The sequence below is a fragment of the Podarcis melisellensis genome, assembly GCF_964234715.1.
Source record: "Podarcis melisellensis genome assembly, chromosome: 6".
NCBI lineage: Eukaryota > Metazoa > Chordata > Lepidosauria > Squamata > Lacertidae > Podarcis > Podarcis melisellensis.
The window spans coordinates 83,882,437-84,459,152 of record NC_138538.1 but is presented as its reverse complement, the minus strand read 5'-3'; the positions used below and the strand labels follow the sequence as shown (position 1 = coordinate 84,459,152).

Here is a 576,716-nt window from a genome sequence, read left to right as displayed (position 1 = left end):
GTATAATGGGAATGCCTGCAGTGTTTGTTAGAGGGTAGTGTGCTATTATTTGCATTGTCTTTTAGGTCAGCTGCAGAGAGCCCAAGTTTACACTTGGTGTAGTGTCTGGGTCATGGGTGAGGGAGAGCACTGAGTGATATAGTATAGGGGGAGGACTTTTCACACCCAAGGGACCCATCCATTTCTAGAGCCACATACCCGTCATGGTCAGATTGAAAGTGGAGCACTGAATATCCCTATCTGGACAGGGATAGCCTAACTACCGTTGTCTATGCTCTGGTAACCTCGTGGTTAGATTACTGCAATGCATTGTATGCAAGGCTGTCTCTGAAGACAGTTCAGAAACTTCAGCTAGCGCAGAATCCAGTGGCCAGGTTGCTCATATTACACTGATCCTGGCCCAACTGCACTGGCTACCAATTAGTTTCTGGGCCCTGTTCAAAGTGCTGACCTATAAAGTCTTCAACAGCTCAGGACCACAGTACCTCAAGGACCACCTCTGTCTCTGAATCTACCCAGACTCTGCAATTATCATGTGAGGCCCTCCTTCATGTGCCTCCTCCACAATAGGTCTAGAGGGTGGCAACACAAGAACAGGCCTTTTCTGCAGTGGCTCCCCATTTGTGGAATGCTCTCGTCAGGGAGGTTTGCCTGCCACCTTCATAATACACCATTATACACAAAACACTTAGGTGTCAAGAAGGCTCAGTTAGGGGTGTGCCCTGGGGAGAAAGGAATGCATAGATAGCCTTCTGCCTCTAGGCCTGAAGTTCCCCACCATTGACTTGGTCAGCACCATTGGGCAATTGCCAATAGCTCAAGTCTTCCAGAGGGGCAACAGCCACCTTGGAGCTGACCCAACCAAGAATCAGCCCTGGTACTTATAGTATGATATTTGTGACAGAGAGGCAGTGTGATGGTTTAAAGTGTTGGACTAGGACTGCAGGTGCACTCCCTGCTCTTCCTTTGCAGCCAAACATCAGCACTCTTGGGGGGGGGGGGAATTGCACCTTTTTCCTTCAACCTCCATGGCTGTAGAATCTCCTCCATGGATAGTGTTATGTAGTCAGTGGTCTGTGTTTGCCTGAGCTTGAGTCTGGACTAAGGATTCTGAGCCCCTGTGTTCTGATTGATGCATGATATCCAATCACAGAACTTTTCAGGATTTGGGCCTCTGCCACTGGCCCTTAAACTCTGAGTCATGATTCACAGCTTGGAAGTTTAGGCAGCCAATAACATTGGAAGTGGGAGTGACCCAGGCCTTTAGAAATGTATATAAGCAGTTGCTTTGCCCCTGTTGTCCCGTTCTGTTAGTTCAATAAAGGTTCTTGCTGTTATCACTGTGTCTTGCCTTGTAAGAACCCACCTACACTTCAGGTAGTATGTTTCAAATTATTAGCCACTCCCTAACCACCCTCAGCAGCTTCTATTTGTGTTTGCAAATAAGCATTTAATGCCATCTCTAGTTTGATCTGAACTGCTGCTTACACACACACACACACACAAACACTTATATTTTTCTTTGAAATTAGACTTGGGCCGAACTGCTTGAATTATTTTTGTAAATAGTTGGCATAGCAGCTTTATTCGTCCGGATTCCACCGAGCTTCCAAAACATGTTGTGATTTGAGGCACTCAGTTCTAGAAGGTAACTGAACATTGCCAGCATCTCTGCCATCTTTAGTGAAGCTGTAGACCATGCTATCCTGATGCTGTGAATATTTGCGGCAACATGGTGCAAATTGACACAGGAGACTTCTGGGCATGAACAGTGCAAACTACAATAATAGTGAAGACTTTTGGACCACTGCCAGATCCTTTTGTCTAGTCCAGGCAGTTTCTGACGCGGGCAGATTCAGATCCACAAATTTTGCTGCCACCCCCCCCTCCCAATGGAATTTCCAGCCACATCTCTTGACAAACCCACCCTAATGAAGGCCGACTCAGATTTTCTTAATCTCATCCATACCGCTGAAAGATAAATGAATCAGCACTTGCTTTGAAATCTATAAAAATTGGATCCCACTCTAGCTCTTTCCTGTGGGAGATAAATGCTTCATAAAATTCAAACTGAGAAAAGTTTCTAAAGCACGCTCTCCGGAGTGGAAAAGACCTTTCATTCTGTGTGATGGCACAAGGGAAATTGATGAATCTAACAGGCAATTTAACAAGTTAACAGGAGCTGGGGAAAATGACTTCACTGCAATTGGATGCCTACCCAAAGACAGACAATCAAGTTTGTAAACAAGCTCCAGTAGTTTGCCCTTGGGATGAATTCATTTCACTTCTTTGAGCATTGCAAAATCAAACAGAACGTCCAGCGCTTAGGCTACATCAGATTCGGACTAGTAATTTTTGAGCGGGGTGATCAAGGTGGCAGGCTGCTAAGTAGTCATTTGAGATTTAGCTTCCTTCCTTGTTACTCATTATACAAGAAGAGCAATCAGAGCATTTAATGCAGTGGAGGAGAAGAGTGTTTAATCGGAGGTGCCAGATATTCTCTCTCGCCCCCCCCCTTTACTCTTTACTTATTTAACTTTCAAGAGATCAGGGTGAAAAAACAAGGATAAATACATCAACATAATGCTATAGTTCCCAGCTGGCCTTCAAGCAAGGGTTCACAGACAGATCGTTTCAGTTCTAATCATTCCATTTGACTGTCTTCTCAGGTAGGCTCATTCCAAAATCTTTGAGCAATTTCACAAATCGAAAAGAATGGAGTGGTAACACTTGGGACTGTTCTACATCAGGATGTAGGTGGATCTGGGCAGGTAACGCAATATTGTGTTGTGTTGCATGCTTTAACCAAAAGAAAATAAATATTGTAAAGTAGAACATAAAGAAAAGTCCTGCTGGATCAGATGCAGGGCCCATTCAGCATTCAGTTCTCACAAGGGCCAGTCAACAGCTCTCTCCTGCTCATGATCTTCATGCTGTAAACTAGCACAGACTATGAAACCTTCGTTTCTGATGTGCTAGTTGTCTGCATACAGAAGATTTCTTTATTAAAGGGAGCACTACAAACTAGAACTCCTGGCTTGCAACTGGCAGTGGCAAAGGGCAGAATTATCCAACTTCAATCTGTGTTACAGTTTGTCTTTCAGCAGGTGCAGAGGCAGTCTCTGTTTGTGCCTCTGGGGCCCAAACAACACGTCACATGAAAATTCATATAGAGGTAGCTCAGCAGCCAATTCTGAACAGGAAAGGTAAATCTGAGATCAAAACCAGCCTGGGGGAGAGGTCACTTAAACTTTTCAAGCAATTGCATCACAGCCCCTGCCAGCAGGGGGCCTGCTTTATGAGTTTTCTTTTTAAGTCTATAGCCCTCCAAAGAAAAGTTATGAAGCAAAATGTGTAGGCACCCTTTCAGGCAACATCTGTGAAATGAAGCTGCCTCATTGCTGTTTTTAGTTGTGACTGAAGAGTGAGCACAGCTTGATTCTGACCAAACTAAGCCTCCTGGTGTGTATGTTGCTCTAGAAGGCTTAGTTTGGTCAGAATTTATACACTTCCAGAGTCAATGCTAAATACATCACTTCTGGTAAAGGGCTCACTCAAGGGCTGTGAAAATTTGTGTCCCTGGCTTTTTAGACTCACCTGCCCATGTACATAGGGACATGGGTGGTGCTGTGGGTTAAACCACAGAGCCTAGAACTTGCTGATCAGAAGGTCAGCGGTTCGAATCCCCACAACGGGGTGAGCTCCCATTGTTCAGTCCCTGCTCCTGCCAACCTAGCAGTTCGAAAGCACGTCAAAGTGCAAGTAGATAAATAGGTACCGCTCCGGCGGGAAGGTAAACGGCGTTTCCATGCACTGTTCTGGTTCACCAGAAGCGGCTTAGCCATGCTGGTCACATGACCCAGAAGCTATACGCTGGTTCCCTCAGCCAATAAAGCGAGATGAGCGCCACAACCCCAGAGTCAGCCATGACTGGACCTAATGGTCAGGGATCCCTTTACCTTTACCTTTACCCATGTACAATCTGAAACCAAAGGGGCACATTGATTGCCAGATGTGAACTATATTGGCATCATTTTCAGCTCACCTACCCCACTAAAAAAGACAAGAAGGCTATGAGTTGCCTTAAAGAAGAACTAGCCTCCCCCCAAAAAACCAAAGCATTTAAGATGCCCAGAAGAACACAAAGATAAAAGAACTATCAAATGTCTGAGAGATGGGGAAAGAACACTCCACAGAATGGAGTGGAATGCTCAGAAACTTTAATTTGGAGCAGCTCTGTTGTGACACTTCCCTCTTGGCTTTTAGGTAGCAGCAGCCATTCTACCAGTTTCTCTGAAAGATCAGGCACACTTGTTGTGTCCGTCCCCCCTGAACTCCTCCTATTCCCACTAGTCATGGCAGCTCACGTGGCTTTTTCCTTTGCAAGCCTTCAAATTCATGTACGTTTGAACTGTTAAAAATGAAAAGTCATTGAGGTGTCAGTTCTAGCAACACCTTGAGGGCCACAGGATCCCATCCCTGGCCTAAAATGAGATTAGAAGGGAATTTAGACTGACCCATTGAGATGAAACTTCAAGAGTAGGAAGAATATATTTCCATAAGGTTTAGCGAAAGCAGGGGCGGAGGAAGGGGAGGCAGTGGGGGCGGGCTGACCCGGGTCTCACCACTGAGGGGGGTGACAAAATGCCGGGCAGCACTCACTGAGGGGCCTGCATTGTGCCCAAGCCATGCATCTCTCCTGGGAGTGACGTGGTGGCTTGGGCGCCCGCAGGCTCCACGCTGCCCCAAACAGTCCACCTGCCACCTCCCACTCATCTGTAGGGTGGCGGCATACAGACTCCTCAGAGGCCTGGCGAAACATCCTGCCCCAGCTTGTCCCGTCCCGTGGGTGACTGGCCCTAACCCTGAAGGTGGCTGGCCTGGCCCCCATGAGCTGCTGGCCCCACCCCTGGGCACAGGGCACACGCGCCGCCCCAGGTGCCCAATCGGCTTGCTCCACCACTGTGTGAAAGTCCTCAAGAGTGAGAGATGCATATCATTCATCTTACATGCAATTTTTCACAATATCAAAAACAACTCTTAAAGTTAAAAATAACTTGAACATTAGCGTGGTAAAGTGGCTAATGATATCGATGACTGATGGTTTTCTACTTATTATGTCATTACCCCTGCATTTATAAAAAGAACAGTGAATGTGCATTAGACTAAATGCTCTGAGCGTAAATCAACGAGAGGCTACTTTAGTTCCTCTTAGAAAACAAGTTGCAATTGTTTCTGTGATCTGGGCCACACAAGCATGTCCTCTACACTCAGTAACTGCACATTTTAATCCTGCTTTCATAATCTGTTCACGGGTAAGCAGAACACACAAGTGGGAAGTGGGTACGATTGCAAATCTCTGTTCAATATTGGAAAAGGTGTAACCAATGAAAAATGGGTAGCTGGACTGAGAGAGGGAAAGTTAGCCAACAGGTGGGTGGGTGTTCCACAGTCGACATGATGCTCTTGATTTGCAAAAAGGTTTCGATGAAACTTTTCGACCAAAGCTCCTGAATAAATGCAGCAGGTGTGGGATAAAATGATGTCACCTTTCATGGATCCACAACTCCAAAGAACCAGAACCAGAGAGTAGGAATAAATGGGCACTTCTTACAGTAGAGCGGGGAAGCAAAGGGGATGTGAAAAAGGGATGTGAAAAAGTTCCCTAGTGTTATTGCAAGAAAGGAACACAAAACGCTTCCTTATACTGAGTCTGACCACTGGTTCATGTAGCTCAATACTGTTTACACTGACCAGCTGCAGATCCTTGGGGTTTCAGGCAGTTGCACCTGGAGATCACAGGGATTAGACTCCTAGCCTTCTGCATGCAATTATATGTTCTACCACTGCAGGGATGCGGGTGGTGCCAGGGACACGGGTGGCGCTGTGGTCTAAACCACAGAGCCTAGGGCTTGCCGATCAGAAGGTCGGCGGTTCGAATCCCCGCAATGGGGTGAGCTCCCGTTGCTTGGTCCAAGCTCCTGCCAACCTAGCAGTTCAAAAGCACATTGAAGTGCAGGTAGATAAATAGGAACCGCTCCAGCGGGAAGGTAAACAGCATTTCTGTGCGCTGCTCTGTTTCACCAGAAGCGGCTTAGTCATGCTGGCCACATGACCCGGAAGCTGTACACCGTCTCCCTCGGCCAGTAAAGCAAGATGAGCGCAGCAACGGTCAGGGGTCCCTTTACCTTTACCTACCACTGCACTACAGACCTTCCCCAGAAGTTTCTATTATTTTTGCTTTCCAAAAAATTCCTTGGCTGTTTTTTCCCCAGAAGGAGTTTTGTCCCTCAGCTCCACATTTTGTGTTCGATGAAACCTGGTAGCAACTGTGTGGCCCACACTGAGAAAATCTGCTAAGATTTATTGCTTCTTTCTTCTCTTGAAGTTCCTCGATGGGCTCACCCAAACATGACCTCCAAATTTGAGAGCGAATAGATTTGGTAGCAGCTCTACAGAATGTGCAGGGCTTTGGTGGAGCGGTGAGCCAGTATGACGCAGTGAATAGTGTTGAAGCTGGGACAAGAGAGACCTGGTTTTAAATCCATGCTGGGCTATGGACCTCTCTTGGTGACCTTGGACCACTTCTTCAACCTAACCTCCTCCCAGAATTGTTGTGAGGACAAAAGGAAAGAGCCTCTCTGTGCATCACTCTGAACATCTTGGAGGAAGCATGGAATATCAATGTTACAAGGGAAAAATACATCCCAGAATAGAAACGTTGGCTGGTGCGCAGGCCAGCACATGCTGCAAAGAAAGTCTGACACATCGGGAGCTTCAATATATGACTCTAGGACCTATGGTGCTTTATTTACTATAGCCAGCAATGGATCAGCTCCAGCCAATTTTCTTTGTAAGGCGAACAAAAGGGGTCAATTTCTGCTCTCATTTATACAAACCGTCATGTGCGCTGTACAGCCTGCAAAGCCTCTGAGTAAATACTGGTGCAGGAAAAGCAAATTTATTTACTGGTTGCCAGCAGAAGATTAATATAGCTTCAGGGAGACTCACACTCTGTTAGTTATCCTTAATCCTTATATAACTAGTGGAACATCCAGAGTCTTTCTGCTTCTTTAGTGTACTCTGTGTGTTCTGTATTAATCAGATGAATCCTCTCCTGAGCTTGCATAATATAAATTGCTTATAGCTGAAGTATATTTTCTCAGCTCCCCTTCCACAGCAAAGGGGTGTAAAAATGGGTTTATGGCCCCATCCCCTTGTTGTCTCATCTGTATGAAAACACTTATTTCATTATCTTCAAATTCCTGTGAGCTTTTAAAAAGACTTTAGTGTGCTAAGCAAAAGGGCCCAAGATCTTTGGAAGATCTCAATATATATCCTAGTCCACTGAAACTATTTTGTCCACACTCAGCTACAAAAAAAGGACAGTACAGTGGTACCTCGGGTTAAAAACTTTTGTTCTGGAGGTCCATTCTTAACCTGAAACCGTTCTTAACCTGAGGTACCACTTTAGCTAATGTGGCCTCCCACTGCCGCTGCGCCGCAGCCATGCGATTTCTGTTCTCATCCTGAATCATAGTTCTTAACCTGAGGTACTATTTCTGGGTTAGAGGAGTCTGTAACCTGAAGCATCTGTAAAACCGAGGTACCATTGTACTTGTGCTTAATAGAGCTTATTTAGTTTATGGGCTGTCAGTGCTATCTCTGCGTGTCAACTGCGGTGTTGGTAAGACTGGACATATTTCTGCTCCATGCCAATTTCATCTATGCCCACTCATAAGTCTGTTCCACCCATTCCCACAACTTTTCTATGACACACACACACACACACACACGCATTTAAAAATATGTAGCAGCAGCTAGACTGGTGACTGGGAGTGGCCGCCAAGACCATATAATACCGGTCCTGAAAGACCTTCATTGGCTCCCAGTACGTTTCCAAGCACAATTCAAAGTGTTGGTGTTGACCTTTAAAGCCATAAATGGCCTTGGTCCAGTATACCTGAAGGAGCGTCTCCACCCCCATCGTTCTGCCCAAACACTGAGGTCCAGCTCCAAGGGCCTTCTGGTGGTTCCTCACTGTGAGAAGTGAGGTTACAGGGAACCAGGCAGAGGGCCTTCTCAGTAGTGGTGCCCACCCTGTGGAACGCCCTCCCATCAGATGTCAAGGAAATAAACAATGACCTGACTTTTAGAAGACAGCTGAAGGCAGCCCTGTTTAGGGAAGTTTGTAATGTTTGGTGTTTTATCGTGTTTTTAATATTCTGTTGGGAGATGTCATAATTTCCCCCCCTTTAACATGCATTTTTAACTCACTGGTATGTTACTTGACTCAAGAACAGTATCACAAAACTTACAAAGGGGTCTATTCTATAGGATAAAGCCTTCTCACCCTTCTCAGGTGGGTGACGGTTGCAGACTTTCCTCATCCACCATCCTCAGCAGCAGAAGTCCACATGTTGGCTGGCCGTTACGGGAATTCCCTGGCTGGAAGAAGTACCGAGTGGGATTCCCCACCAGAAAGTCAATAGAAAATGGGCCAATCCAAGGCCCTGCTGGAGAGGCAATGCCTTGCTGCCTGGCTGGGGATTGGCTGTGGGTGATGCCCAGGCAGACGCCAATGATATTTACATTCTGATCCACATGAATTGGGTCAGCTTAAAAATGTGGGCCAAGTGAAATGCTCCTCCAACGGTAACTAGTGATTCCGTATTTTGGGGAGTCCTTGGGCAAGGTGCCTCCACACCACAACCTGGGTAGCCTTGCCCCCTCTACATTGTTTTTGTGACTCGCCCTGTTCCTTTGAGACTAATCTGCATTATAGAAACATAAGAAGAGCCCTGCTGGATGAGGTGAAAGGCCTACCAGATACAGCATTCTGGTAACTGATATTCAGAGGCATACTCCTTGGATACTGGAATTATTTCAGCTATCATTGCTAGTAGCCTCAGAATTCTATGGTTTAACTGTCCACTGTGTGGAGAATTACCTTCTTTTTATATTTATTTGACCTATCACCATTCAACTTCAGAGAGTGACCCTGATTTCCGGTATCATGAGGGAGAAAAGCTTCTCTCAGTCCACATTCTCCATAGTTACCATACATAATTGTATACACCCTCTGTAATTTTATACATCTCTATCATACAACAAATACAACCATGATCAGCTCATCCCTCTGAGTGATCCAGCTGAACTGAGAGGACACCGGTAACTATGTCCCAGAAAAATCTCAGAAGTTCCTGACTATATGGATTTATGTGAAAAGTGTTCCCTGGAGGTAAAAAGTTTCTTAAAAATTGCCATTTTAAGGTATGCAGACATCTCCTGCATTACTTTACTGGTGATGGATTTGGAGATTTGAGTGTTCTAGATCTGCATCTAACCAATAGATCATGTCTAAAATGTGGAAACTTTTGTGGATTTATCACACTGGGGAATCCCATGTGGATCTGCTGTTCTACCAAGTTGTAAATCACTTCTCAAACAAAGATGTCTCTTAAACCTCTCACTTAGCACAAATCAATCACCGAGTCGTGCGGGTGTGGAAATCTGCATCGACGCACAAAAATGTTGATGCCAGCTTTTCAGCAGGGTGAGCAGAATTTCAGCAGTGATTTTTTGCTAATAACTTACTGCTGTTAACATCCTAGTGTCTTTATTGACAAATGAGCCTATTATTAAGAAAATACGTGGAAGTTAATTACCACTTGCTCACCCCTCTATGCCGAGTGTACAGTAGTTAAACCATTTATAATTGATCGTTGTTACGTTAGATAGGGGAGAAGTTAAGCGCCATAAAGGCAACAGAATATGTAGGTGCATAAATATGTAAAGGGAGCAGTTATAGTCATTGGCAAAACTGTTATTGACTTGGCGCATAATGCTATGGGGTTCCCGGGAGGACATTCCAAGGCCATAACATTGTGGACCTGTTCATGGATGGAGAAGGAATTCTAGTCTCAGATACCTTCTTCTTGTGGTTGTTTAGGTGCTCTGACGGTAGTAGGGAGGAAAGGGGACACGTTAGGATGGATTCTGGTCCTCTGACATGCCCCCCTTCCAACCAGGCAGGCAAACCACACCAGCCCTTATTTTTGCTCCAAGTACCTGCCTCACCTTTCACCATAGTCAGTGTGAGACCAACAGAGTTTCCAATTGGGTGGTTTGTCCCAAGTGGACTTTTCTCCAACTAATCTCATTAGAATTGCCCTGCCTGATCTTGATCTTGTGCCTTCCATGCACAGAAAGATTTTTTTTACTAAATCTGAGAACTTGCCCTGTCAATTGGTACTTGTACTTGTCATGGAATTCCTCTCAATATTGATCCAGAGCAGAATTCCAGTGTATAGTTAGCAGAGTAAAAACTTAAACATGTTGCAGGATTCCCCCCAAAATACATCAATTGATGTAAATGAATTACTGGTATACCTATGTTTATTTTTAGTGTTTATATGTATCTATATTGTTGTACTCTTTTCTGTACTTTTTTGTTTATTTATTTATTTATTTATTTATTTATTTATTTATTTATTTTCCTTTTTCCTTTTTGTTTTGCTTTTTGTCTATGCACAATCTGAATAAAAATATATTGGGGGGGGGGAAAGGATTCCCCCCAAAATAGACCAGAGGCAATTATATTTCATCCAGCAGAGTTTTACTGCTACTGAAGGCAAATGAGCATAATGGTCACAAATCTAATATATTCAGGATTGGCACTGACCTTAAGAAATCCAGTTGCAGCAGACTTAACTTAAATTTACAATAATTTATAATAAGTCTAAACCTTAACACTAAGCATACTATGTGCAGAACACCACACCAGAAGGAAAAGAGATAAAAAGAAAAATGAAACCCAGGCTCCTTCTGGCCCTACTTTTATAGTTAGCATGACCTGGACAGAGGAGATAAGAGAACCAGTTTAAGCCAGCTGTACTCAGCTTCTCTAAAGAAATAACCTAAACATCATGAACCTTCTGCTTGTTTCTTTCACACAGAGAAGCTTCCAGAACCCTCTTGAATTAATTAGAATAGGAAAGATCTCTACACATCAGATCAATAGTTTCTGTACTAAGAAATCTAAACCAACAGTACCAGCTCCACTTTAATGGCTTATCTTGGGTTGCTGCAGAAAGCTTTCCTAAAGTGAAATTGGAAGAAGTTTTCGTGGTTGCTCCTGATGGAAAATATCTAGGGGAGCTCTTGACCTTTCGCCCTTTAGAGTCTAAACCTCCTTGCTCAAAATCTTCTAAGATATCTTATTTTCTTCAATCAGGTCATGTTTACAAGAAAGCTTGCAGACCTTGGCCTTCAGGTCTTGGGATCATGGATTGAGATTCAACATTTTTTCCTCACTAAACATCAATGCTACCTACCTTACATATCATAACACAATCCCCATACCTTCCTAGAGAAAGCTAAATAATATACTTGCATTGTCTATTAGTATTGCCTCTTCAGAGGTCAAGGTGAATATCTGAACACAGATCATGACATTTTCACTCGTAAATCTATTCCATCCTGGATTGATTAAACAAACAAACAAACAAACAAATCACATCAAAATTGACATTTTAACGTGCATTCCTAAACATACATTTCAGTTTTGATATGCTGTTTGGCCTGAGAACTGTGTTGCACCATTCAGGAAATGAGGAGGCCGAGAAATAGCTGCTTTTCAATTCTCACATTAGCCAGGGAGTTGCAGATCAATACATTCCAGAATTCACAAAGATGAAATTCCTCAAGCATCTCTAGTCCTTCTCTCTGTGTCTTATTAGGTGTTGGGCTACTGCAGCTTGGGAAATGAAAGTAGGCAAGTTATAAAGTAGATGCTATCACCTTCCGTGTCCCAACTTGGAGCTTCTCTCTCATGGTTGCTTTTTGTCCATTCTCCTCAAAGTTCTGTGTCCTTTACTCAATTTTCTCTCTCTTTCACTGACAGTATCAAGTCATTATCTTCACTCTCTGCAGCAAAGAGTGCTTCCCTGTGGAGAAACTACAGGAGGCCATATTGACAGGGCTACAGTAGGAATGTCCCAAGCAGGGCCGTCTTTACCTGGCTCCTGGTGCGGGGCTCCTGGGCGCCAAATTCTGGGGGGTGTCAGGTTTCCACCGCTGAAGCCGCCTGAGCTCTTAACTATCTACCTGTTATGAAATAATAAATAATTTTGATCAAGCTAAAAAAACAAAATACATATAAACCTAGGTATTACAGAAATGTATACCTACTGTTTCACTAAAGGACTTTCAACTTTGTATGCTCATTTACCAAAGACACGCTGCACCAGCAGTGGCACATGTCATTCACAACGGCTGCGCTTGTCAGACTCAATGATGGCGCTTGTCATTCTCAACAGTGCCATGCACACAAAATTAACTCTTACATCAAAATATTATGTTACACATTGTTTGGGGAGGGATGCAGGTGGCGCTGTGGGTTAAACCACTGAGCCTAGGGCTTGCCGATCGGAAGGTCGGTGGTTTGAATCCCCACGATGAGGCGAGCTCCCGTTGCTCAGTCCCTGCTCCTGCCAACCTAGCAGTTCAAAAGCACGTCAAAGTGCAAGTAGATAAATAGGTACCGCTCTGGCGGGAAGGTAAACGGCATTTCCGTGCGCTGCGCTGGTTCACCAGAAGTGGCTTAGTCATGCTGGCCACATGACCCGGAAAAACTGTCTGTGGACAAACGTTGGCTCCCTCAGCCAGTAAAGCAAGATAAGCGCCACAACCCCGGAGTCGGCCACGACTGGACCTAATGGTCAGGGGTCCCTTTACCTTTACCTTATTGTTTGGGGGCTAAACTAAATTTGGGGGCACTGAGCGGATCTTTGCACCCTGGCAGCACATATGCTAAAGACAGCCTTTGTTCCAAGCCGGTTGAGCTATGTGTCAACAATAACAGGCCTCTCATCCTTCCCTTCTCTCATCCTCAAGGCTTCTGCTGAATGAATCAGATGTGGCTTGGTATCTTCTTGGTATCTTCTGTGCATTCCCATGTGACATATCTTCCATGCCTCCTTGTCATTTCCCCCACATTATGCAAGCTGCAGAGGGCTGGGGCAGGAATTTGATTCATTCTGTATCAAATGTGTACTAACTGAAACAATGACTGAACCAAAACACAGTCACCTTTCAAAATTCACAGGTCTCCCCATTGGCAATGCACAAGTAATGTGCACAAGAGTGCATGTACTGGGGTAGAGTTCATAAAAATGCATTAGTGAAAATAGCCTCTTCTTTTTCTACTTCTGCTCTTGTATTTTGTATTGTGTGTTTAATATTTTATTGTTAATAATGCTAGCTGGTATGGGCTTAACTTGAATTTTTAAAAAAGAGGGTGGGAGCTAAATTGTTACAATAAAGTAAATGAGATAAATAAATCCCCCCGCACCATTAGTTAATACATAAAGCTTTCTCCTCACTTTTTTTGGGTTAGTACTTTTAGCAAAGAATAGTATATTCCCTGTACGAATACTGTTGGAACTGTCTCCACTGCTACCAGTCTGTACGATGCAATTAAATGTGAATTTTCCGTGCTGCTCTCTAAAATTGCTATTTCTTCATCCATGGAAGACTCCCTGACTGTTATCATATTTTAAAAACTATCTGAGTTATTACTTTTCTGACTAATTCATCTATTCTTATTCTGGTGAACACCCACATCTTTATTGCTTAGCTTGCTCCTGAGACTAATTATTCATAGCTCAGTCTAAATTGAATCACTGTCTCTGTACTTTAATCTGCACCCTGTCTTTCCCTCTCTCCCTTTTCATTCCCACTCATTCTGACATTAATTCCTACACTCCTGCAGAGGAAACCTGGTCTGTTTCAGGGCTTTTCCTTGCAGGTCAACAAGATCAAGTACTGCAGTGATGAAGGGGTAGAGAGAGAAGGGTCTGTCGGGACCATGGCACTCAGCAAAACCAAACTTACACATTAGTGGATTTCTGGAAAATCATTAAACTTCAGGTTCAGAAATCATACGTTTTTGAATGAATTCACCACACATAGCCCACCTGTCCTGTTTTCCTGTATGTAAGTAAACCATCAAAGAAGGAGGTTGGGGTGACCCTAAAGACTGCTTTGCAATTTTGACGGGAGATTGGAGAAGCATTTAAAAAATCTGACCCTGTTGCGTTCTGAACTTGCACAGTCAAGAATTCCACTTCCTCATTGTCACTAATGTGTAGAATGACTCTGAATGTAGTGGAAAATTAGGGGAGAAAGATAAATAGACTTAACCGTCTGCAGAGCTGCATTACAAAAATCAGAGAAGTGTGGCTTTCAAAGGATAGCCATGTTTTGATACTGTTTCAGAAAATGCAGATTGCATAGTTCTGCATTAAAATATGAATCTCTCTCTCCCATCTGTAGTCACAGCTAACCTTCTTATTGATTCCAGCAGGTCTTGTGCATATTTGCCCTTCTCATCATAACCAATGAGGTCAATTTATGATGCCACTTCCATGACCCATCGTGAATTCCAAGTGACCACAGATCATTTTCAGAAAAATTCTGTTTTACTAATAAGACTGTAATATCATACATTAAGCTGTAAATTATATATTGCAGTCAGTCTTTCCCCCCTGTTGTTAGTGTCTTTTGCTTTGGTAATAAATGGTTTACTGTCATTCAAATGTCATTACTTTTGGTCTCTGAATACTACTTTTCCAGCAGTAATGCTCCATTTCCATGACATTTTAATGACCTGCATGCAGTGAACATGATGGCTTGGGCATTTAAAGCTAGATAAATGTCTTGAGTAGATTAGAGTTACAGCGTTTAGTAAGGCAGATAAACGAGCAATAATTAATGGAACTTTTTTGCTCAAAAGAGCAAAACTAAATCGAGCCTCCATTTTTACATGGGGGGAGGGAGAAATGTGTACCCTCTTTTACAAGCAACTTGAATCGAGACTTGGCTCCACTTCCTCCAATGTACTCTTCCCCTTATACATTCTTAGTCTAAATACAAATAATAGATTATCTGGATTTTGTACTGAATGTTTAGGTAAAGTTATCCTTGGCTTTTGGCAAGATTACAATGGGCGTGTAATTCCTTGCACATGTGCAAGTTACAGCAAAATGCCTCTTGTGGTAGAGGATGCTAAATTCTTTGCCCAACATCTGCTTCACAAATAACACACCTGATGTGTGCATTCCACATATTGGCGAGGTTACAGCCTAGGCCATGGGTAGGCAAACTAAGGCCCAGGGACCGAATCCGGCCCAATCACCTTCTAAATCTGGCCCACGGACGGTCCGAGAATCAGTGTGTTTTTACATGAGTAGAATGTGTGCTTTTATTTAAAATGCTTCTCTAGGTTATTTGTGGGGCATAGGAACTCGTTCATTATTATTTTTTCAAAATAGAATCCAGCCCCCCACAAGGTCTGAGGGACAGTGGACCGGCCCCCTGCTGAGAAAGTTTGTTGACCCCTGGCCTAGGCTGAAGACTGTACTTAGTTGAATGCAATCCTTCGGCTTAAAGCAGGCATGGCCAAACTTGGCCATCCAGCTGTTTTGGGACTACAACTCCCATCATCATAGAATCATAGAGTTGGAAGAGACCACAAGGGCCATCGAGTCCAACCCCCTGCCAAGCAGGAAACACCATCAGAGAACTCCTGACATATGGTTGTCAAGCCTCTGCTTAAAGACCTCCAAATAAGGAGACTCCACCACACTCCTTGGCAGCAAATTCCACTGTCGAACAGCTCTTACTGTCAGGAAGTTCTTCCTAATGTTTAGGTGGGATCTTCTTTCTTGTAGTTTGGATCCATTGCTCCGTGTCCGCTTCTCTGGAGCAGCAGAAAACAACCTTTCTTCCTCCTCTATGTGACATCCTTTTATATATTTGAACATGGCTATCATATCACCCCTTAACCTCCTCTTCTCCAGGCTAAACATGCCCAGCTCCCTTAGCCGTTCATCATAAGGCATTGTTTCCAGGCCTTTGACCATTTTGGTTGCCCTCCTCTGGACACATTCCAGTTTGTCAGTGTCCTTCTTGAACTGTGGTGCCCGGAACTGGACACAGTACTCCAGGTGAGGTCTGACCAGAACAGAATACAGTGGCATTATTACTTCCCTTGATCTAGATGCTATACTCCTATTGATGCAGCACAGAATTGCATTGGCTTTTTTAGCTGCCGCGTCACACTGTTGGCTCATGTCAAGTTTGTGGTCAACCAAGACTCCTAGATCCTTTTCACATGTACTGCTCTCAAGCCAGGTGTCACCCATCTTGTATTTGTGCCTCTCATTTTTTTTGCCCAAGTGCAATACTTTACATTTCTCTCTGTTAAAATTCATCTTGTTTGTTTTGGCCCAGTTCTCTAATCTGTCAAGGTCGTTTTGAAGTGTGATCCTGTCCTCTGGGGTGTTAGCCACCCCTCCCAGTTTGGTGTCATCTGCAAATTTGATCAGGATGCCCTTGAGTCCATCATCCAAGTCGTTGATAAAGATGTTGAATAAGACCAGGCCCAAGACAGAACCCTGTGGCACCTCTCCACGCTTCAGCGAAAGCCTGCATTCGCCCCATAGGACACACACAGATTTCCCCTTCATTTTTGGAGGGGGAAAATTGCGTCCTATAGGGCGGAAAATATGGTATTCATCTGCTTGCACTTTTGACGTGCTTTCGAACTGCTAGGTGGGCAGGAGACATATTTAGGTATGTCCATTTACCACAACAGCCTCTCCAGCACTTGGAATTTACGGTATACATAATATGTGCCAGTTTGTTCAGCAGTACAATACCACTGATGTAAAATTTTAAGAGATATTTATCTGGCATTAGCTGATATTGATTGAAATGGTTTGTTTAACCATAAATTACTTGATGTGGGGTCCTCTATATTGTTTCCAAGATCATGTTCCCAAACTGACTGTGGGAGAGACTGACTGAGTCTCCAACAATGTCATATATAATTTGAGAATATGCCTTTTCTAATATTTCCCCTGCTCGGTATGTGTTGTTCTGCTTTAGTTAGTGGTTTGGTTGTCTGTGTTTTAATAACTAAATGATCTAAGAGGGATCAATGTTGTGTTTTTGGGAACCAACTCAGGGATGTATTTCCCATGTCTATAGACAAGTTCTCTAATGGCACAGGTTTATCATTTTATAAAAACCCGTAAGACATAATATCCCACCTTTCTCCTGATCTCATTTTAGCTTTTAGAGCAGTAGCCTGTATTTTCTCATGAAATTATTTTGGGATGAGTGGTGAGCAGCCCGGAGCCAGTCACAACTGCCAACTTTTCCAGATTTGCATAGTTGTCTTTAGATAAGGACCATGAATTTCCTGGATCTTTTCCCCACTAACTGTGACGAATGCCAGAGCTGTGATGGAAACTGGTCCCAAACATTGGTCATACTCTGAATAGACCCATTGAAATTAATGGACACGACTCCCTCAATCCATCCATTTCAGGGTCCCCCCCCCAGCCTAGAAAAATAGGTGCCAGTATTCACTATGAAGTTGTTACAGTAAGTGTCACACTTTTTAACCAAAAAAAGAGGGAGTTGCTGGTGCTGCATACCCCTGAGTACTCCTGAAGAACAAAAACAACACTGGGTCTACTAATGCTGATAATGGATACAACACTTAGGTTTTCCTGACATCGGGAAAGGTGTGAAACACCAAACAAAGGAATTACCCAAACTTTATTCTTTTAAAAAAGGCTTTGCAGCTGAACCAGAATTTTTCAGTCAATCAAAAGCTCAGCTGGCTGGAACTTTCCGGTAGTTGTGCTCTCACAGATGCATGATTTCTTTTAATTAGACAGGCCTCCATACTGACCTTGAGCTACCATCCGTAGCTAGATAACACAGGTGCTCTCAATAGATGATCTCATTCCAGTTAGTAAGCATACAGTTCTCAGCAGAAACCACTTTCTCTGTAATCCAGAAGCTTGCAAGAAACCAAACTTTGGTTAAGGCTTCAACAAAATAAAGGCTTTTCTTGATACCAGACTGAGAAGTATATGAGAGAGGAGCCATTTTGTTTCCAGAGGACATGACTGTCAAGGAGCTGTCAACGAGCCAGGTCAACCACAGGGCAGGCACACAGAATGCAATTAGCTCTTTATTAACAGAAAATCACAACATAACAGAGTCCTCTAGTTTGTCTTAATCCAGCTGAGACATGGCTGAAAACAAACACTAGCTCCGGCCTTCCTCCTCTAACCTTTCACTTTGGATCCCTCCCAAGGCTGCATGGAGGGCGCAAGCTCCTCTTCTGGACCTGTCTGGTCCATTTCTCAGTGATGTGCAGGACTCCCCTTGAATGGTATGGGGGGGCGAGCCAGCAGGACTGGGACTGTCCTGCTACTGTGTAGCAGGGCCAACCTCTGACCCCTTCTCCATCTGAATCTGTGCACACAGTGTGACTCTCAGCCTCTAAGATCCTCCTCCTCCTGACCCCTCTTGAATGCTCTAACCCCTTGCTTCTAGCATCTCCCAGCTGTAAAGACATATTTGTGGTTGTTTAGTCGTTTAGTTGTGTCCGACTCTTCATGACCCCATGGACCAGAGCATGCCAGGCACTCCTGTCTTCCACTGCCTCCCGCAGTTTGGTCAAAGTCATGTTAGTAGCTTCAAGAACACTGTCCAACCACCTTGTCCTCTGTCATCCCCTTCTCCTTGTGCCCTCAATCTTTCCCAACATCAGGGTCTTTTGCAGAGAGTCTTTTCTTCTCATGAGGTGGCCAAAGTATTGGAGCCTCAGCTTCATGATCTGTCCTTCCAGTGAGCACTCAGGGCTGATTTCCTTAAGAATGGATAGGTTTGGCCTTCTTGCAGTCCATGGGACTCTCAAGAGTCTCCTCCAGCACCATAATTCAAAAGCATCAATTCTTTGGCGATCAGCCTTTTTTATGGTCCAGCTCTCACTTCTATACATCACTACTGGGAAAACCATAGCTTTAACTATATGGACCTTTGTCAGCAAGATGATGTCTCTGCTTTTTAAGATGCTGTCTAGGTTTGTCATAGCTTTTCTCCCAAGAAGCAGGCGTCTTTTTATTTCGTGACTGCTGTCACCGTCTGCAGTGATCATGTAGCCCAAGAATGAGGCATATAATGACTGCAAAAATGTTTAATGCTTATATTACAGGCATCAAAATTTGGTTCCTTTAAGAAGAATGATGCATGTTTGTGTTATAGATGGCTATTTCTCTCCCTGCTCTCCAAAAGTTAGTACAGCTCCCCGAAAGCTTTTTTACTATTTTATTTGCTCAGTAACAAATTAAAACCTGATTCCACATTCTGCAGTGCTACAGATTTTTAAATGTTATAGAATAATTATGCTGTTAATAATAACTTTTGTTCATATTATTATTTCATTTTGTATCCCTCTTTTATAAAATAATTTTCAGCCTATTGGGCTGTCTGTGTTACTAGATGCAACCAACCAACCTCTTTACAAGAGAGCAATTAAAAGGAGATAACTATTTTCTAAGATGATGTGTGCAGTTACATTATTTAAATATACACTCCATTGTGTCCACTCAATTTGTTGTCATACCAGCGAGGGAAAAAGATCTAATTAATTACCTCCTGGGAAATTCTTTAATAGATTAATGAAGTCATAAAATACTTTAATTGGAAAAGCAGGCCATGATAAAAACACCCTATCATTAATTAAATCACAAGAAGCCTAATAAGGAAGAGGGGGAGTTAGCATGTATATTAGACATTCAACAAACAGAAACACAGGGTCCAAACTGTGTGTCCCTAAGGACAATTTCAGATGATGGTACATGAAAGGCAGATTTGCATGAGATTTGAACATGTCAGAGTAGGGATGGGCCAAAACATAATGGCAAAACACTTGTTTGAGTCTAAAACACAGATTTGGAGGAAACATTGCTTTTCACAGTGAATGTCTGCTCTGAACTCTCTTTACTATATTCCAAAGGATTTCTTCTACTTAAAGCACAAGTGTTGGTTAACCACATTTGCAAAGCCATATTTATGCCATCATCTTTGGAGAAGGAGCAGCAAAAATAAGTTTCTCAACATTTAAACTCCCGAAAGTGCACCTGTTAACATCCATTTCTAAGGTGAGAGTAGAAGAGAAGAAGAAGAGGAGTTTGGATTTGATATCCCGCCTTTCACTCCCTTTCAGGAGTCTCAAAGCGGCTAACATTTTCTTTTCCCTTCCTCCGCCACAACAAACACTCTGTGAGGTGAGTGGGGCTGAGAGACTTCAAAGAAGTGTGACTGGCCAAAGGTCGCCCAGCAGCTGCATGTGGAGGAGCGGGGAAGTGAACCCGGTTCCCCAGATTACGAGTCTACCGCTCTTAACCACTACACCACACTGGCTCTTAAGAGTAGAAATAAAGGCACCTTCTGTCAATAATATTGACCTGCTGTTGTTTTGTTTTTGGCGGGATGGGGGGTGGCAGCTGGGTAGGGGGAGAGTTTTTGATTGAAATTTGATTTGAATATCTAGGAAGAAATAGTTATTTGTATTCCATTAACCCAAAGGTACCCCCATCAAAGCCAAATGCTGATTGGTAATTATTTATTTGTTAACTTTGCTTTGTGCACCTCTTGATTGGAAATGCCAAGGTTGTAGATTATAAGAACAGTGAAGGCAATTAGAAGCAAGTGACTAAAAGATGCTCAAAGGCTTGCAACTGGGGGGTGGCGGCGTGTGTGAAGTGAGCCATTTTATCATCCAAGGACAGATTTCTCTCTCTCTGTTTAATAGCCAGGATATAAAGGAAGATTATATGTGAACCACAAGGCTTCAAATTTTGCTTGCAATAATCCTTCCCCATTTTTACCCATAAGGCACTGCTGGATCTAGGACTAGACTGATGACCTATTTGTCCACAATTGAACACTGTCAAAAATTTCATGAAATCATTACATCAGTGTGTCTGTGTGTTTCAGGAAATGGAAGAAGCCATGATCTATGGGGTTTCAAGAGAATGCGCCCTCAGCTTCTTTGATGTGTGTGGGGTGAATATTTGCAGTCCATTGTGGGAAAGCAGGGAGGATGGTAGTGATGTGATCTGGTGCATTGCTCCACAAATACCCTTGTCTAATTGACAGCCCATCTTTCTATTGCAACATGGTGTCACCTGATATCAAATGTAGGAAGGTGATGCTAGTTTGACCCTCAGAAGAGTGGACGAATATAATTGAGTGAAATATCCTATTTGCAACCTATCAAGAAGAAAGCAGCTGTCTTGACTATAGATCTTCTACTGGTCAGTTATGCATTTGAAGAAAATGGAAGCATTCCCTGAAGGAACCTGTTGTTAATACTCTTCCCAAGGACTCTGGATGTGGAAAAGACTTCTCTTACATGTTATGCTTACAGTATTCCTTTATACACAGAGAAAGAGAGAAGGGGTGGAGGGAGAAGGAGACTTTGGGGTCTTGTTTTCTATGTATTGTTATATAAGGATTTCATTGTTGATTGCACTGTATCCATGGTGCCTTTTGCAGTTCTGAAGTCCAGAAGCAACAACCTTCAGCAACCTTGTTTTCTTAAACAAGCATCGTATGTATATGTTAAAGGGAATGTAATTTCAGTGGTTAACAACAACAACAACAACAACAACAACAACAACAATAACAACAATAATAATAATAATAATAATAATAATAATAATAATAATAATAATAATTTATTCTTTATACCCTGCCCATCTGGCTGGGCCTCCCCAGCCACTCTGGGCGGCTTCCATAAAAACCAAAAATACAGTAAAATATCACACGTTAAAAACTACCCTGAACAGGGCTGCCTTAAGATGTCTTCTGAATGTCAGGTAGTTGTTTATCGCTTTGACATCTGCTGGAAGGGCGTTCCACAGGGCGGGCGCCACTACCGAGAAGGCCCTCTGCCTGGTTCCCTGTAGCTTGGCCTCTCGCAGTGAGGGAACCGCCAGAAGGCCCTCGGCGCTGGACCTCAGCGTCCGGGCAGAATGATGGGGGTGGAGACGCTTCTTCAGGTATACTGGACCGAGGCCGTTTAGGGCTTTAAAGGTCAGCACCAACACTTTGAATTGTGCTCGGAAACATACTGGGAGCCATTGTAGGTCTTTCAAGACCGGTGTTATATGGTCTCGGCGGCCGCTCCCAGTCACCAGTCTAGCTGCCGCATTCTGGATTAGTTGTAGTTTCCGAGTCACCTTCAAAGGTAGCCCCACGTAGAGTGCATTGCAGTAGTCCAAGCGGGATATAACCAGAGCATGCACCACTCTGGCGAGACAGTCCGCAGGCATATAGGGTCTCAGCCTACGTACCAGATGGAGCTGGTAAACAGCTGCCCTGGACACAGATTTGACCTGTGCTTCCATGGACAGCTGTGAGTCCAAAATGACTCCCAGGCTACGCACCTGGTCCTTCAGGGGCACAGTTACCCCATTCAGGACCAGGGAATCCTCCACACCTGCCCGCCTCCTGTCCTCCAAGAACAGTACTTCTGTCTTGTCAGGATTCAACCTCAATCTGTTAGCCGCCATCCATCCTCCAACCGCCTCCAGACACTCACACAGTGTTGCTGCACAACAACCAGCCAGGCCTTATGGGGATGGGCACATAGTCCTTCCATGAATAGGGAATTGTGGTTAATATACATAATCTCCAACAGGCCTTGGGAAATGTGCATATCACTACCACTTCATTCTCCAGCCAATATGCACATTCTCCACTCAGTATACATAGTCTCCAAGAAACAATTTCTTGTTCAGAAGTGTGCAGCCTGTGCCCCTTAGGTTGCTTTCCCCCCATTGCCTAATCTTACATGGTCCAGGACTGGGGTGCCAGCTCCTGGGGGCTGAGCCCTTTTGGGTGGCCCCCTATATTTTGGAGTTAGGGGCCAGGCCCCCCAATGTTGAAAAAAGCATGGAGCACAGAGCCGACCATGGCACAGCTCCAGTGACCAGCCAAGCTGCAGGCAGAAAGGTGGAGGACTCCTGATAAAGATTAACTTTTGTTTGTTTTCCAATCTAACAGTTGTTATGGAAGGGGGGGGCATGTCTTCTTCACTACAATATATTTGCTCAGTTTCTCTAGGATTCCATCACCCCTCCCCTGTCCTCCCTAATTCCTCAAGTAAGGTGTCAAGACCCTAATCCTGTCAAATCACTCTGCCAAACCTTTCCTCCGGGCAATGCCAGGTGACAGACTATGCATACACTCAGGAAGCGCTTATCTGCGCATATCTCCAGCTCTGCATATTCCCCCCTCCCTCCTCCTTATGTTAATCCGGTGTAACCCAACCTCTCCTTAATGTATTCATGATGTAATCTGTGTAACCCAACCTTTCCTTAATGTATTCATGATGTAACTGGGATGTATTTTGCACTGTTTTCTGGGACATGGAGGGAGTTTCAAAAGTTCATGTCACCCCTTTCTCACTGTTCAATCTGGTCTTGAACCTGTTGCGCAATAAATCTTGGATCTCCGCATTTTGCTCCTGTCCGGCTGAGCTCATTTTCTTCCGCAGGGACCCGCGGACACTTAGTCCGACGAGCTGGGTGGCAGTGTAGCCAGATTTTAGCCGTAACACAGTTCACCACTTCCAGTTGTTCCCCAGTCAGATGAACAGTGCAAGGGGGGGTTGAAAGGAGAGGACAGTTCCACATCTTCTACTGCCTCATTTGACTGGAAAAAGCAGCTAAAACTGGGTATTTATGGCACACAACCTCAAATCATTGGGTGCCCTCTCTCAGTGGCTTTCAGTAGATGTTAATGTAAAGGGGATAAAATAGACTGCTGTATCATACATGTTATGGGGTAGAGGCAGACTAACCCAGAACCACCACCTGGAATTGGCCCTCCAAGTCAGGATACAACTACCAAAGTATGGTGCCCCCAGTTCTCAACCCAGAGAGCCTGTCCAGAAGGCTAACACAAGCCTGTGAAAGAGAGGCAGCAGAATGTTATACTAACTGTCCTGGTTAAGGTTAGGCTCAAGTCTGGGAGGCTCTGATGGATTTTAATAGGGCAGAGTTGACAGGCTTTCATTTACTCTTGGAGAAATTGAGCCTACCTCCCTTGAAAAGATATACTAGTGGGTGGAGTGGTGGCAGAGGCACTCACCTGACCTACGGTCACCTGCCTTGCTGCTACACACCAGGATGTAGAGGGGGAAGGACAAGGTAGCAGCGAGATCAGTGTGGCACAAACACAACAGCGGAGCCTATTCAGCACTCCTGCCAGTGCATTTGCACCACACCAACCTTGACATTACCTTGGCCCCTCCATCCCAGTGTGCAGCTGTGGCACAGGCAACTTGAGGTCAGGTGAGCATCGCTGCCCTGAAAATAAGAGGAATAGCTTTGCTCTCTTCCCATGCATCTCTGCAATACTGAAGCCGACCCACCTATTTTTACACCAATGTGTGTTTTGCAAGATAGGCTAATAATCTGCATGGTATGCCCAACATTTTATTCAGCCAGAGATCAGTAGGCGATGAAAATTTTTCAGATCCTCCATTTGTCTCCTTAAAGATCTAACTCAGTGGAAAAAGGAAGCTAATAGTTACATTAAAATCTTAGAAACATGCCTGAGCTACTCCTTTTTTTGCTGCAAATGTTAAGTGCATAGCTTTACTGTCAGATTTCCATGGGTCTCCCCCTCCTCCTCCACTATTTCTGAAAGCAGGTGCAGCTGCAAAGATTTTTACGCAAAAGTAATTTACCCGTGATTATGAACAATGATCTAAAACTGTTTAAGATAAGCTTCTCTATCAGGCTGCAATGAACAACTGCAGCTTGCAAAGCCATTTGCTGTGGTTTGAACAGAATGAATGAGAGGAGGTGGGTGGGGGGAAGCTTCCCTTGGTGACTGTTTTATGATTCTGGAGTAACTGGTTAAGTCTGGAACTAGTAAAGCATAACTTCGCGGCAGGGGAAGCACTGCAAAAGCTCTCTCTTCTTGCAATTACTAATAATTGCATCCATTTCCCTGCAGCACTTTTTCTAATGCTCTTGGAAGGGTAAATTATTACCTTTCCTCATTATAGGCACTGTATTTGAGCTTAAGGAACACCAAACAGGCAGTAACAAGCCTTCTTTTTTAGTGCAGTATTGCTATTTCCTAATAGCATTCACACAAAGCGATTAGTGTGCTGATTTGAAGATGGATGAATATTGACAGAAAACACATTATCCTAAATAGCAGATAATATCCGAGGATGACTACATCCACCACCAACCCTCGGTTTGCCTATCTGCATGACAGAGTGGCCTGAAAACATGTTGCCCAGGCACCTGTTAACTACATTATCATACCCTCCAAGTGTTATGTACTGAAGTTCTCACCCTGGGCCAGCAGAGGGATACTGTAGATAGTTCAGGTCCACATATGCAAATAAGGGATCGAAAGTGACGTTCAGTGATTGGATAGTTACAGAAAATGGTTACTGTTGCATTCTAGTGGAGCTCTATATAAGCAGGCTGGCTGAACCCTTCAGTTCAGTTCTGTTCTGGCCTGTGAATAAACAAGAGCTGTTTTACAGAATCACTGTGTCATCTGATATGTTCACCCACAACTTAACACCAAGTGTCCCTATTTCCCAGGGGCGGTCCTGGAATTATGAAAGCCATCTCAGCTTCTGATTTGATCCCGGGATGTCCCATTTCCCCCAACAGCACCAACGCCAAGCTGGAGGAGGAGGAGGATGAGATGGTGCTTGTCCCAAGTGGCTGGCATCAGTGGACATTCTGGCATCAGTGGTGGCTGCAAGGGAGAGTCCCATTGCCTCTCTATGGCCGCCTCTGCCAGCTTCCTCCCTTAGGCAGTTCATAGTAGCTGATGGAGATCAGGTGAGGAGGAGGGGAGACAGCTGTTGCCAAGGCCCAACCTTGTGTAATCTGCCCACTCTGAAATGCAGGCAGAGAGCAGGGCAACTTTAGATGGGAAGAAAAGGGGAGCAGAGCACGCTCCGAAGCAACACCTCTTTGCCCTGACCTTCGACACCTGAGGTGCAGCTTTTAAGACTTTTTGCAATTTTAAATTCATTTTAAGCTGTTTTTAATGCTGCGCTTTAAAGTATTATTATTAATCCATGAACACTGTTGGTAATTTTTAACGGCTAATTTTATAATACTGCAAGCCACCTTCAGCCTATTCTTGTTGTGTGTTGTTATGGAAACACCAGTAATGATTAGAACGGATTCTAGTTCAAAGCAAACTTATTCACTTGGTAATGCCAGAAAACACAAACACCAGCCATTATTATCTTTCTTCAGAAGCTTTTTCAAAAAATTACTTCCAAATACTTAAGTTATACCAATAACTCTATGCAGAAGGAAAATAGTAAGGTACCTTTTATTGGAGGGAAGAAAAAAGTGTTGTTTTGTAGCTACCATAGCAACCAAAGTTATGAAAAGAGTTGGTAGCCGGGGGTTGCTTTGAAATGCAGTATCTGTGATCTCTCAGGTTCGTCTGCTAATCAATACAATTATTGCAGCTTCTACCTCTACATATTCCTTGAGCTATAAAGATAAATTTAGACAAATGGGGTGGGGGTGGTTAGTTGTGTGGATTTTCTGTAAGAAGCTTTTGGTGATCTTCTGGAAAACTTTGCATAATGCACCCTGTGTGGGTATGTTATAACAGTGACATGCAAGACAGAAAGAGATGTTACTGTGGTATATGCTGCCTCATGTATGGAAGTGAGAGCTGGACCATAAACAAGGCTGATCGCTGAAGAATTGATGCTTTTGAATTATGGTGTTGGAGGAGACTGCACTGCAAGAAGATCAAACCTATCCATTCTTAAGGAAATCAGTGCTCGCTGGAAGGGCAGATGGTGAAGCTAAGGCTCCAATACTTTGGCCACCTCATGAGAAGAGAAGACTTCCTGGAAAAGACCCTGATGTTGGGAAAGATTGAGGGCGCAAGGAGAAGGGGACAACAGAGGATGAGATGGTTGGACAGTGTTCTCGAAGCTACCAGCATGAGTTTGACCAAACTGCGGGAGGAGTGGAAGACAGGAGTGCCTGGCGTGCACCATGGAGTCACAAAGAGTCGGACACGACTAGACTAAACAACAACAACACAATGCTGCCTCATAACAACCAACATGTTTAAGTCTCATTAAAGCATGAAGGGGTGGTAGTATTATTATTATAGAATAAGCTGTCTTGCCAGGTATAGTTATGTCTACTTCCCTTACCTAAGGAGGAAATGAATTTGGCATGCTAATAAAGATAAGAATAAGAATGCCAGTTGCTGTCATTTTTGCATGCATACAGTGGTACCTTGGTTCTCAAATTCCTTGATACTCAAACAACTTGGAAGCCAAACATTGCAAACCCGGAAGCAAGTATTCCAGTTTGCGAACTTTTTTTTTTTTTGGAAGTGCTCTGTTTTGAGTGATACGCTTCCAATTTGAGTGCCACACTTCCTTTTCAAGTGTTACATTGTGGCCTGTCTGGTTTAGCTATTTATTGTGCATTTTTGTTTTTGTAGCTTTTTTGTTTTGATTTTGTGACTGTGTGGAACCCAGTTCAGCCATTGATTGATTGTGTGACTGCAGTACATTGTTTATTGCTTTCATTTTCTGGATCATTGGTCTCGTTAGATAGTAAAATTCATGTTAAATTGCTGTTTTAGGGGTTGTTTTTAAAAGTCTGGAATAGATTAATCCATTTTGCATTGCTTTCTCTGTACGTCTTGGTTTTAGAGCGCTTTGGTTTTGGAACGAACTCAGTTTAAGAACCAAGGTACCACTGTACATACATACACTAGCAGCCCATTGGATATATTCTTGAAAATAGAGACATTTCTAAACTTGCAGAGACAACACATGGTTTTGAGAAAATTCTCCCCATTGCATTCACATAAGCACCCCATTCTCATGCCCATGTGCAAGAGTGGTTTTCGCCAGAATGATTTTCTACTAATAACCCTGCATCTCTCTATCGAAGATCAAAACACTGGGATAACACTTCCTTTTAATTAGATTTTTTCTCAACCAGGCTTTTGAATCTTTCCTCTCTTGTCTTATCTGCCCCAACCACATTTTTCTTGGAATACACTCCAATGTCTAATCACATTTTGCTTTTTAATTACTATGTGTAGATGTATTTTTTTCCTCTCTTGGAGCTCTCTGGTCACTCTGTAATTATTCACTATCTCATTGGCAGATACAAGGACAAGCGCAGGCTCTCTTGGGGGAAAATTCTGAAGAGTTAACATGCCAAGCAATTCTTGAAAAAAAGCAAAATTCTAAACACTGTTTCTCCTTCAACCACAGCTAATTAGAGGTTAGCAGAAAGAACCACACATGCCCCCCCCACAATTGTCTAAACCTGGAGTCCCCAACCTAGTGCCCATGAGATGTATTGGACCACATTTCCCATAATCTCTAATCACTGGTCATGCTTGGTGGGAGTGATCAAACTATCTGGAGGGTACTATATGGGAGAAGGCTGATCTGAACCTATGTTTATAATTTTTTGGGTGGGGGAAACATCATTTAATTACCGTATTTTTCGCTCTATAACACGCACCCGTCCATAACACGCACGTAGTTTTTAGAGGAGGAAAATCTGTAGGCATGCCACCCGTAGGCATTCCCTCCATAACACGCACAGGCATTTCCCCTTACTTTCTAGGAGGAAAATAGTGAGTGTTATGGTGCAAAAAATACGGTATCTTTAAACACACTGAATTTTCTAAAGACAGAGCAAGAAGGAAGCGTGATTCCTCCACAAACTAGAATTTGAGGTGTTCATTTGAAGTAGACTAACAGACCATGGTTTTATAAAGAAGCTGGTTAGTGTTAACCAGATTCTCCTTCAGCTGTTGCAGAATTTCTCAAAGTAACTTCAGAAGTGAAGCCCTCCTCATCTGTTACTCACAAGTAGGGAGTATATGGGATGAAAGGAGCCGCAGAACCACACGCTTAATCCTGCCCCCCTGTTCACCAGGCGTCAATTAAAATCTAGCACCTTTCTGAGAAAACACGGTTGTTTTTCTTCTTTTGTGGTGATCAAAACAAATGCAAGGGCAAACCTCTGGTTTCTTAAGCTAAATCACAAGTTGTACAGTCCCGACAGAGACAGTTTATATTCTTAACAAGCAGGTTCAGAGGAAAATAATAACCTTCCTAAAACTAATTGGGAAGATCTAGATCAAAAGATTACCGCCAGTGCTTTCATGAACAGTTAAGAATCGTTGGGTTATATGTGTTGTTTTTTTCAGTTAATCCTCCTGCAAGTGCTTGTAAGTGCAGATTTACTGGAAGCTTTGTTATCTGTCTTATACACAGGGGAATTTATTTATTCAAATATACCCTATGCTGACAGTGCAGCTTCTGTGTGTGAAATCTGGGTCTGACATTTTGGCTAATGGTGCCTCCTTCAAGTTATCTTCTCGCAGGTTAGGCTGACTACATTGCAGATAAATGTTCTGAGTTGCTGTAATCTAGAGATGCCATTTAGAGTGGTTGGTGATTACTTTACCTCTAGAAATAAGTGGGGCCAGTTCCTTAAAACTGAAAAAGGGAGATTTATTTTGACAATAGAAAACTGGGTTTGAAGAGCAGAGGAATTACCAATCAAAAGAGGTTTCAGTTCTTTTTATTTTAAAAAAATATTTAACATCCACACTAATGTCCTAGAAAGCAGTGGAAATACATTTTTTTATTTTAAAATAGCAAAAAAGAAAAATACTAACAACAGGGGAAAATATGGAAGTAAAGCGGCAGTTTTTCATTCAGAGCTAGTAATTTTTGAAGGATAGCAACTTTAAAGCAGGCTAGGGTTTTTTAAAAAAGCTTGGGGGCAGCCTTTCTTAATAGAATTGTAGAATTGGAAGGGACCCGGTGGTCATCTAGTCCAACCCCCCCTATAATGCAGTACTATGCAACTGTCCCATCCAGGAATCAAACTTGCAACCTTGGTGTTATCAGCATCGCGCTCTAACCAACTGAGCTATCCAGTTATCATCATTGCCACATGCCAGTGTTGGGTTTGGCCAGAGGCAAAAGTGGGAGGAGCAATTTATCTGGTACTTACCTGTCTGCAGCAGCCTACATGCTGCTAGTTCAAAATTCAGGGGTTTCTGCACACATTCAGACACACCACTCCATCCAGTCCTTAGGCTTGAGGTCTTTCACCCTTGACTTTAACAGTAGCATGTTGAGTTTGATCTTGGTATTTTCATTATGCTCTTGAGATGAGTCATTTCTCAAGCTGTGGCCCCTCACATGCCTTTAAAGGTGTGCAGGACATCAGAAAAAAGGTTCACAATCCCAGGGTTGAGGCAATGCGACCTTCATTCACATACCCAAACCCTTAGTGCATTGAATTCCCTCTAGCAGAGGACCATTCCTCCTTCACGTTGGTTTGTAGTGAAGTCTAGATGTCCCCTGGCCCACCATCCTAGTCTGAATTGAGAAGAAGGAAGCTTGAAACAGCTTGATTCAAGAACGGCATGCGTTTTTTGACAACTCCTGCGGGGAAGAAATATATTTTTATCTCCTAAATGGTTTATTATGTTGGTTCTGCTCTCCTTCTGTTTTATCTATTTATCAGCAGTAATTGGTGTCCAATTAAATGGACAGTAGGATAATGTATGGACAATAAGATAATGTACAGTGTGTGCAATGGAAGTGAGGGGAAATTGCACAGAATAATCTGCTGGTTTTTGTATGGCTGTAACGTATGTCACCCCTTCATGGATCACCGCCTTGTCGTGGCGAAGGGGCTTGAATAACTCAGAGAAGCTATGAGCTATGCCGTGCAAGGCCACCCAAGACGGACAGGTCATAGCCGAGAGTTTAGACTAAATGTGATCCACCTGGAGAAGGAACTGGCAAACCACTCCAGTATTTTGCCAAGAAAACTCCATGGACATAAAAAAGGAGAAGCTTTGAGAAGAAAGTGAGAGTTTCCAAGGCATGCTCTGGTTCATGGGGTCATGGAGAGTCGAACACAACTATGGCGACTAAACAACAACAAATGTACGTCAGCAGAGCACAGGAATCTTCTACCAGATCTTTTGCCTTTTTTTAAGGGGGCAGCCCCCCTCAGTGTTCAGAGGGCCCCATGTGCAATATCCTGACATCACCAAGACGTTGCATGCGCAATGTCATGAAGTTGAATCGGGCCCCCTCAATCCTCAGAAAGTGGCATCACTGTCTTCATTGTAACTTCAAAAATATGCTGAGAGAGAGAGAGAGATCAGCCTTTGTTAAGCACACAAGAAACTGTATCTCCTCTTTTCTATGCTACAGGAAACTCAAATGTGGTATTCAGGAAATGCAGACACCCGGGAAGGCTGCAGAGTGCACACTACTGAAGATATTATTTCAAGAATGAAAGAAAGGACACTTCTACATATGCTCCTTGGCCAGCTTGAAAGTCAGCTAAGTCCAACCAAAGCCCTGCAGCCCATTCATGGGAATTCCAAAGGTATTTTCTCTCTCCATTGATCATTTTTTGGGTGCAATTTATTTTCTTATACATTGATGTGAACATGGTTGAAAAGTAAAACCAAGGAGAAATTTTGATACATCAGTAGGTAGAACTAGGGTTGGGGGTGAAATCTGATTCAGTTCACTCTTAAAGGAGAACCTACAAAATTAGCAATTTCTAAAGCTGAAACATAGTCATCCTTCAAAATTGGCGCTTCCCTGAATTTTGCAGTGTAATTCTCTTACCAAACAATGTATACAAAACACACAAAGTGTGGATAAGAATGTACATATTAGTCAAATAATATCCAAAAAGGCCTTATCTTAGAGGCCACAGCTTTGCAAAAATGTGCATATTAGGCAAAATTGTATGCAAAAATATGTTTAATAGGAGAAACAAAAAAATTGTTTCATTTTCATGAGAATTTTTTTAAAAATAGCAAATTGCTATGGAAATAGAGAGAACTGAATTTAAGATTGGGGAGAGAGGAACCTGTGAATTGAAAGATTCATCCTTCCCTAGATAGAACAGATCTAGCTCTCAAACCATGTCAAAATACAGAGCAGATCTTGAGGCTTCTAGCGATTGTTTTCGCACATGAACCTATTGATGTGTAAACACATGGAATCAAACTTTTATCTGTTTGCCATCATACTTCCCTCCAATTTCTTCCCCTTCTCTGAAGTGGTGAAAACAGTCAGAGGCAGCTGGGGAGCAAAAGCAGTCACTCTGTTTTTCTTCCCTTGCCTTTTCTAATGCGTTGGCAAGCAGACAGCTCTGCCCACTCACGTCTCCTTAACCGATGTAGCAATTTTATTTTTCCATAATACCTTGTATATCTGGCTGAATTTCTTCCTGGCTGCTCCTGCCAAGGGTCAGTGAGTGACAGGTAGAGATGTTCCTCAATGTTTTTCCACAACAAGAAGCTCTGGGGGATATCATTCTCTAGAAACTTTTTCTTCTTCTTTGGCGATCACTCGTAGCTGAGTAAGATTGTCTTCCATAAACACGGTTTTAAAAGTGAGTCCGTAAGTGACTGTGGAGGCCAATTCTGGATCCACATGTCCTTCCACAGTGGAGGCATAGGTTTCCAGGTGGGAGTTGATCACGGTGAGGGTTTGCCAAATGTACCTTCCTCTTAGTGCATTTCTCCCTTTCATCCTGAGTTTGAGCATCTTCAGATCCCATGACACCTTTGGTAAAGGCTGTTCTCCAATTGGAGCACTCTCAGGCGAGTGTTTCCCAGTTGTTGGTGTTTATTCTACTTTTTTTTTTTACATTTGCCTTGAGAGAGTCTTTGAACCTCTTTTGTTGACCACCAGCATTGCGCTTACAATTTTTAAGTTTGGAGTCGAGTAGTTGCTTTGGAAGATGATAATCACGCATTCGGACAACATGACCAGTCCAACGTAGTTGATGTTGAAGAATCATCGCTTCAACACTGGTGATCTTTGCTTCTTCCAGTACACTGGCATTAGTTTGCCTGTCTTCCCAAGTGATGTGGAGACACTGTTGATGGAAACTACATGTCCCAGGGCTCTTTGAACCAGTGTCTCATGCCCAATAAGTTCTAGCACCCCTGCTAACTACCTAATAAATCTGAAAAATTCAATGTTCTAAGGTCCTCAAGACACTTTTCTACCCAAGCACTAAGGATAAATATGGGCCTCCAGATATGTTTAGGATCAAGGGATATTTCTGGAAACAGTGGGAAGGGAGATTGCCCTTGCACTCATGTTCTGCTTCCTGGTTTTCCACAGGCATATGGTTAGCCACTGTGAGAACAGGATGCTGGACTAAATGGGTCATTGGCCTGATCCAGTAGGCTCTTCTCATGTTCTTATGGTGGGGAAGATCCAAAGGTTCATAGGTGGATGGTAGGGGAGGTTTCTAAGGGAGTATCTAAGGTTCTAAGGTTCTCAGGCAAATGAAGCTAAATTACACTCCCTATTATACTGGGAAGGCACTATAAGAGTTCAAAATTATGGAATTTAGCCTGGAAAGAACAAGGCTGATTCCAAAGTGGAGGTCGCTCCTGTTGGTAAGATCAATTTTGGTTGGAATGGAGCTTGATCCACGTTTCACATGCTACTTCTTCTAAAGTGTAATGTTATGAGCAAGCCACAGTCAGAACTTTGTGTACTTTGTGTTAAGAAATAAAACTAAAAATCTGCAGCATGGAGTTCGGTCCATGGGGTGGGGAGCAGAATGCTTCCAGGTGTTTGTATCTGTGTGTGTGTGCATTCTCCCATTTTTACTATTTTGCGCAATTTCATTATTTTAATCTGGTTTTGTTAGTCATGGTGATGGCAAGTAGCTATGCAGAAGACTTTAGCCTACCCAACCTGAAGCACTGTGAATCTTTGGCTTCTGGGATTTCAGCAGGGCATCTGAAAAACATTATGTTTGCAACAGTAACGACTAGAAACACACGCTTTTAAAAACTGAAAGCTGAAATTCCCAAGTACCTGAATTCTTCACCTAGGGTAGCTATCAAGTCTTTATCTGTGCTCCTGTGAAATTGCAACATACACTTAATCAGTTTTGCCACTGTCAAAATATACTTTCTTATTATGGTAAAACTAATGCTAAAAAAACTTTTCTTCATTATACTCGGAGCATTTTTCACCTTACTCTGTTTATATTTCTTTAATTCACTGTTTTATTTTCTCTGTTTGCATTTTTCTTATCTGTTGCCATGATTAGTGGGGGGGGGAGATGTCTGAAAATAAAAAGTTAACAGAGGGCAGAAAAAGGATTCTGGGATCAGCTTCAGTTGCTTTGTACAAAGTATCATGGTGAGGATGTATTCATGGATTAAATCCAAAAATGTAGCTGTCTTTCATGCATTCATCTGGAACAGTACCAGTATTATCTCTTTTGGTTTTTCAGTGTTTTGTCAAATACCTTTGTTAGGGCCAAGCAGACTCTGGAATTGCCAAAGATTTTTAGATTCTTCTATAAAGGCGGATAGATTGCCACTAAACTATCCCGGCTCAAAATGTATTAGTTTTTGTACCTGCTAAATAAATGATTTAATCTCCCTTTATTTCTCATATCTCCTTGCAAACTTATCATATCAATGTGCCTATCTTTCAGAGCGAAAATGAAACGGGGGGTGGGGAATGCAAAAAAAGAAAAAAAGGGGTTTGGGTTTTCTGGAGTCAATTTAAGTTCTTTCTGCGATTGCCCTTGACAGTCCAGAAAGATGGTCTAAGGACAGGATTCTGAAACGTGCCTCTTGGCTGGTTGGGTTTTAGGAAACAGACATACTGTTATTCTTCTCTGTGGAGCCTGCTAATGTGTTTCAAAGCCCTGGGTGCTAGTTAAATTCCTTTAAGGTGGGGGTTTTTTAACCTGTGACCCATCAGATGTTGGAATCCAACCTCCATCAGCCCCAGCTAGCATGTTCAGGCATGAGGGTTAACATGAGCCGTAACCCCACAATATCTGAAGGGCCACAGGTTGCCCTCCAATGCTTTAAGGAACAAAATGAGCTGGGTTCAGCACTGCTACACAATTGGCCTCCTGGCAGTAGTGTCTACTGCTCACTAGGATGTGGTGGTGGTACAGTGTGGGGCATTGGCAAGGTTGGGGTGGTGCAGGAACATCAGCAGAGCCAATCCACTGGAGCCGATGTGGTGTAGTGGTTAAGAGCGATAGACTCATCATCTGGGGAACCGGGTTCGCTTCCCCGCTCCTCCACATGCAGCTGCTGGGTGACCTTGGGCCAGTCACGCTTCTTTGAAGTCTCTCAGCCCCACTCACCTCACAGAGTGTTTGTTGTGGAGGAGGAAGGGAAAGGAAAATGTTAGCCGCTTTGAGACTCCTGAAGGGGAGTGAAAGGCGGGATATCAAATCCAAACTCTTCTTCTCTTCTTCTCCAGCCAGCACACCTCTTGACCATGCCATTTGCCTGCCCTGCCTCCACACACATCCCAGTAAGAGGCAAGCTATGTAGCAGAACCCAACTGGCTGCTCATTATTGAATTGACAGGGAAGAAGGCATCACAACTTGAGCACTAGGAGACCTTGGGTCAGATTGCGTGCATGTAGTATCTCATGCCTGGTTTCCCCTGGCATGGTCAATTTGTGCTTGGATTGTACCTCTTCAGAATGCAGGTAAAGACTCACATGGAGAAATCCTTCTCTGTAGAATGAATTAATAAATAACTCGCAAGATCCAGGGAGCTAGAATATCAGTGGAAAGGTTTCTGATCTAGTTTTTCTCCTGTCTTCTAGGTTTGCTTGTGAACGGTTTTATTTCTTTACGTGGGATAGAATTCAGTCATGTGAGCCTCCACCTGTGGTCCAAAGTAGTACAGACCAAACAATGCAAAAGAGTACAGAGGTACCTCAGAAGTCAAACAGAATCCATTCCAGCAGTCTGTCCGACTTCCAAGATGTTCAGAAACCAAGGCGCGGCTTCCGATTGGCTGCAGGAAGCTCCTGCAGCCAATCGGAAGCCGTGGAAGCCCCGGCAGACTTTCAGGTTCCAAAGAACGTTTGCAAACCAGAACACTCACTTCTGGGTTTGTGGCGTTTGGGAGCCAAAATGTTCAACTCACAAGGCATTTGGGATCCAAGGTATGACTGTATTGGATAAAACTCATCCCACCTCAATTCAGGATGGGCTAAGTCTTTCTGTTCTGAAAACTCTTGGGGAAAACTTGGACCTCTCCCAAGTTTCCCAAAGCTCAGTCTCAAGCTCCTTCACTCTTTGCATCTTCTTATTTGCCAGTCTGCTAAACTTAGCAGGTCGCATGAGAAAGGAGATACAACATGACAGCTTTGACTGAAGCCAAGGGCTCTTCCTGTGATGAGATGTTCTAAGTATGCTTTGAGCTATTATTGCCAACAGAAAACCAAGACGCTTGGGTGTGGCTCATAATGGCTGTGAAATGTCCCAGCAGGGGGAGTTTGTATTCTGAAACCTTCCATTTTTGAAATTCACCACCATTGCCAGTAAGACACAGAGCTCAGAATGGGATCAGAGACTGAAGGATTTCAGAAACCATAATCCCACTTTGCCCAGCTTGACCCTGGCCCTGAACAGAATTTGAAAAACATCACCCCCTTAAAAAAATTAAAACCCTGCAAGAATTTGATATCGGAATCTTTTTTTAAAGGAAAATTAAAACCTTCTGCTAAGGATGTCATATCCTCTTAAACTGTATAGGCTCTTTGCCATTTTGAGTCAGCCTGATTAAATCTCTGTAGTGTTAGATTGGTTTAATCAGTTTTCTGTCCTGCAGGACTTTTCTATATGATTCTGCATAATCAGGCACTTAACCTTTTGCAGACCTAACCTCATATTTTAATTTTTTAATAAAATAAATAAATAATAAACCTTAGATGAAGGCCAAAATATTAAATGGTCCGCTCCTTGTACAGTATATGCACCAATCACAAAAGGCAATTGGATAATGGCAATGGGTAATGTTTGTGCTGTGTCCCTTGTTTAAGTTTTTTGTATATGCATTATTGCTTTCAGTGGAAAGATGGTGGATAAGAATGCATCACAGATTTGAGCAAGACCTGTTTTCGTTTTCATCAAAATAAGATTTACCAATGATTTCGGTTGGTTGGGGTTTTTTTGCTTTAATATGAATATTTATACATGTTTCGGCTCCATATAAGCCACCCCCAAAGGGGTTCACAGTCTTTTTTTAAAAAAAAAACCACAACACCTCAGTATTTTGAAAACACAACAGCTAACTTACATAAGAACAGAAGCACATAAACAAAATGGTGAATCAGCCTAAAAAGCATGTCTAACCTAGACAATTTGAGGGAGGGAGGGAGGGAGGGAGGGGAGGGATTAAAGTACCAAACACACACTCTCCCACTTACTCTGACAAGAGCATCTCAGGAAGTAATGGGACATGGCACAGAGTCTCACTGATACTGAGTGTGATAAGAAGACATTGGACTCATTCTACAGTTCCCACTAGAACCTGTGGCTTTAAAAGAAAAAAAGTTGTTGTTGTTGTTGTTGTTGTTGTTGAAAAAAATATAACCCTTGACAAAAATCCTTGACAAAGACCCACTCCTTATTTTTCATTCTTCCTAAGTATGCAGCATCATCTATTGGAATGGGTTTTTGTTTACCACATTTATGAAATGAAAGCAAATCAAAAATAGCCATTTGAGTGTCTGGGCACACAATGAAGCAGCAAGAGAATGAAGAGTTGCCTTAGCAAAAGGAATTCTAGTGAAACAGTTGACTGCAACGACTTATTAGATCTAACCGTATTTCCACTGGGGTAATTCTGAGCTGAAATAGTTTCTGCTTAAAAGGCAGGGAGGAAATCTATCAAAGTATCCCAAAGGGTGGGTTATTCACACTGGTGGAGCAGGGGAGTGAATCTCTGTCTCAGAAATTCTCCCATGTTGTCACATACGCTTCCTAAAAATGCACAATCTGCTTACTCCAAAAAGAGATATGAGCACTCAGATGCATGCTTATACATGCTCTATGTGTGGCAAGAAGGGATACACTGTCTAATTGATACGTGAGCTGCCTCTGCGTCAGGTGTCAGAACATCCAACCCCCCACAGTAGGTTGTCAGGAATGGATAAGACAAGGAAAGTTCTTACCAATGAATTTTATTCAATATTCACAGAGAGAGGCTTAGAAATGCAGCCTCTTGGAGTAATGGTATCGCTCTGAGTGAAACCGCACCCCTCTATCTCTCCCATTATGCTTCATCTCTATGGTGGCTGAGCTGTGCCTTCTGCCTCTGAGCTCTCTGCTCTCCTACTTTCAATGACTGCTGGGTTCTGGGAGTGGGGGTTCTAGAATGCTTTCTAAAGACACTGAGTCCATCAGCTGTCTCTTCCCTGTTGCCTCTTCCTCCTCCTCCTCCTCCTCCTTCTCCTCTTCCATTATTTCCCAGTGTGATGGCCTGGGAATCTGATTCAGAGGCTGAACCGGAGGAATCCCAGCCTGCACAGGAGTCCCCGCCTCCAGAGCCGGCTGAGCCAGGGCAGGGGCTTGAATCTGAAAGGCCCTCACCTGTGCTGGATCCTCAGGAGCAGACACCAGATGAATCCACTCTGGCTCCGGAGGTAACTGAGGACCCATTGCCTGCAGGTGCTCCTCTCCCAGCCCTGTCAGGGGAAGATGAGGCTGCCTCTGGGTCCAGTAACCCTCCAGCCTCTCCTGAGCTGCAGAGGCTCAGGGCAGAGAGGCGGAGGGAACTAAGTTCTCTCAGGAGGAGTAGAGCCTTAAGGCCAGAGGAGGTGAGTAACCTGTGGGCTGGGACCGCCCCAGGCCTCAGAGGAGATAAAGGCCAGTCAGCCCAGTCCCAGGTTGCGGGATCAACATCATTGGAAACCTGTTCCTGCCAGCACCCTGACTTGCTCTTCTGGAGTTCCTGACCACACCAGGCTCCTTGCCTTGGACCCCGCTTCGCCCCTGTCGGACAGCCTCCAGACCCTCGGCCCAGGACCAGACTCAGACCATGCCCAGCTTCCCCCCTCATCTGCCTCTGAGCTGTGACCTCCCTCAACCCCCTGTTGTAATTCTGAACCGTCTCCTTCTTTTCTGGAAGGGTCAGTCTGGGGAGGCGGTCTCCACCTCTGCCCAGTCCCTGATACTCTGTGCAATCAGGGGTGGGAGCTTGATTCCTTCCAGCAAGAGATGATGAGAGCTGAATCTAGTAATATCTGAACAGCTTCTCCCTTGCTAAAATGTGCAGCAAGAGAGAAAACATATTATATTGAATTCAATGCTACACAGCAGTTCCTATTTATCTAACATGGTTATGTGATCTATAAGCTTATATAACACAAGAAGCTGTAAGATAATTGCTTTACAGCTCTTGAAGCTTTCTAGTGAACACAGAAAGCAGACTTGACTCTACTGAAACCACATCTTACTAGTGAGGGGACAGCACTTTCTTCAAAACAGAACAGAAACATCGAATGATACATCCATCCAAACAGTTCCATAAGACATATGTCAGTCCAAGGCATAGGCTCAGCATCTTACAAAATCTGAAATAATTCCAACAGACCTGGAAGCAGAGGTCTGTCTCTTCCAGTCTGCACCCTTCTCCTGGAGAGCTTCATTTATATCCTCACTCTCACAGAGCCTGGGAACAAAGGACTCTAGCCTTCCAAGATGGTGAATTTGCAATTCATTATCTCTCATGTGATCTAAGGTTAAAGCACCACATCAGAACTACCTGAGAACAAAAACAGTTAATTATCAACCCATCAAGGCAGCTCAGAGAGCCCTTTTTGCTCTTAATTCAGCTTCAATTGAATCTTCCAGTTAAACTCTTTCACCAATACACATTCCCATTTCAGTGCGAATTAAATCAATTATACTCAACACAGTAGGGGACATGTTTTGCATGCAAAAGGCCTCACACTCAATACTGAATTAGATGGACCAATGGTCAGACTTGGTTTGAGGCACCTGCCTATGTTTCTCTCAAGAAGCCCTAACAGTTTGGAGCCCATCACTAGAAATGGACTGATGGCCTCCAAGAGATATACAGCTGTACCTTGGAAGTCGAACAGAATCTGTTCCAGAAGTATGTTTGACTTCCAAAACATTCAGAAACTAAAGTGTGGCTTCTGATTGGCTGCAGGAAGCTCCTGCAGCCAATCAGAAGCTGCAGAAGCCCTGCCGGATGTTCAGGTTCATAGCTGTCAAGCTTCCCTTATTTGGCGGGATAGTCCCTTATCCCAGCGCCGTGTCCCGCTGCTGTCCCTAATTGATGATGTCCCTTAAATTTCCCAGGTTTCAAAGGAAGCAGCTCCTCTCCCTCCCTCCCTGCTGGCCAGAGAGGAGGGGGGCTCCAACTGTGTTCCTTGGCTGCGTTGCTCACCCAATAAGGAGTCTAAGAACGACTGGGGGGTGGAGCTTGCATGCCTTGTGCCGACCAAATAGGCCACGTTGCCTGGGGACTTGCCTTTGCTCAGCGCTTCCCAGCGGAGAGGTGACAGTGGTTTTCCTTGCTGCATCCCCTTTGCCAGGTTGCTGCGCTATGGGAACCACCACTTGAGGCTTCGTTTGGCTGCTGGTTGACTAAAATCCCTTATTTTGGCTGCTGGTCCCTTATTTTCAAATCTGTAAGTTGACAGCTATGTTCAGGTTACAAAGAATGTTCGCCAACCAGAAAACTCACTTCTGGGTTTGTAGTGTTTGGGAGTCAAAACGTCCGAGTACCAAGGCATTCAGGTTCCAATGTACAACTGTATACTACTTTCTTGTTAAATCACACATGCAAATCCTACCTACAACTTTTTATCGGTTTTGGTGGCCTGAGAATTGAAATTTGTGCCTCCTGCCCCTCTAAGCAAACAAATGCCTTTTGAAAATGCAGAAAGGTCCATTTGCTGTGATAGCATTATTGGGTACTCATATAATTAAGTCCCTGAGTGAAACGCAGGATGTTAGTGGTGCCATCTTGAGGGATCATGGCATGATTTATGATCTCCAATTAAGAGCGATGCCCTAATGGGCTAGCAATGCAGAAGAAATTATTTAGAACTTTAAAAGTTCAGGGTAGAATTATCTTGGTTAAATGCTTAGACTTGTCAGAAACTTAGCAATCACAAGGAGGGGGAAACCGCTAACATTTAATTATGCTGGCATTCCAGTCATTCATCTGGGATTCTAATGTCATTTCCTATTGAAGATGGCCAGTTTTGCCTATGACTTCAATAGGTCTGGGATTTGTGCTCCAAATTAAGCATGCCTTAAATCCCATTTAAATCAATGCAATTTAAATGCACAGTTAAGCCAGCAAGTTGCATAAGTGTCGATAGAACTTGCATAAGCAAACTAGGGAACTCTCAGTTACCAGCTAAAAACATTCCAGGCTGCCTAAAATTTTATTGGTATGTTACAGAGATCACTTCTTGCCTAAAGAACTGAGTATCTTCCTGGAACAGAGACCAGGTTTGTTTGATTGCTGAGGTCAGCCGATTCACCCTCCTAATTAGAAGTGAACTGAGATTTTTACCTAAAGAAATGTACAGCAATTTGGGGGCTTCTGTTCTAGGTCTAGGTTATGAGGAACTTTGAAGGGAACCAAAAGAGTTTCTGTAAGAGTAGTGGGACTTTGTACATGTCTAAGTTGTCAACAGATTTTGCCTAACTGAAAATTCAAAACTCTGCATGCATATTATACATTCAAAGCACATTCAAAGCACATTTCCTCCCTCCAAGAATTACACCCCCTGGGGTATAATTCCTAGAAACTCTTAGCAAACTGCAGCAACCCACAACTGTTGAAGTGACCTGCAAATGAGACAGAAAAAGAGAAACCTCTTTCGTGGGGCAAGAAAAGTTTCAAGAAATTAGGGGACAGGCTTTGGCAGGGCACAAGACAAGGGTTTGATTGTAAATTGTTTTCAATTTTAAATAATGTTGATCTTTTTAATAATAAAATAATAATCATCCGGCCCTCACTTCCTGCTTGTATGATGTCAAAGGATATTGCATTAATATATGAATACTATGCCCTACTATTTCCTTTTTCTTTTCCCCATCATTTGATAATTGGCCTGAGTGTTGCGGGTTGTGGTGGTTTTCTGTGGGCGTATGGTTAAAAGTTTGCCATTGGGTACCATTTTGTAGGAAATCATAGTGCTTACTGCAAGCAATCCCACTATAACCAGCCTTAATTTTCTGCTGGTCTAACTTTCACACATTCCTGCTCTTAGATTTCATTAGTTGAATTAGCCAACTATCCTAGCCTGTCCTATGGTTTTATCTTAGGTTTCAGACTGCAGCCTTATTTTGGTGCGCTAAAGAATCAGCTTTACTAGAAGAGGGAGAGTTTGAAAAGGCAAAATGCAATGGTGTATAGCTATTTTAATAGCTTCTATCCATAATATTTATTTCACATTCATAGGAACCGGTTGCAACCCAGCACAGAATTTGGTGGAAAAGAAAGTCAACTGAAAACAGCAGACGTTTCTACTTTTGGATTGTGGAAGAGCTGTAATGTAAATTTGCAAAATACTGAGATTTTGACACAGTTCTCACTCATTTCCAATATAAAATTTCAAATTCAAAACTCCAATTCACATTTTGAATATGACATTTTACCACACACACAAAGAAATTTCAAATTGGATTGAGTTTGGCAGGCAGCAAGCAACAGATCTCAAACTATAGCATCAATTTTCAGATACAGAGACTGGAAATTGTAGCATGTTCTTTATCAAACAAGCAGCATTGGGGTAGGGGGAGATGAGGGGACCAAGAGGACAGTAGTGTGCAAAGTGGTGTAGTAACTGCATAACAGACCCATAAGACAGGAAGACTATATAGCTTAAAAGAGATCTATGAATGATGATGAATGAATGTACATGAAAAATACCTGTCTTTAGAATTAGTTATATTTCTGCCTGCTCTCCATTCTTTGCTAGTTCATGCTGTGTTGTCACATGGATTTAGTTGCTGTGATAAGGGAGGGAGTGTGTGCATGCACATGGCTTGTGGGCCTTGAGATTTTATTGTTGTGGGCCAAGGAGATGTGATGCTAGGTTAAAAAGGTAAAGGGACCTCTGACCATTAGGTCCAGTCATGACCAACTCTGGGGTTGCGGCGCTCATCTTGCTTTATTGGCCAAGGGAGCCGGCGTACAGCTTCCGGGTCATGTGGCCGGCACGACTAAGCCCCTTCTGGTGAACCAGAGCATCGCATGAAAACGCCGTTTACCTTCCTGCCAGAGCGGTTCCTATTTATCAACTTGCACTTTGACGTGCTTTCAAGCTGCTAAGTGAGCTCACCCCGTTGTGGGGATTCGAACCGCCGACCTTCTGATCGGCAAGTCCTAGGCTCTGTGGTTTAATCCCCAGCGCCACCCATGCAATATTGGTTGTGTGATACTAGGTTAATACCCTGCAAAAACCAGGCTGGTCCCAACTCTCACTAGCCCCCCATGGGGGTAACCTGAAGGTTTATGGTGCAATCCTATACATGTCATGCACTCAGAAGTCAATTTAGTTCAACAAAGTATGCTCCTGGGCACGCCGCTGTAGGACTGCAGCCATCATGACCTTCCCCATGTTCATCAGTCACGACAGCTACCACCACATAGCAATAAACACATTTCACACTCAAAACATTTTGCATCCTGAGATGGAATAGCAAGTAGCAGTCCCCTTCCCTAAGTCGAGGAATGTAATACTCAAGACTACCTAAGTTATTTTGCTCCCTCAAAGCCCTTTTCAGGAGCAACAATAAATTAAATAAGCCACCATTTTCTGTGTCATCACTCTCTTAAACAGCTGCTTGGAGCAGTTGCCTCACTCTGCCAAACGATAGGGTTGGAAACTCCTGTCAAACACTCTGTGAAAACACAATATCAGTCACTCAGACGAAAAGGGAGTGATTCTTCACAGAGCATGTGGAATTTCCTTCAGCAAGAAGCAGTGATGGCCACCAACTTGGATGGCAATAATAATAATAATAATAATAATAATAATAATAATAATAATAATATTTATTCCCCGTCCATCTGGCTGGGCTTCCCCAAAAGCTTCCCTAAGCTTCCCTAAACAGGGCTGCCTTCAGATGTCTTCATTCATTTACATACTCCCCAAATATAATATCAACAATAAATTTTGATTAATAAGTTCCCCAAACTGTAGACTTGACACTAAAGTTCATGGATGAAAGGTATTTGGTTGTCCATTGTTAATTGTTTTCACTCTATATACAACTGCAACTTCACAGCCACATAAACGGCGAGCTCCTTTGGTCTCCAAATTACAAATTGCAGAGTCACAAGTGGCAGTGTAAAAATTACAAAGTCCTATATTGAACAAATTGGAAGATAATGAACTGTGAATTACCAGCTAAGGCTGTAATTCTGTGCCCTGCTGCAAGTCCCTAAGTCCTGTGGAAAGCGATGTATAGCTGGGTATCATTTTAGAAGTTTGCCGAGGTTCTTGAAGCATGTGATTTCAATTTAGGTTATTTGTCATAGTAAATGAAGTTGTCAAATAAAATGAGTGCTCTAATTTGATTCATGAATTTGAAAATCCTCATTTAGAAATTGCACTGTAATTGCAATATAATTACATTTCTGTTACAATCAAACAGTTAGAAAATGGCTTAGTGGAGGCTAGCACAGCCATTAAAATAGTCAGAAATATTTACCCCAGGCATTTTCTCTCTGTCTCTGAGGTAGTTTTAATTACCGGTACCCCTTTGTTCTTGAGATGGTCTGCACTTATCCCTCACCTCTGCCTCAAACCACTGTCTAAGGGAGGGACAGGATCTTATAGTATTGGATATCCCAGATCTGCTCTCCATTTCTATAAGGTCATGCTCTCTCAGCCTATGTGCTATCTTTGGGAAAGGGAGCGAGGAATGTGCCTTACTTTTTTATTCATACTAGGGCAGTAATACTTCCTCTTCAATGAGTTTCCTGATAGCAGCCATTCCTCTTGTTCCACATAAAAGAATGGAGCACAAAGGAGGGTTTTGTTTACTCCATTTACCTGTATGGTATCATTATTATTATTTCTATGGCTTACTCTCCCTCTTTCCAGGATGGGATACAGCAATTTTAAAACAGAACAGTGAAAACAAAGTAAGTCATGAGACTAGGGTGGGTCCTAAAATATATATTTCTCAGGCCTGGGTAAAGAGTCTTCTACATATGACAGAATTTACACAACAGACATGCCAGACACATCTTTGTGGAGAGGAATGAGTGGGAAAATAAATGTTGATAAGGTAAAGGTAAAATCTAAAGGACCCCTGAACGGTTAAGTCCAGTCAAAGACGACTATGGGGTTGCGGTGTTCATCTCACTTTTAGGCCGAGGGAGCCAGCGTTTGTCCACAGACAGCTTTCTGGGTCATGTGGCCAGCAGGACTAAACCACTTCTGGCACAATGGGACACTGTGACGGGAACCAGAGCGGACAGAAATTCTGTTTACCTTCCTGCCACAGTGGTACCTATTTATCTACTTGCACTGGAGTGCTTTCAAACTGGGATTCAAACCACCTTCTGATTGGCAAGCCCAAGAGGCTCAGTGGCTTAGACCGCAGCACCACCCACGTCCAATGTTGATAACCAGTATAGGGGAGCTGAAGACACCTCGGTCCTAAAGAGTTGGTGCCTATGGACCCATGAAGGCATCAGTGCCCCACTGTGGACACAGCCCTAGTCCTGCTACCACCAAAGGTACTTTTAGAACAAGAAGTAAACATAGCAAGATATATCCCGATGACTCAAACAGCATCTATTTAGCTTTTCTACTTTAAAAAAGAATGAGTGCATCATGTAAAAAGAGCTTCTGATAAAGTGTAAATAAATATAGTGCATAATTCTAGCTATGAACATCAAAGGTAAATGTAAAAGAAATAGGGAAATAATATAAGACAATGGTAAGACATCAAAGGAAAACTCTGATACTGTCATCATAATAGCTGTCCATTTTTTCTCCCTGTTGTTTGTGTGCAAATCTTCTGAATTCAGCTAATTTACTCAAATAATTGTTCCACCCTTATCTTTATTAGTTTCTTTCTGTCTTTTGCAGCTTTAACTTCCCCACAGTAATTTTTTTGGGGGAAGAAAGCAGTTCACAAAGAATTGAAAAATGACTCAACTTAACTCTAAGGTTCACATTTCTTAGGGCCCATTCATATTTCCCCTTGTCCCGTGCCTAGAAAACATGGATCCAGGTAGTTTTTCGCTTGTCCCATATTTTGCAGGCATGGGTTCGAGTGGTTTTCTGTTTGCCCCACAGCTCACTCTTTAACCCTGAACTGGAGCAAACATTAATCCACAGAAAAGCTGGCTGGTGTTTGCTCTGATTCAGTGGTAGATATAGGGTTTTCCTAGGGGGAAGCGGTGGGACAAGTGGAAATCTGGATGAGCCCTCAGACATGACAAAGGTCAAGCTTTGGTTTCCAGTCTAGACAAGCGGCTCTTCGCATAGTAAAACTGTTCTAGGCTGTACCACTTCATGGACGGTGCCGCTATGTGAAGTGTAACACTGCTGACTATCTCATTACGCTTTAATGGGGATAATGGTTTGGGCAGAGGGAAGATTCTGTTGACTACATTTCTTGTTTCTGTTCCTAAGTGTCGAAACGCAGCTCCCAGTTTTAAGAAGAGCTTTGCCATTGTTGCAAACATATGCTCAATTTCTCTTCATTGTCATTTCATGGTGCCTTTCCCCTCCTTTTCTCTCACTGTCCTTAGCTTTCTTTGCCCATGCTGCCATTTAATCCTTTTGGCTTTGGCAATCCAGCCAATAGGATTAAGTGGCAGCATGAAGAATCAGATCAAGGACACTGAGGGCAGAGAAAAAGGAGGAAAATGCAGCCAAGAAGCAGCAGCATGTAAGGCCACAAAGGTGAGCCAAATAACTCATTAAACAATATGAACATTTGGTAAGGTGGGCATTTTTTTCAAGTAACCATCCCAGCAGTATTGACACAAAACAGGTATCAAAATTTGCAGAATCTTCTGCCCTGTTCTAGGGGAGAGTTCTAGTGAATACCAAATAGTTACAAATGGATGAAAGGGCAGGTTTTGCCCTAGCTCTGATTCTCATTCGCCGCAGTCTTCCGTCTGGCTTGTATTTTTCTTCTTCTAAAATATTTTACATAAAGCATCATTCTTCAAAGAATATAAAGCAGAGCACCCTATCTTTGCGGAAGCTTTCCCAATCTAATTCGTATTCATTTGCTCTCCGCTCCCTCACTGACCCAAATTTCAACTAATTACACACTTGAGAACACAACCTATTACACACACGAGAAGACTGTGCACATGTCTATCATCCGCCAAGACTTGGTCATTCCATTAAGGCATTGGGCTTGGCTCAAACACTGCAGCTTTCAGGGGCCATGAAGTATAGCGGCGTGCAAATTTGATATGGGATTTTGGCCCTTCAGTGGTCGAAGGGTTTCACGTGGCATTTCACAGAGACGTTAGTGAACTAAACACTGGTTTTCCTCCACTCAACTTCTACAGTTTGAATTGAGGGAGAGAGGTGAATCCACAAGTGCATGATCAAACATGACGATACCCATCATATAATGCCATATGCTGAGAAACATTTAGATGTTGAAACACTTTGATATGCCCTACTCCTTCTAATATGCTTGTTTAAAAAAAGGATGAGAGAATGATCTCTCGAGAACAGAAAATAACTTTATCCCTTACTAGGTTGGAATGATTAATACGGTAATACCTATGGATAATTAGCATAGAATAGCTCTTTAAAAGATATTTCCAAGCATTATTATTATTTCTGCAAAATAAGTGTGTAGTCAACCATTCTTTTGTTATTAACCCTTTGTCCCTTGTTTGGGATAACACACAATAGTATAGATTGGAGAAAGCTGCCTTTTTGTTTGTAGACCGTTGGTTAGAATTGGGAATGTGTTGGCTCATTTTCAGGATATCGGTGGGAGATTCTGCTCAGGCAAATTGCCATGACTTCCCATCTAGGATACCATTCTCTCATCAGAAAGTAGTAGCAGGAATTACAGTTATCTCCTTCCTTTGGCTGGCTGCCATCATAAATATGAATTGACGTGGTTTGCTAGAAGCTCTTCTATATGGGTTCAAATCAGAGGGCATTGACCCTATCAGGCTTTCCTTCTAGGGAACAACTTGAGTCTTACCTATCTATAATAGGGTGTGTGTCAGTGACAGACTTTGTGGTCCACCTGGGCAGCTGTGGGATAGGATACAGACCACACACTTGGTATCCCTCCCTCACACCACCTACCACAAAAATTTGACTCGACCAGACATTTCAATTGACCTTGAGCAGATTTGTCTGACAACCCTAGCTAGGAGCTTGTTCTCACTGCTATTGATATATTTCCTTTATTAAGATTTCAGTTCTGATTCCCCCTTTCAGACACTTGCTGCTCTTGACAGCCTTTGTTGACATGGTAATAATTAACAAGCTCTGATTTAGTCAATACAGGTTCTACCCTTTTGATACTTCAACCTTCTCCTTAATTAACGGTGTCACTAGGCATATCCTCTAGAGCTGTCTGTATCAGATACAGAAGGTAATGGATTGTCGGTTTCACAGAGAATTCTAATGTTTAGGCTCGTTTTAACCCTAAATTATTCCTGAAGATCCCTGGTAGAGATAATTTAATTTCAAGAGCGGGTGTGCAGGTCAGGAAGTATAAATACAGTTGAACATTTTAAGGGCTTTGCAGCACAATCCAATATATACAATTTAAGTAGCTTCCCATGGGAAAAAGAGCCCCACAGGCACAATTGGAGTTGATCAGCATTTTAGCATTGGCTTTTTGAGGGGAAGCGGGGGAAAGCAAGCAGATGATTTCTCGCTGCTGTAACAATGGGCACTATGCATTATTTTATTGAAAGTTATGAGAAATAGTGATTAATTGCTACTGCAACCAACAGCAACTTTTCTGGAGTCAGATAAGGGTTGGATGAGCTCACTAATTACCATTAAGTATAAATGCTCCCGGTCGGTTTATCTGAACAATTTAACACATGGATCACATTAGCTGTTGTACTGAAGCAACAGCGCTAAAGTCTGGCCCACACAACTATGCATGTGCTTCACCCGATTTCTCATCCTTTGATATGCATCTAAATATATGAGCTCACTCCAGAGGAATGCATTGTTTTTGAAGTGGTTTGGAAGTTCGATCTATGGCATTCAATCCTGACATATAAGCATTGCTGAATGATAAAAGAGGTGCCTTTAGAAAGCGTGTTCTCCTTCATGGGGAGCACGTGTTGCAGTGGGGGCTGCCAGGACACTCCAAAGTTGGGGGCGGGCTAATTGATTGTTGGCCACTGTTGTGATTGGGCTTCCTTTGTTGTTGGGAAGAAGTTAATGTTGCCATTTCTTGATTGACAGCCAGAAATGCTAAAACTCTTTGCACGAGGCTAGGGCTTCCTCTTTTCACCCCGTGCATCGGATTGCCCATCCCCCCTATATTTAGGGTTGTTTGCTTTGACCTTGCTATGCCTGTCATGGGGTCATCCGCTCTTGGGGCAGGGGCCCGGTAGGAATTTTGTCCATCTGGCTGGTTGGCTGGGGCCATTTGATTTTTGCCTACTGTGTAGCAAATCATCACAACTTGTAAGGTTGGGTTAGGCATTGGTTTATGGTTTGGTTGGTTGAGGGGCATGGATTGGCTGTGCCAGCCCCTCTAATGCTGCTGCTGCAAGGGATTCTATTAAAGGAATCAGGGGCTAACTATTGCTTGTCCACCCTGTCAAGCGGACTCGGGCCACTGCAAGAGCTCCTGGATGCATTTGGGGTGGGCTGAGGGCAGGTTCTCTGCTCCATCACTACCCCCTAGTGTATTCTCCTTTTCTGACTTTCGCAGGTGTGCGGAATGTCAGTCTGTCCCCCATGGGGGGGGGGCAGATAGTCGCAACCAATGCCTAAGCAACCACTCACATTTTTGTATTTTAATAAAGTTGTGGCCAAAATTATGCCAAAAACCTTAAACAGAATTTTCTGTGTGATGTGTGGGTTATTGGGGTGGCCCTGGGGACCTCGACACACAACTACATTTTTGAACAAGGTCGTTTGAGGAGGTGATTTAGCTTCTGAGGGTCTTTCTCCTCCTTACATTTTTTGAGTCCACTAATATTAGCTGCTATTAATTTTGGGTGTTTATTTATTTGGTTTCCATCCCACCTCTCCTCCCAAAGCAGCCCAGGGTGGCAAAACTCAAATGGTTCAAGCAGTGCAGTTGAAAACAGAATAGAACCTATTAACATCATTTAAAAACCACCTAAAACATCCAGAGCTTCTAAAAACATTTAAAAGCAATCACATACTGCCACTGTTACTCTGTACTAGGTTTCCAGTCTTTCAACTGTCAAATGCCTGGGTAAACAGTAATGTCCCCCCCCCCCAATTCTTTCTTAAAGTCAGTAACGAGGGAGACAGGCAATTGTTTGGCTTGAGATTGTTGGTACTGAGGATATACACTTGTGCTGTATAGGCTAAGGACTACATCATTTATGGATTTATAGAATCATAGAATTGTAGAGTTGGAAGCTACGTCCAAGAGTCATCTAGTCCAACTCCCTGCAATCCAGGAATCACAACTAAAGAATCCCCGAGAGATGGCCATCCAACCTCTGTTTAAAAGCCTCCAATGAACGAAGAGTTCACCACCTTCTTATCTTATTTGAGTTAGTTGTAAACCAGTTTGTGGATTGCCCAAAGACTGGTACAATGGTACCTCGGGTTAAGTACTTAATTCGTTCCGGAGGTCCGTACTTAACCTGAAACTGTTCTTAACCTGAAGCACCACTTTAGCTAATGGGGCCTCCTGCTGCTGCCACGCTGCCGGAGCACGATTTCTGTTGTCATCCTGAAGCAAAGTTCTTAACCTGAAGCACTATTTGTGGGTTAACGGAGTCTGTAACCTGAAGCGTATGTAACCTGAGATACCACTGTAGAGACATGGTTACCAGATTTTTTTCAATGAATCCGGGGACACTGCCCCCCTTTTTTTAACTGAGTAGTAGTGGGGATGGTGAGGCAAAAGACCCTGGGCCCAAGCACAGACGCATATTGTATAAAAGTGCAAAGCCCTTCTTTCGCTGCCCCAAGATGCAGTTTTTTAAAAAAACTGGGCAATGGCGTGCCACCCGCCTGTGACTCCCGAGCCTTCCCTGATCTCCTTCCCCCTTTGTTCTGACAGATCAGGGGAGGCTTGGGAGTCACGGGTGGGTGGCTGCTGCCCAGGAGGGGCCAGCCTGCTGGTGCAGTTGGCTCCAGCTGGCTTCAGGAGCTGCTCGCTGCTGTGGAGCCCACCATTTTTCCTGCGCCACGGCAGTGAGCAGCTCCTGAAGCCAGCCAGAGCCAACTGCGCTAACAGGCTGTCTCTGGGCTGCTGAGGCTGCCGCTGCCATGTTTCCCGGGGACAGATTGGCAAATCTGGAGACATTCCAGGGACGGAATTTGTCCGGGGACTGATTTGCAAATCCAGGGACTGTCCCTGGGAACCGGGGACATCTGGTAACCCTAATATAAATCATCTAAAGAAACGCATGCATACACACAAGAGGAGTTTATTGTATTTAAAACTGGTTCATGTACAGGGGAATGGAGCAGGGTTTCATAAAATATTGAGGTATCCTTGTTAGCGCTTCAAAACTTTACACCTTACTTCTCTCCCTGACTTGTTTATTTGTTTTGTCCCTACTCTGTTATGTTGCCTTGTTAAAAAAACAACAACAGAGAATTGTGGGGAGGGCAGTTAAATGACTCCCCAAAAATCCCAAGTCTCCACCACAGACTGTTTTCACAAACACCATACATACAGAATAGCAAAGAGGCTCAGAAAAGCAGCCTATAAAATTGTAACAATAAGCAGATACTGTGTATCTCATACTGTTTCCTCTGAGTATCCAATATAGAAAACTGTAGTAACGTCAAATAATCATCAACATTCAACGGTTTGACCGATTTCCTTGGTTCTAAAGGCTAATGACTCCTCTGGAAGAGGGGAATCCAGGGCTCACTCTTCCCCCATAATCCCTAAAGCCAATGGTCACATACTCCTTGCCCTTCCATAAGGTGTGAACTTAGCCTCACAATGTGAGGCAATCAAGGGTAGCACATACCCTAGACATAAAGCCATTGGGATGGTGGGTTGAATCCTGATCGTTTCTTTTCTTTTCAAATAGTTTTTAATTCATTTTAATACACCACATATAAAAAGAAAATATGAAGATACACAGATATCCATCACCTCCTAAGAAAGAAGAAAAGAAAAGTACAAAACAACAACAACAATAGCAATACATTGAATATTGCTCACAATACATTTAACATAAAAATGACTTTTTCCTATGTAGCTGACTTCCCATCTACTCCTTACTTCTATTCTCATCCGTTATTCACTGCTATATTATAGCATATTTTGGCTTTAATGTTATTTATTCTATCCTAGATTTAAAACTCCTACTGAAGTTATTCAAATGCTGCTACAGACTTCAGATTCAAATCCTGAGAGTTTCAAAGGAGAAGCACAGGAAAGCCTTGCAGCTAGTGTGTGTGTAAATACTTTTATTGTTCTTTGGGGAAGAGGGTAGTTAAAAGGTGTTGGGAACTGAGGTTATTGACGGGGTGAGTGGCAATTTCATGTTTCTTCACGCCAACCACTCCTTTTCTGTGACATATCTGTGATCGTTTGATGATGCTACTGGAAATGTATTATGGGAAAGGGGGGAAGTCTTAAAAGTTCATGTAACCCCATGCACGGGGTCCCTACTCTTTGTGTGTTTGAACCTTGTTGCAACAATAATGATTGGGTCTACTGGCTGCCATTTTCCTTCCTTAACTTGGCTGGAGATTCCTTTATTCTGACTGGAGGGACCCGCGAGGAGTGGCACCCTGACAAGCTGGGCAGAGGAGCAAGCCCGCACCCCAGGGTTTTCTTTATCAACTTGTAGCTGGACTGTCCATTAGCGAAGCAGAGACATGGGCGTTAAACAGGGGAGCAACAGGGAGCTAAATGAACTGTCTTATCTCAAGATGCAGTGAAGCATTGCAATGTAATCTACACAGAGATGAACATTTCATTCTGAGAAGACAGGCTTATCTGAGCTGTAACCTGTGAATCCAATTGGTACCTGTCAGGCCTTCTGTTATCCATTGTTTTACACCGCGGTGTCAAACCTCGGGAAAACATTAACATTGCAGAGCAGGATCCCATTAAGAATAAAAATAGCTTCTGTAATAGAAACGTATAACAAACACTCATCTAACAAATTGGCCTTTAATCATGTATCTTCATCTAGTGTGTAATGGGATACATTTTTCTCATCTCTTGTTGTGAACAATGGCATGGCTGAGATGGTGCAGACCACTCCCCTTTGCTTGGCCGAATCAGCACTATGCATTTAAAGCTGTACTAATGACACTTTAAACAAATGTGGCTTCCCCCAAAAAATACTGGGAAATGTTGTTTTGTTAAGAGCATTCCCCCCCTTTCTTTTCTTTCACTTGACTTGCTCACTGAAAACTTTCAATAAAATACAAATATTTTTTAAAAAAACAAAATGTAGTTTTAAAATAATAATAATAAATATATTGGTTTAAAATGCTTTATGTGCAACAGAAATAGTCAACAGATAACCCAATCTAGCACCAAATCACCTTTATCCATAGCAACAACGGCCACTTTTGTTTTAATGCCATTAGTATTTTATTATAGGGTAGATAAGTTGAGAAAGAGAGAGAGATTTCTTCTTTAAGAAAATTACCTTCTATTCAAACATCCAATGATACTTCTAAACAATAAAAAAACTAATATGCTGTGAGGCAAAATAATGGGATGAAAGTAAGGTCATCACAGAAGTGGAAGTTGGCAAACAGGCCACATGTTATTTGAGCTTTTCCACTACCCTGTGATAGCTGGCATCTTTTCCTCCATGAACATCTTGGACCAACTCCTAAAGGCATGTGAGAATTTCTCCATGGAAAATGAACCATGTTTGAAAATGTGTGCAAGTACATTAATCAGCATGTGTGTGGATTTTCAGCGACCCGGAAACCTATGTCCTCACTGTGGAAGGATGTGTGGACCCAGAATTGGCCTCCACAATCACTTACGGACTCACGGTTAAGACCGTGTTCTTAGAAGACAATCTTACTTGGCTACGAGTGATCACCAAAGAGAGAGCTTCCATCAGACCCAATCGGCATGGCCAATGGTCAAAGATGATGCATGTTTCAGACCAGCAGTTTCTGGAGGGTCACAGGACTTGTGTCATCCTCCTTGGGTTTCCTCCAGAAACCAACCAAGACTTGGTGGAGAATCAAGCAGTCAGGAGGGAATGGAAAGTTAAAAGTTAGAAGCTGACAGTTAAATGGTCAGATAGGGCTTGGAACATGTTGAGATAGGGCTTGGTTAGAGCCTGGCTAAGACTTAGAAAGGGCTTGGCTGGGGATTAACTAGATAGTGAGGGATTGGCTAGGTTTGACAACACAGATTATTTCCCAGAGGGGAAAGAAAGGGTTCTAGAAGGGACTGGGAGGGTTTTATTGGCTTAGCCAGACAAATAGCCAGTATTGGAGGAATCTGTTTAATCAGAAACAGGTTTAAAGTAGAGTTCTTAATTTCTTCTGAAAAGTGATTATTATAAAAGTAGCCATTAAGCTTTAACCATCATCAACGGTGTTGAAATAAAATTCTATTTTTGTTTACAATATGTCTTCTCCTTCTTTGATACATTGGTTTCACATAATTAAGAGCCCTTGCTGCTTGATAAATGCTACCACACACAGGAAATCTCAGACCTCTCAAGTGTTAATGGCAGGGAGTGTCTAACTGTCAAGTCCCCAAACCTGGTCATGGTACTGCATCCCCATCTTAATGAGGGCCACAGGTTCCCCACCCTGGTGGAGAACAGTCATGCATAATTTGAGCCTGCATAATTTGTGGCTCATCAGCTTGACATATCCCCTCTCCCCAAACAGGCCACTGTTTTTAGTGGCAGATCTGTTGCTGCATGTAATTTCTAGTACTGTGTTGATACATCATCCTCAGAACTGAAAAAAGTACCACTGAAAAAATCCAAGTGTTTGCAGGTCACATAAGCAGACATTGGCTTTTTTTTTGCAGCAGAAGAAAATCCTAACTTTTCTGAACACTGCAGAAAAGAGCTAGTACAGTACAAGTTGCTGCCTCAGTACACAAATAGGATAGAGTTTAATCGGGCCTGTTTCAGTAGTAGGGAATAATTAGATATCAACAGCGAAGTAGTGAAGTGTAGCTGTGTTGCTGAACAGAAATTTCATTAATTCCCTTTTCTTCTTATGCTTAATACGATTTCAGATTCAAGTAATTATACTTGGACAAGGTTCTTTGGTTAAAAGTGGATCTGATTATTGGAAACTTAGACTCCTAGGTACTCTGAAGCAATAACCGATTACAGACCATCACCCTGTGTATAGTGAACAAAAAGCCACAATGGCCCAGATTTAATTAAACAAACTCCATCGTATTAATGAAGAATATATATATATATATATATATATATATATATATATATATATATATATATATATATATATATATATATATTCTTCTTCTTTACTCTTCCTGATGGATTGTAAATATATATATATATATATATTTGCTTTCGTAGATTTTCACGGGTACAGGAATGCAGGTTTTGGTGTCCTCGGGTGTCTTCCCGTGTAAAAGTTGGGGTGTCTAGGCGACGTTTCGACGAGGTCTCACTCGTCATCTTCAGGCTGGTGCTTTCGGCTTCTTGTTACTGGAACAGAGCAGGATCTCAGTGTTTGAGTTCCTATAAATACTGTTGAGGGGGTGTGGTGTATAGCCTCCAATGTTCTGGGCAGAGAGGAAGTTCCCAGGCTAGTGTGCACACTGCAACCATTCCCAGGCTAGTGTGCATCCTGCAACCATTGGGAAGCCGGCCAGCATCGCGGAAGGCGGTGGCACACAGCATCACAGAAGTTTAGCGCAGCACACTGGAGCTGACTGAGCAAGTGGCAGGGGTCCTTGAGCGGGCGGTGGGGGTCCATGGGCCGGTTAAACAACCGCCATGGGCTGCTTATGGCCCATGGACCCTAGGTTGCCAACCCCTGGTATATAGTTTAGCGACATCATGTTTAGAGGTGAGTGGAGCCGGCAGTGGTGGCTGGTGGGAACTACCGCTGTGGTGTGGTTTTTCCCTGATACTGCCAGGAGGTCACAGTTTAGGCAAGTGGTGGAGCTGTGCAGTGGTGCCTCGGGTTACATATGCTTCAGGTTACATACACTTAAGGTTACAGACTCTGCTCACCCTGAAATAGTACCTCGGGTTAAGAACTTTGCTTCAGGATGAGAACAGAAATTGTGCTCCGGCGGTGCGGCGGCAGTGGGAGGCCCCATTAGTTAAAGTGGTGCTTCAGGTTAAGAACAGTTTCAGGTTAAGAACGAACCTTCAGAACAAATTAAGTACTTAACCCGAGGTACCACTGTACAAGAGATGACTGGCATACCAATGTCAGGGGTAGTCAGCCACTCATTAGAGATATATTTGCATGGTGTTCCATGAACCATCTCCCCACATCTTCTGCAGTCTCGCAGCAGTGGCTCTTAAGAATACGCAGTGGCTAGCTAAGATATATAAGACTGAATCGTAGAATTGCTGAAGATGAAATGAGACTGAGGGTATGTTCTATCATATGTGGTGGTCCTGTAAAGTGTAAAAGAGGATTTTGAAATAATTCATAATGAATTGGGGGGTGTTTAAAAGCACCCCCCCAAAGTCCTTTTTGTTGGGATAATTCAGATGAAAGTGGGGATGGAGTGTTCCCAGGTGTCAGAAAAGTTTATTTATGTATGCCACTACTGCGGCCCATGTTTGGAAAACGAGCCAAGTTCCAACTAAAGAAGAATGGCAACTTAAACTGATGGAATATGCGCAGCTTGCGGACCTAACATATTGAATAACAGAACAAGAAGAACATACGTTTAAAGAAGATTGGAAAATGTTTATTGAATATATGGCGGAAACCTGTGTATATTTGAAAACATGGGCAGCATTAAGATAAATTCAACAATGTAAATAGGTTTTGATGGATATACTAATGGAATACTGAATGGTTTAGTTTATATAAAATATGCAGGGATTTATGATATGCAAAATGAACCATGGAAAGAGAAGAAGGGAAGTTGTTGATATTTTAAGGTTCTTTAAATGAATATTTTAAAATGTAAAAGAGAAAAATGAATAAAAATTATTAATATGCAGTGGATTAAGGGAAATAAGTTGAAATGGATGTATTGAAAAGCATAAGTGAAATAGCCAGTAAATATAGAAACCAGCAAGGGGGAGGATGTGAAGTCAATGGATAAAGCAACTTACAGTTTATGTTAACATGTGTAAAGTCTTTTTTGTGGAAAAAACAATAAATAATATTTTTTTAAAAAAAGAATATGCAGTGGCTCCCTGTTTGTGGAATGCTCTCCCCAGGGAGGTTCGGCTTACACCTTCATTATACCCCTTTAGGCACCAGGTGAAAACGTTCCTCTTTAACCGCACCTATGGCTGACTCGAAGCTACCAGCATGAGTTTGACCAAACTGTGGGAGGGAGTGGAAGACAGGAGTGCCTGGCGTGCTCTGCTCCATGGGGTCACGAAGAGTCAGACATGACTAAACGACTAAACGACAACAGCCCTTTTTGTAACGCTGTTCCTGCATCATATTTCAACTGAGCTTCAGCAACTTATGTGATTCCCAAGAATAATACGAGAAGTGACCCCCCAAGTCACAATGTAATAGCAATTGATCCAAAGTTTCAAGCTAGAACGAAAATGTTTCTGCTGGGAATCAGTATTGTTCTGTTGCTTATTGGGAATTAAGTAATGTTGTAGGAGAAAACAAATTGCTTAACCTTTTTCCCTCTAGAAAAATAATCTAATTTTAATTAAGTACTAATGAGCAGAAGGAGATGGATGAATAAGCCCTCAACCCTCACTTTGGTGACTGTGGGAAAAGTCAGGGAGGGACAGAGACTACTGACAGTCACCACAGCTGGCTCCACAAGGTAACAGGTTTGGGCAATTGCCAGGGCCTCAGCACCAGCAGTGGGTTCACTTCCATGACAATTCCATTTCATTCCTGATTTGAACAAAATGTCCAAGAAAATTAGATGTGGCCTAAGAGAATTCTTAGGAGAATTGATGATTCTAAGAAGAATTGATGCTTTTGAATTATGGGGCTGGAGGAGACTCTTGAGAGTCCCATGGACTGCAAGAAGGTCAAACCTATCCATTCTGAAGGAAATCAGCCCTGAGTGCTCACTGGAAGGACAGATCCTGAAGCTGAGGCCCCAATACTTTGGCCACCTCATGAGAAGAGAAGACTCCCTGGAAAAGACCCTGATGTTGGGAAAGATGGAGGGCACAAGGAGAAGGGGATGACGGAGGACGAGATGGTGGGACAGTGTTCTTGAAGCTACCAACATGAGTTTGACCAAACTGCGGGAGGCAGTGGAAGACAGGAGCGCCTGGCGTGCTCTGGTCCATGGGGTCACAATGAGTTGGACACGACTAAACGACTAAACAAGCACAACAACAAGAAGAGAATTCTCAGTTTGTGTGACTTGCTTCTTCCTGGTTAGAGGAGTCCCGTGAGAGTGTCATGTCCAAGGTTCCTGTGATTGATGCAGAGGGCTTCCATTGATGCAAGAGGGCACTCATAAAATGGGTGAATAGCAGAGCTCCAGCTGATACAGACAGGGGGCCTCCATGATTGGTTGCTGAGGTTTTTCAAAGCCCTCTGAGGCCTGAGGTTGGCAAGATGCCCTGAGTGAAGTCCTTCAATGTTGGGACAGTGTTGTTTCTTGTGTCTTTTTAAGGCATGAATAGCCAACATGGTGCCCTCCAGAGACAGTTGACTACAATCCCACAACTATTATGGCAAATGGTCAGTGAAGATGGGAGTTGTAGTCTAAAACATCTGGAAGGCATCGTCTTGGCAACCACACTTTAGAGACTGTGCAGAGACTGTAGATGTTTTTTGAAGGTGTTCCTAAGGTTCTACCCAGGAATATGAGAAGAAGAAGATGAGGAGGAGGAGGAGGAGGGAGGGGAGGGGGAGGGGGAGTTTGGACTTGATATCCCACCTTTCACTCCTCTTAAGGATTCTCAAAGCAACTAACCATCTCCTTTTCCCTTCCTCCCCCACAACAAACACTCTGTGAGGTGAGTGAGGCTGAGAGACTTCAGAGAAATGTGACTAGCCCAAGGTCACCCAGCAGCTGCATGTGAAGGAGCAAACCAGATTCACCAGATTACGAGTCCACCATTCTTAACCACTATACCATGCTGTGAAACCAAAGGAGGCTCAAAAATATGAATATGTTGCCCATATTTTAGGCAAACAAAATAAACAGTACTTCATTGTAAATGAGAAATATATTGCTAATTCCTGAATAAATTTGTGAATGCATCTGTGTTGTGAAATGTTCTCTGCGACTTGAACATCTGAATGTATCGACTTCACCAGTCTTGCCAAAATTTTACTTTGTTCTGTGTTATGTTCCTTTATCTGTAGCTGTACAACTTAGTTTTGATCTGTGGTTTTATTATTCACCATTCCTTTTGCTTTGTTTCTTTGTGTGCCATTTGACTGATTTATTATGCCGTTTGCCAGTTGGAAAGCTAACTGGTGGGAAAGCAGGCTCATAAATGTTGGAAATAAATGAAATAAAACAGTTATGGCTGCTGTCAAAATTCCTTTGCTGACTCATTTGAGAAGAAACCCTTAAATTTGGTTCAAATGTCATTTTAGGGAAATTTTTTGAGGCAAGTTGAACACATGGGTGTCAGATATTATCATAGGATGCTGCTACATACTACCTTAGCTCAGGACTGAGATCCCAGGGTAAGGGGCCTGGCTGTGGAAAGTCCTAAAGGCCAGATTGAAAAGTTTAAAGCAGCGGTTTTCAACCTGTGGGTCCCCAGAAGTTGTTGGACTACAACTCCCATCATCCCTGCCCACTGGTCATGCTGGCTAGGAATTATGGGAGTTGTGGTCCAACAACATCTGTGGACCCACAGGCTGAGAAACACTGGTCTAAAGGATCTCATTCAGCCCTGGACCTGAGATTCCCAACCTCTGCACTACAGACCAAATTTTGAACTTTCTTCATAGGAAAAGCTGTTCAAGACTTTGTCTCCTTCGGGTATAAGCAACCTCAGGTATAGGCTTCAAATGGTCTGGACTGGTTGCACTGGATAAAAATAAATTCTTTATAGCTCAGCTAGGTAGATACATATACAGTGCTATAATTGACTTGTCTCATAGGCAGCCAAGGCTTCCAGTCCTTTAGAATGCAGTTATTTTCAGTCCTGCAAAATGAAGATGGGTATCTTTTTATTTGTCACAGCATAAAAGTCACAAAAGATAGATAATTCATGAGCTTCTCCCCACTTAAAACTATCTAGAGCAACAGAGGCTGACAAAAGAAAACAGATGTCAGCATGATAGCTCAGCAAACAAGTGCTGAGGGCCATGTTTTAAAATCCAGTTTTACCTTAAGCAGCAAGTCTCAAATTAACAAGATGTGGTTAATCTTTAATGTGCTGTGTCAGTCAAAGGGTCATTTCCCTGACTGGGAAGGAAGGAAAGAAAGAAAGAAAGAAAGAAAGAAAGAAAGAAAGAAAGAAAGAAAGAAAGAAAGAAAGAAAGAAAGAAAGAAAGAAAGAAAGAAAGAAAGAAAGAAGAGAGAGAGATTGGAACTCTTTTGGATGATAATTAGCCACAATAGCTTCTATTAGTCCTTTCCTCAAACACTCCTTTCACATATCAAAAAAAGCCTGAAGCTTTGCTTAGTAGATTAATCAACCAAAGCATTGTTGTTTAATTGCCGTGCGAGACCTTTCCCTAGTATCACACATAAACCCTTGCAGAACACTGGCTGGCTGGCTGCTTGTCAGTCCTCATATTGACAGTGAACTTTATATTTGCTCTGCTAGCTTGTGACTCACCTCAAAACCCTGGGAGGGTTAATGTCTGAGCACACTTGAGGGAGAGGGAGAGGTGCCAGTGAGTGAAATGGAGTGAAAGTGTGAAATGCAATTTGCATCCCCAGGGTACATGCAGACTAATCTCACCTCACCTTGAGAGTGCATCATCTTAACACAGTGGGCTTTATCACCAGGTTTCTTACTGAATGCCCCACGCTTTCATTATGGCAGCTGTAATCTGATATAAACAATAGTGGTGATTTGTCATTTTAGTAATTAGAAGTAGTTATCTGATTGCATGCAATCACATCATTAGAGCCAAACTAGATGGAAAGCCGTATGTGTTTTTTGTGTAGCTATATGCTTCCCGTCCATATCTCCAAAGCCTCATTCCTAGGGCCCTTCAGAATTTCATTAAAATTTTGGTAGTTGTGTGGAGTTTTCAACTTTCCTTACTATGAAGTGGCCGAGGGCAGCGCTGTGGTTTTCTTTCCAGTAAGCAATTCTCCAGAACTCTACAGCTTTCCCAACTGAAAGAATGACCGCCAGGAGAAGTGCAGAGAGAAGAAAAAGAAAGAGAAGTTTGTAGTAGCACAATTGGATGCCTTCATCTACCCCAGCTGCAACAAAACATGTCTCTTCTGTATTGATCTCTACGGCCACAGCAGGTGCCGCAACCTTCCAACACTTTGACTTCACCCCCAAAGGCGCACTCCTCCATTGTCTCCCGAGACAGACAGATGCCAAGCACAGATGCCCTTGTTTCCTGAAAAAGGACCATGAGAGCAATGATAACATAGCCTCATCCCCTGGACTTCAACTGAAGCACAGGCTATCTGAAAAGGCTGTTGGGGGCAAAACTGATGAGATGCATAAGGAATGATGCAGGTGGCGCTGTGGTCTAAACCAGTGTTTCCCAACCTTGTGCCTCCAGATGTTTTTGGTCTACAGCTCCCATCATCCCTAGCTAGCAAGACCAGTGGTCAGGGATGATGGGAATTGTAGTTCAAAAACAGCTGGAGGCACAAGGTTGGGAAACACTGGTCTAAACCACTGAGCCTCTTGGACTTGCCTATCAGAAGGTTGGTGGTTTGAATCCCCACAATGGGGTGAGCTCCCCAGCTGCAGCCAACCTAGCAGGTTGAAAGCATGCCAGTGCAAGTAGATAAATAGGTACCACTGCGGCGGGAAGGTAAACAGCATTTCCATGTGCTCTAGTTTCCATCACTGTGTTTTGTTGCACCAGAAGCAGTTTAGTCCTGCTGGCCACATGACCTGGAAAGCTGTCTGTGGACAAATGGCGGCTCCCTCGGCCTGAAAGTGAGATGAGCGTCACAACCCCATATTTGCCTTTGACTGGACCTAACCGTCCAGGGGTCCTTTACCTTTATCTATAATGAATGAAACAGCACATCCTTGGCAACTTCAAAAGTACTGTAACACTGACAGAAGCCCTCTACCCCCGCCAGGAAAATTTCACAAACTTTTCCCCTCCCCCTTTTGTCATAATCAAATGCAATTTCATTTACTAGTTAGATGATGGGGGGGGGAATTTAAATGGGAGAAATTTTCAACACAACGCCAACATTTTCCTCTTTCCATCACAACTTTTGAATAATTCCCTCCCCCTCTGCTTTTTGGCCTATGAATGAAGTTGCAATGCTTGTGTTTATGCCCAGGCCAAGTCAACACTGTTATATTGTGACTTTTAAAAATGGCTCCTGCTGCTCTTGGAATACATGGAGGAAGTGGGATTTTTGTTTCGTTTTGGGAAATAACCTTGAATGCATCCTTTGCAGAGTTTCTGGACCTTGTGGATTCTCTCCCCAGTTATTAACAGCTCTCTTGCTCTCGCTCTCTCTCTCACACACACATACCACCAAAACCTGACATTCAACTCATAAACTTGAGACCTCAGGCTAAAAATGAGATAAATACAAATCTTCATAAGGTGAGTTTCCACATAGAGAATGCTGTGTATTTTTATAGTTGTGTGCTCGCTATTGCTCTCCAAAGTAATGTCTAATTGCTAACACCCTAGGGGGGGAATTGTTCATACTCTGAAGATGGCTTTTTAAAGAGAAATCAGATGCTTTGTGGGGGGGAGTCATAAATTGTACTTAGTGTGCTTGTTATAATGGTGGTAAGAGATAGCTGTATAGCCGCTGCTATTACTCCAGCAATATACCATTTGTTTTATGCATACCATAATGAGCAGCAGGCTTCAAGTCATCTCTAATGGGCATTATCCCTCCTAGCTATAATTTTACATGGTAAGGAAGCAGACGTCTCTTTTCAGAGGGGTAACACTGTGAATAGATCTCCTGCAGTTGTCACAGTAGGCTCTTTCCCACCACCAAGGCAATGAAATTTCTCTGATGGGAAGTTAATCGAGCAGCGAGAGACTTTAATTTATTATTATTATTATTATTTAAAAAAGCAAACAAAGCACATTAGAGCATATATAAAGAGTAGAGTTGTGCTGAATGATCTTCCGCTTCAAGACTCAACTTAGAAAATATCACAGCCCGACAAATCACTGGACAAACATGTTGTATGTCCAGGCAAAAAAGTATTCTACTCTATTTATGGGCAGAAAACAGGGGTTTTTGTTGAATTCTCCAACACTTGGATCAGGAAGCCGATAATCAAAATGTTCTTGGAAATTTTGACTGAATTCAGATAATACCGAATTAAACTCTATTGTTAGTTCATATTGGGGGCTAGGGATAGAATCTTCTCAATATCATGCTTATCTGCACATATATTTTCAAATTCCTTGATTTTGCCAGAAGTTATTTTTTATAACAGTCCACTGTAAATACAATTCGCATATATTATATGTGCCTTATTATAATCTTATATACAGTACATCTTCAGTGCTTGGGAAGTTCCTTTTAAAACAGAACTAGTTCCAATTCAAGATGTCCAAAAAAATTTAATTCCAATTCCCATTTATCCCTTTCCAAAATGAACTATAGTTCGAGGCATGATCCGATCACAGTTCAGCTCAAGTTCATCCAAATGATATTAGGAAGTTTCCCATCCCAGCTTTCAGAATTTTACAGGCTGGTATTGTGGTGCTGTTGGGACGCGGGTGGCGCTGTGGGTTAAAGCCTCAGCGCCTAGGGCTTGCCGATCGAAAGGTCGGCGGTTTGAATCCCCGCGGCGGGGTGCGCTCCCGCTGCTCGGTCCCAGCGCCTGCCAACCTAGCAGTTCGAAAGCACCCTCGGGTGCAAGTAGATAAATAGGGACCGCTTTTCTAGCGGGAAGGTAAACGGCGTTTCCGTGTGCAGCTCTGGCTCGCCAGAGCAACGATGTCACGCTGGCCATGTGACCCGGAAGTGTCTTCGGACAGCGCTGGCCCCTGGCCTCTTGAGTGAGATGGGCGCAGAACCCCAGAGTCTGGCAAGACTGGCCCGTACGGGCAGGGGTACCTTTACCTTTACCTTTATTGTGGTGCTGTAATACACTTAAGAAGTCTGAAAAAGTATCAAAGCACACAGTCAGTGAAATCTGTACACTAAGCCTACAACTTACACAGGGGATCGTGTTCTGGGGATCATGTCTCTGGCCAAAATGCCGTATAATCAAAACACATTTGGTACAATGATGGGGGGACTTCCCAAAGTTATTTATCCAATGCAACTCTGCCTTTTGGCATCCTTTTAATTTAATTGTATCTCCCCCCTCACATAAAGCTGAATGTACACAAGTTAAATGTGTGTAAGTTGTGGACTTACTGTACTGCTTACTCAATACACCCTGTCCATCTGGCTTGCTTACACCAGCCACTCTAGGTGACTTCCAACAAAAACATAGGTGCCAAACTGTTGAAAATTCTCCATTGCAAGGTTCGGCAGTGAAAAATGCACTTTTATCGCAAACCAAAAATATCAGCCCTAGGTCAGAATTTCAGGGAAGCATTTGCAACAGCGAATTGGATAACGTCAGATTTTGCTGAAATTCTGACCCTGCAGTATAGGGATTTTTATATATATATATATATAAATATTTTCTGTAGGTTAAGGCGCCAAGGTCTGATTTCTTAGCCTAGGATAAAAACCCGTCTGTTTCCATGGCCGAACCTTTCAGGCAACCATTTGCAACAGTTTGGCAGCATTTCTGAGTGAATCGGATAATGTCAGATTTTTGCTGAAATTCTGACTGCGCGGCTTAGGGATTTTTTTTTTAAAAAAAGATTTTCTGCAACTGAAAGCGCCGAGGCCTGATTTCTTAGCCTAGAATACAAAATATTCTATTTCCACAGCCAAACCTTTCAGGGGAGCATGTGAAACACATTTGGCACCATTTCTGAGTGAATCGGATAACGTCAGATTTTTGCTGAAATTCTGACCGGGCGGCTTAGGGATTTTTTCAGCAAAATGATTTTCTGCAAGTGAAAAGGTCGAGGCCTGATTTCTTACACTAAGATAAAAATCCGTCTGTTTCCACAGCCGAACCTTTCAGGGAACCATTTGCAACAGTTTGGCACCATTTCTGAGTGAATCGGATAACGTCAAATTTTTGCTGACATTCTGACCCCGCTGCTTAGGGATTTTTTTAAAAAAAAAAGATTTTCCACAGGTTATGGCATTGAGGTATGACTTATTAGCCTAGGGTCAAAACCCTTCTGTTTCCACCGCCAAACCTTTAAAGGAACCACTCACAACAGTTTGGCACCATTTCTGAGTGATTCGGATAGCGTCAGATTTTTGGAAATTTGCAGATTCTGAAATTAGGGATTTTTTCCAAAAAAATGATTTTCTGCAAATTAAAGCATCAAGACCTGATTTCTTAGCCTAGCATAAAAAACCTTCTCTTGCCATTGCTAAACCTTTCAGGGGAGCATTTCCCACAGTTTTGTACCGCCGGTTAAGTTGTTGAGGTCTGATTTCTTGTCCTGTGATAAAAAGCCTTCTGTTTCGACTGCCAAACCTTTCAGGGGAGCATTTGCAACCGTTGGTCACCATTTTTGAATGAATTGGAGTATGTGAGATTTTTTCGGAAATTGTGACCCCGGGGCTTAGGGATTTAAAAAATAAATAAATCACCAGTTGTCGAGGTTTGATTTCTTGTCCTGTGATAAAAAGCCTTCTCTTTTGACCGCCAAAGCTGTCAGGGGAGCATTTGCAACTGTTTGGCACCATTTTTGAGTGAATTGCCGAATGTCAGATTTTTCTGAAATTGTGACCCCGGGGGTTAGGGATTTTTTCAAAAAAATTCTTTTCCAACAGGTAAATTGTCGAGGGCTGATTTCTTGTCCTGTGATAAAAAGCCTTCTCTTTTGACCGCCAAAGGTTTCAGGCGAGCATTTGCAAAGGTTTGACACCATTTTTGAGTGAATTGGAGAACGTGAGATTTTAGCTGAAATTGTGACCCTGGGGCTTAGGGATTTTTTAAAAAAATATCATTTTTCGCCAGTTAAGTTGTCGAGGGCTGATTTCTTGTCCTGTGATCAAAAGCCTTCTGTTTTGACCGCCAAAGCTTTCAGGGGAGCATTTGCAACCGTTTGGCATCATTTTTGAGTGAATTGCCGAACGTCAGATTATTCTGAAATTGTGACCCCGGGGCTTAGGGATTTTTTCAAAAAAATGTTTTCCGCCAGCTAAATTGTTGAGGGCTGATTTCTTTTCCTGTGAGCAAATGTCTGCTGTTACGCCACCAAACCTTTCCTGGGAGCATTTGCAACATTTGGGAAAGATATTTAAGTGAATTGCCAAAGGTCAGATTTTTGCTGAAATTGTGACCCCGGGGCTTAGGAATTTTTTCAAAAAAGTCTTCTTCCGACGGTTAAGATGTCGAGGGCTGATTTCTTGTCCTGTGATATAAAGCTTTCTGTTTCAACCGCCAAACTTTCCAGGGGAGTTGTCTGCCCTCGACAACTTAACCGGCAGAAAAACATTTTTTGAAAAAATCCCTAGGTCACAATTTCATCAAAAATTTGACTTTCGGCAATTCACTCAAAAATGGTGCCAAACGGTTCCCAATGCTCCCCTGGAAGGTTTGCTGGTCGAAACAGAAAGCTTTATGTCACAGTTTAAGAAATCAGCTCCCGACAACTTAACCGGCAGAAAAATATTTTTTGAAAAAATCCCTAAGCCCTGGGGTCACAATTTCATCAAAATCTGACATTCTCCAATTCACTCAAAAATGGTGCCCAAAAGTTGCAAATGCTCCCTTGAAAGGTTTGGCGGTCAAATCAGAAGGCTTTTTATCACAGGACAAGAAATCAGCCCTCGACAACTTAACCAGCAGAAAAACATTTTTTTGAAAAAATCCCTAAGCCACGGGGTCACAATTTCATCAAAAATCTGACTTTCGGCAATTCACTCAAAAATGGTGCCAAACGGTTGCCAATGCTCCCCTGGAAGGTTGGCGGTCGAAACAGAAGGCTTTTAATCACAGGAAAAGAAATCAGCCCTCGACAACTTAACCGGAAGAAAAATATTTTTTGAAAAAATCCCTAAGCCCCGGGGTCACAATTTCATCAAAAATCTGACTTTCGGCAATTCACTTAAAAATAGTGCCAAACGGTTGCTAATGCTCCCCTGGAAGGTTTGGCGGTCGAAACAGAAGGCTTATTATCACAGTTCAAGAAATCAGTCCTCAACAACTTAACAGGAGGAAAAACATTTTTTGAAAAAATCCCTAAGGCCCAGAGTCACAATTTCATCAAAAATCGGACTTTCGGCAATTCACTCAAAAATGGTGCCAAACGGCTGCCAATGCTCCCCTGGAAAGTTTGGCGGTTGAAACAGAAAGCTTTATATCACAGGACAAGCAATCAGCCCTCGACAACTTAACCGGAGGAAAAACATTTTTTGACAAAATCCCTAAGCCCCAGGGTCACAATTTCATCAAAAATCTGACTTTTGGCAATTCACTCAAAAATGGTGCCAAACGGTTGCCAATGCTCCCCTGGAAGGTTTGGCGGTGGAAACAGAAGGCTTTTAATGACAGGAAAAGAAATCAGCCCTCAACAACTTAACCGGCAGAAAAAGATTTTTTTGAAACAATCCCTAAGCCCCGGGGTCACAATTTCATCAAAAATATGACTTTCGTCAATTCACTCAAAAATGGTGCCAAACGGTTGCCAATGCTCCCCTGGAAGGTTTGGCGGTCAAAACAGAAAGCTTTATTTCACAGGACTAAAAAACAACCCTTGTCAACTTAACCAGCAGAAAAACATTTCTTGAAAAAAATCCCTAACCCCCGGAGTCACAATTTCATCAAAAATCTAACTTTCGCCAATTCACTCATAATGGTGCCAAATGGTTGCCAATGCTTGCCTGAAAGGTTTGGCGGTCAAAACAGAAGGCTTTTTATCACAGGACAAGAAATCAGCCCTCGACATATTAACCGGCAGAAAAAGATTTTTTTGAAAAAAACCCTTAGCCCCGGGATCACAATTTCATCAAAAATTTGACTTTCGGCAATTCACTCAAAAATGGTGCCAAACGGTTGACAATGCTCCCCTGGAAAGTTTGGCAGTTGAAACAGAAAGCTTTATATCACAGGACAAGAAATCAGCCCTCAACAACTTAACCGGCAGAAAAAGATTTTTTTGAAAAAATCCCTAAGCCCCGGGGTCACAATTTCATCAAAAATCTGACTTTCGTCAATTCACTCAAAAATGGTGCCAAATGGTTGCCAATGCTTGCCTGAAAGGTTTGGCGGTCGAAACAGAAGGCTTTTTATCACAGGACAAGAATTCAGCCCTCGACATATTAACCGGCAGAAAAAGATTTTTTTGAAAAAAACCCTTAGCCCCGGGGTCACAATTTCATCAAAAATTTGACTTTCGGCAATTCACTCAAAAATGGTGCCAAACGGTTGACAATGCTCCCCTGGAAAGTTTGGCGGTTGAAACAGAAAGCTTTATTTCACAGGACAAAAAAACAACCCTTGTCAACTTAACCGGCAGAAAAACATTTCTTGAAAAAAATCCCTAAACCCCGGAGTCACAATTTCATCAAAAATCTAACTTTCGCCAATTCACTCAAAAATGGTGCCAAATGGTTGCCAATGCTTGCCTGAAAGGTTTGGCGGTCGAAACAGAAGGCTTTTTATCACAGGACAAGAAATCAGCCCTCGACATATTAACCGGCAGAAAAAGATTTTTTTGAAAAAATCCCTAAGCCCCGGGGTCACAATTTCATCAAAAATCTGACTTTCGTCAATTCACTCAAAAATGGCGCCAAATGGTTGCCAATGCTTGCCTGAAAGGTTTGGCGGTCGAAACAGAAGGCTTTTTATCACAGGACAAGAATTCAGCCCTCGACATATTAACCGGCAGAAAAAGATTTTTTTGAAAAAAACCCTTAGCCCCGGGGTCACAATTTCATCAAAAATTTGACTTTCGGCAATTCACTCAAAAATGGTGCCAAACGGTTGAAAATGCTCCCCTGGAAAGTTTGGCGGTTGAAACAGAAAGCTTTATATCACAGGACAAGAAATCAGCCCTCAACAACTTAACCGGCAGAAAAAGATTTTTTTGAAACAATCCCTAAGCCCCGGGGTCACAATTTCATCAAAAATCTGACTTTCGTCAATTCACTCAAAAATGGTGCCAAATGGTTGCCAATGCTTGCCTGAAAGGTTTGGCGGTCGAAACAGAAGGCTTTTTATCACAGGACAAGAATTCAGCCCTCGACATATTAACCGGCAGAAAAAGATTTTTTTGAAAAAAACCCTTAGCCCCGGGGTCACAATTTCATCAAAAATTTGACTTTCGGCAATTCACTCAAAAATGGTGCCAAACGGTTGACAATGCTCCCCTGGAAAGTTTGGCGGTTGAAACAGAAAGCTTTATATCACAGGACAAGAAATCAGCCCTCAACAACTTAACCGGCAGAAAAAGATTTTTTTGAAAAAATCCCTAAGCCCCGGGGTCACAATTTCATCAAAAATCTGACTTTCGTCAATTCACTCAAAAATGGTGCCAAATGGTTGCCAATGCTTGCCTGAAAGGTTTGGCGGTCGAAACAGAAGGCTTTTTATCACAGGACAAGAATTCAGCCCTCGACATATTAACCGGCAGAAAAAGATTTTTTTGAAAAAAACCCTTAGCCCCGGGGTCACAATTTCATCAAAAATTTGACTTTCGGCAATTCACTCAAAAATGGTGCCAAACGGTTGACAATGCTCCCCTGGAAAGTTTGGCGGTTGAAACAGAAAGCTTTATTTCACAGGACAAAAAAACAACCCTTGTCAACTTAACCGGCAGAAAAACATTTCTTGAAAAAAATCCCTAAACCCCGGAGTCACAATTTCATCAAAAATCTAACTTTCGCCAATTCACTCAAAAATGGTGCCAAATGGTTGCCAATGCTTGCCTGAAAGGTTTGGCGGTCGAAACAGAAGGCTTTTTATCACAGGACAAGAAATCAGCCCTCGACATATTAACCGGCAGAAAAAGATTTTTTTGAAAAAATCCCTAAGCCCCGGGGTCACAATTTCATCAAAAATCTGACTTTCGTCAATTCACTCAAAAATGGCGCCAAATGGTTGCCAATGCTTGCCTGAAAGGTTTGGCGGTCGAAACAGAAGGCTTTTTATCACAGGACAAGAATTCAGCCCTCGACATATTAACCGGCAGAAAAAGATTTTTTTGAAAAAAACCCTTAGCCCCGGGGTCACAATTTCATCAAAAATTTGACTTTCGGCAATTCACTCAAAAATGGTGCCAAACGGTTGAAAATGCTCCCCTGGAAAGTTTGGCGGTTGAAACAGAAAGCTTTATATCACAGGACAAGAAATCAGCCCTCAACAACTTAACCGGCAGAAAAAGATTTTTTTGAAACAATCCCTAAGCCCCGGGGTCACAATTTCATCAAAAATCTGACTTTCGTCAATTCACTCAAAAATGGTGCCAAATGGTTGCCAATGCTTGCCTGAAAGGTTTGGCGGTCGAAACAGAAGGCTTTTTATCACAGGACAAGAATTCAGCCCTCGACATATTAACCGGCAGAAAAAGATTTTTTTGAAAAAAACCCTTAGCCCCGGGGTCACAATTTCATCAAAAATTTGACTTTCGGCAATTCACTCAAAAATGGTGCCAAACGGTTGACAATGCTCCCCTGGAAAGTTTGGCGGTTGAAACAGAAAGCTTTATTTCACAGGACAAAAAAACAACCCTTGTCAACTTAACCGGCAGAAAAACATTTCTTGAAAAAAATCCCTAACCCCCGGAGTCACAATTTCATCAAAAATCTAACTTTCGCCAATTCACTCAAAAATGGTGCCAAATGGTTGCCAATGCTTGCCTGAAAGGTTTGGCGGTCGAAACAGAAGGCTTTTTATCACAGGACAAGAAATCAGCCCTCGACATATTAACCGGCAGAAAAAGATTTTTTTGAAAAAATCCCTAAGCCCCGGGGTCACAATTTCATCAAAAATCTGACTTTCGTCAATTCACTCAAAAATGGCGCCAAATGGTTGCCAATGCTTGCCTGAAAGGTTTGGCGGTCGAAACAGAAGGCTTTTTATCACAGGACAAGAATTCAGCCCTCGACATATTAACCGGCAGAAAAAGATTTTTTTGAAAAAAACCCTTAGCCCCGGGGTCACAATTTCATCAAAAATTTGACTTTCGGCAATTCACTCAAAAATGGTGCCAAACGGTTGAAAATGCTCCCCTGGAAAGTTTGGCGGTTGAAACAGAAAGCTTTATATCACAGGACAAGAAATCAGCCCTCAACAACTTAACCGGCAGAAAAAGATTTTTTTGAAACAATCCCTAAGCCCCGGGGTCACAATTTCATCAAAAATCTGACTTTCGTCAATTCACTCAAAAATGGTGCCAAATGGTTGCCAATGCTTGCCTGAAAGGTTTGGCGGTCGAAACAGAAGGCTTTTTATCACAGGACAAGAATTCAGCCCTCGACATATTAACCGGCAGAAAAAGATTTTTTTGAAAAAAACCCTTAGCCCCGGGGTCACAATTTCATCAAAAATTTGACTTTCGGCAATTCACTCAAAAATGGTGCCAAACGGTTGACAATGCTCCCCTGGAAAGTTTGGCGGTTGAAACAGAAAGCTTTATATCACAGGACAAGAAATCAGCCCTCAACAACTTAACCGGCAGAAAAAGATTTTTTTGAAAAAATCCCTAAGCCCCGGGGTCACAATTTCATCAAAAATCTGACTTTCGTCAATTCACTCAAAAATGGTGCCAAATGGTTGCCAATGCTTGTCTGAAAGGTTTGGCGGTCGAAACAGAAGGCTTTTTATCACAGGACAAGAATTCAGCCCTCGACATATTAACCGGCAGAAAAAGATTTTTTTGAAAAAAACCCTTAGCCCCGGGGTCACAATTTCATCAAAAATTTGACTTTCGGCAATTCACTCAAAAATGGTGCCAAACGGTTGACAATGCTCCCCTGGAAAGTTTGGCGGTTGAAACAGAAAGCTTTATTTCACAGGACAAAAAAACAACCCTTGTCAACTTAACCAGCAGAAAAAGATTTTTTTGAAACAATCCCTAAGCCCCGGGGTCACAATTTCATCAAAAATCTGACTTTCGTCAATTCACTCAAAAATGGTGCCAAATGGTTGCCAATGCTTGCCTGAAAGGTTTGGCGGTCGAAACAGAAGGCTTTTTATCACAGGACAAGAATTCAGCCCTCGACATATTAACCGGCAGAAAAAGATTTTTTTGAAAAAAACCCTTAGCCCCGGGGTCACAATTTCATCAAAAATTTGACTTTCGGCAATTCACTCAAAAATGGTGCCAAACGGTTGACAATGCTCCCCTGGAAAGTTTGGCGGTTGAAACAGAAAGCTTTATTTCACAGGACAAAAAAACAACCCTTGTCAACTTAACCAGCAGAAAAACATTTCTTGAAAAAAATCCCTAACCCCCGGAGTCACAATTTCATCAAAAATCTAACTTTCGCCAATTCACTCAAAAATGGTGCCAAATGGTTGCCAATGCTTGCCTGAAAGGTTTGGCGGTCGAAACAGAAGGCTTTTTATCACAGGACAAGAAATCAGCCCTCGACATATTAACCGGCAGAAAAAGATTTTTTTGAAAAAAACCCTTAGCCCCGGGGTCACAATTTCATCAAAAATTTGACTTTCGGCAATTCACTCAAAAATGGTGCCAAACGGTTGACAATGCTCCCCTGGAAAGTTTGGCGGTTGAAACAGAAAGCTTTATATCACAGGACAAGAAATCAGCCCTCAACAACTTAACCGGCAGAAAAAGATTTTTTTGAAAAAATCCCTAAGCCCCGGGGTCACAATTTCATCAAAAATCTGACTTTCGTCAATTCACTCAAAAATGGTGCCAAATGGTTGCCAATGCTTGCCTGAAAGGTTTGGCGGTCGAAACAGAAGGCTTTTTATCACAGGACAAGAATTCAGCCCTCGACATATTAACCGGCAGAAAAAGATTTTTTTGAAAAAACCCCTTAGCCCCGGGGTCACAATTTCATCAAAAATTTGACTTTCGGCAATTCACTCAAAAATGGTGCCAAACGGTTGACAATGCTCCCCTGGAAAGTTTGGCGGTTGAAACAGAAAGCTTTATTTCACAGGACAAAAAAACAACCCTTGTCAACTTAACCAGCAGAAAAAGATTTTTTTGAAACAATCCCTAAGCCCCGGGGTCACAATTTCATCAAAAATCTGACTTTCGTCAATTCACTCAAAAATGGTGCCAAATGGTTGCCAATGCTTGCCTGAAAGGTTTGGCGGTCGAAACAGAAGGCTTTTTATCACAGGACAAGAATTCAGCCCTCGACATATTAACCGGCAGAAAAAGATTTTTTTGAAAAAAACCCTTAGCCCCGGGGTCACAATTTCATCAAAAATTTGACTTTCGGCAATTCACTCAAAAATGGTGCCAAACGGTTGACAATGCTCCCCTGGAAAGTTTGGCGGTTGAAACAGAAAGCTTTATTTCACAGGACAAAAAAACAACCCTTGTCAACTTAACCAGCAGAAAAACATTTCTTGAAAAAAATCCCTAACCCCCGGAGTCACAATTTCATCAAAAATCTAACTTTCGCCAATTCACTCAAAAATGGTGCCAAATGGTTGCCAATGCTTGCCTGAAAGGTTTGGCGGTCGAAACAGAAGGCTTTTTATCACAGGACAAGAAATAAGCCCTCGACATATTAACCGGCAGAAAAAGATTTTTTTGAAAAAAACCCTTAGCCCCGGGGTCACAATTTCATCAAAAATTTGACTTTCGGCAATTCACTCAAAAATGGTGCCAAACGGTTGACAATGCTCCCCTGGAAAGTTTGGCGGTTGAAACAGAAAGCTTTATATCACAGGACAAGAAATCAGCCCTCAACAACTTAACCGGCAGAAAAAGATTTTTTTGAAAAAATCCCTAAGCCCCGGGGTCACAATTTCATCAAAAATCTGACTTTCGTCAATTCACTCAAAAATGGTGCCAAATGGTTGCCAATGCTTGCCTGAAAGGTTTGGCGGTCGAAACAGAAGGCTTTTTATCACAGGACAAGAATTCAGCCCTCGACATATTAACCGGCAGAAAAAGATTTTTTTGAAAAAACCCCTTAGCCCCGGGGTCACAATTTCATCAAAAATTTGACTTTCGGCAATTCACTCAAAAATGGTGCCAAACGGTTGACAATGCTCCCCTGGAAAGTTTGGCGGTTGAAACAGAAAGCTTTATTTCACAGGACAAAAAAACAACCCTTGTCAACTTAACCAGCAGAAAAAGATTTTTTTGAAACAATCCCTAAGCCCCGGGGTCACAATTTCATCAAAAATCTGACTTTCGTCAATTCACTCAAAAATGGTGCCAAATGGTTGCCAATGCTTGCCTGAAAGGTTTGGCGGTCGAAACAGAAGGCTTTTTATCACAGGACAAGAATTCAGCCCTCGACATATTAACCGGCAGAAAAAGATTTTTTTGAAAAAAACCCTTAGCACCGGGGTCACAATTTCATCAAAAATTTGACTTTCGGCAATTCACTCAAAAATGGTGCCAAACGGTTGACAATGCTCCCCTGGAAAGTTTGGCGGTTGAAACAGAAAGCTTTATATCACAGGACAAGAAATCAGCCCTCAACAACTTAACCGGCAGAAAAAGATTTTTTTGAAAAAATCCCTAAGCCCCGGGGTCACAATTTCATCAAAAATCTGACTTTCGTCAATTCACTCAAAAATGGTGCCAAATGGTTGCCAATGCTTGCCTGAAAGGTTTGGCGGTCGAAACAGAAGGCTTTTTATCACAGGACAAGAATTCAGCCCTCGACATATTAACCGGCAGAAAAAGATTTTTTTGAAAAAAACCCTTAGCCCCGGGGTCACAATTTCATCAAAAATCTGACTTTAGGCAATTCACTCAAAAATGGTGCCAAAAGGTTGTAAATGCTCCCCTGGAAAGTTTGGCGGTTGAAACAGAAATCTTTATATCACAGAACAAGAAATCAGCCCTCGACAACTTAACCGGCAGAAAAACATTTTTTTAAGAAATCCCTAAGCCCCGGGGTCACAATTTCATCAAAAATCTGACTTTTGGCAATTCACTCAAAAATGGTGCCAAACGGTTGCCAATGCTCCCCTGGAAGGTTTGGCAGTCGAAACAGAAGGCTTTTTATCACAGGACAAAAAATCAGCCCTCGACATATTAACCGGCAGAAAAAGATTTTTTGAAAAAATCCCTAAGCCCCGGGGTCACAATTTCATCAAAAATCTGACTTTCGGCAATTTACTCAAAAATGGTGCCAAACGCTTGCTAATGCTCCCCTGGAAGGTTTGGTGGTCGAAACAGAAGGCTTTATATCACAGGAAAAGAAATCAGCCCTCAACAACTTAACCGGCAGTAAAAGATTTTTTGAAAAAATCCCTAAGCCCCGGGGTCACAATTTCATCAAAAATCTGACTTTCGGCAATTCACTTAAAAATGGTGCCAAACGGTTGCTAATGCTCCCCTGGAAGGTTTGGCGGTCGAAACAGAAGGCTTTATATCACAGTTCAAGAAATAAGCCCTCAACAACTTAACCAGCAGAAAAACATTTCTTGAAAAAAAATCCCTAACCCCCGGGGTCACAATTTCATCAAAAATCTGACTTTTGGCAATTCACTCAAAAATGGTGCCAAACGGTTGCCAATGCTCCCCTGGAAGGTCTGGCGGTCGAAACAGAAGGCTTTTAATCACAGGAAAAGAAATCAGCCCCCGACAACTTAACCGGCAGTAAAAGATTTTTTGAAAAAATCCCTAAGCCCCGGGGTCACAATTTCATCAAAAATCTGACTTTCGGCAATTCACTTAAAAATGGTGCCAAACGGTTGCTAATGCTCCCCTGGAAGTTTTGGCGGTCGAAACAGAAGGCTTTATATCACAGTTCAAGAAATAAGCCCTCAACAACTTAACCGGCAGAAAAACATTTTTTTGAAACAATCCCTAAGCCCCGGGGTCACAATTTCATCAAAAATCTGACTTTCGGCAATTCACTCAAAAATGGTGCCAAACGGTTGCTAATGCTCCCCTGGAAGGTTTGGCGGTCGAAACAGAAAGCTTTATTTCACAGGACAAAAAATCAGCCCTCGACAACTTAACCAGCAGAAAAACATTTCTTGAAAAAAATCCCTAACCCCCGGGGTCACAATTTCATCAAAAATCTGACTTTCGGCAATTCACTTAAAAATGGTGCCAAACGGTTGCCAATGCTCCCCTGGAAGGTTTGGCGGTCGAAACAGAAGGCTTTTAATCACAGGAAAAGAAATCAGCCCCCGACAACTTAACCGGCAGTAAAAGATTTTTTGAAAAAATCCCAAAGCCCCAGGGTCACAATTTCATCAAAAATCTGACTTTCGGCAATTCACTCAAAAATGGTGCCAAACGGTTGCCAATGCTCCCCTGGAAGGTTTGGCGGTCGAAACAGAAGGCTTTATATCACAGGAAAAGAAATCAGCACTCGACAACTTAAACGGCAGAAAAACATTTTTTTGAAAAAATCCCTAAGCCCCGGGGTCACAATTTCATCAAAAATCTGACTTTCGGCAATTCACTCAAAAATGGTGCCAAACGGTTGCCAATGCTCCCCTGGAAGGTTTGGCAGTCGAAACAGAAGGCTTTATATCACAGGAAAAGAAATCAGCCCTCGACAACTTAACCGTAGGAAAAACATTTTTTGAAAAAATTCCTAAGCCCCAGGGTCACAATTTCATCAAAAAACTGACTTTCGGCAATTCACTCAAAAATGGTGCCAAACGGTTGCCAATGCACCCCTGCAAGGTTGGCGGTCGAAACAGAAGGCTTTTAATCACAGGAAAAGAAATCAGCCCTCGACAATTTAACCGGAGGAAAAACATTTTTTGAAAAAATCCCTAAGCCCCAGGGTCACGATTTCATCAAATATCTGACTTTCGGCAATTCACTTAAAAATGGTGCCAAACGGTTGCTAATGCACCCCTGGAAGGTTTGGCAGTCGAAACAGCAGGCTTTATATCACATTTCAAGAAATAAGCCCTCAACAACTTAACCGGCAGAAAAACATTTTTTTGAAAAAATCCCTAAGCCCCGGGGTCACAATTTCATCAAAAATCTGACTTTCGGCAATTCACTCAAAAATGGTGCCAAACGGTTGCCAATGCTCCCCTGGAAGGTTTGGCGTTCGAAACAGAATGCTTTTAATCACAGGAAAAGAAATCAGCCCTCAACAACTTAAAGGGAGGAAAAACATTTTTTGAATAAATCCCTAAGCCCCGGGGTCACAATTTCATCAAAAATCTGACCTTCGGCAATTCAATAAAAAATGGTGCCAAACGGTTGGCAATGCTCCCCTGGAAAGTTTGGCGGTTGAAACAGAAAGCTTTATATCACAGGACAAGAAATCAGCCTCCGACAACTTAACCGGCAGTAAAAGATTTTTTGAAAAAATCCCTAAGCCCCGGGGTCACAATTTCATCAAAAATCTGACTTTCGGCAATTCACTTAAAAATGGTGCCAAACGGTTGCTAATGCTCCCCTGGAAGGTTTGGCGGTCGAAACAGAAAGCTTTATTTCACAGGACAAAAAATCAGCCCTTGACAACTTAACCAGCAGAAAAACATTTCTTGAAAAAAATCCCTAACCCCCGGGGTCACAATTTCATCAAAAATCTGACTTTTGGCAATTCACTCAAAAATGGTGCCAAACGGTTGCCAATGCTCCCCTGGAAGGTTTGGCGGTCGAAACAGAAGGCTTTATATCACAGTTCAAGAAATAAGCCCTCAACAACTTAACCGGCAGAAAAACATTTTTTTGAAAAAATCCCTAAGCCCCGGGGTCACAATTTCATCAAAAATCTGACTTTCGGTAATTCACTCAAAAATGGTGCCAAACGGTTGCCAATGCTCCCCTGGAAGGTTTGGCGGTCGAAACAGAAGGCTTTATATCACAGGAAAATAAATCAGCCCTCGACAACTTAACCGGAGGACAAACATTTTTTGAAAAAATTCCTAAGCCCCAGGGTCACAATTTCATTAAAAAAACTGACTTTCGGCAATTCACTCAAAAATGGTGCCAAACGGTTGCCAATGCACCCCTGGAAGGTTGGCGGTCAAAACAGAAGGCTTTTAATCACAGGAAAAGAAATCAGCCCTCGACAATTTAACCGGAGGAAAAACATTTTTTGAAAAAATCCCTAAGCCCCAGGGTCACGATTTCATCAAATATCTGACTTTCGGCAATTCACTTAAAAATGGTGCCAAACGGTTGCTAATGCACCCCTGGAAGGTTTGGCAGTCGAAACAGAAGGCTTTATATCACATTTCAAGACATAAGCCCTCAACAACTTAACCGGCAGAAAAACATTTTTTGAATAAATCCCTAAGCCCCGGGGTCACAATTTCATCAAAAATCTGACCTTCGGCAATTCAATCAAAAATGGTGCCAAACGGTTGGCAATGCTCCCCTGGAAGGTTTGGCGGTCGAAACAGAAGGCTTTTTATCACAGGACAAGAAATCAGCCCTCGACAACTTAACCGGCAGAAAGATTTTTTTGAAAAAATCCCTTAGCCAAACACAATTTGGCACAATTTTTGAGTGAATTGGAGAACATGAGATCTTTTGTTGAAATTGTGACCCTTGGGCTTAGGGATTTTTTCAATAAAAACCTTTTTCTGCCTGTTAAGTTGTCGAGGTCTGATTTCTTGTCCTGTGATAAAATGCCTACTGTTTCGACCACCAAACCTTTCAGGGGAGCATTTGCTACCGTTTGTCACCATTTTTGAGTGAATTGCCGATAGTCAGATTTTTTTCTGAAATTTTGACCCCGAGACTTAGGGATTTTTTTCAAAAAAGTCTTCTTCCACCGCTTAAGTTGCTGAGGTCTGATTTCTGAGTGAATCGGATAACGTCAGATTTTTGGTGAAATTCTGAATTAAGGTATTTTTTTTTTTAAATGATTTTTTGCAGGGTAAGGCGTCAAGGCCTGATTTCTTAGCCTTGTATAAAAACCTTTCTTTTCCCATGACCTATCCTTTCAGGGGAGCATTTGTAACAGTTTGGCACCATTTCTCAGTGAATCAGATAACGTCAGATTTTTGCTGAAATTATGACATCGTTGATTAGGGATTTTTTCAAAAAAATGATTTTCCACAGGTTACGGCATCAATGTCTGATTTCTTAGCCTTGGGTAGAAGCCCTTCTGTTTCCACCGCCAAACCTTTCAGTGTACCATATGCAACAGTTTGGCACCATTTCTGAGTTAATCCGATAACGTCAGATTTTTGCTGAAAAAGGCTTACGGACTTTTTCAAAAAAATGATTTTCTGCAGGTTAAATTGTCGAGGCCTGATTTCTTAGCCTAGGATAAAAACCCTTCTGTTTTCACCGCCCAACCTTTCAGGGTATCATTTGCAACAGTTTGGCAACATTTTGATTGAATTGGAGAAAGTCTGATTTTTGCTGAAATTGTGACCCTGTGCTTTTGGGAATTTTTCGGGAAAACGCTTTTGCACTGGTTAAGGTACCGAGTGCTGATTTTTTTGGTTTATGGTAAAACATGCTTTTTGCACTGCCAAACCTTGAAGGGAAGCATTTTCAACAGTTTGGCACCATTTTTGAGTGAATTTGATAACATCATATTTTTTTCTGAATTTGTTACCCTGCGCTTTATAGAATTTTTTGCAAAACAGTTTTCCCACTGGTAAAGGTGTTCAGGGTTATTTTTTTCTTGGTTTCTAATAAAACATGCTATTTTCAACATTTTGGCATCATTTTTGAATTATTTGAATAACATCAGATTTTTGGTCAAGAGGATTTTTTTCGCAGATATGTTTTCCCTCGGGTTAAGGTGCTAAGGGCTGGTTTTTTTCGTCAACGGGAAAACGTTCTGTTTCCACTGTGAAATGTTTTAGGGGAGAATTTGCCACAGTTTGGCACCATTTTTGATTGAATTGTATAAGGTCAGATTTTTTTGTTAAATTGTGACCCCATGGTTTAGGGATTTTTTAAACTTCAAACATTAGAAACTTCCCTAAACATGTATTCCATGTATAAATCTGTTTAATACACTTTCCTCCATTAGTCCTTGGTAGCTCAAGGAAGTAACTGGCTAAGGGATGAGCACCCTGGAAAAAGTAGCAGCTAAACCCATTGCTTTCTTCCAAATTCAGATCTATTGTCTTTCATTCACAGTTTTACCTGAAATTATTCAACTTATCCATCTTTTTCACAGGTGAAGAAATGTGAAAGAATATTTCACTGAATATTTTCAGGGGCTGAAAATCTTTAGGGGGGAAAATCAGCGGTAACCCCCACCACCCCACCCTTAAAAAAAATATCTGAATTGCCTTTTCTGAGAAATGTCAGCCCAGTTTAAATTATTATGCTATTTGCTATGACCTAGTATGACTTCCCTGGTGGTGGCAGCTGCTGATAGTAGAACCATTCTCTCTCCCCACCTCAATTTGTCCCCACTGTCATTGGATCTGTATGGCTCTAGTCACTGTGTGATGCTGTTTACAGGTTTCTGGGATATTCTTAAATTGCCAATATCATAACAGAACTATCAAAAACCGCATAGAAATGAGTCAATAAGATGTGTACAGTGGTACCTCGGGTTACAAATGCTTTGGGTTACAAATTCCACTAATCCGGAAGTTGTACCTCGGGTTGAGAACTTTGCCCCAGGATGAGAACGGAAATCGTGCACTGGTGGCGCGACGGCAGTGGGAGGTCCCATTAGCGAAAGCACGCCTCAGCTTAAGAATGGTTTCGGGTTAAAAATGGACCTCCAGAACGAATTAAATTCGTAACCCGAGGTACCACTGTACTGCTGAGCGGTGGCAAGACCTCATGGGGTCCAAGGCATTCACACAGGAGCTGTGCTTCTTTGGAGAATTGAAGACACAGCAGAGACTGTCATGGCTTGAAGAAATATAGCTTATTCACCTATTTACATTTTCAGTCTGCATGGAGGGAGTTCAGATCTCACGGCATCATCGTGTCAAGAGGCAGCAGTGCAGGCAACCTTCAGCCCACCTGCCCAAGATGGATCCCAGCTCTTCCTCTTCCTTCTTCCTCTCAAAACAAAAAAAATTCCTTCCAGTAGCACCTTAAAGACCAACTAAGTTAGTTCTTGGTATGAGCTTTCGTGTGCATGCACACTTCTTCAGATACACTGAAACAGAAGTTTCCAGACCCTTCTATATAGTGAGAAGGTGGGGAGGGGCATTACTCAGAAGGGTGGTGGGAATGGGTGATTGGCAGATAGCTGTGATGAGCCTGTTGACGACTCTTAAAGACTGCAATAGGTCTTACAGGAAAAGCAAGGGGTGAGAAGGTGAAAAATGGCTTTGTTATGTATAATGAGATAAGAATCCAAGGTCTACTGGAAGGTCTACTGGAAGATAAGAATCCAAGGTCTACTGGAAGGAATTTTTTTTGTTTTGACTATGGCAGACCAACACGGCTACCTATCTGTAACTTCTTCCTCTCAGCAACCCTTCCCCTCACCCCTCCGAGCAGTTACCCTGGCAAAGGGAAAGGTAAAGGGTAAAGGGACCCCTGACCATTAGGTCCAGTCGTGACCGACTCTGGGGTTGCGGCACTCATCTCGCTTTATTGGCCGAGGGAGCCAGCATACAGCTTCCAGGTCATGTGGCCAGCATGATTAAGCCGCTTCTGGCGAACCAGAGCAGTGCATGGAAACGTCGTTTACCTTCCCACCAGAGTGGTACCTATTTATCTACTTGCACTTTGACGTGCTTTCGAACTGCTAGGTTGGCAGGAGCAGGGACCGAGCAACAGGAGCTCACCCCATCGCTGGGATTCGAACCGCCGACCTTCTGATCGGCAAGTCCTAGGCTCTGTGGTTTAACCCACAGTGCCACCTTGTATTGCTAATTTCTCTCAGCTGTTCCTTAATGGCCCTAGCTCAGCCAGGCTATTTTGCATGAGCCAGCCCAGGAATTCCTCTGTCCGTCACAGCTCTTCAGCTTGTACTTTAATCCATATCCCAATTAATCAAAATCCTGGCATTTATTAATTTCTAGGGTTCAGAGGGATCCCCTCCTCCATCTATAACATTTCTAAGAAACTGCTGACCAGGAGATACCCTTCAAAATTCATAAGAGTGCACTTTCAAATAAAGTAAGCAGTGTGGGCTCAGCCCTATGAAGTATATTCGCTTTGATGTGAATCACATGGTGAATTTTGCCAATTGCACCTACTGGGGTGAAGAACAACTGTGCCCCAAATTGTGCAACCTGATGGCTCCTGTTATTGGCTCGGCGATATTTACTACGTAGCAGGCTGCAGCCCACTTACAAGGCAAAGGCAGTAACAAACTCTGATTGTTAGCAATAGCCGCATGATTGCCTGTTTGTGCATCACTTAATGCTTGTAATTGCATGTTTGTGCTGATAACCATGGAAAATCAGTTCTTGCAGTTCCTTTCTATACATCTGTCTCAGTTTATTGGACTGGCAGCTCCACAAACAGAAGCCAAAGTGCAGCTTGCCTTGGCTATTGACTCGCGCTCAAATTTATACCTATTAAGTCAATATTGTTTTGTGCTTTGTGCAACTATACAGAAAAACCGCTGGCGGGGAGCTCAACCAAATATCTCAGCCTTTCCATACCGCAACAGACAATGATAGAGAAAGAATGCTTAGCTGTGTACAGGGTTTCTGGTTTTTCAGCCTGACAATTTATTTGTCTACCTATCTATTGAAAGCATTTGTTGACAACCCATCAGCACACTTCTGGGCGGTTCATGTAGACAACACGCTTTTAAAACAGTAACGCATTAATTAAAACATGGTATGCATTTAAAAATCAATCAATATCCTGTGTACAAACCAGTGAAAGCCGCATGAAATCCAGCAGAAATAAGCTGCTGCAATGTTTTCTTTAGAAAGCATAGTTTGTTTTTAAAAAGGGAACTGGAAGATGAAAATGTGACTAGCCTCACAGGAGAGGGCAATCCATGACCAGCACCATAGAAAGGTCCTCTCCTCTTTAGGTGGGAGGACTAGAAGGGTCTCCAAGAAAGATCTCAAGGTCTGAGCAGGAATATATGAGAGAAGGTACCGTACTTTTCCATGTACAAGATGAGGTTTTCTGCATGTCGAAGTCCCCAAGCGACCCCAAATAACTCACACATCACACGGAATTTTTTGTTTAAGGTTTTTGGCATAATATTGGCCACAACTTTATTAAAATACAAATTTGTGAGTGGTTTCTTAGGCATTGGTTGCGACTATCTGCCCCCACCATGGGGGATAGCCTGACATTCCGCATGATGCGAAAGCCAGAAAAGGGGAATACATTTTGGGGATAGCGACGGAGCAGGGAACCTGCCCTCAGCCCTCCCCAAATGCAATCAGGGGCTCTTGCGTGGCCCTAGCCCCTTGGCAGGGTTTGGACAAAAGCAATGGTGAACCCCTGTATTCCTTTAACGGAATCCCTTGCTGCAGCAGCAGCAGCATTAGAGGGGCAGGCACAGCCAATCCATGCCCCTCAACCAACCAAACCATAAACCAATGCCTAACTGCAACCTTACAAGTTGTGATGATTTGCTACACAGTAGGCAAAAACCAAATGGCACCAGCCAATCAGTCAGATGGACAAAATTCCTACCGGGCCCCTGCCCCAAGAGCAGACGACCCCATGACAGGCATAGCAAGGTCAAAGTGAACAACCCTAAATATAGTGGGGTTCATGCAGGGAGTTTTAACATTTCAGGCTGTCAATCATAGAATGGCAACATTAACTTCTTCCCAACAACAAGGGAAGCCCAATCACAACAGTGGCCAATGATCAATTAGCCCGCTCCACAACTTTGGAGTGTCTTGTCGGCCCCCACCGCAACACGTGCTCTCCATAAAGGAGAACACACTTTCTCTCTCTAAAATAATGTTCAAAAAATCCATCTTATACACGGATAGTGAATGGGGTGGGCGGGTGATTGGCTGCAGGGGCGATCAGGAGCTTGTCAGTGACGATTTGGTGGGTTATTGTTGGCTGCTAGAAGGCCTGCTTTGGATTGGCTGCTACTGCTGCTCTAATTGAGTTGGTGATTGGTCTCTGTAGCAAGGACTGCTGTGGATTGGCTGCTGCTGCCGCGATTGGCAGCTGCTGTTTTGGGATATGTGTGATTGTCAGCGGACAGCTTTTCTCAGGCGCGTTAGTGAATTTCTGTTGGGGAAGGGTATGTTGGCGATTTTTGGCAATTCCCACCCCCTTCCAAAAGCTCTGGGCCATCTGTGCAACTCTGGGTAATCCACTGCAAAAAAAAAAAAAAAAAAAAAGGTCAGCAACTCTGAGCCATCTCTCCCCTCCCCCATTTTCTTAAATTTGAGTCCTCAAAAATAGATGGAAAAGTATGGTAATTTTTCAGGTAACTTGGCCCAAGCCATTTAGGGCTTGAAAAGTTAATGACAGCATTCAGGGCCAGAAAATTGCCCTCTTACCATCTCTTTCTCCCTAAACAGCTGCCCCTGCCTTAATCCCATACTGCTGCTACTTGGCACACCAAAAAATTCAATTCTCAATGGACCTTTCATCCATGGCTTCAATCTTAATCTTCAATTTTAATCTTGCTCACAGGCTCACAGGTGTTGCGGTGTGGGCCGCCGGGCCAGGCCTCTTGTTGCCAGGCAGGTTAAGAGTTGTTGCCTGGCATTATGATTGGGTAACTGGGTTGCTGGGGCAAATTGTATGTTGCAAATTGGGTGGGTGGGACCATAGTCTTTAAATATTGGTGCACTCTGGTTTCTCTTTCTCTTTGCAGAGTGCATCGGATCACCCGCCCACCCGCCCTCTTTTCTGGTTGACCTTGCTTTGCCTGTCGTGGGGTCCTCTGCCTTGGCGCAGGGGCCTAGTAGGAATTTTGCCATTTGGTGATTGGCTGTCCCATTTGGTTTTTGCCTACTACTCAGCAATTTGTCACAACTTGTAAGGTTGTGGTTAGGCATTGGTTATAATATGCTGGTGGTGGAGGGGTCAGGATAGGCTGTGCCTGTCCCTCCTATTGCGCTGAAGGGAATTCCGTTAAAGGAATCCTGGGGCTTGCCACAATTTCATCCAATCCCTGTCATGGGACCAGGGCCGGCAAGCTTTTGGGGAGCTGCTGGGATGAGCGGTGTGGGTCCAACACTTAGCTCAAATGACCCCCAAGTTTGACTTTCCCTTCCACTGGCTACCGATCGGACCTCGGGATGTCATTTCTGTCCTAGGCGGGGGGACAGATAGTCATAACCAATGCCTAAACAACCACTCACTGATTTTGTATTTTAATAAAGTTGTGGCCAAAATAGTGCCCCAAAACCAAAACTATAATTACGTGTTATGTGTGAAGTTATTTGAGGGGTGGCCCGGGGACCTACACATGCAAAAACCAACTAACTAGCCTTAAAGGAGGCTGTATCTCCACAGACCTTTATCCTGCAAAAGTTACTGATGACTAACTTTGGATACCAGTGAAATACAGTTGCAATGGCCAAGCTGGTTGTGACTCAATCCATCCATTCAAAGTTGGTTACAAATCACTGGCAATGTGGCTAGCATAGCAATAATTGTTTTGGTATGCAATCTCTTTGGTTGGGGACATGACTCTTAAATGCAACTTATTTTGATTAACTGTGTTTCAAATTCAGTTTGCATGATGAGCCAAAGACTTGGACTGAGTCCGCGTACAGTGGTACCTCGGGTTAAGAACTTAATTCGTTCTGGAGGTCCGTTCTTAACCTGAGGCACCACTTTAGCTAATGGGGCCTCCCACTGCCGCCACTGCACGATTTCTGTTCTCATCCTGAAGCAAAGTTCCTAACCCGAGGTACTAATTCTGGGTTAGCAGAGTCTGTATCCTGAAGGGTCTGTAACCTGAAGCGTCTGTAACCCGAGGTACCACTGTATATAGTTAGAACAGGAAGGATGCAGCGAAAAGTCTTTCAAAACTTTGTCTCTCCTCATTCCAAGAGGAGTCGTGTTGCACTGATAGCTAAAGGAAAGGAGCAAAGAGGGTGAGGAATGAGACATTTCCCCTTCAGAACAAGCCCATTCCAGCTTCAAAGCTGCTTTATTGTGGCGGAAGAACGCAGACCTTTTCAGCAGCATCAAAGTGAGTGCAAGCAGATATTAAAGGAAGAGTAAGTCATTGAATGGAATCTTGAACCAGCGATCTTAGAGAGGTTGGGGGAAAAAATTCAGTCTCAAAAGAAGAACATGATTTCAAAGAGAAGTTCCTCTCACAAGCATTCATGTGTTTTCAACTTTGCTTCTGCTACTGACGGGGTTTAAGAGTGCATTCCTCAATGTACCGAACAAAATGAAAGAGAATATGAGTCAAATTTAAGAGATGAAGGGAAGAAAGAGTGCATTTGCTGACTAGTGGAAAATTGGAGATAAACAGCAGGCAAACTCTATTGTGTCCATATGTCTCTGTTCACTAGGGGCTGTCTCCACTTTCTCATAACTGAACCACAAAGTCCACTTTACCTTTTAATTAATTAATGTTTAGGGGTACTCTCATTTTCCTACTCATATTAAAATACTCCCCCTCAATGAGGCCAAACTTAGATTCACGAAATGTTTAGGGGTATGCGTCCCCCTAGAAAAAAGCACTGATTATGCCCTTTGAAAATCGTGTTGGACAAACTAACAGAAAAACTACATGAAAAGGACAACAAAGACTTTAAAAGAGAATGGGAACCATTTGCAACATATATGAAGAGGCAACATAAAGAAATGGACTCAGGGTTTGAGTAAACAATCACAACTGTATACAATAAAAAAATAATAAGATTATATGTACAGTGGTACCTCAGGTTAAGTACTTAATTCGTTCCGGAGGTCCGTTCTTAACCTGAAACTGTTCTTAACCTGAAGCACCACTTTAGCTAATGGGGCCTCTCACTGCTGCCACGCCGCCAGAGCATGATTTCTGTTCTCATCCTGAAGCAAAGTTCTTAACCGGAAGCACTATTTCTTGGTTAGCGGAGTCTGTAACCTGAAGCGTATGTAACCTGAGGTACCACTGTATTGGGAAAATTTTGGGGAAACAATACACAGGGTGAACAATATGGAAATAAAACAAAATGGGGGTATGAGGGAAGTCCAGGGGAGGCGGGTGGAAATATGAAAAATGGTTAAAGATATATTTTTAGAAGAAATATACATGGAAAAATCAATTAAAATATTTTTTTTAAAAAGAAATAAAATAAAATAGTGTTGGGTATATGCACACTTGCATTGAGGTTCTCTAGGTTTAAGCCTTCTTTCTTTTAATTTCAGCGGGTTAAAGTTGGATGTGGATGCATCTTGATCCTAATTAGGGATGTCAGAAAATTCTGACGAAAATGGAAACAGTAGTGGAAAGGGCCGATGTCCGCTTATTCGACCCATGTCTGGAACAGAAATCAATCCAGTGAATACAACCAGCATTCACTGCTGCCATTGTTGTTTTCAGACCATAAATGATACTTAAATGATTACAGCCCCAAATTGCATTGGGTTTCCTTTGCAGTGAAATGAATGGGGTAGAATGTCATGGACATATAATTTATGTCAGTGCTAATTTTCTAGAAAGAGAGGGGCCGGAACTCACCATGAAGGCTTCCTTTGTTCTCTTATAATGGCAATGACACTTACCTGAGACGTGCGGGAACTGGCTGAAAAACCCCCCTGATTTATGCCATTTTCCCACAGCGAACAGTGAGATAAAATCACATACAGTGGTACTTAAGTACTTAATTCGTTCCGGAGGTCCGTTCTTAACCTGAAACTGTTCTTAACCTGAAGCACCACTTTAGCTAATGGGTTTAGCCTCTGGGTTAGCGGAGGTTGTAACCTGAAGCGTCTGTAACCTGAAGCGTATGTAACCCGAGGTACCACGGTAGTTTTGGGTGGAAGATGTACTAAGGCAGAATGGAAACAGTGCTGCATGTGACTAACACAGGACAGGGCAGAATATGACACCTTCTTGTATGCCTAATCCTAATGTAAAGGTCTGCAAAGGCATGCAGATGGAAACAAATGTCCATGTGCTTTTCATAGTTATGCTGGACCAAAATTTCCAGCAGTTTGTGGAGAGTGAAAAGAAAACCCAAGACCACCCCTTGTGGTCATGGTGGTCATGTAATATTCTGTTTCTCGTGGCTGCTTAGATAGCATATACAGTGGTACCTCAGGTTACATATGCTTCAGGTTACATATGCTTCAGGTTACAGACTCCGCTAACCCAGAAATAGTGCTTCAGGTTAAGAACTTTGCTTCAGGATGAGAACAGAAATTGTGCTCCAGCGGTGCAGCGGCAGCAGGAGGCCCCATTAGCTAAAGTGGTGCTTCAGGTTAAGAACAGTTTCAGGTTAAGTACAGACCTCTGGAATGAATTAAGTACTTAACCTGAGGTACCACTGTATTTATTCTTATTTTTCAACAGCAAACCACAACATCCTGCCCATCAGCCACTCCCAACAAAATAGTAAAAAAATAAAAAATTCTCTGCAATGCAAGCTAAATGCTTTCCTCAACTTTGCAATAAAACTTTGTAATAACTTCTACTCAAGGAGCTTTGTATTAGAACTCATTATCCCAAAAAGAAGAAAATAATTGAAGAGCATGCTTTTAATCACACTTTCAACTTTTTTTGTGATGTATTAGTGTTTTGGCTCAATCTCCCCAGCCCCACCCCAGAGCAGATCAATACTGAACTTACTGAATTTACAGGGCTAACTTTGTAATTGGTTTAGCTGCTTGGATGTACACAGAGATCAGTTTAGCTTGACGTGACTGGAGAGAAAGTGAAGCTGCAATCTTATGCCCACTTACCTGCCCCATTGAGAACAGAGGACTTGTGACTAAGCACTTGTAATATTATACATCATATCTTTGCCATTCATTTCTTTTAACCTCTTTGTGCTTGAGTTGGCGAGCAGCTTCAGTGATGATACAGAGGTCAATTGCCTTTTCTTTTCTTGGGGATGGGTAACGCAACAGGTATCAGAGAAAGTCACCAAGAGAAAAGACTTCTCAGCAGCCTCTGCAATGGGCTGACTTCTCAGTGGAGAGGGGTCTGAACCATAATAATAAAAATAATTTGTTTTCCCAGCCACTCTGGGCAGCTCCCAACAGAATATTAAAAAGACAATAAAACATCAAAACTTCCCTAAACAGGGCTGCCTTCAGATGTCTTCTAAAAGTTAGATAGTCTGATGGGAGGGCATTCCACAGGGCAGGCGCCACTACCAAGAAGACCCTCTGCCTGGTTCCCGCAATGAGGGAACACAATGAGGGAACCGCCAGAAGGCCCTCGGGGCTGGATCTCAGTGTCCGGGCTGAATGTTGGGGGTGGAGACCTTCAGGTATACAGGAGAGAAGCTGTTTAGGGCTTTAAAGTTCAGCACCAACGCTTTGAATTGTGTTCGAAAACATACTGGGAGCCAATGGAGGTCTTTCAGGACCAGTGTTATGTGGTCCTGGTGGCCACTCTCAGTCACCAGTCTAGCTGCTGCATTCTGGATTAATTGCAGTCACCTTCAATGGTAGCTCCACGTAGAGCTCATTGCAGTAGTCCAAGTGAGAGATAACTAACGCATGCACTACTGTGGCAAGACATTCCGCGGGCAGGCAGGGTCTCAGCCTGCGTTCCAGATGGAGCTGGTAGACAGCTGCCCTCAACACAGAATTAACCTGCGCCTCCATGGACAGCTGTGAGTCCAAAATGACTCACAGCACCCTTTATTCAACAGTTTCCTGACCCCGCACTCCCAGTGAAGAGTAAGGGATGCAGCAACTGCTGCTGCCCATATCTCTCACTTCATGCTATTCAGTGTGCTACCACAAGCACACAGCTCAGGTTGATCCACACTCAGTAGTAGGAGTGTGTTCATGTACTATTGTTCTGCTTTAATTCCAGTTCTAACACAGCCCAAGTCCAGACAGCTTGGCTCAGGGCCAGTCCACCTATGAGGCAAGGTGATGTGACTGTCTCAGGTGGCAACCTCTCGGTGGCGCAAACCTGGGCAGTGTGTATGGAGGTCCTGGGCTGCCCAGATGACACCCCTAACCCCGGGCTTGTTGATTTGGTCCAAAGGAAAGCAGAGCAATATGTCTGGCACCAGCTTGGCTGCAGCAGTTGCTGGAAGGAGATGTACAAGGTGTCATTCAACTCATCATCATCATCAACAACAACAAACCTTTATTGGCATCACTTACAAACATTCAGAATAAATAGGCCAGTGTGATCTCGTCGCCATTTCAACAGTACAGTCATTTGCCAAAGGGAAGAAGAGGCGAGCAATCTATTTCATCTCTGTGGGTCTCCAGCAAGGGTAGGATCCTGTAGCGTACTTCGGCAACAAAAATCAGATAGAGGAACCTAGCTACTGTCTTGGTGAGCTCCTGGTCTCTTCCCTGTAATAAGAAGCATATAACCTTCATCTCTGGTTTCCATGTTGGAATACATAGATGGTCTAAAAATTGTTGGCGGAGATCATCATAAATTTTACATTTAAGGGCCATGTGAACTAGAGTTTCCACCAGGTGGGCATCACATGGGCAGATCCTATCTCCTTCTGCCATATTCGCAAACCTACCCTGGAGGAGGTTAGAAGGATTAGAATTGAACCTAACCAGCGAGAAAGCCATTCTTTCTTGCGAGTTAAACACAAATTGTAAATAATTAAGGTTAAATTCCTGTGCCCAAGAGATTTGAAAATAAAGAGGGGAACATGTTTTTTCCGCAGCTGAGATTATGTCCTGGTGATCTATGTCCCACAGTCTAGTTTTTAATCGCCTTGGCGATTGGGAAAGCCACAGCACCCAGGGGATCCTCTGAAAGCCCGAGTTGCCATATCTTTGTGCAAAACAGTTGTAGCCCTGGGGAAGGGGAGGAATCTGACAGAACTTTGCTAAGTAAAGTACCATATATTTTGCTCTATAGGGGAAGTTAGGGGAAATGTGTGTGTGTCTTATGGAGCGAATGCAGGCTGTGCAGCTATCCCAGAAGCCAGAACAGCAAGAGGGATTGCTGCTTTCACTGCACAGCAATCCCTCTTGCTGTTCTGGCTTCAGAGATTCAGAATATTTTTTTTCTTGTTTTCCTCCTCCAAAAGCTAGGTGCGTCTTGTGGTCTGGTGCATCTTATAGAGCGAAAAATACGGTATCTTTGTCTTCTGAAAACAAATGTTTAGCCAGCATAAAAGAAAACTCGTCCAGTCAACTGTCTCTATGTTGGCCTCCCTCTAAACAGAGGGCTACGTAAGGTACACAGTGCGGGACAGCGGAAATCTTAAATAGAAAGGCTGCCTGCACTTGTTCCACTGACTGGGTAAACCCTGACATCCAGACTGCATGCAGAACACCCCAGGTTCACTCCTGAGCATCTTCTGATGTGGCTGGGAATGTCCACTTTCTGAAACCCTGGAGATCCACTGTCCACCAGTATGGAGAACACTGAGCTATGGACTGACTCTTTGTGAGGTAGCTCTACGCTATCTGAAACATTGTGTGTTGTTGCCCCCATGCTTTCATTGGTTGGTCATAAAGATGTGTGTTTGCTACTTGCACTGTTTCTCTACATAATCTTCCTCAAGCATTTGGAGAACATAGCTGGTTGAAATTCAAATAAAAAAGCTGTCTGAGAGTGCATGCTGAGTGCATTTTATTCATGTGAAAGACACATATTGCACTCAACAGATGCAGGAACCTATCTATTCTAATTTCAGATACTATTCTGCTCGTTCCACTTTTCCTCTCAAGTACAGCTTTCTTCTTAATTTCATTGAATTTGTAAATTTCTTCCACACAACAATGCCAGAGGAAAAACCCCAAAACTTTACACCTAAGCCTGTTTTCTTGCTATTGTTCTGAGGAAGAGCTTTTATTTTAAAAAAAAAGGCTTTGAAGAAATTGAAGAAACCCTAAACTTTAGAAAAGCATCCATTAAAAAAAAATAAGGAGGGTTTTTTGCAGATTACAGAACAAAATAAGACATACTTTGCAATAATAATAATAATAATAATAATAATAATAATAATAATAATAATAATAATAATAATTTATTTATACCCCGCTCATCTGGCTGGGTTTCCCCAGCCACTCTGGGCAGCTTCCAAAAGAATATTAAAATACTGTGATACATCAAACATTAAAAGCTTCCCTAAACAGGGCTGCCTTCAGATGCTATCTATAAATCTTAATACATTTCCCAGTTATTGTTACAACCTTTTTTCTTTGCTTTTTTTTAAGGTGGTTGAAACATCCAACAGACAATAAATAGTCAAGTGTGGGAGATCACTTTCAGCACTGAAAATATGCAGAAATGTATAGAATAGTAGTCATTAAATTGTTAGGCACCTATGACACAATACAAAGAGATAAACTAAAAGCGTAATAAACCATGTGGGAGGAATTGCGCAATGTGCTATTTGTGGTTCGAGGGCCCGACCCCACGAAGTGAAATGAAGACACAAGGACACGTGATATAAGGTTAATGGGCTAGAAAAGGCCACAACTTTATTGATTACAGCAATGGAAAGGTATTGACTTAGGCATTGGATCGAAACAAGTGGGTTTATTCACCAGTAGGTGGAGCCAGTTGATGCTAATCCAACTATAGGCTCACCCCTGCTGTCACCGAGGGTCGTGCCATGGCCTCCCGCCAAGCAGGCATCGGACAGAATACACGACCGCCAGATTCCTTTAACGGAATACCCCTAAAAATTGAAGGCATAGGCGATGGCCACGCCTAGCACTTCGACACACCACAACACATTATTCCAATGCCTAACCTACCCACCAATACCACAAAAGTTGTGACGATTGCTACGAGGTAGGCGAAAAAACCAAAAAGCCTAATGCCAAATGGAAAAACTCCTACCAGAGCCCCCCGGGCAACCAGGGCGACCAACCTAAGGTCCATAGCAAGGCCAATGACCTAAGCCCTAACTAAAAGGAAGTGGAGGGTGGGTGACTCGCGACGGGACGACGATGGGGAAGGAATGAGGCCAGAGAGAGGCTGGCATTGCAGTAAAAGGCTGCTGAACACGCCCCCTCCGCGGCACCTGGTTGGGTGGCCACCGGGGGGGGGGCGTGAGCACCAGCCAGGTGAGCTGGAGGCAGGGGGCAACACCCCCTGCTAGGCAGTGCTCGGGCTCCCGCCCACAACTGATTGGTGAGTTGGAGGTGCTTTCCACTACTACCACAGAACTTGTTCTGAGCTTCACCTCTTGGCCCACAGGGCTCTGCCTGTCCAAGTACACAAGTTGTGTTAATAATAATAATAATAATAATAATAATAATAATAATAATAATAATAATGATGTTACATCCCTTCAGGTGTCTTCTAGAGGTTTTATAGTTACTTATCTCCTTGGCTCAGCGGTCGCATAACTCCATACCCTACAATATTTCTCTGATGAAAATTGGGGTGTCCTAAGGAAAAGTGGGACATTCCGGGATCAAATCAGAAACTGAGATGGCTTCTGTAAATCCAGGACTGTCCCTGGAAAACAGGGACACTTGGAGGGGCTGATGTAGAAGTGATAATATTGGTATGCTTTTCATGACTGTTTGAAGCGAGACTCTGTGTCCAAAGCATATTGAATGGAAATTCTCTATACCAGCGGCAGGAAACCTCCTTCTTCTGCGTTCCTGTCTCAGCACCCTTCTGGGGACCACAGGTTAATATGGGAAAAGCAACAGATGTGGCTTGCACACCCTTCTCCATCCAGGCAAGTAAGAAGCATTACCAGAGTAATGTTCCATACAAATGCTTATTATTATTTCTTCATCTCCATTTGTTACCCAAGCGTCCCTTCTCCAAGTGTGGCATTCCCTCGTTACTCGAAGCGAAAAAAGAGCGGAATGAAATAGCCGCGGTGAAACATTTCTTAGCAATTTAATTAGAAGTGTCCCAGTACTTTGCTTCAATTACTCTGAAACTTTCCACATTGCAGGGAGTCTTGTTTAGAACATGCCTTGGAGAATGTTTGTCTTACCCAATTAGAGCAAAGTGGAATAATCCCACTGGTATAGCTCTGTACGTATATATATATATATACATATTCGTACAGAGATGCTTCTACCAGGGCGAAAAAGAAAAGAAATATGCTCCTAAGATTTTTTCAAGATACCTTCTGAATTTTAAAGGAGCCTGCATACACAATTTAGAAGGCAAAAGATTGCCTTTTGTTTCTTTCTTTGTTAATTCTGATTTGTCAGGCAGAATCCCTGGGGTCTTCAGTAAAAGCTACCAATGGGGGTTTAATGGAAGCAGTAACTGACCAGAACTATTAAAGGTGACAATTTCAATTTGCTGTTGACTTCCTATGAAATAAATGAAAGGAGAATGGAATAATGAGGCAAATGCTTCTAAGCTACAGAAGGGTGAATCAAAATAAGGCGGAGGGGGGGGGACGCAAATATAAATAGCGTGCTGAATTTTACCATGCTGGTACACTAAAGAAGCCATCCTGTCTTAGAGTTGTAGTAGTTGCACAAGGATTGCTATTATCTTATTTTATTTGTTGTTTGTTGGAAGGGGAGCAGTCTTTTGCTTTTATTGGGGGGGGGGGTCTTGAATTGATGACAGTTTCTAAGGACTCCAGAGACACTGTTGTTAAAACCAGCCTCTGAGGGGCTTTTACTTCAGCCTAAATTTCCCAAATATGTTAACTCTTAGTGCTAGGTGTTCACTTCTAATACAATGAGGAGGGTGGTACTGCAATCGATTCTCCTGTGTTCATGATATTGCTTGATTCCTTTGTTGACTTACTTGTTTTGGGACTGGGTTTGCTTTCTCTGTGGCAAATATAATGCGGACGTCTGCAGTTCTGTTGATAATACAATGCGAGAGGCAGTGGAGGGAGGGGGCTCACCCATTCACCCTCTGGCACAGAGCCACTTCCTTTGTGACCTTAACATTACCAAGAAACTATACCAGCAAGTGGGACGCAGGTGGCGCTGTGGGTTAAACCACAGAGCCTAGGACTTGCCGATCGGAAGGTCGGCGGTTTGAATCCCCGCGACGGGGTGAGCTCCCATTGCTCGGTCCCAGCTCCTGCCAACCTAGCAGTCTGAAAGCACCTCAAAGTGCAAGTAGATAAATAGGTACCGCTCCAGCGGGAAGGTAAACGGCGTTTCCGTGCGCTGCTCTGGTGTGACAGAAGTGGCTTAGTCATGCTGGCCACATGACCCAGAAGCTGTACTCTGGCTCCCTCGGCCAATAAAGTGAGATGAGTGCAGCATCCCCAGAGTCGGCCACAACTGGACTTAATGGTCAGGGGTCCCTTTACCTTTACCTTAGACCAACAATGGAATCCCAGTTATATCCAGGAATTGGAAGGGACTCAGGCATACAACCTCCCCCCCCCCCCGAAAAAACCCTCTCACAACAATACTTAAGAGAATGAGGACTTGAGCATCCCTTGACATCAACCAAGGTCACAAAACACAGAGAAAAGTGTTTCTCTACACAACTAAAACAAACACATGTATCCAGTGGCATTATTCCTCTCAGTAATTGGGACAAACCACAGGGAAGGTTTGTGAACATCCCCACAATATTCAGAGTTGGCTCCTGCTCAAAGCAGAATGCTGGTCTGATCCAGCATGCCAATGTCCAAGTTGCTATCCATCCATGTTCAAATTATGTCCAAGTGACTAACAGTGTTTTCTGATACGCTTCTCTGTAGCTGCTGAGTTTGCCTAATCAAAAAAAGGCGAGGCAGATTTTGGATGACTGATGACATCTCTGAATAACTATACTTTTAATCACTGTCCTGATGTCATTTCCACATGCATCACCCGGCTCCAAGGCAACCTGTTTCTTTAACACCATTGTATTATTATTTTTACCCTGTTGAGATCTCTGATCCTCTATTTAACAAGGTACTTTGTCATGCTCACTGCGGTGTTCTTGTGCCAGGATAGCTCTGAGTCCATCTTCACTAACGTGAACATCAAACGCAGGTGTCCAAGTGAGGAATAAGGTACCTAAGCATGACCTGAGAGCTTCAAATGTATCTTGACAATCCATTTCCCCGTGCCATTTCATGCTAGCTTGTATGGTGGTTAAAAAAAAAGGATGAAAAATAAGATACGTGCAGGGGCAGCCAATTCACTTTTGCTGCTAACTAAGATAAAGCTGTTTCAAGTCACCAGCTAGTTCAGAAGGGCCTAGTCAACCTCAAAGAAGCAATATGAATGAAAAAACAGCAGCTAGTGCTTCTCTGGATTATTGCATTACCACAGTAGAAGTGAAACGGGCCAATCCTTAGGTACAATGTCCTCTCTCTAACTACCAGCTGTCCTGTCTTGAGAAGGATCCTTCTGCATTCCTCATTTTAAGAATTGGTGAGGTGTGTGTGTGTGAATATGGTTGGATCAAGCTCTCGCCCTCCTTTGCACCTTCCAGGACCTCACCCTGAAACAGCTTCTGAACATTCAGGCTAGAAAACAGGGTATAAAACAGGCTATTCCATGCAGGATTTAGGTGGCGCTGTGGTATAAACCACAGAGCCTAGAGTTTGCCGATCAAAAGGTCGGCGGTTTGAATCCCCGTGACAGGGTGAACTCCTGTTGCTCAGTCCCTGCTCCTGCCCACCTAGCAGTTCGAAAGCATGTCAAAGGGCAAGTAGATAAATAGGTACTACTCTGGTGGAAAGGTAAACAGCGTTTTCGTGCGCTGCTCTGTTTCACCAGAAGCAGATTAGTCATGCTGGCCACATGACCCAGAAGCTGTATGCCGGCTCCCTCGGCCAGTAAAGCAAGATGAGCGCCGCAACCTCAGAGTCATTCACGACTGGACATAATGGTCAGGGGTCCCTTTACCTTTATACCGCTGCAAAACAACCATCTACCCAGCAAAGAACCTTAGAGCAGCAGTAGACCAGATGAGATCATGGGATCAGAACTGACCCTGTCATGCCCTCCAACATGTCTTTGATGAAAATAGGGACATCCTGATTATTATTATTATTATTATTATTATTATTATTATTATTATTATTATTATATTTATTATTTATACTCCATCCCACCTGACTGGGTTGCCCTAGCCACTCTGGGCAGCTTCCAACATATATAAAAACATAATAAAATATTAAACATGTTTTTTTAAAAAACACTTCCCTATACAAATGGCTCCAGGGGGCTGATAACTCCATGCCCTCCAACATTTCTCCAATGAAAATTGGGATGTCCTAAGGAAACGCAGGACATTCTGGGATCATATCAGAAACCAGGATGGCTTCTGTAAATCTGGGACTATCTCTGGAAAATAGGGACACTGTCTTCAGGTTTCCAGGTCAGTCTTCCTTAATAATGAAACTAGAAGACTATATCCTGATGTAGATTCTATTTTGCTTTTGTCCCAGGACTTTCCTCCTATCCTTCCTCATTCTGCTGCTGCTGCTAGCTGCATCAGAGTCTGATTCTGCCCTATATCTGAAAGTTGTTTAAGATTTTTCCTTTATAAACACCTCCTGGAGAAGAGCTGCCTGGAGTGGGGAGAGCTGTGATCATTCAGATATTGTCAGACTCAATTTTCCATGATTGGAGGGATTTGTTGTCTAACAATATAAGCCAGCTTCCTATGTTCCTATGAGTGTGATGTGAACAGGAATGAGGGTGTACCTCTGCTACAAAAATACTTATTCTGCAGAAGGAGTCCTCTGGATCTTTAGCAATGGAGGCAGCTATGCCACTGATTCAGGAACAAACCTTATAGAGGATTATATGAAAAACTACTAATCCAGTGCATTTCTAATCCTTTCTAGCAGTTATATTACTATGTGAGGGGTGAGGACTTGGATGTGAAGAAAGACAATGGAATGTAGAGTTCAGCATTCATCTTTATACCTTTATAGTTAGGAATCCTCTTTTATGCTAATTCAGCAAAACCACTAAGTACCCTGGGAAGAAGTAGTGCTATAAGGTAAAATAGTGCAGACTGGAGACTGCTTAAAAAGGGAGGGGAAATCTTCATAAAGCAAATTTCATGAGAATTTTGCCCATTTGAAAAATCTCTTTTGCTAATTCGTAAATGCCATTTCTGCCATTTTGATAATTCGTAAATGCACTTAAAACTTCCCTAAACAGGGCTGCCTTAAGATGTCTTCTAAAAGTCAGAGAGTTGTTTATTTCCTTGACATCCAATGGGACAGGTGCCACTACTGAGAAGGCTCTCTGCCTGGTTCCCTGTAACCTCACTTCTCGCAGTGAGGGAACTGCCAGAAGACCCTCAGAGCTGGACCTCAGTGTCCGGGCTGAACGATGGGGGTGGAGATGCTCCTTCAGATATACTGGGCCGAGGCTGTTTAGGGCTTTAAAGGTCAGCACCAACACTTTGAATTGTGCTCGGAAACGTACTGGGAGCCAATGTAGGTCTTTCAGGACTGGCGTTATATGGTCCTGGCAGTCCTATTAATAGAAGAAATCTTCCAGAGGTTTGGACTGCCTATTGGTCAATATACAGTATGTTGCCAGAGGCAGCCCAGTCACGTGAAGCCTTGGTTTGCTTCTTTTCTTGAGGAAGAAAAATGATGTGAGGAGGCTTTCTGGGGAAACAAAGGGGGTTCATCACCATTCCTGAACATAGTGTAGAAGAAAAAGGCAACTTTCCATCCACTCAGCCACTGCACATGGGCCGCTCTCATCTGTAATATATAAATCAAAGCAAAGTATGGTTAAGTGGTGGGAAGATTACTGGACAACAGAAGCATGTGACTTTTTTTTCTTTTTTTCTTTTTAAACTACTAATGTCAGTGTAAGAACAGCACTATGTGTTTATAGAAGAAGAAAGAAAAGCCTTTGGAATCGTTATAATATTTTTCTACACCAGGAAAAAAAATGAGTTTCTCTTCCCAACAAATTCGAGACAGTAATTTTTAGAGAAAATCAGTTACCGTACCTATTTGCTACCAGCAAGAGGTCGCCCTCCACCCCACAGGGAATGGTAGGATCTTTATTTTCTATTTTGTTTAAAACCTTCCATTGCATTGCCTATTTGGTGATCTTGAGAGAATCAGATGCCAGCAACTAGTTCCTGAACCAACAAAGGAGAGACATATGATTAAAGACAAATGGGTACCTTATCTGCCTTTGCCACAGACATTTTTCAGAATCCACAGATTTTTCTCTGTTTGAAAAGAGACAGGAGTTCACCTAATTGCTGATCCTGTCAGCGTATGCTCTGGTAATGCTTTCAGGAAATAATGAAAATGTATATAAAGGAAGATTTTGAATTGTGCCTCTTGTTCCTTGTGTTTGCCACTGCAGCTTGAGACTTAGGCTGAGATGGAGCAATTGCAGGAACAAAATAAATTTTCCACTTATGAATGCATCCTTTATTTCACTCATTTATCCATTTTTCCGAGGCAGTTATCACTTCAAGAGAGTCCATTGTCATTAGCCGTACACAGTAATAGCTACATTCTGTTGTACAGGTAATGATAGCATTGTTTCAAAAGCATTCTAAACACGAATTTCCACCAGCAGCACTAATTACCTAATTGAATCTAGCTACTGAGATGTATCCCCTGTTTGCTGCTGTCTTCATCTGGTGTTTATCTATGGATTGCTGTGACCCTTCCCTCCGCTATGCATAAAAACTCATTATTTATGTGTTCCTCTTTAGGAGCACCAAATATTGGATGCATCAGATATTCTCTCATTTTTACACTGACGTTGAAAGTAACTCATTCTACACAGTTGCAAAATCAATTTCTCAACACCTCACCATATATTTGTAGTGTTTCAGTAGAGCTCAGTGTTGTGCTTGCCACCATTTTTCTTCCTCACTGTTGTTACTGTCTTTAGTTTCATTTGCTTACACTGCCCTTGAAGGTGACAACCCAATGTTTTTCTTTATGGGGATTTGTATTGTTTTCAAAACCTACTGCTAGGAGTGGACCGAAATACAGACCACTCGCTGAACTTGCAATGTACATGCCATTTTGTGTGCCATGATTTGACCCAGGCTATGCCCAGGAGCGGGTGGTGCTGTGGGTTAAACCACAGAGCCTAGGGCTTGCCGATCAGAAGGTCGGTGGTTCGATTCCCTGCAACAGGGTGAGGTCCCGTTGCTTGGTCCCAGCTCCTGCCCACCTAGCAGTTCGAAAGCACGTCAAAGCGCAAGTAGATAAATAGGGACCACTCCCGCGGGAAGGTAAATGGTGTTTCCGTGTGCTGCTCTGGTTCGCCAGAAGCGGCTTAGTCATGCTGGCCACATGACCCAGAAGCAGTCTGCGGACAAACGCCAGCTCCCTTGGCCAGTAAAGTGAGATGAGCGCCGCAACCCCAGAGTCATCTGCGACTTGATCTAATGGTCAGGGGTCTCTTTACCTTTTACCTTTATGCCCAGGACTTCTGAAGCACAGCAGCTGAGCCCTCTTTTCTACCACTACTTTCCACGAGGTAAGGTAAAGGTAAAGGACCCCTGGACAGTCAAAGGCTATGGGGTTGTGGCGCTCATCTCACTTTCAGACCGAGGGAGCTGGCATTTGTCCACAGACAGCTTTCCGGGTCATGTGGCCAGCAGGGATAAACCGCTTCTGGAGCAATGGAACACTGTGACAGAAACCAGAGTGCACGGAAATGCCATTTACCTCCCCGCCACAGCGGTACCTATTTATCTGCTTGCACTGGCATGCTTTTGAACTGCTAGGTTGGCAGGAGCTCGGACAGAGCAACGGGAGCTCACCCAGTCATGGGGATTTGAACCGCCAACAATTCATTCATTTCCCACCCCCAAAAATATAGTCCGCCCCCCGCAAGCTCTGAGGGACAGTTGACTGGCCCCCTGCTGAAAAGGTTTGGTGACCCCTAGTATATACCATTGGACTCTGTTTTACTGAGGTGATAATGGTTGTCATTAGCATTCGTTGTTTCTTATCATGCCTCCCTATCTAATATAGCCATTGCATAATTGTGGGGGGTGGGCTAAGGCAGTGAAGCTTAATGGTAATAGGCGCTTTATAAGAAACAATACAAGAAACAACATAAGAAACCAAAACAACAAAATCACATTAAAAAGGGGGGGTTCGCTGAGTTTCTCAGAGTCTTACATTGTTGTGCAAAAACTATGTCATTTTCACTATTGCGAAATACTAGCTCAGTTCACCACGCCTCTGCACCAGGGGTCAGCAAACTTATTCCGCAGGGGGCCGGTCCACTGTCCCTCAGACCTTGGGGGGGGCAGACTATATTGAGGGGGGGGAACTGAACAAATTCCTATGCCCCACAAATAACCCAGAGATGCATTTTAAATAAAAGCACACATTCTGCTCATGTAAAAACACGCTGATTCCCGGACCATCCGTGGGCCGGAATTAGAAGGCGATTGTGCCGCATCTGGGCCCCCGGGCCTTAGTTTGCCTACCCATGCTCTGCACCATTTTATTGTTGTTGAGATGTGGGAGAGAGCGTAATGTAACCCCAACTATGTGCTTTGTGTTCATCACCATCCATGAGCATCATAATGCCCCAGACTCACGCACATGCCATTATTGGAAATGTTGGTTAAAATTATCTTTCTGCATTTTGCATCAATTGCCCTTGCTATCATTGGCCCTCCAGATGCTTGGGACTACAATTCCCATCATCCCTGACCATTGGGCCTGTTAGCTAGGGATGATGGGAACTGTAGTCCCAAACATCTGGAGGGCTGGAGTTTGCCTATGCCTGGTTTAGACAAAAGGTGATCCACCTGGAGAAGGAACTGGCAACCCACTCCAGTATTTTTGCCATGAAAACTCCATGGACATTAAAAAGGAGAAGCTTTGAGAAGAAATTTCCAAGGCATGCTCTGGTTCATGGGGTCACGGAGAGTTGGACATGACTAAGACGACTAAACGATGACCATCTTCTAAATTGCATTAACATTCAGTTCCCTTCTAAACTTACTCTAGCTTTTGTCCTCACAGCCCAGTGCAAGTTATTTGTTCCACAACCTCATGTGCTGACATTCTATTGTTTGACCCCACCATGGAGACTGGAGTTGGGAAGTCTGATCAGGGATGCCCCATAAGAAGTAATTTGGTAGACGCAATGCTTTCATTCAGTATGAAGTAACTAAACATGTATCAATATCACATACAGAAGTCTCTCATATAACAGTTTATTTCCATTTCTGGCTAATGTATGCATCTAAGAGACAAGCCACACATTCAAGCTTGTTTTCGCCTGCTCTGGAGGGTGGCACTTGAACCAACGGCTTCAAGTTACAGGAAAGCAGGTTCTGACTAAACATCAGGAGCAACTTTCTGACAGTGAGAGCTGTTCAATGGTGGAACTGTCTCCCTTGGGAAGTGGTGAACTCTCTTTCCTTAAGCAGAGGTTAGATGGCCATCTGTCATGGATGCTTCATGCATTGGGCTTCCAATTCTACAATTCTATGATTTTATGTGTGAGTAGAGGAATTAAAATCTGTGTCTCTTGTGATGTTGACTTCACTGGTGTTTAGGTTGTGCCTAAACCATGTAAGGAGACAAATGACTGTTTGTATAAAGCCAGAGAGAGAGAGAGAGAGAGAGAATGTTATTATTACTGCATCTCACAGTTCTCCTATATTGCACAATGTTGACCATGAAAATATGCCAACAGCAGGATATGCAATTAGTATGAAATCTACTATTTATGGTGAATATCTCACTGGAATGGTCGATGACATTCCTCAGGAAACCTGTTGTGAAAAAGACTTCAATCATCCATAAATAATCATGCTGTCAGTTATGATGTTCTATACTTAAAGATCTCCTGGTGCTGACACCATAAATCATTCAGAGGTTGAAACTTGCAAGCATTTATTTTCTTTCTTATATTTGATAAGAAATCCATTATTTGGATACGAATGCTGCATCACTGTGCAACTTTGCAGCTTCAATAGTACACAATTTAAGATCAACGTTGAGAGCATGATACACAAAAACAGACAGCTATGGTGGCCTGAGCTTCCCTTTCCACGGTCATCTGAGTCGCAGCACAGTCCCTGTTTGTAAGCCTGTCCTTGGCAAATTCCTATCTCTATTTTCCCTTTGTGGAAGATTTGCTTCAAAATATTCATAGTGTGTGCATATTTATGTTCCCTGCTATCTCTAAAAGTTATCATTCAGAGTGGGCACAGAAGTGTGCAGTTTTGAACAGTTTCACCTTTACTCTAGTGTACATGTCCAGGGGTTCCACGTTTCCCACCCAAGGGGTCCACAGCACAATTTGCATAACAAAAACTATCACAGAGATATCATCAGTTTAAAAGACAGACTTGGTTTGATAAGGAGTGTCAGAATCAGAATGAAGATGAAGGTACTGTTGGAAATCATAGAATCATAGAATAGAATCATAGAATCATAGAGTTGGAAGAGACCACAAGGGCCATCGAGCCCAACCCCCTGCCAAGCAGGAAACACCATCAGAGCACTCCTGACATATGGCTGTCAAGCCTCTGCTTAAAGACCTCCAAAGAAGGAGACTCCACCACACTGCTTGGCAGCAAATTCCACTGTCGAACAGCTCTTACTGTCAGGAAGTTCTTCCTAATGTTTAGGTGGAATCTTCTTTCTTGTAGTTTGGATCCATTGCTCCGTGTCCGCTTCTCTGGAGCAGCAGAAAACAACATTTCTCCCTCCTCTATGTGACATCCTTTTATATATTTGAACATGGCTATCATATCACCCCTTAACCTCCTCTTCTCTTTGAAATGCTACTCTTGTTAGTTAAAATATATAACTTTGAAATTGGATCAGGGTGACTGTGTTCCTAGGAACAACTCAGCATATTCAGAAGCATACTGAATGATGATCTATTTTTTTCTGAATATATGATTCACGAAATTACATAATATCTAATGTCTCGATAATTAGACCAGGCTCCTTAGGACAACTCTTCTCAGAAACTCTAAGACTTGTCACAATTTAACCTTGGCCATCCATTTGAGCTTCCATAAACATGGATGAGGAGCATGGCATATCTTTAAATTAGTCATTGCGGAACAAAATTAATAAGATTAAAAGGAATGTATTTCCAGGGTCACTTTTTAACGTTTTCAGGCATTTCTTTAATTTTAGAGGGTTTCTTGTGCACTGATTCTACTAAAAGAATCTGTGAGGAGTTTTTAGTAAAAAAAAAAAAGGTGAGTTTTTAGTAAAAATAAGCGAGACGTTCAATTTACCTTCTGCATGCTAAACAGATGAAGACTTTTATGTGATTGTATGAATGTGTGAAGGTAGCTTGCACTTACTTTGAGATCAGGGGTGCATAGTCCTTGCAATCCATGACAATGTTGCTTTATCCTTCAATTAATTGTAGGGATTAGCAAGAATTGATTATCAAATTGAGTCGCATGCTCATGTAGGCAGTTAGCAAACAAATCAGTTAGGCATTAGCATGCATCTAAATAGCAAGGACAGGTTCATCTCCTGTTAATGAAAACACCCAATGTGTGCCAAGACCTGCTTCCCCCGAGGTGCTTGCAAGAGCCCCGTGCTTGTACTGATATTTTTAGACTGACTGAAGCTGAAGAAGTCAGCTGGATTTAGAACCTAGACAACATATCAGACCCAGGACATCTCTGACCTCTGCAATGAACTATGCCCCCTTCCCATGTTGTGAAGTAGACCATAATCGGAAACAATATTTGGTGGCCAACTCAAGGTGCACAGGCTCCGAAAATATCTTCTACACTCTGCAAAAATCAGGGATAAAAGCCCGGAGCCTGGACTTCCAGACTGCCTGCCAAAGGCTACAGCTTTAAAGGTTTAGACGGAGAAACAACCACCTTGCACTTTCGCAGCAAAACAGCTGGCTTTGATCACCGGGAGGTTAGGGAACAATTTGCACCATTTCAAAGAAAAGCTTGCACTTGTCAGAAAGAGGCGCCTGCATTGTGCGGAATATGCACTTGTCATTTTATAGTCAGATTGCATCTGATAAAGGTATGATTCACACCTCTAAATGCCTCTCTCAGCACAACAGCAAGATATGTGTTCCCCGCTCCACCATTCGGTTCACAAAAATTAATGTGAACTGGGCTGAACTAAAGTACACCAAGACAGAAGTCTGAATCTTGTTTTAACTGGTTGGTAGAAACAAAGAGAGAGAGAGAGATCTAATGTACAGCTGGGTAGCTGCTATGAAGATACTGCAAATTGAGCAGCAGCATATGAACATATACAGAGCTACCTTACTCTGAGTCAGCTCATTTCTTACATTTTTATAGCCACTCCATAACAAGAGATTGCTGAGAGGCTCATGAAGCAAAGCATTAAAATGCAATACAAACTATAGTGAATCAATTTAAAAGCTGTCAAGAGGGGACACACCTTTGAAAGGAAGGGTAAGTGTGGCAGCAGAATAGTTAAATGTTCTGTAACAGGCTTTATTATTTTATTAATTGCATATGCCTTCTACATATCCAAAGTCATCCGGTTGGCCACTAAGAGAGCATGGACCTTTTCCCCGATCCTTGATAACTCTTTGCATGTTGCTATGGCTTTGACCTGTTGTCTTTGTCCATGGAGTTCTCTTGGCAGGGATACTGGAGTGGCTTGCCGGTTCCTCCTCCAGGTGGATCACATTTGGTCAAAACTCTCCACTATGACCTGTTCATCTTGGGTGCCCTGCTCGGCATAGTTCATAGCTTCTCTGAGTTATTCAGGCCCCTTCACCACGGCAAGGCAGTGGTCCATGAAGGGGATCACTACCTTTAGGGGATTGAGAGTCCCATGGACTGCAAGAAGATCAAACCTATCCATTCTGAAGGAAATCAGCCCTCAGTGCTCACTGGAAGGACAGATCGTGAAGCTGAGGCTCCAATACTTTGGCCACCTCATGAGAAGAGAAGACTCCCTGGAAAAGACCCTGATGTTGGGAAAGATGGAGGGCACAAGGAGAAGAGGACGACAGAGGACGAGATGGTTGGATAGTGTTCTCGAAGCTACCAACATGAGTTTGACCAAACTGCGGGAGGCAGTGAAAGACAGAAGTGCCAGGCATGCTCTGGTCCATGGGGTCACGAAGAGTCGGACACGACTAAACGACTAAACAACAACAACATGGCTTTGACCTTCTTGTCCATGAGGGACACTGTACTCAGAAATGGTGAGGGCTGGGAATTCCGCTTACACCCTAAAACAGTTTCCTATCTAAGAAGCTTTAGTTAGTATCATTCAAACACAACCATGAATAAGTCCTGCTGAACACATCGCAAATTACTTTTGATTTCTGACTGCATGTGCATAGGACGGCTCTATCAAAGTTTAATAACTCCCTTGCCCCCCGCTTTTCCCCAGCATTTACAATCAGGAAAAAAGCACAACATGCCAAGCACAGAATCCACAAGTGGATTCCAAAGGCAACACGGGCTCATCACCAGTAAGGAGATCCACCTGCAGAGGTCTGTAGTGTGGTGGATGAAAAGGTCAGATTCTTCTCTAAGGTCTTTGATTCTTAAAAGCAAAAACAAGGACAAATGCCTAGCCAGGCAATTTTATTTCAAACTGCATGATTAACTATTTTTTGTCTGTTTTTAGAAGGCATGAGCATCCAGTCGAGTGCCTTTTTTATATATATAAAAAGAAACATGTTTCCAGTTCTGTTTTGTTTATAGAGGAAACCTATTTCCTCTCCTTTGGTACCATGCTTTTTCTTTCTTTAAAAATGGCAGAGAATATACCTGTCCATGGTGAAATAATTGCTAAAGAAAATAGCAGGAGCCCTGGTCTTAACACGGCAGACACAACAGCTGAATCCAACAGGCAGCTTGGACTAGCTGAAGCACTGCACAATACTCTCACTGCCTACTGTTTTGTACTGTTACTCTACATCTGCCTGTGCTACTGTTAACACAACAAAAAAATATGGTTGCTACCACAGCACCAACTCTCCTTTTTTGTGTGCTAAGCTTACATTGGATCTCACTCTATAACTTCATTATGGGTGTAGTGGAAAACGCACAAGAAAATCGAAGAGGTGTAGGTTTGGCCTTGCACAACCAGCTCTTCCTGTGAGTCCTTGCAGGAGCCCTCTCCTGCCCTTGAGGGTGGCCCAGATGGGGTTTCATTGCCCAGATTAGGAGCCCTAATTGCCACAGGTGGCAGCCATGGAAACATCCAGCCCTTCTTGTTTGCAGCAGGGCAGCACTGACACCTGGACTCCGGCAGACGTCAGTAAGGGAAAACATTCTGGGGGAGCATTGGACCAGGCTTAGACTCAAACTCACCCCAAATGCTCCCAGGGGCTCTGGCATGGCCCTAACCCCCTGGAAGGGGATCGGACAAAAGCAAGACGAGCCCCTGGATTCCTTTAACGGAATACCCTTTTGCGCATTGGGGGGCAGGTATGACAACCTCCCCTCCCCTCCACCTTGAACCAATGCCAATCCGCCAAACCTTACAAAGCTGTGATGATTTGCTACGCGGCAGGCGAAACCCAAGTGGCAACAGCCAATCAGCCAAATGGGAAAATTCCTACCAGGCCCCTGTCCCCAAAACAGACAACCTATGACAGCATAGCAAGGTCATAATGAACCCTAAATATAGGGAGGGTGGGCGGGTGATCCGGTGAACAAGGTGAAAAAGAGGAAGCTCAACGCAACGCGTAGAGGTATATATGGGTCCCTCGGTTAATGCATGATTTACCCCAGCAACGAAGGACCACTAATCGGGTTGTTGTGGCTATCGAATCGCTCCCACCCACAACAGCAGTGAAGTCAGTCTTGATGATCTCACCGCAACACATGCTCTCTGGGAGAAGGACACAATTTCTAAGAACTACTTCTGTACAATGGCACTGTTAATTCTGCTTCCAACACACATATTTTATCCTCCCTTTAAAGCTTTTATCTTCCATAGCACCAATTATCTTTCTTCTGCCATGCCTATCTTTGCCCCATCTTGTAACCTTTGTACTTTAACCACTGTCCTAGAATATCTCATTCTTTAAAACATGTTCCCTCTAATGTCCTGTAGATCTTGAAAACATTGCACAGGTATGCTTGCGTATCATTCATCAGCAACAGAGAAAGAGAGTGTGCTGCAAGGCAAATTTATGGGCCTTGTTGAATAAATGACCTCTCACTCAAAGTTTTTCAAAGTGAAAAACTAAAATATTTTTCTCCCTCTGAAAGAACAAGGCATTTGATCCTACAAGATAGCAAATATTTAATGATGAGAAACTCAGAATGAAGGAGAAAGCCAGTGCACATCTACTTTCTAGGGATCTTGGATACCCTCTCAAGAAATGTCATAATCCTATCGAAAACTTTAAAAAGTGTGCACCAACCACAAATTTGCCCATAGTCTGCCCAGTTCAGCTCAGGGTCTGTCTAAGTCTGCCCTGCCCCATTCTAACTTGGAAATTTTAAAATGGCTTTAACTTTTTATCTTTCTCACAGATATGTATAAAATATGCAAGTTTTCTAGTCTTTGCATGGGGAATAAAGTCTGCCCGGGTAAACGAGCTTAGGTACTTTTGTGTTGAGCACTTTTAAAATTGGATTATTATTTTTAAACACAACAGCTGTAACTTTTTATTTAAAAAATATATGGCAGAATTGGATGAAATGTGCAGGCAAGGTCATTCCTTCTGAGCAGATGAATCCTGACAAATGTCAGAAAATAGTTTTGTCCTTTTGCAAGAGTAACAGTTAGTTTTACATATGTAAAAAAGGAATCACTTGATCTCAAGCCCCACATTGGGCAAAGGATAACTGCATTGCAGGGGGCTGGACTAGATGTTCATCATGGTCCCTTCCAACTCTACAATTCAGTGATTCTATAATTCCCCATGTTTTTTGTGTGCAGCTGCCCTGAAAACTACAGATATGCAAGAGGTTGCTCCAGCATAAGAAACCTGCCAGGACATTTCATTCAAAAACCACAACAACAAAAATGTGAAATACAAAGAGACAATCTTCTTCTAGCTATTAGCTCCTGTTGAGCTGGACGATTAAACAGTGATTAAACAAAGGCTAAGGCACGAAATGGTCAAGCAGCAGGCGTACATGGAAGCCGCTTTAATAGCACACCTAAAAATGAATGCAAGGATATTGCAGCAGGGAGACCAAACCAGTTGCATGCCCATCTTTGCATGCCCCGCTTTGCTTCTGTCTGCAGAGGAATCTCTGTCCTGCTGGTCTCAAGTGCTGGGATTCATATAAAGAAGATTAATTAAAGTTCTCTTCCAAGCGGAAATGATCCTTTACTTCCTCACACACACTGAAGGCAATGGTCGGGTGGCCTTTGTTCCACCCACTTGCAGGGAATGACAATCTGACTATGTTCTATGTTCTAATGAGCTAATCAGGGCAAGTGTCGCAGAGTCACAGCACCCTGATTTTTTGTTATTGTGTTGTTGTTTTAATTAAAACTGCTGAAAATTGAGTCCTCTCCTTTTTTGCCCATCTGAAAGGATCTCTGGTTCTCTTGCTTTGCTCCAGAGCCCATCCCACAATAAATCATTCTGCTTCCTGGTTGCCAGGCAACCCTGTCATTCTTGATTTTTAAACAAGTGCATTGCTTTCGCCCTTTCGCTAGCTCGTTCGAAACCTACCACAAGAAACACACCCAACTGAACACAAACAAAACTTTGTCTGAATCGAATAGAGAAGACAGGCAGGAGCCCAAGAACCATTAAGCACAATAGGTCAAAGGAAGCCCCGTGGCATAGCTGTCAACCGTCCCTTGCTTGGCGGTAAACTCCCTTATCCCAGCGCCATTTCCCGCTGCTGTCCCGGATTGATGATGTCCCTTAAATTTCCCAGGTTTCATGCTCGCCTGGCTCGGGAGGGAAGCAGCGGCTCGGGGTCCTCCGCCTCGAGAGAGAGAGCGCACAAGCTGTCCATCTCTCCCTTTCCCCCCTCAGGGGCGTGTCGTGAGAAGACAGGTGGCGGCGGGCGGGCGGGCAGCCCCTCTCTTGCGAGACTTCCGCCGCGCTGCCAGGGGAAGCCAGAGGCGGCAGCAGCAGCTGAGGATGCAGCCTGAGGGAGAGGGTAGAAGAGGGGATGGGGAGGGACGCAGAAGGGCGGTGCTTCAGCGGCCGCGGCGGCACCACAACCACCTCATGCCGGGCTCGCAGGCAGCGTGGGCGACAGTCTCTCTCCCTCCCAGTGTGAGGTGTAGTGGTTAAGAGTGGTAGACTCATAATCTGGTGAACCGGGTTTGCATCTCCGCTCCTCCACATGCAGCTGCTGGGTGACCTTGGGCCAGTCACACTTCTCTGAAGTCTCTCAGCCCCACTCACCTCACAGAGTGTTTGTTGTGGGGGAGGAAGGGAAAGGAGAATCTTAGCCGCTTTGAGACTCCTTTGTGTAGTGATAAAGCGGGATATGAAATCATGATCTGTGAATCAGCGTGTTTTTACATGAGTAGAATGTGTCCTTCTATTTAAAATGCATCTCTGGGTTATTTGTGGGGCATAGGAATTCATTCATCCCCCTCCCCACAAAAAAATATAGTCCAGCCCCCCACAAGGTCCAAGGGACAGTGGACCAGCCCCCTGCTGAAAAAGTTTGCTGACCCGTGGAATAGGACACCCCTATTTTTATCAGAGAAATGTTGGAGGGTATGCTTTTATATCATTTTATTGGGAGGGTTTCCTCCTTCATTTTTTTGATGCTCTGCCCTTATATTTTGAGTTGTACATCACCTTAAGAATCTTTCAGGTGGAAAGGTGATTCATGTGTTTTAGTAAGCAAGAGAACAAGCAAACAAAATCATTTTAATGCCCGATTGGAATCTTCTTGTAAAATCTTCTAATACTGTTTTATCACTGCATTAAAGTAAATTGTAAATTGGCTCACAGCATGTAAAGTCAGATAGTATAACATGAATTGGGGAAATCAGTCACATTTGGTTCTGCTAAACAGTTTGGCTCACCTTCAGTGAACAGAATCCAGGTCTTTTTTCCTCATGAAACATCCCATGTGAAATACTGTTCCCATTTCCACACACCCCTACAGAAATTGGCTAACTAAATCTTACTTCAGTTTATTGCTTGATGACTCATTTGTCTTTCCTTCCTGGCACTTCAATATTAAAATTGCAGCTAGACAGGGATGACTAAATATTCACTCTGATAATTTGTGTCTAGAGCTCTGTAGAAGATGAGTTTGTTAATGTCACTTCAAAATCTGCCAAAATATGAATTACAATCCATAACAGGAATTGAGCATGAACTAAGCAGGTTTCTGTGTTGGTAAAACAAAATATTGGTTAGTATATTTTTAAAATATTTATACCTAAATTTAATAATATCTAGCAATATTTGTGCTTTGAAGCACATGCGGGGGGATGTTTGATCCAGCCAGTTGAAAACTTCCTGTTTCCTCCTGACTGGGACATACTTCCTTTGCATTTGACTAGAGACGGGTGTGACCTTACCTGTCCAGGTAACAAAAGAACAAGGCACACAGCACTCTCTCTTTTCAACTTCCTTTTAGCTAGAAATGCTCTGTTGGAATTCAGCCAACACATGTTCAGCCAACAGAGGACAGTGGGATTATCCCCATATGGGATAGTTCCATATGTATATACTTTGTAACTACGTCTGCCTTTAGGGATCCAACTGTGAGCTGAATGTGAGTATTTTATATACTTTAAACTTTTATATAAGTATAAAGTATACTTTTCTAAAAGTATATACTTTTATATACTTTAAACAAGATTGTGGAACCTAATAGTGAGAGGCTTACACAAGCCTGCAACCAGTTATCCGCTGTGCATTTAAAAGGGGAATGTGAAAACTCTGCTAAATAATGGAACTTGCTTACACAAGTTGGGAAGGATATTAATAAACAATATATCCCCTCCTGCCTCCCTGAACATTCCCACACTCTGTTGTTTCTTAATGGCCCTAGCTTGGCCAGGTTGTTTTACATAGGCTGGCCTATGCAGCTGGAATTCCTCCTTTCACATTGCAGATAATCAAAATCCTACCATCTATTATTCTAGGGTTTAGGGGGGGTCCCCCTCTTAAATCTATAACAACATATTACAATGAGAGTTTCCACCAAACTTCAGGTAAAGTGAAATTTTGAGGCAATTTGGATGTTGGTACTTGGGTAAAGAATATGGATTACTTATGGACAAAAGAAAAGTGTCAGCACAGTGCTAACAAAATTTCTAAAGGATGTGGTTTCTGCACATGTCAACCTCATATCTAGAGAAAGCATTAACCCAGGCTGCTGTTCAAGATATGCTTTGTTTATACTGGCTGCTTGCATTTGAGTTTGGGACTGGTAAGGATGCTCTCCATGGAGAGGCCAAACTACTGCTCAAATTGTTTCTGCTATTGAAAACTCCTGATCCCAGGAACATTCCTGTCAGTATTCTTGTATGCTTGAAAGCTTACAGACAGGGAACACAAAATAAGCAAGAATGGGGTCCAAAGGGATTTTCTGGTAGGAAATCTCAAGTGGTTTAAGGTCTGGCATATTATGCAGGTTTATTCAATTATTACCAGAAAGCTGATCAAGGGGAAATTTCATCCAATGTGAATAGGGAAGATCAATGAAACATCCATTTCCATTTCTCTCAGCTTTTCATTTTTCAAATCTTAAATTCGGCTTGCTCCATTTTCTGCACCAGTTTGTGATTTGGTTTGAAAAAAGAAAGAAGTTTGCTTGAAAATCTCGATGCGTTTTCATGTGCGCCTTTGAATGCATTATGCCAACAATTTCTCCCGAATACAAAGCACCTTTGTAGGAACTTTATTTTCACTAATATATGCATTTGTGTGTGCACTTTTCACTAATATGAACATTTTTTTGTACACATCCTTGGGGGACCAAACTGGGGGAATGGATATTTCATAGGAGAGTTATGTTTGGGTCTGCATTCTGGTTCAGAAAGCATGAATTTGGTAAATTCATATTAAGATGTGAACAAAACAAATCTCTTCCCCCATCTCTTAACAGTCTCTAACCCCATTTACCTAGGAGCTAGTCCCATTGAATCCAATAGGGCTTACTTCTGAGTTGACATGGTTAGTAGCACATTATTAATTAAACCAACCCAATGTAGAGCTGGATTGTCTCAAGTGCCTCCCCTCCCAGTGTCCGGCCTGTTCACATATTATATGTTATGGTCATTCCCCATATATTCCCATTCTTAAACCTGCTTCTCTGTGTAACTGCAAAACTGATGATGATGGGTGAATAAATATTTCACCGATTCACAAAGGGATCTCTTATGTACTTTTCCCAAGGCATCTTGCCAGTGAAACTGGCTATATATTTAAATATACAGAGGGTACAAGTCTACATCACCCAAGGACACAATGCACATAAATACCGAGACCTGGCTTGGCTTATTGAATCTTTCTCTTGTTGCCTGGAGGTGCCATTATGAGAAGAGTTAAAGCTTAAAACCGGCTACTCTCCATTTAAATGAAGACATCAATCTGCAGTCAGATTCTGCGCAAACAGGCATTACGGTGTGGAACAGTGGAAATATATATAGTAGGCAAGGGGGGGAAAGACCTATCCAAGTTTGTACTTTAGTAGCATTCATCAAATGTCTATAATTGAGTAGTTTGTAGCTGACTCAGTGTGCTGGTGCAGGAATAATGCGACTTGGCTGTCCATCATTTGGGGATCAGGAGCACCCATGGGGTTTTAGGTTTCTCCCTCCTTCCTCCTCCCTTGCCCCCTCCCATCCAGATTTGGAGATAACAATAGTTCATGTTTTGTCTGCACCAGTGTATTTTTAAAAACTATGGTGGAATTCACATACACACAAGCAACAAATTTGTTCCTGACTATGGTTTCAAGCTGTGATTTCATGTCAACTGAAGGTTCAGAGGCGCCTAGTGCAATGATTCCAAGAGGTTTCCCTATGTGGACCATTTGAAATTGCCAAGGGTCTTGGTGGACTACTTAAATGATTTTTTATTTGCCTCTTCTAGCAACTGTAACATGCTGAGCTAGAAGATGCATGGTTTTTAATTGTATTTTTACAGACACAAAGAACCACCTGAATGAATTGCACAGACCACTGGTGTTTCACAGGCCACAGTTTGGGAATCACTGGCCTGGTGGTTAGTGTCAGACTAGGACCTGGGAGACCAGGGTTCAGATCCCCACTAAGCCACGAAGCTCACTATGGGGTCATCTACTTCTTAGCTTCACGGGGTATTGCCAGTGCTTTTTTTCTAGAAAAAGAGGTGCCAGGATTCACCACAAACGCTTTACTGTTACAACAGCAATGGCGCCCATCTGAGAGGTGCTGGAACGGAGTTCAGGTGAGTTTGAGCTAAAACAAAAAATCCCTGGTTATTGCAAGGATAAAATGGAGTGGGAAGAAGCATGTATGCTGCCTTGAAGTTTGCCTTGAGTTCCTTAGAGAAAAGGTGGGATATGAAAGTAATAAGTAAATAAATAAACGGGACTGAAAAAGTCACTATATATGGCGCTAACACGGGTTATCTCCAAAACTGATGGGAGGAAGACCTGCATCAGAGGCCTGGGAGAAGCACTCAAGACTGCAGATGTTCCTAGTCGCCAAAGGGATGTGGGTGGCACTGTGGTCTAAATCACTGCGCCTCTTGGGCTTGCCAATCAGAAGGTTGGCAATTCAAATCCCTGCAACAGGGTGAACTCCCGTTGCTCTGTCCCAGCTCCTGCCAACCTAGCAGTTCAAAAGCATACCAGTGCAAGTAGATAAATAGGTACCACTGTGGTGGGAAGGTAAACAGTGTTTCCATGCGCTCTGGTTTCCATCATGGTGTCCCATTTTGCCAGAAGCGGTTTAGTCATGCTGGCCACATGACCTGGAAAGCTGTGGACAAACGCCGGCTCCCTCGGCCTTAAAGCGAGATGAGTGCCGCAACCCCATAGTCACCTTTGACTGGACTTAAGTGTCCAGGGACCCTTTACCTTTACCTTACCTAGTCACCAGTCACCCATAAACCATGACTGGATGCTACATTTTTGTGCTAAATCTACACCAAGCTGCTTTCTTTATGCATACAAGTAACATTTCCGGAGGGGCGTGGGTGGCACTGTGGGTTAAACCACAGAGCCTAGGACTTGCTGATCAGAAGGTCGGTGGTTCGAATCCCTGTGACGGCGTGAGCTCCCGTTGCTCGGTCCCTCCTCCTGCCAACCTACCAGTTCAAAAGCACTTCAAAGTGCAAGTAGATAAATAGGTACTGCTCCGGCGGGAAGGTAAACGGCATTTGCGTGCACTGCTCTGGTTCTCCAGAAGCGGCTTAGTCATGCTGGCCACATGACCTGGAAGCTGTACGCCGGCTCCCTTGGCCAATAAAGCGAGATAAGTGCCGCAACCCCAGAGTTGGCCACAACTGGACCTAATCGTCAGGGGTCCCTTTACTTAACATTTCCGGATTAAATTCAAAACAGTGGTATTCTGTTTCTCCCATTCAGTTCCTTTATTGCGTCTTTGGTTCACTTTGCCCTGTTTTCCGTTCCCAATCAATTCTGTTTTAATTAGGAAAATATCTAAAAGTAATTCTGGAATTGAAACATATGGTTTCTGCAGCTTTTGCTTCCTTCAGCTCATTTGCACCCCCACCTCTGCATTGATTGGATAATGCAAAAAAGGGGGTGGTATGAAGCAATGTTGAAGCGAATATTATTGCATCAAGATCCTTCTTATGCACATTTTTAAATTATTTGCAAAGGCGCTCCTGCCCATCGATAACATACGGCGTTAAAAAGGCTCTTGATGCAGTCATATATATGATCAGGTACATTTTATCGTTGCCTTTTTGCTTTGTTTCATCAATGCAGATATAAGGTGGGCATCAGTAACACAGAGGCAGCGAAGGTGAGAAGACATGAAGGGATGGAAGCTGCTGCAAACCGTGCTTGTACAGCACTCTGAATAAAATTCAGAAATAAAAAAATGGAGTAATGAAGGATTCTTTAATGCATAGGTTCTACTTTCTGAGACAGGACAGAATTCCACTTTTGAGATAGGGCCAGGAAATTAAGAACTCCGACATCTTGGTGTACAAAAGTGTGTATTTTATGTAAAATATGCATACAAAATACAGTGGTACCTCGGTTTAAGAACAGTCCGGTTTAAGAACGATTTGGTTTACAAACTGCGCAAAACTGGAAATAGTGTCCTGGTTTGAGAACTTTACCTAAGTCTAAGAATGGAATCTGAACAGTGGAAGGGCACCGGCGGCGGGAGACCTCATTAGGGAAAGCGCATCTTGGTTTAAGGACAGTTTTGGTTTAAGAAGGGACTTCTGGAATGGATTAAGTTCATAAACCAAGGTACCACTGCAGTATTTTACTGGTGAATGCACTGAAAAGAGCATCTTTTACAGTAAAAGTGCACACATAATGTAATCAAAAGATGTATGATGGGATAGAATGGGATTCAGTGCAATGGAAAGGAAGAAGATGGAATGGAGCTATGGGTGAGCACTGACAAGACCCAAATGGGTTCAGATTAGTTGCTCAGCTCGTCCCTAAACAAGATAGACGCATGAGAAACAAGAGAAGCAAATGGGTTTCTAAAAGGCCAGGAGTTTCACATATCCCTGGAAACTTAGTTTCTGGAAGGCTGAGGACAAGAAGGAATCTCACAAAGGCATTGCAGCTGTTCAATCTTGTATGCTTTTTTAGCTGCTTCTAGAATATGTGAAAAGTTGCGGAGGGGGGAGAAATAGCGGGGAGGTTGCTAAGAAACGAGATCACACAAGTATACAGTTTCCCCATCTCTTCACTTGCAAGAGGTGACGGGAGAGGCTTGAAACAGATGTAGGAAGAGAGAAATATTAGTGGAAACAGGAAATGTGGCAATATGTAGCGGGGAAGCTATGCCAAACCAGAGGAACTTTTCATATGTGCATTCATAGAATTAATAAATAGCGTTCACCACCCAGCTAACAGAAGTAATTTACCTGGCTGCTGGTTACTTGTCGTCGTTTCCTTCCAAAAAAAAAGTCTGTTGGAATTCTTTATGCAAAATAAATAAAAAACCAGCTGGCTTTTTTCTTTGTCCAGTTTTATGAGGCTGTTGTCTTGATTGCACATATTGCAGGAGGCCAAGTGCTCTATTTCAAATCTTACAGCGGGCTGTAAAATAAAATGTGTAGTGCACTCCTTCTCCTGAAGTCAATGCACAGTATTTACTGCCTTCAGTGGACTGATAACTCACTGCTGTTAACCACTGGCTCATTTTTTCTCTCTTGAACATCTTGCCCACAGCTTGAAATGGAGCAGGACAGGGGAGAGAACAAGAGCAGGTGCAAGCAGTGAGGCAAATCAGGCTGCAGTGCTTGTATATGTATAGCTCCCAGATAGATATAGGCATGGCATAGGCAAAAGACCAAAACATTATGGCAGTGTCCCTGCTGCCAGTGGTATCCTGCCTGATTGCTGGGAGGTGTTAAGGCAGGCCTACAACTCCCATGATCCTTAGCTAACAACAACAACAAATGTTTATTCGGCTTTACGCCCATCATGAAACACAACACAACAAAACAAATCAAATAAAACAGCGGACTCTTCCAAACCACAAGTAGTATAACACAGTTTGCAACTCACAAGGACGGATATTAGCCATTCATAAAAAGTTTAAGATTAAGATTAAAAAAATTTGGCACTACACTAAAATCAATATCTGATGTCATTATAGAAAATTCTTATAACTATCAATAATCAGCTAACATTCTGTTCCGTCTCTTGTACGAGAGGACGGCTGTTAGGAATTTAGCAACCTGTAGGGTAATATAAGGATCTACATCTTGAAGAACCCAGGCAAGCTGTAGGTCTACTGGTTTGTAAGCCATAGGCTGGATTATGGGGTTTAGTATACTAGCACGGGCTGAACTGTACAAAGGGCAGATAAACATAACATGATGTAGAGATTCAGATGTTTTCATTTCACAAGCACACATTGAAGGGACTTGGCCCTTAGCTAGCAGGACCAGTGGTCAGGGATGTTGGGAACTGTAGTCTCAAAACATTGGGAGGGCCTTCAGCGCTGGACCTCAGTGTACGGGCATGATGAGGGTGGAGACGGTCCTTCAGGTTTACTGGACCAAGGCCATTTAGGGCTTTAAAGGTCAGCACCAACACTTTGAATTGTGCTCGGAAACATACTGGGAGCCAGTTATTTGGCAACACATGACCAAAATGAAGTGGGGGAAGGATCAACCTTCCTAGTACATCACTATGGAAAGTGTGTGTGTGTGTGTGTGTGTGTGTGTGTGTGTGTGTGTACATACAGGTGCTGAGGTGAAAAGTAATTGGGCATCTGCCCTCATTTTCCAAAGAGCTACCCATAAAAGTTAGATGCTGACCACTTATCTGGTGGGTTAAAACCACTGCAAAAAACCCCAAGTGCAGAAATAAAGTACTGCATTTATATGATAAGGATAATGTTCATTTTTACAGGGTTGTAGAAAAAAAACACCTGCATTCCAGAGGAGGCATGGCATAATGGCCATTTTCAGATATATTTGATACTGTTACCTTATCATGCCATATGAGTTCGGTATTATATAGCTGCTCTCCAGTTGTACCATTTAAATAATTGGAGATTATTATCAGTTTATTGCAAGCAGTTTCTTTTAAGTGCCATGCTTGCAAAAAAAGAGAAGTTTTTTCAATGTAGTAAACTTTTACTTCTCTATTAACCATGAAAACTCATTTGATGTTAATTTTACCGCAGTGAGTAGCAAAAGAATATGCAATAATATGCTAAATATTGCCAAGTCTTTCTTTCTTTCCTACTCACTTGGCTTTTACCCCAATGTGGAAGACATTTGGATACATTAAGCACTTATGGCAATGGTGTAGTGATGTCTTGAGACTGACCCAGAAACTCCAGCGGGTGCAGAATGCCGCAGCGAGACTCCTTACGGGGTCTTCGCTTAGAGATCACATTCATCCGGTGCTATACCAGCTGCACTGGCTCCTGGTGGAGTACAGGATCAGGTTTAAGGTGCTGGTTTTAACCTTCAAAGCCCTATACGGCCTAGGGCCCTCGTACCTACGGGACCGCCTCTCCTGGTATGCCCCACAGAGGAACTTACGGTCTTCAAATAAAAACACCTTGAAGGTCCCAAGCCACAGAGAGGTTAGGCTGGCCTCAACTAGAGCCAGGGCTTTTTCGGCTGCAGCTCCAACCTGGTGGAACGCTCTGTCACAAGAGACAATGGCCCTGCAGGACTTGACATCTTTCCGCAGGGCCTGCAAGACAGAGCTGTTCCACCTGGCCTTTGGTTAGGGCGCAGCCTGACTCCCTCCTTTGGCAATCTTTACAAAACTTTAGTTTATGGTTGCCATCAATTTTGATTTTAATTCATTTTTATAATGTTTTATAATGTTGTACTGTTTTAGTGTTGTTAGCCGCCCTGAGCCCGGCTTCGGCTGGGGAGTGCGGGATATAAATAAAACTTCTTATTATTATTATTATTATTATTATTATTATTATTATTATTATTACTAATAGCTGGCTTGGGCTACAGATTCGCCTGGCTGATAATGCAGAGAAGACGAACCCGATACCCTTTAGCTGCTGGTGGACAGCTTATTATTAAATTTGTATATTGCCCTTCATCCATAAATCTCAGGGCGAGCCACACCATAAAAAATACATGTTAAAATGAAACAGGCCATGCCAGCTGGAGCTGATGGAAGCTGGAGTCACAAGAACATCTCAAGGGCCCTCATACATTCCCAGCCCTTTCCAAATGTAACACAAAACAAAAGATAATTCTCCCCAGAAGCTTTTCTGCAGTTTGAAATGTAAAACAAGGGTTCATCACATATACAGAAAGTGCTTTTTAAATTCAATTCTAGCTCAGTTTCTGTTCTAATTTGCATTGCTTAACAAACTAAGTCTTCTGGAAGGAAAGCTTTTTTTAGCCTCGCCCTAAGCTGAAAGGGTGAGGAAATTATAGGCCACAAAGACAAGTGAACCCACCTGTATGAAATGCCTTTCTACAGGTTACAGTCTGATGCACTGGGGCAGTTTTCTCAGCATTTGGACAAACAAGATTTGGTGGGAAATCATCATCAACTCCTGCCCACTTGTTTGGAGTCTTGAAGATCCCCTTTGGAAGATGTTTTCAGTGTTGTTGTTTTTTATCAGCGTCAACTATTTGCGCAATAAAGAAAGAAAAAGTTTGAGGCTATTTATGATTCAGGGTAAGGGGTGAAAGGTTTCTCAGCTGGGCTGTGGGGCATTTCCACATCAAGTGAAATATTTGCTGGTTATCATTTTGGGTTTGCAGCACAAGCAATTATATGCCGCTCTACAGGGAAATAGACCCCACCAATTTCCACAGGTTTAACACTTGTTCGATCTCTCCCAAAAACTCTGTGAGAGGGAATTAGGATCACTAACAAAGAATTCACAGCGCTCTTACTGGCTCTTATTTATTAGACCTATTTAAGTCTTAACACTTAGGTAAAGCTAAAGGGACCCCTGATGGTTAGGTCCAGTCATGACTGACTCTGTGATTGCGATGCTCATCTCGCTTTATTGGTCGAGGGAGCCGGCATACAGCTTCCGGGTCATGTGGCCAGCATGACTAAGCCATTTCTGGCGAACCTGAGCAGCACACGGATATTCTGTTTACCTTCCCGCCAGAGTGGTACCTATTTAACTACTTGCACTTTGATGTACTTTCAAACTGCTAGGTTGGCAGGAGCAGGGACCGAGCAACAGGAGCTCACCCCATCGCGGGGATTCGAACCGCCGACCTTCTGATTGGCAAGCCCTAGGCTCAGTGGTTTAGACCACAGCGCCACCCGCGTCCCTGTCCTAACACTTACACAGATATAAAACCAGTATGTGTTTGTTGTGTTGATATGCACTATATTTACCATTCAAAGAGACGGTGATCCCTGCAGCAAAAGCAATGTTTGTAAGAATCAAACGGCATAATGGAGAACGCATGCAGAGATCCTGGCAAAAGGGAAAGTAGATGTTAGGAAGTTGACTTATACAAACAACAACAACAACAACAAAACCATCCTCATTCATCTGTCTCACTGTTGTCTCCACTGATAGGTACCAAATCCCAAGGGTTTCCCCATCCTACCTGGAGATGCTGTGGTTTGAAAGTGGGATTTGCATGTATGCAAAACAGATGCTTTCCTAGCGAACTATGGCCCCTCCCCTTACCTTAAAAGCGAACATTGTTCCATAGCTTAAAATAATTGCATTTGGCTTTAAAAGAGCAGTAATGTATTATTTGATATATATTTTTAAAAAGCAAGGGTGGGGGTAATACTTAAGTAACACTTAGGATAACTGGCAGACACTGACAGGGTAATTATAGGCAGTGACAAGAAGCACATGGCATCCAGAATTGTCAAGACCTGAACGTGAAATGTGAAAAATGTGAAATTGTAATTGGAACACCTTTCTTAAAACCCCTCCAAGGAAGTATGGGAAATCCTGTTTTGTTTCAAATATGGGAATACATCAGGAAACAGCAAACCCCCCCCCCCATTTTTTTCTTCTACTCCAAATAAGCATACAATCATGGGCATTGATCACTTCTTGTAAATTAAAGATACTAACACACCACATTTATGTCAGTCTTCTCCGGTGGCTATTTATTGCTAGACAAAAATTTTAAAATGCCGAGAATTACATTTATGCCGAATTTACCAGTTGTGTGTGAATAAATGAAGGGAGAGGGAAGACATACTTTTTTATTATTATTCCTAAGCAATGACCTTTTGTTGTTTAATAAATTAATAAACTTGTAGGTGCAACTGATCTATAACATAGGCAAGTTAGTAAGACAAAAAATCTACCCAGGTACTAGTTATTTGTATATCAGGGCACATTCTGTTTATCTTTCTGTCTAAACCACTGAGCCTCTTGGGCTTGCCGATCGGAAGGTCAGAGATTCGAAACCCCATGATGGAGTGAGCTCCCGTTGCTCTGTCCCAGCTCCTGCCAACCTAGCAGTTCAAAAGCACACCAGTGCAAGTAGATAAATAGGTACCGCTGTAGCGGGAAGGTAAATAGCATTTCCGTGCGCTCTTGCTTCCGTCACAGTGTCCCGTTGTGCCAGAAGCGTTTTAGTCCTGCTGACCACATGACCCGGAAAGCTGTCTGTGGATAAATGCCAGCTCCCTCGGCCTCAAAAGCGAAATGAGCGCCGCAACCCCACAGTTGCCTTTGACTGAACTTAACCATCCAGGGGGCCTTTACATTTACCTTAAACTTACCCGCCAGCTACGTCTTTTGGTTGGGAAATAGCATCTTAATAATCTTGGGTGGCTAAGGGAATATCTCTGAATGGGAGCCAAAGACTAGCAAACAGTTGAATATTTCTATGAAATGTAAGAAAGGGGGGGTGTTTGTGTATTTGTGTGTCTTGAAAGAAGCTTCAGTTTCCCAAAGAGGAACACACACACACAAAAACAACAACAACAACAACAACAACGAGAGGGGACACAGCAGAAGGAGAAAGTCATGAGGGCTAACTGTGAACTCTGGAAGCACCTATGAGCACAGATACCACTCCCTGATTCTTTCCACCTATACTCTATTTGCATATTTGTAATTGAATCAAGCATTCAGTTTGACTGAATTGAATCAAACATTATAAGTTTTCAGCAGTATCTCCTCCAAAAGGAAACCAAGCCTTATTGCTTTCCCTGGAATTTTCACCATTCAAGGAAGCGCAGAGAACATGACAATGAACGTGTATGATGGAAGAATTTAACTTAATTGCATAGCTAATAATACTAGCATCCAGTGAGCACAGTGTCGCACAATCCAAAACATGTTTACTTTGAAGTAAAGTGCCACTGTGTTCAACAGAGCTGGGAAGTTACATTTGTGTTACATTGTGTCCAAGGTGCTTGATGAATTAGAAAGTGATGAATGAATGTATTAAAAGGATAAGTGATTAATTTTATTTCCTAATTTAGCCAGTGCTATGAGCAACCAAGAAACAAGACACAGAATTCAGTCAAATGAGATTTGATTCTATTTCTTCTAAATTTCGGTTCCACCATAGCTGTTATCATTGGCTTTCCAGCCCACCTGATGGGAACGGGTCGCAGCAGATGCCGCCAAGCTTAGATTAACAGAAGATGGAAGGGCTGCCAGGAATCCTGCTGATATAGGAAGCCAAATCTGGTTGTCAGTTCCACCAAGCGATCTCATCCATCTCCAGTCCAGCTGCCTACCACTTTCTCAAATGTCCCTCAAACCGCAACTTCTATAGTAGAAAAGTGGGATAAATGACTTTCCCTTGCAACTTTCCTATAAGACACCACAACACCATGGACCAGAATGGCACACTTCTTTGTGATGTATGTATCAACACACTCTATGTACGCATCCAGGGAGCATGCCCTTCAGCAACGACAGATGACTGGGGAATTTACCTCAGGTGCCAGGAGAACCTCTTCTCAATGTGACCCTGGCAATATTCCTGCTGGTGGACTGTTCAACAGAGCTGGCCCAGAAACGAGAATATTTCATCAATTGATAGAAACACAGCCTGGGTATGCATGATGACATTAGGTCCTTGTAGGGTCCCCTGGCAGCAAAACAGACCAAAAAATCAAAGGGTGATTACCCACTCTGACCAGAAATGACATGGAAGCAGAGTTGCAGTATGAAAAAGGAATTAATAAGGAAAACGTTGGGAACAGTAAGCTGGCCGGTATATTGAGTTTCTAAAACAATGGGAGCTGGACTGAACAAATGGAACCCAATGATTCAATATATGAAAGGAGAGGGGAGGGGAGAACCGGGGACAACTGATCTGGGAATTAATTGTATGCTGCTATAGGAAGTAATTAATGTTAAGAGGAATTTACTAGGATCAATGGGAAAGTATTTGAATTAATCATAGACTCCCCTTTCTTCCATTTTTTACTCAGAACTTTAGAATAAATATTTAACAGTACATTTTTTTGTAATTTTTATAGAAATTACACAAAACGGCTTTAAGATTTCATGATAAAATTTGATAATATCTGATATTTAAGATGTTCTTGGAGTAGCTTGATGTGTTTGTAATTAATCAATCAATTAATTACTTAAAAGTTTGAGCTCATATGAAGTGCAGTTACTGCAGCCTACACGTGTGTGGATGTGTAGATAGACAGATAAATATAACCTTTTTAAAAAGGTTTGAGCAGAAATGACAATCCAATTAATTAAGGCTGTTGCAGAGACATATGTGGCAGAGAAAGAGAAGAGATGCGGCTGATGGAGTCTGCGTGGAGATATCCAGTTGAGAGAGGGAGAAGCAGAGCAAAGGAAAGGAAGACAGTGAGTTAGTGGGCTCAGGTGGGAGAGACTGTGAAGGGGGAAATGTGAAGATGAAGGCAGTGGAAGCATCAGCAGCAGGGGAAATCCCAAACCAGGGAGAGCAGGTGTTCCACAACATAGCTGCCACCTGTCAGGATACAGAATGCAGAGGTGAAAGAACTGGAAAAAACAAAAACCTGGATGTACATTTCCAAAATATGAGATAAAAAACAAATGAAATAAAACCTACATACATCAACAGTGTTTTGTGTTGTGTAGGCTCCTATGATGTAAGTAATGATATTAATATACTTCTTAATTGTATTTCACTATTAATATACTGAAGAGACGTGGGTGGCGCTGTGGTCTAAACCACTGAACCTCTTGGGCTTGCCGATCAGAAGGTTGGCGGTTCGAATCCCCATGACTGGGTGAGCTCCTGTTGCTCAGTCTCAGCTCCTGCCAACCTTTGGAAAGCATGCCAAAAAGTGCAAGTAGATAAATAGGTACCGCTCCGGCGGCAAGGTAAATGGTGTTTCTGTGCGCTGCTCTGATTTCAGTGTTCATTTGCACCAGAAGCGGATTAGTCATGATGGACACATGACCCGGAAAAACTGTCTCTGGACAAATGCCGGCTCCCTCGGCCTGTAAAGCAAGATAAGCGCCACAATCCCAGAGTCATCTGCAACTGGACTTAACTGTCAGGGGTCCTTTACCTTTACCTTTTTTATTCATATGTTGTCGTTTAGTTGTGTCCGACTCTTCGTGACCCCATGGACCAGAGCACGCCAGGCCCTCCTGTCTTCCACTGCCTCCCGCAGTTTGGTCAAACTCATGCTGGTAGGTTCGAGAACACTATCCAACCATCTCGTCCTCTGTCATCCCCTTCTCCTTGTGCCCTCCATCTTTCCCAACATCAGGGTCTTTTCCAGGGAATCTTCTCTTCTCATGAGGTGGCCAAAGTATTGGAGTCTCAGCTTTTATTAATATACTCCTTCTTAATTGTATTTCAGTTCAACAATTACTTTGATAAAATACATATTTGTTATGTGCAAATGGCTTCAGATACCTATTAGGTCCATAACTTACCATATAGCATATATTCAACACAAAAAACAGCGGCAATTTGTTGTTGACAAAGGACATCTGGACATATAAAGGGCCCCATTACCTTCAGTAGCTTAGGGCCTCATCAAACCTAAATCTGGCCCTGGGCATCAGGCCACGGGTTTGAAAGATGGACCAAGGGGCAGTGTGGATACCAGAAGAGCACAGTTCAGGGATCCTAGATGAGTCAGTCTTAGAAAACAGAAACTAGGGACTAAGATCCTAACGAAGGTTCTACTAGGGGGGCATGTTCAATAAGCAAAGTTTCACTCACAGGATGCTGCTCCCAGCAAAAGTGGGTGGCATTTGGGGGCCCTCTGTAACAGCATAAAAGGAGCGGGTTAAGGGGGAAATTATTTGGACCTTTGCCTTGAAGGTGCTCTAACAGAAAACCACTTGGGACAATGCTTTCTAGGGATGGCACAAGTAGAAGAATGGATGAGCCCTGAGACACAAAATGAAGTAGGAAGTCAAAATGAGAATAAGGTGTCAACAAGCTCAAAAACATACCTCTGTAGCAAAATTAACATTTGAGGCTGAAGGAAATCTCCACACGGAGGTGAGAAAACAAAGGGTGTTTATTGCTAGCAGTAATGGCTCAGTGGGATCACTCTCCAAAAGCTGAGCAAGCCCAAAAGCGTGGGGCCTGCTTAATATAGATAAAGGTAAAGGGACCCCTGACCATTAGGTCCAGTCGTGACTGACTCTGGGGTTGCGGCACTCATCTCACTTTACTGGCCGAGGGAGCCGGTGTAAAGCTTCCGGGTCATGTGGCCAGCATGACCAAGCCACTTCTGACGAACCGGAGCAGCACACGGAAATGCCATTTACCTTCCTGCCGGAGTGGTACCTATTTATCTACTTGCACTTTGATGTGTTTTCGAACTGTTAGGTTGGCAGGAGGAGGGACCGAGAAACGGGAGCTCACCCCGTTGCGAGGATTCGAACCGCCGACCTTCTGATTGGCAAGTTCTAGGCTCTGTGGTTCAACCCACAGTGCCACCCGCGTCCTGCTTAATATGCATAGCTGTTATCTGTTAAAGCAATACATATGCATAAACTTCCTCCACTCTAAAGTTACAACACAATACTAATTATACCATGTATGGTCTTTCCTTCATTACATATTCATTAGGCAAGGAAACAAAGGACTCTCCCACTAAGCAGCTCCCACTCTTTGCATTCCTTTCTACCTGAGGGGGTTAGCACATTTGAGCACAGCACGTCTCATTGTCAAATGTAGACACTTAGGAATGTTGCTTACAACCTTGGGACTAGGTCCTAGCCCAAGATAAGGCACAAGGCCTCTAGCCTTGCTAGTTAGCTGAGCTTATAGGTCTCTATGTGCATCAGCTCGTTGTATCATTGCTGTTGGTTTTGGTCTGGAAGGTCACACTACCTACCAGATCCTTCAGGCTAGGGATGGCACAGGTGTTTTCCTGGCCCACAATAGGAAAAAAACTCAACTAGCTGGGAAACTCATGGGTGGAATTTGACCCGCGTCACAATACACTGGAAAATGTCCTCAATTTGGATTCTCAGATCAGGTTCTTTTGGTTTTTGGCTCAAAACCAGCAGCTGCCTTCAACACAGCCTTTACACTGGGTTTTATCTTGTGCTACTCTTTTCCCCAGGATCAGGTCCATGGCGAAGAAGAAGAAGAAGAGGAGGAGGAGGAGGAGGAGGAGGAGGAAGAAGAAGAAATAATGACAGAAAAGTGTAGCAGATTTGAATTTTGTTTTCTGACAAAGACCAAAAATTGTTCAAGACTGAAAAACCCATTGGCTCAGAGGCTTGTCACCGCTAGAAAAACAAACAAAAATGAATAAAATCCACCCAAACTCAGAAGCCAGAGGGTCAGCTTAGAGTTTATGGATGCTCTTGGTTTCTAAACCCTCTGGAACTTATGGCATCCATTTTTTATAACTTTGTCCCATTGAGTGCACACTTTTATTGCTTTCTATTCTATTGCTTGAGCACAGGCTGTGCAATTTGAAATGGTTGTATAACCTGCCATAATGTGTTTGATAAACCACACATCACCAAAATTGAAACTCCCCCTGCCCCTTAATATACTTCTTGCATTTTGATTGATACCTATTTTTCGCTAGTAGATGGTCATGTCAAACACAGTCAATTCAATTTCTATGGTGCATTGTAAATTTGGAAATCAGTGGATGCTATTTTGCTTCTTATTTATTGCACCAGTTTGCTAAGAAACTCCCATATACATGAATGGGGTCTGAACTAGCAGTGGCCCAAATATCTGAAACAGCATCTCCTTCCAGACCAGCCTGCCCATATGTTCATCAGAAGAAGCACTTCTCTGTGTTTCGTTTTGAGAAGTACAAACCGGTATTATTCTTCTTCTTTGGCGATGACTTGTAGTCGAGTAAGATTGTCTTCCATAAACACGGTTTTAACGATGAGTCCATAAATGACTGTGGAGGCCAATTCTGGATCCACATGTCCTTCCACAGAGCGGACATTGGTTTCAGGGCGGGAATTGATCACGGTGTAGATTTGCCAAGCGCACCTTCCTCTTAGCACGTTTCTCCCTTGTGTCCTGAGTTTGAGTGTCTTCAAAGCCCATGACACCTTTGGTAAAGGCTGCTCTCCAACTGGAGCGCTCGTTGGCCAGTGTTTCCTAGTTGTCAGTGTTTATACTGCATTTTTTAAGATTTGCCTTGAGACAGTCTTTAAACCTCTTTTGTTGACCATCAGCATTATGCTTTCCATTTTTAAGTTCGGAAAAGAGTAGTTGCTTTGGAAGACGATAATCAGGCATCCGCACAACATGACCAGTCCAATGAAGTTGATGTTGAAGAATCATTGCTTCAACACTGGTGATCTTTGCTTCTTTCAATACAATGATATTAGTTTGCCTGTGCTGTGTAAATTTTTTTGGAGATACCATTGATGGAATCCTTCAAGGAGTTGGGAATGGCGTTTATAAGTGGTCTGAGTTTCACAAGCATATAGTAAGGTTGGTAGTAAAATAGCTTTGTCAACAAGCATTTTGGTTTCCCTGCGAATGTCCCGGTCCTCAAACACTGGCTTCAATCGGGAGAAAGTTGCACTTGCAGAGCTCAGGTGATACTGGATTTCAGCATCAATGTTGGCCCTTGTGGAAAGATAACTGCCTAGGTAGGAGAAGATATAGATGTAGAGGAGAGAGAGTCTTTCCTGATGCAGCGCCCGCATTGTGGAATGCCCTTCCATGGGATACACATCAGGAGCTAACACTGTATTATTTTAAACCATCTTTATTTGCCCATGCATTTTACATTCTGTTATTTTGAACTGGCTGAATGGTTTTATTCATTTTAACCTTATTCTATTGTTGGTTTCTTGCTATAATGTTTCTATAGTTTTATTTTTCTTTGCATATCACTCTGGAATTTATTTTTGGGTGCAGGGTGATTTATAATTTTTTTAAAAAAAATTGATGAAAGGGATACGGCATATTCAAAGTACAGAGAACCATTTGTCAACTGCCAACTGAATAACTAAATATGGGTTGAAACCCATCATCATTATCTCTATAAACAGTCACTTATGGGCATTCCTTTACCTGTTAAAAAGAGTAGTATCTGTAATTATGGTGCATTTTAAGATGCAGTTATTTCTAAATAAGATGGAGTGCTATTCATCATTTATACACCAAATGGATGTTTCATGAGCAATCTACATAGAAGAGTATTCAGCTTTTGTATACTTCTGTACAGATATTCCTCCCAACAGCTTTCAAATTGGTGCCATGTTTAATTTGATACACAAATAAGCTTATTTTGCAGGGTATGACTGTAATAAATTCTGCAGCATATCCTCATTGTCCCTCATATCTGTAACTCGCAATACGACAACGCATGCTGCAGGTTTTCTTCTATTAATTACATATTATTCACCGTTTTGGAAGGCAGACCTGGTAAAAGAAATGAAGACTAACACGCCGATTCAATTGCCTATTCTGTTATTTTACCAATGTTTACTGACCCAGTAAATTTCCAAAAGAAGAATTCTAATTGGAAATTGTGCTCCTTTTTAAAAAACTTTTTTAAAAAAAAACAGTAATGAAAATGAGTACACTAAGGAAACAGTGTGTGAAATTGCTTTTGGTATTTCTTCTTTCAATACATATTTTAAAATGAGGCAGCCCTGTATAATAAAAGAGAATCACACACTTAAGGAAAAAGTGGATGAGAGGAGGAGAATAACCACGGGAATGCATAACTGATCGAGTGACATTAGCAGAGTGCTGTTTAAATATATCAGCGTGAACTTTAAAATACCTGTTTTTAGATATATATTTTAAAAAAACACACCTAGCATTAAAACAAATGGGGACAAAAGAAAAAGTGTGGAATGGAAAATTCTCAAGAAAACTGAAATGGCTCTGTGACCACAATTTGCACTGGTGCTGTAACTTCAGAAACGCTTCCATTAAATCATTATACACTGACTCTATTCTTAAAATGCACAGTTCACATTTACATTGTGATCACATCTATATGCATGGCTGTTGAGGGAAATTGTGTCTTCCATTGTGGAGGGCATGTGTTGTGGTGACATCACCGTAAATTGCCTCCCTGTTGTGGGGCGGGACCGTTCAGATAGCCTCAACACCCCATTGGTTGCCCCTCGGTTGCTGGGGCAGAAATTTGGCTGGCTGGGATGGCTATTGGCTACTGAGGGGCTATTGAAGCTGCTGCATGTCGCTGGGAGCTTTCTCTTTCTTGTGACGTGCATCGGATCACCTGCCCTCCCACCCTATATTTAGGGCTGTTCTTTGGCCTTGCTATGCCTGTCTAGGGGCCGTCTGTTTTGGAGCAAGGGCCTGGTAGGAATTTTGCCATTTGGCTGATCGGTTGGTGCCATTTGGTTTTTGCCTACCGTGTAGCAAATCGCCACAACTTTGTAGGGTTGGCGGTTAGGCATTGGTTCAATGTTTTCACAGGGAAAGTGGTTGGCTGTGCCTGCCCCTCCATCGCTGCTGCTAGGGAATTCCATTAAAGGAATCCAAGGGCTCACCTTGCTTTTGTCTGAACCCTGTCAGGGGGCTAGGGCCACGCCAGAGCCCCTGGAAGGATCTGGGGTGAGCTGTGAGATCAAAGCTAGCTTCTCACTCCCCCAGGATGTTTTCCCTTACTGACATATGGTGGTGCCCAGTGTCAGTCCTGTTCCTGCCACGAGCAGGTTCAAGTAGTCTGGAACCAATGCCTAAGCAACAACTCACATGCTGTAATCAATAAAGTTGTGGCCAAAATTAATGCCAAAAACCTTAAACTAAATTCTATGTCTATTGTGTTTTTATTTTGGGGGTGGTTTTGGGGGTCTTCACATGCAAGGCTCATATAGGCAAAAATTCCTATGAGAACTTTTGAGTTTGGCCAATTCTCCTTCAGGGGAAATGGAGGTGTGTGCAGGGCAGCAATTCCCAAATGCTGTGTTGGGGAACTACTATTACGCCACAGAAGAACTGCTTACACAGAAAGGAGAAACGCTCTATAACACGCACCCGACCATAACACTCACATAGTTTTTAGAGGAGGAAAACAAGAAAAAAAATATTCTAAATGAAACACTGGATGTATGATTTTTGTGGTTTATGCTGTGGCCACAGGCATGTGATCTGAGTTTGGAGTGGCCCAATGCAAAAATCCTGAGGATCCTTTGTAACCACGTTTTAAGTGGGGAGGGAAGAAAAAGCACTCAAGGGACAAGGAGAAGGATGCTGCTAATAATGCAGAAGAGGGGTTTAAGGGGAGAAGAAGCATGTGTGGGGTGGGTGGAGAAGGATGCTGCTAATAATGAAGAAGAGGGGTATAAGGGGAGAAGGCTCCTCTCCTCTCCCACTTTGCTCCTTTAAAGCAAGCAGGCTCTGCTTTTCTCCCTCCTCCCCGCTCATCCCCGGCTTAGCGAGCTGAAAAACTTTGCTGCTATTTGCGTGCTGAGGTCCCCAAAACATCCCTTTCCCAATAACTCACACATCACACATAATTTTTGTTTAAGGTTTTTGGCATAATTTTGGCCACAACTTTATTATCATACAAGATTGTGAATGGTTGCTTAGGCATTGGTTATGACTAGCTATCCCCCCCGCCTTGGGGGATAGCACTGACTCCCGGATTCCAGCGTAAGTCAGTGTGGAGGAACAAGCAGGGCAACTGGGGCTGCGAAACAGACCCTTCAGTTCCTCCCTGCCTGCACCTTGGGGTCTTACACGGCCCGCACCCGATTCCAGGGGTTTGGACAAGGGGATGGTAAGCCCCAGAATTCCTTTAACGGAATTCCCATTCCGCAGCAGCATTGGAGGGGTAGGCACAGCCAATCCATACCCCTCCACCAACCAATTTAACCAATGCCTAACCACCAACCTTACAAGTTGTGACAATTTGCTACGTAGTAGGCAAAACCCAATTGGCACACACTAATCAGCCAAAAGGTAAATTCCTACCAGGCCCCCGCACCAAGGCGGACGACCCCATGACAGGCATAGCAAGGCCAAGCAAAAGCCCTTTCAAGGGAGGGCGGGCGGGTGATCCGGTGTCCACAGCGAAAGAGAAAGGAACACTCAGTGGACCCAGTATAAATAACCTCTGATCCCACCCCTTAATTGGCAACATGCAATTTACCCTAGTAACGGCAGCCACCAATCCATTCAATTCCCTTGCCACAGCCTGGCTGGCAACTAGGGATGTTTTTGCTGGCCCCAACCGCAACACGTGCTCTCTTTTTAATGAGAACACGCTTTAGCAAGCTGAGTGGGGAGGAGACAGGGACAGAGAGCCTGCTTGCTTTAAAGGAACAATTAGTATTGTGTATTAATTAGTATTAATTAGTATTGTGTTTTTGTAAACTGTTTGGAAGCCATATTGGCTTTAATCATATATAATAATCCTTGTAAGTATGGGATAGCAAAGGGGCAGGGGGGTGGCCAGTAACCGAAAATGATCCATTTAGGTCCAGATTCTGGAAGGGTCCATGGCTGGCTCTAAATGGAACTGGGGTAATAGAGCTACTAAATCATATGTTGAAATCCTCCCCCTTTCAGAATTGCAGTGCATTCTCCTCACTAAAGGGAGCAGATCATAAGACTGAACACTGGTCTCCAGGTGGAGGAAGCTGGTGAAAAGGGTGGCAGTAGGGATTCTACAGAGAAAGAACAAGAGAAGAATGAATATACGCAGAAGTTCACATCAGATTCCATCATCTCCTCCCTCAACAGCACTGCAAGATCTATATTGGCTGCAAGAAAATAGCTAAAGTGCAAATAAACTTGCATTGGTATCCCATTTTTCATCCTTCTTGCAAATCAAAAATAGAAAATGCCAGAAGGAAAAGAGAGTGCCACATCTGTTTGTGACTATCACTTACGTCTGATGTTGAATGCAAAATGAGTTTCCACATGTGCAGTGCTTGAAATGGGAAGAAAATGAATGTGCGCAATTAAAGAATAATCTGGAATGTGGGCTAATTGAGGGTTTATTTGACCTTGCAATGACCATTTCGCAAAACCCTTTCCTCATATGCATGGACTTTTCAAGTCAAGAACAGCTTCTTGGGAGTGCAGCCCACAGTTACCTTTATAAATATACAAGGGAAATGTACCAGGGAAATGTCAGGGGAGACTTCACTCTTCTTGAAACTTCCCAACTCCCTCCACATAATATCTAGGGACTGAATCCATAGCCGTGGTATTTGCACTCTCCTGCCTACAGCTTCCCTGAGCCTTAAGCACATTGGAGACAAGAACAGCAAGGAACATGCCCCATAAGATCTCTGAACAGCAAACAGAGGGAACTAACTGTAGCCTCTAGCTGTTGATGGATTACAACTCTCTTCACTCCTGACCATTGGCCATGGGCTGATGTGACTTGGAAGTCCTAACAACATCTGAAAGGTTGCAATCCCCCATGTTAGCCAGACAGTGAACTTTCTCTACAGCAGGCTTCCTCAACCTCGGCCCTCCAGTTGTTTTTGGCCTACAACTCCCATGATCCCTAGCTTGCAGGACTAGTGGTCAGGGTTGATGGGAATTGTAGTCTCAAAACATCTGGAGGGCCGAGGTTGAGGAAGCCTGCTCTACTGCAACCTGATGGGATGTTGCATCGCTCACCACCTCTCCCTTTCAGTGGAGTATATTGAATATGGGACTGTCTCGCCAGAGTAGTGCATGCTCTAGTTATCTCCCGCTTGGACTACTGCAATATGCTCTACATGGGGCTAGCTTTGAAGGTGACCCGGAAACACAATCCAGAATGCGGCAGCTAGACATAATATACAGTATTATGTTATCACATTGTTATACTTCTTGTTCCCTGTAAATAAAATTGTAAATGGTTATTTAAATCCTGCCAACGAGACCATTTCTTTCTGTTGTCTCTGCAAATATATTGTAAAGAGTTCCCATTCTTTTTCAAAGTCACCATTGTCCTTTTCATGCAGTTTGTCCGTTAACTTTGCTAACTCTGCATAGTTTATCAACTTTTCTTGCCACTGTGCATTTGATGGTACTTCTCTGGTTTTCCAATTTTGAGCTAGTAAGATTCTTGCCACTGTTGTAGCATACATGAATAATGTCTCTCTTTTTTTGACAACTCTTGTCCTAAAATGCCTAACAAAAATGCTTTTGGTTTTTTAACAAATGTTATTTTAAACATTTTTTTAAAATTTCATTGTATAACATTTCCCTTTTTTAAAAAAAATAATCTTACAATCCACATATGATAAAATGTACCTTCCCCTTCTTTACAGCTCCAACAATTCTTTTGTTCTGTTCTATACATTTTTGACAATTTTACTTGTGTAATGTACCACCTATTCATCATTTTTGCACAAATCTCTTTCAACAATATGCAATCTGTAAATTTCAAATTCACTTCCCAGAGTCTTATCCAATCTTCAATCTGTATATTATGACCTAAATCCTGTGCCCATATGATCATTACTGATTTAACTTCTTCATCCTTAGTTTCCCATTCGAACAGTATACCATACGCTTTCTTTAATAGTTTAGAATTGTCGTCTATTATATCTTTTTGAAATTTGGAAACTGTATAAGTAAATCCTCTCTTATTATCTTCTTTAAAGATTTCGTTTAATTGTCAATGGTGCAACCAACTCTGAAAATATTCCTTTATCTCATCATAGTCTTTCAATTTTAACTTTCCTTCTTGTTCTGTTAGTAAAGCTCTATACATTGGCCATATTCCTTTTTTTTGTTGACATTTTAAATGAAGCATCATCATTTAAAACGCCCTGAGATCTTTTGATGAAGGGCGGGATATAAATCGTTGTAGTTGTTACTGTTTTTAGAGATTGTCTTTTGGAATGGGAAATGAGGCCCAACTAAACCAATTAACTGCATTTGCTAAGTAGCAGTATGTTTTGGGGGGAGGTGGAATGGATCAGGCATATTCATTTTTATAACAACATTTGAGTCTTGAACCCATGATTCTGGTGTTCAGAAAGGTAGAAAAATCTATGAACACAAATGGACCATTTTCATATATACCATACTGAAGAAAGGCTAGCACGTATTACTTTATCTGGCAAAGGATCACCTGACTGAAGTGCATCCATAGCATTGTAATCAGTTACTTTTAGATATGTGAGGGTAAAGGCTATAGTAATTCACAGTTTCATGGGTACCAGGCTATTTAACTGGCTAAGTACCTGAGCAAGGGCAAGTATTAGATCCAATTTGCTGTTTGACAGGGGGCCAAGGCAATGTTTTCAGCAATCTGCTGATATAGCTGAGTTCTACCAAGCAGTCTGTATGGTAAATTTGACACCACCTGAATCTTATAAAGCAAACAACTTTGAGAGGCAGAGCGTGTGCTAGAGAGAAATTACAGTATTCCAACCTTGATACAAAAAGACATAAATCAAGGTGCTCAAAGTCCTGCTGAGACAGCACTTTCCACAACCTTGTTCAATCGCCACCACTGAAACAGGATGTCTCAATGGAGTGGTCTTCAGAATTGGATCCCCAGGGTTCTGGGAATTGTGTATTCAGTGATATCTGAGTGTGAACAGAAGGGACTCCAGAGCATGCAAAGGGGCTTCTCCTTCCTCTTCTCTGTCCTGAGGTTCTCAGTGTCCCCTTCAAAACCTGCTCCAGAAGGTTAGCTTCTCATGCAACGTTTTATTCTAATCTAAGGCTACCAGAAGGGGGATGCGGGTGGCGATGTGGGTTAAACCACAGAGCCTAGGACTTGACGATCAGAAGGTCGGCAGTTCGAATCCCTGTGACAGGGTGAGCTCCCATTGCTCGGTCCCTGCTCCTGCCAACCTAGCAGTTCGAAAGCACATCAAAGTGCAAGTAGATGAATAGGTACCGCTCCGGCGGGAAGGTAAATGGCGTTTCCATGTGCTGCTCTGGTTCGCCAGAAGCAGCTTAGTCATGCTGGCCACATGACCCGGAAGCTGTACGCCGGCTCCCTTGGCCAATAAAGCGAGATGAGCGTCGCAACCCCAGAGTCGGTCACAACTGGACCTAATGGTCAGGGGTCCCTTTACCTTTAAGGTTACCAGATTTTTTTTTCAAAGAATCCGGGGACACTTTTTTTAAAAGAGAGAGAGAGAGAGAGAGAGAGAAGTTGTTTTTTTAAATAAAGTTATTTAAAAAAGAGAGAAGTAGTAATACCTTCTCTTCTGTGGTCTCCTCTGCTGCACAGTCTTCCGGGCCCTGGCCTGCTCCCTTGGAGCGCTAACCGCTGTGGAGAAGGCTCGGGTCGGGCCTGGGTTCAGCCACATATCCTTGCCCTCCCTGTGCTCTCCTACCTCTCCTCCTCAATGGTGGCGGTAACAACGGCGCAGCTAAGTCAGGGCTCCCCTCTTTATTCTCCTTCCTCTTTTTCTCTCTTCTTTCTCCTTCTCTCCTCCTTCTCTCTGCGTTGGTTCCAGGGTTTTCCTAGCCCCGGAGTGCCACTGGGCAGTCGGCCAGGTGGCCGGGCGCTCTTGCTCCCGGCTTGATTTGGGTCACGGGGTGTGTGTCAGTGGTTCCCCCAGTTGACGCGCTGGGCATCCCCAGTTTCCTCTCAGCAGTGACGGCAGTCTCAGCAGCCCAGAGCCAGCCTGGTAGCGCAGTTGGCTCTAGCTGGCTTCAGGAACTGCTCGCTGCCACGGTGTCCATCATTTTGCCTTGTCAAAAGTCCCCATATGATGTGTCTTGTGCCGTTGAACCAATCATGTAACATTGATTCCCTACTAATAAATCTACAACACTTAAAATAGAAATCTGGGGACATTAAATGAAATCCGGGGACATTCTGGGGACGGATTTTGTCCAGGGACAGATTTGTAAATCTGGGGACTGTCCCCAGGAAACGGGGACATCTGGCAACCATATTCTAATCTGTATCCCCAACAAAAAGCAACAAAGATGAGAAATCACTGTTTGTCAGCCAGTCAGTAAAGCAAACTATGTTCAATAATACATGGAATAAAGGAACAAATGTTACCGTAAATATTTTATCTAAGGTGAATCTCAAAGCAAATTTAGGAATTCTTCCTCAGGCATTCACAAACATGTGAAGAAATTCAAGGGGAGGCAAAAGAGTTTGGATATGGTTATGAAAGCTCTCAGGGTTATTACTCATATTAAGCGGCCACTGAACTTTGCCTGCAGTGAAACCTCTGGCACATTTTGGCAGTCTCCTTTAGGTAGATCTCCTGAGGAAGCTTGAGGAATGCCAAAAGGGGTTTTGTCAAAATTAGCAAATCTCCTCTGGATGGCTCCATGCATCATATATTTTGAAATCTCAGATACTTCTGTCTGTTTATGATCACTTGCAAAATCTGTATTTTATCAAAGCAGAAACAGTTCTTAAGATAGCAATCCTGTACAGACTTACCTTGAGTAAGCCACGCTGAACAGTGGGACTTAATTCTGAGTAAACATAAATGGGGTCGTACTAAGCTCTGAGGCCCTGTTTAAAAATTATAGCACAATCATATGTATTGGTCCATTCCCCCCCCCCCACACCAAAGGGCTTAATCTTAAGTATATGTTGGCTCCAGATATAATAAATCAACAGAAACCATGGAATAATACTGTTAAATAGATACTGTATTTTTATGTTTATAACACACCCCAAGAATAAGATGCCCCCTATTTTTAGGGACTCCAATTTAAGAAATCCTCACCATTCACTATCTGTGTATAAGACGACCCACAGTTTTCCGCATACAGTGGTACCTCAGGTTAAGTACTTACCGGTACTTCATTCCAGAGGTCCGTTCTTAACCTGAAACTCTTCTTAACCTGAAGCACCACTTTAGCTAATGGGGCCTCCTGCTGCTGCCGCGCCACTGGAGCATGATTTCTGTTCTCATCCTGAAGCAAAGTTCTTAACCCGAGGAGCTATTTCTGGGTTAGCGGAGTCTGTAACCTGAAGCGTATGTAACCCTGAGGTACCACTGTAACTTTAAAGTAAAAAACAACAACTAGTCTTATACATGGGAAAGTATGATATATTCTCTTGTCACATTTATGGAATTTGCAAATATCCTCAATAAATGTAACCAGTGCAGACTCTCCAAGTGTCCCTATTTCCCAGAGACAGTCCCGGATTTACAAAAGCCGTCCTGGTTTCTGATTTGATCACGGTATGTCCTGATTTCCTTAGGACGTCCCTATTTTCATCAGAGGAATGTTGGAGGGGATGTCAGTGCATAGATGTCAACTTACACATTTGAAAATAAGGGACCAGCAGCCTCAAAAATAAGGGATCAGCAGCCAAAATAAAGGATTTCCCGAACACAGGTATGTTCAACTTCTGAGCCCCTCTGAGCCAAAGGCAGAAAGCCCAGCCAGCAGCCAAACGAAGCCTCAAGCGGTGGTTCCCACAGCGCAGCAACCCGGCAAAGGGGATGCAGCAAGGAAAACCACCATCACCTTTCCGCTGGGAAGAACTGAGCAAAGGCAAGTCCCCAGGCAACACGGCCGATTTGATCGGCACAAGGAATGCAAGCTCCACCCCGCAGTCATTCTTAGACTCCTTATTGGGTGAGCAGCGCAGCCAAGCAACACAGTTGGAGCCTCCCTCCTTCCTGGCCGGCAGGCAGGGAGGAAGAGGAGCTGCTTCCTTTGAAACCCGGGAAATTTAAGGGACATCATCAATAAGGAACAGCAGCGGGACACAGCGCTGGGATAAGGGACTTTCCCGCCAAATAAGGGACAGTTGACAGCTATGTGTCAGTGTCAAGAACTCTAGGAATTCTGGAGTAGAATCATGTTAGAAGCAAAGCTTGGAAGGAAAAATGGCTCAACTCCAGTATCAATTGTAACTCGTACATGAAGTTGCTTTGGCTGACTCAGAAAATTGATCTATCTAGTCAAGTACTGTTTACTCTGACTGGTGGAAGCTCTCCAAACTTGGGTTTGACGCAGCACTTCTTCCTGAGATACTGATGACACACCCAGATTTTTTTGCATGAATAGCATACTCTTTTTCTCTTCTTATTCGCTATGTATTTAGCTATCATATGTCATTGGAACTGAGACTCTTTTTTCTTCTTATCAAGTGTCTCTAGTAGAAATTCCTCCTGAAATTGCTTACACGTTTCCACCAACCCTCCACCCCAAAAAAGGAACCTTCACATTTGCCTTATACTTCCACATAAAGTGATGACTTCCGAAATGTTCGAAAACAAAGGCACAGCTTCTGATTGGTGCAGGCGCCCCGGAAACAATAGCTGACAACCGCATTGGATGCTCGGCTTCCAAAAATTGTTCAAAAACCGGAACACTTACTTCCGTGTTTTTGGCGTTTGAGAACCAAGATACCACTGTAAAATTACTAAAGGGGGGGGGGAAGCAAAAAAAAAATCTTTGAAAATTCTTAATTACTTCGTCATTAACATTATTTTCTTTTAATTTTTTGTTACATTTCAATACAGTCCCTATTTCCCTTTCTTTCTTTTCTCTTCATCCACCTCAAGTCAAGCCTTTTCTTAGTCAAGCCAGTGTGGTGTAGTGGTTAAGAGCGGTAGACTCGTAATCTGGGGAACCGGGTTCGCGTCTCCGCTCCTCCACATGCAGCTGCTGGGTGACCTTGGGCCAGTCACACTTCTCTGAAGTTTCTCAGCCCCACTCACCTCACAGAGTGTTTGTTGTGGGGGAGAAAGGGAAAGGAGAATGTTGGCCGCTTTGAGACTCCTTCGTGTAGTGATAAAGCGGGATATCACATCCAAACTCTTCTATTGTCTTCTTCTACTGTCCCTGTATATATGAGCAAAGGGGGAAGCCTCCAAAACAAAGGAAAGGAAAGTGAGATAGAACAGTGCTGATCAATTTTTTTATATATAATATTTTTTATTCATTTTACAATACCAAACAGAAATTGTTGTTGTTGTTTAGTCGTTTAGTCGTGTCGGACTCTTCGTGACCCCATGGACCAGAGCACGGCAGGCACTCCTGTCTTCCACTGCCTCCCGCAGTTCGGTCAAACTCATGCTGGTAGTTTCAAGAACACTGTCCAACCATCTCATCCTCTGTCGTCCCCTTCTCCTTGCACCCTCCATCTTTCCCAACATCAGGGTCTTTTCCAGGGAGTCTTCTCTTCTCATGAGGTGGCCAAAGTATTGGAGCCTCAGCTTCAGGATCTGTCCTTCCAGTGAGCACTCAGGGCTGATTCCCTTAAGAATGGATAGGTTTGATCTTCTTGCAGTCCATGGGACTCTCAAGAGTCTCCGTCTCCTCCAGCACCATAACTCAAAAGCACAAATTCTTCGGCGATCAGCCTTCTTTATGGTCCAGCTCTCACTTCCATACATCACTACTGGGAAGACCATGGCTTTAACTATATGGACCTTTGTTGATAAGGTGATGTCTCTGCTTTTTAAGATGCTGTCTAGGTTTGCCATTGCCTTTCTCCCAAGGAGCAGGCGTCTTTTAATTTCATGACTGCTGTCACCATCTGCAGTGATCGTGGAGCCCAAGAAAGTAAAATCTTTCACTGCCTCTATTTCTTCCCCTTCTATTTGCCAGGAGGTTTCCTCTTTCACCCTCATTAAAAAGTTCTTTAATTCCTCCTCACTTTCTGCCAGCAAGGTTGTGTCATCTGCATATCTGAGGTTGTTGATATTTCTTCCGGCGATCTTAATTCCGATTTGGGATTATCCAGCCCAGCCTTTCGCATGATGAATTCTGCATATAAGTTAAATAAGCAGGGAGACAATATACAGCCTTGCCGTACTCCTTTCCCAATTTTGAACCAATCAGTTGTTCCATATCCCGTTCTAACTGTAGCTTCTTGTCCCACATAGAGATTTCTCAGGAGACAGATGAGGTGACCGGGCACTCCCATTTCTTTAAGAACTTGCCATAGTTTGCTGTGGTCAACACAGTCAAAGGCTTTTGCATAGTCAATGAAGCAGAAGTAGATGTCTTTCTGGAACTCTCTAGCTTTCTCCATAATCCAGCGCATGTTTGCAATTTGGTCACTGGTTCCTCTGCCTCTTCTAAATCCAGCTTGAACTTCTGGAAGTTCTTGGTCCACATACTGCTTAAGCCTGCCTTGTAGAATTTTAAGCATAACCTTGCTAGCGTGTGAAATGAGTGCAATTGTGCGGTGGTTGGAGCATTCTCTGGCACTTCCCTTCTTTGGGATTGGGATGTAGACTATTCTTCTCCAATCCTCTGGCCACTGCTGAGTTTTCCAAATATGCTGGCATATTGAGTGTAGCACCTTAACAGCATCATCTTTTAAAATTTTAAATAGTTCAGCTGGAATATCATCACTTCCACTGTCCTTGTTATTAGCAATGCTTTCTAAAGCCCATTTGACTTCACTCTCCAGGATGTCTGGCTCAGGGTCAGCAACCACACTACCTGGGGTATACGAGACATACATTTCTTTCTGGTATAGTTCCTCTGTATTCTTCCCACCTCTTCTTGATGTCTTCTGCTTCTGTTAGGTCCTTTCCACTTTTGTCTTTTATTATGGAAATCTTTGTACAAAATGTTCCTTTCATATCTCCAATTTTCTTGAACAGATCTCTGGTTTTTCCCATTCTATTGTTTTCCTCTATTTCTTTGCATTGCTCGTTTAAGAAGGCCTTCTTGTCTCTCCTTGCTATTCTTTGGAAATCTGTTTACAGATAGGTAGCCGTGTTGGTCTGCCATAGTCAAAACAAAAAAAATTCCTTCCAGTAGCACCTTAAAGACTAACTAAGTTAGTTCTTGGTATGAGCTTTCGTGGGCATGCACACTTCTTCAGATACCTGAATCTTTGGTATCTGAAGAAGTGTGCATGCACACGAAAGCTCATACCAAGAACTAACTTAGTTGGTCTTTAAGGTGCTACTGGAAGGAATTTTTTTTGTTTTGGAAATCTGCATTCAGTTTCCTGTATCTTTCACTATCTCCCTCACATTTTGCTTGCCTTCTCTTCCCTGCTATTTGTAAGGCCTCCTTGGACAGCCACTTTGCTTTCTTGCATTTCCTTTTCATTGGGATGGTTTTAGTTCCTGCCTCCTGTATAATGTTACGAGCCTCCATCCATAGTTCTTCAGGCACTCTGTCCACCAAATCTAAATCCTTAAACCTGTTCCTCACTTCCACTGTGTATTCATAAGGGATTTGACTTAGATTGTATCTTACCGGCCCAGTTGGTTTTCCTACTTTCTTCAGTTTAAGCTTGAATTTTGCTTTAAGAAGCTGATGATCTGAGCCACAGTCAGCTCCAGGTCTTGTTTTTGCTGACTGTATAGAGCTTCTCCATCTTTGGCTGCAGAGAATATAATCAATCTGATTTCGATGCTGCCCATCTGGTGATGTCCATGTGTAGAGTCGTCTCTTGTGTTGTTGGAAAAGAGTGTTTGTGATGACCAGCTTGTTCTCTTGGCAGAACTCTATTAGCCTTTGCCCTGCTTCGTTTTGAACTCCAAGGCCAAACTTGCCAGTTGTTCCTTTTATCTCTTGACTCCCTACTTTAGCATTCCAATCCCCTATAATGAGAAGAACATCCTTCTTTGGTGTCATTTCTATAAGGTGTTGTAAGTCTTCATAGAATTGGTCAATTTCAGTTTCTTCAGCACCAGTGGTTGGTGCATAAACTTGGATTACTGTGATGTTAAAAGGTTTGCCTTGGATTCGTATCGAGATCATTCTATCATTTTTGAGGTTGCATTCCAGTACAGCTTTTGCCACTCTTTTGTTGACTATGAGGGCCACTCCATTTCTTTGACAGGATTCTTGCCCACAGTAGTAGATGTGATGGTCATCCGAACTGAATTTGCCCATCCCCGTCCATTTTAGTTCACTGATGCCCAGGATGTCAATATTTATTCTTGCCATCTCATTTTTGACCACATCCAACTTACCAAGGTTCATGGTTCTTACATTCCAGGTTCCTATGCAATATTTTTCTTTACAGCATTGGACTTTCCTTTCGCTTCCAGGCATATCCGCAACCGAGCGTCCTTTTGGCTTTGGCTCAGCCGCTTCATCAGCTCTGAATCTACTTCTACTTGTCCTCTGCTCTTCCTCAGTAGCATGTTGGACGCCTTCCGACCTGAGGGGCTCATCTTCCAGCGTCATAACTTTTATATGCCTGTTGTCTTTGTCCATGGAGTTTTCTTGGCAGGGATACTGGAGTGGTTTGCCAGTTCCTGCTCCAGGTGGATCACGTTTGGTCAAAACTCTCCACTATGACCTGTCCATCTTGGGTGGCCCTGCACGGCATAGCTCATAGCTTCTGAGTTATTCAAGCCCCTTCGCCACGGCAAGGCAGTGATCCACGAAGTGGCCAAACAGAAATACATATCATCATTATTATCACAGTTTACAGGAAGTTTTGTGAAATAAAAATTAGAAATATTGTAAAAAAAAGGGGAAAGGAGGGAAAGGTTGATTAAAAGGAAAGGCAATGTAAAATAGAGAAATGCGGAACGCAGATTTAAAAAAAACCGGAAGATTCGTGGATGAGCTGAGGGAAGTCAAAAAACTATGTAACAGTGCTGATCAATTTGGGACTTCTGAAGTCGCTTGGAAAGTTTGGGAATGTAGTGGCAATTCTGCAGAGAAATAGAATTCAGCAAAAAAAAAAATTGGTGTTACAGTGGTACCTCGGGTTAAGAACTTAATTCGTTCCAGAGGTCCGTTTGTAACCTAGAACTATTCTGAACCTGAACCACCACTTTAGCTAATGGAGCTTCCCGCTGCCACCACCGGAGCACAATTTCTGTTCTCATCCTGAAGCAAACTTCTTAACCCGAGGTATTATTTCTGGGTTAGCGGAGTCTGTAACCCGAAGCATCTGTAACCTGAAGCGTATATAACCCGAGATGCCACTTTATCTGCTATTAATTGGTTAGATGTGGCTGGTACAGCTTATAGTTCTGACCATTCTCTACTGTCTCAAATTATTAAAATGATCCTCTTCTCCCAGAGGAACTCAGGGTCCAAGTTATAATTACAGAAGAAAACATATTGCTGTCAACTTGATAAAATGCCAGGATAGCTCCAGGCCTCATCCAGATTGCAACCTTATCTGACCTCCCACACTCATACCAGAGTGCCTGACTAAAAAATAAAGTAGTGAAACACTGACAGTAAGACAATCATAAATACAGCTCTAAGGTGACAATTGCATTCTCCTGTGGCTCAGATAAATATTCATGCGGTAACAGTCGTTCTGAAATGCCCACTGGGAGTGTTTAAGTTTGAATGGGCTAATCAAAACTCAGTGTGCTCTCAGCCAAAACATGAATGCGCCTCGTTTAGTAAAAAAAATATTACACGAAAGAGCCATTTGGGCTACAAAACCTTGATCCTAGAGAGACATTCATTCTGATTCAATGCTCCTTTCAGTCCAAACAAAAGGAAATTATTGGGAAGGAATATAGGTCATTTAAAAAAGCATTCTTCCCAAATTGCTGTGCTTTAAAAAACAGAAGAAACCAGTCCTAAAGCCAATTTTGGGTTTTGTTGCAAGAGAATTCGATCTGGGTCATGTCACAGTTTTAAATATCTATCTGCCCCAATGCAGCAAGGGAGTTTTGCCAGGTGAAAACAGATCCTATATGGATATGAATCGGCATTCAAAAGCTCATCTAGAACCCCTTCGGCAGATCTGATATACCTTTTGAGGTGGATGGGAGCAAACGTATTTCATTTTGAGCTACTAGTTGCTGCACACATGGGACCTGGGTGGTGCTGCGGTCTAAACCGATCAGAAGGTCGGCGGTTCGAATCCCCGCGATGGGGTGAGCTCCCATTGCTCGGTCCCTGCTCCTGCCAACCTAGCAGTTCGAAAGCATGTCAAAGTGCAAGTGCAAGTAGATAAATAGGTACCACTCTGGTGGGAAGATAAACAGTCTTTCCGTGCACTGCTCTGGTTCGCCAGCAGCGGTTTAGTCATGCTGGCCACATGACATGGAAGCTGTCTGCAGACAAACGCCGGCTCCTCAGCCTATAGAACGAGATGAGTGCCACAACCCCAGAGTCATCCTCAACTGGACCCAACAGTCAGGGGTACCTTTAGTTGCTGTGCACAAATGACATCTGGTCAGAACTGGATTGAGGTCATTGTGCATAGACTGAAAACTGGAAAGATATCTGTCATTATGGCATATGTCATTATGTCATTTGGGGATGGCAAGAATCACCAGGAAGAGGTTCATACAGCCCCGTGAGATTGTTGATGGGTCAAGAGCCCACAATCCCACCCCCTCTCTAGATTGGGAGTGGCTTTGTTTTAACTCATTACTGAATGTATTTTAAAAGGTAACTATCGTCAAACAAGGAAAATAAAAAATACCAACATAATTTTGTGATTTTACAAAGCATAATATAACTAATAATTTTCTTTAATTATTGGGGGGGCAGAGCCCCCCCAAACGAATTTTTGAGGGGGCTCGGGCCCCCTCAGGCCCCATGGAGTTGGCGCCTATGGATTTGATTTAACAATAGCTAGATTAGGACCAGCTTTCTCCATAGTGCTTCTTTCTTTAAGTGCTAACTTAAACTGATTCAGCTTTATTTGTTCTCCACTTGGATAACTTTACCCAGAATGTAATTTTGATTTGTTCTGAGTATAAATCTAAATCCTACTGTTCATCATTGCAGCGGCTGCATTTCTCACACTGGCTATAATAATAACCCGATGCTTTGTTTATTTCAGCTGACTATTATGACTAAATTGAAATTCCCAGTCAATAGAAAGGAATATTGGATCTCTAAGAAGAAATAACTTTACAGAAATATACAGATAATAGCTTCTTAGTCTCCACTTCACTCCCCCTCCCCACAGCCAAAAACAAGAAGGATGCAAATGCTATGTCACTACTTTGATAAAGGGTGGGATTTTTTTTGTCACAGATATAGATTCCCTGACAGAGACATGTTCTCTTTCTCCTTACACTTACATGCAAAGTAAGTGTCAATAATTCCAAAAGAAAGACTCTCTTGGTTAACTTATAGCTGTTAAAGATCTACCGTATTTTTTGCTCTATAGGGTGCACCAGACCATAGGACGCACCTTGTTTTAGAGGGGGAGAACAAGAAAAAAAATCTCCCCCTCTCTGCGCAGCACCCCTTCAGCGAAGCGGCAGGAGAAACGGAGCCCCTGCCATTTCGCTTCCCGCTTTGCTGAGGGCGCTGCGCAGCTCTCCCTCTCCCACATTGCCTTCCCCTTCAGGGAAGGCAACCCGAAGCCTCCTGAGCGCAGCGGGAACTCCCGCTGCGCTCCGGAGGCTTCGGGTTCCTTTAGCTGAAGCCAGGAGAGTCTTGCTCCCACTGCGCTCCGGAGGCTTCAGGCGACTATCTTTGAAGTCTGGAGAGCGAGAGGGGTCGGTGCGCACTGACCCCTCTCGCTCTCCAGGCTGCAGCGGAAGGCAACCTGAAGCCTCCAGAGTGCGGCGGGAGTTCCTGCTGCACTCTGGAGGCTTCGCGTTGCTTTCGCTGAAGCCAAGGAGCCTGCATTCGCTCCATAGGACGAACAAACATTTCCCCTTAATTTTTGGAGGGGAAAATGTGCGTCTTATAGAGCGAAAAATAAGGTAAGTTTATTGTGCATAAAATGTTATGTATGCATGCATTGTATTTGAAAACTTATGTAACGGTTTGCATTAGGCAAATCCACTCACCCCTTTGGATGGGGCGGTGTTGTGGGACAGAGGAGGCTTCACTGGGCCCCCGACGAGGGAATTCAAACCACAATGCCCTTCCTGACAGGTAGAGGGGGTATAAGCCCCCGCCACCTATCAGGAACAGGACCCTAGCTGCATCCTGCTTTGGTGAATGGGGTTGCAGGCTGGGACTTGGGCTGAGCCAGGGGGCGGAGGCAATGGAGCCGACAGTGGGCTTCCCTCAGATCCGCCCCTTAGTTAGAGCTAATTGGCTCTAACACAGTGGTTTTGCCTACCTCATAGCAATTGTCACAACTGGTTGAGCATTGGGGCAGTCCTTTGTTTTGGACGGAGGGGAGGTTGTAGTCTCCACCTGCCCCTCAACATGCTGGGGTATCTGTTAAAGGGATCCAGGAGGAGTGGCCATGTCTGCATGGCCAGGGGAGCAGGGCTGAAGGCACTCCCCTAGACAGTAGTCCCTGCGGGGGGTCCCCTTATTTGATGTAAGTCTTAGGAACCCCCGACTGGATTGACCATGTGGCCTCGGTCCTGTATACCTGAAGGAACGTCTCCACCCCCATCGTTGAGCCCGGACACTGAGATCCAGCGCCGAGGGCCTTTTGGCGGTTCCCTCATTGTGAGAAGTGAGATTACAGGGAACCAGACAGAGGACCTTCTCGGTAGCGGGCCCACCCTGTGGAACACCCTCCCTTCAGATGTGAAGGAAATAAGCAGCTATCCTATCTTTAAAAGACATCTGAGGGCAGCCCTGTTCAGGGAGGTTTTTAATATTATATGCTGTACTGTTTTTAACACTTGATTGGGAGCCGCCCAGAGTGGCTGGGGAAGCTCAGCCAGATGGGCAGGGTATAAATAATAAATTATTAATTATTATTATTTTAATTCCGGCAGGTGGGTCGGAAGTATTTAGATTGCCGCATGCCCAAGCCAAACCTCTCCCATCTGTATTCAAAAAAGCTGTGGCCTGTTTTGACCCAAAACCACTCTTATTGGTCTCTTATTTATATGGGTTGGCTTATAGGAAGTCCGATGCCTGGTCCTGCAAGGAGGTTGAACTGTAGTGAATGCAGCAGGAGAGGATGGTAGTTTTGTTTCAGTGGGTATGCTAAATGATGAAACATCCTTGGGAAACCTGGGAACTTCATGTCTCAACAATCATCAGAGTTGAGTCTCAGCTTGATTGTTGAACACTCAATTTACCTGCATAGGATCTCTCTGGGACCAGAGAGCGTAATGTTCTTGGAGGAAGCGGGTGGCGCTGTGGTCTAAACCACTGAGCCTCTTGGGCTTGCCAATCAGAAGGTTGGAAGAGGAAGAAGAAGAAGAAGAAGAAGAAGAAGAAGAAGAAGAAGAAGAAGAAGAAGAAGAAGAAGGAGAAGATCTTGGAGAAAATAAGAGAAGGAGAGAGAAAACTGAGATCCAGGCCTAAATCAAAGGAAGTATTGAGAGAAGTGAAGTTTTTCCAGGCACAATATTCGAAACTGATAAATCAAGAGGTGGAATGGAAAATTAAACAAATGAAACAAAGATCCTTTGAATCTGCAAACAAATGTGGAAAATTGTTAGCCTGGCAGTTGAAAAAGAGACAAAAACTTAACACAGTTACAAATCTAGAGATTGAAGGGAGAATGGTTCAGAAACCCGATGAAATCAGAAGGTCCTTCCAGAAATATTTTAAAGAACTCTATTCTCAAAGGCCACAAAAAAGCTCAGAGGTGGACCAATTTGTTATAACTAATGGATTACAAAAAATACCCCAGGAAATGAGAGCAACCCTGAACTGTAATATTACAACCCAAGAAATTGAATGCGCCATTCAGAACCTCCAACTGGGCAAATCTCCGGGACCTGATGGGCTTACTTCCAAATATTATAAGGTACTGAAGGACTCATTGACACAACCATTGCTGGAAGTTTGCAACCAGATTATGGAGGGGAGGAAGGCACCGGAAACGTGGAAAGAAGCCTTCATCACGTTGATCCCAAAACTAGAATCTGAAAAAACTCAACTTAAAAACTACCGTCCTATCTCACTCCTAAATGTGGATTATAAAATTTTTGCAGACATTTTGGCAAGTAGGTTTAAGAAAGTCTTAAATGAAGTTATTCATAAGGACCAAGCAGGCTTTCTCCCTGGTAGGCATTTATTTGACAACACAAGAAACATCATTGACATTTTGGAGTTTTTACAGATTAATTCAAACACAAGAGCGGTGTTGATTTTTATTGATGCGGAGAAGGCCTTTGACAACATTTCTTGGCTGTTTATGAAGAAAAATTTGGAAAGGATGGGAGTAGGGCGGGGGTTTGAAAATGGAATAGAAGCAATTTATTCAGAACAAAAGGCCAAATTGATAGTAAACAACGTGGTGACAGAGGAGTTTAAAATTGAAAAAGGGACACGACAGGGGTGCCCTCTATCTCCTCTGCTGTTTATTTCAGTCCTGGAGGTGCTACTGAACATGATTAGAAACGACCGGTTGACACAGGGAATTGTGGTCGGAGAGAAACAATATAAACTGAAAGCTTTCGCAGACGACTTGGTATTAACATTACAGGAGCCAGCCTCTAGTACTAAAAGAGCGTTAGAATTAATTTCTGATTTTGGTCGGGTGGCGGGATTCAAGCTGAATAAACAAAAAACTAAAGTTTTAGCAAAAAACTTGACAATTACTGAAATAGAGGAGTTCAGAAAAGAAACAGAACTAAATGTGGTTAAAAAAGTAAAGTACCTAGGGGTGCACTTGACCTCCAAAAATTTGAATTTATTTAAGGACAACTATGAGAAATGTTGGTCAGAGATAAAAAGAGATCTGGAAACATGGTCAAGATTAAAACTTTCCTTGTTGGGCAGAATAGCTGCTATAAAGATGAATGTATTGCCGAAAATGCTATTTTTGTTTCAGTCCCTCCAGATCGTGGATAAGGTGGAATGTTTTGGAAAATGGCAGAGGGATTTATCTAAATTTGTCTGGCAGGGCAAAAAGCCCCGAATAAAGTTTAAAATACTAACAGATGCGAAAGAAAGAGGGGGGTTTGCCCTGCCGGACTTGAGGTTATATTACGAAGCTGCAGCCCTCTGCTGGTTGAAGGATTGGATCCTATTGGAGAACACCGATGTCCTTGACCTGGAGGGATTTGATAATGCTTTTGGGTGGCATGCATATTTGTGGTATGACAAGGTTAAAGTTCATAAATTGTTCAAAAACCATATTGTCAGAAGGGCAATTTTCATGGTCTGGTCAAAATATAAAGACTTATTGGAGAGTAAAACTCCGAGGTGGCTCTCACCGATGGAGGCCAAAGCACGTAAAAGACTCAATATGGAGGCCCACTGGCCTAAATATTGGGAAATAATTGAAAAAATTGGAGATAAATGGAGGTTACAGAGTATGGAAAAGTTAAAAAACAAGGTGCGAGATTGGTTGCATTATGCTCAAATCCAGGAAGTTTTTAAAGCAGACAAAAAAGTGGGTTTTCAGGAGGAAAAATCGAAACTAGAAACAGAGTTGCTTGAGCCAAAATCCAAGCTAATTTCGAGAATGTATAACTTGCTGCTTAAATGGAACACACAGGATGAGATTGTCAAATCCTCTATGATAAAGTGGGCACAGGACTTGGGGCATAACATTATGTTTGAAGACTGGGAAAGGTTATGGAACACCGGAATGAAATTCACGGCATGTACTGCCTTGAAGGAAAACATTATGAAAATGATATACCGGTGGTACATGACCCCAGTCAAGCTCGCAAAGATATATCACCTGTCTGATAATAAATGCTGGAAATGTAAGGAAGAGGAAGGGACATTTTTACACCTCTGGTGGACCTGCCCGAAAGTGAAGGCCTTCTGGGAAATGATACATAATGAACTAAAAAAGGTGCTGAGATTCACCTTACCTAAGAAACCGGAGGCCTTCCTTCTGGGCATGGTAGACCAGAGGATGGTCAAGAAAGATAGAACTTTCTTTATGTACGCTACTACAGCAGCGAGGATTCTGTTGGCAAAGCACTGGAAGACACAAAATCTACCCACATTGGAAGAATGGCAGACGCAGCTGATGGACTATATGGAGTTGGCTGAAATGACTGGCAGAATTCGAGACTCGGGAGAAGAAGAAACGGAGGAAGTTTGGAAAAATTTTAAGGACTATTTGAAAAAGCATTATAAGTTGTATGAATGTTAAAAAATGCTCCTTTCTAGGAAGGTATAGCTTCAGTATCGGCAAATTTCTGAATTGATAAATAAGACACTATAAGACAGAAGTGAGGTAACGAAATATTTTTATTGTGTGGAAATTAAAAATTAATGCAATTGTATCGAAATGTTTACATCAGATAACACGATAAAATGGAAGATATATTGTTATGTACAAAACAAGTCAACAAATTGCTGAGGTTTTGGTTACACAGGGAATGCAGTGCTCGGGAGATGGGGGAAGTCCATTGGATTCATGGAAGTATGTATTTGAAAGTGGAAATTTGTTTATTAAAAACCTAATAAAATATTTATAAAAAAAAAAAAAGAAGAAGAAGAGTAGTAGTAGTAGTAGTAGTAGTAGTTTGGATTTGATATCCCGCCTTTCACTCCCCTTCAGGAGTCTCAAAGCGGCTAACATTCTCCTTTCCCTTCCTCCCCCACAACAAACACTCTGTGGGGTGAGTGGGGCTGAGAGACTTCAAAGAAGTGTGACTGGCCCAAGGTCACCCAGCAGCTACATGTGGAGGAGCGGAGACACGAACCCGGTTCCCCAGATTACGAGACTACTGCTCTTAACCACTACACCATACTGGCTCTTCGAATCCCCGCAATGGAGTGAGCTCCCATTGCTCTATCCCAGCTCCTGCTAAGCAGCACTTTGAAAGCACATCAGTGCAAGTAGATAAATAGGTACCGCTGCGGCGGGAAGGTTAACGGCGTTGGAATAAATAAAGACTGGGACTGAGTGGTGACTCATATTTGCTAGATAGCCCCTTACAGTGATACCTCGGGTTAAGTACTTAATTCGTTCCAGAGGTCCGTACTTAACCTGAAACTGTTCTTAACCTGAAGCACCACTTTAGCTAATGGGGCTTCCTGCTGCTGCTGCACCGCCGGAGCACGATTTCTGTTCTCATCCTGAAGCAAAGTTCTTAACCCGAGGTAATATTTCTGGGTTAGCGGAATCTGTAACCTGAAGCATATGTAACCCGAGGTACCACTGTATGTCTAAACTTTATTGCAGTGAGAGGTAGCTCTCACAAAAGGTCCCATCGTTGGGAGGGTGGGTATAGAGACATAAGATGACATAATTGTACCCTAAATTTAGTGTAGCCAAGTGTAGTTGTGTTTTGCAAGAATGTCATCTGAGTTGCCACTTTAATTCACAGTTAGAGGGATTTTTGTTGAAAGCCTATCAATGAAATAACCTAATCTTCAAATGAAAAGCATTGCTGGACTGGTGTGGCTTCATCACTAGCTGGCAGAGAACTGACGAGGAACTGAAGATAATATCTCCTGAAATTATCCTATTGGTGCCTCATCTTAGAAACATATTCTGCCCAATTATTTGATCAATAGACTTCAGGGAATGAAATTCAAATTGAATTCTGCTTTTTTGAAGGTGACCTGGAAACTCCAATTAATCCAGAATGCGGCAGCTAGACTGGTGACTGGGAGTGGCTGCTGGGACCGTATAACACCGGTCCTGAGAGATCTTCATTGGCTCCCAGTACGTTTGCGAGCACAATTCAAACTGTTGGTGCTGACCTTTAAAGCCCTAAACGGCCTTGGCCTAGTATACCTGAAGGAGTGTCTCCACCCCCATCATTCAACCTGGACACTGAGGTCCAGCTCCGAGGGCCTTCTGGTGCTTCCCTCACTGCGAGAAGTGAAGTTACAGGGAACCAGACAGAGGGCCTTCTCAGTAGTGGCACCTGCCCTGTGGAACGCCCTCCCATCAGATGTCAAGGAAATAAGCAGCTATCCTATTTTTAAAAGACATCTGAAGGCAGCCCTGTTTAGGGAAGTTTTTAATATTATATGCTGTATTTTTTCAACACTTCTTCGGGAGCTGCCCAGAGTGGCTGGTGAAACTCAGCCAGATGGGCGGGGTATCAATAATAATATATTACTATTCCTATCATTATTATTATTTATTATTATAAATAAATACACATCAACATTCACTTGCTATTGACTCCATGTGAAAGCCAAGAATATGAAAGGCAAGAATATAAACAGGTTAAGACATTAGTGTGACTTTGAAATACCATGCCAAAATGTCTTAAAATATAGTTATTCTAAAAGGAAATTAATATAGTGGACCTGAATGTCTGAGATTCCTTGCAGAATTCTGAAATGCATGTCATCTGAAGCTTTTTTAAATATTTAATTTTTATGTATTTAGAAGCACAGATACTTCAGCTTATTTATTATTTACCATCTTTATAACCAAGCCTTCATTAGTACAGATTCCAGGGAATGCAAAATACAAATTCCTTGCCGAATTCTGATATGCATGTCTTAAAAAACTCTTTTACAATATTTTTTGCATCTAGACGTACAGCAAAGTTACTTCACTTTATTTATTATTTAAAACCTTTATAACTCACTCTTCACTAGTACCAATTCAAGAGAGAGAAAAATACGTATACAGAAAACACACACACAGCAACCATACCCTACCAGGCTGGGCTGCAGCCTGTTGAAACACCCCTGAACGAAGACCAGAATAGGCATTTTGACAAGTCAGGCACCTAACAGATCCAGCATTTTCTCAAGCACTGAGCAAAAGCCTAATGCCACTCTTTTAAGATACAGTGGTACCTCGGGTTAAGTACTTAATTCGTTCCGGAGGCCCATACTTAACCTGAAACTGTTCTTAACCTGAAGACCACTTTAGCTAATGGGGTCTCCTGCTGCTGCTGCGCCACCGGAGCACGATTTCTGTTCTCATCCTGAAGCAAAGTTCTTAACCTGAAGCACTATTTCTGGGTTAGCAGAGTCTGTATCCTGAAGCGTATGTAACCTGAAGCATATGTAACCCGAGGTACCACTGTACAGGCTTTGTACAGTCCAGCTCACTGGGCTATTCACTTAGTAGGATGATCTGCTGCAGACATGCTTCCAAATGTGCAAACAGCATTGAGAAAGGGATAGTGTGTGGGATTGCCACATGGAGGATGTTTGCAGCCCTGATCTCCTGCCATTCCCTTCACCCAAATAGGACTACTTGAGACTTTATATCCTGGATCAGATAAAAATGTAAAGTACAACTATGTGTTGCCAACACACTGATTATACTTAATATCACCTTTGCAGGTGGTCTCAGCCCAAAGCCTCGCATATGTGTTGAACTAGACAGTAAACCAGATGCAATCCTGTAGGGAATTTGCAGGGAAAGCCTCCGAGAGTTGGGGAACAGGTACTCCTATGGGATCTCCTTCCCAGACACAAACAGCACCACTTGAAAGCAATTCCATATGCTGCCGTTGACTTTGCCCTGGTTCACATATTGATGAGTCCACTCTGAATTGTGTATGGTAGACAAAGGTCCGTACAGTTAAAGCTATGGTTTTCCCAGTAGTGATGTATGGAAAGTGAGAGCTGGACCACAAAGAAGGTTGATCGCCGAAGAATTGATGCTTTTGAATTATGGTGCTGGAGGAGACTCTTGAGAGTCCCATGGATTGCAAGAAAATCAAACCTACCCATTCTTAAGGAAATCAGCCCTGAGTGCTCACTGGAAGGGCAGGTCCTGAAGCCGAGGCTCCAATACTTTGGCTACCTCATAAGAGAAGACTCCCTGGAAAAGACCCTGATGTTGGGAAAGATGGAGGGCACAAGAATAAGGGGACGACAGAGAACGAGATGGTTGGACAGTGTTCTCGAAGCTACCAACATGAGTCTGACCAAACTGCGGGAGGCAGTGGAAGACAGGAGTGCCTGGCGTGCTCTGGTCCATGGGGTCATGAAGAGACAGACAAGACTAAATGACTAAACAACAACAGGGTAACCCCTTTCTTCATGCTGGTCTCATGTGTACCACATGCATGGCACAGCTATACCACCTGATTGCACTGATGCTCAATCTGAGCAAACTCTTACCTGTTAAAAAGTGTGTCCTCCCTAAAAGAGAGCACGTGCTGTGGTGAGACCTGGAGACCAACCTCCTGGTTGTGGGTGGGTATATTGGACAGCCACAACACCCAATTGGTAGGTCCCTCATTGCTGGGTTTAATCTGGCCAATGGGGAGTTGTTTAAACGGATTGAGGGACCTATTCACATGACCCAGAGCTTCCTCTTTTGGCTCGTGCATTGGAACACCCACCCACCTCTCTCTATATTTAGGGCATTTTGCAATTGACCTTGTGAGCTGCAAAATACAGCAGTTATTTCCAAGGATATCAGGACAAAAGGAATGAGGAGGTGGAAAGGGAGCCAAAACAGTTTTATTAACACATAAACAGCAGGCATGCAAAGCATAACATACAATATACCTGACAGGGGCTACCCAATCTCCCCTGCAGCTGTCCAGAGACCCAGGCAGAGCAGCAGGAGAAAGACCCCGACCGCCGGTCTCCCGGCATCAGGTCCTTTGATCTGGGCAGAAGCTCACTGGGCCCTTCCTACCTATGGCTTTTATAGCCTGCCTTGATGTAATCCTGTGCACCTGACATTACTCATGATTAATACAGAGCGGCTGAGAGTCTCCCACTACTTGCAGCCAGCATCCAGCCAGCACTTGCAAGAAGAACCCAACAGGTGTGTGAAACACAATAATCCAGCAGATCTCAAACTGGGGATGTTAAAGGGAAAGGGATATGCCACCTAACTCTTCAAAATACAATTGTCTTCCGCATTTCCACTACACCTTGCTATGCCTTCGTGCGTCGTCTGTCGTTGGGACATGGCAGGAATTTCCCCCACTTGGCTGATTGGCTGTTGCCATTTGGGTTTCGCCTGCTGCGTAGCAATTCGTCACAACTTGTAAGGTTGCGGATAGGCACTGGTTCAGGTGATAGGGATGGGAGAATGGTCTCACCATCCCTATGTGAAGGGTATTCCATTAAAGGAACCCAGGGACTCAGCTTGGTTTGGTCAACCCGCGAGAGGGGATTGTGCCCGTGCCTGAGTCCAGGGGAGCATCTGGGGAGGGCTTTTCACCTGCCTCAGGTGTTCACCCTTGGCTGACCTATGCTAGAGCTCTGGGTCAGCGCTGCCTGCAAGGGTGCAGGGAGCTAGTCGAACCAGAGCCTATGCAACCACTCACCTTCTGTAATCAATAAAGTTGTGGCCTAAATTCTGCCAAAAACCAAAACTAAAATTTGAGTCAAATCTGTGTTTATTTAGCGGGGGAGGTCTCTGGGTCTGCGTTATGGTAAAATGTCCAAAATAAGGTTTCACAGACAGCCTGTTTCCTTTTCCACAACAATGTATATACCACCACTGAGGAGACCCTGTATCTTAAACAAATACACCTAAAAGGCCCAAGTTGATGGCAGTTGTTTCTCAATTGTTTCTCAATTTGATCCTTTTACATGGTATTTTGTATCCGTTGTGGTATTTTATGCATTGTGACTTGCAGTTTTTTCTACTTGAACATAACATAGTAATTATCCATTGTAATAGTTAAGAGTGAATTTCTGTTTAATTATTACTTCTGATGTTTTGAGAGTTAATTTTATTGTGTACTATTATATTCTACTAATTGAATATTACTTTAAGTCATTTTAAAGTTATATTATGACTTTTCAGATTGGATCAGATTATGATAAGGTGTGTGTACTTTGTTGTCTATTTTGTTGCTGTAAAATGCCTTGTGTGTAGTAATATAGAAAGGCAGTATACCAATTAAAAGTGATACAGTGGTACCTCGGGTTACAGATGATTCAGGTTACAGACTCTTCAGGTTACAGACTCTGCTAACCCAGAAATAGTACCTCGGGTTAAGAACTTTGCTTCAGGATGAGAACAGAAATTGCGGAGCAGCGGCGCAACAGCAGTGGGAGGCCCCATTAGATAAAGTGATACCTCAGGTTAAGAACAATTTCAGGTTAAGACTGGACCTCCAGAACGAATTAAGTTCTTAATCCGAGGTACCGCTATATATGAAATGAAATGAAAGAGAGCACAAGCGCCGCCTTGCCCCCACGATTGATGGGGCCCACGACTGCGTGATGTCATAACACCATGCTTGCGTGCCCTGTGGTGTGCACACATGACATCAGCACACCCCATGGTGTGCAACTTGCATGCATGACGTTAGCACGCCAGTTCAATGAAAAATTTGGGGGACTCAAGCCTCTCACCTCCTCCCACACTCAGCGCTGGTAAAAGAAAGTAAGCCCTCTGAAGCTGATATTAAAGACTTGGAAGAGGTATGATAGGAGATGGTCTGTATGACAACCAGGACCATTTGGGGTTTTAAAGGTCCAGTCTGGACACAAATAGGCAGCTAATACAGGACCAGAGTTACACATTTCAAGTTGCAAGAGAGGCTGGAAAAACAGAAGCACGATTCCCTTCTGCTGATTCGCTTCAGCTGTGCAGGATTGATATCCTCCAACATTTCTCTGAAAAAAAAATAGGGACGTCCCATTCCATAATGATAATTTTACTATTTATACCCCACACATCTGACTGGGTTGCCCCAGCCACTCTGGACAGCTTCCAATATATATTGAAACATAATAAAACATTAAGCATTAAAAATAACTTCCCTATACAGGATTGCCTTCAGATGGCTTGGGGGCTCGGATAATTCCATACCCTCCAACATTTCTCCAATGAAAATAGGGACATCCTAAGGAAAAGTGGGACATTCTGGGATCAAATCAGAAACTGGGACGGCTTCTTTAAATCAGGAACATCTCTGGAAAATAGGGACACTTGGAGGGTCTGAGGACCTCTATGGCGAAGCCATGGATTTAAGTAAAAGATGATTGGCTGGACTTAGGAGATTCAAATACAAACTCTTGCTATAGGCAATGATATTAGTGACTGTGAAGCACACTATTACCTGTTACAATCCTAATACCCATAGCCCATGAACTTCATTTTGGTTCTGTAATGCCAGCAATAAATCTGCCTTTCGAGTAATGCAGCGTATGTATTCAACATGCGCAATTTAGATTCTCAAGTAGTTATATTCAATAAAGATAAATTAACAATTTATGTGGAGGAACAGCAAATCCAGTGGATGGAACCGGATGCGCTGAGAGAGAGCTGCATTTTGAATAATGTAATGAGAATCAGTTGTTAGTGTCGCCTCTTATTTCTGCTACCGAACAAGGTTTGTCACAATAACCAAAATATATTGCGCTCCTTTCTGTTCTCATTACGAATTTTGCAGTAGCAATAAAATACCCCAATATTTTGTCATAAAAATATGTCTCTGGGACTTTAATGTTTTCTGTACAGTAAATCACCATAGCATACAACTTTATACTTTAATATTTGACACATTGATTAATTTGCAATTATTGTATGGGGAATATCACCTTTTAAAAAAGATACCAGGCTTATCAGGTATTTATAATTATCCATTTCCACAAAAAGCAACCCTTTCTACCCTGCAGAAACTACCTTAGGTTCCTTTAGTCAAAAGTACTGTTTCCCAGAGGGACCAAATTTAAATGGGCTCTGCTAACCAGCATATTAAATGTAGAGATGGAAATATATACAATAACACTTCAGTTTACCTGGAGAATACAACACTTGGTTTTATGGCATTTTCTAGATACGTCTGGTAAAAAATGGGAACTCTAAATTCTCCATACTATGGGTAGGGTGGTTAAATTAGGTTAAATTCAGTGGCTGCGGGGATGTGGAATTCTGCAACAAGTTTGGGTTGGGGTGAAAGAGGAAATTCTCAGAAAAAATCTGAGAAGTTGTGCCTCGCCCTTGTCAGATGGTTCATTCCTTTAAAACAAATGGCTCCTCATTTGTTGTGAGGGAACATGCCATGTTTTCTCAAACTACTGCTTCTGTGGGAAAGTTTCCCATGCACTCTCAAACACCATTATTTTCTCACCGGGAACATGATATTTTATTCATTTACTTTATTTAGAAAGATTGACAGACTGCTTGATTGGAAAACTTGCTAAGAGGTGTACATAATAAAATTATTGATGAGCCCTCAACTCCACTACTAATCATGGTTCCCCCCCTTGTTTGATTTTAATATTTTAGGCATTTAAACAGTAAGGATATAATAAAGGTAAAGGGACCCCTGACCGTTAGGTCCAGTCGCGGACAACTGGGGTTGCTGCGCTCATCTTGCGCTATAGGCCGAGGGAGCTGGCGTTTGTCTGCAGACAGCTTCTGGGTCATGTGGCCAGCATGACTAAGCCGCTTCTGGCAAACCAGAGCAGCGCACGGAAATGCCATTTACCTTCCCACCAGAGCGGTACCTATTTATCTACTTGCACTTTTTGGCGTGCTTTCGAACTGCTAGGTTGGCAGGAGCCGGGACCAAACATGGGGATTCGAACAGCCGACCTTCCGATGAGCAAGCCCTAGGCTCTGTGGTTTAGACCACAGCGTCACCCACATCCTAGGAATATAATAGCTGGTGGTAAAAAAAATAAAATAAAAAAGTGAGCGGAACCTATGCATCTTCTGTCTCCTAAGGTGAAATGTACAAAATGTTTGACAGATTGGTAGTGCACACACACTACTTGTGAGTTCCTTTCAGAATTTAGAAAAAGTATAAATTGCTCACATTTTCTGTTTCTTGCAGATAATGCTCTCACTCTAGACAAATGGCAGAGATTCACGGTGCTCTCACCTGTGATATTAAAATACACTATGCTGCCATTAATTTCAGAAGCTTTAGATCAATGTTTCTTTTGTATAATATGAAAATATCAGATAAAAATGACAGGGGATGTAGATTTGCAAACCATAGAACAGAAGCCATCCATTTTATTTAGAATTGCCTTATCTTTCTCCTTCCTGCAGTAGAATCACATTCACAGTCCAGATACACATTGTTATGAGTTTGTGGGTACCAGACTTCCCTAAATTCCTGGATCTAGTAATCAAGCATCCTGAACCCCAGGACCCAGCAAGGGTTAAAATATAAGGTAATTGCCTGGGAGATGAGCCATTAGGAAAACAAAAGAAAGGTGATGACCCACTAAGGAAACCATGAAGAAGGTAAAGACTGTGTGCCAGATGGCAGGTGGTTGGGGCCCCTGTGAAACCCCTCTATCTGCTCTAAGTTAGAAGAACAACGGCCAGGGTTTAGATTTGGCTGGAACGTGGCCTGGAGCAAAAAGGTTGCAGTCTGGTAAATGCGGCAAGCCAGAGAGAGGGTAAGAGCATGATGACTGGTGTCATCTCACAATGCATTTGTGTTGTAAGTGACTCCTTTAACTAAGATACGTTGTTTTGGCTTTGGCTCTATTTCTAAACTGCGGATATAGGAGAAATAATACCCTCTTAAAATGTTCATGCTGGAAACCCCTCCATCATAGGCTCAGGTTGTATATACAGTCATACCTTGGGTTAAAGTAGCTTTGGGTTGAGCATTTTTGGGTTGCGCTCTGCGGCGACCCAGAAGTAACGGAACATGTTACTTCCGGGTTTCACTGCTCGCACATGTGAAGATGCAGCAAATCGCAACCTGCGGAATCATCCGTTCACATCCAGAGGTACCACTGTATGTGTAGATAAACCATATATCATAAAGACACCATAGTCTCCACTGTGCCTCATTCCCAAAAGGAAACACAAACCCTGCGTAAGGGTGCCTGGAACGCCTGGAATCTCACACCACTTGAAGATTGGGGTGGTATGCAAGTGTGTGTGTGTGTGTGTGTGTGTGCATACTAGTTTCAAAGAGGCCAAATTCCACAAAAAGCCTAGAAGTATACAATATGAGCTAGCACCCAGGGGAACAAAAGAGCTCTGAAGGGTAGCAAAGCAAGATTGTTATTATCAGTGGGACTGGTGGTTATTTGTTTATTTAACCATTTGCTTTGCTGTGTGAAATGTGTTCCTTAAAAAGTAAATATTGAAACTAGAGCACATTGAATTCAACCCTAAATAGTTGAGCAATGGGACTGAAGTAGAGGATTCCAAGATATTTCTCTCCCAGCTTTACCAAATATGGAATAATGGTGGAACTCAAATGCACCAAGTAGAATGTCTACTGTTCTATATCCGCACCTGGAAACTGTCTACAGGAGCAGTCAACCCGTTCACTTCTTTCTTCCCAACCCTCAAACTCATTTTTTCCCCAGCTGTGTGAGTTTGAAGCGTCTCAGACTGCATTAATGCCGTAAGTGACTCCTTTAACTAAGATACTTTGCTTTGACTTTGACTCTATTTGATAATGTTAATTCACTTAATGGAATTGCCATTAATGTTGTTATAAAAGTAGATGAGAGTCATTCCAAAGGCATTACTCTTAAGGTGAAAAAGAGGATGCAAACCAGAAAATGCGAGGTTCTCGTGCCGCATCTTTAGCCATTACAAAGCAATGCATCAAATTCTAGCTACTTGCACTACGTGGGAAGGAAAATGGGGAAAGGAATTCTAGCATTTGCCATGGCATGAAACTTCCTTTTCCGTCCTGCCGCCCTCTAGGTGTTACTGGGAGGCAGCTTCCATCACCCTTGGCCAATTCCTAATCAAACAAACCATAAATTGGGCTTGCCGGAAGCTGCTTTGGGAAGAAAAGTGTTTGGGGGTCACATACCAGTGGTAGTGAGCTGGGCCAAAGCAAAAAATGAGTGGGGTACTTTATCTCCCTCCCCTCCTTTCTCGACTTCACCCATCATCCCATTCTTTCAGTCTCTCTTTGCGTGGACAGGCGGAGTCCCCCAAACCCTGGGCGGACCCCCCCCATGTGGAATAACGACTCAAGACAACGTGGTATGGGATTAAATTGGCCACAACTTTATTATATTTCAGATGTAGGTAGGCCTTGGCTCAGACATTGGGCGTTTACCCTTCGCCAGTCCCTAGCCGGGGATCTAGGGAACATCAGGGTTATCCAGTGGGGGGGGGATGGGCCGGCTCTGGAGAACATATGTTCAAGTAGAGATAGCCGCCCCCATTACGCCGCCACCGCAGGGGAGAGCAATGATAATCTCTCGGCGTACGGTCAAAGTCTCCCCTCAGAAACCCCTTTAACGGGGAACCCTGGTATCGCTGCCGCAAAGAGAAAGGCGGCGTGGGTCACCGCTGCACGCCCCCCCCCCCATTCAGGAAGATAGAAGATAGACTAAAGGATTCCGCCCAAGGAATCAAAACAAAGCAAAGTTGTGACGTTTTGCTATGGGAAAGGCAAAACCTGTCAATGCAGGAGAATTCCTTTCCGGGCCTTCAACAGCGACCTTGACGCAGCAGCGCCCGCGTACCTGTGGAGAAAAGGTTAACCTGCAAAATAAGACATTAACTGAGGGTGGGTAGGGTGGGAGAAGCTCTGGAGCCAACTGAGGATTCCCAGGTAAGATCCTCCCTCTATTGTGTGGGCAGGTAGTCCCTCCCCTACCTGGCTTGGTCTCCTTGGCAACGCTTCCCCCCCCCCAGCCTGATTGGACAACTGACTGGGTCCAGGGGCTGCATGCGTCCACGCAAAGGGCGTCCCCCCCCCCCCGGTTTAATGTGGAGAGCGGTCATTCTCCTGCATACACACACAAAAGCACCCATCTTCTCTCCCCTTCATTTATCCAACATCCGTCATCCCTCTCTCCAGACTTCAAAGATAAACTGACAGCCCCCAGGCCATGGATTGCCTTGCTGTGCCAACATTTGAAAACTTGTACAACTAAATGATTACACGCTCGAGGGATGGATACCTGGAGATCACATACAAGGCATGCATATCCTACCACACGACATTGGTTTTTCACCAATGTGGTAATATTTTCCAAATGATTAGTGTCCCTTTTGTCACTGAATCAGATTCAGCTGTGGCAAGCTTGATATACGCTTTAGCGTTTAGACAGTGCAAACCTATTATTAAGAGGGGGTTCTCATCTCTCGACGCATTTTATAGATCTATCATTCATGCATGCATGCAGTGTGCCCATACATAATGACTGCAAGCCTCTTATAAGAAACCAAACTCAATAAAGTTTTAATTAAAACATAAATGGAAATGGAAATATGACCCTCCCCTCTTGAACAAAGCACAGAATATAATGGAATGAGAGCGAGAGGAAATATTTTTCCATAACATTTATTACCGTTGTCAATTAGGTTATCATCGTTTTTTCTATTGAAAAGCTTTAACACATGCCGCAAAAAGTAAGGGGTGAGCTGGATCTTGATAAGCCGATATAAATATATGTGCTGAAAGACTGTTGCTGCCAATCAACAACCACCCACAGCCAGCTGTTTTAACACAGAATGCACATAAACAGACTTAAGACAGGGAAATGTTGTTTTATTGGTTTTAAATTCCTCTCCTGCCTCCACCAATGGCAGAAGAAATTAACAATTTAAGAAAACAGTAATAAAGCAGCAGGGTTGAATCCAGACCGAGACTGCAATCCTGCACACACTTACACAAGAGTAAATACTACTGAGCTCAACTCAGTAGTTCCTTTGAGTAGATGTGTATAGTGGTACCTTGGTTTACGAACTTAATCCATTCCGGAAGTCCGTTCTTAAACCAAAGCGTTCTTAAACCAAGGCGTGCTTTCCCAGAACAGCGGGGGACTCAATTTACAGGTGGAACACACGCAACAGGAAGCGGAACATGTTCTGCTTCCAAGGCAAAGTTCACAAACCAAAACACCTCCTTCCGGGTTTGCAGCGTTCTTAATCCAAGTTGCTTATAAACCAAGCTATTCTTAAACCAAGGAACTACTGTAGATGCATATATAGGATTACACAGTAAATTAGCTCTACTTCTCCTTTACATCTGCAGGTAAGCTGTGGATGTGCTGGACCATTTTCTTGCCTTGGTAATGGACTGAATGAGCACCAACAAACTGATGCTCAATCCAGATAAGACTGGAGGCTCTGTTAATGGGTGGTTCCCTGACCTAGACTGGATAGATGGGAGGTTGCCTGATCTTGATGGGGTTACACCGATTGGGCCACCAAGGCCACCTGAGCCTCAGAGTGCCTTCCATCAGCTTCAGTTGGTGGCCTAGCTGCATCCTTATCTGGACAAGGACAGCCTAACTTCTGTCTTCTATGCTTACTGCAATGCATTATATGTGGGGCTGGCTCTGAAGATGGTTCGGAAACTTCAGCTGGTGCAGAATTTGACAGCCAGGTTGCTCACCAGGACAAGATGGGTTGAGCATATTACACCAATCCTGGCCTAACCGCTCTGGCTGCCAATCAGTTTCTGGGCCCAATTCAAAGTGCTGCTTTTGACCTTCAATGCTTTAAACGGCTCAGGACCGCAGTACCTCAAGGACTGCCTCTCCCCATTCAAACAGACCCAAACCCCACAATCATCACCCAAGGCCCATCTTTGGGCACCTCCCCATTTGTGGAATGCTCTCCCCAGGGAGGGACACAGGTGGCGCTGTGGTGTAAACCACTGAGCCTCTTGGGCTTGCCGATTGAAAGGTCAGCGGTTCGAATCCCCGCGACGGGGTGAGCTCCCGTTGCTCAGTCCCTGCTCCTGCCAACCTAGCAGTTCGAAAGCACATCAAGGTGCAAGTAGCTAAATAGGTACCGCTCCGGGGGGAAGGTAAATGGCATTTCCGTGTGCTGCTCTGGTTTCGCCAAAAGCGGCTTAGTCATGTTGGCCATATGACCTGGAAAAACTGTCTGCAGACAAAGCCAGCTCCCTCAGAGAGATGAGCGCCACAACCCCAGAGTCATCTGTGACTGGACTTAACTGTCAGGGGTCCTTTACCTTTACCTCCCCAGGGAAGCTCACCAGGTACCTTCATTACAGATATAACTTTAGGGTTAGGGGCCAGACGTAAATGTTTCTCTTTAACCAGGTGAGGAACGGCTAAGGGAGCTGGGCATGTTTAGCCTGGAGAAGAGGAGGTTAAGGGGTGATATGATAGCCATGTTCAAATATATAAAAGGATGTCACGTAGAGGAGGGAGAAAGGTTGTTTTCTGCGACTCCAGAGAAGCGGACACGGAGCAATGGATCCAAACTACAAGAAAGAAGATTCCACCTAAACATTAGGAAGAACTTCCTGACAGTAAGAGCTGTTCGACAGTGGAATTTGCTGCCAAGGAGTGTGGTGGAGTCTCCTTCTTTGGAGGTCTTTAAGCAGAGGCTTGACAACCATATGTCAGGAGTGCTCTGATGGTGTTTCCTACTTGGCAGGGGGTTGGACTCGATGGCCCTTGTGGTCTCTTCCAACTCTATGATTCTTTGATTCTATGATTCTAGGTCTTTGGCTCATTAACCGTCTATGTGCTTTTAAATGTGTTTGTGAGAAGGGGGTTATTGGCTTGTACTTTGTTTTTATTATTTGTGCTCTCATTTTGAATTTTATGTTGTGGACTGCCCGGTGATCTTCAGATGAGGGGCAGCATACAGCTTTAACAAATAATAATAATGTTACTTCAGGCTACATAGAATTCAATGCAACAAGCTAAAGATGACTGTTTTCAGACCCATTACCACTGATTTGAGTGGCTGTAAAGTTCAACTAACTCAATGGGTCCTACTTCAGAGAGCACGAGTGACTCTGGATCAAACCCAATCCATGCAACTAAATGTGTATATAAAACATGGAAATAAAATCTCCCTTTTATGCTTATGCCAACTGCTCAAAACCACTCCTTCCCCCCTAAAGGCTCTCTAGCACTTCCAGAATGTGTTCCTGCTCAATGTTTGATGACCCTCAAAGCAAAGTCAGTTGTGCAACTGAGGGACATATAACACAAGCACGCCTCTCATGCCTCCCATTATTACACACACTGCCCGAAATTTGGCTCCCACTAACCTAATGGGTGGCGCTGTGGTCTAAACCACAGAGCCTAGGACTTGCCGATCGGAAGGTCGGCAGTTCGAATCCCCGCGATGGGGTGAGTTCCGTTGCTCAGTCCCTGTTCCTGCCAACCTAGCAGTTCGAAAGCACGTCAAAGTGCAAGTAGATAAATAGGTACCGCTCTGGTGGGAAGGTAAACGTTGTTTCCGTGCGCTGCTCTGGTTCGCCATAAGCAGCTTAGTCATGCTGGCCACATGACCTGGAAGCTGTACGCTGGCTCCCTCAGCCAGTAAAGTGAGATGAGCGGCGCAACCCCAGAGTCGGCCACGAGTGGACCTAATGGTCAAGGGTCCTTTTACCTTTACTAGCCTAACAGTATGACACTCTACAGAAAATGCTTTTGAGTACTTCCTTCCAAGATCAAAGCAGCCATAGCACTCCATAAACCTGTTGAATCAAACGACATGGGTGAAAAGATCATCAGGAAGCCACTTCATATTTGACAGGTTGAAGTGACAGCAAGCAATCACAGCGGTTTTTAAGGCACTTCAGTTCCTGGTGGAAACACAGGGCTTTAAAAGGACAAGTTGCAGGATCATCGGTCATGGCTACTCATTCCAATGACTGAATAAATATTCATAACATTTCGAGGAGTGATTCTCGCCAGCATGACGTATTGATTTTACATTCCTGCAATGGATCTCTCTCACTTTAAAAGGAATTTCTTCAGCCAGGTTGTAAATAATTGATGTAGCTATCAATATGTTTTGTATGTTAGCAGAGGTCCTCCTGCCCCCACCCTCATTTTCCCCCACTTTATTATACGCCTAATGTGAAGATGCAAATGACATTTTATAACAATCATCAAAGTTACCCAACTAAAATGATTCCTCATCCAACGTCCTCTGGCCTTATACAGATGCAAGTGCATCTTTTCTTAATTAAAATACCAAAGAAATTCCACAAATATTATTAAAAATGTTTCACTTCCCTCAAAATTCCTGTAGGTTTTTTTGTTTTGTTTTTGTTTTGCTTGAGTGGAACCCTTCAAACATGCCTTGAATTTTGCTTTCAATGAAATTTGGTGTCAGCTTATAGATAGGTTATGCCAGGCCTTGATAACTTGCCAACCCAAACAGAGCCCATCAACCATGCATGGTACCAAGGTTTTTTGGGGAAAACACTTTCCATTTTTTTGCTGCTTGCTCAGGGCTATAAAAGCAACAATGTTCTCTAGCACCTAAAAAATCACAATCATGGATAAGGGCAGGTTAGTGGGACACATTTTTTTCAAAATTCTGTTATAGCCTACCCTTTACATGAATAAATATCCCTAGTCATTTTGGAATTCTGTTACCTTTCCTTAGAGTTCCTATAAATCAGGAATGGGTGGGCTTTCAGTACTTCGAATGCTCTTGGACTTTAACTTCCACAAACTCCAAATAACATAATCAATGGCCATGGTTGATTTGAGTTGTAGTCCAAAACCTCTGAAAAACCATGTTCCGTGTCCTCCCTATCAGTGTTTGAAATTAACTAGGTGCCAGGCTGTCAGGGCGGCGCGTTCCTCTCTTCACAAACAATCACCTCCGGAGACTTCTGATGCTTCAATGGTCTTTATTTACAATACAGTCATACCTTGGGTTGAACGTGCTTCAGGTTGAGCGTTTTGAAGTTAAGCTCCGCGGCAACCCGGAAGCAACAGAGCACATTACTTCCAGGTTTTGCCGCTCGCGCATGCACAGACGCTCAAAATGACGTCACGTGCATGCGCAGAAGTGGCAAAACGCGACCCGCGCATGCACAGACGCGTCTTACGTTCTAGTCAGGATGCAAACGGGGATCTGGAATGGATCCCGTTCACATCCAGAGGTACCACTGTATTTACATTGGTCACTCAGTTCAGATACCAGAAGAGGCCTCCACTTATGCCGCCAACACCTCATAGAATGCAGGAAATTATCGCCCCGCCTTTCAAGTTTCCTCTTGTCCACGCACCTCGCAAGAGCAGTCGTAAATCTCTCACCAGTCTCTGATCCAGAACTTAAACTTGCTGTCCCTGTGGAGCTGCTGGCTCGCTTGCTGCCTTTTCCTGTCCCTCTACGCCTAAAGACATTGCCTTTTCTTCGCTAGCTCCTCCAGCTCCCTCCCCCTCAGGCACAGCGTCCTCTTCTTCTACCCTGAAGTTCTCTCCCACATCTGGGGAACTCGAACGTACCAGCTCATCCCTGACACAGGCACATTTTGCACCTGACTATCAGCCACTTATGGGACGTGGGTGGTGCTGTGGATTAAACCAGAGAGCCTAGGACTTGCCGATCAGTAGGTCGGCGGTTCGAATCCCAATGACGGGGTGAGCTCCCGTTGCTCAGTCCCTGCTCCTGCCAACCTAGCAGTTCAAAAGCACGTCAAAGTGCAAGTAGATAAATAGGTCCCACTCTGGCGGGAAGGTAAACGGTGTTTCCGTGCGCTGCTCTGGTTCGCCAGAAGCAGCTTAGTCATGCTGACCACATGACCCGGAAGCTGTACGTCGGCTCCCTCGGCCAGTAAAGAGAGATGAGTGTCACAACCCCAGAGTCGGCCACGACTGGTCCTAATGGTCAGGGATCCCTTTACCTTTTTTATCAGCCACTTGCGACCAAGTGAAGATGCCTGGGTGCCAGGAAGGTTCCTGACGTCTCCACCATCTAGAGGCACATGCCTGGGGATCATTGGGTCTTGACTGCTTTCACACACTAAGACCATATCTTGTAGAATTCTATTCATTATATTTTATCTGCACATTTGGAATGAATTTCAGGAACCAAAATGCTTCTTCTGCGCAGCCTGAGCAGGAGCAAGAGCAATAGTTGTCGCTTGTCTTCACTTACCCCATTGCCCTGCTCACAGTTGTGAAGAATATCCTCATGTTATGAATGGTCTGTGTCACCATTAAGAAAGAGAGGTAGGAAAAGGCCAATATATTTGTGGACTGCCCCTGGATAAATTGAAATTGAATTGAAATGCTTTATTGTCACTTGTACAACTTGTATACAGTGAGATTACATGAGCTCTCTTAGTCTTAATTCCCCTCATTTACTGTTGCACACCCACCAAACCCGAAAGTCAGTTGCCCTGTTGTTATCTTTCATTCAGCAGTCTAACAGCCCACGGATAGAAGCTGTTCTTTACCCTATTGGTGCGACTAATCATGCTTCTATATCTTCTGCCCGAGAGCAGGAGATCAAGAAAGTGCCGGCCAGGGTGTGAATCATCCCTGAGAATTTTCCTCACACTCCTGAGGCAATGTTCTTCCACAATGTCATCCAGTGGATTCACAGGAGAGCCCATAATATCTTGCGCTGTATTCACCACCCTCTGTAGGCACTTCCTATCAGTTGATGTCCAACCAGCAATTTTTCATCTTTAGGTTCTCTTCTTTAGGTTCTTAACCTAGCTCAAGGCTGTCATCTGAACTAGCCAGATGTTTAACTGAGAATCAATCACGGTCAGCTCATCATTTGTAAAATAAGTCTTTAGAGCCATCCAGCCCCAAAATGGAAACTTGACATTCTGTTTTGGCGACTGCAACCATGGTTTAAGGAGCCATTTTGTGCCTATCTTATATATCTGAGCTTCTAACACTGCTTCCTATACAGTGGTACCTTGGGTTACATACACTTCAGGTTACATACGCTTCAGGTTACACACTCCGCTAACCCAGAAATAGTGCTTCAGGTTAAGAACTTTGCTTCAGGATAAGAACAGAAATCGGGCGCTGGCGGCGCTGGCGGCAGCAGGAGGCCCCATTAGCTAAAGTGGTGCTTCAGGTTAAGAACAGTTTCAGGTTAAGTACGGACCTCTGGAACGCATTAAGTACTTAACCCGAGGTACCACTGTAGATATTCTCATCAGAGCAGGATCCCCCAAATTCAACCCTTTTTTGTTGTTGTTGAAATTCTGTGCCAGCACTAGTTTTTCTATTAGTAATTCCATTGTCAAGCTCTGCAGGCAGTCTTATAGCTCACCACTGGAATGCATGGATTCCCCCCCCCCCATATTTTTATGGCATATATATTTTTCAGAGCCACGTGTATTATATTTTGAGAGAGATATCTTGAATTATGCCACCTGATCTGTTACAGCAGGTTGTTGTTTTCCTTCCCCTCTAGAAAGCTAAATGAGCTGGCAGCTTTTTACATCTATCTTTTATTTACACATAGATGGTGCCATTCAAGGATATAACCTTTTCTCTAACTGTTTTACTGGGGGAATCATTCATTCTTAACTGACACCCCCCATCAATCCTCACCTTCAGACAGCAAAGAACATCAGTTCATAGTGTATTACGTTGGAATGGGTGAAAAATTTATATTCCTAAAGAGGGGCTTGGAAGATTACTTCTTGCTTGGTTTCAAACCTGATGAAATCAGGTGCTTCCTCCATTTCATTTTCCTTTGCTGACCTCCATTTCTAAGACTAGATCGGTGGACCAACAAGGGCAGCTACAACCAGTCCAATATATGCATTACTTCAAACAGCAATTTTCTAAGCTATGAAGGAGCCCTGTGTTCTAATCCTGCATTTGAAAGCCAAGCAAAATGGCCTTTTCTCTAAGCTCCCACATCAAAGGAGTAGTATTTCTGTAATCAAGGGGTAGTATTTGCACTAATGACCTTAATGAGATTATTACAAGATAGTATAGTCCCACCTGTTTCACCAGTTATACAACATAGTATATGGACGGGGCGGGGGGGTATGCAAGCTCAGTTTGATTTCGAATTGACTTGGTGTTTCAGAGTTTCCTTGGTGAACATCCATCTCACAGCACCAGCCAGGGCAGTTGACTCCTTGAAAACCTCCCCTAGACACAAAAAGAGATGTTATTAGCAATGGAAGGACACAACATCAAGTGCTTGCAAGACCAACATTTGCATAAATAAATAAGATACTCACCCAATGAGTATCTAATTGATTGGGTTTTCTGGCCCCATAGTTCACAGGAACCACTGAGGAATGTAATTGAAAGTAAGGAGCTAAAGTGGAAGAACATTTCTACAAAACCCTACGAAACATCTCGGTTTGGGCACCTGAGAACATGTGTATTTTCTTTAATGCACCACAAAAGCCAACACACACAAACACAAAAATACAAACACAAATCAAATGCAGAAAGCCACTTCACTCTCACATGAGCAAGGCTTTGGATATCTTAGATGATCATGATTAAAATGCATTTTGTAACTTTAAATATGGTTTTTGTAAGCTAATAACCAGGAGCGCAATGCCCAACTTTGTGCATTTTGCAACCTGGTGAGTTAATGTTTGCTAGAGACATTTACATCTAATGATATATTCATCTCTATTACTTTTAAACGTGTACCATATTTCTCAAATTCTGTTCTATACTTTTATGTGTTTTTTTAAAAAAGTAAAATTTGTTTTAACCCAGTTGAAATTGAAAACTAAAGCTGTGAGCTTTGCAGAGCAGAATGTAAGAACTTTGAGAAGGAACAGCTTAGGGTTTAGCAACTGCATGGCAACCAGGACAGAGCAAGTTATGTTATGTACTGAAGTTCTCACCCTGGGCCAGCAGGGGGATACTGTAGGTAGTTATGCAAATAAGGGATCGAAAGTGACGTTCAGTGATTGGATAGTTGCAGAAAGTTGTTACAGTTACGGTGTACTGGAGCTCTATATAAGCAGGCTGACTGAACCCTTCAGTTCAGTTCTGTTCTGGCCTGTGTATAAACAAGAGCTGTTTGAAGAATCGCTGTGTCGTCTGATATGTTCACCCGCAACTTAACAAGTTACATTTGTGCGTGTGTGTGTTTTAATGAATGAGTTTTGCTTACAAAGAGCTAAGAAGCAAGCAGGATGGGCTGTGGGATGTGTACTGTGAAAAAAGCAATCTAGGTTTTGCTGCTTTGATTTGCAGAAACTTTAGGCTTAAAATGTCCCCATGCACACGAAGAGACAATATTGAGACAAACTCGGATTTTGTCTGGCTGTTTTTGCAACCCCATGGTATTCTACATCCATATGGGCATATGAAGACAGTTCTGTCTCAGTACCAATTACGGAGGAGCTAAGCAAGAGAAGGCAATTTGGGGTGGAAAATACAATTACAGAGCAGGACTATTGGGACTGAGAAGACCAAGAATTTGTAGAAAACTTAAAACAGCAGAAATCCAGAGAGGCGCTTCCTTCTCTCAGGCCTCCCCCTTTTCCTATTTTTGCATGTTATAAGGACCTGTAGCCTGGCTCCTTTGTGTATGTGAATATACCCTATCCTATATGTTTGTGCGTGGGCTAGAGTTAGTGTATTAGGTAGGGCTGGGCGATATATCATCCAAAACCGGTTTGAAGTCCATATCTGAATATCGGTTTCATGGTTTTTGACCTGGCAATAAATTGCAAATCATGATGTTGTTGGGTTTTGTGTGTGTGTGTGTGTTATGCAAAAATCACAATATGGGAAAAACCATAAAAACAGCGAATGCTTCTACATAGCTCCATCCTTATTTCAGACATCTTGATATACAGTGGTACCTCTAGCTGCGGACACAATCCGTTCCGGGGTGCCATTCGCACCCCGAAAAGTCCGCAACTAGAGCGGCGCTTCTGCGCATGTATGAAGCGTGCAGAACGTTTCTGAGCATGCGCAGGGCGAAACCCAAAAGTACAGTGGTACCTCGGGTTAAGTACTTAATTTGTTCTGGAGGTCTGTTCTTAACCTGAAACTGTTCTTAACCTGAAGCACCACTTTAGCTAATGGGGCCTCCTGCTGCCGCCACGCCACTGGAGCACGATTTCTGTTCTGATCCTGAAGCAAAGTTCTTAACCTGAAGCACTATTTCTGGGTTAGCGGAGTCTGTAACCTGAAGCGTATGTAACCTGAAGCATATGTAACCTGAGGTACCACTGTAAACACTTCTGGGTTTGCCGCATCTGCAAGCCGAAAAGACGCAGCATGAACCTAATGCAACATGAGTTATGGCTGTATATCGCAATGTTTGGCTGGTGATATATCGTGAACTTGAAAACCAGATATCACCCAGCCCTAAGTAGGGTAATTCCTTCGCTTCAATCTCTATTCATCCTTGCAGGGCAGGTTAATAATACAGTGGTACCTCGGGTTAAGTACTTAATTCGTTCCGGAGGTCCATTCTTAACCTGAAACTATTCTTAACCTGAAGCACCACTTTAGCTAATGGGGCCTCCTGCTGCCACTGCGCCACCGCCACACAATTTCTGTTCTCATCCTGAAGCAAAGTTCTTAACCCAAGGTACTATTTCTGGGTTAGCGGAGTCTGTAACCTGAAGTGTATGTAACCTGAAGCATATGTAACCTGAGGTACCACTGTAATAATAATAAATAATAATAATAATAATAATAATAATAATAATAATAATGAAAAAGTCCTAAGCCTGTATTACTTAATTAGGAAATAAAGCTTTGACTTTTCATTTTTGGTCAGGTTCTTTTACACTGGTATCCTTGCAGCCTCCTTTGCAAAGCAAATATTTCTGAGTTGTCTGTCAGACTCGATCAACATGGCATAAACAGGGAAGGCTGCTGCTGAAAGTTTATTTTTATATTTATTTATACTGCAGCTTCTTCCCTGACAGGGAATCAGATAAAACAGAAACAGCTAAGAACTGAAAAAACCACAATCTGTCCATTTCCACGCCAAACTGGATTCGTAAGCAGATCCTCTGCCATCGGTTCCCCCTCCAACCCACCAAATAGGATTGCTTTGCCTGTTATTAATTTTTTAACAAGAAACTGCTTTCTCATAGAAAAAGAGGATGTTTAAAACACATAAAACATTAATAATGAATGCTGAATATTTTTTTCCAGGTTTCCCGGTCACCAAAATGTGCAAGTTTATTAAATAAAATCCAGACAGCTCAGTATTCTACAAATCTAAAGTAATTCAATTTTCTGTCCAAGTTTTCTTGCAACAGAAACTAATTTTAACAACACTCTTGTGCAAAGAGCCGCACATTAGGAGTTGAAAGCATTGCGAAAGCCTACATGCTATGCCGAAACACCAGGAGACCACTTTCCCTTTTATTCTTTTTTTTTACATTCCCTCTATAAATGAGGATGCAGTTACCTTATACCAGGAAAGCGTTCCTGAAGTGCATTCTGTAAAAAGAGCGGGTGCACGAAAGATTAGACCTGCCGATCCCGTAAAAATAACAGGATTTTGAGCTGCACACACAGTAAAGATTAACCGCGTGGATAAATTCGGTGACTTTGTACAAGGGTAGGCAGATTTGTAACTGACAAGGAGAAAGAAAATCTTCCGAAAGGGATACCTGCTGCGCGGAAAAAGCATTTGTCAAAAGTGTCTCTCGTTGTTTATCAGTATTTGTTGCCTATCCAAACTGGGCTCATATGGTAAGGTAGAAACCATTAAAAACCAAAAGTAACAGTTTAATATAAATATTAAAACTCTTTATGTTTTCAACATTCCCACCATGTTGTATTGTACTTTACTATAAATACAATGCAGTGGGAATGTTGAAAACATAAAGGATATTAAAATTTCTGTCATCAGTTTCAACCTAATCCAGGGAGCACGCCAGTAAGAAGCTGAGACTCGGATTTCATCATATACCGCAGAGAACATCATTACTTATTTGCAGCACAGAATTCATTATCTTCCCTGACATTATATTCCCTAACCCCTTTCTTCCACAATCTTTCCCAATCCTCAAACATTGTGTTATGTCCTACATCTCTTGCCCATCGGAGCCCCATTTGCACCCAGAGCGGAACACAACCCACATCTGCACATCTGCACGTGCGCGGGTCGCGATTCACCGTTTCTGTGCATGCGCGTTCCGTTACTTCCGGGTCGCTGTGGAGCGTAACCTGAAAACACTCAACCTGAAGCGACTTTAACCCGAGGTATGACTGTGTCTTATAATAAGTCACTTACCCTTTTTTATATAACATTTTATGAAATTTCCAAAAACAAGAACAAGAACAATACAAAAACAAAACAAAACAAACTGACTTCCCCCTTTCTTGGTGCCATTATTAATCAACATACTGCATGTCTATTGTTAAATTTGAAAACCATTTGAATACCCTATTGTCCATTTCATAGTCAAATTATAAGTATTTCTAAAACCCTGCTAATGTATTCACCTGTGTACAATGCTGCTGTATATATGCAAGAAACATCTTCCATTCTTCCTTAAACTCGTTGTCATCTCTTCCTTTTTGTTTCATTGTCAATTTTGCCATTTCAGCATATTCCATTGTTTTAAGTTGCCAATCTTCTTTAGCTGAGACACCTTATTCTTTCCAATGTTGGGCTAGTAGTGTCCGTTCAGCCGTAGTTGCATACATAAATCATGTCCTCCCTAAAAGAGGGTTACGTGGGGGAAAATAGCCTTATACACGAAAAAATACGGTATGTTGGAAGCCACTCAGGCAACCGAGTCACATGGGCGGGGTATAAATAATAATGACAACAGCAGCAACAACAACAATCTGTCTGGGTTATCCCAGTCACTCTGGGCGGCTTCCAACAAATTAAAAGATGTTGCAACATCAAACATTTAAAACCGGTTGATGTCATAGCACAATTGTCAAAAGATCAAGGCAACAGACTCTTTGATTGGCTGGAGGTTCTATTGACTGAAGGAAGAGCTGACAGTGGAGAGAAAAATTGGTGGTGATGTCATGTGACTCATGCCTACCTGTGTGGGATTAACTCTGGATAATTGTCAGAAGCCCTGAAGATACAAACCCTTCTTCTTCTTCTTCTTTTTAAAATAATTTTTTATTAAATTTTTCCACCATAATAACACAAACCACAAAGCAAATTAATACACAAAAACAGAAAAGGAAAAAGAGAAATAGAGGAAAAAAAGAAAAAAGAAGAAAAGGGAGGGGAAAGGGGGGGAACAATAAACAAATAGACAATAATAACAAACTTAATTCTTCACAAATCCAACATTTTAAACATCTTGATTGACTTCCTCAAATCCCTCCCTTCTGAGTTTCCTTGTAATTTAAAAGTAACAGCTTTCCAATATCATTATTAAACTACAACAATTCCCAATTATACTCATCTTATTCACTTTTCTTGACATTCTGAATCCCATTTATTTAATTATAACTTAATTTGTCCTGGACTTATTTGTTTCTTTCAAGTAATTTCTATTTTTTTATATTACAATATTTGTTCAAATAGTCCTTGAATTTCCTCCAGTCCTCTTGAAACTACTCTTCTTTCTGGTCGCGGATTCTTCCAGTCAGGTTACCTAGCTCCGAAAAGTCCATCATCTTCATTTTCCATTGTTGGTAGTTCTTGTGTTTTCCACTTTTTAGCAAGTAATATTCGAGCGGCCGTTGTGGCATACAAAAATAATTTAACATCTTTCTTGGGCAATTCTAAACCTGTTATTCCAAGGAGAAAGGCCTCTGGTTTCTTAATAAATGTATATTTCAACATTTTTTTCAGTTCATTATAAATCTTCTCCCAGAAGTCTTTCACCTTGAGACAAGTCCACCACATATGGAAAAAAGTACCTTCTTTTTCTTTATATTTCCAACAAAGATTATCACTTTTGTGATAAATCTTTGCTAATTTTACAGGGGTCAAGTACCATCTATACATCATCTTCATAATGTTTTCCTTTAACATCGTACATGCAGTGAACTTAACCCCTTTCCTCCATAGCCTCTCCCAGTCCTCCATCATTATATTATGTCCTCCATCCCTTGCCCAATCAATCATGACCGATTTAACTTGTTCATCCTTTGTATGCCACTCCAACAACAAACTGTACATTTTAGACATATTCTTATCATTAGCATCTAACAACTCCGTTTCCAATTTGGTTTTTTCTGTTGCAAAACCATTTCTCTTATCCATCTTATATAATTCGTTAATTTGATAATATTGCAACCAATTCACTTTATCTTTAATTTGTTCAAATGGTTTTAATTTAAAACCTTCCTGATTCTCTAACAACAAATCTGAATACCTCAACCATTTGTTTTCCATATTTAACTTTTTGGGGGCCTGTGAATGGATTGGTGAAATCCATTTTGGTGTTTTTCTTACTAAGAGATCTTTGTATCTAGTCCATACATTGTATAATGCCTTTCTAATTACATGATTCTTAAAACCCCTGTGGGCCTTTACCTTGTCATACCATAGATATGCATGCCATCCAAATCGATTACCCAGTCCCTCCAAGATACAAACCCTTCTTAGCAGTAGATCTACCAAGTCACGAAATCGTAATAAGCAGGAGAAACATTCCGGTCTTCTCCGTCTTCCACAGAGAACCGATTGCCTTTCCCTGTTTCCTGAAGGACCCTTTGCAGTACAGAGACGACGCAAGCAGCATTGATCCCATTCAGCAGCATTTAATAGTTGAAACGAATAGCTTAATTGTGCAGCCGTTTTCGGTGCGCGGTGCATGGCTGGGATTATAGGCAGAACTATTACATTTTTATGAACTCGTAAACTCTGGGAGTCCAGACTGCAGCATAAAGATGCTTCCATTTCCAGTACAGGTTAATAAGTAACACACACCCTTTTGTCGCCCATCGTTTCGCCCACAAAGGTTATATTGTAACGAATTTAAATGAATAGCTTAGTGCAGGTCTGAAGGATTACATCCATGTAGACCAATGGTTAATAATGAAAAAGGAATCAAACTAAGGTGAGATGATTTTTTTAAAAAAAGTTCCTATTGCTAGATCATTCTCTGCACAAAAGCCCCCAGGGATTAGCTTTGTTTGAAGATTATTTGCATTTAAATTGCAAAGATATATTACACTTCATATATTTTATGAATGAGGTTAAAAGCTTAAAGCCATTGCTTACATAGTCCCTTAAACACTAAGGTTACCAAAGTGCTTTGAATTCTGTCTCGGAGGAGATATCGGCCGGCGCATTTCTCCTGAAATGATGAAGGGCAAAGAAGAAGCAAATTGTCCCCTCCCTACAATGTGAGATCAGCAATGAGGTGTGGATGGCACTGCCAGGGGTTAAATATATTATTTTTTAGTACTAAAGGTGGTTGGTTTTTTTAAAAAATGAAATCTATGGGAACAAAAACCTATGTCACTTGAAGTTGTGATGGTTCAATTGATGTTTGATGCCTGGTGCACAAAAGCCCCCTGCCCTGGTAAATGCTAAATGTGTGAATGTGGGGGGAGAGATTCTCATCAGGATCACAGATGCGATGGGAAGGTTTAAATTGCATCTCCTCTTATATGCCAAAGTCTTGATGAGAATTGGGTGGGGACCATTAGACAACCATGTTATTGTTGTTTAGTTGTGTCCGACTCTTTGTGACCCCATGGACCAGAGCACGCCAGGCACTCCTGTCTTCCACTGCCTCCCGCAGTTTGGTCAAACTCATGCTGGTAGCTTCGAGAACACTATCCAACCACCTCATCCTCTGTCGTCCCCTTCTCCTTGTGCCCTCCATCTTTCCCAACATCAGGGTCTTTTCCAGGGAGTCTTCTCTTCTCATGAGGTGGCCAAAGTATTGGAGCCTCAGCTTCAGGATCTGTCCTTCCAGTGAGCACTCAGGGCTGATTTCCTTAAGAATGGGTGGGTTTGATCTTCTTGCAGTCCATGGGACTCTCAAGAGTCTCCTCCAGCACCATAATTCAAAAGCACCAATTCTTCAGCGATCAGCCTTCTTCAGACAACCATAGCTTAAGTCAAACCACCACCTGAACAAGTCTGCAGACATGGTCTGACTTCTCGCAGCACTGCTCACTCCAATGGGTTCTTCTGCCCACACAAAACAACTGGCAAACCATTGGCCCAAAAGCCTAGTAGCCCTTGGCTGGAGAGTCCCAACATCCATACTCTCAGGAGTGCTGAATTCTAGAATTGTAGAGTTGCGAGGCACCATGAGGATCATCTAGTCCAACCGCTTGCAATTGCAGGAATTATTTGGTCCAAAGTTAGGCTCAAACCCATGACCCTGAAATTGAGAGTCTGACGCTCTACCACAGGCTTCCTCAAACTCGGCCCTCCAGATGTTTTGAGACTACAATTCCCATCATCCCTGACCACTAGTCCTGCTAGCTAGGGATCATGGGAGTTGTAGGCCAAAAACATCTGGAGGGCTGAGTTTGAGGAAACCTGCTCTACCAGCTGAGCTATCCCAGCATCCAACCTCTCTGAGCGCTGAAATCTAAAGAGGCTATAGGATGGAAGTGGAGCAGGCTTAAATAGTCCTTGTGCTTTCAAATGAATACTTTCTTTCTTTTTTAATAACTTTTTATTCAAAATTAAAACTAAACATATTATTCAGAAATATATCATCCTTATTTTTCCTCCCTTTCCCCCTCCCTCCCCTCCCTTCCCCCACAGAACCCCCCCCCGACTTCCCTCAGTTCCAGTCTTTGATTTCTCTAAAAATGCTGTTTTCTGCATGCTACACAGTTGTATAGATCCTCAAACTATTTAGCTGATTATTATCAATAAAAAGTTTGTGAATGTTTATTCAAAACCAGCCAAGGAGTCCAGTTCGCTTTGTTGTGCCTTCAAATACTTTTTAAAGGGTTCCCATTCATCTTAAAGTCAGTTACCCTTGTCCCATAGCTTATATGTCAGTTTTGCCAGTTCTGCATAGTCCAATTTTTCTTGCCATGATTCTTTAGTTGGGGTTTCTTCAATCTTCCATCCTTGTGCTATTAAAGCAAATGAATAAATATTTTCAATAAATATTTATGGCTTAAGAGCGCTCATGGTTTGGTGAAGGGTTATCAAGCAGTGGATGTCCACAAAAGGAACCAATATGCGTGGGGAAGCCATGTGATCCAGACATGCTGGTCTCTCAATGGTGTGGAGGCCCTGTACGCAAACAGCTGCTCCCATGTAGGGCTTCTTCTGTAGACAATTGTGCTCAAATGCACTATGGATGGAGGCTGGGCCTACATCAGAGTGCTACGCGAAGGGTGAAAAGTGTGCTCAAAGAATTGGAAAAGGAACCACAAGGATCATCTAGTCCAGTGTTTCCCAACCTTGGGTCTCCAGCTGTTTGAGGACTACAATTCCCATCATTCCTGACCACTGGTGTTGCTAGCTAGGGATGATGGGAGTTGTAGTCCAAAAACAGCTGGCAACCCAAGGTTGGGAAACACTGATCTAGTCCAACCCCCTGTAATGCAGGAATGCTTTGCCCAATGTGGGACTCCAATCCACAACCCTCAGATTAAGAGTCTCATGCTTCACCAACTGAGCTAGCTCTTTGAACTGTGAGCACCTTTCACATGAACAACATTTGAACAGAACCAAGGTGTAGAGGTTAAGGGGGAAGGCACTTGCAAAGGGCTTTTGGGTGGTATTGTAAATGCCAACATTAGTTTTATTCAGAGTAAACCCATTTCTCTCCTTCTCCCCACCCTGTCACAGCTTGAAAATCCTATGTGAACTGCCGCCGAAACTCTAAATTTCATCCCCTGATCTGCGAAGAGAAGGCACAGATTTATGGGTTTGCAGTGGCGTAGCGTGGGTTGTCAGCACCCGGGGCAAGGCAAGTAATTTGTGCCCCCTAACCCGTGGATTTGTGCCCCCTAACCCTAACTCCCAGATGTTGCGCCCGGTGCGGCCGGCCTCCCCTGCACCCCCCACGCTATGCCACTGTGAGTTTGAACCCTGTTTGTTTGTATATGATTTTAGACAACCGGTTTATTAGTTTTATGTTGCATTTCTGTTTTATATACTGTTTATATACTGTTCACTGCTTAGACGTTTAGAAATATTAAATGGTTTATAAATGAATGAATGAATGAATGAAGTAACAGGGACATGCCCTCCATTATGACGTGTCTATTCCTGGATGACTTTCCAGAGAATTTTGGTAAGAAAAAGTATTTAAGGGGAGTAAGATGAGGGAGCTGGTTACAGAATGAGTTAGAGAATTATTGTCTTAGAGATGTATAGAATTAAAGAGTAATATTCTTGCCTTTTCCTTTTGGGGCATAAAGGGTATTTGAGGTGCAGCAGCTCCAAATTGGACCCCAGACTGTGGGTGCCCAGTGAACCCCATGACATCATGATGGTACTGTGATTGTGGCGCAGGTGCCCGTGTGTTCTGGTGCCATGGTGGCAACTGGGCCAGGACTTGTGGTCTGCCATGGGGCCTCTGTTGGGGCTCGCTGGACTTGGAAGCCCTTTCGCTGCTGCAGTGGCCCCCAACAGAGGCCAGAGTGCCAGAGGCTGGGCAGCGGCAGGGGGCAGAGGCCAGGCACCCACAGCAAAAAAATTGTGGGTGCCTGGGCCCTCAGAATTTGGTGCCGCTGCCTCAGTGGTTCCAACTCCTTCCTGCACTCTCCAGAAGATGTCCGGGACAGCAAACACAGCTGTCAGGTACCCCACCTTGAGCTCCTTAGAAGATAAAGATGGAATATAATAAAATAAGATCCTGAAGCTGAGGCTCCAATACTTTGGCCACCCCATGAGAAGAGAAGACTCCCTGGAAAAGACCCTGATGTTGGGAAAGTTTGAGGGCACAAGGAGAAGGGGACGACAGAGGACGAGATGGTTGGACAGTGTTCTCGAAGCTATTAACATGAGTCTGACCAAACTGCGGGAGGCAGTGGAAGACAGGAGTGCCTGGCGTGCTCTGGTCCATGGGGTCACGAAGAGTCGGACACGACTCAACAACTAAACAACAACAGCAACATAATAAAATAAATGGTAAATAAATTCAGTGACAGAATATAGAGCATGACAATACAGCCCAATTTCTCTTTACTGATTTGTTAATTGTTTTATATCCTTTATGTTGCAGTAGTGATGTTCCACCATGTTATTTATTTTATATAAGCAGCTTTGTGACTTGTGTGAGTGAAAAGTGGCATAGAAATAGAATAAACAAAATTAATGAAATGAAACTGAGTAGTCTCCACATCAGCTTTCTCCAATTTGCCCTGTGACCATGGACCCAAGAAAGGTGGTGATTCCTGTGTTGGAGTGTCAGACCAGGGAGACCAGGGTTCAAGACCCCACTAATGCATGAAAGCTTAAAGGTGACCTTGGTTGCTCACTGTCTCTTAGCCTACCCTAGCTCAGAATTTTTGTGACGATTAAATAAAGACCTTGAGCTCCTTGAAGGAAAAGTGTAATAATAAAAACAATTGTCTTTTCTCTTCCAGGTAGATGATCTTATCATTGAAGTCTTGGGGGCAGCAGCAAGGCCAGATTAAGGTGGCTGGGGGGCCTGATTCAGTACTCCAGAAAGAGTTCCCTCTTCCATCTTAATCATGAATTTGTGACATTTTGGTTGATCCTAATAAAGGTATCTTACCCTGGCTTTCAGGATTTTTCTATTGGACCAACCGAACTTAACTATAATTATTGAGTTCATTCCACCATTAAAAATAGTTGCATGCCCTTCATTATATGAAGTCATGCTAACTTAACAGCCTAAACCTATACATTCAAAGATTAGGTCCTCTTGCAGTCAGTACTGCTGATCTCAAAGCAAATATGTGCAGGGTGATAGCTGTGCTTTTAAGGAACAGCCACAAAAATAGTCGCATAGAAATTTCCCCCCTTCATTATTCAAAGGTATATTGGCATACAGCTTAATCCTATGCAGCTTATCAAGAAATGGAAGCGTTTCTAAAAATGTTACTTATTTTTTTGGTGACAGTTCAGTGAAAAAAAGAAGCTAAATCTAGAAATTCTTTGAAATGTTAAAGATAAAGGTGAGGGCATGGGAATGATTAAGCAAAATACCCATCTCTCCCTAAAGTCTCATTTTCATAATAACCGCTTATTATCTGTTCTATTACAAAAATATCCTTGCAGCAGTTTTCCCCCTTCTGTTATAATGAAAGCAATAGATCGCATCTAAAACTTTCCCCCCACTTTTAATCTTATTTCATTACAGTTCCTGGCCTTGTAGTTGAGAATAATGTGCTGGGAGGCAACCTAGTATATGCACTAAGGAAGAGAATAAGCTTTTCTCGCTATGTCGTTTAATGCAATAATCTTTACAATGCAATAGTGTTAGATTTGCTTGGGTAGAAATCTGCTAGAATATTTTCCAGGAGTCTAAAAATCTTCTAGAATAGTTTCTAAAAGCAACTAGCTGGCTAACGGCATATACAAGTATATTAAGCCCCATTGAATTCAATGAAACTTTCTGTCATGGCCTTAGAGATGGTCTGCATCTCTTGGTCTCAGGCCATCAACTAAAATGGGAGTAGCTAACCTGCAGCTATTGGTGGGCTCCAATCAGCCATAGCTAGCTTGGCCAATGGTCACGGATGATGCAAGTTGTACTATAGTTCAGCAACAACTGGAGGAACAAAGGTTTGCCACCCGTCTAAAATAATGGGTGCAATAATACTGACCTATCTTATTTGTGACAATTGCTGAGAGGATAGGACATGCTTTAAACCTAAAAACACCCCACCACTTTATTTCTTAATCTTGCTGAAACCCACAGGAGTGGACAGTGCCCTTGTTCTTGCATCTGGGGTCCACTGTGAGAACAGGGTGCTGCATGGGGGGCGGGGGCGGGAAAAGGATTTGGCCCGTAGGATTTTGGCACATTTGGTTAGCAATGTTGTTGAACTTCAAAATTAGCCTGATTTCACATAGTCCATTTCTATAAGATGATGATGATAACAGAATATTAAAAAACCATAAGACATCAAATATAAAAAGCTTAACTAAACATGGCTGCCTTCAGATGTCTTCTAAAAGTCAGATAGTTGTTTATTTCCTTGACATCTGATGGGAGGGCATTCCACAGGGCAGGCACCACTATTGACAAGGCCCTCTGCCTGGTTCCCTGTAACCTCCATTCTCACAGTGAGGGAACCACCAGAAGGCTCTCGGCGCTGGATCTCAGTGTCTGGGCTGAATGATGGGGGTGGAGACATTCCTTCAGGTATACAGGATCAAGGCCGTTTAGGGTTTCAAAGGTCAGCACCAACACTTTGAATTGTGCTTGGAAACATACTGGGAGCCAATGTAGGTCTTTCAGGACCGGTGTTATGTGGTCTTGGTGGCCACTCCCAGTCACCAATCTAGTGGGGAGGATCTGCACCCCCTAGTCTTTACAACTCACCTCCTCGCTTTTTTGGCTGTGGCTGAATTCATAGCAAAAGGAGGAATTAAGGTCTCTCTCTTTACTACCCCCTCTCTCTGGCCCTAGGAATGCCATAGCAGCCTTTTCAGTGCCAGGCCTCCTGGAAAACAATACTGGTTCAAATGAGTGTAATACAGCTACGTTCATAGCCCATTTCCCCGATTCAAACAGGAGACGTTAAATCTACTCTGCATCTATCTTCGCTAGTACATTATGTAATTAGGATCCTTTTAGCAAAATGATGTTTGCGATGCGTTTGGCAGTCGGAACATCTGAAACTGGAGCTGTGATGCATTCTAGAAAGGGTACAATAACTATATCCCAAAGACTTTAAAGACATCTCGGCTACGGTATTTGTGTCATAAAATCATTTACACAGAGCCAGACTGCAACAACATTTTTTTTTTTTTAATCATGCAAGTGCGTGTGTGTGTTGGTGGTATTGATTTTTCGCTGTCACAAACCATCTCACTTGTGAGATTAGGGCAACATTCTTTTACACCTAGGATCTCGTGAATAAAACCTACTCCTCTGTAGTCCTTTACCAGAGTTTCTATTCCTGTCGTTGGATGCCTATGAATGATTTCTGCTCCAAGCTAGGGCTTCCATTTTGAAGTTGACCCTATATTTGACTTGACCCTGACGCTCCCTTGTTGCCCCATCGCCCCCCACGTTTTGCAGCAGGGAGAAAGCTGTACTTATGGTGGTTCCCTACATGATTTAGGGGGATCCTCCAGAACTACAAGAAGCTCCCAGCTCCTGACATTTGCCCTTCTGTGTGTGGAGGGCAATGGGGGATGTGATGGGATGGAGGAGCTAGTAAGCACATCCTGCTCTTCCTTAAGCAGTTTTTATAGTTGGGGGTTTACAGGCCACTTAATAGCCCTGTGTTAAGAGCAAGTTAGGGATGCGGGTGGCGCTGTGAGTTAAACCACAGAGCCTAGGACTTGCCGATCAGAAGGTCGGTGGTTCAAATCCCGGCGACGGGGTGAGCTCCTGTTGCTCGGTCCCTGCTCCTGCCAACCTAGCAGTTCGAAAGCATGTCAAAGTGCAAGTAGATAAATAGGTACCACTCTGGCGGGGAGGTAAACGGCGTTTCCGTGCGCTGCTCTGGTTCGCCAGAAGTGGCTTAGTCATGTTGGCCACATGACCCGGAAGATGTACGCCGGCTCCCTCGGCCAATAAATCGAGATGAGCACCGCAACCCCAGAGTCGGCCACTACTGGACCTAATGGTCAGGGGTCCCTTTACCTTTTTAAGAGCAAGTTGGCTGAATCACATTCCATTATTATAGTAAGAAATTGGAGGTGAAGTAATAACAATTTAAAAATAATTCTTTGCAACCTGCCCATCTGGTTCAGTTGCCCCAGCCACTCTGGCCAGCTTCCAGCATATACACAACAAAACATCAAACATTAAAACATCCCTGCCTTCAGATGTCTTCTAAAGGTTGTATAGCTACTTATCTCCTTGACATCTGATGGGAGGGCATTCCCACAGGGTGGGCGCCACCACCGAAAAGGCCTTCTGCCTGGTTCCCTATAACCTTACTTCTCGCAGTGAGGGAACTGCCAGAATGACATCGGAGCTGGACATCAGTGTCCAGGCTGAACAATGGGGGTGGAGAAGCTCCTTCAGGTAGACAGGGCCAAAGCCATTTAGGGCGATCAGCACCAACACATGGAAACGTACTAGGAGCCAATGTGGATCCTTTAGGACCGGTGTTGCATGGTTCCGGCAGCTGCTCCCAGCCACCAGTCTAGCCGCTGCATTTTGGATTAGTTGTAGTAATTAGTTTTACTAGGGTCTATAGTTTATAGTTTAAAGGTGGTTCAGCTCTGGCTGACCCACCCATGAGGCAAGGTTCAGCAATTGGCAGCAGGATCCACAGGGCCATCAATCCCAGTGTAGATCTTTATTCTCTGCTAGTTCTTGACGTAGAGCTTCACTCACCCCTTCCCTGGTGCGGGGAGAGGTGCCATTTTGTGGTTTGCCTCAGGCGTCGAAATGCCTTGGGCTGGCCCTGGGTTCAGCAGAGTCCCTTGAAACTTGTCCCACCCTTGTTTCTTGTATTGGAAGGCCCAGATTTTTTCCTGATGACTGCACAGCTGAGGGAGTGCAACGTATAGAGTAGACAGAGATATGCAATGCCTTTCCAGAGGTCCCTGCCATGTTCAGACCCTTCATCCACATACACAACTGTCACCAGAATCAATGCCGGATTTACGTATAAGCTAAACAAGCTATAGCTTAGGGCCCCACTCTCTTGGGCGGCCCCAAAAAAATTAAAGGGGAAAAAAGTGGATGTACATTTCCAAAATATAAGATAAAAAATAAATAAAATAAAACCTACATAGAACAACAGTGTTTTGTGTTGTGTAGGCTCCTATGATGTAAGAAATGGACCCCGCCTGCTAGCCTGCTCCCTAAAATATCACTGGTTTGCTCATTTCTAACAGTGACAATTTGTTATTGACAAAGGACAGCTGGACATATTAAGGGCCCCATTACCTTCAGTAGCTGAGGGCCTCATCAAACCTAAATCCGGCCCTGACCATAATGGCTATACATCTACTGCAACTTCTACATTCACACAGTTCAGCTATACGCTCTTCATTAATATTTTGGATAAGAACAAAAACTTCTGACCAATTGTACAGCTGATGGCCACTGATAGCCAAGAAATAGAAGCTCGGGTCTCTAGTAATGTATTCGCACAAGTGAAAATCTCAACAACAAAAAGGCCTGATTAGTTTCATAATGAGGCAGAGAAAGATAATTGTACAAACTGAGCGATCTGCTGCAATTAGTTAAAAAAATCTGAAGCAAAAATGTCCGTCTTGCCAGCAAGCACTTGAAAATGATCTCACACACTTGAAAATGAACGCTCATTATTCTCCGAATGAAGTACAGTCGCTATAAAGGGTTGACACACATTCTTGACACTGCTGCAATGAACACGCAGTGCATAAACTGCTGAAATGAAAGGTCACATTCAGAAATGGCATTATTTTATCATGCTTAGATGTCAGAAAAGCTCATGAGACAGGTGCAGTCTGAAGAAGCCAGGAATAATTTATGTGATTTTCAGAGCTGCTAACTAGGATTATGATTATGGATGGCATCAAAATTCAGTATTGGAAGAGAGATTGATGATGAATTTCCCCAGTTCAGAAAATAGCCTTTCCAATAGAAGCGGCAAACCCTCCACCCAACCCGCTATCTCTCTAGCCAGGTTAAGCTTGGGAAAATGAAAGACTGGGAAGAAGATTTTGTGAAGAGATTGGCCAGACTTAGCCGTCTTTTATTTTTTAGATTTCTGGTAGAATTCTCAGAAACCCTCTGAGCAATTCCTAAGCACTACCGGAGGAAGCTCTGCAAATCCAAGTTAATTGCAAGGCAATCCTAGAAAAGTTTTTCTATCAGGAATTCAATGGCCAGTTGCTTTTACTGTAATATCTAAACCCTGGGAAAGGTTCACACTTCTTTATTTTTATTTTTTAAAAATATTTTTATTAAGCAATTTCAACATAACAAATTAACAAACCATATAATCGCATTATTTCCCCTTTTTTCCACCCCCTTCCACCCCCCGCCAGAAACTTCCCTCAACTCCTCTCTCTGATTTCACTGCACATATTATTCTCTGCATGTTATAAAATTATACATATCCTTGCTTTGTCTGTCTATCATGTTATCAACCAATAAATTTGTGTATGTTTATTCAAAACCTGCCAAGGAGTCCAGTTCATTTTGTTGTCTTTTTAGATAATTTGTAAAAAATTCCCATTCTTCCTTAAAGTTACAGTTGTCCTTGTCCCGCAGTTTGTATGTCAATTTAGCCAACTCTGCATAGCTCATCAATTTTTCTTGCCACTGTTCTTTCCTTGGGATTTCCTCTTTCTTCCAACTTTGTGCTATCAAGACTCTTGCTGCTGTTGTAGCATACATAAATAAATTCTTTGTTTTTCTTGGCAGGTCTTGTCCTACAATCCCTAACAAAAATGCTTCTGGTTTTTTTTACAAATGTCATTTTAAAATTCATTGTATATCATTTCCCCTTTTTTTTTTAAAAAAAAAAAGGGGAAATGATATACATCCGACATATGATAAAAAGTCCCTTCTTTTTCTTCACATTTCCAACATATGTTTCACACTTTTTTATAGCCAAGCCTTACGCCAATAACTCCTGACTAGTGGTACTGGAGAATTGGAAACAGCAGCAAAAAGCACTGAACTTTCCTTGTTTGTCCCATGTCTGGAATGGAAATCAGTCCAATGAATACGATCAGTATTTGTTGCTGTCAGGCTACAAAATGATGCATCATTGATTACATCCCATCCATTTGTACTGTGTTTCCTTTGAATTGAAATGAATGTGGTGGAATAACATCATGATATGTAGTTGTGTCTATTTTGTAAGTCACATAATTTTGCTGCTGTGAACAGGATAAATATTGTAGTTCTTGGCGGAAGGTGAACCGCAGCAGAATGGAAACAGCGGTACCTCTGGCAAATACAGAGTGGAAACCCTCTTACATTTCTATTCCTGGGTTCACCCATATTGTTATTGTTATTTGAATTTATATGCTGCCCTACACCCAGGGGTCTCAGGGCAGTTCACAGAACAAAATCAAGATATAAAACCACAAAATACATAATCATAATAAAATAGATTCAGTCCAGTGCCATCTTGTGACTGGACTATACACCGACACTACACATAGGGGCTGTGAGGCAGTAGTATGAGAAACTAATTAATAGATCTGTAAATGGCACTAAATTACCACACTTAAAACCTGTTTTCCTAAGGCAAATATTATGAATTTTTTTGGTTTATTGCTTAATAATATAAGGATAATGGAACTCATAAAATATGCATTTCAGCATAAGTCAGTCATAGAAATCTTTACATCTTCCATTGTGATTTCTTTTTCCTAAGACACATGGCAGTATTAAACTCAAAATGAAGGTATATTAGTGCATATGTCCTAAAATGACAAAACAGATAGGACTTGAATGTTCAGTTTCTTCCTGAGGTAAAGATCCCTTGAACTCTGGAGGCCTGCTGGTTGCCAGCATGCTGCAAGGCTACTTTCAAAGAGATTTTGGTGTGAATGATACACTTACAGTGGTACCTCTGGATACGAACGGGATCCGTTCCGGAGCCTCGTTCGTATCCTGAAGTAAACATAACACACGTCTGAGCGTGCGCAGGTCGCGTTTTGACGCTTCTGAGCATGACATCATTTTGAGCGTCTGCGAATGCGCGAGCGATGAAACCCGGAAGTAACGTAAGGATTTTAGTGAGATTTAAATACCAACCAATAGATTCAGGATAGCACCCACATCTATTTTCTATTTACAGCAGCAGGAAATAATACTAATAAAACCATTCATGAACCATTTCGGGAAGTATATGAACTAGACAACAATTGGGGAGAGGCGATGGCAGACTTCTGGGAACAATGGCTCTTCCTTTAGTGAAATTACATTGTGCACAAACTTTGAGCACTGGCCTACTTTGATTTTTCTTGAAGTCTGCTGCTTGTACGTTCCTATATTATTTGCTATTTCCAATACTCGTGTTTGCCTGTTGACTATAAACCACTGAGTAATTCCGATAGAGGACCAATTTAGCACTCTTGTCTGTGTTCAATTACATCCAATTTCTTCCAAAAGTTCTCCAGTAGCTGAGCTGAAAAGCTCTCTAACATAATATCTGCAAAACACTTCACCTATCCAGATTAAAAATGAACACTGAAATATTTCTGTTAAATGAATAGTACTTCATTGTATGTGGGGGAGATGTAACAATTGGTAGTAATTAGAATCTAATTTGTTTAAAGCATAACTGAATAGAAATAATTTTACTGAGCTAAATTGCATATGCTTAATTGGATACCATGAAAACAGCTCTCAGAGATCTCTTGTCAGCTGCATTGTGTGTCTCTCTGTGTTCTTAACTGAAGTTTTTAAAGTTATCCTCAGTGTTCAGGGTGGATAAGAGCAGCTAAAATACGATAAAGACAGCAGAATGGAATACCTTCTGAAAATACAAGATGGGAATATAGTAGACCAATTTATGACCTTATACTGGCCAGGACTAGATTATTTTTGAACTAGGTCTCACTTATTGGACCCAGGGAAAGACTGACGTTGAAATGCATGCTACATCATCAGCCTGCAGAACTCTGGCTGAATTTTTTGGATAGCGTATTTTAAGAGACTGCAAAGAGTCCCCCGAAATCTGCCCCCAAATCTACTGGTTTTAGGAATGTGCAAAATTCCTCTGGGAATGTCCCTAGTCTTTAGGTTTACCTTTGAAATTCTTCAGCTGTTTATAACCAGAGTAGGAGCCTCCACATTTTCTCTGAATTTTGATTTATGCAGGACCTAGTGCCAAGTCAATTTCCTAACTATTTTGTTGCATGCCACCCCAATCTCTGAGCAGTGCAAGATTCCAGGGGTCCAGCCAGTTGCCCGGGGTTTCTGTTCCCTTTAGAAATAAGGCACAGCGGAGACTGTGGTGTCTTTGTGATATATGGTTGACACACATATATATAACCTGAGCCTACATTGGAGGGGCTTACATTACTGACACCCCAAGAAGTTCTTGCTTCTCCCCAGCCATGGCTCTGACTCTCTGCTCAGCTTGCTGCCTTTTTATGGCCTGAAACATCACTGCAATAAAACCATCCTACACTCTGCACCCTGCTTCAGAAAAGTCCCTTTTTGTCTCTACAACCACAGCAGGCACTGTAACTCTCATATGGTTTGACTTTACTTCCAAAGGCCCACCCCTCTATTGTCTCCCAAGACAGACACATGCCAACAAAAGATGATAAAGCAGTTAAAGACCTGCAAAATAATAATAAAACTGTGAAAAAGAAAAATAATTCCATATATAACAAGACCAAAAATACAATTCTCTATATGAAAACAATACAGTAGTACCCTGTTTTGAGTCTGCCCTGTTTAGGGTCCATTTCGTTGAACGTCCGCGGCCAACCTGGATGTACCAGAATGGGTTACTTTCGGGTTTGTCGCACGTGCAGGAGCACTAAATTGTGCTTCGCACATGTGTAGAGCAGCACTTTGTCGAGGGTCCCTTTTGTTGAGTGTCCGGGGCTCCGGAATGGATCCTGGATGCAAAAGGAGGTACGACTGTACAAAACTCTTTGCTTTACATATTATTGTAACCTACCATTGACTCTTAAGGCAAAGGATGGGTAATAAATTTTAATAAATAAATGAGAATACGGGAATGATTGCTGGAAACAATTAATAAATAAGCATTGCTGGTGTGTATGTGGGTTTCTGAGAGTTCTGTAGTTCCTATTGGTTTAGTATTTGCATGGGTAGCAAGGTTTTGGGAGGACTGCTCGGCATATAAAAAGGAGCCAATCAGTTAGTACATGAATTGTAGGTAAAGAAATTGTTAAAAACTCATTGCTCTCTCTGCAAAAAGAGCAAGGAAGTGATAGAGATGGCACTGGTAGTTGCTAGTTCTTCCATCTGGCATCATTACCAAAGTAGCAAGCAACGGGCAAAGGATCCAGCCCTGGCAGTGTTATGAAATGTGAACATATGGCAGGACCAATATGTAGCTCATATTCATACTTAGCTCTGCTATCTTCAAGAAATAGTTACCAGAGTTTTGTTTTTCCCCAGTAAAGTGGCGCCCAGCATATTGGTATTCTCCCACAGCCTGGAAATAAAACAAAACCCACACACAAAGAGCTTCTACAATTAGACCTCAGGGAATAATGCAGATAGAAAGTTAAACAAAGCAAAGCAAAGCAAAACTTGTACATAACAGCAAACTGCTTAGGTGTAAGGCAGGCATCAGCAAATGTTTCCAGCAGGGGGCCGGTCCACTGTCCCTCAGACCTTGTGGGGGGCCGGACTATATTTTGAAAAGGAAAATAAAAAGAACGAATTCCTATGCCCCACAAATAACCCAGAGATGCATTTTATATAAAAGGACACATTCTACTCATGTAAAAACACGCTGATTCCCAGACTGTCTGCGGGCCGGATTTAGAAGGCGACTGGGCCAGATCCGGCCCCCAGGCCTTAGTTTGCCTACCCATGGAGTAAGCATGGGTCAGCAAACTTTTTCAGCAGGGGGCTGGTCCACTGTCCATCAGACCTTGTGGGGGCCGGACTATATTTTGAAGGAAAAAAATGAATGAATTCCTATGCCCCACATATCACCCAGAGATGCATTTTAAATAAAGGAGATTCTAACACTAAACATCAGGAAAAGCATTCTGACAGCAAGGGCCCTCCCATCAGGTGTCAAGGAGATGGTAGACTCCGCTTCCTTGCAGGTTTTTAAGCAGAGGTTTTGTATGAGAATCCTGCATTGTAGGGGGTTAGACTAGATGACCCTGGAGATCCCTTCCAGCTCTACAATTCTTCACACACAAACCACATATTTGACATAATATTTACAAAAAACTTCACACCTGGCTTCATCAAGAGAAGAAATTCCTCATGACTTTCTCTTACGTCTCTTCAGTAACATCTGTTGAATCAATGCCACTGCATACTGCAATTTTATGTTAAGGGAAAGGAAAAGGCGCAAAACATCCTCCTTTTACTAAGACGTTGATAGTTTTGTTTTGTTTTTTCCACAAGATTAATTGATTATATTTGGCTCCAGCCTCCTCTCTAATTTAGTCTGCAGAAATAGTTCGTGTTATTAGAAACAGGCTAATTGGCAGATTGTTTGAGCTAGCACCACATATGTATCATCTTATTTCAAATTAGATATTTCCCCCCTGCAGATAATGATTATTTGCTGAAAAACAGCAAAAAAAACCCCAAAAAAAAACCAACCTCCAGGTTTCTGGCTGATGAATAAATTCGTAATGAAGCACATTAACTCATTAGGAGAGTAATTGTGAAAGCTTATGTGCATCTGAGAACAGTGGTCTAGATAATTGCAGTATATGGTACCTGCAGAGTATTTCTTAAGTGCCCTACCTGCATCGCATGCTACCTGCTGCCTGTGTTTTTCGAAAGACACAGGTATGTGCTCTGCTGTTCTACAATCTATGGAAAATGCATTTGGGTAAAGGCAGAATCACAGTTTGAGGAAGGGACCATGCCTTGAATTGCTCCTTTCCTAATTGCATCTTTTTCTCAGAAACAGAGACACGTCAATCAGAGTTTGTAATAACCTTTCTTTCAGATACGAGTTTGGTCAGATCACAACGTTCTCAGCTACGGTACAAATTGAGCACCATTTCTTGCACTTGGCTTCTCTAGCTCAGAAAGAAACGATCTTATGAGATTCTGCCCACTCATTATAACCCCAAGCTGGCTGTTTTGTAGATGTACACACAAAAGTTCTTTACTCTTGTTGAAATGCTTGTTGATTGGTGTTAGAGAAGGGCAATGTCTGCTTTCTCTTTCTCACACCCACCCACCCCAGAAATGAGTCAAGCCATTTCCTGTAATTGGAACAAAAACCCACAGAAAATGGCTTCACCAACCAATTCAAATTAGTTAATCCTGTAAATGTCTCCCTTCTACTAACCAACTGACTCAGGCTCCTTTTATCCTACCACTTAGTAGACTGTTGCATACACACGAAACATTTAAAGAACGTTTCCTGCACCTATTTTTTTTAAAGAAAATATATTCTGGGTACTGTAGTTCAAGGGTGCTGGGAGTTCTAGTTCTGAGGAGGCTCACCTGGCGCTTTCATTTCATATCTTTAGACACCAGGTGAAACTGTTTCTTTATAACCAGGCCTTTGGCTGGTCAACATTCTGTGGCCTTTTAAACGTGAGGGAAGGGGGTTGCTCGATTTTGTTTTAGTACAGTGGTACCTCGTGTTATATACGCTTCAGGTTACATACGCTTCAGGTTACAGACTCTGCTAACCTAGAATTATTACCTCGGGTTAAGAACTTTGCTTCAGAATGAGAACAGAAATCGTGCTCTGGCGGCGCGGCAGCAACGAGAGGCCCCATTAGCTAAAGTGGTGCTTCAGATTAAGAACAGTTTCAGGGTAAGAACGGACCTCCGGAACGAATTAAGTACTTAACTTGAGGTACCACTGTATTTTGTTTTCTTAGAAAAAGCAAGACGTGAACAGTTCGGTATGCTGGGGACTCCAAACAGCATTACTGATTAAAGTTTCCCAGACTTTACTTACATCATAGGAGCCTACACAACACAAAACACTGTTGCTGTATGTAGGTTTTATTTTATTTGTTTTTTATCTTGTATTTTGGAAATGTACATCTAGTTTTTTCCCTTTACATTTTTTGGGGGCCCCCAAGAGAGTGGGGCCCTAAGCTATAGCTTGTTTAGCTTATACGCAAATCCGGCACTGATTCTGGTGACAGTTGTGTATGTGGATGAAGGGTCTGAACATGGCAGGGACCTCTGGAAAAGCATTGCATATCTCTGTCTGCTCTATACATTGCACTCTCTCTGCTGTGCAGTCATCAGGAAAAAATCTGGGCCTTCCAATACAAGAAACAAGGGTGGGACAAGTTTCAAGGGACTCTGCTGAACACAGGGCCAGCCAAGGCATTTTGACGCCTGAGGCAAACCACAAAATGGCACCTCTCCCCCCACCAGGGAAGGGATAAGTGAAGCTCTGCATCAGGAACAAGCAGGAAAAAAAGATCTACACTGGTATTTGATGGCCCTGTGGATCCTGCTGCCAACTGCTGCACCTTGCCTCATGCGTGGGTCAGCCCTAGCTGAACCACCTTTAAACTATAGCTATTTTGTTAGCTAAAAAGTGGAAAACCCAAGAATTACCAACAACAGAAGAATGGCAGATGAAGATGATGGATTTTTTGGAGCTAGCCGACCTAACCGGAAGAGTCCGCAACCAGAAGGAGGAGGAGTATCACGAAGAATGGAATAAATTTAATGATTATTTAGTTAAATTTGTTAAGTTAAATTAACTGGAAATAGCTTGCAGATACTTAATGGGCTTAGGATGGGCTTAAGTGATGAAATAATATGTTTAACTCTATAAGGTGAAGATTTAAGGATGTTAATGTTTAAGTTAAATTTCATAAAAATTGGGATTTGGAAAAACGGTAAAAGGACATGCAATGTACCGTATTTTTCGCTCTATAACACGCACCCGACCATAACACGCACATAGTTTTTAGAGGAGGAAAATCCGTAGGCATGCCACCCGTAGGCATTCCCTCCATAACACGCACAGACATTTCCCCTTACTTTCCAGGAGGAAAAAAGTGAGTGTTATGGTGCAAAAAATACGGTAATTCAACTAAGGGGAAGCGAGGAAGACACTTAACAAAGTTAATAACTGTAATTTTCAATAAGGCTATGATTTGTGTTTGTCTTGTGTGTTTGTTTGTTTTTTATAATATTGTGAAAACCAATAAAAAAATTGGGGTTAAAATAAACTATAAGCTATAGACCCTATTACAATTGTGATAGATTGGATCATATTTGTTATTATCGAACAACCAAACAAAAATAATAAATGGAATGACAAACTTTGTACAAACACACACACATACACGCTCCCTCCCTCTCCCAAAACTTGCTATATTGCCTTGACCTACTGACTGCTGTGAGATTCCTGCATTGAAGGGGGTTGGACTAGATGACCCCAGGATCCCTTTTCCAATTCCTATGATTCATTTGGCCAAAGGGGAGAGAGGGGTGGTTCTCAATTAGAATAGTCCCTCCCTCTCTCACTCTTTCTATGCCGGTGGCATCCAATGAGAAGAGAGATGACTTGTTCTAATTTGGCTGCGGGAGAGAGAAAAGTTCCCGTTGGTCAACCTGGGAAGGGCAGAGCAAGGGATGGGCTTTGCATGCGGGGCAGTTAGACAAAGGAGGGAGAAGAAAGCAGGTGAGCGGTTGGGGGGCTTAAGTGGGGAGAAGAGGAAGAAAATGGAGAGGGAAAGGTGGGAATGGCTGCATGTGGGGCCGGAAAAGAGAGGGAAAGGGGTTAGAAGGGAGGGGCAGGCGGGTAGTTTGCCTTCCCTGAAATGGGTTTTTAAAAATAAAATTATTATTATTATTATTATTATTATTATTATTATTATTATTATTATTATTATTTATTATTATTATTTTCATTCAGTCATATATTCATCCATTTATTCCCCGCCCCTCTGGCTGGATTTCCCATGCAACTTTATTCTTCTTACCATTTGTTAAACTTGTTTGGTCACTTTTTATCTTGCAAAACCCGGGCAAAATCTGGTTGGGGGAGAGAAAAAGGAGGGTATGGCTGCATGTGGGGGCCAGAAAAGAGGGAGAGGGTTTCAAAGAGAATGGGTTAATAATAATAAATAATAATAATAATAAATATATAAATAATATATATAAGTAAATATAATAAATAAATTAAATAATAAATTAAAACTAAAATAAATACATTTTATTTTTTTATTTATACCCTGCCCCTCTGGCTGGATTTCCCATGCAACTTTATTTTTCTTACCATTTGTTAAACTTGTTTAGTCGCTTTTTATCTCGCAATCCGGAGTGACTCGCAAAAGTGGGTGCAAAAAACCTGCCTGGCACGGGGTTGGGCTAGATGACCCCGGAGGTTCCCTTTCCCATGACTTTGCAATCCCACGACCCCCTACGGGAGGGAAAAAAATGCCCGGTTTTTCTGCTTGGTTGCGTGCAATAAACTCCGAACGGTCATTTTATTCTTGTGAGCCGCCCCGTGATCTTAGGATGAAGGGCGGTATATATAAATCCAAGAAACAAAAAAGGATGGCGAACAATTGTTTTGCCCCATAAACCGGCCAAGGTAGGGGCAAAAGCTGGTTTTGCAGAGTTGCTCTTTGCAAACCACCGCAGTTGGCCCTCCAAGTTAAATGGTTATTTATTAAATTTGTATACCGCCTTTCAAGCCTAAGATCACAAGGCGGATTTCAACATAAACAAAAACAGGAAATGCACTGAAGAAGGACAACAAACCAATAATTTAACCCCACCCCCTCCTCTCCCATTCGGTTGCCTTTTTAAATTTAAAAAATTAAATGGCAGTTGCATCTCCCTCCCCTGCAGCCATTTTGGGACAGAACAACACAAAATGGATGCAGGGTGGATAAAAATCAATGGTTATTATTTTTTAAAGGGAAAAAAAATCAGATTTTTTTCATTTAAATCAGATTTTTTATTTATTTATTTAAATTGGATTTTTAAAATAAAATGCTTTTGGAGGAAAAATCTTTCCAAAGAGAGTTTTCTATTTAAGTCACATTATAGTCCAAAGGTTATAATGAAAAGAAGGGTTTAAGTTTTTCATGGGTGCTAAAACTCACATCTAAGGGTTTGTTTTTTTTAAAAAAAAATCGTTTAACCACATCAGTTAACAAATGTGGATACATATGCTGTGATGTTATTGGTTTAGATAAATAAATTGTTTAAATGGTTCTCAGGGAAATGATTATTTTTCCTCTTCTGATAGTGCAGCAGAAAAGTTGTCCAAATATAAACAGTTGACTTATTAAACCTCACGATAATTTCTTATGTCTATGTATTTCTAATAGTATAACCAAATCAGTATTTTTTTTTATATAACTGTAAAAACTACTCTGAAAGTTTATTATTTCAATAATGAAACGTTCATCTGGTTGTAAATATTAAGATTATACCAGCAAGAATGGGTCTTTCTGTAAAAGAATGATTTAAATCAAGTCTTACTGACTAGTGATTTAAATTGTGATTTAAATCGATTTGATTTAAATCAAATCTATCCTGTGGCCCACAACACTTTCTCAAATGGACCCACGAACCCCACAATTGTTATTTTTTGGGGGGTGGTCCCTGCTCTGTGTACATGCCATATAAGTGTTATGTACTGAGTTGAATTTGTTCATTCATTCGTTCAGCCTTTATGGGCATAATTTAAGACCAAAAAAATCGCAAAAGGGACGGAAAACAGGCGAACCATCCATAAAACATTCACAATCCAGACATATTAAACACATAAAATATAAAAGAATTTGTCAGCAGAACAGGGAGGACACTCGGGGGAGCAGACCTTTTTAAAAAGGGAGTCACAGGAAAATGTATTAGATTTACCGTATTTTTTGCTCTATAAGACTCACTTTTTCCCTCCTAAAAAGTAAGGGGAAATGTGTGTGCATCTTATGGAGCGAATGCAGGCTGCGCAGCTATCCCAGAAGCCAGAACAGCGAAAGGGATTGCTGCTTTCACTGCGCAGCGATCCCTCTTGCAGTTCTGGCTTCTGAGATCCAGATTTTTTTTTTCTTGTTTTCCTCCTCCAAAAACTAGGTGCGTCTTGTGGTCTGGTGCATCTTCTAGAGCGAGAAATACGGTATATAACACCCTTCATCCTAAAATCTCAGGGCAGTTCACAGGATAGAAACAGAAAGACTCATTCTTGCTGGTATAATCTTAATATTTACAGCTAGATGAAGGTTTCATTCTCCAGAGTGGCTGGGGAAACCCAGCCAGATGGGCAGGGTATAGATAATAACTACTACTATTATTATTTTGGAATAATAAATTTTCAGAATAGTTTTTACAATTATATCAAAAAATTGCTGATTTGGTTATACGATTAGAAATACAAAGAAGACAGGTTATTATGAAATTATTGTTTTTATTTGGACAACTTTTCTGCTGTACTTCATTGGAAGGAGAACAATCATCATTTCCATGAGAAGAATTTAAACAATTTATTGAACTAAAGCAATAACATTATGGCATATGTATCCATGTTTGTTAACTGATGTGATTAAACGTTGTAGACTGAGCACACATGAAAAACTTAAAACAATTCCTTATTTCCTGATGAATAGCCTTTGGACTATAATGTAACTTAAATAGAAAACTTATCTTTAGAAAGATTTTTCCTCTCAAAGCGTTTTATTTTAAAAATCCGTATTTTCAGGTGGCGCTGTGGGTTAAAGCCTCAGCGCCTAGGACTAGGACTTGCCGATTGAAAGGTCGCGGTTCGAATCCCTGCGGCGGGGTGCGCTCCCGCTGCTCGGTCCCAGCGCCTGCCAACCTAGCAGTTCGAAAGCACCTCCAGGTGCAAGTAGATAAATAGGGACCGCTTACCAGCGGGAAGGTAAACGGCGTTTCCATGTGCAGCTCTGGCTCGCCAGAGCAGCGATGTCACGCTGGCCACATGACCCGGAAGTGTCTCCGGACAGCGCTGGCCCCTGGCCTCTTAAGTGAGATGGGCGCACAACCCCAGAGTCTGTCAAGACTGGCCCGTACGGGCAGGGGTACCTTTACCTTTAAAAAATCATTGATTTTTATCCACCCTGTGGTAAACTTTACATTGCGGAGAACACTTTCTTCTCCCTGATATCTAGTTTTCTGTGTACAGGGATATTGATAATAATTAATGGGGGAAGGGAAATAAGTCATGTTGACCCAAACCTGGCACTGCCCAGACACAGATTTTGCTGCAAAATACTTTGCAGAGTTGTGCAAAGGGTTGTTTAAATAGTTCTCTTTTTCCCTCCTAGAAAAAAAACAAACCACACAAACTTTGTTTTACAATAACATGATTTTTAGTTGCCGTACTTGGCTCTGGTCTGACTGAATGCACAAGAGAGGCATGTAATATTTACATTACTGAAACATATTTACATGAAGTTGTATCTGAGACCAACTAATATTTACAGGCTGGCTCTGAGGTAGCAACACTTGCTGTTCTCACAGTTAAAACTCACTTCGAATGTAAAAGAATTTAGCCTGAAAAAAGGAGACATTTTTGTAAACCAAGAAAACCTTTAATAAAAATGATGATTATTACTTTTTTAAAAAAAAAAAAAAACCTCACACAACAGTTGAATGTAAAAGAGTGCAGCCTGAAAAAAAGAGACAACACATGTGCTTTTGTAAACCAAGATAATATTCAATTAAAAATACTATTATTACTTATTTTTTTTAAAAAAAACCTCACAACAGTTGAATGTACAAGAGTGCAGCCTGGAAAAAAAGAGACAGAACTGTTGTTATTTTTTTAAAAAAAAAACCTCACACAACAGTTGAATGTAAATGAATCTACAGCCTGAAAAAAAGAGACAACACATGTGCTTTTGTAAACCAAGATAATCTTTAATAAAAAAAATACTGTTATTATTATTATTATTTAATTTTTTGAAAAAAACCTCACAACAGCTGAATGGAAAAGACTGCAGACTGGAAAAAAAAGAGACAACGTGTGTACTTTTGTAAACCAAGAAAATCTTTTAAGAAAAATACTATTTTTTTAAAAAAAAATGCCTCACACAGCAGTTGAATGTGAAAGAAGAGTGTGCAGCCTAAAAAAAAAGACAACACGTGTACTTTTGTAAACCAATAAAAATCTTTAATAAAAAAATACTTATTATTTTAAAAACCCGTCACACAACAGTTGATAACTGAACTGTAACGGAAAAAACCTGCCTCAGTTTATGACCCCCAACATTCAATGCTACAGCATTAACCCTTTCTGTAGTATTTTGAATGCACCATTGCCACAGATTTTGCCACTGCCAGGCATTTGTTGGTCATGGGCAGTGAAGCGCATTGATTGAATTCTCTTAGGGCATATCTAGCAAATACTTTAGAAAATATTCTGAGCTTCCCAAAGAGTCTCTCGGCGACTTCGGCTTCCTGGTCTCTACTTTACCCATTATTTTAATCCATTGCGAAGCAATCCGTTTTATCCCGATGCGCTTTGTCGGCTGTCGCAGCCATTGATTTGCAGGAAATTTGGCCGCGACCTTGACTTTCTGCGTAACGCAAGACAACAATCTGATGTTGCGACAATTATTGGCAAGCCTTCGAAAGGCTCTTAAGACAAGAAATGCGCTTGGCTCCCATTACCACCCCCCTGTGATATTACTTAACAGAACCCACCAGCGGCATTTAAATTACGAGCTATGTGCTAAGGTTAAGTAAACGGATGGACAAGCGATCGTTTTAAAATGAAAGGTGCTGATTTTCGGGAGATGAGCCATCTGTGAAACATTCAGGTGGGAAATACTTCTTTGTGGCTTACTGACCTTATAGCACTAAGCAAGTGAAAGAGAAGGAAACTTGCTTAATATAGAAAAGGTGCAGGACAGAAGCAATTGTCCTAATGTGCATCTGTTATAGGAGGAAATTAGCAGCTGGCCAGAGGTTAGTCAACCAAATGTGCATTCAAAGGACTGTCAACCAAGCAGCAGTGTCAGGTGGGAGATTTTAGTCAATGAAAGGTTGAGCCGTCTCTAGAGCACCCAAAGGGTGGAAACAAAGTTCTGTAAATTAGACTTGTCTCTCAAAAGTGGCAATCAAAAGCTAGACTTCGACTCCCTTCCTTAAAAATGTTTCAGGACTGAAGCAAATCCCCGTTTGATGTATCTTTTATCATTTCTATGATTTATTTATATATTGGATTATTCCGAGAAGGACTGAAAGGATTTGATCTCTCCTGTTGGCAGGAAAATGAATTAATAAATTATAGCCCACTTAACTGGAAATCATCTGTCTCCTGTCCAATTTCCAACGGAATTAGCCTCCCTGCTTTGACTACTCAAAGTTACTCATATATATATGTGTGTGTGTGTGTGTGTGTGTGTGTGTGTGTGTGTCACCTTACTGGTGTTCTGGAAGAACTTTCCTTTTTACTGACCAAAAGGAACCTAGCCAATTAGATAGCTTCTATGGGCTAGATTTTTTTTAATGCAAATTTAATTAAGTTTTAAAATGTTTAAACTTAATTGATCACCAAGTGATCAGTGTCACACCATTGGCCCTATTGATGTTTTGTGTTTTTAACAGTGTAATCTAATGTAAGCCTCATTGGGCTTACTTCCAGGTAGGTTTGTATAAAAGTTGGTATGTCACCAGCATACCTCCATTTGACTTAAAATGAATTACTACAAGGCAATATTGAATGGCTGTGGTTGGGCAAAGCATCCTTATCATGGATAGCTTACGTGGCGTCCGCCAGATGCTACAGTTTCCATCGTCTTGGCCAATTCTGGCTGGAGCTAAAGGGAATTTTTAGTCCCAATAAAAACTGGAGAAAGACACCACCTCTACCTCTGAAAGTTATTATGTATTTTATTGTATTAGACACTGCTGGAATCCACTGGCTGAAACATGATATGTCCTCCATTGTGACAACTCCTACTGCTGGTTTTGCCGCCAGGAAAATGTGGTAAGAGCAACTCTTTCAGGTGAGCAAAGGGAGAGGGGACGCGTTGTGCAACAGGAAATTGTGGGATTACTTAGAATGTGCATGTGCATCATTATATTTAGTTTAGACATCAGGAAAGAGTTGAACAGTTTTGAGTGCTCCAACATTTTTTATTTTAGATTACAGATTTTACAGTTTTTAATAGCTGTAGCTCTGTGTTCTATCCCTGTCCAATCTTCAATGGAAATGAGGTAGCCAATGTTTGTAAGTTAGCCAATTAGAGGAAATCTTGAGACAGGAAAGTTTGACACCCATGCCAGGAATGAGGTGTACGCTTAATTCAGTTGGCCTTGAATTATGAGTAGACTTCTGAGTAGACATGTTTGGAATTGAATCCTGCGTTAGTAAGACTCTTCAGTGCAACTGAACTGGGCCTCTTGATGGGCCACTAAATACTTTATTTACTTTGAAAAGACTTCCCTTGTATCACATAAACACAGCACAAGGGTGGTGTAGTGGTTAAGAGCGGTAGACTCATAATCTGGTGAACTGGGTTCGTGTCTCCGCTCCTGCACATGCAGCTGCTGGGTGACCTTGGGCTAGTCATACTTCTCTGAAGTCTCTCAGCCCCACTCACCTCACAGAGTGTTTGTTGTGGGGGAGGAAGGGAAAGGAGAATGTTAGCCGCTTTGAGACTCCTTAGGGTAGTGATAAAGCGGGATATCAAATCCAAACTCCTCTCCTTCTATCCCCCAAACAGCATACAAATCAATATGGCTAATCTGACCCAACAACCTGCCTTGCTGCCCCTCACACACGCATACAAATCACAATGCAACCAACCAAACACAACCAGCTATGGTCTGGACTCCAATCTCTCGCAGAGCTAATAAAAGTGAATAAATAAATGAACTGTGGAAAAGACTATGAACTGAAAGAGGAGTCACTGTATGTACTTTACCTTGTTTATTTGTTTTGTAACAAGAAAATCTTTTTTTTTAAAAAAAGAAAAGACTATTCAAAAAACAAACACTGTGCGAAGCAGCAGGGAACACTTCAGAGTGAAATCACACAGTCAGCACAACACAATACTTAACAGCCTGTTGTATTTGTATCTAGACCTCAGCAGAGGGGAGCCAATTCTGCTTCCGCAAATGCATGATGGCGCCAGACATTGTTAACTTCACACCCCCATGTGTTTGTAACGATTTAGAACCCTAGGGAACCATTCCTCCCCAATCAGGGATGGAACTAATCTGTTATTTCGAAATAATCTATTTTTCAAAACATTGCTCTCAAGGCCGGTTTAAATACATGAAGCGAAACGGCTTCCCTTGAAGGCTCTTTTGACAGGACGCCTTCATTCGGTCCAGCTCCTTGCTGCCTTCTCCACAAGATGCTCATGGCAGCAATTTCAGTTGTCATCTGCCCCAAATTCAGTGAAGCAATATAGTGTGTGAAGACAACCCAGTTCAATTTATCTTCTCCCCATTCTGCCCTAGGTTTAAAATCTCTTTTTTGACCTGTTGTCGCAACCCTAAAGTCCATCCCCTCATCTACCAGGAGGAGGAGGCATAGATCCGGGTGCCTCCAGAACAAAGGGATGGATGGTATCTGCTCTGTTTCATCACGTGACAAATGACTGGCACCGATGGGAAATTGTTGCGGTGAAAGAGAATCGGGGTCTTTGGGAAAGAAGCAGGCAGGTCGCCGATTCAAGAAGACTTGAGTAGCGTCCCTTTTGAAGAAGAGAAATCATCTTGTCTCTTCCCTCTGATTCATTTAGCTGCTTGATTCTGCCATTAATTTCTCAGTCAAGAAGCCTAACCAGCAAAGGCATTGTGCGTCTCGAAGGGTGATGAAAGGTGTCGTTACCGCCTTTCTTGCTGCTACTGAAGTGAAAAAGTAGCACCAAGTCAGTTTGGTGCTGTAGTTAGAGCAGGGCCTGCCAATTTAGCACCGATGGGTGCACATGTATTTGCAGAGACTATCTCCCACTCTTCCACTGAAATCGGGCTTGAAACAAGCATTTCTGGGTAGCAAATAGAATAGGTTGAGGTGTGTGGACATCCTTGCTTTGTGATGTAGTGCTCACATCTATAAAAAGAAAACTATTTTAACCACTAGTTTGCGACATTTTGGTTGATCCTAATAAAGGTATTTATAAACTTACTCTGGCTTTTGGGTTTTTCCCCCCTCTAATGGATCAGTCAAAGTAACTACAATTATTGAACTCATTCCACAGTTAAAAATAGTTGCATGCCCTTCGTTATATGAAGGCATGCTGACTTGCAGCCGAAACCTATGCATGTCCATTCAAAGGGTAGGTCCTATTGCAATTACTGCTGCTGATCTCAAAGCAAGTATATGCAGGGTGATAGCTGTGCTTTTAAGGAACAGCCGCAAAGAGGAAGAAAGTTATTTTACATCTTTTACTATTATTTCTCAGTCACACTTCAGGCACCTACAAAATCCCATAAGACTCGAGGTTTTAGTTACTATTTTAAATTGGGAAAGGATGGGAAAATGAGGGTGTGAGGCACTTTGATAACTCCTCTGATCTTTACCTGCCTTGACCTATGCATCTCAAAGAATAAACTTGGCAGTGTAAAATGCTCCCCATTTAATTAAGGTAGTACTTTGCAATTAATAGCTTGCCACTCCAGGATTGCTTCTGCTGATAGCGCTAGGAAAGCAGGCATCCCTCATCCTCCAGGCTTTGACTTGATACATTCCCCTGCTGGTATTTTATAGTAAAATGTAAACAAAAGCCACACCTTGATCAACAGCAGTAGATAGCCTAAACGAATGCAGCTTCACATTTTAAACTCAAGCAACCATTATTTCTGCTCATTTCCTGATTTGGGCAAGTCATTCCCAACTCAGCCTCACATGGGTATGGAAACCAGGTATAAAAAGACTGCAAAAGGGGAGCTTACTGTTTGTATGGTAGGCATCAAATTTTGGTCCCTTTAACCCAGAGAAATGCATATATATTTTTTTAAAAATGCTATTTTTCTTTCTGTGGCCCCTTCACCCTGCAAATTAGTACAGCTCCAAGGCTTCAGCCAGTCTTAATTTGGCCTGAGTTCTGCAGGATTTAAATAATTTCACTTGTATTCAATTGAGTATTTTTGCCCCAGTTGCTCACTTAAACAAGCATACCCCTGCTTCCATGGGCCACTGGTCTGCCCCAACAACAAAACCACCGAGATAACTTGGAAGACACTTAGAAGGGTACGCATTTTGTGTCTTTCCTTTTAGGTGGCAAGCGAATTTTTATTTTTAATGAAGGCTCTAGAGTTCAGGCTCCCTATCTTAAACAAGAACAACTTAACAGGAAATTCTTTACTCCAAATGCAATTAAACCAGGCCCCACAAATAACCCAGAGATGCATTTTAAATAAAAGGACACATTCTACTCGTGTACAAGCACACTGATTCCCAGAATGTCTGCGGGCCGGATTGAGAAGGCAATTGGGACGGATCTGGCCCCCGGGTCTTAGTTTGCCTACCCATGGACTAAACCATATAAGAAGTCATGACACCCTAATCAGTACAGTAATGATTATACTTGGGGCTACATCTGAAGACAGTTTGGAAACGTCAACTGGTGCAGAATGAGTGGCCAGGGTGTTCACGGGTAAGACAATTTCAGAATATCCTTCACATCTGCAGTACATAGACTGTTGCTTTGCCTTGGTAATGGACTGGATGAGGTGGACTTGTGGCAAGGTAAAAAGATTCTGGGAGTTAATCTATAATGAACTTAAAAAGATATTTAAGTATACTTTTCCTAAAAGACCACTGTAGTAATTTCTTTCTTAAAATATCTGTATTTATCTCAGGAGTTTGATGTTTATAAATGATAAACCATCTGAAATCTGTTGCCCTGTTTTTGAGTTTGTTTGATACTTCAAATCTCAATTTCTTATTACTGCTTGGTTCTCTTAAATAGGGTTTTGTTTAAAACCTTTTTGAGTTTCTGCCCTGTTTTTTGAGTTTGTTCGAAACTTTAAAACCTCAATTTCTTATCACTACTGCTGGATTATCTTAAATAGGGCTATGTTTAAAACTTGTCATTGAGGTTTCATATCTTCTTTGTAAACTCGAGGAAGCATTTTCAGCCTTGCTCTCGGGGTGCTAATCCCAGGCTGTTTGTAGTTGTACAATTCAGATCTATTTAGGAATGCACGGCAATTCAAGCCAGGTATTTGAAATGTATTCCTTTTAATAAAACCCACACAATCCAAGAATAAGTCCAGGTATATATCCAGAGTTTGCCATCAATTCCACTTAAAGTAGAAGCATATCCCATACGGTAAAATATACATGACTGTATAAGCAATTTCTTTGCTAGCAATTGAGATCTAATCAGTATATTTGAAAAGAAAATTATGGTTCTCATTTGGGGAAAAGCCATGTAAGCTTGATGGGGCTCGTAGACAAATTTAGCTCCCTGCTGGGGAAGCTTGTAAAAACGTATAGATGCTTGGAAAAGGTTTTGTTTTCATTTTCTACATGTTGTGTTTAATGTATCTAAATAGTGATGTATTCTGCAGTGATGTGGAATCATGAGGCTATTCTACCTGCCTAACAACAGTAGACTTTACAATCGGGCTTACAAGCTATAACCTTTCCCCGGGGGAGATTAAATCAATTATCATATATAAAGGTAGGATTTCTGATGTGCACAGTTTGGAGATTTTTTTCCCCCCTCTTCAAGTTATGGGCAATAAACCAGAGGAATGATTTATGCAGTGGAAGAGAATCATGTCTGTACTCTCAGTATGTCTAAAATCTTTTCTGACTATTCCCAGGCACTCCAGTGTCTCAAAGCAGCGTCTTGCGCACTTGTGATATCTCTGTGCTACACCGAAGATCACTGAGCCAGGCCCAGTCCAAGCCCCCCCCCCCCCCGCCGGTGAAGGACAATATACCCCCTCAATCTGATCAATCCTGTATTATTGACTCTGCAGCAATCAGTTCTGTCCTGGCTTCTGAAGCTGTGTTTTGGGAAAGTTCATTTCACTTGGGAGGAGAGGGGTGCTGCTGAGAGTGAAAATGGCAAGAAGTTTTCATCATTTTCTGCTCACTGCTGCCTCGATGGCTGCTTTCGCAGTAAATAACAAAGGGTTTGACAGTTCTGGCGCCTGTCAGGTGGGCACCATTGTCATTACAGTGGTACCTCGGGTTACATATGCTTCAGGTTACAGACTCCGCTAACCCAGAAATAGTAAGAACTTTGCTTCAGGGTGAGAACAGAAATCGCACGGCGGCAGCGGCGGAAGGCCCCGTTAGCTAAAGTGGTGCTTCAGGTTAAGAACAGTTTCAGGTTAAGAACCCGAGGTACCACTGTATAAGAGAACAAAGGGAGGCATTCATGGTGAGTTCTGGCACCCCTTTTTCTAGAAAAGTAGTGCTGGCAATGTCTGAACCATGGGTGGTGTGTTTCATTTTGCCAGACCTCCTGGGCATCTCTTGCCTAGGTTGTGTGGCATTAGTGTGAATGGTGGCAGTGGTGGCAGGTTCTGGGGAGATATCGCTGGAAATCGCCATGGATGCTAGTGCCACATCTCTCCCTAGTGGCAGAGGTGGCGAGGTAGGCAGGGTGCGACCAAGGGTACCACCTTGGAGACTTTCACACCCAGAATGGCAGCTTCACCCTGCCACATGGGCTGGCCCTGGTCTGAACTTTCAGTGGATTTGCAAACTAATAATGAGTAGCTGAGACTGGTTCTGCGATCAGTTGCTGGCCCAGGACCTTCTCTAGAATGAAGTGTGCACCAGCATTCAAAATAGGACTTGTCATTTGAGGGAGAGATGTCAAAGCCACATCGTACTTTTAAAAACACGTGGTTTCCCCCAAAGAATAATGGAAACTAGTTTTTCTTTTTGAGGAGGCTGGGAATTGTGTCTTTGTTTAGGGATAAGCTACACTTCCAAGGATTCTTAAGGTTGGGGAAAGCTTTAAATGTATGGTGGATATAACAAGATTGATTTGTGTGGGGGGTTTTTTATCCCCTACCATCAACTGCGGGCGCAGGTGGCACTGTGGGTTAAACCACAGAGCCTAGGACTTGTGGATCAGAAGGTCGGCGGTTCAAATCCCCACTACAGGGTGAGCTCCCATTGCTCAGTCCCTGCTCCTGCCAACCTAGCAGTTCGATAGCACATCAAAGTGCAAGTAGATAAATAGGTACCACTCTGGCGGGAAGGTAAACGGTGTTTCCGTGCACTGCTCTGGTTTGCCAGAAGCGGCTTAGTCATGCTGGCCACATGACCCGAAAGCTGGACACCGGCTCCCTCAGCCAATAAAGCGAGATGAGCGCCACAACCCCAGAGTCGGCCACGACTGGTCCTAATGGTCAGTGGTCCCTTTACCTTTATCGTCAGCTGCATATCCTGGAAATTCCCAACTTGTGAAGAAGCTAACCAAAGTGGGCAAAATTGACAATGTCAAGGAGGGTGAAAATTGCCATTGAATTCTTTCCTAAAAGAAATTTTAAAACAAACAAACAAACATTTATTTGATTTTTCAAATTAAAGTTTTACAGAGATATATCAAACATAAATAATAAAAACAAGATTCCAGGGAATTTATTGGACTTCCATCCTCCCGTTTGTGGGTCCTATTATTACCGTAATCATTTCCTTCTGCATCCTTTATGGTGACCCAAATCTTTTACATCTCCACTGTGCCCAGAATTCACCCTTAAACTACAAGTGATATTCCAATCCTACTAACGATTTTAACTGTTTACAATGGTATTTAAGATACAAATTTTCCCCATTCTTTATTAAAATTTTGGACTTCCTGATTTCTCATTCCAGTCGTTTTAGCCATTTCATCAACTCCATCTGCCATTCTTCTCTGGTAGGAACTTTATCTTCTTTCCATCTCTGAGCCTCTTTCCTAAAAAACAAATTTCTGATACAAATTGAGAGGGGCTAACTTAGAGAGAAATCCACAAGGACGAAGAGGTGTTTACCAGGTCTCCTGGGACATTTCTCAGATTCTGCACATCTTGACCGTAGGAACAGATGTAGTGCTGTAACATTCCTGCCAAATATTATTTCCAGATCTTTGGAGGAAACAGCTCGTTGATACAGGAGAAGATCAGCAGCCAAGCAGGTTTTAGCTGGCAACAACGTCATCCAAGATTTGGACTGCAAGGTGAAAATTCTATTCTCCACTTTTGCTTAAAACAATGTGCTAAAACAACATGAAGCCATTTGGTAGGTGCATGTTAATTAGCCGAATTGTGTGTATGTATTATAAGTGTGTACCAACACATGAGTAATAAAAGCACTTAAAAAGAGCCCACGTTCTATTTCTTCTGTCTAAAATCTTTATTCTTTATATGAATACCTGTGGTAGTTTCCTTGGCAGACTGCGTGCTGTTCAGTGTTCAGAATTTGCACATTATTGTGTGAAAAATGCAGAGAGAGAAATGTGTGTAAAGAGAACGGATTCATTTTTAAAAGAATTGCTATAGCAGGAACTCGACATATTCATGAATATTCCACATGCATGCCTATATTACGCTCCTACAAACTGTTGCTTAATCTGAGCATTCCTTCTGCTCCGCTCCTCCCCTGAAAACAAAATGAGGTTTTCAAAGTAAGCAAACCAGATAAACTTAAAACAAAAATCTCAGTTCTTTTTAATCAGGCCTGCCACCCGAATAATAAAATAAATGAAAGTAAACGAGTGTACAGAAAGAAAGATACTTCCAGTACTTCATTTATTTTCTTGGCCCTCTAAATCGTGCCACTGTGAGGTGTTTCCTGCCCCCTTTATTTATTACAAATTATTTATATTTCATCTTTCAGGATACAGCTCCTTCCAAGGCAGCTAACATCAATGTACATAAAAAAATAAGCAATATCAATACATCACACAAACTTTCTCTCTGCTGGGCTCAGTTGAGATGGGTGAAAATTATTGAGGCCCACCCGTCTCAAAATATTGGCCAGGGGGTAAAACCAGTCACAAAATGGTGGAAGAGGCTGGCATAAGCAGTTGGGAATTGCTGCCATATTTTTCTACCGATGGGAACTGCAAAATTCTTTACCACAGTGTTTTGCCTTGTGGCAAAGAGTTCCATAGTGCACTCCCCCTCAAGCTACGTACAGACATTTTCTCTGGAGCTATTGTGGCACCGCCTCCCCACTTTAAGCAGAATTTGCTGATCCGGAGGCTCAGGTGGAGCTTTGTCGTTTATATTTTCCCCTTCCCACTCCCACATGCATCTCAAAATATCTTCACCCCTCTCCTGTCTCCACCCAGCCCAGTGCTGGGTTTACATATAAGCCAAACAAGCTATAGCTTAGGGCCCCATTCACTTGGGTTTCCCAAAAAAATTAAAAGGAAAAAAACTGGATGTGCATTTCCAAGATATAAGATAAAAAACAAATAAAATAAAACCTAAATACAGCAACAGTGTTTTGTGTTGTGTCGGCTCCTATCATGTAAGTAATGGGCCCCACCTGCTAGCCTGCTCCCTAAAATATCACTGGTTTGCTCATTTCTATATATAGGGTGCCTACATTCTGCATAGCCACATGTGCAAATGGCTTTAGATACCAATTAGGTCCATAAATTACCATATAGCATATATTTGACACACAAAAAAGCAGCAATTTGTTGTTGACAAAGGACAGCTGGACATATAAAGGGCCCCATTACCTTCAGTAGCTTAGGGCCTCATCCAGCCCTGCCCTTGCTCTCTTTTCACATTCGACCTGCTACTTATTCCTTCTCCATACTCTGCCTGAACTGCCACACTTTTTCTCTCCTCTTCCACAGAGCACTGCGGTTCAAGGAGTTGCTGGCGCTGTCAGTGGTTCAACCAAAAGGCTATCACACGGCTAGGGCATGAGGCAAGCAAGTGAAGAGGCACTGGTCAGGCTGTGCCACTGAGGAGTCACAGAAGCATAGAATTGCCGGGTTGAGAGGGACCACAAGTCACATTTAGTCAAACCCCTGCAATGCAGGAATATTTTGCCCAAGATGGGGTTGAACACACGACCTTGAGGTTACGAGTTTCATGTTCTACCAACTGAGCTCTCCTCAGATTGAAAGGTGTTTCCCACAGGGCAGCTGGTGGTAGATTAAGGGTTGACAACATGCAGCCCATGGCCGGATGTGGCCCACGAAGACCGTTTTACCAGCCCACGAGCCGCCCACAAACCGAGCCACCTGCTTGGCAAGTCCCTCACACGCTGTGCTAAAGCAGCATGGTGCGGTGCAGGACTCGGTGAGTGGCGCCGGAAATGGCGTCTGTGCATGCGTAGATACCAGAAATCGCACCTGAGCATGTCCAGACGCCAAAAATCACTTCTATGCAGGCACAATTTTCGGTGTCTCGGCATGCACAGAAGTGATTTTTGGCGTCTGGACATGCGCAGACGCGATTTCTGGCATCGCGCTGTGCCAGTCCGGCCCATGCATGATCTCTGTGTGAGTGATCCGGCCCATGGCCGGCAAAGCTTGCCGACCCCTGTGGTAGATGATCATGTGGGCAGCGCTGAAACAGGAGCAGGTTCCTGATGTCATATTTAACTATCCTGGAATCCTACCTAATCCCTCCCAAGGGGAGCTAAGACTAGCAAGACAGCTTATTCTATGGTTTTAACCCCTTCATGCATTAATTAGACATAAGGCAGGTTACCCCACATTAAGTACCCATCAGTTTACTTCCCTACTTCCTTTCTAGCATGCATTGAAAGTTATGCTGGGACTGGACTCATCCTGTATAGAAATATGTACATTGCATAGGATTTAATATTTCTGTGTCAATAATTTCCATTGAATCCCACCCCCCAGAACCCCTGTATCCATGCTGCACAGTAAATATTCAGGGGAGGGGGTTACTATTTTCTAAAACGATTTACAGAGCAGGAATAAAATATCCACAGACGGAAGGACCACAAGGGTCATCTAGTCCAACCCTGTTCCAACGCAAGAATCTTTTGCCCTATATGCAACTCAAACCTTTGACCCTGAGGTTGAGTCTCACGCTCGACTGATTGAGCTATCCCAGCAGACATGCATAATATCCATCTATTTACAGTGAGAGGATCTCCCATTATCCAAAAACACCATGTATGGTTCATGCATTTCATCACAAATCCTCCAGCAATATTTTATCTCAAGAAAATAGAGCCATCTCAGGGGAGTGGGTCTGGGGAATCAGAAAAACAAAATAATCCTACTACCTCATGGGGGAATATTGCAAGAGAAGCAAATAAATATTCAAAATATAAGATAGAACTTGTGATGGAAAATATTTTCTCCTGCACTAGACAGTAAAATATCATGCATAAGTATAGCAAGTTTAGAGGTTTTATTACATATCATTTGCTAAAAAGTTTTAAGAGGGTTCCTAATTTTATGAACTCCTGAAACTTGAATAGCTTTGGAAGTCGCAGAGAAAAAGAAGCAGATTGCTCTGATTCCTGCCTGGTAACAGTAAGGGCCATACCCAGGAGTTGCAAATATAAAAATTCTCATTATCTCTTTCCTTGTTATCCACAATGCCTTTCTACCCAAATTCACTGATGGCTGCTTCTTAAGTTACACGTAGTGGTGGTAAAATGAGTCTTCGCTCCATGAAGTGAAAATTACATATTCACAGGTATATATAAGTGTCCTGACTAAAGCAACAGGTTTCTGAATGGTGATTATTAATCTTGCAAAAGCAAGACAAAGAAGGCAAGAAACTGGTAAAAGATGTTGTGACACTTGCAAAAAAAAAAAAATGTTGGGGAAGGGCTTGCTGTAGTCCTATCTCTTGAGTAAACAGGTCAACACAGTAACAAGCCAGTTTGCACTTTTGTAGGAAGCAAAGATAAACAGCCCCGATCCAGTTAACACTTAGATGGTGAACAATCATAAGCAACAGTCACCACTTTGAACAGGGAACAAACCTGTGAGTCTAAATATAAAAATATATGTTGCTCATACACTTTTGTGGCTCAATAGCTCAAATCTCCTATGTTGCTTTGTGAAGATGCTGTTCCAAAACCTGTGCTCCAATTTCTCAAAAGACTTCATTCCACTGTGAAAGTCTTCTATTTTTCTCCCTCACTCTCACAGTACTTTGAAATTTATTTTGAGCTTCTTCAGAACTTTGGTGAGTGAAGGATTGAGCTTACTATATCATCGCAAGGTGGTTACAGGTAGTGTGTGTGTTCCCCGCCTTTTTACTGAACATTTCTCTACCACTGCAGCCTCCCTGGCCTCCTAAACTTCTTGATCTGGAAAACCCCATAAGTTATTTGATGTCATCTTCCCTTGAGTCCAGGAAACCAGAAGGCTGGCAAAAGAATGCCCCATTTTGCTTGCTGATTTTGTTTTTAAGGGAAGTGCTTCCCTTTTACTAAAAAACAAAAACAAAAACCCACACTGAGTTCTAATAAAAATAAAATTTCACTTAAAAAATAACAATGAACAGTTGTCCGGTGCAGATCACAAAGCTTTCCTACCTTCCTGTGTTTAAGAGGAAAGTCCAGCTGAATATGTTATGAGATTTTCAGGAAAGGTGAGCACCCAGGAAGGCTGCACAATGCAGATTTGTGCAATAAAAAAGGATCCTTGGAAACACCCTTCAGTTACCACCTCAGAAGGAAAGAATGTTCATGAAAACATCTGTACCCTACCCATAAAACTCCACACACACAAATTCCCTTCCCTTTGATAATTTTTGAATGCAATTTCTTTTTTTCATTGATGTGTTATGGTCCAAAAATGTGGGAGAAATTTTTGGCACAGCATTTCTCTGGAGTGACCCGGAAATATCCACAGAAATACCTGTAGATGTTTCACCCATACCCATGTATGAGTGGAAAGAGAGTCTAGCAATGAAAATTGAAAGAATATACACAGCACTTTGTATCGTTGCCACGCCAACTTTGTTCTTGTCAGAAGCAGGTTCCCGCCAAATTGCGGAAGGGACTGTGGGGTGCCTCCAAATGGAGATATATTTTAGAGCAGGTGCTACAGAAAGAATGAAGAGAAGGGATTGATATCTCTTGGGTAGGATCGTCGCAATCAATATTGATAGCTTGGCAGTGAGATATACAGGAGGAGGCCTTCCTGTCTGGGATGCTGCAGAGAAGATGGATGGATGACGCTTCCTGCAGAGAGAAACTTTATCATTGCAAGGATTCCTGTTGTGAAGCACAAGGGAAGTTACATGACAAGGCATTGTTTGACTGCGGGGGAAGTAATCCCACTCAAATGACGAAGGAAGGAATACTTCAGTGGCTCCCACTATTGTAGGACAATGCTTGGAAAGTGCTTTTGGGGGGCAGTTGTATTCACATGCTGATAAGGATGAAGAATGAGAACGAAGAATGAGAACGGGTCTAGGCAAAGGGTCATACACAGGCGTGTGCTTCACAGTGTGATGTAGTGGTGAAGAGAGGTGGACTCGTAATCTGGTGAGCAGGGTTCGCTTCCCCGCTCCTCCACATGCAGCTGCTGGGTGACCTTGGGCTAGTCACACTTCTTTGAAGTCTCTCAGCCTCACTCACCTCACAGAGTGTTTGTTGTGGGGGAGGAAGGGAAAGGAGAATGTTAGCTGCTTTGAGACTCCTTAGGGTAGTGATAAAGTGACATATCAAATCCAAACTCCTCCTCCTCCTCCTCTTCTTCTTCAGAGTTTGTACGTGAGAAAAGTACACTCATGAACTCGCTCGTGCTGTTGAAGCTTGCCAATAAGGCAGGACTTGAAGGGTGTGCTGAAATGAAGAGCTCAGCCTTCTCCAGCGATCTCCTACTATGATGGAGCAGGAAACAGAGGTGTAGTGGGGCAGAGTGAAGGGGAGGGGTTTGCCCTGGACATATTTTCTTTGAGGGTATTTTGTTTCTCACGCTGTCCCTGCCAGCACCGTGTTGCTTTGTGAGCCCAATCACACATCCCAGGTTCGCAAAGCTCTTCTTCTTCCTCTTTGTTGATAAGTTGTAGCCGAGTAAGATTGTCTTCCATGAACATGATCTTAACAGTGACTGTGGAGGCCAATTCTGGATCCACACATCTTTCCACAGTGGGGATATAGGTTTCCAGGCAGGAGATGATCCTGGTGATGGTTTGCCTTCCTCTTAGCTCATTTCTCCCTTTCGTCTTGAGTTTGAGCATCTTCAAAGTCCGTGACACCTTTGGTAAAGGCTGTTCTACAATTGGAGCACTCACAGGCCAGTGTTTCCCTGTTGTTTATTTTATTTTTGATTTGCCTTGAGAGAGTCGTCATACCTCTTTCGTTGACCACCAGCATTATGCTTTCCATTTTTAAGTTCGGAATAGAGTAGTTGCGTTGGAAGACGATAATCGGGCAAAGCAGCAGGGGGTTGTCAGGGCATCAGGAGGATACAAAAGGCACTTGCCCTTCTAATCAGCTGAATCCGGACTGATTGGAAGGGCAAGTATCTGCCTTGCTGCATCCTTCTCATGTCGCTGAAAGGATGGTGTCAGGAGGATGCAACAGACATGCACCCTTCCAATTACCGTAGTCTGATCCAGACTGATTGGAATAGCCTGCCCTGCTCTGTACTCCTCATGTCACCCTCTGTGCGCCACCCCATCCCGGCACACCTGGGCGTGCCTGCCCTGGGTCCCATGAAGACACATTCTGCCCCTGGCAGAGGATCCTCAGGTCTCCCTGGATCTGCTGCAGCGGAATCCTCCAAGTTGCAGAATGGTAATATCATATCCTTAGGCGGGATTGCGGGGCAGTGATCCTGCAGGTTCACCAGGGCGTGCGTCTAGACTTATTAAGCCTAACCCTACCTCACAGTGTTGTTGTGGGGATTAAATGAAGAAGGGGAGAACCATATACCAAGCCTTGAGCTCCTTGGAGGAAAAGGGGCATTATAAATGCAAACCAACCAACATAATAGAAAATTGCATTCATACGTTCCAACTGCATTTGGCCAGGAGGCCAGTCTCATTGCAGTAAAGAAAGGACTGGATGCGGTTCAGCCAGTAGGTAGAAGACCTGTGAAGCAGAAAAAAGCAAAATGCTCAGCGAGATGGAACAACAACAACAACAACAATTTATTATTAATACTCCACCCATCTTGGCTGGGTTTCCCACTCTAGGCGGCTTCCAACAAAATATTAAAATACAATAGTCTATTAAATATTAAAAACTTCCCTAAACAGGGCTGCCTTCAGATGTCTTCTAAAAGTCTGGTAGTTGTTTTTCTCTTTGACAGCTGGTGGGAGGGCGTTCCACAGGGCTGGTGCCACTACCGAGAAGGCCCTCTGCCTGGTTCCCTGTAACCTCACTTCTCGCAATGAGGGAACCACCAGAAGGCCCTCAGAGCTGGACCTCAGTGTCCAGGCAGAACGATGGGGGTGGAGATGCTCCTTCAGGTATACTGGACTGAGGCCGTTTAGGGCTTTAAAGGTCAGCACCAACACTTTGAATTGTGCTTGGAAATGTACTGGGAGCCAATGTAGGTCTTTCAAGACCAGTGTTATGTGGTCTAGCTGCCACATTCTGGATTAGTTGTAGCTTCTGGGTCACCTTCAAAGGTAGTCCCACGTAGAACACATTGCAGTAGTCTAAGCGGGAGATAACCAGAGCATGCACCATTCTGGCGAGACAGTCTGTGGGCAGGTAGGGTCTCAGCCTGTGTACCAGATGGAGCTGTTAGACAGCTGCCCTGGATACAGAATTGATCTGCGCCTCCATGGACAGCTGTGAGTCCAGAATGACTCCCAGGCTGTGCTCCTGGTCCTTCAGGGGCACAGTTACCCCATTCAGGACCAGGGAGTCCTCCACACCTGCCCACCTCCTGTCCCCCCAAAACAGTACTTCTGTCTTGTCAGGATTCAACCTCAATCTGTTAGCCACCATCCATCCTCCAACCGGAGGCCAAGTCCCCCCCCCCTCATGTACAGAATGAGGCTGGAGCTCCTGCAGGAAATAAATACCACAACGAACAACTGCTAAAGTCTTTATGGAAAACCCTGAGCTTTGGAAGAATGACAAGATTTGTGGTGCTACAGAGACTTTGGTCTCATTTGTGTTTAGCGGCGTTTACAACCCAAATCTATCTCGTTACCAACAGAGCTGCAAATTCCAAGGCGGATGTAAATTATGGCATTTGCTGCCAGTCTCCTGCAAAGAGGTAAGGTAGCTGGCTCAGGACCACAGAAGGGAAAGGGGGAAGAGGGCGGGGGAGCTGCTCTCCCAACAGCTACTCAGAGAGAAAGGATCGCCCTCTGGGGGATCGTAAAAATGGTCCCGTTGACAGCGGCGCTGAAAAGGTGGGTGCAAAATAAGCAGGGCCGTTAACAGCAGCTGTCACCATGATTAATGCTGATGAGCAGTAATGAATGTGGATGCTTTCAAGCAAGGCTCCTGGCTTCAAACTCAGTGACCAAACATTCATAGCAGGGGGAAAGAGAAAGAATGGGAGATTATCCTATTAGAAATAGTGTACATTGAAGGTCATAAAAGCTCTTTTTTAGGGGAGGGGAGAGCAGGGATCCAGCAGTCAAAAGCACCACCCAAACACCCCACCATGGGCTTTTATGAAAAACAGATTTGTTTTTTTGGAAAATGGCCATGCCTTGCTGTTAAAGGTTTGGGATTAATCCCAGACATCTTGCTAAAATTCCTTTTGCAGTAAATTCAAAATTCAGCAGCCAGGATTTTATCAGGAAGTGTGCCCGGAACCAACTCTCACTAGTTAGGGGAGATCTACACCAGTTAGTGGTTTGTTAACGTTGATGACCATACAAAATTTATTCTTCATGAACAGCCTTAAAAGCATCGTCATTCTGCCTGTCATTTTAGAGTTTACTTCACATGCTTTGGAGTTTCTGGTACAATTCCTGCTCCCTGTGTGTTGCAGAGGACCGTTGCTCGGTCCTAGCTCCTGCCAACCTAGCAGTTTGAAAGCACGTCTAAGTGCAAGCACGGTAGATAAATAGGTACCGCTGTGGCGGGACGGTAAACGGCATTTCCATGCACTACTCTGGTTCACCAGAAGCGGCTTAGTCATGCTGGCCACATGACCCAAAAGCTGTACGCCGGCTCCCTTGGCCAGTAAAGTGAGATGAATGCCGCAACCCCAGATTTGTTCACGACTGGACTTAACTGTCGGGTCCTTTACCGTTACCTTTTTATAGCAGACGAGGGAGAGCTGCCCACGTCCTTGGTTGAGTGAAATCAGCCAAGAAGGCTTGCATCATGTGGGGAAGGGTGGGGAAGGGTGCTAAGTGTTGCTAGCTGACTCAGTTGAAAAATCTAGTACTATTTCAGAAATAATCCCATCTGTGAGTGCACAAAATGCCTCATTGTACCGCTGCGGAGCTTTCTTAAAGGCAGCTCTACAGATCTTGATGATTTGTGGGCAGTGAACCACTTTGGAGCAGATCTGTCTCTCTGGATCACACCTTGCTGACCTGAAGCGGTCAACTTACATATAGGGCAGATGGATCGAATGTGGTGCCCTCCAGGACAGATGGATTGAATGTGGTGCACTCCATCACCCCAGGGCATTTTCCATGCTGACTGAAGCTGATGGGAACTGTAGTCCAACCATGTTCATAGAATCATAGAATTGTAGAGTTGGAAGGGACCTTGACGGTCATCTAGTCCAGCTCCCCGCAATGTAGGAATCTCATCTAAAGCATCCATGACAGATGGCCATCTGCTTAAAAGCAGCCAAGGGAGGAGAGTCCACCACCTTCCAAGGGAGTCCATTCCACTGTAGATCAGCTCTTACCACCAGAAAGTTCCTTATGATGTTTAGTCAAAATCTCCTTTCTTGTAACTTGAATCCATCGGTTCGTGCCTTGGTCTCCAAGCAGCAGAAAGCAAGTTTGCTCCATCCTCCATGTGGCAGCCCTTTAGATATTTGTAGATGGCTATCGTATCTCCTCTCAGTCTCCTCTTACCCAGGCTAAACATACCCTACTCCCTCAGTCGTTCCCCGTAAGGCTTAGTCTTCAGACTCTTTATCACCTTGGTCACCCTCCTCTGTCCACAATCCAGCTTGTTATTATCCTTCTTAATTTGTGGTACCCCTGCTATAGAGTGCTATCGACTCCAAGCCAGACTGGGGATGTCCAACTGTGATGCACAGCAGCAGGGACAATGTCTCCTCTCTCGCCCTTAGTGGCCATAGCTATCTGGTAAGATGGATGGACAGAAGACGAATACATAGGAACTGCTAGGCACTTTTGTATGCAGTGACATTGTGTCTTTGTTTAATCTCAATTCCGTTGCCGTACATATCTCTTCCAGGACGCAGGGGGCGAGCACAAGAGTTGCTTCTTGTTACAACTGCCAAGGACAAAAATCCTAATGTGTATGCGAAATGTGTGCACAAGCCTGGCTATTTGGTAAAACAAATCAGAGCTCCCATAAGATAAAAGGCACTGGTGTATGTAAAAAGCAAATACTGATTTGTGGTTTGGGACGATGTGTGAGTTACCATATGTGGCTAATATGTCTGTATGAAGTTCTGAACGGGGATTTTAGAAACGAGATTTACAACCTCTTTTGAGCTAATGCAGTGCTATTGGGGGAAGTGCAATATATTTGCCACTACTTTATGGAATAAATAATAAATGCAGAGGGCACCTCGGATGAAAAATCAATACAGAATGCTCTACCTACACGAGACTCCACATATTAGGCATTTAACTGCTGATTTAACTGGAAAATCCAATTACAAAGCCATAAGCGAAGCGTGGTGTCATGTCGGTCCGCCTAACAACCCTATGGGTGCTTTTAATGAGTGATGCTATGAGCACTTATTTCGTTTGGAATGTGTCACCTGCGGATGTTGTAAGTGCTGAACGGAGAGCAACTTTTAAATCCAGTATATACACCGGCCAATCCAACTTGTTTGTATAATTTACAGGTGTGAGAAATGCAAAAAGACTCCACGGAGGTTTCACTAGGGGCCAGCTGGTACCGTAAGCAGAAGCAAGTAGGGAAGTTTTACCTGGACTGAACCGTTTCAGAATGCAAGTGGTTACAGTGGTACCTCGGGTTAAGAACTTAATTCATTCTGGAGGTCCGTTCTTAACCTGAAACTGTTCTTAACCTGAAGCACCACTTTAGCTAATGGGGCCTCCCGCTGCTGCCACGCTGCCGGAGCACGATTTCTGTTCTCATCCTGAAGCAAAGTTCTTAACTCAAGGTACTATTTCTGGGTTAGCGGAGTCTGTAACCTGAAGCGTATGTAACCCAAGGTACCACAGTATTTGTATGCCCTTCTACAGGGAAGGGGGGATTCCTGCACATAGAAAGCTAGCACATAGAATCACAGAGTTGTTGGAAGGGAACATGAGGTCCATCTAGTCCAGCCCCCTGCAATGAAGGAATCTTTTGCCAAGGGTTCATCCTTAGCTTCCATTTTTTGGGGGGTGTTATGTTATAGCAGTTTAGAGTACAGGTCAGGGTCCACGTGACGAAATATTCTTACACTGTGTGTGCACATATGCATATATATACAGTGAAACCTCAATTTTCGAACGTAATCCATTCTGGAAGACCGTTCGACTTCCAAAACATTCGACAACCAAAGATCAATGGGCAGTCGGCAAAACCCATTGAGAAAATAGAGGCGTGTTTGAAAACGGAAGCAATAACATCCAAGTTTTTGGCATTCGGGTTCTGAATCGTTTGGCTTCCAAGACGCTCGAAAACCGAGGTTCCACTGTACATACTTATGTTCAATCCCTCCACATAGAAAACTAGATGGCAAAGAGGAGGGTTCTAGTCTAGACGTCACCTGGACAGGCTAGTTTTCAATGTGCAAGAATACGTTTGGGAGATTTCCTTTTCCTAGTACTTTCTTACCCAGTGGATTTGGAACCAAAACATTCATTTAGTCAAGTGAACAAAGCAGCTATACTTTCTTCTTAGATTCAGTTCATCTTCAGTTAAATCTGTGTGTGATTTGGGAGGCTTAAGAATTCTGAACCGTGCTGCATAATTCTTAAGCATCTGTGTAATATTGTGACTAGGTTATTACGACGTCCTGTTTATTGCATTGAATGCCACTTGTATTGTTTATTCATTTTTGAAATGCATATAATGTTGTGGTTTAATTATTCTGTTTCGTCTTGGTTTTGGCCTCTCTTGAACGAATTCAGAGGGGTTTTTGGGTGGGGGGCGGTATTTTGTCACACTGAGTTCACCTTTCTCTCATCTCTGTTTGTTTTACCAAGAACAACAAAATCAAACCCCAGCCAAGCATCTCAAAGCACTCACAGCGGATTAGCAATGGTAATAAGCATTTGTCGTGAAGTGGCTCTTGCCAACTGTAAAGTGGAACTTCTCACTCTCTCAGTTTAATGAGTTTAATAAAACTTAATGAAACATTTTTAAACTTAATGAAGTACTTGGGAAATGTATGGGGAAAGGATGTCTGCTCCACTTAAAAGAGGAAAGAGGCCATCTCACTGGAAACAACGCAGGTCCTGTTAAGCTTTTAATGTTCCTCCGAGGTTAATTTGCGTGTTTTCAATGTCTTGCGCAGATAAGTGTACCCTAGAAAAATCTTGTTAGAATAATTCGGAAAAATAAAAACATTCTCCTTTCATTACGTTGGCTTCACTGGGTGCTCAAGGGCCTTTTAAAATGATTTGTTAATTATTTACAGCACTATCGTACTAATATAAAAGAGGGTGACATCACAGGGAAGCTCAAGAAATGTAGGGCTAATTTGTTCTTATGGCCATTGGCTCACAGAACAGAAGAATTAAGGAATAAATGCTCCCTACCGCATCCTAACAAAGAAAGCATGATGCTTAGGTGTGGCATGGACCAAGTATAATGGCAGCTTTGGACTATATCCCATTAGCAGGCTTCCCATAGGTATTTATTATTTATTTATTCATTCATTAAATTTGTTAGTCACTTTATCTTGCCTAAGGCAACCCATAAAAAGGTAAAGGGACCCCTGACCATTAGGTCCAGTTGTGGCCGACTCTGAGGTTGTGGCGCTCATCTCGCTTTATTGGCCGAGGGAGCCGGCGTACAGCTTCTGGGTCATGTGGCCAGCATGACTAAGCTGCTTCTGGTAAACCAGAGCAGCGCACGGAAACACCATTTACCTTCCCACCGGAGCAGTACCTATTTATCTACTTGCACTTTGGCATGCTTTCGAACTGCTAGGTTGGCAGGAGCAGGGACTGAGCAATGGGAGCTGACTCTGTCATGGGGATTCGAACCAGCGACCTTCTGATTGGCAAGCTCCAGGCTCTGTGGTTTAACCCACAATGCCACCCGTGTCCCTAGGCAACCCATAGCGATTTGCAAAAACAAGCAAACCAATGAAAATGCCCGTCTTGCTTTCCCCCCTCTTTTTTGTCTTCACAACAACCCCACAAACAACATCACCCAGCAAGCCCCTTGGATGCATAAGTATTTGAACTCAGGTCCGGTTACTATTCCACACTGGCTTTCTCCCATGTTTCCCTTGTGGAGATGCTTCTGTTTAACTTCCTTCTAATAGTAACTTGGTGCCACAGCTTGCCTGAGTTTCAGGTTACACCTGAATATCTCTGTTATCACTGCCAGCCTCAAATACGAGGAAATTACTAAGCAGGTATGTACAGAGGTCTATTGCATTTTAGCACAATAAAGTTGCTACTGCAAGGAACCCAACTAAGTTATTCAAGTCCATTAATTTCAAAGGACCAACTCAAAGGTTAGCTACAGCCCACTATTTTTTAGAGTAATCAGATAAGGCGCTGACAGAGAACAATTGTGCACCACCACCACTAGGTAACCACAGACCCTCAGCTTACAAATTCTCCATGTAGCATGAATGACTGCTGTAGGCAGAAAATGTCTGCAATCCTGGTCACCTGTGGTAAGCAGCAATGGCTTCCAGGTGACCAGGCTGGCAAGGTTTGTTCTCTTCTTCCTCTCCTTTTATGCCGTTTGTCTCCAATGTTGTGGTTGTTGTTGTTGTTTAGCCATTTAGTCGTGTCTGACTCTTCGTGACCCCATGGACCAGAGCACGCCAGGCACTCCTGTCTTCCACTGCCTCCCACAGTTTGGTCAGACTCGTGTTTGTAGCTTCGAGAACACTGTCCAACCATCTCATCCTCTGTCATCCCCTTCTCCTTGTGCCCTCCATCTTTCCCAACATCAGGGTCTTTTCCAGGGAGCCTTCTCTTCTCATGAGGTGGCCAAAGTATTGGAGCCTCAGCTTCATGATCTGTCCTTCCAGTGAGCACTCAGGGCTAATTTCCTTAAGAATGGATGCATTTGATCTTCTTGCAGTCCGTGGGACTCTCAAGAGTCTCCTCCAGCACCATAATTCAAAAGCATCAATTCTTCGGCGATCAGCCTTCTTTATGGTCCAGCTCTCATCTCCAATAGGTTACGTGGTTGCAGGAAGGCTCTAAATCTCTCTGCAAGCCAGCAAGCTTTGTGGTAAAAGGTTGCTGGCCTTTGGTTTAATTCAGCCGCACTCTTCTTACATTCTTAGGATTTGAACTTGAAAAACAACACCACTCAACACAGGGAGAAGAATCAAGCATTATTCATTTACTCCCTTTCTGTGCTCTTTCAACATAGATTTAATGAGTTCCCCAGCCCCTCAGTTAGTGATTTCTGATCATGCGTGAGCCTTTATTTGGCCCTCAGTTTTCCAGATAATGCCCTCAGAATATTTAGAGGGTTGTTATTGCTGCCTTAGTGGCAGTGGAGTGATTCCAAGTTCGATACTGGCATCTCCCAGGATTGTTTGCAATACACAATACCTCCCTCTACACACTTGTCATAATATCTTATATTTTGCTAGCCTTTAAGGCTTTAGGGCTTGCCTTCAATTATTTGAGAAACATAAATACTGAATGACAATTGAGCTCCATCTCTTTTCTTACACCCGAGTATAAATGTTCACCACTCACCTGTCTGTTCTGGTCTTCAGGCCCCCCCCCCGCCCCCCGCTAGAACATCGCCATTTGATTTCTGGGACTGTCAAACTCACATCTTTGAGCAACGCTGGCTTTGTTTCAAAATCTTCAATCCCAAAGAGAAATGAATGAACTCGCTGAACTTCTGCGGAACAAAGAACTGTAAGTGCTCTAAAGAAACAAGCTTGCCTTCGCAACTGCAGTTGACAACATAGCTGCGGAATTGTGTGTGTACGGAGAGAAAGAGAGGCATGTCGGAGACTTCCTTGTAAGAGCAGGTCTGTTAAGTGACTCCAGTCAAAGGCAAAATCTCCCAAAGTCCCTTTGTCTTACATGGAGCCCCAGGCAGAGCTCTTGACTCACTTTTGAAATGTACACACTCATATTGACCTTTGACTTCCAATAAAAATATATTGTACAACCAAGGCTTGTTCTTTTTTTAAAAAAAAAAGTTCGTGGGTGAGATTGGATCATGACAAAAGCTGCCATTGCGAGAATCTTTGCAACCTACAGACAAGATATTAGTACAGTGGTACCTTGGTTTATGAACTTAATCCGTTCCAGAAGTCCGTTCCTAAACCAAAGCGTTCTTAAACCAAGGCGTGCTTTCCCACAGCAGCGGGGGACTCAATTTACAAATGGAATACACTCAACAGGAAGTGAAACATGTTCTTATTCCAAGGCAAAGTTCACAAACCTACTTCAGGGTTTGAAGCATTCTTAATCCAAGTTGTTCATAAACTAAGCTGTTCTTAAATCAAGGTACCACTGTATTTTAAATCAGGGGCTGTTAAAGTGTCTCTCTCCAGATATTATTGAACTCCAGCGCCCATCTGAAGGCAGCCTGTATAGGGAAGTTTTTGTAATGTTTAATGTTCTATTATGCTTGTATAGTGGTACCTCGGATTACATACACTTCAGGTTACATACGCTTCAGGTTACAGACTCCACTAAACCAGAAATAATACCTCAGGTTAAGAACTTTGCTTCAGGATGAGAACAGAAATTGCGCAGTGGCGGCGCGGCAGCAGCGGGAGGCCCCATTAGCTAAAGTGGTGCTTCAGGTTAAGAACAGTTTCAGGTTAAGAACAGACCTCCGGAACGAATTGAGTACGTAACCAGAGGTACCACTGTATATATGTTGGAAGCCACCTAGAGTGGCTAGGGCATCCCAGTCAAACTGGTGGGGTATAAATATTATTATTATTATTGAATAGGACGTCCCTGTTTTCATCAGAGAAATGTTAAATGAATAAATCAAACCATGCATTATGAATCTAGGGTTGCATCCCTATTAGTTCATCATTTCATCAGATGGGTCCAATTGTCACCCATGTGGAAGATTTATCATTGACATAATTTATCATATGACATAATTTATCATACTTTCTGGCAAGGCAGAATTATGTGCCCAAGCAACCTGCCATCAGTGCTGCCTTGAGTTTTAAAACATATGAGTTTGCTTGAGGTATAAGGAGCTCTCTGGAGGCAGTGAAGAGCAACAGCAAGTAGGGTTGTCAAACTGTAATTTCAAAATAGTGGTCTTCAGGAAAAACGCCAAGGGGCAGACAAGGGAGTAAAGATCTGCTATCAACGAACTGTTGTTAAATGAAATTTAAAGGGGATTTGGCACTACTTCCTCAGGCACAGCTACTGAGAATTTTGAGAGTGGCAGAAATGTTACAATTATTTATACCCATATTTTTCGCTCTGTAAGACGCACCAGACCACAAGACGCACCTAGTTTCTGGAGGAGGAAAACAAGGAAAACAAGAAAAAAAAATATTCTGAATCTCAGAAGCCAGAACAGCAAGAGCGATTGTTGCGCAGTGAAAGCAGCAATCCCTCTTGCTGTTCTGGCTTCTGGGATAGTTGCGCAGCCTGCACTCGCTCCATAAGACGCACACACATTTCCCCTTACTTTTTAGGAGGGAAAAAGTGAGTCTTATAGAGCAAAAAATACGGTATTTCTCCTGAGTGGTTGGGGGAGAGGGAGGGACACACATTGTTGAGTTTGTGACTGTAAAATCTGAAGCATTTTTTTCGATGTCCCCTCAAGCAAATCTTCTGAGGGTTTTTGGAGGGAAATTGAAAGAATTCTATTGAACCCTAGATATTTTCCCAGACTCATTTTCTCCACATGAACACTAGCATGAATACCAGGTTGCATATTGACAGATTCATGATTGAAACCACTGGGAAAAGTTCATCTGTGATCGAGGAAAAATGCAGTGGCGTAGCGTAGTGTCAGGGCCACCCAAGGTCCCAGCTCACAAGAGACCAAAGTCCAGTCCAGCTTATGTACAGAAGCTTTTATTGAAGAACATTGTCAGCTTTACATCCGAGGTCCGTGGCCCTACGTCTGTTAGGCTTAGACCGCTGAAGTCCCCCCTGAATCAGTCCCGCCTCTACACCAGTTTAAGAGGCTTGTGCTGGACCACCTCTTCCCCTCCTTCCTTTTCCGCAGGGTCTTTCTGCCCCCCTGGGTTCCCTCCCTCCGGGACTCCCCAGAGGCTGAATCCTCTGACGCCTGTTCCCCCCTCCTTCGCGCTTTGGGACCAGGCTCCTCCCCCGGGCTCTCCTCACTTCCGCGCGCCTCCACATTTGAACTTGGCGCCCGTACGTTGCTTCTGACTTTCCTTTCGACAGTTACACTGCTCCCGGTACTACTCTCCGCCCCTTCCGGCAGGACGTCTTGCCCCGATCTCCTTCCCCTCTCTGCTTCCTGCTCTGCTCTGTCTGACACACTGGTAGCTCCACCCCCTTCACTCCGTTCCGGCGGAGAAGCCGGTCCCGATCTCCAACTCCCACTGGGGGTTCCCCCGCCGCTGCCCTGCTCCTGACTACTTCCCCCTCTGGCTCCCCTTGGCCTGACCAGGGGGGCTCCCTTTTGGGAATCCTCCGATTCACTGGAAGGACTCATGGACAACCTCGGGTCATTGTCATCCTCTTCCTCGTCGCCCTGGGATCCTTCCCCTCGCTCTCTGTCTCCTCCCTCATCTGCGCCTCTCTCCCTGAACCCCTGACACGTAGGTTGTCAGCACCCGGGGCAAGGCAAGTAATTTGCGCCCCCTAGCCCGTGGATTTGTGCCCCCTAACCCATGGATTTGCGCCCCCTAACCCTAACCCCCAGATGTTGCGGCCGTCCCCCCCTGCCCCCCACGCTACGCCACTGGAAAAATGTGATGGGCATTCTGTCTAGTGCTTCTTAATGTCATAGTAGCTGCATAGAAATGATTTAACTGTATGAATAAACTGAGCACAAGCTTCAGGTTGCAAGCTTGGCATTCACTTTTGCAACCAACTACCTTTGCACACTGCATAAAAAGATTTCCAGGCTGCTCCCTTACTTTTCTGGTAATGTTTTTGACTGACTTCATCTCCAACAATGGCGATCAATTGCCTGACTTGGTCTGGATGGATGAAGGAGGCAGAGTGCTTGACTTCCTTCAGATGATGTGACATTGTGTGTGTGACATCACATGCACTCGACACATATCTGGCTTCCTCAATCTTGGGGGCAACTTGGTGCCTCTGTTGACTACACATCCAAACGGTCCCATATGCACTGTACTTTTCAAGCAGTGTAATACTACTTTAAGCAGACATGGTTTCCCCCAAAGAATTCTGGGGACTACATGAATGAATGTTTAAAATTCCCTAATCTGCTCACAGAGTTACACTTCTCAGAGAGAATTCATTGTAACGATCAATCCTGCATCCCAGGTATCTCTGGAAATTGTATTTCTGTGAGGGGAGCACCTAACTATTCTTAGCACTGTTAGCCAAATAATAATAATAATAATAGTAATAGTAATAGTAATAGTAATAGTAATAGTAATAGTAATAGTAATAAATTATTTATATCCTGCCCTCCCCAGCTGAAGCTGGGCTCAGAGCGGCTAACAACAATAAAAGTAACACAGCATTCTAACATTAATTCATTTTCAAATTAATTCAAAATCAAATTAATGGCGACCATTGGGCTAGAGTTCTGTGAGGATTACCAAAGGATTACCAAAGGAGGGGGTCAGACTGTGCCTTGGCCCAAAGACCTGGTGTTTGGGACAATAGAGTTTGGGAGAATATACCATATCCCACAAGTATCCTGTTTCCCCCCGCAAGAGAACTGTGGCCATTTTGGGCACTGTGACATTGTGCAATTTTGCACTGAGAGCTCGCCCCCCTCCCCCCTAAAACCCCACATTTGTTCTGGCCTGTGAATTCATGCAGCACCCCAAAATTCACAGCCTCAAAAAAGCACCTCTTTTGGACTCTGTGTTCTCACAGAGGAACACAGGACTCAACATGTTGGAGGGTATGAATTCACAATTGTTTAAAGTGGTATGAGACTGCTTTAAATGTATAGTGCCGATGGGAGCTCATGTTCTGGTACAATTTGAGCAGGTTTTTATTTGACACATGAGAATACTCAAAAGTCATGTATTTCTCTGGTATAGCCATGGTATTCTCAACCACACTACAGTGTGTATGGTGTACTAAGGGAAGGGTAGCACCTCTGATGGAGGAAATGTTGTACTCCTTCTGGCATAATTTGTCCACCTTGGTCCCCACTCTGCTCTCACCTGTGGCTTCTAGAAGCTGTCATCATGTGACAGTGGCTACACCTTGGGAAAAGGCTTCGACTGACTGGCTAAACTAGGAAAAGGTAGCCTATGGGTGTATATCAGAGCCTCTTTGTGTTCACCAGAGCCCTGGATTACCCTGCTTCATTCTGGGAGGAAATTGCCCGACTGCTATTCTTATTGTATCCCATGTGAGATTAGCACAAGCTTTCTAGTCTTCCCCACGATGGAAAATATAGCCACTTGAGCCATACGCACAACTCAGCACAGCATACTGAAGAAGACAAGGCCCTTTTCAAGTTTCTTAGGCAAGCAATCCATCATTAAGTATATTGCCTTGCCCCATAATACCCACCTGACCACTCCTGTCTGCAGAAACGGCACTTTCACAAGTGCTGTATAATTTTGATTTTACACATGCAAGGAATGGAACCTTTAGTGTGGCAGCCTCTACACTTTGGAACTCCCTGCCCAATGATATTAGTACCTGATTTTATTTTGCCATTTAGTGAGGCTGACTTGTTTTTAACATCTGAATTTATCTATCATTTTAATGTATATATATTTTGTAAACTACTTAGAGGTTTTGGCGATTAAATGGTGCCTAAATCCTGTTAAATAAAACGGGAACATTCAGATGACTCAAGTGCTACAGAATAATTTTATGTTATAACTTCTTAGCTTTGTCTTGGCTGGCTTCCGTATCAAAACCAAATACCTCTATCTTGTCCACCAGAAATGGTCAGAAATGCAATATCAAGAATGCTATTCATTTTTTTTTTCTGAGAGGGGAAAATAATGAATCCCACAGCGTTTCTTTTTAATAACTGTTCAGCTACAAAATTTTATTGGTATCCTTTTATGTTCCCTCTAGAGGATGTAATGCACAAAAGCATTGCCACGGAACATATAAAATTACAAATGAAATTTATTGTAAAAAGTAGAATGTCTCCTAGACTGGTGTCAGTATTTATTTTCATTCATAAAACAAAGCCAAAAAAAATTTGCAGGTATAATATATTCATTTGTCAGCGAGTTCATGGGTGTAAATTGCCATCCAACGTTATTGACTGATATAAGACAGATATTGAAAAGACAATTTAAATGTACTCTTCCAAACATAAACTGTTCCACAAAAGCACTGTAAAAACTCCGTCATGGTTTTTATTTTTTCTGTTGTGCTTCACACTTATGGTTAACTACATAATTTGGTTGTGTCATAATCCACTGTGTTTGGCAATTTGGCATTGAAGGCCTGCAAAGCAGATTGAATTCTCACCACCTCACTGGTAGACAGCTTGAGTCTATGACGCAGCAGGCATGAGAAAAGGTCTAGACGACGTTGGCCAGGTGGAGAGAGTTTATTTACACGGTCCCTTATCTCTAGTAGTTGCAAGAGAGCAGAATCCTGGGATCCCTGAGTATAAGGGTAGTCCAACTGCAAAATCAGGTCCCGGATTGCTTCCGGGTCAAAGTGCATGCTGTAGCCGAACACTTGGATGTTGTTGATTTTCATGTAGCCCAGGTTCCGGGAGGGATCGATAAACTCCAGCGGTTCATAATAGATGCTCTCATTGCCATTGGGACCATTCGACTTAATACGACTCCTCAAGTAGATGTGGACCGTTTCAAAAAAGGTCTTCCACTTGTTGCCTAGAGTCAGCGTCCAGTTATAACACTGAAGCGGTAAGTCCAGTTTAGTCCGCTCCCAGTCTGGGAAACTGTTTTCATTGACAGGCATAAACCAACTCTCGGAGTGGCTGCCTCCAAAAGGGTTGACATAAACGGCCAGGACAGGCTCCAAGGTGCTGTTCTTTGTTAGGCAAATTTGGAGAGAGAGACCCAAGATCATATGGACCAGGCTGGATTTGTACTTGTTGCTCTTCAGAGTAAGGAGCATCCTTTTACGCCAGGAAGGGTCAAACCAGCTATTGAGACGCATGTCGTTGCTGATGAAGATTGCATGGACCTCAATCCGGCGGTCCGTTTTCTGCAATAAATACTTCATCTCCAGATCTTGGAGGTCGGTCTCAAACCCAATGTAGTGCTCCGTTGAGTCTGCCACTTCAGGCTTGCAAAGGCCTTGGCTCAGCATATACCCAGTGTTACAGGTCCCACAGCGGGTACGGTTGTCAGGGGCGCAGGATAAGCAGGCAGAACCATCTCCCACAGCGCAGGGCAAGGAGCCAAGGCAGGCGACCTGGTCATTTGGGCATGTGCATGAGTGAGTCTCTTCAGAAAAACTGCCCAGGAGGCCATTCTCATTGCAGTAAAGAAAGGACTGGATGCGGTTCAGCCAGTAGGTAGAAGACCTGTGAAGCAGAAAAAAGCAAAATGCGCAGTGAGATGGAACCATCATAATAATAATAATAATAGTAATAATAATAATAATAATAATAATAATAATAATAATAATAATATCCCACCCATCTGGCTGGGTTTCCCCAGCCACTCTGGACAGCTCCCAACAGAATATTAGTAATAATAAGAATAAAGCAAATATCAAACACTAAAAACTTCCCTAAACAAGGCTGCCTTCAGATGGCTTCTAAAAGTCAGATAGTTGTTTATTTCCTTGACATGTTGGGAGTGCATTCCACAGGGCGGGTGCCACTACCAAGAAGGCCCTCTGCCTGGTTCCCTGTAACTTCGCTTCTTGTAGTGAGGGAACTGCCAGAAGGCCCTCGGAGCTGGACCTCCATGTCCGGGCAGAACAATGGGGGTGGAGATGCTCCTTCAGGTGTACTGGGACAAGGCCGTTTAGGGCTTTAAAGGTCAGCACCAACACTTTGAATTGTGCTTGGAAATGTAGCACAAAGGTAGCCCCACATGGAGTGCATTGCAGTAGTCCAAGCAGGAGATATCCAGAGCATGCACCACTCTGGCGAGACAGTCTGCAGGCAGGTAGGGTCTCAGCCTGCGTACCAGATGGAGCTGGTAGACAGCTGCCCTGCACACAGACTTAACCTGTGCCTCCAGTGACAGCTGTGAGTCCAAGATGACTCCCAGGCTGCGCACCTGGTCCTTCAGGGGCACAGTTACCCCATTCAGGACTAGGGAGTCCTCCACACCTACCCAACCCCCTGTCCCCCAAAAACAGTACCAAGATTCTAAGCACCTTTGTTCTACAAAGAAAAAGACATAAACCACCATAGGGTGGGCACTGGTGGTGTTATTACTCTGAAGGAGCCAGATCTACACGTTGGGTGGAACTGAGACATAAACTTAACTCTAACTTTTGCAACATGTTAAGGAACAAATTTTTGCTTGGAATACGTGTGTTTCCCTCCCCAGGCACCCTCAAGAAGTCCAAGTCTGGATCATCCTGAGCTCTGCTCAGTGGTCAACTAGATTCTTCAGGAAGCCAACAATCAGAACATGAACCCTCTCCTGGTGGGGTTCCCCAACTATTGGTATTCAGGGGCATATTTACACTGTTGGTAAATATATATCCATCTTTACTAGCAGCCTTTGATAGCTTTATTCTCCACGAATCGTCTAATCCCCCTTGAAAGCTGTCCAAATTGGCAGCCATCTCGACATCTTGTGGTAGTGAATTTCATAGTGTTTGCTGAAAGATTTCCATATTGTTTATTGTAGTAGTCCCAGGAATAATTTCCTGAATGAATTGTAGCACAACGATCCTATTGATGGGTAGATGAGCATTGTCTGTGCATTTTCCCCTCCATGTGCAAAACAGATGAAGATACTCCTTTATGTTTCTGCCATCTCATTTCCTCCCTTCCAAGTCCAAAATTAAATAACAATGGAAACAAACAATGGAATCAGGAGACTAGATTGGAAAGGGAGAGTTTCCAGGAAAACAGACCATGTGGAATGACAATGGTTGAGACAAACAGTGATCATCATTGTAGTTTTCCAGGATACTTGTCCCAGTCCAAGAACTGCATGGATTGAAGAGCATATTTTGGCAGTGGCTGTGTCGATTCTGTTTAATATTGATGAAGGTTTCTGCATACTCTTTTGCTGTTCAAAACATGCCGTGGTGCAGAAAATATAAGAGGCCAAATGCACTGTTGATTTAAGAGGTGAGTAAGTCAGCATGGAACTGCTCCAGTAATTGACATTAGGGAATTGTAGTTTTTCTTCTGTACCATAAATGAGATGTTAACAAGAACATAACATAGGAAAGCTAAAAACGACATCTGAGATGAAATAGACCAGCTCAGGTATTTACTTGGATAACAGCAGTTTGTTTTGTATGATGAATTGATGATTGTTACTTCCATTCTACATAAATCTAAATTAATATGCACTGAAAGCATTCCACCAGGCCACATAAAGTTCCATGCACATAATATCCCTTTTCCTTTATGAGGGAGGGGGAAGAATCAGGGTGCCATTTTTATGAGGTTTCACGTCACACATGTGATTATGTACATGGTAGCAGGAGTCACACTATGCTTGGCCTCCACTATTTGAAGACTGCCACAGCCTGGCTAACTGAACTGGGTCATAATTAGGTCAGGTATCTTATATAAATTAGGAAGAATTGGTTTCTTGGTGCAATTGCTTCGAAAACACTCGTTGTGTCATTGGCACAGTGAATACTCAGCAGGTACAAGGTATCTCTAGGAAAACAGGTACAAAAAGAGACATCTCAAAGATGTCTTCCAAGGTCAGAGATGCCACTTAGGGCAGAATTGGAGGTTACAGGTTAGCTGTCACTGTGAACCGTAAGCTCATGTCTCTTTCTTTTCTATAATTTCTAGTATAGTGGTACTTCTGGTTGCGAACGGGATCCATTTCGGAGGCCCGGTCGCAACATGAAAAGCCCACAACCTGAAGTGCTGTATCTGCGCAGGTGCACAGTGCCATTTGGTGCTTGTGTGCATGTGCAAGCGGTGAAACCCGGAAGTAACCCTTTCTAGTACTTCCGGGTCGCCGCGGGACGCAACCTGAAAAAACGTAACGTGAAGCAAATGTAACATGAGTTATGGCTGTAAATAAAAATATGTGACATGATATCATCATATCCCAAGTTTTCCTGATCCTGGAAGCAACAGCCAATGCCATGGAGTAGGAATCTGGCTGTATTCAGACATGAGGTTCACTGCATTCGTTTTCTTAGTTATAATGTTAGCGCTTCTATCCTGATTATCTAATATTCCTTTTACACCACATTACATGTTGCATTATTGCTTTTTGACCGATATGCTGCCAAGTCGCACTCAATTTCAAATGGCAGGAAAGAACTATACACTGTCCCCTTTTTCGTCTTGCAAAATTACAGATACAAAACTGCCATTTTCCAAGTTAACGGGGTTGCAAAAGATTTTCTTCATTCTCTGGAAGCAATGAACATGGTAATGAGCTCTCCTAAACTTCCACTAGGTTCTCAGAATTGGCTTTTATGTCATGTGACAAATCATATAAAAGAGGAAAGTTATCAGGTAAGGAAACATCAGAAAAACGTAAAGCGCTGTCTGAAATACCTTAAAGCACAAAAACGTCCCGGCACATGTTTTATTTACATGTCTCTTGTTCATTGTGCGGTCTGTGTGAGTTTATGTGGATACCTTGAGCAATCCCATTTGTCACATGCTCTCCATTTTCATCCTCTGTGACAAGAGAAGTGTGCCAATATTCTTCAAGCCCATTCTACTCCTGAAAATCTCTTAAGACGAATCAAAAGATTGAGAGTGGCCTGCAGATTTATGTAGTCCATCCCAGAACCTCATCCAATGTGTTTTTCCGCTCTCTTCTACTGCCATTGCTATTCATGGTTTCATGTTACATGTGCTTCTATGCCAATTATGGTTAACTTGTAGCCAATGCTTGCAAATCCACTCCTACACTGATTTCAGTTCATGGTTCATAAAGGAAGCACAATTGGTATCAGTCATAGTTTGTGTCAGTACACTCTTATAACGAAAGAGTTTTAACTAAAAGAAAGGAGATTCTATTCAAGCAAACCCTTTAAAGCTACTCTGTGAACTAAATAGCCTGGTTCACACATAACACTAATGTGTTAACACATAACATTATTAAACCATGGTTATTTGATCGCTTTATGGTTTGTTCTCGGTTTTAAAACCTTGGTTTGTTTTAACTATGGTGTGGCATTATGTGTGAACCCATCGCACTTCCTTAACCATGGTTTGGCTGGCTATCCTATCCTACTAAAGGTAAAGGTACTAAGGGGTAAAGGGACCCCTGACCATTAGGTCCAGTCGTGGCCGACTCTGGGGTTGCGGCGCTCATCTCACTTTATTGGCCGAGGGAGCTGGCGTACAGCTTCCGAGTCATGTGGCCAGCATGACTAAGCCACTTCTGGCGAACCAGAGCAGCGCACAGAAATGCCGTTTACCTTCCCACTGGAGTGGTACCTATTTATCTACTTGCACTTTGACATGCTTTTGAACTGCTAGGTTGGCAGGAGCAGGGACTGAGCAATGGGAGCTCACTCCGTCGTGGGGATTCGAACCGCCAATCTTCTGATCGGCAAGTCCTAGGCTCTGTGGTTTAACCCACAGCGCCACCCGCGTCTCCTATCCTACCCTAGATGATCACAAAGATTGCTGCAAAGACACAAGGCGCGACAAGCTGATAAACAAACCACAAATTTGGAGAAACAAGCCATGGTTTGTTTGATTGCTTCTGTGGTGATCTGTTGTTATCACCTAGTTTGTTAAACCATGGCTTAATGTTATGTGTGTATCAAGTCAATGTTAACCATCATCATTGATGTTGGTATGTTTAGAATCTGAAAAGTCCAGGGCCCTATCCAATTGGTTGCTTGCTTCTCTCCAATGCAGGTCTCTCTTCCTACAAATCTAATAGAAATAGCTTCGTATGTGTCTTTTGGTGCCATCTTCATTGGCTTGGGGAAACTTTGGTTCCTAGCAGATCAGAAACCATGGAATGCTACATTCGCCTGTTACTGGAAATAATGTGACAGTCTCTATTAAATGTAAGGATTATTTAGACAATAGGGACACTACCTAATATTTCTCTCCTTTGTACTGCTCTTGAATCATTTAATAAATATCTCAAATTAGTAACCTGGAGTTGAGTAACAGACCTTTCCCTGAAGGATCACACCCACACTGACTGGCACTACTTACTGTATTTTTTGCTCTGTAAGACTCACTTTTTCCCTCTAAAAAGTAAGGGGAAATGTGTGTGTGTCTTATGGAGTGAATGCAGGCTGTGCGGCTATCCCAGAAGCCAGAACAGCAAGAGGGATTGGGATTGCTGCTTTCACTGCACAGCAATCCCTCTTGCTGTTCTGGCTTCTGAGATTCAGAATATTTTTTCTTTCTTGTTTTCCTCCTCCAAAAACTAGGTGCGTCTTGTGGTCTGGTGCGTCTTATAGAGCGAAAAATACGGTAATTGCTAGGAGAAGAGCAGACACCATCTTTCCCCCCTTTAAAATACTTTCATTTTCTATGGGGACTGGAATCAAGAGCTACCTTTTGAAAAAAGTGAAGATTCTGTATTTATGCACTGTATTTCAGATACCCTGCTGCTGATTCCCCCCTTCCTTTTTAATGCTTTTGCTGTTGTGTGAACCGTATTTTCTTACGCATTTATTATTATTACAACTGAATTTATATAACTATTTTAAGATATTATGTTATGCATTGACTTTTATGTTCTGTTTTATCAACCACTCTGTTGTGTTCTTTTGATGTAGCGTGTTATATAAATTTATATAACAAATAAAACAATTTTCACGTGTACAGATAAGCTCTCAAATCACAGAGGTGGTGGCACTGCTAGTAAGTACATTTATGCAAATGACATAACTGAGTAGTCCTACCTCCCAGGGGAGGCAGAAACAAGACAACCTGTTTGCAGCAAAATGTAACACAAATCCATGGTTAATAAAGGGAAGGGAAAGATCAATCAATCAAATAAAAAATGGAATGGGTGGGTGGGTAAAAGTCTTTGCACTCCCTGTTTACAAAGCATGGTTTCTATAGAGTTGTGCTACCTCTGTTGGGGCGGTTCAAACCCGACATATCCATTTGTGGGGTCTGTGGAATGATGAACTAAAGCATGTGGGTTTGAGAGTCTAGGATACATTAATGTGTTAATCTCAGGGTTGTGACTTCAAGGCCTGTTCAAGTTGGGCAAAAGATTCTTGCATCGCTGGGGGCTGAATTATAAGACCCTCATGGTCCCTTCCAACTCTACAATTCTATGATTATTACTGTAACAGGGAATGAGAAAGAAAATGTCTTTTCTTCATTAAATTGGCAATACAGAACTGTAATTGTAATTTTGTTGATTCATTTATGAAAATGCAAGTTAAATTCTTTAGATGGAAGGCAGTCTTACTGGCTAAAGGAATAACCTTTCTTGCTAATGAATTCTACCTATACTCAGTGGAAAATGCCCCCAATCTGCACACTAGAAGACCTTGGACTCTCCCAGACCATAGCAAAACACCTGCCTTAATTAGCCTGTGACCTTCACATTATTATCTTGCGCTGATCTTCTGCCGGTTATCTAAGGTCTGGCAGAGCGATAATGCCTTATACTTCTCCAAAAAGGAAAAAAGAGAGAGGAAAAAAGAGAGAGGAGACAATTTAACCTTTAAAAAGGTAGTTTTCATTATTTTTAATTAAGCTCATCAAACTTAAGTACTATATCAGACAGATAAGGAGCAGCTGTTTGTGAAGCTATCATGGTGTACTCTTATCTTCTTAACAACAGATTTGCCCTCCCGGTTGCTTATTGATTGAACAAAGTCACATACAATTTGCAAACCTCATAGAAAGTTCATAACTTCTTACTCCGGGGGGAACATGGCATTTAATATCGAATTTCTCCATTTGTATGTTTTAGATGCAAATGTTCTTTCGTTAAAATGCACCGTGAAATGACATACATCAATACACAGCAGGGGGGGGAAATGCACCTTCCAGAACTGTATGCATGCTTACTTCTATACTCTGGGGCCATAAGGCTCCCACAGCGTATTTTCAGCAGGATGCAAGATGTTCTACTATTAGCAAAGAGGCTTACAAAATGAGACCTACCCAAATCTTCCCCAGGATGTTTGGATTCCGAATGACGGAATATAATTTTTGCAATGGCACAGACAGTTAAAGGAAAACACTCCATTTGCAATTGTCAGCTGTGGCTGCAAAAGAAGATTTCTAAACCACTTTCAGTGAATTCAGTGTGAAAAGCAAGCCCTGATTGTGGTAAGGATAAACTGTACTTGGGAACTCGGACTGGAGAGTTTTACTGCAGGTGATTCCATAGGCAAACTTGCATTCCATGCAGAATTTGAACTCATTGCTAAAAGGAAGCCCATTTGCAGCAGGGATCGGCTGTCCTTGAGAGTTCCTGAGTGGAAATAGTCTATGTAGGACTTGCATTTGGTGTGAATTATAGAAAGGGCTGAAAGCAAGACAACGCCAGACCTCTTGTTAGAATTTGACAAACAAGATGGCGTCTGACACAGTGAAAAATACAGCCTTTGAGAGCAGAGAAGAGAGAGCGGGAAAAGTGGAAGCAGAGATGCTGTATATGTTGGATTACAACAGGAAGAATGAAGAAACAAATGGAAAATAAACATCTGACACAGAAATTTACAGGACATAAAATCCTCTTGCAGAATTAAAATTTATAAAATACGCTATTACGAATGAAAGTCATGAAATCAGTGGCTGTTAAATAAAGGATCAAGGCCAGAACTGTTGTAATTGAACTAATCAAGATTATGGAAGCAGAAAGGAACAAGAACTTTGTGCCCTGAAATCCAGCACACGGGAAGTCACCCAAAATTGTTTAATTTGGTATTTGAATAATTGGCTTTTTAAATTGTATTGTAATTTGGTCTTGTGATAATGTGGCTTTTATTGGATTGTTGTAATTAAAAATTAATAAAAAATATTTTACAAGAAAGAAAGAAAGAAAGAAAGAAAGAAAGAAAGAAAGAAAGAAAGAAAGAAAGAAAGAAAGAAAGAGACCTGCTTCCAGAGGAAAAAATGGGAGTGTTCTGTAATGTTGCTAATGGTTCATTTACAGCTGCAACTATACCTCTCCCACACCTGATATCCTATGATGTCAGGTGTGGGTGAGGCTTGAGGAAAATGGCCTTGTGGGCCAAACTGGAACCCCATGTGAGTTAAATGCATAGAGGTTCCCCATGCATTGTCAATAGGGAGAAAGGTGAAATAGGAATGATGTTGTATTAGAAAGGGCACTTAACCTTTTAATGTATTGATGACTCCAGTGTTAACAATGGCAGCTTTTGTTGTTGGAAAAGGAATAGATGGCATTTGTCAGCATTTTTTCAAAATAACAATTCCTAGATTCCATGGCCCCAACCCCTCAGAAAGATATTTTCTGTTTATTATCAGTTGTTTATGTTGACGAATACTACAGGGACTAAGTCTTAACTCATCCCGCAAAGCAGTGTTAATCAGATTTTACTTTTACTTAGTGCAATTTATTGACAGGGATGCGTAATCTTCAAAAAGGCAGCGCACTCAGGCACCCTTTAAATTTCTCCTTAGTGGGAAGCAACCCTTGAAAGGATTAATTGAATGTATCTGCTTTTCATAGCGCTTTCTTAAAAGCTACCATTAATAATGGGGTAATGGATTGGAGAAGTCAACATTTGCTGCTTTGAAAAAAAGGATTCCATTAAAGGATATGTTGCTGTGACAAGTGAAAATATGGTGACTACATTCTCGAGCCTGCTGTGGCATATACTTATGTGTTACGTTGCGGGCTGAAATCCTTCCTAACATTTGTATGAGCCTCAACAAAGTTGTTTTTAATGGTTCTTGAGTACTTTAGATGACAAACTGCAGTACCTTGGGAAAAAATCAGTGCGGAAGATGATCTTTTTGCATCTTTGACTTTTAGAGGAAAACTACGCTTATGATTTATTATTTGTGTTTGCAGCATCTCTGAAATAAGGCACCCTTGGCTACAGAGATAACAGGCTGTGGAATCCTGTTAACACGTCCAGCTCCCATCCATGCAAGTGAATTCAGGATCACATTCATGATACGTTAGGGTAGTTGAAGCGGTTTTATACAAAACTGGCCCACTGGTACATCCAGCTGGAGGAGACTCTTGAGAGTCCCATGGACTGCAAAAAGATCAAACCTATCCATTCTTAAGGAAATCAGCCCTGAGTGCTCACTGGAAGGACAGATCCTGAAGCTGTAGCTCCAATACTTTGGCCACCTCATGAGAAGAGAAGACTCCCTGGAAAAGACCCTGATGTTGGGAAAGATGGAGGGCACAAGGAGAAGGGGATGACAGAGGACGAGATGGTTGGACACTGTTCTCGAAGCTACAAACATGAGTCTGACCAAACTGCGGGAGGCAGTGGAAGACAGGAGTGCCTGGCGTGCTCTGGTCCATGGGGTCACGAAGAGTTGGACACTACTAAATGACTAAACAACAACAACAACTTCCATGAGTTCCAACCTGCATAGCCAATGGTGAGGGATGTGTAAGTTTGCATTTCTTAGTGCAGAAAGTATTGATCTGATGTGTAGAGATCTTTTCTATTCTAATTAATTCAAGAGGGTTCTGGAAGCTTCTCTGTGTGTAAGAAACAAGTAAAATGTTTATGATGTTTGGGTTATTCAGAGAAGCTGAGTACAGCTGGGTTAAACTGGTTCTCATCTCTTTCTGTCAAGGTCATGCTGACTATAATAGTAGGGCCAGAATGAGCCTCAGTTTCTCACTTTCTCTTTCTATCTCTGTTCCGTCTGGTGTGGTATTCTGTATATAGTGTTAAGGTTTAGTCTTATTGTAAGTTGCTGTACATTTAAGATAAGTCTACTGCAACTGGATTTCTTATGGACAGGGCCAGTCCTGAATGTATTGGGTTTGTGACCATCATGCTCATTTGCCTTCAGTAGCAGTAAAGCTCTGTTGGATGAAATGCAGTTGGCCTATTTTTTTAGAGAATCCTGCAACGTGTTTAAGTTTTTGCTCTGCTAACTATACGTTGAAGTTTTATGTTGGATCAATATTGAGTAGAATTTTCAAAGACAGGATGATGGGAGTTGTAGTCTAATGCCATCTGGAGGGCACACCGTTAGCTAGCCCTGATATAGCACTTGATGACAGTCCATGTCTTTCTAGGGTCTTTGTCTACTCTGAGGCCCTTTACCTGGAGATGCTTGGACCTGAAGCAGCAACTTTGCACTCACTCATGGAGATGCTACTCTTCCCAGTTAAGGTTGGCTCATCCACACAGGAACACTACTCTTAACTTGGCTTGGTGCTACAATTTGTATGTTGGAGGAGTAAGACCACATCTCAACCCTTCATTATTTACATGCTGTGAAACGTGTGCTCCACTCAGAGCCCTGGACCTGATTTCCACAATCTAGAGCTGTTTTGGTCATTTTGGCAGACCCCCCCCTTTTATGACCATTTGTGGGTTGCAAATACAATGGTACCTCGGGGTATATACGCTTCAGGTTACAGATTCCCCTAACTAGGAAATAGTACTTCGGGTTTGAACCTTGCTTCAGGATGAGAACAGAAATCATGTGGTGGCGGCAGCGGCGGGAGGCTAAAGTGGTGCTTTAGGTTAAGAACAGTTTCAGGTTAAGAACAGACCTCTGGAACGAATTACCGGTAAGTACTTAACCCGAGGTACCACTGTATATATCACCTCAGAAAATTGGGGAGAGGCAGGAGATGTTTGACACAATTTTCAGGGATCAGCATACTTGCTTACCTTAATATCTAACATTACAAGCTGGCTGAGAGATTCTCAGACACTCTGCAGCTTGCCTCCCTGCCTGGCATGAATCCTGGAATATGGAGGGATATTACATGTCTTCCCACAAGCATCCCAGAGTTAAAGGGAAGTGGGGGGGTGGGGGTATCCTCTTGCATTCTCCATCAGGCTACAACCTCCCTGGCCAAGATACTCCCTAAAATGCCCATAGAAAATGCCCATAGATCTGCCAAAATGACCAAAACTGCTCTAGATTGTGGGAATCAGGTCCGGGGCTCTGAGTGGAGTTCTTCTGTTGGCATTCCAGCAAGTGCAATGTCCGAGAAGGTTGGCTGTGGAGCACCAGAGAGTGAGATGAGAACATGCCTCAGTCACCTTGTAAATTTAATACTTAAATCAAGCAACCTACAACTCCTGTTTGTTTGTTTTTTAACTTAAAGTCTATTCCCCCACTCCAAGGAAGAGGCAGAAAAACAAACTCTTTCCTCATCCATTCGTCATCTCTTTTGCAGGGGGTGATGAGTTTTGCACAATTGGTGGACAGAGCTTGGCACCAAATGACTACTCCCCCCCTTTTTTTTGAATGGGGGAAAACAGACAAATCATGTGGAAGAGCCTTTATGGAGGGTCCACACGCCATCTTCCATTCTCTGTGTGAGGTTACTTCACCAGATGAATGGCAGCACTGGCCAAATATTTATCCAGGCCTTGATCTCTCATCATTCAATGACTTTCGTTCCAGTAGTTGAACACTGAAAAGCATTGTGTTCATGTTGACATTGGGGGAGATGACAGTTCTATTTGTAGAGCAGTCAAGTACAACATTCCTAGAGTGAACATGTTTACACGTGGGGAGGAATGTTTGTCCAACCAGCAAGTTAACTTCCTGCTTCCTTCTGGGCTGAGACAGACTTCCTCTGCATGTGAATAGAAGTGGGTGTGACCTCACCTGTGCAGGTAATGACAAAAGCACAGGGCAGGGCAGCCATCTCTCTCTCTCTTTCACCACATGCATTGAAGAAACAACATCTACTGAGGCAAAGATGCCCTCTTGGCCCTCTTCCAGCCAAGAGAGGACAAAGGGACTGTCTTCTTATGAGATAGATTCCAACTGTATGCTACTTCATTAAGCTAAGTCTGCCTTCTGGGATCTGATTGTGAACAGAATGTGAGTAAACTCTTTTTATACTTTTGTAAAAGACTGTGTCGTCTCTTATATTTTATGAGGGAATAAGGGGAAAATACCAGAACAGTTATTATAGAGGCTTTAGCGAGCCTGAGCAAACACATCCGTTGCAAAGCTTAAAATAAAGGGGAATGTATTACTCTGCTGAAATTGGGGAACTTGTTAACACAAGTTGGATAAGGATATAATCAGACAATATATCCTCTCCTGCATCCCTGAACATTCCCACACTATTGATGGTCCCATCCACTTGCTTCTGCAGTCAAGGAGTGATAAGGATGCCTGGGTGAACCACCTCACAACAACTCAGAGCTCAATCTATGTATTGGACATTGCATTTGTGTCTTGTGGCACTTTAGGAACAGAGGGTGCTTCCTTGCGCTAAGTCAGGCCATTGGTGCACCTGACTCAGTAATGTGTACAGTGACTAGTGGTGGCTCTGCAGAATTTCAGACAAGGGTCTCCACCAGCCCAACTTGGAGATGCTGAGGACTGAACCTGGGATTTTCTGCATGCAGAGCAAATACTGTACCAACGAGCTTTGGCCCTACCCCAAAATGGCTAAAAAAATACATAAGCTGGTTATGGTACAGTGATACCTTGGGTTATGGATGCTTCAGGTTACAGACTCCGCTAACCCAGAAATAGTACCTTGGGTTAAGAACTTTGCTTCAGGATGAGAACAGAAATTGCGCGGCGGTGACACGGCAGCAGTGGGAGGCCCCATTAGCTAAAGTGGTACCTCAGGTTAAGAACGGACCTCCAGAATGAATTACTGTATTTTTTGCTCTATGTCTCACTTTTTCCCTCCTAAAAAGTAAGGAGAAATGTGTGTGCGTCTTATGGAGCGAATGCAGGCTGCGCAGCTATCCCAGAAGCCAGAACAGCAAGAGGGATTGCTGTTTTCACTGCGTAGCGATCCCTCTTGCTGTTCTGGCTTCTGAGATTCAGAATATTTTTTTCCCTTGTTTTCCTCCTCCCAAAACTAGGTGCGTCTTGTGGTCTGGTGTGTCTTATAGAGCGAAAAATACGGTAAGTATTCTAAAACCAGAGCTATTTTTTTCCAGCCAGAACTTGCTGGAACTCGATTCTGGCACCTCTCAGGTGGGCGCTATTGCCATTGTAAGTGAAAAAAAAGGAAGTGTTAATGGTGAGTTCCAGAAATCTCTTTTTCTAGAAAAAGAACACTGGCCCAAACCATGTGTATAGAACTCTCCTGTGTTGGCACTTGAATTAGGGAGAATTTTTTTAAAAGGTTTGCAGAAGTGTCCAGGCAAATGCAAGGCGAATCAGTTGAATGCAACATGCAGACTACATTACCACCTGAGAATGGTGGGATACAGCCCACTTAGGCCCCAATAAATAGGCTAGCCTTTAAGGTGCCAGAGGTCTTAGTTGTTGTTTTTTATATATATAAAAACTCAGCTCCAATTTACTGGGGATTTTCTGCAGTTCACTCATTGGCAGGGTGGCTGTGATAAGGACGCCCAACTGGCAGAAAGGTTAGGAAGGCAATGATGTGGACTGGAGGTGGATAATTGCAGTCTATTATTGAAGAGCCACTAGCTAAAACTACAATCCCCGAGCTTCAATACTCCCCTTGCCCTGTTGAGGATTTCCTGCTGGGCAGAGTGAATTTCATTGAATAGCAATGAATCCCTGCATAAAGGTTATGTTCTCAGGCACAAATCTCGTGCCCATTAGCTTGCCAATCAGAAATCCAATTTATCCAGCTGCTTTTGATGTCCTGCTTACCCTCTCTTTGGTGAAGAGCATTTCTGTTTAATGAACATTTAAAGCTGCACAAAAGATTTCATTTGGAATCTTTCCTGCCAGTTCCTGCCTATGATATTTCCCTGCAAGGCTGTAATCTCTTCTCTCCAATGCCCAGCAGTTAGCATGTTGGGCTGCTAGGATTGCTGAGAAGCTGAGAAGCTTTGCTGGTGGATAATAAAACAGGCAAGTGTTGATGGCTGAACATACTCTCTTGCTTTGAGGAGTCATCACATTTTCTCTGCTGCCAAATCTTTCTCCATTGGCTACAGGATAGAAAGACCAGTTCTATCTCTAGCCTAACATTTTCCACAAATCAGCCTTAAAGTTGGAGAGCTAGAATTGATTTTTATGACAAATTTCAAGAAATGCCAATGCTTCTGAAACACTGCATGTTTGGATGAGCTGAAGAAATCTATTCATGCCTTACAAGAAGATGTGTAGGCTTCTAGAGCAGCTGCTAGAGTTGCAACTACAAAACTCTAATAAAAGTCTGCAACCAAGAAATTGCCTTGATTCCCATTGCGGGTTTCAATCTTCACCCTCCCTTCAGCTATCCTTCATCTCTGTCACAGACCACTTAGCTTTTCTACTTCCTCAAGGCTTCTTTCCACTCCACAGAATGCCCCACACAAAGCTACCCCTGTCAAAAGAGTTTATGTAAGATTTTAATTTCAGTCATACTGACAATTTTCTCTTCCTCATAAAAGTTGGACTACAAACATTCTAATGAACTGTTGAAATGTTCATGAATACTCAATGCAATCACTCCTGGTCAGCCGACTGAGGCCTGTGATGTGAAAATCATCATGTTATGTGTTTTCCTTCCCCCACATAGGGAACCAGGGGCAGGGACAACACGTAATTTTGTAGCTGTTACAGAGAAAAGATGGCAGGGAGACATTGCATCAAAGTTTTCAGCAGTGGCAATCAGCTTGACACAACCTCTGGCTTCAGTCTGCAGCAATCAGAAATTGCTACGTAGTTAATTCCACGACCTTTTAAAGACAATTTATATACAGTGTTGACTTAAACCATGGGCACATTGCAAATTATAACTGAAGAGATGACTTGCTGAGAATTTCATCTTCCCTTGTACTCTTTCATTTTCTTTTCAGATTCAGATGACAATGTAACAATGTGTATGTAATGTTGCCTCTAAATATAATATCTGCACAGGAATGAAATGGATTTTTCCCTCTGCAGTGGACATCTACACTGAATGAAAAGAAAGGGATAGTATATCATTAAGATAAAAAAACAGCACCATAAAGCCTTGCATATAATAGGAAAGACAGAGAGGGGGGCATTCAAAGATACAGGAAAGTATACATTTTCTTCTTTTCACTATTCTGATCAAATACGGGGGGGGGGGGGGATGGAAATATAAGATGACTAGTCAAAGGAAATGCTAGTTTGCAAACAATGAGTCCCCCCCACCCAAGCCTGCTGTGATCTATCTTTCTGCCCAACACAAATATCTGATCAATGCTGCCTTTGCATTTACAATGGCCAGGATTTCTGCTCTACTTGAGTTCAAATTAGTTAAAAACTAGAGGAACAAATCCAGAGACCTGCAGGCATTCCTCATGTTCTAGAAAGCATGAGGGTGAGAGAGCAGAGCCATTCCTTTTATCAAAATAAGTGGAGAAGACCTGTGTGAACAACCTCCTTATGGGCATCTAAGTGCAGTTCTAGGGACAGTCTTCTGGCAACAAAGCCATAAAGGGTGTCTTGTAGCCAACATGGTGCTCTCTCCATACGCTGTGGGCTACAATTCCTATCAGCCCCACACAGCAAGGTCCTTGGACAGGGGTGATGGATGCTGTAGCCCACAACATCTGAAGAGCACCATATTTGCTACCCATCCTGTAGAGAGTGTTGCCTGCCATTAGCAGCTCTCTCTGTGTGTGTTCCAACTGTTGAAAAGGGTGGGGGAATCCTTGGTGAACCCATATAGTATGCTAACATCATTTTAAAGAAAATAAAAATTGAAGAATTTTGCTAGCCCAATTTATGGGACATTTCTTCCTACCCTCATCCTCAATTGTAAATAAGAGATGTGTTGAAAGGTTTAGCACAACCCTATCTAGGACACTTCTGAAAATTCACACATCAGAAAAATAATTAGAGGCGGTGATGGTTGAAAATAGGATATTTTCTCCATGAAGTTGTCACCCAAAGTTATTATGGGAGAGTCGTTTCTCAAACAATGTCACCAGAAGTTCCTATATGAGATCCATAGAAGATTCCATGGAAGGTAACTTGCCCACTGCTACCAACCTTGAAGTGTAAAGGCATTGTAATGTAAACCTGCAATGTAAAGGCATTTGGAGCATGATGTTGAATGCACTCAATTAATGTGCAGTGACACACACAACCTATGGACCTAATGAACACAGCAGACAGACTGCCACACTTTCCAAAATCATTCAAATCACACCAGGGTTTTATGGCGGATGATGGAGAGGTTCTTTAGGAGAAACTTTGGTGTGTCCAAAGTCACCTGGAACCAAAAAAAATTTGAAATCCACAAAAGACACTACAAAACCAGGGAGGGGGATGTATTCAAACTGAGGTGGGAAGCTCAAAACAGAAGTTCTCCCCTTGAATATGGCAGCCTCAATCCATGTTGGGTGTACAACACTCTTCAAGAATTCTGCCTCTATCACTGCAAGGAACCTCCCTTTCCCAAGTCAAAAAACAAAAACAAACTTCCTTTGCTGTCAGGTCCTAAGATTCCTGGCCAAAAATGACATTCTGTTACATCATTGGTTACTGAGCTAAACCTCCACTGCCTGTTACTCCCCACCCTTCCCTAAAAATGATTTATTATTTATTATTATTACTTTAGGAAAGGGAGATTGATAAAGAAGGGGAAAGTGGTGGCTAAGGAGCACTTTCTGAGCGTTCCGACCGAACTCTAGAAAATCGCCCTTGGGATGCATGCTGAATCGTGATGACTCATGTCTAGCTGATGTATATTTGGCTTCATCGATCAATAGTATAACTTGCTACACATAACTGTGCATGATTAATGATTCCTTGCCATAGGAACGCTGCAGGACTTTTGCAAAGTAGATCAAAAGCTCCAGCAGTGAACCGCTGGAAAAATCCCCTACGTACAGATCTAAAAAAACAATGTGTGGCTGATATCACAGAAAAGACTTTCCCCCTGTGTCACCATCAAATGAATCTCTGTAAATGACATGGCTGCTATGAAAGCCTCCCTAGCCGATCGTTATATACAAGCTGGTCAATGGGGAAGCTGGCATTCTAGCCGGTAACCAGGTCCCAAGTTGTTCAAGTCATTGTATACAAGTACCAAAACATTGAAATGGGACTGGTAGCATCCGGGCTGTTGGCACAGTTCCCTCAGAAGTTCTGTCATGTGCTTGGGAAAGGCCAAACCCTAATAAGCAGTCCAGTCTCAGCATTCTGCACTGATTGTAGATTCTGAACCAACTTCGAAGACTGCCTTGCATAGAGTGTGTTGCATACCCGGTTCTAATTTTGAAGTTACCAGTGCATATTTTCACTATTGCCAGGCTCTCCCCATCCAGGAATGGCTGCAGTGCTTATCACATCCTAATCAATGCAGAAAGACTAAGTCCTTGCCAGAAGTCTCGCTATCCAAATAACTACATGGCAAATCAATACCACAAGGAAGTTTGGAGAATTGCGGATAAGAATGTGCAATGACAAATAATGTATTTTGGCTTGGTAGGAGTGGAAAATCCACAGCTGGTGGAAGATGCAGTTGGGTGTTTGGTTTGCTGAGGAAGAAGAAGAAGAAGAAGAAGAAGAAGAAGAAGAAGAAGAAGAAGAAGAAGAAGAAGAAGAAGAAGAAAATTATTTATACCCCACCCATCTGGCTGGGTTTCCCCAGCCACTTTGGGCGGCTTCCAACAAAACACTAAAATACAATAACCTATTAAACATTAAAAGCTTCCCTAAACAGGGCTGACTTTAGATGTTTTCTAAAAGTTTGGTAGTTATTTTTCTCTTTGACATCTGGTGGGAGGGCGTTCCACAGGGCGGGTGCCACTACTGAGAAGGCCCTCTGCCTGGTTCCTTGTAACTTGGCTTCTCGCATTTAGGGAATCGTCAGAAGGCCCTCGGCGCTGGACCTCAGTGTCCAGGCAGAATGATGGAGGTGAAGACGCTCCTTCAGGTATACTGGACCGAGGCCGTTTAGGGCTTTAAAGGTCAGCACCAACACTTTGAATTGTGCTTGGAAACGTACTGGGAGCCAGTGTAGGTCTTTCAAGACCGGTGTTATATGGTCTCGGCGGCCGCTCCCAGTCACCAGTCTAGCTGCTGCATTCTGGATTAGTTGTAGTTTCTGGGTCACCTTCAAAGGTAGCCCCACATATAGTGCAAAACAAGGGAGAAGAAAATGAACAGGAATGGTGAGTAGGGGGATGGGATGAAATTATGTCTCAAAGTAGTTTTGGAACATAGGATGCTTCCTGATACCAAATGTGACCATTAGCTCATCTACACCAGTATTCTGACTAACTGCCACTCTCTAGGGTGTTGGGTAACAGTCATTCTAAGCCCTGACAGGAGTCGTTTGAGATTGAATCTGGGACACTATGTAAAGCATGTGCTCTATCACTAGGGATGGGGAGGATATTCAATTCCGTTCAAATTTAAAGGTGAACTGACCTAATTCTCATTTTCCAAAGCAGTGTGGGAACCAGAACGCAACCTTTGTTCAAAGTTCACACTTCTCCGAATTTGGCAAGGCAGTTCTCCAGTCAAGCGACGTGTCCAAAAATGCATATACCAGAGTAAAGAATGCATAAAATTGCATGTTTCAGTGAAAGTAATGTACAAAAAGTCAATTGCATCAGGGGAAAATGCCTTGCAGATATATGTACATTATGCAAAAGTTTATGCAAAGATGTTTATCTTAGATGAAATTCCCATTTTGAAATAAGAATCCACAAATTGGTGTGGAAACATGGGGAACTAAACTGGAGAAATGTGAAACCGAGAGAAAGCAAAACTGACAGATTAGTTCATCCCCATTTAGCACTGAGACACAACACTTCACCAAATGTGAAACGAGACATTGAGATCTGCTCTTCTGATCATGAGAAGGACATTTCCCTGGAGGCACCTGCAGTGCTCTTTGGGTCTCCTGCAACAATCCATATATTTTTAACCAGAACAGGGTATCATTCCATGCAAGAGAAAATAATTGACTTTGTGCATCATCTTGCTTGAGGTGCTTAACACATTTCTGGAGATTTATGTGAACTGCAGTGTCATCAGCTTTTTCAAATCATATGACATCATTTATCTGAAATATCTGTAGGCCTCTCTATTCAAACAACTAAGCTATTCAGCAAAACAAAAAATAAAAAAGAGGCTGGATATGAAATCATCCCCCCCCCACCGCCTAGCCAAGATTCACAGGAGTTTCTTGTAGAGAGATTCTTTATTTTACTTCACTCCTCTCCTCCATAGACTAATCTCTATTCACCAGAGATTTAAAACAAGAAGGGGAAAAAGAAACCCTTTGCCTTCTGCAGGCAGAGAATCTGTTTTTATGTCTGAGGTTAATCATATCATTAAGTACAAGAAGCAATTAGGCATTTTTCAAACCTAGGATGTAGAGGGTTTTTGCAGATTTCTTTTTCACTCTGCCTGGATAATGTTTTCTTCTTCCTAACATACAAAGTTAGGAAAGGCGTTTTCCCCACCTACCTCCCCCCAAACTGGCTTACTGTGTCAACTGGAACAAAACTGTGCATTTGTTATACAGTGGAACCTTGGTTCTCGAACCTAATCCATTCCAGGAGTCCATTTGACTCTCAAAACCGTTCAAAAACCAAGGCGTGGCTTCCGATTGGCTGCAGGAGCTTCCTGCACAAGCGGAAGCTGCGTCAGGCGTTTGGCTTCCCAAAAACGTTTGCAAACTGGAACACTTACTTCCGGGTTTGCAGCGTTTGGGAGCCATTTTGTTTGACAACTAAGCTGTTTGGGAACCAAGGTTACCACTGTATTTTCTTTCTTCCTTTCCTTGAAAATTCCTTTAACACACTTCTGTGCCAGCTGATATCTGAAACCTTAAAGGCCAATGACAAAATCTATTACTGCAAAATGAAATAATAATAATAATAATAATAATAATAATAATAATAATAATAATATATCATTTATACCCTGCTCATCTGGCTGGGCTTCCCCAGCCACTCTGGGTGGCTTCCAACAAAATATTAAAATACAGTAATGCATCAAACATTAAAAAGCTTCCCTAATAATAACAATAACAAAAATAACAATAATAGTTTCCTCTGTTGCCAATGTTGAGGCTGGGAGTGCCATTTGGTAGGCAGCCAAAATAGAACCACCCATTTGCAAGAGGGTGGAACTAACATATTGTGGAAAGAGGCTGATTGTTGACAACACTCAGGGCAGAGCAGGGGCAGCGGAACAGGAAGAGGAATGGAGTCAAGTGATTGAAAGTGTCAAGAGGTGCAATCCACAAGACAACATTTTGTTGCAGGCCCTGCTTTCAAAAGCATGAAGCATATATGGGACGGATCCAAACCCAGTTTCTAATTATTCCTAGTTACAGCACATCCAGAACTTTCTATCTCCTGTGTTGAGCCACTACATCAACAGAACAATCCTATACATGTTTATTCAGAAGAAAGGCCCCATCGAACACAATCAGGTTCCCTCCCCAGGTAACTGCAGCCTATGTAGCTTTGCCAGCTATTTGGTACTATCATTTATTCCACTTTAACAATCACTCTAGGAATTATCTAAAAAAAAAGTGTAGCTGCTTTTTGAAGACAATATGCTGATGAGAGCAATCCAAGCTCAAACAGATGGCAATCTTTCACCTTAAATTTAGAAAATCATCAGTTCTTTCCTCGTTTTTTTTTTTAACTACAATGTCACGGATGCCAGAATTATGTTCCCCCATTCTTCAAGCTGATGTTATTTGTGTTACTTTCTGTGGTGGTGAAATGCACAGGTATTTAATTCCGCATGATACACTGAATAGTCCTTCTAAATCTGAGGGTGGATAAAAGTAAAGTTTTGATACTTAAAACAATACAAGTGAGCCCTGCAGCAAAATGTTGCAGTGTGTTCACACCTCCTAACTAACAGGACTCCTAATCCCTTTACGATTTTGGGCAGCCATCTTCTCTTCCAGAAGATAGTGGAACCTCTACTTATGGACATAATCCATTCCGGAGGTCCCCCATCCAAGTACTAACTAGGCCTGACCCTGCTTAGCTTCCGAGATCAGACGAGATTGGGCGTGTTCAGGGTAGTATGGCTGTAGACAGTCCATCCGGAGGTCCATCCGCTGGACGCTAGCAGAGGTGACTTGTGCGCATGCGCATTCGGCAGTAGCGCACTTCTGAGCATGTGCAGATGGTGGCAGCCGCTTCCGTGCATGCACGAATCCTGTCAAATCGGGTGTTTACTGCAGACACAACTTGGAACGTCTGCAAGACGAGGCGTATGTAAGTCAAGGTTCCACTGTACTAAAAGCTATAGGTGTTTAAGAAGGAGAAAACACTACCCTTTACCCCACACTCCTCAGTTGGTAAGAGCACAAGGCTCTTAATATCAGGGTCATGTGTTTGAGCCCCACATTAGGCAAAATATTCTTGCATTGGAGGGGTTGGACTAGATGACTCTTGGGATCCCAAGACTCTACAATTCTAAAGTGAGGAGGAATTAAATACCCTTTGATTGAGGGTGAAAGAGGAGAGCGCAAAATATGGTCTGAAGCTCAACATCAAAAAAAGCTAAGATCATGGCCACTGGTCCCATCACCTCCTGGCAAATAGAAGGGGAAGAAATGGAGGCAGTGAGAGATTTTACTTTCTTGGGTTCCATGATCACTGCAGATGGTGACAGCAGTCACGAAATTAAAAGACATTTGCTTCTTGGGAGAAAAGCAATGACAAACCTAGACAGCATCTTAAAAAGCAGAGACATCACCTTGCCAACAAACGTCCGTATAGTTAAAGCTATGGTTTTCCCAGTAGTGATGTATGGAAGTGAGAGCTGGACCATAAAGAAGGCTGATGGCCAAATAATCAATGCTTTTGAATTATGGTGCTGGAAGAGACTCTTGAGAGTCCCATGGACTGCAAGAAGATCAAACCTATCCATTCTGAAGGAAATCAGCCCTGAGTGCTCACTGGAAGGACAGATCTTGAAGCTGAGGCTCCAATACTTTAGCCACTTCATGAGAAGACTCCCTGGAAAAGACCCTAATGTTGGGAAAGATTGAGGGCACAAGGAGAAGGGGACGACAGAGGACAAGATGGTTGGACAGTGTTCTTGAAGCTACCAACATGAGTTTCACCAAACTGAGGGAGGCAGTGGAAGACAGGAGTGCCTGGCGTGCTCTGGTCCATGGGGTCACGAAGAGTCGGACATGACTAAACACCAACAACATATGTTGATGCTCAGTTGAGCATGCTAATACTATTCTCTTTCTTCTGAGCACCCCTTTCTGCTTCTAATCCTGTCAGTACACAACCATCTGAGTTCGCTGTTTAGAGGGAGTGGTAATTCAAAGGCCATGCAACTGTGTTTTATGTTTGTTGCATGAAATGTGTGTAGGGAAGGGGGCCACTAGGGGGTGCATCAGAAGATGGCTGACAATAACATCTCTCCGACCCACACAAGGTAATTTGGAGGCTATGATGGGAGTAATTAGCTTCCCTACCCCCCCCCCCAGGATGGTGGGCGGGACTGCCCTTGCCTGCTGTGCCCTATACCACCCCCGAATTTGTGGGGATGGGGGCACTAGGCACAAAGCCCTCCTGTGGGATTCCGGCACTCCTGGACGCCGTCCCTGATCCGCGCCACTAGCTGCAAGAACTTCAAAAGAAACAATTTGGATGAAGGAATGCACATATCTCAAGGAAGGAGGGGGAGTAAAGACTGTTAACAGAAGAGATCTCTGATAAAACAAGACAAGAATAAAACATGAGAAGATACGCCAAGATACGGTATGGCAAATGACTGATGGGGGAGGGGGAAAACTTTCCTTTCTTTCCTTATGTGATTAAACAAGAATCCCCTCCCCTCATGAGTCAGAATTGTCGTTTTAAGGACTTAAGCTGTGGATTTAAGGCTGTGTGGAGATAAACTTTCGAACCAAAGCATGTTTTAAGAAGAGCGTGGAATGTATAAGAGCTTTGGAATGATGCAGTCAAAAATGCCGTCGCCATATTGGGAAGTTCTGTTGGAGGACTTAAGTCTGAGAGGAGAAATAGAGAAATAGAGCTGTTTTTATATTGTGGGTGAAACGCCTCAGTGGGACTTAAGAATGACAGTTCTGTAATTAATGATGGAAAGAGCGCTGTTATCTATGAAGGTGATGATATATGGAAACCATCTTGATTTGAGGATTGGAAGAACGGAAAATTCACACAGGATTATTATTGGTGTTTATCAGCTTAAGGAGACTATCAGAAGAGATCATAAAGAAAAAAGAGAAAATATATGACAAGATGTGATGTGGAAACAGCAAGATAAGACTGGATAGAATTATGAACTCTGTTTGGACTGATTTGGATTGATTTGGACATTAATGCAGTAGCAAGAAGATGATCAGAATCCCCCTTCGGATCTTGAAATATGGGTTCCCCCCAACAAAATTTAAAATTCAGCTTTGTAATTCAGAATTTATGTGATGTGATTTAATTTGATTTGATTGGCCGGTTAATAAAAAATATTTTTTTAAAAATGAAATTTGTGTAGGGAAATCAAGGCAAAGGGGCCAAAACTAGACATTGGAGAAGCTTCCCCTTCAACCCTCCGATTGTCAAGTAATACAAAATAATATGTGCCATGGCATCAACATATTGAGCATTTCCAAATTACAGTTCCAGGTCATTGGCTGCCACTTACAGGGGTGGGAAAACTCTTAATGCAAATGGTGATGTCATGCCAAATGTTTTATTTTGTCAGATGGGAAAGAGGAAATGCTGGGCTGCTGCTTTTGGAAGCGTTTATGCAGCTCCAATAGCACCTAGTTCCAGCTTGATACGCTTTTGTGAATTGCTGCATGATAAGATAGCTGGAAGGCTGCAATTCACTCAGATTTTATGCGGCTGCTGAAAGGATTAGGAACTTGGGAGGATGTTGACAGCTGGATGGTGCTTTGATTGGCAGAACAAAAGAAAAAAAAATGAGATTTGAAAACTCAGAGTGTAAAAATTGGGTGCCACTTTTACCATGCAAGAGTGGAAAATCATGTCCGTGTAGTTGTACTTGCTCAGACAACTACTGGGGCCGATAAAGGCAGTTTCTTTGTAAAAATCAATGCTGCAGACAGTTAGTGGAAATCAATGGGATATAATAATAATAATGGAAAAAGATTTATTTGGTCTGACATTAAGTGAACATTATGATCCACACTTTCATTTCTCGACATACTTTATAAAAATGTATGCATTAAAATGCCTAAATGCATCGTAAAATTTCTCAGGGGTATCGTCGGCATCTTCACGGGACGGCAAAACTCTCCAGGATAATATATTGCCTGCTGTAATATAGTGTTAGCAGCTGCAAAGGTGCAGTAAGATAGATATGTTTTTGGAGATCACACTTCTCTGAAATGTAATTTTAAGTAGGGGGGGGGGGATAAAAAGGTGGCCAAATTCACATAGGGGACAGTTGCAATGGGGCAGAGAGGAAAAGATTATTTTTCCTCCAAAAGAAAGGAATGGATTTGAATGACATTTTGGTTGGGGCTGGTGCATATGTGTTGGTGCTGACCTTAATGAAGTGATGAGAGGGCTGAGAGGAGTTGGTTTTCTTTCATGGACTTTAAAACTTTCCCATTTTTGTATGGACTTCATGCATTTCCTGGAATCCCCCTATTTCCTGACTTCATGCATTTCCCGCAATTCCCCTATTGGAAGATGTGACATACCCATGGACATTCCAGGAAGTGTGTCAGCCTAGGAAAGATGCCTATGGAACCCCTGAGAGATGGACAATTATTGTGAAATGGTGGTTGTTTTTTTGCTTGTTCTTAGAAATAAATGATGTCAGCTGTCAGATGACCTGCAGGCAACTTCTTGTGTCCAGTGAGTTTCCTAAAATGCCCATGGGGGGGACAACTCCACTCATAGGAATTCTGGGAATCATAGGAAACAATGGTGTGTGTGTTGAGTAGAAGCAAAAACACCACTATCCTATGCAAAATGTGTAAGTTTATTCAGAAAGCACCAAGAACACCCCTAATTGGGACAACACAAAAACGCAATACAAGTCCTGTGAAAATTCTCAAAGTGTGCAAAAAGATACATGCGTATGGGTGGTTAGGATCATGCCCATCAACCCTGTCTCCTACCAACCTCATATGTTTGAAGTCATGTCTGCATGGAACCTGCATGAAGCCTCACTCCAATACATGTAGGTTCTGAACATGCAACACAGCTTGCAAAAATCAAGGACATAGATACTCCATGCAGAAGCTGTGCATGTTGGAGTTCACTGCATATATAGACACAAGGCAATGATCTAAGGTTCATGGTGTGATGCCAGCACCGCCATACATTCATTTCTATACACTCTGATTCTTTGTACAGGGCTTGGTTAATTTATATTTGGATCATAATTTAAATATATTTCCCACACCCTAAAAAGAGTTGAAGCTTGTAGCATAATGTCCCATGCTTTGGTAAACCTGCCTGTCCGCTGAACTGTTTCATCATTATGTGAAAGGTGATGAGGAGGGGGAACAAAAAGTATGTATTCAGGGAATGTGCAACAACGAAGGAGTCCCCCAAAATCATTGCGGTAATAGCTACGGCATTGGTGTAGCTTGCACACATCATAGATGGCAGGAGTGAAAATGAGCTGCATTTATTCACATTACTATATGTACCACTTGAATAAATCATGTGCATTTATCTAGATGTAAAATCTTCACTGACTCTGTGAACTTACCAAGAAAGGATGTGGGGCAGCAGTCCATTTCACACTTACTTGGAATTAGACCCCACTGAACTTAATGGCACATAAAGGTAAAGGGACCCCTGACCGTTAGGTCCAGTCGTGACCGACTCTGGGGTTGCGGCGGTCATCTCACTTTACAGGCCAAGGGAGCTGGTGTACAGCTTCCGAGTCATGTGGCCAGCATGACTAAGCCACTTCTGGTGAACCAGAGCAGCGCACGGAAACGCCGTTTACCTCCCCGCCACAACAAGACCTATTTATCTACTTGCACTTTGACGTGCTTTCGAACTGCTAGGTTGGCAGGAGCAGGGGCCGAGCAATGGGAGCTCACCCCGTCGCGGGGATTCGAACTGCTGACCTTCTGATCGGCAAGTCCTAGGCTCTGTGGTTTAACCCACAGTGCCACCTGCGTCCCTTAATGGCACATACTTATGGGTTAATACATTGGGCTGCATGGCTCATTGAAAGTACTGGACTGGGACTTACTCAGCGAACTGGACTGAATGCAATGGGACTCACGTGCACTACCTGTGGGAGTTGTGGCTATCAGGATTTAAATAGTTTAACTGTGCAGGATTCGACCAGAACCGACCCACTCCGCTATATACCCATGCCATTGACAGCTGTATTAATAAGATGCTCAACCTTCTTTTACTGCACATCATCTCATGAAAAGACTTAATTCTGGTGAATATATATTAGTGTCAAAACAAATCGATGCTTAAAAAAGGTTATAGATATTTCAGTCTTTAAGCTGGGGCAAAAGGCCTGTACTTCTCCAGATATTGACAGACTACAACTCCCACCCTCTTGACCATTGGGCATGCTGACTAGAGATGATGGGTGTTGGTGTCCAACAACATCTGGGGGTTCTGCACCCCTCCTTTAAAATGTTGAGATCTAGGCAATAATGCATGTATTTTCTGTTTTCTCTTGCCTTTAACTAAAAATGTACCCTGTTAAAAACCTCTCTCTAGTTTAATTAGCAGTATAGCATCAAAGTTCACTACCATCCTCCTCCTCCTCATCACCAACATCTTCTTTGATTTGATGTACAAAATCTACATGGAGACTCCTTTTGCTCTTAAAAGAGCAATCACAGTGGAACTGACCTTTACCTTTCATTCTTTCATCTTATCAACATTCATTTGGGTTGGAATTGGCTTTCTGATGTGCACCTGGTCTGTGAGGTAGAAGCCTTTGATTTGCCCTGGGGGAGCTCCTTTGCATTCAAACCTGTAAATCCATGTTTAACTCCCACATGCAACAATGTAATGAAACAGATCAAAAAGTGTTATCGCGTGTGATTCAAAGCACCGCACATCTGAGGAGCACTTGGCTTTGTTCGGTCCCGAGGCAATTTGTATTTTGCACCTAGTTTGTGTTCTGTCAAAGAGGGAGACATCCCAAATGAAACACCGGTAAGTTTTGTTATGACCATTTGTAGTTTAATATCTTTCATGCAGGGGCGCTAAATGGAGTTCAATCTAACTGCATTGTGAGCCCAAGCTGCAAATTGTCTGCTTTAGGGAGGACACCCAGACAGCCACCCTGTCCATGTGATTCTTCGCTAGTACAGCTGGTGGTCAACTCAGTAGCTTCACTTAGTGACTATCATTATAAACAACTCTTGGTGCAGATAAGTTAGGTCACAACCTAACTTTGAGATAATCAAATGCAGATTATAAGACAACGAATTTCAAGAACCTAGTGGCCAAATCAGGAATAGTGTACAGTGGTACCTTGGGTTAAGTACTTAATTCGTTCTGGAGGTCTGTTCTTAACCTGAAACTGTTCTTAACCTGAAGCACCACTTTAGCTAATGGGGCCTCCTGCTGCTGCCGTGCCGCCGGAGCATGATTTCTGTTCTCATCCTGAAGCAAAGTTCTTAACCTGAGGTAATATTTCTGGGTTAGCAGAGTCTGTAACCTGAAGTGTATGTAACCTAAAGCGTATGTAACCAGAGGTACCACTGTATGTGGAAGTCTGGGGATTCTGCAAGGTGGACAGCCAATGACATTGTATCTCTTCCATTTGACCAACCCTAATCAACACAGGGCTGACATGCTGGCGAGACTGAATGTGCTACAGGGGAGTGTATGGGAAATGCATCTGGAAGACAAAAAAGTATTGAGGAGTTAGTGATCTGGCACGGTTACCCTTCCTGCCTCTGTTCCTTCCCCCTCCCTTGCTCTTGTTAAGTTTTTTGATGGTGTGAGAACAGTCTTTAACATCCTGAGAATATTGGGAGGAGGTGAAATCCCACAACAGCTGCCTTAATCAGTTGTGGAGGATAATGCTGGGTACCTTCTTTGATGTTGGACATTGTTTTGAGAAAGTGAGACATTGGATGATCTGCACGTAGCCAGTCTGGCAAGCAACGCAGGCTATCTATAAAATTGGACGGTTTGGGCAGAGTTTCTTTGAAGCTCGTGCATGAACTGAATGACCGCAGGGCCGTGCAAACTGAGGCTACCTGGGGGAGTCACTTTGCCGCTTCTTGAGGGCTTCCAAGGGGCAGATTGAAGTGCTTGCTTGGTATGTATACATTGCTTGTTATTTTAGAATAATATCGTTAATCTTCTCACTCACTTGTGTATTTTGTATTGCTTCTGAATCTCATTTTGAAAGAACCACCTGGCATTTGGCAAGACAGGGAGATTCCACAAGCATCACTCGCAGAGAGACTATGCCCCTGTGGACAGAGGCCAATAGAATCAGGCCATGACCCATACCTAGCCCGTCTGCAAAATCTGGACTCAAAGGTCTAAGTGATGACAGAATCCTTACGGCAGAATCCTAGAAGCAGATGAAGAGAGATATGACTTCTTAAGAGTTGAGGTGTCGAGGAAAAACTGATCCTGCAGATTTTTGAAATGGTGACATCACCAACACACCTTCACTCCAAACCCCAGAACAGATATGCAGCTCTATTTTAATTATAATGTAAAAACTGAATATAAATGGGGAAAATATGTGCACACTTTGATTTCTAGAGATAGACTGCTCACCAGATGCATGGAGGGAAGACTTAAGAGCTCACCCAAGGTTTGACTTGCAGGTATGCAAGTTGCTATGTTAGACCTGCTCCCAGCTCTGAAGACTCTGGCTAGTTTACTTGAACTTTCAGCCTCATCCTGAGCAAACTTTCAAAGGAGGATCACCTGGAGAAAATCATCTGGTTGACCTCTGTAATGGTTATATGGGGTTGCTCGTGCGTAAGTTGCCGCCACTCCTGGCTAGGTTGCCTGGTTAAACCTTTTCCTGGCTGGACAGCCCTTCACTTTGTGGCTGTTTCAGTCGCTAGCAGAATCCACCAGTGGGCATTTCTTGAACTTCTTCCAGCAAAGAAGTTCTTTGACGCCAAGTCTATGCCTACTTTCCCTGCACGGAAGTCTTCTGCGCAGGGTGGGTGTGGGTAGCGGAGGACCCGTGCTCTCCCCGCTGGTCTCCGGCGAAGAGTCCTGGAGCCCCCTCTCCGATTCCCCCATCCGCCCCCCTTTATCCCTGGTGTTACGCTGATTTCCTTCCCCAGCCGATGAGTTCCCTCTCTCCCTGCTTGGCCCTTCTCCGGCATCGCTTGGGAGCCTTGCCTCCACTTCTGGCTCCGATGTCAGTTCCCTGACAACCTCATTTTTCTTATGCCCTCTAGGGAGCTCCCCCACATTATCCCCTAAAACCTGGGAGCACTTTGCGAGCTGCTCTCCTAGCACGGAGCCTGGGCACTTCAAATGAGCTCCCTTTTGTGGAGAGCCAAATGAAGTGCTCTCAGAAATTCAAACACTGGCACTTGCTGAATCAAACATGGTTTGTCTGTGAACTTTGTTTACCAGGCATTATCCCTTTTTATTCAGTTGTTTTGGGTTTTATTCACTTGTTTTGAATTATTTGTAGATTTGCCATTGTTTGCCAAGATGCTTCCATTTCGCAAATGTGCCAGGGAAAATACCATTTGCTCCAGTATTTTATTATAATGTTGAGCATTGTTTCCTTTCAAAATATATTTTGTTTGCTTTTACTTTATTCATCCACAATTTCTACTGCTTAGACTTGGCACCAGCTGATGTCTCTCATTACCAATGGATTTCCACAGCATACTAATTAGGGTTATAAGGATAGTCACCAACTATTATCTATGTGAAGTATTTTGGACAGTCGAAAAATGCTATATAGCTGCAGAGCAAGAGCTTAAGGATGCTACTAGACTTGCCACTGTACCTGAAATTGAAGATGGCATCAACGCCCAAGAGTTTGCAAACTGCAACCTTTCCTAGAGTAAAATGACCCAGCAATGGCGATTCTGCCCTGGTCTCCTTTCACAAATGGTACAGAAACTGCAATGGATGCAAAATCTTACTTATTTAGATTTATACGCTGCTCTTCAGACAGTAGCAACTCACTGCAGCTGCCACAGCATTTGAAGTACCAAAGCAACAACACAATAACCAATTGCGTCAAAAAATACAGCATAAAACAGGAGCAGCAGAATAGCAATAAAAATCAGGTTGAAAATATGCATTAAAGCTCAAATTCTAAAATGTCTGAATGAATAAAAAGGTCGGAGCTTTGCCATGGAAAAGATAACAGACACCCACAGTGCCCTGAGGAAAGCATCCCAGGGGCACAACTGAGAAGGTCCTATCACAGCTCACCACTTCCTTCTCCTCAAAAGACTTGTGAAGGGCACCTGAGAAAGGCCTTCTTCAGGTCTGTGTGGCAGAAAGCAGTCCCTGATATCCCCTGGTCCCCAAGGCCTTTAGGAGTTAAAGGTTAAAATTGGCTCTTTAAGTGAACTTGGCAGTGGGCCAAAACCCAGCTCCTTTTTTGTGCAGCATTTGTAAGTTGTCCCCTAAAACATAAAGTCCTCTAGGATGAATTGATAAAGTTAAATGCCAAATGAAACATGCACTTTCTAAGTCTGCAGTATCTCGTGGGTTTGGGCAAGGTACTTGAGGAAACCACACAATGGATCTGCCCTAATTCCTGGAAGCAGAAAGAGTCAGGGAAACTCCAACAGGTGTATTTATCAGTGAACAACAGTCAGCATAGCAGCTAGGACAGGCATAGGCAAACTCAGCCCTCCAGATGTTTTGGGACTACAACTTCAATCATCCCTAGCTAACAGGACCAGTGGTCAGGGATGATGGGAGTTGTAGTCCCAAAACTTCTGGAGGGCCAAGTTTGCCTATGCCTGAGATAGGACTTACTACATAGGCAAGACTTAAGGTTCCTACTAGGTAAAGGTAAAGGGACCCCTGACCATTAGGTCCAGTTGTGACCGACTCTGGGGTTGCGGCGCTCATCTCGCTTTAATGGCCAAGGGAGCTGGCATACAGCTTCTGGGTCATGTGGCCAGCATGACTAAGTCGCTTCTGGCGAACCAGAGCAGTGCACAGAAACACCCTTTACCTTCCTGCCGGAGGGGTACCTATTTATCTACTTGCACTTTGATGTGCTTTCGAACTGCTAGGTGGGCAGGAGTAGGGACCGAGCAATGGGAGCTCACCTAATCACAGGGGATTCGAACCGCTGACCTTCTGATCAGCAACTAGCTCTGTGGTTTAACCCACAGCACCACCTGCATCCCTGAAAGGTTCCTACTAGTTTCCAGCTAATGTGGAGGGAACAACATCCAGAAAAGAGAGGGGAGTTTCTATTACATACCAGGCATGTCTTTTAAGAGAAAGGACGGACACACACAAGGACCACCACAGCAAGCAGTTCTCTTTGAGAAACACTCCCAGTGAGAAACCTAGCTGCTATATTTTATAACAGCTGCAGATTCCAAACTCAACACATTGCGCTAAACCACATGATCATTTGGGAGCTGAGTTGGTACAGACTGCATGGAGCCTGTAACATCATTTCCCCCAAAGAACATAATGGATATCCAGTTCATTACATTTTAAATCTCTCATGTTTCCCTTCAAAGCCCAAATAGTCTGGGTCCAGGGTAACTAGTTTGTATACAAGCTTGCTCACTGAGATCTTTCTCAAAGGCTGCTTCATGTACCACCAACTCCATAATATAACATGGGTGTGGATGGGCTCCAGAATTCTCTCCCAAGGGACGTCCTTTACTGGATGTCTCCTTTACTGCATGGTAGAGATAACACTATCCATTCTTAAGGAAATAAGCCCTGAGTGCTCACTGGAAGGACAGATCTTGAAGCTGAGGCTCCAATACTTTGGCCACCTCTTGAGAAGAGAAGACGCCCTGGAAAAGACCCTGATGTTGGGAAAGTTGGAGGGCACAAGGAGAAGGGGATGACGGAGAACGAGATGGTGGGACAGTGTTCTCAAAGCTACAAACATGAGTTTGACCAAACTGCGGGAGGCAGTGGAAGACAGGAGGACTGGCGTGCTTTGGTCCATGGGGCCACGAAGAGTCGGACACGACTAAACAACAAGCAATAGAGGCCACACTAAGGTGGTCATCTTCCAAAAGGCTATTGGGTTGCCCTGTGTAGCTCTTTTCCTCTTGTTTATTCTGCTTTTTACAATGCTTCTGCCGATTAGTTTTGACTTCCCTGCAGTTTTAAGTGAGAGGGGTATGTCTCTTTGTGTTGGTTATCAGTGAACACCCTTAAAGGAATGAACACACAACATGCACATGACTCATGCCTCCTATGAAGCATAAAGGTAAAGGTAAAGGGACCCCTGACTATTAGGTCCAGTTGCAGACGACTCTGGGGTTGCGGCGCTCATCTCGCTTTATTGGCCAAGGGAGCCGGCATACAGCTTCTGGGTCATGTGGCCAGCATGACTAAGCTGCTTCTGGCGAACCAGAGCAGCACACGGAAACGCCATTTACCTTCCCGCCGGAGCGGTACCTATTTATCTATTTGCACTTTGACGTCCTTTCGAACTGCTAGGTTGGCAGGAGTAGGGACTGAGCATCAGGAGCTCACTCCGTCACGGGGATTCGAATCGCCGACCTTCTGATTGGCAAGTCCTAGACTCTGTGGTTTAACCCACAGTGCCACCTCCTTATGAATGTATTTGTTGGTGTCTGAGATTTGGACGGCAGTCTAGAAACAGTTAGGTGTGCCCATGTCCTGCTCAGCTCAATGCAACTTGAAGCTGCATTTTGAGACCTGGTGTAATATGATGGCAAAGGTGAGCCAGGATGTCTCTGATACAAGTCTCACCTCAACTGCTGCTCACTGCATGGCCTTAGACAAAGCCATTGTTTTTCCTCTCTCCAACTCTCCTCACCTGCTAAGTCCCATTTCCCCCCAAAATGTGTTAAGGAAACTTATGGTACTGCTGTAAGTATTACGGAGATGGTTTGAAAAACTGAAAGCGCAACATCAATGCTAATGATGAATGTTTTTATTAGACTTCACTTCAGTGACACTTGATCACCTCTAGCGTTTGCTTGTCTGCACTTCTTTGTTTGCGATCCATGTCTTTATTTCAATAAGGGGCATTTAGCTAGCAGACACAGAGCCTCCGTTGATTAAAACTCCATGCAAACTGACAAATCACAAGCCAACTTAAACCATTTCCATTCTTGACTTACTATGTCATTGTGTTTTAAATAGATTAAAAAGCCTTTTTGTAAATACGCATTCACGAGATGAGGGTGATAGAAGAGACCCAAATGCCTTTACAAATGTATTTTCTTCATGGGGAAATATTTGCAGTTCTTTCCAAAGGGAATCAGCCAAGGCACTTGCAGATATACGAAAGCAAAAGATTATAAAGAATGCATTCAGCAGATGTCCTTTTTTCAGTAATGTAGACATTAGTTTGCTCAGCAGTCTAATAATTCAGTATGTATATTTAATAAGTCTATCAGACATTATTCAGATCTAGCAAAATAACCCACCAAATGCTTGGAATATGGATGGAGAAACTGTGTGGGTGACTGTTTACCTTTGTGTGACCATCTAGGAAAGACCCTTTGCTTCCATATCTGAGAAGGGCAGACCATGCCTTTGCCTTTAGTGTCACCAAGCAAGGATGGGGGAGAAATTTGCTTTGGTTCGTATTTTAATGAGGAAGTCTAAAGCTCATTTGTAAAAACACGCTGATTCCCGGACCATCCACGGGGCGGATTTAGAAGGCGATTGGGCCGGATCTGGCCCCCGGATCTTGCCTACCCATGACCTATAGTGTCAAAAACAAGCCAGAATCAAACCGACAGGTAGCTTGCAGTGTACTAATAAAGACAGCGGAAACCTACAGGTCAAGATTTGTCTGGTTATTTCAAACCAATATATCAAATAAATTTCACTCTTCCTTATTTCTACATTCCTGGCCATATAGCCCCTTCTCAGTTTTGTCTTTTCCTACCTCAATGCTCTCTCATTGTGAGAGCTGGACCATAAAGAAGGCTGATCGCCGAAGAATTGATGCTTTTGAATTTTGGTGCTGGAGGAGACTCTTGAGAGTCCCATGGACTACAAGAAGATCAAACCTATCCATTCTGAAGGAAATCAGCCCTGAGTGCTCACTGGAATGACAGATTCTGAAGCTGAGGCTCCAATACTTTGGCCACCTCATGAGAAGAGAAGACTCCCTGGAAAAGACCCTGATGTTGGGAAAGACGGAGGGCACAAGGAGAAGGGGACGGCAGAGGACGAGATGGTTGGACAGTGTTCTCGAAGCTACAAACATGAGTCTGACCAAACTGCGGGAGGCAGTGGAAAACAGGAGTGCCTGGCATGCTCTGGTCCATGGGGTCACGAAGAGTCGGACACAACTAAACAACAACAACAACCTCAATGCCCACTTCTCTTGCCACACTGTTGACTCAGGTGTCTTTTTCTACCACCATACCAGTTTGCCCACCATCCACTTCTCTAGGAGGATAAACACAATTTACTCAATCGTAGCCCTTCTGCACTCTTTGCACCTCTGTGACATCACAGCAGGTTCAACTAATCACTGCTTGAGATTTCAGCAGAACTCCCACTGCAACATTCTCATAATATTCAATACAGAGGGATATTGAAGGGATGGGGCGTGCTCAATAAAGATGCAATGGAAGCTTATTCCTCTGCATATGAATATTAAATTAACAAAACTGGTACATACAGAAGATGCTTTATTTTGCTTCTTTTTCCCTCCTATTAAAGCTCCATATGGAATTTTAGACTTGCACGATCACTGTCAGATACAGAAAACTGCATTTGATTGCAAATCTTCCTCCAGATCTGACAGCCCACAAATGTTACTTTGGCTTCTACACTGTAAAATGAAAATGAAAAGCCAGATGATTGAATGAATATAAATTGTGTGCTGCTCGGATGCTATAAAAGACTGCAAAACTTTCCAGTTAATTCAAGACGATGATTATTTCTTTCAATGCAGGCTGATTTTTGAAGTATAAAGTGACCATATAAATTCTATGTACGATAGAAAGACAAAAGGAGGCTAAGAAGTTTATTTACATGGAACAAAATGCACCTGTCTGCATACTGGGATTAATTTTAAGCCACTGAAAATTGAAAAAAAAAATCATTTCTATTGAAGGGAGATAATTTAGTGCAGGAGCTTAGTGAACAAATAGTTGCATTTCCATTTACCAGTCACATATTTCAGGTGTACGTTGTATGTGGATCCAAGTTTGTAAATCAGCTCGGAGATGCTCTCTCACACTGCTCAGATGACACAGGTAGGATTTACTTGATTCAATGGGACTTCTTACGAGTTCATTTGTATAATTAAATACCTTTACAGTGAAAACTTGGGAAATGCCTAAAACATATCTTTCCAATTAAAACACACACACACCATCACTTTATAGGCTAGACAAATGTTATGACTGATGGTATTATTTCTATAGGTATTATGTCTGATGTTCTGGATATACCCTTCATATATAGAAATCACCTCTGTGCCAAATTGATCCTTATGATGATGCAGGCATGAAGATGATGGCATTTTGGAGTCTAGCCCAGGGATCAGCAAGGCTTACCAGCCCTGGGCAGGATCACTCCCACGGAGATCATCTGTGGGACGGGCTGGCGCAGCGCAATGCTGGAAATCACTTCTGCGCATGCTCAGATGCTGAAAATCATGCCTGCGCAAAAGCGATTTTTGGTATCTGGGCATGCGCAGAGGCAATTTCTGGTATCTGCGTGTGCGCAGACTCGATTTCCAGTGCTACTCAGTGAGTACCCGCATCGTGTTGCACTGGTTTAGCGCAGCGCTCTGGGGACTCGCCAGGTGGTCAGCTTGGTTCGGGGACGGGTTGGGGGCCAGTAAAATGGTCTTTGTGGGCCATATCTGACCCATGGACCACACGTTGCCAACCCCTGGTTGGCACATTGGGAGGGCCATTGGTCCCATACTCATGCACTCTTCTTGGGGCGAGCTCTATTTAAAGTACTGTCTGGTCTATACCTGATTTTAAAATAAAGGACATCAAGGAGAGAGTACCAAGCCCTTGAAGTTGCCCATCATCAGTTAGGCATGTGGAGAGCAGATTGAGCAGACATACAAGGTCACTTGGCCACAGTCTACTCCACCATGATTTCCATTGTATTTCTGGTATGCAAAAAGCTGTTCTCTCAGCTCAAAGGTTACAGCATTACAAAAAAAGGTCAATTCTCTAAATGAATCCGAGAGTAGAAAATCCCTTAACAAATAGAAGACTTAGACGTGTTTACATTGCAAATTTAAAGCAGTTTAAAGCCTGTTTAATGTTAATGGCCACAAACCAAAGAGCCCTGGGAATTGCAGCTCTCTGAAGTGACAAGAAACTTCACACAAAGAGTCCTTGGTGCCCTTTCAAGAGCTGGATTCCAAGCATTCTTCAGGATTTCAAACAAATTGTGGCAGAAATGGATCGGGGCAAGTGCTGTTGAGCCATTTAATTCACAATCACATGGTGCACATTTATTTATATCTGGGAGAATTTGTACCACAGCTGACTCTTGTTGTGGCTTTCTAGATGATTATGCACAACTGTGCCTAGATGGGAGCCAGAATACCCTACACCAGGCATCCTCAAACAATGTTTTGGCACTACAACTCCCATCATCCCTAGCTAACAAGACCAGTGGTCCGGGATGATGGGAATTGTAGTCCCCAAACATCTGGAGGGCCGAGTTTGGGGATGCCTGCCATACACAATAGGATAATCACTTCCTTGTTTCACTTCTTTGAGTACAGGGTTTCCCAAGCTTGGGTCTCTAGTCGTTTTTGGATTACAACTCCGATAATCCCTAGCAGCTAGCAGGACCAGTGGTCTGGAATGAAGGAAATCATAGTCCAAAAGCAAGTGGAGACCCAAATTTGGGAAAATGTGTATCCTGTTTTAGTGGAACCACCCCTCCCTCCCTTCAGATGTTTTTAATGATGCTTTTTAAGGATGCTTCCTGCTCATTTAATTCTTATACATCCTCTTTGACATATCTGTTATGGAAGTGAATATTATGAAGGAGGAAGAGGAGGAGATGACAACAACAACAACAGCAACAACAAGAACAACGTCTCCTGGGATCACAGTCGTACCTTGGTTTTCAAACAGAATGCGTTCCGGAAGTCCATTCGACTTCCAAAATGTTCGGAAACCAAGGCACAGCTTCTGATTGGCTTCCGATTGTGCGGGCAAGCCAGAAACAATAGCGGAAGCCAAAAAATGTTCGAAAACCAGAACACTCACTTCCGGGTTCCGATCGTTTGGGAGCTGAAACGTAAGAGTACCAAGGCATTCAACAACCAAGGTATGACTGTACCAAACACATGGAAACTACAGTCTTTACATGAGTCATGAAAGCTGACCACATTATTTATGGGAAGGGGATGGGGAAGAGAAAAGCAGCAGAGGGGTTTGCAAAAGGACCACTGCTCAATGGAATGTGCACAATGCCTTTCATGCAGAAGGTTCCAGGTTCAATCCCTGGGATGACGTCTCACATTAAAAGATCTCAGGTAGCTGGGCTGGTCAGGACTCCTTTATGAGATACTGGAGATCCAGATTCCACAAGGTTAGAAAGAGGTAGGGCAGGAGGACCAGTGACTTAACCATAAGGTTTTCTTTGTTACTGCTGGAGTAATCTGACCCTGTACAGCCCAATCTCATGCAGTCAGAGGCACAGTTGAAATCGGGAGACTCGGGCTGTGTAATTCTGCATAGGATCAGCCTGATAATGACTTGGCAGGGAGGCAGAAGAGGTGGCTAAGGCACCCATAACATACTGCAAGATTCTCATAAAACCTGTATGATTTATTCTAAGGCATTTCAAGCATTCTCCATTTTCTATAAGAAAAATTATGCTCTTGATTTGAATTTATGGATGCCATAAGACAGCAATCTGTCCCTCTAGTGAATAACTGTTGGTATAGTGAATCATATTTTGCCTTGGCATAGTTTCAGCGAATACTCTATTTACTATGGCTCCCCTTAGCTTCAATGGATGCTGGATGGAATCCTAATGACAGCACGGTTGTAAAAGAAGAGAACAGTCTAGGCTGTTGGCTTCTTCTTCTTTTAATACCTTTGGAAAATGACCAACTGAATCTGGGAAATCTGCGGTACAGATAATTTAGGAGAAGTGTCGTGTCAATGATTTATGGACCTTCTATCAATGAGTAAAACGCTTCTGGAGGGCGGAGGATCTGTCACTTCATCATAATGCATTTTTAAAGTCACCCTTCATAACTTAAAAGCCATCATTGTTCTTCTCTTCGGGGATATACTATAATTAGAGAAATCCATCTGGAAGGTATTACAGCCTGAAATTATATAGTAAGGAAGCCTTGGTTCCCAAGCAGACTTCACATCTTGGACCAAAGGAAAGGCTGACAAGCTAATCTAGGGAGATGGCAGACGAGACACCGAAATGAATTTTAGCATATGCCCCAACCCCAACTTGTTAAATTCAAATCAGATTTTGGAGCAAAGTGGAATGTGGTCCTGGAAGGAAGCAATTTAGTGATAAGCACATGGGGCAGAGAGCTTCATTTATTTATTATTTACATATTTATATATTTCTGGGTAGAACAGCAGCAAGATGAAAACAAGGCTGGGAATACCAGACTAAGTTCAGGGTGCCTGTCCTGGTGTCCATAGTGTTATGTACTGAAGTTCTCACCCTGGGCCAGCAGGGAGATACTGTAGATAGTTATGCAAATGAAGGATTGAAAGTGACGTTCAGTGATTGGATAGTTTTAGAAAGTTGTTACAGTAACATGGTACTGGAGCTCTATATAAGCAGGCTGACTAAGCCCTTCAGTTCAGTTCAGTTCTGTCCTGGCCTGAGAATAAACAAGAGCTGTTTGAAGCATCGCTGTGTCGTCTGATATTTTTCACCCACAACTTAAGACATAGCCCTAGAGAGCTTGGGACCAGGATGTCTGAAATATATTTCCCCTTATATATCTTGCACTCTGCAGGTGATGGCGCCTTGCAGATACCATCTAATTAGGAAGTCCATTCCGTATGATGAAGGAGTTGGACTTCTAGTGTGGCAGCACCCAACCTTTGGATTTCCCTGTTAAATATCAGACAGGCACTGTCTCTGTTGTCTTTTCAGCACCTATTTAATACCTTCTGTCTTCAACAAGGCTTGCTAAATTGGGAGTTTTATCCTGTTCTGTAACTTCACTGGATCTGAATTGTTTTATATGAAATGGTTCTACATGTGGGATTGCTTAATCATTTTTTATATTTGAAACTGTTTTAGTTTTTTTTATTGTTGATGTTATCATCGCTAATGGCTTCAAGTTGTTTCATAGGAAGCTGTTTATAAATGGAAATAGATAAATCAATATTGATAACCAACCATCCCATTTTATATAAGCTTGAATAGGCATGAGTTCTTCTTTGAACTCTTTTTGCTCCCTTTAAGGGTTGGTTTATCCATGCATATTCATTCATTCTAATGGCAATGGCAAGTGGTGACCTGTATGTGTGAAGGAGCTGCTGTGGATCAAAAACTAAAGTAAAAAAAGGTAAAGGACCCCTGGATGGTTAAGTCCAAACAAAGGGGACTATGGGGTTGCGGAGCTCATCTTTCTTTCAGGCTGAGAGAGCTGGCATTTGACCACAGGCAGCTTTCTAGGTCATGTGGCCAGCAGGAATAAACCACTTCTGGTGCAACAGAAACACCATGATGGAAGCCAGAGCTCATGGAAACACCGTTTAATTTCCTACCACAATGGTACCTTTTTATCTACTTGCACTGGTGTGCTTTCAAACTGCTAGGTTGGCAGGAGCTTGGACAGAGCAACAGGAGCTCACCCCATCGCGGGGATTCAAACTGCCGACCTTCCAATCTGCAAGCTCAAGAGGCTCAGTAGTTTAGACCACAGCGCCACTCGCATCCCAAAAAATACCATCACAGCCAATAGTTAGACCACAAACTATGGTTGCCACAAGGACTGGGATTCCCAGGATTTCTCTTCTACAAGCTAGGAATTGCATTTGGCAGCATAGTCAGATCTCCCAACACACAAGGACAATCTCAGCCCTTGTAACCTTTCCTCACCACAGGAAAAGACACCATGCCTGTTCTACAACTGGAAGAGCCAGTGACTGCAGGTTTATGAATGCATAATGCAGGGCTGGTCCAAGACTTTATGGCACCTGAGGTGAACCCCCAAATGGTGCCCCCCCCCCGCCAGGGAAGAAGACCTGAGTGTAGATCTACATCAGGAACAGGGGCGGGGATACAGATCAACACCATTATCTTGCTTCCCGAAGAGATCATCTCACCTTGCCTCATCGGTGAGCCAGTCTTGGCATAATTTATCACAGTCACTTATGTCTGACTTGCCTGTTCTATATTCAATATATTTGTCTGTGTTTGCAGGCAGGCTTTAGTGCATTCTAACATCCCGCACCAGTGATTTGCCATGGTCCATTCCCTCCTCATCAAGGCCAAGGGATAACATTTTCTGAATGCGGTAATCCCTCATTGTTAGACTTGATTTAACCTGAGATGTGCTGGCCATACTTTCTGCATGGAGTGTAGGAGCTTTAATTGGTTAAAAGGGGGAGGGTCACATCATCCGGGAGCAACTGAGAGGCAGAAATCAAAGGTTTCTAAACATAATTCCTACATGATGCATGCCACTGTAACTCCCAAGTTCATATTATTTCTTAAATATTTATAGACTGCTTAAATCAGAAAACTCTTTAGGCAGTGTACATAATAAAATTATCACTCCATAAAACCAGCAAAACTGGTTTTTCTTGTTTAAAAAACAAGTATACATAAAATAGTTGTCAAGAAAATATGGATAAAAATCAGAAAACATCAAAAATGAATATACATGACTAAATTATATGTCTGGGTAGGCTTGCTAAAACAAAGAAGTTATCAGCAGACATCTAAAACAGTATAGCAAGGGCACCTATATAGAAAATGTATGTGTACAATAAACAATATTTTAGGTTGTGGGAGGAAAGATATGTACCTGGAAGAATGTTCTGCTAAAATCAAGGAGGCTGACTTCCAACTAAAGGGTGTTTGGATTGGAGTTTTATCCTAATTGTGATTGCATTTACATCAAACTCGGGGCATGAGTACAAATTACACTAATGTAGCGCTTAGCAATCATGTGGGGCGCTTGTTTGTGTTTGTGTGTTGTGTGTTTTAAAGCAGTTCTAGGCTGTGTGTTTGTGTTTATGCTCAGCACCGCAGAACATGGGGAGAGGTTTCAACCTTCCCTGATGAGAGTGATCTTGACAAATATCCCTTGCACCACAGACCAATTAGTATGGGGGGCGGGCATTAAATACTTCTATTGGCAACAAAGGGAGATCCCCACCCAATGCTAATTTCTACACTGGAGGGAGAAAGTGGTTTTCACCAGGAAGCAAGGAAGCGTTTAGGGATGCAGGTGGTGCTGTGGGTTAAACCACAGAGCCTAGGACTTGCCGATCAGAAGGTCGGAGGTTCGAATCCCCAGGGTGAGCGCCTGTTGCTCGGTCCCTGCTCCTGCCAACCTAGCAGTTTGAAAGCATGTCAAAGTGCAAGCAGATAAATAGGTACCACTCTGGCAGGAAGGTAAACGGCGTTTCCGTGCGCTGCTCTGGTTCGCCAGAAGTGGCTTTATCATGCTGGTCACATGACCTGGAAGCTGTACACCGGCTCCCTTGGTCAATAAAGCGAGATGAGCGCCGCAACCCCAGACTCAGTCACAACTGGACCTAATGGTCAGGGGTCCCTTTAGCCTTTTAAGGAAGCCTTAACGTGTCTTGGCCCAGTGGCTACACCCTTGGACAATGGACTTTGATTCTAAGGAAGTGTGTACCACTGGCGCCATCTCCAGTGGGCTGTGGGTGCTGCAGCCCCCACAATAATATATTTGTAGGGGTTAAGGCCCCACAATAATATATTTATGGGGGTTAAGGCCCCACAAAGTCAATGAGAAAAGTTTAAGCATTTTTCACCGGCCCTACCTTTGGCAGGTGGCTGGGATGCAGAACTGCCTCTCTATCTCCTTCTGTGATAGAGAATGATAGAGAAGAGAGAGACAGAGAGGCAGTTCTGAATCCTAGACTGCCTCAGCCAGGGACAGACGTTCGGGAGAGAGAGAAGAGGGACAGAGACAACCAGTGTCTTTTTCCAGCTGACAGCTGTACTGAATGCTTCAGTATCCCTTGACTCATCACTGTCCTTTCAGACTACACTAGTTAGCTTTCCTCATGTCAGCCTGCTTTGGCTGGGAAAAGTCATTGGGATGGCTGAATGTGTGAAACGAGCCCTTTGAACTGTGTGTGCTTTTATATAATCTATTAATTATTTTATTGGGTTACAAAAATACGCGCATTGCCTCTGTTTTCAGGTCGCAGAGTCTTTTTCTGCAAATTGGTTATGTTTGATGTGAGACACTGGTGTATAAGATTGGGGATGGGAAAGAGGGGATGGTAAACCTAGATTCTTTTACTTAGTATATGTATGAGGTTTTTGTGTTAACATCACTTGGGTTGGAAGGGAAGGGGAGGGAAGAGGTGGGGAGGGAGGGAGGGAGGGAGGGAGGGAGGGAGGAAGGAAGGAAGGAAGGAAGGAAGGAAGGAAGGAAGGAAGGAAGGAAGGAAGGAGAAAGGGAGGGAAAGGAGGGAGGTTGGGAGAGGGTATCACCATCATGGCAGAGGCAGATCCCTGTGGCAGACTTGGAGAAGTTGGAGAATAGCTGTGCCAGAAAGGAGATCAAGGAGGGAGGATTGGGAGAGAGGGGATCACAGTCACTGCCAGTGAGGCCCCACAGTGGAGGCAAGGGCCCAGTTGCTGCCATGGCGCTGGAGCGCATGACCTGCCGTGACCTGCCCCACACAACACCGCTATGACATTGCAATGTGATGTCATGATGTTGCAGTGCTGGGCAGAGCACACTGGGCACTCCCAGTCAGCGCCCGTGGTGTGCAGATTATCATCCTGAGACAGAAAGCTTTCAGCAATAGCGCCATCCACACATTACTCATGCATAGGGCATAACTGTGTAGGGAGGAGAGTAGGGCCAGACTTTAAGCACAGTTCTGACATAAGATCTCTCCCTTCCCCCACTGCTTGCTTAGGATTTGCTTAGGATTGTGGCTTTAGAACGGTAGGCAAATTGTAATCTCTCATTTTGACAATTTACACAGCTTAGCAGTAGAATAGAGTCACACCCTCTGGCTATACTCCGATAGAAATATCATGATATTGGCAATCCCTTTGTTCAAGAATGGTGTAAAATCACTATCAAAGAGACTCCGACATTTTCCCGTATGCCCATGTTATGCACCCATAGTGCCTGTTGACTTGAGGAATATACACAAGTAAAAGCATTAGGAAGATTTGTCCCAGTCATTCGTATTACACTTCAGATGGATGATTTACACAACCCCAGCTTTTCAGAAGCTGGTTGGAAACCACTGGGCAGCTCCTAGCTGTTCGAATTCACCAAAGAAACAGGAGAGAATTATATTCCCAAGTCTCATCACCTTATCATCTCCCAAATGGAAGATTGGGAAAGCAGCCTAAAAGTGAGGATGCACAGCTATAAAATCTACAGAGCCCCCAAATGGTGAATTGGTGAGATTGGAAGAGTGGGATGGCTTCTCTTCCAACTCTCTCCCCTGATATCTGTGAGAGAGCTGGGGAACAAGTTTTGCATCTTATCCCGGTCATGGATATGCCACTAAAAATGGCGTCCACACAATGAATGCTCTCCTCCATGCATCACATGACCAGGTTAAGGTATCAGCCACTCCCTCAATATGCCATCAAACTGGAAACTGTTGCCATGTCTATCCATGTGAATAACCCTTCAGTGTCAAAACAGCGTGCTAGGTCAGTGATTCCTATACATGTAGGGCATTTTGAAGGAATGTAGCCTTATCTTTCCGAGTTTCTAGTAGCTTACGTTGTTACCACTTCCCGCCATCTCTACAAGCTAGCCCCATTTGGGAAACATTGTCCCAGGTTGGTTGCATTTTCTCTTTTGTTTCTCTTACCTTTGCCTCGGCAAGCTGATGAGTGGCTGTTTATGGCACCTCTTACTAAGGCTAAAGAGCTTGTGGACAATTTTCTGCGCCTTGAGGAACAGCTGTTTCGTGCTGGTTTCCAGTTGCTCATAGCGATGCTGGAAATTTGAGTCCATTGTCCACAAGTGCATAATGGCTGACGTGTTGAGGAAATAGTTCATGGGCAGCCTTTTCATAAAGAACTTGAATTCATCTGCAAAATGGGAAAATTCAACACTCTTTTAAGATACGCTTCTGTGAGCCTTTGTGCAGCAAAACAACAGTTACCTCTAGCTTGTGTCCATTTTTATCACTTTAATTTGTCACACTTAATGGACAGTAGTACAGCAGGCAAACACAATATTCTTAAACGTTGTACACAGCATAAATATTAATGTGACATGAGCTTTTCAGAAGTGCAAAGGCCTGCTTTCCGTTGCTTCACATTTGACAAATTGAGCATGGCTTCATTAGGCTTGCAACCCTACCCGCACTTTCATGGGAGGAAGTACCCAGGATAATCAGTCAGGCTTACGTCAGAGTAAATATACCTGGGATTGTGCTGTATGACTCCCTCCACAAAACAACAACAAATCTCTGGTTATGTGAAACATATTCAGTAAACACACAAGATGTAACCGGCTGTACGTTTGAAAAAATAATACAGCGGTACCTCAGGTTAAGTACTTAATTCGTTCCAGAGGTCCGTACTTAACTTGAAACTGTTCTTAACCTAAAGCACCACTTTAGCTAATGGTGCCTCCCGCTGCTGCCGTGCCGCCTAAACACGATTTCTGTTCTCATCCTGAAGCAAAGTTCTTAACCTGAAGAACTATTTCTGGGTTAGCTGACTCCGTAACCTGAAGCGTATGTAACCTGAGGCACTACTGTATATACTATTCATTGTATTGAATTGTAGATTTCAACAGAAGTAGCTCATAAAGTTCAACGAAAAAATTAGAAGACCCAGTATGGACCTTATGCATAAACTGATTAGAGAATGAACTGATCCACTGGGTATCCAATGAATAGTATATATTATTTTTTCAAACGTACAGCCTGTTATGTGTTGTATAACTCCCTCCTTCAAATATAATTGCTGATGCAACTCAGTGGCGATAACTGTGTACTGGGGAAAGAGATACACTTGGGCATTTTGAAAACAAATGCCTCTTGAGATGGTCGTAAGTATTACTTCCTTCACTTCAAAAGATCTTATGTCTCCCAGGTTGTAATGAGTATTACTTTGTAGATCAGTTGGTAGAGCATGGCACTCTTAATCTCAGGGTTATGGGTTTGAACTCCATGTTGGGCAAAAAATTCCTGCATTGCAGGGGTTTGGACTAGATGACATTTCCAACTCTACAATTCTATGATTCTACTTCATAATGTGGTAGAGTAACCCTACTGAATTTGGGGGCCCTGGTCACCTCCCAGTACATTTCCAAGCACAATTCAAAGTGTTGGTGCAGAGGTTAATATTAACTCCAACTAATCCAGAACGCGGCAGCTAGACTGGTGACTGGGAGCAGCCGCCGAGACCACATAACACTGGTCTTGAATGTCCTAGATTGGCTCCTAGTACATTTCCGAGCACAATTCAAAGGGTTGGTGCTGACCTTTAAAGCCCTAAACAGCCTTGGCCCTGTATACCTGAAGGAGTGTCTCCACCCCCATCGTTCTTCCGGGACTCTGAGGTCCAGTTCTGAGGGCCTTCCGGCGGTTCTCTCACTGCGAGAAGTGAGGGTACAGGGAACCAGGCAGAGGGCCTTCTCAGTCGTGGCACCTGCCCTGTGGAACAACCTCCCATCCGATGTCAAGGAAATAAATAGCTATCTGACTTTTAGAAGACATATGAAGGCAGCTCTGTTTAAGGAAATTTTTAACGTTTGATGTTTTATTGTGTTGTTAATATTCTGTCGGGAGCTACCCAGAGTGGCTGGGGAAACCCAGCCAAATGTGTGAGGTATAAATAAATAAATAAATAAATAAATATTTCCCCAAATTTGGCCCTGAATGTGCTACTGGCTTGAATATCCAAATATTTCTCTGTCAAGGGCTGCATTACCTTGGGTGTAATCAGGGGTGGGGGCTTCAAACAAATGGAGGATGTAGCTAAAGCCAAAAGTGGGCAGGACCAGAACAAAAAAATGAGTCGGGTCAGAACCAAGAGTGGGTGGGGGCCACCCCTTTTCTCTCTCTCTTTCTACCACTCTTTCCTGTATGTGGTACCGTTCACCACTCTCTCAAGAAAACCTTATTCACTCCACCCACAACCTCTTAACTGCTGTCAGTTTTGCACTGCAGAATTATTTCATTTTTATAATTGCTAGGCACCCTGACAGTTTCCTCCTGATTTATCAATGTTTTAGCAATTAAAAAGCTCAGCGACGTAGAGGTAATTAGACTCGCTTCCTTCACAAGGCTGTTGCAAAGAGCCTGTCTGAGGATTCACATGGAGTCCACCCAACTCTGCCTCCTATCACTTTTGCTCTCCTCTGCTTCTGGGAGAGGGACAGGCTCATGGGAATTAATTCTCCTTTTCCCCATTGCTCTCACTGCTTGCTTGCTTGGAGAAGGCTGGCAACAGCAACAACCAGGAGGCTCCAAGGATTCATTGTGGGTCCCCTTCTGGAGCATGCCTGATGATGCCAATTCCTGGTGCTGGCCCAGATTACCAAGAAGTGTATGTGAAACAAATGAATATCTGAGTGGCCTATTTACATATATGAAGAGTTGTATCTAGTAGGCACATTGGGATTAATGGGCCTAAGTTGGTCATTCTTTTTAATGTGTCTTCTCCGTCCGTGTAGGGCAAATATTGGTCACAACATAATAATAATAATAATAATAATAATAATAATAATAATAATAATAATAATGTAGTTTTTGAGTTTAGAAAAAAATGCAAGGAAGCTCTACTATGGAATTAACTACCACAAGACCTAGCAACAGCCACCAATTTGGATGACTTGAAAAGGGAGTTAGACAAATTCATAGAGGCTAAGCCTAGCCATGATGTACAAGTTCCAAGCGCCGCGGTGCTCGTGTCCTACTTTCAGCCATCCCATAATTCCATAATCTTGCAGTGACGCGCCAAAGGAACCTTCACTATCTCCACTTACTTGTTCAAGAACAACATGCAATGTACAAAGTTGACGTGCTGTTTATATGTGATAAGAAAGGTTTGCATTATATTCTCTTGCAGTACAAAACCGAGGGGGTGGGAGCAGGAGGGAAGGTTGCTAAGAAGAGAACTTGCTAACTCTTAATGAAATCATGTCCTGTATTCTTTTCTAATGAATATCACATTGTATCCAGAGTAATGAGAGATAAGGCTACTGTGAAGTCACAGTGCTTTGCAGGAGAGAGAGAGAGAGACAGAGAGAAAAGGCGGTGGGGGGGGGGAGCGGTATTTGTCTCATATCTTAAACTGACACATTTCATGAGCTGTGAAACTGCAACATGAGTTCTTACTGTTCAAGGATTATTAAATTTATTGTACTCTAATCAGCAAAATGCACAGGTATCCTTTGGAATGTGATTAAGGGCCTAGGCAGGAATGAGGGCAACAGAAGAAGTTAACTAGAACTACCCTGATATCTGTTGGAACTCAAACTCTGCCAAGAATGCAAGGTCCAACAAATTCCTCAATTGCCTCATGGATAATTTGATTCCCCAGTAGGTAGAAGAAGCAAGAGGAGGATCATTTATCTTGGACCTATCACCAACAGGGAAGAACTGATTGACAAAGTGGAAGTACTAGGAACCTTGGGAGGAAGTGATCGTGTCCTCTTGGGCTTCATGACACAGAGGCAAGGAAAAGCTGAGTGTAGTCAGACCCAAAATCTGGGCTTTAAGAAAGCTGATTTCAAAAATCTAAGGAACTAATGGGTGAGACCCCATGATAAAAAATACTTGAAGGGAAGGGAGTCCAACATGGATGGGAGTTTCTTAACGGTGAAATATTGAAGGCACAAATGCAGGCAATTCCAACAAGAAATAGCTCTATATATCACCAACAGGCAAAAATACAGCAGAAACACAGCAAGCAGCATGGATGCCAGGAAGAAAATTGTAAATGAAAAGCAAGGCAAAATTTCAGGCACAGACCCCAGATTCTAGGACGTGAGGCAACACACAAAAGGAATGTGGGTAGCTTACATAGTTCATAGCAACTGGCAATGACCTTCGCCAATCAGACATCTCCCAAGATGTTACTCTACAGAACTGAGTGCACATGCTACTTCACCACAGTGGCCTCCAGACCCAATTAGTGAAGCTCCATCTTGACCTTGGATACCCCGCGTCACTCATGCAAGCCATGAGATCCTGTACAATTAGTGAGAAAGAAACCGCTTTCTCATGAGGTCACTTCTCCACCCAGAAAATGCTTTGGAAGAAGGCCAGAACAGAAAAATCTGATTTTCTTGACACTACCCTTTCCAAATATTTGGATGGAATGGGAAAGTGCAGTTTGCTACACAACATAAATGGAAACTCCAAATTTTCCTCCCCCTATGTTTAGTGGAGAGGGAAAGTGAATGGGCTATACCTTTAAAATGGGTTATACCTTTTAAACACCTTTAAAACACACTATCCTCCTCAATGTGTTCTGGGCACTGCAGTTTGTTAAGGGTTGCTGGGAAATATAAACTACAGTGCCCATAATTATGTGAGTGGAGTCAACAGTTTGCAACTGACTCCATGATGCACTGCTAATATGCTAACAATTTGACCCATGCATCTAGGGTATCAATCCCTATTGCAGAATGTCCTGGAGGCTTTCTCAGCCACCAACCATCCCTTTGCCCCAGTAAGCCTGAGAGAACTCCAGCACACACTGAAAAAGAATTTAAGAATTTACTTTGCACCAGACTCAATCCATAGCATGGATTAATTTGTGAACTTCTACCAGGTGTCTGGACAATTCATCTGTTTACTCTGGATTCCCCCCCCCCCAGTGGATAGGGAAGCTCTGCTTATTGCTACAAAGAATTAACATTTGATAATTGACTTGAACTCCAGTCCTACATTGAATAACATTTCAGCTAGGAAGGCTTGGGAGTGTCTGTGTTTTACTGATTCATCTCGTGAAGACAAAGTGGAAGATGGCTGTTCTTGGATTTAACAATTGGTGGTAAATATAGCTCTGTGTAAAGTGTACTTTGCATTAGCCCTGTCAAAATCAGCATTTTAAAGTGGCTGCCTAGGCAGCAATCCTAAATGGCCTTGTCTGTCACTTTGTGCAATGCTCAGAAAACTCCAGCGATATTTCCCTGCCTTATTATTGTAGCCAAAGGATGTAGCCAAAGGCTGCTTACCCAAACTCTGTTTGAATAACAGATGAATAAACACTGACAGAGAATAGAGTGCAAAAGGAGAAAATATTCCATTATGAATTTCAATATCTTTCAGTGCTGTCAGTCAAGATATCACATGCTTCCCTGGATGTAAAAACATCATAAATACTCTGTAGCATGTGGGGCCTCCAAAAAATGCAGCAGTACACCCCCACTGTGGCTCGTTCAAGGTTCCAGCCAGCCATGCCCTCCCCCAGAAAACTATTTCTTCCTCCCTGGTTCCATTTTCCTTTTCCAAATGACATTTTACATTTGTTTGGCTAAGTATGTCCTGTCCACATTGGGCTGTTGGGGGGGAGGGGAGTCACCAGTGAAGGCGGTCCTGTGTGAGTGTCTTCAGGCGGTTGGAGGATGGATGGCGGCTAACAGATTGAGGTTGAATCCTCACAAGACAGAAGTACTGTTTTGGGGGGACAGGAGGCGGGTGGGTGTGGAGGACTCCCTGGTCCTGAATGGGGTAACTGTGCCCCTGAAGGACCAGGTGCGCAGCCTGGGAGTAATTTTGGACTCACAGCTGTCTATGGAGGCACAGGTCAAATCTGTGTCCAGGGCAGCTGTTTACCAGCTCCATCTGGTATGTAGGCTGAGACCCTATCTGCCTGCGGACTGCCTCACCAGAGTGGTGCATGCTCTGGTTATCTCCCACTTGGACTACTGCAATGCACTCTACGTGCGGCTACCTTTGAAGGTGACCTGGAAACTACAACTAATCCAGAACGCGGCAGCTAGACTGGTGACTAGGAGCGGCCGCTGAGAGCATATAACACCGGTCTTGAAAGACCTACATTGGCTCCCAGTACGTTTCCGAGCACAATTCAAAGTGTTGGTGCTGACCTTTAAAGCCCTAAATAGTCTTGGTCCAGTATATCTGAAGGAGCACCTCCACCCCCATCGTTCTACCTGGACACTGAGGTCCAGCACCAAGGGCCTTCTGGCGGTTCTCTCACTTTGAGAAGCCAAGCTACAGGGAACCAGGCAGAGAGCCTTCTCGGTAGTGGCGCTCTCCCTGTGGAACACCCTCCCACCAGATGTCAAAGAGAACAACAACTACCAGACTTTTAGAAGACATCTGAAGGCAGCCCTGTTTAGGGAAGTTTTTAATGTTTGATGCATTACAGTATTTTAATATTTTTTTGGAAGCTTCCCAGAGTGGCTGGGGAAGCCCAGCCAGATGGGCGGGGTATAAATAAATTATTATTATTATTATTATTATTATTATTATTATTATTATTATTATTATTCAGCCTTTAAAAAATTTGTTGGGTTGGGGTTTTGTTTGTTTCTTTTACTTCTACAAGCTTTGAAATTTTCCTGATACACCTCCATTCTTTCTCAGCAGTCCTGTTCCAACTCCATTTGTGTCACCATTCGCTAGTTCAGTTTGCTATTAAAAGGGAGTGATATATAGAGAAATAGCATATTCTACAGGCTAGCAAAATTTGTACAGGCAGAACTAGAACAAAGGTTAATTCTGCCATAAAGATTTGCTGCAAATTCAGCATTTTTCAAGATCTCCCAGAAACAGACATTGGCTAGGATCCAGAGATATGCTTTGAGTGTGTCCAATTGGAGTATTTTTTTTGGAGGGGGGTGGTTAGCTCTCCTCCCATTAAGTTGGATTGACACAAACATACATATCATCATCATCAATATTATAAACTGCATTTGAAACACCTCTTAATGTAAAGTGGGCTGTGCCACAGAGCATGGCAGACAGTCACGTCGATGCAAAGTTGCCTTGCATCTTTGGATATTAGCCACTATTCCTACAAGAGCAAATCCTGATGATGAATGGCAATGGCCGAAGCCACAAGCAAGTTGTACATTAAACTTGGAGCGTGTGCTCTCCATTCTCGGATTCATGAGATTAATTGCTGGGAGCAAGAGAGCATGATGTACAGCAGGCACAAGGTACTGACCTCTTGACCAGGCAAGACCAGAAGTTCAGGCACTTACCAAGACTCACCAAGCCAGAGGCTTCATGCTACACGCTCCTCTTTCTTTCTCTGAGCAGTGCATGAAGATAAAGTATTAATCAGCTGGGACACAGGACCCCTGTGCTGAGCAAGGCTTTATTCGTCATGGTATGGTCTTTCTAACATCTATCAGTGACAACTCGTAATGGTGAAGGCTAAGCTCTGTCTCCATGAACCATAGATGCAATGCTCTGCATCCATGCTTCTGAATCCCACTTACTGGAAACTGCAGAGGGGAGAGAGATCTTATGCTCAGATCCTGATTTGCAGGTTTCCCACAGGTATCTGGTTAGCTCCTGTGAAAACAGGCTGCTGGAACAAACGGGCCATTGGCCTGGTTCGGCAATCTCTTCTCATGTTCTTATGTGATGTGGCTGGTCAGATTTGGTGCAAATCCTCTGCCATATCATATCCAACCATCTTCTTCCACAGGTTTCAGCTCTCACACATACAGTGATACCTTGGTTGTCAAACGGCTTGGCTCCCGAGCAAATTGGGTTCCGAACGCCGCATACCCGGAAGTGAGTTCTGGTTTACAAACTTTTTTTGGAAGCCGAACGTCCAACGCGGCTTCCACGGCTTCCGATTGAGTGCAGGGAGCTCCTGCAGCCAATCGGAAGCCACGCCTTGGTTTTCTAACAATTTCAGGAGTCGAACGGACTCCCAGGATGGATTAAATTCAACAACCGAGGTACCACTGTACTATCAACAAAGTGGGGATGTTACTAAAGTGATGTACAAAACAAGCTTCTCCCTTCAAATGCTGGCTGCTCAAATCATTCACTAAATAGTCCCAGAGATCAGTGGCTAAATCATAAATGGCACCACTATCTTTGCAGGGTCTAGAGAATACAAGATCTGTGTCTTTAAATTAATGATCTGACAATGGTCTTACAACACAAGGTCAACAATCCAATTCCATCTTCTGTGTGGGGATGCAAAGGGTTTATTATAACTCTGGCAATTTTGTAACTCTTCACATATATGTAAGGCGTGGAGATTATTTTGACAAAAGTAGCTGCACAACATTACAAAAGTCCCTGAATGATATTTATGTTTTAAAACGCCCCCACCAACCCCACTACCATATTCGTAAGCATATGTAATATGGCAATTGCAGTTGTTTCTTTCATTTTCTTTTCCAAACAGCAACAACCACCAAATTTAAATAATTAACACATATTTATTAACATAAAGGTTTAAAAGTAAAAAGTAAAGGACCCCTGAATGGTTAAGGCCTGGAAACGATGCCTTATGAGGAACGGCTAAGGGAGCTGGGCATGTTTAGCCTGGAGAAGAGGAGGTTAATGGGTGATATGATAGCCATGTTCAAATATATAAAAGGATGTCACATAGAGGAGGGAGAAAGGTTGTTTTCTGCTGCTCAGAGAAGCGGACACGGAGCAATGGATCCAAACTACAAGAAAGAAGATTCCACCTAAACATTAGGAAGAACTTCCTGACAGTAAGAGCTGTTTGACAGTGGAATTTGCTGCCAAGGAGTGGTGGAGTCTCCTTCTTTGGAGGTCTTTAAGCAGAGGCTTGACAACCATATGTCAGGAGTGCTCTGATGGTGTTTCCTGCTTGGCAGGGGGTTGGACTCGATGGCCCTTGTGGTCTCTTCCAACTATGATTCTATGATTCTAAGTCCAGTCAAAGGTGACTTTGGGGTTGTGGCGCTCATCTCACTTCAGGCTGAGGAAGCCGGCGTTTGTCCACAGACAGCTTTCCAGGTCATGTGGCCAACATGACTAAACTGCTTCTGGCGCGACGGAACACCGTGACGGAAGCCAGAGCGCACAGAAACGCCATTTACCTTTCTGCCGCAGTGGTACCTATTTATCTACTTGCACTGGTGTGCTTTTAAACTGATAGGTTGGCAGGAGCTGGGACACAGCAATGGTAGCTCACCCCATTGCGGGGATTTGAACTGCCAGCCTTCTGATCGGCAAGCCCCAAAAGCTCCGTGGTTTAGACCACAGCACCACCCTTGTAAAAAGGTTTAATATTCCATATGATTGCATGGAACAGAAATAATAAATTCCCAATTACTTAAAAACAAAATAACAATAAATTACTTGTAATTTCAATTCACTGTAGGCTCAGATTGCAATTTATATGCTGGGTACAGCATGTAAACATTTCTCCCTCTCTCAATAGGTTTTAATCCATTATTATTATTATTGCTGTTGTTAGGCACACGGGCAGCTCCTCTAAATAGCCAATGCAACCACCAAAGAAAACAGTTAATTAATAAAACATATGAAATTAAATAACCTTCCCACCAGCAAACAATATGAGTCAAGTAATAATAGGGAGCAAGTGAATAAAAAACCAGGAGCACAAGCTCAGCACGCACAGCCAAGTCCTAGGCATGTTTACTCAAAGAGGAAGTAAGTGCCGCCATATTTAATGGGGCATACTCCAACCTAAGAGGGTTGTGACTCAATGTCTTCCATTAAATTCCCATTGAGGGATGGAACCATTTCTGGAAGACATGCAGACTCAGGTTGTGGCAAAGCTCCAGGAAACCACAACTAAGAACTCTCCTCAAAATGTTCTATACCTGCTCTGACATCTACACTGGCTTCCTGTCCAATTTAAAGTGCTAGTATTAATCTTTAAGGCTCTAAATGGCTCAGGTCCAAGTCATCTGAAGGATAAACTCTTCCTGCATATCTCTGTCCATACCTCAAGATCATCTGCTGTAGGCCTTGTCATGGATCTGAGAAGCAGGAGAATAAGATGGGGGAAGAAGTTTCTCAGTGGTGGCTTATCGAAAGCCCTTCACAAAGAGATTTGCCTGCTACGTACATTGCAGTCTTTTTAGGTGCCATTTGAAGACGTTTTTATTTCCCAGGTGCTTCCATCCTAAAATCTTAGATATTTTTAGATCCTTTATATTATTAACAACAACATCATCACCGTCATATTATTTATACCCCACCCATCTGGCTAGATTTCCCTAGCCACTATGGTTGGCTTCCAACAAAATATTAAACATACAATAAAACTTCAGACATTAAAAACTTCCCTAAACAGGGCTGCCTTCATATGTCTTCTAAAAGTCAGATAGTTGTTTATTTTCTTGACATCTGATGGGAAGGCATTCCACAGGGCGGGCGCCACTACTGAGAAGGCCCTCTGCCTGGTTCCCTGTAGCTTTGCATCTCACCGTGAGGGAACTGCCAGAAGGCCCTTGGAGCTGGACCTCAGTGTCCGGGCAGAACGATGGGGGTGGAGATGCTCCTTCAGGCATACTGGGCTGAGGCCATTGAGGCCTTTAAAGTCAGCACCAACACTTTGAATTGTGCTCGGTAATGTACTAGGAGCCAATGTGGTTCTTTCATGACCGGTCTTATGTGGGCTCGGTGGCCACTCCCTGTCTAGCTGCCGCTTTCTGGATTAGTTGGAGTTAATATTAACTGCTGCCAGTGATTTTAGTTTTACTTTATGCTGTTGCTGATTTTCTTCTGATTCAGACTTTATGTTTGCATTTTGATTTCTATTACACACACACCCTCCACCGTCCTCAGAAAACCTGTTAATCCTGGTTTTATTCTATTTCATTCTTTGATCTATTTACAGAAAGCAAACCACACACTAGTAAATAAATTTTAGAAAGGGGCAAGATTAGACGTGGATGCTGGACCTCAGTGTGAATGCACAAAGCATTTTTTTAATTAAAAAAGTCAAGACTCCTTGTGCTTTGCTCCCCCTTTCTTCCCACCCAGGGTGGCACAGCCCTCTGCCTACCCCTCAGAGCCAGTGTATCACATGCCACAGCCTCTGCTCCTCTATCCCTGCTCTTGAGCAGTTGCTACGAGCCGCCCAAGGGAGGAGGCAGGTAGCAGCGGCTATGGAGAGACAGCATGATGCTGCCTTACAGCCAACACTGCAGCTGCCGCCACGGTGGATAAACGAAAGCTCATCCTCCTCCCTGAGTTCAGCTGCAACGGTTCTGGCAGGGCAAACAGAGGCATTCAGGGATCAAATCAGAAACCAGGATGCTTTTTGTAATTCTGGGACTGTCCCTGGAAAACGAGGACACTTCAAGGGTGAACTGTCCAGAGAACTGTTGCTATTGGACAGCATGAATGAATGTACAGAAGAACAGAATGATCTACAAAGCTCCATTTCTCAGCAGAGATCTTATTGGAGCACAGGGGAAGAGAAAGAGCCGTGAGATACAAAGCACCCATTTAGTATCCCAAGGAATCGCTTTCTTCAGGAAAGATCGAATTGTACACCCTCCCCAAATTTGCAACACTCCTGGCCTGTAAAAGTGATCCACCAAATTCAATGTATCCCACCAACCAGAGATGCTAACTAGCTATCTAGTAAATTTCTGTTTTGGGGGGCATGTCATGGATGGCAAAAGCAGGGGAAATTGTCACTTATCTGCTATAATAAATACATGCTTGTTAGGCTGCATTCTGATTTATTCTGTATTCTGCCTTCTGATTTGTTCTATACTCTGAATAAAGCAAGCCTTATGCCTCCCATCTCCCTTTAACTGTGATCAGTGCAAATAACAGGAGGGTCAAATCTCAGTAGCAGCAACAAACTGAAATACTCAAACACAAATTTGCTGAAATTTTATCTGCAGTGGTAGCAGTTTCTCCAACGATCCCAGACAACATGTGTTCAATAAGGTTCTGCCTTAATATTTTTTGAGTGTCATAGTAGAAATTTAGGAGAGACGTACGACTTTAAAAAATGTAGAACCTCACATTTCCAAACAGCTAGAAAAGCAATGCTATAAAAAGCCATATATTTATTGCTACATTCCAGTGAATTTCAGTTGTCCGTGATGCATTATTTAATTCCTCTGAAGACAAAAGGACTTCCTATGAGAAATATACATATACTGAAAACAACAAAAATCTGTCAGCTTGAAATGGGCTTATTCTTTTCATGGAAAAATGCAGTGAAGCTGAACTTTAAACTTCTTTCTATAAATCATTTAATCCTTTCACTGAAACCCTTTGCTATCTGTGTATAGAAAATGAAGTCACAGATTTGTTCTGAGATTTGGTTGTGGGGGGGGGGATTATATTACATTTGGATCCTACATAGTTGTTCTGTATATAATATAAAGATATAATGCTACAGTGGTCTAAATTCATTTCAGCTCACTTTTAAACTTTGTTCTGTTATGAGAAGATAGACGGAGGTGTTACACAGGATTTTGCCCAAATTACAATTTTCAGTAAACCAACCTGATTCACACTTCCCAGATAGATATGTGGTTTCCTACACATTTATCTTTCAGTTATTCCACTCCTCTGAATTTTGTGATACAGTTTTCGGATCAAAAAACACAGCCAAATGGAGAATGGATATTAGAGGTCAATATGCATACAAAATAGACAAATTAGGAAAAAGGTGGAGAAAATGCATTTTAAAATCTGATTTTTAATAAGTTTTTTTTTTTTTTAAAAAAAGTGTGGCACTTTGATAAAGCAATATTCTCATAGCTGAACACATATGAAACTGAAACAGACTGGAATCTAATCATCCATCCATCCCAAATATTAGAATAATGGTGTCAGATCAATTCATGTGTTGTACAATAGTTCAAATAGCCATCTCAGGTGTGTGGGAAGAAGGATTGAGACAGTTGCAAATGAGGAGGGAAGGTGGTAGTCTCCCCCCCCCCCATTAGAATACTCCCTACAAAATTATAGTGGTGCCCCACAAGACGAACGTCACGCAAGACGAAAAACCCGCTAGACGAAAGGGTTTTCCGTTTTGGAGGCGCTTCGTAAAACGAATTTCCCTATGGGGTTGCTTCGCAAGACAAAAAAAATCTTGCATCCCCTCGCGGGGTTTTTTCCGCTTTTTCCACCCTTTTCTTAAGCCGCTAAACCGCTTATCAGCTGTTCCGCTGATAAGCCGCTTAACAGCTGATCGCTGGAAGCCGCTTGACAGCTGTAGCGCTAATCCGCTAAGCTGTCAATGGGCTTGCTTCGCAAGACGAAAAAACCGCTAGACGAAGAGAATCGCGGAACGAATTCTTTTCGTCTAGCGAGGCACCACTGTACCCTATAATTACCGAGCTTCCTCAAGCTCAGTCCTCCAGATGTTTTTGAGACTACAATTCCCATCATCCCTGACTACTGGTCCTGTTAGCTAGGGATCATGGGAGTTGTAGGCCAAAAGGGCCGAGGTTGAGGAAGCCTGCTATAGATGCTATTAGCTTTGGGGTGGAAACAGGGTTTTCTACTAAAATAGCTTCGGGTGCTTGCATTTCCATCAGGATTACGATTGGTTAAGGGCACCCCACCAACAAACCTTCACACACGCTACAATCGCACGCCTTTGGGAGTCCCTGCAGCAGCTATTTAGGTGTAAAAATAAGCACATTGATTATGTTCTTGCAGTTAATATACCATGCAGTTTCACTTATAACACATCTCCCTCAGAAGGGAGAAGGTTCAAACGTAACCAACCTCCTTATATGTGGCTAATGAGCCCTACCTCATTCACAGCCTCTTTTGATGCAGCTGTAGCCGGGGGGTCATTGCTGCTGCATGACCCCCCATCTCTCATCACTGGTTGCCGGGGACTACAGCTCAGCAGATTTTAATTCATAAGTGTAATAGCCAACTAGGAAGAGAGATGCAACAGCATAGATTCTCATCTTGATGCATTTTTTCTCTCTTTTTTTTTAAAAAAAATAGCAGGCAAAAGCAGATTGTAATCCCCTCAAGAACAATCCTTCCTTTTTTTATTTTTACCACGTTTGCAAGAAATTATATGCTGTGAAGTACCTGGTGGACATAAGCAGGTGTCTCTCAGGTCCGACCTTCTCATCTTTCTGCTTTATTAAAGTGTCATCAAAACAGCGCCATGTATCTTAAGCGTGCAACAACCTGTGTGACTTTTAATAAGTAGGATTGCCAGGTGCGGCGCTAGCAGGTGGCCACTAATGCTTTTAGAGCTGAAAATGAGGTGATTAGATTACAGATCATGGATTGGTTGTGCCTTCCTATTTGGTTATGGGAAGGGAGGAATTTAAATATTGGCTCCACAAAGAAATTATGTATGGTGCACCTGTTCACGTCAGTAAAACAGAGATACCTCCATGGGGGGGGGAGATGCTCGGGGTGTGGGGGACTATCATAATTGAAGCAGTGACAGCTTGGTAGATTTGGACCCCCCCCCCCCGTGCCCTGTTATTGATTAAATTTCTTGACAATCACACGGGGGAGTTAATTACTCAAAGGCAAATTAACACCCCTGTAAGATAATAGAGAAAACAATAATGAAGATTTGAGCTCTCAGGGTTTATTTATTTATTTTTGCTGTGCTTGAAACCCAGAGAGAGAGAGAGAGAGAGAGAGAGAGAGAGAGAGAGAGAGAGAGGCAGGCCATCTCTGTCTAGCTCTGGGGGCCAATGGAGTGGACTGTATTGATTAGTATATTTTGTCTCAATGATTAAAAAGTACCTTGAGCTGCCAGTGAATCTTCTTTTCTAGTCTCTCCCCCTCCCCCCCCCCGCCGCCACTCCACAAAGAGCCTTTCAATTAAGACTAGGAGTGAAGGTTGCTTTGCATATGAATGAGACGCTGCTCCTGATTGAGGCACTGGTCTGTTCTAGTCAGAACAGTCACAAAACGTACTGTGCTGAGCAACCGAGACAGCTGCCCCTCCCTCCGAAGAGGGGGGGGGGAAACAAAAACCTCCTTCCAATTAACCTGATGTGAACTTCAGTTATATGCTTCCAGCTTCAAAATGTAGCAGGACTGCATTATTACCAAATCTCCTTTTCACCGGCCAGATGGAAAGAAAGGAATTGATAGGTGGGAAGATTTGGCAAAGGTCAACACAACCCTGAAGACTGACCTGAAGAGACTTCCCTCAAATGGAGAGCACAACATAGGATGGCAGAAACGCCCACTCACAGTGTTAAAATCACATGGGGGGGCAGTGGGGTCTCCTGTACTGGCCCCACCTGCTCTGACGTGTCCTCGTTGACTGGTCTGCACATGTTTCACATGTTGTGAGAGTAACTTCTGCAGCATGGTTCTAAATTTTGTGGGGAACCAGGGGTGCCAACTTGAAAAAAATATTGGGGGCCCCAGGAAAGCCTACCCCACATAATCAATAACATGACTTGGTGTACGCACACCATTTGAATGGCAATGCTCATCAACTTGGGGAGGTGTGCTGGCCCCCTCAAATATTTTATGGGGGGCCAAGACCCCTTGCCCCCTAGGAGTTAGCTCCTATGTGAAGAATGCTTATAAGGGGGCTATCCTAATAATCTATGAGAAGAGTGAGAAGGAACCAATTGAAAGGAAGGGACAGGAAGAATGGCTCCTCATCAAAGCCTATTTGTTTCTTTGATATCATATGAGGTCATTTGCATCGAAACGCATTTGGCTTATTTTGAAATATTCTGCACAGGATCTGGCCTGTTAAGAATTTATTATTGAAGTGTTCGTTTTTATGGACATTTAATAAAGAACTCTATATATTTAAATCAGGGCTCAGCAAACATTTTCAGCAGGGGGCTGGTCCACTGTCCTTCAGACCTTGTGGGGGGCTGGACTATATTTTTTTTTTGGGGGGGAGGAACGAATTCCTATGCCCCACAAATAACTCAGAGGTGCATTTTAAGTAAAAGCACACATTCTACTCATGTAAAAACACGCTGATTCCTGGACCGTTCATGGACAGGATTTAGAAGGCGATTGGGCCGGATCCGGCCCCCGGGCCTTAGTTTGCCTACCCATGATTTAAATAGTCCCCAATACCATTTTTGATTGCTGGGATTTTTTGAAATTGACAATTGTCCCTTAGTTGTTTGCCTTTTTAGGTTTGGGTCCTCCATAGGATACAGCCTCTAAACATGTTTTACTGAATTTCATGTATGTTGGGTACATGATAACTACGTGGAGAAATGTTGTTAAGTTTGTCCATCGACAAACAGGAGCATCCCAAGCCATTTTGCTGCCTGAGGCAAAGGACAAGGTGGTTCATCCCCCGTTCTGTGCACAAAACCTGCCTAGACTGGTAGTTGAATCTTACTTCAGCACTTGTGATGGATCAGAGTCCTTCACTTGCACCCTAGGGAAGCAAGCTAGCTTAGGGGCTGCAGGGTAGACCACATGGCACACATTTCTAGCCACTTTCCACCCCTCAGAATTTGCTGAGGCAGCTGCCTCACTTTACCTCATGGAACAGCCTGCCCCGAGAAGAGCCAGCAGTCATCTCATTGGTTAAAAAGGCAGCCACTGGATTTAGCCTTGGAGAAGAGACATTCTTCTAGGAAGGGGGTTTATGCAGTTTATTCTGGAAAATGTAATTTTGTTCTGCTGCAGAAGTACCATTTCAGTTCAAGACTTATTGAATGGGCTTGGAAGGAATAATTGTTTCCTGCTTCCATTTGAATTGTTTCCTGGCACAGTGAGATTTGTGGCCCCACTTTCTTCAGTCATAACTTCTCCCTCAAGTATGGTTTTCATCAATAAGGGAGGGAGGAATCTTCTGGTTTGGAATGTAATTAATCACCAGCAAATTCAACATCTCTGCTAAAAATAATAATAATAATACCTTGTGGATGATGGATGCTCCATCAGATTTTCTTGCATATCTCCCTGGTTAAATGACCAATCTTGGAATCCTATTCTGAAACGAATGACTGCAAATACCAGAAGCATTCTCCTCCAGTTCACAACAAGGAGGTTTTAATGAAAAAGTTTAATAACACCCAAACGGGCCATGAAAAGGGAGAGGAATGCAAGAAGTCTTCTACCTCTAAATCCTTTGATATAATATTCAGTCAATGGCTGTAGCAAATTGTCTTTCCTAGTAGAACTTCCTTATGAATTTTATTTATTGCTTTAAATCCCATCAGCTTAGTCAAGCAGTTTTCGGCAAGAGAATGTTAATAATTCAATCACTGTGAAGGAGTGGGGGAAAAAGAAAAAGAATGCAATGGGAAGGGGGGGGGGAAGGTAAGGTTATAGAAATATAGATCCCCAGCTGGGTACATGGATGCAGATTCGCAGACATCAATAGAGAATTAAGCAGATTTAAACCAGTGTTAGGATGCTGGTGCTCGGTTTCAGGTGAGCCTGAGTGAATCTGACGACGGCCCATCAATGAAAGCAAAATTCGTCGGTGCTCAACAGCAGGAGACCCGCCAGTTATTAAGGAATTAAACATTGTATCCAGTGAATACAGGGACTTGAAGATAATTCACACGGAAAGCCAATTTCAGTTCAAAGGAAGTATTCTAATCGCAGTTATGAGATAAAAGTTCAGAATGGAACAAAAAATGCTTTCAGCAAATACATGACTTGACTATAAAGGGTGAACCAGACTTGGTGATAAAAGAAGGCTTGGCGCTGAAAATGGCAACCGCCACATGGTATTCCCCCTCCTTTGCAGTACAGTGGTGGGAAGATTGTGGAACTTCTTCCTGAGGCAAAGCTGATTGGCCCCCTCTTTGCTGGGTTAGGCAAATGGGGAAACCATTGTTTTCGTTTGTTGGCCCTTGATCTTAATTCAGTGGCATAGTGTGGGTTGCCAGCACCCAGGGCCATGCAGAGGATGTGGGGGGAGGGAGGGAAACAGATGGAGTATGCATGCACATTCAACTGCCTAATGGCATCTGTGCCACCCAGGAGATTGCAGCTGCAGAGATAGGAAAATAAGAGTTGTTTCATTGTCTGGAGAGGTCACATGGAGAAACCATTTTCAATGGAGCCAAGTGACTTGAAGCGCACAGCTGTAAGTTGAAATTTTGTACCACTAAAAATCTGGGGCCTGAGGCAACTCCCCCCTACTCCACTGCCTCAATTGATGTTTATTAATTCTATTTTGATTGGTTTCAACCAGCATTTGCCATTGTTTAGGGAAGCTTTTAATATTGGATGAATCATTGTATTTTAATATTTTGCTGGAAGCCGCCCAGAGTGGCTGGGGAAACCCAGCCAGATGGGTGGGGTATAAATAAATTATGATGATGATGAACATCATCTGCTCTGAACATATGAAAATGTTTAGGTTTGTTTACCTATCTTTGCTGGACACAGAAGGGCTGAGAGTGATAGTGCCATCAGCAAGCCCAGTTAATACAAACAGCACAGTACATTTTCTGACATCACAGAATTCCTGCTATCTTAGAGCAAGTTAACACATGCATTGTTCTAATTATACTTTCCACCACTGTTTAAATAGGCTTTGATCCAGTGCAATGTATTCAGGAATGCTCAACAGAGCACTCGGCTGCTGCCATGTTAGGACAAAGCACTAGGTAAAGGTAAAGGACTCTTGGATGGTTAAGTCCAGTCAAAGGCAACTATGGGGTTGCACTGCTCATCTCGCTTTCAGGCTGAGGAAGCCAGCATTTGTCCACAGACAGGTTTCTGGCTCATGTGGCCAGCATGATTAAGCCACTTCTGGTGCAATGGGACATTGTGATGGAAACCAGAGCGCATGGAAATGCCATTTACCTTCCCACTGCAGCGGTACCTATTTATCTCCTTGCACTGGTGTGCTTTTGAACTGCTAGGTTGGCAGGAGCTGGGACAGAGCAACAGGAGCTCACCCCGTCACAGAGATTCGAACCGCCTACCTTCTGATCGACAAGCCTAAGAGGCTCAGTGGTTCAGACCACAGCACCACCCGGGGCACTACTCATATGGTTCAGTGTTGTTTGGGAAGTGTTAGGGTAATCCACGTCTCTGCATCTCTGCAAACCTATGGAAGGTCCAGATTCTTTCCCTAGATAGTGTCCAGAAGCATGCCTGGTATTGTAGTCCATGATTAGTCCAGTTTCAAACCTGGTACTATCCAATTTTCCCTTAGAAGTGAAAAAAACTTATAAAATATCTGTGCATCCGGAGAAAGGGAGCTAAAGATATAACATTTTTCATACAGCAGAGAATGCTATTTTTTCAATTAGTGTTTGGATGAATCAGCAAAAAAACTCGGGCACGGCTGTTCCTCATTTTCTCCCTCCCCAATGGAGAAAATTAAGTGTTTTAATTCAACCAGGATCCTTGAAGCACTAACGAAGCATGCTAATTTAGGACGAACAGCACCAGTATGGATTTTTGATAAAAACAGCTGTTAATTTTGCAGAGGAAGTAACTAAATCCGAAGGCTACAAGATACGGCTGTTTGTAGAAGATATGATAAGCTACCAGATGGATCTTAGCAAACAGTCTGAAAGCACTCCAATTTCAGTTCAGTGAGGTGGGAACAGAATAATTTGCATTTTCTGAAGAAATGGGAAAAGCAAAGATTTAATTGTGCTGGAATATGTGCTCAGTGGAAACAGGAAGAAAAGAAGACTAAACTGGAAAGTATCTGACTTTTTTGGGTGTGGTTGTCAGTTTCAGAGGTGCCTGTGCACCTGTGTGTGAGTAACCAATGTTTGAGGGCATGGTTTGAGTTTCCAGCACCTACATCTACCTCCAGAGTCAAGTTCTGTAAAATTCTGGAAGCATTTGGAATCTGAGTCTAGCTGGAGCTAACATTAAAGCTCAGATCACACCATGAAAAACAGGAGTTTTCACAAGTGGCGCATCAATATCACTCTGTCGTTGGTCATTTCCTCAGCTGGTGAGGCTCACTTGACATCAACAAGAAACTGAGCCTTCAATGTATTTGGCCCAATCCTGTGGCACACCCGGCAAACAGAGATTTAGTGGGTGCCTTCTGTGCCGACTTTTAAATGCTTGCTGAAAACTTTTCTATTCCACCAGGCCCATGAAGGCAATTAAAAGTACAGCCCCCCACAAAGGTCTACTGATGTGTCTTTTTAATTTCTTTGTTTTTTGCTTTTAACATGTTTTTTTTAAAAAAAAAGTTTTTGTGATTTTACTGTCTGGTTTTATGTTTTTATAGTGTTGTAAACCACTGTGGTATATATTTATAATACAGCAGTATATGAATAATTTTATAAATAAATAAATAAGCAAATAAATACATAATTATTTTTTTAAAAAATAAATAAATTGTCCAGTAGCACCTTAGAGACCAACTAAGTTTGCTCTTGGTATAAGCTTTCATGTGCATGAACACTTCTTCAGATCCATATCTGAAGAAGTGTGCATGCACATATGAAAGCTTATACCAGGGGTCAGCAAACTTTTTCAGTCATGGGCCAGTCCACCGTCCCTCAGACTATGTGGCTGGTGGCTGGACTATTTTTTTTTTTTTGGGGGGGGGGAGAACGAATTCCTATGCCCCACAAATAACCCAGACATGCATTTTAAATAAAAGCACGCATTCTACTCATGTAAAAACACCAGGCAGGCCCCCAAAATAAACCAGAGATGCATTTTAAATAAAAGCACACATGCTACTCATGTAAAAACGTGCTGATTCCTGGACCGTCCACTGGCTGGATTGAGAAGGCAATTGGGCCACATCCAGCCCACGGGCCTTAGGTTGCCTACCCCTGGCTTATACCAAGAACAATATTTCTCAGATGAAAATAAGAGTCATCTAAGGAAAAGTGGGACAGTCCAGGATCAAATCAGAAACTGTGATGGTTTCAAATCTGGGTGATGGTTTCAAATTGAAACCAGTGATGGTTTCAAATTGAATTACTGGAATTCAATGATGAAGTTATGCTAAACAGGGAACACCACCCCTCCTTTGTCTTCTATCTAAACAAAAACACTCTAAAATCTTTATTATATTTTAGTGAAGAAGAAGAAGAACTCGGTACAATGTGTGTGTGTGGGGGGAGACCAGTACTCACTAAAACGTATGGCTGTATATCTGAGGGCAAAATCTGTCTCTCTTTCAACCTCTGTCAAATCCTTTATGTTTCCTCGATGAGAACAGGCTTGGGGAGTGAGAGCACAACAAGTTCCCTTAGAGGTATATCACATAGCCGTAAAGGTCATAACCGCCTAGTGCAGTTAGCTAGCATGGTATTTAAAGGTTGCTCCCCTCAAGATGCGAGTCTGGAAAGGGCAAAATGGAGCAGGTGGAGACCTTCATTTAGCAGGCGGTTGCTGTGGACTAGAGATGATGACTCATGACACTCAGATCCCACTCATTTGGATCTTTCTTTGCTTAATACAATCATCTTGCATAGTCTTCACATACCTGAGTACAGTGGTACCTTGGGTTAAGTACTTAATTCATTCTGGAGGTCAGTTCTTAACCTGAAACTGTTCTTAACCTGAAGCACCACTTTAGCTAATGGGGCCTCCTGCTGTCGCCGTGCCACCAGAGCATGATTTCTGTTCTTATCCTGAAGCAAAGTTCTTAACCTGAAGCACTATTTCTGGGTTAGTGGAGTCTGTAACCTGAAGCGTATGTAACCTGAGGTACCACTGTACTACAGTCTCAAAGGAAAGAGATCTCAACAGACACACTTTCAATGCAAGCTAAAGGAGCATTGTTTACTAGAATGTCAAGCCAAGTTACATAACATATCCAATTCTGGGTGCCACAATTTAAGAAGGATGTTGACAACCTGGAGTGTGTGCAGAGGAGGGCAACCAAGATGATCAAGGGACTGGAAACCAAGCCTTATTAGGAACGGTTGACAGAGTTGGGTATGTCTAGCCTGGAAAAGAGGAGACAGGAGATACGATAGCCATCTTGTAAAGGGCTGTCACAAGGAAAATGGAGCAAGCTTGTTTGTTTGTCTTCTGCTCTGGAGGGTAGAACTCGAACCAATGGCTTCAAGTTAACAACAAAGGAGATTCTGACTAAACATCAGGAAAAACTTTCTGACAGTAAGAGCTGTTTGACAGTGGAATGGTCTCCCTTGGGATGTTGTGGACTGTCCTTCCTTGAAGGTTTTTAAGGAGAGGCTGGGTGGCCTTCTGTTATGGATGTTTTAGCTGAGATTCCTGCACTGAAGGGGTTGGACTAGATGATTCTATGATTCTATAAAATGCATGTGAAAGGGTGTGAACACTAGGGGCAGCAGAATATTCGGGAGAGGAGCAACCTTCAGATTTATGCCCCGGGTATGCTAGCATGGGAGTATCAGCCACATCTTTAAAGCTCACACTGTGAAAATCTCCAGGCCAGCATAACTACGCAGGGGGCTCTGGAATAAGATTTCACTTTGCACATGATGGGGCAGGCACCATCATCTTGGTCTCATGAACCATGTCCAGACTTATATTTACTTTCATTCTGGGACCTTGAGGTGAATACCACCACTACTACCAATGTTTAGAATGTGAGCAAGTCTACACTAGTGTCAGGGACTGGGCAGAGGAGGAGGACACTGGAGAGGGTATGGTGATGTCAGGGGCTGGCCAGAGGAGTAGTGGTGGAGACCTTCTCCCCATCCTGACCCTTCCAGGGAGGAGGAAGAGGAAGACAGTATATATTTATAACAATGGTTTGCGGGAGGTCACAGCTCAGAGGCAGATGAAGGGAAAAGTTGGAAAATAATGAGAGGAGGAGCAGGCAGCTGGCTGACACGTTGTTACTAGAAAGCATTCCAGACCCACCATCTCCCAGAACCTGGTGAGAGCCTTAAAAGTAGAAGAGCAAAGAGCTCAAAGACAGAGGGCACTTAGGAGCACCCATAGAGGAGATGATGAGGATGACGAATGAGAAAGTGAGAGGGAAGGAAGGGGTTGAGATATCTCTGTAAAGATTGAAATAAAAAAGACCTGTAAGAAACTTTTCCTTGTCTTTATACTTGCCTAGGCAACCAGTTGGGAGCTGCTGACAGCATCCTGTCAACTAGAAATATTGGTTATGGGTATTTTAATGTCTCCTAAGCCATATTTTGCAATGCATTCAGCCTTCCTTTTAGAGACTCACATCTTATATCATACTCTCATCGTTCCACTTGAAGTTGTACATGCAGAGGAGGTCTGCAATCACAAAGTTTGTTCCTATCTACCACCAAACATAGAATCTCCATGTTTATGTGGAAGGCACACTAAGTGCTGAGAGCTATGTCTTCAGTATAATCACTGTGATGATAACATATATGAGAGAGTGCTAGAGGGGAAATAGTTAACTAGGTTGCACAGACAGGGACACAGGTGGAGTCAGTGGGACTATAAAATCAGTTCTGGGAGGAGTTCGTTGGGAGTTGTTGCTGGGTAGTTGGTGGGTTTTAGTGGGTTGGCTGGTTGGGAAAGGCAGTTGGTAATAGAGAGACAGTTAGGGCAGTGGGTTCTTGAGTGAGGGGAGGTAGAAGAGATAGAGAGAGGAAAATAAGACCAAGAAAGTAAAAAGCAGCAATGTTTGGAATGCCATAAAAGTTTTGTTTGTGTCTGAAATAAAATACACTCTTCTTTAATAATTGAGAAGCTGACTTGAGACTGAAGTGATTTTACCAGGGAGGACCTGGTTGGTGGCAGCGGATTAGTGGTGTATGGGTCAACAGTCCGTGAGACGACCGGGGGCTCTGTACGAACGCCACAATCACATGCACCAAAGTCACCCACCAATACACTAAATATTGTGCTATTGTCCCTCCCATATTCACTTTGAGGTTTCACGTTTCTTCATCCATGCCTCCTTACTGCCACCCATCTCAATCCTCAGCTACTTTCACATTTCTGACCAAGATTCTCCCCCTTTCTCTTTACTCCAAATGATCTGCATAACTTCCCATCTCTCCATTTCTCATCTAATCTACTCAGTTCTTATGAAAATAGTGAACAAAATAATTTTGAAAGTATCTCTTGAAATTTGCCCATTATTTCCCATAGTTCAAGAGTTATGTTTCCCATAGACCCCTTAATCATGTGATGTCACCAAAAACAACAACAATAACACATGTACAACAGTTTCCAGGGGTTCGTGAAGGTTCCAGAGTATGCAGAAACAAGAGACCAAGGCCAAATAAGATGCTTGCTTAATTACCACGCAGCTACATAATTGGGCTGGCCCTTTCATTAGACAAGCTGAAGCAGTTGCCTCAGACAACAGAGTCTCTCTTGTTTGCAGCCACCTACCTGCCACCGCTAGAAACTATTTCAAAATATAATTGGAAACTTAAAGGTTGAATCTAAAACCTTGCACTTCAAAAAAGTTTAAAGTAGGCACTCTCCCAGGACACCTTGCCCAGAATGCCTTCCTCACAGTGGCAGAGTGTGCTTTTAAGGTGCCCGGGACATGTGTGAGTGTGTGCATGAGCTGGGGAAACAGGGTGCAGGGTGCAGAGGGCAAATGGAGCTCGCTGTGTGCCAGCCCAGCCCTTGCCACCAACATGACACCAGCCCTGAGCTGCTTTCTGAGGCTGGAATCTGGGGAGGGCGGCGTGAGAAGGATGCAACAAAACGAGGTGGAGAGTAGGGTGATGGAGGAAATAATGTCAGAGCCACTACTGTGCTAAAAAGGGCTAAACATTATTTACATGTAAGTGGAGGGATATGGGCATAGCTGCCAACGTTTCCCATTTTTGAAGGGAAATTCCCTTATTCCGAATAGGATTCCTCACAAGAAAAGGGAAAAGTTGACAGCTATGGATATGAGAGAAGAGGTGTGGGAGCGGCAGAGCTATCTGCCTCAGGTAGCGCTTTTGTCTTGCTCCGGTCCAGGTTACATATCTTGTTTTTCCATAATTAAGTACAAGCTTGAGGGGGCTGATTCTTATTGGGAAGGCAAAGCAGAGGAAGACTTTCCTCTCCCACTGCAACCGGAATTACGTACCCAGTACCATGGCTAGGAGCCTGGGGAGCGGGACAGTCCCTACTGATGTCTAATTTGATCCTAAGGCCATGCCAAATCAGATCAGATTGTGGAAGGTCTGGGATCCACCAAAAATGGATCCAGGATAAGCTAAGACATAGGACGTCTCGCCCTGCCCAGAGTTTGCTGTGTTGCCACATCTGACTGCCAGTGAGTATAATCCACTCTGTGCACCACTGTTGCCCAAAATTCATTGCCATGACTGGGAATTTGCAGATGTGCGATAGCTGCTATGGCAAACAGAAGCATTCTCGTGAAATCACAGAGTATTCATTGACACAGTTGAAATACTTTAAATGTTCCACACCTGAGTCTTCGAACTCGCTATTGTAAGTATTCCAGGTCTCGCTGATGCGAAGCAGGTTCTCTTCCATAGCTTGAATATCCATATATGGACAGTTGCATTCTGGGAATTTGGGCCCACACTGACACCAACAGTCGTTGTCCTTGCAGATAAATTCCCCTTCTGAGTTGCAAGCAATATAGCTCAGAGCTGCCTGCACAAACCGCTCCTGCAAGTAGTCAGGAAGGATCAGCTGAAGACCTTGAGGGAGGAGGAGGAAGAAGAAGACAGAATCCATCTTACTAAACGGGATGGCGTCCTCAAAGCTATTGACAACATCCTTTCTCTAATCAATATGGATAGAAAGCAGTCTTTCGAAAGTATCTACAAAAATTATTAGTCCATGCATGCTGAATAATCATTTGTGACATACAGACAGGGCCAGATTTAGGTTTGATGAGGCCCTAAGCTACTGAAGGTAATGGGGCCCGTTATATGTCCAGCTGTCCTTTGTCAACGTCAAATTGTCGCTGTTTTTTGTGTTGAATATATGCTATGTGGTAATTTATGGACCTAATAGGTATCTAAAGCCATTTGAACATAACAAAATATGTCTTTTATCAAAGTAATTGTTGAACTGAAATTCAACAATTAAGAAATATATTAATAGTGAAATACAATTAAGAAGAAATTGCTGTTTTAGGGGGTTCTTTTTCAAAGTCTGGAACTTATTAATCTGTTTTGCATTACTTTCTATGGGAAAACATGCCTTGGTTTTGGAACGCTTTGGTTTTGGAACAGGCTTCCAGAACGGATTAAGTTTGAGAACTAAGGTACCACTGTATATAGAAATGAGCAAACCAGTGATATTTTAGGGAGCAGGCTAGCAACCGGGGCCCATTACTTACATCATAGGAGCCTATGCAACACAAAACACTGTTGTTGTATGTAGGTTTTATTTTATTTGTTTTTTATCTTATATTTTGGGAAAGTATATCCAGTTTTGTTTTCCTTTAAAAGGGAGTGGGGCCCTAAGCTATAGCTCATTTAGCTTATATGTAAATCCGGCACTGCATACGAATAACCTGATGGGGAGGGGAAACTGGCTGTGTGGAGGTGATTCTGAACTGCCACAGGTGACCAGGCAGGTGGGCCAATGAAATCTTTATAAAAGAAGCTTTATTAATATGCAATGAATGTTTAAGAGCAGTGCACTATTGCCGATGTATCTAACATTCATTATGCTTTTATTTTCCTTTTCAAAGAGATGCTTTTGAAATCAACAAACCTTGTCTGCCAAGACGGGGAATGCCAGGTTGTCTTAACTTTATGTATTTCTCAACTCAATGAAAGAGTCATGTTTCAGGTCGCAGTAACCTGGTCTGTACCCACATTGGTATTACTGATCTAGCAACTATAGCCCTATGCCCACATAGGCAATCCCATGTTCACTGGGGAGCCATTGAATGCTATGTTCACACTTCCAGCCATTCCTTGGCCATTACAACCCCTTTCTTCAAAACCATGTGTTCCACACAGTTGTATGTAACAGAACTCTAAAGCATACACTCACACTTGCATCTAAGGGCTTTGTGCCAACAGAAAACCTGCACAAGTGCGAATCCCAATCACTCAAGAGCCCTTGCATTTGAACAGGAATTCACAGCTCAAAATCACTTTGCAGACATTGCTGAACACAGGGCGAAATTATCAAAGGAAGGGGGTGCAATATTGGGGGCGGGGCTGAAGGCAAGGCCCGGCTCCCTAGGAAACATGGCATTGCCCTACACAAAAGTAACGCAGGATTATGTTTCAGCATGTGCAAAAAGACTTGTTCAGGATGAAATGAAGGTGTGCAAAGAGCCCTTTGTTATCCTACGGCCCTTGTTTCTAGCTTGCTTCCACTTTAGATCAACCCCTTGGTTAGGTCAGATGAAGATCACCTTTATATATCATCTGTCTGTCATCTATCTATCTATCTATCTATCTATCTATCTATCTATCTATATCATCTATCTATCTATCATCTATCATCTATCTATCTATCATCTATCTATCTATCTATCTATCTATCTATCTATCTATCTATCTATCATCTATCTATCATCTATCTATCATCTATCTATCATCTATCTATCTATCATCTATCTATCTATCTATCTATCATCTATCTATCTATCTATCTATCTATCTATCTATCTATCTATCTATCATCTATCATCTATCTAACTATCTATCATCTATCTATCTATCATCTATCTATCTATCATCTATCTATCTTATCTATATCTATCTATCTATCTATCTATCTATCTATCTATCTATCTATCTATCTATCATCTATCTATCTATCATCTATCTATCTATCTATCATCTATCTCTCTCTATCTCTCTCTATCTCTATCTCTATCTCTATCTATCTCTATCTCTATCTCTATCTCTATCTCTATCTCTATCTCTATCTCTATCTCTATCTCTATCTCTATCTCTATCTCTACCTCTACCTCTACCTCTACCTCTACCTCTACCTCTGCCTCTGCCTCTACCTCTACCTCTACCTCTACCTCTATCATCTATCTATCTATCATCTATCTATCTATCTATCTATCTATCTATCTATCTATCTATCATCTATCATCTATCTAACTATCTATCATCTATCTATCATCTATCTATCTATCATCTATCTATCTTATCTATATCTATCTATCTATCTATCTATCTATCTATCTATCTATCTATCATCTATCTATCTATCTATCATCTATCTATCTATCATCTATCTATCTATCTATCTCTATCTCTATCTCTATCTCTATCTCTATCTCTATCTCTATCTCTATCTCTATCTCTATCTCTATCTCTATCTATCTCTATCTCTATCTCTATCTCTATCTCTATCTCTATCTCTATCTCTATCTCTATCTCTACCTCTACCTCTACCTCTACCTCTGCCTCTGCCTCTGCCTCTACCTCTACCTCTACCTCTACCTCTACCTCTACCTCTATCATCTATCTATCTATCTATCTATCTATCTATCTATCTATCATCTATCTATCTATCTATCATCTATCTATCATCTATCAATCATCTATCTTCTATCATTCATCTATCACAGCATGGCAGCTGCTTCCCCCTGCTACAATGTCACAAGACTGAGGAATATGTAGGAATAGCAATAAATATGATAATGAGGGAATGTTGTTGATAATGGCAGTGACTACAGCAACCCAAATATGTGGATAGGACATTCTGCTTCCTGTGAGATGTTGATAGTATAGGAAAGACCCACACAACTGGTGGCATCTACACCAATGTGAAGTATTTACATGTCTACATGTGTTTCACAAATCAATCCAGGTAAGTGGTTGTTGTTGTTTTTAATCAGACAGCTGGAGTGCTTTCCTTTTGTGAAAACGATCAAAGAATGAAGGAGAGTTTAGAACTGGCTTTGTGCTATCTGGAATTGCTGAGCCTAGGTCTCTCTGCTTTGCTGTGTTTTGACGCACGGGCCTTTGCACCAGGATTTCTCTCTTGATCACGGCAGTCAAGAAACATTTGCAGGCAGCAATGCACAGGGAGCAATGCAAACTAAATAGGGAGTAAATCAATTCAATTCAAGGATATAGTATATATTAGCAGGTATCATCCTTCCAGCTCATCACATCTAGTGCTTTCTAATATAATGAAGGTGTTTACAAATGACTGGGAGCCAAATTCTTTGAGACAGTTCCATCAAAGTACTTGGCCTTTAAGCTGCTTTAGTTCCATTCAGTTATATCTGTTGTCTCCCTCTTCATCTAGGTTGTAGGGTTAATGGGGTTTAGGGTGGAGGAGGGAGGCAATGGCACCCCTACGCCCTATATGTATTTTCCGTTGTGAATGCAACCCCTTTTCTCTGGGTCTCCTTATGAGTTTCGAGGTATATGGTGGTGTCCTCCTGGGATGGTACCACTTCAAAATACAAGAGGGAGGATCACAAAAAAAAAAACCCAGATGTGGAAGGACAGCAAGCCAGAGAGAATACTATTATTTCATTTGTTTATTTACTTAGCACTTCAAAACTGCTTAATATTAAATCCCTAAGAGATATGCACAAAATAACATAAAAACATAACAACAAAATAATGTAACAAAAATAACATAAAAACTAACAATACAAGAGTATACCAAAAAGAAGAAAACAATGTTATATAATCTGGAAGAGGTAAAATCAGGAATTCAGGGAAAAACAAAGTCTGATCTTATGGATCAGGAAAGTCTTCACAAGACATGTAATGAAAATATTTTAAAAGTCCGAAAACCACATGGCTCCTGTTCATAACAAAACCACAGCTGAGGCTGTGCTCCCCCCTCTCTCTCAACTTCACTTGCCATCTATCTATATATGTAAAGGTAATTTTTTTGTGGGGGAGCATAGTAAACTTGGGACTGTGTGTTACCCTTTACTCACCAAGGCAACATTGACTATGAAATGGTTTAAAAAGGCAGTTCTGTGTGCCATAATTTTTCAGTAGGAATCCAACGGCATGTATCAAAACAGGTCTGTGATTGATGTAACAACCAATTTCCTAAGCATTTTACTGACAAATATTATGTCAAGCGCAGGGAGAGCAGCTTCCGAACGGCAAATAATTTCCATAAACACAGTGGAGATATGAGCCCCAATGAAAATGACAGGATCATCTATCAAACTGTTATATGCCCCAAAATATCAGGCGTACAATGTGATATTCAAGATAGGCTGTCCTATTATGTGAGAAGTGGAAGGGGAGGGTGGATGTTGAGCTTATACGTCAATTCGGTGGGAAGATAATTCTCACTGCCTGTCCCAAGAGCCAAAAAGAGTTATTTTCAGGCAGCCCACATTCCAAAGCAGCAAAGGTTTCAGCACCAGGAACAGCTCCATTTGGATGATGGTGACAGAGGGTGCTTTCAGGAGAAAGTCTCACGCCATCAAAAGCTTTCACAGAAGGAGCCCAAGCAGATGTGAAATTTTGTGGGAAGCTAAAAGAATTTCAAGAAGCTTAGCACAAATTATCAGAGGTTTAAAAATAATCTCTGTAGCTGTAACCAGCAACCAAGGAAGAACATACTGAAAAGGAGAATGCAAACAACCAGAGCCTTTGTTTCACATTTCCCATTGCTATTTTCTTCCCGTGATCCTCTAGGTGTTTTAGCTTGATCTGTGTCTGTTTCCCCTTCCTTGAGATTATATGGGTATTTTAGCTTGATGGTAGCTGGTAGCACAAGGATGAGTATCTCTATCACCTACAGGCGAACACAAAATCATTTAGCTCACTATTAAGTGGTTCACTTGCCAGCAATTGCCACTGACAACAGAATCATAGAACTGTAGAGTTGGAAGGGACCCTGAGGATCATCTGGTCTAACCCCCTACAATGCAGACATATGCAGTTGTCCCATATGGGGATCAAACCTGCAACCTTGGCGTTATCAGTAGCATGCTCTAGCCAACTGAGCTATCCTAGCTCTAGGATTATATAGCAAGGAAACTACCCCACTGTTCAAAGGAGATTAGATAGATAGATAGATGATAGATAGATAGATAGATAGATAGATGATAGATAGAAGATGTCACGGCCACCCAGGACGGGTCCCAGCTCACAAGAGACCTCACTCCGTTGCAGTTTATTTACAGGAAAAGTTTATTGAAGATTTCTGCTTCTCGTACAGTTCAGCATCGTGGCCGTACGTCTGTCACGTTAGACCGCTGAAGTCCCCTCTGACTCCTCCCCTCTTCCACACCAACTTAATAGCCTGGCTCTAGACCACCTCTTCCTCTCCTTTCTTTTCCGCAGGGTCTTCCTGCCCCCCTGGGTTCCCTCTCTCCGTGACTCGCCTGAGGCTGAATCCTCTGCCGCCTCTTCCCCCCTCCTTCTGGCTTTAGGGCCGGGCTCCTCCCCTGAGCTCTCTCCACTTCCGCGCGCCTCTACGTTTGAACTTGGCGCGCGTACGTTGCTGCTGACCTTTCTTTCGACCGCTACACCACCCCTTGTTCTGCTCTCCACCCTTTCCGGCTGAACACCTTGCTCCAACCCCCTTTCTCTGTTCTCTCCTAATCCTGCTCCCTCCGAGAGGCTGACGACTCCACCCCCTTTACTCCGTTCCGGCTGAGACGCCTCTTGCTGCGTCTGTCTTCCACTGGGCTCCTCTCCGCTTCTCCCTTCTCCTCCCTTTTTCTTGATTAAGGTAACCCCCTTTTGAGAATCCTCTGACTCGCTGCTCAGACTCGTGGATTCCCTCAGAATTCCGTCATCTTCTTCCTCATCCTTCTGCCCCTCCTCCCACTCGCTCTCCGTCTCCTCTGTCATCTCCTCCTCTCTCCCAGAAACCCTGACATCCATCCCCCCCTCGAAGCCCCCCCTTCCCCCCTCCCGCTCGCCGGGTGCAGGTTGAGGAAAACGTGGTTCTTCCGGGGTCGGTTCAGGATACAAGTTGTCCACTTCAACGTTCTCCTCTGTCATCTCCGTATATGTGTGTTCGAACTCGGGTTCCCCACCCACAGACCTCACAGTCTCTTCCTCCATCACTGCTTCTCCTGGCGCTGCCTGCCAAGGACCTACCATCCATCTCTGACTCCATGCCTCCCTTGGCTGATCCACCCACCAACAAGGGCCTGTCTCCTCCCCCCCCAGTCTCGGATCCCTGGTCGGGCTTGTTTCGGGCGTATGGCCCTCGGGTGAGGAGAAACCCTTGAACGTGCTGTCTGACAAAGTGGGCGTGAAAAGCCAATCATCAAAATACTCCTCGGGCATGGGCTTGTGCGGAAAAAGTGCATGGAACTCCTCCTTCAACAGGGGTTCGTCCAACGCGTAACCCGGCACCCAGCTATTGGCAGAGGCCGGAGTGCCTTCCCTGGCTAGAAAATATTCAACTCCCTCCTCCCCCCATCTCGAGTCCAGTATCTCTGTGACCTCGTTAAGAGGTTCTGGTCTTGGCGATTCCCCCCCCTCAGGCGCCCTCCTACGTGGCTCTGGGAGTGCTCCTGACTCTTGAAACCTGTGTGGGGTTTTGTAGGGAGTGAGCACCGACCTATGAAAGACCGGGTGCACCCTGGAACCCTCCGGAAGGGCTAGACGAAAAGCCACCGGATTGATCTTAGCCTCAACTTGATATGGCCCTAGCTGCCTGTGTCCTAACTTCTTCTTGGCCAATGACCTGGCCGGCATCGCGTGGGCTGCTAACCACACCCAGTCCCCAATCTGGATGTCCTCTCCCGCCCTCCTGTGCTTATCGGCCTGCACCTTATACGCCTGTTTTGCCAGCTCCAAATGTCTCCGCAGCTCCTCGTGCACCTCTTGCAACTCCGCTGCAAACTGGTCGGCATCTTGAGGCCCCCCCCCTCCTGGTGCCGCAAATCTCGGGAAGGTTCTGGGATGACGGCCATTGTTCGCGAAGAAAGGCGTCACCCCGGTGGATGCGTGTTTCGTGTTGTTGTAGGCGAATTCAGCCATCGGCAGATAGTCCACCCACGCCGCAGGTCGCTGGTTGGCGTAGCACCGCAGGTACTGCTGCATGATCGCGTTGACCCTCTCCGCTTGACCGTTGGTTTGTGGATGTCTCGCCGATGTCAGGTTGATTTTGACGTGCAAGATGCCCAGAAGCTTTCGCCAGAAAGTGGAAACAAACTGGCGCCCCCTGTCGGACAAGACGGACTGCGGAAGTCCATGCACTCTGAAGACGTGATCGATGAAGAGCTTTGCGGTCTGTTCTGCCGTCGCCACCTTGGCACAAGGGATGAAATGCGCCATCTTGGTGAACAAGTCCACCACCACTAACACCGCCGTCTTACCTCTGGAGCTGGGCAGGTCCGTAACAAAGTCCAACGCTACCCTCTCCCACGGTTGCTGCGGTGTCTCCAGCGGTTCTAGCAATCCCGCCTGCTTCTGGTGCACTGGTTTGGACCTCTGGCAGATATCACACCTGGCGACGTAGTCCGCCACCTCTCCTCTCATCTGGGGCCACCAAAAGTCTCTAGCCACCAACTCCATCGTCTTCTCTTTGCCGAAATGGCCTGCACTAGGGGCGTCATGCAATTGTTGCAGAACCTTGGCTCGAAGATCGTCGGTGGGCACGTAAAGGGCACCCTTACGAGTCAAAAGTCCATCTTGCAATTGGAACTCATCGTTGTCTCGCGACCCTCCGCGTAGCTCCTCCATCTTGGACTGTGCAAACTGATCCCTTTGCAACGCGCGTCGCACCGCGTCCAGGTCGACTGCGATGGTAGCGCACGTCCACGCCTGCGGTGCGAAAATGTGCTTTGCTGCGATTGGAGCTGCTTCCTCCAAGTATTGCGGCTTTCGGGACAGCGCGTCTGCAATAACATTGGAGTCTCCTGGGATGTATTCTATTTTGAAGTCGAAATCCGCAAAGAACTCCGCCCAGCGCATGTGTCGCTGGGTCTGTAACTTAGCCGTCCGCCAATACTCTAAGTTCTTGTGATCCGTGCGGACTTGCACCGTGTGCTTGGCTCCTATTAAGAAGTGTCGCCACGCTTTGAAAGCTGCATGAATGGCCAACAACTCCCTGTCCCATATGGTATAATTGCGCTCCGTCTTGCTGAGCTTCCGGGAGTAGAACGCACCCGGTCTCCAGTTGCCTTGTGAATCCTCTTGCAAAAGAACGGCCCCAACCGCTCTGTCTGACGCATCGGTCTCTACCCGCATGGGTCTGCCGGGATTCACGTGGAGCAGCTGCTCTTCGGAGGCGAAAAGACCTTTAAGCGTCCGGAAGGACCGCTCCGCTTGTTCGGTCCAGACGAACTTCTTCTTCTTGGAACTGAGGGTGTCAGTGATAGCCGCCGTCGCGTTCGCAAAACCTTTAATAAACTTGCGGTAAAAATTGGCAAAGCCGATGAACCTCTGGACCTCTTTCCGATTTCGAGGGCTTTTCCAGTCCAACAGCGCTTGAACCTTAGCCCTGTCCATGGCCAGTCCCTCGTCGGACAACTTGTAGCCAAGGAAATCAACCTCTCTGACATCAAACTGGCATTTCTCCAACTTGGCGTACAGCCTGTGGTCCTTCAGCCTCTGCAGGACCTCCCTCACGTCCTTATCGTGATCCTCCGGCGATTCCGAGAAAATCAGGATATCGTCGAGAAAGCAGACACACTTCTTGTAGAGGAGACCTGCTAGCACGTGGTGCATAAATGCTTGAAAAACGTGGCTGCCATTTTGGAGACCGAAAGGCATGACTCTGTATTCGTATGTGCCCAGAGGGGTGAACATGGCGGTCTTCCACTCATCTCCTTTCCGGATGCGGATGAGATTGTAAGCTCCACGTAGGTCCAGCTTGGTGAAAATCTTGCCCCTCCTGACGGTCGCTAAAAGGTCGTCAATCTTGGGCATGGGGAAAGCTTTGGGCTTAGTCAAGCTGTTTATGAACCTGTAATCCACTATAAGCCTTTTTTGGGGCGTGTTTTTCTTCTTCACAAAGAACACAGGGCTGCCACCCGCTGCTTTAGATTCCTGGATGAAACCTCGCTTGAGGTTATGGTCTATGAACTCCCGAAGCTCTTGCATCTCGTCTTCCGACATGGAGTACAGCTTGGCAGCAGGCAGTTGCGCCCCTGGCACTAAATCAATCGCGCAGTCGTAAGGTCTGTGAGGCGGCAACTTGTCAGCTTCCTTCTCACAGAAAACCTCCAAGAAGTCCTGGTACTTGTGAGGCACTGTTTGCACCATACCCAGATGCAACTGCTGCTCGGCTTCTCCTCCCTGATCGGTCTGAAAGCAATGCTGAGCACAATACGATGAACAAAAGGTGATCTGCCGCTGGTACCACGCAACCGCGGGACTGTGCCTCTCCAGCCAACTCATGCCTAACACGATGGGTGTGTCCGATAAGTGGGTGACATTGAAACTAATAAGTTCTCGATGGTTGCCAATCTGCATCATCATGGGAGGGGTTTGCTGCACCACTTGCCCCCCCAGCAACTTCCTGCCGTCTACCGTGACCACGTTTAGAGGCGTCGTTGCAGGCAGGAGCGCCATGTTGTGCTGCTTAACGAACTGCAGTCCCACGAAGTCGGCGTTGCTTCCCGAATCGATCGTTATTGGAACCTCGAGGAGTCTCCCATCAGGCAACTGGAGTGTTGCTGTGAGCAGAACTGCCGGTCTGGGAGGCAAAGGGTCCACGCTCTGCAGTGATGCTGGGGGCTTGTCTACAGATCCGCCTGGCTGAGCCCCAGTAGCTCTGCTTCCAGCCAGGCACTGTCGTTTCCCTGAAGCTGCTCCCCTGGTTGCACCTCTGCTGTCACAGTTGCCAGTGCTGCAGTGTGCTTCTGGAGCCTCTGGGGGCACTCTTTCGCCATATGGTGCGCACTGTCACAGATGTAACACTTCCTGGTTCCTCTAGGAGGCTTCGCTTTGGCTGCACCAGGGACAGGGCTCTGGGATGGCTTCTGAGCCCTAGCACCACCAATCTCCATTGGCTCCTCGCTGTCCTTCCCCATTGGCGAGGGGTGCGCACGGCTGAAATCCCTGTGCACAAAAGGGAGAGTCCTCGCTTGCGCACGCGCTTGGGGCCCGTCCTCCTCGTGCCACGGACGTCCCTCATGTCGAATTCCAATAGCTAAAGCCCGTTGCACCACGTCTTCTAGGGTCTGGGGTCTGTCCCCCCTAGCGATCTCATCCTTGATGGGGGGGCTCAATCCCTCCCAAAAAAGATCTCTGACCGGCTTACTGTCCTTTGGCCAATCTAAGGCGGTGAGCAATGCAAAAAATTTAGAGTGGTATTGGCGCACAGTCGCTTTCCCCTGCCTCAGCCCGTGCATTTGACGGCGCGCAATGTCCACATCCACAGAGGATTGAAAACAAGAATCCATCGCTTTGATGAACGCAGTTGAATTGCGACGGGCCGGTCCATCTTCGCGCCACAGATTGCGTAGCCAAGCCCTGGCCTCCCCATGCAGGTGCGAAACAATGAACCCCACTTTCTCCTCCTCATCTTTAAAATCGTGACGGAGTAAATGCAGTGCATATACGACGTCCGCTCTGAAATTGGGATAGTCTTGCAAGTTGCCATTAAAATGCGGAACCAGGGCACCCCCCCTCCGTCCAAGCGCAATGCCCTCCGCTCTGGAACCTGGGGCCCCCGCCCTGTCCGCGTGTTCCCACCTTGCCTGCAAATCCTGGCACGTCTTCTCCAAGTCGTCATTCTTCTTCTGCGAAGCAATGACTGCCGATGTGAGAGCGGTAACCTGATCCCGCAGTGCAACCAGCTGCTCCTCAGCGCTCATGGCTGCTCCCGTTCGTGAGCTTCGCAAAAAAAATTTTTTGCTTTCTGAGAGGGGACTTACTGTCACGGCCACCCAGGACGGGTCCCAGCTCACAAGAGACCTCACTCCGTTGCAGTTTATTTACAGGAAAAGTTTATTGAAGATTTCTGCTTCTCGTACAGTTCAGCATCGTGGCCGTACGTCTGTCACGTTAGACCGCTGAAGTCCCCTCTGACTCCTCCCCTCTTCCACACCAACTTAATAGCCTGGCTCTAGACCACCTCTTCCTCTCCTTTCTTTTCCGCAGGGTCTTCCTGCCCCCCTGGGTTCCCTCTCTCCGTGACTCGCCTGAGGCTGAATCCTCTGCCGCCTCTTCCCCCCTCCTTCTGGCTTTAGGGCCGGGCTCCTCCCCTGAGCTCTCTCCACTTCCGCGCGCCTCTACGTTTGAACTTGGCGCGCGTACGTTGCTGCTGACCTTTCTTTCGACCGCTACACCACCCCTTGTTCTGCTCTCCACCCTTTCCGGCTGAACACCTTGCTCCAACCCCCTTTCTCTGTTCTCTCCTAATCCTGCTCCCTCCGAGAGGCTGACGACTCCACCCCCTTTACTCCGTTCCGGCTGAGACGCCTCTTGCTGCGTCTGTCTTCCACTGGGCTCCTCTCCGCTTCTCCCTTCTCCTCCCTTTTTCTTGATTAAGGTAACCCCCTTTTGAGAATCCTCTGACTCGCTGCTCAGACTCGTGGATTCCCTCAGAATTCCGTCATCTTCTTCCTCATCCTTCTGCCCCTCCTCCCACTCGCTCTCCGTCTCCTCTGTCATCTCCTCCTCTCTCCCAGAAACCCTGACAGAAGATTATAGATAGATATAGATAGATAGATAGATAGATAGATGATAGATAGAGATAGATAGATAGATAGATAGATAGATAGATAGATAGATAGATAGAGATAGATAGATAGATAGATGGATAGATATAGATAGATGATAGATAGATATAGATAGATGATAGATAGATAGATAGACAGATAGATAGATAGATAGATGATTGATAGATGATTGATAGAAGATAGATAGATAGATAGATAGATAGATAGATGATAGATAGATAGATAGATAGATAGATAGATAGATAGATAGATGATAGATAGATCAGTTGCCCTTCCACTTTTGCTCTTGGCCCTGTCCACACCAACATGTGGCCCCCAGAAGCTTGCTGGTAAAGAAATGTGGCCCTTGGAATCCCCAAACCTGATCGACACCAGCTCTAACCCAAGAAGTTCCACAAATTTCACAGGCCTGGCTTTTCCAATGTGACAAAAAATGCACATAAACACATACTCTCCACTCACTAGTTTAAGATCAATGGAATGTATTGCTCAGGAAGAAGTTTTCAAAAAATAAAATAAAATGACAAATATCCCTATAAACATCTTCCTACAAGAAATTAACAAAATTCCACCCACGTACCTTGCAACTGAATCTTATTTTCCGGACTCTGTACCAGAACAGAACTGACAGAATCTAGGTTGTCATAGTTACTGCAGCCAAGAGGACCAGTCCGGGTTTCTGTTACCTAGTGAGTAAGGGAATGGAAAACCATTTGCTATATTATACAGAACAAGCTAAGTTTCCTTTTAAAAACACCTAGCACAGTGCAGCAATAGAATTCATTTTCATATATACAAGCGGTGTGACATTTTTACCTGGACAGATGCTTTTTTTAAGCAGCCCCTTTCACAGACAGCAGCCTTATTTGCCATATCAGATCACCGTATTTTATAGAGATGAAATTCAATGGTAATTTTAGCAAAATCTTGGGAATTGCATTTTTGTAGGGCTGTGTGAAAACCTACCCCCTCCCCAAACCCTCCACATGATATTCAGGGGTGATGTAACAGGGGATAATTTCATTACATATTTGCTGGGGGTGTAGAATTCAACAGTCTGGTTGAAAGAATGGCCTCAGAAAACTACTCAACTACACTTCTGAGATTTTTCAACTTGTTTAATACAGTATGAAAACATATTATTGGTTCCAATTGGTGGGTAAAGGGAGCAATAAGCTAAGAGAGGAGGACTAGATGAACTTGGGGCAGACTATATCTAAGCCAACATTTCTTGGATAGCTCAGTTGGTTAGAGCGTGGTGCTGATAACACCAAGGCTGCAGGTTCAATCCCTGTAAGGAACAGCTACAGTTTCCAGGAATCTTTAGGGGGAGCCATAATAGTTAAAGTAGTAAAAATGTACTTTAAATGAATGATGTGGATGCAACCAGTATTTGGCCTAGGTCACTTAGAAGGTTTCAGGGCTCAGTGGGGATTTGAACCCTGGTCTCCCAGTCCAAGATCAACACTCTAATCACTATGCCACACTGGCTCAGTATATTGAACAATAATAAAACTAAATCCACAGTTGTATTCCAGTTTTTTCATACTACTCACAGGCAACAAAACAGGCAAAGTCACTTTGCTGAATATTTGGGTTGGGTGAAATTCTCCAGTTCAGGAGGAGTTTGGTGTGTGTGTGTGGTGTGTGATTTATCTGATTTTTTTTCATGAGAAATTTTTACTTACTTCTGAATTATTGTGTTTCATACTTTTTCCAACATTTGAGGTTTTACTTTGAAATTTATAAATATTTTAAACAACATGAACAAAGTAAAGCAACCAAAGCTCAACATTTATTTATTTATTTTTAAAACCATTTAATTTCAGTGAGGAATGTTTTAAGCATGTATAAAAACTTTGCACTGAAATCAATGGGACTTCCAATTGTTCAGTTTGGGCTGGATTATACCATTGAATTTTAAATCTGCAAGATTTAACATAATCTACAAATGTTAAATATACAAATTTAAATGGGTTGGATTCAGATTTGCTTAATTGGTCTTAGTTCCCACAAAAACCAATGGGAGTTAAATTAAGCCACAACTAATTTGTCCTGCTGGTTTCTAGTATACATAAATTCAGATGGTTTGCAGTATAACACATGTTGGCTCAGAAGTAACTCCTACTAAATTCAGAGGCACAATCTCAAAAGACACAAGGGGACAGTTGTGGAAATGGATGCATGTTTAAAGATGATCCCCTGTATCCCTTCATTTTACTATCTAAGTCTTAAGAATGTATTAAATCCATATTTTGATGTAATCATGGAACCCATACAAATACTGTACAGACCAACCTCAGTTCTTGGCAATGATATCAGTGACTGCTACAATGGCCTGAAAGCTGGGAGGTTTACCATAGACAAATGACTCCAGTTCAATTTTTTTACCCTCCCTTATCCATTATGGTCAATAGGGTGTCCCATGAGACGCAATGCAATTTCATTTGATACAAGAACAGCTTTAGAATTGCTAATTACTGAAATGGTTGCGTATACCACAAAGTCTAAGAGTTTGGTCAATGTGAAAATCTGTTTCCAGTATGACTTTTCCCCTTGACAAAACTACAAAATGAATGTTTGTGTATTTCAAAACAGAATTTGCATCCCCTGGTGAATCTATTACTGTAAGACCTACAGTTTAAATTTTGAGAACTGTCTTTATTATAACATTTATTATCTTGATACCAGTAATAGAGCTTCAGTTGTGTGTGCTTGTGTGTATGGACAGTAGCTTAAGCAATACACAATGATTCTTGCAATATCTAGGTTTCAGGCATGAAATTCAAGTTTTGGGTACAAAATGTGTTCATTTATTGCTCTTGAGAGTCTTTGCAGAAACCAAAGAACACCCTCACACAACGTTCAACATCAAATCAATATTTCAGATTGTGCAAGTTAAGCACTATAAAGCACTTTGTACAATTAAATGTCTGATGAAATCACTGCCAAACGCAAACAAATTCTGATCATATAGTCCACACATTTGTTTCTGCAAACTTTCATGCTGTGAAAACCGGTCTTAAGAAATCCAGCTTGAATTTATCTTGAATGTTCATTGACAACCTAAGCAGGAGACCCTGTAATATATGCAATGAGTCAGAGGGAGTTTTCCTGAGATGCAATGTCCACCTAAAAAGAAAGGAATTTCATTTTCCTCAGATAGAGTCGAATATGGGAAGGAAAACTAACGTCTAGTGTCCAGCCTTACCTCCTTACATGTTTCTCTTTTTGATTGTCCTGGAAGTTCCAAAATGCAAAACAAAGCAATGCAAAAAACAAAAAACTACTTAGAAGAAGCATGGCAAAATTGGCACTACAAACAGGTGCTTGCGATAGATGGCTTTTCAAGCATTCTACCTTCAGGGCATTATCTCAATTTGCATACTGAGGAATGCCCAGAAATTTGCCCTGGAACCACAACATGTTGCAAAGAATTCTGAGCACAGCAGAGAGGGGGGAAGAGTACTTTACTTCTTTCATGTGTTTCTTCTCATTTGTCATTGCAGAACCCCAAGTAAGCTTTGGAAGAATGCCAGGCTTTCCTGAACACACTTTGAAAATCACTGCACTAGATAAACCAACCCTGTGACAATATGTGTTAAACAATAGTTATACTGTACTGCCCAATTAAGCAGAAGTAATCCTCTTCTGCAAATGTAAGGCTAGTGTCAATGGTCTAATTTGGACATAATGCTAAACTATAATTTGGTACGAGATGCAAAAAGCTCCTCCTCCACTGTTCTCCTGTAGCAGGGGTCGGCAACGTGCGGCCCATGGGCTGGATGCGGCCCACAAAGACCATTTTACTGGCCCCCGAGCCGCCCTTGAACTGAGCCGCCCGCTCAGTGAGTCCCCTGCGTGCTGTGCTAAACTGGTGTAGCACGGTGCAGGGACTTGCCAAGCAGCACCAGAAATTGCATCTGCACATGCGCAGATGTTGGAAATCACACCTGCGCATGTCCACATGCCAGAAATCGCTTCTGCACAGGCATGATTTTCGGCATCTGGGCATGCACAGAAGCGAATTCTGGTGTTGCTCTGCGGCAGTGTGACCCACAAACGATCTCTGTGGGAGTGATCCAGCCCATGGCCGGTAAACCTTGCCGACCACTGTCCTATAGCATGGTTGTGAGATTGGAAGTATTTACTTTAGTTTTTAACTAACCACAGTTTGTCATAATATCCAAACCAGTAAGTGTAGTGAGTTTTAATTATGGTTTATATTTGAATGAGCCAGGATTAGAAATCACAGTTTGAAGTTGGCTTGCTTGGGCAAACCATGATTAAAACTAACCACAATCTATCCTAGTCCAGACATAACAACAAACCGTAGTTGACAATAAGAAAAAATGTTCATGGCTGATGGGGGGGCAGGATTCTACAAATCATTAAAACATAGTTTATTATGTCCAAACAAGATGTCTGATTTTACTTGTACATCTTATGCCACGATCAGTCTACTAGACTTTAAGATGCTACAAAAGTATCTGTTGTTATCCCCGGCTGCCTGTTGCAAATAAGCATTACAAATCAAAAACGAAAATAGAATTTAAAAGCAAAACTGGAGTGCAGCAGAATTTGGTCGATAAGGACCTCCTATTGGCAGCTGGAGAAAAGCAGCAGTTGTGGTCAGACTTTATGAGGTGTATTTGTCGCCAATGGGTAATGTGGTCTGGTTATTGGATATTTGCAATGGCCTTAGGGATTGGTTGCAGATGTGAGCAGTTTGGCAGTGAGTTTGCGGAGAGGGGCTGACTCAGGTGGTGGATAAGGCATTGGATTGGATCCCTAGTCAAGGTGGACAGGGGTGTGTCTTGGGAGCCCTACCTCCACTCCAAGGAATCAGGGGATTCCATTAAAGGGATCCAGAGGGAGATCTTTGGTCTAGACGCCAAGACAGGTGCCTGATCGGTCAAAGCACTCCCAAAATGGTGACCTTGGAAGGGTAACCTTGATTTGATGTATGTCATAGGGTGGCAGGGTGACCCTGCCAATAATCAGCCAGCAGACAGGCTCGTTGGTACAGGATACACACCCAATGCCTGCACCAAAACCAGCTAACATCTGTTATCAATGCACTAGTAGCCTGTTTAGCCCCAGAAATGGTTGTCCTGTGTTTATTGCAACTTCCCAAGCCCTTACCCCTGGCCCATGGCTTCACTGCACCTGGATTTGCAATGGTCTACTTTGACGAAGTAAACGGCATTTCCGTGCACTGCTCTGGTTTCACCAGAAGCGGCTTGGTCATGCTGGCCACATGACCCGGAAAAACTGTCTGCGGACAAATGTCGGCTCCCTCGGCCAGTAAAGCGAGATGAGCGCCGCAACCCCAGAGTCGTTTGCAACTGGACTTAACGGTCAGGGGTCCTTTACCTTTACCTTTTTACCTTGACATAGTAGGTCTATTCCAATTTACAACGACCTCTTGCAGCAACCCCCCCCCCCATATGAACAGCTTAGTTGGATCAGATCAAAGATGAGTCTAAAACAGTGCTCAGTTTCCAACAGAGAGTGGACATTCAAATAGATGTCTCTAAAAACAGAGGTGCTCAACATTTTTGTTATCCAGCTTTGCAACTTCCCAGAGACCTTTGTCTGACCACTACTAGAAAAAGACTGCTACAGTAACTGGATCTTTGCTCTGACCCAGTCCTTAGGATTTCTCCCTTTTTCAAGAGTCATCTACCTTTAATGCACTATGAACGCATAATGTTGTTTCATAATGAGGATTTATGTGCTCATGTTTATTCTTCCCATTCATTCTCATTACAGCTTGAAACTTCTCAGGTAACCAAATAAGGGAAGGGTGGTAATTAGCCTAATCATTACATGCTCTGCTTTTGCATATTCAGATTCATCCTTCATTCAGATAGGCCATTCAAGGCAATTGAATATAAGTACCGATTGCCATTAACTCATTAGGTCCCAGACTAGGGAAGATGACACTGCATTTGGATTAAAAAAGTTGCATGTGTGTGATATGTGTGTGATGAGGGCCAAAAAGACTCTCATTTACATACCAACTTTGTGGCACTGTAGCCTTATTGGAGTTCACCGATTGGGTCTGCGTTGCTCCGGGACAGGAGGAAGGAAGTCAAAATGACACCGAGGTTGTTTCAAAGAAAGAGTTTATTCTGCTCTCCGGATAGCAGAAGGCACTTGCGTGGTGAGTCCACAGCAAGTACAAAGAAATGACAGGTTTCATGCAGTTTATATATCCTCCAGGCACCCTCTCACTCCTCCCCTAGGAGCCCAACCACGTCGGCGTACGTACACAGGTTGACATCACATATGTTCCTGCTCTGGTACTCTCAACCATAAAGGGATCTTCCTTCCTGTACTTCTGACCATAAAAGGATATTCCTGTTCCTACTCCTATCTTGGAGCAAGAGGTCACTACTTCCGAGAACATGCTCTGGCGTTAGTCCCAGACTTGGGTCTCTGCATCATTTGTGTTCAGAACATAAGATATGTCTGTGTCTGTTCTACTGGTAGAGTCAAGGCCAGTCTTGCCGTCAAACTGATAAGGGAGAGAGCTGTGTTCTTGTTTTGCATTTGCTCAACGGCTGAAGTTTATGCATTTTAGCTAAGGAGAAATGGGGATTTTGGTGCAGTTTAAAAGCTGCCTGCACAGTCAGTTTTGGGGTTTGGGAAACCCATTCCTTCAGCACAATCTACCCATAAGTGAGAATTTGCAAAAGCATGTCTGTACTCATGACACTAATGACCAATCTCCTCCACTTTTTGTTATTTCAGGCTTAATATGCTGTAATGAGAGTGAATGGGAAAAATGTATAAACACGACCACACATACTGTACAACAGAAGTGTCCAAATCCAGGCTGGCCCTACTGTTAGGGAGAGTCTAGTAGCTGTCTTAGGCAGCAAATGTTGAAGGACAGTGAAGAGCTGTGTGCCATGCAGCCCGTATTCTATCTTCTAAGCTACGCTGTTGCTTTCAGGTTTAGTGCATGATGCTGGAGACAGATTTAACAGCCAATCTTAACTTCTTTTGTATACGGAATTTGTGTGTGTGTTGTCCTTTGACTCAGGCAGCAAAATATCTTGGGACAGTCCTGGTCTAAATGAACACTCCCTCATGCACGGAAGGGTGGAACAGGGTCATGTGATCAACTACACACTCAGTGGGGCATTCATTCAGTGAGCATGAGAAGGCCTAAGGGGTGTAAGAAGGAAGTGACCTATTTGCATTCTGACTTATTGTCACAATCAGCACTGTTTCCATTGCGCTGCAGAGTGTGGCTTCTGCCAAATACTACTTATTTGGCTTGTTGTCTGCTTTTTGCTGTAAGCTATGCAGGTAGATGAGGGACATGGGTGGCACTGTGGGTTAAACCACAGAGCCTAGGACTTGCTGATCAGAAGGTCGGCGGTTCGAATCCCCACGACGAGGTGAGCTCCCATTGTTCGGTCCCTGCTCCTGCCAACCTAGCAGTTCGAAAGCACGTCAAAGTGCAAGTAGATAAATAGATATTGCTCCAGCGGGAAGGTAAAGGGTGTTTCCGTGTGCTGCTATGGTTTATATGACGCGGAAGCTGTCTGTGGACAAACGCTGGCTCCCTCGGCCTATATAGCGAGATGAGCACGCAACCCCAGAGTTGATCATGACTGGACCTAATGGTCAGGGGTCCCTTTACCCTTTACCTTTATGAAAGGAGCAATGCATTCTGGGAGGAGAAGGTGCTTCAAGGTTTAATGCAGCATTGAGGCATGGGCTTAATAAAGCACAAAGCTGGCCAGGGTAGGCCTGAGACTGGGAAGGAGCTAGGGAACATGATCCCCTACACTCCTAGTCCTTATATTCCAGACAGTAGAATTGGAGAAGGCGCCGAGAGCACAGCAAAAATAATAATAATGCAAAGCCTCCATTTTCCTGCCAAACAATCAAAAGCAAACTTGCTTAATATCCTACCTCCTGTACAGCACCCCCTCAGTGCCAATAAAAAAAGAAGAAGAAAGCAGGCTGATATGAGACAGGTGAGCGAGTCCCAAGCGAGCTGTTTCCAGAGATTATCACAGCACAGGTTGTCTTGGGCAGCAGGGTTTTCAATTCCCAGAAATAAAGCTCTTAACGTTTGGCATTAATGAGGAAATGCCGACAGTTTCCACTAAGTTAAAGCTCAGAACCACAGTGATAATGACCCGATTATATGTGCAGTAAGTAATTGCCTCTCAGCCATGTGGCAAGACTGAATTTTTGTGATATCAGCGGGCAATATTGCCCTTGGAGATATTGGTTTTTATTTTTCTAGTTTTGCCGCTTTCTCACCCCACGGTAGTCATTAAATCTGCAGCAAAGATGGTATGTCTGCATATTTCTGCAGATCCTCCTGTTACTAGTAGCTTCGCAAACATCTTGAAGTCCATCAGCTTTCTTATTCTTCTCCTTTCGCAAGCTCAATGACAGCTGTGCCTTAGGAGACTTTCTTTAATGCCCTCAGTGTGCCTCTGTCCTATTTCTGTCATAAGATGTAATATTTCATGCTTGATCTGCAGTTGTTTGCTTCCATCATATTCTGGCACATTGACACAAAACTGGGTAGTAACCTTACCTCGGCTGGGTCACACCAGTGGCACCAGAATCACCTCTTGGAGGGAGGGAAGGAGAAAGAGAACGGGAAGAAGGAAGAAAATGGACAGAATTCTATATAGAATGAGAGAACGAAACTAGACAGATTCAATAGAGGGAGACAATAAAATAAACCATTAGAGAAAATAAGCGATAAAAATAGTAAAACATAACTAAAATGGTAACAGTGCTACTAAAATAAAACAACAACTACCTAGGAAAGGACAATGCAAATGGAGTGGTGGTTCCCTCTATATTCATATGTGTGTGTGTGTGTATACACATATATGAAGTACAAAATAGAAAACATACATATTTACAACAAAAGAAAATACAAAAGAAAAAGAAAATACATATAACCAAGGAAAAAAATTAGAGAATATTTTGTCTCTTTTCATATTTACAGTTATTTATACCTCTATAAAATGCTATTCACAATACAGGAGTGAAATGAAAGATAAGGTGTCAGAAAAAAGAAAAAAAAAGAACAAAGAAAAAATAAAGAAGTAAAAGAAAAAGATCATAGGTGAAAATTTTTAAAAGTAGATAAGTACTCACTATACGTAGCTGTTTCCCATCCATATTTATATTCAATTGTATAATTTCATCTTGTCCTTATCTACCTTAAATAAAGTGTTTTGTTTTTTTAAAAAGACTTCCACCGTTTGCCTCATGTGTTTTTAATAATCCGTCCGTTAGAGGTTCCCTCTATATTCCATGGGGCAAAGGAAGCTTGCTGTCCTTTGAGCCATAGACCTCAATCTCTAACCTCCATTTCTCCCGTGCAAGTGCTTGCATCTGGGTAAACACTGGTGGGGGCAAAAAGTTCCCTGCCATCTTTGACTGTGCACTGTAGATGTGCAGTGCCACAGAGAGGCCCTCCCCTCCACACAGAGACCTGTTGTCATAATGTTGGGCATTTCACAAATTCAGAAAAATAGATGAGATGAAATCTGGCATAATGGCGCTTCCAACGCTACCCCCATTTACTTGGACGTAAGCCCTGCGGAATGTGGTGGGACTTGCTTCCAACTAAAATATGCTTAAAACCAGGGTGTCAATACCTAAGCAGCATTTTCATTTTGCAATGGTACCCCTGTTTCATTCTCAAAGGTGTGTCAAAAGTAAATAATTGATCCTTGTTTTACATGCAGCCTCCGGTATTCAGTCTCTGTCAGGGCTGGTTCAGATGCAGGTCAGCACTCAAGATGCAGAGACAAACAGAAAAAGTTGGCTCTTCATTCATTCAAGAAAAGACCATACCAGGCAGTAATGCCTACAAACAGGGCTGGCCCCCGTGAAACAGTTGCCAGGACTAAAGGTCTTTGCCTCCTCCTTCCCCCTAAGTCTCCTCCCCATCTGGATGTCTCCCAAGCAGCCTTAAACTATGTCAGGGCAGGGCCACCTGTGCTCTTTGTTCTGCCACACAAAGCTCTTCATGACCCTGGAGACAAGAGGGGAGGGGAGCTTACTACAACAGGAAAGGCAAGCTCCATGGATGCTTCTACAGCCTCTGTCCCCTCCTTCTCTGCCTCATGTCCTGAGTCTGCACTGCTTTCTGCATCTGGTTCTTCTCTCTCGCTCAAGCCTGTTCCTTCTTCAACATCCAAGCATTCTGCCTCTCCTCTCCCATCACCCTCTGACCTGTCCTCAGTGTCCCATCACCACTCCCCGGGCTCTGAGCCTTCCTCCTTTGAGGCATCCCTAGGGGGTTCCCTGGCTGGTGCCTCCCACTGGTCCTCTTAATCAAGCCAGTCCCTGACAGTTTCTTTTCATGTCTGCACTGGTACTCACTGCTCTTCCAGTAGTGTCATTGCCTGTTTTGGCAGAGCTGCCTTTCTTTGAACACTGTCTCATTAACCTGTGTGAAAGTGAACTCACTTTGTGATGGCTACATTACAGCTGAGCCATAATTTAATAACTTATCCTTTTGCTTCTTGTCTGTTCAGCCAAGAAGGACATGTCTGACCGCTTTCATTTCAGAAACCACTCAACCTTTAGCCTTAAAGTTGTCCTTCTATCTGTGACCTTTCATCATTTATCATATATCATATATCAATTTCTCTTGAGATCCCTCATATACTAACTGGAAAAGCCAATAAAGTGGACTGATCATTTCGTGTTATGCCAAACGTTGCTTATTCAAATATCCTTGATACTGCCTTTTTTGGACAGGAATAGAAATGTTTGCTTTTAAACATGCTTCAATAAACGTGACTCAAAATGAAGGACAATGCTAATTCTGTACTATGTATGTATAGCACTTCCAATATAGTATAAATAATTTTGGGACAGTTCTCCTGTATCCCTGCCTTCTTCACGACAACTTAATCAACATTCTTGCCTAGAGCTTTGCTTCTCTTTGAAGACCTGTGCAAAACCACTGCCAGTCAATGAAAGTCCTTTTCCTTTTAAGAATGCTAAATATTACTGTGGTGTACAGGCAAATATTGTAAGATTAAGAGTGCAATCCTTCCAGCAGTAAAACACAGATAAAACAAACTGGCCTCGCCACGTAGGTAAGTAATGAAAAGTCATTTTGCTGTGATTTCTTGTAGTGCTTTGCTGAAGTCTACCACCCAATTTATCAAAAGTTTACTTCTCCTGTGGAAGAGGCTTCTATAATTTGTCCTGGCCTCTTTTTCAGGGCACTTTAGATTTTAATTTTTTTAAAAAAAACAACAACTCAACAACATTTTCTTTAGAATTTTCAGTGGGTGCAGGGCTGAGTTTACCTTATCAGTGTCAGGTAGCCATGGGTGGGGTGCATATTTTCCTTTCCATTAAACTTTTCTCCAGCTCTTTGCAGCCTCCCCAGGTGCCTGCACTTCCTGATCTGGAAAAGGCCCATAGGGGAAACTGATGTCTTCCCATGAGTTTTAATTAAAACAATGGAAACATGGGAGACTGGCTACAGAGAATATTACATCAGTACTACTGTAGATTTCATTTTTAAGGGAACTCCTTCCTTTTATCTTAAAAAAAATGCACACTGATTTCTTTAAAAGGACTGCACTTAAAAGAAAAACAATGAAAGTATGCCAAGTGCACAGTAGGCAGTCTCCCAAACTTCCCAGGGTTACAAGAAAGCCCAGCTGAGGATAATATGGCATTTGCAAGCAATGTGGGCACCCGGGAAGGCTGCCAAGGTCAGAACACTGGGGAAAGGGTTTGTAGAATGGAAGAAAGGACACATACACACAAACACCTTGAAAATGAATGCAAAAATCCCTGCAGCCCACCTGTGGTAGGTCTACTGACATTTCTTCTCTATGTTAATAATTTTCTGGTGCAATTGCTTGTCTCATAAATTGATGGGAAATGGTTACAAAAGGCACAGGAGAAACCTTCAGCACAGCAATTTTTTTTTTTTTAACATCTCAAAAACGGAGATGCAAATCAGCTTTCAGTTTAACTCGGTCCTGTTGCCAGACCATGAGGAGAAGTGATCAATTTCAAGAAGCATGTCTGATTCTGAAAAGCAGCAGCCACACATCTTTCAAACCCCGCCTTAACTCATAACACATCGCAAGTAAAAAAGGATATGAGTTGATGCAATCTCGCCTTGAGTTTCCCCACACCTGTGAGCAGCTCAGCGAACTGGAGCTGTTTGGAACATTCAAAGTGTATCAGATATTTTCAAGCCAAACCCCGCATTGCATTGCAAATGTGCTTGTTTTGAACCACAGGCCCAAGAGAAGGCTTGAATGTGCTAACTGGGATTCTGTAATTTCAGTCAAACATCAATTAGTCATCAGATGATGTAATTCAAAAGGGTATTACACACTGGATAATAAAACACATTTATTGATGCTGTTTAAGAGGGGATGGGACGCGGGTGGCGCTGTGGGTAAAACCTCAGTGCCTAGGACTTGCCGATCGCATGGTCGGCGGTTCGAATCCCCGCGGCGGGGTGCGCTCACATCTTTGGTCCCAGCGCCTGCCAACCTAGCAGTTCGAAAGCACCCCCGGGTGCACGTAGATAAATAGGGACCGCTTACCAGCGGGAAGGTAAACGGCATTCCGTGTGCTGCGCTGGCTCACCAGATGCAGCTTGTCACGCTGGCCACGTGACCCGGAAGTGTCTGCAGACAGCGCTGGCTCCCGGCCTATAGAGTGAGATGAGCGCACAACCCTAGAGTCTGGCAAGACTGACCCGTACGGGCAGGGGTACCTTTACCTTTACCTTTAAGAGGGGATGACTTAAAACAAAAACTAATCATTCTAAGGTACTGACAGGAGGAGCCAAGCTTTTGTGGGGTGGGGGGAGCATAAGCGGGACAGAAAAAGTAGGAGGGACTTCAAATTAAGTAAACCAACTCCCTACCCATATCTACTATGTTCAGCTCATTCTGCCCTGGTAAAGTATGAGAGAATTTGGTTTCTTTGGTGGGCAGAACGAGCTATTATCAGGAGAAACAGCACAATATACATGATTTAGTACAACAAAAACAAAACCTGTGCACTTGTAAATTCTCTAATATAGTTGAAATCAATTGAACACACGTCTGTCAGTCTTTGAAAGTCCGTAAAAGTATAATAAGTCTATGGTTGAAACAAAGTAATAGATGCTATCCTGTGGGCTAATCAATGATTCTGATGCTATATGCTTGTTGTAAGACTGTCTTTAAGATGATAGCTATGGAATCCATTGGATCTTTTGATATTTTCTGATAAAACCTTACATCAGATAGCAATCTCCTAGCCTCCATGATGTATTGCTGAATATTTTGGATAATACCACCCCCTTTGTCCGCTGGCTTTATGATAATATTTGGATCATGTGATAAGGTTTTTAAACAATCATGTTGAAGCCTGGATAAATCTAAGGGGTATGTACATTTGTTCTTATTGTAGTTGTAGCATATGGATTGTAATGTGTGAAGTCTATATAGTTTTCATGTACACAGGTCATTGTTTCATATTTGAATTCTTTTGTAGTTGTGCTGAAGAAGATTCCAGTGAAACAGTCAGATTATCCGGGATCACTGTCCGTTGTTACTCACCTACTACTTCGGTACCATAAACGCCTAAAAAAAGTTTTACTGAGACACAAGTTGTCAACCAGTACCTATCTTCCAATGCAATGAGCTGTTGCAAGGGAGTGTTGGGTCTAAGGCAGGCTGTCAGTTCATGTGGGGTGACAGCAAGGCCCAGGAGACTGGGCTAGGGGGCATAACCAGAGCATAAGCCCTAGAACTCTTTGCTATATGCAGAGATTCTGTAGCAGGTGCATAGCGGGCTCATCTGCCAGCTCAGGGGAAGTAATAGTACCACTCTATTCTGTCTTGGTCCGACCACACATGGAATACTGTGTCCATTTCTGGGTGACACAATTTAAGAAAGATATTGATAAGGTGGAACGTGTGCAGAGGAGAACAACCAAGATGATCAAGGGTCTGAAACTGAGCCTTATGAGGAAAGTTTGAAGGAACTAAGTATGTTTAGCTTGACAAAGAGGAAACTAGAGGAGGTATGATAGTCTCTTCAAATATCTTAAGTACTATCACATGGAAGATGGAGCAAGCTTGTTTCTCCTGCTCTGAGAGCCAGTGTGGTGTAGTTTTTAAGATCAGTGGACTCGTAATCTGGTGAACTGGGTTCGCGTCTCTGCTCCTCCACATGCAGCTGCTGGGTGACCTTGGGCTAGTAACACTTCTCTGAAGTCTCTCAGCCCCACTCACCTCACAGAGTGTTTGTTGTGGGGGAGGAAGGGAAAGGAGGTTGTTAGCCACTTTGAGACTCCTTAGGGTAGTGATAAAGCGGGATATCAAATCCAAACTCCTCCTCCTCCTCTTCTTCTTCTTCTTCTGGAGGGTAGGACTCAAACCAATGGCTTCAAGTTGAAAGAAAGGAAATTATCAAAGCACTATCCCTTAGTTTGCCTTGCATGAGGATAAAATGGGATAACCCTAAGCTATTTGGAGGAAGTGAGTTATTTAGCACATCTATGTAGTACATAGATGTATACAGGGGTGTTTCCCCATATTTAGCTGTATAGGAGGGCTGGGGAACCTGTGACCCGCCAAAGGTTGCTGACCTATGACTCCCACCATCCCTGGCTGGTGACCATATTGTCTAGTATTGGTGGGAATTGAAAAACAACCAGCAATTTGCAAGCTCCCCACCTTTGCTCTAGAAAATGCATGAGGTAGTACTGGATCAAGGAGAACAAAGGAGGAGAGATGCAAAAGGATTAACAAAGGGTAAGACTATCCTGTTAGGCTTAGCACAGAGAGAAGGGAAGTAAAGGTGGGGGTCATGATTAGATCAGTCAACAAGCAATTTTGCAAGAGGATGGGTTTGACCTATTAACCAATCTTCATTCAAAATAGTACACTGGTAAAACTGGTTTCTGACCAGAGGTTGCAACTCTGCTTGTTTCTTCTTCTACTCCTCCTCCTCCTCCTCCTCCATTGAACACAATCAGCACTTCAGATAAAAACATATGCACACAAATGTACTCTTCAATATACATATGCCTAGCTTAGATGAGGAACTACACATATAATGGCATGCTATGTGTACAAATCATGGCCTAACCAATAAGCTCGCCCCTGTGCTTGCTTAGTTCAGGTGTGATAATCATCCCAAATCGTTTATCTGGGTGCAGGAGGAAAGAGCTGTATTTTGTTTTGTTCCGCTCCACCCCAAATGACACAGATAATGATCACCACCACTATGGACCACTTATCTGACCACAATAGTGCACAACCTCACTTGCTACAGACATTTACACTTATGGAGGCAAGATGTTTTGCCTACACACAATTCTAATTGTTTGAAGGTTAAAAAAAGAAGGAAAGAAAGATATCAGAAGAAAAGTTATTCTTTAGCTTCAGTATCTCAGAGGTGAAATGGTAATACAAATTCCTACATATCCAGGCTGGTGGAATTCTGCTCTGAGAACAAAGGTTACTGAATAGATCAATGGCAATTGAATCGCATTCACAGTTCAATTGACTTTGCCCAGAGAAACAATGACTTACAGCGCAGGCATTTTTAAGGATGATGTAGCAAGAAAATCCATTTTATTATGGAATTAATTGAAATGTCTCATGAGAAAAATGTTATGAAATGTTGTCTATGACACTGTTACTATTCACCTGATGGCCAAGGGATAGGATATTTGGCTAAAAAACATGGTCAAATAGCACCAATTATAAGGAATAACAATGACAATAGGCATTGGGTTTATCCCTCATTCCTTAGCTATGTATTTATTTATTGAGAGAAAATAATATCTATGATCTGACAATGGTTTGATCCTCAGCATTCAAGCCTAGCAAAACTATTGAGATGTAGTGGCACTGAGTCTGAGCTGCAAATCAAGAAGCCTCAAGTTCAAATTCTGCCTGTGCTATGATCTAGAGATGCTTTCAAATATATTTCCAGGATCTTTATTTCTGAATTAACTAATCTTATCTCTGAAGCAAAACTTATGCAAATCCTGCATTGTCCCATTTTTGTTTCCAAGTTGGGTACAGAACACAATATGTGTGTTTGATGAAAGTTACTGGAGTCTTTGTAGAACTTCTCAAGTACCTATTGTCCATTAGTCCAGTAAATAGAGATGCCATCAACGTATTTCAGGTGGACAAGAGGCTTTGGAGAGTAGGAGCTTAGAAAGCATTGTTCCAAGTCAGACATGGAGAAGCTGGCATACTCACAAGATCAGGGGTTCATTCACCTGCCCATCTTCCAGTGTGGGATATTCCAACATCTGCCAGCAGTTCCCTTTTATATTCTACCTAGGTAAAGGTAAAAGGTAAAGGACCCCTGGACGGTTAAGTCCAGTCAAAGGCGGCTATGGGGTTACAGCGGTCATCTCACTTTCAGACCAAGGGAGCTGGCGTTTGTCCACAGACAGCTTTCTGGGTCATGTGGCCAGCATGACTAAACTGCTTCTGGTGCAACGGAACACCGTGACAGAAACCAGAGTGCACGGAAATGCTGTTTACCTTCCCGTGACAGCGGTACCTATTTATCTACTTGCACTGGCGTGCTTTCGAACTGCTAGGTTGGCAGGAGCTGGGACAGAGCGCGGGCATTCAAACCATCAACCTTCTAATTGGCATGCCCAAAAGGCTCAGTGGTTTAGACCACAACACCACCCGCATCCCTATATTTTACCTTACCTGTATTCTACATAACTAGCTAGCCTCTACACACACACACACACACACACACACACACACACACACACCAGTCCTTAATGCCAATATATTCTTTCATCATGTTTTCATTTTAGGAAATGAAGCAAAGAAACAATAAAAATGAACGGAAGAGATTCATTTCCACTATGCATTCAGTAGGTTGTTTAGGCAAGTCACTATCTCACCACCCCCCACAATGCTTCAGTACAGTGAACGCTCGGGTTGCAAACATGATCCATGTGGGAGGCACGTTTGCAACCTGCAGCGTTCGCAACCCACAACACCGCACCTGCACATGAGCAGGTCGCGATTTGGCGTTCCTGCGCATGCACAAAGCACAATTTAGTGTTCCTGTGCATGCACAAGTGCCAAAACCCAGAAGTAACCCATTCCGGTACTTCCGGGTTCAGTGCAGTGCGCAACCCGAAAACGTGCAACCTGAAGCGTCTGTAACCCGAGGTATGACTGTACAGTGGTACCTCAGGTTACATATGCTTCAGGTTACATACGCTTCAGATTACAGACTCTGCTAACCCAGAAATAGTACTTCAGGTTAAGAACTTTGTTTCAGGATAAGAACAGAAATCATGCTCCAGTGGCGTGGCGGCAGCAGGAGGCCCCATTAGCTAAAGTGGTGCTTCAGGTTAAGAACCATTTCAGGTTAAGTACTGACCTCCGGAACGAATTAAGTACTTAACCTGAGATACCACTGTACAGTGGTAATAATATTGACTTACCTGATAGGAATGTTACGAACATTTCTCAGGTAAAGTGTGTGGCAAAGTTGTGAGTGCTAGCTGGATGCATATGAAAGTATAGCCATGGATGAGTTCCACACAAGGCTCCTATCTCCAAACTAGAGATGCAAACGTTGGTTTTTTGTTTCGTTTTTTGTAGTCAAGAGCAGCCATGCTCTGCTTCTACTGAGAAATGTTGCAAATAAAGCAAACATTTTCAAGCATTATTTCAAAACCTCAGAAAAAAAGGGGCGAGCTACTGTAGAGTGTGCTGTTGTGATCCTCTGGCACAACTAAGTCCATTGCAGTCTGTAGGCCGACTGTGTCATAAGATTGGGCTGCAAGTCAGTTGCACGGGACGGGAAAGGAGACACAATTTTTTGGTCCTCTGACCCAGCGCCAAAGAGCAAGAGCAAGCCAGTCGACCTTTTGACAGGGTGAAACGACGAGAAATATGAAACCAATCAGCTTTGAGATGGAGATCTAGGATAAGCAGCAGCAATCTGCTCAGCACTTGGATGGGAATAATGGAAAACATTAAGTAATAGCAAGTCTGTCAACACTTTGGGCAGGAAGCCATTCGGGCTTATAGCCGGGCTGCAAACTAACCAATCAGAAAGCACTGCTCTTGTGAATGTTACACATTCATTTTTGCAGATAAGCACCTCAAACATGGAATGCCAATTTTCAGCAAGGCAGAAATATCCCCATTTCCAGCTACTGCCCTTCTCCTGATCCCCTACCTTGCAGATTTGCATGGTATTAATATAAATCAGTTATGTTGCGTGGAAACGATAGGAAGGGTAGAAAAGGAGGTTTCTCAGTAGCCTGTGGGCTAGGGAGGGAAAAGGAAGAAAACCCTGGCTAAATAGTTAATCATTTGTCTAAAAAATAAAATAAAATAGCAATTAAGTCATTTTTCAATAATCCCAAAGCAGCCACCCCAGTCTTTTCCCTCTGCCAATGCTCTGCCAGAAAAGCATTCTCCAACTGCAAAACCCCAGATTAATTTTAACCAGTATATCAATATAGGATTTGGAATCTTTTAAAAGCTGCAAAGCCTCCAAATTATTAGAAGGGCATTTAGTTTCCTTTTCAGATCCATAGGGCTTACAATTACACGGTGACTGAGGATGTAAATTATGATGTTTGAATTAATGTGCTTTATTTATTCCTTTCACCCAGCACCGAGAGATCAATATAGCTTCAAATGTCAGATTTCAGCTGGAGAATTTTACTCAGCATAAATTCCTCATAAATAGGCTAACATATAAAGGCTAGAGAAGGGAGGGGAGAAGCAAACACAGCTCTAAACAGATTAATTTCACTGTTATCTGCAATATCTGAGTCACTGCTTATTGTTACAAATTAAGACCAGCGTCAAAAAGTTAAGTTGAGAAAATGAGCGATGCTTTTTTTGGTATACTCAAAGCTTACGAGGGGGGAAATGCAATTATACTCCCTCTGATGTCTGCATACAAAGTAGATAGTTGTGGAACTATGTATAGGTCTTCATGAAAATTCTGGGCTTTAAGGAATCCATTACTCGAGTAATAGGGCATCAACATGGCATCCACTGAAACACATGTGCCCACAGAGTCCTCTTCTGGTGCCCACAGGGCCATGTCTCCTGTCCCTCTTGAAAGAAGCCTTTTATTATAGTCAACAGAAAGCCTTTTTCAGTCCCAACTGAGGGAGAGAGTGTGAGTGGTTGCAGAGTACATGCAAGTGTGTGCAAGATACCCACAACAGTTTGTGTATTTTGCAAATGCAACCATGAGCCAAAAAAAAAAAGGTTAGTGGCTACTGATTTATGAACTCCTGTACTCCCTACACACACACACACACACACGCGGCACCTAACTGTTAGCCTGCTCATGCCACAGTTTCCATGCTTTTGGGCCAGGAATGGGCAACTGAAAGCCCATGAAATAACAGAATAAAAATATATCTTCCTTTTTCATGGCAGAACAGCATGTTCCATGGCATTATATTGTCATCACAGCATCTGAAGCAAGTATAACAATCTAAATATCTGGTATCGCCAACAGAAAAGAAAGAAAGAAAGAAAGAAAGAAAGAAAGAAAGAAAGAAAGAAAGAAAGAAAGAAAGAAAGAAATGAAAGGAGTTAGACAGAAATGACTGGGATATATGAAATGTTTGGGGGTGCATTACTTTCTATGCAATACATGGTTCTGCATGCAACCAAGTCTTCTTCTCCATCCCATGCCATAAGGATATTATTGGCTATGAATTATGATGGGATCAGAATCAGTAGACCTCAAAATACGGGGTGTTTGACTTTATATAGACATTGGGTTGGTCCTTGTAGGAAGAAGATACTTGATTGTATCTCATCCAGAATCCTCTGGTCTGATTCAGTAGGGAACTTCTTATGCATGCAAGGCACTACAGTGTGTAATTTTACAGACGGCACCCCAGTTTCTGATTTTATCCCAGAATGTCCCGTTTTTCCTTAGATTGTCCCTATTTTCATCAGATAATTGTTGGAGGCTACAGAGTCATATGACCCCCAAGCCAAGGAGATAGGTAACTATACAACCTTTAGAAGACATCTGAAGGCAGTCCTCCATAGGGAAGTTTTTAAAATGTTATTATGTTTTTTATATGTTGGAAGCCACCTAGAGTGGCTGGGGCAACCCAGTCAGATGGGAAGAGTATAAATTGTTATTAGCATTAGTGGATGTCCCTATTTTCATTGGAGAGATGTTGGAGTGCATGCCGTTAAGAGTCCATTGATACACAAGGCTCCCTTGCTGCAGAAAATAGCAAGGATAATTGTGCTAAATGGACAGACATGAAGGATGCGAAGTTGAAATTTTTCTCAATACTCCTTTAAAACAAATAAACAGAAGGCCATGTCTGCCACAAAATACTATAGCTTAATCAAAAAGACAAAACAATGAGGTGTAGAGGTGCGAAAAAAAGAAGAAAAAGCCATTAGCAAAAGAAAAATATTCCCTATAACTGAAACATTTTCCTCTGCCTGAAAGCTTTCGCATTGGGCACAGAAGCCTAACAATGTTAGCTCTTTCATGTTTCCAACATGGCAGGTTGTCTGTTCTTGTAAATGAATGCATAAACTGAATATAGGCCTCAGGCTTCTGGCAAGTTGCTAGTGAAGCCCCTCAGGCACAATATCCATTGATTTACAAAACAAATGCAACCACTTCAAAACAGCGATGCATACGTTGGAAGGCCTAATAAGATATTTCAGGCAAGGTGGTTATAGCTACAGACTTCCTGTCACATGCACACATTGGGGAGGAGAAGTCATATTGAGCGCAACATGCCATAGCCCACAACACATTTGTCTACGGTAAGGTAAAAGGTAAAGGTAAAGGACCCCTGGACTGTTAAGTCCAGTCAAATGTGATTATGGGGTTGTGGTGCTCATCTCACTTTCAGGCCGAAGGAGTTGGTTTTTGTCCACAGACAGTTTTTGGTCATGTGGCCAGCATGACTAAACTGCTTCTGGCACAACAGAACACCATGATGGAATCCAGAGCGCTTGGAAACGCCATTTACCTTCCCGCTGCAGGGGTACCTATTTATCTACCTGCACTGGCATGTTTTCATACTGCTAGGTTGGCAGGAGTTGGGGCAAAACAATGGGAGCTGACCCTTGCTGGCTATTTGCAGTTTAGTTGTGCTGTAGAAAGCTTGCTGGGGAGATCATGCATTACAAGGAACTCAAAAATAACTTTATCAAGGTTTTAATAACAATAACAAAAACTCCTTTTACACTAAATATATCAACAAGCATGACACAACCACCAACCCATCCCCCAGGGTACTGAGAGAGCTAGGTGCTGCTCTTTATATACTATACCCAATTGCTGACACAGCTTAATTAACACAACTTAACAGCACCTGCTATACTGTTTCACAGCTGTAAAACTGGGTCTAGTTTTTTGCTCTGGCCCTTAAAGACATACACATCTTGTGGAACAATAATGAACCTTCACATTTAAAGAGACCATTCAATAACCCTGTCGTGGGGATTTGAACCGCTGACCTTCTGATCGGCAAGCCCAAGAAGCTCAGTGGTTTAGACCACAGCGCCACTTGGTATCAGAACTCGTTGAGCAGTAAGCCTTAAACTGGCTATCTGAGGAATCTCAGCCAGTGGTTCATTCTGTGCATCAGTACCAAACTTTGTCTAAATGGTAAGCATTTAGAATGATGGATCCTGGGCACCCTTGCAGCAAGAGATGCTCACTGGAATGTCCATCTACTAGTTTTGTAGGCTTCCAACATGATGCAACATCCTGATTTCCCATGAACCAGGGGCGATGGAGCTTGTATGTTTTTCCTGCACCCCCATCATGTATTAGTTTACCCAGTTTCATGAATGCCTAGAGAGGGGTACAGTTCATAGTGCTTCCTGATTGAATGTATTGGGCTCAGAAGACATGCCTACCTAAACCAGGCTCATTTACTGCTACAACCCAGAGAGGAATTGAGGGAGGGTACGGTTCTTGCCTTGTACATCAACTGAGCATTACAAGACAACAAAATGAAGTGACCACAATGAACTTACAAGCTTTGGCAATGCCATCCTTTCAGAGATGGCTCCTGGAATAGTTCCCAGGACTGTAGCAATTTGTGTACAAGCGTTGAAAAAAGGATCCATCTGTCCAACTTGCCTGCAGTTGAACCTGTGAACTGTAGCTAGAATCTGGACTCTGGTGTGATTGTTGACCTCTCTGCAAAACATGTCTGGCTATGCAGGCAACTGCAGGAGCCTATCATAGCTGCATCATGCTGTGTCAAAGCAGCTCCAATCCATTATGTTGGCACCCCATCAACTACCATTCTACACAAAGGCTTCCTCCACCAGCAGCTGTGTATAAATTTCTACTGCCTCTATCTGAAAAGCTAAACTGCTTACAATTTAAACTTGGGGCATCTTCAAATATGGCTGCCCATCACTTGATTGCAAATTGGCCTTACTGAATGTTTCATACTCATAGGTGAACCACCAAAGGGAAAATGTCTGCATCACCTCACCTGACCTCAGACACAACATTTTACAACAATGGCAGCTCAACGATTTGGCTGCAAGTCATCAAGTGTTGAGTAATCAAGCACAGTGTGTGTGTGTGTGTGTGTGTGTGTGTGTGTGTGTGTGTACTGGCCCTTTTTTATTTGTATACATAGCAAAAGTGAGGATGCTGACAGAATTAAGCTACAGCTGTGTGACAAGTTTTCGGTGGCTCAGTTTTAGGTGATGATAATGATGGCATAAATTAGATGCTAGTAAGAAGGTAAAAATAGAATGCAAAGTTCTGAAATATTCATAATCAGAAAATGCAAAAACAACAACCCAACTCTCCTTTCAAAGCTTCTTCCACTATTATAATCAAGAAACTCAAAGCAGCTGTTACTTGTGCATAAAGCCTCAGTTTTGAAATGCATTGTTTTTAGCCAGCAACGTTGATAGCTTTATATATATTGTAAAGTAAATAACAACAATAGCAGAAAACCTTAGACTATCCACCACAGAATCTGGGTTTATTGACCTACACATAGCTGGTTAGGAAATCTAAACAGGACAGAAACAGGAGCCCTAAACACTTGCAGTTGAGGGCTGTTTCACACATTTCATTCTTCTTGTTTCATTCCTAAAATGTTTTTGATCTGGGATAGTCAATCTGGTGTCCTACAGATATTGCTGGGACCACAGATCCCATTATTCCTGACATACCCCCCTGGGGATGACATGTGTGTTGTAGTCCAACAACATTTGGTGAGTGCCACCCCTGTTTTAGATTTACTCCTAAAAAATAAATAAAATGTATTAGGCTGGGACACTCATCAGCAAGCCATGATGGACTGCAGTGTGTACACTTAATGGCAAGTCAGGGTGTGCCTCTGTGGAATGTGTAAAATGGCACTGAGATTGTACCTTGACAATCTTGCTTCATCCAAATTTATCAGTAAACATCTAACCTGTGCATGCAACCTGATCTCAAAGTCCCAGCTCAGCAGCCCTAATCAATACAACAAGCAGACGGCTAGTTTTTGGGTTGTAAGACATTCCTGTCTCTTAACTTGATGTTTTCTCACGGAAAGGACACCTACCAGCCTGATCCCGTGAGGAATTCGGTTCTGCAGTGATAGAAAAATGTGGACACAGCATACAAAGCCCTGTTCTGCACCACATACATGCAAACAAACACTCTTCTTGCTACAGAATGGAGGTGCCAAGAGGTTCCTTGATAATGGACTCACCACTATCTGTCTCTTAAAATCCTCTTCCATGGCAAAGGTTTTAGCTAAGCCCTGATGATGGAACCATGGGACCAAATGAGATGAGATACCAACCACATAATTAGCAATAGTATGATTAGCTTTCTAAAAGTAAATGGCAAGGAGGCCCCAATCCAGATTGAGATGTTGGCCTGGGGGCTTCGTACAAATTTTGCTCCCTGCTGTGATCCCAATCCAGATTGAGAGCCCCATGCCTACAGTTTGGGAGCTCTCACCCCCCCCAAACAATTCAAATAGCAGGTGCAGGTGGCCTGTCACAAACCGGTACTGTGCTGAGTGGGGCGCAACATGTCAAAAGAAGCATACCACCCCACAATCAGGGTCTCTGTACTTGCAATATACTTAATTTTTTTTAAAGCCACAAATACAAAGTGATTGGTGTCTTGTCTAGTTTGGCCCTCAGTATATGATTCAGCTATAATAATAAAAAATGAAGAATGTGTTTTACAGAGAGCCGGAGTATTCTACAGATATGGAGATTTTGGTCCAAATCTCAAATTCTCAATGAACTGGCAAGTTTAAGTCTCTGGATTGTACCACATTCAGGGCGTAGGTGGGGATTCATGTGCAGGGTGTACTGCATGTACTCAGAAGTGGTACAGTCCAGACATGAGTTTATCACCTCAGTAGAACTTGGAACCTGCTTAAGGATCCATCAGGTGGCCTTTGAATATCCCTGGGTGGTGGAGCCAAAATACTGTGGAAGCTCTGGGACTTCTGAGGCCTCTTTTCTCCCATATGCTCTCTGAACACCACAAGAGATAGCAGACGACTCTCTGGAGAGGGCTCCACAAGGAGTCGGAGATAGCAGAAGAAATATTAACAGATCTGGAGCAAGCCTGGGTCTGTGCACAAGGCTCTTGGAGTTCTGGTCCATAAATCCTCACCTGTAATCTGGAATCGCCATACTTATATTGCAGAGCCGTTTGGAGAACCAACAAGGCAAAAGACATATATTACAAGTAAATAACTCAGTTTTTCTCACATGGTTCCAGAGATTTTTTTTATACCTTTATGGCAGTGGAGGCAATCTGAATATGGTGGAGTCTTCTCAGGGTGCTATCCCGGTCAATGAAGTATGAGGCTGCCAGTTGGTGTAGTGTTTCCAGTGTCACTGTGGTACTGTTAATGCTGGGATCACTTGCTTCCGATCTCTTACTCAGCTTCCGCTTGTCCACAAAAATGGTGAGTGACTCCTCTCCTGCAGAAGCAATATAACAACATTATCAGTTAAAGTTGCCATGATTATTATTAATATTATTTTTCCATAACAAGAAATGGATGGGTTGTTAATTTTTGTTCTCTAAGTTTCTCATTTTCCCCAACGTTAAATTCACTTCTTCACAATTCTACAGGAATTTGCATTTCCTTTTTAAATTGTGAATCTTCATCAGGATTTTCCTATGATTTTACCCTAATATATGTGTTTGCATGCAATTTTGACTAATGCACACGTTTTTGCAAGCATTTTCACTCAATAAAATGTTTTTGTATTTTTGTATGTTCTTTTCATTAATATATTCATTTTATGTACACATTTTGTTAGAATTCCTGCTCCATGATTGCACTCATGGGATTTTTGTCTATCACATGACGGTATAGTGGAGGACAAGCTCCTGACACATTTCCCTAATGTGCAGTTTTGTAAACATTCTTTTTTTAAGGTATATTTTATTACATTTCCAAAAAATTCACGTAAACCTTCCAATACACAACAGATTTTTCTAACATTTTATCTACTTCCCATCCCATTTTCCATAGTGTTTTTTTATTTCTCCCCCTTGCTGTATCTTATCTCCCCTCTCTTAAATCCTAACAATAATACAGTAATCTCTAGTGCCTTCTGTTGCTCATAGTTCAAATCCTGATTGCGAATTCACCATAGTATAATATTTCTTTAAACAGTCTGAAAAAGGCTTCCATCTTCCATAAAGCAATAATCATTCTCTTATTCTAGTGGTTAGCTTTGCTGATTCAGCATTGTCCATAACTCTACTTATCCATTCTTCTTTGGTGGGAATGTCTTAATCTTTCCATTCTTATGCATAAAGAATCCTAGTTGCTGTAAAAAAGTAAAAAGCTAAAGGGCCCCTGGATGGTTAAGTCCAGTCAAGGGCGACTATGGGGTTGCGGCGCTCATCTCATATTCAGGCCAAGGGAGCCGGCATTTGTCCACAGACAGCTTTCCGTGTCATGTGGCCAGCATGACTAAACTGCTTCTGGCACAACGGAACACCGTGATGGAAAGCAGAGTGCATGAAAATGCCGTTTACCTTCCACCAGTGCGGTACCTATTTATCTATTTGCACTAGCATGCTTTTGAACTGCTAGGTTGGCAGGAGCTGGGACAGAGCAACGGGAGCTCAGCCCGTCACGGGGAATCGAACTGCTGGCCTTCCAATCAGCAAGCCCAAGAGGCTCAGTAGTTTAGACCACAGCACCACCCACGTCCCCTAACTGCTGTACATAAACAACTTAACCATCATTTTTGGAATTTCTGTTCCTATAAGACAGTTTTGTGAACATTCTTTGGTTGGAGTAGTGCATTGCAAAATTCAGAGAAGAGGTCATATCTCTCTTTTGTTATTTCCATTATTTCCCAATTACGTTGTGTGAGAGGGGAAACAAGGCAGTGACCGATCCTCAAGCACAAAAGATAAAACGATGATATAGTTAACATGAGGATTAATGTGGGAGAAAACTGGAGATTACCTAATTCTTGCAAACAAATACTTAATTTACAATTGCAAATAGATGCTTCTGCCACACTTGACACATGGATGAATCATTTCTTGCCAGCCGTAGTCCACAGGCGTGAAATAGGCTTAGAAGACGATCTAAACATTAGCTAACAAATGGACATGATTTGGAATACTATTCAAGGTTGTGAGTTTTAAGGACTCAAAAAGGATTAATCACAGTGTGTAGCAAAAGGAGGGAGGGTTAAAAAAAGATTATGCAGACCATAACCACACAGCTATGAGTCCTACAAGCTGTGAGAAACATCTGCAAACGTTCTAGAGCCAGTTCTGCTTCAGCTGCCACAAGCAAAATGAAAGTGTGTACAAGTTAATTTTTCTTTCCAGCTCACCAGGACAAAACAAAACCCCAAAGTCCCGTATAATCCCATAATTGGTTCGTGGGATTATGGGGCCTTTACTCTAGTAATGCCCTTGTCTTGGACAGATATTCATCACTGGGCAGAGATTGACATTCATACTCTAGACTGACCTTTGTATAGTATTTTACAATGTCTTTACGAAATCTGAAATGTGCAAGCTATTCCTGAGTCCTGTTCCTGAGTCTAGACTTAATTCTTCACAGGTATACAATATTTTTTCTAGGCTATAATATGCAGTAGTGAGGCATGGGCTATGACATCTTCTTAGTTGTCTCTGCCCACCCTGATGTCTGTTGTGTGTTAAGATCACCAAAATGGCCTAGGAATAAATTCAGACATGACTCAGATTTTTGTTTGAGGTTTGGCTCAATTTTGGCCACAACTTTAATGATTGCAGGCTGTGATTGGTTTGCTTAGGCATTGGTTAAGACTATCTGAACCTGTCCCAGACTATCTTGGACAGGAACAGAACTGACAACTGCCAGTTTCAGAGGTTTGTCAAGGTAAGCACCCTGGGAGATCGATTGAGATGGGTGCTGATCCCTAAGATCACACCCAGAATGCTCCCAGGGGCTCTTGCGTGGCCCTATCCCTCTTTCAGGGGTCGGACAAATGCATGACGAGCCGATGGATTCCTTTAACGGAATACCTACGCAGCAACCATCAGAGGGATAGGTCACAGTCATGCCTCGTCCCCTCCACACACATGCCTAACCAATGCCTAACCGCAAACCTTACAAAATTGTGAAGATTTGCTACACGGTAGGCAAAACCCAACCCAAAAGGCACCAGCCAATCAGCCAAGTGGGGAAAATTCCTACCGGGCCCCTGCCCCAAAAGCAGACGACCCACGACGATATAGCAAGGTCAACACAGACCCTAAATATAGGGAGGGTGGGTGGGTGATCTGGCCAATGGGGTTGCAATTTCTGCCACCCCATTGGCCGGAACAGATCCCATGCTTCCGAGGGACCAATCGGGTAGCTGTGGCAATCCAAACTTACCCATCCCAGCAACAGAGAGTCAGTTGTGGTGACCTCACCGCAACACGTGCTTTCTGGGAGAACCCAATTTGTGTGGAGGGATGAAGTCTGAGGCAGGGAAATGCACAAGGAACTGAGATGTGATGTCACATCACCCAATTGACTCCTACAACAAAAGTGCCGCCAAAGAGGGATTTGCTGTTTTTAATTAGCATTGGTAAAGAATCCCGTTGTGGCTACTTCAACAAGGAAGAAGCTGCACAATAGTTAGGAAATGGCAGGCTGCAATAATGAATTAAATCAGCATGGGTCTTAGGAGCAACTTCAGGAACGATTTAAATAGAAATGCAAATCACAAAATGCTGTATAAGAGGCATTAGAATAATACTGTAACAGCTTTAGTTAAATATACATAAATATGACTTGGGAACATGTATTTTTATAATGTGTAATAATAGATGTCCCTATGATTAAAACACTTGGAGCTGTTTTCTGCCTCTAGACATATTTTGCACTGTAGACGTATTCGAAAAGCCTACCTTCCAATTTTCTCTTCTTATTAGTAATGAAAGGAACATAAACCTTCCATTTTAAAACCATGCAGCGCTCCAGTCAGATGGCATGTGAAGGAATATGGACTATTTTGGGAAAGCAGCTAGCAATATATATTAGCCACTATCAGGATAATAAGTGTGTAGCAATTCCCAGGGTGGTATATGCACAGTGAGTTTGTTCCCTTTGCCTACTATGGCAATGAAACCGTGTGACTCAAAGCCTACCGAGGTGTTAAGACTGTGAAGGAGAACTTGGTGTATAAGGTAGCCACTCTCCTGTTGTGCTTACATGTAACACAAACCTTTGAAGGGAAGGAGGAAGGGAGCCTTGCTGCAGACAGACTTCCCTGCAGCCTTGATCCCCACTCTCAGAGCTCAAGATTGCATGCAGCCTACACATGGGAAGGTTCCCATTCTTCAGATGTTTGAGCTGCATATGCACTCCAGGACTGCAACCACACTTCTCACTCATGTGTTCTCCATAAATAGAATGGCCGAAGGGTCTTCCATGAGCACTCTGTGCAGGAATATTTCTCCTTCCATGTCCCATACCAGCTGGAGGGAGCTGGTGGATGGTACTGCAATCTCATTCCATTAAAATGGATAGCATTTATGCCAATGAGAAGCTGACTCTTCATCATCATAAAGCTTTTTTAAGACTGAGGGTAACCTTACAGGGGCTACATAACAGCAGTGAGTGAGTCTGCAAAAGTGGGTGACATAATAGATGTGACTCTACCTCTGTACAGTGGTGTGTTCTATCTGCATAAAAGTCAGAGGTTTCTATCCCACTGCTTGCCCACAGCTTTCCATCCTCCATTGGGGCAAGCATGAGACATTATCACAGTTGAAGGGCATGCTAGTAAAGGTAAAGGGACCCCTGACCATTAGGTCCAATTGTGACCGACTCTGGGGTTGCGGTGCTCATCTCGCTTTATTGGCCGAGGGAGCCGGCGTACACTTCCGGGTCATGTGGCTAGCATGACTAAGCTGCTTTTGGTAAACCAGAGCAGTGCACGGAAATGCCGTTTACCTTCCCGCTGGAGTGGTATCTATTTATATACTTGTACTTAATGTGCTTTCGAACTGCTAGGTTGGCAGGAGCAGGGACCGAACAGCGGGAGCTCACCCCGTCGCAGGGATTCGAACCGTCAACCTTCTGATCGGCAAGTCCTAGGCTCTGTGCTTTAACCCACAGCACCCCCCGTGTCCCGAAGGGCAGGCTAAAGCCTGGCAAAACTATCTGATGAGTGTGCAGAACAAAGAGGGCTGGTGAGAGCTGTGATCTGCTGAGAGGCTTGGACCACAATTGTCCCCCAAGCTGGGGTTCCCACCCCCGTGTAAATAGTACTTTCAAAAAGTAAATGTCTTTTGGGGTTCATTTGAATGATAAACAGCATCGAAATTTAAGCAATCAATCAATTAATCAATAAATATGTAGAAGGAATTATTGGGCCAACATATTGTATGTGTTTGTTAATAATTTAGTCAAAATAGCAGTAGAAATGCCGGACTTTCAGACCATACGAAGCTTCAGCTGAGGATAAAACAGACACCGAAAACAATGAGATTGTTGTAACAGGGCCTTTGTGCAGTCATGGAATTCTAGTTCTAGAATGAATAACTCTTTACAAAATGTTGGCAAGGGAAACAGGGGGGTGAGAAACATTCAAAAGTGGCAGATGAGGTTAATGGACTATGCGGAGTTGGCAAAACTAACTGGGAAAATTCGGAACCAGCAAGACCAGACCTTTCTGAAAGACTGGAATAAATTTATGTTGTATTTGAAAGGCAATTGTAAACAATTGACATCGTTAGTAGGGCTACAATACGTTTTGTAAGGTTAGAGATATCAATTAGCAGTATGATGTTCAAATGGTGTGTTCAAGATTTGGATTAAGGGTAATAATAATTATAATAACAAAATGCAATATCAGAGTATAATTAGGAAAACCATTAGTTGAGGAGGAGGGAAGTCTCAGGTGGTTTTTATATATTATACGAAAGGGTTTTTATATATTATATGCAAGATTGTTGTTTTGCCAAAAAATATTTGTAAAATTCAATTTAAAAAATTGTATATTGGTTATTAAATACCACCTTCTTCTAGATTATCTGGCATTTTAATGTCATGAAGAAATACACTATGCTCGTTGGTAAATTAATTTTCCAGTGTTTAGCCAATAAAATTCTGGCAGCTGGATTGGACAAAGAAGAAGTAGTATTTTATGCCAATGAACAAAAGAGCGTACCATATATGAATGCCTCTAGGACAGGTCAGAACCAAACAAAAAAGTGTTGTAGAATCTTAGGCCAGATAAAATATTCTTCAAATACAATATATGGTGTAAATACATTTTTTTTTATTCAGTACAAGCAACTTACTGCATTTTAAGTTGCTTGTACTGAATAGGAAAACATGTATTTTCACCATATATGTTTAACATGTTTAAACTTTAGTGACATTTACATTTGAAACTAATGAACCTAACTTAGTCACAGTAATTAATCTCAATGAATCTCCACTAAGTAAAACTTAGTTGAATACCACCCCTTGCTACCAGAAACCAGATATTCTACAGGACAATAAAGCAGCAAGAATCACCGCGCACCACACTTTCTCACAGTAATATTTTTATTTTTAAAAGCAGTTTTTCAGAGCTCCCATTTAGAAAACCCAAGGGCAGCTTGTTTCAGAGTTTGTGAATAGAGATTTGGAAATATTTCAGACAGAACCATCCCCTTTATGGTCAGAAGGAAATAGCCTTGCCAGTCAGTAGGTTGCAGGGGCATACAAAAAGATCTCTCCACAAGTCATGCATTTGCCAAGTTTCCTTCCTTGTCAGCTCTTGTGAAGAAAGGAAAATGCAAAATTGGCTTCCTCTTTTCTTACTACCATCCTGTCTGTGGAATGCTCTCCCCAGGGAAATTCACCAGGTACCCTCATTATACACCTTTAGTAAAGGTAAAGGGACCCCTGACCATTAGGTCCAGTCGTGGCCGACTCTGGGGTGGCGGTGCTCATTTCGCTTTATTGGCCAAGGGAGCCGGCGTACAGCTTCCAGGTCATGTGGCCAGCATGACTAAGCCGCTTCTGGTGAACCAGAGCAGCGCACGGAAACGCCGTTTACCTTCCCACCGGAGCGGTACCTATTTATCTACTTACAGTTTGATGAGCTTTCAAATTGCTAGGTTGGCAGCCTTTAGGCACCAGGCAAAAATTGGTCCACTTTAACCAGGCCTTTGGTTGATTTGATTGACATCCTATACCGGGGTCTGCAACCCGCGCCTCCGGAGCCGCATGTGGCTCTTTTACACCTTTGCCGCGGCTCCGGGGCGGATACTAGCGAGGGGAGGAGGCGCATTGTGCGCCCCGACACTCCCCACTGTGGCGGGCGCTGTACTGGCTGTGACATCACATGGGGCGGTGCGTGCGTTAGTCACGCACCGTCCCGACGTCACCTTCCCGCCCGCCTGCTACATTGTAAGGGGCATGTACACTGGTCACTGCATTGAAAGGGGGCATGTACGCTGGTCACTGTTTTGAAGGGGAGTGAAGAACACACACACACACACACACAAAAAAGGTAACTTGTTAATTTAACGTTTATTTCTATGAGGAGGAGTAATTCTGAGGGGCCAAACAAAGAAATAATAAAAAACTGACAAAAAAGTTATTTTTATAATGACGAGTTTTGTGGCTCCCCCCCTTTTTTTCCCTTCAGAAACGGGTTCAAGTGGCTCTTTTTGTCTTAAAGGTTGCAGACCCCTGTCCTATACCCTTTTAAAATGTGTGTGTGTGTGTGTGTGTGTGTGTGTGTGTGTGGCGCGGGGGGTGTTATTGGGTTGTTCTTGTTTTTATTTTGATTATGTACTTTGTAGTTTTTATATTCTGATTTTCTCCTATGAACTGCCCTGTGAACCGAGACCTGCAGGCATAGGACCAGTGGCGTAGGGTGGGTTGTCAGCACCCGGGGCAAGGCAAGTAATTTGCACCCCCTAACCCGTGGATTTGCACCCCCTAACCCGTGGATTTGCACCCCCTAACCCTAACCCCCAGATGTTGCGCCCGGTGCGGCCGGCCCCCCCTGCACCCCCCACGCTATGCAACTGCATAGGACGCTATATAAATTCAATAAGTAATAATAATAATGTTGACCAAAAATAATTTTGCAGGAAATGTAGATGCAATTAAGGGAAAAGAGAAGCATTTCTGTTGTAAACCAACAACGGTACTTGCAATCAGTGGTGTAATGTGGGTTACCAACGCCCGGGGCTGCATGGGGTGAGGGATGGGAGGGAGGGAAACAGATGGAGCGCACATGCACACTCAACTGCTTAACAGCATCCTCATCACCCAGGAAATCACAGCTGCGGAGATGGGAAAAGAAGAGTCATTCTGTTTTCTGGAGAGGTCACTTCCTGGTTCGCATGGAGAAGCCGTTTTCAACAGAGCCCAGCAATGTAAGCATGCAGCTGTATTGAGGCAGCACTGGGTGTTGAAATTTTGTGCTCCTAATAATTCTGCGCCCAGGGCAACTGCCCCTTGGGGGCCCCCCACATGCTACGCCACTGCTTATAATTTAACGTAGTAAACCATGGGTAGGCAAACTAAGGCCCAGGGGCCGGATCCGGCCCAATCGCCTTCTAAATCAGGCCCACCGACGGTCTGGGAATCAGCGTTTTTTTTTTTTTAAAAAAATATTTTTTATTGAGTTTTCACATTTTATAGACGTACACACACACAAACACAAAACACAAAGCAAAACATATATAATGTTCATTACCCTCTTTCCTTGACTTCCCCACATCTCTCCTCCCCACATTTCAATTTCAATAGTTAATTCAGCAAGTTATTTCCTCTTCTCTCTATTTATATTTTTGTCCTCTGTTCTTAATATTTAACATTTCTTGTTAGGCTCAAATTTACTTATCCTATTTTTACACATTAACTCCTTTCTCTAAGGTCGTCCTACCCTCTCTCCCACGAAATCCTCCCTTTTTGTTAAACAAATCATATCAAAATTAAAAAAAACAAAAGTCATAAATTTTACTATTCTACTCTCCCCCTCCCTCCCTGGCCCGATTTCTGTCCCTTCCCAAATCACTATTCTAAAAGAACAGTTTCAGCCCGGATTTCTCACATCCGAGGCTCTCAAGCCCCAGTTAGTTTTTCTCCGTCTGTTTTGTTGCTTATTGGCCTTCAGTTCTCGAAGGAGTTGTGTCCCAAATTCCATCTTCTTTCCTTCCACCAAAGTCAGTAGCAATTGCTGCCAAGGATCTGCCAATCTCCCATGCTCAAACTTAAAGAAAAGGTCCCAATCATGCTTGTTCTTTCCTTCCACCGAATCAGTCAATAGCAATTGCTGCCAAGGATCTGCCAGTCTCCCATATTCGAACTTGAGGAAGAAGTCCCAATCATGTTTATTTGTTTTTTTGTATTCCAGTATTCCAGATATTCCAGGGGCTTCTTCCTTTGTCCTTCTCTCCTTTTGCAGATTTATGGTCCACTGGTCCTCTTCTTCAGTTCCTTTGTTTCCTGAAGCTGCAGGCTTTTGGTTGGTACTTTCCATCTGAACATCCTCTCCTTCTTCTTCTTCTTCTTTTCCCCCCATTTCCAAAGCTGTCTCTTCTTTTCCGGCTGCCAGGTTTTTTTCCAACTTTGTATCGTCAGCAGAGTTGCTCAATTTCAGATTCAAGGTCACAAGTTGTTTGCTCATATCTGCAGTCTGCTCTTGTAAAGTTCCCACGAGAAAAAACATCCTTTCTATCTCTGCCCATAATTTTCCCTCTGCAGCCATTGCAGTATCCTTTGTTTCCTCCAGGGGGATTGCCAGTCCAATAGTTCTTTTCCAGCAATTCGTTACTTTGTTGTTCAAAATACTTTGTTTCCAATCAGTTCAGATACAATATGTCACCTCTAATTCAAAGAGAAATTTCTAAATATCACAGTTCCAGCCTCTAATCGTCCGTTTGACAGCTCTTTTGACAGCTGTCAAACTTTCTTTCTTTTTTTCCTCAGGCTCACACGCAGGACACTCCCGGGTCCAGAATGGGGGGGGGGGATTACACAAAAGCTTCTAATATTCCTCTCTCCTCTCCAGCACAATAACTTTTAATCCATTTCGTGCAAGTTGTTTTTCTAAACACAAAAGTCTTTCCACCTTAGTGCTCCTCTCCTTGCTTGAATCTTTTTTATGGGGGGGGGGAGTGTGGACTTCCTTTTAGCACATCCCCCGGTCGTACTCCAATCAAAGGTAAAATTTTAGTGTCGAATTTTCATTTTACTCACGGGTTCTTTGTTTCAGTCCAAATTTCAGGAAGGAAGACAGCGCTCTCCGGCCATGGCTCGCGGCTTCGCTCCGCCGAGGTAGCGATGGACTCTCAGCACCGCGCCGCACCCCAGTCCACTCCGCAGCCTTTAAAAAGGCTCTTCGCGGGTCGGGGAGGGCGTTTAAGGTGCCCACCGAGTCACCAAGTCCGCAGGCTTCAGCGCCTGCGGTTTTTGAGGGTCCCCGTGTCGCCGGCACGGCAAGACCCGTCCTCTGCGGAGCCGATTCCCTCCGGAGCTCGGAGGGAATCCGCCATTACCGGATCGCGCTATCCCGGAAGTCCGGGAATCAGCGTGTTTTTACATGAGTAGAATGTGTCCTTTTAGTTAAACTGCGTCTCTGGGTTATTTGTGGGGCAAAGGAATTAGTTCATTACTTTTTTTCCAAAATATAGTCCGGCCCCCCACAAGGTCTGAGGGACAGTGGACCGGCCCCCTGCTGAAAACGTTTGCTGACCGAAACACAAACGTACGGTGGGTGACAAGTTTATATTGGCACTGAGCAATAAGACTTTATGCTGCCCATCTCTGGACAGTTGCTATAGTTAAAGTTCTCAAACATCAATTAAATGGCAGCAGCAGATGGTTCTGGGAAGACCATTCCACTCACAAGTTTTTTAGGCTACTGTGGAACACAACATTTCCTTTTGTGACCATGGCCTCAGGGAGATAAAAATATTCAAGAGAGTGCAGATTAAGCTCTATCCACACGGCTCCCATTAGCATCAAGGAAAACGGCATACCTAAATTCATCCATGCTGTTTTCAAAAGCGATGTCATTGTGTGCAACATTAAGAAATTTACAAGGGGAGGGGGGTGTATACCATCTATTTGATAATAGGTTGAATGGGAGGGGGAAATAATCCAACAGAGAGATCTGGAGAAGAAGGAATAGGAATTATGCAGCGGGGAAGATAATTAGTGCTCAGAATTGACTACCCAGGCAACCACCAAAGAGTGACAATTGAGGAAAACTGTTTTATCCCTTGGTGGGTGATTATATTAAAGATAATGCCTGTGATTGTGTAGCCTTCCCGCCGGACAATCTTGTCGAACACCTTTGATTCCTGCAAAGAATGTCTTTCCTTAATTCATTTTCTGAAAGTGAAGCCTCAACTGTATATTATGAAAATGACAGTCAGTCTTTTTCTCCTCTGGCAGGTGCTTGAGTTTTATAACTGATGCTGCAGCATCAGTTTTGTAAAGGTCCTTTCCAGATATAGTTTCCTTTTGTCACTTAAGATAACAATGTTAAGCCCCATCATAACTCCTCCTCCTCCTCTTCCTCCTCCTTTTTTAAAGAAAGAAAGAAAGTAGCAGATAGATCAAAATCTCACTGAAGTGAGGGTGCTCAAGCACACACACAAAAATCTATCTGTGTTCCCAGCATACCATGACTGACAGTTCAATTGTATAAAACTTACAGGATTTTTTTTTAATTTTTTTTTTTTGTAAAATGCTGATAAAAAACACTATTCGGTTGGCAGCTGCAGAGCAGAAATATGCTGTGTCAGGAACTGTCCATTTCAAATTGGTGTGTGCAACCTCTCTGATTAAAATGATACCTCTGTTCTGCTCTGCTTGCACTGCTCCCATCTACTGAATAGCATTTAAGTGAAGAGAAGATTACAACTCTCAGGAGCTTTAATGGAAGTATGTTTGTTCGTGTTGGGGAAGAGACCATCAAAGGAGTAGACATTTAACAGGAATATATATCCAGTTCTAGGCTGCACAGTTCAGCAATCAGCATGGGTTACTTTCCCCCTCATTGTTAACTTTTGTGCCAATCCTGCATGGGTTCAAGAGGCCCACAGTAAATTGTCACCCTTTGTTTCCACTTTCTATTGATGGCCTGCCTCCCCTATTTAAATCTTTTTAAAAATAAGGAAATAACAATAATAGTACTAATGCTGCTACTGCAAGCCACTACTACTACTACCAGCCGCCATCTTGGATTCCTCGCATCCACCCACCCCCCACCTCTGAAGTTAAGGCTTGAATCCAAAGTAGTGTTAATCCACTCATTCTACTACGGCAAGGATTTCTGTTTGTGCAATGGAAACCCCCTCCACATGTTCTCCTCACCCAGAACAATCTCTAAATCAGTTCAAGGGTTTTCACCACAATGCTCCCCAGAAGATCTGGGGAGGGTTGGAGAATCGGGAAGCGGGGAGGGAGGGAAAAGAGATAAATTTCCACTGTGCATGCATAAATCCTTGCACCAACAATGACTGATGTTTTAATGTATCTTTAATCTTTTGTTGGAAGCCTCCCAGAGTGGCTGGGGAGACCCAGCCAGATGGGCGGGGTATAAATTTATTATTATTATTATGAGCTCCTGTTGTTTGGTCCCAGTTCCTGCCAACCTAGCAGTTCAAAAGCACACCAAAAGTGCAAGTAGATAAATAGGTACCGCTCCGGCGGGAAGGTAAACAGCATTTCCGTATGCTGCTCTGGTTTCGCCAGAAGCAGCTTAGTCATGCTGGCCACATGACTCAAAAATACTGTCTGTGGAGCGGACAAACGCCGGCTCCCATGGCCTGTAAAGTGAGATGAGCGCCGCAACCCCAGAGTCGTTCACGACTGGAATTAATTGTCAGGGGCCCTTTACCATTATCATCATCATCATTGTTATTATTATTATTATTTCCCCCTAGTTTCTTAACCAAAATAAGTTAACTGAAGAAAAGATTATGCTTACGGAAAAAAGGTTTTAAAATCTGAATAGTTACTGCACAGACAACCCCCCAAAGCATAACAGCAAAAGGCAACAAAAATAACCAGGACAAGCACATCCAGCTATTGCAGGCTGCCCATTATTTTCTTTAAGTTCCTTAAAGCAATGTCTTCCAGACAGAGTTTTCAGCATCTCCAGGGTTCAGCAGCTCATTCAGTATCTCTCTTCCAGCAAAAAGTTTAAAATCTCTGTGTGTGTTTTTTTATAACCAAACAAGAAAGCACACTCTTCCCTTCTTCCTTCTACTAAACCCTTCTTCTCCTGAAATGAAAGCGAAACAAATCCTCCCTCTAGACCAAACTCTGTGGTGCCTCTCTAAGGTGCTGAAGACTGACAGGAAAACGAATAAACCTCCAATAATGGAAAGCACAGGCCACACCAAGCAGAAAAATCTGAATGCAAGACCTCCTACAGCGAGCAGCCCATGAGAAAACCCTGCTCCACGAACTGCATAAAAAGACAAACTTCAAAGAGATCTGGGGTTCATTTTTGGAGCTCTTCGCTGAGTAATTGCCTGGCCGCAATACCTCAGGACCACAATACTTCAAGGACCACCTCTCTTCATAGGAACCTACCCGGACCCTGAGATCATCTTCTGAGGCCCTTCTTCGTGTGCCTCGTCGGCGAGAGGTCTGGAAGGTGGCACCACAAGAATGGGCCTTTTCTGCTGTGGCTCCTCATCTGTGGAATGCCCTCCCCAGGGAGGTTCAACTGCCTCTTTCATTATACACTTTGGGCGCTAGGCAAAAGCGTTCCTCTTCAACCAGGCCTTTGGTTGATTGACATCTGATGCCCTTTTAAACGTGTAATGGAAGGAGGGATTATTGGGTTGTCTTTGTTTTTATTTTTTACAATGTACAGTGGTACATCTGGTTACATACTTAATTCATTCCGGAGCTCTGTTCTTAACCTGAAACTGTTCTTAACCTGAAGAACCACTTTAGCTAATGGGGCCTCCTGCTGCTGCCGCACCGCCACTGCGTGATTTCTGTTCTCATCTTGAAGCAAAGTTCTTAACCTGAGGTACTATTTCTGGGTTAGCAGAGTCTGTAACCTGAAGCGTATGTAACCCGAGGTACCACTGTATTCTGTGTCTTTTAAATTGTAATTTTATGTGGTGAACCACCCTGAGTTCTACAGGTGTAGGGCGGACTGGTCATGTTGTGTGGATGCCTGATTATCATCTTCCGAAGCAACTACAGTCATAACTCTTCTTTCGAACGCTTCATGTTGCATTTATTCGGGTTAAGAACACAGGAAACCTGGAAGTGTTTACTTCCAGGTTTCGCTGTGCGCAAATGCGCAGAAGCATTCTGCGCACTTCGTCCATGTGCAGAAGCGCTCTATCGTGCTTCACACATGCACAGAAGCACCGGTTACAGACTTTTCGGGGTGCAAACGGCACCCTGGAACGGATCATATCCACAACCAGAGGTACCACTGTACTCTATTCCGAACTTAAAAATGAAAGCGTAATGCTGGTGGTCAACAAAAGAGGTTTAAAGACTGTCTCATGGCAAATCTAAAAAAATGTAATATAAACACCAATAATTGGGAAACACTGGCCTGCGAGCGCTCCAATTGGAGAACGGCCTTTACCTAATGTGTCATGGGCTTTGAAGACACTCAAACTCAGGATGCAATGGAGAAATGTGCTAAGAGAAAGGCACGCTTGGCAAACCCTCACCGGGATCAACTCCTGCCTGGAAACCAATGTCCCCACTGTGGAAGGACGTGTGGATCCAGAACTGGCCTCCACAGTCACTTATGGACTCACCGTTGAGACCGTGTTTATGGAAGGCAATCTTACTCGGCTATGAGGGATCGCCAAAGAAGAGGAGGAAGAAGAAGAAAATCAAATTAATTAAATAAATAATTGCATCTAGAAAAAGGGGGTGGCATAACACAGGGATGAAAACTTATCCAGTTTAACGTGTTTTTTTTAATCTGCGACTTGAGCAGAGTACTGACACTCTTTTATCCTAACCTTTATCTGAGAACATGAGCCTCAGCACTGTGTAACACGCTAAACAAGCAAACATCTGAAATGAAAATGGTGCTGAAGAAGACGACAGAGCAAAGGGACAGGGGTATGAGAGGCAGGAAAGGGGAGGGAATAAGAAGGTGAACTGTTTTATTACAATTGTCTTATCGTGAAAACTCTAATATACTATAGATTTTTTTTTTAAGGCTTCCAATCATTAGCTAAACTTTTGACCTTTTGATTTTAACCCACCCAAGCAGCAATTCAGCCCAACTGAATGATATATGTTTATCAATGAACTCTGTTCCTTCACAAGGTTTATTGGTTGTGTGAATATTGAAGGAAAGTTTCCGTTAAACTGGTCAGATCATAACTCATAACTCAGTCTTTAAAATCTTTTGGCCATCCAGTGGCGACTTTTCCATGCTCTTTGTATATGGATTTTTTGAAACTAGGTTCTATATTTCAGACTGTACATGAATGTGATGGATTAAGTGATTTGTGTGTGCAGGTTCTTCCCCTTCCTCTTTTCCCCAGTATATTTTAGAATTTATAAAACCTAAATTAAAAGAAATAATGGAGATTACTGAACAAATGCACCATGAGGTATATGATGTTCTTTCCATCATAGACAGTTGTTTTCACAATTAATGCATCGTTGCTGAGAAGGTTAAATAGACAGGTAGAATACTTCTTGAGAGTGACCTTACCTCCCAGGGTAGCTGACAGCAAGAAGTGTGTCCCATATTTCTTGATAAGATTGTCTGTGATTTGTTGAAGAGTCGGCCTACGTCCTAATAGTCTTATGTTCCGGAAAAATTCAGGGGCGAGAGGCAGCGGGGAGCCAAGAAAATTCTTTCTCTCGACGGCTAAGTTATTTACTTTCCAACGGCCAAATTCCCTGGAAAGCAAAGGGGAAAAATATATATGTCACATTCAAAAACACATCGTTCAGACATTTTCACTAGAAAACTACACCAACCAGCTGTCTAGTATATATGTATGTATCACTTATTTCTGATAGTCTGTCATGCATTTGATGCCTCAAACAAGCAAAACGTAAAACAGAGGGATCATTTCATAACAAAGCCATTGTGTGAAGAAAACAAAAACTTGTTTTAAAAATGTCTGTTTTAAAAATTGCCTACTTCCTTCTGCAGAGTGTGATGGTTGTCCACAACAGGCTGGTTTTATTTTGCAAGGGATACCAGTAGAGCGATATCAACATGAAGATTTGGAATTTTTCTTATGCTGCAGGGAGGGGGGGGGGACAAAAGCCTTTCTTTCACACACATGTGAAAAACAGAAAAGCATCACACCAACTCAGGTTTGGCATGTTTTCATAGCTGAATTGGAACACAGTTTCTTATGGAAGTACACTACTCTCAGTCCTTTTCAAAGCATTTATTGAATTGTCCTCACTCTCAGTGGCCCTCATCAACTTTATCAAGTAGCTATATCTGGTGGGTTATGCATCGTGGTGACATCACCCCTTTTCACTACACAATCACCTGACCAGGAAGGATGAACAGCAATATCTGGGCAGGGGATGGCACTGAAGTGGCTTCAGGAAGGGGGAACAAAGACACTGAACTGGATTAAAGAAAGATGCAGCATTACACCCGCACCTCAGGCGTTAATTAACTTAGCAACACTAGGATGACAGTGTTCGCACTAATTCTACTACTTGTGAATGACCACTGATCATTTGCATACATTTGAAGGCATCTACACCTGCCAACTGGGACACAGGTGGCGCTGTGGGTTAAAGCCTCAGCGCCTAGGACTTGCTGATCGAAAGGTCGGCGGTTCGAATCCCTGCGGCGGGGTGCGCTCCCGCTGCTCAGTCCCAGCGCCTGCCAACCTAGCAGTTCGAAAGCACCTCTGGGTGCAAGTAGATAAATAGGGACCGCTTACCAGCGGGAAGGTAAACGGCGTTTCCGTGTGCAGCTCTGGCTCGCCAGAGCAGCGATGTCACACTGGCCATGTGACCCGGAAGTGTCTCCGGACAGCGCTGGCCCCTGGCCTCTTGAGTGAGATGGGCGCACAACCCCAGAGTCTGGCAAGACTGGCCCGTACGGGCAGGGGTACCTTTACCTTTTTACACCTGCCAACTGAATGCAACACTCCTAAGATTTTTACCAATTGCTTTTGCTGCAATAGACAACCGTGTTATCTTTTTGGAAGTTGCTGCAACATAAATAATTCTGCATTATGAAAGTTGCCAGCTACCTAAAAAGCCAAAACTAGAGCATATTTGACACAGCTCTACAAAATCATGAGAGGGGTTTTCATAAATTGCATTTCTATTTCTCCCTCTCGTGCTTTGAATGGCCACTTACCCCTTTCCAGGTGGGCGGCATTTGCTGCCCCTCACATATAAGCTAAGCAAGCTATAGCTTAGGGCCCCACTCTCTTGCCCCCCCCCAAAAATTCAACATTAATAAAAATAAAAATAAAATCTTTATTGCGGTCCATAGACCCACAAAACAGCTTCAAAACAAGATACAGTTAAGACAAGCAAACAACAGGCAAAAGAAGAAGAAGAAGAAGAAGAAGAAGAAGAAGAAGAAGAAGAAGAAGAGGAGTAGTAGTTTGGATTTGATATCCCGCCTTTCACTTCCTTTAAGGAGTCTCAAAGCGGCTAACATTCTCCTTTCCCTTCCTCCCTCACAACAAACACTCTGTGAGGTGAGTGGGGCTGAGAGACTTCAGAGAAGTGTGACTGGCCCAAGGTCACCCAGCAGCTGAATGTGGAGGAGTGGAGACGTGAACCCGGTTCCCCAGATTACGAGACTACCACTCTTAACCACTACACCACACTGGCTGTGTGACCGAGGTAGTCATTTTGTTATGTCTTAGAGCATGATGGCCTCCCTTTGCACTTTCATTTCGTAATTCTTTTTTTTAAAAAAACGAACACCTCAACAAATCGTGTCCTCCCTAAAGAGGGCACGTTTTGTGGTGAGACCTGGAGACTGACCTCCTGGTTGTGGGTGGGTCTATTGGATAGCCACAACACCCGATTGGTAGGTCCCTCATTGTTGGGTGTAATCTGGCCAATGGGGCGCAGTCTGAATGGATCAAGGGCCTTATATACAGTGGTACCTCGGGTTAAGTACTTAATTCATTCCAGAGGTCCGTTCTTAACCAGAAACTGTTCTTAACCTGAAGACCACTTTAGTTAATGGGGCCTCCCACTGCTGCCGCACGATTTCTGTTCTCATCCTGAAGCAAAGTTCTTAACCCAAGGTACTATTTCTGGGTTAGCAGAGTCTGTAACCTGAAGCGTATGTAACCTGAGGTACCACTGTAAACGCATGCACGTGTCCCAGAGCTTTCTTTTTCAGCTCATGCATCAGAACACCCACCCACCTCCCCCTAATTTTAGGGCATTTTGCAATTGACCTTCCTATGCCCTCGTGTGTCGTCTGTCGTTGGGACAGGAGCACAGCAGGAATTTTTCCCACTTGGCTGATTGGCCGTGTCCATTTGGGTTTCACCTGCCATGTAGCAATTTGTTACAACGTGTAAGGTTGTGGATAGGCACTGGTTCATGTGATAGGGATGGAAGAATGGTCTCGCCATCCCTATGTGAAGGGTATTCCGTTAAAGGAATCCAGGGACTCAGCTGGTTTGGTCAACCCCCGAAAGGGGGTTGTGCCCATGCCTCAATCCAAGGGGGCATCTGGATGGTGAACATAGTCTGTTCCCGGCTGTTCGCCTACCCAGGTGTTCACCCCTGGCTGACCTATGATGGAGCTCTGGGTCAGCGCTGCCTGCAATGGTGCAGGGAGCTAGTCGAACCAGAGCCTATGCGACCACTCACTTTTCAGTAATCAATAAAGTTGTGGCTGAAATTCTGCCAAAAACCAAAACTAAAATTTGAGTCAAATGTGTCTTTATTTAAGGGGGAGGTTTTGGGGTCTGAACACACAACTGCAGATTAACTCAGAATGGAATAAATTCATTAATAATCACATGCACATTTGACACAGACTAGAAACTGACAAAGAAATAGAGTGATCTGTCCATTCCTGCTTTCTGAAAATATAAGCCCCCAAATCACAGGTGTGATGCTCTCCCTTTGGCATCGCTTCCTCACTTTAAATTACAATAATGTCTGCAAAGCAGATCCTTAAATGGAGGCAGTTTTTGATTACCGCTGAAGATAAATTATTCCAGAGGCTGCATTAAACACAAAGAATGGCACCTCCTATTTGCTTCTCCAAAATATATCAGTGGATGCAATGAAAGCAAACAAGTCAATTAAGTAGTAATAAGTACATCTTTTATTCATTTGCTTACCAATTAAGATGCCGCTAACAGTTATTAAGAAAAGGACACATTGTCCTCAAAATCCAATCAAGGGACCATTCTTGTTGCAAAACATCTGTGGAATCCTCATTTAGATGGGACATGCCAACAGTTAACGCCGTTTGCTTTGAGGGAAATTCAGAGTCCAGTTTGTGCGTACTACACTGAGATAACATAGGGGCTTTTGTCCATTTCTTCAGTGTTAGGGAACAAGGAATTAAACACAGAAACTGATCACATTGATCCATTTTCTTTAAAGCGACATAAAGGGGGTGATTCATGCTTAACCTGGGCTACAGTGAAGGGGAGAGCCACAAGGGGAAGACACTTCTCCTATAAATTTGCTTGCTTCATTGTAGAATATCAGAGTTTGTTGGACTCACAGTCCTAAGCAGAATACCTTCTCTGTTGACATCTTCCATATGCACAAAGCTTATCAAATGTGGCTCTGCTCTTAGTATTATTACCAGCACTGAACTAGTGCAGTAATTTTCCTCTCCTCCCTGGAAGGGAAAGTTCTGTGGGTGGAACTCTGTGCACACAGCATGCGATACCCTAGTGTCCTGCCCTTTGAAGGTTAGGTCACCAAGTATGGGGGAGTAGGGCCTTTCTAGTGGTGACATCTAGTGGGACGCAGGTGGCGCTGTGGGTTAAACCACAGAGCCTAGGACTTGTCGATCAGAAGGTCGGTGGTTAGAATCCCCGTGACGGGGTGAGCTCCCGTTGCTCAGTCCAAGCTCCTGCCAACCTAGCAGTTTGAAAGCACGTCTAAGTGCGAGTAGATAAATAGGTATCACTCCGGCGGGAAGGTAAACGGCGTTTCCGTGCGCGCTGCTCTGGTTTGACAGAAGCTGCTTAGTCATGCTGGCCACATGACCTGGAAGCTGTACGCCGGCTTCCTCGGCCAAGAAAGCGAGATGAGCGCCGCAACCCCAGAGTCGGCCACGACTGGACCTAACGGTCAGGGGTCCCTTTACCTTCTACCTTCTACTTAGTGGTGACACCAGCTTCGGTAAATTTACTAGCATCTGTTGTTCATGGAATTTAGAGAGATGGTGAAAGCTTTTCCATTCCCCAGGTTTATTGGGCTGAGTAACTTCAGAATGCACACCTGATCTGTTTTTATATATATGAACATTTGTATGTGTGTGTGTATACACTAACCATAAAACTCATTTCAGACCCAGCAGAAACCGTGGTATCTTTATGATTTTGGTTACAGTGGTACCTCGGTTTACGAACTAAATCCATTCCAGAAGTCCGTTCTTAAACTGAAACTGTTCTTAAACCGAGACGTGCTTTCCCTAATGAGGCCCCCCACCGCTGGTGCCCTTCCACCATTTGGATTCCGTTCTTTGATCTAGGTAAAGTTCACAAACTGGGACACTATTTACGGTTTTGTGGAGTTCTTAAACCGAATCATTCATAAACAGGACTGTTCTTAAACCAGGGAACCACTGTATTTGCACCTGTTTACTACCTGAGCCTATGTGGGAGGGGCTCACAGCATTAACACCACAAGAGGACCTTGCTTCCCCCATCACCACAGCCTTGGATGAAATCATAGAAATCATAGAATGGTAGAGTAGGAAGGGACCCTGAGGATCATCTAGTCCAACCCTTTTTGATGCAGGAATATGCAGCTGTCCCATTCAATAAATAGTAATAATAATTAAAAAGGTGCCATTTCCCATAGGTAAAGAGAAGCTTTGGGGGAGCAGCTTTCACTTTGTAGTTTTACTGCCCCCCCTGCATCCAGCAGTCCCCATCACACACAGAGCTGCTATTTCAAAAGTAAAAACCAGGCATATAGGCCAAGGTTGGACATTCACCCCAGGCTTAAAAAAACATGAGTTTATGAAGTTGGTGTTTATGAAGCATTGTGACCCTGTGCTCCTTCCGCACAGATATAATTGAGTAATAACTACTAAATCAACACCACATAAGTGAACATCAGCCTGGAGGGGGAGGCCACTTGTGCAATGGCACTTATTTATTTATATAACACATTGATATCCCATATGTTATTTCAGACAATATATGCTACCTAGAGCTGGAGAACTTTGGCCTGGGATAAAACCCTGCAGAATTACAATGCGGTACTCTCTCTCTGGGGACGCAGGTGGTGCTGTGGGTTAAACCACAGAGCCTAGGACTTGCCGATCAGAAAGAACAGTTTCAGGTTAAGAACGGACCTCCAGAACGAATTAAGTTCTTAACCCGAGGTACCACTGTATTCTAATTTGTCTATTCACTGATTAACTTAACAACTGAACGTTATTAAGAACTTCACTGATAGTTCTGCCACCCCTCAAGAACATAGCAAAATTTCTGCTTCACTTTTCTGGAACCTGAAGGTGTCACTGAGATAAAACTGTTTTGACAGAGAAATAACACTTGAAGCATGTCATTTAAATATGGATATGTTAAATCTTCTGAATTTTTTTCTTCTTCCTTTGAGCCTGCTGCTGTAACTGAGGGCTGTTTCACACAAGCCCTGTCCAGATGAAAGACACAGATAGACAGGGGTAGGATCACACACACCGAGTTCCTGCTACAGACTTCTGTCCAATCAGTGAAGGTGGAAATAGATCCCATGTGTGAATACTTGCATTTAAGTAGGCTATAATTCAGCCTTCAGCTGAGCATGGGGAGGGCAGGAGTGGAGACAATGTGTGAGCTTCCCCTTCTTAATAATAATAATAATAATAATCATAATAAATAATAATAATAATAATAATAATAATAATAATAATAATAATAATAATAATAATAATATTTATACCCTGCCCTCCCCAGCTAGAGCCAGGCTCAGGGCAGCTAACACCAATAACATTTCAGTAAAAACATAATAAGAAAAAAACAATTTAAAATACAGGTTGAAATGCAATTTAAAATGCAGCCTCATTTTTAAAGTCAAAACCATAAGGGGAGGGAAATGTAAGGGTCAGACTGAGTCCAAACGAAGGGCCAGGCGGAACAACTGTGGAAAATGTCAAGTCTCGCAAGGCCCTAGTCTCTCGTGACAGAGCGTTCCACCAAGTTGGGGCCAGTACTGAAAAGGCCCTGGCCCTAGTTGAGACCAACCTAACCACCTTGTGACCTAGGACCTCCAAAATGTTGTCATTTGTGGACCTTAAGGTCCTCCGTGGGGCATACCAGGAGAGGCGGTCCCATAGGTACATGGGTCCTAGGCTGTATAGAGCAATCTTTGTGGCCCTCCCAGCGTCGCTGGGCTGCACCTCCCAACCATTCCTGGCCATTGGCTTTGCTGACTGGGACTGATAGGAGTCCAATTACGCCTGGAAGGCACCACACTGGCAATGCCTGTGTTTGGTCAATGTGTGATGAGGCCATCTTTGGCTGAATAAGGATCCACACTCGGAACATGAGTTTGTTGTTGTTTAGTCATGTCCGGCTCTTTGTGACCCCATGGACCAGAGCACGCCAGGCACTCCTGTCTTCCACTGCCTCCCGCAGTTTGGTCAAACTCATGCTGATAGCTTTGAGAACACTATCCAACTATCTCATCCTCTGTCGTTCCCTTCTCCTTGTGCCCTCCATCTTTCCCAACATCAGGGTCTTTTCCAGGGAGTCTTCTCTTCTCATGAAGTGGCCAAAGTAGTTGAGCCTCAGCTTAAGGATCTGTCCTTCCAGTGAGCACTCAGGGCTGATTTCCTTCAGAATGGATAGGTTTGATCTTCTTGCAGTCCATGGGACTCTCAAAAGTCTCCTCCAGCACCATAATTCAAAAGCATCAATTCTTCAGCGATCAGCCTTCTTTATGGTCCAGCTCTCACTTCCATACATCACTACTGGGAAAACCATGGCTTTTACTATACAGACCTTTGTTGGCAAGGTCCAACATGAGTTTACTCTGAGCATATTGGGTGTGTGGATTCCCAGCATGCAGAAGAGTGTTATGGTGCCAGTCAAAGGCCGAGGAGCACATTTCATCCAGACTCAGCTGATAAAAATCACAGACTGAGAATGCACCGTGAGCTTATATACAGTATGAGAACGGCATATTGATGAGACTGTCAGTTTGTATTTCTTAGTGCAGAAAGTATTGATCTGATGTGTAGAGATCTTTTCTATTCTGCTTATTTCAAGAGGGTTCTGGAAGCTTCTCTGTGTGAAAGAAACTTCATAGTGTTTGGGTTATTCCTTCAGAGAAGGTGATCACAGCTTGTTTAAACTAGTTCTCTTATCTTTCCCGCAAAGGTCATGCTGACTATAAAAGTAGGGCCAGAAGGAGCCTGGGAAACACTTCTTCTTCTATCTCTCTTCCTTCTGGTGTTGTGTTCTGAATATAGATAGTGTTAAGGTTTAGACTTGTTATAAGTTATTGTAAGTTTAAGTTAAGTCTGCTGCAACTGGATTTCTTATGGACAGTGCCAACCTTGAATGTACTGGATTTGTGACCATTGTGCTCATTTGTCTTTAGTAGCAGTAAAGCTCTCCTGGATGAAATACAATGGCCTCTGGTCTATTTTTGGGGAATCCTGCAACATGTTTAAGTTGTTACTCTGCTAACTATACAATGGATCCATATTGAGTAGAATTCCATGACAGAGACTTCGTAAGAATGAGATCCTTTTGCACAATGCCAGTATGCCACCTCGTTGCCATTCCTAGTTCTTATATAAATGAATGCACTCTGTGTCCAAAAGACAGCATGTCTTCTGAGTGAAGGGTTTGTAAGAGTTGCATCAAAAGTCTATTGTGAGAAGATTAAGACGGCTGTGCAATTAGCAGTGCTAAGCCTCATTAACAATAGCCTCATTATGTCTGTAAAGTGATATTAATGCTAGCAAACATCAATATTAATCAAAGGCAGATTGGGGCAATACTGACCAGGAAACCTGTTGGTGACAAGCCTGTGAAGGCCAGAAGATACTAACTACAGTGGTACCTCGGGTTACATACACTTCAGGTTACATACGCTTCAGGTTACAGACTCTGCTACCCCAGAAATAGTGCTTCAGGTTAAGAACTTTGCTTCAGGATGAGAACAGAAATTGTGCTCCGGCGGTGTGACAGCAGCAGGAGGCCCCATTAGCTAAAGTGGTACCACAGGTTAAGAACAGTTTCAGGTTAAGTACGGACCTCCGAAACGAATTAAGTACTTAACCTGAGGTACCACTGTACTGGCTTTTTGCATGCTGTAGTGAACATTTCAATGAAAACATATTGGAGAGCCTTTTCCTAAAAAGGGGGTATATGTGTGCAAGCACACATGTGAACACTTGCACAAACATGTACACACAAGTTGGATTATATGCACATTAATTTCAATGTAATCAACACACTAATCAATGAACAGCCAGATGATTAATGAATTAAATAATTTTTAATTGGCTGACAGCCTTAGTCAGGCATATTCACATGCATACTGTGAATATGGAACATTCCGAATTCCTATACAAAGTGAAGAACATCAGCAGAAATTTCATTTACTAAGCCCAAGAAATGCTTCCTATGAAACGGTTCCTTGCTGCAGCTACCACCAGATGTTCAAAGAGATATATGTTACAGCTCGGGAGAAGCTATTGGCAAATTTAATGCAATGCCACGAAGCCTCCTGCTGACATGGGGAAGTGCAGGGCTTCAGGAGAATTAATTGCACTTGATAATGGTTTCAGAATAAAATGAGTTTTGGAGACAATCAACAGCCGTAGCATGGAGCAATATACAGTTCTTGACAAGTGTTTTGTATGGTGGAAGACACTCTAGATAAAAAGGGAAAAAATAATGATCCCTATTAAGTGAAGCAGAGCATTCTAATAATGGCTCCTATTAAATGAAGAAGGCCATTATAATTCTTGAAAACATGTCAATGCTTTGAGCATATATTCCGACACTGAGCAATTTCTAACTACGTACGGTATAACATATAAAGCTGAATTACCACTCCAGTCCATTCATTTGCTATGGAAACAGGGGACCATAAGAACCACTCCATTAACATCAACTGGAAGTGCCCATTTGACTAGTTAACCGTTCACTAAAAGAATTCTTTATGCATGATAGCATGCACTGTCTTAAAGCCATGACTATTGTCCAGGGCTAGTCATAATGAATGGTCAAATCACATGGGGCTTCCAGCTAGCTTCTGGGCAGAGGACTGAGTGGAAATCATTTCATATGAAGTCTTTTCTTTGACGAAGACTAAAGCTGTGTTCACACTTCCCTTTGCTGTGCTCTCGCTACATTTCTAAGGCTGAGTTTTCCATCCATGTTCGCAAGATGTTTTCCAAAGTGCATATGTATCTTGCATTTTTTAAAATATATATATATATATATAAAGTGCAACTGTTTGATGTGCTGTTTCACAACCCAGCTTCATGCCATATGGAGTCCTTAAGCCATTCCTAGGTTATCTCTAGCTAAGGTGTGAACTCCTATGCATAGAGGCAAGATATCCCCACACTGTCAATGTCCTCTGGTGCAGAGGCACCATCAAGGGAGGGTCTGAGGGGTTGAGGACCCCAAAAAAATTTAGAGGAGGAGGCAGGGCCTCATCAATATTCCACGGCCTGCAGTGGACCTTCCCACAGCTGCAGTGGGCTTGGCCAGGCCTACTTGAATGGGACGGAGGTAGCTGAGAGTAGAGCTGCTTCTGCGGCCAGCTTCTCCTCCTGCTGCAGATTGTGTCCTCCCTAAAAGAGGACACATGCTGCGGTGAGACCTGCAGACTGACCTCCTGGTTGTGGGTGGGTCTATTTGGATAGCCACAACGCCCAAGTGGTAGGTCCCTCGTTGCTGTGTGTAATCTGGCCAATGGGTGCAATGTAAACAGATCAAGAGACCTATATAAACCCATGCACATGACCTAGAACTTCCGCTTTCGGCTTGTGCATTCGGAACACCCACCCACTTCTCCCTAATTTTAGGGCATTTTGCAATTGACCTTGCTATGCCGTCATGTGTTGTCTGTCGTTGGGACAGCGGCACGACAGGAATTTCCCCACTTGGCTGATTGGCTGTGGCCATTTGGGTTTTGCCTGCCACGTAGCAATTCGTCACAACTTGTAAGGTTGCGGATAGGCACTGGTTCAGGTGATAGGGATGGGAGAATGATCTCACCATCCCTATGTGAAAGGTATTCCGTTAAAGGAATCCAGGTACTCAACTTGGTTTGGTCAACCCCTGAAAGGGGGTTGTGCCCGTACCTGAGTCCAGGGGAGCATCTGGGGAGTGAATAGAGTCTGCTCCCAGGCTTTTCGCCTACCTCAGGTGTTCACCCTTGGTTGACCTATGATGGAGCTCTGGGTCAGCGCTACCTGCAAGGGCTAGTCAAACCAGAGCCTATGAAACCACTCACTTTTCTGTAATCAATAAAGTTGTGGCCTAAATTCTGCCAAAAACCAAAACTAAAATTTGAGTCAAATGTGTCTTTATTTAAGGGGGAGGTCTCTGGGTCTGAACACACAACTGTGGCTGTTGAGGAAAGATGCCCTGGCTGTGCATGCAGTGAAGCTGTGCATGCAGTACTACCGCGCTGATACTGTGGAGACAGCTGGCATGACAGCCAGTCAGTTGGGGCACTGCAAAATATTTAGGGGTATGCGTACCCCTGCGTCCCCCCAGAAAACAGCACTGTTGGTGGGTATACAAACAGAAATTAATCTGAAATTAATGAAGCAGTGCTGATATGAAGCACCTGAGGAGAAACAACTTCGCTTTGCACTTCTCTAAGTGCACACAAACAACATCAGTCTAAAAGCATGTGTCTATTTTGGGGACTATGCAGTTTTTTTGCTGAGCAACATACATAATCTACTTAGAGACTATGCATAATGAGCAGACAAGTGAACAGAATGTCTGATCAGTTTACGTTGCACCATATCATTTGTCAGTTATCCATATCATCTGTCAATGTACAAAAATCCCCTGCTGGCGCTGGATGCTAACCACTCAAATCTCATTAGCCATACCCTATAACATATATGTAGATGAACATTTATTTTGTTCGTGTCCTTATCTTTTTTAAGCAATGATAAAACCCATCCACATAAAAAGCAGCTTCGGTCAAAACCCTCAAAGTAAACAGCAAACAGTGAATAAGAAGCAATCTCGGATTACTCATCGACATACCATGTCTGAAATCAGGCCACAATTTACAATTAAAAACAAGGTATTACCCATCAACACCTACTGTAATCAAAAGTTTTCACTTCCCCTCACCCCCTGAAAAGAAAATCAGATCTGGTCTGCTGAGCTTTGTGTGGAGGGAGTTTTATAGTGAGACTGTTATTGTGAGAGAGGTTCTCAAGACCTAGAGGAGGGAAGCACAGCCAACACCTTGCTCTCATCGTACTTTGCTAAGCTGGGATGCTTTCAGTAAAGTGGAAAGTATCTCAGTGTGTGTATGGACAGCTGAAAGCACCCCAGTTAAGGCAGGGCAGGGTGCCCCCCTCCTACATTTGCTGTTGAAAATACACACACACACACCCTAAATGGGTGAGTGTATGTTTGCTAAACATGCATGCATCTAATTTTCCCTCAGAAACAAACTGAGAGCCATTGCAGCCCTTTCAAATGGTTATATACTCTCATTGCTCACTCACTGGTGGAGGAAGAGGTGGGGGGGAGCGCACTGCCCCTGGCAGCGAAATCCCGGTGGGATGCCACCATGGCTGCCCACCCCCAAGACACACACCACACCCCTACGGGCAGCACACCACGCCCCCAGGGTGCACGCCAGCCCTGCCCCGCCTGCTCTCCATCCCCCAGTGCCGGAGCATGAAGCTCCGCCACTGGGCTCACTCCCATTCAATGGGCAGCTGCATTCGATCTGAATCATTTTCAGATGCCTTGGATATTGCCTTGCATTTCAACTTGGTAGTTACCAAAGCTAATATCCAGAAGTAGGCGGGGTGTTGGGGGCAGTGACATAAAGCTGTCATCCCCACACTGGCATGACTACAGCTTACTGGGCTGTGATGGGGCAGTGGCAAGGTTAGGGATGGGAAGGTATAGTATCCTGGCATGTCAATAGTAAAGGTAAAGGTAAAGGGACCCTTGATCGTTTGGTACAGTCACGGACGACTCTGGGGTTGCAGTGATCATCTCGCTTTATTGGCTGAGGGAGCCAGCGTACAGCTTCCAGGTCATGTGGCCAGCATGACTAAGCTGCTTCTGGTGAACCAGAGCAGCACACGGAAACGCCATTTACCTTACCGCCAGAGTGGTACCTATTTATCTACTTGCACGTTGACATGCTTTTGAATTGCTAGGTTGGCAGGAGCAGGGACCGAGCAACGGGAGCTCATCCCGTCGCAGGGATTCGAACCGCCAACCTTCTGATCGGCAAGCCTTAGGCTTTGTGGTTTAGACCACAGCTCCACCCGCGTCCCCATGTCAATAGTAGTTCTCATGCATTTTCAACTAAGGTAATTCCATCTCATTTTTGCATTAATTTCACAAAACACATTAGCATTTTAACACATACTTCAATGCTTATTTAATGTTTTCCCCTCTAAAATGCACATTTCTAAACATATTTAAGCCCAGACAAATTCCGGGGGGGGGGGGGAGGTTGGGGGACACCCTCCTGGAGATTGAGTGGCAGAGGTTATGGTGTGAGAGTATACTTTCAAATGTGACATAAGCTTAAAGTTACAAGGTGGTCTGACAGCATTTTTCTTCGTCCCCCACCCTTTAAGAAATCCCAAACACATCTTTAAGGATAAGAGCCAATCAGAGCTGCTGGGAAGCCCAGTTCCCACCACATGATTGACTGGGAATTTCCCTGACAATAATAATGTCATGTGATTACATATTATTATTTCTGGGAATACTTTACAGGGCTTCTTCAATGTGTGCAAGTGTGTTTTCTTTCAAAATAGTATTTGCAAAGGTGATATTTTTTGAGCTGACAACTGCATCACAACATTTCTGAAGTACTAAAGCCAACCATGAAATTAAAAGATGCCTGCTTCTCGGGACAAAAGCGATGATAAACCTAGACAGCATCTCAAAAAGCAGAGACATCACCTTGCCGACAAAGGTCTGTATAGTTAAAGCTATGGCTTTCCCAGTAGTGATGTATGGAAGTGAGAACTGGACCACAAAGAAGGCTGATTGCCAAAGAATTGATGCTTTTGAATTGTGGTGCTGGAGGAGACTCTTGAGAGTCCCATGGACTGCAAGAAGATCAAACCTATCCATTCTTAAGGAAACCAGCCCTGAATGCACACTGTAAGGACAGAACCTGAAGCTGAGGCTCAACTACTTTGGCCACGTCATGAGAAGAGAAGACTCTCTGGAAAAAACTTTGATGTTGGGTAAGATGGAGGGCACAAGGAGAAGCGGACAACAGAGGATGAGATGGTTGGACGGCATTATAAGAGCGACCAACATGAATTTGACCAATCTGTGGGAGGCAGTGGAAGACAGAAGTGCCTGGCGTGCTTTGGTCCATGGGGTCACGAAGAGTCAGACACGACTAAACAACAACAATTGCCCTGGAAAAGACCCTGATGTTGGGAAAGATGGCGGGCACAAGGAGAAGGGAATGACAGAGGATGAGATAGTTGGACAGTGTTCTCAAAGCTATCAGCATGAGTTTGACCAAACTGCGGGAGGCAGTGGAAGACAGAAGTGCCTGGTGCTCTGGTCCATGGGGGTCATGAAGAGTCGGACATGACTAATCAACTAAACAACAGCAAAGCTGTTCTGATCTGCACTAAATTCTGATCTGCACATTATTTTGGGTGTTCCAGATCAGATCAATTCATCCCAGAATCCACAAGGACTGAAGCTTTCTTTTGGCATTATGTTTAGGTCTTACTTAAACATGGGCAGGGGGAGCTGGGGAGCCATGCTAAATCTCCACCTCACCCCCTAGTTGTCATCCCCCATTTCCCACATGTCTAAAACACCAACTGATTGAGTTGTTGACAAGAACGGTGAGGGGGCATGGCCAACACAGACATACCGACTGCCAACCCATGTTTTCAATCCACACTTATATGTAACACCCAAAGATACTTATTTTCCTTAAGCATTTTTAGTATACAGCATAGGACTCAACTTCATTGACATTCTCTAAATTACGAAATATAGCCCGAGTCCCAGTCCTACCCTCCAGATTAATTTTAGCACATGCTACTTGAAACACTGATTGTGCTTAACTAGACTACTTGAAACTTGTACAATTCTCATTTCCTAGGAAGGAAATGAGAGGGCAGAAAGCCATCTGCTCATGCAAATTGCAGAAGGGTTTCCCCCCCCTCACTCTATGCCTCTGATTTGGTAAGCATTCCCGATTCAATGTTGATTTTTAAACATTTTATTAATTTCCAAGAACAAATAATATAAACATAAACAGAATCAAAACAATCGGCTTTCCTCTTCCACCTCCTCCAGTGTTTTTTTGTGGGTTTTTTTTTTGCTGTAATCAGTAATCAGGCTGCTACTAGAAGAAAAGTTATAAGTTATTTGTGTAATAATTTAAGTTGAGTTCCATTAAAATTTGTTAATCAACACAGGCAAGGGTGCAATCTATGTATTAGATGCAATCTATGTATTAACTTAAATTAATTTTCTCTAATTGAGGGTTGATGTTGATTTTAGGGAGTATTTTTTGTCCATAGAGTGTTCCTATCTGCTTCTGCAATTTCTATACCTAGGTCCTTTTTTCCAATTTTGTTTAATACCAAGCATTTGTCCAATAGCCAAGTCAGTGAGTATTTTGTACAGGATTGATCATATTTGGGGGGATGTTCAGTCAAATTCAGATTCAGTTTTTCAAATGGTGTCAGTGGTCTAATTGCTTGAGATTTAACTGTTGAATTTGAGGTAAAATATGTCACTTGCTGGATTAAGAGTGAATTCACATTGTTTCTCCAGCTTTTTCAGTATACAGCATAGACTCAGCCACCCTGACATTCTCTGAATTACCAGATATATTGCGAGTCTCAGTCCCACCCTCCTGATTAATTGTCGCACTTGCTACTTGAAGTACTGACTGTGCTTAACTAGGCCACTCAAAACTTGTAGAATTCTCATTTCCTAGGAAGGAAAGGGGAGGGCAGAAAGTCACCTTCTTTTGCAAATGACAGAAGGGACTTCACCCCTCAATGCATGTCTGTGCTTTTGTAAGACATTCCTGATACAATCACCACTACTTTCAGCCTTTTCTGTAATTTAAATGTCCCCCCTAACTCAAGGATGATGTGCGATTCTGACAGCAACCAAGCAGTGACAACTACCTCTCATGTGTGAGAAACTGAAACAAATGATGCACACTGTCAAAAGGGAATAGCAAAAGGAGCACAAATATATTTTGCTGCATGGAACAAGCCTGCCATCATGGCTTATACTGCCACACCACATCTCAGTTGCACAGCCATGGCTGTGACAATGAAGGTCTCAAAGGTCCAGAAAATTGTGTCCGCAAAGCTTGTTATGGAGGACGAAAGGACGCAAGCCAATATTAGCCGTTCTTCTCAGACACCCACACACCCATCTTAAACACACAAACACACTGAAAAAGTTCCCTTTTGGCAAAAGGACAAATTTGGGTAAGGAGAGACTCATCTGAAAATATGTTGAAGATATCTGAATTCATTCATGCTGAGCCGTCTGTTTTTGAAGGGCAGAGAATGCTTATTCAAACCACTTCCATTGCACTTAGACTTATCAGACACATTTCTCCAAGGAGTGCAGAGCAGTGCATATGGATTAATTTATATTATCCCCATGTTAAACCTGTGAAGCAGGTTATTTCTACCCAAAATGCTTCACAGCTAGGACTATGTGGGTGAGTATGCAACCCAAGCAGCACTCCAACTATTTTCAATATTGAGGTTGGGAGTGCCATTGTTTACCAGACAAACCACCTATGTACAGTAAAGGGGTGACGCAGACTTGGAGGAACCCGAAGGTTTCAGACATTAAAATACCGGTAAGTAGGGGAAAATAAACTAGGGGTCATGGGGGGAGCACATGAGAAGACCCTGAGCAGGCTGTGGCACTGAGGTCCAAGCCTCCCTGTTTTGAAAGGCACAGCTGACTCAATCTTCATGAAAGGATGATTACAAAATCAGCTGGTGGCTTGCATGTTTAAATGAGCTGCCCCAGATCAAATGCCATATAGAGCGCTTTAATGAAATTCTTTTCAAAGAAATCATGCAGTTCACCTTCAAATCATCGAGTAACAGGAAATGTGCATACTAATGTGAACCAGCCTTAGACTGATCTGAACTCAAATTATGGCAAAGCATGAAGCTGCTTGGGAGTGGGGACTGAAAGGGGTTTACGTGAAAACTGATCCTATGTATTTTTACTCAGGAGTAAATTATGCCGTGTTTAATGAGGTTTACTCCAAGACAAATATGCATAGAACTGAGGCTGTGCAGCCTGAAGCTGCATTCAGATGGCATTTCATTCCATCTTCCCAATGTTCCCTTACCTGTTAATTTCTGTGTTTCATAGAATCATAGAATTTTAGAGTTGAAAGGGATCCCAAGGAGGGATCTCAAGGATCATGTAGGCCAGCGTTTCCCAAACTTGGGTCTCCAGCAGTTTTCAGACTACAATTCCCATCATCCCATGACCACTGGTCTTGCTGCTAGGGGGGATGGGAGTTGCAGTCCAAAAACATCTGGAGACCAAAGTTTGGGAAGCAATGATCTAGGCCAACCCCCTGCAATGCATAAATCTCAATGTGTGGTCTCCCATCCCATTTGAAACTATCCTGGACCCTGCTTAGCTTTGTAAATATGCTAGCTTTCACCTGATATAAAAGCCACTTCTGGGAATCTAGTGGATGTTTAGAACTAAGTTCCATGCTAATTGTTTTCAGAAAAGGGGAAAAAATGCAAACCTATTAACTCAAAAAAATCACAAGAGTTTTGCGATGTCATTTCACATGCCATGTTTGGGGTGGTTTACCTAACGTAATGTTCTTTCCTGCCATTTGAAATTTAGTTTCCAGTTGTATCCAAAAATAGATACTGCTCCTCCATCTCGGGAACCTTCTTGCAAAATTCGCTTATAATATCTGAAGAAGTGTCGAAATGCAGGGGAGGGAAAGAATTCTGTTCCAAGTCCTACCACACATCCAGTTCACTACATCCCACTAGTTCATTCCAGGACCAGTTGACCATTGTCTGATCCAACAAGGCATTCGTTTATTTTTCAACCAAATATGCACACTAGGATCAACCAACACAGAATAGTGATGCCTGAATTATGCACTCTTGATTAATTAATTAAAATATATGAGTGGACACCTGGTTTTTTTGTTAACTTTGGAACCCACGCAGGACTGTAGTCTTTACTCCTCTGCTAAATCCACCACTTACGGGAATGGCAGACCTTGAAGCAGTTTACAGAAGACAGGTTAAAATATTAATCAGAAATACTAATTAATATATTTATTAAAAAAACTAATTAAAATCAAAAATTAAAAACAACTTTAAAAATTCAAAATAGAAAGGGAAACCAGTCATTTGAAAACACTTATACTGATTAAATTTGTGTGCTAATTGTAGTCGACCTCAATAAAGAGTGGAATGAGAGTAGCCATTATGGGCTTTGTTTGTACACATTTTATATCAAAATACCCGGGGGGAAGGGACCCTGGGACATTATAAAATTACCAATGCCAACTGTCCAGATGGTATTGATGGTCTGTAGCCTCTTTAAAATTAGCTTCATCATTTTTGGCTTGCTATGATGCATCACTCCTTAATTATTCCATTGATCTTTGTGGATTTCTGGCAAATGGGAAAATTGCCAGAATCATACCCCTTTACAAGGAACATGACCTAATTTGGCTAATTAAGAGGCATTACAGTAACTGTTCATATCTAGTCCAAAGTAGTTACGCTATGGATTATTTTCTGTGCAGCTCGATTTCAGGGACGAGAATACCCCCCTCCACCCCCACTCTCCCCAGAATGGAATCTGCTGTTTTTGCTTAGTCTTGTAGCTTTCAAGCTTCAAACCCTTGGGGAAACCTTTCTGCATTGATTTGTCTGTCAAAGAACACCTGCATGCCTGCCACAGAACACCTACATATCTGAAGGAATTTCAGAGTAGACTGTAGGATAGACCTTACATCGATACCATTGTCCCAAATGAATAGCATAAGCACCCAGAATATGCTGGACAGCTCCCGCCTCTATAGTTGTGCTCTGCAAGATAATATCATTAATCGGTGTCTTCAGAGCACCTTGTCTATAACTACTGATCTTCTCCTCATGGTGGGGCTTCACACTGGGGTGTACACAATTGGTCCAATCACTGACCTATTCCTTTTTGGCTGCTACCCAATGCCTGCGATGCATATTTGCTGTATAGCTCTGGTTGCTGCCATAGGACTATGTGTGCCATACAATTTATACAGGATGTATCAGTATTATAGCCTGAGTCCCACAGAACTGAAGGAATGCGTATCCTGTTAGAATTCCTGCTCCGTGATTGCAGTCATGGGATTGTTGTCTTGATGGTATAAGTTTTGACTCCACAGAGTTGGAAGTGATGGAGACAGGAAGTTTGTGTTATTGTGTTCCGTGAAGTAAAACTATTGTCCTTTGTTCTTTTTCTCTTTGCTGCTGATCTTAGAGAGAGAGGGAGCCATGTTGCAGTGCTCCGTGTGTGTTTATATGTAAATAAAGTAGATTAGCCAAAATGCTGAGTCGCTGAAGTCTGTTACGCAAGCTGCGCAGACTCTGTGGATCCCTAAGTGTGCCGGTGTCAGTTGGCATCGGTCGCTGTGATGTTCAGGCAGAAGCAAGCTTTTGAAGCTCCCAAATGATCAACCAGGAGGGAGAGAACATGGCAGTCGGGTATGTGTCTCTGCCAGGGTCCTGCCTGAGATAGCTATGTATGAATGGGTCTATGCATCAGTGGTGGTGGTGGGAACTGGGTGTGGAGCTGAATCAAAATTCCATAGAGGACAGCTTGTTCCTCAGAAGAATACAATGATTTTTCTTTCTCTCGATTCCCCCCCCCCCCGCATCATTTTCTCTGAATATCATTCCCGACCATTGCAGGTGTATGTATGTTGTTGCCATTTGCCCCATACAACACATATAATACTGCTGATTTCGGAACACCAGGGACATTACAAAATGGTGTCCAGTTTGTCAGCATACTTGTGGCTACCAGTGATTGCAATAACTGCTTATGTGTGTTTACCTATCTATCATCTATCTATCTATCATCTATCTATCTATCTATCTATCTATCTATCTATCTATCTATCATCTATCTATCTATCATCTATCTATCATCTATCTATCATCTATCTATCTATCTACCATCTATCTATCTATTGATTTTTGAAGACACTATCTTACTTCTAGTGTTAATGTTGAGTGCCGCTCTTGAAGGTTGGAGAGTTTTTTCTTCTCATTGAGAATTTCAGAATAATAGTCCCTCCACAAATTTATCTGCCCACATGTAGAATGGAGAACTTTTAGAGGAGATTTGCACAAGGCTGTAGCTTGTGTTTGTGTGTGTGTGTGAAAAAGAGGGGGGGTGTACCCCTAACTCTCCTGTTTCCCTATACAAAGTTCCAGAGTTGCTCAATTGTCTATTCAGGCAAATATCTGTGAGGGCTAACATGTTAAACTTGGCAGCATAGTCTATCACTGTGAATTTTCAAACATGCAAATGATAGGGAGGAAAATGAGAAAGGATAGAACGACAAATATCGTATTGTCCCTGCTGAGAGAATTATATCATTATTGACATAGCTCTTTGGAGGATAAGGCATTTGAAGATTCTCACAGGTGAAAAGCCACAGGTTGCACAATGGCACCTCTCCCAAATGGGCCAACAAAACAGTTGCTTAGAAAGAGACTCAGGCGCATGCAGACATCTGGGACGCTATTACAGAGAAAAATCACACAATCAAAGCCCCTTTGGTTGTGATTCTGTTAATCTATATATATTTTTAGTTTAATATAAATCAATCGGCACATCAGGGACCAAGGCCACCGATTTTAGAAGAAAACAGAAAACCACTTTCATTTTCTGTTAGCAATTTTGCAGTACAAAGCATCAAGAACTATAAATGCTGAAAAGTACAGGTGCAAAGTACTTAACCCCTCCAACTGATCATATACCCCACCTTAGGCCATCCTGACTGATGTTGCATTGGATTGCAATGAATCCTTTCTACATCAATTTGTTAAGGAAGCCCTGTACATCTTTTAAGGTATCCCTTGGGTTTGCAGGTGGAAATTCCACTCTCAAATATTTTCCAGTCTCACTTCATTGTTGCCTGGGCTTGTGGGGTCTCAGAACTGGGTCAGGACTTGACCTAAGGTGGGCCACACCAGTTCTGTCAACAGCATTAAACCCTGTAAGAAAGGAGAAAGAAGCAAGGAAAACGAGAAAAAGGTAGGATGACCAAATGTATCTGGAATGTTTTATTGAGGGAGGAAGAATCCTCTCCGAAGCACTTTTTTTGGGAGGTATATTTCAGTTGGGATGTCCAAGTTTCTTTAAAAAAACCAAACCAAAAACACCAACATCATTAAAACAACACTAAGCTGCAGCAGCAAATGTCGAACACACGCAAATCCTGCTAAAATGAAATACAAGTTGTGATCCACTCCCATCACAAACGCACAAACCTGCCTTGGAAGTAAGGTATGCACACAGAAAACCCTTTAGGCACCCCACACATGAGAACTTAGCCAAATTGCTCTCCCCTTTCATAATTTTTCAAATACAGTTGTTTTTCTTATAGGTATCCACGGCCAGGAAAAAAATTATGCAGGATAGCCTTTTGGCACAGGGCAAGTTTAAGCCTCCTGTTAGAATTTTGTTCTGTATGATCCATTATATGAAAAGGAAACCCAAATATACATTGAATTTGCCAGGTTCCTGAGTCAGCAAACCATATGCTTGTCCACCAAAAGCAGAACTATATTTGTCTGGCTGGATTATTTACATAGGGTTCCCTCCTCCCCTCCGCCTTCGGGTTAAGCTTTCAAGCTAATCTCAAATCACAGGAGATGAGCTTGTACTCTAAATGCTTCTGCCCCAGGTCAGCATTTTAAATGAAGCTTTCCATCTTCATTGATTTACACGACTAAAAGATTTTAAATAAACACAACATTTCAAACCTCGTTTTCCCCACCCCGCTTAGCTCAAATGTGGGTTGCCAGTGAGGGAATGGAGGGTGCTTTGGGGGCTTGTTTTCCTATTTTGCATGAGATAAATAGAGAGAGAGCACATTGGAAGAGTCCACTTCAACCATACCATACAGACATCTAGTCCACCGTCCTATTTTTGTCCCTACCTATCTTTCTTAGAATCCCACAATAAGAGCATGAAGGAATTAACATAAATGTACTGAGGACAGATTTATCACAGACTGTTAACTGGAAGTTCCATGCTCAGAAGGAGCATAGCTGTGCATAGCAGTTGCTAGGAGACAAATCCTTAATGTCTTGCTTGTGACCTTCTTGGAGGCATCAGTCACACTGCTATGGCAAACAAGATGGTGGACATTATGGACCTTTGGTTTGAGGCACAGCTCTTGTAGGGATGGGTGAATACGCTCGTTTCAGTTTCTCTTAGTTTCTCATTTTTGCATCTTAAGTTCAGTTCTCTACAGTTCAGTTAGAGCCTTTTAGTGTGAATTTCTCTCAATATAAATATCTTTATATGTAATTCTGCCTAATTTACACATTTTCCCCTAATATTAAGCATTTTGTATTTTCACTAATATATGCATTTAAAGCCATACTTTAGTATATACATTCTGTACACATTACTTGGCTGCAAAACCGCATTGCAAAATTCGGCTGAGTGTGAATTTCAGAAAATAATTGTTTAGGTTCGTGTATTGTTTCAGAAAGTGTGAATTGGGTAATTTCACCTTTAAATGTGATGTGAATTTCACCAGAATATTTCCTTCCCGCATAATAATTTTCGAATGCAGATTCTTTTCTCATTATTGATGGAGAATGGTTGAAAAAAATACAGAAGTAATCTTCAGCACAGCACAGTTAATGAATGGTTGGATAATGAATGACTACAATAATTCAAACTCACATTCTGCAGTGTTGCACTGTAAAAAAAAAAAAGCCTCAAGGCTACTGAGTGTCCCTGTACATTCACAAATCTTTCCCTGAACCCCAATGTTCCATTAATAAACATAATACACTGCACTTTTGCTGAAATTTAGGCCACTGGCTTCATTGTTCTGGATCTGTGTATTTGGCTTGAGTGCAGATAATGTTTTAAGATTAGCTACCAGGCAGGACAATCCTACACCAGTAGCATTTAAAGCTATTTAAATTAAACTGGTATAAATTACACCAATTCCAAGCCCCATTCATCAGCAGGGCTACTGCCAGTTGAGCTAGCTTAAGCCTAACAGAGGGAAAAGAAGCCTTTAAAATAGTTTGACTCGCCACCCTTTTAGTTCTGCTGGGTTGCTAGGTCACATGACTGAGCTGAACATTATTAGCATAAGTCTCCCCTCCCTTGTCCCATCCACTCCCCTGCCATTCCTATTTTTCATGGTTTACACCAGCATAAGAACCACTAGTGTTGGCTCAGCCAGCTAAATTGGGATTTAGGAGTTAAGCTGGTGTGTCTTCAGCTGAGTTGGGATGTGTGGCTTGTGCCAGGAATTGGCCGGCTAAGGCGGAGATCCGCTGGACCCCAACTCATTCATCCCTACGGCTCTTGGATTTGAATTGCTCCCCAAAGTGGTAATCCTGGCCAGGCATAGTTGAAAGCTGGTGCGGCAAGCTGTGAAATTAGGAACTCCCTGGTTCTAATCTCAACATGGCTGTGAACTCACTTGGTGCACAGCCATTATCTGTCAATCTCAGCCATCATCTGCCAAGAAGAGATAACAATAGTGGCCTATTTTACAGTGCTGTTGTATGGACACCATGGTAGAAATCTGCTGATTTTTCTCACTGGGCTACACATAGAGCAGCAGTCAGTGCTGTCTTTCTTTCTTGCTTGCTTGCTTGCTTGCTGTTAAATAACTTTTATTAAGGTTTATAGAGAAAAATACAAAACATAATATTTTTTTTAACCAAACCAAGACTTTTATATACAGACAATAATAATACAAAAGTGTGTGTGTGTGTGTGTGTGTGTGTGTGTGTAGCAGGGGTGGGAGGAGAAATAAAGAAGGAAAAAGAAAAGAATAGAAAATAGGTTACACACGAAAGATAGAAAAATAAGATTAAGAAAATAAAGAACTTATGATTCTTCATATGTCTGCTATATAAAAGCAATACTCACTTTGCCCAATCCTATATAACACCCAACAAAGCCACTTTCTATAAACAAACATTATCCTTGATCCTCAAATCCAGCTATAATTACTGCATTTTCTTCTTCACTCAAAAAGTCTATGAGAGTTTTCCAATATTTAACAAATGTTAACAATGACTTTTCTCTGATTAAACATGTCAATTTCACCATCTCAGCTAAGTCTGTTAGTTTTAACAACCATTCTTTTCATTGTTGCTAATGGATTTTTCCATCTTTGTGTATCTTTGTGTATTCAGCAGCTGTATTGCAGGTATCACAGCCTCTGGGGCTTGAACCAGACATTTTACACTAGAACATACCATAGTGAGAGCCCTAGAAATGTGTGGGCTCACTTCCACTGAAGCTTCTTCAGGACTAGAATGGAATAATGGTTTGGCCAATGAGATTGGCAGGCAGGATCAAACATTTGGATTGGCTGGGCAGTACCTTCTGCTTACTGCATTCTAGCTGATTTCCCTCAAAGCACTGTGCTCAGAGGACCCTTAGCTGGAATGAAGCAATGAGCTCTATCTGCAGACAAATATGAAGCAATCTTCCTACTTTCCCCCCATGTCCTCCTCACTATCAATAAGAATAAAACAATCCAAAATAAAACAATTTTTCCCCAGACAACCAGGAATGATTGTAGGGTGGGGAGTGTGACCTACTTTTCTGATAAATTCAACTGTCTGTGAGCTGGTAAGGATGACATTCCAATTTTCTTTTGGAATAAAACAACATAAATCTTAATTTTCTCCTTTCCAGATTGAGGGAAGAATTTTGATACAGCAGAGAAGTATCTCCTTTCCATTACAGTTATCCCCCCCCCCCATTATTCCATACAATTTTGTACTTTTAAGAAATGGCTTTGTGTCCAATATTTTCGACAATCGGTTGCTGCAATGACCCAAAGTAGTTACAAATCACAAGAAAGCTGTTTATCAATGACACTTGGAAGGAGAGGCTGTGCCAAAGAAGCAGCTAAATCTATCAGCAGAGCACTTACTCTTGGGCCACTCAAAACTTTGTGCCTCTAGATATGTGCAGAAAAGTTTTGGTTTTTTTAGAAAAAAGTTGGACAAGTTACAAATTAGAAACAAAAGATTGTACATTTGCAGCAAATGTGATGGTTGTGCCTAGACAAATACTGCCAAAGAGACACACCCAAAGCTGGCTCCAGAGCAGGCATAGGCAAACTCTTGCCCTCCAGATGTTTGGGACTACAATTCCCATCATCCCTGACCACTGGTCCTATTAGCTAGGGATGATGGGAATTGTAGTCCCAAACATCTGGAGGGCCAGAGTTTGCCTATGCCTGTTCCAGAGGGTGGCAGGGATGAGCATCTGCTGGGGACCCAAGACCTCTAAAGCGCTGTTACATTCTTCTTTTGCACAGAACACCCACGAAGGAAGGAAAATTCACAGTTACCACTCATCTGTCTGAGTGGTGGGCGGGGTTTGTGACCCGGCACAGGCATCCCCTGCCTTGGAGACACCTCCCCATCACTGCCTGGCCATTGCTCCGCCCCCTTCCTGGCCGACCAATCGGCGGCTGGCTGGGTGTGGGGCTCTGGCCAGGTAGGAAAGGCTCCGGCCAGCCTACTTGCTCAGTTTGTTCCCAGTACCTCTTCTAATTGTTTGCTAAGAATTTACTTCTATCTACACCACTTTGTTCCTTACACAGGCAAGGGAGCACTTTTTAAATAAAGCACAGAACCAAGGAAATTAATTCAGTATCCAGGAGGGACCCATAAATTTATGATAACTGTTACACGAGGGCAGAACTCCATTCAATGTGGTTGTTCTAGCTCAGGGGTCAGCAAACTTTTTCAACCGTGGGCCGGTCCACTGTCCCTCAGACCTTGGGGGGGGGCTGGACTATATTTTGAAGGGGGGAAATGAACGAATTCCTATGCCCCACAAATAACCCAGAGATGCATTTTAAATAAAAGCACACATTCTACTCATGTAGAAACATTAGGCAGGCCCCACAAATAACCCAGAGATGAAGTTTAAATAAAAGGACACATTCTACTCATGTAAAAACATGCTCATTCCCAGACCGTCCACAGGCCGGATTTAGAAGGCGATTGGGTCGGATCCAGCCCCCGGGCCTTAGTTTGCCTACCCATGTTCTAGCTGAACCACCAGTCAAGAAGGTTGACCATGAGGCGCATCAGAACAAGGTTGTTCTAAGCAACGCACAAAGAGCCATAAAACATCTAAACATTCTTAAAACAAGAACATCCATCAACAGGCATCAGGAAAAGTTACAGGTCATGAGAAGTAAAACACATATGGCTCCATATCTGTATCTTCACCCCCACAATCATCTTGGAGTGCCCCAAATGTGCCCATGCACTCTGCTTCTCAAACGTTCTACTTATGTCCTTTCCTAGGGCAACCAGGCCTTCTGCCAGGCTGTTGACATCCCTTCCTCTATCTGTTCCCTTGTCTCTCTCCTATCTCCCAGGAAGCTTCAGTGATGTTTGGAATTATAGTACTAACTAGAAGAACATCCTTAATGGCCATTTGTACCATTTTCAGGTTTAGATAGGAGAGATGGAATGCAGCATAGGAGGGAGGCATGAGAGTCACAAAATGCAGGCGCACATAAAATCATATATAAAAACTATTCAGTCATGCATTCTATCTTTCTTAAGGTTAAATGCAATTCATGTTGGAACATTTTAAAAATAAAAAATATACACCCTGAGTCTCGGATTCTTTTATCATAGGGTTGAGATGAAAGTGGCTCAGGACTGCAATACCTCAAGGATCACCTCTTTCCACATAAATCTACCCAGACCCTGAGATCATCTTCTGAGGCCCTCCTTCATGTACTTCCTCCTAGAGAGGTTCGGTGGGTGGCAACATGAGAACAGGCCTTCATTGCAGTGGCTCCCTGTCTGTGGAATGCTCTCCCTAGGGAAGTTCGCCTGGTGCCTTCATTATATACCTTTAGGTGCCAGGCCTTTGGTTGACCTGATTGACATCCTTTTAAATGTGACTCTTTATGGGGGGTATTATTGGGTTATTGTTCTTATTTTGATTTTATATATTGTGATCTTTTCTGTGAACCACCCTGAGATCTTTGGGTATAGGGTGATATATAAATTCAATAAATATATAAATATATAAATATAAAATATTTTTATTAAACAATTTCAACATAACAAATTATCAGTCCAAATAATTAATTACATCATTCCACCCCCTTCCCCACACCAAGAACTTCCCTCAGCTCCCCTCTCTGATTTCTTTGCACATATTGTTCTCTGCATGTTATAAAATTGTACATATCCTGGCCTCATCTATCATGTGCTCAATTAATACATTTGTGAATGTTTATTCAAAACCTGCCAAGGAGTCCAAATCATTTTGTTGTCTTTTTAGGTAATTTGTAAAAAGTTCCCATTCTTCCTTGAAATCACGATTGTCCTTATCACACAATAAATATATAAATGCAAATAAATAAATAAAGCCTGATTTATAGAATGCCAGGCTTTATTGACCAAATGCCTGAAATTGGGGGAGAGGTGATTGCAGACTATGAGAGCAAGATCACACCCTGTAATTGATGGTGGTGTTTGGGGAAACAGGGAAACAAAAACACAAACATTTGGGGACACTCCAAATAATGTTCTTCCTAGCTATGGCTTTAAAAGAAGTAGACTGATTTTAACAAGAGAGAGAGAGAGAGAGAGAGAGAGAGAGAGAGAGAGAGAGAGAGAGAGAGAGAGAGAATGCATGCATTATTCTCCCATTACTCCCTGTTATGATTTGGTATATGCCAATATTCTGCTTAGAGTACACATTGTAGGGATGAGCTATATTCCCATTAAAAGGTGGCTCACAGTGAAAATGCTGACATACCGTAGCAGTAAAACCAATGCCAAGTGAAATTATGTGGGACTTAATAAGAACCAGAGGGAAGCGTGAAATGAAACCCAAGATAATCAGGTGGGATATATTCTCTCAGGAAAATTATGCTTGTCTTGCTGTGATTCTCTCATCTCGTGCAGCAAGGGGCTGATAGATTTTGCTTCTTTTTGATCAAAACTGTTACGCCACATACCTACAGAGACATTCTCTACCAAACACGTTGCCTCAGTACATCATCAGGCACTTGGAAGAAGCTGCTCACAGCGTATGCAAAAAGCAGGGGGCAGGCAGCTCTGTCGCAGCTGCCCAGTGGCAGTATAGGTCAGTGGTGGCACTGCTGGCACACACACCATTGGCCCATCTGCACTGTTAATTTGGTTCCCCCTCCCCATTTGTGCTCCCACTCCTCCCCATGCCACTGTGTACATCCACTGCTTAAACTCAGAACCTTTTCCTTTTCTTTTTGCTGGTAGCTGGAGATTGTGTTCGGCAGTTGGTCTGTTTTTCAATTGGCTGCAGCAGTGGCTGTTTCTGATTGGGCGTAACAGCGTTCATTATTTGAGCCTCATGATTTTTTCCTGCACTTTTTTGAAGTGCTGTGTGTTAGTTCCCAGCTCCCCCCTCCAAGCCACGCCTCGCTCATTCCCTTCTGCCCCCGCCCCAGCTCCAATCCTCCACAGGTCACTCACCTACAGTGGGCCTGACCTGCCTGGGCTAGGAGGACACCTATGCCCGCCGCCTCCCTGCACGCATGGCCCAACCCAGCCTCACCCCTTTGCTGTGGCGACATAGCCGGAGGTAGGAAGGAAGATGGGGAAGACCACACTGGGATCACAGGTGGGGAGCAGGCAGGCAGGCAGCCATGGCTGTTGGGCTGGCTGGCTGGGGTGTTAGAATTCCTGATCTATGATTGCAGTCATGGGATTTTTGTCTATTACATGACAGTGTATGTTTTGACTCCACAGAGTGGGATGTGATGGAGACAGGATGTTTGTATTACTGTGTTCCGTGAAGTGGGACGATTGTCCTTTTTTCTTTTTCCTCTTTGCTGTCTGATGCTAATAAAGTAGATTAGCCAAAATGCTGAGTTGCTGGGGTTCTGTCACGCAAGCTGCAAAGACTCTGCAGATCTCTAAGTCTGCCGGTGTCGGTTGGCATCAGTTGCTGTGATGTTCGGGGCTGAAGAAAGCTTTTGAAGCTCCTGAATGATTGACCAGGAGGGGTAGAACATGCCAGTTGGGCATGTGTCTCTGCCAGGGTCCTACTCAAGTGTAGGCTGAACGCTTGACAGGGGGCTCTCCCTCTCCTGCTGGCTGCCGCCGCTCATCTAACCTCAGGGCTACTCCATTCTCCCCATCGCAGCAGCCTGAGAGCAAGCCAGCTAGCTAGCCAGGGAGTATTCCCGGTGGGAGGGGGGAAGAGGGAGGGATATAAGTGGATTTTGGTTTGCAGTTTGGGCACTCGGTCTCTGAAAGGTTAGCCACCACTGGTATAGGTCCTCAGTAAAAGCTGGAAATGTGGAGAAATGTAGTGGAACATGGCTTATTTATTACCTTTTTGGGTAATCCCACTATACCTCTAAGGGGCTCAAGCCAGCATACAAGTTTGTCGCTCCCTCCAAAATTTTATTCTCACAACTATCTTCTATGATAAGCTAGGCTGAAAGTTCATAACTGGGACAAGGTCACTCAGCCAGCTTCATTGCCGATTTAGGATTTGTAGTTTGATCTCCTCAGGTCCAACCACCAAGGCATCACACAGCTCTGTACACCATATGGATTCTGGCCACCAGAATCCATATTCTGGAGGATTAAAATTCAGGTGTCAAGAGGACAGGCTGGGATGGACAAATCTGTCAGGTTGTTCAGTTGTCCAAGTATCTCATTCTTTTCCCACTCTTAAATTCACTTTTCCACATTACTACAGCAATGTGAATTTTGTTTTTCTTTTAAATCTCATGAAAATTCACTAGTATTTTAGTGCAAATTTCTCCTAATAAATACATTTTTGTATGCAGATTTTAGTAATATTCACATATCGGCAATAAAATATCACTAAGGTAATTCATCTGTTTATGTTACAAATTCAGTGCACACTTCTTCTCCAGGTTATGCAATTTCCCCCACATAACTCTTTAGTTGGAGAACTGCATTGCAAAATTCAGAGCATTTCAATGTGCGAATGTCAAAGGAGACCTATGTGCACATAATTTGTCCGCAAAGTGCAAATCAGGTAGTTTCTTGTTAAAATGCAAACAAAACCGAATTTCTCCACCAGTCCTAAAGACAGGAGAAGTCTTCATGGGGTACAGGAACCCCACACAGGTATTTACTTCACATATTCAAAGAATACACAAAGGAAGAATTACAACCACTTGTAGAAGTCACTGTTTCCAATACCCTGGCTGTCTGTCCCTTCCCAATATCCATGTATGCAGCTAAAGTTCAGGGGGACAGGAAGGATGTTCTAGTAAGCCCTTTCTTGGCAAAATATCTTACATCATTCAACAACAAAAGCCCAAAGCATTAAAATACGACGCATAGAGAGTCAGAAAGGCAGACACAAAACACAGTAAAAATGAAAAATCAATTATAAACCTAAAGTAGGAATTTCAACTTAGCTTAAAACTGAGAGCCGCAGAGTCTAAAGCATCAGTTACAGTATTTAAAAGGCCTGGTAAATATACAGGTCTTCACTGAAAAAACAACAAGAACGGTGCCAGGTAAATCTCACAGGGATTCATAAGGTGAAAATGCTGTATGATCTGGTAGAGATTAGCTGTAGGGCTATTTTCAGATAACTCACTATTAACAAGTTTATTACTTAATAAAAACTTTATACTTCAAAGAATCAAAACATTAAAAACTATATCCAGTTTCAATTTTAGAAATTAAATTTAAATTAAAGAATCATCCACCCTTTCCCAGTGCTAGAACCTCCAGTGGAACAAATGTATCTAAAAGTCTGTCTTTGAGGTGTCTGACTTTTGAACAGGATTTTGAATATTGTCACTTGAATGGCACGTTGTATAAAAAAATTACATTATCTTCTCAAGAATGCTCTTTATCTGGAATGAGTATCTAACACTTCCAAGCCTCTTTGCTGTCAAATCAGCTACAAATGTAATGGAGGAAGTGTGAAGAAATGAGCTCAAAAAAAGATAAAAAGGAAATGGTTGTACTAGGGCAGAAATTACACGCGGTGCTTTCTGAAAAAGCAAACAATCCCTTTTATTTTCTTTTTTAAAAAGAGGATTGTAATGCTTTTGACAGCAACCAAAAATCCTAGCTATGGGGAGTGCCTGGTTTATGTTAAACAAATCAGAGAGGATTTAAATAGTATGCACTTGTCAAGGGAATCCTGCTGGTTGCTCAAAATAAATGTACCGTTTGCTCCACTGAAAATGAAAAAAACCCACCAACAACCGCAACAGTAGTCTGAGAATGGTCAGGCAAACTGGAGACTCTGTGGGCAGTGGACAGACAGGTGGACAGGTGAGATCTGGGCTGAGTCATGAAACACATTGGGTGACCTTGAAACAGTGGTTCTCATTCATCCAAACAATACTTTAGGATAAAACGGTACATGCCCTGTGTATTCTGCTCAGATCTCTCCAGGAGGAAGAGTGGCATACAGTCAAACCTCGGGTTGAATGTGCTTCGGGATGAGCGTGTTTGAGTTGCGCTCCGCGGCAACCCAGAAGTAACGGAGCGTGTTACTTCCGGGTTTTGCCACTTGCGCATGCGCAGACGTTCAAAATAATGGCATGCGCATGTGCAGAAGCGCCAAAATGTGACCCGCACACACACAGACACGTGGAAATGGGTTACATTTGCTTCTAGATGTGATGGAGGCTCCGGAACGGATCCTGTTCGCATCTAGAGGTACCACTGTACAAAGGTGGTGACTAAACCTCTTGTTCCATGCTGACCTATCTGATATTCATTAATTTATTACATTTCATAAGCCATTGTCAGCGCAGGCATAAAGAAGACTCGTGAAAGCATAATTAGGGTGAAAAGCAGGGGTCAGCAAACTATGGCCCAGGGGCTGAATGCAGGCCACTGGGCTCATAAATCTGGCCCACGGATCCTGCGGACCCTGCCACCCGCTCGGTCAGTCCCCACGCCTCGCCGCATGGGGACTGACTTCCGCAACACTGGAACGACTTTGGATTGGTGGCAGGAAGCTCCTGCAGCCAATCTGAAGCAGCGGACACCTCTGGGTGATGCCCCTTCTTTCCTGCTGATGAGGCCAAGAGCCTCTGCCTCCCAGGCCAGTGGCATGGGCTCTGCGCCCCGTGGACCCCTGGCCAAGGCAGAGGACAATGGCGATGCTGCCAAAGTTGAGGCAGTGTCGGCAGATGTGGCGTGAGTGGTGTCGTTGGTGGGGTGGATTCTTTTGGGAGAGGGTGCGTCCGGCCCCCCACAAGTTCTGATGGACAGTGGACAGGCCCCCTCCTGAAAAAGTTTGCTGACCCCTGATGAAAAGGGTTATATTTAGCCACATATAACAGGATAGGGGTGAAAAGCATTATATTTTTTCACATATAACAGCATAGAGGACCTGCAAACAACCAGTTAAACAGAAGCAGCCAAATCAAAATAGTATGGGCAAATAAGTTCCCTAATGGAAACGATGCCTTATGAGGAACGGCTAAGGGAGCTGGGCATGTTTAGCCTGGAGAAGAGGAGGTTAAGGGGTGATATGATAGCCATGTTGAAATATATAAAAGGATGTCACATAGAGGAGGCAGAAAGGTTGTTTTCTGCTGCTCCAGAGAAGCGGACACGGAGCAATGGATCCAAACTACAAGAAAGAAGATTCCGCCTAAACATTAGGAAGAACTTCCTGACAGTAAGAGCTGTTCGACAGTGGAATTTGCTGCCAAGGAGTGTGGTGGAGTCTCCTTCTTTGGAGGTCTTTAAGCAGAGGCTTGACAACCATATGTCAGGAGTGCTCTGATGGTGTTTCCTGCTTGGCAGGGGGTTGGACTTGATGGCCCTTGTGGTCTCTTCCAACTCTATGATTCTATGATTCTATGATTCTAATGTGTGTCAGGCTTCAGGGAACCGACTGTCCCCGCCCCCCGCCCCCCGCCCCCAGCAGTAGATAAGCAGAACAAAGGAAAAGGAGTCTTCTTACCAGTTAGAAAGAACAAACAACCCATCTCATAGAAATGCTGGTGCTCCCAGTTAAGGATCACACCCCTTACGTCCCTATTAAGCTACGTCACTCCTACGTCTTGTAATCTGAGCTTGCATCCTCTGTGCTTTCTATTCTGCCACTTATTGAGCTCTCTGTGACTTTGGAGAAGGGGGGCGAATGCTGTCCAGAGACTGTGGATCTGTTAATCCTCTCTCTTCCAGGGTTTCTTCTCCTAGCTGTTCCCCATCCAGTATTTCCCAGCTTCTGCCTTCTGAACCATGTCCCTCTGCAAACCACTGTTCCAAATCTATACTGTCCTCCTGCTCCTGAGAAGATTCAGGATCCAGATCATGAGCAGGGGGATGCTCCCACCATTCCTCCTCAGTGCAGCCCTCCTCAGCACGGTCCCTGGCAATGTGGGAGAGATTAGCTCCCAATTCCTGGGCATGCTTACAGATGCCACCTGTGGCCCAGTGGTAAAGGACTGGAGAGAATTCCTCTTCCTTGGTATGATTACCTTGAGTATGTGAACCTGACAAGCACCCGATTGCCTCCCTGGCCAGTGTTCACCCCTGTGTTTGTGCCAAGCCTAAAGGAGGTCCACCAAGGACCCCTAAAGCTTGGCTTCCACCCCTTTCTGATTGGCCAGTTGATCACCATGTGTCCGTCCCAGCTCCTCTACAAATAGCTCCTTACCCCCAAATAGCTCCACCCTTGACACCTCATGATCCTCCTCTAGCTTCCTCACATAAGAGCGCAGACATCTGTAGGGAGGAGTCTTTTGTGTTTATGCATAATGGCTTTCCTGGGATGTGGAACGCTGAAAGACAGAGGTCAGGTGGAGATTACTTGTGGTAATGGGAGATTGTTTGCAATGATGGATGTGATACACTTCAGGTAAATTACTGCATGAGATAAATTACCGCTTTGCCAAAACCACAAGAGTACTTTATATCTCAGCATTTTGCCAGATTTTTCCTGCCAGAACCACAAAGTCATTTCTTCTTCATTTACTAGTTCTTATCAGATTGACCTCCCCATGGTAACAGAGAGTTTTGTTAATCAATTTTAATCACTAACTGTTCGCTGTTCACTTGTGAGTGGAAAGGGGTGGGATTTGCAGATAAAGAGTCCATAACAGTAATTAATTAATCTTGGAATAATACCTCAAATCTTCACTTCCACCAGCTGAATGACTGAGATTGTGAAAGAATATGGTGCACATCATAATCTCATTTGGCATATACTTTCCATTGTGGGCCTTGAATGGCAAAGAGACTCAAGTTTACTCAAAATAAATGCCAGTGTCTTATGCACTAGCTTTCAGCATGGAAGCGGTGGAAATTTAACAAGCAGAGCTGAATCCAATTCCATCAAATAATTAATTTCTGTCAAATAAAACTTCCTTGAGCTGCCCCAAATTCATATATAAATTCTGCTCTGAAGGCCACTCAGACACTCAAAATCCTCTTGATGTGCTCCAGGATATATTTGCACGGCAAAATTGCAGGAACTACAGGCCTTGGCTTCTTAACATGGACAATCACAACACTGTGCTGAAGAATTTGGAGACAGTGACTTTGAATTTCCCTCTGTGCCACTGACTCAAAACTAAGTGGTACAGGATAATCTGGAAGAACAGCTCTTGCTGAGAATCAAGTCATGCCCAGTGTTCCCTTGGACCTGGATACGACCCCCGCCTGTTAGCAATTTCACTCCTCTGATGCTGCAGATGAGATTGTTGTAAATCACATGCCTGTTTGAAAAGAGAGTGGGAAACAGAAGACAGTCTTATTTCTTCCGCTGTAATGTACTTTCACTTTTACTTGTGCCTGTTTGTTCTGACAGAGCTGCAGAGAACAGACGCCATTATGGTTTTGTCTGTACATGTTGTTCATGTTTAGTCACTTAGTCGTGTAGGACTCTTCGTGACCCCATAGACCAGAGCATGCCAGGCCCTCCTGTCTTCCACTGCCTCCCGCAGTTTGGTCAAACTCATGCTGGTAGCTTCGAGAACACTATCCAACCATCTTGTCCTCTGTCGTCCCCTTCTCCTTGTGCCCTCCATCTTTCCCAACATCAGGGTCTTTTCCAGGGAGTCTTCTATTCTCATGAGGGTGGCCAAAGGATTGGAGCCTCAGCTTCACGATCTGTCCTTCCAGTGAGCACTCAGGAATGGATAGGTTTGATCTTCTTGCCTCTCAAGAGTCTCCTCCAGCACTATACTTCAAAAGCATCAATTCTTTGGTGATCAGCCTTCTTTATGGTCCAGCTCTCACTTCCATACATCACTACTGGGAAAACCAGTACATTGTCTGTACATAGTGTGTAAATAAATAGTAGATTAGCTCTACGATGTCTCACTCCTCTTGCTGTGTTATGCCAGAAGATTAGTGTGCATATACCAGCTGGTATGTATCGCTAGGAAGCGCACTGGAAGAAAAGGGAGATGCCTTTTCCAGAGCTGCGCGTACCAGAGGACGCTTGGAGTTTCAGGGGGCTTGCAGGCACCCCCAGGGCATTTTTCCAACACCGCCATCCCACCCAAAGTCACTTTGCAAAGTACAATACAAGATCACCATGAAATGCCATGCTAGGTGCAGTTCCCCATTCCTCAGAAATGCTGTTAGGCTCGTTGGAATTCAATTTGCTTCCCTTCAAATGTTCACCAAGCAGGAATACCCACATTCACCTCAAAAATTCACTTCGGTTAACGCTGGTGGCAACTGTAATGTTTACCTGGACACTAGAGTGCTATGCGGAGCACTACCAAGCAGGAGGTGGGGGCATGGCTAAGTGGAAATTATTGACACTTCACACCACTAAAACACCATGACGCGACAGGGATAGAAGCTGGAGATCTCAAAACGGCTTGCGTCAGCCCTGCTGATTTCACAGGCAAGGTTTCTCTCTATCAAACCCCCTGTCACTGAGATTACACGAGAAAAGGAAATAAATGTGATGAAAGAATTGTGGAGGGGGCATGGCTGGAAGCAGCTGCATAATTATATGCATATGAAGCGGCCCCCAGCAACATTGCTGATCCTCAACTCCCAAGCAAGCTGAGAGGGAGAATCTTATAGCAGGTTTGTGTTGGAAGGACAAACAAGCAACATCGTGGAGGGAGAAGTATTTATGCTCCGAGCGTACAAAAAATAAACAAACCAATAAATAAGAACTGTATAACCCAATTGCACATTTTACACATGTTAAGTAAAATCAAGTAAACACCCGGGCAGTAGGGAGGCATTTTTCCATACTGCATTTTAAACAGGCGGGTCAGATTTCTTGACCAGCTGCATGCTCTGGTCATAAGAAGCTTATTCCTAACCAGCTCAGAGCTCGCTGTTGCTACGGGGAAGATTGCACAGCCTCCGTCCAAAAAGAGCTGGCTGGCTGAAACGGCTCTGTGAAGGCTCCAATTGTAGGACACTTCCTTAGGAATAGGCTGAATGGAAATCATGGGGCTTAGTCCAAACTGCCTGTGTTAAAAGACGGAGATGTCAGAGCACATATATGGGACACTCTTTTCTTTTTATTCTATTCCCATGAAATCTAGGTCCGGCCATTCTTTACTTGGGTTGATGTTGGCCTCTGTGCTGTTAGGTAGTTTCAAGCACTTAAAAAAATAACAATCTGATTCACTGTTAAGGAACGAGCTCCAGCCAAACAGCCACCCTCTGATCCCCTGGGAAATCTGGCAAGCTTCGTATTGTGCATTTAACGTATCTTTAAGGAGCGTGGAGGAACAGTCTGTTTCGCCTTCTGTGGTTTAGTTCCTCTGGGTGTGCTTCTTATACCTTCCATCTCTGGAGTAAACATAAAGTTTCATGGGTTGCTCTACTTATCTACACAAAAGTTATAACCAGAAGCTGCTCACTGGGTGGGACAGAACCACAATGACCGCACAGCCCCCTGGAACCCAGTGCAACTCCTGGTAGTCAGGGCTGGCTTCATCCTCCCCAGGCTGAATACCTGGAGGTCTCCGCCTACCTCAGCCAATCGCACAATCCCGCCTGGGGAGGCGTTGCCAGGGGATTGGCCAGGTAAGGGAGGGACTGTCCTGTCCACACAACAGAAGCTGAATCTTACCTGTGAAGTAGCAGTCGGCTCCAGAGCTTCTCCGACTCTCCCCTCCCTCAGTTAAGCTTTCTTTTGCAGGTTAACCTCTTCACCACAGGTACACAGGTGCTGCTACATCAAGGTCATTGTTGAAGGGCCAGAAAGGAATTCTTCTGCATTGGCAGGTTTTGCCCCATAGCAAAACATCACAACTTTGGCGGTTTCAGGCCTTGGGTGAAATCCTTTAGTCTATCTTCCTAAATGCGGGGGCGTGAAACGGTGACCCATGCCCCCTTGCAGCAGTGATACCAGGGTTCCTCGTTAAAGGGGTCTTGAGGGGAGGCATTGGCCAGATGCCGAGAGGTTGTCATTGCTCTCCCCTCCAATGACGGCGAAATGGGGGGTGGGCTCTCTGCTTGAACATATGTACTCCAGAGCCAGGCCAATTCCCACACATTCTGGATAACCCTGAATAAACGCCCAATGCCTGAGCCAAGGTCTCCCTACACCTGAAACTTAATAAAGTGGTGGCCAATTTTAATCCCATAGCACGTTGTCTTGAGTCATTATTCCACTCGGGGGTCGCCTGGGGTTAGGGGGACTCCACCTGTCCACGTAAAGCTAGCTTTGGGGCCTGTGGGTCTCTGTTGGTTTCCAGAAGGCAGTGGGGAGGCTATCGTAAGGCAAACTCTACAATGAAACCAACCTAACACTCTTTCATGTGTGAAGTAACTTCTCTTCAACATAGCTCCTCACCTTCTCTTCTGGTTTGCAACAGCAACCCACCTATCAGGAACCTAGTGTAGGGGCTCCCCACCACCCAGCAAGCTGCTTCTTGCAACTTTATTAGTTGTTTCTAATTAAGAGGTGGCCGCTCACACACAGAATCAAGTTGGAAGGTACCCTGAGGAACATCTAGTCCACCCCTTGCAATGCAGGAATGTGCAGTGCTCCCGTAGGAGGATCAAATCTGGAACCTTGGCGTTATCAGCACCACGCTCTAACCAACTGAGCTGTCATAATCCTACCTGACTCTGATGAGTGCTGCCCTCAAAGTTGAGCCTACGGAGACATGGGAATCTAGATAATTACTCTACTCCTGGGGCCCACAGACAAACAGGAATCATTTAAACTCAAAGCACAGCACATTCTATTGTACTAGTGAGAATCCTTTTACTGGTGCAATAGTTGAATGCAACCCATCATGTGGCTCTTCCCAAATGTCACTGAAGTCATGGAACATGTGGATCTAATCAGGATGGGAGAGATTTCTATTGAATGGTTGATTTTTCATTATGATGACAAAGGACTCCCAACATGCACTACATTTTTGCAACCAATACCACTGTCCATTGTCCAAACTAGTTGTTGAAATATCTCCTTGATGCCTCTTCCCACCTCTGTTTCAACTGCTGATCCAGTAATGAATCTTTTTGAAGAGTTTTGCTTCAAAAAGCTCTTTGATTCCTTCCCACATCAAATGCCAAAGATAAAGGCACTGTAGCAATGGATTTCAACATGCAACACAGCCAGTTATTGCTGGTGACATGCCAAGTGTATCTTGAAAATTTTTGTACCATCTGCGCACAGTCAATACCTCTAACTATTGTTCAAATTGGCCATTGATTCCCCTCTCTGCGTCTTCCAATTGACAACTCAGTTTTGGATCTTTATAGAGTTGTACTTTAAAAAGTCCTCGTATATTCTTCCATGTCTAGCTTTATTAAAAATAGTGTAATAGCGAGGACACTGTTGGCTACAGATCTACCTTTCCTACACACACAATTCTGTAGTGTGGCTTTCATTTTTTTTTAAAAAAAGGTGACAGTTTTTCACAACGCTTTTGTTTAATCTGCATATTTACTTAGTCCTGTATCTGTAACTAATTTTCTGCCAACTGTGACAGAAGTCAGCCTTGCTGATATTTAAACCTGTCACAGGCATTGCACTTTCTTCAACCCAAAGAACATTTTCCTGCAGCATTTCTTACCACACTTGAATTTGTTTGTTGTTATTTTCAAAGAAATCGAAGCCATTTTCTGCTCTTACTTTGGCTACAAACCATCAGAGTTAAATGCACTTAAAACTATTGTTCTGATCTGACAGATATTCAAGATCACACAAATTCAAAGTGTGTGTGTGTGAGAGAGAGAGAGAGAGAGAGAGGTGGGGGTGTGCAATCCAACAACAAAATAGCAAGAGCTGAAACCAATACAATTGTCACTCTCACCAGAATACACTTTTTTCAAATAAAAGAAAACTTTCACACGTTGCCTAAAAGTAAATAATGCACTTGTCAGCAGTACTACTCTGGGCAGGGAACTCCATTGACTAGGTGTCACTGTGAAAAAATCTTTATGCCATCAAAAAGAAATTGCAAAGCAGTTTCTCAGCCAGATTGTGCATGTGAGATAAAAGATATAATTTAAGGTTATATTGGGCCATTTAGGTCTTTAAAGGTAATAGCCACCTCCTTGAATTAAGTCTGGAATCTCCTTGACTTAGGCATGGAATGAACTTGGAAGCCATCCAAAAAGGATGGCACTCTTCTGGTTCACGCCATGTTAGTAACAATACTTGCAGTCTAGTTCTATGCACATTTAAGGAGAAGTAGCTCACTAGGTGGAGCAGAGTCACTGGCAAAGTGGTCATTGTTGCCTACCAAAGGGAAGAGAAGGAAAGGGGTGACAGCAGGAAGGTTAACATGATGCAAATGCATTGGTGGAATCAATCTGGTGCTCCCGCTGTTTTCTTTTACACTGTCCAGCTTCTCCACTGCTTCCCTTCCCGGGAAACAATGGCAACCCACTTTTTGAGGCATTAATGTACCGGCTCTGCCCCATACAGTAAGCTGCTTCTGTGTGGAACTAAGTCACTCTGTCTTCGGTTAGGCTTGGTCACGATATATTTAAGTGCCTAGAATTGCAGGCTAAGGTCAGATTCAAAGAACTGCTTAGACCAGATAGAGGAGATCTTCAGGAGCTGACCCAAGGGTCCATCTAGTCTGTTTCCAATAGCAGTTGACCAGATGCCTCTACAAAGTCCATAAGTAGATTTTGAACAGCCATAGTTTCATTATATGGACAGTTGAAGTTTCTTTTAGCTATGAATGCTAACGGTCACCAATAGCCATTGGGGGGAACAGGACCCTCTACTAGAATAGGAAACGAATTGAGAAAGGGTGGCAGTGTTTTCTTTCATAGTGGGAAAATTGTAGGCAATCATATGGTGGGTGGATGTATGCACAAAATAAGGGAGGGGACAGAGGTTTTTTTTAGCTTCTAAAAAGATATCAGTATTTAATGAGCAACAGTGCAATTGTAACCATGTCTACCCAACTGCAACAAAACATGTCTCTCCTGTATTGGTCTCTACAGCCACAGCAGGAACTGTAAGCTTCCAAAACTCTGACTTCACTCCCAAAGGTGCACTCCTCCATTGTCTCCCAAGATAGACTGATGCCAACTACTCAGAAGTAAGTCATATTGATTTAAATGGGACTTATTCTCTGGTAAGTTGGGCTTTGGTTGCAGCCTCAACTATTATAGCTTTGAAATATGCTATAAAATTCACTAAACAAATAAACCATGAATAGAGTCTGTAGTCAACTGCTTTTAATGCTGAAATTGTGAGCGGATTGATTTCAGGTTGTTGAAACATTTTCTAACTGCATTCTAACTCCATTAACCTTGTGTCCATGTAGGGTCCTTTTCTCTGCCAGCTTACCATTTTCTTTTTCTTTTCTTTTTAAATCATACACTGAGTGTCTGTTTGTTATGATCCACAGAAATGTGCCAGAGAGAGAGAGAGTAGTGACAAAATACATATACAGTGGTACCTCGGGTTACAGACGCTTCAGGTTACAGACTCCGCTAACCCAGAAATAGTACCTCGGGTTAAGAACTTTGCTTCAGGATGAGAACAAAAATCGTGTGGTGGCGGCACAGTGGCAGCGGGAGGCCCCATTACCTAAAGTGGTACCTCAGGTTAAGAACATTTTCAGGTTAAGAACGGACCTCCAGAACGAATTAAGTTCTTAACCCGAGGTACCACTATATAGATAAAAATGCAAACTTTGAAGGATGGCTGTGTTGGTTTCCATTCACACATTGTTTCAGAAAGCACAGATTAGGGAGGTTTACCAAGTCCAAGCTGAATCTCATTTCTCCCCCACCCCTGTTTGTAAACCCCAAATCTGGAGATATATCCAGGTTGTGAGATTTTCAAAAGCCTGGGTAAGTATTCCAAACCACGGAAATACACGTACAGCATGTGTCCTCAGGCAAATTCTCACAAGGTTCTTTGTCTCTTTAATGTATTTTGTATTTCACACGGTGACTCCAGGCACTTGATAAATAACAAATATTGTTATTACATGGATCGTACATGACACAATTGTGCATTCCACTTGACAAGCAGAATGGAACACCAGTGAAACTAAGAATACATCTTTGATTGAATCCCAAGAAATAGGAAGAGATACACCAGATGTTTAGATAAAATCATGAGGTTTGTTGATGCCGTTGCAGATAATTATGATGGTGATACAGATCATAATGGTAATGGTGATGACATACTGCAACTGCGTCAATATTCACAGCTTTGCTCATATAATTTCTACATCTCTCATGGGGATTGAATTACCATAATATATCAGCTGTGCTTCACATCTGCCCGCTGAAAATAAGAATAAAACCAAATCCCTCCATATACGACAGTTTTGCCGAGTCAGGTCTGTTACATCTGCTTCACCCCCTTGATGAACACAGGAAACGCTCATGAGCCAACGTTGAATTGGCTGAGTCTAAAGGTGGTGACCTTGAATGAAGAAAGGGATGCAGATATGGCTTGGGGCTCTGTCCTCACACAATGAACCATTCAGACTCAGCCAATCATGATTGGGCTGGTGCACATTTCATCATTAAGGGGGTGGAGCTAGTTCCGCCTGTTCCCAATGGCCACTTCGTGTGTTCACCAGCTATGAACGCCAATCCTCCAGATTGGTACCTCAGCAGGAGAAAATTTGGGTGGGAAAGGCCTACACAACAAGGACAGACAATTCATTTTATTCCTGAACCATGACACTTTCATATATGTTCACCCTTACATCCATTTCTTGCCATGTCTTCTCTCTCTCTCTCTCTCTCACACACACACACACACACACGCAGTACAAAAATTACAGACCCTCCAAGTGTCCCTATTTTCCAGGGATAGCCCTAGATTTACAGAATCTGCCCTGGTTTCTGGTTTGATCCCGGAATGTCCCGCTTTTCCTTAGGACATCCTTATTTTCATCGGATAAATGTTGGAGGGCATGGAGTTATCTGACCCCCGAACCATCTGATGGCAGCCCTGTATAGGGGACTTGTTAAATGTTTTATCTATGTTGGAAGCCACCCAGAGTGGCTGGAGCAACCCAGTCAGATAGGCTGCGGAGTATACATAGTATAATGATGATGATGATGATAACAACAACAACAACAACAACAAAAACAACGTCCCTATTTTCCTCAGATCAATGTTGGAGGATATGAAATTATCATTGGAATTCATATTTCTGAATGAACTTTCTCCCAAACTAAACATTTTAAATGCAGTTTGATGCTTATTTAGAGTTGCAAACTTTGCTAGGATGTTCTTACAGTGATCATAATTTTGCTGAATCTTGTCTCCTTTCTACTAATCTGGTGATGCCCCTCACAACCTTGTTGCATCACTGGCATGGGAGGAAGGTGGAGGTGGCAGCTGAACATCTGCTTGACCAGAGAGTGGATAATATGGTTCTGATCTCAGTACACACTCACCACCATTAATTCCTCTGCTAACTGATTTATAAACAAGCCTCCCAGACATGATAAATACAGTGGCATCTAAACAATAGGTGATTCTTTAAAAGTGTATTTCAGTTCTATTTCACTTTCCTGGATCTATTTAGACTGGCACCCTTCCCAATGACATGTGCCAGGGTCCCATTCTCTGCATTTTAATAGAGAGATAAGGAGTGCTTTTGCTGGTGGCATTGCAGCATACTTTCAGATTTAATCTGCGGATTGAATGAACACTACCAGTTTTCCCCATCTGACTGTTAATCGTTTTTAAATGTGCCTGTAATCGATAAAATAGACCCAAAGGCCTAAAGAGCAGCCAGTATTTATAAACAAGTGAGTCAGAAAAGCCGGCTGCTGGGAGGGAAAAAAAATTAGAGAGTCAGCTGAAATATCCTAATTGCTTTCCAAAAAGCAGTTTTCAAATACTACATTGACTCTCAGCTTACATCTTTCATCCCTGGAGTGGGAAAAGGAAGAATGCAAGTGCCTTTCATTTCATTTATATTCTGAGGTGAAATGACATCCTGACAGCCATTTCCTTCTTAATATGTTTTTTTTAACTAGAGACCCATTTGAAGGTCAAGCAAATATAGACTGTTTATGAGTAAGTGTACTGAATACTTTAGAGAACATCAGAGAACAAATTAATGCACCTTCAACTATATTCAGAGTATAATTGGAGCCACTGGTTTAGAAAATCAGTCATGGATGATAATTAGTCTTGTATTTTCACTCAACTTACAAAATCTCTGACAAATTTGGAAAATTTTCTTTTGCAAGCTCCTCTTGAGCCGTTGGAGAGTTTCTGCCCTTCCTGGGAAATACTCAGTGAAATGGCCACTCCGATTTGAGGATAAATTTCCATAAACTTTTGGTGCAAGTGCAGATCCAGTTTTAATATTATTTTTTACATTATTGAAGGAAGCAATGTACCTGTTCCCTGCTCTTTTCATTTCTTCTTATTTCACTGGTTCTTTCATGCTTCAATATGAACACTACAGTGGTACCTCGGGTTACAGATGCTTCAGGTTACATATGTTTCAGGTTACAGACTCCGCTAACCCAGAAATAGTACCTCGGGTTAAGAACTTTGCTTCAGGATGAGAACAGAAATCGTGCTGTGGCGGTGTGGCGGCAGCAGTGGGAGGCCCCATTAGCTAAAGTGGTGCTTCAGGTTAAGAACAGTTTCAGGTTAAGAACAGACCTCCGGAACGTATTAAGTACTCAACGCGAGGTACCACTGTAGTTTCATTCCACAATAGCTAAGCCCAAAATCCTCAGAAGAAAGCTTTCAGAGAAAAATACAATTGTGTGGCGATTCCCGCCCCCTCCCACAGATGGAATGAATAAAGACACTGGACACCAGAATTACGGTTAAATGGGCGAAAAATGGCCACAGCTTTATTGATTACAGGTAAGAGCGGTATTGGCATTGGCCCTATCAGACTAACCAGTATAACCGGGAAGGGTTAAGCACCAACAGGGGGAGCCCCCGAGATGCACATCCCTAGGCGCTCCCCGAGGGGTCACCCCTCGGGAGCTCGCTTTAGGCCCTAGCCTCCATAGGTTTCGGATGAGGCAACGCCCCCCGGAGTCCTTTAACGAACTACCCTTCATGATTTTGGGGAGGTGATGGCGCTCCCCCCAACTCATTTGCATAACAATACCCCTGCCAATGCCTAACCGCCCAAACCAAAGGTGTTGTGACGTTTTGCTATGAGGCAGGCGAAAAAACCAAGTGGCTTCCAAAATACAGCCAATTAGCCTTCAGAGAAAAATACAACTGTCGTCAATTGAAATCAATGGGACTTAAAACTTATTGTCTGGAACCCGGCCCACATATCCTAATGTAATTTACCTCTCTTCCCACAGTACATTCAGTGACCCTGTCCCACAACTGCAACACCTAAAAATAGCATGGAGAACTTTCAGTTCAATCCTTGTTTCTTCTGCACAATAGCAAACATTTTGTGGCCAGGAAATGTGAACTGCCATACCCTCCAACATTCCTCCAATGAAAATAGGAACATCCTATTCCACAACAACAACAATTTTATTATTTATGCCCCATACACCTGACTCGGTTGCCCCACTCTGGACAGCTTCCAACATACTGTATATAAAAACATAAGAAAACATTAAGAAAAAAAAATCCCTATTCAGGGCTGCCTTCAGATGTATTCTAAAGTTTGTAAAGTAACTTATCTCCTTGGCTCGGGGGTCGCATAACTCCATACCCTCCAACATTTCTCCAGTGAAAATAGGGATGTACTAAGGAAAAGCGGGACATTCTGGGATCAAATCAGAAACTGGGATGTGTCCTTTAAATTCAGGACTGCTGCTGCAAAATAGAGACACTTGGAGGGTCTGTACTGCATGCTATTCTCAGGAACTCTTCCGCATCTTGTGGTACCTGATTCTAAGCAGTCACCTGCAATCTGATACACCTGGTTGCTGTCTACTGCTTGTTGATCAGACTGTCCCCTCAGACTCTTTGTACTACCTTAGAGCTTCTTAGAGCTTCTCAGCCTGGCCTGTAAGAAAAGAGGCCCAAATTTCCAGCTATCCTTGATCATGCCAGCCATTGCTATTAGCTTGCTGTAGGGTACTACAGTATTCAGTAATGCCGGGCTCTCGAGTACTGAAGTCCTTGAGGCAAGATAATACAGAATTTGTGAATATGCATGGTTTTGGTTTCATGGGGGAAGGATGTCTTCAAAATACTTGATGACAGGATATTGTTTCAGTGTCATGGAGCCAGTTGTCTGCCTGAATGCACATTTGTTCAGGCTGTAGAGATGAATAAAATATAAAGTTGGAAGATGTGGCTAGGTGGCTAATTGTTTGTGGCAGTTATTAGAGACTTGATGGCAGGCAAATGCCCAGCATATGCTCATTTAATGGACTCGCTACAGTCATTTTTAAGGCCCATTGATGCCAATGGAAGAGATATAAGCACATTCTTATGCTCTCAGTTAAAATCAATAAAACTTTACATTTCATGACTTTGGCTGAAATCTGACTCTACTAATGCAATGTTTGCACATGAAATATCTGAATTATTTAATAAATGTTTGCCTGAAATTGAAATACTACCGGACTAATTTTATGAGATTTCTGTATCCGAGAGACACTTCACATGAAGAAGAAGATGATGATTTTGACAGCACAAATCTCTCCATGAATCATTTTCTGAGGTCTGGGCTGAGCTGCAAATAATTTTGGCTTGCCTTCTTGACAGACTTCAGGATTGTGAAATGAGTTCCAATAACTTGTAGAGGGTTGATCTTAAAAAACCTTTAAGTATCAAGCCTCTGTATGTTTATCAGTATGGGATTGTGAACTTAGATTGTTCATGCCTTCACAGTAGCAATTCAATCCATGTTTTGGGTTGAAAATAATGGTGATTCTGCTATTCTGTTACTAAAATCATCTCAGCACAATATATTGTTTTTTCTTATATTAAAAATAATCATAAAAATCCATGCTTTCCAGGTTTGTATGCCACTCACATCATTTAAATATCAGAATTCACTTAGCAGCAGATATAGGGTTGAAGTGTGATAAGAGGACGTATGGTCTGCACTATCATTAAAAGGTAAAGGTAAAGGACCCCTGACAGTTAAGTCCAGTCGCGAATGAACTCTGGGGCTGCGGCGCTCATCTCGCTTTACTGGCTGAGGGAGCCAACATTTGTCCGCACACAGTTTTTCCGGGTCATGTGGACTAAGCCACTTCTGGAGAAACCAGAGAAGCACGGAAACGCCGTTTACTTTCCCGCCGGAGTGGTACCTATTTATCTACTTGCACTTTGATGCGTTTTCAAACTGCTAGCTGGGAGGAGCTGGGACTGAGCAACAGGAGCTCACCCCATCGCGGGAATTCGAACCGCCGACCTTCCGATCAGCAAGCCCTAGCTCAGTGGTTTAGACCACAACGCCACCCACGTCCCACACTATCATTAGCTAATGCCAATACCATGCCAGCTTTCAGCCTTGTTAGGTGATCTCTAATTTTAGTATGTTTTCTTTAAAATACACATCAAATACTCACTTTCCCCCCTCTTCCAATGAGCTCCACACACTTTGATATTATTGTTGCTGCTTGGCCTATATTAACTTGCAACACACCTTCACTATTATTTTTAGATTGGCCCTAAATCCCTATAGGCGGGTGCTGACATTGCTTTTGTTTTTCTTTGACAATGTAGCCTGGTCTCCCTAGACTTGCAGAATGACATCATTTGGCCGTAACAATTTATCATTGTGATGACATTTTAACAGCCTAAAGTGCTAGCATTACAATGTCAAGATGATAGAACGAGATAAAAAGTTACCCCTGTAAATGCTGAGAAGCTAATTTTCTACATTTCATTTTATTTCCCCTCCTGTAAAGAAAAGGATCTGAGAATCGGATACATGCATTTTATTTCCTTTTTGAAATTGCTACTCAAAATAACCTAGAGGTCTTTCCTGATACCAGTCAGGATTTCTAGGCCAAAGAGGGAAAATGTTGGTTAAAATGAGATTTAGAGCAAATTTGGAAGCTCCTCCTCAGGCAGAGCATCTGCAGGAATGTTGAGAACGATGAAAACAGTTTCAGCAAGCATAGCAAAATCCCCAGGGGAAGGGAGTCATCCACACATTTCTCTTGATAACAAATTTCTACCTTAAAGCAAAAATTCAAGGTGAGTTTACAGGTTCTCCCTCAGGTAAAACATCTGCAGAAATGTCAGTGGAAGTTTAAAGAATCCCTAGAAGGCTAGGGATTTCTCAAGTGGATTGCACACATCTTTATGCAACAATAAAGGAACATAAAACATTCCTCATTTATCCACTGCAAGAATGGACAACCTTTTTGACCCCAGGGTTCACATTTCATGGGTCAGAATCTGCACACTCACATAAGGGTGGACACATGCATGTGCTGCCCAAGCCACAGAGTCTCCCACAACAGAGCACTCAACCTCTCTGCTGCCCCTTATCTTTATCCCTAAACCTTTTAATTTATTATTTCATTTAAAATATTCCTATGTTCAAAGTGGCTCAGTTGGTAGAGCATGAGACTCTTAATCTCACGGTTGTGGGTTTGAGCCTCATGTTGGGGAAAAGATGCCTGTACAGTGGTACCTCTGGTTGCGAATGGGATCCGTTCCAGAGGCACATTCGCAATGTGACAAGCCCGCAACCTGAAGCGCCATATCTGTGCAGGTGCACGGTGTGATTTGGTGCTTGTGCACATGGGCAAAGCGCGATTTAGAGCTACTGCGCATGCACGAGCAGTGAAACATGGAAGTAACCCTTTCTGGTACTTCTGGGTTGCCATGGGACACAATCTGAAAAAACGTAACATGAAGCAATCATAACATGAGGTATGACTAATTTGCAGAGGGTTCGACTAGAAGACACTTGTGGTCCCTTCCAGCTGTCCAATTCTGTGATTCTACAATGTGCTGCCATTTGGGAGTACACTCTTTCAGGGCGGTTTGCAATAAAAACACAGAAATACAGTAAAAAGAAATAAAACACTGAGACACACACTTTCCTCCATACACAAACATTTGTGCAAGCTCCCTCCAAAACATATTATCCAGCATTCCTGTTGCAGATAAAGTTGCAGTGGCCGTTGTTTGCTTGCACACAATAGCTGCATTAGTGCTGCCACTGTATTTTATTGCACAAACACCTCACTGTAAGACTCACACAAGCAGATCAATCAGGAGACAATGGACTGCAATCAGTGGCGTAGCGTGGGTTGTCAGCACCCGGGGCAAGGCAAGTAATTTGCGCCCCCTAACCCGTGGATTTGCACCCCTTAACCCATGGATTTGTGCCCCCTAACTCTAACCCCCAGATGTTGTGCCCGGTGCGGCCAGCCCCCCCTGCACCCCCCACACTACGCCACTGACTGCAATATATATATATATATATATATATATATATATATATATATATATATATTTCCTTCATTTACAAAAGCACATGCATTATTGCTTTTGACAAGATTGTCATCAGGATTCACCATAAAATGTGAGTGAACAAAGGGTGGCAATTCTAGAGATAACAGTTGGTTGCAGAGATGCAGGGTTGGCGGAGGGGCTGTCTTAAGCATATGTGGCACCGTGGTGAAAAGATCCACCTGGTGCCCCCCCCCCGGTTGCCCAGTCCCAGGCGCACAGGAGGGCGGAGCCAGCCAGCAGCCTCAGCATCTTGCTGGCTCGGTCGCCCCCAAACTTGCAGTGCAGAGATGCCCACATCAGACGAACCGACCGCAGCACTCTGACTGACGGACGGGCTCTTCCCCGGACTCAACTCTCAGGCCCCGGACTCTCAGCCTGGCACTCCTGAGAGCCCAGCGCCCAGGTGCCCTGCACCCCTAGCGCCTATGGGTAAGACGGCCCGGGTTGGCGGCCACTTTCTTATCAGTTTACGTTTTAAGTAGCCCTCCCTCAGGATGGGAAGTATGTTGGTTAAACTGTTTATGTAAAGATAAAACTCCCCTGGATGGTTAAGTCCAGTCAAAGGCGACTATGGGGTTGCGGCGCTTATCTCGCTTTCAGGAGTGAGGGAGCTTGTGTTTGTCCACAAACAGCTTTCTGGGTCATGTGGCCAGCATGACTAAACCGTTTCTGGTGCAACAGGACACCGTGACGGAAACCAGAGCACACAGAAACATTGTTTACCTTCCCGCCACAACAGTACCTATTTATCTACTTGCGCTGGCATGCTTTCAAACTGCTAAGTTGGCAGAAGCTGGGACAGAGCAATGGGAGCTCACCCCATTGTGTGGATTCAAACCGCCGACCTTCTGATCAGCACCACTGCAGCCAGAACTCTGTACACACAGAAATTGAAATAAGAAGAAGTTCCAAAGAAAGAGGAGTGGACTTTGAAGTTATCGGACTATGTGGAGATTGACAGAGAGACCAAAAAGAATAAACACTTGTAGAAGAATGGAGGCCCTTTTCGGATAATTATAGAAAATATTATAGCCAAGTACAAGTCAAATTAAATCATAGGTAGGACTTGAAATATACTGAGAATGATAAAGGGATATAATGCAAGGTATATGTTTTTGAAAAATATTATATAGATGAAAGATTTGAATAGAAATAACATGGAAACAAGGATGTGAAGTCAAAATCTTAGGGGAATATTGTAATGAAACTGAATTTGTTAAAATGCTTCAAAAATCAGAAAAAATGTATGGGGGGAAAAAGATGGGATAGTTCCAGAGCACTAATGGTTTCCTTTCAAACTCTCCAGGACATCTAGCCCTGACCACTAAAAATGTTCACAGTTATCCAAAGCAAATATCCCATTTGAAACCAGTTTAACTCCAATAGTTTCTGCTTAGTTTTATAAAGCACTAATATCTAGGGTGGGCACTTCCCATGCAAATTTGCTCTATATTCTGATCACCCACAACCACATTTTGGGAGCTTTACTTGCATCATAGAGCTGCATTTACTGCCAACTCTCCTGCATTTAATTTTTTTAAAAATGAAGGAAATCTCCACTCACAGTTTAACGTCAGGGTGTTTAAACTGAATGCAGCCCATTTTTGTGTGTGGAAATAAATGAGATTAACAAAACAAAAGGAGAATCAGTCTCTGTACATGCTTTGGCAGAAGAGTTTCAAATGTTACAGCATGAATGCTTCTTTTATTTGGTAATGAAAAGATTGATTTTGGTCTTAAGTAACCCAAACACTTTCAAGTGTGGGTGGAAGGGACTGAGGGGTGGTACATTGGCAGCACAACACAGCACCACGAAATGAATGAATGAATGCATAACAACTTGTTTGTATTTTATCAAAAGCATATAGACCTATATTTTCCCCTTGGGGGGAAGAAAAGAGGGGGCAAAAAGCACACTGTGGCGCAGTTATGTAGAAATTGCTACCACTAGCTGAAAGGAAAATGTAAGCAAAAGGGGCAGGGGGAGTTATGGGGATACAAGTGGGATTGTTTTTAAGTTCCCAACGTCCAACGCTGGCACAGAATACCCAGTATTCAGCATCAAATAGAAAGATTAACAGTAGAGGCAATTGATTCACCTCTGGCCACTCTCAAAAGATTCTGCTGCCATCCAAACTTCGGGTTAATTGAAGAGCTATTATACTCTTCAAACACACACAGAGGGAAAATATAAGTGTAAAATTGGCACTTTGGAAAGCCATGTTCTTCACACACTGTTACATACAGGAATTCCCCTGCCCACCAAGGTAAGGCGACTGAAGGGGGGGGGGAAGGATTTATTTATTTTTGGCAAGGGGACATTTGTTTGCAACCAAACAGAACAGCACTGTTAGCATCCCTCTGAGGTTGCTCAGTAACGACCAGTGAAAGGACCCAATGGAACTGAAGACAGCTCCAAACTGTTTTACATCCAGACAGAGATCTGTGAGACTCCAAAAGTGGCTTCTTATTAAAAGATGGAGGAGAGAGAGGGGGGAAAAGCCTATTAAAAATTAACAGGGACAATCTAAGCCAGTGATAATAACCCTACAGATGTCAGCCCTAGTCAACACAGCGATGATGGGAGTTGGAACCCATAACATCCAGACCATGAAAACCAAAACCTTGCTAGCTTTCCCTGAACTAAGCACCTGGGAATGTTAGTATGTGCACAAGGAAGTGACACATTTTTAACATTTGGAAAGAAAAAAGGTGCCGCTACTGCGTACCTTTGAGGAGCCCCACTAAAATGTACTGATTTTATCCAACAACATCTGTAGTATCCAACAACATCTGTAGAGACATAGATTTTTCCATCCCTGAGCTAGGCACTAGTCTGCCCTAATGAGGGGCTGTAGTGGTATTTACTGTTGCACAAACTCTAGCTTGGAAATGGAAAGTGTTGTCAATTATGATGACAGTTTATACTTATTTGTGAGTTGCTATTTTTCCTTCTCCACCTCCATAGACTTAAGGCATCGTGTATTTGTTTCACAGCGCATGCCAAACAGATAATCTTTTGACACCTTCTGTCTCTGAGCCAGTAGAATTAACAACGATACTCCCACATCCCACATCTCATTAATGCTGCCTACCTTGGAATGACACACTGATGGACAGATCACAGCAAGGTGCCTACCTCTTGTAGTTAAAGCGATGAGAACATCTTACTTAAGACTGTATACAGAAGAGGCAGAATCACATTGCATATCCCTCCCCTATCCCCATCTCTGTTGGTTTATTTAAGCTATGACACATTATTGAAATTGGATATAGGAAATTGCAAGTTTCAGCTGCTTTTGTACAGAAATAAAACAGTTCTGCAGTTTTAAGCATCTAATTCCTTTGGAAAACCGATGGATATGCAAGCTCCCATTGTAATGGGTAAGAGCAGCACTGGGATCTGCAGCTAAGACTACTTATATACAGGCTTAATACAGGCTTGACTACTGTAATTCGCTCTACACAGGGCTGCCCTTGAAGCTGTCCCATAAACTCCAGCGGGTGCAGAATGCTGCAGCGAGGCTCCTCACGGGGGTCTCTGCCATGGGAGCATATTCACCCAGTGCTTTTCAAGCTGCACTGGCTCCCGGTGGAGTACAGGGTCAGATTTAAGGTGCTGCTTTTGACCCTTAAAGCCCTTCATGGCCTAGGACCCTCGTACCCATGGGACCGCATCTCCTGGTATGCCCCACGGAGAGCCTCAAGGTCCATAAATAGCAACACCCTAGTGGTTCCAGGCCCTAAGGAAGTTAGATTAGCTTCAACCAGAGCCAGGGCCTTTTCAACACTGGCTCCGGCCCGGTGGAACGCTCTGCCTCATGAGACCAGGGCCCTGCAGGATCTGATTTCTTTCCGCAGGGCCTGTAAGACAGAGTTGTTCCGCCTGGCCTTTGGCTTGGAGCCGATTTGATTCCCTCCCTCGCTTTTTTCTTTTCCTTCTCCTCCTGCGATGAGGCTACATTTTAATATTTTAATGTTGTATTTAAATTTTGATTTTACATTATAATCATTCAACTTGTTTTTATTATTGCTTGTTAGCCACCCTGAGCCCGGCCTTGGCTTGGGAGGGTGGGGTATAAATAAAAATTATTATTATTATTATAAGACATGAGCAGCAGGAGGTCTTGATTTGTTTAGCTTTGATTGTTTTGCTCAATATTTTATTATTTTCAGTTCATCTATTTAGTTACTATGCATTTCAGAATTATAAAATGGAAATATATATATAATTAAATAACAACTTGCTGCCTAAAAAATGAAGCTTTTCCCCTCTGCTCTTTGTTTGGTAATTGCAGTTCATTCTTGGGATGATTCCCTCTGCCCCATCTTGCACTTTCATGACAAGCCGCACTGAACTTCCTCTGCATATTATTTCATGTTCCAAACAACACCCTTGATTGCTAATTTTTAAAAAGTCATTTCCTCTGCTTTTACAACAAAGCAGAATGTCGGAGAGAAGATTATTACAGATGGAGCTTTCTTCAGACAACTACAAAAATAATCTTGCTAATGGAACCATAAGAGTATCTGTCTGATGTATGCATGAGTCTTTGAAATCTGGGGCAGCGGGGCTGAGAAATAACTTGCCTATACCACATCAAAGATTTTGCTACAGAAAAATAAGCATCTTCTTATGAAGTTTTAGAACTGTTACAAAACTGAAAATATAGTACAATGTCAGCTCCTTGCCTGCCAGAAAGAGATGAATATTTTTCTTCTTCTTTAGCATAGAAGTTTTCTTTTTAAGGTTCAGATGTAATTAAATTACCGGACATTCAAATTTTCATCTGTCCCAGAAGTTGAAAGTTCTTGAAGCAGCAACAGTCACAAATCAGGGTCTCCAAATATTAAACTTTCATAGCATTAAGATATCTTAGAGGACCAATGGGTGTTTTCTTCATCTTCCAGAGGTTTCAGTGGTGCTCATGCAATATAAGTTAACAGTTGATTTTGTCCCTGGTCTGTAGTCTTGAGCCTAAAATATCCTCCATGGATTCTTTTCCAGCCTGTCAATGAAAGCTTCCAAATAAAGGAAGTCCAAAATCACCCACAACATTGTTCAAGACTTGCAGCATTTGTGCAAATCCAGAACACTCTGAAAGCATGTATGATCCTCACACATCTGTTTTATCTTCTGAAGGATAAAAATATAAAATATATAAAGAATTACAAAAAAGAACTTTCCCAGTCACTATTGTTGGAACCATACACAGATACCTCCTTCATCCCCATTCAAAGATTTTTCCAGTTTATTTTCAAGACTTTTTGATAGTGTGATGTTATTAGAGGAGCTGCTTTTTATCCATCTGATAATACAGTAGTAACTTGGGTTACATACGCTTCAGGTTACGGACTCCGCTAACCCAGAAATATTACCTCAGGTTAAGAACTTTGCTTCAGGATGAGAACAGAAATCGTGCAGTGGCAGTGCAGCAGCAGCGGGAGGCCCCATTAGCTAAAGTGGTACCTCAGGTTAAGAACAGTTTCAGCTTAAGAACAGACCTCAAGAACCCATTAAGTTCTTAACCTGCAGTACCACTGTACTGATATTCCACACACACAGACACACACAAAATACCAGATTTTATTGATTATCATCCTGCAAAAATTATCTCATGCCAACCAATCCTCACTATGGGTAGGCATGGCAGGGGAGTCAAGGTTCTTTTGCAATTTGAAAACTTGAAGTCACCACTAGAGTTTGCAGCGGGCAAGGAACCAGGGAACTCCTGAAAAAGGAGATTCATGTTGTTTCAAGTTTCTGAAGGTACATCACCACCACAAATGATGGTATTGACATGTGAGAGAAGCACACAGGATTAGCACACTGTTTTGCCCACACCTCCACAAACAAACAAACAAACAAACAAACAAACAGTTGCTTCTATAAAACATAAATTAGAACATTCTGTCACATTAGCATCAGAATCATTAGGTTGGGATACACCACTGAGGTCATCCAGTTGGTGCGAGATCTGCAAGGCAGAATGCCACTGCAAAAATCCTTGACAGATAATGGTCCAGCCTCTGCAGGAGAATATCTCTGGAGAAGGTGAACCCGTCACCTCATGAAGAAGAAGAAGAAGAAGAAGAAGAAGAAGAAGAAGAAGAAGAAGAAGAAGAAGAGTAGTAGTAGTAGTTTGGATTTGATATCCCGCTTTATCACTACCTGAAGGAGTCTCAAAGTGGCTAAAATTCTCCTTTCCCTTCCTCCCCCACAACAAACACTCTGTGAGGTGAATGAGGCTGAGAGACTTCAAAGAAGTGTGACCAGCCCAAGGTCACCCAGCAGTTGCATGTGGAGGAGCGGAGACACGAACCCGGTTCACCAGATTATGAGTCTACCGCTCTTAACCACTACTCCACACTGGCTCTCATGAGGCAGTCTGTTCCACTGCTAAAGAACACTCATTGTTAGGAAGTGTCTCCTACTATTTAGCCAAAATATGGGCAAATTCCTCAGCATCAAAACCATAATCGATATCGAAAAGCAGATTCATTCATGGATATCTAAATGGGTGGCTGAAAATCAACCTGGATCTTTCTGATTCGTGATTGATCTCATGCCTGGATCAGAAGACTCAATAATGCTCTGTCATGTGTGTGACCAGACTTTCCCCCAAAGTCTTCCAGGAGATGGGAAGGGCTCGAACTGTGTTGGGAGGAATTTGTCTTGGTAAATAGCTCTGGGAAGGCTAGGGTTCCACATATCTGGAAGAGAACAGCCCTTTTGGAACTTTTCAGACCTATATCAAGAATTAAGTGATGTGGAAAATGGGCATGAATTCCATGGATCCATGGATCCTTCTCAATACAGCAAAAGCCAAGTTTCCCTACAAATTTAAGGATTGCTTCCACGTGTCCAGTGCCTGCTCTTCCCATTTGCCCCACTGTTTTCGCCAGGAAAACACGCTTTTTAGTGCTGAACTGGAGCAAAAAATGTCAATCCGTGGATTTATGTTTGCTCTGATTCAGCTGTAAAGATCAGGTTTTCCCAGGGAAGTCTGGAAGTCTGGGTGATCAGCAGACTGTATGTACACTAGCACAGACTGTACATATATTTTAACAAGTTTCCATCAACATCTCCCCACTCCCCGGTTAGACATTGTTTTCCTCCAGACCTGATTCCAAAGACTTTTCTAAGTTCTTTGTTTCACTAATTCTTTGATGGTCTCCCAGATTCCTACATTAAACTGACACATCTTCATGACTCATTTCCCACAGGCTTTCCCTCCCAGCAGCCCCCTCCCCACTCAGATCTATCATCCAGATCTATTAGGAGAGCCCATCCATACCTCATTATCCTTGGGAAATTGGTCTAGCAGACAAATCAAAAGTGACATCAGGTAGAGCACTCTTTCTTTCTTTTGTTACTTTAATCAGTGGTTTGTATGAAGCAGAAGCAGTTTCTTCAGAATCACACAAAAAACCCCTCTAGCTTCCTGTATCTGTAGACTTGGAAAACAGATTTTCTTTTTTCTTTTTTACTTCCAGAGCCGCAACCATATTGTGATGGATTATTTTGTTTCATTCTCTCTTTAGCCAATGGTGTATTAATGTCCCACTATTTCTTTTCTTTCCCCCCTCCCCTCCAAGTTGGCACCTCATTTTGCTCAAGCTTAGTCAGCATTCCTGCAGATGGCAATTTACAAGAATTTGCTGTCATCTCTACTTCCAAATTACCAATTTTTCTTTTGCAAATATCCAACTGTCAAAACATACAAATGACCAACTATTTAGATGAGGAATATTCCTAGCAAATAATGATGCAAAGATGGCTTTCAAATGGGGATCCGTATGTCACTTGCAGAACTCTTGATAATTTCATAAATATACATGGGCTGCTTATCTTGCCGCTCTTCAGATGAGCAGTCTTAATAGAGATGATCTTAGAGCCAAACTAGTGGGCCTATTTATTTATTCTGTTTATGAATCCCACATATAGAGCTACTTATCTCTTTCTCCCCCCCTTTCCAAGACATATGTTAAGATTAAATGCTTGCTGTTATCTACATGCTGAATTGGAAAGTGAATGATGTTGGATGATTACGACACAGACCTTGATATGCCTATTTATTTGCATTTAATCGGGTAACTCTAGGAACAAACTCAATCGCTAAAGGCTATTTTTCAGGTTACTTTTAAATGGCTACAAATAATCTAAAGGGACGTGAAAGTAATACTTGAGGGAAGCTTCTATATAAAGTTTCAAATGATGGGTCTTTTGGAAGTTTCAAAAAACAAAACAAAAAACTACCCTGTTGTTGTAGTTATTTAGTTGTTTAGTCGTGTCCGACTCTTCGTGACCCCATGGACCAGAGCATGCCAGGCACCTCTGTCCTCCACTGCCTTCCGCAATTTAGTCAAACTCATGCTGGTAGCTTTGAGAACACTATCCAACCATCTCATCCTCTGTCGTCCCCTTCTCCTTGTGCCCTCCATCTTTCCCAACATCAGGGTCTTTTCCAGGGAGTCTTCTTTTCTCATGAGATGGCAAAAGTATTGGAGCCTCAGCTTCAGGATCTGTCATTCCAGTGAGCACTCAGGGCTGATTTCCTTAAGAATGGATAGGTTTGATCTTCTTGCAGTCCATGGGACTCTCAAGAGTCTCCTCCAGCACCATAATTCAAAAGCATCAATTCTTCGGCGATCAGCCTTCTTTATGGTCCAGCTCTCACTTCCATACATCACTTCTGGGAAAACCATAGCTTTAACTATACGGACCTTTGTTGGCAAGGTGATGTCTCTGCTTTTAAAGATGCTGTCTAGGTTTGTCATTGCTCTTCTCCCAAGAAAAACACCCTACCTGGATCTAAAAGTAGGGCTGTGTATTTGCTGTGATTTCTGTGAAACTGCAGGAGAAGCAGAAAAAGTGGCAGTGATTGAACACCACTTCTTGAGAATCTCACATTTTTCTTTAATTTTTTAAAGCAACTTTCTAGTCCTTAAGGCTGTGCTTGAACATGCATAGACTGAAATCTCAGAAGTCAGAGAGATAGCTGGGCAAGTTGATCAGTGGTTGGATGCAAGAGCTTTAGTGCCTTCTCCGTGACAAGCAAACTAGAATAGATTGCGCAAAACAGCAAACTTTGCAAAATAATTTACGCAAAACAAGAGAAGTTATTCAAATTTTATCAGAGTGGTTTCAACAACCAATCCCTCTTCACCAAGAACTCTGGGAATTGTAGTTCTGTGAGTTGACTAGGAGTCTCCTGACAACTCTCAGTACTCATTAAAAAACTACAGCTCCCAGAATTCTTTGGGGCGGGGGGTCATGTCTGTTTAAGTTGGTATCATAGTGTTTTAAATGTATGATATGTATGAGGGCAGAGTTTCCTTTTTCATAATAATATTTTATTCTTTTTTTCCATCTAGACAGTTACCTTTGTTTCTCAACAATTATATTCCAATTCAACAAAACAAAACTAGTGGCTTCCTGCTCATCTCACACTGCCATTTATAACTCAAATTACACACAATTGCATTTTAAGGTTCCATCTCATCTAATTTCATCCTCTCTGACATGTTTCTTAATATATCCTGCTATTTTCTTACATTTCAAACCCCACTGTGATCTTTGCATGTGGGAAATAACTTTTTATACAGAGACTAGAAAGGGTTTCCAGTTCTTTAAAAGGTTCTAAATTTGTATCTTTTATCAGTGCCATGGATTTTGCCATCTCTGCAAAATTGGGCAGTTAAGGGGGCCGATGTATGAGAGCGAAACCACTGGAGGGGTCCAAGTGGTTTCTCTCAACCTGTCCCACACAAACAGCTGTTCCCATCCATATCAAAAGACATAACCTACTAACTCAAAGGTGAACCTCGAGACATGGATTCAAATGCACACATCTGCACAGACTAGGGCACATGCTTTTGTATGCGGATCTTCCTTGGTGAAAGAATGGTAGAGCTCTTGGGTGGAACATGTTCCCAGTGGAGTTAGTAAACCACATGAGTCTATCAGGTATGCAGCTGAAAAAAGGACAGGTGTCTCTGAAACAGTTATAGGCATTATCACAGCGTGTCAAATTGATATGAAACCACACTTCCTTTGATGAAATTCAACCTGATAGTGGAGTGAATGATGTGAAGGGGTAGTTCTGAGATATTCAGATCATCCGCAGAGAAGAAGTAATCTCTACATCCCTCAACAGCATCAGATTGGCCCTTCAGCATCACTTGGTTGATATTACAAGCTGCTAGGACAAACTCACAACTGGATCAGACTGTAATTCCTTCCTGCAATGAGCAGCCAAAGGGCTGCAGGCAGCCAGTGCCAGGTGGATGGGGCTCTCGATCTAAGCCTCACACTGCCTGATAGTTGTTGTTTTTGAAGCTTTGGTAGAAAGAGAATTTAAAACAACAGATAATAAGAAACAGAACGACATAGCATGTTACAGCCAAGCTCAATCTTTGGTAATAAACAGTGCATCGATCAGCTCAACTCTGTGTATCGCACAGTACGGTAATTAATTACATATTGAAGTATCAGTCTTTTTTTAGCTTTTCTGTTGCAGTGGTGTGGATGGGAGCACATCGCCCCTTCAGAAGAGGCTGCAATCTGCATCACTGTTCTATCCTTCTGACAAACAGGGCTGCTCATCACCTTACCAGTCCCGTTTAATTCCAGGTACATCTCTTTTCTAAGAATCCTGGGTGTCCCTCAGCTTAATGAAAGGGTGATAGAGAATATGTTGCTTCCCATTTCATCTAACCGGGAACCTAGACCAGGTGTGCCATCTGGGGGGGCATGGGGGCTGCCCCCCAAAAAAAATACAGTGAAGGGGCTGGGCACCCTCAAAGTTCTCTGACAGCCATGAACACTGTGGAGAATGCTTGCATCATGTGCACAAGCCACGAGGTGTCCACACAACACATCAGCATGCTCTGTGGCATGCGTGTGTGACGTCAGTACACCATGGGGCATGTTTGCACAGTGTGAGCACACTGTGGCACATGCTGATGTTGTGTAGCCCTGGCACCTCAATCCTGGGGGCAAGACGACGCACGTGACCAAATCCTAAACCCAACCTCTGAGATAGTATCTGGATTAATAATAATAGTAATAATAATAATAATAATAATAATAATAATAATAATAATAATAATTTATTTATAACCCGCCCACTCTGGGCAGCTCCCAATTGAATATTAAAAACATGATAAAAGGTCAAACATTTATCTGATGGGAGGGCATTTCACAGGGCGGGCGCCATGACAGAGAAGGCCCTCAGCCTGGTTCACTGTATCCTCACTTCATGCAGCAAGGGAACCGCCAGAAGGCCCTCATCGCTGGATTTCAGTGTCCAGGCAGAACGATGGGGAGATGCTCCTTCAGGTATACTGGGCCAAGGCCATTAAGGGCTTTAAAGGTCAGCACCAATACTTTGAATTGTGCTCAGAAACGTACTGAGAGCCAATGTAGGTCATTGTTATATGGGACCGGTGTTATATGGTCTTGGCGGCCACTCCCAATCACCAGTCTAGCTGCCGCATTCTGGATTAGTTGTAGCTTCTGGGTCACCTTCAAAGATAGCCTCACATAGAGCGCATTGCAGTAGTCCAAGCGGGAGATAACCAGAGCATGCACCACTCTGGTGAGACAGTCCGCGGGCAGGCAGGGTCTCAGCCTGTGTACCAGGTGGAGCTGGTAGACAGCTGCCCTGGATACAGAATTGACCTGCACCCAAGAACATTTAAACAAACAAGAATATGTGGATTAGGAAGGATCTGACATCTCAGGAATGTCCTAGAGTGGTTATTTGTCCTCTCTTGGACAGCTTATCTGAGATGCTTGGTTTCCTGTGCTATCGCTAGATTTAATATTGGAGGGTTTGAAGTCATTCTCCTAAGAAGCATTACCAGCACAGGTGCAATGCCTACTTGAATTTTGTTATTAGTCCCCCTGCACTGCTCCAGTGTGCCTGGCTAGGATGTTGAAACCAAGAGGCAGGGTGACTACAGGATTCACCCAGTGGCGTAACGTGGGTTGTCAGCACCCGGGGCAAGGCAAGTAATTTGCGCCCCCTAACCCATGGATTTGTGCCCCCTAACCCATGGATTTGCACCCCCTAACCCTAACCCCCAGATGTTGTGCCCGGTGCGCCCGGCCCCCCCTGCACCCCCCACACTACGCCACTGGATTCACCTTGAAAAGTAGAGAGCTCTGAAAGTAATGGAGGCAACAGAGCTGGAGCCAAGAAGAAAGCAGCACAGGAATAAAAATGTCCAAGAACTAAATCGGCACTGGACTCTACAAAGGAGTGAGGGAGGGGTACAGTAAAGGAATGTGGAACTGCAGAGGTTAGGGAGCATAAGGTAATTAATGCCAGCATCTGAATGATAGTACGGAAACAGAATTGAGGTTCTAGAGTTATTGCAGTATGAGAGTTAATCTTAGGGATGCAATGCAGACCAAGATGCAATGAGGGACAGGAGGCTGCTGGGCTGAAATGTGGACACTGAGTCCAGGTAATTTTCTTAGCTGCAGGCTTCTGCTTCCAACAGGGTATTGAGGTGACCTGAGAAGGATGCTCATATATGCCATTCAATTCCTGCTTGATTATTTCTTCTTGTAGGAGTCCTTGTGGAATCATCTGTCCACATCCCATGTTAGCATATCTCCTTCTTGCAGCTTCATTCCTCTTCTAAAAGTCAAAGTTGTTTTTTCCTCATAATCGGTACCAACATGTATGTATAAATGTCCCCCGTTCTCTTAACACACACTTACACATTGTCCTATTTTTGGTGAACCCAAAAATATACCCTAGAAAAATATGAATCAGGAGTTTATTCTTTATTTGTTTATTTTTTTAAAAAAATGTGTTTGTGTGTAAATATTCTCTTCTTAATAGCAAGCTATGAACCTAAACAATTTCTGGACTGTTGGTTGAAAATCACTGAGACTTTTCCTCCCACTGTTGGAATACAGAAAGTTAGGTAATTACTCATTTTGCCTTTTTGAAAAACCCACCAAAATCTAAAATACAATCATTGCGAGGAACAAGATATCTTATATGAGTTCTCTGCAAAAATCACCGGAGTTACGGGAAAGGATGGAATCGATACAATTACATAAAATGTCCAATAAAATAAACCCATTAGGGCCAATAGATCCTGTTTCTAATTTTTGGCGAGTCTTATGATGGTAGTTTTGTAAAATTTATTGCCACTATATTTATCAGCATTCTCCTTCATTTCCATTTTCTTGTCAAGGCATGAATTGTATTCAGGCTCCTACTGGGAACTCTATGTGACTGTGTAAGGAGCAAATCAGAGTGGGGGAGTCAAAGACTGGCAGCATGTTAAACCGGACTTTTAATCAGTCACTCTGTTTCTAATGTGAGGCCATATATAGCCAGAAAAGGCACCAACTGCACAGCTGAAGGTGGTATCAGTGGGTTTGCGTGTCGAGGTCCCCAATCCAGTTATTTGGGGGGCCAAAATAACTCATAACGGACATGTAATTTTTTGTTTAAGATTTTTGGCATGATTTTGGCCACAACTTTATTAAAATACAAACCGTGAATGGTTGTTTAGGCATTGGTTAAGACTATCTGTCCTCCCGCCTGGGGACAGAACTGACTTCTGGGCACCACCAAAAGACAGTGCGGGGGAAAACAAGTCGGGGAAGAATTGGAGCTGAGTCACAGACCCTCAATTCTCACCCGCCTGCTCCCCAAAGGCTTGCCGGCCCTAGTCCCATTCCAGGGATTGGACGAAAAGATGGCAAGCCCCAGGATTCCTTTAATGGAATTCCCTTTCCGCAGCAACCATGGAGGGGCAGGCCCAGCCTATCCTAACCCGTCCTCCACCAGATTTATAACCAATGCCTAACCACAACCTTACAAGTTGTGACGATTTGCTACGCAGTAGGCAAAAACCAAATGGCCCAGCCAATCAGCCAGATGGATAAAATTCCTACCAAGCCCCTGCCCCAACGACAGACGACCCCATGACAGGCATAGCAAGGTCAATGCAACAACCCCTTACTCTAGGGCGGGTGGGCGGGTGATCCGTTGCACACAGCAAAAGAGAAAGTACAAGGCTGCGTGCAGAGTATTTAAACCTTTTACCCCTCCCACCAAAATTGCAACATAACTTTCCCCCCAGCAACTCAGCAATCCAATCACTGCCCCCTGGCCATCTTGGAGAACTTACCCAGCAACAAAGGGGTGGCTCAGTAGACCCCCACCACAACACGTGCTCTCCCTGAAGGAGAACACGCTTTGGGGTAAACTTGAGGTTTGCAAAAAAAGGGGGCTTAAAGTGGGGAAACCGCTCCAAATGGTTCAATGATAACTGTGTGTACTCAGTGGCCATGGAAACACTTGGGGCAGGACAAGAGAGTGGATAGAAAACCAGGTGGGGTCAGGAATGGAATGGAGTATCCAGGAGGCGGGTGTAGCTCACTGACTGGAGCAGTGGGAAAAGAAGAATACTCTACATGACAGTGTTTTGAATTACTGGCGCTGGCATCCATCTGTATCATGTGCAATAGCAAATATGCTGTTTTGCATGGGGGAGATTCATGAATATCCCCCAGCATTCTTGTCAAAAGCTCACATTGTTTTTCGCTCATTAAATAAAAAGCAAAAAAGCACCTGTGTGGCAATCTGTGCTATTGCTCTTAAGCCTTTGCCTTTCTGATAAGCTGTGTGATATCTGTGTGGTGAAAAGCAGCAACATTTTACTTCTAGCCCTATATCCTCCAGACAATGGAAACACATTTTAAATTAATCAACACCTGCACTAATTCCCCCTTGTTCTGCCAGTTTTGAAAAGCAGAGCTGAGTGGCAAACCTGTTTCTGGAGAAAGCCATTTCAGATTGCGGTTTGGGGGTTGTATGTTAGAATCCCGGAAAACACACATCTTTCCCTGCACATAGAAAAGTCGCATGTGAGGTTGAACGGTTCTAGGCTGGCCTTCTCTTCGACATAATGTGCCCTCCAGCTGTGTTTCCAGTGATGTTTTCTGCAGGGAAGTCATTAAACATTCAGTCTCACCCTTCTCCTCCTGTTTTTGAGGTGGAATCTCCCAAACCCCGATCTGAGCTTTGCAATATCTTGTGTTTCCCCATTTTAACAACAACAATAATGTAAAAACAATATAATTGGAAACTTGCTGTTTTCTGCTATTACTCCCTTCAAAAATAGTATAGATTTACTCATTTGTTGCTTTCTGGGTTGCCTGTAAGTGTGATTTCTACTTTTCAAACACATTTGACCAAATCCAACTGAAGGACATTCAGATTTCCCCAGCAGGATGGAGACCCCCATATATAAAGGAATGCTTGGTGTAGGATTCCTGGTTTAGTATGGCTGTCAGGGTTGTACATGTGTAAACATTGCCAGATAATGGGTGACAGCACCAACCACCTGTTCAAGGGAGGGATAAGTGATCTGGATTTTATTTCTCACCACTTCCTTCTCCCTACAAAAGCCATATATCAATCCAACTAGGTCTACACGTTCCTGCATATTGACGAACCTAAGACTATGTATTTCTGAACCCGAGACGTTATGGGCTATGTTAGCGGAGAAAATGAACAAGCAATTCTAAGTATTTAACACGGTGCAACAAGACATTGTGGATGTGGCAGCACGGGTTGTTGAACGTCAAGAGTTAGAAGAGTGATTTATTTGTTTTCTTGCCTGCTTGCAGCAATGCCACAGACGATGGTGGAAGCATCTGTTATGACAGCTAAAAGTAGATTAAGAAGCAGAGCTCAGCTAAAGAATACCAGCCAAGTTTTCTAATGGTTGCTGCTTCAGCGTTCACAAGTTAAACACATCAGCTCTCTTTGGCACCTTTTCGTTATGTGGAGACATAGTCAGCTTTACTACCAATTGAGCAATTTACATATATTTTCCCCGCTGCCTTTCCTCTGTGGGACTGTTGCAACACTGCAGATTTCATGGAGGCACTTTGAATGGTTCGCTCTTCAAAATGGCATCGTGTGGAGAGCAAAGCTAGATGTTCCATGAGGGGAAATGGAAGCGCTGTGTGGTACAGATCTCCCAGAACTGTACCACTTCATAATGTAGGCTGGGATCACGTTTGAATGTACCCAATACAAAGGATAAAATACTATTTACTATAGGACATAAAGGTAAAGGCAAAGGGACCCCTGACAATTAGGTCCAGTCGTGGCCGACTCTGGGGTTGCGGCACTCATCTCGCTTTATTGTCCGAGGGAGCCGGCGTACAGCTTCCGGGTCATGTGGCCAGCATGACTAAGCCGCTTCTGGCGAACCAGAGCAGCGCACGGAAACGCCATTTACCTTCCCGCTGGAGCGGTACCTATTTATCTACTTGCACTTTGATGTGCTTTCAAACTGCTAGGTTGGCAGGAGCAGGGACCGAGCAACGAGAGCTCACCCCGTCATGGGGATTCGAACCGCCAACCTCCTGATCGACAAGTCCTAGGCTCTGTGGTTTAACCCACAGCGCCACACACGTCCCTACTATAGGACATAATATAGACCTTATTCTCTGGGGGAAACTTTGGAAGAGCGATCTTCAAGGAATAACATGCTGTAAAGTTCAGGAGACCTACCTGAAAATGATTTACAGATGCTACCTAACTCTGAGTAGGCTTTCTAAGACATAAATAAATAAATAAATAAATAAATAAATAAATAAATAAATAGTCCAGGGGCGAATTTGCCACACTCCCTTTCTTGGGAGAAGATGCATGTTGGTGTCTCTTATGGGGTCTTGGGGATCACATGGGCAGGGAGGAAGCAACTGAGCTGCTATTTAAATCTCCTTGGCTCTCTCCACCTCTTTCTCTTTTGCCCTCCATCTCTCACTCCATATACAGTGTGCTTTTTTGCTAGTCACCCTTCCCAGGGGCTGAGTAAAAATTTTCTGGAGGAGACTCTGATTTGGCCTTAGGGTTCCTCTTTTTTTACATACTCCAGACTTGAGGTTCATATGATATGCTCTTGATGTACATGCTTATTTGGTCTGTTTGGTAGTCAGTAAAAACAGAAATGGGAATTTAAGTGCGACAAAAAGATTAAGCCTCTTTCATGGGGTGACAGGGTTCAAGGGAGAAAAATCAGTTTTTAGCACAGCACTGTTTTAAATATTTTCAAGTGCACTTCCTGTCACATGGCATTCAATATTTGTTGCTTGCAATAAAAGATGGTGAATACCAAAGCAGGGTTGAAATCCAGGCATTAAATTCAATTGGTTTGCAATTAAGAAATGCTTCCTTTTTGGTCAAGCATGCACAGAAAAAAATCAGAGAGATTTAAACTAAAAAAATATGCTTTCTTAAAAATTGAGTTTAAGAGACGGATATTTCAATACTGGAAATTTCCACCCAAAGAGCAAAAGTGGCATTGTTACATATATAAAAATAGTATTAACATATTACTTCTGCGTAGCTTTCCTTGCACAGATAATACAACCTGATAGATACCACACTGATTGAATGAAAATGCTGGACAGTATAAAGAATTTAGTTTTTATGGTATCACGGTGCTGGTTGCTTTTCGACCCATTTGATAAACTGCTATAATAAAAGATGAACTGTGAAACCATTATGATGACATAAAACCACAAGAGAATAGAGAACTTTATGGAAGTTTATGGTGCATTAAAAGCTAGCACACAGCAGAAATATAAAATCCAGGTGTTAACTAAAACATTTGGGGCTGTTCCCCACCAGTGGTATATTGCTTTGGAACTGGTCACCATGGGTATCATTCATTAAAAACACCTCACATGCTTTGGAATAAATCTGCAGGGCCAGTTTTTTTTCTTGCTAAAGACGCAAGAAACAGAAACACTAGCTTGACTGGGAACAAAATGCTGATAGAATCGCAGGGCTGGAAGTGTTATGGTGTTCATAAAAGTCTACTCCATTCCTTTGCACACATACACATTACATGTACACATACATCATTCTCTCTCTCTCTCTCTCTCTCTCTCTCTGTGTGTGTGTGTGTGTGTGTGTGTGTGTGAGAGAGAGAGAGAGAGAGAGAGAGAGATGTCCTTGGGGTTCAGCAGTGACATTAAGGAGGCAATGCACTCTACCAACCCAATAGAAAGAAGATGGAGTGCTAAGCTCCAGGCCAAAGGACTGTCTTCTTAACTCTCTGCAGCCCTGAACATGTGGTGGAGACTGAAACATAAGTACAGTGGTACCTTGGGTTACATACGCTTCAGGTTACAGACTCTGCTAACCCAAAAATAGTGCTTCAGGTTAAGAACTTTGCTTCAGGATGAGAACAGAAATCATGCTCCGGCAGCACAGTGGCAGCAGGAGGCCCCATTAGCTAAAGTGGTGCTTCAGGTTAAGAACAGTTTCAGGTTAAGTATGGACCTCTGGAATGAATTAAGTACTTAACACAAGGTACCACTGTATAGTGAGATTCTGGAAGCATAAAAAGACAGCTGTTGACACCAAGCTCTCCTTGCAACAAGTCCTATGCATCCTGGGCTCTGTCCAGGGTCCTGAAAGACCCCTGTTTTCAGTCATCAGTATATTTAATTTAAAAAACAATAACATATTTTTATTAAATATTTCTTGGTTTACAAAAGTATGCGCAATGTCTCTTTTTCAAGTTACATTTCCTACAGATCAGTTTCATTTGTTGAGTCTGTAGTGTTCATTAGGAAGAAAAGGGGGGAAGAGGTGGAGGGGGGCATTGTGTGACTGAACCCTGCCTATTTCCTACCTATCCTCCATTTCTGCACCAGACTGCTCAATGAGCTTGCAGTCTCCTGATTCCCCTGAAGGCTGTACTTTCCAGCAGAGGAGAGACAGAGAGAATAGGCAATGCTATTTTGAATCTAACACCTCCTTAGAAACCTAAACAAATATCTACTGTATCTGTAACTACAAATTGAACATATATGCTTAAATGATCCTTACATTAAGGAACTAGTATCTATCACATTGTGGGTTAACTGCACTGTACGCCATGTGCATGTGCATGTGCATATTCCAGCCTCTTTCAGATCAGCAGTTGTAGCAAGCGATATTGCTTCTTAAACATGCATGCATGATAAAGCATCCTATACCTTAAAAATCAGAAAGCTGTACCTGCTCAGGAAACTCATTCCAGAGCCTGGGAACTACTGCAGTAAAAACTCTGCAAGATCCATTGAAATCAAAGGCATTTACTAGCAAGTAAATATTCAGAAATGCAATGCTGTCTTTCTTTTTGACTTGTCAAGATCCTTGTGTGGAAATAATGCATATCGTCAAGCTGCTGAAGACCAAGAAAAATGCCTCAAATATGGGATAAGCCATCTGCCTAGCTATTGAAGATATAAAAATGAAAAACAGCATTTCTGCCATAAAACCAGGCCCATTGTGTAGAGCTGTAAACGTAAAAACAAAAGCTTATGAGGGGCTCAGCATATTGAAAAGAACCTGAAGATTTCCATCTCCACAAACCATGACAGTTTAAGAGTATTTATGGTTCTCAAAGCCAGCGAATGAGAGAGTAATGCAGCCTCTAAATTTTTTAAATTTAATGACACACCTGTGTCAGCAGCCTCCACTTGGCTAAAAACTATGGGAAATGTTCCATATGTACCACTTGAAAGTGCCAATGTGCCGTACACAGATGCAAACAGCAAAGGGAGCAAGCTACACTTTATATCATGTGAAAGCAAATTCCATCATTCTCTCAAATGAAGAACAGTGATGCTAACAGCTGTATCTTTGTTGACTTGAAAGGACAGAGCTAGATGCAAAAGCACACAGATTCAACCCAAAAGAGCAGCCCACATTGAATTCCTACTCTTCTGCCCTATTTCTTGTTGTTTAGTCGTTTAGTCATGTCCGACTCTTCGTGACCCCATGGACCAGAGCACGCCAGGCACCTCTGTCCTCCACTGCCTCCCGCAGTTTGGTCAAACGCATGCTGGTAGCTTCAAGAACACTGTCCAACCATCTCGTCCTCTGTCGTCCCCTTCTCCTTGTGCCCTCCATGTTTCCCAACATCAGGGTCTTTTCCAGGGAGTCTTCTCTTCTCATGAGGTGGCCAAAGTACTGGAGCTTCAGCTTCAGGATCTGTCCTTCCAGTGAGCACTCAGGGCTGATTTCCTTAAGAATGGATAGGTTTGATCTTCTTGCAGTCCATGGGTCTCTCAGGAGTCTCCTCCAGCACCACAATTCAAAAGCATCAATTCTTCGGCGATCAGCCTTCTTTATGGTCCAGCTCTCACTTCCATACATAACTACTGGGAAAACCATAGCTTTTACTATACGGACCTTTGTTGGCAAGGTGATGTCTCTGCTTTTTAAGATGCTGTCTGCCCTATTAAGATGCAGTATTGGAAATCCACAACATGGTGACATCGCTCTCCTCCCATTTGGCACAGGGACGGGTCAGGTACTATTGTAGAGATCATTACCATAGCCCAGGCCCTGAAAAGGTGAATTATGCTAGATATGGCACAGACTCAGAATAGAGGCATTTGTTCTCACCAAAGATCCCTCCACAAAAATGCTGTCTGGCTGTTGAAATTGCAGGCAGCTATATTGCTGTAACATTGCAGATGAAATTGCTAGGGAAGTTTCTAGGAGAGGAAAGTTTGTTTGGAAAGGATATAGGAAACGAACCCTTTGTAGGATCAAATCAAAGTCCACTCCTCAAAACAACAACAACACCCACATCTTATTAAAAATATCCATTGGACTGCATTGTCATGACAGTCTTTATTTACTAGGAACAGTCTTTGTTTACCTGTCCCAGAAAAATAATTGTCCTAAATACTGTTCCACAAATTCCTCCTTGTGTATCTACCTAGGAAGTGATGGAGAAGAGGGATCTCATCAGTCATCAGTACCTTCGATGAAGGTACACCAAGAGGCATTGCAGCCAAGTTCTACATATTGAACTGAATGTTGGGAAGGTGTGCTTACACCATTGGGACCTCAAATAACACAGCACTCCTGATTGTTTGGAGAGGTTATGTAAAGACGACTCTACAGATGGGGGCTTTACTTTCAGATCTCTATATTGCTGTAAGTAGAGCTTGCACAGAGAAACTCTACTTGAATACATATTTATACGTCAGTTTAATGCACCGAGGTTTGGGGAGCATGGCAGTGGGACACGACAGTAGACAGCGATCGGCCACATTTTGGCGCATCCCCATGACCCCCCCATATACTTTCAATCAATAGGGGTGGTGGTCGAACTGTCCCTACTTTCATCTATGGAATTCTATACAGCATACCATGACTGTGGTTTTAGTGTGCTTATATAGGAGACTCCAGTATACCTGTGAGCCTCCTGAAGTGAAGAGACTATGCCATGCACTTCAGCAGGAAAGAACATTTCCCATACAGCACTGCTGCAGCAGTAGCACAAAGTGTAAATCTTATCAATCTTCTTGTTTTTTTCTTGTTGTGATTGTCAAAATCAGAACCCACTAAGTCTAACATAAGAAGCTCAAGTTATGATGTTGTGGAAATAAAACAGGCCTTCTCAAAAGTCAGTTGCTCTTCAGTGTACAGTGTTACCTCAGGTTACAGATGCTTCAGGTTACACTAACCCAGACTCCACTAACCAGACTCCACTAACCCAGAAATAGTACCTTGGGTTAAGAACTTTGCTTCAGGATGAGAACAGAAATCGCACAGCGGCGGTGCACGGCAGCAGGAGGCAACATTAGCTAAAGTGGTACCTCAGGTTATGAACAGTTTCAGGTTAAGAACGGACCTCCAGAATGAATTAAGTTCTTAACCCGAGGTACCACTGTAGTTAGAAAACCTTCCCTTTTCTCGCAAATAAGTCTTGAGCCACTTTTCCTTCATAGCTAATTGAGGATATACCATTATGCATCCATTTTCCTTGCACATCCTTTAAGTTATTGACTTTTGAAAATCAATGGGGCAAAGACTGTAAAGTATTGACTATTGGGATGAGGAGAAAAGACCTCCACAAAACATCAGCAGAAAATGTCTCCCTTCGTGGATTAATAGATTACCTCTGACTTGCAAATGTGTAAGTGTCAGGATCCCATCCTCTTCCAAGCAAAGGGTCTAGCAAGCTCCTTGTTTGGATCTTTTGTTATGTTTTGAGAGTAGGGCCTCTTTTGGGGGACAATACTATAACATCTAAAATTTATGGTAGCCGGGGTACGGTTATTTTTGCATAGAATAAAATTGGAGAATCGTTTCATTCTTATGCTATTGAGATACACATATTTACCGTATTTTCTCAACTAGCCCTCAGAGCAATAACATGAACAGGACAATCCAGTGCATATTAGAACTTCAGATAAATCAGAAGCAGCAACCCCATCACCTGTGAATATAAATGCTTTCTCAAAGGCAGATTCATTGGAACCTCCTTGCTGTCTTTGCTTCCCTTTGCTCAGACAGGGTCTCCCTAATTTGGTGGCCTGGGACAGAGGATCTAACACACTAGCTTAATTTTGTAAAGCACACTTTACTTTCTATTATAACACACTAATGTGGACTAGGACAGTATGGACATAGTAGAGGGCTGATTCTACCAACGCACTAAAATAAATCTAAATTACACACACACACACTATTTTTCACTCTATAAGACACATTTTTCCCCTCCTAAAAAGTAAGGGGAAATGTGTGTGCGTCTTTTGGAGTGAATGCAGGAGAGAGGCTCTGCTCAGCGCTCCCTTTAAAGAACTGTGTAGAGTGTGTGTGCAGCTCTTGGGGGCTTTTCCCTGAGAGGGAGAATGGCTGCCCTTCTCCCTCCTTGGGGAAAAGCCCCCAAGAGCCGCACACACGCTCCGCTCGCTCTTTAAAGGGAGCGCAGCTCTTGAGGGAGCCTTCTGCGTTAGCTGTGCGCAGCCTCTTCCGAGCAGGGGGAGAGGCTGCACACGGCTATCCCATAAGCCAGGACAGCAAGAGGCTATCCCAGAAGCCAGATCCCTCTTGCTGTTCTGGCTTATGGGATTCAGAATTTTTTTCCCCTTGCTTTCCTCCTCCAAAAACGAGGTGCGTCTTGTGGTCTGGTGTGTCTTATAGAGCGAAAAATACGGTATGTGTGTATACACAAACACACACACAAAAAAACCTTCTCAGTGAACATGCTGCCTATATACCCTTTTATTTAGCTTTTGCAGAACTTGGACATGCATGGAAAGACTATACTAGTTTACTCTAAAGGTAAAGGTAAAGGACCCCTGACAGTTAAGTCCAGTCGCAGACAACTCTGGGGTTGCGGCGCTCAACTCGCTTTACAGGCCGAGGAAGCCGATGTTTGTCTGCAGACAGTTTTTCCGGGTCATGTGGCCAGCAGGACTAAGCCGCTTCTGGCAAACCAGAGCAGGGCACAGAAACACCGTTTACCTTCCCACCGGAGTGGTACCTGTTTATCCACTTGCACGTTTTTGGGGGGCGGGGTGCTTTCAAACTGCTAGGTAGACGGGAGCTGGGACTGAGCAACAGGAGCTCACCCCATCACGGGGATTAGAAGGCTCAGTGGTTTAAACCACAGCGCCACCCACATCCTATGCATCTCTCCTAAAGTCAGAGATGGTACAGTCCACTATCCTGCCACCATACTCTGCATAGTGCATAGCAGTTAATTTTATGATGCAGTAACCAAAACATCTGGAGGGACAGCATCCTAGGGGGCAATTCACAACAGTGCCGTTCACTCTTAAAAAATGTGCAAATTCTGAACTGCTGCTGCTGTGTTCCTAATGAGCCCTCTTCACGCAGAATATAATTTCTTTTGTTATGGGGGGGGGAATGGGGTGATGAAGCAGAGTACAATTAAAACGCCATTAATTTCAATAACACTCTTTTCCTCTGGTAATGGGTCCCTTGGATGGTTTTTCAAAGTGTTAATTCTCCTTCACACTGAGAATCTGCAGACACATGCCAAACTGCAGAAACCTTTTCATTCTTACCGTAAAGAAACAAGCAAATTTGTTTTACCCTAACATCCCCAAGAACAAACATAACAACTGCCTCATACTCTTTGCACTCTATCATTTGTTCGGTGCTGTAAAAAGTGAGGTGAACACATGAGATCAGACAATTATGAGAATAGGTAAGATAAGGTGAAGGACCCCTGAGCGGTTAAGTCCAGTCAAAGGCAACTATGGAGTGCGGCACTCATCTTGCTTTCAGGACAGAGGAGCCAGCGTTTGTCCACAGACAGCTTTCTGGGTCATGTGGCCAGCAGGACTAAACCGCTTCTGGTGCAACGGGACACCGTGACGGAAACCAGAGTGCATGGAAATGCCGTTTACCTTCCTGTCGCAGCAGTACCTACTTATCCACTCGCACTGGTGTGCTTTTCAACTGCTAGGTTGACAGGAGCTGGGACAGAGCAATGGGGAACTCACCCCATTGCTGGGATTCAAACCATCAACCTTCTGATCGGCAAGCCCAAGAGGCTCAGTGGTTTAGAGCACAGTGCCACCCGTGTCCCTAATTATGAGACTATGGCTTGGTCCACACAACAATTTGCATCTGCTGATGGCCACAAACAACCCCTTGATCATCACACTTCTGGGACTTTTTGTTAATGTTGATCCAAGCTCCCTGACTCTATAGCAGGGCATTAGTTTTAGGGGAACAGCCCACTCCCCACACTGTCATTTTGCAATATTTTCTTTTGATTTGAAGAATTTAATTTCTGTGAATTCCAAACCAAACTGAACTGATCCACACCTACTACACAAATGAGTGACTCAGGACAAGCAAACAAAATCACACTTCTCCAAAATTTGTGATACAGAACTCAGCTCAAAATACATACTGGCATACATTTAAAATGTGTATTTTAGGATGAAATTTGCTTAGAAACATTTACACTGAGATAAAATGTCATAAAATTGGGAGATAAAAATGAGATAGAATTGCAGAAAAGGAATGGAATGGACACATGTGAACTTGAAATGCACCCAAATTATGCTAAGCCACACAACCACTAAACAGTATGTTTAGTACTAAATAGCCACAATAGTACTAGCTTCTGGAGGAACAGCTAACATGATCTCTCTGCAGCTAACAGTACCCCAATCAACTTTGAATACCTAGACAATATGACCTTGTATGCTTGACAGGAAGCTAAAGCATGCTGCAAGAATTCTCTTGCAGACAAAACTAGAATTCAGGCTGTCAAGCAGGGGACTGCACATTTGTATCATATGAATATATGGCCAAGGAATGTAAATCCAGACCCATAGTGGTACACTAGGACCTCTGAATGTCATCCTTTGCTACCTACCACTAAACCAACAGCCAAGCTCAGAATCAAATATCTTGCCCAAGCTACTGTGAGCAGTCCCAGTTATTTGCATTGGCTGAAGATTTGCTCCATCCTACATTTTCTCATCTTATAAAGATTACCGTTTCAGCACAAATCTATCATCTTGCAGATCCATCTGTGCCATAAAATTATAAGTTTTTGTCACAGCTATAACTCCTCAGACAACAGATATGATGTCCTACGAATTCATTGCCCTTGTAAAAAGGATGATGTGCTTTCCACTTATTTTAATACCATTATCTAAATCAAAGGTAGGAGTGTGTCTGTCTATCTAACTAGGACAAAGAGAAGAAAAATAAATGATTAACGGGACTCCAGATTTCAAGATATCATAGCCTTGCAAATGACAGTTTGCCCAGGGACATGTAGGTCAAGCTACATGTGCTATTAAATGGGCATTTGTGTGTAAGGTGTTAAATGGCTGCTACAGGAAGACTGGATTGAGATCAGCACTGCATCACAGTTGGAGCAGAGTTAATTTACCCCTGAACCACAATCCTGATTCTGCCATTCCCATCTGCTGTTTGTGTTATAAGGCTGTTGGCATTAATAGCAATTTCCATCCCAGGATAAATAATAGCTTTGGGAGGAGAGGGGATTTTTATTGGGACTCCCAGCCCCTTTCACAACAGTTTCACTGCCACAATCTCAATACAAATCAAGAGGACCATGACTGCTATTTAAACACATGCACACAAACACACACACACACAAGCAAATGAGAAAACACATTTAATATAACATGCAGTTTGGCCTTGTGACAAGCAAGCATCTCATCTAAGCAACCAGATACAGAAGCTTTCACATTTTAGGAGAAAGTAACATAGACTTTCTATAACTATTCATGTAGCAAGCAGATTAGTTCAAAGAGAACTGTGGTGGCGGACTTATACCAAGTTAAGTCATTGGTCCATATAGCCCAGTAAAGATGCTCTCAAGGCAAATCTATATATATATAAGTAGTATAAACACTGAAAACTGGGAAACACTGGCCTGTGAGCACTCCAATTGGAGAAAAGGCTTCACCAAAGGCACCATGGACTTCAAAGAAGCCCAAACTCAGGACAAAAGGGAGGAACATGCTAAGAGGAACGCACGCTTGGCAAACCCTCACTGTGATCAACTCCTACACGAAAACCTATGTCCCCATTGTGGAAGGACATGTGGATCCAGAATTGGCCTCCACAGTCACTTACAGACTCAGTGTTAAGATCACATTCATGGAAGACAATCTTACTTGGACAGAGACAACTTGCCAAGGTTTCTGGCAATGTCTTACACAAACTTACTATCTGGGAACTACTTCTTTATTAAATGGAGATGTCCGAGACTGAGTCTCAAACCCTGTTCCCAAACTTGTGTTTTGATCACAGAGCTACAGTCTTAGTTTTTGTGGGCTAGCATGTTTTGTGTAGTGTCATATAATGTTGAAATATTATGCACTCAATCAATAAATAACTCACTCTTCCCCATATATTTTACCTACACATGAAATCCAGAACTTTCTTTTACAGAAGTCAACCATTTCACCATTTTAGACAAACATGGGATTTAACATTTCTCTTTTTTTAAAAAAAGAAAAGAAAACATCTCATTGCTGAAATCTGCAAACTATAATTTGTTGTTTTTTGGGGGGGGGTGGAGAGCTTACTTGTTGCCATCTTACATTAAACATTCTTGAGGATGTGTTTTGTAAAGCCGAGTTGTTTCATTAATACATCCACCAAGGTGATCTATGAGAAGTATGAAGAATTTCTTGGAACCACAAGCGGATGCTTTAGCTCAACAAAGCCTTTGTTTAATAGACTCAGACGCTTGACTTTGCATGAATAAAGCGTCCACGCCGAGTAAGTAAACAGCTTAGCTTTGATTAATAATAAATAATACTGTACGTTTATACAGCTTTCTGGTCCCCTTTTATTTTACAGCTTCACAAAGCTCTTTTATAAAACTTAAATTTATGTACAAGCTGCAGAGATTAATCACTTCACCCTCCACTGAAGTGGAACTACCTCTCATGTGAAATATGGCCACTATTAGTGGCTGGGTACCAACATTTTAGAAGAACAGGAAGTGACTGCGGGAAATGCATTATCCTTTGGGCAATGTATTCGAGCTGCTACAGTGTTTAAGCTCTGGTGCTTAAGAAAGCTTTCACTTAAAAAAGGAAAGCAAGGTAGGATTTCTAAAGAGGATCGCCATTCGCAGGGCCCAGTAAGGGATATTGGGAAAAAATGTGCAGATGGGGCTGCAAGGGCACATTAATTAGGCCTGCCCACTGTCACACACCACTTTTTTCTACCATCCACATGTTCAATGAACACTGGAGTTTGATGCAGGTATAGATGTATGTGGGCAGCGCTGCTCCATGGTTCCCTCTTAGCATAAAGAAGCTCTACTCATGTACACATGTAGAAGTTCCAAAGTCTGCTGAACATGGAGATGTCAAGGGAGTATGGTGGCAACTCACATGGCAAGACTGTGTGGCTTCGTGATACCACCTTGCCCTTTGGCACATTGTTCTGATGTATGGAGGTGTTTGTGTGAACACCCCTTTGTTGTTGTTTAGTCGTTTAGTCATGTCCAATGCATCATGGCTCCATGGACCGGAGCACGCCAGGCACTTCTGTCTTCCACTGCCTCCCACAGTTTGGTCAAACTCACGCTGGTAGCTTCAAGAACACTATCCAACCATCTTGTCCTCTGTTGTCCCCTTCTCCTTGTGCCCTCAATCTTTCCCAACAACAGGGTCTTTTCCAGGGAGTCTTCTCTTCTCAAGAGGTGGCCAAAGTATTGGAGCCAGAGCTTCAGGATCTGTCCTTCCAGTGAGCACTCAGGGCTGATTTCCTTCAGAATGGATAGGTTTGATCTTGCAGTCCACGGACCTCTCAAGAGTATCTTCCAGCACCATAATTCAAAAGCATCAGTTCTTCGGCAATCAGCCTTCTTTATGGTCCAGCTCTCACTTCCATACATCACTTCTGGGAAAACCATAGCTTTAACTACTGGTATACGGACCTTTGTCGGCAAGGTGATGTCTCTGCTTTTTAAGATGCTGTCTAGGTTTGTCATCGCATTTTTCCCCAAGAAGCAGGCGTCTTTTAATTCTGTGACTGAACACCCTTACTGGATTCTTAATGCAGTTTGAAAAATCTCAGCCACACCCAGTTAATTCTTACAAGGCTTCAAGTCTCTATATGAATCCAGTTCTTCTGAACATCCTGTCCCCACCCTAGCCAACATTCTTCTAGCTCTAAGTTGTAAAAAGGTTCTCCATATCGCACATAAACTCACCACCTGCACAAATGAATCTTGTTGGTGGTGCAACAGTGGTAGTCTTTTCAGGCAGGTTGGCTGAATTGGGGGAAACACTCTTTACCTCCTAAAATTATCCGCTTTATATGTGGGAGTAAAACTGGGGATCCATGCTTAATGCACAGTTCATGCTTGTACATATGTATGAAGGCACAGATCCTCCATGTGAGGAGGGATTTCCCAACTGGGCAGGTTGCCTCGGCATCTGTGCTGGATTTTTAGATGCTATTCTCAAGAATTGTTAACAGGAGTGCAAGTGTAAATGTGAGTGTTGCCTTTAGGTCTGAAACAAGCCTTCTAAATTGACAAAAATGTTAGTATTGAATGCGAAAGTTCAAATTTGACAGTTTGAGTTTAAATGTTTCCCATGAAAATGCGTCCTAGCGTTTTGAGTGCTGTGGACCTATTTGAATCTCTTGACTAGCTTAATCTCAGCAGACATCAAACATGAAACGAAATCCCATGAGCTGTCGGCGGTCAACCACTGTCAAACACTAAACATCACCATGTGGCAAGTGGAGGTGAATTGTCCAAAAAGATCTGAATTTGAAATTTGCTGGAGGAAATTTAGGCAAGCAAATATTCAGCTGCAGTCAATTCTGCTTTTATCTCTCCACGGGGAAAGATCCAAAAGTGCTACGAATGATACAGGAGCTTGCTTCTCTTGCATCTTGGCAACAACACATAACAATGGCGTGTTAGGTTTTGTCTAACACTCAGGGACATTATGAGAAATCAAATAATCAAATAATAATCAAATAATAATCAAATAATAATCAAATAATAATAATAATAATAATAATAATAATAATAATAATAATAATTTATATCCTGCCCTCCTCAGCTGAAGCCGGGCTCAGAGCGGCTAACAACAGTAAAAAATAATACAACATTCTAAAGTGAGCACCCATTTAACCCTTTGTCCCAAAGATTCAAAGATCAGCAGGTTGCACACACAGCTTGCTTGACATGGGGACTTGAGAGTCCACCTCCAATATCTCATCCTCTGTCACCTCCACCATCCACTTCTCCAGACTTTTCTGCACTGACAAGGAAGGTGGCAATGGGAGGAACTCCAGCATTCATTCCCACCTGGGGACTGGGACAACAAATTGCAGAATCCCCAGCAGAAGTAGACATGAAAACCATCACTTTCCCACTGAAGATCAAGGGCCTTTTAGCCCCAGTTCCCCTACTGCCCAGAACAAATTCTCCACACAAGAGCTGGTTCTCTGCCTTCCCCATCACCACATATGAACCTGCAGGCCCTTGGAGGAAGGGGATGGGAGTGGCGTGCAATGGGAGCAGAAACAGAATCAAATGCTCCCTGGGTATCATTGAATCTCGCAGGCGCACTTGAGCTGGGCACATTGCAAAAGGCTCATGATTTGTGCAAGTTTCAGACATGAATGCTTGCAGAAATGTCACCCCCCCCCTTGGGTGGAATTCTGGGTGCTTGAGCATTTCTTGTAACAATCCCTAAGTGTCACATTTAGTTTGCATCCCTCCCAATTAAAGGATTATTCAATCTGCAGCACTCCATCTACGACAGCGCATGAACAAGTACATTCAGATTCTGAAATAAGAGCAGCTGCATTGCCTTAAGACCTACATCATATGTTCTGACACTTCACTGCAAATTTTAGGCCCGCAAAAATAGAAGAAAAAAGGGAGGAAAAGACAGAACAGCTGGGATCTCTGAGAAGCCAGAAGACTCACAGTCCCATTACTGACACTAATTGCCAGGTACAGTTATGAGAAAATGTGTCTTTCTTATTCACAGGAGACAAATTAATAAGGTTGCAGAAAGCAGCAGAAACTACGAGAGCCTTCAAATGCATTTCTTACCTCATCAGGTGACACCTTAAGAATGTATCACCATTAGTAACAAAAGCAAGAGTGTTGTTTAGGGAGGGGAGGGGCAGTTGGCACATAGCATATGGTTCAGGCAACATGTGATCATTCCTTGTGAATACCTGTAATTCTGGTTGTTTGAAGGTATCAAAATTAGTGGAATACATGCTCTTAAAATTAGAGAACTACAGAAGAAGAAGAAGAAGAAGAAGAGAGGAGTTTGGATTTGATATCCCGCTTTATCACTACCCTAAGGAGTCTCAAAGCGGCTAACAATCTCCTTTCCCTTCCTTCCCCACAACAAAGACTCTGTGAGGTGAGTGAGGCTGAGAGACTTCAGAGAAGTGTGACTAGCCCAAGGTCACCCAGCAGCTGCATGTGGAGGAGTGGGAATGTGAACCCGGTTCACCAGATTATGAGTCCACTGCTCTTAACCACTACACCACACTGGCTCTCAGAGCAGGAGAAACAAGCTTGCTCCATCTTCCATGTGATAGCAGTTAAGATTTTTGAAGATGACTATCATACCTCCACTAGTTTCTGCTTTGTCAGGCTAAACATACTTAGCTCCTTCAACCTTTCCTCATAAGGCTCAGTTTCAGACCCTTGATCATCTTGGTTGTTTTCTGCACACATTCCACCTTATCAATATCTTTCTTAAATTGTGTCACCCAGAAATGGACACAGTATTCCATGTGTGGTCTGACCAAGTCCACCGCTCTTAACCACTACACCACACTGGCACTTTCCACTAACCCTTCTTTTGCTACCCTCTCAGTGCCATCAAAAGGGATGAAGTGTTTCATTCGGTCTGCATTTTTTAAAGAAAACTGGCCGAATGCTGGAGCAACCCTTCCAGTTTCCCTATATCCCAGGAGTCCTCTTCACATTTTAGCCACACAATGGGGAAACATGGATTCAAGGGGATCTGCAGGACCACGCCTTTAACCCCAACTCAAGTACCTCCCAGTACCTTGTGTGTTGAGGGCTAATTTCTAAAGAGGGGAGCATTTCCATCTGTGTAGGCTCTCTGAACAATGTAATAACCAGATTTTCCATGGTTCTAAATCATACAAGGACCTATATGGCTAGAAAAGGGGGGCAAACTGCAATTGCCAGGATTCTTTGGGGGAAGTCATGACTGTTAAAGTGGTTTAAAATATGCTTCAGTTATATGGTGTAGAAAAGAGCTTGTTCCACAGGGAGTTTTCCATAAATTGCCTGACTTGCACCACTCTACACCTAGCAGCAAGACCCCATGGGCTTCAAGCTGGAACACAAGAAATAGTTATGGCAGAACAAGGGTGGGGATCTGCAACAGCTTCACATCCCAGTGCTGCTAAAATTGGCATGCATAACTTTAAAAACAGGGTTTAATGTTGGCTGGATTGTCCACAAGGACAGAACCAATGGGCTTAAGTCACAAGGCAATGGATTCCAATTGAACGTTAGGAGATGTCTAGTATTAGGAGAGCAGCTTAGGAACAGAACCAATGACCTGTGGACTCTCCTTCACCAGTGGCCTTCAGTCACAGGCTGAGCGATCATCACTTGAAGATTTTCCACTTCTGGTTATCCTTACAGAGGGCAGAGTTCATCTAAGGCAGCGGTTCTCAACCTGTGGGTCCCCAGATGTTGTTGGACTACAACTCCCATCATCCCTAGCTAGCAAGGCCAGAGCTCAGGGATGATGGGAATTGTAGTCCAACAACATCTGGGGACCCACAGGTTGAGAACTGCTGATCTAAGGAGTCCCTGCACAAGGACTTCCAATTGCACAATGGGGTTTTCCCCACCCCACACTGTGCACCCCTTAGGAGGAGTGTTGGGAGAAGACCCACAACATCATGCAAGGGAAAGAGAGGGGTGATCATTCTGTCGAGCAAGCTGTAACACTTGTGCAAACAGAACATTTGCAATAGCACAACGTTGAATTCCATGCAGGGGGTTGTAGCAGATGCCGTTCACAGCCCTCTCTATGATTAATGTAAAAAGTTTTGTAGCGGAAGCCTGTTACTCTGATCCTAAACAAATTACACAGCAATCCAATCAATTCCAATTAAACTTTTTTTCTTAGTAAATGCATTTATGGCTCAGACTGTTTCCCCTCTTCTCACTTTTAATTATTGGGTTTACTCTGAATTTATCAGCATATTTTTTTTTATAAAAAAGGGAATAGAAATAGAAGAAGAAAGTGGCTGGGGATAAGTAACTATGTGTCCTGCTATCTGAAAAAATCAACAGTATGCTAAAAGTACTGCTTGTTTACTACATATGGGTCATTTGGGTTGGAGGAGAATACTCAGGCAGTTCCCTTAACTACAAATATCCTTGTTCGTCAGTGTACAGTATTTAATTCCACTTACCTGGCAGAGAACCCTGCCAGTTACCCAATGGCTTCTTTTTTGGTTTGGCAAGCAACAAAAGCTGTTTTGCACACACAGGAAATGAGTGGAAAGAAAGGGCAACACCAAGGAATTTAAAGCAATATTGAGAGGCCTTGTTTCCACTGGCAATTGTTATCCATTGTGTTCCTGGAGGTTGATGGTCATTCTGACTTGAACGAGATATCAAAGTTTAAATGTGAGAGGGGTTCTTAAAGGAGAAAGTGCTTAAATTTACATACCTATTAACTGGTGGATAAAGGCCAGCAGCAGCTTTGTGAAGAAAGTCCCCTTAGTCGAGTTTTGTTCTTCATCTTCTAGGGCCTCCATACTATTAGTGCCTTCCACGAAGCCCATGAATTGCTGGCCACCAGTCAACAGTCTCTGAATCAGGCTATTGAAACAGAGCGGTTACGGTGGCAGTATTTCCTGCCATCCCTTAAACATTCAGGCGCATCCTCCAAAGGAATTATTCATGGCGCTCTGTCTGCAGAATGTAAAACAACCTCTACTATACAGAAAGGGAACCTCTGCAATTGCATTTCTGAGAGCTGCCGAGATTCAGTGACTTGGTGGTATCACACACTGCTGTGCCACCTATGCCACATGAGGAGTAGTAGTAGTAGTAGTAATAATAATAATAATAATAATAATAATAATAATAATAGATGGAGCAAAGGAACAGGTTTTGCTCTCATTGGTAACAAAAATCTCAGGCACATTGGAGACCCTTTCAGGGTAGAAAGAACAGCTTCCTGCTTTTTAAGAACAAAGAATGCAGGAATCAAAGAAAGCAGTAGGAAGCTGCTATTCTGTCTTTTTTGGGAAGGGGAGAATTGGGTCAGAATACAGATATCTGCATCTTGCAACCCACACGTAGAAAATCATCTAAGGGCAGTATAAAGCACCCAAGTGTGGCTTGATGTTCTCACTGGCCTTTGCCCATGTGTGGTGATGCTGACCAACATGAACACAGCCCAGCATCAGAGGGGGAAGGCGCCTAAGGATTCAGAAGAATGTACTAATTTCATTTGTAGAAGAGCTCTCAGCCATACCACACCCTCAGAAATGCTCTGAAGCAGTGGCGTAGCATGCGGGGGGGGGGGCACAGGGACAGCTGCCCCAGGCACAAAATTGTTAAAGGTAAAGGTAAAAGGACCCCTGACCAATAGGTCCAGTCGCGACCGACTCTGGGGTTGCGGAGCTCATCTTGCTTTATTCGCTGAGGGAGCCGGCGTTTGTCCACAGACAGTTTCCGGATCATGTGGCCAGCATGACTAAGCCACTTCTGGTGAACCAGAGCAGCACACAGAAACGCCATTTATCTTCCCGCTGGAGCGGTACCTATTTATCTACTTGCACTTTGATGTGCTTTCGAACTGCTAGGTTGGCAGCAGCAGGGACCAAGCAATGGGAGCTCACTCTGTCACGGGGATTCGAACCGCCAAGCTTCTGATCGGCAAGTCCTAGGCTCTGTGGTTTAACCCACAGCGCCATTAGGGGGCACAAAAAATCAACACCTGGTGTTGTCTCAATACAGCTGTGTGTTTCTGTTGCTGTGCTCCAGTGGAAACAGATTCTCCATGTTGTCTTTCCAGACAACAGAATGACTCTTTTCTTATATCTGTGGCTGTGATCTCCTGGATGACACAGACACTGTGAGGCAGTTGAATGTGCATCCATGCGCCATTCGTTTTTCTCCCATCGCCCGGACCCAGGGCACTGGCAACTCATGCTATGCCACTCCTCTGCAGTGATATGGTTGCCAGAGGTGGTTGCTGTGTCTATGTGGCCAGCTTAGCAACACAGAGAGAGATGCCCTTCTTGTTGTGGCTCCTCCATGAGAAGTCTAGAGGGTGGCAACATGAGAATGGGCCTTTTCTGCCATGGCTTACCAGGGAGGCTCATCTGACATTTGTTACATATCTTTAGCGCTGGGTGAAAACATCCCTCTTCTCCTAGGCCTTTTGGCTAATTAGCATCCTATACCCTTTTAAATGTGTTTGTTGGAGGGGGTGGTGAGGGGGTTGATGTATGAAAACTCTGCACAGGACTGGTTGGCAGAAAGGAGTAACACAACTGCAAACTATTTAGTTGAAGACAATCACCACCAAGGAGTTCCTTCAAAGGAAATATGCATTTCAAATGGCTGATGCTTCTGTAACATTCTTACTTTATTTTCTCAGGTTATATAACTTTGGAGAAGTTTTCAGCTGTCAAGGGAGGTGTGAACTCATCACTTCACAACATCCTTTCCTTTTCACAAGAATCCTCTCCTCCACGCCACCCTCCTCCAACCAATATGTTTCTGGCATTGTTGTCGAGAGATGTTAAAACTAATGATATAACAAATGCGGATAATTACACTGCAAGTGCAGAAAGCGTCCTGGGATGAATGCCTTATGGAATTGGTGAAAAGCAGCAGTTTAAAGAACTGTGTATTATAAATACATAATCTCCAGATATGGTAGGAACACAAGTAGGAAAGGTGTGATTTGCTAAGCTAGAACAGTTTAGTTATATTTTATTTCAAAATTTGCTCTATTTTTGGATGCGCCTTCACACACACACACACACACACACACAAAAACAACCCCACCTCTTTTTTTGACCAAGTCTTGGACACTTCTTGCAGCTCAGATAAAACTGAGCAAACCCAGGTTTTGGACATTGGGATACTCTACACTGGTGGGATTTCCCCCTGAACAGTGGTGTCTCCCCTCCCCACTGACAGAGGCTGGTAGAACTGGGCAGGGCAGGGCAGAAGGACCCCTTTGCTCCAACCTCACACTCTCCAGCATGGCAGATCAAGGGTTTGGATTGCTCTGCCAGTGTACCTTTGTGATCACAGGCAGGTGAGAATGTGCAGCATATGGAATGATCCCCCAAGAATCTTGGCTAATAATCAGCTGTGGAAAGAACTATCCGTTGACAACATTGCTCACCATCCAAGTTACACAAACCTTTGCATGACCTTAGGAATTTGTGCACGTCAAGAATTATCTCCTAATCAATAACCTCTAGACATAAACAGTGTTGATTTGCAACTTTATCTAAGGTAAATGGCCAAAATCGAAATGGTGGCAATAAAACTTCCCTCTCAAACAGTGTCCATTTTAGTAGGGAGCCAATAAATCTTGCTTTCTGGGCAGAAGAAGAAGAAGAAGAGTTTGGATTTGATATCCCGCCTTTCACTCCCCTTCAGGAGTCTCAAAGCGGCTAACAATCTCCTTTCCTCCTTTCCCTTCCTCCCCCACAACAAACACTCTGTGAGGTGAGTGGGGCTGAGAGACTTCACAGAAGTGTGACTGGCCCAAGGTCACCCAGCAGCTGCATGTGGAGGAGCGGAGACGCGAACCCGGTTTCCCAGATTACGTGACTACCGCTCTTAACCACTACACCACACTGGCTCTCGAAAGAATGAATAAATTAAATATACCCCATGTTTTGTTTGCAAGCTGGCAAGGCTCAATTTGTACTGTTGAGTGGAGGTAATGTCACTGCTTTCTACCATTTCCAATGCAGGCTACTGGCTAGAAGTTACTGTTTTAATAACTGGTGCATTTTCATAGAAAATTTTTTTGATAAACAAAAAATATATATTCGAATTATGTCTCACTCTCTCATGTAGTGTGTGTATGTGTGTGCATGTCTTACTTTGTTTCAGTGTATTATCTTTTAATTTTTATTATGGTTAGGGGGCTCAGAACCTGAAAGTGGCCAAGCCTTTCTGGAACTCAGAAAAGGCCTGGTCCAGACTCTGAGTTTTGTTCATGGCTCCTAGTTCTTGGCTAGCATGAATAAATTTTCTCAAGAGAGTCCTTTTATGCTACTCATCCTGGAGTTTACATTTGCTCGAATGGGCGACTCAGTGTTAGATAGCTTCAGAAGCACAACTGCATACTTATTTCTATATTCATATTTCACCGTGGGGAACATTAGGTGGTGCACTGGGGAAACCGGCTGTGATTGAATTTTGTCCATGCGCCACAATCAAAGATGCCACATTTCTGCTAAGAGCAGAGCTCCGGTGTTCTCCAGTTCTCTATACATGCTGACGGAATGGTTGTGGAATCAATAATTAAATCTTAAGACCAACTGCAGTGGCAGCTTAACCGAATATCACATTTTCAGTTGGAGAGGAGAGGAAGGAGTACTGTGTTGCACTTAGCAATTCAAGGAGAAGACGGGGAGAAGAATATAATGGTTTCACTGGAACATCGCCAGGAAGTGGGGATGCAGAGGGAGGGGGAAGGCTATCACCTCAACTCTTCCAAGCAATGTCAGAGTATCTCTAATGGACCAAAGTGGTCAAGACCTCAATTTCAAAGCTCATGCAAATGAGGCTCCCTTTGGCAAGCAACTGACCCAAACAAGAGGCTGAGGCTGTTATTTCCATACTAACAGCTACACTCTATCTTGCATTAAAGGGAGGGACGTTAGGTAAGAAATAGTCCTCTCTCGATCCTTGTGGTAAATAACACCATGTTTGACATTGTTTCTGTCAATATGCATTTACATCATGAGGAGATGAATGGATGCTACCAGCAACAACTCCCCCCGCCCCACCTGATTGGCTGTAGTAGAATAACCCAGGGTACTTTCCTGCCTGAGGTGAAGGGCAAGATGGCAGCCCCAACATTACACAAACAGAAGCTGATTGGAAATGGCACTTGATAGCTCCGTTGGTTAGAGCATGGTGCTGATAACACCAAGGTCATTGGCTAGTTCCCCATATGGGACAGCTGCATATGTTCGCATTGCAGGGGGTTGAATTTGATGACCCAACTCTACAATTCTATGATTGTAAGACTGACAGTTGACTCCTATTTCCGTACTGGCAATGCGATTGTGTTCTTCACTGCACAAGCTAGTTATTGGGGGTGGAGGTGAAGGACCGACTGTATGGTACACAGAGAGCTCTCTTTTCCAATCGAAGTGTATAGTGAGGGGATAATAATAATAATAATACATTTTATTTATACCCCACCCTCCCCAGCCAAAACCGGCATCAGAGCGGCTAACATCAAATATATAACACATTAACATAAAATCAGGCAACCAATTAAAATACGTCCTAAAATCAATTCAGAATCAAAGTGAAATCCAATCAGATGGTGACACACAGATTAGGGTTGGGGACCTTAAATGCTCACCGACCTGTTTGTACTGATCTTATTTGAGCCTGTGAGAAAATTTGGAAGGCCACTTTCATACAAGTTCTTATAAGGAGAGAGGGGGAGTCAGACTGGACCCTGACAAAGGCCTGGCAGAACAGCTCCGTCTTGCAGGCCCTGTGGAAAGATGTCAGTTCCTGCAGGGCCCTGGTCTCTTGTGACAGAGCGTTCCACCAGATTGGAGCCGCAGCCGAAAAAGCCCTGGCTCTGGTCAAGGTCAGTCTAATCTCCTTGAGGCCCGGGACCTCCAGAATGATATTATTTGTGGACCGTAAGGTCCTCCGTGGGGCATACCAGGAGAGGCGGTCCCATAGGTACAAGGCCGTATAGGGCTTTAATGGTTAAAACCAGCACCTTAAACACTGCCACTTCCACCCCAGCCTCTGCCACCTGAGGGATTCACCTTATGAAAGGCTTGCCCTGGGTACATTTGCAGTCAATGTAAATGCAATCCCCTTAGATCATAGGATCATAGAACTGTAGCATTGGAAGGGACCCTGATGGTCTTCTCATCCAATGCCCTGCAATGCAGGAATCTCAACAAGGTCATACATGACAGATGGCCATCCAGCCTCATGATCCTTTTCATGGAGGACCCTGGAAAGTGGTATAGAGATGAATCTGCATATGCCCTCCATATAGAAAAACATTATTATTATTATTATGTGTCTCTACTTCTTTGGAGTCCCTGCCAGAGGCAACAGACCACCCAGGGGTAGGAGCCACACTGTGCATACAAAGCAATTTTGTCTCTAAATTATTCTGTGATTTTCCTCAAAGGAATGCACTTTTTTTTAGTATTCTTTAGAAGAAGGCAAAGGGATGCAGTCAATGCCCTTGGTAAGACCACTTATCACTTGGTAAGATCACCTTCTTATTACCTGAGCGCTAGACACCATTTTTAATAGCAGGTCCTTTCCTGGGTTTCCATTTCAAGCACGAAATGAAGGTCCCATGCACCCATTACTTCCTATTTGAGGAGGGGGGCAAAGTGGCCTCCACCTCTAGCATATTTGGAATACCCTTCTCTCAGACAAGCATTTGCAGTAAGGCTTGTAAAGTAACAGTGGCCTTCTTCACAATATGGTTGCAAGGAATACTGAGTGATTTGAACACTATATAAACACCACTGTCTCTCTTTCTTTCATTAGTACTGCAGACAGCGACTTGTTCAAAATTGTCAGGTCTAAATGTCCGTGCACCCGATGCTCGCAAACAGCAAACTGTGGCCAGATAAACTCTTTTATAGAACTAGGTGTGAAAGACACTTTGAAGCAGTAAGGAAAGACACTGTGTAGCTTACACTGCAGATATGCTAATAGCTCCACTGGAACTGAGCTTGAGGTTTTGTTGTCTATTTTTGCCAAATCGGCAGTCCTGCTCACTTGCAGCAAATCAAAGCCTCATATTTTGATTATTTTCAGCCAGCACAATTGCATTTATCTTGCCAGTTATTTTACTCCCCCCCCCCCATATCGCTGGGTATATTCTTTCTCAAACGTCACCAGCAGTAAACAAAGACATTTTCCATGTGATAAATATACTTCTGGATTTCTCCGGCATTTTCATTGTGCAAGGTTGATCTAAATGGGCTCATACAATCTTCTGTGCTCTTCACGCAAAGGGAATTTTGCTTCAATGCGATTTTTGCCTACTGTGAACTTTCAAGTTGAAGTTTGATGTTTTTGCTTATGTAAAACATCTGAAGAATTTCAAAGGAGCTTCAGTGGGAGAAGATATATTTCTTGTATCTTCATATATTTCAGAAAATGAAATTAGAAGTGATTTTTTGGGACACAAATTTCTCCTCTGGTAAGTCATTTGAGGTCTGGTGACATTTACCTTCAGCAGAAGGAGGGTACAAACTGAAATTTAACAATATCTTTAGAGCCTCAGGTCAGTCACCCCTGCTGTAATCATGATGTTGTTGTTTAGTCGTTTAGTCGTGTCCGACTCTTCGTTACCCCATGGACCAGAGCACACCAGGCACTTCTGTCTTCCACTGCCTCCCGCAGTTTGGTCAAACTCATGCTGGTAGCTTCAAGAACACTATCCAACCATCTCGTCCTCTGTCGTCCCCTTCTCTTTTTGCCCTCCATCTTTCCCAACATCAGGGTCTTTTCCAGGGAGTCTTCTCTTCTCATGAGGTGGCCAAAGTATTGGAGCCTCAGCTTCACGATCTGTCCTTCCAGTGAGCACTCAGGGCTGGTTTCCTTAAAAATGGATAGGTTTGATCTTCTTGCTGTCTATGGGACTCTCAAGAGTCTCCTCCAGCACCATAATTCAAAAGCATCAATTCTTCAGCGATCAGCCTTCTTTATGGTCCAAACAATGCTCACTAATGCTGCTTCATCATCCTGGAGAAAAAGGGACAAATGGGTTGCCACAAGTTTTCTGTCCTGGGCTTGTTGTTGTTCATCTTTATAAATGACTTGGATAAAGGAATTGAGGGGGTGCTCATCAAATTTGCAGATGATACCAAACTGGGGCACATAGCTAATGCCACAGAAGACAGAATTGGGATTCAGTATGACCTTAACAGATTGGAGAATTGGGTCAAAACTAACAAAATGAATTTCAATAGGGACAAATGTAAGGTTCTGCATGGAGGCAGGAAGAACCAGCTGCGCAAATATAAGATGGGGGGCACGTGGCTTGCTAGTAGCACATGTGAAAAGGATCTATCCCAGTGCAGATCACAATAATTTAGGGTAGGTTCTCAAACTATACATCTCAAGCATCAAAGAACAGGATAAAGAGTCTTGAGAGGTCCACTGTAAAATACGACATGAGTAGCAGACTCCAGCAGACATGAAATGTTATGTATAAAATGCAATATAAACCAAACCAGATATGCAACACTTTTACATCAATCCAAAACTCCTTCTGAGATTATTTGAGCTCTTATCTTAATCACCAAACTTTAAATAAGGGCTACCCTTCAAGTTACATACTAATCCTCTCCCTTCATACAGGATTCTAACATTAACAGCCATTGGTCTAGCAAATCCTTCCTAACATAAGATGACAATGAATTCTGGCAGGCCTCACCAGAAACAGTGGCAGAATTTGGGCTGTCAAATTTCAGCAGTGCCCTGTGTGATGTTAAAATTTGACGTCCCCCCCCCCCTTGTGCTTCATTCTATAGCATTATTGTGGCTCCCCCTGCAGAACGGTGCCCAGTGCAACCACACCAGTCATGCTACCCTAAAACCAACTCTGCCAGAAGGGTAAAAACTTTCTTTCAATGGAGTCCAGTTAAACTGACCCTGGCAATATTCCTGGCAGAGAATTGCAGGACACCAGCACAAACACTCTTTGAAGTTAAGAAAGGGTAACAAAGTTTAAATACTTGTTCATCAGATAACATTTCCAATTAACCAGAACCAACTATGTTAGGAAATGAGTTCCAACAGAAGAAGCTTCCCACCATAGAAAATCCATGTGATTAATTCTTTGCTTGATACCTGCTTTAACTTTCTGAAAACAAAAGGTGATGAGAATATCCATAGAAAATCCTAAAATATGCATTTAAAGCAGAGCAATTCTTTCCCATGAGCTCATGAAAGAATCTGTCAATTTGAAACCGACCAATAGTGCAGATTTCCTAAAATGGGTATGAAATGAATAGTTGAGAATAGTGTCCCATCCAACCATTGAGGAAGGGAGAACATAAACCCACCTGAAACATTTAGGAGCTACAAAATTTGTTCTCAACACCCCCCTTGCTCCTTCTCTGCTTATGTATGGAGAAAACAAGTGTTCAATTTTTGCCCCCAATATATGTAACAAACCATAAAAGTTCCCCCACTCCATTGCGGGGACCTGCAGAGGACCTTAAGGTCCATGAATAACCATAGTTTAGAGGTCCCAGGTCCTAAGGAAGTCAGACTATCCTCCACCAGGACCAGGGCCTTTTCAGTGATGGCTCTGACCTGGTGGAATGCTCTGTCCCATGAGACTAGGGCCATTCAGGATTTAACCTCCTTCCCTTGGGCCTGTAAGACAGAGCTATTCCACCTGGCCTTTAATTTGAATTTAGCCTGAAATTTTATTTCCCTTCTCTTCCCTCCCCCTCCCCTTTTATGAAGATCAGCCGCTCTGAGACCCCACAGCTAATTCTCCCCTGGCCTCCTCGCTGGCCCAAGTAGGACTAATTCAGCCAGCTAGCCCTGGTGACCATCTAATGCTTGTTAGATGGATTTCCCCTAAATTGATTTCTGAATTTTGAAATTTATTGTTATTAATGTTTTTATACTGTATTTTATGCTGCTTTTACAATTAAGTGTTTTAAATTTGTTGTTAGCCACCCTGAGCCTGGTTTTTGAACCAGGAAGGGTGGGGTATAAATAAAAATTTATTATATTATTATTCATTATTGTGTGCCCTAATTTGAAGGAGCTACTGATGTGTGATATGTTGGTTACATCTCTGGAAATATTATATTTTAAAAATACAAAATATTTACAGATGGGAAAGGTACCACGATTTGATGGCTTTCTTCCAAGCCCTTGCTATCTCTTGAAACCAAGAATCTGGCACCATCAAAGAAAGAACTGAAAAATTGCAGAGCCATGCCTGTCTGTCATATTTGTTGAACAGAAATTGGATTTGAGTTTTTAAAGGTAATGCCTTTTGTTAAGTAGCTAAGATCTTGCTCTGCAGGCTATTCTGTGAATCTTCTTTCTGGGAAATGCATTACAGTTATGCTATTAAGGTTCGTATGAATAGGACCACACTTCCAGTACAAATATACCCCACTTTATAAAGTTGCAGAGCACTTTTGATGCAATGTAAGGTCCTACTTAGAGAAATGGGTGACAATGATAAGCAATTAAGGAGTCTTTTCAGCCCCTCTGAAATATAAAGACTCTCTCCCACCATACACACGTGTTATTTCAATTCCACAGAGCGTTTCCCCCACATGCTGGCACCACCCATTGCTATCCCTAAGAGCAGAAATGTGATTGCTGCAAGGAAAAAACCAAATGGAAGTGCTTCTTGCAAGTACATTACCAAGAAGAATGTTCCTGAGCTTGAAATCTTGCATCAGATTTTGCATGTTCAAAGAGTAGAGGAAGAGAACCTTTTATTCATTTCATTTCATTTCATTTCATAAAATTTATACACTGCTTAACTAAAAAAAATCAATCAATCACCATACCCTCAAAACTTTATATAGAGCTCCCATGTTTCCAAGACTCAAGAACTTCCTTGAGCTGAGCTCTGTGGGCTAGTTCAGGATCCGCATAGTTCAATAACTTTTATCTTTTAAGTCAAACCTTCGCAATTTTTGAAGAACTGCTCCTAGCATCAAAGCATTTAGCAGTCTTTAATAGAAAATGTCTGAAATATCGAGAGTGCAGAAAGCACATTGAAAAATAGAAGCAATTGAAGGAAAACACAGGTACTGGATTGTGTCAGCTGTCTGTAACTGGATTAAGTGTAAATTATGGTTGGTTTTTTTAAAAAAAAAAATTTTAAGTGCAAACCTGTTGACAGTATAATGAGAGAATTGCTGCCAGATTCCTCCCCTCTCCCTTCATTTTTGTTGCCTGCAAATGAGACATTTAGATGGGAGGAATATTTTGCTGACAGGAGAGTATCGCCTTCTTGAAAGTTTCATGGAGTGGCCTTGTCATGTGGTGGCCACATTTTTTCTTCACTGTCACCTTGATAGGAGTGTCAAAAATAGAGTTCCTCATGATGACCGACATCTGGTACCACCAGAATGCTAGGTTATTATAATGTAGCATTGTTCGTGGTAAAAAAATGGCAGCCAGTCACCACCAAAAGGAGTTCCATTGCTGCCCTCTCCTGACACACAAACCCTTCAAAAATGTTCACTCCTGCCTTCATCTTCCAGAGGTTTGGTGACCCCTGATGCTAATATGAATATTTGTTGCTGATTGCATCTGACATTAGTTTAATCACACTTCATTGCAATGAGCTCAATGAGTCACATCCCGTCACTAGGTGCACTGAATAATAATATTCTCAGAGTTGTTCAAGACACTTATCTGCAACCATAAGCATACAGTTTTCTTATCAAAAGCCACAGATATTCACAGCATCTCTGGGTGAGATAGGCAGCCGTGCACTTCAAACAGTATCCTGGGAATTGCTTCTTTTCTCATCATCCGCCGTTCCCTTTCTTGCCAGAAATCTGCCCTGAACTCTACGAACAAGATGACTGTTGAGCTGCATGCGCAGAGGGACAGGCTAATAAGAATGTAAAAATAGCACATGACATAACTGGATCGTTTGTCTTGAAAAGAAAACATGTTCCCTTTATCACATATACAGCACAACAAGACAATGACCTATCCCCTGCCCAACAGCGTACAAATCGATATGGCTAATTTGACCCAACAACCCCCTTGCACACACACCCATACAAAGAAACCACACTGCAACCAAGCAACCTTCTCTAATCCCTTGCAGCGCCAACAAAAATAAATATATATATATATATATATATGCAGGTTTTGGTGTCCTCGGGTGTCTTCCCGTGTAAAAGTTGGGGTGTCTAGGCGACGTTTCGACGAGGTCTCACTCGTCATCTTCAGGCTGGTGCTTTCGGCTTCTTGTTACTGGAACAGAGCAGGATCTCAGTGTTTGAGTTCCTATAAATACTGTTGAGGGGGTGTGGTGTATAGCCTCCAATGTTCTGGGCAGAGAGGAAGTTCCCAGGCTAGTGTGCCTTTTCTTCTTTTGTTCCTTAATTACTTGAGGGATATCTTGAGTAATTAAGGAACAAAAGAAGAAAAGGCACACTAGCCTGGGAACTTCCTCTCTGCCCAGAACATTGGAGGCTATACACCACACCCCCTCAACAGTATTTATAGGAACTCAAACACTGAGATCCTGCTCTGTTCCAGTAACAAGAAGCCGAAAGCACCAGCCTGAAGATGACGAGTGAGACCTCGTCGAAACGTCGCCTAGACACCCCAACTTTTACACGGGAAGACACCCGAGGACACCAAAACCTGCATATATATATATATATATATATATATATATAGGACCTCCTCATGTGATGCTGACACAAAAACCCTGCACAAACACTCTCTATTCCCCACTCCTCCCCTCTCTATGCCTGAACACAGTGACTCTTCGAAGCATATTGTTTGCTCTCAGGTTTTATCCTACACTTGCCTACGAAAGACAAATGTGAATTTCATATAGCTAAAGCCCTGGTATTTAGAAATGACACTCAGTTTCAGATACACAAAATGCAGGGGGTGGGTTTATCATAACTTGAGAGCCAGGAAAGCAGAACTAGGTACAAATACTACATCTTCCTTAAGAGATCTGTCTATTACATCATGCATGATCATACGCTGCTGTCTGAATTGTTGTTTTAGGGGAGCAACCCTTTTCCCGTATTCACTTCTGCAAAACTGACAAAGCCAACAAAATGAGCTCAATGTTATTCCCACTTGCTAATAAAGAATATTATATTAGGAATGCTCCTAAGCAATGAATAACCCACAAGTAGATTTTCCAGCTGTGTTAACATGCCACTGGAGCTGTGCCTTTTAACAGCTGCTTGATTTGTCACCATCAGCAGGTGATCCTGTTGATCTCCATGATATGAGAAGTTGCACCTGCCAATATCCGTGAATTGGCTAAAAGCACAAGAGGAAAGCAGGCCATTTTCCTAGTACCCTAGCAACCCTATTCACAAGAACCTTCCATTCTCTTCATACATGATATAGGTTTCTATCTGTTAAAATAACAAGCAAGGCCTGAAATAAAATGTGGCAGGTTGTAGCACACCAACCTGCCAGCCATGATCTCTAAAAAGATATGATATTCCATTCTTCCTTCTCCCAGGTTTCTATCTATCTGTCATCTATCTATCTACAGTGGTACCTCGCAAGACGAAATTAATTCGTTCTGCGAGTTTTTTCGTCTTGCGAATTTTTCATCTTGCGAAGCACGGATTCCCATAGGAATGCATTGAATCAACGGTTTTAAGAAAAAGGAAACAAACTTGCAAGACGTTTTCGTCTTGCGAAGCAAGCCCATAGGGAAATTTGTCTTGCGAAGCAACTCAAAAAACGAAAAACTCTTTCATCTTGCGAGTTTTTCGTCTTACGAGGCATTCGTCTTGCGAGGTACCACTGTATCTATCTATCTATAATCTTTCTATCTTTCTATCTATCATCTCTCTTTCATCTATCTATCTAAATAAATAAGTAAGTGTGACCACTGTGCATGATCCGTCCTCATTGGGCTATGGAGGCTTAGGTAAATAAATAATAATAATAATAATAATAATAATAATAATAATAATAATAAATTCTTATACCCAGCTAACCTGACTGGGTTGCCTCAGCTTCCAACAAAATACAGCATCAGACATTAAGAGCTTTCCCAAACACGACTTCCTTCAGATGTCTGCGAAAAATTGTATAGTTGTTTAATTCTTTGACATCTGCCGGGAGGGTATTCCATGAGGCATGTGAGACTACTAAAAAGGCTTTCTGCCTACTTCCCTGTAATTTTTCTTCTCACAGTGAGGGAACTGCTAGCAAGGCCCTTGGAGCTGAATCTCAGCATCCCCGCTGAATGATGGGGTGTAGATGTTCCTTCAGGTATACAGGTTTAATTCATTTCCTTTTCATTTTACAGATTGGTTTTCTGCATACTCACTGTAGAAATAACTGCCTGATTTTGGGGTGTCCCCATTTTGCTTTTCCAAATCAGCAGGAGCTTAACTACCTGAAGGAATGATGCTACAGATAGGATACTGAGTGAGAAAGGCTTGCCTAAAGTCACCAAAGAATTCAGGGCAGCTTCAACTGCCCTATCTGCTCTGTTGTTTTCATGCTGGGCCCAGAGTTTATATAAATCTAAGGAAGGACTGGTGGTCAAAACAACTTTGAGTACTGTGTAAAATCGGGTGTATTAAAAAGCTAGGAGGGCTGCTGAGCTCCTGCTGATTTTGGCAGAGTGCTATTACCTTCAGTAACAAGCATGTTGGGAATCTGAGAACCCAGAAATTAATGGAGGAGGGGACTGTTGTTTTGCTTCACAAAGGCCTTCACTGGAAGGAACTTGGCTTGTCTGCTAAGAGTGTTACTAATGCATTAGAAGCTAGACACTAACAGCCCGTGACCAGCATACAATATCAGTGCCTCCAGAAGAAATCAATCAAAGCCAAGGAAGATAACAAAGATTTGGATTCTGAGGCATTGACCATTGCCTTAAAACCAATTATGCCAGAAGGAAATGACAAAGACCTAAAGGGGGGGGGGAGGAAATGATAGATATTTTGACTGACGAACCTTTCATATGCAGGAAGCGTACAACTGGCTGTGCCATTCCCTTACCCACAAGGAGCCAACTAAAAGACAGCATTATCCACCCAATTCTCACCACAAAAAGGGCACAGATCATAGAACTGTAGAGTTGGAAGGGACCCTGAGGAACATCTATCTAGTTCAACCCCCTGCAATTCAGGCACATGCAGCTGTCCCATATCAAACATGTATTACCATTGGTGTTACCAGCACCATCATCTAACCAATTGAGCTATCCATGGTGATAAATGGACAAAACTAACAGCCATGCCATAAAAACACTATGGCAAAAGCCAGTAGCAAAAAACCCCAACAGATTTAAAGCCTGAGGAAGGAAGAAAGCCTGCAAGCAAGTTTCCGTCTTTGGAACCTCACTCTCCTAGCAAAAAAAATGGTTCTCCTTGTGGGAATGTTGTAGATACTAGGAGAGGATATATTGATTTAATAGTATCCTTCCCCGCTCAAGCTTGTGAGTCAGCAGCAGAGTGACATTCCACAATATATAGCAGGAAGATAGTTGATAGATTCACTTGAATCTCTTTACTTAAGCAATCCAATCTGGCTTTGTTCAGGTTGGGTTTGGTTCCTGGCAAGTCCCCTTTTATCCCTCCCAAAAAGAATAAAGACACAACAGTCTTTTTAAAAAAGTAATAAGAAGTTTACTCACATTCAGTTCACCATTGGATCCCTGAAGGCAGGCTTGAGCTTAGAGTTACAGAAGAAGGTTTGAGTTCATCCCATATGGGAATGAGCCCGTGTCCTGGTGGCTGAGAGCCAGCAGACAGCAAAATACATCAGTATCAAGAGAGCATGGTATCAAGAGGAAGAAGAGGAAGATGGCTGAGTGACTGGACCTTTTGTGAGTCCTACAAGGGTCACCTCCACCTACCTGGTCACATGTAAGGGGATGATGCTCCAGACAAGGTATAACAGGAAATTCAACTGGCTGGATCAACATCCCCGTCTGTGTCCACTCTAGGCAAACAAGGAATGTTGTATTTGACTGCTACAAGGATTGCATCCCACACTCCTCGCCCTGGACCTCTTGATTATTTTCACTTGTTGCCCCATAGTCCTTTCTATCTGGTCCCTCCCTCAGTTCCCAGGCCTGATAAAACTCCTGCTTCCATCCTCAGCCTGTCTGCTCTTACTCTGGTATCTGGTTTTTCTTATGCCCATCAATCTCATCTACCCCTCAGGACCCTACTTCTCTCCCAGCAGCACCTGTGCATCACAGAGGGAAAGAGGGCTTTCAAATGCAAACCCATACCTTATAGCAAAATTCTATGGATTAAACACCTCACCTCTAATAGAGGTGCAGGGGGAATTCTCCCCTTTTCTGCTATCAGTGGTGTTAGTACAAGCCAAATTCATGGTGAAACGGAGAATAAAGGATATTGTAGAGCCGGAAAAGGTCCAGAAAAGAGCAGTCAGGATGATGGAGTGGATGGAGCAGCTCCCCTGTGTAGAAAGGTTGCAGACTTTGGGACTTTTTAGTATAGAGAAAAGGCTACTAAGGGACAAAAACAATAGAAAAGTGTAAGTTTATGTACAGTGTGGAGAAACTGGATAGAGAAAAGTGTAAGAAGGATGTAGACAAAGTGGAATGTGTGCAGAGAAGAGCAATCAAGATGATAAAAGGTCTGGAAACTAAGTCAGTGGTTGAGGGAGTTGAGTATGTTTATGCGGGAGAAGAGAAGACTGGGAGTGATATGATGGCCATCTTAAAATATCTGAACGCTAAAACTTGTGGATACCTAGGAGGAGGAATGTTGGGAGATTCAGTACAAACAAAGCACACAGTTAAACTATGAAATTAGCTCCCACAAAATGAATTGATAGCCTTCAACTTGGATGGCCTGAAAATAAAATTAGACAGATTTGTGGAAGATGAAGCTATCTTCTTCTTTGGCGATCACTCGTAGGCAAGTAAGATTATTTTCCATGAACATGGTCTTAACAGTGAGTCCGTAAGTGACCGTGGAGGCCAATTCTGGATCCACACATCCTTCCACAGTGGGGACATAGGTATCCAGGAGGGAGTTGATCATGGTGCGGGTTTGCCAAACATGCCTTCCTCTTAGCGTGTCTCTCCCTTTTGCCCTGAGTTCGAGCATCTTCAAAACCCAGGACACCTTTGGTAAAGGCTGTTCTCCAATTGGAGCCCTCACAGGCCAGTGTTTACCAGTTGTCAGTGTTTATACTACTTTTTAAAGATTTGGTTTGAGAGAGTCTTTAAACCTCTCTTGTTGACCACTAGCATTACGTGTTCCATTTTTAAGTTCAGAATAGAGTAGTTCTGAACCACATGACCAGTCCAACAAAGTTGATGTTAAAGAAAAAATGCTTTGATACTGGTGATCTTTGCTTCTTCCAGTACACTGGTATTAGTTTGCCTGTCTTCCCAAGTGATGTGTAATTTTTTTTGGAGACACCGTTGATGGAATCTTTCAAGGAGCTGGAGATGGCGTTTATAAGTGGTCCATATTTCAAAAGCATACCGTAAGGTTGGTAGTACAATAGCTTTGTAAACAAGCATTTTGGTTTCCCTGTGAATGTCCCAGTCCTCCAACACTCTGCACTTCAATTGGGAGAAAGCTGCACTTGGAGAGCTCAGGCAATTCTGGATTTTGGCATCAGTGTTGGCCTTTGTGGAAAGATAACTGCCCAGGTAGTAGAAGTGATTGACAGTTTCCAACATTACACTGTTGAGTTGGATTTGTGGCACTGCAGAGGGGTTGCTTTGTGTTTGTTGGTGCAGAACTTTGGTTTTTTGGATATTGAGCGATAGGCTAAGCTTTCTGTAAGCTTCTGCAAAGATATTTAGGATGGTGTGGAGGTCATCCACGACATTGTCATCAGCATAATGAACAGCCACAGTACTAACCCTGATGGATATGTTCTACTTCCACAGCTGGACTAGATGGGTCACCAGCCTAATGCAGCAGAACTCTAATGTTCACATCTCCCTGCTGACAAAATCGAACCTGTGCTAAATCTATCTTCATACAGTCTGGAAACCCTGATGTTATAATAAGAGTGTAGTGCATCTGCTTAGTGTATTGGTCACTAACAAGGAATACTGATTCCTTTCTACAGCTGCAAAGATACCCTTGTTCTTCTCTGTTGAAAGAAACAAGCAGGCAATGCTAGGGGATGGCCAGGGAAACAGATGGGTGATTGTAATTGCACTGAAAGAGGGCTGGAAGGGACCTTTCCATGGGTAACTGTTGCAACTGCCAGAACTGATAGCTGCTACAGTCAGCAGGAGCCTTCTGCTGTCAGTGGGGCTCTTTGGGGGACTTTTGTGTGAATTGGGCTTCTGTGTGCTAAGAATGCAGGTTATAGCACACTGACCTGTAGGAAGGAGACAGTTCTGAACAGAAAATTTGGCCAGGCAAGATCTAGAAGTCCAGATTTTGCAGCCTCGATGAGCTGCAAGAATGTGTTTTCAGACTAAGTAATGCTGACCATCTAGGTGTTTGTCTGAATCTTCCTGCTGCTCAGTTTATAAACGAACCAGTATTACAAAACACACACACACACCTCTTCAGGACTCTTATCTCGCAAGGTAACTAATTGTAAAAGCCTGCCCTAGAACTTCCTACCACTCAGAGAAGCAAAAAGCATGAAACAATAGAGTTCTTCAAAATTATAGCAATGTTATTTGTAAAGTGACAGCTGACATAACTGCAGGAAAAACATAACAGCACCAGATGAATCTACGAATTAGACTCCCCACACCAAAAAAGGGGGTGGGGGAAAATCACTGCAAAGATGAATATAAATGCCCTGAGTGATAGTTTCCTCTGCTGAATGTGACTGTCCTTATTACCTCTTCCTGAATCTTAAATGATAGAACAGACAGGGCATTGAAAAGCAAATGAAAGGGAATGCCAAATGGAGAGAGCAAAGTCACACATCTAAAATCCTCAAAGAAGGAGCAATAATGGCCTCGTTTCACATCTTGCATCTTTGCAATCCCAAGAGTGGACAAACATCTATAAGCAGTTCTAAATAAACATTCTTACTGCAGCTGACCTTATTAATAATTATCAACCTATGGGAGATGAAGTTACACATTAAAAGAACCTTTGCAATATAACTTGATATACAATCTTTGAGTACAGTTTTTTAAACACACACACACACACACACCATCATTGGTTCTTTATCCTGCCCTGAGTGCAGGTCAACTTATATTTAAAATTTAAAAGATAGCATCCAAAAGAATAAAGGTAAGGATGCATATTTATCAAGAATGCACATTGTCTCATGAATTTCATTCACTCTTCCATTCATGTTGCAATCCAAACCATGGATATTCAGAATTCAGTCCTACTGAATTCAACAGGGCTTACTTCCAGGAATGCTTCCATTAAGCATGTTTGAGTCAGCTGAAATGAGTGATCTCAGATCAATTAGCTCTGTGTTTGATTGGCAGCCCAATTCTTTTTCATTGCATGGGTACCTGTTACAAGTGCAGGGTAAAGAAAAGGTCTATATTTGTGTTAAGCTCCTGTTCCTGTTGCAAGTTGCTGAAATGAACAGTGGGCATGAAATTTAGAGAACAACTTAGGTTAATGCACATAAACACTCTTTGGGACAGAGCTAGCATACCAGATGCTGGGGATTTCCCAGCATGCTCTTCATGCATGTTCAGACCATTCTTTGGGGCTAAACCAACACAGATGACACAGCACTATCTAAGACACTCCTCTCCAGCTCTGGTGGCAAGCTGTTTTCTTTCTTCCTGCTCCCTATTCATGTGGAATATGTTAGAACACAAACACTAGAAGAAGAAGAGAAGAAGAGTTTGGATTTGATATCCCACCTTTCACTCCCTTTAAGGAGTCTCCAAGCGGCTAACATTCTCCTTGCCCTTCGTCCCCCACAACAAACACTCTGCGAGGTGAGTGGGACTGAGAGACTTCAAAGAAGTGTGACTGGCCCAAGGTCACCCAGCAGCTGCATGGGGAGGAGCAGAGACGTGAACCCGGTTCACCAGATTACGAGACTACCGCTCTTAACCACTACACCACACTGGCTCTACAGTTCCTAATGTGGCAGTAGCTCTCTTCAGATATTACTGAAATGTTTGACACATGGGGATGTGTATGACAGCACGACCCTCTCCACCTCTAATCTCACAACATTCAGCAGCAAAATCTGAAAGGATCTTATAATTATGTTCCACTGAACACACCTACAAGCCTCTTCATGATTGAAGGCTGCAATTTTTCATTGTAGGGAGGTTTGCAAACATGTTCAAGTGAACATGCTTACAAGACCACTTCAGACCTTGCACTGAGGGTGGTCTGATGCCCAGGGGCAGCTCAATATGTTTTGCTGCTGTAGGTAAAAGGCCCCACACTGCACCCTTGCAGATCCAGACAACTACTGCCCTGCCCTGGTGTCATGAATGAGCCAGCCCAGCCAGCTTCCAAGGAAGGAAGTAGGCAATTGGGCTGTGTGATCACTGCAGATGGTGATAGCAGTCATGAAATTAAAAGATGTCTGCTTCTTGGGAGAAAAGCAATGACAAGCCTAGAAAGTCTTAAAAAGCAGAGACATCACCTTGCCGACAAAGGTCCATATAGTTAAAATCTATGGTTTTCCCAGTTTCGATGTATGGAAGTGAGAGCTGGACCATAAAGAAGGCTGATTGCCAAGAATTGATGCTTTTGAATTATGGTGCTGGAGGAGACTCTTGAGAGTCCCATGGACTGCAAGAAGATCAAACCTCTCCATTCTGAAGGAAATCAGCCCTGAGTGCTCACTGGAAGGACAGATCCTGAAGCTGAGGCTCCAGTACTTTGGCCACCCCATGAGCAGAGAAGACTCACTGGAAAAGACCCTGATGTTGAGAAAGATGGAGGGCACAAGGAGAAGGGGACGACAGAGGATGAGATGGTTGGACAGTGTTCTCGAAGTTACCAACATGAGTTTGACCAAACTGCGGGAGGCAGTGGAAGACAGAAGTGCCTGGCATGCTCTGGTCCATGGAGTCGGACATGACTAAATGACTAAACAACAACAACAAGAAAAGGGGAGCTTAGCCGAGGTCCAACTTCCCTGCCGTTAGGAATGCAGATTGCCAAGGGAAGTATCTCAAGTGAGCAGAATCTCCGCCAGGCCTCTCAGGGGGAGGAAGCAGGAGAAGAAGAGAAGACCGAAAGTCCGTCTTCTCAGGAAGAAATTGGAGGGAATCCAATGAGCCCACGGAGTTGTTGCTGGGGGAGGGTGTTTGACAGGAGGTGGAAGCAGAGATGTAAAGGTCATACGTTCCATTTAGATTGGCATAAGGGGAGTGAATCTTCAGAAGAGTCATCACAATTCACGATTGTGGCAGTTGGGTTAATGCCGCCCAGAGTTATCTGTGTACTTGAGCAATAAATCATTCTTTCTAACTAACTACGCTCCCTGTGTTGTCGAGTTGGAGGCTGGGTTCCTGGCGCCCTGTTGTCATGCTTGCATTGCTGCCAGTCCTGTCATCCCAACTTCACCTGCTGCGCCCATGCTGCGGCCATGACACTGCAGCAGTGTTGAGGAGGGCAACAGAGCAGTGGTAGCAACACGGGTGAAGCCCAGATGGGTGTGATAATGGCACAACGGCAGGGTGAGGGGTTTGCATCTGCCACCTGAGGCAAATGGCTTCACCCCTACTGGTGCCACTCATCCAACATGCTTACATTTTAATAATACCCGAGAGGCCTATTATAAATGTGTCAGTAGTCATATTGAGTCTTGTAGGAACATGACCTTGGTGGTGGACCGTGGGTGTCAGACATGACCTTGGTAGGTCCATGTCAGGAACTGGCTCAATGTGGAGTGGTGGGAGTCACCAGCCCAAGAGCCCCCCACCCTCAGGGAGGGCTTGGACTGGCTGGATTAAGAAGACATATATATATATATATATATATATATATATATATATATATATATATATAGATATAGATATAGATATAGATATAGATATAGATATAGATATAGATATAGATATATAGATGCTTTCGTAGATTTTCACGGGTACAGGAATGCAGGTTTTGGTGTCCTCGGGTGTCTTCCCGTGTAAAAGTTGGGGTGTCTAGGCGACGTTTCGACGAGGTCTCACTCGTCATCTTCAAAGAAGATGACGAGTGAGACCTCGTCGAAACGTCGCCTAGACACCCCAACTTTTACACGGGAAGACACCCGAGGACACCAAAACCTGCATATATATAGATATATATATATAATTTACAATGCAAAATTATACCAAATATTACAAACATTGAATCCAAAATACTATACAAACAAGAAAGAAAAACAGAACACAAAAAAGAAAACAAAAGAAAAAGCACACATCTACAAATAAAACCATTTCATCATTCTAATCTAGTCATTACATACATATACACATATTGACTTCCTTCCTTTGTTCTAAGACCTCAAAATTTTTCCTGTTACTAAATTGTTGTGTCTAATGTAGATTACTTCCATCTTTGTACTTTTTTACACCATTTTTCTTTTTCTTTAATCCTGTAAAGCATCATTCATTACATACCGCTTTGCTGACTCCAGAACAATGTTTTTTCATAGACTCTTTAGCACATCCCCATTCTTTTAATAATTTCTGCTTCGATTGTCCCCTTATGAATGCTGTGCGTCTTGCCAGATTTATATATTCACAAAATTTAATTTGCCATTTAATTTGGATGAAGAAGACTTGTGGGAATCTGCCTCCCAAGAGCCCCCCCCCCCCCCAGGGAGGGCTATGAAGACGACACCTTAGAGCCTGGTGGTGGGACACAGAGGAGCAGTCAGCAGAAGGGATGAGCTGAAAATAGAAGCCAGAGACCTGAGACATAAAGGGGGGGTCAGGAGATGGAGGACCTTCCAGGACAGGAATAGAAGCTCACAGTCACAGTGTGCATGCAGACAGTCCCAGTCCTACAGATTCTCTTCCCTGACTTCCTGCTCAAGGACGGTCCAGCATGTTGTTGAGCAACATGCCAGACAGGCCCAGAGGAAGAGCTCACCCCTTCAATGGCCTTCATCTGCTTGGTAGGGATCCAGAGTGAGAGAGTAGAGGGCAGGGACATGCCTAGAGGTTAGTTTCAGCAATGCCTTCATTGTTAAGATGAACCAGGGACATTGATGTTGTTTTTTCTGCTAAGAAAAAGCTATTTGCCTTCCATGCCGTGTGTGTGTGTGTGTGTGCCCTGCAGATGATCTGGCTCCTTGACAGCTCCTTGACAATCCATATCTACTACAGCATTTTTGCTTCCAGCATCACAAGTTATCACTTCTTATATCACTACAAGATGGGCGATAGCCACCAACTTAGCTTTTAAAGGGGATTAGACAAATTTGTGGACGGTAAAGCTATCAGTTGTCACTAGACATGATGGCTATATATTAGTTCCAGGATCAGAGGCACCAGGCCTTTGAATACCACTTGCTGAGGAATCACAAGTGGTCGGGGTGCTATTGTACCAATGTCCTGATTGTGGATTTCCCATAGGCCACTGGAAAATGGGGTGCTGAGTTAGATAGGCCTTGGGTTGGATCCAGTAGGCATCTTCTTATGGTTTTACAGTCAGTATTGATCTGGTTTCAGGGGGTGGGGGAAGCTGGCATGGGAAGGAGCTGCTATTGCATGTGCCAGAGTTCCCAATATAACCTTTATGAATCAGGAAGACGCCATCCTACAGCAGCTTCTCTGCCACAACAGTAATGTCAGAAGAGACCCTCACATCTTCAACATTCTCCACAAGCTTCCTGGAGAATGAGTTTTCCATGCGTTCTGATGTGTGACAGAATCAATTTGAAATGAGAGCATTCTGCATTCAACGGAAGGATCTTCCTTTCAGGAGAGTGATGATGGCCCCTGACTATATTACCTTTTCGCCCACAGAAACAAATCTCTATAGGAAAGCAGCCCATTTTGACGCTAGCCAAAAGCAATTTACGGATTGCTGAAAAATTGGTGGGAAAAGCAGATGGGACTGTTTCTGCTATTTATTCCCTAACTGAGGAAGCTCTGGTGAAAACTGAACAGGTTTCCCTTCAAGCACATTTATAATCTTGATTCTCACAGTGGCCCCATAAATGGAATGCAATGCATAGTCAGCCACAGGAGAAGTTAGCTGTTTCCCAGGGCAGCCTCAAAATACATTAACACTCCTCTTTTCAATGCATAGACCGAGTAGAGTTTGCTTTCCCAGTAAGCCTGTAGCAGTTATATTATTCCTTCCTCTCTCAATTACATTTGTCGAGTTCACATGATAAACTGCAGTGCCCTTCCTAGCACTGTTAATCACTACTATCTGTTACTCACCATTATCTGACATTCTCAGCTTCGTGCCTATGCTGTTTTCCTACAGCTTTCCATTTCAGTCAATGAAATTTCAATAGAATGGAGGGAATAAGGAAAAAAGTCTTTTCAGCAAACATTAGGACAATCAGCTATATTATGGTTAGACTGGATAATTTGCAAGGATCTGGTTTTGTTCAATGAGCCTACAATGACTTTGGAAGACTTCCTTCCCTGCTCTAACCCTAAAGCATCACAGAACCCACCCAATTTGGATCTCAGGATCCTACCTAATTCAGACCAAGGGAAGGCAACGTCTGAGAAAAAAGCCTGCAACCCTACAGGAATCTCCAGTACAACTGAGACCCTGAAGAAACCTAGAATAGTCCAGAGGTGGCCCCGAAGTATCCAGTCTGGGTGAAGTTGTACATTCTCTGAAAGAACAGATCTGGAGTATGGGATGTGTTGAAGGAAGGGTAGCAAAATCACAGCTAAGAAGCTCAAATCATATATATGACTGACACCCTTCTTTGGAAATTAAACCAATGTCCAAACTTTAACATTCAAAAACTTTACTTGCAGAAACTTATAGTTGTGGATGAATTAAAACATCAGCTTTAATAGGAGTCTCCAAAGTCTGGCCCCCAACAATGGTAACTTAAAGCAGAAAAGAAATATATATTAAACACATACACACACAAACACCATGAGGAAAGGGGAGAACTGAGCAAATTATAGGAATCAGAAATGAACAAAACAGGCCAAAAGGCGGGGCAGGTGCAACAGACCCCTAGTGTCCCTATTTTCCAGGGGTGTCCCTAATTTACAGAAACTGTCCCAGTTTCTGATTTGATCCCAGAATGTCCCGCTTTTCCTTAGGATGTTCCTATTTTCATCAGAGAAATGTTGGAGGGTACGGTGCAAGTGTAAATAATACATATACAAGGAAAACTAGCCAAGAGTTGAAGTGGGAGTTAGAACATTGCTGGAGGGAAAAACGGTGAAGTCTCGTGCTATGCCAAACTTTTCACACACTACTTTTCTGGCAGTTCAACTGGGTGTAGTGCATTGAAACCGCATGTGAAGAAAATGAAATAAATATTGGTTGTTTGTGTTGTGCTTACCTTATTAAAAGGTGGCAATGGGACATTTCCCCTTCAAAGCTCTTTTTTAAAAATCCTCACACTCATTCACTGTGAAGCTCTTCACACAAGGTCTTGCACCTTGGCAACATTTAACTAGAATCCCCATGTGACCAACTTGAAAGGGGAAAAATAACCCGCGTCCACCTTGTACCTCTATCTTCTTCCCCCTCTCCATATAGTGTTTAATCAATGTGTATAGGTTTTCCCTAGCTGCACACAAGCTTCCTGCTGTACAAATTGCCCCAAAGAGTTTCTGTGCATGTGGTCAGGTGTGCATGTAAACACATCCACGAACTGATTCTCCCTTTGGTTGCAGCTCTCTATTATTCTGGACGGTTCTGCAATTTTCAGAGGCAGCTTTTTGTGGGGTATAAGAAGCAGCAGTGATATAGACCCTAGAATGCAGAATGCAGTGTGTGGTCCTTTCAGACATGGTTAACAGTACTGAAACCAGAAGCAATGGGAATCATTCTTGTTGCCTTTTGCAATGGATATATTTCTGTTTCGTTGAGCAATATAAAAAGAAAGGGGAGTAAAATATGCTGACTCGGGCTTTATATATTATTGCTTTTATTTTCCCCTCCCCTGCCAAAATAAATAAATAGATGATTGGCATTGACAGCTGGCTTTTAAACCCCGGCTAATAGCAATCGTCTCCTCTGATCCGTTGAGCTCACCAAACACCCCCAATGCATATTTCATCATCACACTTAATGTGCAACAGACCTCACAATGCTTTGGCCTACGGCAACACAAACTAATGCAAAATTGACCTGCAACACAGTGCCCTCTGGTGCACAGAGAAGCAGCACAGGAAAATAAATATTCATAACACAAAACAAACTTCAGACCTTCTCCCCAAACCTCTTATTTAAGAACCAGCATCAATTTGCATGGAGCCACAAACAGGATGAAAAGGCAAGAGTGTGCCCCTTAGTATGGACCCTGAAAAAGCTGGAATGACAGCAAAACAATCTGAAGCAAATAAAGGACCACCTGTTCAAATGATTTCACGGCCATAAATTGGTCAAGTGACAGAAATTGCCAATCTGTTTCTTCCACGCTCTATAGTTGCAGCTCCTTATTTTGACTGGCAAAGAGGAGTCCGCCAGGGTCAATAATTAAAGACATCCCTCCTACTTGTCATAGTTTTCTCTTTTTAAAGCCCAGATCCTTTCATAGCATTTATTATTGCTAATGTATATAACACTTTTAATGTATAAAGCGTGGTTCACTATTTATATTATTCATTCTCATCAAAACAACACACAGGATGCATCATTAATATTCTCATTTTCTGAGGAGACTATGTAATTAAGGCAAACACATTAATTCTTGCTGAAGGGCCTTTTTTCTTTTTTCTTTCAGGGCTTCTGCACTTTATCAGGTGAGTGCAAGGCAGGCAGATATTCATCAGGTGATGCTTATCTGAAAGCCATTCATGTTTGTTTGTATTTGTTATGCAAATATTGGCCATAGAACCTTGGGAGTGAGGATGGGGAAATTTAACCTCATTCTCCACCACAGTCCTGACAAAAACTGTCTCTATTTACATTTCAAGGGAAGCCTCCATTGGCACCTACATTGCCATGGGCTGCAATAGAAGACCTCTGGGGTCCCTTCTAACTTGACATTTCCATGATTCTGGGAATGCTGTACATGTAAACATGCGTACTCTACCTCTGAACTGTGTCTCATTAATCTCCTGCAATTCAGGAAGAAAATGCAAGCTGAGCTAAAACCAGGAGTTAAAATTAGCTTTTCAACAAAGCTGAAAGATTTTGTCAACAGGTGGTCACCTTCAGATCTCGCTTTAATCAATCACCTCCTTTCACTTTCAATAGGCAGCACAGCTATTCCCAACATGAAACGGAACCTTGGTGTATATTTTTGGAATGAAACTAGAACTACCCATTGGTTCGCCCCATCTGTGATTTATTTTCTTTTCTTAAAGTGCACAGTTCCCAGAAGAGCACCCTCTGAAATCACCATCCCTTTTGTTTCATACCTGTAAATCTTGTATCTTGTGCTAAATCCCTGTCGGCTTCTGTCCACGAAATCTGTGTATTCCGGAGAGCGGTGGAAGGGTCCCTTATCTGAAAGGAGCCAGTCGAAGGGGCTTGTGGCATGCTGATCCGAAGCAGCAGCGACCATTAAAACCCAGCAATGAAGACTCAGGGCTATCCACTCCCATAGAGCCATCAGAGAGAACAATTCAGCACCAGCACTGCATCGCCATATCATGCTTCCGCTGGGGACTTAGAGTCTTCATTCTCTTAGCTGTCCCTTAACACCTAGACAAAGACACACAGGAAATTAGTTTAGCACACACTGGTCATTCTAGCACAGCCGGCAGAAATTATTACAGTGGTACCTTGGTTCTCAAACACAATCTGTTCCAAAAGTCCGTTCCAAAACCAAGGTGCGCTTTCCCATAGAAAGTAATGCAAAATGGATTAATCCGCCCCAGACTTTTAAAAACAACCCCTAAAACAGCAATTTAACATCTTACAAGACCGTTGATCCATAAAAGGAATGCAATAAAAAAAATGTACTGCTGTCACACAATCAGTAGCTGAACTGGGTTCCACACAGTCACAAAAACCAAACAAAAAAGCCGCAAAAACAGACAGACTTCAGTGTAACACTCAAAATGGAAGCGTCTCACTCAAAATGGAGCATGTTTGAAAAGTTTGCAAACCGGAACACTTATTTCCGGGTTTGCAGTGTTTGGGTTCCAAGTTGTTTGAGAACCAAGGCATTTGAGAACCAAGGTACCACTGTGTTGTTATTATCTCCAAGTTAAAGAAACAGCTGGCAAAGGGCATTGGGGAAAAGAGGAAAGGGTGATTCTCTTGCTTTTCCTATCTTTAACTATCCATCAACCGTGAGCATTGAGTGTGCTTATACTTGCATCCACATATGTGGTGGAATGACTGCAGGAATGTGCAGAGAGTGTGTGCATGCTATTACCTTAAGTGTCTATGACTGTTCAATTTGAAGCACTGCGGTATAGTGCTATGGTTTTCCCAGTAGTGATGTATGGAAGTGAGAGCTGGACCATAAAGAAGGCTGATCGCCGAAGAATTGATGCTTTTGAATTATGGTGCTGGAGGAGACTCTTGAGGGTCCCATGGACTGCAAGAAGATCAAACCTATCCATTCTGAAGGAAATCAGCCCTGAGTGCTCACTGGAAGGACAGATCCTGAAGCTGAGGCTCCAATACTTTGGCCACCTCATGAGAAGAGAAGACTCCCTGGAAAAAACCCTGATGTTGGGAAAGATGGAGGGCACAAAGAGAAGGGGATGACAGAGGACGAGATGGTTGGATAGTGTTCTTGAAGCTACCAGCATGAGTTTGACCAAACTGCGGGAGGCAGTGGAAGACAGAAGTGCCTGGCGTGCTCTGATCCATGGGGTCACAAAGAGTCGGACACGACTAAACAACAACAACATAGTGGTTAAAGTGTCAGAGTAGGACCTGGGAGAGCAGGGTTCAATTACCTGATCAGTTATGAAACTTCCTTATCTTGGGCCAGTCACAACAGGGATGTTGTGGGGGAATCACATGAGGAAGGGGATAACCATGGATGGCTCCTTGGAGGAAAAACGGTGTGGTATAAATACAACAAATCAGGATGCAAGAAGAAGCTGTGTTCATTTAAACTATTCAGGCAGATGAAGGCTTCTGTTTCCAAAATCCTATCCAATCTAATCTTCAATATTTGTACCATGTTTGCAATGGAGCAGGTGAAAAGCAGTATGTTGGCAACATATTTTTAATGTGAATTTTTGCAGCACACCGATATGAAATGGCTTGGAATGTGTTGAGGGGCTATAAAACATCAAAAGTGATACCATTAAAAATAAAACCTGATCTTTTTTTTTTTTTTTTAAAAAAAAAGGCTTGGATAATTAAAATGGGTATATAATTTTAGAAGGATTAAGTTTTCAGATTAGGAATGGGCTCCACCGCCATGAAGCTAACATGAATACATTAGCAGAGGATGTATTCTTGGTTGAGATTTCTTATCAGTTTTCTAAGGAGCCATTAAACTGTAACTGAAGGCCAAATGTTTTACATCCTTTGGAAGCGTGTAGCTTATACACATGGTGAGAGTGAACTTCATATTCACGTACACTTAATTGTTACGTATATGAACTATTCAATGTGAACAAGGACCTATATGCCTCTAAACACTTACACCAGGCTTCCTCAAACTCGGCCCTTCAGATGTTTTGAGACTACATTTCCCATCATCATTGACCACTAGTCCTGCTAGCTAGGAATCATGGGAGTTGAGGAAGCCTGGCTTACACAAACACAGGATTCATCCATCACCCCTTCATACTGTTGGGTTTTTTTTCCTGTGTGGCGGATGCTCACACTAGGTCTCCATTAGGACCTGGCCTAGATGCTGCTGCAACTGCCATGGAAAATGTAGTTCCATTGGTTCCTGACTAGGTTTTGGGAACTACATTTCCCATGGTACCTGTTGTTCTGGAGTCTGCTGCACAGGCTTCAGAAAAGTATCAAAGCTTCAACAGAGTCTCCCTGTGAACCTTTCCTATTATGACCACTGCTGAGAGCTGAGGGAGCTGTGGGGTGGAGAAAAGGAGTAGTTGTGGTAACATTGCAGGCCATTACAGTGGTACCTCAGGTTACAGATGCTTCAGGTTACAGACTCAGAAATAGTACCTCGGGTTAAGAACTTTGCTTCAGGATGAGAACAGAAATTGCGCTGCGGCCGCCGTGGGAGGCCCCATTAGCTAAAGTGGTATCTCAGGTTAAGAACAGTTTCAGGTTAAGAATGAACCTCCAGAACAAATTAAGTTATTAACCGGAGGTACCACTGTATAAGCCAGACCCAAACTCAGGAGGAATATATTACTGATGATGATGTAGTATGTAGTCTCTGGGCGGCTCCCGACAGAATATTAAAAACAAAATAAAACATCAAACATTAAAAACTTCCATAAACAGAGCTGCCTTCAGATGTCTTCTAAAAGTCAGACACCGGTAGTTGTTTATTTCTTTGACATCTGATGGGAGGGCGTGTATGGGTGGGGATGGTGGAGAATTCAAAACGTATGAAGATATTTTCTGACACACATTTTGTTATGCTATTCCTTCCATGCCCAGCCTTTAATAATAATAATAATAATAATAATAAGAAGAAGAAGAAGAAGAAGAAGAAGAAGAAGAAGAAGAAGAGGAGTTTGGATTTGATATCCCGCTTTATCACTACCCTAAGGAGTCTCAAAGCGGCTAACAACCTCCTTTCCCTTCCTCCCCCACAACAAACACTCTGTGAGGTGAGTGGGGCTGAGAGACTTCAGAGAAGTGTGACTAGCCCAAGGTCACCCAGCAGCTGCATGTGGAGGAGCGGAGACGCGAACCCGGTTCACCAGATTACAAGTCTAACGCTCTTAACCACTAAACCACACTGGCTCCCTTTTAAGCTTTTAAGTGGCAGCCCATTTTTTTTTTAAAGTTCAATAGAAATAAATGCTAAAAGAGCTTGGACTGACACAACAGATGGCATGATTGCTTGATATAATGATTTGGCGAATCCTCCTCATTTGTCAAAAAACTGTACACAGCTACCTAGTAAAACATGGAATGCTTGCTATTCAGCCGGTTTCATACATGTCCCAAAGCTAGCCAGTATATTGGGGCAAACTTGTCAGGGCTGTCAAGACAATATATTGCAACATGCTAGATAGGAAATTCTGATCCAAAACAAGGAATGATAATAGATACAGTGTTTGTCTCTGACATGCATTTGAAATAGCAAAACCAAAAGAGATACAAATAACCCATACGTTGCAATGTAAATAAGCATGGGGAGATTTGCAAAGGTTAAGAAAGAATAGGCATTCTGCACTAGTGGAATCCTATCTAAAATCATCAGTGACTGATTTAACAGAGGTAGACATTCCTAGCAAGATTTTTGCCCAAATGTAAAATGGTGCTGTGCTTCATACATCACCACCATATCTAATCCATATCCAATGTGTGCTTGGGATATAAGCAAAGTGCATGCTCCCTATGCATGTTTACTCAGGTGTAAGTCCTTCTTCGATTCAATGGAACTTACCTTCTGGTAAGTGAATCTAACCAGCTTAAGAAAATAGTTGTAATTTATCAGAAAAATTAATTTAAAATATGGTTTACAAAAATAGAAAATAGTGGTAGAACAGGTGATGTAGTATTTGCACAGACTTCACTTTAAGATTGCAGTGTTGGGTATTCTTACACTGGAATAAGTTGCACTGAATTCAATGAGATTTACCGCTCAGTAGACATGCTTTGGTTTGCACACTGCAATTTTAAACAAAGTATGTTGGTGTGTGGAGAATAAAGACTCTATGTATGGTAGTCAAGGTGCTAACATAATACCTTCTGGAAAGTCATTTGTGAGATTTAGGAAATTGCAGGTTATAGATCAGAAACTTTTCATCAAAGCCATTTGATTCCATTTTCTAGAGCAAGGACAGCTAAGTTTGGGCTCTCTGGATTTGGTGGGACTACAATTCCCATCACCCTTGATCACTGGATGTAAGGCTGATAGCAGCTGGTGTTCAGCTACATGTGGAAGGCAATAGGCTACCAACTCTGGTATAGAGGCATGGTAGAAGCCTGTTTGATATTTTCCACCATCATTTCAGATCATTTTATACTATTTTTAATGGTTGATTCTGTAAGGTGAAGTGACCTTTTCCAGGTAGTGGTACGTTGGAGCCAGATGAAGGCAAGAACTGGTGTCTTAAAGCTGAAGCAATGCTTTAAAATATTGGCCTTAAAACAGGGGTCTCCACCTCAGGCAGCAAAGCATTCTGGACTGGCACTGTCTTTTCTTCACTACCTTCGTCTTTCTCTTCATCTTCCCTTTCAGCTTCTTACACTTCATAATCTGACTCCTTAATATCCCCTTCTTTCTCAACACTTTCCTCTCTACAGGCCACACCGTGAGTATCAATTGCCTAATTAAATCTAAGATTACCATCTATGTTTCCTACCTGCCCCTTAACCTTCCTTACTGCTCGAATTAGATTCTACTTGAGTCACCTTTTCTGCCCATGCATTCACATTTTAAAACACAGCTTTTAATTTGGGCCTCTCTTTTTTTGCAAACCCTTCATCTCTATTTCCTTCGATCCCCCATGTAATCTCTTCAAATCTCACCCTCTGCAGTTTTACTTCCTGTTTGATTCTCAATTCTATGAGGATCAGTATGGTTGGCTGCCTCCTACAAGTTACCGTATTTTTTGCTCTTTAAGACTCACTTTTTCCCTCCTAAAAAGTAAGGGGAAATGTGTCTGCATCTTATGGAGTGAACGCAGGCTGCGCAGCTATCCCAGAAGCCAGAACAGCAAGAGGGATTGCTGCTTTCACCGCGCAGCGATCCCTCTTGCTGTTCTGGCTTCTGAGATTCAGAATATATTTTTTCTTGTTTTCCTCCTCCAAAAACTAGGTGCGTCTTGTGGTCTGGTGCGTCTTATAGAGCGGAAAATATGGTACCTATGTAGCCAAAAAGAAGCCCCAGATGTGTCTTGGCTTGGTCTAAATCAGGGGTAGGCAACCTAAGGTCCATGGGCCACAAGCGGCCCCCGGGGGTCATTTAACTGGCCCACGAGCCACCCCTGAACTGAGCTGCCCGCTCGGCAAGTCCCCGTGCGCTGTGCTAAACTGGCGTAACGCGGCACGGGGACTCCCTTCTGCAGTGCCAAAAATCCCATCTGCGCACAATCCGGCCCATGGAGCCCTTCTAATACCCTGGCTCTCCAAAGTCAGCAGTGATAGAAAGGCAGCTGTAAGAATGGTCGCTCCCCACATTAAATAGGGGGCGCCCTTTGCGTGGTCATGAGCAGCCCCCTGGACCCTATGCGGCACCATTAGCACAGGCTTGGCTTCGCCTTCCCCAGATGGGATACCTGGAGGTCTCCGCCTACCTCAGCCAGTTGACCAATCCTGCCTGGGGAGGCATTGCCAAGTTGATCAGGCAAGGTAGGGGGAGGGACCACCCTGCCCAAACAATAGGGGGAGGATCTTACCTGCAAAGCAGTTGGCTCCAGAGCTTCTCCTACCCTACCCACCCTCAGTTAAGACTTCTTTTGCAAGTTAACCTTTTCTCCACAGGTACGTGGGTGCTGCTACGTCAAGGTCGCTGTTGAAGGTCCGGAAAGGAATTCTCCTGCATTGGCAGGTTTGCCTTTCCCGTAGCAAAACATCACAACTTTGGCAGTATCAGGCCTTGGGCGGAAACCTTCAGTCTATCTTCCCTAAATGGGGGTGGCGTGTAGCGGTGATTAACGCCACCTTCTCTTTGCACCAGCGATACCAGGCTTCCCCGTTAAAGGGGTTGCTTGAGGGGAGGCTTTGGCCGTACATCAAGGGGTTGGCATTGCTCTCCCCTGTGACAGCGACATAATGGGGGTGGGCTCTCTACTTGAGCATATGTTCTCCAGAGCCAGCCCATCCCCCCCACACTCTGGATAACCCTGATGTTCCCCAGATCCCTGGTGGGGGACTGGGAGGGCTAAACGCCCAATGCCTGAGCCAAGGTCTACTCACATCTGAAACATAATAAAGTTATGGCCAATTTTAATCTCATAGCATGTTGTCTTGAGTCGTTATTCCACATGGGGCTGCCCAGGGTTTGGGGGACTCCGCCTGTCCACGCAATAAACTCAAGTTAAGAATGTAACAAGCCATTGTAATGTAGTTGCATCGAGAAACACAAATTTTCCTTGGTATAATAAAAAAATGCAGTGGTTAACTTGAAACTGGAACAGCATGCCATTTATTTAATGAAGTCTTGCCGTGTGATAGCCTTTTCTCTAGTGAATCTATTGATGAAGAAAAACTTCCCACTAATTCACACCTAAATAGGGCACTACCAATTATAATCATTTGTATCAGGCTCCTGCTGGGAACTTGAACTTGACAATGAATGCCACTTTTATCTACGCACATTCCCGACACAAAAATATTCAAGATATAGTAGCTTTAGGTCTCCTGACTATTGCTCCATTATAGACAGGACAAAACAAAAACCCACTAGAGTTCAATAAATAGGATTATTGCACTTCCTCTGGGCAGGATATTCATAATATTAAAAAATCATGGGGATAAAATATAAGTGGATTGACTGCAGGAAACTGATTGACCCAGGCAGGGCTCCATAATACATAATGAACAAGACTCATCATAAAATCTGAATACATTTGTGGTGTTCTGGAAATGCAGCAGGAGGAACAGTTAAGCTTTTTTTGCTGCCTAAGGAACAAAGAATAACTATTAATAATTTTGCTCAGGCCTTCCAGCTTCAGCGGTTCTCAGAGTTTCTATCTTCAGGGAACATTTTCTTCTGCTGAGCCACCTCCAGCACATTTTCATGCCAGATCTGGTTGTAGCTGTTGGATCTCACCATTGCTTTGTGTAAAGGAAGAACATAGCCTAGAACACAACTAATGGCCCCCTGTGACTGCACACTGTAAAATAAGATTTAAATAACAACAACAACAGTTTGAAAGCACACCAGTGCAAGTAGATAAATAGGTACCACTGCGGCAGGAAGGTAAATGGCATTTCTGTGTGCTCTGGTTTCCATCACGGTGTTCCATTGCACCAGAAGTGGTTTAGTCATGCTGTCCAAATGACCCGGAAAGCTGTCTGTGGAGAAACGCCAGCTCCCTCAGCCTGAAAGTGAGATGAGCGCCACAACCCCATAGTCCCCTTTGACTGGACTTAACCATCCAGGGGTCCTTTACCTTTTTACCTAGTAATTATTACCTGCCCTTCGCCCTTGTCAGCCATTACTAATCTTCTCTCTGAGGAACCCCTGATAAGATTTTAAATCTAAGAAAACATAGGATTCCCTGGAACACAGTTAGGGTTGCCATATTTCAAAAAGTAAAAACCAGGAGACCCCCAAAATTATATTATACACACCCGTCCTCAAAACTGTAATTTTTTTAATTTATGGAAAAAAATCTGAACATATGGCAGCCCTAACATATGTTTAATTCCTTTGAATTGCACTGATTTTTCTTTATCATACAACATAACATTCTGGAAATGTTTGACTCTGGTATCCCTAAGGAAGTGTCGCAAATAACTATGGAAGAATTGCAAATGCAGCACCATAGCAGTCAGCTGAGGCAAAAATAAACACCTTAAATGTGTTTTTAAAAAATGCATTTGTGGCAAAGCATTTGCTGTTCTTCTCGGCCTGCTTTGCCTTTCATTCATTTGTGCTCTGGTGAGGAATGTTATGCATAGCTGTCAGCTGTCCCTTATTTGGCAGGAAACTCCTTATCCCAGCGGCGTTTCCCGCTGCTGTCCCGTATTGATGATGTCCCTTAAATTTCCCAGGTTTCAAAGGAAGCAGCTCCTCTCCCTCCCTCCCTGCCGGCCAGGGAGGAGGGAGGCTCCAACTGTGTTGCTCACCCAACAAGGAGTCTAAGAACGACTGGGGGGTGGAGCTTGCATGCCTTGTGCCGATCAAATCGGCCGCGCTGCCTGGGGACTCGCCTTTGCTTAGCACTTCCCTGCAGAGAGGTGACGGTGGTTTTCCTTGCTGCATCCCCTTTGCTGGGTTGCTGCACTGTGGGAACCACCACTTGAGGTTTCGTTTGGCTGGTGGATGACTAAAATCCCTTATTTTGGCTGCTGATCCCTTATTTTCAAGGCTGCTGGTCCCTTATTTTCAAATCTGTAAGTTGACAGCTATGATGTTATGCGCCTCCACCTAACCTGGTGACCTCCAGGTGTTTGGACTGCAACTCCTATCAGTTCCAGCCAGCACAGACATGGTAGCTGGGGCGGAGGGAAGTTGCAGTTCAATGCTTCTGGTGGGCACCAGACTGATGATGGCTGACGTATGTTTTATTGGAATTGCCCACCGTAAAGGGGGGGGGGGAATCATCTATATAAAACCAGTCAGACAACCCCTGCATGTGTGATATGAAGTAGTAGTAGTAGTAGTAGTAATTAATTATTATTATTATTATTATTATTATTATTATTATTATTATTATTATTATTATTTGTATCCCGCCCATCTGGCTGGACTTCCCCAGCCACTCTGGGCGGCTTCCAACAAAGATTAAAAATACATTAAAATGTCACACATTTAAAAATTCCCTAAACAGGGCTGCCTTCAGATGTCTTCTAAATGTCAGGTAGTTATTTATCTCTTTGACATCTGATGGGAGGGCGTTCCACAGGGCGGGCACCACTTCTGAGAAGGCCCTCTGCTTGGTTCCCTGTAGCTTTGTTTCTCACACTGAGGGAACTGCCAGAAGGCCCTTGGAGCTGGATCTCAATGCCTGGGCTGAATGATGGGGGTGGAGACGCTCCTTCAAGTATAGCCCCTGAGTAGACCCTACCCCACACCTACAACTATAGATGTGTTGGTCTTTAAGCTGCCACGGGACTTTTTGGCTTTTCTGACACATTGAAAGTGTAAGGACTCCATTGTAGCCAAAATTAGACTGGTGTGGACCTTATAGACCTGGTTCTGGCAACTGCTGGATTCAGGAAAGTGGTTGTTTACAGCCTCTTGAAATTAAGGCTGGAAAATTGCAAAAACTCTGTACATGTGCCTTTTGATTATTGGGTTGCCCTTATAACTTGGAAGGTATAGCTTTCCCTTTCCCCACAAGCCACATAATTAGGATACATCCCAAAGAGGTATTATTTTCCATTGGAGCTACGCTTTTGCTAATAGGAAAATCTAGATGCATTACATACTGGCAGAGCATCGAAACCTGAAATTTTATGGTTGCTTTCACTGGGAAATGTGCCTCAGACATGAAACACTGAACTTTTAAAATTAACTTTTCATGAAAAGATCATGTCACTTTCTAAATTACAAGAGTGCAATAATAGGCAGAGTTTACTCTTCTGTGCGCTTATTGACTCAAAATGTTCCAGGCCATTAAATTATAATGATGACTAATGGGTCTCTCCTGTTTTAGTTCAAATCCATAGAGTTAACACAAGAAAATTGATTAGTGTGGGTATGCAGCATTTTCTCATATCTTTCTTTCCTGGACCTTGAAATGAGTGGTGTCAAATAGTGCAGGCTTGGCTGTAACCTGGTAGAATCTAGTACTATATGGTGCATAATAAATCAAATATCCAGATGGCTTTTGTCCAAATAAGTAGATAAATGAGTAGAAAAAAGATAGCATAAATTAAAAAGGTGGTATCATACGTAAAACTATTAATTATAAAAGAATGTGGTGCAGGACCCTTTGGACTTAGTGTTAATGGTCATTCAAAATGCTATTGAAAACACTATACTTTATATATATATATATATATGAAAAACAACCAGGATATCCACTTGATTATAATTTCCCTCAAAAGGTTTGAGTTTAAATCCATGTTACCCAAATCTTTAATTTTCCAAGTCCTATTTGCTGTGCAAGTCTACTAAAAATAAAATATACTGAGTTATAGACAACCAAGCCATACTCAGAGTCGGATAAATTTGTGTAGAAATTTACTTTGTGATCTTCTCTCTATAAAGTTGCACTCATCAAGTGATGAAAAGCACATATGAATTGAGTCAGTGCTTTTTTTTCTTGGGTGGCACAGGACTCATACACCTGAACATTTTGTGAATCTTTGTCCATTTGTCCATTTACTGTATTTATTTTCCCCAATTTGAACTATAAAATGGTGGTTTTCTTGAGTCTAAATGAGAGTACCCCTAAAAAAAACACTGAGTTGAGTCATACTCAGAGTTGCAAAAATCCTACCAGAATAATATAGGTTCTTGCCTATGCATGTATACTAAACTATCCACACATCAAAATATGACTCCGTGAGTATCAAAATGTTGACAGGTTTGCTCCATTCATTCCCTGCTTATGGGTTGCTTTCAAGCATCTAGCTCATGGGTAGGCAAACTAAGGCCCGAGGGCCAGATCCGGCCCAATCGCCTTCTAAATCTGGCCCGTGGACGGTCCAGGAATCAGTGTGTTTTTACATGAGTAGAATGTGTGCTTTTATTTAAAATGCATCTCTGGGTTATTTGTGGGGCATAGGAATTTGTTCATTTCCCCCCCTTCAAAATATAGTCTGGCCCCCCACAAGGTCTGAGGGACAGTGGACCAGCCCCCTGCTGAAAAGGTTTGCTGATCCCTGCTGCTTGGCCATTTCTAGAACCAGGTTCCCAAACTAGATTGATACTTTTTGCTTCCTTTAGAATTTCTCAGAATCTTCTCCTTCGCAGCCATCTTTTAAATCACCTCTAAAGGCATTTATTATGTAAACCCTTAAGCATTCTGTCAGACCCCCCACTGCCCTTATTTCCCAGGGAAAGTCCCAGATTTACAGAAGCCATCCCAGTTTCCGATTTATCCTACTGGTCTTTAAAAAGGTAAAGGACCCCTGACAGTTAAGTCAAGTCACAGACGACTCTGGGGTTGCGGCGCTCATTTTGCTTTACAGGCCAAGGGAGCCGGCGTTTGTCCGCAGATAGTTTTTCCTGGTCATGTGGCCAGCATGACTAAGCCGCTTCTGGCAAAGTCAGAGCAGCGCACAGAAACACCGTTTACCTTCCTGCTAGAGGGTGCCTATTTATCTACTTGCACTTTGACGTGCTTTCGAACTGCTAGCTTGGCAGGAGCAGGAACCGAGCAATGGGAGCTCACCCCGTCGTGGGGATTCAAACCGCTGACCTTCGGATCAGAAAGCCCGAGGCTCAGTGGTTTAGACCACGGTGCCACTGCCTCCCTTTAGGGTGTCCCTATTTTCATAAGAAAAAAGTTGGAGGGTATGGGGTTATGAAACTCCCAAGCCAAGGAGATTAACTATACAACTTTTAGAAGACATCTGTATAGGGAAGTTTTAAAATATTTAATGTTTTATTATGTTTTTATATATGTTGGAAGCTGCCCAGAGTGGCTGGGACAACCCAGTTTGATGGGTTGGGTACAAGTAATAAAATTATTGTTACTATAGAATAGGATGCCCCTATTTTCACCTAAGAAATGTTGGAGGGTATGCTCTATGTTTCTGTGCTCCCCCCTTAAATAAACCATTCTTGGGAATTAATTTATTAATGTCAGCAACATGCTTTCCATTTGTGGGTTTAGTGAAGCTTTTAAAATGTTGTTTTTATCGGGTTCCAGAGGTAGAAGATGACTTTCCTCCTCTTTCTTCTTTTTTTAAAAAATCTGCCTCTGGTGATTGAGAGGCAAACCCAGGGGGATAAATCTTCTCAGCTTTAGATAAAAGAGAGGTTTGCTAAAGTGTGAGCAATGTTCCCGAAGTAATGAAGAGTGAAAATAATGGCATTGCAGGCCTTCTCTTGCTTTAGGAAGGAAGCCAAGTCAGCCACACACTCTTATCAAGTGTAACAAGATTAGTTTTTGCAGAGCAGTTGTTAAAATCCCTAGAAGCCCATACTGTACTAGCATCCTTCAGCAAGACCAGTGCCTCCTATTTCTTCTCATGCATGAACATAACAAATCCTTATTTACAGCTTACCTGCTCTTGTGAAAACTTGTCTCTCGCCCCTTGCTAATAAGCCATTGTCTGTTTCAAAGTTTTGTCGCACTATTTGGAGGGCTGTGTGTGTTGCAATAGAGAGCCAGAACTGGCCTTCAGTTGGGGAAGGGGCAAAATTTGATTCAGCTCTCATTTGAAAGTGCATCTACCTGATTCACACTGTCCGACACAATATGAGAACCAAAACAGAGTCCCTAATTGAAATTCATACTTCTCCGAATTTTGCAATGCAATTATCCAGCCAAATAATATGTCTAAAATGCATCTGATGGGGTGAGGTGTGCATAAAATATATGTATTTGTGAAACTAGAATTTAAAAAATGCATTACATTAGAAAAAATAGCTTTGCAAAAATGCATACATTAGGGGAAATGGCATGGAAACAGCTATAGATTTGGAGAAATTTGCACTGAAATTCTGATGAATTTCCATGAGGATTTTTTCTTTTTTAATGCTAACTGATGTGGAAATGTGGAGAAGTGAACTTAAGGTTGGAAAAAATATGAGAAACTGAGAGAAACCAGAACTGACAGAATCACCCACCTTGGGCTTCCAGAAAGAAGAGACCTCAAGTCTTATGGATGAATATAAATTATTTTAGTATAATTATAATTGAGGCCTAAATACACCTGAACAGTAACAACAACAGGGCGTTCTCTTTTCCTTCTTGTGGAAGTAAGGTAGCCCATCCTACAGTTAACTTTTCACTCAGCCCCAAAGGCCAAATACACTTTGCTACTGTATGGAACTGTCCTGACAAGTTTTCCTATGCATCAAGTTGTTGTTGAGTTATTGTTTTGCAGCCTTAGAAATTTCTTAGATGTTCTGTCAAAAGCAGGAACTTCCAAAAAACTGCCTTGAAATGGGCTTTAGACAAAATGTAGGCTGCAATCCTGAGCACATTTGCTTTTTGTATCTTTTTAAATCATACCTTACCCTTCCCCCCAAAGAAGTCCAGGGCAGCAAATGACAAGAAATAAAACAACTGAAACACCTTAAAAATGAGACATTAAAAAAAACAACACAATTCCAGGACAGGTGCAGACTGGGAGAGATCTCAACTTAAAAGACTTGCTGAAATAGGAAGGGCTTCAGCAGGCACCAGAGAGACAATTGTGATGGCACCTATCTAATAGTCAAGGGGAGCAAATTCCAAAGGGTAGGTAAAAAGCCAAAGGGACCCCTGACCATTAAGTCCAGTCACGGACAACTCTGGAGTTGTGGTGCTCATCTCGCTTTACTGGCCGAGGGAGCTGGCGTTTGTCCACAGACAGCTTCCAGGTCATGTGGCCAGCATGACTAAGCCGCTTCTGGCAAAACCAGAGCAGTGCACAGAAACGCCGTTTACCTTCCCGCCAGAGCGGTACCTATTTATCTACTTGCACTTTGATGTACTTTTGAACTGCTAGGTTGGCAGGAGCAGGGACTGAACAATGGGAGCTCACCCCGTCACAGGGATTCGAACCGCCAACCTTCTAATCGGCAAGCCCTAGGGCTCAGACCTCTGTTGTGTGGAATAGACCTCCTGATAAGATGGTATCATCAGAAGGCCCTCCACTTCAGAACGCAGTGATTGCATAATGGATCCCACAGCTGGTTCTTCCCTGGTCTCCTCGCTGGCCCAAGGGGGACTAATTTAGCCAGCTAGGCCTGGTGATGATCTAATGTTTATTGGATGGATTTTCCCCTTAAATTGATTTTTGATTCTTGATTTTATTGTTATTTACGCTTTATACTGTATTTTATGCTGGGTTTTTTTTTTGTAGCATCAATTAAGTGTTTTAAATTTGTTGTTAGCTGCCCTGAGCCAGGTTTCCTGAACCGGGAAGGGCGGAATATAAATAAAAAATTATTATTATTATTATTATTATTATTATTATTATTATTATTATTATTTTATTCTACTCCTGAGGTGTATATGACTTTATACACCTTGAACTTAGCCCAATAGCTAATTGGTAACCAGTTATTTGGGAGTTAGCAACATAGAGCGGCTCTAACTAATGAGTAAATATGCATAGGGTTGCACCAGGGCAGGCCCAAGATATTTTGGCACCTGAGGCGAACCACAAAATGGCACCCATTAGAAACAAGGGGAAAGAAAGATCTATATTGGGATCTGCTGCCCCCGTGGATCTTGCCACCTGAGGTGGTTCCCTCACTTTGCCTCATGGGTGGGCTGGCCCTGGGTTACACTAACACACAATATCACTAGTAATATCAAAACTCTGTTTGCTTCCTTCAAGCTTCCTAATAATCGTCCTCAGAGCAGGAATCTGCAAATTCACATAAGAAAGGTGGTTTTAAGTGATCTTCACCTGCACAGGATGTGAGGATAGCTACTAGTTTAAATTGCATTTTTTAAAAAAAAAAACCTTGAGACAACTTCATAGAAGAAGAACGCCATATGCCATGATAGGGATGTCACTCAATCAAAGACATATTAGCCATGAGCACTTCCATATTCAAAGGAAACACATTCCTGAATACCACATGTTATGGACAAAAATCAAAGAAAGAATGTTGTCATTATGGGACATTATTGAAGTCAAACCAACAATTCATGCTTTGCCCGGTGGGCACATGAAGGGGCTAAGGCTCACAGAACTTTCTTGTAAAATTTGCTAGAGAGGACTCTGAGATCACTACCTTTGTCTATCTTGACAGGAAGCTGTAACACTACATCCTTCTTTCCTTCCTGCCTGGACAGCCTCCTCTTTCTCCACAGCACTTCCAAGATGCCCACACAGACATGCAGAGTTCAGACACCGTTCTTGAATTAACATTTTGTACTTTTGTAACTTACACAGTAGTTATAAACCTGTCTTTCATTTTGCTCCTGTAACTGATGCTTCAAGACCAAGATTATGTGAGTATATACTACTTTTATTACTTCACAAAACAACGTGTGTATGATTGTTGTTTTTAAGGGGGTAATACCAGGAAAATCCAATCTGCTTCAAAGCATCCTGGATTATATTTTCTAGGAGGTTAAATCAACCTTGCATTAGCTTCCAAATTTAAGCTGCAAAGGACCATTAAAGCTAGGGCATGCAACTGTACTACTTTTGGTTCTCTGGGTTTAATCATTCATAAAGAATATACATTCATCGAATGCTTGTTATATTACAGTCACTTGAGTGACTGAGAAGACCGAGGTTAGACTCTTGCTTCATGAGCAATTTTGCACAAATCCCAGTTGTCCTTATCTCTTAAAGGTTAACTTGTATCCCACAAATTGCAATCTCAAACACATTTGCCTTAAGTGAAATCAATGGTATACAAATGAATGACGTCCCCTGGAGTTATAACTTGCTGGTTACTTACACTTTTGCCTGTCAAAAACTCATCTGAGGAGCCTACATTTAGTCAGATCTGTGGCTAGTTTCATGGTATTGTTATGAGAATTATAAGGTCTAAGATAATAGAAATTAAATAGATAGGTCTAGGATAATAGAAATTAAATAGAAATTAAAATAAATGTTCATAAATGTACCAAACGCATACATAAATATATGAACCACAGGTCTGAAACAGTACAGAAAAACAGTCCTGAAACCATTTTGACTTTCCCAAACTGACCTCAAATGTTTCTCTGCAAGGAGGAAGGAAATGGAAAAACCTCCCCATTGTCTCTTTGCTCACAAATCCTGTCTTAAGGGCAAATCTGTGTGTGAATAGGGTGAGCCTGTGACCTGGATTCAGGAACTGAGTATTTACCATCACAAAAGAATGGCCAGGTTGCCCAAGCTAAAAGCAATCAGTGACCATTATCAGGTATCCTGGCAGACAGGTTTCCGCTGTAGACCGCCCCTTCAGTGATGTATGTATCCATTCACTGAAAGTATCCATTCTTAAGGAAATCAGCCCTGAGTGCTCACTGGAAGGACAGGTCGTGAAGCTGAGGCTCCAATACTTTGGCCACCTCGTGAGAAGAGAAGACTCCCTGGAAAAGACCCTGATGTTGGGAAAGATTGAGGGCACAAGAAGAAGGGGAAGACAGAGGACGAGATGGTTGGACAGTGTTCTCGAAGCTACAAACATGCGTCTGACCAAACTGTGGAAGACAGGAGTGCCTGGCGTGCTCTGGTCCATGGGGTCATGAAGAGTCGGACACGACTAAACAACTAAACAACAACAACATATAAGAGCTTGCACACCAATATTCTGGGTTCCTCCTCCCTCCCTGTGTGGGGTGAGTGGGGGACCCTCTAGCAACAGTTTAATAAAGATCACGCTTACAAGCCGCTTTGCTTCTCAATATTCCCTGGTTGGCCTCTGTTATTTTCTCCTACTGATAGAGAAACCTATATAAGGATTCTATATGGGCTCTTGGGAACCCCATAAGGGAAAAGGAACAAGTTTTTTTTTCTTATAAAAGTATGAAAAATAATGAAAAATTATAGCCCTAGCATTCAACCAGTACAGCTTGCTTCTAGTACCCATTGACAGGCTGCTCAATTTTTTCCCTTGCCTCATAAAATGGAAACAATGTTCATTTAACTATTTTGCAAAGCCATGCTGGCATACAAATGAAAGGGACACATCTTATGAACTGTATGCCACTATTCTGGGATAGGCCAGATCTTACCCCACCACAAGCTGTGCTGTCTGGCCCCTGGAAGTCCTTCCAAAATTCAGTACAAGTACAATAAAATGTTTGGTCACAGTATTGATCTTCCCAAGCTGTTAGAGAGATAGGCATATGGAAAGATTGATAGATAGCGTTCGTAACCCTTTAAGGTCACTTGCATCTTTTTCGGATTTTGGACATAATATTCATATAGTACAGTGATGGCGAACCTTTTATAGACCAACCCAACCCCAAACCCACTTATTTATCGCAAAGTGCCAACCCTGCAATTTAACCTGAATACTGAGGTTTTAGTTTAGAAAACAACAACTCACACATAGACATATTTTGTCTTAAAAGAAAAACATAGCAATAGAGCTTTCAGTGATACAAACAACTTGTAAAAGTTTGCATTAAGATGATCCAAACTAAGTAAGGAAAGCAATTCCCAAGTGCCTTCGTTGACTTAAAGTTATTTGGAAGAGAATTCCACACTTAAGGATTCTCTGCTTCTAAGCTCCAGCCTGAGTGAGCAAGTGTTTTTGGCGTGGCCCTCTGAACACGTGCAGAGCGGAGGGCCCCCCCATCATGTCACCATTTCCTGAAAGGGCCCTGGGGGCTGCCCCACATGCTAGCCCTGCTCCCTCGCCCAGCCCTGACCAGCCCCTATGCAGGGTGTCCAGCATGGCCGGAGGGTGTGTAAAGCCTCAACCTCGCAGGAGGAGGAGGAAGGCAGCTGCTCAGAACTCTCAGCAGCCCACCAATGTGGCAGCACGCCTCTGAGCACATGCAGAGCGCTGTGTTCCACCCACAGTGGAAGCTCACCAAGGGAAAACGCACAACGCACACCCTGGGGGTTGTGGCTCTGTTTTGCACCCTCCAATGCCCCATCCGAGGCGCTTCTACTCAGACACAAGTCCCAGGATCCAAACCCAGCTTCTGAAAACAACATGAGTGCCTGCTTGGGGATAGCATCACATACCCGAATGGGACCAATGCCCCACCCAGCCCTTCCCTTTGTGCCTCCCTGGCCATGAGTGCACCTTCTCAGTCTGGGCATCCCACGCTGAGCGGCTGAGCAAAAGGAGCCCTAAAGGCACTACAGCAGACGGGCCAGTTTGGGGATTTTGGCTCTTTCCTATCCTGCTTGTGTGGCATCTGAAACTGAGAGCCCAGTATAATAATTGCAACCCACTCACACAAAATACTAATTGCTACAATATCCTCAGCGCAATTGGGTGCAATGAACTTCGGTCAAAGAATCGGCTCCCTGATGGGCATCACATCCCGCTCCTGCTGCACTGTTTCCTGCCGTGTACATGGTGCTCCAGCTGCCCAAGTTGAGCTGAGGACTCGGCGCACTGCCCTCACCTTCTGCCGGCTGTGTGCTGGGGTGATGGTGTGCGTGCGTACCCACAGAGAGGGCTCCGAGTGCCCCCTCTGGCATGCGAGCCATAGGTTCGCCACCACTGATATAGTACATCGAGTTGCCAGGTCAAGAACATCCCAGACCTTGAGATTTCAGGCCCCAGACCTGTGATATAGGGGCAGGCCCTGGTGATGTTCTTAAGTATAACACTTTAAGCATTAACCACAGTATAACACCTGAAAAGATAGGGCAGAGGACCTTGCAACCTATGTTTATTGAGAACTGCTCAAGTCGATGGTGCAATTCCCAGGCAGTATTGCATTCATTGAAGGGATGCGGGTGGCGCTGTGGGTTAAACCACACAGCCTAGGACTTGCCGATCAGAAGGTCGGTGGTTCGAATCCCCGCAACGGGGTGAGCTCCCGTTGCTCGGTCTCTGCTCCTGCCAACCTTGCAGTTCAAAAGCACGTCAAAGTGCAAGTAGATAAATAGGTACCACTCCAGTGGGAAGGTAAACAGAGATTCCATGCACTGCTCTGGTTCGCCAGAAGCGGCTTAGTCATGCTGGCCACATGACCCGGAAGCTATACGCCGGCTTCCTCGGCCAATAAAGCGAGATGAGCGCCACAACCCCAGAGTCGGTCACAACTGGACCTAATGGTCAGGGGTCCCTTTATCTTTACCTTTTATTGCATTCATTTAATTTCCTTCTCACCTCACTCTCTAATATACACCACCAACACTTAGGCCATTATATAATTTGTTTATCTTTAAAGTGCTACGAGACATTCTTTTTGTGTTCAGGAAAAAAGAAAAGCCAAGGCATTTAAGAGTTACTGGGAAAACATAACATTAACATCAGCATAGATAAATGTTCGCACTGCAACTAGGAAACTCATGTAATAGTCACCACATCCAAAGCACCCTTAATTAGAATCAGTCCCATCTAGATCTTCCTCCACATCACTGTGTCTTCAGACCAAAAACTGAAAATATGGGGACTATTAGCCAAACAAGCACATCTCTACCTCTCAGGATCTTCTGCCCTGGCAGAGGCAGGAATGCTTATACTCAGTAAGAGGCATTAATTAACCTAGCTGCTGATCCATTTCTCCAAGAATGTTAGCATTATTTAGCAAGACTCTCTCTCTTTCTCTTTGTATAAACCAAAAAATGGTAATTACTGCAGTCAATGGCTGTACCACTGGTGCTTGATTTGAATGTTACAAACTTTCACCCTAATGTAAGTTAAATTACTGTAGTTTCTGGCTAAGAGGGTGTGTGTGTGTGCGTGCCTTTTTGGAATTGAACAATACACCCCATGGGAAGTCCTTATTTCATGTTTTGACCATTGTAACCTTGGTTGTATTGACATTGCCTATGAATTCCCCCTCCCCCAATGGGTGAGTGATGCCGAATAACAACTGATGATGCTGTATGACCCACTGTGTCAGAAGCACAACTGGGGTGGGGAGGGTAATGTAGCAGCATGAAGACTCCCCACCTCCTGTCCCAGCTAAAATAAGGTAGGCTCCAAATTTGTGTGCATTTACTCATTTTAGATGGATGATCCCTAGCTAACAGGACCAGTGGTCAGGGATGATGGGAATTGTAGCCCAAAACATCTGAAGGATAGAAGGTTCGGGATGCCTGACCTAAATGCTTGACATATAGAGTGGGTGGGTTGTTATATCAGGCAGTGTTCCTCAAACCTAATAATGGCGGGGCACTTCTTTCTAAATTAAAAGAGGGAGCACACTTCACCTTTGATAGATGAAAATGTTTACTTTTAAGTGTGCATATAAGGATAATAATATTTTTTTATTTATACCCTGCCCATCTGGCTAGGTTTCCCCAACCACTCTGGGTGGCTTCCAACCAAATATTAAAAACAATACAGTGTCAGACATTAAAAACTTCCCTAAACAGGGCCGCCTTCAGTTGTCTTTTAAAAGTAAAAAAGTTGTTTATTGCCTTGACATCTGCTGGGAGGACATTCCACAGGGCAGGCGCCACTACTGAGAAGGCCCTCTGCCTGGTTCCCTGTAACCTCACTTCTCACAGTGAGGGAACCGCCAAAAGGCCCTTGGCGCTGGACCCCAGTGTCCAGGCTGGATGATGGGGGTGGAGATGCTCCTTCAGGTATACAGGGCCAAGGCCGTTTAGGGCTTTAAAGGTCAGCACCAACACTTTGAATTGTGGTCGGAAATGTACTGGGAGCCAATGAAGATCTTTCAGGACCAGTGTTATGTGGTCCCAGCGGCCACTCCCAGTCATCAGTCTAGCTGCCGCATTCTGGATTAATTGCAGTTTCTGAGTCACCTTCAAAGGTAGCTCCACGTAGAACACATTGCAGTAGTCTAAGCGGGAGACAACCTCTTTCTCCTTTTCCTGCCAAGAGCTGCTTCCCCCTATGTTTCTGCATGAGTCTTTGATATTGGACAATTGAAAAGAGCCAAATACAGAGCAGCGACTCATTGCTACTGTTTCCCCAAGTGCAGTGATGGGTGTTTATCTACAGGAATGAATGCCAACTGCTTTACTGAAGTGAAGGCAAGGGGTTAACCAGGGGCACAACTGGGTAGAGCTAAACCTTTTCCGTACTGCTATTAGCACCAGAGATTGAGAATCATTCCTGCCCCTAGCTGCATCCATGGTTCTGTTCCTTAGTCATACTAAAGCTTGACATTGCTCAGAACTGATATAGCTAGATAAACTATAATGTGCTCCTCCAGCAGATAGACTAGAAACCTGCAACTGCTGTAATTTTGCATGCCACAAAAAATTTCCCCAGTTTCCCAGAGGTTTCATTACCCTACTTCAAAAAGAGGAAAGGAAAAAAGATAAAGAATTTTGAGGTGGCAGAAATAATTGGTGAAGTCAGTTTTAAGTACGATTCCCCATTTATATTAGTTACGTAGGTATTTTATGTGAAATGGATTTAACTGATTGCGTTATAATATTTTGTTGTATTTTATTTTGCTGTAAACCACTGTTATTTGGCTATTGTGGTAAAGGGTGGTATGAGAAATAATAAGAGGTAGACAAATGCAGAACAGACAAAATAGAGGGATTCTTAGTCGCCCCCCACCCTAATTTTCCATCTATAGCTGACAAAACTAATGCTTCATTTACACACACACAAACACTTCCTTCAAAAAGATGTTACTGGATGCTTCTAGTGACTAGTCGAATCAACTGAATATAATCATCTGATTGAAGACTGATCCAAATGGAAACAGCTTCCTAAATAATTAAGTCTACCCTGAATTCAGTGGTGGGAAAAGTCAGTCTAATGAAAATTAACTTGAAGGGATGCTTGTTCACATCAGGGCTCAATGGAGAGCAGGGCAGAAACTGGCGGCTTTTCGACTCACATGTGCCTAGGTTTGCTTTTTTGTTGAACCAACTCTGCCTTCTGCAGCGAGAGAGCTTCACTGTCCTCATATGCTTGTTTGTGCGCCTCCAATTTTAGATTTCTTTACTTGGAGCTCTGGCATTTCATCAGTGAACACCCGGAGCACGAAACACTGTTTTACTAAGCATATGCTGGAGTGGTAATAAAAGACTACAGGAAATTAGAATCTCTTTTTTCCCCAAGCTACATTAAGATTCTCAGATAAAATTGTTCAGGTTTCCTACTTGGTCTATGAAATTATAATAGCTACGCAACTCAGCTAGCAACTAAGCATAAGATGACTGTCCCTTCACTAAATGTATATTGGTGCAATTTACACATATTGTATTCTCAAGGCAAGGCATTTTCCTAGCATATTATGCTCCAGGGACCATTTTTCTCCCATATTAAGAATGTGCTGGACGTGGTGCATCTGATACCTTTCCTGAACTCAGATTATTCTCTGGAAATCATACCAGAGTGTACTCTGCCAACAAGATTCCTATTTCAGTTTTATTGTTCAGTCCATTATGGCTTATTTTAGAAGAGCACCCATTTGTCACATTGTGAAGAATGGGTGCAAGAAATTCTATTAAATCACAGGAGAGTCTTCCAAACAATATATCAGGACATCTCCTCTCAAAACTTGTGAACTGCTTTGCTATCTCTGGATCTCCAAAGGCTCACTTATTGCAGAGGGACTACAGAACTAAATGGCTGGGGGGTGGGGTGGGGCTTACTAGAAGTCATTACTAGCCTACATCAGGTCTCAACAGACTTCCTCAAATACACTTGCCATAAATCCGTCCACATAATCTAGAGTGCAATGCACCCCAAGCAGTGAGCAGCTGAGAATCTTGTATACACAGCAGATCATCGCATGTGATATACAGCCATATCCCATTCATGTTTACTCAGAAGAAAGTCTCAATGAGCTCAGTGGGAATTATTCCAAACTAGGTGTGCATCATAGGGACACGGGTGGTGCTGTGGGTTAAACCACAGAGCCTGGGGCTTGCCGATTAGAAGGTTGGCGGTTCAACGGGTTGAGCTCCCGTTGCTCAGTCCCTGCTCCTGCCAACCTAGCAGTTCAAAAGCACATCAAAGTTCAAGTAGATAAATAGGTACCACTCTGGCGGGAAGGTAAACGGTGTTTCCTTGTGCTGCTCTGGTTCACCAGAAGCGGCTTAGTCATACTGGCCACATGACCCAGAAACTATGCCGGCTCCCTTGGCCAGTAAAGCGAGATGAGCACCGCAACCCCAGAGTTGGCCACGACTGGACCTAATGGTCAGGGGTCCCTTTACCTTTACTAGGTGTGCATCATAAACCAAGCCACAAAAATCAACAACCAAGCTATCTGGGTTGCTTGCAAATATAAGTGGGGGGGGGGATATCTTTTGCAAATGAGTGCCCTTAATACTCAAAGAGCATAATAGGCCTTTGGTGCATAGAATAAAGCAGAACATAGGACACAGCATTTTACCAAGTCAGTATTGTCGAAACTCACCAGCAGCTACTTTCCAGAGGTCTCTCCCAGATTGAACCAAGGACCTTTTGCATGCAGAAAGCATTTGCTCCACCTCTAAGCAATGGTCCTTCACTTTCCTTTTGGGTTTACTAAAAAGGAAGTTACTGGGATGCAAGGAAAACATGCTGACTAAGAGAGGAAGCTATCACCTGGAAAGAATCCCATTCTAAGTCCAAGAGAACAATAGACTGAGAGAACAATAGGCTTGCCTTTCTCCCCATCCCCCACCCAGTGCCGGATTTATGTATAATCTAAACAAGCTATAGCTTAGGGCCCCACTCTCTTGGTGGCCCCAAAAAAATTTAAAGGGAAAAAAGACTGGATGCACATTTCCAAAATATAAGATAAAAATAAATAAAATAAAACCTACTGAGTTTTATGTTACTGAGCTACTGAGTTTTATGTTACTTACATCATAGGCTCCTATGATGTAAGTAATGCCCCCCCCCCGCTAGCTTGCACCCTAAAATATCACTGGTTTGCTCATCTCTATATATAGGGTGCCTACATTCTGCATGTGCAAATGGCTTTAGATACCTAATAGGTCCATAAATTACCATACAGTGGTGCCTCGGGTTATATATGCTTCAGGTTACATAAGCTTCAGGTTACAGACTCCGCTAACCCGGAAGTAGTATCTCAGCTTAAGAACTTTACCTCAGGATGAGAACAGAAATTGCGCAGCAGCGGGAGGCCCCATTAGCTAAAGTGGTGCTTCAGGTTAAGAACAGTTTCAGGTTAAGAACGGACCTCCAGAACGAATTAAGTACCGGTACTTAACCCGAGGTACCACTGTATAGCATATATTCAACACAAAAAACAGCAACAATTTGATGTTGACAAAGGACAGCTGGACATATAAAGGGCCCCATTACCTTCAGTAGCTTAGGGCTTCATCAAACCTAAATCCGGCCCTGCCCTCACCCCTCCAGCTGCAACAAAGAGATAATAAATACCAGCCTGCCTCACCCAAATCATGTCCCATTGGGGCCCTGAGAGTTGAAGACAATTTTTCTTGATGTGCTGCTGTTTGAAGGCAATAATGTCAGTGATGGAGGAAAAAACCTTGCTAGCCCTAAAGCCTCAACTGGAAGCATCATGTGAAATGCTACACAACCAAGGAACATTCTGCACCCACACACTTCCATACACACACCAAGTAGGAAAAGAAGCAGGAATGCAGGTGGGAACAATAGAAGACATCTGCAATGGTTGAGAGGTTAAAAAACAAACAAGTCCCTTCCTACCCACAGCTGGCAACCCAACAGGGATTCTACTTGAGGAAACCCAATTCTCCTTACATTGAGCTGAGGTGCAACTGAAGCCCTGCCAACCTAAGACAGAAACATAGAACAAAGCAGTGACCACAGTGTCCACATCAATAATGAAGAGAATTCTCAATTTGTGTCTTTCAGCTCTCAGAAAGCTTGGGAGGGTCAGTCATGGACTGTACCCTCTGAAAGATGCTTAGGGGTGTAGTTTGCAAAGCCCACCATATACAAAGGGCAGGGTTCAGCCCACATCTGATTATCCTCAGAGAGCATCATTTTACTTACCGAGTGACTGAATCAGGTGGTGCTAGGTATTAGGTATGCATGCTAAAATATAATTTTAGAGAAGCGAAGAGAAATTTAAGATGTCTGTTTTGCGCTGAGAATACTGCAATTCTTACTATGACATACAGAAAGAAAATAAAAATGAGAAGACCTTCAAGTTTTAGTTGAGAAAGAATTTAATGTATCAAAAAGTGAGGCAGTGGACCTTCCTGACTCCACCTCTCATTTAAATCCCCGCCCCAAATGAAATCTGAAATTATGTCGCCCGTAGTCTGCCTCTTATGAACTTTACACAGCCAACTAAACATTCTGAAGTCCCCCATATTTAACTCTCCCTCCCCCAAATAAGCCACAATGGGTTTTGCTTCCATAACTCTAGCATGACTCGGCTTGTGATTCTAGCTACAGCAGAGCAAATCCCACACACCCTCCAGTGGAGCTCTTGTCTGGGTAAACATACACAGAACTGGGCTGCATGGCATTTTATAGAAATCCAACACAATCACTTTCTCCAGACTGGAAGTCATTCCTATGCATATGTACTCAAAAATAAGTCTTAGTAGGTTCAGTTGGGTTTCTACCCTGTGCTAAATGGTATCAGTGTCTATGTTAACTTGCTGAGGTCTTTAGCTCATTTTTTGTTTGTTTTGCTTTTACACACACACACACACACACACACACACACACACACACCTTCCTAAAGGCTCATCTTGTGTCTCTCATATGTAGAGAAAGAAAGAAAGAAAGAAAGAAAGAAAGAAAGAAAGAAAGAAAGAAAGAAAGAAAGAAAGAAAGAAAGTTCTGCTTAATGCTTAAGCCTCATAATTGAAAGAGCCCATTTGATTATATTGCAAAATGGTCACCCAATGAAGGGAGTTTCATTTTATGGTGCAGTCAACTGAAAATAAAAAGAAATGTCTTGAGATAGCTCTGTGATGGAGTCACTCACCAAAGGATGCAATTTAACACTTAATGGCATTTGCACAGGAAAGGCAGCAAGGCTATTGCCTAGGCTGCTCATCTAACCTATTTAAAAGCCCATCGGTCTGTGACTGTTGCAAAACAAGCCTACAAAAAACATGGTCAGTGTCTCTTCTTCTGGTGCACCTTCTGCTCTACCTTCTCCTTTTTGTCCATATTCCACCCAGTTTCCCATCCCTCTTGCCCTTGAAGCAAACACAAGATGAGAAATGTCTCCTACCAAATTAGCCTTCGGGAAACCTCTTCCTTTAACAAACTTGCATAAAGGACTCCTAGCCACAGAAAGCACCTTGGCAGGAAAGTATATGAAGATAAGCAAGCCCTTGGGCTTCTCTGCATAAATTAGAAAACTTGATTTGGGCAGTGCGATTCTCAAGTAGGAAAAGTGACAAAACACCAGCACAGCCCATTCAGTGTCCCCCTGATGGGAGCAGAAGCTTAGTGCTGGAGTCAGCAGTGGACTCAAACCATCTGAGATTTCTGGAGTCTGCTACCATCTGGCTGCAAAAGTGAGACACGCCTCAGTGAGAATTTCCTAATACCTGTCGTGGTGGGAAGAAACAATGCTCCAGACTTCACACACACACACACACACACACACACACTACCAGAAAGAGAGACTTGCAGTGTCTATTTAAAGAACATTTGGGGACGCTGTGTGCTCCCTATTCTTGACCCTATTCTTTGACATTTCAAAGCTGTGGTCTTTCAATTATACTCTCTCAACAATCCCGTGTTATTATTCCAATTTGTGTTGAGATGTTGGGGAAGGAAGGAAGGAAGGAAGGAAGGAAGGAAGGAAGGAAGGAAGGAAGGAAAGTTTGGTTTATGCTTACACCTCATAATTCCAATGCAGGAATCTCAACTAAAGAATCCATAACAGATGGCCATCCAAAGAAAGAGAATTCACAAGCTCCCATGGTAGACCGTTCCACCGTCAAACAGCTCCTACTGTCAAAAAGTTTTCCCTGATGTTAAGTCAGAATCTCCTTTCATGGGGTAGAACAGGGGAGCATTTTGGGGACATGGTTCAACCTCTACATATTTTCCAATTTGGGGTCTTCCTAGGCATGAACAGACCAGCAGAGAGCTATTACATGTAAGAGATTTCATATCACCTCAGATTCAGTGCTTACAGTTCATGCATTCATATGCCGATGGCACCATGTGAGCAGCCCCCAAGGGAAACTGGGTGAGGCGGATACCAAATTAATGGTGTTGGAACTTCAGGGAAAGGATTTACTGAACTCCTTGTTCCTCTGCCTGTGTATTCCTTTCCTGTGTAGCTTCTTTTACAGCATGAATGCAGAGGATAAGGTAAAAGTAAAGGGACTCCTGACCATTAGGTCCAGTCACAGACGACTCTGGGGTTGCGGCGCTCATCTCGCATTATTGGCCGAGGGAGCTGGCGTACAGCTTCTGGGTCATGTGGCCAGCATGACTAAGCCGCTTCTGGCAAACCAGAGCAGCGCACGGAAATGCTGTTTACCTTCCCGCCAGAGCGGTACCTATTTATCTACTTGCACTTTGACGTGCTTTCGAACTGCTAGGTTGGCAGGAGTAGGGACCGAGCAACGGGAGCTCACTCCATCATGGGGGTTCGAACCACTGACCTTCTGATCAGCAAGCTCTGTGGTTTAACTCACAGCGCCACCCGCTGTATGTGACAATTGAGAAAGGACCACCAAAGCAACATTTCACTGAATTAAACCATTGGTCCACCCAACTCAGGATTTTCTTCACTGACTGACAACTTCAGGGTTACCCAGCTCTTATATGGATGGAACCTGGGACCTTTTGAATGGAAAGCAGAGGTTCTACCCCTAAGCTACAGTCCTCATTGCATGCCAGTGTGCATGAAACCACATGGTGAAGTGGTCAGCCTCCAGTGTCCTACCATATGGCTGATGATTTGGTGCAGATGTCCTTGATGCCTGGCAAAGCATTACAGGACCAACAATAGACAACGTGCTATAGATGCATCTCACTTTGTTCTAAAGAGGTGTCAGGATTCACGTATGTGTAGGTGGGCATGGGACACCATGCGCAAAACCACCCACATCCAAATCTTCTCACATTCCTACTCAATCCATCCTGGCCTTTCGTTTTGGCCGTAGTCAGTTCCTCGTGCACTCTGCAATTCCCCGAAACTAGGAAATGAACAGAACCACGGCTGCCATACCTTGCGATGAAAGGGAAAAGTCACCATATTCTGAGCTGCATTTTAATGAAGGCTGGCAGCGCAAGCAGGAGGAAAGCCACACAAGAAACGTGCACCCTCTTGTACTTTGCATACTGGTCTGTGCAACCCTGCCTAGTCTCCCTGTCGAGCCCATACTGAAAACTTGCTCCGAAGAGTCATCAAAGCTAGGACTGGAACAGAGGTGATCATCATAATCTTGCTCCATTAAAAAAAGAGGTGGGGGGGGGGAGAAGAGAGACTATATCCGTTTTGCGTTCTGGAGATCATGCCCCTTAAGGGAGAATTATTCCTCCAACCCCACATTATTATTGAGCTGTGCCACCTCTTTAAAAATCAAATCACACAAGCAAAAAATGTCACAGGCTGCTGAATGAGCCTTTAGGATTTTATCTCTCTCTCCCCCCCGTTCCCCACATCTTTCCTGATTGGTGTGGCATTCCTAGCGGTGCCTCCCCACCCCCGGTAAATAGTATTGAACAAGAAACAACACATTAAGGCTGATGGAGATTTTCGCCCGTGAAGCATGCCGCTTGCTCGCTCGCTGCCTGCAAATGCCCATTAAGACACCATTAATTGCATTGATTTATTTGCAAGCGATGCGCAGAAGGATGTTTGCTCGCCTCGCCTCCCCTGCAAAGCCTGGCAGCCTCCGCTGCCCACCCCCGCCGTTTTACACCCAAACTCGACCCCCTGTTGCCATCTCTCGTCACTGTCACCAAGTTCTTTTCACTGACACTGGGAGCACCTCAGCGCCCACCTTCTCTCTCCTTCACCCTCCTTGCACCAAATTGCACCCCCCCTTCCCCACGATGACTCCAAACCCAGTGGTACAGTTTACCTTCGGGTAGCCTGTTAGGAGAGTCAGACGACGCGGAATCCCTTACCTATAGCTGGCTCGCCCGCGTCTGGCGTCCTCTGAAGCGCATCTATCTGATGATGCTCAAAGTTTCCGGATCCCCATGAGTTGAGCTAGCTGGGCTGCAGCTGCTGCGAGCTCGGCTGCAGCTCCGCGGAAGTGCAATGGACTAGCTCTGCTTGGGGATCGGGCTAATTGCACAAGTTCTGTCGGAAGAGGGTGGAAGGGGAAGGCCAGCGTTGGCAAGGAGGCAGAGAAAAAAAAGAGAGAGGGATCTTCTTCTCTTGGTGAGGCTGAAGACTCTGCTGCAAAAACCACGCACCGCCCGCCTGAGCAAGGTGACTTGTCTTCCCTCGCTCCAGCTGGTGGCAGAACAGCTGGGAAGGACACGCGGAAGGGGGTGGGCGGAAGGGAGGGGGGCTTTACTCCGGTTTAATTAAACCGGAGCAACTCCTGCCAACCGGATCTTCTCTTCGAGATCAGAGGGGGGGAACGTCCACGCTTTATAACCTCCCCTCTTAAAGTGTCCTTAGGTCCCTTCACTCCACAGATGGATTAAAGTGGAATAATTCATCCACGCGCATCGCTGTCCTAAAGAAGATTAGCTTTGGTCTGTCTGATCCAATATTCTGTCCCCAGTCGTGGGTCAGAGAAGTGTCGTAGGAGACTGACAGGAAGGAGGGCATGATGAGGGCAATGGCTTTCCTTTTATCCCAAAGATCTGATCATCAAAGGTGGTTCTGGAATTCCGACGAGGAACTCCTAAATTCCAGGACACAGGTGAGGCTAACCTGCGGCCCTGAGGATGTATTGAACTCAACCTCCCCAAACCACCCCACCCCTCAAGCCAGTGTGGCTAATGGCCAGAGGTGATGCGATCTGGAAGGACCAATGGTTCCACACAAGTCTCTGCTCGAGATCAGCTACTCCAAGCGTTAGGATGACAAGTAGTAGTTCTGAGGGTTAGACTAATGAGCAAGCGCGTCCACCTGTAGTGATCGTGAGAGTGCATCTTAACGACCAGCACAGCCTGCCGCAGAACGGGGAGGGGGGCACACTCACTGGGAGGGACATGTGCCCCCTTTGCTCTCCCTAATGGTCGCTTGCGAGTACAGAACTGGCAGGAATGATAATGTATTTATAGACTGCTTTCGAGAGTCTTCATGCTTTTTTATATACAGCACTAAAGAAAAGGTAAAGGTAAAGGACCCCTGACAATTATTCACAAAAACAGCAACAGCAAGAATCCCGCATGATGGGCCAGCAGTAGATAGATGAGGGGCCGAAAGCTTGCCTAAGGGCCCACCTGGCAGATTGGACTTACGATGTGCACTTTAAAAATTTCAAAATGGGAATGCAACCAACACGTGTTTGCAGACAGACGTCTGGCAAACACGCTTTTCGGGGAGTGAGAGTTGTCTGCAGCTGCTCCCTGCTGGATGGACCCCAAATGACAAACCCAAGTCTGCTGCCAGGTAACGTGTGTAAAGCATCCTTGGCCTGTGTCGGCTGCCCTAGCCCCGAAATCTACCCGACACTGGTGTGCATATATTGTATATAGCCCAGCGCATATTAATGCAATGAAGTGTGTGTGAGAGAGAGACAGACAGGCAGACAACAGGAAAAGTTACGCTCATCTCTCTTCTCCGGCCCCTGCAGTTCCTCGCACAGTTTATTTTTTTGCAAATAAACTCTACACAAATAATAACGCAGAAGAGGTAAGCAAGATAGAGAGAGAGACTTGCAAGAAGATGTGAGCTCCGGAAGAGAGATCCCCGACCAGACAATCGGACTTCTTCAGCGTTTTGGAGCCTTAGCTTAGTGAAACAGCATCTGCCTTGCATGTCCAGGGTGAAATGCAGCAACGGGGGCCGGGGGGGGGCGGGCGGGGGCGGAATCGGAACCCAAATGCGACTCACGATTTCTCAATTCCAAAAGCACCACCTTGAAAGGTCCCTTAAGGAAGCCCACCTCCTAGTCGAATCCGGTGGGGAATCTTCCCCCTTTCTTGGACTGAGGGACTGGTTGAGCCCAGCCCTCTCCCCCAAATACTTCTTTAAGACCCCTCCCAGAAAATCTGGAAGAGGACAGAGTCTCCCACAAAGACCAAGTGGCGCCAGAGAGACACCCCAACGCGAAAGCTGTGAGATATGGGTGAGATCTTCTTCTTCTCCTCTCCCATCAACCCTCCGAATAGGATGCTCACCAAGGACAACGATGCCACCCCTCTCTGGATCTTCCACCGCAAGCCCCCGACAAGTTAGCCCCTAGAAACCCAGGTGTTTGGCATGCCACGAAACCAATAGTGCGAATGACACACCGAGCTAGGGGTGCCTTTGGGGGAAATGTGAGAGTCCCATGTGTTTCAAGTGAGCGAGTCTAGGCGCGATCAGAACCCGGAGCTTACAAGCAAGGATCTGGTGTGTGTGCCTGTCATCTGCGGCACCAGAGAAAGCCAAGAGAACACCCGCTCCCCATCCGTTTCAGCCTCCCAACATAATTTTCTTTCAGAAATGTAACATGTGGGGTGCAATTTGCCTTGCCTAGAAATGCACCCCCCAACACACAGTGCACCCCCTAACTCGTCATTTTCTCTCTGCTGTGTCTGCGTGATGGAAGGGGTTAATAGAGGAACGGAATATCCATAGCATCAACAGGGGTTAAAAGCAGCAGAGCGACAGATTTGTTTAAGCTTCCCCCCCTCTCTCCCCCCCCAATAATAAAATAAATTTAAAAAGTCACAGAGACAATAGCTCATCAAACTGGCGATCGCTAAACACTGTGGGGAGGAATTGATGGAGGCTTCCTTAAATCTGGCGTGCGTAAAAGGCGAGGCACTCACCGGGTGGAATTTCAGGAGGCGAGGTGTCTGGGCAGCAAGCGGTTCCACGAGGCGAGCGCGCATCCCATGGTAGATCCAGAGGTTTGGATGCGCTTCAGAACGGCGGTGATGGACAGCGATGGGCGGCGTGGCGTGGGGGTGTCCACAGCGGGACGGTGGCATCCGCCAGAGCTTCCTTAGCGGCGCTGAGAGAGAGGGAGAGCCAAGTAACAACGAACCACCGGGCAAGCGGTGTGCCGGACGGACGCGTGTGTGCGTGCACACAGCCCAGGAAACAATGAATGGATATGAAAATAAAAAATAAAGGGAGACCGGACGAATGCAAAGGAAGAGTTATGGGGAGGCAGGCGGGCAGGCGCTCAGAGTCAGAGAAGCGGAGATTTTAAAGCTGATCCTTTAAGGCAAAAAGTAGGTGGACGAGATTATATTCATCCAAAGAAACGGAGACGAAGAGAGGCTGGCTCTGTGCGTAAAAACCACAGCAACCCAAGACCGAGTGAGCCAGGTGGTGCTGGAGAAGAAGCGAGGCGCAGAGAGAACTACAGGAGGAGGCTGGTCTCATCCTGATAGATATAGCGGCGGAGCTGATTTAGGGAGCTGGAGGGGAGGATCTAATGCGATTCGGGAGGAGGAGGAGGGGGGGGAGATCGGGTGGGCAGGAAGAAAAGACTCTCTCTCTCTCCCTCGCTTTTGAAGGGCTTGGCACATCAGCCCCGCCACCTTCTTCCCAGGTTGCTAAAGAAACTCTTTCCAGAGACTCAGTGCAAATCCCTTCCCTTCCCTTCGGTTATATATAGTAACCGTGCAAGGCTACTTCTCTCAATAATTTTGCCCTAACAATCGCAACACGCCGGGAGGGAAACTCCCGTGAAACTAACCGGGAAAGGCACTGAGGAAACCAGCCAGCTGCCCGATCTTTCCGGGTTTGTTTTAATTTTGCAAGGAGCTGGAGGAGGGATGCTAAAGAGACGGCTGGGGAAGGGAGGCAGTAGTTCTCTGAGCCAACGCGTATAACCCAATTTGCAAGACTCGCCGTGGGGATGTTATAATGGCACAGGCTCGAACCAGAAGATGGTTCAGAGGATGACCCTGGGTTTGTCTCTGTGGGACTGGAGAAGCTGGTATCGCCTCCCTCTGGCTCGGTGATCTTGCAAACCAGAGGGCGGGGAGATCAGCTTCTCTCCCTCCAGCCAGTCTCTCCACACGCACGTGATGTCTCGGCTCAGAAATCCAGGATGAGTGCGCGCGTGCATTTTTGCTACGCGCGAATTTGAGCAACATGCATGAAACTGACCAGAGGGATCGCTCGCTTTCTCTTTCGCAGCGAAGAGTCTACGCTTGTCTAGGTCCTAGTCTCCCTCTCTCAACCCCGCCTGGCTGTCTAATGTCGAAGAAGGGAGGGGGCATCTCTCCTTTGATTTCTTGCATCCCCATTGCACGCATGTTGACTCGGAAGTGAAAATCCCATAGATTTTAGCGGGATTGACTCCAAAATACAGTAGTTCCAGAAACACTTGAGGGGGGAGTCATTGGGTGGAAGAGAGAAAGTGCAAGCAGCTTACCCCAGCAAGGCAACGAGAAAAGAAAAGTAATCCTGATAAATGATCTAATTTTCTAATGCTAAGAGAAAACGGATCGTCTATTAATCTACTTGCCCTTCGCCATAAGAACAAGACAGTGCTTGAGTCACTGGGACAGCCCGCAAACAAACAAAACAAAAGACACCCCCCCACACACATCCTTACCTATTTTAGCTTGAATATTAAGGGATGTGGGGAAAATGCAGAGCTCTCTCCTACCCATTTTTCACGTGTTCTCATATTAGTGTTGAACGGAGCCAAGCGGTGACACCGGATTGCTCTTTTGCATTGCTAAGGAAGCCACCGCTTTAGAAACCTCCAGTCTGATACTTTTGCAGCCTGACACCGGCTTCCCGAGGCATCTCACAGTGGAAGGATAATTTGCACTTAGCAGTGTAAACCGCTGCCTGGCAGAGTGCTTTTCTCTTCAGGTATTTGCCTTCTGCTCTAACGTGGTGCCCGTTGCAATGCCTTGTGCTCCCTGCATTTCCAGAATGCATAACTTGCAGCAAAGGAGAAACCATGCATTCCCCCACCCCAACTATTTCATCCAAGTCTGTTTGTCTTTTCAAATCGCACTGGGAGATATGCCAGCACACCACACCTCGCTCTGTGATTTTCATCCTGCCACAAGAAATTTGTTTTCAATAGGGCTGATCCATTCCCTCCCCTTCCTTTTTTGTTGTTGTTGTTTAGTCATTTAGTCGTGTCCGACTCTTCGTGACCCCATGGACCAGAGCATGCCAGGCACTTCTGTCTTCCACTGCCTCCCGCAGTTTAGTCAAACTCATGCTGGTAGCTTCGAGAACACTGTCCAACCATCTCGTCCTCTGTCGTCCCCTTCTCCAAAGTACTAGAGCCTCAGCTTCTGGAGCTGTCCTTCAAGTGAGCACTCAGGGCTGATTTCCTTCAGAATGGATAGGTTTGATCTTCTTGCAGTCCATGGGACTCTCAAGAGTCTCCTCCAGCACCATAATTCAAAAGCATCAATTCTTGGTGATCAGCCTCCTTTATGGTCCAGCTCTCACTTCCATACATCACTACTGGGAAAACCATAGCTTTTACTATACGGACTTTTGTTGGCAAGGTGATGTCTCTGCTTTTTAAGATGCTGTCTAGGTGTGTCATTGCTTTTCTCCCAAGAAGCAGGCATCTTTTAATTTCATGGCTGCTGTCACCATCTGCAGTGATCATGGAGCCCAACAAAGTAAAATCTCTCACTGCCTCCATTTCTTCCCCTTCCTTTTTTGAGCTTCTTCTAAACTACTGGAGAGTTTCAGTCATCCATGAAGGCTGAAATGGCCTCCCCAGTTTTGCCAACCATGAATTTTTGGTGCAACTGTGAATTCATATTTGGTATTATTTTAATATTTGAGAAAGCAATGGGCTTGGCCTCTCCTCCTTCTCTCTTAGTTTCATGACTCTTTTCTCCCACAATATGAAATAGCAATAGATATCAAGTGATATTCACTGCTGGGAAATGTAACACCCGCCCCAAATATTCAACTAGTTTTCAACTTTCCATCCCATAGTGGCATACACATGCGGTTAATATTCAAGAACAGAGTCATCAACAGTAGCTTGCTTTTAATGTGCAAATGCCTTTTAATCCTCTCAGAAGTTTTCATGTACAACTGAAAGGATTGTATTCAATTGTACAGAATTCCAGTTTCACCACTCAGATCTGGAATTTCAAATTTCAAATTTAACAGAATGTAAGAAGCAACCTCAACATTTGAGTGGCTGCTTCCACGGGGGCTCCCAAGATAACTGGCATCATTAATTAAAGCATTTTCATTGTATATCACACCAATGCAATGAATAAATTGACTATGATTGTCATCATAGTATAATCAAGAGAAAACAACATGAAGAGTTTAAAAGCAGAGCCATCTGAAATGGATATATTAGCAGCATCAGAGCATCAGACATGCACTTAGTCAAACAACATCTCATTTGGTTAACATCACATTCTCATGGGCCGACAAATATAAATTTGGGATTCCAGGCATTCCATGAGTGCACTATCTCTATCTACAGAAGTAATAGATACAAGAAAGGAGAAACTAAAAAGTTCTAAGAATGGGATGGAATCCACACTGTGAGTTTGAGTATTTGATTTACATACAAAGTATGCAGCTTCTGTCTCAGTGGGCCAACTTTTAGAACTATAGAATCATAGAATTGTAAGGTTGGAAGGGACTCTGAGAATCAACTTGTCCAACCCACTGCAATTCAGGAAGATGCAGGGAACGAACCTGCAACCTTGGCATCATCATCGCTACACCCTAACCAAATGAGCTGTATTTGTGCATTGCCCATTTGATGCATTTTTGAGCTTATGCCTTTCTGTAGTTGTTGGTCTATGCCATATATATATATATATATATATATATATATATATATATATATATTAAAATGTACCACAAAACATATCACTTATACAATCTTTTTAGACTTCCATCAGCACCTCTGATGATCCACTGTTTTAACCACTTCTTATTCATTTCTTAACTTTATATTGCCTTTACATCTCTTAACATATCATCTTTCCCCTTCTCCATTTTTGCAATACTTCCAATAATACTCCTCACAAAACTTCTTGCAAACCTACAAACGTTGTCTGATCTTCACAAATACTTTTCAAGTAGTCCGTAAATTTACTCCAGTCTTCCATGAATTTCTGGTCCCGCCGGTTTCAAATCCTTCCTGTTAGTTTATCTAGTTCTGCATAGTCCGTTAACTTCATTCTCCATTCTTCAATCGTCAGTAATTCTTCTTGCTTCCATTTTTGGGCCAGTAATATTCTTGCTGCTGTTATTCCATATAAGAAGAGCTTACATTCCTTTCTATTTATATCATTCCCCACAATGCCCAGTAAAAATGCTTCTGGTTTCTTTTTGAATGTATATTTCAACATTTTTTTCATCTCATTATAGATCATCTCCCAGAAGCATTTCACCTTTTTACATTCCCACCACATGTGATAAAATGTTCCCTCTTTTTCTTTACATTTCCAACATTTATTACTAATTTTATACATTTTCGCTAACTTGACAGGTGTTATATACCATCTATACATAATTTTCATCACATTTTCTTTTAGGGCATTGCATGCAGTAAATTTTAACCCTTCTTTCCATAATTTTGGTCTATGCCATTTCTAATGAAATCTCAGCCAGAGTTCTTTGCAGTTACCCTGCTGATAAAATAACCACCCCTAAATCATTGCTGCAGATGATGGAATTAATATTGACCAAGGAGCTTCTTAAATGTGTTTATTCAAGAGTCCCTCAAATTAGTGTAGAGGCTTGCTCCACTGCGTCCCATATGACCACAGCTATGGATTCTGTTCCCCTTTCCCATAATCATTTGCCATCATGTTACTTTCTTTTGGAAGGCTAGCCATATTGGTTTGTGGCAGGAAAATAAATAATAATAATAATAGCAGAAATCACCATACTTAACATGCAAGTGCTATTGAGAAATTATTTCTAAGATACTTGGCTGTGACACAGGAAATCCCCTAGACAAAATTTCATCAAGTTAAAATCCTACCAAAGACTCCTTACGTGACCTTGGGTGGGCATGGCACAATATATCTCAGGCTCAGCTTCCTATATTGAATCTGGGGGTAAAAGTCAAGCTAGATGAGAAGCATGGGCTTTACCAACCATATTCTTCTTTCATACATGAATATAGGTGAAGGGCATTTTAAGGGGAAATCCATCAGAGAGAAAGGAGCTGCTTTCCGTTGTGCTCACATGCACCTTCTGATATCACAATGGAGCCAAATCTGATTGGCTGTGCACACTGCAAAGTCTTCCTATTGACTGCATGGTCCCTGGATGGGTGGGACAACTACCCATAGGAGTAATTCAAGAAGGATAAAGCAACAGCAGCAACTATCAGGAAAAACTATCATGCAGAATAGCCTTGACTAAAGGTGCACATAAAGGTGAAGACAGGAGCGCCTGGCATGCTCTGCTCCATAGGGTCATGAAAAATTGGACACGACTAAATGACTAAACAACAACAAAGGTGCACATTCACATTATATTTTGCTTTTGAGGCAGCAGCATTTCAACTCCAAATAGCCAGTTGGGTTTTTTTTTTTACTTCAAATCATTGAAATTGGAAAACATTTGGTACAGTTCCCTTTCTGCTCGCTTTCCTGCAGATTCATTTGTACCGCTAGCATTTTGTGTGAGCAAATACTGCCACCTTTTCAAACTGACTGACTGCACACCAGCTTTAATGAGTTCTCTCTCAACATGCTACTGCACTGTAATTCTTCATTAAAAAACCCCTCTCTGCTGCGTGTTTAGTCAGCAGAAATTGTGCTTGGCTATTTGAGACACTTGGGAGAAGGAGGATAGGAGGGAGGAAGTGTTGCCCTTAAACTAAAATTACGATCAAGTCATTAAAATTAAAATAAGCAACATGGCTTAAGCCTTGCATCTGTTATGATCTCAGCAATTTTAGTGTGCATGCATTATTGCATTTCCAGGATTGGTGTTCTTAGATGTACAATATATAAAAATACAGCATATTAATTAAGGATTACTCCCATCTAGTGATATTATATTATTTATTATTATTATTATTATTAAACTTGTCCCACACCTTTGTGGCTTTAAGAGATCTCTATACTTTCTAGGATTTATTGCTCACATTTATTAAACTGGCATATGTAGCTGAATGGAGTGTTTTCACAGTAGGAGGTAAAATACTATATAATGTAGGCATTTTATCTTGGAACAGCCTTTTGACCTCAATAAAGTTGAAATTCATTCATCAGGAGTTCAATGAAAATGCTTGGACATGAATCTGCCCCATTGAGAAACACAAGCCTGGGGAGCATTTTATCATATAGTATCATATAGTATTGTATACCACCCTCCACTAATCCAGAGCAATTCACACAAAAAATTTTGTGAAAATTAAGCACAATTGCACAATTAAAATACCACCTGCAGTCCCACACATTAGAACATGAGCACCTTTCAAATTCATCACACATGCAAAGACCACTTTCAGACGGCAGAATGGATAACTCAAGGCCACACTAATATTTTGTTAAATTCAGAGTGTGCAGCTTTGTACTGTACTTGGCTTTTATTTTTTACTTCTTTTTCAACTCTTTTTGGGATTACAGCATATGGGACAGGGAGGTTTATCCCTTCCTTTCCCCAGCTGCAACCCAGCCAAAATTGACTCCCCTCCCCCCTGCAAACATGGAGCAAGAGCTAGAAAAAACTTTTCCTAAGCTTAATAGCTCCACAGGGGGCTGATTTTTGTCCAGACTGCAGTTGTGCGGTGGGCAATGCTAGAAGGAATAAACTTCTCCTCCCAAAATGGTAGATTTCCAATATGGATTGAGACCTCTGCACCTGTAATGTCAACAACAAACTGAAGATGCAGTTGAAATTTGGCCTTGAGGTTGAGTTTAGGTCTCATTTAAAACATTTAACAACTCCCTTTTGTGGGATGTGAAACACAGAGCAGTCAAGTACAACATCCCTAGAGTGGACATAAAAAGGGGATGTCTGGACCAGCCAGTCGGAACTTCCTCTTTTCCCTGGGCTGGTGCAGACTTCCTCTACATGTGACCAGAAGTGGGCGTGGCCTCTCCTTATGGGATAGATTCCAGGTATATTACTTTTGTAACTTAAGTCTGCCTTCTGGGATTCATCTGTAAACAGAATGAGTGAGTGAGTAAACGCTTTTTATACTTTTATAGAAGACTGTCATGTCTATTTCTTTTATGAGGGACTAAAGGGGAAATTACCAGGTAACTTATTTTAGAGGCTTTAGCGAGCCTGAGCAAACACATCCGCTGTGCAAATTTAAAAAGGGGAATGTTACTCTGCTAAATTGCAGAACTTGTTAACACAACTTGGAAAGGATATAATCAAACAATATATCTTCTCCTGCATCCCTGAACATTCCCACACCTTCCCCTTAAGATCTTTTAAAAAATCATACTTCCGTAGAGATGAAACTCCACAACCAGGACACCACTGATGTAATTACTCTTTTGGTACCTCCTGTTCCAGCTGAACCTCATATTTTATCACTTCTCTACAATGCAGGTTAGCTGCTGCTTATGTGTACCTTTTCAAATTAGGACTGCATCTACAATATACAGTCAAAGCACTATGGTGGCACTTTAACAGTCATGGCTTCCCCCCCAAAAATCCTGAGAACTGTAGTTTGTTAAGGGTGGTGAGAGCTTCTGGAAGACCACTGGTCCCCTCACAGAACTATGACTCTCAGAGTGGACTCTTCCCAGAGAACTTCCATTTTGGGGAAGGGAGGGATGAAAGAACCACAGAGAAGACTGAGAGATGATAGACTGAATGACAACCTTGTCAAAATGACCTGTAAAATGTAAGTGAACAAAGGATCACACACCAGAGTGAACACCTTGGGTTTCATCCAATGGTATCATTCCCCTCATGAAAGGACTTTTGTTCCAGTAGAGGCTTCCATGAATAGCTGGACTAGCAGACCCTCCAGGTGTCCCTATTTTTCAGGGAGAGCCCCAGATTTACAGAAGCCATCCCAGTTTCTGATTTGATCCTGGAATGTCCCACATGGCTATTTTCATTGGAGAAATGTTAGAGGGTATGGTTGGACGTCCCTATTTTCATTGGAGGGTATGCAACCCCCAAGCCTAGAAGGTAAGCAACTTTTAGAAGACATCTGAAGCCAGCCCTGTAAAAATGTTTTATTAAGTTTTTATATATTTTTAATATTAAAATAATTCAACATTAATACATGCATATTACAAATATACTAACAAACATACATTTCATACAATCCTTAAAAATCATACATACCCATACTCAATCCCACAGATACTTCCTTTTCCCACCACCATCCCTCACCCCAGCCTTGTGTTAGACTTCCAATCTACTCAATTGCAATTTCTTATTAAGTTTTTATATATGTTGAAAGCCGACTAGATTGACTGGGGCAACCTAGTCAGATAGATGGGGTATAAACAACAACAAGTTATTATTATTAAATATGGTGTCTCTATTTCCATCGGATAAATGTTGGAGGGTATGGGGTAGGAAAGTGATTTTGACGTATTCTCAGTTCTCCTGCAGCACTTCTGTTCTGATGGATCTCCCCAATTCTATGGAGCACAATAACTTAAGAGCCTACTTTCTCCTCTAGTCAAGTATCCTGTTCTTACAGTTGTCAGCCAGATGACTACATGAAGCCCGAAAGCAGGACCTGAGCATACAGCACTCAACCCACTTTTAATTCCCAGAAGTTCACAGTATTCTGGAGCATCTTACCGCTGACCATGGAGACAGAAGATAGCCATCATGGATAGGAGCAGATTCGGGAAGCTAGAGGAGAAAGCGGTAATCAGCTATAATCACCTGCCTCCTCCTTCTGTCTACAGAAGCCTCTGCTGGATTGTAGAGTCTTCTGTGACTTGAAATATACTATTGGATGCACCCCTAGTTTTAAAGTACCCCCAAATCCCATTTTCTTACTTGCTGATGAGGAAAGCAATCACCTCTCTAGCATCTTCTGTTTACCATGTCAATGAAGATAATAGGCATAAAAGATCTGAAGTGGGTGTTCATGGCAATGTTTGTTGTTAGGCGCCATTCTAACATAGGGATAAACACACACATATACACAAGCCACTAATGACACTCAACTAACACAGTACAATCCCTCAAACAAGCTGCTTGACATATACCATTGTCAAGTGCGCAATTACAGTAAGTTGTTATTCAAGCATTCATCATTTGTCAGGCCCATTGAGGACAACGACGCAGGAAAACAAGAGTTGTGAACACGTTGGAGTAATATATGAGGCATAATGGGCACCTAATTAGGCAGTTAATGTGTGTTGCTTAGAGCTTATATCTCAAAATAATTTGCACTGCTGATGTTAACTGCAGCACTTATGCCTCATGAAATCTTGCCAGTAGCAGGACCATTGCTTAGCCGAACTTTCCCAGACCTAAATGGATGAGTAGTTATTAAGAAGACTCTTAGTTAAGTTACTCAGCAGTCACAGAAAAAATAGACCATATAGTTCTGGACCAATTACAAACAAGTTAACACTTTGGGGGTTGGGCAGGGATAAGGATAGAAGTATTTTTGTATTTTTTTGGGGGGGGGGATAGTCAACCTCTGTGATATTTTTGAGGGTGCTTATTATCAGCATCAGGAGAAGTCACAGATTAATCTTTTAATTTTAATAGCACTGCAAGCGTTAGTGGGAAGACCAACATAACTCTTCTTCCATATTGTCCCATAAGTCTCATTGCCCAATGGCATTATGGGAAGGAAAAAGTGGGACCTATCATGCCCCCCCATCTAGCCCCTTAGACTACCCCGAGGAAAAAAGCACAGATGTTGAGCAGATATAGGCTTCTCCAACTTGGTGGTGGACCCTCAGAGTTTCCTGAAGGCTAGCCTCCCACCTTTCTTGGGCAAGGCCTAATCCCCATTCCTTCCATGGTGTAGAAGTCAGTGCAGACAAAATTGGACAGTGACCCTTTAAGTCTTCACAGTACAGTCCTTAACAAGCCTACATAAAGTATCAGAAGTCCAAAAACTCTCTGATGAGATCTAACGCTATCTAAAGCTGTGTTAGAAGAGTGACCAAGATTTTTCTAGAGATACATTGTCTGGCCTGCTTCATTTCTTGGTTCATCTTTTCCAAGCCCCAGCAGACCAGGGTAGTGGCCACTAGGAATTCTGGGAGATGCCAAACCATTCACCTTTTGCCCAGGTGGGCTGTGCTGAAACACACATATTGTCAATTTCAGTATTATTATCTTGTAATCTGTGGAGCTGATTTCAAAAACCCAGAAACCACTCTGAAGCTAATTATATGGGTATATGGGATTCTATACTTTTTTTTTAAAAAAAGACCCTTTTTAATGATAGCTAAAGGACACCTCCAAGAATTTCATTAAATTCTGCTATAGCAATACCACGTGTTTCATTTCATGGCTGTGGAGAGCTTACCGTTATCAATCAATCGTTTATTATGGTCGGCTGACCGATAAACAAAGAACAAAATATAAAATACCAAAATCACAGCCTCAGTAGAACCAATTATTAATTAACTCCAACAAATGGGAGCTAGCAATTGTAGCAGACCAGGGAGACATGACAACATTCAGATATTTTGCCAGCTGTTGGTTAATAGATTTATTGGTCCCCCTCAAGAAAAAAGGAATTTAAGGATTGACCAGGAAACCTCCTCATAAGAAGATAAATTACAAGTTCTCTAACTCCTTGATAAAATCTATCATAAAAGAACACATGAGAATGTGCCTCTGTCTCTGTATGGTTACTTGAACAGCACCTATGCTTGAAGGGAAATCTGCCATTTAGGATCTTAGAGGATAAAACATTGAAGACAGCCAACCAAACCATTCTTTTTATATTAAATAAAGGTAGACATGGCAAATGTATTTGTTAGAGGCAGATCAAGTCAGGTCCAGTGACTGTGGTGAACTTAATCTATTAGCTGGCACACACAATTCTTCCACATATGTATATTTTATTAAGAATGCAAGAACAGCCTGAAAACCAGGCCAGTGACATATTTAGCCCAACACCCTATGTTCACAGGGGCTAACCATATGCTCATGGGAAGCCCACAAGCAGGCTTTGAATTGAACAGCACTTGCCCCTCCTGCAGTTTCCAAAGGCTGACATTCATTGGTGGTTAGGCATTGGATAAGCCTTGGTCTTGGTTGGAGGGGAGATTGTAGCCTCAGTCATCCCCTCTTTGGTTAAGGGTATCCTATTAAAGGGACAACAGCCATATGAGAAATATGTAAAATAACTAAGCGAGTATTAGACATCACCCCAGAATTGGCCCTGCTAAACATCTTCCAAGACAACAATGCCCCTTTACACCACAAAGAACTCATAGCCCACCTACTTTCAGCAGCCAGAAACACCATAAACAGACACTGGAGAGACCTGTCAGGAGTAAGCATGGACCAATGGTACCAAATAGTATGGGAAACAGCCCTACTAGAAAAATTAACCAATAAACTGAAACTGACACGGGGACAAACAGAAGAAGACGCTTTCACCCCAGTATGGCTCCCCTTTATCACATACACAGCCCACAAGACAATGACAAGAATCCACCAACAGCATGCAAATCAATATGGCTAACCTGATCCAAAACACCCACCCACCCCACTCACACACGAAAACAAAGATCACCACAGCCAATCACAAACAAATAACCACACCCCAGGCCAACTCCAACCTCTCTCACCACCAAAGAAACACAAATGAACAGCAGAGAACCTGCACGAGCGACGCTGACACCAAACCCTACATACATTAAGCAAAATAGAAACATCACCACTCGACCCCACCCCCACCCCCACCCATCTTCCCCCCCTCCACCCCTTATTTTCCCCTAATGTCTCAACAAATGAAACCTGCAGAAACACTGTAAAATTAATGAATGTTAAAATGATGTTGGATTGAAAATAAGTGGTATTAGCAACAAAATCAACAAGAATATGCAAAAATGAATTGATATTGGATGAATATAGAGTTACCAAATGTTAAGATACAGAGTTAAAGCAAATGAAAGAGGGTAAGGATTTGCTGATTTGATTATGTAAATGGGAATATAAAAAGGGGAGGTGTGAGGAGGTCAAAGAAATAAGCAAAGGAGCTTAAAGTTATGAAAAACGGATTTATTTTTAACTTTTTTATTCTTTCTTCGTCTTTTATATGATGTATTTTTTAAATCTCCATTTTTTTCTTTTTTCATGTATTTTTTTCTTTTTTCATGTATTTTCTTTTTTATTCACTTTTGTATTTATGCTTTTGTAAAACTTTAATAAATATTTCTTAAAAAAAACAAATGAAACTGATTTGTAAAAATGTTTCATGGAAAAAATACGAGAGACATTGCATATACTTCTGTAAAACAAGAAAATCTTTAATAAAAAAATACATAAAAATAAAAAAATAAAAAGGGATCTAGGAGGAGTGACTTCTGTCTGATGCCTGGATGGGGGCTAGGGCCATAGCACTCATCCAATGGGGACCCCTCGGGGGGATACCCCTATTTGATATAGACCATACCCCCCCAAGTTGGGTTTACCCTTACATTCTGAGCAGGTGGACTGGAGTGGAATAATGTGGCTTCCCTCAAAGCCTATGCCAAACCATTCAGATTTGTAACCAATACAAGCTGTGGCCTATTTTACCCCAAAACTATATGCTGTTGTCTTGTCTAGTTATTTACTCCCTGGGAATGGTGGGTTCACAGGGTCTTGGCATGCAATGGCCAACTAGATACTCCTCCTGCAGTTTCCAGGAACTGGCATTCAGAAGCGGGCTACCTCTGACTTTCAAGGTCAGCCTTTCTCAACCTGTGGGTCCCTAGATGTTGTTGAACTACAACTCCCATCACCCCTAGCTAGCAAGGCCAGAGCTCAGGGACGATGGGAGTTTTGGAGTCCAACAACATCTGGGGACCCACAGGTTGAGAACCGCTGGTCAAGGTGGACCATCGACATCATCACTAGCAGCTGCTGGTAGCCTTGAAATTCATGAATTTGTCTAATCCTCTTTTAAAGCCTTCCAGGTTGGTATCCATCACTGGCTCTTGTGGGAGTAAATTTCCATGTGCTGTATGATAATTTTCTTTTGCCTGTCCTGAATCTTATTGTGGCGTTTGCCTCCTAGGTGGGTCATAAGGAAAGGGTTAAAATGAGTGTGATGTGATTGGCCAGTGGAAACTGAGGGGAGAAGTTAGAGTGAGAGGTAGAGTGGTGTGAAAGTCAGTTGAGAGTGGGGAGTTGAAGAAGGAAGAGGGAGGATATAAGTCAGTGGGTTGGTTGAGTTGTGTGGTGAGGGAGTGAGAGGAATTGGTAGGTGGAGTCAGATAGATAGTTGGAATAATCAGTTTGAAGTTGTTAGGAACACATAGGACAGTCAAGGAACTAAGAATAAGAAACTGCCAAGGAAAATTAACTGAAACCATAAGCTTGTTCATGCCTATAAATAAACTTGATTATTTGTTAACGTTAACAACTGTCTGAACTCCGTGATTACCCATGAGGAGAAACGGGTTGGTGGCAGCGAAGAAAGCAATCACAGTGGTGGCACAGGGTCAATGGACCGTCAAAAGTCCGGGGGCCCTGTGTGATCGCCACACTTATATCATTCAGCTTTATTGAATGTTCACAAGTTATGAGGGAGAAACTTTTCTCTTATCAGCTTCCTTCACACCATGCATAATTTTACATACTTCTCTCATGTCTTTTGCTTCCCTTTTCTCCAAACCAGAAAGCCCAAATGCTATAATCCTTTCTCGTAGGGGAGTTGATCATTTTGGTTGCCCTTTTCTGAGCATTCTCCAGCTCTACAACATCTTTTATTCTCCATCCAACCACAGATTTGGCTTGCACTAACTCCAATGATCGCAGACAAGGAGACAAACCAGCAGCACGATGAATCACACCCCCCTTAACTCACTTTTCCATGTCGACACAAAAGAGTCAAGCAACATCTGAGATGCCAGAGACCATGGAGGGGCAGTATAGCAGATTCAGAGCCAATGATAATGAATAGAATATATCTATGCCAAGCTCCTTAACGAGCTCTGCCTGTCTTCTAGACTAAGGGCAGTGCTAGCAATACATTTGAGTGTCCTCAGTATAGCTCGAAGAAGAAGAAGAAGAAGAAGAAGAAGAAGAAGAAGAAGAAGAAGAGAATGAATTCATTCTAAAGAAAATTTTAGGCCAGGAATGCAGATTGAGGCTCCATAAAAACTTGTCTCACAACTTTTCCAGCTTTACACCCATTATAGCTGCTGGAACAAATTCACCTTCTTTTCTGAATCAAAGAAATGCTCTCACTGTGTGTTCTCCTTTCGACTTTGCTGTTTTGCACTGCGCAGTCTACAGGTACTCATGAAACACCTCAGTCACCTGGGGAGCTCTAACTGGCCAGATACCCTTGGCAACCATTCTGCCCCAAGGTGGCTCCACTGACATCTCTGTAACAGCTGAGGAATTGAGTTGGTTAACTTTTAATATCCCTTGCATCTGGCTCTGTCCACATGTGATCACTATTCTCTTTGTCCTCCCTTCTCTTTCTCTCCCCCCCTGTTTATTTAAAAGAGGATTAAATAAAACAACAACATTGATACTGCAGAGACTCAAAATCACAAAAGCTGAGGTATATCCAACAAAAACCATCTCTTTCAAGCAAGGACTTCTATTTATGCAAAGGAACATCCCGTAACTCTCATCCCTGTGTGCCCCCACCCAAAAGCTGTTCTGGGTTTACCACAACCCTCTGGAACAGATGTGTGGGGTGCATGGGGAGAAAAAAAGAGGGGACGTTCCATTGCGCAAGTGAAAGCTCTTGTGTGGACAGGATGAGTTTGTTTTTTACAATCCATTATCTGTACAGTGAAGTCACCCCTCCTTGTTGTGCAGCCATAAAACTGCTAGCACATCTGCAAAGCTAAACAGGGTGTGGTTTGGTTTAAATTGGATTGGGGACCATGTGTTGAGATTCCTACATTGTAGGGCAGTGGTTCTCAACCTGTGGGTCCCCAGATGTTGTTGGACTACAACTCCCATAATCCCTGAGCTCTGGCCTTGCTAGTTAGAGGTGACTGGAGTTGTAGTTCAACATCATCTGGGGACCCACAGGTTCAGAAAGGCTGTTGCAGGGGGTTGGACTAGATGACCGTCTGAATGCCTTCTAACTCTACAGTTCTATGATTCCATGAGTGCATTACGTACTCCAAGAACAACAATGTATCCTAAACAAATGCAACCATGGAAAATGCCAGACTAAGTACATCGCCTGGCTCAAATTTATATTGATATAGTTCAAGACTCTTTCTGTAATTGCATGGCACTCCAAGGCCCCCAAACCCACCCCTAAGAAAATAACTTCACACTGACACATAATTTAGGTTTAAGTTTTGGGGCAAAATTTAGGCCACAACTTTATTGATTACAGCAACGTGAGTGGTATTGGCTTAGGCATTGACAGCTGACTATAACTGACTCCTGTCTCTCTCGCAGGAAGTCTGGAAGGGTAAACACCAAACGAGGGAGCAACATCGATGAAAACCAACCGAAGGTCACCCTGGGGTTCCTGTGGTCCTGGCATGGCCCTAGCCCCCCAAGCGGACTTCGGACAAGATACAGGATCCCCAGATTCCTTTACCGGAATACCCTTATTCATGGAGGGGTAGGTGATGGCCGCACCTCCCCTCCCACACACCTCACTAAGCCAATGTCTAACCGCCACACACGCCTAGCGCTCACCGCCAATATCCTCACATCTGCAACCAATCCTTCAAGCCATCCAGCACCTCAGCCATCCACACATCATTACCTTTCCTGAACCCTGGCATCCTCTGAGGTAAGTCCCCAAGTGCACACAGTCCTAATGGCAGTGCTAGAGGGGAGTCAAACAGTCTAATGGTTAAATACAAGTTCAGGTCCAATGCAATGAGAAAGGTTCTAAGTCAAACCATAAAGCCAAGTTCCTACCTCCAAAGATCCAGGGTCAGTCCTGAAACCGCAGTCCAATAGAGCTCCCCAAATAGCAAAGCCATGGTCCAACTGAGCACACAGTCTCTTCCTTGCTTCTCTTTTCTTCCTCCCAACCTTGTTTGACACACTTGAGCATGCTCCAGCTGTGTCTCTCCACTTAACAAAGGACACAATCCTCACCTGCTCTGAGCTTAATCAAGCTGAGTGGCCACACACCTCCTCCCAGCCCTAACAAGTCTCATGATCTTCAGGTGATCACCCAGTAAGCTGGCCTGTGGTCTCTCCCCTGCCTCAATCTCTTTAAGAAGAGTTTGGATTTGATATCCTGTTTTATCACTACCCTAAGGAGTAGGGACCGGGTGGTGCTGTGGGTTAAACCACAGAGCCTAGGACTTGCCAATCTGAAGGTCGGCGATTCGAATCCTTGTGACGGGGTGAGCTCCCGTTGCTCGGTCCTTGCTCCTGCCAACCTAGCAGTTCAAAAGTGTGTCAAAGTGCAAGTAGATAAATAGGTACCACTCTGGCGGGAAGGTAAACGGCGTTTCCCTGCGCTGCTCTGGTTCGCCAGAAGCAGCTTAGTCATGCTGGCCGCATGACCCGGAAGCTGTACGCCGGCTCCCTCGGCCAATAAAGCGAGATGAGCGCTGCAACCGCAGAGTCGGTCACGACTGGACCTAATGGTCAGGGGTCCCTTTACCTTTATTTTTAAGGAGTCTCAAAGTCACTTACAATCTCCTTTCCCTTCTTCCCCCACAACAAACACTCTGTGAGGTGAGTGGGGCTGAAAGACTTCAAAGAAGTGTGAGTAGCCCAAGGTCATCCAGCAGCTGCATGTGGAGGAGCAGGGAAGTGAACTCGGTTCACCAGATTACGAGTCTATCACTCTTAACCACTACTTCCCACTGTTCCTGTTGCTTCAGAGTTCACAGAGAAGGAAGCACCGCTGGTGCTAGTGATGTGTTCCCTGTAAACTGATACCTGCCCCTTCAATGTCCTCTGATGCCCCTTGAGTACCTCCTAAGTCCCCAACCTCCCCTTCTCCATCTTCAGCTTCTCCTGGTGTGTACCAATTGCATCTACACCCAACGCTAGGATCCTCTTCCCTCTCCTTGGTGTCCTGCCAGTTCATGAAACCACTGTGCCTTGATTTTCCTATGGAAACACAACCTCTGGGCAAGCACCTGAACCTTCCCTGGAAACTTGCTCCCGCTCAGAAGAGATTGGGGGATGCGTGTAACAATATATAGAAGATAACTATGCCCAATGGGTACAAGAATGATTATAATCAAGGGCAGAAGGGATGATTACAATCCATGCTGACAGCCAGGCGTGCAGCAAAGCTGAATTTCACCAGTGACATTTGCCAACATTTCTGCTGTTTCCAGTAGAGCGGGAAGCGTGTCCCCCCCTCAAGCCACCCATTTGAACAATGAAGTCTTTCTGAATTATGCCATTTCTTAATGTGTGCTTCGGATGGTAATTGCTGTATCATCACCTGCAACATCTTGCTGCACCAGAAAATTAAAACAATTATACTAACAAGTTGTCTCTTGGATTTGCCTTTCATTTAACTAAAGCACATTGACACTTTTTTTTTATGCAAATCTAATCCCAAGCAGGAGCTCTCCTCATCCCTCCAACCCCTTCACTACAGTTAATTAAAGGTTTCTGTCCATGATCAGCTATCATAATAAGGGCCATTGCTTATTCGTTTAGGCATATGTCTTTATGCCAGTGTACAGTTTTCTTAAGGCCAAAGGCAGAGATCTACACTTACCAATTGCCATTGTAACAATACAGGTCTTTACTCTCTCTCTCTCTCTCTCTCTCTCTCTCTCTCTCTCTCTCTCTCTCTCTCTCTCTCTCCTGCCCCCTGATAGTTTCCTATGCATTTCTTTTGAGTAGGGATTTTGGTGGGAAGGGGGGGAGGAGGAATCAGAGATGCATCTTCTCGTTCCTCTTATCATGCCAATGGTAAATTACTGTATTTTTCTCTCTATAGGACGCACCGTCCATAGGACGCACCTTGTTTTAGAGGGGGAGAACAAGAATTTTTTTTCTCCCTCTCTCTGCACAGCACCCCTTCAGCGAAGAGGCAGGAGAAACGTAGCCCCTTCCATTTCTCCTCCTGCTTAGCTGAAGGGGTGCTGCACCTTTGCTGAAGGGGCACCTACCCTTCAGCAAAAGGAACCCGAAGCCTCTGCAGTACGGGGGAACTCCTGCTGCACTCTGGAGGCTTCAGGCGGCTATCCTTGAAGCCTGGAGAGCGAGAGGGGTCGGTGCGCACCAACCCCTCTCGCTCTTCAGGCTTCAGCGAAAGCAACGCAAAGCCTCCAGAGTGTGGTGGGAGCACTCCCACTGCACTTCGGAGGCTTCACATTGCTATCACTGAAGCCAAGGAGCCTGCATTCGCTCCATAAGATGCACACACATTTCCCCTTAATTTTTTGGAGGGGGAAATGTGCATCTTATAGAGCGAAAAATATGGTAGTTCCTTGATGCAAAGATCCTAATATGTGGCAGAAGCCTGCATGTGTACAACTGGGTATAAAGGTTCCTGAATGCTCATTTCTGAGACAGACACTTGATGCTGCATGGTGGGGGAGGAGGAAGACCTGAGCTCCAAAATTTTGAAAAACACTGCCTTAGATGGTTGTTAATCTCTTTGTTCTAAAGCACACACATAAGGAGACTGTTGATCCCCAAGCTGGATATTTGTTGAGCATTCTGTGACCCTCAAATCTGACCCTGCTCAGCACATCTCATTTGGCATCTTAAAAACTGACTTATAAAATGCTATTACTACGTGGGCACTGATAACCGTGTCTCCAAACACTGCTGCTTCTGGCTGTACTACTGTGTCATTTTCGCCTATTATGCTAGAAATTTTCTTCTTCTTTTTATGAACCTGATGGAGAGATTATGTGTTAAATTTAATAAAACCCTTGGTATCCTTCCCTCCCCCCTATCGTGCTCTGCTTCAGCTCTCATCGGATTCAAAAGCAGGATCTTTCCCCCCCATTTACCAGTGGGCAGCCTTCCAAATGTATAAATGGCCCCTCCTATATCATTTGATGTAATTTGCATTGATTGACAGGTTAAGGACTAAACTGCTGCAATGAATTTCTGCTTTTATAATGTAAGTGGCTAAGGCAGACAAGAAAATCTAGTTAGGAAAGTGTGGGGAAATGACATCTGAAGGGATAGAAGCACTATAAACTATGTCACGAAAACTAAAACTTGAAAAACAAAAAAATTATTATTATAAATATTAATATTATTTAGTTGTGCATAAGTTCCATTCCTAGTACTGTTTTCACAAAATTGGGGAGAATCCATCCATTTATTTCTAATCCAAATTGATTAAAAAATAGGGATTAAGGGAATGATCTTCTTCAGAAAAATGAGGCAGGGGACGGGGTTAAAAAAATCCTTCCTCCATGTCATTGTCACACTTTGAGTTGGGGCTTCTTGTGGTTCCTGAAGAAAGAAAGAAAGAAAGAAAGAAAGAAAGAAAGAAAGAAAGAAAGAAAGAAAGAAAGAAAGAAAGAAAGAAAGAAAGAAACTCAGGAGACTTTCATTGTCCCATCTAGTTTGATCTAGTTTTCACCTGGCACAGAGGTACTGTGTGGGACTTGGGTAAGGGAACCAGACCACCAATCAGACAAAGAGTTCTGTTAGTAACTTTTGCCTATCATTCCACATAATTCTAGCCTACTCCTAGGGTGGTTGCAAGAACAAAATGGGGGGAAAACCCCATAGATGCCACCCTGAGCTCTTCAGGGAAAGGCCCTGATGATGAGCAAGTAGGAGAGTCATAGCAAGCATTAAAAATCCAGGCAATTTATTTTAGGCATTTGTAGAATTTCTAAGCCATCTGAAGGTCAAACCAGACCTCAAGGTGGCTTACAAAAATAAACAATGTCAATAAATTCAACCGGAAGACACCAGGTCATTTGTTTATCCAATTTATTGGCCACCTAATATTACACAAATGAAGCAGCAAATGAAAAGAAGGCAATGGGTGACAAAAGGGAGCCTCTTTCTTCTTATAGTCCTCATCTTATGCTGACGATTGCTACCTGATCATCACGTGCCCTGTTTAGTGCTGGCTACAGGTGTGGGATGCCATCATGAAAGACATCCTTGAAATGATCTCCCTCTGGTGGACTCCCTTTGCCAACAGCTTCTCCAAAGTCACCAAGAACTCTGCATGCAGCTGTCCAAGGTACCAAGGAAGTCTTGTCTCTGAACCTTGTTCATACAAATAAATAAATAAATAAATAAATAAACAAATAAATAAATAAAATGTAATATGGAAAATGAATAAACAAGTAAGTAAGTAAATAAGTAAGTCAGCATCTTAAAAAGTAGAGACATCACCTTGCCAACAAAGGTCCGTATAGTAAAAGCTATGGTTTCCCCAGTAGTGATGTATGGAAGTGAAAGCTGGACCCTAAAGAAGGCTGATCGCTGATGAATTGATGCTTTTGAATTATGGTGCTGGAGGAGACTCTTGAGAGTCCCATGGACTACAAGAAGATCAAACCTATCCATTCTTAAGGAAATCAGCCCTGAGTGCTCACTGGAAGGACAGATCCTGAAGCTGAGGCTCCAATACTTTGGCCACCTCATGAGAAGAGAAGACTCCCTGGAAAAGACCCTGATGTTGCACAAGGAGAAGGGGCACAAGGAGAAGGGCACAAGGAGAAGGGAACGACAGAGGACGAGGTGGTTGGATAGTGTTCGTGAAGCTACCAGCATGAGTTTGACCAAACTGCGGGAGGCAGTGGAAGACAGGAGTGCCTGGCGTGCTCTGGTCCATGGGGTCACGAAGAGTCAGACACGACTAAACGACTAAACAACAACAACAACAAGTAAATAAGTCCACCATCTCTGATTCTCCTTCACATCCCCACAAAGGTGTTTGATATGAAATGTTTGAAAGCCTTGAGCAAGACAAGGTGGGAGCAGCCTTGCTCTAAACTTTCAAACCCCTTCCTTCCTTTCTCCTTCAAACATCTGTGGTTTCAAAGATAAATGGAGGAGGGGTTGAAAGCCTTTTGCAAGCATTCCTGTGCCATTGGCACTGATGTCCTGGCAAACAAGACTTCAGAGGGAAGCATCCCCTGACATCACAATGGCATCAGGTGATTGACAGGTGGGCAACCACGCCTACCAGAGGTGAGAGAGATAAAGATCTGGCCCATGATCAAAACAGAACATGAGCATAAATCTCACCTCACCCGTGAATCCACAGAAGTATGGTTGGACTGTGTGGTTTCTCGTCCGTCTGCCAATGGTTCACATATTTGAAAGAGAAGCCTTTGGAACCACCTAGGCTGAATTGTGTTGCTCTTCATAGAAAATGCATCAGACAGAGCATCCAAAATGACTAACACATTCTATGATTTTAGTCTGTAGCTAGCCATGTACATGTCTTGCTTGGAGACTTCTGGTAGCCATTTTGAGAACAGGAGGTTGGACTGCATGACCTTTCACCTCATCCAGCAGGGCTATTTTTATTCCATTGCAATTTCAGTGCTTAGGGTAGCCACAATGGTAAATGCCAGTGAACTGAGAGCAAAGAACATCTTAGCTGGATATTTTCCCTCACTGACAGCTAACTCCCAACTGACTAGAATCTCAAGCCAATCTGAGTATAGTGTCATCCAAATTAAAAAAATAAAACTAACCCTGGATGACTCCTGTTGTTGAACATCCAACATCCACAAGGGTCATATTCTGGCCAGGTGTCAATCATAAGGCTAAGGTAAAGCCTACAGTGTTGCTAAACACCACATTTGAGAAAACAGAGTTATAGAGTGTGATTTAAGATAAAATATTAGGCATTTATGTAAACAAGGTTAGCCTTGAAAAGGAAATTTAGATGGTGTATCTATAAGAGTGTGCCATAAATGTCAAACAACGTTAATCCATCACATAAAACTCTCACAAATATTCTTGTGATTCAATATAGAATTCAGGGCAGCATGATCACACCAAGAACGTATTTATAAAAGATCACATAGGTTATTGCTGAGGTCAACCCAAACAATTCAGGCTTCAGATAGAGCGAATTATAAAAAGGGGGGAAATTCGCTGAACCTGGTTTCCAGAGCTGAAATGAAAAGGCAACAGCATTGCTGTGGTTTTTAAATTAAAATCGTTGCAGTGATAGCTAATCCACTTCTCAATGAAGATGGCAGAGCTGAATGAAGAGGGTGACTTGTTGAACCAATGGTTTCCTAAGGAATAAAATGGTTTCCATTTAGTGCATAAAAACTGGACAATTGGCTTGCACTCTCTCCAAATGTATAGGCTAGAGAATCACATGTTCAGGCCACTGTATGGATCAGGGCCTTTTCAGGGCTGCATACCAGTGGTGGGCAGGGCCACAGGCAAAACTGGGGGAAGCAACAAGTGTGCATTTTATCTTTGTACAGAAGGCTGGTTTCAATGCATTGTATTACACACTCCTCTGTTCTCCATCTGGACTTCTTCTTCTTCTTCTTCTTCTTCTTCTTCTTCTTCTTCTTCTTCTTCTTCTTCTTCTTCTTCTTCATACCCCACCCATCTGGCTGGGTTTCCCCAGCCACTCTGGGCAGCTCCCAATCAAATATTAAAAACACATTACAGCATTAAACATTAAACATTTCCCTAAACAGGGTTGCCTTCAGATGTCTTTTAAAAGTAGGATAGTTGCTTATTTCCTTGACATCTGATGGGAGGGCGTTCCACAGGGCAGGCACCACTACTGAGAAGGCCCTCTGCCTGGTGCCGTGTAACCTCACTTCTCACAGTGAGGGAACTGCCAGAAGACCCTCGGAGCTGGGCACTCCACTGGGCTGAGGCCATTTGTGGCTTTAAAGGTCAGCACCAACACTTTGAATTGTGCTCGGAAACGTACTGGGAGCCAATGTAGGTCTTTCAGGACCACTTGTTATATGGTCCTGGCAGCCACTCCCAGTCACCAGTCTAGCAGCAGCATTCTGGATTAATTGCAGTTTCCGGGTCACCTTCAAAGGTAGCCCCACACAGAGCGCATTGCAGTAGTCCAAGCAGGAGATAACTAGAGCATGCACCACTCTGGTGAGACAGTCTGTGGGCAGGTAGGGTCTCAGCCTGTGTACCAGATGGAGCTGGTAGACAGCTGCCCTGGACACAGAATTGAATTCATCTTCAGAATTCAAGTACACATTCTATTTGGGCAAAAACGCTCAAAGGAAGCCACAGAGTGGGGTCATTGAGGAGTGAAGTCTGGGTATAGAGCATGTGGACTGGGAAGTGGTGTGTCCTAGAAAGAGTACCAAAGATGGAGAGGCCTGGAGGACCACATTTGGACCGTGCCTTAGTTCTTCTATCTGGTCTATGGTCTATCTTAGCAATCGGCATAACAAAGTGCACCTATTGATAGGTGAACAGATCTTATCTCAGCAGCTTCTTTTAATTTCTCCTGTGACCTTGTCATGCCTATCCCAACAGTGTCTCATACAAATGAAGTTTGTTCCAGTTATTGATGCTGATCGCAATTATATTCCACTACCAATGTTAGCAATCGATAACAATGTGACATCTTCCTATAATATGCAAGAGGCAAGAGAATTCCTGCATCTTGTCTGAAGGTGTCATTGAAATGTCGGACGCTCTTGCCAGGCTTTGCCTCATAAAGTACATGGAATCATCATATATTATGTTCCACAGATGCTGGTATCATAAGGCACAATTTTAGTGCCTCTCTTTTTTACTTCCTCCAATTATTGTTGCTGATGCCCTTAGGTTGGAAAATCAAGTCCCACTTTCAATGCATTTGCAGAGCATCCATGCTCAGGAACATTAGGTTCTCAGAGTGGTCTGTGACAGTCGCTGGATTATCAGTTCAAATTATGGGGGAGGTACCAGTGCAGTATAGTGACTGGAGATTTGAAACAGGAACATAGAGACCAGTGCCGGATTTAGGTATAAGCTAAGCAAGCTATAGCTTAGGGCCCCACTCTCTTGGGGGCCCCCAAAAAAAATTAAAGGAAAAAAACCTGGATGTACATTTCTCATATATATATATATATATATATATATATATATATATATATATATCTACATACAGCAACAGTGTTTAGTGTTGTGTATGCTCCTATGATGTGCTAGCCTGCTCCCAAAAATATCACTGGTTTGCTCATTTCAATATACAGTGGTACCTTGGTTCTCAAACTTAATCCATTCCAAAACCAATCTTAATCCATTCCAAAACCAATCTGTTCCAAAACTAAAGCATCCTGAAACATCTTAATTGTATAGGAGACTACAGAGGATGAGATGGTTGGACAATGTTCTTGAAGCTACGAACATGAGTTTGACCAAACTGCGGGAGGCAGTGGAAGACAGGAGTGCCTGGTGTGCTCTGGTCCATGGGGTCATGAAAAGTCGGACATGACTAAATGACTAAACAACAACATTAATATACTTCTTCTTAATTGTATTTCAGTTCAACAATTACTTTGATACAATACATATTTTGTTATGTGCAAATGGCTAATAGGACCTACCTATTAGGTCCATAAATTACAGTGGTACCCTGGGTTAAGAACTTAATTCATTCTGGAGGTCCGTTCTTAACTTGAAACTGTTCTTAACCTGAAGCACCACTTTAGCTAATGGGGCCTCCCACTGCCGCCACACCACTGCTGCGCGATTTCTGTTCTCATCCTGAAGTAAAGTTCAGAAGCCGAGGTACTATTTCTGGGTTAGCGGAGTCTGTAACCTGAAGCATCTGTAACCTGAAGCGTCTGTAACCCGAGGTACCACTGTAGTATATATTCAACACAAAAAAACAGTGGTAATTTGATGTTGACAAAGGACAGCTGGACATATAAAGGGCCCCATTACCTTCAGTAGCTTGAGGCCTCATCAAACCTAAATCCAGCCCTGATAGAGACTCAGGTCCAAATTCCCACTCAGACTTGAAGCTCATGGGGTGACCTTGGGCTGGTCATGATCTCCCATCCTAGCTGACCTCATGAGGGTAAAATGGAGGGAAAGGAAGTATGCACACTGCTTTGAACTTCTTCTAGAGAAAGTGGGATATAAATGTAGAAAGTATTATTTTCCCCAGGCCATGCCCACCCAGCCAGCCATGATTTAAAGGCTTATCTGATTAATATCTAAGCCAGGGTGGAGTGGGAGCTCTTTGGTGAGGAAATGGGGTATAAATTAAACACAGAAACAAATGGGCTGATGCTATAAAGTGGTATATTGTCTGAACTCTGAGGAATTCAGAGAAATGCAGTACCTTTAAATATCAACACAAGAGTGAGGGCTCATTTTGAATCCAATGAGTAATGCATTTGCTTCACCCAAACCCTAGAATGGTGTGCAAAATTAAAAATGGGGTTGGGAAAGGCCTTTGCTTGCATGCTCTGAGGCATTCATCGTGGTGAACTGGTGAGGTTGAAATACAAAACGAATAAATATATAAATCCATTCACTGCAGTGGGAGAACTGTAACCTTGCCATAAAGGAGGCTAACACAGTCATGTGTTACAAACAGATGAATTTCCTAGGACCCACGTACCTACGGGACCGCCTCTCCTGGTATGCCCCACGTAGGACCTTAAGGTCCATAAATGACAATACCTTGGAGGTCCCAAGTCGCAAGGTGGTTAGATTGGTCTCAACTAGGGCCAGGGCCTTTTCAGTACTGGCCCCGACTTGGTGGAACGCTCTGTCACAAGAGATTAGGGCCCTGTGGGACTTGACATCTTTCCGCAGGGCCTGCAAGACAGAGCTGTTCCACCTGGGTTTTGGTTTGGACTCAGTCTGACCCTTATGTTTCCCTCCCCTTACGGTTTTGATCTATGGGCTACTTTTAAAATGAGGCTGCATTTTTAAATTGCATTTTAACCTGTATTTTAAATTGGGTTCCCCCTCCCATATTATGTTTCTATTGTAATTTTACTTGTGTTAGCCGCCCTGAGCCTTGCTCTGGCCAGGGAGGGTGGGGTATAAATAAAAATTATTATTATTATTATTATTATTATTATTATTATTATTATTATTATTATTATTATTCCTATGCTTCACCTTACCACACTGACAGTTTTTGAGCATCCTAGGAAGAGTTCTACGATATCCCAGTGGTGTCTCGTATTTCTGAATCAGGCCTGGAACCTGCTCAAATGGGGTTGATCTTGGCTCCATTTGGAAATATTTCCAAAGGTTCCAGCTGATATCACAGTTTATAGGGGTCTCTAGAAACATATTTGAGCCCACTTCCAGGAAGACAACATAGAAATGTGGTTTCCAGTGGCCCTGCAGTAAGAGAGGAATCAAACGCCATATCAAATGTCCCCCTATCGTGTTTTATGACTTCCTTGATATTGTATGTCGGCTGGAACTGGTCTGAGACCGAAATAATAAAATTCATTCAACCCCATATCGTGTTCTAGTTGGTAGATGGCAGACTGTAGTTGCATATTTCTCGGTTAATGGTATAAGCAATTTCACTGCTACCATATTCCATACATTTCTCAGCTGTGCCTTCTTCATGCTACCTGGTTATATATCCTCTGGCTTTGGCTATTTGGCTTTCAGATTTAACCTTTAAACCTTCTTTCTTTAAATATTTTCATTAGGCTGAGGCACGGCAGAGCGTTTCTTTCTGTGTTTGTTTACAACTTGTCTCCCACCCATCCCTGAAAATTCCTGATAACGGAGCAATGATAAAATGCTTTGGAAACTCTCTTCAGCCTAGGATTGCCAAAAGGCAAACTCCCAAAGGAAAATGCTGTGTTTCCAGATCATTTCACATAAGGGAAGAATCTTTTGCAAGATGTATCTTTCTTTTTAGAATTGTAGCAATCTTGCCAAGGTTATGAGAAAGGTCTCTAGTTTTGTTTCTTTTTAAAATACTCCCCTCTCTCTCTCTCACACACACACACACACACAATTAAACACCCAAGGACAATGCAACCCATACAACAATTAAAATAGTACAAAAAATACAGACAACTACACATAAATGAATAACAACATTCATGCTGCTTTTGGACACTAGTTTTTTTTTTAAAGGTATATAATACTATCCTATAATTTATTGTTCTGGAACATTGAAAACATCAACCATCACATGGAAGATGGAGCAAGCTTGTTTTCTTCTGCTCCGGAGGGTAGGGCCAGAACCAGTGGCTTCAAGTCACAAGAAAGGAGATTATGACTAAACATCAGGAAGAACTTTCTGATGGTAAGAGCTGTTTGACAGTGGAACAGACTCACCTGGAAGGCGGTGGACTCTCCTTGTGAGCAGTGAAAGCTGGTTCAAGAGAGCAAATGGAGTGCTGATCCACCGACCTCACTCTGCACTCAACTGTGCCAGCTTGTCATTTGTGGCTTCTTGGTTCTGAAAATGATGCAATGTTCAGAAGAGATGCCGACGAAAGAAGAATGGCAAACAAAATTAATGGACTATGCAGAATTGGACAAAATGAAAGGAAGGATTTGAAACCTGTGGAACCAGAGATTTACAGAAGAAATATGCGAATTATTTGAAGAGCAACTGTAACCAACAAATTATGCTGGCAGGATTACAAGAAGCTGAGTAAGGAAAAATGTATGAAGCATTGTGAATTAGAGAAAGAATAGGGATATTAGTTATGAATTAAATGTAATTGAAGAAGTGGGAAATGTGTATTTAGAGATTAGATTGGAAATTTCTCAGATGAGATTGATGGAAGTCAAAAAGTTGTATAAGATGTTAAAATATGTTTAATTACTGTTGAAAATGATATACTGAAAATTAATTAAAAAATTATATATATAAAAAGAAATTGATGCAATGTTCATAACTAAATACAGAATCCCATATTAGGGATACAATAAGGCTACTGGGGCTTCTGTCTTTTGGCTTCAGGCCAGTGTTACTGATGCCATTAGGACTATCACATACTAAAATGTTTTAAGCATGCCAATCACTTATATTCTTAAATCCAAACAGTGGTCATATTCCAAGATTTTTGGTGGGTTTTTTGGGGGGTGGGGCTGTGGCCAAAGATAGTCTGAAAAAATACACTATCATTTTTGATACTGGCAGTGGGAACCCAACTCAAACTATTGACATACTTGAATGCTCAAATGAAGAACCTGGAAATGTGAAGATTGAATTAATTTTGCTTCCAGGCTCACTTCAAAGGACTGGTTTTGACCTATAAAGACCCAGCACCCCAATACCCCAAGGACTGCCTTTCTCCATATGAACTAACCTGGACCCTGCAATAGTTATGTGAGACCCTTCTTCACAAGACACTTCCATGAGAAGTTGAGGGTGGCAACATAAGAATGGGCTTTTTCAGTGATGGCTCCCCATTTGTAGAATGCTCCTTCTGGGAGGCAGACCTGGTACCATCTTTATCTATTCTTAGGAGCCAGGAATTCCCCCCTTTTTTCCTGTGGTTTTGGTCATTAATTGGAAGGGTTCTTAAGCATGTGTGGCCTCTTTTAGTGGGGCAGTTTCTGCAAGACCTGTCCCGTTTTTGTATCAATGTGCTTTCTAGGGCTTTGATTGGATGATGGGTTGCGACTGGTTTTAATAGATTTCTGTGTTGTAAGCTGCTTTGTAAGTAATGGAATTTAATCACCGTCATCACCATCATCACCAGGTATCCTAGGATTCCCTTAAAAAAATTATCTGTTTGAAGGATCAATTTCTTCCTTTAGAAGAGAGAAAGGTTGCATTTTTTATTTTATTTTTGCAGGGGGCTGGGGGCTCGTTCACTTATCCAATCTCAGAATAAGTTTGAGAATCCTGTACCAGAGTCTAGATCTTCAGCTTCCTGTTCCATTGTATTATATTTCTCTTTCTTTTCCAAACCCTTAACTTTTAACACTGTTTTACTGTATAACTTCTGCTCACTCTTAATTAAACAATACAGATTTTCTATTATTTTCCCCTTGAAAATGGAAACCATACTGTCTATTTGTAGCATCCTTTATTACTTTCCTTATGTCGTTCTCTTCCTTTCATTTATTCCATATCCCCAGTGACCTATTTGCTACCCCATTTTATGGGTGTTTCATGCCTCGAGTCTCCTTTCTATTGCTACTTTCAATTTGTTTTTAATTCTCCATCTTCTGGTTTGCTGACATTATATTTTGGAACGTTCTATCCTACATTTTTTTATTTGACAAATTTAGCTTGGCTTGTGTGTCAGCTATAACTCCATAATGTTCACCATCACAGCAAGCCCCATGTATATTTCTCGCAACCTAAGTGTGATTCTCACGTCAACCTCCAACAATTAAACAGTCACTTTGATTGATTCTTCCCCCATCACTTGATTTCCATGCTCCTTTTATGAATTTCTTTATGCAGGAACATGAAAATCTTTATTACCAGTTGATGAGTTGCGGCAAAAACTACCAGCCTATCTAGTTTATCATTATATACATCATTGAGGCTCTGTGGTTGTATTGTTGTTTTGGAGGATGGAACAATCTGCCAGCAAACACAGGACTGCTATCCTCTTCCCTGTAATGTGTAGCAATGCACACTTAATGATACCAACCTCATGTTTGTTTACCTGTCAGATGCAGCCAATAGTGTCGAACAGGGATGGGAAAACTTACAACCTGATGGCCAAGGATGTCCTGAGAATCTTTTTCTAGTTGCACTGAAAATATTTTATGGCTTTCTCAGATGTTTTGCCTCAATAGAAACCTTCCAACCCACCCTGAGTTTTGTTTTCAACAATATTTGGCCACAGCCAAAGGGTGTATGGAGCCACCCTCTAAACATTCACCATTTTTATCAAAATTCTTTGGGATTCAGCCTCAGTCTGCAGGAGGAGGAACTCCCAAATTTGTGGCAAATTTAATTTTAGACTGAATTTCTACACAGCTTCATTAAGGGTTCTAGCCAACTCTGTCCTACTCAGAGTAGACCCAGTGAAATTAATGCACCGAAGTCAGTCATCTCCACTAATTTCAGTGGGTTTACTCTGAGCAGAACTAATACCAGACACAAGCCTTTTTTTATTATTGCCCATTATAACAGGGTTAGATCCAGCATCTCATACTCCAAGGAGATCCATTGGAATCAACCAACCTAAATAACATACCTATTGATTTCAATGGGTCTCATTGGAGTATGACTGGTATTTGCTATCACCCAAGGTTCCCAGTGGAGCACTCCTTTGGTGTCTCATTGATTGCAGTGCTTGGTAATCGGATGACAGAACAGACAAATCAGTGGTTCTCCAGATGTTGGGTTTTAGATGCTGGGGTTGATGGGAATTGGAGTCCAACATCTGGAGGGCCAAAGGGGTCCCATCCCTCCGATTATATACTTTTTTACTGTTCAAACATAGGCAGAAACTCACTGCAAAAAGTAGTGTGATGCAGGCGAAACTCAATTAGGATGGAACCACCAAATTTTGTGTATAAATCCCTTTAAACTTGAGTCTCTCTCCATCATAAAAGTATGCATACTATACACATAATACATAGAAAAATATCCAGCCCTATACTTCTGCAGCATGTTTTATAACTATTTATACTGAAGTGTTTTTATATCTTTTTATGTATTGTTGTATGAATCTGTTTGTTTTTCATTGAGATCAAATATTGAGACAGGAATGGGGGGGGGAGTGAGAATTAACTGGACTTCAAGATTTTCAAAAACTTCATTCCTGTTCCAGAATAAGCTTGGCAGTGTCCTCCTCTCCTCCCTTTTATTGTTAATCCATTGAACTTCCAGGTTGTGCACCCATTTTCATTTCAAGTTGTGGGTCCCTGCTGGGAGCATGACCCCCACTGACTTAGCTCTCAAGCCAAGTCTTTGTCATCTGCAGTTTATTTAGCTCTATAAACCACCTTGAATATTGATAGCTCTGTCTAAATAAGTGCCTTACATCCTAATAGACAAGGCTCTGGAAACTATAAAGGAGATATTTCTTCAACAGAAAGAAAATATTACTGTCATTTTTAATAACACAATATATTATTTATACATGAGGGAGACAAATTGGCTGGTGCTAGATCAGAGTTAAAGTGCACATTCTCCTGTCAGGGAAAAAATGGCGTTATAACAGAATTCCTGATATATATGGAACTTATCTCCATAGATAGATGTTATCAAGAGTTGAAGAGTTATTGCACATTATTATGTTACATGCAACAGGCAACTTGATCTGTGCTGGAGCTCCTCTTTCATGCAGACTACGGTATGTGCCCATTGAAAAGCACTGTTTAGTCACTTTGGCATTTAAGCGGAATATAAACTAAATAAACATCATCATCTTAATAACTATCAACACCATGTAGAGAGAAAGTACAGGTTTTACTGGAATGTTTGCACAGATAGATAATGCTTTGGGAGATGCATGTACTAGGCTATGCTGTTTAAAATCAGAATTTTGTTACTGTATGTCACGTGAGTGGCACTGTGGTCTAAACCACTGAGCCTTGGGCTTGCTGATCAGAAGGTTGGCAGTTCGAATCCCCGCAATGGTGTGAGCTCCCATTGCTCGGTCCCTGCTCCTGCCAACCTAGCAGTTTGAAAGCACGTCAAAGTGCAAGTAGATAAAAAGGTGCCGCTCTGGCAGGAAGGTAAATGGCATTTCCGCGTGCTGCTCTGGTTTTGCCAGAAGTGGCTTAGTCATGCTGGCCACATGACCTGGAAAAACTGTCTGCTGACAAATGCCGGCTCCCTTGGCCAGTAAAGCGAGATGAGTGCCGCAACCCCAGAGTCATTTGCGACTGGACTTAAATGTCAGGGGTCCTTTACCTTTACCTTTAGAAGTTATCTGCTGCTGTATAAGTTATACAAATTAAGCACAGCTGTAAAATATCCAATATTTGTAAAATGTGCTCAGGCTTTCTTTTAGTATTTTGAATATTTTATTCTGTCCCTGCAGGTCATGGGAAGGAAGGAAGCAATGGGGAGAACAGCCACTAGAGATCTTATTCAGCAAGTCTTCTGAAAATTTAGCAGATACGTATTGAAACCATAAGGGCTAGATGCTTAATAATAATATAAAAATGTTTCAGATGAAGGAATGCATTCTGCATCCAAGAACATATACTGCCATTTGTCTCCCCTCTTTGTGTGGAATTGCCATAATTCCACAGTGCTGAGTGTTGTGTAATAAGTTTGATAAAGCATTTCCAAAATCCTATGTGCATAAGAACATGTATAACTGGAAATGTTATTAATTATAACAATGTATAATAGTTGTTTTAATAAAATAATTTAATATTATTTGGAAAATGCTGTTCTAATAACATGATTTTGTTTTTTCAAAATGCTCTATAAGTGTGTGTTAGGGCTCAGCAAAATTTCCTTTTGCACCATGTTTCTAGGCACAGGTTCAGGTTTTGTGTCTGAGTATAGGGGGATGCGGGTGGTGCTGTGGGTTAAACCACAGAGCCTAGCACTTGCTGATCAGAAGGTTGGCGGTTCGAATCCCCGTGACGGAGTGAGCTCCCGTTGCTCAGTCCCTGTTCCTGCCAACCTAGCAGTTCAAAAGCACGTCAAAGTGCAAGTAGATAAATAGGTACCGGTCCAGCAGGAAGGTAACGGCGTTTCCGTGCGCTGCTCTGGTTCGCCAGAAGCGGCTTAGTCCTGCTGGCCACATGACCCGGAAGCTGTACGCCAGCTCCCTTGGCCAATAAAGCGAGATGAGTGCCGAAACCCCAGAGTCAGTCACGACTGGATCTAATGGTCAGGGGTCCCTTTACCTTTACCTATTGTTGTTGTTGTTTTGGCCTGGCTTTTGCTCTGATTCAGTGGTAATGTGCAGGTTTTCCTGGGGAAAACACACACACACACACATGCTCAGAGACAGAGCCTGGAAAAGCGCTGTGCAAAAAGAATTCTGGATGAGCCCTTATACTGTCTTTCACAAATAGACAAGACTTTCACCTTGAATATATATCTCTGACACAAATGGTTGTTTGAGGCAATTCTCAAACATTGCCTTATCCTTTTACCACGCTAGCCCAAAATATAATAGAAGAAGGCTAACCTTAGAGGACAATTTCGAAAACAACACAACTGACTGTCAATAAGCAGGTCACTGTCAGTAAGCATCATTGCCTTAGATAATGGGGACAGACTATCACCAGCACATAACTCCAGAGCTCAAAAGTCTGTGCTGGCTGCCCAGATGCTACCATGGAAAGGTTCAGGGGACATATATTAATTTGCAAGACCATTAACAATTTGGGTCCAGGATACCTGAAGGACCACCTAGTCACTTAGGTGAAGATCACCAATCACTGAGGTCTTCAGGGGAGTCACTGTTAGTGGTCTCCCATGGCCTGGATGCATGGCTGGTGGTATTGGGAGCTGTGGGTTCAGTGTTGTGGGCCCATTTTTATTCCACTCCCTTCCAGTTGAGTTCAGATGCCACCCCCCCACCCCCACTAGTTCTGATTTTGAAGGAATTATCTGTTTCTGACTTTTCAGTTGTCCTGAGTCCATTGAGGGAAGCCTGCCATGAAGTGTCATTGTTTAGAGAGCCTGCATTATTGCAAGATCAGCCATCGGACTTCCTGTACCCCAACCCATATACGTAATTAGAGGCCAATAAGACTGGTTTGGGCCACAACTTTATTCAATACAGTGGTACCTCCAGTTATGAACTTAATTTGTTCCAGAGGTCTGTTCTTAACCAGAAACCGTTCTTAACATGAGGTGCGCTAATGGGGCCTCCCACTGCTGCCGTGCTGCCGGTGCATGACTTCCGCTCGCAACCCGGGACAAAGTTCACTACCAGGAAACCTACTTCTGGGTTAGCGGAGCTTGTTACCCGAAGCATTCATAAGGAGGATGGTACGTAACCCGAGGTTCCACTGTGCAGATGAAAGCGGTTTGGCTTGGGCATGGGGCAATCTAAATACTTTTGGCCTGCCCACCGGAAGTGATCGGTGGTCAATCCAGGCGGGGGTTCCTAAGACTTACATTCAATCAGGGGACCCCCGTGAACATGGCCACTCCCCCCAGATCCCATTAACGGGATACCCCAGTGTTTGGAGGGGCAGACGGAGACTACAACCTCCCCTCTGTCCAAAACAAAGGACTGCCCCAATGCCCAATGAAATATACTCGGAGTCGAGTGTGGATTTTGTGCTCTTTATTCAGCTCATAGTAGTGAGGATGCAAGTTCACCCAAAATATCTGCTTTATATACATTATTTACACAATGGGCTGCACCTGATTGGCTAATTCTGGGATTCTCCCGTGGGCCAATCAGGTTGCGCATTCACTTCCACCTGGAGCTGGATTGGGTGGCTTCTGCGAACCAATCATACTGCTGCATTGTTCTAGGACCAATCATACTGCTGCATTCTGGACCCTATTGTTCTAGGACCAATCAGACTGCTGCTTTTTGGGTCCTATTCAACTCAGTACATATCACCCAACCAGTTCTGACGATTGCTATGAGGTAGGCAAAACCACCAGGTCAGAACCTGTGTGTTTTTAACTATTTTTATTTTCTATTTTTGTTATTTTTTTCATTTTTATTGTAATACTTTAAAAAATCTTAATAAATATCCTATAAAAAACAACAACAGAGAGGCTCAAAGGCAATTTTAAAATCGTATGCGGTATTAACTAACAGCCTCGCCAACTTAAACACTGCTCTCACAACTGCAGAAATGGTGCTTAAACCCAGTTAAACTTTCATATATGCATAAACATACTGCCAGTGGTGTGGGACACAGATTAACCTGGTAGACAAATTCCTACCCAGTCCCTTAAAGGACGGCGACCACTGCAGCTATCAGCTTAAACCGAGGGTGGATGGGCTGGGAAACCCGGTGCAGGAACAAACAGGCTGAGCCTCAGGTGCTGGCTGCTTAAATGGGCAAGGGGTAGATCTGAGTGAAGCCCACCGTCGGCTCCATTGACTCCGCCCCCTGGCACAGCCTAAGTCCCAGCCTGCATTCCCATTTGCCAAAGTAGGGTGCAGGCTAGGATCCGGTTCCTGATAGGCAGAGGGGACTCATGCCCCCTCCCCTATCAGGAAGGGCACAGCAGTTGGAATTCCCCTGTTGGGTCCCCAGTGAAGCCTCCTCTGTCCCACAATGCCGCCACATGCAAAGGGTGAGCGGGCTTGTGGAAGCAAGAATCTGAAGTAGGGTATGAAATACATACAAGGGACAGGAAGCAGCAACCATCTTGGTTGTCCATTTCTTTGGGACATGCACCCCATTTTCCCACTCCTTTTCATTGCGCTCCTAGACCAAATACAATCCCTAAGCTTTTGTATGAAAGAATATACCGTATTTTTCGCTCTATAAGACGCACCAGACCACAAGACACACCTAGTTTTTGGAGGAGGGAAACAAGAAAAAATATTCTGAATCTCAGAAGCCAGAACAGCAAGAGGGATCGCTGCACAGTGAAAGCAGCAATCCCTCTTGCTGTTCTGGCTTCTGGGATAGCTGTGCAGCCTGCATTCGCTCCATAAGACGCGCACACATTTCCCCTTACTTTTTAGGAGGGAAAAAGTGAGTCTTATAGAGCAAAAAATACAGTAATTCTGTATCACGACCTTCACAACAGTTATTGGGACTAATCCTTAGCCAGACTAGCACCAGCAACACAACAGATCCTTGCCACATTTTATACCTGCTCAGTACGATGGAAAGCAAAGCATGCCAGCTGATACCACTCTAGCATTTCATTCAAAGCAACCTTGAATAGATGAGGTTATTCTAAGGAGCAAGCATCTATCAGGAAAAAAAGAAAAGCAGAAGATTATGTTTTTCCTCTTTGCTGGTTTTGCAAGGCTCATAGTGAGCTGCTATCTTCAATCTGCAACATCTTCACTTTGCCTTGCCATGATAACTGCTGTATATGTTTCTATTATGGGAAATAAATTGCAAGCTCAAGTCGATAGGGAAAGCCATCCATGAACAATGCTGTTAATGAAATGCTTGCTGAATTAATCTTCTGGTGAGCAAGTGACAATCTCTAAGAGGGAAGATGATGTCAAGTATGTAGTCTCCAATTTCATCTCCACCAACCCCTGGCTTTGTTTTATTCATGTCAATTCCTTTGCTATCTAACATTTCATCCCTGACCTCTAGGAAGTCCCTGCTTACACAACTGTAGAATTTGTCATTGCCAGGAGAAAATGTTCCCATCTTGTATTCTGTAATAATAATGCACTCCAAGAGTTACTCCTTTTTCCTTCTGCTTTCCTTAGCTGGAAAAGGTCTGGATAATATACAGTATCTGGATGCCTACTCAGACTTTAATCTGCTAAGCATATTACCTTTTCCATATTGTATTCAAAGAGGAGGTTCTTGGAGTTATAATGAAAGCTGCACTGAATGCTGACTAGTTTCAATTTTCAATCCTAAAAACACAATTTTGGTAGACTAGACACCTTTTTCCCCCTAGAAAAGAGATTGCAAGTGTGTTCATTTCTTCCTATCAACTGCTTGGGGACATCAATACCCATGCCTGCTTCTTCAACACCAATATTTCCTTTGGCTACTGTTGCTTCCTTGTTCCTTAATTAATTACATTTTGCCCAATCAAGTAAGAGTTTGTATCAAGCATTCTTCCCTCAGCTTAGGGTGCCTCCAGACTGTCATTGTTTCATGGGAAAGATTCAGGCTTTAGGTTTGCACAATTAAAGTTGGTTAAAGGGCTCTGTCACCCTAGCACACGAAATTTATGTGGCTTTTTTATTCTTTTATTTTAAAGAATTGTTTGTTCTTTGGAAGTGACAGGGAACTTAACTACATTGAAAAGTGTGGGATGAGTGAATGATGGATGGGAAGACATGTAAACACCACACAATCACATGAGGAAGAATGCTCATCTTTATTATGTTTATTATACATTAAGGGACGCAGGTGGCACTGTGGTCTAAACCACTGAGCCTTTTGGGCTTGCCGATTGGAAGGTTGGTGGTTGGAATCTGCATGACTGGGTGAGCTCCCATTGCTCTGTCCCAGTTTCTGCCCACCTAGCAGTTCAAAAGCACACCTCTGCAAGTAAATAAATAGGTACCACTGCGTTGGGAAGATAAACGATGTTTCCATGCGCTCTGGTTTCCATCACATTGTTCCGTTGTGCCAGAAGTGGTTTAGTCATGCTGGCACACATGACCCGGAAAGCTGTCTGTGGACAAACACCAGATCCTTTGGCCTCAAAATTGAGATGAGCGCTGCACCCCATAGTTGCCTTTGACTGGACCTAACCATCCAGGGGTCCTTTACCTTTACCTTCACCTTTTATTATGTATGTACAGTATGTATGCATTTATGCATTGAATTTGCTTAATGCTGTTCATCCACAGATCTCAGGGCAGCTCACAACATAAAAATACAATATAAAAGCACAAAATACATGATAAAAACAAGAACAAAAAAATCCCTACAAACCAATAACATGGCCTCCCTTCGAACAAACCATTCCCTTCATCTCTCCACACCCCATTCACCTTCCACTTTCTTTCAGTGTGAGAATCCAACTTTTAACACAGATACAGAATTACACACAGGAATAACAATAAAAACAATTTTTTCTTAACAAACAATAAAACATAAGTTGGTCTTAACACTATAGATCTGACCTCCCGTCTATTCCTTATTTCAATTTCATGTTACTTATTGCCAATACACACTTTTATCATAATTTAACTTTTTCTTAATACATCTTAACTCTTATGTCTAACTTGCAGCTATTACTGAAGTTCCTCATATGCTGCAACAGAGTTTAAACTACTATATTTATATTTCAAATATTCTTTGAAAACCTCCCATTTTGAGACAAATTCCTGTTTTGATTTATTCTTTATTTTTTCTGATAGACCATCTAATTCAGCATATTCTGTCAGCTTTTGGATCCATTCATGTATAGAGGGAATTTCAATACTCTTCCATTTTGCCACGATAAGAACTCTTGCTTCATTTTTTGTGGAATATCCAAATCTGTAACTCCCAGGAGATAGGCCTCTGGTTTTTTATGAAAAGGGATCTTTAGCATTTTTTGCAATTCCAAATGAATGCTCTTCCAGAATATTTGTATTTTCTTACATAACCACCACATGTGGTAAAAAGTTCCTGAATTATCTCCGCATCTCCAGCAATTACTTGGCACATTTTGTACATATTTGAAAGTTTCCAGGGTGTTAGGTACCATTGGTGTTGCATTTTTAGAAAGTTCTCTCTAATCGTATAACAATTTGTGAATTTCCAATTGTTCTTCCACAAGTTTTCCCATTGGGCCATGGTTATTGAATGGCCAAAGTCTTGTGACCACCTCACCATGGCCACTGTTACCTCCTCCTCCTTGACTTTCCAGTCAAGGAGGAGTCGGTAGAGAATCCAACTTTTTAACAATATGGACTAGCTACACAATTTCCTCAAGTGTGAATGTTCTAATAGACCAACCACTGGCAAAGATCTGTGCAAGCAAATCAGGGTGAATACTGAAAAAAAAACAGGTCATCTGGAAGAGCTCTTTAAGAAAGCAGGGTCAGAGCTGGCATAGCCCACTTCAAGCAAAGAACATAGAAAGTTGCCTGATTCTATATCAGACCAATGGTTCTTCTCACTCAGTAATATCTACACTGTCTGGCAGTGGTTCTTAAGGCAGAGGTTTCTCTCAGCCCTACCTGAAGATGTTGGGGTTTGAACATGGAACTATCTGCATGATGCTTTACCACTGAGCTATAGCCCAGCCTCAATTCTGCTTCCTCCTCACAACTATTTGATGTGCAATACCACTTCCCTCTCCCTGAAGAGGGGAACTCTCATTGGGAAAGAGAGTTGGGGTATCAGGCTCCGATGAAGACAGGAAGGATCCTGAAGGTCTCTCATCCTTCATGGAAAATGATGCTGGCACTGCTTTTTGTTGTTCTTGGAGATCACTGGGGCTGAACTATAAGCCCCACAATATGCAGCAGGAAATGACACTGCATAATTTAGAACAATGAGGAGGCTAGCAAACCTCTTGCTGTTGACTTGTAGTTCAGCTCTGATGGTTCTTTACCATGTAAGGTCTTCCTAGTGGGTCCACATCATAAACGTATTGAGTTTTTCACAAAATGCAATTGATTTTGCAATCATTACCTTTTGAAATGAATTTGTTCATTTAATACACTTACATTTAGGCTTATACCTCTGCAGTGCATATACATAGATCAAATTTGTATAAAGGAGAGACTTGCACAATGTTCTCTTTGTGAAAGAGGGAATGTGGATTATATTAACCGGTATATGGTTTAAGGAGATGGTCTATTGTTTAAGAAGAACTTGTGCAACAGTGAGGTCTAGCTAACTTAAATGATTTATTTGCATTCAGCAAAGAGATCAGTATAATTACCAGGCTAAAGCAAAATAGCCTGTAAAAGCTTGGAATTTAGAGAGCCAATGCAGTGGTAAAAGTGGGAGCAACGGTAAGATTTATATCACGAAGACTTAAGTTCAAATTCCTGGTTAGTCTTTGTCTAATTAAACAATACATGGCCTTCTAAACTGTCTCCCTGTGTGTGGGGGTTTGTATCTTTGTGTTTTTATATTTTTATGCAGTCGTACCTTGGTACTTGAATGGCTTGGCTCCCAAACAAATTGGCTCCCGAACGCCACAAACCCAGAAGTAAATGTTCCGGTTTGTGAATGTTCTTCAGAAACCAAACATCTGATGCAGCTTCTGGGATTTCTGATTGAGTGCAGGAAGCTCCTGCAGCCAACTAGAAGCTGTGCCTTGGTTTTCGAACTATTTCGGGAGTCAAACAGACTCCCAGAATGGATTAAGTTCCAGAACCAAGGTACCACTGCATTGTAAACTGCCCTGTGGTCCTAGGATGAAGGGTGGTATAGAAATTTAATAAATAATAAGAATAAGAATCGATGTAAAAGTAATAACAAAAAGTGGAGTAGTCTTGTGTTTGATACCATAACCTCTTTGGAAGGAAAGCAGATATTCAAAGAAGCACCCAATGAGTGATTCAAAAGTTCATGAATCAAGTCACCTGCTTTACTAACTGCCTGTGCATGTTCATTTGAAAGTAAGTCCCATAAAGTTTAATGGCATGCATTTCTTATTAACTGTGCATGGGATTGTAGCTTGGCTTTGGGATTTCAAAGCACCAAATTGGGGCTTGTCAAATTTGGCCCATGAGACCAATCTTGCTAAGAATCTGGGCCATGGAATCAAAAGATCCTGCTGTAAAAGGAATGCAATTGTATGAACCCATCTCAGAAGGAAAAAGACTAGATCTGATCTCAAAGGGATTGTCATAGGAAGAAAATATCTAAAAGCATTTAGATAAAGGACTATAGGCATTGCCCCACTTGTGTGGGACCGACTTGCACTTGACCACATATATGTGCAGTGCCGGGAAATAAGTAAATAATTTGAGCTTCAATTCTAGTTGTGGATAGTTTTGGGGACAGTATTTCTGGTCTGGATTGGAGAGAGAGTGTTGGGGGGGATGTCTATACAGTGGTACCTCAGGTTACAGACACTTCAGGTTACAGACACTTCAGGTTACAGACTCTGCTAACCCAGAAATATTACCTCGGGTTAAGAACTTTGCTTCAGGATTAGAACAGAAATCACGCAGTGGCGGCATGGCGGCAGCGGGAGGCCCCATTAGCTAAAGCGGTACTTTAGCAAAGTCGACTGATTTGATAAGACAAAAACCAAAAAATATAATCCAGAAACAATGGAAATGTTTAAATGATTATTTATGTAGACAAAGATTAAATGTAAGGTTTAGAATAGATTTATGAAAGATTTAGAAAATTTATTGATTAGAATATTTGTGTGTGATTGTATGGGAAAAATACGGAATAACAGATACAATCTTGCTTAAAATGTATATAGGAAGTGCAGTGTAAGCGATGGAAGTCAATCAATGAAATTTTATGATTAAGATATTTGTATAATAAATTTGGAAGAAATTCTTCCAACTTTTTTCTTCTTCTTCTTCTTCTTCTTCTTCTTCTTCTTCTTCTTCTTCTTCTTCTTCTTCTTCTCCTCCTCCTCCTCCTCCTCCTCCTCCTCCTCCTCCTCCTCCTCCTCTTTTTTTCCTTTTTCTTTTTTCTTTTCTTCCTTTTTTCTCTTTTGTTCTTTTTCATATATGTGTGCTTATCAGGAACATGTATGTATATATTTGCTTATAATTTGTAATAATTATGTTAAATAAATTAAATAAATGCATTATGTTATATTGTATACTTCTGGTGCTTACAATAAAAGTAAAGAAAAGATAAAAAAATAAAGTGGTACTTCAGGTTAAGAACAGTTTCAGGTTAAGAATGGACCTCCGGAATGAATTAAGTTCTTAACCCGAGGTACCACTGTATACTAATAATGTCAACGAGCTTTAGATGAGATGAGACTCCAATGGAAATCGCTAGGCAACAAAGAAAAAGATAAGTGTGCAGTCTGGATTGCCAATGGAAAGAGTAAACCATGCAGCCGGTCACTCACAGCACAATTTGATCCTTCCAGAAGCCTAGGTGACTGCCCAGCTTCAAGGCCCACTAGAAATTGGATACAGCTAGTCTGTGGTCACGTTTGTCAGCATGCTGTTCACAGCGACCTCCACCTCCACAAGAATGGGTGCTGGGAAAACCGATCACTTTTTCCTATATTGCAATTTTATATCTATCGATCGAGATATCTTAGTTCTAGGGGTACATCATAACAAAGAGATAATAATGTACGTGCCTTCAGAAACAGCATGTGCTGGAAAAATTGGAACAGCTTGGCACATCTAGGTTTGATTTGTGATGAGGCCAGGAGAGGCATTTCAGATATTATGTGCAGGAAAGGGTAGGGAAGCAAGAGTCTTAAATAGATTTGAATGTCCACTCTAGTGTATATTTAACATTATGCTGCCAAAAAGGCATCTCCAAAAGAGCATTTGGATGTGAATGCACTGGTGACCAACCATTCAACAATCCTGTCATGGATATTCGGAAGAAAAAATGAGAATATGAGTTGAAACCATTTTGATTCTCACAGATTCCTTCACTCCGTTTGGCTCACAGCACTTTCTAAATATGTCCACTGCCCCTCCCCTCAATTTTTTTAACACCTCCTTTAAGTGATAAAGTGTGAGAAATCTATAAGGAGCAGCTGCAATACTCCTATGTCAAAGGCAGTCAATACAGAAGATGCAGTCCTGTGTTGTTGACTATTATATACATAACCTTTCAGCTTCAAAGTCCTGTTTTGGGGAGCAACCACCCAGGAACCTAAGCGTTAACATTTTTACATTGTGAGAAGACCAAATTTTTCAGTGCATTGTCCCTGCTCTCTCTCTCTCTCTCTCTCTCTCTCTCTCTCTCTCTCTCTCTCTCTCTCTCATTGTGTGTATATAAAATTGAGTTCCTTATGTGGCATGCTTGCAGTTCCTCTGGTTTTCAAGTCCTGTTGTTTTCTCCCCCTCTTTTGGCAAGAATGCACAGCATAAGAAGGCTGTCTCAGCGCAAGGAAAACAACCAGCAGCACAATTGTTAATAAATCTGGAAGATGTTCTGCGCTCGCCTGCCAAAGCTGAATGGCTTTCCTTTAAGTCCGCCTGAATTCAATGTGGGCTGCCAATGTGCTGGTTCCAAGATGTGCTTTTGTTGAGATGATGATGTCCTCAGCCTTGGGTGAGATCTGCCCCTATCTAGGTGTTGGCATAGGCAGGTGCTGAGGCTTCACATCTTGAGTGATTTGAAAGGAACTAGCAGCTGGTTGATAAACCCAACCTCTGCCTCTGTGCTTAATGCAGACACTCAGCCTCTGGGCCCAACCTGTCTCCATGGGTGACTGGAGCTTTCATTCTTCGGCTCTTTCAATGTGAATGAAAAAGCCTGGCAGGTTGTGGGGGTTTCTGCTCAACATGAGGGAGACTGGCTTGAAGGAGTGATTTTTATATGAGTCAACCCAGCTGAGATCCAAAATCCACACCATCGAATTGTAGGCTATTTACTCATAACATTTTTTTTCCAGGTCATACTGTGACTACGGGCATGTTGCTCATATAACCTGGATGTTAATATCACCCATCCTGTTATTTCTGAAGTTCAGGTGTGAGTGCATCATCATTGCCTGTAGGAGACTCACATAAATTCATAGAAAACGATGCATATATATATATTTGAGCTTTGAATTTACTTCCTCTTGCATTCATGGCTTCTCAAATAAATAAATAGCTGCTCCAATTAAATGCTTCAATTGTTTCATTGAAAATACACAGCTCTCCAAATGAACGGCTTTGCTGAAGCATTAAGTACCATTTCAAATTCCAGTCTGAAAGCTCTTTGAGGTTTATTTCTAATTAGAATGATTGAGATTGAAATTTTGTTTATTACTCCACTTTGAATAAATATTTCATATTTAACTGCAGGTGGCCTTGTGGATGACTCAATTTATTTCAAAGACTTTTTTTATATAAAAAAATGCAGTTTATTGTTGTTGTTATTTCCTCCCTCCTCCACAGAAATCAGTGGTATGCTAATATATACACAGATTTTGCAGAATCTCTTTGTTGTTGCACAGCAGGTTTGACAGCTCGGGTTAAAATAATAAAAATCTCATATAGTTAAAGATACAAAGGATTTGACATGGCTATGGGCTTTTAGGAATATGTGCCTCTTCTGACTTGACATTCCTAGAGGCAGATTTAGGGCTGTACATTTAGGGTACCTCGGCTTACAAACACCTCGGGTTACAAACACTTCGGGTTACAGACTCCGCTAACCCAGAAGTAGTACCTTGGGTTAAAAACTTTACCTCAGGATGAGAACAGAAATCGTGCAGTGGCAGTGGGAGGCCCCATTAACTAAAGTGATACCTCAGGTTAAGAATGGTTTCAGGTTAAGAACGGACCTCCGGAATGAATTAAGTTGGTAACCAGAGGTACCACTGTACAAGCAGGACAGTTGCTCCTGGTACACAGCTGAGAAGAGCCCCTGAGAAGGTAAGAAGGCTCTAGGTCCTTGCCAAAGTCTCATGCCTAGAGGCATAGCAAGGATGGAATGAGGGGGCCCGTTGCCCCGGGCACAGTTTCTTTTCAAGGGCACATTTTGCTCTTGCTAGCCCCGCACTGCTTTGTGAGTCCAATCCCACATCCCAGCCTCGCAAAGCAAGATGGAGCTGGCAGGGACTCAGGAGGATGCAACTGGCATGCACCTTTCCAGTTAGTCTGATCAGACTGACTGGAAGGGCGCATGCCTGCCCTCCTGCATCCTCCTCTGGAACTGTGTCCAGAGGAGGGCAACCAAAATGGTCAAAGGCCTGGAAATGATGCCTTATGAGGAACGGCTAAGGGAGCTGGACATGTTTAGCCTGGAGAAGAGGAGGTTAAGGGGTGATATGATAGCCATGTTCAAATATATAAAAGGATGTCACATAGAGGAGGGAGAAAGGTTGTTTTCTGCTGCTCCAGAGAAGTGGACACGGAGCAATGGATCCAAACTACAAGAAAGAAGATTCCACCTAAACATTAGGAAGAACTTCCTGACAGTAAGAGCTGTTTGACAGTGGAATTTGCTACCAAGGAGTTTGGTGGAGTCTCCTTCTTTGGAGGTCTTTAAGCAGAGGCTTGACAACCATATGTCAGGAGTGCTCTGATGGTGTTTGCTGCTTGGCAGGGGGTTGGACTTGATGGCCCTTGTGGTCTCTTCCAACTCTATGATTCTATGATTCTATTATATGATTCTATGATCCTCATGTCACCCTTCCAGCCCGTGCTGACAGGGTGCATCAGAAAGGTGCAACAGGCACGCACCCTTTCAATCAGTCCAAGCAGACTAATGGAATGGGTTTGTGCCCTGTTGCATCCTCACGTCACCCTCTGCAGCCTGGCTTGCAAATGTCCAGCAGCACTAGCCCCAGGCGCCATGAAGATATGCTCTGCGGCTGCTCCTGCCTCCTTCCCAAAGCCAGGCTTAAGCCATGAGGACATCAAATGGCTACACACAGGGCAGCATATTACCAAAGTCTGCCCCTGCCATTCCCCCCATGTTAGCCCCCTTCCCATGCCACGAAACTACTTTTCACCCCATTTCTGAAACTATTTTTCTCTGCTATTCTGCATCGCCCTTTGCACATACATGCTCTCTCTCTCTCGTTTCCTTTTATTGCCCTTCCTTTCCTATTTTCCCTCAATCTTCTGCTGTTGTTTTAAACCACCATTTTTCTCTCTATGTCTCTCCTCTTTACTAGTTTTCCCCTCCCTTATCCCTGTAACTTCCCCCTCTTCCAGTCCTCGGTTGCCTTAAGTGAGAGAGAATGTGGAGCCCTCAAATATTCTGCAGTACTTTAGTCAATCTTCTGCCATTGTTTCAAACCTCCAGTTTCCCGTTTTCAGTGTTCGTCCAGTCTTACCCCATGCCATGGCCACTGCTGTTGTTCAACTTACCTCCACATTTCCTCCGCTTCTTCATCTTAACTCCTGGCAACATCATAACTGAGATGTGGCACTACAAATCCTCCAATAGGGGCTGTGAAATGACATTCTTACATTTATATTATATAGACAGATAAGCTTCTATTGGAAGGTAAGTCTGTTTAATTGTCATAGTTTCCCCCAAAGTAGAAATTGGAAACCTGTGGCCCTCCAAATGTTGTGACAGCCACCATGGCCTCTACGCTTGTCTCAAGGAATCCTGGGAATTATACTTTCGTCAGGTGCTAAAGATGTTCTGAGTGACATTTCTTGGTGCTCTCTCACTGAACTAAAGTGCCCACAATTCCCTGGGGAGAGAGTTTGACTGTTAAACCAGTTTACAATGTGTGCTTTTCCATACATACACTTTTGCACTTTGACATTGCTGATGGAAATACCGACAGCTCTCTTGTCTCAGACTTGAGTTGAAATGTTACAGCTCATCTGTGGTAGCCACTGAAAAAGACTTCCCCATGGTGGATGGCTCTCCACATGGTGGTATTAACACTTAAAAGCTCTGCAGTGCGCACATATCTCCTAATGTGTGCACCTGAATCCAAGACCAGCATTGTTGGCAATATGAGAATGATGCATGCAGTTAATAGTGGTGGTGACCACAGGAAAGAGCTTCTCAATGGAAAGAGCTTACTTCGGTAAGAATAATAATTGTTTTGCTGAATTAGTGAGTGGTTCACTCTATTCCAGTAAGCCATTGCAGCCAGCCAGATTGCCCTCGGTGTCGACAATCAGAGTAATGATCTTCCCTTCTTCTTTTCTCAAACATCTTATAGTGCTCTGAATGAGGAAGTTGCATTTAGTTAAATACACATTCCCTCCCCCATTCTTTTTCATAGCAGTGATGACTGCTATGAGGTAGGCAAAACCACCAGACAGGAGTCAATTGGTCTAGTGGACAAATTGCCTGCCCTGTCCCTAATATGGTGACCAACAGAGTTTGTAGCAAGGTCAGGTTGTAAAAGACAAACCTTTACAGGGAGGGACGGTAAGTGATCTTACAGAGAACTGGGTGGGCTGCATTAAATGCCCCAGGCGTGGACCCAAGGGAAGCCTTCATGATCTTTTGGTCCCGCCCCCAAGCCAGCCCAAACTTCAACCCTACCTGCCATTGGCCAGTTTGCAGGCAGGCTTGAATCTTGTTCCCAGCTAGAAAGGTAGGCATCAAGCCTCCAGCCAGTCGGACAGCCCCGGCACACAGAACCACATCAGATTGCAATGAGGGGAAGCAGTGCTGGTCTGTAACGCCACCACACCTTTGGATGGTAAGCAGACTTTCAGAATAAGAAATGCCTCTCCTGAAACTCTTAATGTATCTTCTTTGGTGATCACTTTTAGCCAAGTAAGATTGTCTTCCATAAACACAGTTTTAACAATGAGTCTGTAAGTGACAGTGGAGGCCAATTCTGGATCCACACGTCCTTCGACAGTGGGGAGATTGGTTTCCGGCCAGGAGTTGATAACGGTGTGGATTTGTCAAGCATGCCTTCGTCTTAGCATGTTTCTCCCTTGTGTCCTGTGTTTGAGTGTCTTCAAAACCCATGACACCTTTGGTAAAGGCTGTTCTCAAATTGCGTTTCCCAATTGTTGGTGTTTATACTTTTTTAAAAAATTGCCTTGAGACAGCCTTTAAACCTCCTTTGTTGACCACCAGCATTGCACTTTCCATTCTTAAATTCAGAATAGAGTAGCTGCTTTGAAAGACGATCATCAGACATCCACATAACATGACCAGTCCAATGAAGTTGATATTGAAGAATCATTGCTTCAACACTGGTGATCTTTGATTCTTCCAGTACACTGGTATTAGTTCGCCTGTCTTCCCAAGTGATGTGTAAATTTTTTTGGAGAAATCATTGATGGAATCTTTTGAGAAGTTGGAGATGGCGTTTCTAAGTGGTCCATGTTTCACAAGCATACAGCAAGGTTGGTAGTACAATAATGTATATGTCTTAATGTATAGGCAGGCTGGTATAGGGTGCTTCTTCAATACTGGCAACCTACATCACTTAAGGCTTTATAAGTTAACACTAACACCTTGAATTGAGCTTGGTGGTGTCTAGGTGTAGCCCTAGCATTGTGACCCTCTACAAGAACAAAGGCGACCATGATGATTGTAAAAGCTACCATGGAATCTCCCTGCTGAGTTCTGTGGGGGAAGCTTTGCCCGTGTAGTTCTCTACAGCCACAGCAGTCACTGTTTGACTTTACCCCTGAAGGCACACTCTTCCATTGTCTCCCAGGACAGATGGATGCCAACAAATGTCCAGGCAGGCAGCATGGAATCTTCAGATTCACTGTTAGGGGATTTTGAGTGGCTGAACTAGTCAAGTCAAGACAATGGCTGCCACAATCTGTACTGGTTGAAGTTCCTGTTTTCTAGGGTAGAGTGCATTTCATTTCAATGATTGCAAGCCACCCTGAGATCATTTGATGAAGGGAAATATAAAAAATTGTCAAACATTCTTACTATTGTTAATCTGCACATGCTGTTGCATCTACTTAGCCAGCTAGAGCAGCGTTTCCCAACCTTGTGCCTCCAGCTGTTTTTGGACTACAATTCCCATCATCCCTTGCCACTGGTCTTGCTAGTCAGGGATGATGGGAGTTGTAGTTCAAAAACAGCTGGAGGCACAAGGTTGGGAAACACTGAGCTAGAGCACCCGCTTCCACCCACCACCCAATAGGTTTCCTTCTGTGTCTTCACTGAGGGTACTGGAATTGTAGAACCAACATGTCAAGTGGGGGCTGTTGATTTCTCCTACATTGTTCTTAACATACATATTCTATTTCTGAGTACTAGCTATTCTTTTCTGGTTTAGAGATTCCTTCAGATTAAAGTGAGTCTATCTGGGGAGAGGGAGGTTTTGTTTTAAAGGTGAGGTCCATGTGCAACCAACATACAGTTCCCTGCCAACTTGAGATGTGCTCTCAGAGCTTCCCATCCCCATTTATTTTACAAATGATTAGCTATTCTCTTTCTGAAGCTTGGCAGGGCAGCAGACTTTGATCTTCACTGCCTCCTGGCTAAGCCTCAGGACTCTGTGGCTTAAACAGATCAGAACTTGTGATCCTGGGATAAAGGAAAGTTCTTAGTTCTCTGAAGATTCTCATCCCACTCCCTCCACCTTCTCCCTCCCTTTCTCCATGGAAGGAAAGAAAATGATGCTCTGAAATTGTGGTGCTTTAGCAACACAATCAAATTCATCTGAGTCGGCCTGTCTTGGTGCCTTTGCCTGAATGTACATCTCAATTTAGAAGATGTTATAGAAAAAAAGTTCTTAATGTTAATAGTGGCAAGGAAACTCCTGTCTCCCTGTCTGACAATTATATGTAACAGTAATCATTCACAAGCTCAACATAATAATAAAAAAAAACGAAGATCATGGCCACTGGTCCCATCACCTCCTGGCAAATAGAAGGGGAAGAAATGGAGGCAGTGAGAGATTTTACTTTTTTGGGCTCCATGATCACTGCAGATGGTGACAGCAGCCACGAAATTAAAAGATGCCTGCTCCTTGGGAGAAAAGCAATGACAAACCTAGACAGCATCTTAAAAAGCAGAGACATCACCTTGCCAACAAAGGTCCGTATAGTTAAAGCCATGGTTTTCCCCGTAGTGATGTATGGAAGTGAGCGCTGGACCATAAAGAAGGCTGATCACCGAAGAATCGATGATTTTGAATTATGGTGTTGGAGGAGACTCTTGAGAGTCCCATGGACTGCAAGAAGATCAAACGTATCCATTCTTAAGGAAATCAGCCCTGAGTGCTCACTGGAAGGACAGATCATGAAGTTGAGGCTCCAATACTTTGGCCACCTCATGAGAAGAGAAGACTCCCTGGAAAAGACCCTGGTGTTGGGAAAGATGGAGGGCACAAGGAGAAGGGGACGACAGAGGACGAGATGGTGGGACAGTGTTCTCGAAGCTACGAACATGAGTTTGACCAAACCGTGGAAGGCAGTGGAAGACAGGAGTGCCTGGTGTGCACTGGCCCATGGGGTCACGAAGAGTTGGATACGACTAAACAACAACAATCATTCACAATATTTAATATATGCATATGCTAGAATGTATTTATTTATGTAAGCCCAACCTCTCCACTTACCATATAAGAATAAAAAAAATATTCTTCCTTACAGGTAGGGAGCTCCTCTACCTCTCTATCTCCCAAAAAATGATACTGGTCTTAGCAACATTCATTGGGTTCCTCATGAAATTTCTCAGTTATTCAGCACTGGGACAGAGAGAGCTCACTGCCTTACCTTTTGTGTGTATCCCTTTAGCTAATGTTTTCAGAAAGCTATGAGGGACATGATTTGGCTAAAGTAAGTAAGGGAGTCAGGGAGTGGGGCTTATGGATTGCTTTCCCAATAACCTGAGCACGTCCTCCTTGTCTACATACTTAGACCATGTGCTTGTATTGTGATTGTTAGGGAAAATGGATTCCCTGTAGCTTTCTCCTTTTGATCCGCCAAATGCATTTAATGCCGACAAAGTTTCCTATCTTCCAGAAAGGCATGTAACTCATTAAGCTTTTGAGTCTAATGGGTTCACCTTAAACCACTGGCATTCCTGCAAAGCTGTGTCTCTCTTCTCATAAGAAACATTCTTTCCCATTTTTGAAAAGGAATCCATTAGCACATGACATTTCTGCATAGATCAACTTGCATTTTTTAATAGAGACCCAAGACTATTGTAAAATTAGCTGGTATTAGCAGTAAATAAATAAATAGGACCTTGGATCTATGGGAAATGTGTCCATTAGCGTTCAAATAATGAGTTCAAATAAATCATGAAGACAATCAATTTTTTTTAATATAATATTTTATTAAGTTTTTTTTTAAAGATAACAACATACACAAGAAAAAGAAAAAAGAGACACATACAACAAAGAAACAACAACACAAAAAATACACAACACAAAAAAGAAAAACAAAAATCCCTCTCTTTAAATTCTTATCTTTGAAATCACTTATTTTCCTGACTTCCTCACAGCTCCCTTTTTTGTATCCCAATTTGACAATTAATTCAGCAAATTCAAAACCTGCTACTTTTATTTTAATGTCATTAACATTCATACATTTTACAATGCTTCTGTAAATAAATTTTAAATTCCCTCCAATCTTCTTCCACCAACTCTTCTCCCTGATTTCGGATTCTGCCAGTCATTTCAGCCATTTCCATATAGTCGATTACTTGCGTCTGCCATTCTTCCAAGGTGGGTAGATCTTGTGTTTTCCAATGCTTTGCGATGAGTATTCTTGCTGCTGCTGTAGCATACATAAAGAAAGTTCTATCCTTCTTTGACACCAATTGGCCGACTATGCCCAGGAGAAAAGCCTCTGGTTTCTTCACAAAAGTGTATTTGAGTACCTTTTTCATTTCATTGTAAATCATCTCCCAGAAAGCCTTAATCATGAAGACAATCAAGTGGGAAAACATTGTGAATAAGAGAGAAGTAACTCTGAGGTTAGAGGGACGCAGGTGGCGCTGTGGGTTAAAGCCTCAGCGCCTAGGACTTGCCGATCGAAAGGTCGGCGGTTCGAATCCCTGAGGCAGGGTGCGCTCCCGCTGCTCGGTCCCAGCGCCTGCCAACCTAGCAGTTCGAAAGCACCTCCGGGTGCAAGTAGATAAATAGGGACCGCTTACCAGCGGGAAGGTAAACGGCGTTTCCGTGTGCGGCTCTGGCTCGCCAGAGCAGCGATGTCACGCTGGCCACGTGACCCGGAAGTGTCTCCGGACAGCGCTGGCCCCTGGCCTCTTAAGTGAGATGGGTGCACAACCCCAGAGTCTGTCAAGACTGGCCCGTACGGGCAGGGGTACCTTTACCTTTACCTTTACCTTAACTCTGAGGTCCTTGGCTATTGTAAAACAACAACAATGGCCTTTTCAAACTTTAAAGTGGCTCAGGCAACCCAGTCAGATGGGTGGCATACAAATAATAAAAATTGTTGTTGTTGTTGTTGCACATGCATTTACACTGGAATGGCTTACAAGAGCACAACTGTCATTAGATTTCCAAAGTCACCAACATGCATTGAAACTCAGGAAGAATTCTCAGTCCACACTTTGTACGAAACACACATACCTCTTGACAAGACCGGTGAGTGCCTTCATGTAAAATTTGGTGAGCATCTAGTTGGTGCCTCTCTGCTGATGGAAGACATCCATGAGCAGAATGGAGAGGGATGCATTTTTGGCCAATTCCTGCAATAGATCCCCTCCTTTCTCTGGCTCCTTGACATCTGAACTACCACCTCTCAGCTTAACTGGGCAGTTGTGAAGATCAAAGCAGGAAGGGGAAGGCAATGCATACAACCTTAGCTCATGGGAAGAAAATCAACATACAAATATATAACAGCAAGCAACGAATATGTGCTGTTTCATAAAGCGTGTTCTCCTTCATGGAGAGCACGTGTTGTGGTGGGGTCTGCTGAGCCACCCCTCTGTTACCAGGCAGGGTCTCTAAAGATGGCCTGGGGCAGTGATTGGTTCACTGGGTTGCTGGGGTAAAAGTTATGTTGCAATTTTGGTGGGAGGGGTAAAAGGTTTAAATACTCTGCACGCAGCCTTGTACTTTCTCTTTGCTGCATGCAACGGATCACCCGCCCACCCGCCCTTGAGTAAGGGGTTGTTGCATTGACCTTGCTATGCCTGTCATGGGGTCGTCTGCCGTTGGGGCAGGGGCTTGGTAGGAATTTTGTCCATCTGGCTGAATGGCTGGGCCATTTGGTTTTTGCCTACTGCGTAGCAAATCGTCACAACTTGTAAGGTTGCGGTTAGGCATTGGTTATAAATTGGTGGAGGAGGGGTTAGGATAGGCTGGGCCTGCCCCTCCATGGTTGCTGCGGAAAGGGAATTCCGTTAAAGGAATCCTGGGGCTTGCCATCTTTTCGTCCAATCCCTGGAATGGGACTAGGGCCAGCAAGCCTTCGGGGAGCAGGCGGGTGAGAGTTGAGGGTCTGTGACTCAGCTCCATTTCTCCCCGACTTGCTTTCCCCTGCACTGTCTTTCGGTGGTGCCCGGAAGTCAGTTCTGTCCCCAGGCGGGGGGACAGATAGTCTTAACCAATGCCTAAACAACCACTCACGGTTTTGTATTTAAATAAAGTTGTGGCCAAAATTATGCCAAAAACCTTAAACAAAAATTAAGTGTGCGTTGTGAGTTATTTGGGGGGTGGCTTGGGGACCTCGACATGCAACACTCAGGAAAAGACATATACACAAACCCACAAACATCATGCCAACCTCGATAACAATAACAAATCAGTCTATAGGAATGCCAGTTTGTTGCAGCTATAAGGTGTATGGTTGTGTTTGCTGATTCATTATGTATTTTTGTTTTATGGCTAAACATCCCAATGATCACAAGCGGACTAAATGTGACTGGGTGGGGGACATGGGAAATGGGGACAGGGTTTCGCAGCATCACAGGGTTTTTTTCTCAGTAGGAAGGAAGTCTCATTTACTTAAGGAAACTACTTCTGAGTGAAACATATGAAGGCCAGCCCATGGTGTTTTACTCTATTAAGGAAGCACACTTGGGGAATGAATGAAGCCATGTGGAGAAAAGTGCTGAAGCAAACCCAGCTCATCCACCCACCCTTGCAGCAACAAGAAGGAAATTGTCCTGTTTTCTTTCCTTTTCCTATTCGGCTGCTCTGGGAGCTATGCCCCCTGCCTGCTTCTGAGTCGCGGGTAAGGATGGTCAACAGTAATTCCTCTAAAAGCTTAGTAACAGTGATCAAGCATTCTTAGCAGTGACTTTGCCTGCCAAATGGTGAAGTCTTAAAGCTGTCTCTGTGTTTTCCTTTCTAACTTTCTTTAGAAATGTCTGATTTGACTTTACTTTTTTTTTAATGATAGCTGGGGCCCAGTATAAGTGCACCATCTGTACTTCCCATGTTGAGATTATTTGAAGAAAGCTACAGCCCTTAAAAAAGAAATAGAGCTTTACATATATGGTGAGGATGCAGCCTTAGAGAATACGGCTGCAATCCTATGCCCATTTCTGACCCTATAAGTGTCGCTATTTTCCAGGGACAGTCCTGGATTTACTGAAGCCACCCCAATTTCTGATTTGTTCCTAGAATGTCCTGCTTTTCCTCAGAACATCCCTATTTTCATTGGAGAAATGTTGGAGAGTATTCCATTTACCTGAGTCCCACTGAACTTGGTGGGATTTACTTCTGAGAAAACATATAGAGGTTTGCACTGTGAGTAACTTTAAATATAACCAGTCATCAGTAATAAAAATCAATAGCATTCTGCTAATGCCAGCAAAAAATGGGCATCTTTTATAATTGTCTTTCAATCGCTGTTAAAAAACTAGTGACAACTCCTATATTCTGAGTGGCATACTAGTTCATACATAGCTATAGAACAAACGATCTTGTAGTATTGTGCTTTTAATGGCCTGTTCTGCTCCTAACAAAACCTTGAGCAAGTTTTGATAGAACTGCTTTGTCCCTTTGGAAAGCAAAGTGGCTGCATTTCTGAAATAAAGGCAAAACGTAAAGGAGAGAGAGAGATGGTGAATTGAATAGCTATGAATTTTTACATTTCATATTATCTCTCTTCATATCTTAACTGGGGGGAAAATGAGATCAACGTAGCTTGCCTATAAGCAGCTATGTTGCTTGAAAGGAGATTTAATGTCTGTCTCTACCTCAGAAGTCTCCATTATCACTGAAAGCAATATCACTTCTATGAGGACATTTACGGCCTATCAGAAAAGCATTGTGCAGCTGCCGCTAAGCTGTACGATGGAGATCCAATGTACCTGGGATTTGCCAGTTAATTATATATCATTGTGAAGCAAATTCATTCATTTCCTCCTAACTGCAAGCCTGTGAACATGTGTCATTCGCCCATAAACTTCATTAGTTTTCATTACACAGTGGCCTGATAAAATCTGGATGACCATTCCTACCTCGGTATTGATTAGTAATGCTACATCATTTTTGAAATACTGACCATTAAGCCTTTTGCAATAAGAGCTCATAAGCATGTTGAGAGCGAAAGTTTTCCATTCATTTTGTTTTCAGTAATAACCCCATCCCACTGGAGACATTGCTTAATAGTCCATAACTCCTGAACTAGAGGGATAAGGAATAATGGATTTCTGCTTCGATACAGAAGGATTTTTAATGTCTTCATGTTTCACTTAATGGCACACCTTTCTCATGTGAGCAAAACACACAACAGAGCTTAGCAGCGGCACCAGTGGGGGAAATATGGACATTCTGGGATGGAATCGGAAGCTGGAATGACTTTTGCAATTCCAGGACTGTCCCTGGAAAATAGGGACACTTGGAGGATATGCAATTCATGCTAGAATTTGGCAGAGTAGGATGACTCGCTCACTGCTCTGCCAACATTTTCAGCAGCAGAACTAAGAAGTCCCACTCATCCCAAAGCCATATGGAATACTGTTAATTTTAACATAAAGTTATAAAGATTAAATTGCATCCAACATGTCAGTTTATTAAGCATAATAATAATAATAATAATAATAATAATAATAATAATAATAATTTATTATTTGTACCCCACCCATCTGGCTGGGTTTCCCCAGACACTCTGGGTGACTTCCAACAAAGATTTAAAATACATTAAAATGCCACACATTAAAAACTTCCCTGAACAGGCCTGCCTTCAGATGTCTTCTAAATGTCAGGTAGTTGTTTATCTCTTTGACATCTGATGGGAGGGCGTTCCACAGGGCGGGTGCCACTACTGAGAAGGCCCTCTGCCTGGTTCCCTGTAGCTTCGCTTCTTGCAGTGAGGGAACTGCCAGAAGACCCTCGGCGATGGACCTCAGTGTCCGGGCAGAACAATGGGGGTGGAGACGCCCCTTCAGGTATACATGATCATGTTCTACTTTTGCACTGAATGCGGCGTTCCATGGACAGGCAATTGAGGTCCACCCGGCCCCACAAGGACAAGAGGAATAAATTCCAGGGAGAAGGCACAGAGGTTATAAACTCCAGCCACATCTGAACCATATATATATATATATATATATATATATATATATATATATATATATGCTTTCGTAGATTTTCACGGGTACAGGAATGCAGGTTTTGGTGTCCTTGGGTGTCTTCCCGTGTAAAAGTTGGGGTGTCTAGGCGACGTTTCGACGAGGTCTCACTCGTCATCTTCAGGCTGGTGCTTTCGGCTTCTTGTTACTGGAACAGAGCAGGATCTCAGTGTTTTAGTTCCTATAAATACTGTTGAGGGGGTGTGGTGTATAGCCTCCAATGTTCTGGGCAGAGAGGAAGTTCCCAGGCTAGTGTGCCTTTTCTTCTTTTGTTCCTTAATTACTTGAGGGATATCTTGAGTGATTTCTTGAGTGATATCCTGAGTACCACTTAGGTAACACCCCCCAAAAACCAAGACACAGAAGAAAACAATGGCATGGCCCTCCTTCCTTATATCAAGGGCACTACAGATAAAATTAGCAAAATCCTCCATAAACACAATATCAAAACAGCCTTTTGCACCAACCAAAAAATAGCCAATATCCTCAGAAACCCCAAGGATAAAATCCAGTTGGAAATATATGCAGGTTTTGGTGTCCTCGGGTGTCTTCCCGTGTAAAAGTTGGGGTGTCTAGGCGACGTTTCGACGAGGTCTCACTCGTCATCTTCAGGCTGGTGCTTTCGGCTTCTTGTTACTGGAACAGAGCAGGATCTCAGTGTTTGAGTTCCTATAAATACTGTTGAGGGGGTGTGGTGTATAGCCTCCAATGTTCTGGGCAGAGAGGAAGTTCCCAGGCTAGTGTGCCTTTTCTTCTTTTGTTCCTTAATTACTTGAGGGATATCTTGAGTGATTTCTTGAGTGATATCCTGAGTACCACTTAGGTGGGTCATTAGGTGTGGATTAGTTGCTAAAGTCTTTGTGTCTTGACCTCTTGAACTTTGTGAAGAGTTTTTCTGAGAAGATGGCTGTACTGCACTTAGTTGTGCTCTGGCTTGGCTTCGTGTATAGGGGCGAGCTGTGGTTTTGTGGCCTGTGTCAGCCAGATCTGTGTAGGGATTGCAGGGGGGTGCAGCATCCGGAGGTGCCACCATGGTTTGGCTACTGGATGGTGTCTGTAATTTATCTGTGGAGAGGGTCTGGGTTTGGGTCTGGTGTGGTTGATTGGTGATGGCGTTCTGTGTGCCTCTGGATCTGGTGTCAGTTTTTGTGGGGAGGGCTAATTTCCAGATGTCTGGCAAGCGGGATGTGTCGTCACGCTTGTTCATGTTGTGAGGGTGTTTCTCTATCTCGATGGCTTCCATGATTATTCTCTTGTGGTGATGTTCCATGTTAAAGAGCAATTTGGAATCTGCAAAATTAATTTCGTGTCCTGTTTCTTTCATGTGTTGGAAAAGAGAGGAAGTTTTTTCTTCTTTTTTGACGGCATTCTTGTGTTCTGCGATACGTGCATTTATTCGTCTGTTTGTTTGTCCAATGTACGTGGCTGGGCAGACTTTGCAGGGTATTTCATAGACCCCTTGGTTTTCCAACTGGATTTTATCCTTGGGGTTTCTGAGGATATTGGCTATTTTTTGGTTGGTGCAAAAGGCTGTTTTGATATTGTGTTTATGGAGGATTTTGCTAATTTTATCTGTAGTGCCCTTGATATAAATGTATATAAATATATATAAATATATATATATATAAATATATATATATATATATATATATATATATATATATATATATAAATATATATATATATATATATATGGTTCAGACTGCAGTTGTATACACATTTACTAGTATTTATTCAACTCAGCAGGACTTTCAGATGTGTAATGCATAGGATTCTGTTGTCAGACACCTGAGGGTCCTAGCTTTCGCTTTCTTTCCAGAACCAGGAAGACTGTACCTGTTAACTTTGTGGCATAAAGTGCCCATAAAGTGCCCATCCTCCCACATCACCCAAAATCATAAGGATGATCTCAGTCTATAGAAAGCTTCTGTTCCTTCTCAATAAATAATTACTTATAGGCATATTTTAATTAGATTCACTCACTGGTAGAAGAGCTGCATGTAGTTTGCTGACATTGCTATTTGTCAAAGCCTTACTGGTGTTTATTTTATTAAAACATAGCATTCAGTAGGGAGAACTGTATTACGAAAATAGATTTTTTTTTAAGGTTTAAAGATTGGTAACTGCTTATTATTCAGCTCCCCAAATTCTATTAAAAATAGTCGCATATGTGAAAGTGCAAACCATTTTTTGTTGTTGTTTAGTCGTTTAGTCGTGTCCAAATCTTCATGACCACATGGACCAGAGTACACCAGGGACTCCGGTCTTCCACTGCCTCCCGCATTTTGGTCAAACTCATGTTGGTAGCTTTAAGAACACTGTCCAACCATCTCGTCCTCTGTCATCCCCTTCTCCTTGTGCCCTCCATCTTTCGCAACATCAGGGTCTTTTCCAGGGAGTCTTCTCTTCTCATGAGGTGGCCAAAGTATTGGAGCCTCAGCTTCAGGATCTGTCCTTCCAGTGAGCACTCAAGGCTGATTTCCTTCAGAATGGATAGGTTTGATCTTATTGCGTTCCATGGGACTCTCAAGAGTCTCCTCCAGCATCACTATTCAAAGCATCAATTCTTCTTTATGGTCCAGCTCTCACTTCCATACATCACTACTGGGAAAACCATAGCTTTAACTATACGGACCTTTGTTGGCAAGGTGATGTCTCTGCTTTTTAAGATTCTGTCTAGGTTTGTCATTGCTTTTCTCCCAAGCAAACCATTACTTGTAACTAAAAGTAATTTGGGGGATATTGGGTTGTCTGAATTACAAGAAACCAAAGCCTGGATCTGAAATGTTCTTTGTAGTAGCAGGAACTCCTGCTCACACATGCACCCCTAGTTTGTGTGATATACCCCCAGTTTGTTGTGTGTGGGAGAGAGAGAGATTTGCATATACAGGGAGACCCCCGTTTATGCAGGGGGCATGTTCCAAGGAACTGTGTGCATCAGTGAAATAGCATATAATTGAAACCCATTGAAAAAGCCTGCAAATACCCTTCTCTGCTTCTGCTCTGCTTTCCCCCCTTCCACCTTGTTCAGTGATGTCATAATGATGTTTCAAGGTCACTTCTGGGTTCTATGTGATGTGCGTATACACGGTTGTCATGAATAAGCCAGCTCCCAGGGAAGGTTTGCAGCCAGCTCCGAGGGAAGGGTTGCTGCCAACTGAAGAAAGCAGCCAGGAACAGAGAGGGTTAACTGCCAGGCAAGATGAGCATCGGCTCATGCCATCTTCCCTGCCCCTTGGAATACCGGCTGATAAGGGAATGGCGGGAGCAAGCTAGAACGCAGTCAAGCCTCGCCGGAAGCACAAACAGGCGGGTAAGAGTTAAGAGACAGCCTCTCAGAGAATGGGGAAGAGGAGGGAGCTGACCCACTCAGTCCAAGGTCTCGATGAATGGGAAGGCTGCAAGATAGGAAGCAAAACAAAAGACGTATGAAGTGAAAGTTCAGTTGCTTCTGGTCACGCTGGGTGTAGTCTTCAGAAGGGTCATCTTGATTGATGATGGCAGAGGCTGTGTTAAAGCCGTCCGGAGCTATCTGTTCGTTTTGACAATAAAGCATCCTTTTTAATTAACTGTGTTATCAAGCTGGGGACTGGACTCTTGACAACAGTTATGCACATATTCAAAGCACATAAATGGGGGGCTGCCTATACAAATACACACAGCGACACAAACTAGGATCTATGGAACATGGATTCTGTGCAGAAATCGAAACCCCCCAATGCCCCGCTTGCCAGCTGTACCCTTTGAGTAAAAACTCTTCCCGACCCCATGGACTGGTGGCTAACTTATCATCCATAACAACCCACTTTGCATCTCTCAGACACTTGGTTATCAAATGACATCAGAAAGGGTAAGCAGGGTTGAGGAGGTCAAAACCAAATGAAAACAATGGTCTGGTGCATAGCAAGCAGGCTTGTTATCCCATTAGAGGAATAATTTTCTCTCCCCAGTTCACCCAGGTCAAAGCCCACTCGCCTTCTTTGAGTGGCTGGCAGGGGCAGCCTGACCAAATCTCACGTCACAATTTGCATACATGAGAGCTGTGCAGAACACCCTTTTTCTTCCACCTCCCTCCAGCCCTAAAGGTAAAGGTAAAGGTACCCCTGCCCGTACGGGCCAGTCTTGACAGACTCTGGGGTTGTGCGCCCATCTCACTTAAGAGGCCAGGGGCCAGCGCTGTCCGGAGACACTTCCGGGTCACGTGGCCAGCGTGACATCGCTGCTCTGGCGAGCCAGAGCTGCACACGGAAACGCCGTTTACCTTCCCGCTGGTAAGCGGTCCCTATTTATCTACTTGCACCCGGAGGTGCTTTCGAACTGCTAGGTTGGCAGGCGCTGGGACCGAGCAACGGGAGCGCACCCCGCCGCAGGGATTCGAACCACCGACCTTTCGATCGGCAAGTCCTAGGCGCTGAGGCTTTAACCCACAGCGCCACCTGCGTCCCCATCCCTCCAGCCCTAGTGCTGCAGAAAAGGGGATTCCTGGAGAAGTGGGTCTTCACTCAACAGCAAAGGATGTTGGCACCCTTGCATCTCAGAAAATGATTATGTGCCAAGGAAGAAAGGGACAGCTTTACTTATGCTGGATCCTATAAGCCACTTGTTAAGTACTGCATCTAATTGAATTTGATGATAAATCCATGCAATATATAGCATATAATTGCCAGCTTTCATCTACATTAATTGGTTATGTACGAATTAGGCATGTAGTATATTTTGAGTTCTGTGGCAGTTTTGTGATTTTCAGCCTTAACAACAAGAATACTCAAACTCAGTAGGTGCTGTGCATAACAGTTTTCTCCACCCAAAAAAATGACAGAAAACATCCACAGTTTTTCAATGAAAAACTATTGTTTTAGAAGGAAAGTGAGGAGGAGAAAAGGGGACATCAGACCAAGAGACAACTACTAAGAGAACAAGAAAGTCAGCTGGGAAATATAGTACCAGGCCAGTAGTTAGTGATGATGGGAGTCACGAACCAACTTGAGCTAGGAGAATCCAGCCAGTTTGGCTTCTCTCAGTTTCCAATTTTTCCACTCTTAGGTTCAGTTCTTCACATTTCCACAACTGTCCTCATGAAAATACATCGGTATTTCTACAAATATGCACATTTTATGCAATTTTTCTGACTATAATTCATATTCATATCTCACTTTCACCAATATTTGCATTTTATTCCCATTTTACCTTAAGACAGGTGTGCAGAACCTTTGGCCCGGCAGGTGTTGTTGAACTACAACTCCCATCAGCCCCAGAAAGCATGGCCAGTGGCCACAGGTGTTGAAAGTTGTAGTTTAGGAGCATCTGTAGGGCCAAAGGTTCTCCCACACCTGCCTCAGGAGAGAGTCACACTAAAATTCTGATAAATTTTCATGAGGACGGATGTGGAAATGCAGAGAACTGAACTTAAGAACAGAAAAAAATAGGAAACGAAGAGAAATCCAAACTGACAGATTTGCCTGTCCCAAGTCGGACTACAACTCCCATCATGCCTGACCACTGGCAATGCTAGCTGAGGCTGATGCGAGTGGGAGTCCAACAGCATTTCGGAGGGTCACAATTCTGAATCTTTGCTCAACAGACCATATGCATTCTTTGAACGGAGAACTGCACACCAGAGACCTGCAAATTTTGAAAGATAGCTGTGTTTCGGTTTGCATATTGCTTTAAGGAGCGTGAATTAAGTAAGTGTGTCTTTCAATGTGAACTGACCTGAATTTTGACCCCATGCCTAAGCCCATCAGGTTGCCTATCTCTCCTCTGGAAGTGAGCAGTTGCCTAGAGACAAAGAAATCCCCATAATAGTATGTGCATTCACCAGCAAAAGGACAAAAAGGAGCAGCTGACAAGGACATTTTAGACTCGGGAAGAAAAAAATATGTATCCAAATAAGCATTGAGCACATGGGGAGAAGTGTTGCAGGATTCCATAGGTCAATGGGGAGCAACAGCAAATATGAGTGTGTTTAAAACGAGTTGAGTAAATCTGGTCTGGAAATGAAGTTTGAATAAATTGATCAAACTTTCTAGCAGAGAAAACAAGACAAGTGAGAGCATCATGAATGCAGTCAATCTACCTTTGAAAGAAGTTGGTTTCATGAAGCAATTATGCTGTTTAGAATGACAGCATAATAAACGACGTCACATTTCACTGACAAGTCAATCGTCAATGTTAATGCCACAATTTTGCATGAAAGTCCCATAGAATTAATTTCCTTCCCCCTCCTTCTTATTCAACACTGGATTTTAGACATTTGGACATTGCAAGAAAAATCGCTCAGTTTAGTATATGCCATTGTAAAGGGGCAAAATATTAACCACCCATTTTTTTTCCTTTTTAAGACATGTATCAGCAAATATAATAACGGTTACCTCCAAAACTATCCTTGAAGTGACCTTGGGAATTATTTTGAGATGTGAATGGAATACTGTGTAATTGCAACCCTTATCTAAGAATTGCTCAGTTGAATACTAGATAATTGTGGAAATAAATAGCTGAAGCTCCAAGCAGCTGTGGTTTATTTCAAGATGCCCCCTTTCTCTCTTTAAACTTTAAAAAAGAGAGAATATGTATTGCTTTCATAATTCAAAAAGCCACAGTCCCCTATGACAGCCTGCTCTCTTAGTGATACAAGGTTATCTCTTGTTAACAAAAGTTTTATCTGCAAAGTGTGGAGAAATAAGGATATCCTCGAAGCACAACAATCGTTACCTTCCTCTGTTGATATAACCATTAGAAGGAAATGGAATGACTGTGCAGTCTATCTCTCTGTAATAGCAGGAACCCATAGACTCAATACACAGCAACCCTCACTTTAAAGATGCATGGGGTCACAGGGGAGCTTGTGGCTGGGAGCTTGTGACATGGGTGGTGCTGTGGTCTAAACCACGGAACCTCTTGGGCTTGCTGATCAGAAGATCAGTGGTTCAAATCCCTGTGAGCTCCCGTTGCTTTGTCCCAGCTCCTGCCAACCTAGCAGTTCGAAAGCACACTAGTGCAAGTAGATAAATAGGTACCACTGCAGTGGGAAGGTAAACAGCATTTCCATGCGCTCTGCTTTCAGTCACGGTGTCCCATTGCACCAGAAGCGGTTTAGTCCTGCTGGCCACATGACCCGGAAAGCTGTCTGTGGACAAACACCGGTTCCCTTGGCCTGAAACCGAGATGAGCACCGCAACCCCATAGTTGCCTTTGACTGGACATAACCGTGCAGGGGTCCTTTACCTTTTTACCTTTATCCTGTGGCTGGGAGGTCCTCATGCTGTGGTGTGCCCATTTTAGAGAAGAGGGAGAAATACCATTCAGATCACATTTAAAGGGGAACCTACCAAATTAGCATTTTACTAAACAATGTGTGGACCAAATCACATTCATCCTTTGAAAATTCTCCAAAATTCTGCCAACTTTGCAGAAATTTACCCTATCTGTTCCTCCCCCCCCCCCAAATCCGGTTATGTTTTAAAACAACCTAGCTGACTCTTGATTTTTAACAACAAGGCAACAAGGAATCCTATGACAACTAGTGAGTGGAATGGCAAAGGAGATGGTTCTCTTTTCCTCTTCCATCAGCCTGCTTGAGCATCCATAATTGGGTCATAGAGAAAGGGGAGTGTTGTCCACATTTAACGGTCCTGGATTTCCATGAAGAATTCTGAGGACTGTAGATTTTTATGGGTGCTGCGAGTTCCTAGGAGATCCCTGTTCCCCTCACAGAGCCACAGCTCCCAGTTTGGTTTAACAACCAACCCCTCATCCCAAGGAATTCTAGGAATCATAGTTCTGTGAGGGGGATAGAGGTCTCCTAACACACTCAGCACCTGTAACAAACTATAGTCCTCAGGAGTCCTCAGCGAAAGCCACGATCATTACAGTGGTCATGATAATGCTGTAAATGTAAGGCTTATATGTGACTCACCCTTTGTCTGTAGCTGCCATGGAAATGCAGGCTACTAAGCTACTATTAACTTTTTTTGGGGGGTGGGGAGGTTCTTCAAGGCTGGTCTAGTTTACTCAAAATACATGCTCTGAAGTTGTTAATATCTTGCTTCCATGCCCTCAATAAGAAGCAATGTTTGCAGAATACCTCCTAATGCATGGCACCCATTATTCGCTCTGTGAGGAATAAGCAGATTTACTACCTGAACGGTGTACGGCATGTCATAGCTGTAAATAATCTCCAGTCTGTGGAAACAGGAAATAGCTTTGCTGGAAGCTGTCCATGTTTTGATTTGGTCTCTTGTTAGAGCGAACATTAATTCTTAAAGTACAGAGATTGATTGCAGATTTGTCAGAAGTGATGTACTGAGGGAAGGAGAGCTTGACAGGGCTGCACTATCAGTGTCTTTGTCACTGATATGCCAGAAATATAAGAAAAGGTAATTGAAATTGCATAATGGGGTGAGATGAAACCTGACTCAATGGATAGCCAATCTATTCCTTCCGTCTCCTTGACATCTATCAGTTTAATATGAGAAATACTGTTAAACCCCTTTTGTGGGGAGTTCAGGTTTACATGGTGAGTTTTGTGTTCTTGGAAGGAACTTAAATGAATTGCTTAACTTGGAAGTTCCCGTGTAAAAGCTGCCCTTGTTTATTTACATTAATTTATTTGAATTTCTAGGCATCTCATTCCAGAGCCACTAGTGACAAATCTATACACCCAGAGTATCCAATGAAAATCTATTTTGAAGCAGATGAGAATTAAACGCTGAATGCTCTGTAGCTGTAGTAATGTACTAGTAATGTATAAGCTGGGGACTCTACCCCAATATCTCATCATGTAGAGTTCTCACTTGTATGATTTCTTTATCTTCACATCAATATGGAATACTTGATGGTTCAATTGACTGAATTTCTGGACCGCTTTTCAGCAAAAAACATTCACAAAAACTGTTTACCATTTTGGATGGCAGTGGCAGTTGTGGCCTGGTATAACTGTGGGCAACTGGAGGGGGGACAATAACCTCCTGGGCAGCTGGCTGGCTGGCACCATCAGCTCCAGATGGCTGCAAGGAGAGACAGGACTCCCCTACTTCTCTTGAATTTGATTTGGCCCATCAGAGTCCAGACTGCAGGGTGTGAATTTGGAAATGCACCTGGGTAAGCCTTTCAGCAGCACAGTCAGCATCGGGCATCCAACCCCGTATAAATTTGGCAGCACTTGGATGTAAGCAGGCTGTGTGTATGTACGACCTTGCTGTGATGTGACTCGCTGGTCATATTTTGGGCCAGGGAGGAATTTGCCTGCAGACCAACTAGGCTGGTTAGGAGGTTTTGGTGACCTCGCAGCAATTGTCACAACTTGTTGGCAGAAAAAGGCATTGAGTTTCATCCTTCATCTAATCAGGGGTGGGTACCCCTCCTCTCCTCCAGATCAAAGTATCATGGTGCCCCGGTAAAGAGGTCCAAGGGGAAATATTCTGTCCATATGTCCAAACAGGGTCTAATGGACCCTTGAACTTCCCAGTTGACTTCCTGGAGGGATCCATATTTGATGTGTGTCGTATGGGAATCTTTCATGCAGGATTGACTGATGAAGTTATCACCAGAGGTGGAGCATAAACATTGTGGCCAGAGCCATTGATAGCCTTCTCTTCCAGGAATTTGTCTAATCCTCTTCTAAAGCTATTCATGCTGGCAACTCTTCTGGGAGCAATTTAAATGGTTTAACTATGTGCTATGTGAAGAAGTAGTTTTTCTCATCTTTTTTCTGGAATCTTCCATTACAGTGGTACCTTGGTTCTCAAACACCTTGGTACTCAAACAACATGGAACCCAAACACTGCAAACCCTGAAGTAAGTGTTCTGGTCTGCAAACTATTTTTGAAAGTCAAACATGCTCCATTTTGAGTGTTACGCTTCCAAATTGAGTGCCACACTTCCGTTTTGAGTGTTACACTGAGGTCTGTCTGTTTTTGCTATTTATTTTGCGTTTTTGTTTTTGCGGCTCTTTTTGTTTTGTTTTTGTGCCTGTGTGGAACCCAGTTCATCTACTGATTGATTGATTGTGTGACTGAGGTACATTGTTTACTGCTTTCATTTTATGGATCAATGGTCTCGTTAGATAGTAAAATTCATATTAAACTGCTGTTTCAGGGGTTGTTTTTAAAAGTCTGGAACAGATTAATCCATTTTGCATTACTTTCTATGGGAAAGCATGCCTTGGTTTTGGAACGCTTTGGTTTTGGAACAGACTTCCGGAACGGATTAAGTTTGAGAACAAAGGTACCGCTGTATTCAGCTTCTTCTGATGTCCCTAGGTTTGAGTATTATGAGAGAGGGGAAAAACTGGAGTTCCTAAAATTTCACTGTGAGCCATAGTGGCCACCTGAGAACGCAGGAACAACACTGGGTGCAGGAATGCCCCCAGATGAAGAAATAACTCTTAAAAGGGAATGTGATCCCATCAAGGCCAGGTCCTCTCCCAGCTGACTGGTTAACTGACTTGTCTGCCATAAGGAACACCATTTTGTTGGGACTGACTGATTTCAGTCACCTATTCAGAGAAGCACCTGGGTCTGATAGAAACAAGAAATAAACCCCCCACCCACATTTTTTGCCTCGAGCAAAGAAATTTCAAAGCGGATAACATGTGAAATAACATGTGACTACAAAATATTACAACTTGGATTAATGAACGGAATTACGACAAAGATGTTAATCTTGTTTCGATGACAAATTGCTTGATGAATCATCCCCTACTAATAGCCAACATATATTCATAAATATGACTATCGAGGGGGAAACAACCCCTTAACATGATTAAAATAAAGAAACTGTTGGGTTGTAAAACAAATCAAATTAAATTCCTGCCCCCACCCGCTGTCTGATCATTGTGTCTGCTAATTATAAGATCAGTGTCACCGGCAATTCTGTTAGCATTTGTACTAGAGAAATGCACTTTTGAACCTTGTGGCAAAATAGTATTCTCTGACATTTACAACAGCAGGGTTCACATTCTGCAGTCATAGCAAGTGTTTTGAATCTTCTCCACTCCAACTCTGAATCCAAGCACCGCCAGTATCTGAAGTTTTTATTCCAAGTATGAATTCAGCCAACCACTTTTCTCACGAGCCATTCGCTTTCAGGATATGCACTGTAACTTTTAAATGGCTAGGACCAAATTACTAGGTTTGTACTGCATTCTTTTAAATTTTCAGCATTCATTTCTTCCCATTAATTTACTTACTGAGTTTTGTAATGGGCAGAAATGTACATTTGTTGGCTCTGCTCCCAAAGAAAACTTTGCCAGTGATTTAACTCAGTTATTCTACTCTTCCCTGTAGCACTAGACCAATGATGTCATCATTTGTACTTTGAAGTTGTTGTTGTTTAGTTGTTTAGTCATGTCCGACTCTTCGTGACCTCATGGACCAGAGCACACCAAGCACTCCTGTCTTCCACTGCCTCCTGCAGTTTGGTCAAACTCATGCTGGCAGTTCAAACTCATGCTGGTCCAACATGGTACTGAGGAAGAGCGGGGGTTAAGTACAAGTAGATTCAGAGCTGATGAAGCGGCTGGGCCAAAGCCGAAAGGATGCTCGGTTGCGGATATGCCTGGAAGCGAAAGGAAAGTCCAATGCTGTAAAGAAAAATATTGCATAGGAACTTGGAATGTAAGAACCATGAACCTGGGTAAGTTGGATGTGGTCAAAAATGAGATGGCAAGAATAAATATTGACATCCTGGGCATCAGTGAACTAAAATGGACGGGAATTTGTGAATTCAGTTCGGATGACCATCATATCTACTACTGTGGGCAAGAAACCCGTAAAAGAAATGGAGTGGCCCTCATAGTCAACAAAAGAGTGGCAAAAGCTGTACTGGGATGCAATCTCAAAAATGATAGAATGATCACTGTACTAGTAGGTAGAAACTTGGGCAAGAATGTGGTAAGTCCCTGATCCCTAAATCAGAGTGGTTAAATAAACTCCTAGAATATGCTGAGATGGCACAATTGACGAACAGACTGAGAGGCAATTTCAATCAATGCTTTACTAAAAAATGGGACATGTTTAAAAAATATTTATAGAATTACAATCACGGTGTGGCAACTATGGTAGCGTTTGAATGATTTCTGTGTAGCTTTCAACAAAAGATTAAAAATACATTAAAACATCAGTCATTAAAAACAGGGCTGCCTTCAGATGTCTTCTAAATGTCAGATAGTTGTTCATTTCCTTGACATCTGATGGGAGGGCGTTCCACAGGGTGGGCACCACCACCGAGAAGGCCCTCTGCCTGGTTCCCTGTAACTTGGCTTCTCGCAGTGAGGAAACCTCCAGAAGGCCCTCAGCGCTGGACCTCAGTGTGTTTTGTGTTTTAATATTCTGATTTTATCTGGACTGTCTTGCCAGAGTGGTGCATGCTCTAGTTATCTCCCGCTTGGACTACTGCAATGTACTCTACGTGGGGCTACCTTTGAAGGTGACCTGGAAACTGCAATTAACCCAGAATGCGGCAGCTAGACTGGTGACTGGGAGTGGCTACCGGGACCACATAACACCGGTCCTGAGAGATCTGCATTGGCTCCCAGTACGTTTCCAAGCACCAATTTGGTGTTGGTGCTGACCTTTAAAGCCTTAAACGGCTTCAATCCTGTATACCTGAAGGAGCGTCTCCACCCCCATCGTTCAGCCCGGACACTGAGATCCAGCACCGAGGGCCTTCTGGCGGTTCCCTCATTGCGAGAAGTGAGGTTACAGGGAGCCAGACAGAGGGCCTTCTTGGTAGTGGCAGCAGCCCTGTGGAACACTCTTCCTTCAGATGTGAAGGAAATAAGCAGCTATCTTCTTTTTAAAAGATATCTGAAGGCAGCACTGTTTAGGGAAGGTTTTAATATTTAATGCTGTATTGTTTTTAAAACTTGATTGGAAGCCGCCCAGAGTGGCTGGGGAAACTCAGCCAGATGGGCGGGGCATAAATTATTATTATTATTATTATTATTATTATTATTATTATTATTATTATTATATCTGTGAACCACCCTGAGACCTACGGGTACAGGCAGTATATACATTTATTATTAATAACAACAAAGCGTGTTCTCCTTCATGGAGAGCACGTGTTGTGGTGGGGTCTGCTTAGCCACCCCTCTGTTACCAGGCAGGGTCTCTAAAGATGGCCTGGGGCAGTGATTGGTTCACTGGGTTGCTGGGGTAAAGTTTATGTTGCAATTTTGGTGGGAGGGGTAAAATGTTTAAATACTCTGCACGCAGCCTGGAGCTTTCTCTTTGCTGCATGCAACGGATCACCCGCCCACCCGCCCTTGAGTAAGGGGTTGTTGCATTGACCTTGCTATGCCTGTCATGGGGTCGTCTGCCGTTGGGGCAGGGGCTTGGTAGGAATTTTGTCTATCTGGCTGATTGGCCGGGCCATTTGGTTTTTGCCTACTGCGTAGCAAATCGTCACAACTTGTAAGGTTGCGGTTAGGTATTGGTTATAAATTGGTGGAGGAGGGGTTAGGATAGGCTGGGCTTGCCCCTCCATGGTTGCTGCGGAAAGGGTATTCCGTTAAAGGAATCCTGGGGCTTGCCATCTTTTTTGTCCGATCCCTGGAATGGGACTAGGGCCGGCAAGCCTTCGGGGAGCAGGCGGGTGAGAATTGAGGGTCTGTGACTCAGCTCCATTTCTCCCCGACTTGCTTTCCCCCGCACTGTCTTTCAGTGGTGCCCGGAAGTCAGTTCTGTCCCCAGGCGGGGGGACAGATAGTCTTAACCAATGCCTAAACAACCACTCACGGTTTTGTATTTAAATAAAGTTGTGGCCAAAATTATGCCAAAAACCTTAAACAAAAATTAAGTGTGCGTTATTTGGGGGGTGGCTTGGGGACCTCGACACGCAACAACAACAACAACAACAACAACAACAACAACAACTAGGAGGCTTGTCAAGACTATGGGGTGCTGCCACATGTAGGTGCTGGGCAGCATTCATCCGGATGGGCCATGGGTCATGAGTTTACGGTGAAGTGGATGCAGTTCAAAGCTCTACTCAACCATGAAGCTCACACCATGGCTTTGACTTAAGCTTTCTTCATAAAATGGGATGACCCTATTACTCCAGCCTTAGAAGGATGGCGGGTTTCTGAATTCCATACTTTAACATCCCGTAAGTTAATTCACTTGAAGCAATGTCCTATTTCATTATAGAAACGTCTTACGCTTTACCTCAGAAACTTCTGGAGCCACAGCGCAATTGCTGTATTAAAATGCTGGTGAGAAGACTGCCCTATCTTTCAAATGCAGTGCTGAAGAATTATAGTTGGGAGTTTGGCATAGAGCTTACCTCTAATTCCCGTACACATTATTTTGTTAAGGTTTGCAATACTTTTGGCATGACAAATGCTGAAATAGAAAAGGGAAGTATACCCCAAAAGAAAATGGGAAAGGTAACAAAGAAGAAACTGGGACAAATGAGGTTTACTCATCTCCGGAGCACATTGCTGAACTGTAGCGTTCATTATCACATGATAGAGTAGCGACCATCAACTTGGATGTCTTTAAAAAGGAATTATATGAATTTATGGAGAATAAGGTTCTCAATGGCTGCTGCCCATGATTATCTATGTCTATATCCATATAATTTATTGCCCGCCCTACAGCAGCTGGACCCAAGGTGGGTTATGACAATTTAAAATTCAGAATTAAAAACTGTTGAAGCAGATTACAGTCACAAGAATAGGGTGGATCCTGAAAACACACATGTCTAACACCTGCCGGAACTCACCATGAACTCCTTCCTCATTCTGTTAGAATGGCAATGGTGTTCACCTGAGAGGTACCGGAACTGAGTTCCCATGAGTTCCTGCTGGGGGGAAAAGTCCTGGATCCCAGAGTAACAAAGAGCACTTTACTTTGTACAGTACATCTTATACACCGAATACCACTAGCGCCAACTAGTGACAATAACGGTCACGGCAGTTAGTTTACAATTACCAGATCCATATACAGTGATACTTCAGGTTAAGAACTTAATTTGTTCCGGAGGTCCGTTCTTAACCTGGAGTACCACTTTTGCTAAAGGGGCCTCCCGCTGCCGCCACGTGATTTTTGTTCTCATCCTGAAGCAAAGTTCTTAGCCTGAGGTACTATTTCTGGGTTAGTGGAGTCTGTAACCTGAAGCGTCTGTAACCTGAAGCGTCTTTAACCCGAGGTACCACTGTACAGTGGTACTTTGGTTCTCAGACTTAATCCATTCTGTTCCAAAACCAAAGCGTTCCAAAACCAAGGTGTGCTTTCCTATAGAAAGTAATGCAAAATGGATTAATCCGTTCCATTCCTTTAATAACAACCCCTAAAACTGCAATTTAACAGAAATTTTACTATATAACAAGACCATTGATCCATAAAATGAAAGCAATAATCAATGTACTGTACTATAAAATAAATAAGACAGTATTGTAGATGATTAAAGTTTTTTTTTAAAAAAAAATTTCTTACCTGCACTGATGATAGTCATTGTTTGGATGTGGGGGGGGGGGGGTTATCCATTTCCACAGTCACACAATCAATCAGTCAGTCAATCAATCAATCAATCAATCAATCAGTAGCTGAACTGGGATCCACACAGTCACAAAAACAAATTTCAGTGGTACCTCGGTTACATACGCTTCAGGTTACAGACTTCGCTAACCCAGAAATATTACCTCGGGTTAAGCACTTTGCTTCAGGATGGGAACAGAAATCGTGCAGCAGCGGTGCAGCAGCAGCAGGAGGCCCCATTAGCTAAAGTGGTGCTTCAGGTTAAGAACAGTTTCAAGTTATGGACGGACCTCCAGAACGAATTAAGTTCTTAACCCGAGGTACCACTGTACCTGAAAAAACCTCAAAAATAAAAACACAAAACTATATATAACAAAAACAAAAGTGACAAAAGCGACAAAATCCACTCCAGAAGTCTGTTTGACTTCCGAAATGTTCAAAAACCAAGGTGCAGCTTCTGATGGGTGCAGGCGCCCCAGAAACAATAGCCGACAACCACATCAGACATTCGGCTACCAAAAAACATTTGAAAACCGGAACACTTACTTCCAGATTTTCGGTGTTTGGGAACCAAGGCATTAATGAGAACCCAGGGACCACTGAACATCTTATACAGCTCTAATATCACTAGCGCCCACTAGTGACAATAACTGTCACTGCCGTTTACTTTACAATGTGATTCTTTGAGCACTTGCTGATGGGAACGGCCCTGTAGTACATTTGAAATAAACTTGTATTTCTTTACTTTTATAATGCTGGGGTGCGGGGGACAAATGAGTCTGCACAGGGATGGCACAGGTGGAAAGCAAAATATATTGAGCTACCTAAATGTATATACATGTTATCAGTCTCTGCCGTCATGGCTTTACAGTAAATATTTCCCAAACATTAATCTCTTCTGGGACCAGAAATAAACAAAAACCCCTTTTGGCTTCCAGAGGCAGGAAAGCAATGACAGATTTGGGTTGTTTGGCTTATCTCCTGTGTTTACCACAGAGTTTAAGCTATTGTGCTTTGTGATTAATGATTTACTAAAAAATAATCTCCTAGGATTACCTTGCCTTGTCAATACACCAGAAAACATGACCATCCATTCCTCAGGAGCTATGAAGAGAATTATCTGTATTTTAAGTAGAATTAAATGCATCACATCCTGCAACGAAACAGGAGTTGTCGGTGGGTTGGTTTTCCCCCTTGCTTTCTTTTTATCTCTCTGCTCTTTCCATTAGAGAGAGAAAAAATAACATTATCCATCTCTGTGTTGAAACACAATCCTGAAGATATTACCATACCATCGATGTCATTAGGATTAACCATTCTCTCAGCATTCCTCTTTTATTTCAATAGAAACCCATTATCTGTTTGTGCTAAGTATAACACAGCTGAAAAACAACTCTGCCCAAAATGCCATTTAGTTTTAAATAGACTCTTGTCTCTCCCCCTTTCATTTTTTCTTTGGCGTGTGTCTGTGAAGAACGTACATGTTAACGTATTGTTGAAAATACGTTTCAACAAAATTAACTTATCCTACAGTTTGGCCAAAATAGAAGATAGATTCTTCCCCTCCCCCCCCCCTTAAAAAAAACCCCTAAAGTGCTTAGCAGTGCAGAACCATAAGGGCATAAGCTATCCCTCCTCCCCAGTCACAGTGTTAATGCAGATTCTACTTGCTGCCATGTAAATGATGAATGTTTTTGAGACAGAGGAGTTATAATTACATCAAAACGGTATAAATGGGGGGAGAGACATATAATCTATCTCCCTATTACGGCATGAAATACCAGGATATTGCAACCATTTCTGCCAATTGGCCAAGGGAAAACACACACACCACCCTGTCTGTTCCTGAGACTTCAATGGCAGCTTGACTTGCAGGAATCAGGAGATGGAAGTTCTTCACTTGTAATGGGTCAACTGCCCTCAGCTGAATTGGGGTTGGGTTGGAATAAGCTATTCCTACTCCTCAAATTATCATGAGCCTAGGTTCTGATTCACCAACTTTTGGCGGATGAGGTTAGGAATTCAGAAGAAGAACATGGGTCGAGAAGTACTAGCTCTTAGAACTACAGCGGCACCTAGGGTTACAGATGCTTCAGGTTACAGATGCTTCAGGTTACGGACTCCATGAACCCAGAAATAGTACCTCAGGTTCAGAACTTTATTTCAGGATGAGAACAGAAATCGCTCAGCGGCGGTGTGGTGGCAGCAGGAGGCCCTATTAGCTAAAGTGGTGCTTCAGGTTAAGAACAGTTTCAAGTTAAGAACGGACCTCCGGAACGAATTAAGTTCTTAACCCTAGGTACCACTGTAGTCATAGACATCTCCACTGCCCCAGAAACCCCAGTCTAAGGCAAGCCCGGTGGCCCATAACTCGGCTCCACCTCCACCTCCCCGTCACAGCACTGGCGCAGGACAGCATCCTGCATCACGCTGGGGCAACCCCGGCCACGCCATGGGGCCTTGCAGCCAATCAGCTCTCTTGGGGGGCATGGCCATGGCCAATTTAAACCATGGCACAATGCTGTAGCTTCCTTTTTTCCAGCCTTGTGCCATGGATCTCCCGTCCTCCCACCCTTTCTCAGGTTGCGTCATTGGCCTTGCTATGGACTTTGGTTGGTCACCACTGAGGGGCCAGGTAGGATTTTTTTCCACTTGGCAAATTGACACCAGCCACTTGGTTTTCACCTACCTCGTAGCAATCGTCACAACTTTGTAAGGTATGGCGGTTAGGCATTGGAATAGTGATGTGGGGGGGGGGGAGAGGAGGTGTGCCATCACCTGCCCCTCCAAGATTAAGGTTATTCCATTAAAGGAATCCGGGGTGTGGATCTCGTCCAAAGCTAGAGGGGCTAGGGCCATACCATGACCCACAGGGGACCCAAGGGGTGCTCGAGTCAATCCGCATCAGCGGGGTTCCCCCTACTGGTGGTTTACCCTACCAGACTTCCTGCAAAGCAGGCAGGAGTCAGATATAGTCTGTTGTTGCCGATGCCTAAGCCAATACCACCCAAATTCTGTAACCAATAAAGTTGTGGCCTAAATTTGTCCATTAACATTAACCTAAAATTCCGTGTCCTTGTGTCTTTATTTCTCCTAGGGGTGGCTTAGGGGCCTTGGCACACAACTCTCTAGCCTGATGAGGCCACAGTGCTGTCCTCTCACTCCCCCAAATCACAATGAAACCACATCTCCTTTGCTTTAAGTATAATAGATTTAATTGACACAGAAATGGAAAATGTATGTGTATTAATGAAGGTTTAATTTTTTGGGGGGTAAAAATATCAAGTTTTGTTTTACTTGATATTGACTAGCACACGCCTTTGCTGAGATAAGGACTGAAATTGGGAAACGGGCCAGACTATTCTGAGTCATTCTAAACTGATCAGGATCATATGGCTATCCTTATTGTCATAAACCTTCAAAGCATGTCTCCACAGAAGCTTTCCCCCATCTGGCAAACAACTGTCAATTTTCTGTCACTCTGTTATTTCAACACAATCCCAAATTCTTCCAAAAATTAGCAGCAAAATAATTGGTTAAATGAAGATCTGTAGATGAAGGGGTCTCCAACCAACCAACCAACCAACCAACCAACCAACCAACCAAAAAGAGGTCAATTGTCTGCAGCTGGCAGGAGACACATCTTCACTTTTACCATTGTTGAATCCCTGATGACCCTTTGAGGAACCCCAGAGTTCTCAGGAACACAGACTGAAAATCAGTTCTCTGGGTAATCTCCAATATCCTTTCCACTTGGTTAGCAAGCAAATGCATTAATAGAGCCATGATGATAGTTCTGAAGCCACACTTCGTATGCACTGTTGCCTTCTTGACTCGGTGTGATTCAGCAGGTATATTTATTAGCAAAGAAAATACACATTTCATTCCATGTTAAATTTAAAGCAAGCACTTATTTTCCTATATATATAAAACCCCAGCTGCCCTCGTATTAATCATGTAACACTAATGTATTTCTTGTATGCTTTTACTTAGGAAGATGCATCACTCTCACTTGACTATTAAATGCCATAAATCATCCACTGATTGCTGAAGGGAAAGCTGCCATTGAACTTATTATTAAAATTCTGCCACCCAACGAAATACATGATTGAGGTGATTTCTCTGTGTCTGGGGGAAATTCAGCGATGGAGGACATCACTAAAACATATTTGCAAGAGGCTATAATTTTGTTTCCCCTGTACATAAAGCTACTCCTGAAAATACAGGTTTTCATCATAAGAAGGAGCTAAACATTAAAAGGGGAATCCAAGCGACCAACGTTTTCAGGCTACTTCCTATAGATTTCTCACTTGACATTTTTTGTTTGTTTGACCACTTCAGGCCATCTAGTGGAAGTGGCTCAGGGGAGGTATGTGATATAAGTGTCTGAACTGTCCTCCCCTGCTGATATATAAGAGCAGGGTGCAGACAGAGGCTCAACGCACGACTGAGTGCAACTGTCAAGTAGGAGGACTCTGTAGCATACCAGAGTCACGAACTAACCTTGAAGACGGAAGTGATTACAAGGTGAGTGGGAAATTTACTGATAAAAAGAACGAAGTTAACTCCATAAATAGAGGGCTCAGAATTGTGAATGGTTCTGTATCTAGAGTGGGGCAGAGAGATGTAATTCTAGATAACTTTGGATGCCCTGTGATGAGAAGAGTCCTGGACTTTCTCCAGCAGGAATGAAGTGCTCACCAGAACACCTTGGAGAATGGTTTGAGGGCTCTGAGGGTACGTTGAGACTTAGCAAAATGACTTATACTGAAGGGAAATCAGTGGGCAGTTGTCAGACCCTCCAAGTATCCCTATTTTCCAGGGACTGTCATGGATTTACAGAAGCTGTCCCAGCTGCTGATGGGACCCCTCTTTTCCTTAGGACATGCCGATTTTTAGTGGAGAAATGTTGGAGGATATGGTAGAATGTCCTTATTTTCATGAGAGAAATGTTGGAGGTTAGGGAGTTATCTGACCCCTGAGTCAATGAGATAAGTACCGTATTTTTCGCTCTATAAGATGCACCAGACCACAAGACGCACCTAGTTTTTGGAGGAGGAAAACAAGAAAAAAAATATTCTGAATCTCAGAAGCCAGAACAGCAAGAGGGATTGCTGCGCAGTGAGAGCAGCAATCCCTCTTGCTGTTCTGGCTTCTGGGATAGCTGCGCAGCCTGCATTCACTCCATAAGATGCACACACATTTCCCCTTACTTTTTAGGAGGGAAAAAGTGAGTCTTATAGAGCAAAAAATACGGTAATTATGCAACCTGAAGGCAGCCCTGTACGTGGATTTTTTTTAAATAAAAAAATATTTAATGTTTTATTACATTTCTATATGTTGGAAGCTGCCCAGAGTAGCTGGGGCAACCCAATGAGATGGGTGAGGTGTAAATAATAACATTATTATTACTATTATTACCGTATTGGCCCGAATATAAGACGCACCTGCAATTAAGCCACACCTTTTAAAATTCAAAGCTTATTTGTGGGTGCGGCCTGCCTTCTGGCACTACTGCCCTGAACGGGGAGGGGGGCTGGGGCTGGGTTTTGAGTGCGCTGCGGGTGTGCCTCCCAGCATTCCTGCCTCCCAGCACTCCTGGCACTCCATCCCCAAGCCGGTGCTGGCTGCCCCGTCTCCTGTTCAGAGCTGTAGAGCTGGGAGGCGAGCACGCAGGGCACTGAAAACCGAGGAGGTAAAGTCGGTTATGATTCATTGGGCTAAAGATTTTGGGTATAATATACAGCTGAGTATATGGAAACTATGGAAAGAAGGTTTAAAGTTTACTGCGTGCAATGCCTTAAAAGACAATGTGATGAAAATGATGTATAGATGGTATATTACACCCGTTAAATTAGCTAAAGTGTATAAAGTTAGCAATAAATGTTGGAAATGTAAAGAAAAAGAAGGAACATTTTATCACATGTGGTGGTACGTAAAAAGGTGAAAAGCTTCTGGGAAATGATATATAATGAGATGAAAAAAATGTTGAAATATACATTTATAAAGAAACCAGAAGCATTTTTACTGGGCATGGTAGGAAGTGATATAAATAGAAAAGAATGTAAGTTGTTTTTATATGCAACGATGGCAGCAAGAATATTATTGGCACAAAAATGGAAGCAAGAAGAATTACCAACGATTGAAGAATGGAGGATGAAATTAATGGACTATGCGGAACTAGATAAACTAACAGGAAGGATTCGAAACCTGCGGGACCAGAAATTCACAGAAGACTAGCGTAAATTTACAGACTATTTGAAAAGGTTTGCAAGTTTGTAGGTTTGCAAGAAGTTTTGTGAGGGGAATTATTGGAACTATTGCAAAAATGGATAAAGGGGAGGATGGTTAGTTATGATAATTAAAGGCAATATGAATTTAAGAAATGCATAAGAAGTGGTTAAAACAGTGGAACATCAGAGGTGCTGATGGAAGTCCAAAAAATATATATGCATAAGTGGTGAAGTTTTGTGGTATGTATTATAATTTATATGTTTAAAATAATGAAAAATATTATTATTATTATTATTTTAAAAAATGAGTGCCAGCACTGGCTTGGGGAGCAGGGCGCTGGGTTCCAGCCGTCCCCCATCCCCCGCTCAGGGTGGTAGTGCTGGGAGGCTGGCACGCAGCGCTTGGTTCCAAATATAAGCCGCACTTTAACTTTTCACAGTTGGAATTGGAGGGGGGAAGGGAAATGCAGCTTATATTCGAGCCAATACGGTATTGAATAGGAAGTCCCTATTTTCATCAGAGAAATGTCTGATGGTATGACATGCAACCGCTTGTGTCAACATTTCTTTCCCTGCTCCAATTTGGCGTTACATTTGCAAACACCCCTTTCCTTCAAGGAGCAGAAGGTGGTGTGCATGGTTTTCTGCCTTCCCATTTTATCCTCACAACAACCCTGTAAGGTAGGTCATGTTGAGAGAGTGCGACTGCCTAAAGCCACCCTGTCAGCTTCATGGATTTGAACCCTGGTCTTCTCAGGCCCTAACCTGACACGCCTGCCACAACACTGCAGTGACTCTCTCTATTAATGTCCTTAGAAAATTTAATCTTTAAAAGATGTGTAAGAACATTGAGAGACACTGGTTGATGATTTAAATTTTCATTATGCAGAAATGTTCCAGGATAAGATCAGCATATGTAATGGAGAAGATCCTTGCAGCTCCCAACTCCCACTTGATCAAACTTCTGTTTCATTGTTCTAATACAAGTAGACTCACATCTGAAATGTGCTGAATCAGACCAGCAAACCCTGTGAATCCCCCAAGACAAATGCAGCCCACTAGCAGGGACAGGGCTGTTTAAAAAATATATATATATATTTATTGAAATTTCGAGAAATTACAGAAATAAAGAAAAAGAAAAAAGAAAAAACAGAAAAAAGAAACAATAAAAAAAACAAATCAATCTTTCCATAACTTATCTTTCATTTGCTTGTTTCCTTTTTTTATAAGAATATTTATTAAGGTTTTCCATAGTAATACAATAAAAGTCAAAAAGAAAAAAAGAAAAAATAACAAAAATAACAAAAATACAAAAATAAAAATAATTTAAAAAACACACAAAGTTTCGATTACTTGTTTTCCATTAACTTATTTCCCAGACCTCCTCATACCTCCCTTTTTTGTATTCTAGTTCAATTAGCTATTTCAGCAAATCCTTTCCATCTTTGTTTTTACCTTAATAATTTATCTTAATAAAATGTAACTTTACATTCTCACCAATTAACAATCCAGTTTTACTTAATCCTTTATAACATTTCTGCTAAAACCACATAACTTCATTCCAGCATCCTTCTAACATTCCTTAATTTTACTATGTTTCTGTAAATAAACTTTAAATTTCTTCCCATCTTCTTCCACCGACTCTTCTCCCTGGTCTCGGATTCTGCCAGTCATTTCCTGGGACAGGGCTGTCTTAAGCATATGCGGCGCCGGGGTGCAAAGATCTGCCCAGCACCCCCACCCCCAGGCTGCCCAGTCCCAGGCATGTAGGAGGGCAGAGCCGGCCAGCCGGCCACCTCAGCATCTCATTGGCTCGGTCACCCCTGAACTCGCAGCGCAGAGCCGCCTGCAGCAGAAGAGCCTGCTGCGGTGCTCTGACCAATGGATGGGCTCTTCCCCGAACTCAACTCTTGGGCCCTGGACTCTCGGCCTGGTGCCCCTGAGAGCCTGACGCCCGGGTGCCCTGCACCCCTAGAGCCTATGGGTAAGACGGTCCTGTACAGGGACCTGCCACCTCAAATTACATGCACCTCTATTACACTGTATTTACAATCCCATGCAAGTAGCAAAACAATATGGTTTGTTGAACTCCTAAGGAGCTACCTTATACGTCTGTGGGATAGGAGTGGAGAGCATGTCTGTGTTTTACAACAGTTCTCTGTAATAGCTCGTGATAATGTAGAGGTGAGTGAGTTATCTCAATTATCTATCTTTGCTTTCAAAGCAATAATTTGCTTGCCATTTGCAGCATGTGGGATCTCATGCTCTTTCATTATTAGTTAAATGAACAAAGGGCCAAATATAGAAGCTAGAGGGGCACTGAATCAACTGCCATCAATAATTAAGAAGCTTTTTCATTAATAATGCATAGGAAACCCCCATAATATGTTACCTAGAGGCTTATAACAGGCAGCATACAAATGTGGAAAGTAACAGAAAAGATTCATTAGAAGTGCATTAGTCATGTAAACACAGACCCTCCAAGTGTCCCTTTTCCCCAGGGATAGTACTGGATTTAAAGAAGCCATCCCAGTTTCTGATTTGATTCCGCTTTTCCTTAGGATGTTCCTATTTTCATCAGAGAAATGTTGGAGGGTATGGAGTTCTGCTATCCCTGATCCGAGGAGATACAACCTTTAGAAGACAGTTCTGTATAGGGAAGATTTGTGTAATGTTTTATTATGTTTTTATATATGTTGGAAGCTGCCCAGAGTGGCCGGGGCAGCCCAGTCAGATGGGCAGGGTATAAAAAATTATTATTATTATTATTGACATCCCTATTTTCATCAGAGAAATGTTGGAAGGAATGCACAATACGTCACCTAGAGGCTTATAGCAGGCGCTGGACAAACATGGAAAGTAACAGAAAATATTTATTAGAAGGGCATTAGTCATGTAAACATGAAAATGGCAATGGGCTGTAACCAAAGAGCTGGTTGTAATTCTCAAAAGAACTGCTTAGAGGTCTTCTTGTAGCTAACAAAGGTATAAATAGATGTTTCACTGAAACAATACTTGCTGCATTTCACGAACAGTCAGCTGGCCCAAATTAAACAGAGAAAACCTTCTCTAGTATGGAAATACAATTACCTGTTGACAGTCTGTCTGTCAGGCATCTCATTACTTCACCTCCTTCTCCAGAGTTTTGTAGTCAGATATTGTCACGGCCACCCAGGATTGGTCCCAGCTCACAAGAGACCTCACTCCGTTGCAGCTTATTTACAGGAAAAGTTTATTGAAGATTTCTGCTTCTCATACAGTTCAGCATTGTGGCCGTACGTCTGCCACGTTAGACCGCTGAAGTCCCCTCTGACTCCTCCCCTCTTCCGCACCAACTTAATAGCCTGGCTCTAGACCACCTCTTCCTCTCCTTTCTTTTCCGCAGGGTCTTCCTGCCCCCCTGGGTTCCCTCTCTCCGTGACTCGCCTGAGGCTGAATCCTCTGCCGCCTCTTCCCCCCTCTTTCTGGCTTTAGGGCCGGGCTCCTCCCCTGAGCTCTCTCCACTTCCGCGCGCCTCTACGTTTGAACTTGGCGCGCGTACGTTGCTGCTGACCTTTCTTTCGACCGCTACACCACCCCCTGCTCTGCTCTCCACCCTTTCCGGCTGAACACCCTGCTCCAACCCCCTCTCTCTGTTCTCTCCTAATCCTGCTCCCTCCGAGAGGCTGACGACTCCACCCCCTTTACTCCGTTCCGGCTGAGACGTCTCTTGCTTCCTCTGTCTTCCACTGGGCTCCTCTCCGCTTCTCCCTTCTCCTCCCCTTTGCTTGATTAAGGTAACCCCCTTTTGAGAATCCTCTGACTCGCTGCTCAGACTCGTGGATTCCCTCAGAATTCCGTCATCTTCTTCCTCATCCTTCTGCCCCTCCTCCCACTCGCTCTCCGTCTCCTCTGTCATCTCCTCCTCTCTCCCAGAAACCCTGACATCCATCCCCCCCTCGAAGCCCCCCCTTCCCCCCTCCCGCTCGCCGGGGACCGGTTGTGGAAACTGCGGCTCTTCGGGGGTAGGCTCAGGATACAGGTCGTCTACGTCAATGTTCTCTGCTGGCAGTTCGGTGTAAGCGTATTCGAAGTCGGGTTCTTCCCCCAAATGCTTCTCAGTCTCTGCTTCCATCGCTACTTCCTCCGGTGCTGCCCGCCAAGGACCTATCAGCCACCTCTTACGCCATTCCTCCTCTGGCTGCTCCTCCCACCAATAAGGGGTTTCCGTGTCCACCCCCGAGCACGATCCCCTGGGCGGGCTTGATTCTGGTGTTCTTTCCTCGGGGGAAGAGAAACCCCTGAACGTGCTATCTGACAATGTGGGTGTGAAAAGCCAGTCATCAAAGTACTCAGCTGGCATGGGTCTATGTGGGAAAAGTGCATGGAACTCTTCTTTCAAAAGGGGTTCGTCTAACTCGTAGCCTGGCACCCAACTATTAGCAGCGGCTGGTGTGCCCTCCCTGGCGAGAAAATATTCAACTCCCTCCTCCCCCCATCTCGAGTCCAGTATCTCTGTGACCTCGTTAAGAGGTCCTGGTCTTGGCGATTCCCCCCTCTCAGGCGCCCTCCTACGTGGCTCTGGGGGTGCTCCTGACTCTTGAAACCTGTGTGGGGTTTTGTAGGGAGTGAGCACCGACCTATGGAAGACCGGGTGCACCCTGGAACCTTCCGGAAGGGCTAGACGAAAAGCCACCGGATTGATCTTAGCCTCAACTTGATATGGCCCTAGCTGCCTGTGTCCTAACTTCTTCTTGGCCAATGACCTGGCCGGCATCGCGTGGGCTGCTAACCACACCCAGTCCCCAACCTGGATGTCCTCTCCCGCCCTCCTGTGCTTATCGGCCTGCACCTTATACGCCTGTTTTGCCAGCTCCAAATGTCTCCGCAGCTCCTCGTGCACCTCTTGCAACTCCGCTGCAAACTGGTCGGCATCTTGAGGCCCCCCCCCTCCTGGTGCCGCAAATCTCGGGAAGGTTCTGGGATGACGGCCATTGTTCGCGAAGAAAGGCGTCACCCCGGTGGAAGCGTGTTTCGTGTTGTTGTAGGCGAATTCAGCCATCGGCAGATAGTCCACCCACGCCGCAGGTCGCTGGTTGGCGTAGCACCGCAGGTACTGCTGCATGATCGCGTTGACCCTCTCCGCTTGACCGTTGGTTTGTGGATGCCTCGCCGATGTCAGGTTGATTTTGACGTGCAAGATGCCCAGAAGCTTTCGCCAGAAAGTGGAAACAAACTGGCGCCCCCTGTCGGACAAGACGGACTGCGGAAGTCCATGCACTCTGAAGACGTGATCGATGAAGAGCTTTGCGGTCTGTTCTGCCGTCGCCACCTTGGCACAAGGGATGAAGTGCGCCATCTTGGTGAACAAGTCCACCACCACTAACACCGCCGTCTTACCTCTGGAGCTGGGCAGGTCTGTAACAAAGTCCAACGCTACCCTCTCCCATGGTTGCTGCGGTGTCTCCAGCGGTTCTAGCAATCCCGCCTGCTTCTGGTGCACCGGTTTGGACCTCTGGCAGATATCACACCTGGCGACGTAGTCCGCCACCTCTCCTCTCATCTGGGGCCACCAAAAGTCTCTAGCCACCAACTCCATCGTCTTCTCTTTGCCGAAATGGCCTGCACTAGGGGCGTCATGCAACTGTTGCAGAACCTTGGCTCGAAGATCGTCGGTGGGCACGTAAAGGGCACCCTTACGAGTCAAAAGTCCATCTTGCAATTGGAACTCATCGTTGTCTCGCGACCCTCCGCGTAGCTCCTCCATCTTGGACTGTGCAAACTGATCCCTTTGCAACGCGCGTCGCACCGCGTCCAGGTCGACTGCGATGGTAGCGCACGTCCACGCCTGCGGTGCGAAAATGTGCTTTGCTGCGATTGGAGCTGCTTCCTCCAAGTATTGCGGCTTTCGGGACAGCGCGTCTGCAATAACATTGGAGTCTCCTGGGATGTATTCTATTTTGAAGTCGAAATCCGCAAAGAACTCCGCCCAGCGCATGTGTCGCTGGGTCTGCAACTTAGCCGTCCGCCAATACTCTAAGTTCTTGTGATCCGTGCGGACCTGCACCGTGTGCTTGGCTCCTATCAAGAAGTGTCGCCACGCTTTGAAAGCTGCATGAATGGCCAACAACTCCCTGTCCCATATGGTATAATTGCGCTCCGCCTTGCTGAGCTTCCGGGAGTAGAACGCACCCGGTCGCCAGTTGCCTTGTGAATCCTCTTGCAAAAGAACGGCCCCAACCGCTCTGTCTGACGCATCGGTCTCTACCCGCATGGGTCTGCCGGGATTCACGTGGAGCAGCTGCTCTTCGGAGGCGAAAAGACCTTTAAGCGTCCGGAAGGACCGCTCCGCTTGTTCGGTCCAGACGAACTTCTTCTTCTTGGAACTGAGGGTGTCAGTGATCGCCGCCGTCGCGTTCGCAAAACCTTTAATAAACTTGCGGTAAAAATTGGCAAAGCCGATGAACCTCTGGACCTCTTTCCGATTTCGAGGGCTTTTCCAGTCCAACAGCGCTTGAACCTTAGCCCTGTCCATGGCCAGTCCCTCGTCGGACAACTTGTAGCCAAGGAAATCAACCTCTCTGACATCAAACTGGCACTTTTCCAACTTGGCGTACAGCCTGTGTTCCTTCAGCCTTTGCAGGACCTCCCTCACGTCCTTATCGTGATCCTCCGGCGATTCCGAGAAAATCAGGATATCGTCGAGAAAGCAGACACACTTCTTGTAGAGGAGACCTGCTAGCACGTGGTGCATAAATGCTTGAAAAACGTGGCTGCCATTTTGGAGGCCGAAAGGCATGACTCTGTATTCGTATGTGCCCAGAGGGGTGAACATGGCGGTCTTCCACTCATCCCCTTTCCGGATGCGGATGAGATTGTAAGCTCCACGTAGGTCCAGCTTGGTGAAAATCTTGCCCCTCCTGACGGTCGCTAAAAGGTCGTCAATCTTGGGCATGGGGAAAGCTTTGGGCTTAGTCAAGCTGTTGATGAACCTGTAATCCACTATAAGCCTTTTTTGGGGCGTGTCCTTCTTCTTCACAAAGAAAACAGGGCTGCCTCCCGCTGCTTTAGATTCCTGGATGAAACCTCGCTTGAGGTTATGGTCTATGAACTCCCGAAGCTCTTGCATTTCGTCCTCCGACATGGAGTACAGCTTGGCAGCAGGCAATTGCGCCCCTGGC

The 576,716-nt window shown here is 43.2% G+C and overlaps 1 protein-coding gene and 3 long non-coding RNA genes across 6 annotated transcripts; 3 read left to right on the top strand and 1 right to left on the bottom strand.

Moving 5' to 3' along the window:
• The first annotated feature begins 168,792 nt into the window (after positions 1-168,792).
• Positions 168,793-568,378, top strand: LOC309371915. Its single transcript, XR_014169347.1, has 3 exons — positions 168,793-169,210; positions 242,759-242,931; positions 568,352-568,378. It is a non-coding gene; the product is annotated as an uncharacterized lncRNA (long non-coding RNA).
• On the top strand, positions 176,745-181,822 carry LOC309371901. The gene is made up of 2 exons (XR_014169331.1): positions 176,745-177,211; positions 181,674-181,822. It is a non-coding gene; the product is annotated as an uncharacterized lncRNA (long non-coding RNA).
• On the top strand, positions 200,814-210,735 carry LOC309371884. 2 transcript variants are annotated; one of them, XR_014169311.1, is made up of 4 exons: positions 200,814-201,795; positions 203,258-205,398; positions 208,839-208,932; positions 210,568-210,735. It is a non-coding gene; the product is annotated as an uncharacterized lncRNA (long non-coding RNA). The 2 variants fall into 2 exon arrangements; XR_014169312.1 differs by lacking the exon at positions 210,568-210,735 and having other exon boundaries at positions 208,839-209,077.
• Positions 229,163-493,365, bottom strand: BRINP3 (BMP/retinoic acid inducible neural specific 3). Of its 2 annotated transcripts, none has more exons than XM_081914847.1 (8): positions 492,233-493,365; positions 460,398-460,683; positions 351,901-352,091; positions 336,491-336,681; positions 312,279-312,384; positions 299,592-299,828; positions 274,279-274,501; positions 229,163-230,564 (listed from the first exon to the last, which is right to left on the bottom strand). In XM_081914847.1, exons 2-8 carry the CDS (start codon positions 460,631-460,633, stop codon positions 229,448-229,450), a joined length of 2,301 nt encoding a protein of 766 aa, XP_081770973.1. In that variant the 5' UTR covers positions 460,634-460,683; positions 492,233-493,365; the 3' UTR covers positions 229,163-229,447. The 2 variants fall into 2 exon arrangements, with proteins under 2 accessions (XP_081770973.1, XP_081770974.1); XM_081914848.1 differs by lacking the exon at positions 492,233-493,365 and adding an exon at positions 489,419-490,139.
• Positions 568,379-576,716: the final 8,338 nt, after the last annotated feature.

Excerpts from the sequence above, each read along its gene's own strand:
- BRINP3 (XM_081914847.1), bottom strand. The coding sequence starts at position 460,633 with ATGATATGGCGATGCAGTGCTGGTGCTGAATTGTTCTCTCTGATGGCT. Across the intron at positions 336,682-351,900 it reads GCTGTCAGCTACCCTGGGAG|GAGAGGAGTCACTCACCATT; the intron begins GTAAGGTCACTC and ends TTGCTTCTGCAG. Across the intron at positions 299,829-312,278 it reads AAATAAGATTCAGTTGCAAG|GTCTTCAGCTGATCCTTCCT; the intron begins GTACGTGGGTGG and ends TCCTCCCTCAAG.